This window comes from Ovis aries, chromosome 18 (assembly GCF_016772045.2).
Source record: "Ovis aries strain OAR_USU_Benz2616 breed Rambouillet chromosome 18, ARS-UI_Ramb_v3.0, whole genome shotgun sequence".
NCBI classification, from domain to species: domain Eukaryota; kingdom Metazoa; phylum Chordata; class Mammalia; order Artiodactyla; family Bovidae; genus Ovis; species Ovis aries.
This window is the reverse complement of record NC_056071.1, coordinates 633366-1190764: the sequence shown is the minus strand read 5'-3', so window position 1 is coordinate 1190764 and position 557399 is coordinate 633366. Positions and strand designations below refer to the sequence as shown.

General features: G+C 38.5%; 1 long non-coding RNA gene across 4 annotated transcripts; it reads right to left on the bottom strand.

The window, feature by feature from the left end:
- Window positions 1–157128: 157128 nt before the first annotated feature.
- Window positions 157129–455612, bottom strand: LOC121817148 (uncharacterized). 4 transcript variants are annotated; one of them, XR_009597166.1, is made up of 10 exons: window positions 455253–455612; window positions 343938–344010; window positions 251899–252029; window positions 249654–249780; window positions 248563–248716; window positions 222414–222528; window positions 216328–218578; window positions 215182–215270; window positions 213000–213130; window positions 157129–159628 (listed from the first exon to the last, which is right to left on the bottom strand). It is a non-coding gene; the product is annotated as an uncharacterized LOC121817148 (long non-coding RNA). The 4 variants fall into 4 exon arrangements; XR_009597165.1 differs by lacking the exons at window positions 251899–252029; window positions 343938–344010; window positions 455253–455612 and adding an exon at window positions 250702–250781; XR_009597167.1 differs by lacking the exons at window positions 251899–252029; window positions 343938–344010; window positions 455253–455612 and adding an exon at window positions 250702–250781 and having other exon boundaries at window positions 216328–216813.
- Window positions 455613–557399: the final 101787 nt, after the last annotated feature.

The window sequence follows — 557399 nt, the reverse complement described above, 5'->3', positions numbered from 1 at the left end:
GAAAGATAGTATATCTCTACATCATGCCCTTTAAATCCTCGTCTGCTTGGAAGGGTCCCATACCTAGGTAACTCTCCAAAACAAATCTTAAACAGCTGCTGACTTAGAACATAAATACAAAACATTAGCCATCCATATGCTTTCTTGGCTGAACTCTGCTTTTGGGACTTGAGATCTGGGAGGTAGTTTAAGACTGTTGAGCACAGGACAGCTTGCTACCCTTTAGATTGTGATTCAGTTGTAGGCCTGTGGTGGGAGCTGAGGTCTGCTGGGCTAATAAGATCCCAGGTGATGCCAATGTTGTTGATTCATAAACCTCACTTTGAGTAACAAAGGTCCAGTGTACTTCACTAGTGCTTACTTGCCAGGGAGACAGATATAGTCAGACTCCTAATTTTAACTAAAATGCGGTGGGATCTTGAACAACTCCTTGTCCTCTGGAGTTGAGTTTATGACTAAAATTCCTCCTCCACTTGCCTTGAGGAAATTTGACTATGTAAAACATACTCATTTTTGTTTTCAATAGAAATGCCATAATTTATTCTTCTGTATAAAAATGCATCTTTACATGAAACATACTTTCTAAGAGGAAGAAATATATTTCAGATAATCAGCAAACATACAACTTCAGACAATGAAAAACAAACAAACAAACAAACACTGGTACTTTCCATTAATGCTGAAAGCAAACCTGCTTAGGATCTTAGGGTATATTTACAGGATATTACAGTACTCAACCACAAAAGTTGAGGTGTTTAGATCTTTTAGTAGTAGACACTGATGTTTGTAAAGGCAGATCCCCTATATAAAAATAAATAGGGTATATTTTCACACTTATGTGCTGTAATGAAGAATAATATTGGTAGGAAAGTAAAGTATGAATAGTTAATTCAAAATATCAGTTCATTCACTCAGTAGTGTCCAACTCTTTGTGACCCCACGGACTGCAGCATGCCAGGCTTCCCTGTGCATCACCAACTCTTGGAGCTTGCTCAAGCTCATGTCCATCAAGTCAGTGACGCCATCCAACCATCTCTGTGTTCCCCTTCTCCTCCTGCCTTCAATATTTCCTAGCATCAGGGTCTTTTCCAATGAATCAGTTCTTTGCATCAGGTGGCCAAAGGATTGGACTTTCACCTTCAGTCCTTCCAATGAATATTCAGGACTGATTTTGTTTAGGATTGACCTGTTTGATCTCCTTGAAGTCCAAGGGACTCTCAAGAGTCTTCTCCAATACCACAGTTCAAAAGCATCAGTTCTTCAGGGCTCAGCTTTCTTTACAGCTCAACTCTCACAACCGTACATGACCACTGGGAAAACCATAGCTTTGACTAGACAGACCTTTGTCTGCAAAGTAATGTCTCTACTTTTTAATATGCTGTCTAGGTTTGTCATAGCTTTTCTTCCAAGGAGAAAGCATCATTTAATTTCATGGCTGCAGTCACCATCTGCAGTGATTTTGGAGCCCCTCAAAATAAAGTCACTCACTGTTTCCATTGTTTCCCCATCTATTTGCCATGAAGTGATGTGACTGGATGCCATGATCTTAGTTTTCTGAATCTTGAGTTTTAAGCATACTTTTTCACTTTCACCAGTTCAAAATATAAGGACAAGCAAAAAAAAAATTGGTTCACATGCTGAGTTCAATATTAAACTGGGCTTCAACTCCACACCCTCAAATTTGGTGCACTGTAGTAATTTTCTAGACCCCAAGGTAGTGGACTCTCATTGGTTGGACTGTTACTTCTCTTATTGTGTGGTCCTCAGATAAACCCTGGCAATTATTAGAAATACAAATCCCCAGGTCCCCACCCCAGAGTAAATTAGAAAAATCTGGGTGGGTGTTTGCACTCTGTTTTAAGAAGCTCTCAGGTGCTGCTGATACACACTCAAGTGGGTAAACCGTTGCCTTACCAGAGAGATACAGAGTCGATCATAACCACTAGTTTAAAAAGAAAGAGCAAATATCCAAAAATGAGTAAAAGGCTAAACTGTGTAATTACATTTTAATTGAAATGATAATGGCTTTCAGTTCCTGATGAGTCATATCGAACTCTTTTTGATCCCATGAACTGCAGAACGCCAGGCCTCCCTTTCCACCACCAACTCCCGGAATTCACTCAAACTCATGTCCTTCGAGTCGGTGATGCCATCCAGCCATCTCCTCCTCTGTCGTCCCCATCTCCTCCTGCCCCCAATCCCTCCCAGCATCAGGGTCTTTTCCAATGAGTCAACTTTTCACGTGAGGTGGCCAAAGTATTGGAGTTCCAGCTTTAGCATCAGTCCTTTCAATGAACACACAGGACAAAAAATGTTTCTAAGATTAGCAGAAGTTTTCTAAGCATCCATAACAGATAGAGGAGGTGGTGGACTAGACAGAGTACGCAGGCAAGTGGAGGGTAAAGAGTGAAAGGCAAGGGATATGTAAGATTTCTACTTACATAGGCGAAAGTACCACTGTGACTGGAAGAGGGGTAGCAAAACCTCCGGGGCAAATCCAGCTTCATTTTGCTGAAGTTGAGCATTACAAAGAGAAAAATCAGTATATCAGGTTTTTCAAAATGCAAGTATATTATCTGAAAGTATGCAAAAAATGTGCTTTGTATTCATTGGAAAGGGGAGATACAGATGTATACAGATACATATACAGGAGATATAGATGTATCTCCTCTTTCCAATGAATACAAAGCACATTTTTGCATACTTTCAGATTTATACACTTGTATTTTGAAAAACCTGATGTTTTGATTTTCCTCTTTATAATGCTCAACTTCAGCAAAATGAAGGTGAATTTCCCCGGGAGGTTTTGCTACCCCTCTTCCAGTCACAGTGGTACTTTCGCCTATGTAAGTAGAAATCTTACATCTGTTATGGTTGCTTAGAAAACGTCTGCTAATCTTAGAAAGTTTTTTTTTTTTTTTTGTCCTGGGTGTTCACTGAAAGGACTGCTGCTAAAGCTGAAACCCAGAAAAACATCTATTTCTGCTTTATTGACTATGCCAAAGCCTTTGACTGTGTGGATCACAATAAACTGTGGAAAATTCTGAAAGAGATGTGGGAATACCAGACCACCTGACCTGCCTCTTGAGAAATCTGTATGCAGGTCAGCAAGAAACAGCTAGAACTGGATATGGAACAACAGACTGGTTCCAAATAGGAAAAGGAGTACGTCAAGGCTGTATATTGTCATCCTGCTTATTTAACTTTTATGCAGAGTACATCATGAGAAACGCTGGGCTGGAAGAAGCACAAGCTGGAATCAAGATTGCCAGGAGAAATACCAATAACCTCAGATATGCAGATGACACCACCCTCATGGCAGAAAGTGAAGAACTAAAAAGCCTCTTGATGAGAGTGAAAGAGGAGAGTGAAAAAATTGACTTAAAGCTCAACCTTCAGGAAACTAAGGTCATGGCATCCAGTCCCATCACTTCATGGGAAATAGATGGGGAAACACTGGTAACAGTGTCAGACTTTATTTTTTTTGTCTCCAAAATCACTGCAGATGGTGACTGCAACCATGAAATTAACAGATGCTTACTCCTTGGAAGAAAAGTTATGACCAACCTAGATAGCATATTCAAAAGCAGACATTACTTTGCCAAAAGATGTCTGTCTAGTCAAGGCTATGGTTTTTCCAGTGGTCATGTATGGATGTGAGAGCTGAACTGTGAAGAAAGCTGAGCCCTGAAGAATTGATGCGTTTGAACTGTGGTGTTGGAGAAGACTCTTGAGAGAGTCCCTTAGACTGCAAGGAGATCCAACCAGTCCATTCTGAAGGAGATCAGCCCTGGGATTTCTTTGGAAGGAATGATACTAAAGCTGAAACTCCAGTACTTTGGCCACCTCATGCAAAGAGTTGACTCATTGGAAAAGACTCTGATGCTGGGAGGGATTGGGGGCAGAAGGAGAAGGGGACGACAGAGGATGAGATGGCCTTATGGCATCACTGACTCGATGGACTTGAGTCTGAGTGAACTCCGGAAGATGGTGATAGCAGGGAAGCCTGGCGTGCTGCGATTCATAGGGTCGCAAAGAGTTGGACACGACTGAGCAAATGAACTAAACTGAACTGATGTGCAAAACCTACATGATCTTTTCAGATAAAGCAAATGGCATTGTGGCAGTTTGCTTTAAGAAGTGTTTGCCTCTGCCGTATGTGAGCAGGAACACTTTCTTAGGAAAGAGATAGTGACATACTCAGAGAAAACTCTCAACACTTTTTTATTTTTTTTAATAAAAGGGAGTCTCACTAAAAAAAAAAAAAAAAAAATGAACCTACTCATCAAACTTACCGAAATACCGAAAACATTTTGGCAAATATATTAAAATAATACAAAATAATATTTTAAAAGGAAGGCACCTAAATATGCTCACAGAGCGTCTCCGTAGCCATAGAAACAGTGCAAAATCCATGTCGTCTGTATAAAATACAAAGCTTTCGTCTCGCTGCATTTGTAATGCAGAACTAAAGGAAAAAAAATAAGAGATAAGAAGAGGAAATGAGTCTTTTAAAGTCGGTATTATTTAGGGTACATTTCTAAGCGTGCAGATGCCAATTCCTTTTTAAAAAAGACTAAATTCTGAACATAATAACGACAGAACAAAAAAGCCCAATTACGAAACGTTCGTTTCCCTACGGAGCGGTGATGGGTCTACAGAGCAGTGCAGTAACGCAGACTATAGCGACACAGCGAACCGCCCCGGAGGCGCAGACTGGGCCCGCCTACGGGCTGTCCGTCACAGTCCGGTACTTCACCTTCCCAGAGTGCCCCGCGGACAGGCCAGCGTCACTGGATGATGACGTACTTCCTCCGGGCTATGGGGTCGGGCGGGCTCGTTGTTAAAGGCTGGGACGCGAAGCGCGCGTCTCCGAGTGAAACTTTGTTCTAATAGTTTTAGTTTCCTAAACTGGCTACATAGGCAAGAAAAAAAGAAAATTCAGAATTACTCATTACTTAAGTTTATCCCCTCCGAAAGAGGAGTCCAAAAATAGAAGTTTTAACTCCGCTGTGAAACATATGTCCCTTTTTAAGAGGTTTTGATTTGTAAGAAATTGATCATTGACAAAAAAAAAAAAAAAAAGGTAACATATATTGTTGAGGAAATTTTCCTTTGTTTTGTTATGAACTTGGGATCCTGAACAAATACATGCTGCTCACTGACTAAATTTAACACTGTTGCAATTGTATGATCTATGTTGATCTATATAATACAAAAACACGTATGCAGTGGAAAATAAAGACATTAAATGAATGCATCTCTTAAGTGTAGCCTGAATAGAAAGAGACCAAAATTCAGATGTTGCAAGGTGCAACTCGCAGAACTAAGAGTCACTTCCTAATTTTTTAATTGGTTACTCTTTAAATTTGTAACATTACCACTCCTTAAAAAATAAAGTCTACATGATGAAGATATACAGTTTTTCTTTTTTTATATTTACAACGTCTGATTAATTTTAAAAAAGACAAAATATTTCAAGATCATTCCTAAATGTGACACTAATAGTTTTATTGAAATTATTCCCTGCCTTCTCCTTAACACTTCTAGTAGTCCTAATACTTTCCATTACTTAAAAAAAATTTAAAGTCAACCTTCAAATAATTAACAAGGAAATGAGGAATTCATTATTTTTGAAGTAGTTTGGAGCATCGACTTATTTATGTTGTGGAATGCAACAGATAAATGTTTCTGCCATTATTTTGGTAAAATAATAAAGCTGGAAGGAGGAGACAGCCCTGGGGAAACAGGTCCCTTGGACAACACTGAGGTAGGAAACTGAACTGCACTGCAAGGTGATGAGAGGATGGAAAGGGAGTGGTGATGCGTACAGTAGGGGTGAAGATATACAAAGTTTAGTAGTTACTTTGAAAAGAATTCTGACTTATTTATTTCAGAAGTTTACAAACCACACAAAAAATTGTCAAGGTAAGAACGTTTTTAATGTTCAAAATTCATTATTCAAAATTCGCAGTCATTTTTCAGATAATTTTGAAATTTTGGTGAAATTTTTACCATCCAAGCAAATGATGTTTAGTTTAAGGAATTTTTTTAAAAGGCAAAAGCCAAAGAATGCAAGACAAAATCTAACTTTATTAAAATAGAGTTCCCATTGACAATTCAGACCAATGAAATTAGATAACGGAAATAAAAACATAAATATTTATAAGTGACTTTTTACAGACAATAATTATAAAATAAAAAGCATATGGAAATAGAAATAGCATTTCACTTTTTAAAGTAAAGGCTGATCATATTCTAAAATTCTAGAATCACAACACTAGAATTCCACCTCCCTCTTTCTTCCCAGAAGGGAATCAGTAGAAGGGTTAGGAGTGCACTGTTGGTGGTCCTGGTCGCCTGTGGAGTAAACTACTGATGGAAATTCCCCAAACTGAAGAATCCCACAGAAGCTTGGAATAAAGAGGCCCTGAGCCAAAAGGAAGTGGGATCTCGCTCTGACCCCCAGCTCCAGTTCATTCCTGGGATGGTAACGTGCGGGCTACAGTCCTCCTGGCTGATCCCTGGACCTTCTCAGGCACCCAGTGACCCAGCTTGTAGACAAGTGGAGCTTGCCTTCATGGTGGGCAATGCCAGGTTGGGCGTGCTGGTGGAACTTTCTGCCCTTTTGACTTCAGGACAGGGAAAGCACATAGTCTCTGGTTTCTCACTATCCAATATCCTGTATATTGTTCAGAAATATTTTGAAAAAAATTGGAGTACCATAAAATTGACTCTCTTGAAAAAGAATTCTAAGATAAAATTCAATGTATACCCATATGCTGAAAGAAAATCACAGACTTCAAGGTTTTTACCTCTTTTTTTTTTAAATAAAATTTTTAAATGTCCACTTTTTTAAAAAAATTGACTTAAAATGAACAGATTTTAATTAAAATCTCAACTGAATTTCAGCATACTACACCTAATTTGTTGGCTTGGGGGAAAATACTTAAGACTTATTTCTGAGAGCATAAAATAGCAAAGTTAAATAAAATGGTACAATTTAAATACACAGAAAGTATTTTAATTTCAGACCTGAGTTCTCTGATAGTTTTGACTCTATCACAAAGCCTTCAAAGAGCTATAGAGAAAAAGTGGATAAAGAAAAGTCTGGGAATATAAAATGCTAACAAAACTTTTGTTGTTAGACGAGTAGAAAATTCAAATTTAGTAACTAGACCCCTTCAAATGAAAAATTAGCAAATGAAGAAAAACAGTCACGAGAATATAATTCATTTAGAGAACCTCCAACATGTTGAAAAGTAATGGTGATTTTTTTTTTTTGTCAGTCACGTTGGAAACTTTTTTTTTCTCTTTCTATTTTTGACATAAAAAACATTTTGTATCAGACTACAGCCAGTTACGGAGAAGGCGATGGCACCCCACTCCAGTATCTTGCCTGGAAAATCCCATGGGCGGAGGAGCCTGGTAGGCTACAGTCCATGGGGTCGCAAGGAGTCAGATACAATACAACTTCACTTTCATGCATTGGAGAAGGAAATGGCAACCCACTCCAGTGTTTTTGCCTGGAGGATCCCAGGGACCTGGGAGCCTGTTGGGCTGCTGTCTATGGGGTCGCACAGAGTTGGACACGACTGAAGCGACTTAGCATCAGCAGCAGCAGCAGCAGCAGCAGCAGCAACAGCAGCAGCAGCAGCACCGCCAGTTAACAATGTTGTGAGAGTTTCAGGTGAACATTGAAAGGCCTCAGCCATACATATACATAACCTTTTTTAAAAACAATCTACAGAAGATTTAGACTATGAAACTATATTCATCTTATGAACCATCTTGCAATTCTTGAGGAAAATAACATGCATAGATACACATATACACTTATGAAAGGATGAATTTAACATAGGACAAACAATTGCACAGGTTTTATAGAAAATATGAACTATGTATATGTGGCTGTGGAAGCACGCTAATGTATGTCCATGTTTGTAAATGAAATCGATCAGCCTAATAGGGTTCACACTAATCTTAACAATAGAAAGTGGCCTTGATGAGTAAATATGGAGCCAGGCTTCCCTGAATTTTTACTTGGGTTAATTCTTAAACGTATTTTTTCCTCAGAAACAGATCATAACATTACATTTCCAGTTTGAAATAAAGATTTAAAAAAAGATTGCTCAAATGAACAGTTATTTTTGGTTCTTGTATCCATCTTTTCCTTGTTCTGACTTTTTCTTCTTTCATCCTTCTGAGACTTTATTCTTTCCATCCTGACTTGGAGTATCCCCAGTAGCTACTGATAACCATCTGCGAGCTTTTCAATGAGGCTGACTTTGGCCTGTCATATTCTGGCTGCTAGATGGTGCTGCAACCACCCTGAATTGTATGAACCAAGTTAAGTTTCCATTTCTGAAATGATGAAAGCCCAGAAGTAACTTGTATGTGGAGTAGTCACAAAGTGATTTGGAATCCTGCACAGGAAAGTCTAAGTGAATGAAGAAAATGGTTCAAACTATAAATAATTCCTTGTGACTTATCTCTTAGCCTGTAGGATTTTTTTTTTTTCGCTCTGTCAAACCCTCTACCTTTTTACCTGTACAGACTCTCTAAAACCAAGGGTTTGCTTTAACAAATTTTGAGACACCAAGAAACTAAAATATTTCAATTTACAGTCACAACAGGGAGATGCCAGATGTAGCTAATGAATGCATAAGAAAAGAACAACATAAAGTCAATTCACGTTGTTGTATGGCAGAAACCAACACGATATTGTAAAGCAATTATTCTCCAATTAAAAATAAAATTAAAAATTCAAGTAACTGAAATGACATTTACTGGACACGACTGAGTGACCGAACTGAATTGAACCCTCAAAATTTAGCCCCAGCGTATGTTTTCAACTTGTCAATAGATGAAATATTCTCTACCTATAGTACCTCAAATATTTTGTCATTTGTTCATAGCCTGTTACTATCTTGAACAGAAATCCCACTTTTTGTCTTCCCTGATCACCTTCTGTAAGTTTCTAGTAACTATACTTCATGTCTCTAGTCACAATTTGCTTCCTCCAGGAAGCCTGCTCATACCACTTAAATCTAGACTGCATGGCGTTATATTCTCTGAAATTCTCCAATGCTGTGCACAATCTGAATTACAGCATTCCTACTGCAGGAGAGGAAGAAAGGATTTTTTTCTACTCTTCTAGGTTTTCCACAGGGGCTCTGTAACACAAGACTGATTAGCAAGAGAAAAATATACAAATTTATTTGTGTTTTACATGATACAGGAGCCTTCATAAGGAAATGAATATAAATGGTTAAACCTGAGTGTTTTTACAGGAGGTTTGAAGAAGAATGGAATGTCATGGAAAAATATAAGACAAAAGGAAATGAGCTAAGTGTAGTAAACCAAAGGAAACTTGGCGAGGCCTATTCATTCCACTTGGTGTCTCTCTGTCTTCAGAGGTAAGAATGTTGTTTTCTTCTAAGTATAGGGAGGGAACCTCTCACTGGAGCCCTCTTATCACCTCTTTTGGGGTAGAAGGTCACAAAGTCCTCTTTCCTTTCTCAAATTACTTCGGCTTAAGATACTCAGTATGCCAGGGGTACTTACTGTATTTTGGATTAATGTGTCCTGAACCCTGTCACCGCCTCAAATTTTATTGACTATTCATTTATCTGATCTCCACTGACGACAGGAAAGCCATATTTTTCCTTCATCTATTCATCCACCAAACGTAACAAAGTGCATGCCACATGGTTGCCACATGCAAATATTTCCTATTAGCACATGCAAATATTTCCTATTAGCCATCTTCCCTTTCCAAAATTAGGCACAATTTAGCACATAAGTAGTACCACCTTAAAGTGAAAAATATTATTAGACCTTTTCCTACATTATGATTCCTTAGTTTCTCCTAATTAAATGGAGGTAAAATGACATCAGTCTACCCTACCTGTTTGATCCCATCTGCTCCTCCAAAACCTTAATTTACAACTCTATGAATAGGACAATTTGATTCCTTTGGAATTTGTCTGTGTGCCATGCTCCTCTTGGCCTCATTATACTCGAAAATTTTCTTTTCTGCCTGAATGTTCTTTCCTTTTCTTGTTCTGTACACTTAAAATCTGTATTCACCTTTTAAAAATTATTGAAATATAGTAGATTTAAAATGTTCTATTCATTTCTGCTGTATAGCAAAATTAATCAATTATACATATATATTCTTTTTTATATTCATTTACAATTACGGTTTATCACAGGATATTGAATATAGTTCCCTGTGCTGTACAGTAGGACCTTGCTGTTTTTTACATCTTATATATTCCAAGGTAGTGCTAGTGGTAAAGAACCCACCTGCCAATGCAGGAGAAATGAGACACGAGTTCAATCCCTAGATCGGGAAGATCCTTTGGAAGACGGCATTGCAACTGACTACAGTATTTTTGCCTGGAGAATCCCATGGACAGAGGAGCCTGATGGGCTACAGTCCATAGTATCACAAGTTGTTGGACATGACTGAAGCAGCTTAGCATAGTACAGTACACATTCGTTTGCATCTGCTAATCCCAAAGTTCCAATCTTTACCTTCCTGAGCCCTCTACACCTTCACAATCATAAGTCTATTCGCTGTGTCTGAGAGTCTATTTCTGTTGTGTAGCTAAGTTGGTTTGTGTCATGTTTTAGATTCCACATATAATATTATACGGTATTTGTCTTTCTTTTTCTGGTTAACTTTGCTTAGTGTGATAATCTCTAGGTCCATCCATGTTGCTGCAAATGGCACTGTTTCATTCTTTTTAATGGCTGAGTAATACTCCATTTTCTATGCATGTAAAAAGATGGGCACAGTAAAGGTTAGAAACAGCAAGGATCTAACAGAAACAGAAGAGATTAAGAAGAGGTGGTAAGAACACATGAAAGATCTGTACAAAAAAGTTCTTAATGACCCAGATAACCATGATGGTGTGATCACTCAACTAGAGCCAGACACCTAGGAGTGTGCAGTCAAGAGGGCATAAGGAAACATTACTACAACAAAGCTAGTGGAGGTGACAGAATTCCAGCTGAGCTATTTAACATCCTACAAGATTATGCTGTTAAGATGCTGCACTCAGTATGCCAACAAATTTGGAAAACTCAGCAGTAGCCATGGGACTGGAAAAATGTCAGTTTTCATTCCAGTTCTGAAGACAGACAATGCCAAAAAACGTTCGAATTACTATACAGTTGTACTCATTTCACATGCTAGGAAGACTATGCTCAAATTCTTAAGATAGGTTTCAGCAGTATGTGAACTGAGAACTTCCAGATGTACAAGCTGGCTTCAGAAAAGGCAAAGGAACCATATATCAAATTACCAACATCTGCTGAATTGTAGAAAAAGTGAGGGAAATGCTAAAGAACATGTACTTCTGTTTCATTGACTATGCTAAAGTCTTTGACAGTGTGGATCACAACAAACTGGGGAATTCTTAAAGAGATGGAAATATCAGACTACCTTACTGCCTCCTGAGAAACCTGTATGGAGGAAAAGAAGCAACAGTTAGAAGCAGATATGGACTAGTTCAAAATTGGGAAAGGAGTACATCAAGGCTGTATATTGTCACTCTGCTTATTTAACTCATATGGAGACTAAGTCATGTGAAATGCAGGACTGGATAACTCACAAGCTGTAATCAAGATTTCTGGGAGAAATATCAGCAACCTCAGATGTACAGTTCAGTTCAGTTCAGTTGCTCGGTCATGTCAGACTCTTTGCGACCCCATGAATTGCAGCATGCCAGGCTTCCCTGTCCATCACCAACTCCTGGAGTTCACTCAGACTCATGTCCTTTGAGTCAGTAATGCCATCCAGCCATCTCATCCTCTGTCGTCCTCTTCTCCTCCCGCCCCCAATCCCCCCCAGCATCAAAGTCTTTCCAGTGAGTCAATTCTTCGCATGAGGTGGCCAAAGTACTGGAGTTTCAGCTTTAACATCATTCCTTCCAAAGAAATCCCAGGGCTGATCTCCTTCAGAATGGACTGGTTGGATCTCCTTGCAGTCCAAGGGACTCTCAAGAGTCTTCTCCAACACCACAGTTCAAAAGCATCAATTCTTCAGTGCTCAGCTTTCTTCACAGTCCAACTCTCGCATCCATACATGACCATTGGAAAAACCATAGCCTTGACTAGACAGACCTTAGTCGGCAAATAAATGTCTCTGCTTTTGAATATGCTATCTAGGTTGATCATAACTTTTCTTCCAAGGAGTAAGCGTCTTTTAATTTCATGGCTGCAATCACCATCTGCAGTGATTCTGCAGCCCCAAAAAATAAAGTCTGGCACTGTTTCCACTGTTTCCACTGTTTCCCCATTTCCCATGAAGTGATGGGACCAGATGCCATGATCTTCGTTTTCTGAATGTTGAGCTTTAAGCCAACTTTTTCACTCTCCTCTTTCACTTTCATCAAGAAGCTTTTTAGTTCCTCTTCACTTTCTGCCATGAGGGTGGTGTCATCTGCATATCTGAGGTTATTGATATTTCTCCCGGCAATCTTGATTCCAGCTTGTGTTTCTTCCAGTCCAGCGTTTGTCATGATGTACTCTGCATATAAGTTAAATAAGCAGGGTGACAATATACAGCCTTGACGTACTCCTTTACCTATTTGAAACCAGTCTGTTGTTCCATGTCCATTTCTAACTGTTGCTTCCTGACCTGCATACAGATTTCTCAAGAGGCAGGTCAGGTGGTCTGGTATTCCCATCACTCTCAGAATTTTCCACAGTTTATTGTGATCCACACAGTCAAAGGCTTTGGCATAGTCAATAAAGCAGAAAGAGATGTTTTTCTGGAACTCTCTTGCTTTTTCCATGATCCAGCAGATGTTGGCAATTTGATCTCTGGTTCCTCTGCCTTTTCTAAAACCAGCTTGAACATCAGGAATTTCACGGTTCACGAATTGCTGAAGCCTACCTTGGAGAATTTTGAGCATTACTTTGCTAGCATGTGAGATAAGTGCAATTGTGTGGTAGTTTGAGCATTCTTTGGCATTGCCTTTCTTTGGGACTGGAATGAAAACTGACCATTTCCAGTCCTGTGGCCACTGCTGAGTTTTCCAAATTGGCTGGCATATTGAGTGCAACACTTTCACAGCATCATCTTTCAGGATATGAAATAGCTCAACTGGAATGCCATCACCTCCACTAGCTTTGTTCATAGTGATGCTTTCTAAGGCCCACTTGGCTTCACATTCCAGGATGTCTGGCTCTAGATGAGTGATCACACCATCGTGATTATCCGGGTCGTGAAGATCTTTTTTGTACAGTTCTTCTGTGTATTCTTGCCACCTCTTCTTAATATCCTCTGCTTCTGTTAGGTCCAAACCATTTCTGACCTTTATCGAGCCCATCTTTGCATGAAATGTTCCCTTGGTATCTCTAGTTTTGTTGAAGAGATCTCTAGTCTTTCCCATTCTGTTCTCTTCCTCTGTTTTGTTGCATTGATTGCTGAAGAAGGCTTTCTTATCTCTTCTTGCTATTCTTTGGAACTCTGCATTCAGATGCTTATACCTTTTCTTTTCTCTTTGCTTTTCACTTCTTTTCTTTTCACAGCTATTTGTAAGGCCTCCCCAGACAGCCATTTTGCTTTCTTGAATTTCTTTTCCATGGGGATGGTCTTAATCCCTGTCTCCTGTACAATGTCACGAACCTCATTCCATAGTTTATCAGGCACTGTGTCTATCAGATCTAGTCCCTTAAATCTGTTTCTCACTTCCACTGTATAATCATAAGGGATTTGATTTAGGTCATACCTCAATGGTCTAGCGGTTTTCCCTACTTTCTTCAATTTGAGTCTGAATTTGGTAATAAGGAGTTCATGATCGGAGCCACAGTCAGCTCCTGGTCTTGTTTTTGTTAACTGTATAGAGCTCCATCTTTGGCTGCACAGAATATAATCAATCTGATTTCTTTGTTGACCATCTGGTGATGTCCATGTGTAGAGTCTTCTCTTGTGTTGTTGGAAGTGGGTGTTTGCTATGGCCAGTGCATTTTCTTGGCAAAACTCTATTAGTCTTTGCCCTGCTTCATTCCACATTCCAAGGCCAAATTTGCCTGTTACTCCAGGTGTTTCTTGACTTCTTACTTTTGCATTCCAGTCCCCTAGAATGAAAAGGACATCTTTTTGGGTGTTAGTTCTAAAAGGTCTTGTAGGTCTTCATAGAACCGTTCAACTTCAGCTTCTTCAGCATTACTGGTTGGGGCATAGACTTGGATTACCGTGATATTGAATGGTTTGCCTTGGAGACGAACAGAGATCATTCTGTCGTTTTGAGATTGCATCCAAGTACTGCATTTCGGACCCCTTTGTTAACCATGATGGCTACTCCATTTCTTCTGAGGGATTCCTGCCTGCAGTAGTAGATACAATGGTCATCTGAGTTAAATTCACCCTTTCCAGTCTATTTTAGTTCACTGATTCCTAGAATGTCGACATTCACTCTTGCCATCTCTTGTTTGACCACTTCCAATTTGCCTTGATTCATGGACCTGACATTCCAGGTTCCTATGCACTATTGCTCTTTAGCATTGGACTTTGCTTCCATCACCAGTCACATCCACAGCTGGGTATTGTTTTTGCTTTGGCTCCATCCCTTCATTCTTTCTGGAGTTCTTTCTCCACTGATCTCCAGTAGCATGTTGGGCATCTACTGACTCGGGGAGTTCCTCTTTCAGTATCCTATCATTTTGCCTTTCCCTAGTGTTCATGGGGTTCTGAAGACAAGAATACTGAAGTGGTTTGCCAATCCCTTCTCCAGTGGACCACAATCTGTCAGACCTCTCCACCCTGACCCACCCGTCTTGGGTTGCCCTGCGGGCATGGTTTAGGTTCATTGAGTTAGACAAGGCTGTGGTCCTAGTGTGATTAGATTGACTAGTTTTCTGTGAGTATGGTTTCAGGGTGTCTGCTCTCTGATGCCCTCTTGCAACACCTACCATCTTACTTGGGTTTCTCTTACCTTGGGCATGGGGTATCTCTTCACGGCTGCTCCAGCAAAGCACAGCTGCTACTCCTTACCTTGGATGAGGGGTATCTCCTCACTGCCACCCTTCCTGACCTTCAACGTGGGATGGCTTCTCTAGGTCCTCCTGAGCCTGCGCAGCCACTGCTCCTTGGACGTTGGGTTGCTCCTCCCAGCCGCCGCCCCTGGCCTCAGACGCCACCCCTGACCTTGGGCATGGGGTAACTCCTCCCGGCCACCATCCCTGGCATCGGACACGGGGTAGCTCCTCTTGGCCGTCATCCCTGGCCTCGGACGCAGGGTAGCTCCTCTCGGCCGTCGCCCCTATTGATATTGCAAAAGTTCATGGTTCATGTATTGTTGAAGCCTGTCTTGGAGAATTTTGAGCATTACTTTACTAGCATGTGAGATGAATGTAATTGTGCAGTAGTCTGAGCATTCTTTGGCATTATCTTTCTTTGGGATTGGAATGAAAAACAACCTTTTCCAGTTCTCTGGTGGCCACTGCTGAGTTTTCCAAATTGGCTGGCATATTGAGTGCAGCACTTTCACAGCATCATCTTTTAGGATTTAAAATAGCTCAACGCTTTCTATCACCTCCACTAGCTTTGTTCATAGTGATACTTCCTTAGGCCCACTTAACTTCACATTCCAGGATGGATGTCTGGCTCTAGGTGAGTGATCATACCATCATGCTTATGTGGGTTGCGAAGATCTTTTTTGTACAGTTCTTCTGTGTATTTTTGCCATCTCTTCTTAATATTTTCTGTTGTTGTTAGGTCCATACCATTTCTGTTACCAGATGGTCAACACCGAAATTCGATTGATTATATTCTTTGCAGCCAAAAATGGAGAAGCTCTATACAGTCAGCAAAAGCAAGACTGGGAGCTGACTGTGGCTCAGATCATGAACTTATTGCCAAATTCAGACTTAAATTGAAGAAATTAGGGAAAACCACTAGACCATTCAGGTATGACATAAATCAAATCACATAAGTGATATCACATGATATTTGTTTTTCTGTTTGTGACTTACTTCACTGAGTATGATAATCGCTAGATCTATCCATGTTGCTGCAAATGTCATTATTTTATTCTCTTTTATGGCTAAGTAGTATTTAAATATGTATACTTCTCTAGTAGCTTAAAGGATATGTCTGTCAGTACAGGAGATGTGGGTTTTATCCCTGGGTTAGAAAGACATTCTGGAGAAGAAAATGGCAACACACTCTAGTATTCTTGCCTGTGAAATCCCATGGACAGAGGAGCCTGGTGGGCTATGATTCATGGGGTTGCAAAAAGAGCCAGACAAGACTTAGCAACTAAACAATGGCTGAGTAGTATTCCAATACATATACACCAGATTTTTGTTATCCATTCATCTGTCAATAGACATATAGGTTGCTTGCATGTCTTGAATATTGCAAATACTGCTGATATAAGTATTGGGGTGCATGTAAGTTTCCAAACTAAAGTTTACTCTGGATATATGTTTAGGAGAGAGATTGGTGGGTCATATGATAACTCTGTATTTCTTTAGGAACCTCCATACTGTTTTCCATTATGGCTGCACCAGTTTAAAATGCCACCAACAGTGTAGGATGGTTCTTTCTTCTCCCCACCCTCTACAGCATTTGTTATTTGTAGACTTTTTAATGATGGTTATTATGACAAATGAGAGGTAATACCTCATTGTGGTTTAGATTTTCATTTCTCTAATAATTAGCAAGGCTGAGTATCTTATCAAATGCCTATTGGTTATCTGTATTTTCTTTTTTTTTTTTGGAGGAATGTCTATTTAGGTGTTCTACCATTTTTCAATTTGGGTTGTTTTATTTTTTGTTATTGAGTTGTATGAGCTGTTCACATATTTTGGCAATTAAACCCTTGTTTGTCACATTACTTGCAATATTTTCTTCCATTCTTAGCTATTTTTTTTTTTCATTTTGTTTATGGTTCCCTTTTCTGTGCAAAAGCTTATAAGTTTGATTAGGTCCATTTTGTTTATTTTTTTTAACTTTTATTTTATTGCCTTTAGAGATTGACCTATGAAAACACTGATACAATTTATATCAGAGAATTGTTTGCATTTGCTTTCTTCCAGAAATTTTATGATATCATGTGTTACATTTAAGTTTTTAAGCAATTTTGAGTTTATTTTTGTATATGGTGTGAGGAAATGTTCTAACTTCATTAATTTACATGGGGCTGTCTACCTTTTGCAACACTACTTGGTGAAATGACTCCTCTGTTCTTTATTCCTGTCTCCTTTATTGAAGATTAATTGTACACAGCTGTCTCAGTTCATTTCTGGGCTCTCTACTCTGTTCCATTAATCAATATGTTTGTTTTTGTACAAATATCATGTTGTCTTGATTACTGTAACTTTGTAGTATTGTCTGAAGTCTGGGAGGGTTATGCCTTCTGCTTTGTTCATTTTCCTCAAAATTGCTTTGGCAATTCTGGTTCTTTTATGGATTAAAAAAATAAAATTTATGGCAAAACCGATACAATATTGTAAAGTAATTAGCCTCCAATTAAAATAAATAAATTTAAATTAAAAAAAAGAATAAAAAACATGGTATCTGAGAAGAATATTGCCACATTACTTAGTCTTTTCAATTACTTAAGGGCTGAAACTTCTCAAATATCTCCCATATTCTGAAGCACTGTATTTTTCCAACATAGCATAGTAAAACCTATAAATTATGATAAAAAATTTAAGATTTGTTCTAGTTCTATGAAAGTAAAATGGGTAACTTGATAGGAATCACATTAAATCTATAGATTACTTTGGATATTTGTGCTTAGTTGCCAAGTTGTCCAACTCTCTGTGACCCATTTGGACTGTAGCCTGCCAGATTCCTCTGTCCATGGGATTTTTCAGGCAAGAATACTGGAGTGGGTTGCCATTTCCTTCTCCAAGGAAATGGTGCACATCTAAATAAAGTATGTCTCCTGATATGTCAGCCACTATTACGTCAACTTCAAAAGTCCTGTGATGAGTATGGTACTGGCACAAAGACAGACATATAGATCAATGGAACAAAATAGAAAGCCCAGAGATAAATCCACACACATATGGACACCTTATCTTTGACAAAGGAGGCAAGAATATACAATGGAGTAAAGACAATCTCTTTAACAAGTGGTGCTGGGAAAACTGGTCAACCACTTGTAAAAGAATGAAACTAGAACACTTTCTAACACCGCACGCAAAAATAAACTCAAAGTGGATTAAAGATCTAAATGTAAGATCAGAAACTATAAAACTCCTAGAGGAGAACATAGGCAAAACACTCTCAGACATAAATCACAGCAGGATCCTCTAGGATCCACCTCCCAGAATTCTGGAAATAAAAGCAAAAATAAACAAATGGGATCTAATTAAAATTAAAAGCTTCTGCACAACAAAGGAAAATATAAGCAAGGTGAAAAGACAGCCTTCTGAATGGGAGAAAATAATAGCAAATGAAGCAACTGACAAACAACTAATCTCAAAAATATACAAGCAACTTATGCAGCTCAATTCCAGAAAAATAAACGACCCAATCAAAAAATGGGCCAAGAACTAAACAGACATTTCTCCAAAGAAGACATACGGATGGCTAACAAACACATGAAAAGATGCTCAACATCACTCATTATTAGAGAAATGCAAATCAAAACCACAATGAGGTACCACTTCACACCAGTCAGAATGGCTGCGATCCAAAAATCTGCAAGCAATAAATGCTGGAGAGGGTGTGGAGAAAAGGGAACCCTCCTACACTGTTGGTGGGAATGCAAACTAGTACAGCCACTATGGAGAACAGTGTGGAGATTCCTTAAAAAATTGCAAATAGAACTACCTTATGACCCAGCAATCCCACTTCTGGGCATACACACCGAGGAAACCAGAATTGAAAGAGACACATGTACCCCAATGTTCATCGCAGCACTGTTTATAATAGCCAGGACATGGAAACAACCTAGATGTCCATCAGCAGATGAATGGATAAGAAAGCTTTGGTACATATACACAATGGAGTATTACTCAGCCGTTAAAAAGAATTCATTTGAATCAGTTCTGATGAGATGGATGAAACTGGAGCCGATTATACAGAGTGAAGTAAGCCAGAAAGAAAAACACCAATACAGTATACTAACACATATATATGGAATTTAGGAAGATGGCAATGACGACCCTGTATGCAAGACAGGGAAAGAGACACAGATGTGTATAACGGACTTTTGGACTCAGAGGGAGAGGGAGAGGGTGGGATGATTTGGGAGAATGACATTCTAACATGTATACTATCATGTGAATTGAATCGCCAGTCTATGTTTGACGCAGGATGCAGCATGCTTGGGGCTGGTGCATGGGGATGACCCAGAAAGATGTTATGGGGAGGGAGGTGGGAGGGGGGTTCATGTTTGGGAATGCATGTAAGAATTAAAGATTTTAAAATTTAAAAAATAAAAAACTAAAAAAAAAATCCAGTTGCTAACTGAAGCATTTAGTCCATTGACATGTAAATTAATTATTGATAAATATGTTTTCATTGCCATTTAAAACCTTCTTTTCCATTGAATTTTGGAAAATATAAGTTCTTTGTTCAGTTCTTCATGTTTATTCTTTTGCCATTAATTATAGATATAACTTCATTTATAAAATTATTTTTGTTTTTTTTAAACCTATTATTTAAGTGAACTTCAATCCTTTTATATATTTGAATTTCCTATTGTAATTTTTTTCTTTTCTGTAGACTCTTGCCTGTTTTCTATGGAGAGAAACCTTTGAATATTTATTTTAGGGAAGTTTAGTATTGCTGTTTTCAAGTTTTGGTTTTCTGAGAAATTATCTCTCCTATTCTAAATGACAGTCTTGCTGGGTAGATTATTATTTATATCAGGATTTTCTCTTTCTGGACTTAGAATATATTATGTCACTGCCTTTGGCCTGAAAAATTTATTTAGAGAAACCATCTGATAGTCTTATATGGGTTCTCTTTTAATTAATACTTGTTTGTTTTTTCTTGCAGTCTTTAGAATACTCTCTTTAACTTTTAGCATTTTAATCATAATATGTCTTGGTATGTGTTTGTTTGGGTTTATTTTATTTGAGACCCACTGTTCTTTTTGTACCTGGATATCTGTTTTCTTCTTTTGGTTTGGTGGTTTCAGACATAATTTCTTCAAATAACTTTTTGATGTCCTTCTCTATTTTACTCTGAAACCCCTATTATAACATAGGTTAGCATGCTTTATATTATTTCATATATTTTGTATGTTACTTTCATTTTTTTTCATTTGTCTCTCAGTCTGATGTTCTGATTGGGTGATTTCCATTATTCTATCTTCCAGACTAGTTTTCACTCTTCTATGTTATTGTTTGCTTTTCATTTCTTCTAGATTGGTTTTTAATCTCTTTAATTTAGTTGTCTAATTTTGGTTCCTCATTGTGTTTCCAGTTCTGTCATTGGTGATATGCATTTCTACTGATGATCTTTCTTAATTCTTTTAAATTTTTATTACTTCCTTTTTGAAATAAAAACCTATTAGACTGGTCATATCTGTTTCATGATTTGGTCTTTCAGGTGATTTATCGTGTTCTTTTCATTGAGAATAGGTCCTCTACTTTTTCATTTTACTTAACTTTCTCTATATTTAAGAATTTAGGACTAACAGTTATGTGTTTTGGTCTTGAATTTTTTTTTTTTTTTAAATGTAAGATTGTCCCTGTTTTGTCCTTTTCATTATAGGGGACTGGAATGCAAAAGTAGGAAGTCAAAAAAAAATCTGGAGTAACAGGCAAATTTGGCCTTGAAGTATGGAATGAAGCAGGGGAAAGGCTAAAAAAGTTTTGCCAAGAGAACACACTGGTCATAGCAAACACCCTCTTTCAACAACACAAGAGAAGACTCTACACATGGACATCACCAGATGGTCAACACCGAAATCAGATTGATTATATTCTGTGCAGCCAAATATGGAGAAGCTCTATACAGTCAACAAAAACAAGACTGGGAGCTGAGTGTGGCTCAGATCATGAACTCCTTATTGCCAAATTCAAGCTTAAATTAGAGAAAGAAGGGAAAACCATTAGACCATTCAGCTATGACCTAAATAAAATCCCTTATGATTATACAGTAGAAGGGAGAAACAGATTTAAGGGACTAGATCTGATAGAGTGGCTGACAAACTATGGATGGAGGTCCGTGACATTGTACAGGAGACAGGGATCAAGACCATCCCCATGGAAGAGAAATGCAAAAAAGCAACATGGCTGTCTGAGGAGGCCTTACAAATAGCAGTGAAAAGAAGAGAAGTGAAAAGCAAAGGAGAAAAGGAAAGATATTCCCAATTGAATGCAGAGTTCCAAAGAATAGCAAGGAGAGATAAGAAAGCCTTCCTCAATGATCAATGCAAAGAAATTGTGGAAAAAAACAGAATGGGAAAAACTAGAGATCTCGTCAAGAAAATTAGAGATACCAAGGGAACATTTCATGCAAAGATGGGCTCAATAAAGGACAGAAATGATATGGGCCTAACAGAAGCAGAAGATACCAAGAAGAGGTGGCAAGAAAATACAGAACTGTACAAAAAAGATCTTCATGACCCAGATGATTACGATGGTGTGGTCACTCATCTAGAGCCAGACATCCTGGAATGTGAAGTCAAGTGGGCCTTAGAAAGCATCACTATGAACAAAGCTAGTGGAGGTGATGGCATTTCAGTTGAGTTATTTCAAATCCTGAAAGATGATGCTGTGAAAGTGTTGCACTCAATATGCCAGCCAATTTGGAAAACTCAGCAGTGGCCATAGGACTGGAAAAGGTCAGTTTTCATTCCAATTCCAAAGAAAGGCAATGCGAAAGAATACTCAAACTACTGCAAAATTGCACTCATCTCATACACAAATAAAGTAATGCTTAAAATTCTCCAAGGTAGGCTTCAGCAATATGGGAACCGTGAACTTCCAGATGTTCAACCTGGTTTTAGAAAAGGCAGAGGAACCAGAAATCAAATTTCCAACGTCCACTGGATCATGGAAAAAGCAAGAGAGTTTCATAAAAACATCTCTTTCTGCTTTATTGACTATGCCAAAGCCTTTGACTGTGTGGATCACAATAAACTGTGGAAAATTCTGAGAGAGATGGGAATACAGACCACCTGACCTGCCTCTTGAGAAACCTCTATGCAGGTCAGGAAGCAACAGTTAGAACTGGGCATGGAACAACAGACTGGTTCCAAATAGGAAAAAGAGTGCGTCAAGGCTGTATATTGTTACCCTACTTATTTAACTTACATGCAGAGTACATCATGAAAAATACTGGCCTGGAAGAAACACAAGCTGGAATCAAGATTGCCAGGAGATATATCAATAACTTCAGATATGCAGATGACACCACCCTTATGGCAGAAAGTGAAGAGGAACTCAAAATCTCTTGATGAAAGTGAAAGAGGAGAGTGAAGAATTTGGCTTAAAGCTCAACCTTCAGAAAACTAAGATCATGGTATCTGGTCCCATCACTTCATAGGAAGTAGATGGGGAAACAGTGGAAATAGTGTTAGACTTTATTTTTTTGGGTTCCAAAATCAGTGCAGATGGTGACTGCAGCCATGAAATTAAAAGACACTTACTCCTTGGAAGGAAAGTTATGACCAACCTAGATAACATATTCAAAAGCCTTTGCCAACACAGGTCCGCCTAGTCAAGGCTATGTTTTCTCCATGTCATGTTTCATGTATGGATGTGAGAGTTGGACTGTGAAGAAACCTGAGCACTGAAGAATTAATGTTTTTGAACTGTGGTGTTGGAGAAGACTCTTGAGAGTTCCGTGGACTGCAAGGAGATCCAACCAGTCCATCCTAAAGGAGACCAATCCTGGGTGTTCTTTGGAAGGACTGATGCTAAAACTGAAACTCCAGTACTATGGCCACCTCATATGAAGAGTTGACTCATTGGGATAGACCCTGATGCTGGGAGGGATTGGGGGCAGGAGGAGAAAGGGACGACAGAGGATGAGATGGTTGGATGGCATCACTGACTCGATGGACAAGAGTTTGAGTAAACTCCGGGAGTTGGTGATGGGTAGGGAGGCCTGGTGTGCTGTGATTCATAGCGTCAGAAAGAGTTGGACATGACTGAGTGACTTAACTGAACTGTCACTGTTTAGAAAATGTGAGTCCAAAATTTTTGGTGTGAGAATTGCTTTTAGTATGGATACCAGCCACACTGTCCTTCAGAATGTACTGTTCATTCTTTCCCTGAGAGGGGATGTGATTGGTGTTGCTCACCAGAGCCTGCGCTGAATGTGATGTGAGGTCTCCTTATTTCTCTGTGGCTAATGCAGCCCTGTGGAGGCAGGGCCTACTTCCCAGTTGTTTGAGCAGAACTGAAGGTTGGATTTGATAAGGCTCTATTGCCCTCGAGTATGTGCTTTGTCCAATAGTTGTGAGCCCTATTGAATCAAGTGAGGCTCATGAGGTCAGCGAACATATGCACCATCGGTGCAGGCATCTGCCCAGAAGCAGCTCAAGGTCATGTACCTTTCTCCATTGTGTTTGTCTCAGACCTATCAGTAGGCTGTGTTGTGTAGTGTACTGGTGCTGCAGGCTGAGGTGCTCTGGTTGCAGGAATTGAGGTGGTTGTGCTGCAGCCTGGGACCTACCCTGAGGCTCTCACAGGTCTCTTCCAGGAACTGGCTGCTCCAGATCTTGCTCCATGGTGCAGTGTAGGGTGGGCTGAACTGGAGTGCTTCCACCAGCACCTGTTGTGTACTCCTCCTCAGCATCAGTCCACCTAAGATGTACATTTATATGACAGTATTTGCTGTGTGGGCCAGAAAAGCTCATAGCTGCTAGACATGCCCCCATTGTGCAGGTATTATAAATAGGCTCAGAGGCCAAATCTATCACTGCTGTGTGCGTACTCACAAAGCCTTTTTTGGCTGAACCTTCCCCTGCAGTGCAAGCACTGACATTGGGCACTAATGCTGGGCCTAGATCCACCATGCAAGTGTGACAATAGGCTCTGATGCTGAACATGCACCTTACATGCATTCATCAAAAATGGGCTTCAAGGTTCAGAATGGATTATACCCCAGGCCCCTGAACTGTCTCTGGGCAGCTAGACTGTCTTATTCCAGGAACTAAGTACCCAAGATTCAGCACTTAGGCATTGTGTGTACTAGCAGCCTTGCTGGGCATGTCTTTTGGACTTGTAAGTGCAACAAGGTGGCAACCATCAGCACTGGTCTCTTTCCACCTCTTTTAACCTTCCTACAAGGTTGATAAGTGGTATATCTGCTATTTTATGTATATTTGCCTTTACCATTGAGTTTTTAATCTCTCATAATATTTATATTTCTAGTTGTGTTCTTTTTACTCCCTTGAGAGAAGATTTGTAAAGGTGGTTTAGTGGTGTTAAAGAATTTAAGCTTTTTCTTGCCTAACAAAACAAAACAAAACACTGGATCTTAGTGTTCATATGAGGTCTGAATCACAGTCTTGCCAGGCAGAGCATTCTTGGTTGTAGGTGTTTTGCTTAAATTTGTTGTTCAGTCAGTAACATGTGTCTTACTCTTTGTGACCTCAAGGACTGTAGCCCATCAGGCTCCTCTGTCCATTGGGATTCTCCAGGCCAGAATACTGAAGTGGGTTGCCATTCCCTTCAAAGATCTTCTCAAACTCATGTCCATTGAGCTGGCAATGCTATCTAACCATCTTATCTTCTACTGGCCTCTTCTTTTGCCTTCACTCTTTCCCAACATCAGGGTCTTTGCCAATGGTTGGCTCTTTGCATCAGGTGGGCAAAGTATAGGAGTTTCAGCATCAGTCCTTCCAATGAATATTCAGAGTTAGATTTCCTTTAGGACTGACTGGTTTAATGTTCTTGCTGTGTAAGAGACTCTCAAGAGTTTTCTCCACCTCCACAATTTGAAAGCATCAATTCTTCAGCACTCAGCCTTCTTTATAGTCCAACTGTCACATCCATACATGACTGCTGGAAAAAACATAGCTTTGACTATACACACGTTTGCCAGCAAAGTGATGCCTCTGCTTTTTAATATGCTTTCTAGGTTTGTCATAGCTTTCCTTTCAAGGAGCAAGTGTATTTTAATTTCCTGGCTGCATTCACCATCCTCAGTGATTTTTGACCCTGAGAAAATAGTATTTTCCTTAAATACCTTTGAGTGTATTGTACCAGTCCTTTCTGGCCCACAAGGTTTCTACTGAAATGCAAGTTGCTAGTCCTAGGGGTTTCTCTTGATTATAACTAGCTGCTTTCTTCTTGATTCTTTTAAGATTCTCTTTTTATCTTTAATTTTTGCCACTTTACATATATGTGTTGATGTGAACCTCTTTGGGTTCATCCCATTTGGAAGTCTCTGGGTTTTCCTGCCATGGATGTCTGATCCATCCCCCAGGTTAGGAAAATTTTTACAGCTATTTTTTCTTCAAATTAATTATCTACCCTTTTCTCTTTCTTCTCTTCCTGGGACAAGTATATGGTAAGTGTTAGTACTTTTGATGTTGTTCCAGAGTGCTCCTAAATTATCCTCATTATTTAAAAATCTCTTTTTTTTCTCCCCCTATCTTCAGGATGGGTGATTTCCACTACTGTTTTCCATTTTGCTCATCCACTCCTCTGTATCTACTACTTATTTCCTCTAGTGTATTTTATCAGTTACTATATTTTTCAATTATGTTTTATCATTTATTATAATTTCTAATTCTTTAAACAGTTAAAAATTCTTTAAGAAAATTCTTTTTAAATTCTTACTGTGTTCAGTTCTTCTTCTTCTGAGTTCACTGATCCTCTTTATGATCATTATCTTGAACACTTCCTTGGGTAAATTTCTCATTTTAAAGTATTTTAACTCTTTTCCTGAAGTTTTGTCTTATTCCACTATTTGGAAAACTTTCTCTGTCTCCTTCAGTTCAGTTCAGTCACTCAGTTATGTCTGACTCTTTGCAACCCCATGGACTGCAGCACACCAGGTCTCCCTGTCCATTACCAACCCTAGGAGCTTGCTCAAACTCATGTTCATCAAGTTGGTGATGCCATCCAATCATCTAATCCTCTGCTGTCCCCTTCTTCTCCTGTCTTCAATCTTTGCCCGCATCAGGGTCTTTTTCACTGAGTCAGTTCTTCACATCAAGTAGCCAAGGTATTGAAGTTTCAGCTTCAGCATCAGTCCTTCCAATGAATATTCAGGACTGATTTCCTTTAGGATTGACTGGTTGGATCTCCTTGCTATCCAAGGGACTCTCAAGAGTCTTCTCCAACAACACAGTTCAAAAGCATCAATTCTGCAGTGCTCAGCTTTCTTTATAGTCCAACTCTCACATCCATACATGACTACTGGAAAAACCATAACTTTGATTAGACGGACCTTTGTTGTAAAGTAATGTCTCTGCTTTTTAATATGCTGTCTATGAGGTCATAGCTTTTCTTCCAAGGAGCAAGTGTCTTCTAATTTCATGGCTGCAGACACCATTTGCAGAGATTTTGTAGCCCCAAAATAAAGTTTCTCACTGTTTCCACTGTTTAACCATCTATTTGCCATGAAGTGATGAGACCGGATGCCATGATCTTAGTTTTCTGAATGTTGAGTTTTAAGCTAAATTTTTCACTCTCCTCTTTCACTTTCATCAGGAGGCTTTTTAGTTCTTCTCTTTCTTTTATGGCAATAAGGGTGGTATCATCTGTGTATGTGAGGTTATTGATATTTATCCTGGCAATCTTGATTCCACCTTGTGCCTCATTCAGCCTGGCATGATGCATGATAAGTTAAATAAGCAGGGTGAGAATATAGAGCCTTGAGGTACTCCTTTGCCGATTTGGAACCAGTCTGTTATTTCATGTCCATTTCTTGGTGATGTACCTACATACAGGTTTCTCAGGAGGAAGGTAAAGTGATCTGGTATTCCCTGCTCCTAAAGAATTTCCCACAGTTTGTTGTAACCCACACAGTCAAGGGCTTTGGCATAGTCAATAAAGCAGAAATAGATGTTTTTCTGGAACTCTTTTGCTTCTTCTATGATCCAATGGTTGTTGGCATTTTGATCTCTGGTTCCTCTGCCTTTTGTAAATCCAGCATGTATATCTGGAATTTCATGGTTCATATACTGTTGAAGCCTAGCTTGGAGAATTTGAGCGTTACTTTGCTAGAATGTGAGATGAGTGCAATTGTGCAGTAGTTTGAGCATTCTATGGCATTGCCTTTCTTTGGGATTGGGATGAAAACTGATCTTTTCCAGTCCTGTGGCCACTGCTGAGTTTTCAAAATTTGCTGGCCTATTGAGAGCAGCATTTTCACAGCATGATCTTTCAGGATTTGAGATTGTTCATCTGGAGTTCACCTCCACTAATACTGTTCATAGTGATGGTTCCTAAGGCCCACTTGACTTCTCATTCTAGCATATCTGGCTCTAGGTGAGTTATCACACCATTGTGATTATCTCGTTCATGAAGATCTTTTTTGTATAGTTCTCCTGTGTATTCTTGCCACCCGTACTTAATATCTTTTGCTTTTGTTTGGTCACTACAATTTCCACCCTTTATTTTGTCCATCTTTGTATAAAATATTCCCTTGATATCTCTAATTTTCTTGAAGAGATTTCTAGTCTTTCCCATTCTGCTGTTTTCGCCTATTTCTTTGCATTGATCACTGAGAAAGGCTTTCTTAACTGTCCTTCTTATTCTTTGGAACTCTACATTCAAATGGGTATAACCTTCCTTTTCTTCTTTCTTTCCTTTTCATTTATTTTATTTATTTATTTTTTAATATAAATTTATTTATTTTAATTGGAGGTTAATTACTTTACAATATTGTATTGGTTTTGCCATACATGGACATGAATCCGCCATGGGTGTACGTGTATTCCCCATCCTGAACACCCCTCTCACCTCCCCCTCCATCCCATCTCTCTGGATCATCCCAGTACACCAGCCCCAAGTGCCCTGTATCATGCATTGAACCTGGACTGGCGATTCATCTCACATATGATAATTTACATGTTTCATTGCCATTCTCCATATCATCCCACCCTCACCCTCTCCCACAGAGTCCAAAAGACTCTTCTATACATCTGTGTCTCTTTTGCTGTCTCACATACAGGGTTATCGTTACCATCTTTCTAAATTCCATATATATGCGTCAGTATACTGTATTGGTGTTTTTCTTTCTGGCTTACTTCACTCTGTATAATACGCTCCAGTTTCATCCACCTCATTAGAACTGATTCGAATGTATTCTTTTTAATGGCTGAGTAATATTCCGTTGTGTATATGTACCACAGCTTTCTTATCCATTCATCTGCTGATGGACATCTAGGTTGCTTCCAGGTCCTGTCTATTACAAACAGTGCTGCGATGAACATTGGGGTACACGTGTCTCTTTCAGTTCTGGTTTCCTTGGTGTGTATGCCCAGCAGTGGGATTGCTGGCTCATATGACAGTTCTAATCCCAGTTTCTTAAGGAATTTCCACACTGTTTCCATAGTGGCTGTACTAGTTTGCATTCCCACCAACAGTGTAGGATGGTTCCCTTTTCTCCACACCCTCTCCAACATTTATTGCTTGTAGACTTTTGGATAGCAGCCATCCTGAGTGGCATGAAATGGTACCTCATTGTGGTTTTGATTTGCATTTCTCTGACAATGAGTGATGCTGAGTGTCTTTTCATGTGTTTGTTAGCCATCTGTATGTCTTCTTTGGAGAAATGTCCATTTAGTTCTTTGGCCCATTTTTTTATTGGATCATTTATCTTTCTGGAATTGAGCTGCAGGTGTTGCTTGTATACTTTTGAGATTAATTCTTTGTTCCTTGCTTCATTGGCTATTATTTCTCCCATTCTGAAGGCTGTCTTTTCACCTTGCCTATAGTTTCCTTTGTTGTGCAGAAGCTTTTAAGTTTAATTAGGTCCCATTTATTTATTTTTGCTCTATTTCCAATATTCTGGAAGGTGGGTCATAGAGGATCCTGCTGTGGTTTTTTTTTTTTTCAATTTTATTTTTTTAAATTAATTAATTAATTTATTTATTTTAAAAAATTTTAAAATCTTTAATTCTTACATGCGTTCCAAAACATGACCCCCCCTCCCACCTCCCTCCCCACAACAACTCTCTGGGTCATCCCCATGCACCAGCCCCAAGCATGCTGCACCCTATGTCAGACATGGACTGGCGATTCAATTCTTACATGATAGTTTACATGTTAGAATTCCCATTCTCCCAAATCATCCCACCCTCTCCCTCTCCCTCTGAGTCCAAAAGTCCGTTATACACATCTGTGTCTTTTTTCCTGTCTTGCATACAGGGTCGTCATTGTCATCTTCCTAAATTCCATATATATGTATTAGTATGCTGTATTGGTGTTTTTCTTTCTGGCTTACTTCACTCTGTATAATTGGCTCCAGTTTCATCCATCTCATCAGAACTGATTCAAATGAATTCTTTTTAACAGCTGAGTAATACTCCATTGTGTATATGTACCACAGCTTTCTTATCCATTCATCTGCTGATGGACATCTCGGTTGTTTCCATGTCCTGGCTATTATAAACAGTGCTGCGATGAACATTGGGGTACATGTGTCTCTTTCCATTCTGGTTTCCTCGGTGTGTATGCCCAGCAGTGGGATTGCTGGGTCATAAGGCAGTTCTATTTCCAGTTTTTTAAGGAATCTCCACACTGTTCTCCATAGTGGCTGTACTAGTTTGCATTCCCACCAACAGTGTAGGAGGGTTCCCTTTTCTCCACACCCTCTCCAGCATTTATTGCTTGCAGATTTTTGGATCGCAGCCATTCTGACTGGTGTGAAGTGGTACCTCATTGTGGTTTTGATTTGCATTTCTCTAATAATGAGTGATGTTGAGCATCTTTTCATGTGTTTGTTAGCCATCCGTATGTCTTCTTTGGAGAAATGTCTGTTTAGTTCTTTGGCCCATTTTTTGATTGGGTGGTTTATTTTTCTGGAATTGAGCTGCATAAGTTGCTTGTATATTTTTGAGATTAGTTGTTTGTCAGTTGCTTCATTTGCTATTATTTTCTCCCATTCAGAAGGCTGTCTTTTCACCTTGCTTATATTTTCCTTTGTTGTGCAGAAGCTTTTAATTTTAATTAGATCCCATTTGTTTATTTTTGCTTTTATTTCCAGAATTCTGGGAGGTGGATCATAGAGGATCCTGCTGTGATTTATTTCTGAGAGTGTTTTGCCTATATTCTCCTCTAGGAGTTTTATAGTTTCTGATCTTACATTTAGATCTTTAATCCATTTTGAGTTTATTTTTGTGTACGGTGTTAGAAAGTGATCTAGTTTCATTCTTTTACAAGTGGTTGACCAGTTTTCCCAGCACCACTTGTTAAAGAGATTGTGGTTTTTGTCGGAGAGTGTTTTGCTTATGTTCTCCTCTAGGAGTTTTATAGTTTCTGGTCTTACATTTAGATCTTTAATCCATTTTGAGTTTAATGTTGTTTATAGTGTTAGAAAATATTCTAGTTTCATTCTTTTACAAATAGTTTACCAGTTTTCCCAGCACCACTTGTTAAAGAGATTGTCTTTTCTCCATTGTACATTCTTGCCTCCTTTGTAAAAATTAAGGTGTCCATAGGTGCGTGGATTTATCTCTGGGCTTTCTATTTTGTTCCATTGATCTATATTTCTGTCTTTGTGCCAGTACCATACTGTCTTGATGACTGTGGCTTTGTAGTAGAGCCTGAAGTCAGGCAGATTTATTCCTCCTGTTCCATGCTTCTTTTTCAATATTGCTTTAGCTATTTGAGGTTTTTTGTATTTCCATACAAATTGTGAATTACTTGTTCTAGTTCTCTGAAAAGTACCATTGGTAGCTTGATAGGGATTGCATTGAATCTAAAGATTGATTTGGGTAGTATACTAATTTTCTTTTTTTAATATAAATTTATTTATTTTAATTGGTGGTTAATTGCCATACATCAACATGAATCTGCCACAGGTATACACATGTTCCCCAGCCTGAAGCCCCCTCCCTCCTCCCTCTCCATACTATCCCTCTGAGTCGTCTCAGTGCACCAGCCCCAAGCATCCAGTATCATGCATTGAACCTGGACTGGCAGTTCATTTCATAAATGATCTTATGCATGTTTCAATGCCATTCTCCCAAATCATCCCACCCTCTCCCTCTCCCACAGAGTCCGAAAGACTGTTCTATACATCTGTGTCTCTTTTGCTGTCTCGCATGCAGGGTTATCATTACCATCTTTCTAAATTCCATATATATGCATTAGTATACTATATTGGTGTTTTTCTTTCTGGCTTACTTCACTCTGCTCCAGTTTCATCCACCTCATTAGAATTGATTCAAATGTATTCCTTTCTGATCCATGAACACGGTATATTTCTCCCTCTATTAGTGTCCTTTTTAAACTTTTGTCACCAGTGTTTTATAGTTTTCTATATATAGGTCTTTTGTTTCTTTGCTGCTGCTGCTACTGCTAAGTCTCTTCAGTCGTGTCCGACTTTGTTTCTTTAGGTAGGTATATTCCTAAGTATTTTATTCTTTTCGTTCCAATGGTGAATTGAGTTGTTTCCTTTATTTCTCTTTCTATTTTCTCATAGTTAGTGTATAGGAATGCAAGGGATTTCTGTGCGTTAATTTTACATCCTGCAACTTTATTATAGTCCCATTCATTGTTTAGCTCTAGTAATTTTCTGGTGGAGTCTTTAGGGTTTTCTATGTAGAAGATCATGTCATCTGCAAACAATGAGAATTATACTTCTTCTTTTCCAGTTTGGATTCCTTTTATTTCTTTCTCTGCTCTGACTGCTGTAGCCAAAACTTCCAAAACTGTTTTGAACAGTAGTGGTGAGATTGGGCACCCTTGTCTTGTTCCTGACTTTAGGGGAAGTGCTTTCAATTTTTCACCATTGAGGACAATGTTTGCTGAGGGTTTGTCATATATAGCTTTTATTATGTTGAGGTATGTTCCTTCTATTCCTGCTTTCTGGACGTTTTTCTTATCCTAAATGGATGTTGAATTTTGTCAAAGGATTTCTCTGCATCTATTGAGATAATCATATGGGTTTTATTTTTCAATTTGTTAATGTGGTGTATTACAATGACTGATTTGTGGATACTGAAGAATCTTTGCATCCTTGGGATATAGACCACTTGGTCATGATGTATGATCTTTTTCATATGTTATTGAATTCTGTTTGCTAGAATTTTGTTGAGGATTTTTGCACCTGTGATATTGGCCTGTAGTTTTCTTTTTTTGTGGCATCTTTGTCAGGTTTTGGTATTAGGGTGATGGTGGCCTCATAGAATGAGTCTGGAAGTTTACCTTCCTCTGCAATTTTCTGGAAGAGTTTGAGTAGGAGAGGTGATAGCTCTTCTCTAAATTTTTGGTAGAATTCAGCTGTGAAGCCTTCTGGTCCTGGGCTTTTGTTTGTTTGAAGATTTCTGATTACAGTTTCAATTTCCATGCTTGTGATGGGTCTGCTAAGATTTTCTATTTCTTCCTGGTTCAGTTTTGGAAAGTTGTACTTTTCTAGGAGTTTGTTTATTTCTTCCAATTGTCCATATTATTTGTATATAGTTGCTGATAATAGTCTCTTCTGATCCTTTGTATTTCTGCGTTGTCTGTTGTGATCTCTCCATTTTCATTTCTAATTTTGTTGATTTGATTTTTCTCCCTTTGTTTCTTGATGAATCTCGCTAAAGTTTTGTCAATTTTATTTATCTTCTTGAAGAATCAACTTTTGGTTTTGTTGATTTTTGCTATGTTCTCTTTTGTTTCTTTTGCATTTATTTCTGCCCTAATTTTAAAGATTTCTTTCCTTCTACTAACCCTGGGGTTCTTCATTTCTTCTTTTTCTATTGCTTTAGGTGTAGAGTCAGGTTATTTATTTGACTTTTTTCTTGTTTCTTGAGGTAAGCCTGTATTGCTCTGAACCTTCCCCATTAGCACTGCATTTACAGTGTCCCATAGGTTTTGCATTGTTGTGTTTTCATTTTCAATTGTTTCTATGCATATTTTGATTCCTTCTGTGATTTGTTGGTTATTCAGCAGTGTATTGTTCAGCCTCCATATGTTGCCCATTTGATTTTTAAAAAGTTATTTTTCTATGAAGGATAGTTGCTTTACAATGTTGTGTTGTTTTCTGCTGTACAACAATGCGAATATGTATATATGTATATCCCTCCCTCTTGAGCCTCCCTCCCTCTCACCTAAGCCCACCCCTCTAGGTCATCACAGAGCACTGAGCTAAACTCTGTTATGCAGCAGCTTTCCACTAGCTATCTATTTTATATATGGTGGTGTATATGTATCAGTGCTACTCTCTTAGTTTGTTCTGCCCGCTATTTCTCCTGCTGTGTGCAAGTTCATTCTCTATGTCTGCACCTCTTCTTATGCACTGCAGATAGGTTCATCAGTATTATTTTTCTAGACTCCATATATATATGTGTTAATATATGACATTTGTCTTTCTCCTTATGACTTATTTCACTCTTTATGACAGATTCTAGGTTCATTCACCTCAGTAGAACTGACTCAATTTAATTCCCTTTTATGGCTGAGTAACACTCCATTTTTTAAAATGTAGCACTGCTTCTTTGTCCGTTTTTCTGTCAATGACATATAGGTTGCTTCCATGCCATGGCTATTGTTAACAGTGCTCCAATGAACACTGGGGTACAAATGTCTTTTTCAGTTTTGGTATATTTCAGTTTTGGTATACTTTTTCTCAGGGTATATGCCTTCCTGATGGGATTTTAGGGTCATATGATAGCTTTATTCCTAGTTTTTAAAAGAAGTTCCATATGGTTCTCTGCAGTACTTATATCACTTGACCTTTCTACCAATAGTGTGAGAGGGTTCCTTTTTCTCCACATCCTCTTCAGCATTTATTGTTTGTAGACTCCAAGCTGTTGGAGCGTCAGGTTCAACATCAGTCCTTCCAATCAATATTCAATATTCAATGTGAAGAGCCAACTCATTGGAAAAGACCCTGATGCTGGGAAAAATTGAGGGACAAATGAGAAGGGGCAACAGAGGATGAGATGGTTGGATGGCATCACGGACTCAATGAACCTGAGTTTGGACAAACTCTGGGCGATAGTGAAGTATAGGGAAGTTACCTGTTGCAGTTCATGAGATTACAATGAGTCAGACATAACTTAACCACTGAAGAACACTAACAATGTCTTCTTCGGAGAAATATCTGTTTAGGTCTTCTGCCCTGTTTGAATTGGATTTTTTTTTTTTTTAAATATCGAGCTACATGAATTGCTTGTATATTTTGAAGATTAGTCTTCTGTCAGTTCATTTGTAATTCTTTTCTCCTATTCTGAGGACTGACTTTTCATTTTGTCTATAGTTTCCTTTGCAGTGCAAAATCTTTAAATAGGTCCTATTTGTTTTAATTTCCATTAATCTATGAGGTGAGTCCAAGAGGATCTTGCTGTGATTTATGTCAAAGAATGTTTTTGGCCTCACATTTAGTTTTTTTTTAACTTAAAAAATAATTAATTAATTTTACTTTACATTATTGCATTGGTTTTGCTATACATTGACTTGAATCTGCCATGAGTGTCCATGTGTTCCCCATCCTGAACCCCCCTCCCACGTCTCTCCCCATCCCATCCCTCTGGGTCATCCCAGTGCACCAGCCCCAAGCGCCCTGTATCATGAATCAAACCTGGACTGGGGATTCGTTTCACATACGAAATTTTACATGTTTCAATGCCATTCTCCCATATCATCCCACCCTCGTCCTCTCCCACAGAGTCCAAAAGACTTCTACACATCTGTGTTTCTTTTGCTGTCTCACATACAGAGTTTTCGTTACCTTCTTCCTAAATTCCATATATACGCGTTAGTATACTGTATTGGTGTTTTTCTTTCTGACTTACTTCACTCTGTACAATAGGCTTCAGGTTTATCTATCTCATTAGAACTGATTCAAATGTATTCTTTTTAATGGCTGAGTAATATTCCATTGTGTATATGTACCACAGCTTTCTTATCCATTCATTTGCTGATGGACATCTAGGTTGCTTCCACGTCCTGGCTATTGTAAACAGTGCTGCGATAAACATTGGGTTACACATGTCTCTTTCGATTCTGGTTTCCTCAGTGTGTATGCCCAGCTGTGGGATTACTGACTCATATGTCAGTTCTATTTTGAGATTTTTAAGGAATCTCCACACTGTTCTCCATAGTTTGCATTCCCACCAACAGTGTAAGAGGGTTCCCTTTTCTCCACACCCTCTCCAGCATTTATTGCTTGTAGACTTTTGTATAGCAGCCATTCTGAGTGGCATGAAATGGTACCTCATTGTGGTTTTGATTTTCATATCTCTGATAATGAGTGATGTTGAGCATCTTTTTGTGTGTTTGTTAGCCATCTGTATGTCTTCTTTGGAGAAATGTCTATTTAGTTCTTTGGCCCATTTTTGATTGGATTATTTATTTTTCTGGAATTGAGCTGCAGGAGTTGCTTGTATATTTTTGAGATTAATTCTTTGTCCCTTGCTTCATTTGCTTTATTTTCTCCCATTCTGAAGGCTGTCTTTTCACCTGTTTCCTTTGTTGTGCAGAAACTTTTAAGTTTAATTAGGTCCCATTTGTTTATTTTTGCTCTATTTCCAATATTCTGGGAGGTGAGTCATAGAGGATCCTGCTGTGGTTTATGTCGGAGAGTATTTTGCTAATGTTCTCCTCTAGGAGTTTAATAGTTTTTGGTCTTATGTTTAGAGCTTTAATCCATTTTCAGTTTATTTTTGTGTATGGTGTTAGAAAGTGTTCTAGTTTCATTATTTTACAAGTGGTTGACCAGTTTTCCCAGCACCACTTGTTAAAAATATTGTCTTTTTTCTATTGTATAGTCTTGCCTCCTTTGTCAAAGATAAGGTGTCCATAGGTGCGTGGATTTATCTCTGGGCTTTCTATTTTGTCCCATTGATCTATATTTCTGTCTTTGTGCCAGTACCATACTGTCTTGATGACTGTGGCTTTGTAGTAGAGACTGAAGTCAGGCACGCAGGTTAATTCCATCAGTTCCATTCTTCTTTCCCAAGATTGCTTTGGCTATTCAAGGTTTTTTTTTTTTTTTAATTTCCATATAAATTGTGAAACTATTTGTTCTAGTTGTCTGAAAAATACCATTGGTAGCTTGATAGGGATTGCATTGAATCTATAGATTGATTTGGGTAGTATACTCATTTTCACTATATTGATTCTTCCGATCCATGAACACGGTATATTTCTACATCTATTTGTGTCCTCTTTGATTTCTTTCACCAGTGTTTTATAGTTTTCTATGTATAGGTCTTTTGTTTCTTTAGGTAGGTATATTCTTAAGTATTTTATTCTTTTCGTTGTAATGGTGAATGGAATTGTTTCTTTAATTTCTCTTTCTATTTTCTCATTGTTAGTATATACGAATGCAAGGGATTTCTGTGTGTTAATTTTACATCCTGCAACTTTACTATAGTCCCATTCATTGATTAGCTCTAGTACTTTTCTGGTGAAGCCTTTAGGGTTTTCTATGTAGAGGATCATGTCATCTGCAAACAGTGAGAATTTTACTTCTTCTTTTCCAATCTGGATTCCTTTTATTTCTTTTTCTGCTCTGATTGCTGTGGCCAAAACTTCCAAAACTATGTTGAACAGTAGTGGTGAGATTGGGCACCCTTGTCTTGTTCCTGATGTTAGGAGAAATGCTTTCAATTTTTCACCATTGAAGATAATGTTTGCTGAGGGTTTGTGATATATAGCTTTTATTATGTTGAGGTATGTTCCTTGTAGCGTGTGAGATGTATGCAATTGTGTGGTAGTTTGAGCATTCTTTGATATTGCCTTTCTTTGGGATTGGAGTGAAAACTGACCTTTTCCAGTGCTGTGGCCACTGCTGAGTTTTCCAAATTTGGTGGCATATTGAGTGCAACACTTTCACAGCATCATTTTCTAGGATTTCAAATAGCTCAACTGGAATTCCATCACCTCCACTAGCTTTGTTCATAGTGATGCTTTCTAAGGTCCACTTGACTTCACATTCCAGGATATCTGGCTCTGAGTGAGTGATCACACCATCATAATTATCTTGGTCATGAAGATTTTTTTTTGTACAGTTCTTCTGTGTTTTCTTGCCACCTTTTCTTGGTATCTTCTGCTTCTGTTAGGTCCATACCATTTCTGTCCTTTATCGAGCCCATCTATGCATGATATGTTCCCTTGGTATCTCTAATTTTCTTGAAGAGATCTAGAGTCTTTAACATCCTGTTGTTTTCCTCTATTTTGTTGCATTGATTGCTGAGGAAGGCTTTCTTATCTCTCCTTGCTATTCTTTGGAACATTCAGATGCTTATATTTTTCCTTTTCTCCTTTGCTTTTCGCTTCTCTTCTTTTCACAGCTGTTTGTAAGGCCTTGTCAGCAGAGTACATCATGAGAAATGTTGGGCTGGAAGAAGCACAAGCTGAAATCAAGATTGTCGGGAGAAATATCAATAACCTCAGATATGCAGATGACACCACCCTTATGGCAGAAAGTGAAGAGGAACTAAAAAGCCTCTTGATGAGGGTGAAAGAGGAGAGTGAAAAGTTGGCAGAAAGTGAAGAGGAACTAAAAGCCTCTTGATGAGGGTGAAAGAGGAGAGTGAAAAGTTGGCTTAAAGCTCAACATTCAGAAAACTAAGATCATGGCAGCTGGACCCATCACTTAACAGGAAATAAATGGGGAAACAGTGGAAACATTGTCAGACTTTATTTGTTTGGGCTCCAAAATCACTGCAGATGGTGACTGCAGCCATGAAATTAAAAGACACTTACTTCTTGGAAGGAAAGGTATGACCAGCCTAACATAGCGTATTCAAAAGCAGAGACATTACTTTGCCAGCAGAAGTCCATCTAGTCAAGGCTATGGTTTTTCCAGTAGTCATGTATGGATGTGAGAGTTGGACTGTGAAGAAAGCTGAGTGCCGAAGAATTGATGCTTTTGAACTGTGGTGTTGGAGAAGACTCTTGAGAGTCCCTTGGACTGCAAGGAGATCCAACCAGTCAATTCTGAAGGAGATCAACCATGGGATTTCTTTGGAAGGAATGATGCTAAAGCTGAAATTCCAGTACTTTGGCCACCTCATGCAAAGAGTTGATTCATTGGAAAAGACTCTGATGCTGGGAGGGATTCGGGGCAGGAGGAGAAGGGGACGACAGAGGATGAGATGGCTGGATGGCATCACGGACTCAATGGACATGAGTTTGAATGAACTGTGGGAGTTGATGGACAGGGAGCCCTGGCGTGCTGTGATTCATGGGGTCATAAAGAGTCGGACACAACTGAGCAACTGAACTGAACGGAACTGATGTTCCTTCTTTTCCTGCTTTCTGGAGAGGTGTTTTTTTTTTTTTTTAAATCATAAATGGATGCTGAATTTTGTCAAAGGCTTTCTCTGCATCTATTGTTATAATCATATGGGTTTTATTTTTCAATTTGTTAATGTGGTGTATTACATTGATTTATTTGCATATACCGAATAATCCTTGCATCCCTGAGATAAAGCCCACATGGTCATGATGTATGATCTTTTTAATATTATGTTGGATTCTGTTTGCTCAAATTTTGTTAAGGATTTTTGCATCTATGTTCATCAGTGATATTGGCGTGTAGTTTTCTTTTTTTGTGGCATCTTTGTCAGATTTTGGTATTAGGGTGATGGTGGCCTCATAGAATGCGTTTGGAAGTTTACCTTCCTCTGCAATTTTCTGGAAGAGTTTGAGTAGGATACGTGATAGCTCTTCTCTAAATTTTGGTAGAATTCAGCTGTGAAGCCGTCTGGTCCTGGGCTTTTGTTTGTTTGAAGATTTTTGATTACAATTTCAATTTCTGTGCTTTTGATGGGTCTGTTAAGATTTTCTATTTCTTCCTGATTCAGTTTTGGAAAGTTGTGCTTTTCTAAGAATTTGTCCATTTCTTCCAAGTTGTCCATTTTATTTGTATATAGTTGCTGATAATAGTCTCTTCTGATCCTTTGTATTTCTGTGTTGTCTGTTGTGATCTCCCCATTTTCACTTCTAATTTTGTTGATTTGATTTTTCTCCCTTTGTTTCTTGATGAGTCTGGCTAATGGTTTGTCAATTTTATTTATCTTCTCAAACAACCAGCTTTTGGCTTTGTTGATTTTTGCTATGTTCTCTTTTGTTTCTTTTGCATTTATTTCTGCCCTAATTTTTAAGATTTTTTCCTTTTGCTAACCCTGCTGCTGCTGCTGCTAAGTCGCTTCAGTTGTGTCCGACTCTGTGCAACCCCATAGACAGCAGCCCACCAGGCTCAGCCATCCCTGAGATTCTCCAGGCAAGAACACTGGAGTGGGTTGCCATTTCCTTCTCCAATGCATGAAAGTGAAAAGTGAAAGTGAAGTCGCTCAGTCGTGTCCGACTCTTAGCGACCCCATGGACTGCAGCCCACTAGGTGCCTCTGTCCATGGGATTTTCCAGGCAAGAGTACTGGAGTGGGGCGCCATTGCCTTCTAGTAACCCTGGGGTTCTTCATTTCTTCCTTTTCTAGTTGTAGGTGTAGAGTTAGGTTATTTATTTGACTTTTTTCTTGTTTCTTGAGATATGCCTCTATTGCTATGAACCTTCCCCTTATCACTGCTTTTACAGTGTCCCGTAGGTTTGGGGTTGTTGTGTTTTCATTTTCATTAGTTTCTAAGCATATTTTGAGTCCTTTTTTGATTCATTCTGTGATTTGTTGGTTATTCAGCAGCGTGTTATTCAACCTCCATATGTTGGAATTTTTAATAGTTTTTCTCCTGTAATTGACATCTAATCTTACTGCATTGTGGTCAGAAAGGATGCTTGGAATGATTTCAATTTTCTTGGATTTACCAAGGCTAGATTTATGGCCCAGGATGTGGTCTATATGAAGAAAGTTCCGTGTGCACTTGAGAAACAGGTGAAATTCATTGTTTTGCTGTGAAATGTCCTATAGATATCAATTAGGCCCAACTGGTCTATTGTATCATTTAAAGTTCGTGTTTCCTTGTTAATTTTCTGTTTAGTTGATCTGTCCATAGGTGTGAGTGGGGTATTAAAATCTCCTACTACTACTGTGTTATTGTTAATTTCCCCTTTCATACTTGTTAGCATTTGTCTTACATATTGTGGTGCTCCTATGTTGGGTGCATATATATTTATGATTGTCATGTCTTCTTCTTGGATTGATCCTTTGATCATTATGTAGTGTCCTTCTTTGTCTCTTTTCACAGCCTTTGTTTTAAAGCCTATTTTATCTGATATGAGTATTGCTACTACTGCCTTCTTTTGGTTCACATTTGGGTCCTAATCTAATTTTAGTTTATTTTTGTGTGTGGTTTGAGAAGTGTTTTAACTCCATTTTTTAATATGTAATTGTCAGTTTTCCCAATACCACAGAATGACGAAGCTGTTTTTCTTCATTGTAGATTCTTTCTTCCTTTGTGAAAGATAAGGTGACCATAGGTGTGTCAGTTTATCTCTGAGGGTTCTATCTTGTTCCATAGATCTATATTTCTGTTTCTGTGCCAGTACCATACTGTCTTGATGACTCTAGCTTTGTAGTATAGCCTGAAGTCAGGGAAGGCTGATTACACCAACTCCATTTTTCTTTCTCAAGTTTGCTTTGGCTGTTTGGCGTATTTTGTGTTTCCATACAGATCGTGAAATTTTTTGTTCTAGTTCTGTGAAATATGCCATTGTTAATCCAGTGGAAATTTCATTGAATTGTAGATTGCATTTGGTAGTATAGTCATTTTCACAATATTGATTCTTCCATTCCAAGAACATGGTATATCTCTCCATCTGTTTGAATCACCTTTGATTTCTTTTATCAGTGTCTAATAGTTTTCTGTATATGTCTTTTTTCTCCTTATATATGTTTATTTCTAGATATTTTTCTTGTTGAAATGGTAAAGGGATTGCATCCTTAATTTCCTTTTTTTGATCTTTTATTGTTATTGTATAGATATTGAAATGAATTATGTGTATTAATATTGTACCCTGTGAAATTCACTAAATTCATTGATTAGTTCTAGTAATATTTTGGTGGAATTTTTAAGGTTTTATATGTATAGCATCACATCTTCTGTGAACAGTGACAGTTTTATTTCTTCTTTTCCAATTCGGATTCCTTTTATTTCTTTGTTTTCTCTGATTGCCATGGGTAAGACTTCCAAAACTATTTTTAGCAGTAGTTATAGAAGTGGGCAACTTGTCTTGTTCCTCATTTTCGAGGAAATGCTTTAAGTTTTTCACCACTGAGAGTAATATTTTCTATGGGTTTGTCACATATGGCTTTTATTATGTTTAGGTAGTTTCTTTTTATGCATTTATTTTGTCATAATTTTGTCATATTTTGTCAAAAGCTTTTTCTGCATCTATTGGAATTATCATATGATTTTTCATCTTTCAATTGGTTAATGTGGTGTATCACATCTATTTATGTATATTGAAGAATCCTTGTATCCCTGGGACAAACCTCACTTGATCATGGCCTCTGATTCACTAATGTGTTGTTGGGCTTGGTTTGCTAGTATTTTGTTGAGGATTTTTGCATTTTTGTTCATCAGAGATATGGGCCTATATATTTTCTCTTTTTGTTACATGTTTTCTCATTTGGTATCAGGGTCCTGGTGCCCTTTTGAATGAGTTAGGGAGTATTCCTTCCTCTTCAATTTTTTTGAGAAAATCTAAACATTTGACTTATATGCAGAGTGCATCATGAGAAATGCTGGGCTGGAGGAAGCACAAGCTGGAATCAAGATTACCAAGAGAAATATCAATAACCTCAGGTATACAGATGACACCACGCTTATGGCAGAAAGTGAAGAAGAACTAAAGAACCTGTTGATGAAAGTGAAAGAGGAGAGTGAAAAAGTTGGCTTAAAGCTCAACATTCAGAAAACTAAGATCATGGCATCTGGTCCCATCATTTCATGACAAGTAGATGGGGAAACAGTGGAATCAGTGGCTGACTTTATTTTTCTGGTCTCCAAAGTCACGGCAGATGGTGACTGCAGCTGTGAAATTAAAAGATGCTTACTCCTTGGAAGGAAAGTTATGACCAACCTAGATAGCATATTCAAAAGCAGAGACATTACTTTACCAACAAAGGTCCATCTAGTCAAGGCTATGGTTTTTTCCAGTAGTCATGTATGGATGTGAGAGTTGGACTGTGAAGAAAGCTGAGCACTGAAGAATTGATGCTTTTGAACTGTGGTATTGGAGAAGACTCTTGAGAGTCCCTTGGACTGCAAGGAGATCCAACCAGTCCATTCTGAAGGAGATCAGCCCTGGGATTTCTTTGGAAGGAATGATGCTAAAGCTGAAAGTCCAGTACTTTGGCCACCTCATGTGAAGAGTTGACTCATTGGAAAAGACCCTGATGTTGGGAAAGTTTGAGGGCAGAAGGAGAAGAGGATGACAGAGGATGAGATGGTTGTATGGCATCACCGACTTGATGGATAAGGGTTTGGGTGTACTCTGGGAGTTGGTGATGGACAGGGAGGCTTGGCGTGCTGTGGTTCATGGGGTTGCAAAGAGTCAGACACGACTGAGAGAGTGAACTGAAAACGTATGATAGAATTTATCTATCTGGCCATCCGACCCTGTGTTTTTGTTTATTGGAAGATTTTTGGCCAGTGTTTCAGTTTCAGTGCTCGTTATTTGTTTGTTTGATTTTCTGTTTCTTCCTGCTTCAGTCTTGTAGGGTTGTAGTTTTCTAAGAATCTGTCCATGGCTTCTATGTTCCATTTTATTGGTATATGGTTGTTCATATGTTATGATCCTTTGTACCTCTCTAGTGTATGTTGTAACGTCTTTTTCATTTCAGTTTGATTGATCTGAGCCTTCTTTTTCTCTTGAAGAGTGTGGCTAATGGTTTATCAATTTTATTTATCTTTTCAAGTAACGAGCCTTAGTTTCATTGATCTTTGCTATTACATTCTTCATTTCTTTTTCATTTATTTCTGCTCTGATTTATGATTTCTTCACTTCTACTAACTTTGGGAGGAGTTGTCCTTTCTTTCTAGCTACTTTAGTTGTAATGTTAGGTCTTTTATTTGATATTTTTCTTGTTTCTTTAGGTACGATTGTATTGCTATAAATGCCCCTCTTAGCACTTCTTTTGCTGCATCTCATAGGTTTGGGGTCTTCGTGTTTCATTGTTGTTTCTTTCTCTCTTTTAAAAAAATGTTGATGTATGGCGAAACCAATACAGTATTGTAAAGTAAAAGAAAGTAAAATAAAAAAAAATAAAAATAAACCAAAAAAAAAATTTCCTCTGGTGTCTTCAGTTAATCACTTGGTTATTTGGAAGAGTGTTGTTAAGCCGCTCTGTATTTGTGGGGGTGTTTTAAAGGTTTTTTTTTTCTCCTATAATTGTTATCTAATCTTAAAGTGATGTCATCATAAAAGGTGCTTCATATGATTTCAGTCTCCTATAATTTATTGATTTTTTGAGCCAAAATGTGATATAGCCTGGGAATATTCCATCTACATTTGAGGAAAGTTTATTATGCTGCTTCAGACACAGTGTCCTATAAACATCAATTAGACCCACCTTGTCTAATGTATCATTTAAGGCTTGTGTTTCCTTATTAATTTTCTGTCTAGATTATCATTATCATTATCATCAAATTCCCTCCACTATTATGGTATTTCTAGTAATTTACTCTTTTATGACTTTTAGCTTTTGCCTTATATATTGAGATGCTTCTATAGTTGCTGCATAAATATTTACAGTTGTAACGTCCCCTTCTTGAACTGATGCTTATCACTGTGTAGTGTCTTTTCTTGTCTCTTATAATATTTTTTATTTTAAGGTCTATTTTTGCTCAAATAAAATTGCTACTACAGATTTCTTTTTTTAATATTTATTTATTTTTCTTTCTTTTTTTCTCTTTATTTTATTTTTTACTTTACAATACTGTATTGGTTTTGCCATACATTGACATGAATTCTTTTGATTTTCATTTGCGTGGAAGATCTTTCTCCATCCCCTCACTTTCAATCTTTATGTGCCCCTAGGACTGAAGCCAGTCTCTTGAAGACAGTTTACCAAGTAGCTCAGCTGGTAAAGAATCTGCCTGCAATGTAGGAAATCCTGATTTGATTCATGGGTCAGGAAGTTCCCCTGGAGAAAGTATACATTACTCATTCCAGTATTCTTGGGCTTCCCTGGTGGCTCAGATGGTAAAGAATTCGCCTGCAATGAGGGAGACCTGGCTTCAATCCCTGGGTTGGAAAGATCCCCTGGAGAAAAGAATGGCAAGTATTCTTGTCTAGAGAATCACCATGGACAAAGGAGCCTGGCAGGCTACAGTCCATGGGGTCGCAAAAAGTTGGACATGACGGAGTGACTAAGAACAGCACATATGTATATGGGTCTTGTTTATTTAGCCAGTCTCTTTCTTTTGGTTGGAGCATTTATCCATTTAGATTTAAAGCGATTATTGATATATGTGTGTGTGTGTGTGTGTGTGTGTGTGTGTGTGTGTGTGTGTGTTCTTTTTGGCATTTTTCTTAATTATTTTAAGTTTGTTTTTATAGGCCTTCTTCTTTTGTGTCCCCTGCATATTAATTTCTTTCAGCATTTGTTGTAAAGCTTGTTTGGGGGTGCTGAATTATCTTAATTTTTACTTGTTTGTAAAGCTTTTGATTTCTCCATCAAATCTGAATGAGATCTTTGCTTGGTTTAGTAATCTTGATTTTAGATTTTTCCCTTTAATTACTTTAAAATATATCCTGCCACTACTTTTTGGGCTGCAAGTTTTCTGCTGAAAGATCAGCTGTTAACTTTCTGCAGATTCCTGTTTATTTTACTTGTTGCTTTTCCCTTGCTGCTTTTAATATTTTTTCTTTGTGTTTAATTTTTGGTAGTTTGACTAATAAATGTCTAAGTGTGTTTCCCCTTGGTTTTATCCTGTATGGGACTCTCTGCACTTCCTGGACTTGATTAACTATTTTCTTTCTCATGTTAGGGAAAATTTAAAATATAATGTCTTCAAATATTTTCTCAGGTCTTTTCTCTTTCATTTTTCCTCTGGGACCCCTATAATTTGGATGTTGGTGCATTTAATATTGCCCAGAGGTCTCTGAGACTGTCCTCAATTATTTGATTCTTTTTTCTTTATTTTTCCCTTATTTCCTCCATTCTATCTTCTAGCTCACTTATCCATTCTTCTGCTTCAGTTAATCTTTTACTTATTTCTTCTATAGTATTTTTAATTTCAGTAATTGTATTGTTCATCACTGTTTATGCTTCTGTATATACATCACTGTTTATACTATATTTCTTGTAAGTCCTTGTTGAACATTTCTTGCATTTTCTCCATTCTATTTTCAAGGTTTTGGATTATCCTTACTGTTATTACTGTTAATTCTTTTTTCAGTAGTTTACCTATTTCTTCTTCATTTATTTGTTCTTGTGGTTTCTCTAACTTCATCTGCACAATATTTTTCTATCCTTCGATTTTGTCCAAGTGTATTTCATGTCTCCTTTCTACAGGTTGCAGGGTCAGAGTTCTTGCTTCTGCTGTCTGTCCCTGTAAGTGAGTTTGGTCCAGTGGCTTGTGTAGGCTTTGTGCCTCAGTTCTGGTGGCTGGGATGTGGGTAATTTTCCCCAGGATGTGGCATGCGAGGTGGTGTGTTTTGGGTTGTCTGTGGGCTTAGGATGACTTTAAGCCACTGTCTGCTGGTGGCTGGTTTTGTGTTCTTGTCTTGGTTTTTGCTTGGCTGAGTCATCCAGTGCTGAGCACTGCAGGCAGTTGGGTAGAGCTATGTCTTCCCTTGAAGCTCGGCTGGTAAAAATCCACCTGCAATGTGGGAGACCTGGGTTTGATCCCTTGATTGGGAAGATCCCCTGGAGAAGGGAACGGCTACTCACTCCAGTATTCTGGCCTGGAGAATTCAGTCCATGGAGTCGCAAAGAATCAGACACCATGGAGCAACTTCCATTTTCACTTTGATTAGGAAGGAGGCCTTTATGGGAATTCTCATTATAATGAGAATATTATATCTCATAATACTCCTCTAGGTCAGTAATTCTCTGGTGGTCTAATGTCCTGGATTCTCTGCTCCCACACCAAAGGCTCAAACTTGACTTCTGGTTGGGGAACCGAGGCCCCACAATCTGTTTATCAAGGCAATAAAGGGGATTGAGAAAACAGACTCAAAACCCAAACAAATGGTAGAAGGAAAAATCAGTCAAATAGAAATAAAAACAAAGGAACACACACACACACACACACACACACACACACACACACGAAACCAAAACAGAACCAAGGAAAACAAACGTACTAGGGAGCAACCAGGTGAAAAAAAGAAACAAAAATGAAATCAACTACTTAAAAACAAAACTAACTAAAACAGAAAGCAAAACCAATGTTGAATGCCAATTGAGGAATAAAGCAAACAAAACAGACAAAAAATGGTGAAAATAAAAGAACCACAGAAAATCAAAGCTAAGATAAAGTTTACACACACACACACACACACACACACACACACGCAGTAACAACAACAATGAACCAAAAAAAAAAAAAAGCAAAGAGGAAAAAAACAAAAACAAAAACACAGAAAAGCAGAAAGCCAAAGTAGCAGTAGAAATATATAACAGAAATAAAAATAATGGTCAAAAAAATCCCAAAACCTTAATGGAAATAATAATAACATTAAAAACAACCACAATAACAGAGGAAAAAAGGAAAGGAACAACTATAGAATGACCCAAGTCATAAAAAACAAAACAGTGTTTTCTGAGGGTCTCAACTGTCGGTGTCCTTGCTCCTGCTGTGGGCCACAGCCCACCTCTGCCTCCCTAGGAAACCCTCCAAACCTGGGAAGGCTGGCCTCCGGGCCTGCTGTGGACCCTGTGGGGATGTGCATGCACGTGTGCTCAGCTGCTTCAGTTGTGTCTGACTTTTTGTGACCCTCTGGACTGTAGCACACCAGGCTCCTCCGTCATGGGATTCTATAGGCAAGAATACTGTAGTTGGTTGCCATGCTGTCCTCCAGAGGACCTTCTAGATCCAGGGATCGAACCTGTGTCTCTTATTCCTCTTGCTTTGGCAGGCAGGTCCTTTACCATTAGCACCACCTGGAAAGCTTAGATCCTGTGAAAACATTTTAGGCTGTAATCCAGCCATACTCCTGCATGTGCATGCCTCCAAAACTCAGAGCTTCCAGATCTAGAATGTTTTCTTCTGTGGAATCACTCATTGTCCTTTTATATATTCCATAGATACAGAGACTACTTAGTTGATATCGTGGATCTAATCTGCAGCTTGTGCAAATGATGGAAAGGTTTTCAATATTCTTCCTTAATAACTCTGCCCCTGAAGCTCAGTTGTAGTTTTACTGCCACCTCTGCATATAGGCCACCCCCATAGGATTCTGTTTCTTAGGCTGTCCTGGAGGAATTGTGTCTGCTCCAATGAGAACAGGGCATGAAGGCTGCATGGCTGCTTAGGTCATGGGGACTCTGGCAGTGCCAGGTATGAATGAAGCCAGCAGCCCCAGGCACAAGAGATATGGCTCTTTTAGGAGATTTTTCTAATCTCTGGCAGCAAGTGCTCTAAGGGAAATTCTTGTTGGTCCTTCTTTATTGCTTGGCTCCCAATTCCAGTGTGTGGGTAGAGAGATGCAATAGTGGTGGCTCCACCAATTATGTGTGATTTAGCCATAGTGCCCTGTTTCCATGGTCATTTGGTTTTCCTCCAAATGCATTCCCTGTTGTAGATTTCTTCCTTCCTCTTCCCTCAGGCTGTCTCCCAGCATTCAACAGCAGTCCTGGCTCCAGGATTGCTCTCCAATCCCCATGTTCCAGCTCCCAGCCCCTGTGCACACTTGTGGACATGTGTTCCAGGTTGGGGTATGCAGGGCTGTGGCAAAGATTGGCTGTGTGTTTTTCACTTTATTCATTTTGACTGGTACAAATCAGCTGCTTCACCCTCCTCTGAGAACCTCAAATGATTCTCTTCCGTTCCAACTTATTTCCGTGGATGTAGAAATATCTTCTCTGCTTTAGCATCTCCCCCTCCTTGGTGTTCAGGTCCTATTCTGCTTGTACCTTTTCCCTTATTCCTTCATTCTATCCAATTAATGCATGGATCTGTATAGTCTTTTCTGGTGATCAAGACTCCTGCTAATATTCAGCCAGTGTTTTATGAGAACTAATGCATCTCTAGATGTAGTCCTGATGCATCTGTGGAGAGAAATGCACTCATGTCCACTGACTCCTCTGTTATCTTTGAACATTGACCCACTGAATTTTTAGTAGCGTGTTGTTTAGTCTCCATGTGAGATTTTTTTCTCATTTATTTTTCTGTGTTTGATTTCTAGTTTCATATAATTGTGCTCAGAAAAGATTCTTGAAATTATTTCCATCATCTTTAATTGGTTGAGTCCTGTTTTATGCCATAGTATATGATTTATCCTAGAGAATGTTCTATGTGTTCTTTAATAGAATGTGCATTCTGGGTTTTTTAAAATAATGTCATGAAACTATAAGTTAAATCTAACTCTTCTATTGTATCACTTAGAATCTCTGTTGCCTTATTTAGTTTCTGTCTAGAAAATCTGTCAGTTGATATGAATGAGGTATTAAAGTCTTCCATTATTATTATATCCAGTCAATATTACTATATCCAGTCAGTTTCACCCTTTATATCTGTTAGTATTTGTTTTATACATTTGTGTGCTCCTAAGTTGGATGCATATATGTTGATCAGTGTAGTATCTTCTTGTGTTGATCCATTTATCTTTTATAGTGTCCTTTATCTTTCTTTATGGCTTTTATTGTAAAGTCTGTTTTGTCTGACATGAGTATTGCTACCCCAGCTTTCTTGTTATTTCCATTTGCATGAAATATCTTTTTACATCTCTTCACTTTAAATCTACATGTGTCTTTTGCCCTAAATGGGTCTCTTGTAAGCATCATATTTGAGATTCTTGTTTTTTTATCCAATCTGCCACTCTATGTCCTTTAATTCGAGCATTTAGCCCACTGATATTTAATGTAATTACTGATAGATATGTATTTCTTGCCATTTAAATCCCTGTTTCCAGTTTATTTTGTATTTCTTCTTCTTTTCTTTTCCTTTTTGTTTTTTTTTTTTCTTTTGTGGTTTTGTTACGGGGAAGAACCAACTCCATACTGGATTTTTTTCTTTCACTTTCACTTTCTTTTCCCATTGCTTTTGTTCACTAAAAAAATACTGTCCATACATAATGGCCAGCCTTGGGGAACCCTACCCCTTTGCCTGAATGTTAAACAGAAATTCCCTGTCCACCTACCTGTGGATGGCTGGAGGAAGGAAGAAATGAATATATCCCCTTCCTAGTGCTGACTATTCCAAGGGACATTTGCAAGATTAAAGGCCTTTTTACTTTACTTCCTCACCTCCTTCTACCCCTGTTCTATAAAAGAATCTGACATCCAGACCCCAATAAGATGGTTATTTTGAGACATTAGTCTTCCATGTTATCTGTTAGCTAGCTTTCCAAAAAAAGTCATATTCCTTGCCTCAAAACAGCATCTCTCATTAAGCAGAGTGAACTTGGACTTGGTAACAGTTTGATGATATTCTTGTACATTATTCCTGTGTTCTCTTCTTTTTGTTTTTGTTAACCTATTGTATATTTTGATTTCTGCCTACTCTGTGTTTCAAATATGTTAACCCCTTCCTATATCTACTTGGCTTAAGACTGGTACTCACATAGGTTCAAACACATCCTAAAAAGTAATCAACATTTTATTACTATCCTTCCCCATATTTTATGATTTTAATGCTCTCTTTTACATCTTCATATTTATACCTTTGGTGTTCATTGTGGTTATTCTTGCTTTCACAGAAAAGAAAAAACTTATTATTAAAAAAAATCTGTGTCCTGGTTTATTTAAGCAACTTTCTTTCCAACTATCATTTTCCATTTCCTTCACATTTTTGCTTTTTATCTATTTAGAGAAGAACTTTCAATATTCCTTTAGGATAGGTTTAGTATTACTGTATTTCTTAGTTTTTGCTTCTCTGAGGAATTCTTGATCTCTCCTGTTTTAAATGATAATCTTCCTGGGTTGGATATCCAAAGTTGAAGATTTTTGCCTTCCAGGACCTTGAATATATTTTGATACTCCTTCTGACCTGCAACATTTCTGTAAAGAAATTAACTGAGAGCTTTATGGGAGTTCCCTTGTAATTAACTCTATTTTTCTCTTGCTCTATTTAATTTTTGTCATTTCAATTATGTCTTTGTGTAGGTCTGTTTGGGTTCATCTTGTTTGGGACACTCTCTGCTTTCTATATCTGTTTCCTTCTTTAGGAAACCTGGATATCTGTTTCCTTCTTTAGGTTTGGGAAATTTTCAACTAAAATTTCTTCAAATACATTTTGTATTGCCTTTTCTCTTTCTTTTCCTTCTGGGATCCTTATTGAGCATAGGTTGGCACACTTTATATTTTCCCATGGGTCTTTCTATCTGCTGTTTTGATTGGGTGATTTCAATTATAGTATCTTCCAGATTAGCTCTTCTGTATTATTCGATATGCTATTTATTGCCTTAAACTCAACTTTCATCTTGGCAAATAATTTTTCTAGTTTTTTCTCAAGATTGCTTTGGCTATTCGAGGTTTTTTTTGTATTTCCATACAAATTGTGAAATTATTTGTTTTATTCTTCTTTATGGTTTCTAATTCGCTTTTACTTTTTTTCTGCATTTCTATCAACAGCCCTTTTTAGTAACTTCATTGTCCCCTTTTTGAGCTGGGTATCTGTTAGACTGAAAAGGTCTGTTTCATTGTTCTTTCGTAGGAATTTTCTTGGTCTTTCGTTTGGGAGTTGTTTCATCTGCTTCTTCATTTTACTTGTATTTTCTTACCTTATGAGTTAAACTTTCTTACTCTATGAGAAATAATTATCTACTATGGTCTTGAAAGGCTATTTTTACAGAGGAACTTCCATGTGTACCCTGCAAGTATCTAATATTTTGCTGCAAAGGCTATTTTTTAGTATGAATGCCTGATGTTTCTTTCCTCAGTGTGATGCTGCTGCTGCTGCTAAGTCACTTCAGTCGTGTCCGACTCTGTGCGACCCCATAGACAGCAGCCCACCAGGCTCCACCGTCCCTGGAATTCTCCAGGCAAGAACACTGGAGTGGGTTGCCATTTCCTTCTCCAATGCAGGAAAGTGAAAAGTGAAAGTGAAGTCGCTCAGTTGTGTCTGACCCTCAGCAACCCCATGGACTGCAGCCTACCAGGCTCCTCCGTCAATGAGATTTTCCAGGCAAGAGTACTGGAGTGGGCACTGACCATTAAACCTCTGATAGGCTGTATGATATGTTTTGGGGTTAACAGTTTCTGCACTGGAAGTTGAATGGGGCCTCTTCTTTGGTTTGTGGTTGTCACAGCCTGCTGTGGCAGAGTCTTTGAGTAAAAGACTGGTTCTTAGAGTAAAAGCCCCTGGATCTATTTCTTTTTAAAAATTTTTATTTATTTTAATTATTATTATTTTTTTTTAGTGGGAACTTGGCTAATACACTATATTTCTTTCTTTTCTTTTTTTCTTTTATTATTATTATTTTTTTAATTTTTATTTTTACTTTATTTTACTTTACAATACTGTATTGGTTTTGCCATACATTGATATGAATCCACCACGGGTGTACATGAGTTCCCAAACATGAACTCCTCTCCCACCTCCCACCCCATATCATCTCTCTGGATCATCCCCGTGCACCAGCCCCAAGCATCCTGTATCCTGCATTGAACATAGATTGGTGATTCGTTTCTTACATGATAGTATACATGTTTCAATGCCATTTTCCCAAATCATCCCACCCTCCCCCTTTCCCTCAGAGTCCAAAAATCCACTCTACACATCTGTGTCTCTTTTGCTGTCTCACATACAGGGTCATAATCTTTTATTTTTTTAATATAAATTTATTTATTTTAATTGGAGGTTAATTACTTTACAATATTGTATTGGTTTTGCCATACATCAACGTGAATCCTCCACAGGTATAAACATGTTCCCCATCCTGAACCCCCCCCTCCCTCCTCGGTCCCCTTCCCATCCCTCTGGGTCGTCTCACTGAGATGACTCGGATCTATTTCTAAGCTGTAGTATGGTAGGAAGAATTGGAGCACTCCTACCTGAAGAGAATCTACTGAATATTCCTCTGCCAGAGCTGTCCACTGGGGAGTGCACTCTGGTGTCACATGTCACCAGTTCTATGGGATCACAAAGTACACTGCTGTTTTCCTTACTTTCCCTATGCCCCACTCTGAGAATGCAGAAATTCAGCCCTAGTATCCCTCAGGCACTGTTCACAAAGCCACTATCACAGATCCACAGACATTGATCCACTAAAATCAGATATTAGGTCTGCAGCAGTCACACACCAAGAAGCAGTCCAGACCTTGGCCCTGCCTGCGCACGTGTGCTTCCACAAAGCCCACAGCTGCTAACACTGGACTCATTTCAGGCATGGGAGCACCTGTTGCCCACTCAGATGTCCATTCAGATAGTTGCTGAGTATACAAAACTTGTGGCAGTGATGCAGATTGTATATCTTTGGTGAAGGGGTTAGAGGAAAGGACTTGGGTTTCACTCTGCCTCTGCATGTGGACAATCCACTGTCACTGGTGCTTGGATGCTCCCAGAATTTGTAGAGGCAGTGACAAATAACAGGCTGCTACTGTAGGCTTTGTCCCTCCCTTTGTTCATCCTTTGCAGGGAAGAAAGCATTTAAATGAGAAATTAATATCAGTGAAAAACAAATATAAAAGATACTTTAAAAATCCCAATGTATTTGGAAATAAATTTTTATTTTTAAATGACAGGTATATCTAAGAAGCCATAACGAGGAAAATTAGAAAATATCTGTAACAGAATAAAGATGAATAGAGACTTTACTAGAATTGGTTGCATGCAGCTGAAGTTATTCAATGCAACTAAATAAAATGTGGAATCTCAAATAAAGGTGTGAAAACAAATGATAGACACTAGCGTAACATTTTGTGAAATTTAAACAAAATCTGTATTTTCATTAATATTACTCTATCACAAGTTAATTTCCTGTTTTTATACAACATAATATTTCTTTATATTTTCAAAATTGGATTAGAAGTTTTGAGACTCATTTAAATCTTTTTAATTACTAAGATAATATATACAGATATATGGGAAATAGACGGGGAAACGGTGGAAACAGAGTCAGACTTTATTTTTGGGGGCTCCAAAATCACTGCAGATGGTGACTGCAGCCATGAAATTAAAAGACACTTACTCTTTGGAAGAAAAGTTATAACCAACCTAAATAGCATATTGAAAAGCAGAGACATTACTTTGCCGACTAAGGTCCGTCTAGTCAAGGCTATGGTTTTTCCAGTAGTCATGTATGGATGTTACAGTTGGACTGTGAAGAAGGCTGAGTGCCAAAGAATTGATGCGTTTAACCTGTGGTGTTGGAGAAGACTCTTGAGAGTCCCTTGGAATGTAAGGAGATCCAACCAGTCCATTCTAAAGGAGATCAGCCCTGAGATTTCTTTGGAAGGAATGATGCTAAAGCTGAAACTCCAGTACTTTGGCCACCTCATGTGAAGAGTTGACTCATTGGAAAGGACTCTGATGCTGGGAGGGATTGGGGGCAGGAGGAGAAGGGGACGACAGAGGATGAGATGGCTGGATGGCATCACTGACTTGATGGACGTGAGTCTGAGTGTACTCCGGGAGTTGGTGATGGACAGGGAGGCCTGGAGTGCTGTGATTCATGGGGTCGCAAAGAGTTGGACACGACTGAGCAACTGAACTGAACTGAACTGAACTGATATATATATATATAATATTTGTTATTTTTCCCTAGTTGCTTTTAATATTTTATCTTTGTCTTTAACTTTTGTCAGTTTTATTACTGTGTATCTTGTGTGTTCCCCCTTGGATTTATCCTGCCTGGATTCTCTGCACTTCCTGGACTTTATTGTCTATTTCCTTTCCCATGTTAAGGATGCTTTCAGGTATTATCTCTACCAATACTTTTTTGAGTCCTTTCTCTCTCTTCTCCTTCTAGGATCCCTATAATGCAAATATTAGTACATCTAATGTTGTCCCAGACATCTCTTAGGTTGTTCTGCATCAGTGATTCTATATTTTTCTATATTCTGTTCTGCATCATTGATTTCCACCATTCTGTCTTCCATGCCACTTATCCATTGTTTCTGCCTCATTTATTCTGCTATTGTTCATTTGTGCCTGTTTGTTCTTTAGTTCTTTTAGGTCTTTGGTAAAAGTTTCTTACATCTTCTCCATTCTGTTTTCAAGACCTTGGATCATTTTTACTCTCACTATAATCTGAATACTTTTTTGGACGGTTGACTATCGCCACTACACTTAGTTGTTTTTCTGGGGTTTTATCTTTTCTCTTTATTTGGGACATACCTTTCTGCTTTTTCATTTTGATTAACTTTCTGTGATGTGTTTTTTGTTCTAGCTGCAACAGGATTGTGCTTCTTGCTTCTTCTGTCCGCTCTCTGATGGATGAGGCTAAGAAGCTTGTGTAAGCTTCTTGATTGGAGGGACTAACAGTGTAAAAACTGGGTCTTGCTCTGGTGTTCAGGGCAGTACTCAGTAAAACTTTAATCCAATTATCTGCTGATGGGTGGTATTATACTCCCTGTTAGTTGTTTGGGTTGCAGTGACCTGGCTCTATGGTAGTGTTAATGGTGACCTCCAAGAGGACTAACACCAAGGGGCAACTTCTACGACTGCTACTGCCAATGCTCTCATCCCCATAGTGAGCTACTTTTGACCCAAGCCTCTATAGGAGACTCTCCAAATAGCAAGTAGGTGTGGTTCAGCTTCCCATGGGGTCACTGCTCCTTTCCCTTAGGTCTTTGTGCCTGCGAGATTTTGTTTGTGTTCTCCAAGTGTGGAGTTTCTGTTTCCCCCAGTCCTGCAGAAGTCATGTAATCAAATCCTATTGGCCTTCAAAGGCAGATTACCTGGGGATTCTTAATCCCTGCACCAGAGCCCCAGGCTGAGAAGTCTGATCTGGAGTTCAGAACCTTCACAACAGTGGAAGAACTTCTTTTTTCTTTTCCCTTCTATTTATTTATTTATTTTTTGGAGGCTAATTACTTTACAATATTGTAGTGGTTTTGCCATACATTGACATCAATCAGCCACGGGTGTACATGTGTTCCCAATCCTGAACCCCCCTCCCGCCTCCCTCCCAGTCCCATCCCTCTGGGTCATCCCAGTGCACCAGCTCCAAGCTCCCTGTATCATGCATTGAACCTGGACTGGTGATCCATGTCACATATGATAATATACATGTTTCAATGCCATTCTCCCAAACCATCCCACCCTCGCCCTCTCCCACAGAGTCCAAAAGGCTGTTCTATACATCTGTGTCTCTTTTGCTGTCTCACATACAGGGTTATCATTACCATCTTTCTAAATTCCATATATATGCATTAATATACTGTATTGGTGTTTTTCTTTCTGGCTTACTTCACTCTATATAATAGGCTCCGGTTTCATCCACCTCATTAGAACTGATTCCAATGTATTCTTTTTAATGGCTGAGTAATATTCCATTGTGTATATGTACCACAGCTTTCTTATCCATTCATCTGCTGATGGACATCTAGGTTGCTTCCATGTCCTGGCTATTATGAACAGTACTGTGATGAACACTGAGGTACACGTGTCTCTTTCAATTCTGATTTCCTTGGGGTATATGTCCAGCAGTGGGATTGCTGGCTCATAAAGCAGTTCTATTTCCAGCTTTTTGAGGAATCTCCACACTGTTCTCCATAGTGGCTGTACTAGTTTGCATTCCTACCAACAGTGTAAGAGGGTTCCCTTTTCTCCACACCCTCTCCAGCATTTATTGGTTGTAGACTTTTGGATAGCAGCCATTCTGACTGGCGTGAAATGGTACCTCATTGTGGTTTTGATTTGCATTTCTCTAATAATAAGCGGTGTTGAACATGTTTTCAGGTGTTTGTTTGCCATCTGTATGTCTTTGGAGAAATGTCTGTTTAGTTCTTTGGCCCACTTTTTGATTGGGTCGTTTATTTTTCTGGAATTGAGCTGTAGGATTTGCTTGTACGTTATTGTTCTCCAGTTTGTGGGTCACTCGCCTGGAAGGATAGGATTAGACTTTATCATGATTGTACCCCTCCAACCATCTTGTTGTGGCTTCTTCATATTCTTTGAACATGGGGTGTCTTTTTTTGGTGGGTTCCAGAATCCTCCAATTGATGGGTATTCAACAGTTAGTTGCAATTTTGGTGTTTTCAAAGGAGGCGATGAGCACAGTTCCTTCTACTCTGCCATCTTGATGCGAACATCTCCTTTTTTATTTGGAACATAGTCTTCTATATCTCATTTTACAAAAAGTGTATGTTATTAGACATACCAACATAGGTTGGTTATGCTTTCTGATCTTGAATTAGTGGTAATGTAGGATATGTCCTATGGGGCTCAGCAGCACACCCCTCTTTTCACCAGAGATATATTCTCTAGGGATTTCCCCAGCCACATTGGGCTGTGAAAGCCATTTCTAGGGGCAGGGCTGACTGACTACTATGGGCTACCTGTGACCTAACTGTGTTAGGTGGGGTTATTCCCTGGCATGGTTGGATGCCAAGTCTTTCCTGATTAGGGGCCTACTGGTTGCTGATGGAAAGAGCTGCATCCTGGCATGACTGGTTAGGCAGCCTGGGGAGTTCTGGGGCTGGTGCCAGCCGACTTGTGGGAGGATCTGTGTCTCAATGTTGCCTTCTGTAGAGCTTGTGGTCTTTCAAGGCTGATTCTGGCCCATTGATGGGTGACATAAAATCTAGGCATGGCTAACTACAGATCCCAGTGTGTCCTGATGCAAATGGCTCTGGGATTTTAAATGTGGGACCCCAGGGGATGCTGGATTTTGGGGTTATGTCCTGGGCTTGATGATGAATGGGATCACATCCTAGGGTGGTTGGCTTGGGGTTCAAGGCAGCTCGCGACTAGTGCTTGCCCACTGATTGGTAGAACCAGGGCCCAAAGTTTCCCAGTACAGTTGTAAGTCCACTGGTGGAAGGGGCTGGGTCCCAGGACAGCAGACTGGGTGTCTCATCAGAGCCTGCAGCACCATAGACACCCAAACGTTTAAGACCTGCATCTAAGAGGTGAGTCTGCAAACTACCTATCAAAAGAAAGAGGGTTTGTGTCCAGAACTCTAGAGATCTAAGAAATATTATTAAAGGGCTCAGATTCACCACTCCAGGGTTCAGCACAGAGGTAGTCAACCGAATTTAAACCTCATGTTAAAGAGGTTATTTTGTATGTTTTAAAACATTGAAAAGAAAAGGTGTTAATAAGTAGTAGAAAGAATATGAAAGAACAAATCTTACGGATAAGTCTTTTATCTTGATAGTCAGGTTTATTCCTAAGGATATTCTTGATGCAATTTTAAAGATTTTTTTAAACTTTACCTTTCTTACATTTCTTGTAGCTTCTGTTTGGATTGTTTAGATTTTTCTTTATATAGTACTATGTCATAAAATATGTCATAAAATGACAATTTTACTACTTCCATTCCAATATAGAAAACTTTTATTTATTTATTTTTCTTATCTGATTGCTATGGCTAGGACTTCCAATACTGTGTTGAATAGAAGTGGTGAGAGTGGGCATCCTTGTCTTTGTCCAGATGTTAGCAGAAACACTTTCAGCTTAAAAAAAAATTATTATTTACTTTCGTTGAAGGCTAATTACTTTACAATATTGTGGTGGTTTTTGCCATACATCGACATGAATCAGCCACGAGTGTACATGTTTCACCCCACCCTGAGATCCCACCCTCCTCCCTCCCCACCCCATCCCTCTGGGTTGTCCCAGAGCACCAGCCCTGAGTGCCCTGCTTCATGCATCAAACCTGCACTGGTCATCTATTTTACATATGGTAATATACATGTTTCCATGCTATTCTCACAAATCATCCCACCCTCACCTTCTCTCACATAGTCCCAAAGTCTGTTCCTTACATCTGTGTCTATTTCACTGTCTTGTATATAGAGTTGTCAATGCCATCTTTCTAAATTCCATAAAAATGCATTAATATTTTCACCATTGAGTATTATACTGGATGTGGATTTGTCATTAGTGACTCTTGCTATGTTGAAATAATTCCTTCTATACCTACTTTCATAAGTGTTTTTGTCATGAGTGGATGTTGAATTTTACCAAGTGATTTCTGAAACTATCTCTATTGAGATAGTTTTATCTTTTGTTTTGTTGTTATAGTGTATCACACTGATTAATTTGCTTATGTTGAAATATTCTTGTGGCCTTGGTATGTATAATATTTTTATGGATTCAGTTTGCTAATATTTTATTGAGAATTTTTGCATCTATGTTCATCATAGATATTGGCTAGCAGTTTTCTTTATTGATATTCTTTCTTTCTGGTTTTGTTATCAAGTTGATGGTGGCTTTATAGAATGACTTTGGGAGTGGTCCCTCCTAGTCAATTGACTTTTTTCAGAAGTTTCAGAAGGATCTGTATAAGATTTTTATATGTTTGGTAGATTTCGTCAGTGGTGTCATTTGGTCTTGGACTTTTGTTTGCAGAGAGTTTTTATTTAATTTTTTAAAACTGCAGATTCTGTTTGACTTCTAGTGCTCAGTCTATTCAAGTTATATATCTCTTCTCTATTCAGTTTTGGTAGGTTGTACATTTCTAGAAACATATCCATTTCTTCTAGGCTGTTTAGCTTGTTGGTATATAGTTTTTCATAAAATTCTCCCATAATTTTTTTGCATCACTGTGCCATAGCTTGTTAATCCTCCTGTTTTCATTTGTTATTTTTTTGTAATTTGGGTTCACTCTCTTTATTTCTTGGTGAGCTTGGCTAGGGCTTTGTTGATTTTGTTTATCCTTTCAAAGAGCCAGCTCCTGATTTTACTTTTATGTTGATTTTAATCTCTGTTTTATTTATTTTTCTTTTATATTTATTATTTCCTTCCTTCTGCTGACTTTTGGTGTTCTTGCCTTTATTTTTCTAATAATTTTAGTTGGTAAGTTAGGTTATTTATTTGAGATTTCTCATTTCTCTTCTTTTATGCAAATATTTCGCAAGTTTGATAAAGAAGTTGGCTGTCAAAATACTGTATCTAAGTGCTGCTCATTGTTTCTCTAGTATGAACATCCAGATATTTATTTTAGGGTAATAATCTGTAATACATGATAGCATTATTGGAATTTTGACAATAAGACAAACCAAATAGTTAATAATAGGCAAGTGGCTAAATATATGAGTATGCTTGTTAGTCCTTCAGATCTTTCATGAGTGGTTTTTAGACACATGGGAAACTGTTTATAGAAAGTTGGTTAAGTCGCTCAGTCTTGTCCGACTCTTTGCGACCCCGTGGACTGTAGCCCACCAGGCTTCTCCGTCCATGGGATTCTCCAGGCAAGAATACTGGAGTGGGTTGCCATACACAATTAAAATAGAATTCTCATTTTGTCTACATTTACAATTTCTCAAATTATGTGAGAAATGCATAGGCTAGAAGGATATTTACCTCAACATTGTATAAGTTATTATTTATAATGACTATTATGTCTTAATGGAAGTAATATGGGTGGTTTTATTTCACTTCCTTACAACATTTTATTAAAATTGGATCTCATGTCATGCTTGTTTGCCTTTATAGTAACAAGATTTTAAAATAAGCTAACAGTTAAAAAAGTACTTCTCTACAGCCTGATATATCAACAAGGTGGTATAAAAATGTGAAGATATTATTAAAACAAACATTCACTATGAAGATATCTCCAAAGATACCAAAATCTGTCACTTCATCATCTACATTTCCACAGTATTCAGCCCATGCTGCTATTGCTGCTAAGTCACGTCAGTCGTGTCTGACTCTGTGCGACCCCATAGATGGAAGCCCACCAGGCTCCCCTGTCCCTGGGATTCTCCAGGCAAGAACACTGGAGTGGGTTGCCATTTCCTTCTCCAATGCAGGAAAGTGAAAAGTGAAAGTGAAGTCGCTCAGTCGTGTCCGACTCTTAGAGACCCCATGGACTGCAGCCTACCAGGCTCCTCCGTCTATGGGATTTCCCAGGCAAGAAAACTGGAGTGGGGTGCCATTGCCTTCCACATCATTAATATCATTATTAGATATCAGTGTGTCTTTCTGCTCCACAGTGAATTCCTTGAGAATCTCTTTTCTGAATATCTTTAAATTCCTTTCACTGAAGTTAGTGACTGTCGCACAAACACAACATGCAACATCAATAAATAAGGAACTTTGAAGCATGCTTGAAACAGTAGCTGCAAAGACCACTCTAACTAGGTCAAAATTTAAAAACACAAAAAAGTCTTTGTAATTATACTGTTTAATGGAATACTAAAATTGTCCTTGCAACAAATATAGCATGAATTACAAAATAGAGGCATCTACTTCCTTTCTCAACTACTATGAAACATTTATTTATATTTCATTCAGAAAACCATAAAACTTTCATACCTGATTTATTTTATTATTTTATTTCTTTTCCTTCTGAAAATCAGAAGTCTGAATGTTTTTTATTTTTTTATTTAAATTTTAGTTTTTTACTTTACAATACTGTATTGGTTTTGCCATACATTGACATGAATCCACTACAGGTGTTCATGAGTTCCCAACCCTGAACCCCCCTCCCACCACCCTCCCCATATCATCTCTCTGGGTCATCCCAGTGCACCAGCCCCAAGCATCCTGTATCCTGCATCGAACCTAGACTAGCGATTCATTTCTTACATAATAGTATACATGTTTCAATGCCATTCTCCCAAATCATCCCACCCTCTCCCTCTCCCAGAGTCCAAAAGTCTGTTCTTTACATCTGTGTCTCTTTTGCTGTCTTGCATATAGAGTTATCATTACTATCTTTCTAAATTCCATATATATGTGTTAGTATACTGTATTGATGTTTTTCTTTCTGGCTTACTTCACTCTGTATAATCGGCTCCAGTTTCATCCACCTCATTAGAACTGATTCAAATGTATTCTTTTTAATGGCTGAGTAATACTCCATAGTGTATATGTACCACAGCTTTCTTATCCATTCGTCTGCTGATGGACATCTAGGTTGCTTCCATGTCCTGGCTATTATAAACAGTGCTGCGATGAACATTGGGGTACACGTGTCTCTTTCAATTCTGGTTTCCTCAGTGTATATGTCCAGCAGTGGGATTGCTGGGTCATATGGCAGTTCTATTTGCAGTTTTTAAAGGAATCTCCACACTGTTCTCCATAGTGGCTGTATTAGTTTGCATTCCCACCAACAGTGTAAGAGGGTTCCCTTTTCTCCACACCCTCTCCAGCATTTATTGCTTGTGGACTTTTGGATTGCAGCCATTCTGACTGGTGTGAAATGGTACCTCACTGTGGTCTTGATTTGCATTTCTTGATAATGAGTGATGTTGAGCATCTTTTCATGTGTTTGTTAGTCATCTGTATGTCTTCTTTGGAGAAATGTCCATTTAGTTCTTTGGCCCATTTTTTGATTGGGTCATTTATTTTTCTGGAATTGAGCTGCATAAGTTGCTTGTATATTTTTCAGATTAGTTGTCAGTTGCTTCATTTGCTATTATTTTCTCCCATTCAGAAGGCTGTCTCTTCCCCTTGCTTATAGCTTCCTTTTAGATTTTAATTTTGATTAGATTCCATTTGTTTATTTTTGCTTTAATTTCCAGTATTCTGGGAGGTGGATCATAGAGGATCCTGCTGTGTTTTGCCTATGTTCTCCTCTAGGAGTTTTATAGTTTCTGGTCTTACATTTAGATCTTTAATCCATTTTGAGTTTATTTTTGTGTATGGTGTTAGAAAGTGTTCTAGTTTCATTCTTTTACAAGTGGTTGACCAGTTTTCCCAGCACCACTTGTTAAAGAGATTGTCTTTAATTCATTGTATAGTCTTGCCTCCTTTGTCAAAGATAAGCTGTCTATAGGTGTGTGGATTTATCTCTGGGCTTTCTATTTTGTTCCATTGATCTATATGTCTGTCTTTGTGCCAGTACCATACTGTCTTGATGACTGTGGCTTTGTAGTAGAGCCTGAAGTCAAGCAGGTTGATTCCTCCAGTTCCATTCTTCTTTCTCAAGATTGCTTCAGCTATTTGAGGTTTTTTGTATTTCCATACAAATTGTGATATTATTTGTTCTAGCTCTGTGTTAGCATACATAAAATCTAATTTAGGAAGACTATAACTTCAGGGAGACAAACTTTTGTCAATCAAAAATAATTAAATTCAACAGGAGAATTGTTTATATGAAATGGAAACACAAACCATAACTCAATCATTAGTTTTAGAATCCCCTATAAAGAGATGTCATTGTAACAATATTACAACTTTTCAATATTTTAAATTTAAATATCTCAGGAAGATAATTTATTCAGTAATTGAAATTGTTTCTTGAAATAAAAAATTCATTCATTCAAAGAAAAAAAAGAAGTCCAAGGTTCCCTAGCTCTATGTGATGAGCTTAAGTGCTATATTTGTGACATATGGTTTCTTTTTAATGTTCAGTATTTTATACACTAATGAAATAAGAAAAGCATAGCAATATGCCTAGTCCATTCCACTGTCTATCAGAGATTTTTAGAAATTAAAATATGACTAATTTACAATTTTGTGTTAGATTCAACTGTACAACAAGTGACCCATATATGTAAATATGTATATGAATATATTCATTCTTTTTCAGATTATTTTCCATTTTATAGGTTGTTACTAGATGTTGAGTAGTTTCCTGTGCTGCACAGTAGACTATGTTTGTTAACTTATTTTATACATAGTAGTGTGTATTTATTAATCCTAAACTCCTAATTTATCTTCTCTCCCACTTCACAACCCCCTTTGGTAACATAAGATTGTTTCTGCATTTGTGAGCCTATTTCTCTTTTGCAAATAAGTTCATTTGTATCAATTTTTAGTTTCCACATATAAGTGATATCCTGTCGATGTCTGACTCATTCATTTTACTACTAAAAATTTTTCTTAGACAATTATTATAAATCAAGATTGTCCTGGTTATATTGGAAGTGGGGTCACTCCGTGACCCATAACATGAAAGAAAGAAGAAACATACTCATGGGCACTCAGTGGCCAAGACTGGACTCCAGGTCATTGGTTCCAAGCCCAGTATTCTTTCTACCCGATTAAGTCCTTATTTGCAAATAAAAGTATTTTGTCATTAATATGCACAAAAGTTGAAGAATTAGAGAAACTTCTAGTAAAATTGTGTGGCTTTACCTCCACTCCCACTCTAATTGTGACTAGGGAAAAATTAGACACATTAGATTAGTATATGAATTATATGTTCGATAAAATGAACTCTAAGGTACATCAATATTTCTTCAAATGGCTATCACATACTTTTTATGGCTATCACATACTTTTAATAATTCTGTATATTAGTATATGACACACATATATTTATATACATATATATTAATATATGTATATTACTCCCCTTCATGGATCACAGCCTTGTTGTGGCATTATAAAACCTAAAGATTTGGTTTCCTCTCTCTAAGTATCACCAAAGTGTTCTGACATTCCTGGGCATGTCAGAAGTAACCTTGTTTTCTGATCTGTAAGGTGGAAAATTATACAAGATATGTATTTCCATTGGGAGATTTATGCACATCCATAGCTTCTTAAAGCTGACTTGAGGTTTTTAAAACTGTCTGGTCATATCTGATTCAGGGAACATCATTATAATGACATTAAAGCTTTGTCAATATAATAGATGTTTCTAAACATGTCCTATTATAAAGTTAATGGATTCCTTTTTTATTTAAATTTTTATTTTACTTTATAATACTGTATTGGTTTTGCCATACATTGACATGAATCCACCATGGGTGTACATGCGTTCCCAAACATGAACCCCCCTCCCACCTCCCACCCCATATCATCTCTCAGGATCATCCCCGTGCACCAGCTCTGAGCGACCTGTATCATGCATTGAACCTGGACTGGTGATCCATTTCACATATGATAATATACATGTTTCAATGCCATTCTCCCAAATCATCCCACCCTCTCCCTCTCCCTCTCCCTCAGAGTCCAAAAGTCCACTCTACACATTTGTGTCTCTTTTGTCGTCTCGCATACAGGGTCATCATTACCATCTTTCTAAATTCCATATATATGTGTTAGTATACTGTATTGGTATTTTTCTTTCTGGCTTACTTCACTCTGTATAATCGGCTCCAGTTTCATCCATCTCATTAGAAATGGATTCTTATTAAACTTATACAAATATTTACATAAAAGCAAGAATACACACTGTTTTCAAATTCTGGATGACTAGGTAGGAAGAAAAAGTAATTCAGGCATTTTTGTTCACAAAGGTCCATTTTACCAAATTGCTAAAAGTTAAACACAACAAAAGAAAATTACTTCATTTGATCTTGAAAATAAATATTCAGTTCAGTTCCGTCGCTCAGTCATGTCCGACTCTTTGTGACCCCATGGACTGCAGCACGTCAGGCCTCTCTGTTTATCATCAACTCCCAGAGGTTGCCCAAACTCATGTCCATTGAGTCAGTGATGCCATCCAACCATCTCAGCCTCTGTCGTCCCCTTCTCCTCCTGCCTTCAATCTTTCTCAGCATCAAGGTCTTTTCCAGTGAGTCAGTTCTTCACATCAGGTGGCCAAAGTACTGGAGCTTCAGCTTCAGCATCAGTCCTTCCAATGAACCCCCAGGACTGATTTCCTTTAGGATTGACTGGTTTGATCTCCTTGCAATCCAAGGGACTCTCAAGAGTCTTCTCCAACACCAAAGTTCAAAAGCATCATTTCTTTGGCACTCAGCTTTCTTTATGGTCCAACTCTCACATCCATACATGACTACTGGAAAAACCATAGCTTTGACTAGATGGACCTTTGTTGGCAAAGTAATGTGTTTTTTAGTGTGCTGTCTAGGTTGGTCATAAGTTTTCTTCCAAGGAGCAAGCATCTTTTAATTTCATTGCTGCAGTCACCATCTGCAGTGATCTTGGAGCCCAAGAAAATAGTCTGTCGCTGTTTCCATTGCTTCCCCATCTATTTGTCATGAAGTGATGGGATTGGATGCCATGATCTTCATTTTTTGAATGTTAGTTTTAAGCCAGCTTTTTCATTGTCTTTCATTTTCATCAAGAGGATCTTCAGTTAATATTTCATAAGCAAATATTAATACCCAGAAATGTTTGAAACAAATGCATAAAAAATCACAATGGTTCTCATCAGTTACTTCAGGAACGGTAATTACTTTTTGTTTTGCTAGATCTTGGATCAGCAGTTTATTAATTCATCAACTTGTTCATTTATTTTGTAAAATTTTACTCAGTCTAGAAACTTGGTCTCATGATGCCAGCATGGTGCATTCTTGAATGTAGTTAGTTGTAAATACTTTGAAAAAAATATCAAAGTTAAACAACCTCTGTGTGAATGGAAAATGATTTAAAATGTCCATTGTTATAATTCTAATGATAGCTGATTTTATAAAGATTTTAATGACAGCTGATTTTATATTTCTGTGCATATAACATTTTTGTATCTGTGAAACCTAGGACTGTAACCCAGCCTCTCTTTGTCTAGTACCTTAATTCAGGTTCAAGAATATTCCCAAAGACTTAAGAATCATAATATGTACCAGCCAGCTTCAAAAGACATTTCTGAGGCAATGGTTTAGTAGTTGTACTCACTAATGAATCCCTGATCATTTAGTAGTGATTAGAGAGAGCTTGTTTCATATTTAATATATCATAATTAAAATTAAAGACCTTTACATTTTAATGGATTCACAGATGTGTGGGTTATAGAGGTATTCCTTTTGGGGTGAAGGATAAATTTTTGCAACTGACTCCTCTCACAACCAAGTAAAAGGGAAAATGTCTTGCTGCTCTCTTTGGATTTTTGAGGAAATATATTCTGCATTTCCCTTTCATAGATCACAACCTTGTCCTGGAAAATGGGCTTGCATAGTCGAATGAAGCTATGAGCCATGTCATGCAGGGCCCCCCAAGATGGACATATCATACTGAAGAGTACAGACAAGATGTGGTACACTGGAGGAGGGAATGGCAAACCACTTCAGTATTCTTGCTGTGAGAACTCCATGAGCCTTATGAAAAGGCAAAAAGATGTGGCACCAGAAGATGTGCCCCCCAGGTCAGAAAGTGTCCAGTATTCTACTGGGGAAGAGCAGCCCCAGCCACCAAAGCCAAAGAAGCTTAAGTTGATTGGTTCTATGAAGACCTACAAGATCTTCTAGAAGTAGCACCAAAAACAGATGTCCTTTTCATCATATGGGATTGACATTCAAAAGTAGGAAGTCAAAAGTTACCTGGAGTAACGAGCTACTTTGATCTTAGAGAAAAAAATGTAGCAGGGCAAAGTTTAATAGAGTTTTGTCAAGAGAACACATGGTCATAGCAAATGCCCCTTTCCAATAACCCAAGGAACAACTCTACACATGGACACCACAGAATGGTCAGTACTAAAATCATATTGGTTGTATTTTTTCCAGCTGAAGACAGAGAAGCTCTACACAGTCAGCAAAAACAAGACCTGGAGATCATGAGATCCTAATTAAAGAATTCAGGATTAAATTGAAAAAAAGTAGGGAAAACCACTAGATGATTCAGGTATGACATAAATCAAATCCCTTAGGAATATAGAGTGGAAGTAGTGAATAGATCCAGGGGTTTGGTTCTGGTAGACATAGTGCCTGAATAACTATGGATGAAAGTTCATTGTATTGTATATGAGGCAATGACCAAAATCATTCCAGAGAAAAAGAAAGGCAAGAAGACAAAGTGGTTATCTCAGGAGGGCTTCCAAATACCTTAGGAAAGGGAAATGAAAAAGGAAAGGCATAAAGATAAAGATATACGCAACTGAATGCAGAGTTCCAGAGAATAGCAAGGAGAGATAAGAAGGCCTTCTTAACCGAACAATGCAAAGAAACGAGGAAAACAATAGAATGGGAAAAACTACAGATCTCTTCAAGAAAACTGAAAATATCAGGGGAACATTTCATGCAAAGATGGGTATGATACAGGACAGAAATGGTAAGGCCCTAACTGAAGCAGAAGAGTTTAAGAAGAGGTGGAAAGAACATAGAAAAGCTATAGAAAAAAGTCTTAATGACCTGGATAACCATGATGGTGTGGTCACTCACCTAGAGCCAGAAATATCTTGGAATGTGAAGTCAAGTTGGCTTTAGGAACTGTTACTATGAACAAAACTAGTGGAGGTGAAAGAATTCCAGCTGAGCTATTAAAAATCCTAAACATGATGCTGTTAAATTGCTGTACTCAATATGTCAGCAAACTTGGACAACTCAGCAGTGGACACAGGGCTGGGAAAGTTCTGTTTTCATTCCAATCCCAAAGAAGAGCAATGCCAAAGAATGGTTGAACTACTGCACAATTACACTCATTTCATATGTTAGCAAGGTTATGTTTAAAACCCTTAAAGCTAGGCTTCATGTTTGGGAATGCATGTAAGAATTAAAGATTTTAAAATTTAAAAAAATAAATAAAAAAATAAATAAAAATAAAAAAAAAAAAAAAAAAAGAACTATATGAATTAAGAACTTCCAAATGTTCAAGCTAGCTTTAGAAAAGGCAGAGGAACCCAAGATCAAATTGTCAACATTTGTTGTACAATAGAGAAACAAACGAATGCTAGAAAAATATCTACTTCTACTTCATTGACTATGGTAAATCCTTTTGATTATGTGGATCATAACAAAGTGTGAAAATTCTTATAGAAATGTGAATATCAGACCACTTTACCTGCCTCTTGAGAAACCTGTATGAAGGCCAAGAAGCAACAGTTAGAACTGAACATGGAACAACTGACTGGTTCAAAATTAGGATAGAAGTACAACAAAGCTGTATATTGTCACCATGTTTATTTAACTTATATGCAGATTCAGTTCAGTTCAGTTCAGTTCAGTTCAGTCGCTCAGTCATGTCCGACTCTTTGCGACCCCATGAATTGCAGCACGCCAGGCCTCCCTGTCCATCACCATCTCCTGGAGTTCACTCAGACTCACGTCCATCGAGTCCATGATGCCATCCAGCCATCTCATCCTGGGGCGTTCCCTTCTCCTCCTGCCCCTAATCCCTCCCAGCATCAGAGTCTTTTCCAATGAGTCAACTCTTCGCATGAGGTGGCCAAAGTACTGGAGCTTCAGCTTTAGCATCATTCCTTCCAAAGAAATCCCAGGGTTGATCTCCTTCAGAATGGACTGGTTGGATCTCCTTGCAGTCCAAGGGACTCTCAAGAGTCTTCTCCAACACCACAGTTCAAACACATCAATTATACATCACGTGAAATATTGGACTGCATGAATCACAGGTTGGAATAAAAATTATTAGAAAAAAAATATCATCCCACCCTCTCCCTCTCCCTCTGAGTCCAAAAGTCCGTTATACACATCTGTGTCTCTTTCCCTGTCTTGTCTATGTCTGACGCAGGATGCAGCATGCTTGGGGCTGGTGCATGGGGATGACCCAGAAAGATGTTATGGGGAGGGAGGTGGGAGGGGGTTCATGTTTGGGAATGCATGTAAGAATTAAAGATTTTAAAATTTAAAAATAAAAACTAAAATTAAAAAAAAGAAAAAAAATATCAGCAACCTCAGATATGCAGACAATACCACTCTAATAGCAGAAAGTGAAGAGGAACTAAGAGGGTTTTCATGAGAGTGAATGAAGAGAGTGAAAAATCTGGCTTGAAACTTAACATGAAAAAAAACTAAGATCATGACATCCAGTTCTGTAACTTCATGGCAAATAGAAGAGGGAAAAAGTGAAACTGAAAGATTTTATTTTCTTGGAGTCCAAAATCACTGCCGATAGTGACTGCAGCTATGAAGTTAAAAAACAAACAAACAAACAAAAAAAACACAAAAACAAACAAACAAAAAAAAACAAAACCAACACTTGCTTCTTGGAAGGAAAACTGACACACCTAAGCAACATATTAAAAAGCAGAGACACTACTTTGCCAGGAGAGGTCCATATCACCAAGCTATGGCTTTTCCAATAGTCATGTACAAATTTAAGTTGGCTTACAAAGAAGACTGAGTTATGAAGAATTGATGCTTTCAAACTATGGTGCTAGAAAAGACTCTTGTGCCTCCCTTGGACAGCAAGAAGATCAAACCAGTCAAAATCTAAATAAATCAATCCTGACATTCATTGGAAGGACTCATGTTGTTTGGGAACGCATGTACACCTGTGGTGGATTCATGTCAGTGTATGGCAAAACCAATACAGTATTGTAAAGTAAAATAAAGTGAAAAAAAAAGAAAAGCCAAAGCTCAAAAACTTTGGCCACCTGATGCAAAGAGCCGACTCATTTGAAAAGACCCTGATGCTGGCAGGAGGAGAAGGATGCTACTGAGGATGAGATGGTTGGAAGGCATCATTGACTCAATGGACATGAGTCTGGGCAAACTCTGGGAGACAGTAAAGGTCTGGGAAGCCTGGTGTGCTGCAGTTCATGGGGTCAAAAGAGTCAGACACAGCTGAGTGACTGAACAACAACAAATATATAAATATGATATGTGTTTCCTGAGTGAATGGTCAACAAAGGGGCCCTTAGCAGAGGAGGCAATGGGCATATTGACAAATTTCATTATCTTTAGTAATTTCTGCAATTTCTATATTAGTAAAATATAATCACACACATAGAACTGACAAAGTTTTATCATCAATTCTTATTTCACAGTTTTCTTGCACATTTTATATGCAAATAAATTTAATTAGTTTAGCATCTTCCTTTTACAAGGGAGAGACAAATCCTTTGCCTCTCTTTATTTTTCAGGGACTTTCTGAGAAGTCTAAATGTTAGTTTGAGTTAAAGATGGCACCTTTTGGCTTTTGGAAGGAAGGAAGTTGTCAAAGATCAAACACTTGACTAAGTAGGTTCACTGTAAGAAAATTCTTAGATGTCTATTTTAGCAAAGTTACAATTATATTTCAAAGGCAAATACAGAAAGTTGCATTGTTTTAAAAATACATCTCTCTTAATATTGAGAAGACTCTGGTTTCTTAAACAATCAAAGCCTTGATAAATATAACATGAAGCATAGGGTAATATTTTTGAAACAATGTATCAGTTTCCTAGGCAGAATATTTAAAAGATAAAGGAAAGATTACTTTACTCTTTCTTATTAATGGTAGACTCTCACTCTAAGAAACATCTCCTGTTTAGTAGGGACAGAACTAAATTCTAAATTTACATTAGTGCAACGGGGATGATCCAGAGAGATGATATGGGGTGGGAGGTGGGAGGGGGGTTCAGGATTGGGAACTCATGTACACCCGTGACTGATTCATGTCAATGTACGGCAAAACCAATACAGTATTGTAAAGCAAAATAAAATTAAAAAAAAAAAAGAAAAAGAAAAAAAAATAATTTACATTAGTGCAGTAAGGCTTATTGTTTTTTGAAAACCTTATAAATATATATAATCTTCACCAGGTCTAACCAAACATGATAATGTTTCTTCTTCAAGACTCCTTCTGCAAAATATTCTAAAGCTTAGTTTTTATTTTTAAATATCAATGTAGTTTTCTAATTATTGCTTTCCTTTTCCTCATTCCAGAATAGCTAATCATCCCATTTAGTTTAATTCAGTTCAGTTTCTCAGTTATGTCCAACTCTTTACGACCTCATGAATCGCAGCACGCCAGGCCTCCCTGTCCATCACCAACTCCTGGAGTTTACTCAAACTCATGTCCATTGAGTCGGTGATGCCATCCAGCCATCTCATCCTCCGTCGTCCCGTTCTCCTCCTGCCCCCAATTCTTCCAAGCATCAGAGTCTTTTCCAATGAGTCAACTCTTCGCATGAGGTGGCCAAAGTTTCAGCTTTAGCATCAGTCCTTCCAATGAACACCCAGGACTGATCTCCTTAAGAACAGACTGGTTGGAGCTCCTTTCTAATTAATTTTTGAAAATTACTATAGTGTGAATGGTAAAGAAAATTGGTAATGATGGTACTATTGGTAAAGAAAAAATAAAGCCCCATTATGAAAAGAAAGTAAGATGTGTTTTTGATAAGGAAAGTTTTGAAAGATCTATTTTTATTAAAGGTAAAAGAGACTAAATTTTCCCTTAACTGGGATGATTGTAGGCAGACACTTCAAGTGGGCCTTAGAAAGCATCACTGTGAACAAAGCTAGTGGAGGTGATGGAATTCCAGTTGAGCTATTTCAAATCCTGAAAGATGATGCTGTGAAAGTGCTGCACTCAATATACCAGCCGATTTGGAAAACTCAGCAGTGGCCACAGGACTGTAAAAGGTGTTTTCATTCCTATCCCAAAGAAAGGTGATGCCAAAGAATGCTCAAACTACCGCACAATTGCATTCATCTCACAGGCTAATAAAGTAATGCTCAAAATTCTGCAAGCCAGGCTTCAGAAATATGTGAACCGTGAACTTCCAGATGTTCAAGCTGGTTTTAGAATAGGTAGAGGAACCAGAGATCAAATTGCCAACATCTGCTGGATCATTGAAAAAGCAAGAGAGTTCCAGAAAAACATCTGCTTCTGCTTTATGGACTATGCCAAAGCCTTGGACTGTGTGGATCACAATAAACTGGAAAATTCTGAAAGAAATGGGAATACCAGACCACCTGGCCTGCCTCTTGAGAAACCACTATGCAGGTCAGGAAGCAAGAGTTAGAACTGGACACGGAACAACAGACTGGTTCCAAATAGGAAAAGGAGTACGTCAAGGCTGTATATTGTCACCCTGCTTATTTAACTTATATGCTGAGTACATCATGAGAAATGCTGAGCTGGAAGAAGCACAAGCTGGAATCAAGATTGCCAGGAGAAATATCAAGAACCTCAGATATGCAGATGACACCACCCTTATGGCAGAAAGTGAAGAGGAACTCAAAAGCCTCTTGATGAAAGTGAAAGAGGAGAGTGAAAAAGTTGGCTTAAAGCTCTACAGCTTGGCCTACTTTATTTCTTAATGAATGATTTGTATTCCAACATGTTAAATTCTTTCTTTGCTCCTGGAGTGTGCATTGTAAAGGACTATAATTTCTAATTAAGCTCTCAAATATTAGCCATTCTTATAAATTATTTATAGTATGTCTGTTGGATGCAATCTGGATTAATGAGATTTTAGGAAAAATCTTGAAACACTTGAATAATACTGTTACCTGTCATCTGAAATCTGGGTTAGGCCCACAGAAATGCTAAACTCCAAGTGATAATTTTCAAACCATCTGGACTCAGCAAGTCCAGAACAACTTGCTCACCAGATTCTTGTTTTCATCTTAGATTCTTGCTGCTCCTTAAGTTTTCTTAGCTGAATCCCCTTCACGTAACTGTGAAATGTCAAAGGCCCTCAATGCCATTTGTGAATCTTTTCATGTAGCTATACTCTCTCTGCATGTAATTCCAGTGCCTCTCAATAAATTCAGTTTGAACTTCTCCAGAAAAAAAAAAAAAAAGCTCAACATTCAGAAAACTAAGATCATGGCATCTGGTCCCATCACTTCATGGCAAATAGATGGGGAAATAGTGGAAACAGTGTCAGACTTTATTTTGGGGGGCTCAAAAATCACTGCAGATGGTAATTGCAGCCATGAAATGAAAAGACACTTACACCTTGTAAGGAAAGTTATGATCAACCTAGATAGCATATTCAAAAGGAGAGACATTACTTTGCCAACAAATGTCCGTCTAGTAAGGCTATGGTTTTTCCAGTGGTCATGTATAGATGTGAGAGTTGGACTGTGAAGAAAGCTGAGCGCTGAATAATTGATGCTTTTGAAATGTAGCGTTGGAGAAGACTCTTGAGGGTCCCTTGGACTGCAAGGAGATCCAACCAGTCCATTCTGAAGGAGATCAGCCCTGGGATTTCTTTTGGAAGGAATGATGCTAAAGCTGAAACTCCAGTACTTTGGCCACCTCATGCGAAGAGATGACTCATTGGAAAAGACCCTGATGCTGGGAGGGATTAGGGGCGTGAGGAGAAGAGGACGACAGAGGATGAGATGCCTGGATGGCATCACTGACTCGATGGACGTCAGTCTGAGTGAACTCCGGGAATTGGTGATGGACAGGGAAGGCTTGCGTGCTGTGAATCATGGGGTCACAAAAAGTCAGACATGACTGAGCGACTGAACTGAACTGAACTGAACTGAACACTGAACATGATAATGTATATATGTCAATCCCAATTTACAGATTTATCTCACTCTTTCTCCCTTGGTAACCATAAGTGTCTTCTCTGCAATTATGACCCTATTTTTCCTTTGCAAATACGTTCATCTGTAGAGTCTTTTCCAGATTACATATTTAAGGCATATTACATGATATTTGACTTTCTCTTTTTAACTTACTTCACTCTTAAGATAATATCTAGTTTCATCCAAGTCTTTGCAGATGGCATTATTTTGTTGCTTTCTATGGCTGAGTAATATGCCATTGTATACATGCATCACATATTCTTTATCCATTCTTCATTTGATGGACATTTAGATTGCTTCCATGTCCTGGCTATTGTAAATGGTGCTGCAATGAACACTGGGATGCATACATCTTTTCAAATTCTGATTTTCTCCAGATATATGCTTGGAGTGCAATCGTTGGATCATACTATAGCTCTATTTTTTTAAAAAAGGAATCCCCATCTTGTTTTCCATAGTGACTGTACCAAGTTATTTATACATACCCAGGAAGAGTTTAGAAGGGCTTCCTCTTTGCTCTATACTCTCTCCAGCATTTATTAATTTTTTGTAGATATTTTTGAGAATGGCCATTCTGAGCAGTGTGAGGTGATACCTCATTGTATTTTTTATTTGAATTTCTGTAATAGTTAGTGATGTTGAACATCTGTTCATGTGCTACTTGACCACTTGTATGTCTTCTTTGGAGAAATGTCTGTTTAGAACTTCCACCCTTTTAAAAAAATTATTTTTTTAATTATGAAAGTGTGATAACACATTTACAGAAGGCTTGGAAAATACAGAACAAGGTTAAATATAGTTCTATTCTATATTACAATTATTTTTAAGTAGACAAATTAAGACTTGTGGTTGGAATTTCAATATCAAACTCTCAAAAGTTAACAGAATGAATATATAGAAAAGTAGAATGATACAGTAAAACTCAAAGCATAATCAACCAATTCAACAAAATTAAGGTTTCTACAATTTTCACACAACAGTAGGACATAAATTTTATTCAGGTTTTCATAGACTATAAGCTAGGAGACACTGGAACATGTCCAGGGGTGTAAGACCAAGTGCAAAAATTTCATGGTCTAATGCTATCAAAATCATACAGACTCTGCTGCTTAATATTGCGGAAGTATGCTAGAGTTCATGCGAAGAGTTGACTCATTGGAAAAGACCCTGATGCCGGGAGGGATTGCGGGCAGGAGGAAAAGGGGATGACAGAGGATGAGATGGCTGGATGGCATCACCGACTCAATGGACATGAGTTTGAGTGAACTCTGGGAGAAGGTGATGGACAGGAAGGCCTGGCATGCTGCCATTCATGGGATCACAAAGAGTCGGACACGACTGAGCGACTGAACTGAACTGAACTGAACTGATGCTAGAGATCAATATCAAAAGATATTAAAAATATCCCCCATATTTTCAAGTGCGATGTGACATGTTACAAAGAGATATTTGACAGCCATTGAAAACCTCAATAAGTTAGAAGACTGAAAAAAATAGGATGATTGCAGAGAAAAAACAATTAAATGAGAACTTATTATCAAAATGAGAAATTAATATCAAAGATACTTAAAAAACCCCATCTATATGGAAGTTGTATGCCCAGTTTTAAATGATGGATGTATCTAAGAAGCCGTAACAAGGAAAATCAGAAAATATCTGTAACAGAATAAAAATGAAAAGAGAATTTACCAGAATTTGTTGCATGCAGCTGAAGCTACTCAATGTGACTAAATATAATGTGGAGTCTTGAATAATGTATGAGAACAAATAATGGACCTAGCACAAAATTTTGTGAAATTTGAACAAAATCTGTACTTCAGTTAATAATACTGTATCACATATTAGTTTCCTTCTTCTTCTTCTTCTTTTTAGCAGTATAGTATTTCTTTCTGTTCTCAGAACTGGATTAGAAGTTTCAAGCATCATTCACTTTTTTTTTTAAAATCACGAAGATAGTAAGCTTTCTATCCCAGTAGACGATGGTAGAGTAGAAAGACATGAGCTCATCTCCTGCAAGAATACCAGAATCACAACTAGCTGTTGAACAACTATCAATAAGAGGATGTTTGAACCCACCAAAAATGATACTCTATGTCCAAACACAAAGAAGAAGCCAAAATGAGATGTAGGAGGGGTACAACAATGACAAAATTGAACCCCATAGCTGCTGGGTGGCCAACCCACAAACTGGAGAATAATAGTACCAAAGAATTTCTCCAACTGTTACTAAGGATCTGAACTCCACATCAGGCTTACCAGCTGAGGATCCAGAAAAGTGACTGAGAATCCCCAGGGAATCTGACTTATAAGGACTGTGGCATTTGATTATATGGATTCCACAGGATTGGGGAAACAGAGACTCCCCTCTTGAAGGGAATGAACAAAATATTGCATGTACCAAGAACCAGGGGAAAGGAGAAGCGACCCCACTGGAGGCTGAACCAGACCCATCTGCTAGTGTGGGAGTGTCTCCTGTGGAAGAGTGTGTGGGCAGTGGCTCACTGGGAAGGGGAACATGGGCAATAGCAGTCCTGGAAGGTGACCTTTGGTGTAAGCCATCTTGGAGGTTGCCATGAACCCTACCATAGAGTCCATAGATTCCAGGGCTAGATCACCTCAAGCCAAACAACTAACATGGAGGGAGCACAAACATCCCATTAGCAGATAATTGGATTAAAGCCTTGCTGATCATAGTCCTGTACACCAGAGCAGGACCCAGTTTTTCATACTGCCAGTCTCTCCATCAAGAAACTTACACAAACCTCTTAAACTCTTCCACCAGTGGACAGACAAAAGAAGCAAGGAAAACCAGAATCCCACAGTGGAATAAAAACACTGCCACAGAAAAGAATATAGAAAAAAGAATGAAAAAAATTAAAATGGCCTGAGAAAATATTGAAAGGAATAATAGCTGAAAATTTCCCTAAAATGGGACAGGAAATAGTTAACCAAGTCTAGTAAGTGCAGAGAGCCCCAGACAGGATAAAAGCAAAGACGTACACACTGAGGTACGTCATAATCAAAAACAAAATTAAAGATGAGGATAAAATATTAAAAGCAAGAAGAGAAAAATGACAAATAACATACAAGGCAACTCCCATCATGTTATAACCTGATTTATCAAAAGAAACTCTACAAGCCAGAAGGGAATTGCATGATATACTTAAACGATGAAAGGGAAGAACCTACAACCAATAATACTCTATCCAGCAAGATTCTTGTTCAGATTGGAGAAATCAAAAGCTTTTAAGATAAGCAAAATTAAGAGAATTCAGCACCACCAACCAGCTTCACAGCAGATGGTAAAGGAGCCTCTCTAGGAAGGAAACAGAAGGAAAAGACCTACACAGAATAAACCCAAAATAATTGAAAATGAGAATAGACTCATACATATCCATAATTACTTTGAATGTAAATGGGATAAATGCCCAACCACAGGACATAGACTGGCTGGATAAATGAAAATATGTTCATGTATGCACTGCCACTCACCACATCACTCAACTTAGCTCCCAAAATTGTATGTGACAATTTTATATTGTTAGGTTAATAACATTTCCATTATGGCCTGCAATTGTAATGATCTTTTATTTTTCTCTGGCTATTAATTGTCATAAGAAGAAAGCTGTTAAGTGAACAATGCAAAGAAATACAGGAAAACAATAAAATGGGAAACACTTGAGATCTCTTCAATAAATTTAGAGATACCAAGGGAATATTTCATGCAAAGATGGGCACAATAAAGGATAGAAATGGTATCGACCTACAAAAGCAGAGATATTAAGAAGAGGTGCCAAGAATACAGAGAAGAATTACACACATTACATATCTGGTAATGACCCAGATATCCTTGATGGTGTGATAACTCACCTAGAACCAGACATCCTGGACTGCGAGGTCAAATGGGCTTTAGGAAGCATCACTATGAACAAAGCTAGTGGAAGTGATGGAATTCCAGCTGAGCTATTTCAAATTCTAAAAGATGATGCTGTGAAAGTGTTGCACTCAACATGCCAGCCAATTTGGAAAACTCAGGAGTGGCCACAGGACTGGAAAAGGTCAGTTTTTATCCCAATCCCAAAGAAGGGCAATGCCAAAGAATGTTCAAACTATCACACAATTGCACTCATTTCACATGCTATCAAAGTAATGCTCAAAATTCTCCAAGATAGATTTCAACAGTATGTGAACCAAGAACTTCCAGATGTTCAAGCTGGATTTAGAAAAAGCAGAGGAACCAGAGATCAAATTGTCAAAATTTGCTGGATCATCAAAAAAGCGAGAGTTCCAGAAAAACATCTATTTCTGCTTTATTGACCACACCAAAGCCTTTGACTTTGTGGGTCAAAACAACCTGTGGAAAATTCCAAAAGAGATGGGAATACCACACCAATTTACCTGCTTCTTGAGAAACCTGTATGCAGGTACAAATGCCACTGTTAGAACGCGACATGGAACAATAAACTGGCTATAAATTGGGAAATGAGTGCATCAAAGCTGTATATTATCACCCTGCTTATTTAATTTACATGCAGGTTACAACATGCAAAATGACAGGCTGGATGAAGCACAAGCTAGAATCAAGATTGCTGGGAGAAATATCAATAACCTCAGATACGCAGATGACACCACCCTTATGGCAGAAAGCAAAGAGGAAATAAAGAGCCTCTTGATGAAGGTGAAGAGGAGAGCAAAAAAGCTGGCTTAAAACTCAACATTCAACAATTGAAGATCATGGCATCCAGTCCCATCACTTCATGGGAAATAGATGGGGAACAATGGAAACAGTGAGAGACTATATTTTCTTGAGCTCCAAAGTCACTGCAGATAGTGACTGCAGCCATGAAATTAAAACATGCTTGCTCCTTTGATGAAAAGCTGTTACCAACCTAGACAGCATATTGAAAACAGAGATGTTACTGACAAATATCCATCTAGTCAAAGCTGTGGTTTTTCCCATAGTCAGGTACAGAGGTGAGAGTTGGACCATAAAGAAGGCTGAGCAACGACAAATTGACACTTTTGAACTGTGGTGTTGAAGACTCTTAAAAGCCCCTTAGTCAATCCCAAAAGGAATAAACCCTGAATATTCTTTGGAGGGACTAATCCTGAAGCTGAATCTCCAGTATTTTTGCCAAGTGATGCAAAGTGCCAACTCATTGGAAGAGACCTTGTTGCTGGGAATGATTGAAAGCAGGAGGAGAAGGGGACGACAAAGGTGGAAATGATTGGATGCATCACCAACATAACTGACATGAATTTGAGCAAGCTTCAGATGGTGATGTACAGGAAAGCCTATCATGCTGCACTCCACGGGATCGCAAAGAGTCAGACATGACTGAATGATTGAACAACAAAAATTGATTGTGGAAACTGATAAACATCTTTACTATTGTGATTATGTAACTTATTTACTTAATACTGTTGTATCATAATTAATCAACTCAAAAAATAGAATTCTTTATCACTAAAACTATAATTTTATCCAACAACTACCATCACTTTTGAAAATCCAGATACATAACAGAATTATCTTGGAATTAAAAACAAATTCTACTGCTCAAGTATTTCTTTTTTATCCAAAACTCCTATGTTTCCAATGAGCAGCCATGTTGAAAGCAACTGGACTACATGATGATTTTTACCTTTATTTTTTTTTTCACCTTTTCTATTCTATATTCAATGCTCCCATTTCATTTAGTCTATGTTTTCCAACACCCCCCCCCTTTTCTGGATGTCATTTCTCAAGCCTTAATCAAACATAGAAAAGCTTTTCTATAACACTGTTTTCAACAGCACATTAAAAAGCTCACACACCATTGTGAAGTTGGGTTTATTCCAATGATGTAAGGATTCTTCAATATACACAAATCAAACAATGTTATATACCATATTAACAAATTGGAAGATAAAAACCATATGATCATTTCAGTAGATACAGAAAAAGCCTTTAACAATATTCAGCACTCATTTATGACAAAAACGCTTCAATAAATGGGCATGGAAGGAACCTACATCAATATAGTAAAGGCCATATATGATACATCCACAGCAAACATTATCAATGGTGAAAGACTGAAAACATTACCTCTAAGATCAGGAACAAGATAAGTTTGTCCACTCTCATTACTGTTATTCAACATAGTTTTGGAAGTCCTAGCCACAGCAACTAGAGAAGAAAAAGAATTAAAAGGAATCCAGATAGGAAAAGAAGAGTTAAAACTCTCACTAGATGACATGATACTATCCATAGAAATCCAAAAGACACTATCAGAAAATTACTAAAGCTAATCAGGGAATTCAGCAAAATCATGACATACAAGGTAATTTCACAGAAATCACTTGCATTCCTATATAATAGCAAGGAAAAATCAGAAAGAGAAATTAAGGAATCAATCTCATTCACCATTGCAATGAAAAGAATAAAATCTCTAGGAATAAACCTACCCAAGGAGACAAAAGAACTGTATAAGAAAAACTATGAAAGAATTTCATTTCTTTCTGATGAAAGAAACCAAAGATGGCATAAACAGATACAGATATTCCATGTCCCTGGGCAGGAAGAATAAATATTGTGAAAATGACTATACTACCGAATGCAATCTACATATTCAATACAATCCTTATCAAACTGTCAAAGGCATTTTTCACAGAACTAGGACAAAAATATCACAATTCATATGGAAACACAAAAACCCTGAATAGTCAAAGCAGGCTTGAGAAAGAAGAATGGAGCTGGAGGAATCAACCCTCCTGACTTCAGATTATACTACAAAGATACAGTCATCAGGACAGTATGGTACTGGCACAAAAACAGAAATGTAGGCAAATGTAACAAGGTAGAAAGCCCAGAAATGAATGCATGCATCCATATGTACCTTATTTTTAACAAAGGAGGCAAGAATATAAAACGGGGCAAAGATAGACTCTTCAATAAATGGTCCTAGGAAAATTAGACAGCTGCATGTAAAAGAATGAAATTAGAACACCTTCTAACATCATACACAGATATAAACTCAAAATGAATTAATGATCTAAATGTAAAACCAGGAACTATAAAACTCTTAGAGGAAAACATAGGCAGAACACTTGATGATGTAAATCAAAGCAACACCTTCTATGACCCATCTCCTAGAGTAATGGAAATTAAATAAAAAATAAACAAGTGTGACATAATTAAACAAAAACTTTTGAACAGCGAAGGAAACTTGAGAAAGGTGAAAAGAAAACCATCAGAATGGGAGAAAATTATAGCCAAGGAAAAAACAGAAAAATAATTAATTTCCAAAATATACAAGCAGTGCATACCAGAAAAACAAGCAACCCAATTAAACAGTGGGAAAAAGACCTAAACAGACATTTCTTCAAAGAAGACGTACAGATGTCTAACAAACACCTGCGAAGATGCTCAACATTGCTCATTATTCAGTTCAGTTCAGTTCAGTCGCTCAAAGGTGTGTGACTCTTTGTGACCCCATGAACCACAGGACGCCAGGCTTCCCTGTCCAAAATCAACTCCCGCAGTCCACCCAAACCCACGTCCATTGAGTTGGTGATGCCATCCAACCATCTCATCCTCTGTCGTCCGCTTCTCTTCCTGCCCTCAATCTTTCCCAGTATTAGGGTTTTTCAAATGAGTCAGCTCTTCGTATTAGGTGGCCAAAATATTGGAGTTTCAGCTTCAACATCAGTCCTTCCAATGAAAACCCCAAACTGGTCTCCTTTAGGATGGACTGGTTGGATCTCCTTGCAGTCTAAGGGACTCTCAAGAGTCTTCTCCAACACCACAGTTCAAAAGCATCAATTCTTCGGCACTCAGCTTTCTTTATAGCCCAACTTTCACATCCATATATCACCACTGGAAAAACCATAGCCTTGACTAGATGGACCACTGTTGACAAAGTAATGTCTCTGCTTTTGAATATGCTATCTAGGTTGGTCATGGCATCTGGTCCCATCACTTCATGGCAAATAGATGGGGAAATAGTGGAAACACTGGAAACAGTGTCAGACTTTATTTTTTGGGGCTCCAAAATCACTGCAGATGGTGACTGTAGTCATCAAATTAAAAGACGCTTACTCCTTGGAAGAAAAGTTATGACCAACCTAGATAGCATATTCAAAAGCAGAGACATTACTTTGCCGACTAAGGTCCATCTAGTCAAGGCTATGGTTTTTCCTGTAGTCATGTAGGCAGATGACTGGATAAGGAAGTTGTGATATGTATACACAATGAAATGTTACTCATCTATGAAAAAGAAGGCATTTGAGTCAGTTCTAATGAGATGGATAAACCTGGAGCCTGTTATAAAGAGTGAAGTCAGAAAGAGAAAAAACAGTATATTAATGTGTATACACACATATATCTGTGTATGGAATTTAGAACGATGGTAACGATGACCCTGTATGCAAGAGAGCAAAAGAGACACAGATGTAAAGAACAGACTTTTGAACTATGAGGGAGAAGGTGAGGGTGAGATGATTTGAGAGAATATCATTGAAACGTGTATATTACCATACATAAAATAGATGACTAGTGCAAGTTTGATGCATGAAGCAGGGCACTCAAAGCCAGTGCTCTGGGACAACCCAGGGGGATGTGGTTAGAAGGGAGATGGAAGTGCTGTTCAGGATAGGGGAACACATGTATACCCATGGCTGATTCATGCTAATGTATGGCAAAAACCGCCACAATATTGTGATTAGCCTCCAAATAAAGTAAATTATTTAAAAAATACACATTTAAAAACTATAAAAATGATGACATATTAAAAAAGAATTTATATCCTAGCGTTGTGTGAAAATTGTAGAAATCTTAATTATGTTAAATTGGTTCTTGGTTCTTCTCAGGTCCACTATATCCTCTAATTCTATGCTCATTCTATTAAATTTTGGGTATATAATATTGAAACTAAAACTTAAAATCTAAATTTACTACTTTAAAACATTGTAATATGTAGTAGAAAAATATGTAAATTTTTTCTGTATTTTCCAAGTCCCTTGTAAATGTTATCATATTTTCATAATTTAAAAAATGTAAAAGGAAGAGAAAAAGAAGAAATTACAAAAAAATCTGCCTAGAATTTTAGTAGTAATACCAGATGCCAAAATACATCTATCTATATCAAAATTTTGAGTAAATATGAATTAAAAATCTACTATTCTATTCACACTAAGTTAAAAAATTGGAATATATGTATATATACATGTATATGTATGCTGCAGTTAAGTTGCTTCAGTCGTGTCTGACTCTGTGCGACCCCATAGATGGCTGCCCACCAGGCTCCTCTGTCCCTGGGATTCTCCAGGCAAGAACACTGGAGTGGTTTGCCATTTCCTTCTCCAATGTGTATATATATATATATATATATATATATATATATATATACAAAATCTTTTCTAGTACACTTGATAAAGCCTTGAGAAAGAACATAAAAATGAAACAGATAAATAAGAAAATATAAAGCAAATGATATGTGAGCATTGCATATGAAATACAAAAGTGAAACAAACTAGATAAAAATAAAAGATTATTATATAGTCTAGTTGTTTTTAAACATGGTGGCTCATGACAAACACATCTGGAGCTTTGGAGAAGAAGAGGAACACCTGGACACTTATAGTTTTCAAAAATTTGTAAGATAATTCTGATATGCTTCTAGATTTCAAAAAGTGATTGCAATGTAAGTGATTGCAATTTTTTTCATTTATTTTTTTAAATTTTAATTTTTACTTTATTTTGCTTTACAATACTGTATTGGTTTTGCCATACATTGACATGAATCAGCCACGGGTGTACATGAGTTCCCAATCCTGAACCCCCCTCCCACCTCCCACCCCATATCATCTCTCTGGACCATCCCCATGCACCAGCACCAAGAATCCTGTATTCTGTATCGAACATAGACTGGCGATTCATTTCTTACCTGATAGTATACATGTTTCTATGCCATTCTCCCAAATCATCCCACCCCTCCCTCTCCCTCTGAGTCCAAAAGTCCGTTATACACATCTGTGTCTCTTTTGCTGTCTCGCATAGAGGGTCATCATTGCCATCTTTCTAAATTCCATATATATGTGTTAGTATACTGTATTGGTGTTTTTCTTTCTGGCTTACTTCACTCTGTATAATAGGCTCCAGTTTCATCCACCTCATTAGAACTGATTCAAATGTATTCTTTTTAATGGCTGAGTAATACTCCATTGTGTATATGGACCACAGCTTTCTTATTCATTCATCTGCTGATGGACATCTAGGTTATTTCCATGTCCTGACTATTATAAACAGTGCTGCAATGAACATTGGGGTACATGTGTCTCTTTCAATTCTGGTTTCCTTGGTGTGTATGCCCAGCAGTGGGATTGCTGGGTCATAAATTAAAAAAAAATTTAAAATATAAATTTATTTAATTGGAGGTTAATTACTTTACAATATTGTATTGGTTTTGCCATACAGCAACATGAATCCACCACAGGTATACACGTGTTCCCCATCCTGGATCCCCCTCCCTCCTCCCTCCCTGTACCATCCTTCTGGGTCATCCCAGTGCATCAGCCCCAAGCATCCAGTATTATGCAGATGAAATGGTAACGATAACCCTGTATTCGAGAGAGCAAAAGAGACACAGATGTATAGATCAGTCTTTTGGACTCTGTGGGAGAGGGAGACGGTGGGATGATTTGGGAGAATGGCATTGAAACAATTTTTTTTTAAATTAAATGGTGGCTTAATTGTATTGACCAATCATGATACAATTGTAAAGAAGGGGGTGGTTTTAGGATGGGGAACATGTGTACACCCGTGGTGGATTCATGTTGATGTATGGCAAAACAAATACAATATTGTAAAGTAATTAGCCTCCAATTAATAAATAAATTTATATTAAAAGTTTTTTTTTAAATTTATGACCCAGCAATCCCACTGCTGGGCATACACACCGAGGAATACACACTGGTCTTACATTTTGGCCTTTAATCTATTTTGAGTTCATTTTGTTTACGGTTATGTAACAACAACTTTTAAAAGAAAATTTTTTTTTTTTACTTTAAAATATTGTATTGGGGGGGTAGGAAAAGATGGCAGAGGAATAGGACGGGAAAACCACTTTCTCCCTCACAAATTCCTCAAAAGAACATTTCAACGCCGAGCAAACTCCACAAAACAACTTCTGTAGGCTGGCAGAGGACATCAGGCAACCAGAAAAGCAGACCATTATCTTCAAAAACAGGTAGGAAAAAATATAAAAGACGAAAAAGGAGACAAAGGAGGTGGGGAGGGAGCTCCGTCCCGGGAAGGGAAGCCCATCCCGGGAAGGGAATTTTAAGAAGAGAGGTTTCCAAACACCAGGAAACACTCTCCCTGCCAAGTCTGTGGCGAGCCTTGGAAACACAGAGGGCAACATAACAGGAAGGAAAAATAAATAAATAATTAAAACCAAGAGATTACAAGCCCACCAGTAACTCCCCCAGCGGAAAAGCAGCACAGATGCCTGCATCCGCCACTGGGAAGTGGGGGCAGGGCAGGGACGCGCGGGAGGCGCGGGCTGCAGTGCTTTGTAAGAATCGGGCAGGAATGCCCCACGCGCAACCAGAACGATCTAACTTGGGCTAGCAAACCAGACTGTGGGATAGCTACCACACGAAAAGCTCAAACATAAGACACCACCAGGACCGAGCACAGAACAAAGGATGGAACGGAAAAGCCGGCTGCAGACCATCCCCCACTGGGGACAGGCAGCCAGAGCCGTAAGGACTGGAAAGGGGCAATTGCAGACCCGGAGAGACTTTACTTACCTAACTGCAAGCAGGCTTCTTTGCTAAGACTTCTGGGGGTGCTGGACAGTCACAATCTGCCCCACAGGGGGCGCCAGCGGTCCACCCAGAAAGCTGAGCACCAGCGGCAGAAAAGGTGACAAGCCGCGGTGATCGGTGATCGCGCTCGCCATACTGCTGAGCTACTTGGACCTGGGAAGGGCACAAAGCGCAGTCCCAGCCGAATCTGTGCCTCTGAGGGCTGCCTGAGCGCCGAACCTGAGCGGCTTGGACCGGGGAAGTGCACGTAGCCTAGGGCTGGCCTCAGATGGTTCCCAGCTGAGCATTGTAGAGCCGGAGCAGTTTGTGTGCCGCGAGAAGGGACAGGTCAAGCGGGGCTGAGACACTGCGTGCACATGACAGTGCTATTTGTTTGCAGCATCCCCCCTCCCCACAGCGCGACTGAACTAGTGAGCCTAAAAAACCAGCAAACAGAAGAAGTTAAACAGAGGGAACCACCTTGGAAGTGATCCCACACGGCCCACAACATCAGAGAAGGGCCAGTTATATTTTTACTATATTTAAAATCATTCCTTTTTTTTTGGTTGGTTTTTTTTTTTTTGGTTGTTTTTTCTTTTTTTAATTGTTAAGTCTTCTATTTCTCCTCTAATTTTTATTTCTATAACCTACTATTACTATTAAAAAATAAAAAGACTTTTTTTTCTTTTTAAGGCAAACACCATATATAGTCTTTGGATGGTTGGTGGTGGTTTTTTTTTTTTTTTCTCTCTTCCTTTTTCCTTCTGCTTCTTTTCTTTAATATTATATTTTTGAAAATCCAACCTCTACTCTAGATTTTTAATCTTTGCTCTTAGGTTTTTGTTGTCAATTTTGTACATTTAAAAACCCAAACTTCACTACCCAAGTTTACCTGAGAGCGAGATTACAGGCTTGACCACTCTCTCCTCCTTTGGACTCTCCTTTTTCTCCACCAGGTGGCCTCTGTCTCTTTTCTCCCCATCTCTTCTCTATCCAACTCTCTAAATCTCTGTGTGTTCCAGACGGTGGAGAACACCTAAGGAACTGGTTACTGGCAGGATTTGTCTCTCTCCTTCTCATTCCTCTCTCTTATCCTCCTGGCCACCTCTGTCTACTTCCTCCCTCTCCTCTTCCCCATATAACTCTGTAAATACCTCTGAGCAGTCCAGACTATAGAGCGCACATAAGGAAGTGACTACTGGCTAGCTTGCTCTCTCCTCTTTTGATCTCACTGCATCTCATTCCAGTTACCTCTAACTACCCCCTCCATCTTCTCTTCTCCTTGTAACTCAGTGAACCTCTCTGGGTGTCCCTCAATGTGGAGAAACTTTTCATCTTTAACCTAGATGTTTTATCATCGGTGCTGTATAGATGGAGAAGTCTAGAAGCTACTGTAAAAATAAAACTGAAAACCAGAAGCAGGAGGCTTAAATCCAAAGCCTGAAAACATTAGAGAACTCTTGAATTCAGGGAACATTAAGCAATAGGAGCCCATCAAATGCCTTCATACCTACACTGAAACCAAGCTCCACCCAAGGGCCAACAAGTTCCCAAACAAGACATACCACTCAAATTCTCCAGCAACACAGGAACACTCCCCTGAGCTTCAATATACAGGCAGCTCAAAATTATTCCAAAACCTTTGATGTCTCATAACCCATTACTGGTCACTCCACTGCACTCCAGAGAGAAGAAACCTAGCTCTACCCACCAGAATTCCAACACAAGACTCCCTAACCAGGAAACCTTGGCAAGCCACTGATAGAACCCCACCCAAAGTGAGGAAGCTCCATAATAAAGAGAACTCCACAAATTACCAGAATATAAAAAGGCCACCCCAAACGCAGCAATATAACCAAGATGAAGAGACAGAGGAATACTCAGCAGGTAAAGGAACAGGAGAGTTGCCCACCAAACCAAACAAAAGAGGAAGAAGTAGGGAATCTACCTGAGAAGGAATTTCGAATATTGATAGTGAAAATGATCCAAAATCTTGAAATCAAAATGGAATCACAGATAAATAGCCTAGAGACAAGGATTGAGAAGATGCAAGAAAGGTTTAACAAGGACCTAGAAGAAATAAAAAAGAGTCAAAATATAATGAATAATGCAATAAATGAGATCAGAAACACTCTGGAGACAACAAATATTAGAATAATGGAGGCAGAAGATAGGATTAGTGAAATAGAAGATAGAATGGTAGAAATAAATGAATCAGAGAGGAAAAAAGAAAACCAAATTAAAAGAAACGAGGACAATCTCAGAGACCTCCAGGACAATATGAAACGCTCCAACATTCGAATTATAGGAGTCCCAGAAGAAGAAGACAGAAAGAAAGATCATGAGAAAATCCTTCAGGAGATAATAGTTGAAAACTTCCCTAAAATGGGAAAGGAAATAATCACCCAAGTCCAAGAAACACAGAGAGTTCCGAATAGGATAAACCCAAGGCGAAACACCCCAAGACACGTATTAATCAAATTAACAAAGATCAAACACAAAGAACAAATATTAAAAGCAGCAAGGGAAAAACAACAAATAACACACAAGGGGATTCCCATAAGGATAACAGCTGATCTTTCAATAGAAACTCTTCAGGCTAGGAGGGAATGGCAAGACATACTTAAAGTGATGAAAGAAAATAACCTACAGCCCAGATTACTGTACCCAGCAAGGATCTCATTCAAATACGGAGGAGAAATCAAAAGCTTTACAGACAAGCAAAAGCTGAGAGAATTCAGCACCACCAAACCAGCTCTCCAACAAATTCTAAAGGATATTCTCTAGACAGGAAACACAAAAGGTGTGTATAAACCCGAACCCAAAACAATAAAGTAAATGGTAGCGGGATCATACTTATCAATAATTACCTTAAACGTAAATGGGTTGAATGCCCCAACCAAAAGGCAAAGACTGGCCGAATGGATACAAAAACAAGACCCCTCTATATGCTGCTTACAAGAGACCCACCTCAAAGCAAGGGACAAATACAGACTGAAAGTGAAGGGCTGGAAAAAGATATACCACTCAAATAGAGACCAAAAGAAAGCAGGAGTGGCATTACTCATATCTGATAAAATAGACTTTAAAACAAAGGCTGTGAAAAGAGACAAAGAAGGCCACTACATAATGATCAAAGGATCAATCCAAGAAGAAGATATAACAATTATAAATATATATGCACCCAATATAGGAGCACCGCAATATGTAAGACAAAGGCTAACAAGTATGAAAGGGGAAATCAACAATAACACAATAATAGTGGGAGACTTTAATACCCCACTCACACCTATGGACAGATCAACTAAACAAAAAATTAACAAAGAAACGCAAACTTTAAATGATACATTAGATCAGTTAGACCTAATTGATATCTATAGGACATTTCACCCCAAAACAATGAATTTCACCTTTTTTTCAAGTGCTCACGGAACCTTCTCCAGGATAGATCACATCCTGGGCCATAAATCTAAACTTGATAAATTAAAAAAAAAAATCGAAATCATTCCAAGCATCTTTTCTGACCATAATGCATTAAGATTAGATCTCAATTACAGGAGAAAAACTATAAAAAAAATTCCAACATATGGAGGTTGAACAACACACTTCTGAATAACCAACAAATCACAGAAGAAATCAAAAAGAAATCAAAATATGCATAGAAACTAATGAAAATGAAAACACAACAACCCAAAACCTGTGGGACACTATAAAAGCAGTGCTAAGAGGAAAGTTCATAGCAATATAGGCATGCCTCAAGAAACAAGAAAAAAGTCAAATAAATAACCTAACTCTACAACTAAAGCAACTAGAAAAGGAAGAATTGGAGAACCCCAGAGTTAGTAGAAGGAAAGAAATCTTAAAAATTAGGGCAGAAATAAATGCAAAAGAAACAAAAGAGACCATAGCAAAAATCAACAAAGCCAAAAGCTGGTTCTTTGAAAGGATAAATAAAATTGACAAACCATTAGCCAGACTCATCAAGAAGCAAAGAGAGAAAAATCAAATGAATAAAATAAGAAATGAAAATGGAGAGATCACAACAGACAACACAGAAATACAAAGGATCATAAGAGACTACTATCAGCAGTTGTATGCCAATAAAATGGACAACGTGGAAGAAATGGACAAATTCTTAGAAAAGCACAACTTTCCAAAACTGAACCAGGAAGAAATAGAAAATCTTAACAGACCCATCACAAGCACGGAAATTGAAACTGTAATCAGAAATCTTCCAGCAAACAAAAGCCTAGGTCCAGACGGCTTCACAGCTGAATTCTACCAAAAATTTGAGAAGAGCTAACGCCTATCCTACTCAAACTCTTCCAGAAAATTGCAGAGGAAGGTAAACTTCCAAACTCATTCTATGAGGCCACCATCACCCTAATACCAAAACCTGACAAAGATGTCACAAACAAAAGAAAACTACAGGCCAATATCACTGATGAACATAGATGCAAAAATCCTCAACAAAATTCTAGCAATCAGAATCCAACAACACATTAAAAGGATCATACACCATGACCAAGTGGGCTTTATCCCAGGGATGCAAGGATTCTTCAATATCCGCAAATCAATCAATGTAATTCACCACATTAACAAATTGAAAAATAAAAACCATATGATTATCTCAATAGATGCAGAGAAGGCCTTTGACAAAATTCAACATCCATTTATGATAAAAACTCTCCAGAAAGCAGGAATAGAAGGAACATACCTCAACATAATAAAAGCTATATATGACAAACCCGCAGCAAACATTATCCTCAATGGTGAAAATTGAAAGCATTTCCCCTAAAGTCAGGAACAAGACAAGGGTGCCCACTTTCACCGCTACTATTCAACATAGTTCTGGAAGTTTTGGCCACAGCAATCAGAGCAGAAAAAGAAATAAAAGGAATCCAAATTGGAAAAGAAGAAGTAAAACTCTCACTGTTTGCAGATGACATGATCCTCTACATGGAAAACCCTAAAGACTCCACCAGAAAATTACTAGAGCTCATCAATGAATATAGTAAAGTTGCAGGATATAAAATCAACACACAGAAATCCCTTGCATTCCTATACACGAATAATGAGAAAGTAGAAAAAGAAATTAAGGAAACAATTCCATTCACCATTGCAACGAAAAGAATAAAATACTTAGGAATATATCTACCTAAAGAAACTAAAGAACTATATATAGAAAACTATAAAACACTGATGAAAGAAATCAAAGAGGACACTAATAGATGGAGAAATATACCATGTTCATGGATCAGAAGAATCAATATAGTGAAAATGAGTATACTACCCAAAGCAATTTACAAATTCAATGCAATCCCTATCAAGCTACCAGCCATATTTTTCACAGAACTGGAACAAATAATTTCAGATTTGTATGGAAATACAAAAAACCTCGAATTGCCAAAGCAATCTTGAGAAAGAAGAATGGAACTAGAGGAATCAACTTGCCTGACTTCAGGCTCTACTACAAAGCCACAGTCATCAAAACAGTATGGTACTGGCACAAAGACAGAAATATAGATCAATGGAACAAAATAGAAAGCCCAGAGATAAATCCACACACCTGTGGACACCTCATCTTTGACAAAGGAGGCAAGAATATACAATGGAGTAAAGACAATCTCTTTAACAAGTGGTGCTGGGAAAACTGGTCAACCACTTGTAAAAGAATGAAACTAGATCACTTTCTAACACCGCACACAAAGATAAACTCAAAATGGATTAAAGATCTAAATGTAAGATCAGAAACTATAAAACTCCTAGAGGAGAACATAGGCAAAACACTCTCCGACATAAATCACAGCAGGATCCTCTATGATCCACCTCCCAGAATTCTGGAAATAAAAGCAAAAATAAACAAATGGGATCTAATTAAAATTAAAAGCTTCTGCACAACAAAGGAAAATATAAGCAAGGTGAAAAGACAGCCCTCTGAATGGGAGAAAATAATAGCAAATGAAACAACTGACAAACAACTAATCTCAAAAATAGACAAGCAACTTATGCAGCTCAATTCCAGAAAAATAAATGACCCAATCAAACAATGGGCCAAAGAACTAAATAGACATTTCTCCAAAGAAGACATACGGATGGCTAACAAACACATGAAAAGATGCTCAACATCACTCATTATTAGAGAAATGCAAATCAAAACCACAATGAGGTACCACTTCACACCAGTCAGGATGGCTTCGATCCAAAAATCTGCAAGCAATAAATGCTGGAGAGGGTGTGGAGAAAAGGGAACCCTCCTACACTGTTGGTGGGAATGCAAACTAGTACAGCCACTATGGAGAACAGTGTGGGGATTCCTTAAAAAATTGCAAATAGAACTACCTTATGACCCAGCAATCCCACTGCTGGGCATACACACCGAGGAAACCAGAATTGAAAGAGACACATGTACCCCAATGTTCATCGCAGCACTGTTTATAATTGTCAGGACATGGAAACAACCTAGATGTCCATCAGCAGATGAATGGATAAGAAAGCTGTGGTACATATACACAATGGAGTATTACTCAGCCGTTAAAAAAAATTCATTTGAATCAGTTCTAATGAGATGGATGAAACTGGAGCTGATTATACAGAGTGAAGTAAGCCAGAAAGAAAAACACCAATACAGTATACTAACACATATATATGGAATTTAGAAAGATGGCAATGACGACCCTGTATGCAAGACAGGAAAAAGACACAGATGTGTATAACGGACTTTTGGACTCAGAGGGAGAGGGAGGGGGTGGGATGATTTGGGAGAATGGCATTCTAACATGTATACTATCATGTAAGAATCGAATTGCCAGTCTATGTCTGACGCAGGATACAGCATGCTTGGGGCTGGTGCATGGGGATGACCCAGAGAGATGTTATGGGGAGGGGAGGTGGGAGGGGGGTTCATGTTTGGGAATGCATGTAAGAATTAAAGATTTTAAAATTAGAAAAAATTAAAAAAAAATAAAGTAAAATATTGTATTGGTTTTGCCATACATGAACCCACCACAGGTGTACATGAGTTCCCAACCCTGAACCCCCCTACCACCTCCCTCCCCATATCATCTCTCTGGGTCATCCCAGTGCACCAGCCCCAAGCATCCTCTATCCTGTATGGAACATAGACTAGCAATTCGTTTCTTACATGATAGTATACATGTTTCAATGCCATTTTCCCAAATCATCCCACTCTCTGCCTCTCCCACAGAGTCCAAAAGTCTGTTCTTTACATCTGTGTCTCTTTTGCTGTCTCGCATACAATTAAAGCTGCTTTATTTTTAAAAGGCTATCACCATTAAGAGTACTTAAAATTGTTTGTTTTTCTGAGGGTTTTTCAGAATTCCTAATTTATAGGACCATTCATTCAACTCTGCATTTGAATATAACTCTTTTAAGGAATTTTATTAATTAATTTAGTAATATCATTCATAGTAGAAAATGTCACACATACATAGCGTACATACATACACACACTTAAACATACTTAAATTTATACATAGATGAAAATAAGTATCTTAGAGCTTTCATTCTGAAATTTTGTCCCTGACCCAGGAAATAGCAACCCACTCCAGTATTCTTGCCTGGAGAATCCCATGGACAGAGGAGCCTGGAGGGCTACAGTCCTCGGGGTCACAAAGAGTTAGACATGACTAAGCGACTTCTCTCTCTCAGTAAGATATAGTAAAATATGTTCATAATAACTTTATACTTTTATGGCTATTGTGTTTCCCGCAGTGGACAAGTTAAAATCATCTGTTTACAAATGTTTGTAAAGATGAATGTTAAGATTTTTTTGCCCTAATATGTAATTTGATGGATGCTGTTGACCTAATTACAGGGAAGTCTCTGATGAAATGTAAGCGGCACTAATAATGACACCAAATCCTTCAAGAATAAGAGTTTAGGTTTCCCACTTAGATAAAATTCTTTAACCAGATGAAGATGTTGCTAATTAAAAAGAAATACAGCATGGACAATTAGCCAAGGATTCTGGTGGAGATCAATAGACGAAAAGTCTCTAAGAGAAAACATCAAGGATAAGATGTAATGGCTAAACTGACTTAAGTTGAATATCACTGAAGACAAGCCTAACTAATCAGACTCACCTGCTTGATGTTGGTGGATGAAAAGCCTGACTGTGTATTGATAATTATCAGACATAGGGGATGACAGACTTATGTTTTACTGTTTTAGTAGGGTCCCCCCCCCCTAAGGATTTTATAAAGAAGTGCACAGATTCCTTGGAAAAGGCTCAGGAGCCTGGCTGTTTTTAAAATCAAGAATTTTGTTACCACCAAAGGGAAATTAGACAACTACTACAATGAAGATAAACAAGAGTTTGTCTAGAACGTAAAAAAAGGATTTCTTTTAGTATCATCACACTCTTTCATTAAAGCCAGATAGAAACATCAGTAATCCAAAGCAAGTAGCACTAGTAATGACACCAGACCCTCACCAGACCCTTCAAGAATAAGGATTTAGGTTTAGATAAAGTTCTGCAGCCAGATGAAGCTGTTGCTGATGCAAAAGAAATATAGAGTGGGAGTAGAATGGGGTAATATGATACCAGATTCCTTGTGACTAGTTACAGAAAATAAGAACTGTAGTTTTCATGAATATTTTCTTACTTTGTTATGAATATTTGTGTATATGCACATATATATTAGGCATATATGTTTATATTCTCTAGTATTTCCTTATATTACAACATAGGTATATTGACTTAATATCATGTATTTAATATTATGGTTCAATTTCCATTATACATTTGTTAGATATAAAGAAGAAACGTAAACCCTACTTTACAATTGTCTTTCCTCTTCTGGGGTAGGAGTTAGATTGTTTTCAGCTATATTTAGCATAGATGTTTCATGTTATGCAGAATTACAACCTCAATATTGTTTTTATTTGGAGATTAACATTATTTAATGCTATATATGTATATTTAATATGATAAATATATGTATATTAAATTCTATGTGTCACAGGGGGTTAACTTGTGATGGTTGATTTTTGTGTGTCAACTTAACTGGGGTAAGGGAAGTAAAAATAGCTGGCAGTGTATTTTTCTGGGTGTGTTTCTGAGAATATCTGCAAGGGATTAGCATTTGATTCAGTGGTCATTTGTCACTAATGCAGGTAAGCATCATATAGTCTGAATAGAAAGCATGAATAAAACAGAAAAGCAAAGAAAGTGCAAATTTCTCTCTTTCCTGAGGTAGATGTCTATACTTACCTTAATACATCAGTTGTTATGGTTCTTAGAGCTTTGGACCCTGGGATTTAAACCAGTATCCCTTTGTTCTTAGGCATTATTCCTGGAAGTACAAGTACAGCACCAATTTCCCTATTCTCTGTCCTTTAGATTTTAACTGTATTATATCCACAGCTTCCCTGGTTCTCCAGTTTCCTGATAGAAGATAGTGGGATTTTGCAACCTCAATAACTTCTTAAGCCAAATCTTATGACAATTTTTTCATATATATATATGTATGTGTATATGTAAAATTATATATCTTTCATATTAGTTAACCTTTTCAGGAGAATAATGACTAACATAATTTTGGGTACCCAGAGTGGGCCCCCAAAATCAGAATTTGATAATAGTCATTCTGACTAGTGTGAGCTGACACAACATTGCAGTTTCGACTTGCATTTCTCTAATTAGTGATGTTGAGCATCTTTTCATGTCTCTTTTGGCCTTCCTGTATGTTAACTTTGGAGAAATGTCTATTTAGGTCTGCTGCCCACTTTTAAATTGAGTTTTTTTTTTTTAATATATTGAATTGTATGAGCTGTTTGTATATTTTTAGATTAATAGCCTTTCTTCCACGGAGTAAGTGTCTTTTAATTTCATGGCTGAAGTCACCATCTGCTGTGATTTTGGAGCCCTAGAAAATAAAGTCTGTCACTACTTCCATTGTTTCCCCTTCTATTTGCCATGAAGTGATGGGGCTGGATGCCATGATCTTAATTTTCTGAATGTTAAGCTTTAAGCCAACTTTTTCACTCTCCTCCTTCACTTTCATCAAGAGGCTCTTTAGTTCTTCTTCACTTTCTGCCATAAGGGTGGCATAATCTGCATATCTGAGGTTATTGATATTTCTCCCAGCAATCTTGCTTCCAACTTGTCCTTCCTCAAGCCCAGCATTTCACATGAAGTACTCTGCATATAAATTAAATAAGCAGGGTGACATATACAGCCTTGACACATTCCTTTCCTGATTTGGAACCAGTCTGGTTTTCCTCATCTAGTTCTAATTGTGGTTCTTGACTTTCAGCCAGATTTCTCAGAAGGCAGGAGGCTTCTCCTTTCTTAGCTATTTGTGAGGCCTCTTCAGACAACCATTTTGCCTTATTGCACTTCTTTTTCTTGGGAATGGTCTTGATCACTTGTACAATGTCATGAACCTCCATCCGCAGTTCTTCAGTCACTCAGTCTAATCCCTTGAGTCTGTTTGTCACTTCCACTGTATAATCGTAAGGGGTTTTATTTAGATCATACCTGAATGATCTAGTGGTTTTCCCTTCTTTCTTCAATTTAAGTCTGAATTTGGCAATAAGGAATTCATGATCTGAGCCACAGTCAGCTCCTAGTCTTATTTTGGTGAGCGTATAGGGCTTCTTCATCTTTGGTTGTGAAGAATATAGTCAATCTGATTTTGGTATTGACTGTCTGATGATGTCCATGTGTATTCTTTTGTATTGTTTGCTATGACCAGTGCATTATCTTGGCAAAACTCTGTTAGCCTTCTTCGTTTTGTACTTCAAGGTCAAATTTGCCTGTTACTTCAGTTATCTCTTGACTTTCTACTTTTTCATTCCAGTTCCGTATAATGAAGAGGACATCTTTTTTGGATGTTAGTTCTAGAAGGTCTTGTAGGCCTTCATAGGCCTACTTCAGCTTCTTCAGAATTACTGGTTCAACTTCAGCTTCTTTAGCAACTTCACCTTCTTCAGCTTCTTCAGCATTACTGGTCAGGGCATAGACTTGGATTACTGTGATTTTGAATGGTTTGCCTTGGAAATGAAGAGAGATCATTCTGTCATTTTTGAGACTGCATCCAAGGACTTCATTTCAAGCTCTTTCATTTACTATGATGGCTATTCCATTTCTTCTAAGGGATTCTTACCCACAGTTGTAGATATGATGGTTGCTGCTGCTAAGCTGCCAAGTCACTCTCAGTTAAATTCACCCATTCCAGTCCATTTTAGTTCACTGATTCCGAAAATTTTGATGTTCACTCTTGCCATCTCCTGTTTGAGCACTTCCAGTTTGCCTTAATTCATGGACCTAACATGTAATATTGCTTTTTACAGCACTGGACTTTAGTTCCATCACCAGTCACATCCATAACTGGGCCTTGTATTTGCTTTGGCTCCATCTCTTCATTCTTTTTGGATCTCCTGTACCATATTGAGCACCTACTGACCTGGGGAGTTCATCTTTCAGTGTCCTATCTTTTTGCTTTTTCATACTGCTCATGGGGTTCCCAGGGAAAGAATACTGAAGTGATTTGCCATTCTTTTCTCCAGTGGACCATGTATTGTCAGAACTCTCCACCATGACCTGTCCATCTTGCGTGGCCCTACACGGCATGGCTCATAGTTTCATTGAGTTAGACAAGGCTGTGGTCCATGTGATCAGTTTGTTTAGTTTTCTGTGATTGTGGATTTCATTCTGTCTGCTCTCTGATGAATAAGGATAAGAGCATTATTGAAGATACCTGAAGGGAGAGATTAACTGAGGGGGAAACTGGGTCTTGTTCTGATGGGCAGGGCCATGCTCAGTTAATCTTTAATCCAATTTTCTTTTGATTGGCAACACTGTGTTCTTTGTTGTTTGACCTGAGGCCAAACTATTGTGGACATAAGGAAGATAATGGCGACCTCCTTCAAAATGTCCCATGCAGGCACTGCTGCACTCAGTGCCCCAGACCCTGCAGCAGGCCACTGCTGACCCATGCCTCTGCCAGAGACTCCTGGATACTCACAGGCAAGTCTGGGTCAGTCTCTTGTGGGGTCACTGCTCCTTTCTCCTGGGTCCTGGTGTGCACAAGGCTTTGTTTGTGCCCTCCAAGAGTCTGTTTCTCCAGTCCTGTGTAAGTTCTGGCAGCTCTATGGTGAGGTTAATAGCAACCTCCTACAAGAGGGCTTATGCCAAACCCAGGTATGCTGCACCCAGAGCCTCTGCCCCTGTGGCAGGTCATTGCTGAACTATACCTTCACAGGAGGCACTCAAACGCAGTTCTGGCTGAGTCTCTGTGGAGTCCCTGGGTCCTGGTGAGCACAAGGTTTGTTTGAGCCCTATGAGCATCTCTGGTAGGTAAGAGGTTTGATTCTAAATGTGATTTTGCCCCTCCTACCGTCCTGCTGGGGCCTCTCCTTTGCCCTTGGACACGGGGCATCTGTTTTTGGTGGGATCCAATATTCTCCAGTCGTCAGCTGTTCAGCAGCGAGTTGTAGTAGTTTTGGAGTTCTCACAGGAGAAGATGCTTGCACGTTCTTCTTCTCCACTATCTTATGCCACAACATCATTTTGTATGTAGTATCATGTAATCTGCAGTGACAATTTTACTTCTTCCTTTCCAGTTTGGATTCCTGTGGTTAGGACTAACAAAACTATGCTGAATTAAAGTGGCAAGAGTGAACATCCATGTCTTGTTCCTCATGTTAGAGGAAATGCTTTCAACTTTTCATCATTGAGAATGATATGAGCTGTGAGTTTATAATCTGTGGCCTTTATTATGTTGCAGTATGTTCCCTGTACGACGACTTTCTTGAGTTTTTTTTTTTAATCATTTATGGATATTGAATGCTATCAAAAGCATTTTATGCAACTATTGTGATGATCATTTGGCTTTTATTCTTCAAATTGTTGATATGGTGTATAACATCGATTGATATTAAAAACTTGCATCCCTAGGATAAATTCCACTTGATCACAATGTGTTGCTATTCAGACATTCAGTAGTGTCTGGCTCTTTATGACCCCTTGGACTGCAACACGCATGGCTGATCTGTCCTTCACTATCTCCTGGAGTTTGCTCAAACTTATGTCCATTGTGTTGATGATGTCATTCAACCATCTCATTCTCTGTCCTCTCCTTTTCCTCCTGCCTTCAATCATTGTAAAGACTAGAATCATGGTCTTTACAATAAGCCAGCTCTCACATCAGGTGGCCAAAGTATTGGAGCTTCAGTTTCAGGATCAGTTTTTCCAATGAATATTCAGAGTTAATTTCCTTTATTGACTGGTTTGATCTCCTTCCTGTCCAAAGGACTCTCGAGAGTCTTATGCAACATCATAGTTCAAAAGCATCAATTCTTCGGTGCTCAGCATTCTTTATGGTCTGCCTCTCACGTCTGTATGTGACTACTGGAAAAGCCATAAATCTGACAGTATGGGCCTTTGTTGGCAAAGTGAAGTCTCTGCTGTTTAATACACCATCTAAGGTTGTCATAGATTTTATTCCAAGGAGCAAGCACCTTTTAATTTCATGGCTACAGTCACCATCTTCAGTGATTTGGAAATCAAGAAAATAAAGTCTCTCACTCTTTCCATTGTTTCCCCATCTATTTGCCATGAAATGATGGGATCAAATGCCTTGATCATAGTTTTTTGAATATTGACTTTTAAGCCAGCTTTTTTACTCTCCAATTTCACCTTCATTAAAACGTTCTTTTAGTCAGTTCAGTTCAGCCTCTCAGTTGTGTCTGACTCTTTGCGACCGCATGAATTGCAGCATGCCAGGTTTCCCTGTCCATCACCAACTCCTGGAGTTCACCCAAACTCATGTTCTTTGAGTCAGTGATGCCTTCCAGCCATCTCATCCTCTGTCGTCCACTTCTCCTCCTGCCCCCAATCCCTCCCAGCATCAGAGTCTTTTCCAATGAGTCAACCCTTCACATGAGATGGCCAAAGTACTGGAGTTTCACCTTTATCATCATTCCTTCTGAAGGACACCCAGGACTGACCTCCTTTAGAATAGACTGGCTGAATCTCCTTGTAGTCCAAGGGCTCTTAAGAATCTTCTCCAACACTACAGTTCAAAAGCATCAATTTTTTGGCACTCAGCTTTCTTCACAATCCAACTCTCACATCCATACATGACTATTGGAAAAACCATAGCCTTGACTAGATGGACCTTTGTTGGCAAAGTAATGTCTCTGCTTTTTAGTATGCTGTCTAGTTTGGTCACAATTTTCCTTCCAAGGAGTAACAGTCTTTTACTTTCATGGCTGCAATCACCATCTGCAGTGATTTTGGAGCCCCAACAAATAAAGTCTGATACTGTTTCCCCATCTATTTGCCGTGAAGTGATGGGCCCAGAAGCCATGATCTTCATTTTCTGAATGTTGAGTTTTAAGCAAACTTTTTCACTCTCCTCTTTCACTTTCATCAAGAAGCTTTTTAGTTCCTCTTCACTTTCTGCCATAAGGGTGGTGTCATCTGCATAGCTGAGGTTGTTGATATTTCTCCCAGCAGTCTTGATTCCAGCTTGTACTTCTTCCAGCCCAGTGTTTCTCATGATGTAGTCTGCATATAAGTTAAATAAGCAGGGTGACAATATACAGCCTTGAAATACTCCTTTTCCTATTTGGAACCAGTCTGTTGTTCCATGTCCAGTTCTAACTGTTGCTCCCTGACCTGCATAGAGGTTTCTGAAGAGGCAGGTCAGGTGGTCTGGTATTCCCATCTCTTTCAGAATTTTCCACAGTTGATTGTGATCCACACAGCCAAAGGCTTTGGCAGAGTCAATAAATCAGAGATAGATGTTTTTCTGGAACTCTCTTGCTTTTTCCATGATCCAGCGGATGTTGGTAATTTGATCTCTGGTTCCTCTGCCTTTTCTAAAACCAGCTTGAATATTTGGAAGTTCACGGTTCATGTACTGCTGAAGCCTGGCTTGGAGAATTTTGAACATTACTTTACTAGTGTGTGAGATGAGTGCAATTGTGTGGTAGTTTGAGCATTCTTTGGCATTGCCTTTCTTTGGGATTGGAATGAAAACTGACCCTTTCCAGTCCCGTGGCCACTGCCGAGTTTTCCAAATTTGCTGGCATATTGAGTGCAGCACTTTTACAGCATCATCTTTCAGGATTTGAAATAGCTCAATTGGAATTCCATAATCTCCACTAGCTTTGTTCATAGTGATGCTTTCTAAGGTCTACTTGACTTCGCATTCCAAGATGTCTGGCTCTAGGCGAGTGATCACACCATCATGATTATCCAGGTCATGAAGATCTTTTTTGTACAGTTCTTCTGTGTATTCTTGGCACCTCTTCTTAATACCTTCTGCTACTGTTAGGTCAATACCATTTCTGTCCTTTATCGATCCCATCTTTGCATGAAATGTTCCCTTGTTATCTCTAATTTTCTTGAAGAGATCTCTAGTCTTTTCCATTCTGTTGTTTTCCTCTATTTCTTTGCATTGATCGCTGACGAAGGCTTTCTTATCTCTCTTTGCTATTCTTTGGAACTCTACATTCAGATGCTTATATCTTTCCTTTTCTCCTTTGATTTTCACTTCAGACAGCCATTTTGCTTTTTTGTATTTCTTTTCCATGGGGATGGTCTTGATCCCTGTCTCATGTACATTGTCCTGAACCTCCATCTATAGTTCATCAGGCACTCTATCTATCAGATCAAGTCCTTTAAATATATTTCTCACTTCCACTGTATAATCATAAGGAATTTGATTTAGGTCATACTGACTAAAATGTTCTTTACTTCGTCTCAATTTTCTGCCATTAAGTGGTGTCCTCTGCATGTCTGAGGTTATTGATATTTCTCCTGGCAATCTTGATTCCAGCTTGTGATCATCCAGCTGGCATTTCTCATGAAGTACTCTACATTTAAGTTAAATAAACAGGGTGACAATATACAGCCTTGATGTACTCATTTCTCAGTTTTGAACCAGTCAGTCATTTCATGTCCGGTTCTAAATGTTGCTTCTTGACCTGCATACAGGTTTCTCAGGAGGCAAGTAATGTGGTCTGGTATTCCTAGCTCTTGAAAAATTTTCCACAGTTTGTTGTGATCAACACAGTCAAAATCTTTAGTATTTTGATCAGTGCAGTCAAAATCCTTAGTGGGCTGGATCAATGAAGTAGAAGTGGATGTTTTCCTGGAATTACCTTGCTTTTTCTAAGATCTAACACATGTTGGCAATTTGATCTCTGGTATCTCTGCCTTTTAAAATCCAGCTTGTACATCTGAAACTTCTTGGCTCACATGTTGTTGAAGCCTACCTTGAAGGATTTTTGAACATTACCTACCTAGTATGTGACATGAGTGCAATTATGCGCAATTCTTTTAATGTATTGGTGGATTCAGGTTGCTAGTATTTTGTTGAGGATTTTTGTGTCTATGTTTATCAGTTATATTGGCCTGTAATATCATATTTGCGGTATCTTGGTCTGGTTTTGGTATCAGTGTTTGTGGCCTCATAGAGTCAATTTTAGAAAAGGTGGAGGAACCAGAAATCAAATTGCCAACATCCGCTAGATCATCGAAAAAGCAAGGGAGCTCCAGAAAAACATCTATTTCTGCTTTATTGACTATGCCAAAGCCTTTGGCTGTGTGGATCACAATAAACTGTGGAAAATTCTGAAAGAGATGGGAATACCAGACCACCTGACACGCCCCTTGAGAATCGTGTATGCAGGTAGAAGCAACAGTTAGAACTGGACATGGAACAACAGACTGGTTCCAAACAGGAAAAGGTACGTCAAGGCTGTATATTGTCACCCTGCTTATTTAACTTATATGCAGAGTACATCATGAGAAACACTGGGCTGAAGGAAGCACAAGCTGGAATCAAGATTGCTGGGATAAATATCAGTAACTTCAGCTATGCAGATGACACCACCCTTATGGCAGAAAGTGAAGAAGAACTAAAGGGCCTCTTAATGAAAAGGAAAGAGGAGAGTGAAAAAGTTGGTTTAAAGCTCCACACTGAGAAAACCAAAATCATGGCATTTGGTCCCATCACTTCATGGAAAATAGATGGAGATACAGTGGAAACAGTGGCTGACTTTATTTTTCTGGGCTCCAAAATCACTGCAGATGGTGATTGCAGCCATGAAATTAAAAGACGCTTGCTCCTTGGAAGGAAAGTTATGACCCACCTAGACAGCATATTAAAAAGCAGAGACATCACTTTGCCAACAAAGGTCTGTCTTGTCAAGGTTATGATTTTACCAGTGGTCAATATGGATGTCAGAGTTGGACTATAAAGAAAGCTGAGTGCAGAAAAATTGATGCTTTTGAACTGTGGTGTTGGAGAAGACTCTTGAGAGTCCCTTGGACTGCCAGGAGATCCAACCAGTCCATCCTAAAGGAGATCAATTTTGGCTGTTCATTGGAAGGACTGATGTTGAAGCTGAAGCTCCAGTACTTGGCCACTTGATGCGAAGAGCTGACTCTTTTGAAAAGACCCTGATGCTGGGAAAGATTGAGGGCAGGAAGAGAAGTGGACGACAGAGGATGAGATGGTTGGATGGTATCACCAACTTGATGGACACGGTTTGGTGGACTCCGGGAGTTGTTGATGGACAGGGAGGCCTGGCTTGCTGTGGTTCATGGGGTCACAAAGAGTCGGACACGTCTGACCAACTGAAGTGAACTGAAGAGTCAATTAGGAAATGTTCCTTCCCTTGAAATTTTTTAAAATAGTTCACAAGGATAGTTTTCCTCTTCTCTAAATGTTTGGTATATCACCCGTGAAGCCATTTGATACTGGACTTTTGTTTGTTGGAATTTTTAAAATCCCATATTCAATTGTAGTACTTGTGATTGGTCTATTCATCTTTCTATTTTTTTGTAGTTCAATCTTAGATTTCATCTTCCTAAAATTTTGTTCTTCTACCTTGTCTACTTTATTGACATATATTTCCTGGTAGTATTGTCTATTGGTCCTTAGTGTTTCTCTGGTGTCATTAACTTTTTTTCTTATCTAATTTTACTGATTTATTTCCCTCCTTCTTTTCTTAATGAGCCTAGGTTAAATTTTATTAATTTTATTTGTCTTTTCAAAGAACCAGTTTTTGGTGTTATCAATCTTTTCTATTGTTGTCTTACTCTATTTCATTATGATTTTTTTCCTTCTAACTTTGAGTTTTGTTTGTTCTTTCCCTAGCTGTAAAATTATATTGTTTAGTTAACATTTTTCTTGTTCCTTGAGGTAAGGTTATTTTGCTATTAACTTCACTCTTAGGTCTGCTTTAATGCATCCCATAGTTTTGGATTGTCATATTTGGTTTTCATTTGTTTCTAGGTATATTTTTATTCTGTCTTTGACTTTTTCAGTGATACATTGTTTAGTCACATATTGTTTAGCCTTCATGAGTTTGAATGTTTAAAGTTTTTCTCTTGTAGTTCATTTTTAATTTCATAATATTGTTTTCAGAAATGATTCTTGATACGAGTTCAATTTTTAAAAATTTACCAAAACTTGCTTTGTGGCCAGCTTGAGATCTATCCTGGAGAACGTTCCATGTATATATAAAAGAATGAGTATTCTACTGCTTTTGGACGAATGTTCTATAAATCTTACTTCAGTTTGGTTCAGTTCAGGTCAGTCACTCAGTCATGTCCAACTCTTTGCGATCCCATGAATCGCAGCATGCCAGGCCTCCTTGTCCATCACCAACTCACCCAAATCCATGTCCATCGAGTCGATGATGCCATCCAGCCATCTCATCTTCTTTCGTCCCCTTCTCCTCCTGCCCCTAATCCCTCCCAGCATCAGGGTCTTTTCCAATGAGTCAGCTCTTCGCATGAGGTGGCCAAAGTATTGGAGTTTCAGCTTCAGCATCAGTCCTTCCAATGAACACCCAGGATTGATCTCCTTTAGGATGAACTGGTTGGATCTCCTTGCCTTCCAAGGGACTCTCAAGAGTCTTCTCCAACACCACAGTTCAAAAGCATCGATTCTTTGGTGCTCAACTTAAGTCCATTCAATCTAAAGTGTCATTAGGGTCTTATACTTCCTTATTGATTTTCTATCTGGATGATCTATTTATGGAAGTCTAGTGTTTAAGTTCTCCATTATTTTTGTATAACTGCCAGTTTCTCCTTTTATGTCTGTTGGCATTTGACATTTATATTGTGTTGTTTTTGTGTTGCATGCATATATATTTACATTTGCTATATTTTCTTCTTGGATTGATCCATAGGTTATTACATAGTGCCCTTCTTTGTCTCTTATAGCAGTCTTTATTTTAAAGCCTATTTTGTCTAACATGAGTATTGTAACTCCAGCTTTATTTTGATTTCCAGTTTCATGGTGTATCTTTCCATATCCTTTCACACAGTTGTATGTATATCTAGATCTGAAATGTTTCATATAGATAGCATATATATGGGTCTTGTTTTTGCACCCATTCAGTCATTCTGTTTCTTTTGTTTGGAGCATTTCATCCATTTATATTTATATATAAGGTAACATCTGAGATATATATATATATCTATATCTATATCTATATATCTATATCTTATTGACATTTTATTTATTGTTGTTTTTAATTTTGTAGGTCTTATCTTCCTCTTTCCTCCTTTGTTCTCTTCACTTTGATTGAATGGCTGTCTTTGGTGTTGTATTTTGGATATCTTTTCTTTTTTGCCTGTGTATATCTATTATGTCTGTGCTTCCCTGCTCAATTGTGTCTGACTCTTTGCAACCCAATGAACTGCAGTCTCCCCCACAAACCCACCGCCACCCCCACCCCACCCCATGGGGATTCTCTAGGCAAGAATACTGGGGAGTGGCGTGCCATGCCTTCCACCAGGAAATCTTCCCAAACCAGGGATCGAATCCCGGTCTCCTGCATTTCAGGCTAATTCGTTACCATCTGAGTCTCCAGGAAAGCCCAAGAATACTGGAGTGGGTAGCCTATCCCTTTTCCAGGGGAGTCTCCTGACCCAGGAATTGAACCAGAGTCTCCTGCATTTCAGGCAGATTCTTTACCAGCTGAGCTACCAAGGAAACCCGTATACCAGCAAATATATATATTTGCTGTTGCAATGAGGTTTCAATATAGCAAAGTATGTGCGTATTTATATTTATAATTGTTTAAAGTAGGTTAAAGAAATTTATCTTTACTATCTTAAGTATCTCTTAATTTGAAATCCACTTTGAATATCCAACATTTGTATTCTTCTCCCACCCTAGTGGTTTACATATCATATTTGTGTGTAAATTATTTCCCATATTTCCCATATGTTTGCCCTTTGCAGTGAGCTTTCCCATTTTAAAATGATATTCTTTCTAGTTATGTTTTTTTCTACCTAAAGGAGTTCCTTTAGCATCTTGTAAACGTAGTTTGGTGGTGCTGAATTCTTTTAGCTGTTATCTGTAAATGTTTTGATTTCTCTATCAAATCTGAGTAAGAGTCTTATTGGGTAGAGTATTCTTGATTGTAGGTTTCCCTTTTCATCTTTTAAAATATATCTTGTCACTGCCTTCTGATCTGCAGAGTTTCTGCTGAAAAATTAGCTGATAACCTTATGGGGATTCCCTGGTATGTTATTTATTGCCTTTCCTTTGTTGCTTTTAATGTTTTCTATTTATTTTTAATTTTTTCCAATTGAATCAATCTGTGCCTCAGCCTGTTTCTCTTTAGGCTAATCCTGAAAAGGAGTCTGTGCTTCCTTAGCTTGGGTGAAGGTTTCCTTTGCCATATTAGGGAAATTCTGAGTTATTATCTCTTCAAATATTTTCTCAGGCCCTTTCTCTCTCTCTTCTCCTTTTACAATCTCTATAGTACAAATGTTGGTGCATTTGCTATCCCAGATGTCTCATAAATGGTCCTTATTTCTTTTCATTCTTTCTTTTCTGTTCATTGGCAGTGATTTCCATCATTCTGTCTTCCAACTCATGTATCTGTTCTTCAGTCTCATTTGTTCTGATATTGATTTCTTCTAGTGTGGTTTTCATTAAATTATTGTACTCTTCAACTTTGTTTGATTCTTCTTTATATCAAACTCTCTGACTGTTAAAAACTTCCTTTGACTTATCATTCTTTGCATTTATTCTTTCCCCAAATTCCTGGATCATCTTTATGATCATGACTGAAAAGATTGCCTGTCTCTACTTTTCTTAGCTGTCCTTCCTGGGTTTTATCTTGTTCCATTGTCTTGAATATAGTCCTTTCTGGCCTCATTTTGCCTAAGTTTATTTTTATTTATTTATTTATAGTTTGAGGATAATTGGTTTACAACATGGCACTAGTTTCTGCCATATATCAACATGAATCAGGGATAGGTGTATGTGTGTGTCTCCTCTCTCTTGAATCTACTTCCCTCCTCCCATCACATACCACCCCTCTGGGTTGGTGCTCTTCTCAGAGAGCACTGGACTTGAGCTCCCTGCATCATTCATTAAATGTCCACTGGCTATCTAGTTTTATATATGGTAATGTATATGTTTCAATGCTGCTCTCTCAATTTAGCCCATCCTCTCCTCCCCATTCCTTCCTTTCTTTGTAAGGAATGATGCTGAAGCTGAAACTCCAGTACTTTGGCCACCTCATGCGAAGAGTTGACTCATTGGAAAAGACTCTGATGCTGGGAGGGATTGGGGGAAGGAGGAGAAGAGGACGACAGAGGATGAGATGGCTGGATGGCATCACTGACTCGATGGATTTGAGTCTGAGTGAACTCCGAGAGTTGGTGATGGACAGGGAGGCCTGGCATGCTGCAATTCATGGGGTCGTAAAGAGTCGGACACGGCTGAGCGACTGAACCGGACTGACTGACTGAACCGAACTGAACTGAACTCCTCCCCACTACCATATCCACAAGTCTGTTCTCTATGTCTGTGTCTCCATTGCTTTACTGCAAATAGGTTCACCAGTAACATCTTTCTGGATTCCATATATATGCATTAATATATCATATATACCTATCTCTTTCTGACATACTTTATTCTGTATAATAGGCTCCAGGTATATACACCTGATTAGAACTGACTCAAATGTGTTCTTTTTTATGATGGAGTAATATTTCATTGTGTATATGTACCACAACTTATTTATCTATTCATTTGTTGATGGATATCTATGTTGGTTCCATGTTCTGTTGTTATTGTTACTTAGTCACTAAGCCATGTCTGACTCTCTGACACCATGGACTGAAGCTCCCCAGGCTTCCCTGTCCTTCACTATGTCCCAGAGTTTGCTCAACTCATGTCCATTGAGTCGATGATGCCATCGAACAATTTCCTCCTCTGTCACCTCCTTTTTCTCCTGCCCTCAATCTTTCCTAGCATCAGGGTCTTTTCCAATGGACTGGCTCTTCACATCAGGTGGCCAAAGTATTGGAGCTTTAGCTTCGGCATCAGACCTTTCAATGAATATTCAGGGTCAATTTTATTTAAGATAAATTTATTTGATCTCCGTGGTGTCCAAGGGATTCTCAAGAGTCTTATCCAGCACCACAGTTGAAAAGTATTAATACTTTGGTGCTCAGCATTCTTTATGGTCCAACACTCACATCCATACACAACTGCTGGGTAAAGCATACGTTTGGGTATATGGACCTTTGTTGGCAAAATGATATCTGTGCTTTTCTTTTTTTTTAAGGTTTTTAAAATAACATTTATTTCTTAAAAGTTAACATGTGCATAATAGGAAACAAAAAAGCACAAGAAACAAAAAACAAAGTCTTTCATAATCACAAGCAGTTTACCATTTGACATGTCCTTCTAGGTCTCATTTATGTATTTTCACAACTAAGCAGTCATTTTTATGTAATTAAGACTGTACAGTTATGTATCATGCTGTTTCACACATCATGAATATCTACTATTTCAAAGTCCCAAAGCTATGAGTATTTTGATAACCAAGAATACACTACACCAACTCAATCTGGATGGAAAAAAATGCAATCTTGCCTTTCTTGGCAACAAAAATTTCAAAGACAAAAATGGCAACAGGCCTCTAGATAAACATATTGGCAGAACTATGATTAAAATACTACATTCCCTTAATGTTCAATTAAAATGAGACATAAAGCAACAGAGTAAACAAAGTATGATAGCTCTAAGAGGATTCGTCATCTGATCGAAACTATTAAGGTATTAGCAAGGAGGTATGTTTCTGCTGAATTATTAAACAAAGCATTCCTATAGTACAGCCAGGAGATGCACGCACATCAATGATTATCATCAAAATATAAACGTGAACACATCCACATACAGCCCTCCCTCTGTACTTCCTCCTCCCCTCAGCTGCCAGCCTAAATGAACAAGTCCTGATGTACATTTCTCAGAGAAGTTATAATAATTCTAGATCCAAAATGCTGCCTTTAAAAAAAATCAATTCTAACATAACAAAGATATTTACAAATTGGTTAATTCACTAGTTCTACTTTATATCATACATTGTCACCTCAGGACATCTAAAAAGCCTAGATGCTGCAAAGTATTGAAGCTTGTCCACAATAAACGCAAGTACTTCACAAAAATCCACATACAGACCTATAGTTAAAACCTAAAACTGTCTTCCAGATAACGGGAGATATTAGCCAAGAGCCCGTCCCCTCACCCTTCCTCTTATTCCTCCAGCATTTCAGCGACTAAGTACCAGACTACATCTAGTTCCAAGAGGTGGATTAACATAGATACTCCCAGAAGACACAGCCCTCCTAAAAACCAAAAAAGGGGCATTCATTAAGAGGTTATTTTACTACCTTTACTTTTAATATACTTTGGGCATTAGGACTTGCTTGTTCTTTACTACACAGCAATATTAACTAAAATGCACAAACAGAACAACAGGTAGACAATCTGAACTTGTCTATAAAGACTGATGGGCACAGAGCCCTTCTCTCTGCACTTCCTTCCCTGTCCCCCCCACCCCCCACACCAACCAGTAAACGTCAGCTTCCTCTCCAAGACAACCCCACTCCCCAAATAAAACCATTCCTATTAATTAACAGAAAAAAAAAAACTTAAAAGGTGTTTAACTCTTTACTTTCAAAATAGGTTGTGTACTTTTACACATCTAAAAAGCTAGATGTTTCAAATAAGGATTTAAGTTTGTCCACTATACATACACACAGCAGCACTGAATACACTGTGTACAATGGCTATAGTCTCAAAGTATCATCTCAACAGGAACACTCTAGCCAAGGATCCTTCCCCTTCTCTATCAACCCAGTGGACAAGTCTAATAATCATCTATAATGCTCAGAGGAGATTTTAACAATTTCACTTCTGCCAGTTGTTTTTAGAAATCTTGCCTATGAATTTTAACATCAAGCATACACAATGTATTTATTGGTTATTTTTGTCATACACTGGCAACCTCTTTAACATCTAGGAAGACTAGATGTTGTAAATTTGGATGTTTGTCCTTATGTACACTATATACACAACTAAGTAAACCAAAACGCAGACACATACAAGACAATGGTTAACCATCCTAACACAAACCTACTGGTATAACCCTCCTTGTACTTTCCCCCTGAACCAGCACAAAGAAAGTAATACGTACTGCTCTGAGAGGTGGTTTGATTAACACTACTGTGTATATAGCGGACAAACTTAGGTCCTTATTTGAAACATCTAGTCTTTCTAGATATTTAAAAGTGCACAAAGTAGAGGTAGTGAAATAACATTTTGTAGATATATTCTTTTGTTAAGATTCATACGAAATACACATTTAGAAGTGGGATGATCAGAATATCAGTGCTTTTTAACACACTGTCTAGGTTTGGCATAACTTTTCTTCCAAGGGGCAAGCATCCTTTAATTTCACGGCTGCCGTCACCATCCATGGTGATTTTGGTGCCCAAGAACGTAAAGTATGCCACTGTTTCCATTGTTTTCTCATCTATTTACCATGAATTTATGGGACAGGATGTCATGGCCTTAGTTATTTGAATGCTGAGTTTTAAGCCAGCTTTTTCACTCTTCAATTTCAACTTCATTAAGAGGCTTTTTACTTCCTCCTTGCTTTCTGCCATTCAGTTCAGTTTAGTCTCTCAGTTGTGTCCGACTCTTTGAGACCCCATGGACTGCAGCACACCAGGCCTCCCTGTCCATCACCAACTCCTGGAGTTTACTCAGACCCATGTCGAGTCGGTGATACCATCAAATCATCTCATTCTCTGTCTTCCCCTTCTCCTCCTGCCTTTAATCTATCCCAGCATCAAGGTCTTTTCCAATGAGTCAGTTCTTCGCATCAGATGGCCAGAGTATTGGACTTTCACCTTCAGAATCAGTCCTTCCAATGCATATTCAGGACTGATTTCCTTTAGGATGGACTGGTTGGATCTCTTTGCAGTCCAAGGGACTCTCAAGAATCTTCCCCAACACCACAGCTCAAAAGCATTACTTCTTCAGTGCTTGGCTTTCCTGATATCCAACACTCACATCCTACTGGAAAAACCATAGCTTTGACTAGATGGACCTTTGTTGGCAATATAATGTCTCTGCTTTTTAACATGCTGTCTAGGTTGGTCATAACTTTTCTTCGAAGATGTAAGCATCTTTTAATTTCTTGGCTGTAGTCAGAAAGCAAAGTGAAATTAGAATATTTGAGGTTATTGATATTTCTCTTGGCAGTCTTGATTCCAGCTTGTGATTCATCCAACCCAGCTTTTCACATGATGTACTCTGCATATCATTAAATAAGCAGAGTGACAATATACAGCCTTGATGTACCCCTTTCCCAATTTTGAACCAGTCCATTGTTTCATGTCCAGTTCTAGCTTTTGCTTCTTGTCCTGCATACAGAATTCTCAGGAGGCAGGTTAATTAGTCTGGTATTCCCACCTACTTAAGAATTCTCCAGTTTGTTGCAATCCACACAGTCAAAAGCTTTAGTGCAGTCAATGAAGCAGAAGTAGATTTTTTTCCCCATGGAATTCCTTTGCCTTTTCTATGATCTAATAGATATTGGCAATTTGATCTCTAGTTCCTCTGCTTTTCCTAAATCTGGTTTTTGATCTGGATGTTCTTAGTTTATGTACTATTGGAGCCTAGCTAGAAAAATTTGAACATGACCTTGTTAGCATGTGCTGGTGCACTGAGACGACCCAGAAGGATGGTAAGGGGAGGGAGGAGGGAGGGGGTTCAGGATGGGGGAACACGTGTATACTTATGGCAGATTCATGCTGATGTATGGCAAAACCAATACAATATTGTAAAGTAATTAACCTCCAAGTAAAATAAATTTATATTTAAAAAAGATAGAAAAAGAAATGAGTATAATTGTGTGGTAATTTGCACATTCTTTGGCATTTTCCTTCTTTTTGATTGGAATGAAAGTTGACTTTTTCCAGTCTTGTGGCCACTGCTGAGTTTTCCAAATTTCCATGTCCTAGCTATGGCATGGAAATAACAAAACCTTGTGTGCACCAAGAACCAGGGAAAGGATCATGACCTCCACAAGGGTCTGATCCAGAGCTGGTTTTGAGTGTTTGAGTGTCTTCTGTGGCAGCATGTGTCAGCAAGGGCCTGCAGCAGGGACAGAGGCTCTGGCAGCAGCAGTCCTGGGATGTGTGGTATGAGGCATAAGTCCTCTTGGAGGAGGTTGCCATTAGCCCTTTAAAGGAGCTGCCAAGCAGGCAACCCACAAACTGGAGAACAATTATACCAAAGAAGTTTTCACACTGTTGTGAAAGTTATAGGGCCCACAACATTTCCTAACCTGGAGATCTGGCAAAGGGACTGAGAACCCCCAGGAAATTTGACACTGATGCCAGTGGAATTTGATTATTGAACTTCCACAGGGCAGGGAAACAGAGACTCTTGGAGGACAAAAACAAAACCTGGTGCACATTAGGATCCAGGAGAAAGGATTAGAGACCCCAGAAGACACTATGCCAGACTTGCTGGTGAATATTTGGCAGTCTTCAGTGGAAGGGTGGGTCAACAGTCGCTTGCTATGGGGTCAGGGCTACTGACTGCAGCAGTCCTGGGAGGCATGGCATGCTGGGATAAATCCTTTGGGAGGAGGTGGCCATTATCCCTCCCATAACGTGGCCTCAGGGAGGGAAGACAGCCACACCCATCAGCAGAAAATTGGATGAAGGATTCCTGAGCATTGCCTTGCCCACCAGTAAGACTCAGTTTTCCTGACAGCCAGCATTTCCCACCAGGAAGCTTCTGTAAGTCTCTTACCCTTATCTATCAGAAGCAGACAGAATGAAAACCACAATCACAAAAAACTAACCAAACTGATCACATGGATCAGTTCAGTTAAGTTCAGTCGCTCAGTCGTGTCTGACTCTTTGCGACCCCACGAATTGCAGCACACCAGGCCTCCTTGTCCATCACCAACTCCTGGAGTACACTCAGACTCACGTCCATCGAGTCTGTGATGCCATCCAGCCATCTCATCCTCTGTCGTTCCCTTCTCCTCCTGCCCCCAATCCCTCCCAGCATCAGAGTCTTTTCCAATGAGTCAACTCTTCGCATGAGGTGGCCAAAGTACTGTAGTTTCAGCTTTAGCATCATTCCCTCCAAAGAAATCCCAGGGCTGATCTCCTTCAGAATGGACTGCTTGGATCTCCTTGAAGTCCAAGGGACTCTCAAGAGTCTTCTCCAATACTACAGTTCAAATGCATCAATTCTTTGGCCCTCAGCCTTCTTCACAGTCCAACTCTCACATCCATACATGACCACAAGAAAAACCGTAGCCTTGACTAGATGGACCTTAGTCGACATAGTAATGTCTCTGCTTTTGAATATGCTATCTAGGTTGGTCATAACTTTTCTTCCAAGGAGTAGGTGTCTTTTAATTTCATGGCTGCAATCACCATCTGCAGTGATTTTGGAGCCAAAAAATAAAATCTGACACTGTTTCCACTGTTTCCCCATTTATTTGCCATGAAGTGATGGGACCGGATGCCATGATCTTCGTTTTCTGAATGTTAAAGGCAATGCAAAGGAATACTCAAACTACCGAACAATTTCACTCATCTCACATGCTAGTAAAGTAATGCTTAAAATTCTCCAAGCAAGACTTCAGCAATACATGAACCATGAACTCCCTGATGTTAAAGCTGGTTTTAGAAAAGGCAGAGGAACCAGAGATCAAATTGCCAACATCCGCTGGATCATGGAAAAGCAAGAGAGTTCCAGAAAAACATCTATTTCTGCTTTATTGACTCTGCCAAAGCCTTTGATTGTGTGGATCACAATAAACTGTGGAAAATTCTGAAAGAGATGGCAATACCAGACCACCTAACCTGCCTGTTGAGAAATCTGTATGCAGGTCAGGAAGCAGCAGTTAGAACTGGACATGGAACAACAGACTGGATCCAAATAGGAAAAGGAGTATGTCAAGGCTGTATATTGTCACCCTGCTTATTTAACTTATATGCAGAGTACATTATGAGAAATGCTGGACTGGAAGAAACACAAGCTGGGATCAAGATTGCTGGAAGAAATATCAAGAACCTCAGATATGCAGATGACACCACCCTTATGGCAGAAAGTGAAGAGGAGCTAAAAAGCCTCTTGATGAAAGTGAAAGCGGAGAGTGAAAAAGTTGGCTTAAAGCTCAACATTCAGAAAATGAAGATCATGGCATCTGGTCCCATCACTTCATGGGAAATAGATGGGGAAACAGTAGAAACAGTGTCAGACTTTATTTTTTTGGGCTCCAGAATCACTGAAGATGTTGACTGCAGCCATGAAATTAAAAGATGCTTACTCCTTGGAAAAAAAGTTATGATCAACCTAGATAGCATATTCAAAAGCAGAGACATTACTTTGCCGACTAAGGTCCACCTAGTCAGGACTATGGTTTTTCCTGTGGTCATGTATTGATGTGATATTTGGACTGTGAAGAAGGCTGAGGGCCAAAGAATTGATGCTTTTGAACTGTGGTTTTGGGGAAGACTCTTGTGAGTCCTTTGGACTGCAAGGAGATCCAACCAGTCCATTCTGAAGGACATCAGCCCTGGGATTTCTTTGGAGCGAATGATGCTAAAGCTGAAGCTCCAGTACTTTGGCCACCTCATGCAAAGAGTTGACTCATTGGAAAAGACTCTGATGCTGGGAAGGATTGGGGGTGGGAGGAGAAGGGGACGACCCAGGATGAGATGGCTGGATGGCATCACGGACTCGATGGACGTGAGTCAGAGTGAACTCCGGAAGATGGTGATAGACAGGGAGGCCTGGTGTGCTGCGATTCATGGGGTCACAAAGAGTTAGACACTACTGAGTGACTGAACTGAACTGAACTGAGATTTAAGCCAACTTTTTCACTCTACTCTTTCACTTTCATCAAGAGCCTTGTTAGTTCTTTGTCTAACTCAATAAAACTATGAGCCACCGAAAATGGACAGGTTATGGCGGAGAGTTCTGACATAACGCGGTCTCCTGGAGAAGAGAATGAGAAACCACTTCAACATTCTTGCCTTGAGAACCCTATGAACAGTATGAAAAGACAAAATGATATGGCACTGAAAGTTGGACCCCCTAGGTCAGTATGCTATAGGAGAACAGTGGAGAAATAGCTCCAGAAAGAATAAAGAGGCTGATCCATAGCAGAAACAATGTCCAGTCATGGATGTATGTGGTAGTGTAAGTAAAGTCCCATACTGTAAAGAACAATATTGCATAGGAACCGGGAATATTACATCCATGAATCAAGGTAAAATTGAAGTGGTCAAACAGGAGATTGCAAGAGTAGATATCGACATTTTAGGAATCAGTAAACTGAAATGGATGGGAATGGATGATTTTAATTCAGTTGACCATTATAAGACCTGGATAATCACGATGGTGTGATCACTCATCTAGAAAAAGACATCTTGGAATGTGAAGTCAAGTGGGCTTTAGAAAGCATCACTACGAACAAAGCTAGTGGAGGTGATGGAATTCCAGTTGAGCTATTTCAAATCCTGAAAGATGATGCTGTGAAAGTGCTGCACTCAATAGGCCAGCCAATTTGGAAAACTCAGCAGTGGCCACAAGACTGGAAAAGGTCAGTTTTCATTCCAATCCTGAAGAAAGGCAATGCCAAAGAATGCTCAAACTACCACACAATTGCACTCATCTCACACGCTAGTAAAGTAATGCTTAAAATTCTCCAAGCTAGGCTTCAGCAATACGTGAACCATGAACTTCCTGACGTTCAAGCTGGATTGAGAAAAGGCAGAGGAACCAGAGATCAAATTGTCAACATCCGCTGGATCATGGAAAAAGCAAGAGAATTCCAGAAGAATATCTATCTCTGATTTACTGAGTATGCCAAAGCCTTTAACTGTGTGGATCACAATAAACTGTGGAAAATTCTGAAAGAGATGGGAATACCAGACCACCTAACCTGCCTCTTGAGAAATCTGTATGCAGGTCAGGAAGCAACAGTTAGAACTGGACATGGAACAACAGACTGGTTCCAAATAGGAAAAGGAGTACATCAAGGCTGTATATTGTCACTCTGCTTATTTAACTTGTATGCAGAGTACATCATGAGAAACACTGGGCTGGAAGAAACACAAGCTGGAATCAGGATTGCTGGAAGAAATATCAATAACCTCAGATATGCAGATAACACCACCCTTATGGCAGAAAGAGGAACTAAAAAGCCTCTGGATGAAAGTAAAAGAGGAGAGCGAAAAAGTTGGTTTAAAGCTCAACATTCAGAAAACGAAGATCATGGCATCCGGTCCCATCACTCCATGGGAAATAGATGGAGAAACAGTGGAAACAGTGTCAGACTTTATTTTTTGGGCTCCAAAATCACTGCAGATGGTGATTGCAGCCATGAAATTAAAAGACGGTTACTCCTTGGAAGAAAAGTTATGATCAACCTAGATAGCATATTCAAAAGCAGAGACATTACTATGCCGACTAAGGTCCATCTAGTCAAGGCTATGGTTTTTTCCAGTATTCATGTATGGATGTGAGAGTTGGACTGTGGAGAAGGCTAAGGGCCAAAGAATTGATGCTTTTGAACTGTGGTGTTGGAGAAGACTCTTGAGAGTCCCTTGGACTGCAAGGAGATCCAGCAGTCCATTCTGAAGGAGATCGACCTTGGGATTTCTTTGGAAGGAATGATGCTAAAGCTGAAACTCCCGTTCTTTGGCCGTATCATGTGAAGGGTTGACTCATTGAAAAAGACTCTGATGCTGGAAGGGATTGGGGGCAGGAGAAGAAGGGGAGGACCAAGGATGAGATGGCTGGATGGCATCACTGACTCGAAGGACGTGAGTCTGAGTGAACTCCAGGAGTTGGTGATGGACAGGGAGGCCTGGCATGCTGTGATTCATGGGGTCGCAAAGTGTCGGACACGACTGAGCGACTGAACTGACTGACTGACTGACGGACTGTTGGTAAGAATCCCTTAGAAGAATTGAAGTAGCCCTTATAGTCAACAGAAGAGTTCAAAATGCAGTACTTGGGTGCAATCTCAAAAACTACTGAATGATCTTGGTTCATTTCCAAGGCAAACCATTTAATATCACAATAATCCAAGTCTATGCCCCAAATACTATTGCTGAAGAAGCTGAAGCTGATCAGTTCTACGAAGGCTTACAAGGCCTTTTAGAACTAGCACCAAAAAAAAAAAAAAAAAAAAAACAAAAACAAAACCAAACAAACAAACCAAAAAAAACCAAAACCAAAACCAAAACAAAACAAAACAAAAACCAAAAAAGATGTCCTTTTCATCATGGGGGTCTGGAGTGCAAAGGTAAGAAGTCAAAAGTTTCCTGGAGTAAGAGGCAAGCTTGTCCTTGCAGTACAAAATAAAATGGGCCAAAGGCTAATAGTGTTTGCCAATAGAATGCACTAGTTATAGCAAACACTTGCTTCTAACAGCATAAGAGACAACACTACACATGGACATCACCAGATGGTCAATACTGAAACCAGATTCATTATATTCTTTGCAGCTGAAGATGGAGAAGTTCTATATGGTCAGCAAAAACAAGATCTGGAGCTGACTGTAGCTCATATCATGAATTCCTTATTTCCAAATTTGGACTTAAATTGAAGAAAATAGGGGAAACCACTAGGCCATTCAGATATGACCTAAACCAAATCACTTAGGATTATACAGTGAAGTGACAAATAGATTCAAGGGATTAGATCTGATAGACAGAGTTTCTGAAGAACTATGAATGGAGGTTCATAATATTGTACAGGAGGCAATGATCAAAACCTTCCCCAAGATAAAGAAATGCAAAAAAGCAAAATGATTGTCTGTGGAGGCCTTACAATTACCTGAGAAAAGAAGTGAAAGGCAAAGGAGAAAAGGAAAGGTATATGCATCTGAATGTAGACTTCCAAAGAATAGCAAGAAGAGATAAGAAAGACTTCTTAAGTGGACAATGCAAAGAAATAGAGGGAAACAGTAGAATGGAAAGACTGGAGATCTCTTCAAGAGAATTAGAGATGCCAAGGGAACATTTCATGCAAACATGGGCAAAATAAAGGACAGGAATGTTATGAACCTAATAGAAACAGAAGATATTAAGAAGCAGTGTTAAGAATACACAGAAGAACTATGCAAGAAAAGATCTTAATGACCTGGGTAACCACAATGATGTGATTACTCATCTAGAGGCAGATACCCTGGAGTGTAAGTCAAGTGGGACTTAGGAAGCATTACTACGAACAAAGCTAGTGGAAGTCATAGAATTCCAGTTGAGCTATTTCAAATCCTAAAAGAGGATGCTATGAAAGTGCTGCACTCAATATGCCAGCAAATTTGGAAAACCCAGCAGTGGACATAGGACTAGAAAAGGTCAGTTTTCATTCCAATCCCAAAGAAAGGCAATGCCAAAAAAATGTTCAAACTACTTCACGATTGCACTCATTTCACATACTAACAAGGTAATGATCAAAATTCTCCGAGTCTGGCTTCAACAGTACATGAACTGAGAACTTCCAGATGTACAAGCTGGATTTAGAAAAATCAGAGGAATAAGAGATCAAATTGCCAATACTCATTGGATCATAGAACAAATAAGAGAATTCCAAAATAACATCTAACTTCATTGACTATGCTACAGGCTTTGACTGTGTGTTCTGTGGTGTTTTCAGTTGCTTAGTTGTGTCCTACTCTTTGTGACTCCATGGACTGTAATCTGTCAGGCTCCTCTGTCCATGGGTATTATCCAAGTAAGAATACTGGTGTGGGTTGCCATGCCCTCCTCCCAGGGATCTTTCCAACCCAGGGATGAAATATGGATCACATCAAACTGGGAAATTCTTAAGGAGATGGGAATACCAGGCCATCTTACCTGCCTCCTGAGAAATCTGTATGCAGATCAAGAAGCACCAGTTAGAACTGGACATGGAACAATGGACTGGTTCAAAATTGAGAAAGGATTAAGTCAAGGCTGTATATTGTCACCCTACTTATTTAAGTTGTATGAAGAGTACATCATGTGAAATTCCATGCTGCATGAATTACAAGCTGGAATCAAGACTGCCAGGAGAAATATTAATAACTCAGGTATGCAGATGATACCACCCTTATGGCAGGCAGAAAGCAAAGAGAAACTAAAGAGCATCTTGATGAAGGTGAAAGAGGAGAGTGAAGAAGCTGTCTTAACACTCAACATTCAACAAACAAAGATTATGGCATCTGGTTCGATCACTTCATGGCAAATACATAGGGAAACAATGCAAACAGTGACAGATTTTATTTTCTTGGGCTCCAAAATCACTGCAGACAGTGACTACACTCATGGAATTAAAAGACACTTGCTCCATGAAAGAAAAACTATGCCAAACCTAGACAGCATATTAAGAAGCAGAGATATCGCTTTGTCGACAAAGGTCTGAATAGTGAAAGATATGGTTTTTCCAGTAGTGATGTATAAATGTGAGAGTTGTAACATAAAAGAAATCTAAGCTTAAACAACTGATATCAACCCTGAATATTCATTGGAAGTACTGATGCTAAAACTGAAGCTCCAATATTTGGCCACCTGATGCAAAGAACTGACACACTGGAAAACATCCTGATGCTAGGAAAGATTGAGGGAAGGAGAAAAAGGAGGTGACAGAGGAAGAGATGGTTTGATGGCATCATCGACCCAATGGACATGAGTTTGAGCAATTGTTGGGACATGGTGAAGTGCAGGGAAGCCTGGTGGGTTGCAGTCGTTGAAGTGTCAGTCAGACAACACTAAGGAACTGAATGGAACTGACCTATTGTAAATAGTGCTGCAATGGACATTGGTATGCATGTATCTTTTTTTCAGTTATGGTTTCCTCAGTGTATATGCCCAGTAGTGGGGTTGTTGGGTCACATGGTAATTTTATTCTTAGCTTTTTTTTTTTTTTTAACCTATGTGAAAGTTTATGTTTTTAGATAGTGGAGAAATGGCCTCTGTGGGGCCTTTCCCGAGTGTCCCAGAAATACACTCCCCTCTTATCACCCAAGGGTCAGAACCTGCTTGTTCCAAGGTAGTTCCTTTTTTGTGAATTCAATTCTTCAGGCTCCAGTATTGTAGTTTTCATGCTTCTGGTGTCTGCCCCATAGTGTATATGACTGATCTAGAGGCTTGTGAAACTTCCTCATGGGAGGGGCTGCTTTTGGACAGGTGCAGCAGTGAATAATGGCTTGCAGTAAGCAGCAACTGGAAGCAAGGTCTCAGTCATCTGGCTGGGAATCAAATACTGGTTGTCTCGTTGGCAACCAAGAGTCCTAACTGCTAGGCCACAGCAGCCAGTAGTTAAGATCTAAGTCTCTATTCTTTGTCTACCTTGTACGGAAAAATCAGACAAGGAGATAGAATAGAAGAAGGTAAAATATTTATTAGGAAAACAGAGTATATATAGAAAGACATGTGGGTAAACTCAGCTAGAGAGTTGCTAACGTTATGCCTTTGGGAACTTTAAATTCTGTATAAGGGAATAGTCATCTCAATCAGTGGTCTTTCTCTGACCCCCCTGGTTAATTTGTCTCAGGACCTCCCCTGGGAGTGCTCTCACCTCTCAGTCAAGATGGATTTCATCACAGAATCATATGGGAGGGGATAGAAAAACTTATTATTTCTGGCATCCCCTGCATTTTGACCCCATGAAACATTTTGTGCATATGTAGCATCATCCTTGCCCCGAGGATGAGAAATGTATGACCTCTTAATCTCTTAACAGGGTTGGCCCTTCTGTTTTTACCATAAACTATCCAATGTCTGGATTCCTGTTATTGTTTCTTACATCCAAGTATAGATCTCAAAATGTAGTGAGGAGTCCAGGCATAAATATGTGGACTGGAGCCCATTTGTCTGTTTCCTCAAGAAATGTAAACATGGGGTTGGTGGTGAATGTCCAGTCTGGAACCCATCATTTTCCCTCCCTAAGATGTGTGAACAGGGGGCCAGTTGTAAATGTCTAGCCTGGACCCCAAATATCTCCTGCCTCAGAACTAGTGCCCTCTCACTGGTAGGTGGGACTGGGACTCTCTGGTGCACATGGCCCTGCCAAGAGACATATTCAGAGGTTACTGTGTACCCATAAATCTGTAAGCATCCTGTCTTTGGGTAGACGTGGCTCTGTTCCCACCCTGTTGGATGTTTGGCATGAGGCACACCAGCCCTGGAACCTACATGCTATTATGCAGGGCCCAGTTGATGCCAAAATGTAAGCATCTAGGAGAATTCATCCCAATGAATACTCAAAGATAGCTCTGCCACCAGTGTCCTTAAACCCAGAGTCAACCAAAGCCACCCCTCATCCCTCCAGGAGGCCCTCCAAGACCATTACATAGGTCTGGACCTGGTTCCTGTGAAGTCATGTTCTGGGTCTTGATGTGCACAGGCCTTATGTGTACCCTCAAAGAGTGGAGTCTCTCTTTCCCCTATTCCTGTGGAGCTTCTGCAATCAAGCTCTGCTGGCCTTCAAAGTCAAATGCTCTGTGGTTCCTCCTCCTGAAGCTGGAACCCCAGTCTTGGGAGTGTGATGAGGGGCTCAAAACTCTCTCCTGTGGGGGAATGTCTGCAATATAGTCTCCAGTTTTTTGATCACGCACTCGGGGGGAAGGGGTTTGATTATATCATGGGTGCATCTGTTTACCATCTCCTACTTGTATCTTCTTTATGTCTTTTTATGTATCTCATCTTTTTAATAGGGTCTAGACTTTTTCTTGTTTTTCCAGCAGTTAGCTGTGATTTATGTGTGCTCATTAATGGAGATAAGCTCAAGGTCCTTTTACTCTACCATTTTTTTTCCTTTCCTATACATCAAGCCACTTCAGTATTCTTGCCTTGAGAACCCCATGAACAGTATGAAAAGGCAATATGATAGGATACCAAAAGAGGAACTCCCCAGGTCATTAGGTGCCCAATATGCTACTGGAGATCAGAGGAGAAAAAACTACAGAAAGAACGAAGGGTGGAGCCAAAGCAAAAACAATACCCAGCTGTGGATGTGAGTGGTGATAGAAGCAAGATCCAATGCTGTAAAGAGCAATATTGCATAGGAACCTGGAATGTCAGGTCCATGAATCAAGGCAAATTGGAAGTGGTCAAACAAGAGATGGCAAGGGTGAACGCAGACATTCTAGGAATCAGTGAACTAAAATGGACTGGAATGGGTGAATTTAACTCAGATGACCATTACATCTACTACTGCGGGCAGGAATCCCTCAGAACAAATGGAGAAGCCATCATGGTCAACAAAAGAGTCCGAAATGCAGTACTTCGATGTAATCTCAAAAACGACAGAATGATCTCTGTTTTCTCCAAGGCAAACCATTCAATATCATGGTGATCCAAGCCTAGGCCCCAACCAGTAATGCTGAAGAAGCTGAAGTTAAATGGTTTTATGAAGACCTACAAGACCTTTTAGAACTAACACCCCAAAAAGATGTCCTTTTCATTATAGGGGATTGGAATGCTAAAGTAGGAAGTCAAGAAACACCTGGAGTAACAGGAAAATTTGGCCTTGGAATGCAGAATGAAGCAGGGCAAAGACTAATAGAGTTTTGCCAAGAAAATGCACTGGTCATAGCAAACACCCTCTTTCAACAACACAAGAGAAGACTCTATACAAGGACATCACCAGATGGTCAACACCAAAATCAGATTGATTATATTCTGTGCAGCCAAACATGGAGAAGCTCTACACAGTCAACAAAAACAAGACCGGGAGCTGACTGTGGCTCAGATCATGAACTCCTTATTACCAAATTCAGACTCAAATTGAAGAAAGTAGACCATTGAGGTATGACCTAAATCAAATCCCTTATGATTATACAGTGGAAGTGAGAAATAGATTTAAGGGCCTAGATCTGATAGACAGAGTGCCTCATAAACTATGGAATGAGGTTCATGACATTGTATAGGAGACAGGGATCAAGACCATCCCCATGGAAAAGAAATGCAAAAAAGAAAAATGGCTGTCTGGGGAGGCCTTACAAATAGCTGTGAAGAGAAGAGAGGCAAAAAGCAAAGGAGAAAAGGAAAGATATAGGCATCTAAATGCAGAGTTCCAAAGAATAGCTAGAAGAGATAAGAAAATCTTCTTCAGTGATCAATGCAAAGAAATTGAGGAAAAAAACAGATTGGGAAAGACTAGAGATCTCTTCAAGAAAATTAGAGATACCAAGGGAACGTTTCATGTAAAGATGGTGTCGATAAGGGACAGAAATGGTATGGACCTAACAGGAGCAGAAGATATTAAGAAGAGGTGGCAAGAATACACGGAAGAGCTGTACAAAAAGATCTTCACGACCAAGATAATCATGATGATGTGATCACTAATCTAAACCAGACATCTTGGAATGTGAAGTCAAGTGGGCCTTAGAAAGCATCACTACGAACAAAGCTAGTGGAGGTGATGGAATTCCAATTGAGCTGTTTCAAATCCTGAAAGATGATGCTGTGAAAGTGCTGCACTCAATATGCCAGCCAATTTGGAAAACTCAGCAGTGGCCACAGGACTGGAAAAGGTCAGTTTTCATTCCAATCGCAAAGAAAGGCAATGCCAAAGAATGCTCAAACTACCGCACAATTGCACTCATCTCGCATGCTAGTAAAGTAATGCTCAAAATTCTCCAAGCCAGGGTTAAGCAATATGTGAACCGTGAACTTCCTGATGTTCAAGCTGGTTTTAGAAAAGGCAAAGGAACCAGAGATCAAATTGCCAACATCCGCTGGATAATGGAAAAAAGCAAGAGAGTTCCAGAAAAACATCTATTTCTGCTTTATTGACTATGCCAAAGCCTTTGACTGTGTGGATCTCAATAAACTGTGGGAAATTCTGAAAGAGATGGGAATACAGACCACCTGACCTGCCTCTTGAGAAATCTGTATGCAGGTCAGGAAGTAACAGTTAGAACTGGACATGGAACAACAGACTGGTTCCAAATAGGAAAAGGAGTACGTCAAGGCTGTATATTGTCACCCTGTTTATGTAACTTATATGCAGAGTACATCATGAGAAACTCTGGACTGGAGGAAACACAATCTGGAATCAAGATTGCCGGGAGAAATATCAATAATCTAAGATATGCAGATGACACCACCCTTATGGCAGAAAGTGAAGAGGAGTTAAAAAGTCTCTTGATGAAAGTGAGAGAGGAGAGCGAAAAAGTTGGCCTAAAGCTCAACATTCAGAAAACGAAGATCATGGCATCCAGTCCCATCACTTCATGGGAAATAGATGGGAAACAGTGGAAACAGTGTCAGACTTTATTTTTTGGGCTCCAGAATTACTGCAGATGTTGACTGCAGCCATGAAATTAAAAGACGCTTACTCCTTGGAAGAAAAGTTATGACCAACCTAGATAGCATATTCAAGAGCAGAGACATTACTTTGCCAACTAAGGTCCATCTAGTCAAGGCTATGGTTTTTCCTGTGGTCATGTATGGATGTGAGAGTTGGACTGTGAAGAAGGCTGAGTGCTGAAGAATTTATGCTTTTGAACTGTAGTGCTGGAGAAGACTCTTGAGAGTCCCTTGGACTGCAAGGAGATCCAACCAGTCCATTCTGAAAGAGATCAACCCTGGGATTTCTTTGAAGGGAATGATGCTAAAGTTGAAACTCCAGTCCTTTGGCCACCTCATGAGAAGAGTTGACTCATTGGAAAAGACTCTGATGCTGGGAGGGATTGGAGGCAGGAGGAGAAGGGAACGACAGAGGATGAGATGGCTGGATGGCATCATGGACTCAATGGACGTCAGTCTGAGTGAACTCCGGGAGTTGGTGTTGTACAGGGAAGCCTGGCGTGCTGCGATTCATGGGGTCGCAAAGAGTCGGACACGACTAAGTGACTGAAATAGAACTAGAACTATACATGAACCATTTATTTAAAATATCTATTAGTTGTGTAAGAACTTTATTGATCTGCCATGTTCTGCTTGTAAAAATAGCTTATATTAAAAAGAAATAACCAGGCTAACCTCATCTACAACCTAGTGGGGAAGATAAATGGAAAAGGCAGAACAGAAGGAATGAACCATCATGAAGTATAACTTTTTCCTTTGGCCTTAGACACTCTTCCCAGGTGACACTAGTGGTAAAGAATCCACCTGCCAATTCAGGAGATAAGAGATGTGGGCTTGATCCTTGGGTCAGGAAGATCCCCTGGAGGAGGGCAAGGCAACCCACTCCAGTTTTCTTTCCTGGAGAATCCCATGGACAGAGGAGTCTGGTGGGCTATAGTCCATAGGGTTGCAAAGAGTTGGACACGACTGAAGTGACAGCACATATATGCACTCACCAGGGCATCCACACCTGTCACTCAGTATGTGGGCTTTCTAAGGGCGCAGGTGGAAGGTGGATGACACACTCTTAGGCTGAATTTACTTATAAGAGGCCAACAAGGTAGAAACTCTGCATTTATTGTTGCAACACAGGAAAACAGAAAGGATTCTAACAGTTTGTTGGCTGAAATATAGACTAAAAAATGGCCAACCATAAGTAAAATTGATATGCCTGATCCCTCTTGATTTAATGTAGAAAAGGGAATTTGAAGCTGAATTTGTCATTTCAGGTCTAATCCCTCATACTGGTAGAAACCAAAAGACACAACATTCACCAATGTTTTCACAAAGAAATTTACATCTATATCTCCTCATTTAAAAAATAAAAAACTTTAAACTTTTTATTTTGTATTGGGGTATAGGTGATTAACAATTTTGTGGTAGTTTCAGTTGAACAGTGAAGGGACTTAGCCATACATATACATGTATCTGTTCACCCCCCAAACTCCCTCCCATCCAGGTTGGTACATAACGTTGAGTAGTATTCCATATATTGTACAATAGGTCCTTGTTGGTTAAACCATTTTGAGTATACCAGTGTGTACCATGACCTTCCCAAACTCCCTATCTCTTTCCCCTGGCAATCATAATGTAAGTTCATTTTCTAAGTCTGTCAGTCTCTTTTTGTTTTGGAAGTTCATTTGTAAAATTTCTTTTTAGATTCCACATGTAAAGGACATCATACAACATTTCTCCTCTTTCTGACTGACTTCATTCAGTACGGCTTCCCTGGTGGCTTAGATTGTAAAGAATCTGCCTGCAATGCAGAAGATCCAGGTTCAATCCCTGGGTCAGGAAGATCCCCTGGAGGAGGAAATGGCAATCCACTCCAGCATTCTTGCCTGGAGAATCCCATGGACAGAGGAGCCTGGTGGGATACAGTCCTTGGGGTTGCAAAGAGTTGGACATGACTGAATGACTAACACTTTCTCTCACTTTCATAGGTCCATCTCTATTGCTGCAACTGGCATTATTTCATTCTTTTTCATGACTGAGTTATATTCCACTGCATATATGTACCACATCTTCATCCACCCCTCCTTTGATGGACATTTATGTTGCTTCCATGTCTTATCTACTGAAAAAAGTGCTGCAGTGAACATTGGGGTACATGTATCCTTTTGGATCATGCTTTTCTCTGGATATATGCCAAGGAGTAAGATTGCAGGAATATGGTAACTCTATTTTTAGTTTTCTAAGGAACTTTCATACTGTTCTCCATTGTAGCTGTACTGATTCATATTCCCACTAAGAGTGTAGGAGTATTCTTTTTTCTTCATGGTCACCAGAATTTATTGTTTGGGCTTTTTGGATGATAGCCCTTCTGGCTGACATGAGGTGATATCTCATTGTAATTTTGATTTTCTTTTCCCTAACAATTAGTGGAAATTAAAGGACACTTGCTATTTGGAAAGAAAACTATGACAAACTTAGACAGTGTATCACAAGCAGAGACATTACTTTGCCTACAAAGGTCTGTATATTCAGAGCTTTGTTTTTTCCAGTAGTCATGTATGGATGTGAAAGGTGGACCATAAAGAATGTTAAATGTGTCGTTGCTCAGTCGTGTCTGACTCTTTGTGACCCCATGGACTGTAGCCTACCAGGCTCCTCCATCCATGGGAGTTTTCCAGGCAAGAGTACTGGAAGATTGCCATTTCCTTCTTCAGGGGATCTTCCTGACCCAGGGATCGAACCCGGGTCTCCCTCTTTGCAGGCAGATGCTTAACCCTCTACACCACCAGGGAAGCCCTAAAGAAGGTTAAGCATTGAAAAATGATGCTTTTGAACTGCAGTGTTGGAGAAGACTCTTGAGAATCTTTTGAACTGCAAGGAAATCAAACCAGTCAATCCTCAGTTCAGTTCACTTCAGTCACTCAGTCGTGTCTGACTCTTTGCGACCCAGTGGGCTGCAGGTCATCAGACCTCTCCATCCATCTTCAATTCCAAGAGTTTATTCACACTCATGTCCATCGAATTGGTGATGCCATCCAGCCATCTCATTCTCTGTCATTCCTTTCTCCACCTGCCTTCTCTTTCTGAGCATCAGATTTTTCAAATGAGTCAGTTCTTCGCATCAGGAGGCCAAAGTATTGGAGTTTCGGCTTCAGCATCAGTCCTTCCAATGCATATTCAGGACTGATTTCCTTTAGGATGGACTGGTTGGATCTCCTTGCAGTCCAAGGGACTCTCAAGAGTCTTCTCCAATACCACAGTTCAAAAGTACCAACTGTTTGGTGTTCAGCTTTCTAAACAGTCCAACTCTCACATCCATACATGACCACTGGAAAAACCATAGCTTTGACTAGACGGACCTTTGTTGGCAAAGTAATGCCTTTGCTTTTAATATGCTGTCTAGGTTGGTCATGACTTTCCTTCAAGGAGTATGTGTCTTTTAATTTCATGGCCGCAGTCACCATCTGCAGTGATTTTGGAGCCCAGAAAAATAAAGTCTCTCACTGGTTCCCCATCTATTCCCCATGAAATGATGGGACCAGATGCCATGATGTTAGTTTTCACTCTCCTCTTTCACTTTCATCAAGAGGCTCTTTAGTTCTTCTTCACGTTCTACCATAAGAGTGTTGTCATCTGCATATCTGAGGTTTTTGATATTTTTCCCGGCAATCTTGATTCCAGTTTGTGTTTCATCTAGCCCAGCGTTTCTCATGATGTACCCTTCATATAAGTTAAATAAGCAGGGTGACAATATACAGCCTTGACATACCCCATTCCCAATTTGGAACCAGTCTATTGTTCCATGTCCAGTTCTAACTTGCTTCCTGACCTGCATGCAGATTTCTCAAGAGGCAGATCAGGTGGTCTGGTATTCCTGTCTCTTGAAGAATTTTCCAGAGTTTGTTGTGGTCCACACAATCAAAGGTTTTGGCACAGTCAACAAAGCAGAAGTAGATGTTTTTCTGGAACTCTCTTGCTTTTTTGATGAACCAATGGATTTGGCAATTTGATCTCTGGTTCCTCTGCCTTTTCTAAAACCAGCTTGAACATATGGAAGTTCATGGTCTAGGTACTGTTGAAGCCTGGCTTGGAGAATTTTGAGCATTATTTTACTAGTGTGTGAGATGAGTGCAATTGTGTGATAGTTTGAGCATTTTTTGGCACTGCCTTTCTTTGGGATTGGAATGAAAACTGACCTTTTCCAGTCCTTTGGCCACTGCTGAGTTTTCCAACTTTGCTGGCATATTGAGGGTAGCACTTTCATAGCATAATCTTTTAGGATTTGAAATAGCTCAACTGGAATTCCATCACCTCCACTAGCTTTATTTATAGTAATGCTTCCTAAGGTCCACTTGACTTCACATTCCAGGATGTCTGGTTCTAGGTTGGTGATCACACCTTCGTTATTATCTGGTTCATGAAAATCATTTTTTTGTATAGCTCTTCAATCCTAAAAGAAATCAACCCCAAATATCCATTAGGATTGATGCTTAAACTGAAGTTCTTACTCTTTGACCACTTCATGCAAACAGCTGACTCATTGGAAAAGGCCCTGATGCTGGGAAAGATTGAAGACAGGAAGAGAAGGGGATGACAGAGGGCAAGATGGTTGATGGCACCATCAACTCAATGGGCATGAGTTTGAGCAAGCTCTGGGAAGTAGTAAAGGACAGGGAACCCTGGCGTGCTGCAGTTCATGAGTTCAAAGAGTTGGACATGACTGAGCGACTGAACAACAATAATAATTAGTGATGTTGAACATCTTTTCATATGCCTTTTGCCCATCTATATGTCTTCTTTGGAAAAAAGTCTATTCAAGTCTTCTGCCTGTTTTTTGATTGGGTTGTTTGCTTTGATGCTCTTAAGCATCATGAGCTGTTTGTAAATTTTGGAGACTAACCTTTTGTCAGTCATATCTTTGACAAATATTTTCTCCCAATCTGTGGGTTGTCTTTTTGTTTTGTTTTCTGTTTCCTTTGCTGAGAAAAAGCTTTTGAGTTTAAGTAGATCTCATTTGTTTTTGTTTTGAATCCTTCAAAATTAATTTTTAAATTTTAATTGGATGCTAATTACTTTACAATATTGTAGTGGTTTTGCCATACATTGACTTGAATCAGCCACGGGTGTACATATGTCCCATCCTGAACCCCTCTCCCACCTCCCTCCCCATCCTATCCCTCAGGGTCATCCCAGTGCCCCAGTCCTGAGCACCCTGTTTCATGCATCGAATCTGGATGTACACTCAATTTCACATATGGTAATATACATGTTTCAATGCTATTCTCTCAAATCATCCGACCCTCCCCTTCTCCCACAGGGTCCAAAATTCTGTTCTTTATCTCTATGTCTCTTTTGCTGTCTCACATATAGGGTCATCGTTACCATCTTTCTAAATTCCATATATATGCATTAATATACTGTATTGGTGTATTTCTTTCTGATTTACTTCATTCTATATAATAGGCTCCAGTTTCATCCACCTCATTAGAACTAATTCAAATGCATTCTTTTTAATAGCTGAGTAATATTCCATTGTGTATATAGCTTTCTTATCCATTTGCCTGCCAATGGACATCTAGGTTGCTTCCATGTCCTTGCTATTGTAAACAGTGCTGCGTTGAATACTGGGTTACACATTTCTCTTTCAGTTCTGGATTCCTCTGTGTATATGCCTAGCAGTGGGATTGCTGGGTCACATGACAGTTCTACGTCCAGTTTTTAAAGGAATCTCCACACTGTTCTCCATAGTGACTGTACTAGTTTGCATTCCCACGAACAGTGTAAGACGGTTCCCTTTTCTCCACACCCTCTCCAGCATTTATTGCTTGTGGACTTTTTGATAACAGCCATTCTGACTGGCATGAGATGGTATCTCACTGTGGTTTTGATTTGCATTTCTCTGATAATGAGTGATGTTGAGCATCTTTTCATGTGTTTGTCAGCCATCTGTATGTCTTCTTTGGAGAAATGTCTATTTAGTTCTTTGGCCCAGTTTTTGATTGAGTCATTCATTTTTCTGGAATTGAGCTGCATGAGCTGCTCGCATATTTTTGAGATTAGTTGTTTGTCAGTTGCTTCATTTGCTATTATTTTCTCCCATTCTGAATGCTGTCTTTTAACCTTACTTATAGTTTCCTTCGATGTGCAAAAGCTTTTAAGTTTAACTAGGTCCCATTTGTTAATTTTTGCTTTTATTTCCATTACTATTGGAGGTGGTTCATAGAGGATCCTGGTGTGATTTATGTCAGAGAGTGTTTTACCTACGTTTTTCTTTTTATTTACTTTATTCTGGGAGACAGATCATAAAAGATATTCCTGAGATTTAAGTCAAAGAGTGATCTGCCTATGTTTTACTCTAGGAGTTGTATAGTGTCCAGTCTCACAGTTAGGTCTTTAATCCATTTTGAGCTTACTTTTGTGTATGATTTAAAATAATAATCTATTTCATTTTTTTTTGCATGTAGCTGTCTAGTTTCCCCAGCACCATTTGTTGAAGAAACTACCTTTTCAGCATTGTGTAGTCTTGCCTTCTTTGTTGTGGATTCATTGACCAGAGGTGCATGGGTTTATTTCTGAGTTTTCTATCCTGTTTCATTGAGCTGCCACTATCATATTGCTTTGATGAGTGTAGCTTTGTAGTCCAGTCTGAAGTCAGGGGTCCTGATTTCTCCAGCTCTGTTTTTCTTCATCAAAATTGATTTAGAAGAATATCATACTGAATATACCATTTCATCACATACTTTTCCCTTTCATGTAATATGAGTAGCTTTCCTTGCCCACAACATCATTTTAATGTATGTTTTCTTTATTTTTTTTGTTTTACTTTATTTTACTTTTACAATACTGTATTGGTTTTGCCATACATCAACATGAATGCGCCATGGGTGTACACGTGTTTCCAATCCTGAACCCCCCTACCACCTCCCTCTCCATACCATCTCTCTGGGTCATCCCAGTGCACCAGCCCCAAGCATCCTGTATCCTGCATTGAACCTAGACTGGCAATTTGTTTCTTACCTGATAGTATACATGTTTCAATGCCATTCTCCCAAATCATCCCACCCTCTCCCTCTCTCACAGAGTCCAAAAGACTGTTCTATATATCTGTGTCTCTTTTGCTGTCTTGCATACAGGGTTATTGTTACCATCTTTCTAAATTCTGTATATATGTGTTAGTATACGGTATTGGTGTTTTTCTTTCTGGCTTACTTCACTCTGTATAATCGGCTCCAGTTTCATCCACCTCATTAGAGCTGATTCAAATGTATCCTTTTTAATGGCTGAGTAATACTCCATTGTGTATATGTACCACAGCTTTCTTATCCATTCATCTGCTGATGGACATCTAGGTTGCTTCCATGTCCTGGCTATTATAAACAGTGCTGCGATGAACATTGGGTTACATGTATCTCTTTCAATTCTGATTTCCTCAGTGTGTGTGCCTAGCAGTGGGATTGCTGGGTCATAAGGCAGTTCTACTTTTAGTTTTTTAAGGAATCTCCACACTGTTCTCCATAGTGGCTGTACTAGTTTGCATTCCCACCAACAGTGTAAGAGGGTTCCCTTTTCTCCACACCCTCTCCAGCTTTTATTGCTTGTTGACTTTTGGATCGCAGCCATTCTGACTGGTGTGAAATGGTACCTCATTGTGGTTTTGATTTGTATTTCTCTGATAATGAGTGATGTTGAGCATCTTTTCATGTGTTTGTTAGCCATCTGTATGTCTTCTTTGGAGAAATGTCCATTTAGTTCTTTGGATCATTTTTTGATTTGGTCGTTCCTATTTCTGAAATTAAGCTGCAGGAGTTGCTTTTATAGTTTTGAGATTGGTTATTTGTCAGTTTTTTCATTTGCTATTATTTTCTCCCATTCAAAAATAATACTATTGAAAGTCTATATGGGAAAAGAATCTATAAAAGAATGGATATATATATATATATATATATATATATATATACATATATATAACTGATTCACTCTACTGTACATATGAAACACACAACATTGTAAATCAACTATACTCCCATAAAAATTAAAAATAAAATACCCCTCCCCCCCTAAAAAAAAGATTGATTTAGCTATTTGGGATCTTTTGTGCTGTCACACAAATTTCAAGATTATTCTTATTCTAATTCTGTGACAAACGCAATTGGTAGTTTTGTAGGGCTTACATTGAATCTGTAGAGTACCTTAGGTAGTATAGTCATTTTGACATTACTAATTCTTCCAATCCATACATATGGTTTATTTTTTCATCTGTAACTTCTTTGATTTATTTCATCAACATTTTTTAAATATAGTTTTTGGAGTACAGGTCTTTTGTCTCCTTAGGAAGACAAAATTCCTAGGTATTTTATTCTCTTTGATGCGATGGTAAATGGGACTGTGTCTTGAATTTCTCTTTTTGATATTTTGTTGATAATGTATAGAATTGCAACAGATTTCTGTGTACTAATTTTTTAATCTGCAACTCTATCAAGTTCATTTCTGAGCTCTAGTAGTGTTGGGTAGCATCTTTAGAATCTTCTATGTATAGTATCATGTCTTTTGAAAACAGTGATGATTTAACTTCTTTTCCAACTTGGATTCTCTTAACTTCTTTTTCTTCTCTGTTTGTTGTAGTTAGGACTTCTAAAACTATGTTTAATAAAAGTGGCAAGAGGGCACATCCTTGTCTTGTTGCTGATCTTAGAGGATATGCTTTCAGCTTTTCAGCATTCATTATGATATTAATTGTAGATTTGTTGTATATGACCTTTATTACGTTGAAGTATGTTCTCTCTATGCCCTGTTTCTGGAGATTTAAAAAAAAATCAAACTTGGTGCAACATTTTGTCAAAAGATGTTTGCATATATCTAGATTATCATATAGTTTTAGTCTTCAGTTTGTTGATGTAGTATATCACATTGATTTGTGGATTTTGAAAAATTCTTGCATCTTTGGGATTAATCCCACTTGATCATGGTATATGATCTTTTTAATGTACTGTTGGTTTCAGAATGCTAGTATATTTTGTTGAGGATAATTCCATCGATGTTTATCAGTGATATTGGCCAGTAATTTTCCTTTTTTGTGCTATTTTTGTCTGGTTTTGGTGCCAGGGTGATTATGGCCTCATAGAATGAGTTTGGAAGTTTTCTTTTTCTGCATTTTTGGGAACAGTTTCAGAAAAATAGGTGTTATCTCTTCTCTAAATGTTTAATAGAATTTGCCTGTGAAGCCATCAGGTCCTGGACTTTTTTTTTTTTGGTTGGGTGTTTTTAAAAATCACTGTTTCAATTTCAGTGCAAAGCATTCTTAATAGTCTGACCAGCACACACCTATGGTTTAGGCTAGTTTGTGCCGCTAGAAGTGAGACCACTAAATTTAGCGAGACCACTAAATTTATCAAGACCACTAAATTCTTACTTGATATATACAAGAAGTAAATTTCAAGGACAACTGAACAAAAGTCTATCTTCAGTCATACAGATAGAAAACCACAGACCTTTAATCAGTTCCTGGAGTTGAGACAATGGGCTTCCCAGGTGGCTTAGTGGTAAAGAATCTGCCTGCCAATCCAGGAGATGCAGGCTTGATTCCTGGGTCAGGAAGATCCCTTGGAGGAGGAAATGGAGGAATTCTCCAGTATTCTTGTCTGGAAAAATTCCATAGACAGAGGAGCCTAGCAAGCTACAGTTCATGGGGTCACAAAAAGTCAGCCACAACAGAGCAACTGAGCACACATGCACAGACCTATAACCCTCTAAATAAAGGGAGGGCATATTCTCTTGAGAAATAATCTAGCACATGAATAAAAGCATATATTGTTAATCTTTCTCTCAGCCTTTCACAAATGGGAATTTTAACACTCTTTAACACCATAAATAGAAGGAAAGGAAACAATTAGAACTTTCAAGGAATATTGAACTCACATTTTTTCTAGGATACCCAAAATGTCACTGTATACCTCCAGTCAAAATAGGGACCAGAATAGGAGTCAGGATCTGTGGCTTTTAGCTCAAGTCAGCCTCACAGCTTTTTCAGTGGTTCCTGGACCCATTCTGTTGCATTTCGCTAGTTCTAGAATGCACAATTGGAAGAAAGAAACTTAGCAGCCACATAATTCCCTTATTGGTCCCATGACCTGTGGACTAGGGCTACTGTGATGGAAAAAGCCAAATAGAATCTATTAAAACTCCTTCTATCTATGAAAATAGTCATTCAAAGTCAATGCTTTATTCCTGATGGAACTGAAAAATTCATGCCACCACCAAGGACTTGAAAGATGCAGTGTGATGATTCCCATCACATCCCAATCACCTCTTTTCTATTTGGTCTATGCAGAAGAATGAAACATCTTGGGAAATGACAGTGGATTATCTCAAGTTAACCTAGTGATGACTCTAACTGTATTGCTTGGGCAAAGTTACATATCCTCTGGTACCCAGTATTTGCAACTATTGTTTCAGCAAATCTCAATACCTGTTCACTTGGCCACTTTAAGTGTTTTTTCTCAGGTGGCAAGGTCAGGAATATACTTTTATTTTCCTACCATGGGAGTATTTCAACTACCAAGTCCTGTGCCACAGTTTCATTTGCAGTAATCATGATTTCTTTCCCTTCTACAAGATACCACACTGACTCATTACACAGTACATTTATTATATTATGCTCATTGGACCTAGTAAATAGCAATAGCAACTACTCTAGGCTCATTAATACTCTAGGCACATTCAAAAAACAAAGATCATGGCATCTAGTCCCGTCACTTCATGGCAAATAGATGGAGAAATGATCAAAACAGTGACAGACTTAATTTTTTTGGGCTTCAAGATCACTGCAGATGATGACTGCAGCCATGAAATTAAAAGACGCTTGCTTCTTGGAAGAAAACTTACGACAAACCTAGACAGCATATTAAAATGCAGAGACATTGCTTTGCCAACAGAGGTCCACCTAGTCAAAGCTATGGTTTTTCCAGTAATCATGTATGGATGTGATAGTTTGACCATAAAGAATGCTGAGCTGCAAAGAATTGATGCTTTCGAACTGTGGTGTTGGAGAATACTCTTGAGAGTCTCTTGAACTGTAAGGAGATCCAAACAGTCCATCCTAAAGGAAACATTCTCAGATATTTATTGGAAGGACTGATGCTGAAGCTCCAATACTTTGGCCACCTGATGTGAAGAACTGATTCATTGGAAAAGACAGTGGGAAAAGATGGAAAGCAGAGGAGAAGGGGACGACAGAGGACGAGATGGTTGGATGGCCTCACCAACTCAATGGACATGAATTTGATCAAGCTCTGGGAGTTGGTGATGGACAAGGAAGCCTGGTGTGCTGCCATCTATGGGGTTGCAAAGAGTTGGACACGACTGAGTGACTGAATTGAACTGAGGCCATTTATAACACATACATACAGCAGAGAGTGGGGTATCAATTCAGCTAAAATTTAGGTATCTTGTGCCTCAGTGAAATAGAGTTATAGAATTTGTTCAGATTTTCCTTTTAAGGTGAAGCATAGTTTGTCACATATGAACCCTTCTACCACCAAAGAGATGCAGAATGTCTGATGGGCATCTGAACTTTTTGGGGAGAGGGGTAAATAATCTTCATTTGAAGATTTAACTCTGGCACTTTTACTGAGTAACGTAAATGCTGCTAGTTTTTAATGCGGCCCAGAAAGACTCTGCAACATTCCTAAGATGCTGTGCGAACTGCCTTACTACTTGATACACATATCCCAGTAAACCTGATGGATTTTGGTTTTATTGGTGGGAAGGAATACTATTTGGAACCTTTCACAGGACCTATATTTGAATGTTAGTAGTGCAGGTTTTTAGGATTTTGAAAATAGGTCCTTCTATCTCCCCAAATTAAATATTCTTCTTTTAAGAAACATCTCTAAGCCTGCTACTGCATTTACAGAACGATTACTTGACAATGGATCCTCTGAACTTCCATCATGATCTACAAACTTATCAAGCTGGGTGCGTATAACAAATTTCCATCAAATGTATATGATGTGCGTGTGTGTATGTTTATGTGTGTATGAGATTAGACTCATGCAGGCTACACACGCAAAGTTACATGGATTAGTGACCCATATTTCTATGGTCCTTACTCTTGCAACACTGCCTTGTCTCTCTGAGACTAATTGTATCACATAGTGGGGAGTTCCCCACTATCAGTTGACAGAGGAAGAAAAGACACAGACTTGGTTTATAGGTGGTTCTTCACAGTATGCAGGCACCAAACAATAGCTGACAGCTGCAGCACCACAGTCTCTCTTTGGGACATTCCTGGACAGATGCAAATGGAAATCTACTCATTAGTTGGGGTTTTGGACAGTGTACCTCCATGTTCACATAAATGACTGGAGTTTGATTATATACTAATTCATACATTGTGTCCAATAGTATGAATTTTGATTGTAAAGTCTCGAGAGAAACATGACTGGAAAATTGATAGCAATAATAAAAAATAAAGATATTTTTCATGTGAATTCTTACCAAAAGGTCATCTAAGCAGAGGAAAATTTAAATACTTGTGTATAAGATGACATATCTCTTTTTTCTTCTTTTTTACTATAAATTTATTTAATTGGAGGCTAATTACTTTATAATATTGTATTGGTTTTGCCATACATCAGCATGAATCCGCCACGGGTATACACGTGTTCCCCATCCTGAACTCCCCTCCAATTCCCTCCCCGTACCATCCCTCTGGGTCATCCCAGTGCACCAGCCTCAAGCATCCTGTATCATGCTTCGAACCTGGACTGGTGATTCGTTTTATATGATATTATACATGTTTAAATGCCATTCTTCCAAATCATCCCACCCTCTCCCTCTCCCTCTCCCACAGAATCCAAAAGACTGTTCTATACATCTGTGATACCAGTCGGCCTTTCCCCCCCAAACAACTCTATCATTAACTAAGGAGCTCATAGTGAAGTGCCCATGGTGGCAGGAATGAAGTTATGTATGGGTTCAGCACGGTGAGTTTGTAGTCACCAATTCCCAGTGGCAAATTGGCCAGAAGCAGACAGAAACAATGATACTGCTGTTATGGCACCATTTCTCAAGTGCTCAGGCGGCTAACTTGGTAGCAGATTTCCTAACTTGAAACACTTCCATCACCAGAGAGTTCGTATTTTGCCCATAGTGGAGTGGTCATATACTCTGGATAAGGATTTGCTTCCCTTGAATGCAGTGCTTCTGAAAAACCTGACATTTCTGGACTTACCGAATCCCTTATTCACTGTCATAGTATTGCATACATAGTTGTTTGGGGTTAAGGAATTCACTTCACAGCAAAATAAGTGTGGCATTGAGCTCATGCTTGTGAGATTTACCAGTTTCACCATGTTCTCCTGCATCCTGAAACTGCTGGCCTGATAGAATGGTGGGAGGCCCTCCTCGAAAGGGCACTCAGTTACAGTGTTAGCTAGGTGGCAATATGTTGCAGGGTTGGGGGAAAGTTCACCAATATACTCTTAATATTTTGAATCAGTAACTAATATATGGTATATGTTTTTTCTAGTAGTCTGCATACATGGGTTCAGAAAGCAGAGTAGAAATTGGAGTGGTACCACTCAGTATTACTATTAACCCAATAGCCACTTTTTTTGTGTCTTGTTCCTTCAAGTTTATACTGGGGTGACATATAGGTCTTAGTTTCAAAGGAAGGACTGCTCTCACCAAGAGACAAAGCAATGAGTCCAGTGAATAAGAAGCTGAGATTGCACAATGGCCTCTTGTGGCTTCTCAAGCCTCTGAACCAAAAGATAGGGAAGAGAGAACTGAATTGGATTTCTTTTTTCAAATTTTGACGACAGTCAAAGGGAAAAAAGAAGACATATGTTTAAGCAAAACACATACCCACACACACTTTTTTTTCAATACTATTGTAATGGGGAAAAATATCTCAGTATAGAACAAGTGTCAGTGATGAATACAGCATGAGCTAGTGAAATTTAGCTAGACTCAATAAATTCACTAAGTCAATTTTGCTAAATTTTGCTAAATTGACTTAGTTGAGTTCTTGAAAATATTTTTACAAAGAAGTACAAAAGCAAGCCAAGGAGAAGGTTTAGGAGTCTTGCTAAAGATTTTTCAAACATCTAATCTTTTTTCAGTACTCCCTTTTGTTCAAAGGAAAAATAAGACATTCTTATTTTCTTAGGACAATTGTAGTTCTCTTCTTGGTTGGTTGTCTCTTCTTTATTAAGAGCCAACCAAGTCATGTGTTGAGACTTAGTAAAAGAGTATACTATTTAGCACTAACCATCAAGCATTTATTGGGGAGGCATTCTATGAAAATAAAGGACAAACAAGTAACACAAGTTAAAAACCTAGTTTCTGAGGTAGGGGTGAACAGCTAAAAATTCTCTTCTCATCCCTACCATTCTGAAAATTCCAAGAATTTTAGAAGTTCTGTGCCAAGAACCTGGGAAGAACATCAAACTTGTATTTCTCATTATATCACAGTAGTATATAAACACTTCCCTGGTGGCTCAGTTGGTAAAGAATTCACCTGCAATGCAGGAGACCCAGGTTCAATTCCTGACCTTTGTACTCCCAGTGAATTCCATATGTGGGCTTCCAGAGGGAAGGACTGGTATTTGACCAAACTTGGTGAGGTGTGAGAGCCTCATAAGAGCACCTGACACTTCAGAATTTAAGATAAGGTAAAGACTCTTCACACAAAGGGGCAATCCTGACAATGCAAATGCTAGGAAAGGCATAGCAGGTGCAAAGGACACAGTGGGATCTGGTATGTGTAAATTAGTTGGCATTTCTGAAGCCTGAAATGCCAGGTCAGGAGAAAGGACCCCAAATGAGAGCTGAAGCCAGATTGTGCAATGCCTTGAAGGCCAGGCTGTGAAGCTGGGTCTTTTCCCTGGGTTATTAGGGAGCCACATGTGAGATGAGCTGGAGAGGATCAGGGTCAGCTTTGGATACAGAAATAATGATATGGGATGTCTAAGAACTAGTCTGGAGACCAAGAATCAAGATAGATTAGAGTGAGGCACCAGAGAGGAGGAAGGGGAGGCCTAAAATGAGAATAAGCTGAGGGTAGAGAGGAAAGACGGGACAAGAGAGGTAGGAACAAGAAGAAAAAGGCTGAGGAGGAGGGATAAGGAGCTGTTATTTTCAGCTTCATGAATTGTCAGATGCTGGAACCATTCAGCATCCAACAACATCTCCATCTCAGGAGAAAGATGTTGAATTCATTGAGAGTATAGGGTGGGCTGGGCTGAGGGGGCATGTAGAAAGCCAGTGGCTGCAGAGGACCAAAACTCAACAGATATATTCAGAGAAAGGTAATGTTTAGTGCTTGAAGCAGTCTTGAGAGTGTACAGATTATCTCTGAAGACAGAGAGGAAACTGGGTCCTTGAGAGAAATTGGCCCCCCTAGGGTGTGCACCAGGGCATTATAGAGATGGTGGGATCACCACAAAGACGGAGAATATGTGGTCTGAAAATAGGTTTGTGGAGAATGATGATGACCTTGATTTGGGTTATGCAGGAGGCTGTGGGATACACAGGCGTAAAACTTGGGAAATGACATCTGGGCAGGAGAGTGACCATAAGAATCATCCTGTCCCAAATGACAGGTAAAACTTTCAGATGCATGCAGTTAGTGTAGAGGATATGGGTTAGAAGGGGTCCCAAGAATGTTCTTATTTTGAAAGGCACAAGTGGAGGAAAAAAAGGCTAATTCATGAGGGAGAATGAGATCAGCCAGAAAGTTAGAAGGGAAATCAGAACTGCATGGTGCCCCAGAAACCAGGAAAATAAAGAGTTTCAAGAAGGAGGGAGTGGCCAACTGGGTTGAATGCTAATGAAAGAGTAAGTATAGTTAAGACAGATTGGTAGCGATTACACTGTGTTACTCAACATGGAAGTCTCTGCAGACTCAAAAAGATTATGGATGTGGAGTGCAAGCAGTCTCCATGGAGAAGTTTTGCTGAGAAATATGTTAGAGAGATAGGGCTGTAAATGAGAGGGAGTGTGGGAATGATTCTGATCAAACTTTGTGATCCCAGAACCACCTAGTAGAAGATTAGGCAAACGGGTTTTCTCAAAATGTTTGTTGAGTGAATGAACAAATAAATGAATGAGTGATGCAGAGAAACAGAATGAGAGAGAGAGAGAAAGTTTAGAGATAGTGACAGAAAACAAATAATAACAACAAATTGTAGCTGTTGTTTTGTAGCTAATTAAGCTTGAAAAATTCCTTCTGTAAAAGGAAATAAACTGATAAAGGCAATTTTAATATTGTCTATGCTTAACAAACCTGATATCCCCACCCATATTTTGTTGCCTTGCTTGATGACCCCAAGAGGAAGCTGTAGGTAAACATTTAGCATCTTCCCAGATACATTTTTCAGATGAGCAAACTGAGATCAGAACAAGAACATGACCCAAAGTCCCCCAGTAAGTCATGGGATGATCTGAGTTTTCACCACAAGTCTATATGATTCCAAAAGCTATCCTCTTTTTTTCAAACCTGTAGGTACATCCATACATTCATCTATTCATAATATACTCATTCAATTAAGTCACTCATTTGTTATTTCATATATTTGAATAACTATTAAAATTAAGCAGCCATCAGAGAATCCCATGGATGGAGGAGCCTGGTAGGCTACAGTCCATGGGGTTGCTAAGAGTCGGAGACGACTGAGCAACTTCACTTTCAATTTTCACTTTCATGCATTGGAGAAGGCAATGGCAACCCACTCCAGTATTCTTGCCTGGAGAATCCCAGGGACAGAGGAGCCTGTTGCACTGCTGTCCATGTGGTTGCACAGAGTCGGACATGACTGATGCGACTTAGCAGCAGCAGCAGCAGCAGCAGCAGCAGCAGCATACTTGGGTTCAAACCCTGGTTCTGGTCACTTACTAGCTATGTGACTTTGGGCAAGTGACTTTAATCTAGTTGTGCCTCAGTTTTCACATCTGTAATTGTCTCCATGTTCTATGCCTTTGCCCCCTTGAGTTGAGGTGATTGAATTCTCTCTAGAGAATGGTCTTAATATGGAACATAGGTTGATTCCCAAGAGTAAAGCACGAAACATGGGGACTTGAGATCTCTGGGGATCCCCCTGTGAGAGGTGGCAAAAGGTCCTCAGAGCTTTATCTGAAAGCAGAAACTGAGTGATTGCAAGACAGCCTCTGCCTTCTTTGAATCTCCAGCTACATAGAGAATGAATTGGCTTTATCCAGTGGTGACAAACCGAAAGTCTGTATGTCAAAAGAGCCATAATAGTAGCCAATCCCCATTCCCCATTACCTGCATTCCCAGGCAACCCCTCATCTTCTTCCTGTCTGTGTGGATTTGATTATTATGACATTTTATATCAATTAAATAATACAATATGTAGCCTTTTTTGAATGACTTCTTCAGATTCCATCTATGTTATACCATTATCAGTACTCCATTGCTTTTTATGGATAAATAATATTTCATAGTGTGGATATACCACATTTTAAAAATCTGTTCATCAGTTGATGGACATCAATAATGGGTACAGGGTTTCTTCTTGGAGGTGATGAAACATTCTGGAATTAGATTATTGTGATGGCTTCACATTGTGAATGTAGTAGATTTACTGAATTGTAGACTTTAAAATGGCACAAGTGCTGAATTTTACTTTTTGTTAATTTCAATTCAAAAATTAGATTAATGCAGAAAGAGAGAGAGAGAAAGAAGAAAGGGAAGCAGAATGAGAGGGCCTATTGTTTTTTCCCAATATTTGAAAAATCTGAATTGCCAGCTTTTCTTGAAAAGTTGGCAATGCTAAGCCCACATGTCAGTGGGCAGCTCCACACTGAAGCCAAAGGGTGACATTTATTATGTCAAGATCAACCCTGGGATTTCTTTGCAAGGAATGATGCTAAAGCTGAAACTCCAGTACTTTGGCCACCTCATGCAAAGAGTTGACTCACTGGAAAAGACTCTGATGCTGGGAGGGATTGGGGGCAGGAGGAGAAGGGGACAACAGAGGATGAGATGGCTGGATGGCATCACTGACTCGATGGACGTGAGTCTGAGTGAACTCAGGGAGTTGGTGATGGACAAGGAGGCCTGGCGTGCTGCGATTCATGGGGTCGCAAAGAGTCGGACACGACTGAGCGACTGAAATGAACTGAACTGAACACCTCAATAAACTGAATTCCCTGAAAAAATCCACAAAAATGGAAAGGATGAGTTATGTGGTGTCAAAGAACAAATAAAAAGCTGAAGCATTATGATTCTGAATTCAGAGAGGGAAAGAGATCCAACACTCAAAGTGAAGACCTGAAAGGTAGGAGAAGAGTTTCAGGGGCATGAGAGTTGTTGATACCTGTGTACCATTGTTACTGCATGTATGTGTGGCATCAGGTGACTCAGTGAATTTTCTGAGTGGCCCACACAACAGCAGCCATAAAGTTTATCTATCCATGATCTACTGTGGTTATTTCCTTGAAGTCCTATCATGTTGTCCAGGCTCAGCTTACAGGACTTCAGGGAGAAGACAATTTAGTTCTCAGTGACTCAAATTTAGAAGAGAAAAACATTGAAAACGTTAATTTGTAGAGAAGTAACCAGATATTGCAGGACATTAGAAGAATTTAGCTTTTTTTCTAGACATAAATTATGCAAGACTGATTCCACAAGAGTACCTTCTAATTTTCCTCTGAAACATATTTTTTTTTCTTTCTACTATCATTAAATATTCTAAGAGAGAGAATGGAGTCAGACAAACTTGTTTGCAAAATAAGCAGTCTCATGAAATTTGGTCTGTTTATTTAAATAATTACAGTGAATTTATTGGTAGCCCACTAAGTTTCTTGAGTTTATTTTGTTGGAACTTTTTGGGAATCTCAGATTAGACTTTCCAATATCAACCTCAACCTTAGGGTAGAAATCTAAGATCTTGTTAGATTTTGCCTGCAATACATGTAGATCGGATAAAAGGCTCTCTATCTGTTTTTCAAAATATCCTGAGGTACATGGGTCTTCCAAAAGAGCACCTTTTCCAATTAATCATAATGCACGGTACATTTTATTTTTCAATGTTTATCTCAAATAAAGATAATTTTAAAAAATTGATTTGTTTCCATATGTCTGATAATTTTACAAACAGTTGGTATGTATTATTGTTTGTATCTAAGCAAATTTGAATAGAACTCCTATCAGCGGTTTTATAAATTGACTTAGTAATAGCATCCAGACATAGAATATGTCACATATAACTATATGCATACACGTATATAGAAATATGCATAAGCTTTTGGATAGGTGCAGAGGTCTTATAGCTTTCATTCTAAAGTGTTAGCCCTGACTCAATAAAATGTAGCAGTAAAAACTCGCTTGTTTATCATCACTTTATAGATTTTTAAAAACTTTTGAGTATAGTTGACTTATAATGTTGTGTTAGTTCAGGCATACAGCAAAGGGAGAAAATAATAGCAAATGAAGCAACTGACAAACAACTAATCTCAAAAATATACAAGCAACTTATGCAGCTCAACTCCAGAAAAATAAACGACCCAATCAAAAAATGGGCCAAAGAACTATATATATTCATATATATACTTTTTATAAATATTTGTATAGGCCATTAAAGAGTGTTAAGTAGAGTTCCTTGTGCTATGTAGTAGGTGTTGTTTTTCAGTTGCCAAGTCGTGTCCAAATCTTTGTGACACCATGGATTGCAAAACGTTAGGCTTCCCTGTCCCTCACTATCTCTCAGGATTTGTCCAAGTTCATGTCCATTGAATTGGTGATGTCATCCAACCATCTCATCTTTTCTCACTCTCTTCTCCTTCTGTCTTCGATCTTTCCCAGCATCAGGTTCTTTTTCAATAATCCAGCTGTTCACATCAGGTGGCCAAAATATTGGAGCTTCAGCTTCAGCATCAGTCCTTCCAATGGATATTTAGGGTTGATTTCCTTTAGGATTGACTGGTTTGCTCTCCTTGCTGTCCAAGTGACTCTCAACAATTTTCTCCAGCATCACTGTTTGGAAGTATCAATTCATTGGTGCTCTGCCTTCTTCATGGTCCAACTCTCACATTTGCACATTGACTAGTGGAAAGACTATAGCCTTGACTATATGGCTTTTTGTTGGTAAAATTATGATTTTGCTTTTTAATACACTGTCTAGGTTTGTCATAGATTTCCTGCCAAGAAGCAATCATCTTATAATTTCATGGTGGCAAAGAAGTAGAGGAGAAGATCAGGATGGGAAAGACTAGAGATCTCTTTAAGAAAATCAGAGATACCAAGGCAGTATTTCATGCAAAGATAAGCTCAATAAAGGACAGAGATGATATGGACCTAACAGAAGCAGAAGATATTAAGAAGAGGTGGCAAGAATACACAGAACTTTACAAAAAAGATCTTCATGACCCAGATAATCACGATAGTGAGATCATTCACCTAGAGCCAGACATCCTGGAATGTGAAGTCAAGTGGGCCTTAGAAAGCAACACTACGAACAAAGCTAGTGAAGGTGATGGAATTCTAGTTGAGCTATTTCAAATCCTGAAAGATGATGCTGTCAAAGTGCTGCACTCAATATGCCAGCCAATTTGGAAAACTCAGCAGTGGCCACAGGACTGGAAAAGCTCAGTTTTCATTCCAATCCTGAAGAAAGGCAATGCCAAAGAATGCTCAAACTACCACACAATTACACTCATATCACACACTAGTAAATTAATTCTCAAAATTCTCCAGGCTAGGCTTTAGCAATACATGAACCATGAACTTCCACATGTTCAAGGAACCAGAGATCAAATTGCCAACATCTGCTGGATCATGGAAAAAGCAGGAGAATTCCAGAAAAACATCTATCTCTGCTTTATTGACTATGCCAAAGTCTTTGAATGTGTGGATCACATTAAACTGTGGAAAATTCTGAAAAGATGGGAATACCAGACCACCTGATCTACCTCTTGAGAAACTTTTATGCAGGTCAGGAAGCAACAGTTAGAACTGGACATAGAACAACAGACTGGTTCCAAATAGGAAAAGGAGTATTTCAAGGCTGTATATTGTCACCCTGCTTATTTAACTTATATGCCGAGTACATCATGAGAAACGCTGGACTGGAAGAAGCACAAGCTGGAATCTAGATTGCCAGGAGAAAATATCAAGAACTTCAGATATGCAGATGACACCACCCTTATGGCAGAAAGTGAAGAGGAACTAAAAAGCTTCTTGATGAAAGTGAAAGAGGAGAGTGACAAAGTTTGCTTAAAGGTCAACATTCAGAAAACTAAGATCATGGCATCTGGTCCCACCACTTCATGGGAAATAGATGGGGACACAGTGGAAACAGTGTCAGACTTTATTATTATTATTTTTGTTGGCTGCAAAATCACTGCAGATGGTGACTGCAGCCATGAAATTAAAAGACTGTTACTCCTTGGAAGGGAAGTTATGACTAACCTAGAGAGCATATTGAAAAGCAGAGACACTACTTTGCCAAAAAAGGTCCGTCCAGTCAAGGCTATGGTTTTTCCAGTGGTCATGTATGGATGTGAGAGTTGGACTGTGAAGACAGCTGAGCACCGAAGATGCTGTTGAACTGTGGTATTGGAGAAGATTCTTGAGAGTCTCTTGGACTGCAAGGAGATCCAACCAGTCCATTCTAAAGGAGATCAGTCCTGGGTGTTCATTGGAAGCACTAATGCTAAGGCTGAAACTCCAATTCTTTGGCCACCTCATGGGAAGAGATGACTCATTGGAAAAGACCCTGATGCTGGGAGGGATTGGGGGCAGGAGGAGAAGGGGATGACAGAGGATGAGATGGCTGGATGGCATCACTCGATGCACATGTGTCTGAGTGAACTCCGGGAGTTGTTGATAGTCAGGGAGGCCTGGCGTGCTGGAATTCATGGGGTGGCAAAGAGCCGGACATGACTGAGTGACTGAATTGAACTGAACTGAGTCACCATTAGCGGTGATTTTAGAGCACAAGAAGAAGAAATCTGTCACTGCTTCCACTTTAATCCTATTTGCCAGGAAGTGATGGGGCTCGATGTTATGATCTTAGTTTTTAAAATACTCAGCTTTATGCTGAATTTTTCACCCTATTCTTACACCGACATCAAGAAGTTCTTTAGTTCCTTTTTGCCTTTAGAGTGGTATCATCTGCATACTTGAGATTGTTCTATTTCTCCCAGCAATTTTGATTCCAGATTTTAACTTATCTAGCCTAGCCTCACATGATGTGCTCAGAATATAAGTTAAATAAACAGGGTGAAAATATGCAGCTTTGTACTGCTCCTTTCTCAATTTTGAACCAGTTAATTGTCCATTTAAGGTTCTAACTACTGCCTCTTGACTCACATACATGTTTCTAAGGAGACAGTTAAGATGGTCTGGTATTCCCATCTCTTTAAGAGTTTTCCACAGTTTGTTATGATTCACACAGTCAAAGGCTTTAGCATAGTCAACAGAACAGTAGCTATTTTTCTGGAATTCCCTAGCTTTTTCTATGATCCAGTGAATGTTGGCAATTTGATCTCTGGTTCCCCTGCCTTTTCTAAACTCAGCTTGGACATCTGAAATGTTTTGGTTCATGTAATGCTGAAGTCTAGCATGCAGGATTTTGAGCATAACCTTACTAGCATGGGAATGAGGGGAATTGTCAGGTAGTTTCAATGTTCTTTAGTACTGTCCTTCTTGGGAATTTGGATGAAGTTTGATGTTTTCCAGTCCTGTGGCCACTGCTGAGTTTTCCAAATTTGCTGACACATTGATTGCAACACTTTAATAGCATCATCTTTTAGGATTTTAAATAGCTCTGCTGTAATTTCATCACTGCAGCTTTATTGACCATAATGCTTCGTAAGGCCCATTTGACTTCATACTCCAGGATGTCTGGCTCTAGGGAATGACTACACCAACAAGGTTATCTAGGTCATTAACATTTTTTTGTACAGTTCTTTTGTGTATTCTTTCCATCTTGTCTTGATCTCTTCTGCTTCTACTAGGTCTTTACCAGTTCTTTCCTTTATTGTATCATTTTGCATGAAAATTGTTTCTGGTATCTCCAATTTTCTTGAAGAAATCTCTAGTCTTTCCACTTCCATTATTTTCTTCTAATTCTTTGCATTGTTCATTGAAGAAGGCCTTCTTGTATCTCCTTGCTATTCTCAGGAACTCTACATTCAGTTGGCTACATCTTTTCCTTTCTCCCTTGCATTTTGCTTCTCTTCTTTCTTTTGTTTGCTATTAAAGCCTCCTCAGACAACCACTTTGTCTTCTTGCATTTCTTTTTATTTGGCTTGGTTTTGGTCAGTGCCTTCTGTACAATATTAAAAACCTCTGTCCCTAGTTATTCAGTCACTCTCTCTGCCATATCAAATCCCTTGAATCTATCAATTACCTCCACTGTTAATCATAGGGGATTTAAATGATACCTGACTGGTCTAGTGGTTTTCCCTGTTTTCTTAACCATTAATTTTTCTATAAGGAGCTGATGATCTGAGCCACAATCAGCTCAAGGTCTTGTTTTTGCTGATTGTATAGAGTTTCTCCATCTTTGTCTGCAAAGAATACAATCAATCTGATTTTGGTATTGACTATCTGGTGATGTTCATGTGTAGAGTCAGCTCCTGTGTTGTTGAAAAGGGTGTTTGCTATTACCAATGTGTTCTCTCAGCAGATTTCTGTTAGTTTTTGCCCTGCTTCATTTTGTATTCCAGGGCCAAACTTGCTGTTACTCCAGGTATCTCTTGACTTCCTATTTTTGCATTCCAATTCCCTGTGATGAATAGGATATATACATATGGTGTTAGCTCTAGGCAGATTGTAGGTCTTCATAGAGCTGATTCACCTCAGCTTCTTCATCATCAGTCTTTGAGGCATAGGTTTGTATTACAGTGATGTTGAATGGTTTGCCTTGAAAAGGAACAGAGATCATTCTGTCATTTTTGACTTTGCACTCAAGTATGGCATTTCAGACTCTTCTGTTGATTATGAGGACTACTGCATTTTTTCTTTCGGATTCATGCCCACAGTAGTAGATATAATGGTCATCTGAACTAAATTCACCCATTCCTGTCCATTTTAGTTCAATGATTCCTATGATTTCGATGTTTACTCTTGCCATCTCCTGATTGACCATATCCAATTTACCTTGATTCATGGACCTAATATTCCAGGTTACTATGCAGTACTGTTCTTTACAGCATTGTATTTTACTTTCATCGGCAGACACATCCACAACTGAATGCTGTTTCCACTTTGGCCCAGCTGCTTCATTCTTTCTGGAGGCATTAGTAATTGCTGTTTGCTCTTCTCCAGTAGCATATTGAACACCTTCTGACCTGGAGGGATCATCTTTCAGTGTCATGGTGTTCTCATGGCAAGAAAACTAGAGCGGTTTGCCATTTCCTCCTCTAGTAGACCACATTTTGTCAGAGCTCTTCACTATGTCATGTCTATCTTGGGTGGCCCTGCATGTCTAATAGCTTCATTGAGTTATGCAAGCCTTCTCACCATGATAAGGGAGTGATAAAGGAAGAGGGGAGGTTGGTTTTAACTCTTCTCTAAATGTTTGATAGAGTTCTCCTATGAAGCTATCTGGTCCTGAACTTTCTTTGGTTGGGAGATTTTTATCATGGATTCAATTTCATTACTTGTGATTGCCCTGTTCATGTTATCTATTTCTTCCTGGTTCAGTCTTGGAAGCTTGCACTTTTATAAGAATTTTTCCATTTCTTCCAGGTTGTCCATTTTATTGGCATATAGTTGCTTGTAGTAGTCTCTTATGATTCTCTGTATTTCTGTGGTTTCAGCTGTATCATCTCCTTTTTCATTTCTCATTTTATTGATTTGAGTCCTCTCTTTTTTTCTCGATGAGCCTGTTGTTGTTCAGTGGCAAAATCATGTCCAATTCTTTGTGACTCCATTAGCTGCAGCACTCCAGGCTTCCCTGTCCTTCACTATCTCCCAGAGTTTGCTCAAACTCATGTTCATTGAGTTGAAGATGACATCCAATCATGTCATCCTTTGTGGCCCACTTATCCTCCTGCCCTCAATCTTTCCAAGCATCTGGGTCTTTGATGAGTTTAGGTTTATTAATTTTATCTTTTTAGAGAGCCAGTTTTTAGTTTCATTCATCTTTTCTATTGTTTTCTCCATTGTTATTTCATTTATTTCTTCTCTGATATTTATGATTTCTTTCCTTCTACTAACTTTGTGCTTTATTTGTTCTTTTTTTAGTTATTTAATTGTAAGTTTAGGTTGATCATTTGAAATTTTTCTTGTTTCTTGAGGTAAGATTGTATTGCTGCAAAATTCCCTCTTAAAACTGCTTTTTCTGATGTTTCAGATCATCGTATACTCATTGTCATCTGTATATAAGTATTTTTTTTAATTTTATCTTTGATTTCTTCAGTGAGCCCTTGACTATTTAGGAGAATATTGTTGAGCTTCCATGTGTTGAGTTTTAGTTTGTTTGTAATTGTTTTTTTAAAAAATATAAATTTATTTATTTTAATTGGAGGCTAATTACTTTACAATATTGTATTGGTTTTGCCATACATCAACATGAATCCACCACAGGTATACACGTGTTCCCTCTCTCTCCTCCCTCCGCGTACCATCCCTCTGGGTCGTCTCAGTACACCAGCCCTAAGCATCACAAGGTTTTCATCAGAAAAGATGCCCTATATGATTTCAACGTTCTTAAATTTACCAAGACTTGATTTGTGACCAAAGATGTGGTTAGCCTGGAGAAGGTTTAGTGTGCATTTGGGAAAAAAACAAAACAAAACAAAACAACAAAGTGCAGTTTTTTTTTTCTTTCATCTATAATGTTTTAAAAATATCAACTAAGACTGTCTGGTCTAATGTGTCATTTAAGGCTTCTTTTTCTTCTGAAGGTAGATATAAGTGGAGTGTTAAAGTTCTCAATTATTTTTGTTGCTTTTCAGATGCTACATAGTGTCCAGCTCTTTCTGACTCCAAGGATTGCAGCACTCCAAGCTTCCTTGTCCTTCACTATCTGCTAGGGTTTGCTCAAAGTCATGTTCATTGAGTCAATGATGCTATTCAACCACCTCATCCTCTGTCACTCCCCTTTCATGTGCCTTCAATCTTTCCCAGCATTAGGGTCTTTTCCAATAAATTGACTCTTCACATCAGGAGGCTAAAGTATTGGAGCTTCAGCTTCAACATCAGTCCTTCCAATGAATATTCAAGGTTGATTTTATTTAGGATGACTGGTTGGATCTCCTTGCTGTCCAAGGGACTGTCAAGTGTCTTCTCCAGGACAACAGTTCAAAAACATCAATTCTTCAATTCTCAGCTTTCTTTATGGTCTGACTCTGAGATCTGTACATGACTACTGGAAAAACCATAGCTTTGACTATATGGACCATTGTCAGCAAAGTGACAGCTGTGCTTTTAATATGCTGTCTAAGTTGGTCATAGCTTTTCTTCCAAGGAGTAAGTGTCCTTTAATTTCATGGCTGCAGTCACCATCCACAGTGATTTTGGAGCCCCCCAAAATAAAAGTCTGTCAATGTTTCCATTTCCCCTCATCTATTTGCTATGAAGCGATGGGATTGGATGCCATGATCTTCGCTTTTTGAACGTTGAGTGTCAAGCCAGTTTGTGCACTCTTCTCTTTCACTTTCATTAAAGGCTCTTTAGTTCCTCTTCACTTTCTACCATTAGGGTGGTGTCAGCTGCATATCTGAGGTTATTGATATTTCTCCCTGCAATCTTGATTCCAGCTTAAGCTTCATCCAGCCTGGCATTTCACATGATGTACTCTGCATATAAGGTCAACAAGTGGGATGAAGATATACAGCCTTGATGTACTCCTTATCCAATTTTGAACCAGTTCATTGTTCCATGATCAGTTCTAACAGTTTCTTCTTGACAGATTTCTCAGAAGGCAGGTAGGGTGGTAGGGTATTCCCATCTCTTGAAGAATTTTCCACAATTTGTTGTGATCCACAGAGTCAGAGGCTTTAGTGTAATCAATGAAGTAGAAGTATATGCTTTTCTGGAATTCCCTTGCTTTTTCTATTATCCAATGGATGTTGGCGATTTGAGCTCTGGCTCCTCTGCCTTTTCTTAATCCAGTTTCCACATCAGTATGTTCTCAGTTCATAAACTGTTGAAGCCTAGCTTGGAGAATTTTGAGCATTACCTTGCTAATATATGAAATGAATGCAAGTGTATGATAATTTGACCATTCTGTGGCATTGCACTTCTTTGGGACTGGAATGAAAACTTACCTTTTTCAGTCTTGTGGCTACTGCTGTTATATTGAGTGCAGCTCTTTAACAGCATCAACTGTCAATTTCTCCTTTTAAAGTTATTAATGTTTGCCCTATGTATTGAGGTTCTCCAATGCAGGGATCACAAACATTTACAATTTTTATTTTCTTGGATTGATTTCTTGATCATTATGCAGTGTCTTTCTTTTCTCTTTGCAGAGTCTTTATTTTAAAGTCTATTTTTTCTCTTATGAGTATTGATACCTCAGCTTTTAAAAATTTTCCATTTGCATGGAATGTCTTTTCCATTCCTTTGCTTTCAGTTTGTATGTCTTTTTAGGTCTGAAGTTGGTCTTGTATGGACAGTATATATGGGTCTTGCTCTTCTATCCATTTATCCTATTTGTGTCTTTTGGATGGAGTACTTAATTTACTTACATTTAACTTAATTATCATTATGTATGTCCTTTAAACCATTTTCTTGTATTGGGTTAGCTTTTGTTGGTATTTTTATTCTCTTGTATTTCCCTCTACAAAGTTCCTTTAGCATTTGTTGTGAAGCTAATTTGGTGATTCTAAATTCCCCTAGTTTTTGCTTATCTGTAAGGATTTGAATTTCTCTGTTGAATATGAATGAAAATCTCACTGGATATGGTAATTTCAGTTGTAGGTTCCCCCCTTTAATCACTTTAAATATATCCTGTCATTTACTTCTGGCATGCAGATTTTCTGCTGAAAAATCAGCTGATAACCTTATGGGTATTCTCTCATATGGTATCTATTGCTTTTCCCTTATTGCTTTTACTATTTTTCTTTGCATTTAATTTTTGTGAGTTTGATTAGTATGTGTATCAGAATAGCCGTCCCTGAGTTGAACCTTTGTGGAAGTCTCTGTACTTCCTGGACAAGATTTCCTTTCCCATATTAGGGAAACTTTCAACTGTAATCTCTTCACATATTTTCTCAGACCCATTTCCTTTCTTTCCTTCTTCTGGGATCCTTACAATGCAAATAATTTTGCATTTAATGTTGTCCCAGAGATCTCTGAGATGGTCCTCATTTCTTTTATTCTTTTTTATTTATTCTGTTCTGCAGCAATTATTTCCACCATTCTCTCTTCCAGGTAACTTGTCCGTTATTTATTTATTCTGCTACTGATTCTGCACAGTGTATTTTTCATTGCAGTTACTGTGCTGTTCATCACTGTTTGTTCTTCAATTTCACTATTTTTTCTTTTGTATCTTTTATATTCTCAATCCATTCCTCCATTCTATTTTCAAGTTCTTGGGTCATCTTTATGATCATTAATCTAAATACTTTTTTAAGGTAGATGAACTATTTTATTTTTATTTATTTGTTTTTGTGGGTTTTCATCTTGTTCCTTCTGCAACGTATTTCTCTGTCATCTAACGTTGTCTAAATACCGTGTTTATGACCTCTTTTCCACAGGCTGCAGGGTCATAGTTCCTCCTGCTTCTGGTGTCTGTCTTGCTTCTGATGGGTGGGGCTTGCATAGGCTTCCTGGGGGGAGTGATTAGCGCTTGCACTCTGATGGGTACAGTTGAGTTTTTCCCTCTGATGGGCAGGGCTGCATTTGGTGGTGTATTTTTGGGATGTCTGTGAGTTTAATATGATTTCAAGCAACCTGTTTGCTCATGGGTGGGGCTGTGTTCCTGTATTGCTAAGCGTGTGGCTGAGGTGCCCCAGTACTGAACCCAACAGGCAGATGGATGGAGTTAGGTCTTGGTGTCAAGATGGAGAACTCTGGGAGAGCTCACACTGATGAATATTCCCTGGTGCCATGAATTCTCTCTGGATCCAGGATCCTGGACACAATGCTCTACTCCAAATGCTCAGTGTTCCCACCCGAGCTCAGATCTGACCCTTAGCCTAGGAACAAAGAGCCGAGAAACCATGTGGGCCTGAATAAAAGGAAAACAAAACAAACAACAAACCAACCCCAAGACAAATAGTAAAAACAAACAAACAAAAAATACAGCAACAGCACAAACAGAAAAGAGACAATTCCTAAAGCCAATGGCAAAAACAAAAGAAGCAAAGAAACAGAAAGCAAAATAAAACTTTAAAAAAAGATAATAGGAGTAACCAAAATAATCAAAACTGAAAACAAACAATAAAAACAAAAAGCAGAAACCAAACAAAAAAATCAAGGAAAAATAAAATCAGCACATAAAAATGCTTTTATGAAACTAATTGCCAGTCCAGGTTCGATGCATGATACTGGATACTAGGGGCTTGTGCACTGAGATGACCCAGAGGAATGGTAAGGGGAGGGAGGAGGGAGGGGGGTTCAGGATGGGGAACACATGTATACCTGTGGCGGATTCATGTTGATGTATGGCAAAACCAATACAATATTGTAAAGTAATTAACCTCCAATTAAAATAAATAAATTTATATTAAAATGCTTTTAAAAAGACAAAAATACAACAAAGATCAAAAAGAAAAACAAAAACACAAACCAACAAAAGGCCTTCAAGTTAGGCTTCAGCAGTACATAAACTGAGAACTTTCAGATGTAAAAGCTGGGTATCTAAGAGGCAGAGGAACCAGAGATCAAATTGGCAACATCTGTTGAATCATGGAGAAAGCAAAGCAATTCAAGAAAAACATCTGCTTGTGCTTCATTGACTATGATAAAGCCTTTGACTGTGTGAATCACTAAAAACTGTGGAAAATTCTTAAAGAGATGGGAGTATTATACAGCCTCACCTGTCTTCTGAGAAATCTGTATGTGGGTCAGGAAGCAACAGTTAGAACTGGACATGGAACAATGAACAGGTTCAAAACTGGGAAAGAAGTACTTTGGGTTGTATATTGTCTCCCTATTTATTTAATTTATGTGCAAAATACATCATGCAAAATGCCAGGCTGGATGAATCACAAACTGGAATCAAGATTGCCAGGAGAAATATCAACAATCTCAGGCTATGTAGATGATACCACTCCGATGGCAGAAAGTGAAGAGGAACTAAAGGGCCTCTTGAAGAGGGCAAATGTTGAGAGAGAAAAAGCTGACTTGAAACTCAACATTCAAGAAACTAAGATCATGTCATCCAGTCCCAGCACTTCGTGGCAAATAGAAAGGTTTAAAGTGGAAACAGTGACAAGTTTTATTTTCTTGAGATTTAAAATCACTGTTGATGATGACTGCAGCCATGAAATTGAAAGATGCTTGCTCCTTGGAAGGAAAGCTATGACAAACCTACACAATGTATTAAAAATAGGAGACATCACTTTGCCAATAAAGGTCCATATTGTCAATGCTGTTTTTTTTTTTCTTTTTTTCAGTAGTCATGTAGGGATGTGAGAGCTGGTCTATATCAAAGGGTGATTGCTGAGGAATTGATACTTTTGAATTGTGGCGCTGGAGCAGACTCTAGAGAGTCTTGAACAGTTAAGAGATCAAACCAGTCCATCTTAAAGGAAATCAACCCTGAATATTCATTGGAAAAACTGTTGCAGAAGCTGAAACTTCAATACTTTAGCCAGGAGATGCAAAGAGCCAACTGATTGGAAAAGACCCTGATACTGGGAAAGACTGAAGGCAAAAGCAGAAGGAAGCTGCAGAGAATAAGATAGATAGCTTCACTGACTCAATTGACATGAATTTGAGCAAACTCTGGGAGACAATGGAGGACAGAGGAGCTTGACAAACTGCAATCACGGGATTGCAGAGTCAGACAGGATTTAGTGATTGAACAACAACAGATGACCTCATTGTTGTTTTCTTTTGAAAAACATTATTGTAGACAACACACATATATGTCACATTGACAATTTGTAGACTTTTAATAGTTAATATTATGCATCAATCGACTGTTTAAGAAAAGTACCAAGATGTTGTGGGGAGGGAGGTGGGGGGGTCATGTTTGGGAACGCATGTAAGAATTAAAGATTTTAAAATTTAAAAAAGAAAAAAAAAAAAGAAAAGTACCAAAGGTAAAACATTATTTCTGAGTATCTGTGTGGATGTTCCCGGATGAGAGTAGCATTTGTTCAGCCCTCTGAGTAAAGAAATTTATTCCCACAAAGCAGGTGAGCATCATCTAATTCAAACAGATATTCTTGATAGAACAAAATAGTATTAACAAAGTAAAAAATTTCTCTCCTCTCTTAGAGTTGGGATATCTATCTTTTCCTACCCTTATATATAAGTGCTCCATCTTCTCTGGCTGCAGACTCTGGGTCTTAGACCAACAATCCCTCAGATCTGAACCCATTGATGAGACTAGGAGTTACACTCTAAACTCGTCTCATTCTCAGGCAAAAGCCCATTTATCACTGAATTTCATCACCACCATTCTTGGTTACTGCTTGCAGATGGCAGAAAGTGGCAGTTTTCTTCTTCCATTGTTGTTCAGACACCCAGTCATGTCCAACTGCATGTGACCTCATTGATTGCAGCACGCCAAGCCTCCCTGTCCATCACCATCTCCCGAAGTTTGCTCAACTTCATGTCCATTGCATCCGGTGATACCATCCAGTTACCTCACTATCTAATGCCCACTTCTTCTGCCTTCAATCTTTCCCAGCATCAGGGACTTTTCCAAGGAGTCAGTTGTTTGCATCAGATGACCAAAATGACGGAAATCACCAATTTCACTTGGCTTAATAAATATGGAGGGGCTCATATTTATTGTGTGTGTACTTAGTTGCTCAGTCGTGTCTGACTTTTTGCGACCCTATGGACTGTAGCCCACCAGGCTCTTCTGTCTGTGAGGATTCTTCCGGTAAAAATACTGGAGGGGGTAACCATTTCATTTTCCAGGGGATATCTCCAACCCAGGGATTGAATCCAGATCTCCCTCATTGCAGGCGGATTCTTTACCATCTGAGCCACTAGGGAAGCCCAATAAAATAAAAGCTTCAGTTCAATTCAGTCACTCAGCTGTGTCTGACTCTTTGTGACCCCATGGACTGCAGCATGCCAGGCTTCCCTTTCCATCACCAACTCCTAGAATTTGCTCAAACTCATGTCCGAGTTGGTGATGCCATCCAATCATCTCATCCTCTGTCGTCCCCTTCTCCTCCTGTCTTAAATCTTTCCCAGCATCAGGGTCTCTTTCAATGAATCAGTTCTTTGCATCAGGTGAACAAAGTATTGGAGCTTCAGCATCAGTCCTTCCAATGCATATTCAGGGCTGATTTCCTTTAGGATGGACTGGTTTGATCTCCTAAAAGCTTAAGGAGACTTAAATATTAGACTATATCTGTTAATTACGACCTATTCACCCACTGTGGGAGGGTCCACAAGACATATCTTTTACCAATATTTAGATAAATAATGTTGGGCATGGTGCCCTGCATCCTTGAAGTGTTCTAGTATTGCCCATCTCTGTAATTAAGATCTCATAGTGAGGACTGTAGCCACTCAGTTGGAAAATCTAAATGTAGTGGGATTTAGATTACATGGTGGCAGAAACCAAATGGCTTTTTCACTCAAGTAAGATAGACAAAAGAAGGTATAATTATTTTAGTGGAAAGCAAGTCAAAATAACAATCATAATAGTCGAACTTGCAGAGACACCCCCCCCCCCAACAGCTTTGGCTAGTGTGTTTTTAGAGGTGAAAAACAGGTATTTTATTGAATTCTTCCTTGATCTGTATAAGCAGAACAAGTCTAGGTCAACTGAACAATAGTCTAATGACTTGTAAAATTGTGACTCTTAGTCCTTTCAACATTTCCTTGACTTGAGTCAGTTTGCTAAACTAAAGTCCCTTGAATGAATGGGAGATGAGGTCCCCTCTAGGGAAGACCCTATTACAATAAAAAAATATTGTTAATCTTTCTTCTAGCCTTCCCTCAAAACATGTACTGATTTTTATCAAGATAGTGTACTGGAGAAAAGAAAATAATTAGAACTTTCACGGACTGCTGGACACAGTTCTGAAATGACGTTTTTTCCCCCTGGACACCCAAAATATCATTGTGACAGATTGGGGGTCAAGTAATCATAGAAATTTCAGCAAGTGTTCAACTCAATATGTGTCCAGAAGTTCTCTGAACCCATGCTTTTGTTATTTTCCCATTTTTAAAATGCATAATGAGGTGGAAATACTTCAGAGCTAGCAGAATCCCCACGTTGGTTGTCTGAACTTCATAGTGATTGACAGCTTATGGTGAGCAGTGCCGGTATTCGTGGTCTCTGAGGAAGAAAATTTCACTCTGGGACCCAAAAGATGCAGTCTCAGACACTCAGAGTTTTGTGTAGCAAGGTTTTATTGGAGTGAAAAGGATAGAAAAAGCGTCCAGAAAAAGGCTCTGAAAAGGGTAGGAGAGAACCCACCCTCACTAGTTAAGAGGGCATTGTATACTTCTCAACTGGGTGCTGAAAACAGATAAAAAGAAAAAAATAAATTTAAAAAAAATTCCTCAAAGTTGTAAGAGTTCCACCAGACTCTTTCCCAAGGCATACATCCTGAGATAACTTCAGCACAAGATTAACCAGGAAGAACAGGTTCTGAGCAACGTGCCTCTGGGTGAGATATATTGTTAAGAAACAGGTTTCCAGGCAAGATTTGTCAGTTATAATCATTAACATAGAGTCTAAGAAAAGCATACCCATGAGTAAGATATATTGTGTTGTGCAATCATTAGTTATGGACCTAAAAAAGGCTGGGTCCTCAGCAAGATATATTGTTGCAATACCAGTACAGAGCTTAAAAGAAACATGACCTACATGACTAGGCAAAATAATGGATAAAGGAATGTTTGCCTTCTCCTCCTATAAGGGTCTTGGACTGCCTGCCTAAGCTTTAACTATCTCATGAAGGTTTTTATAGTGGGAAAGGCCAAATGAAAGTCATTAGAGGTAGCTCTCCCTCGGAAAAATCCTTGCATTCTAGCATGGATTGCAGAGATCCAAGCTATCTTCAAGGAACTGCATGATGCAAGGGTGGTGATTCCCATCAAATCTAAATTCAGCTCTTCCATTTAGACTGTATAACAGACAATTGGGTCTGAGAGAAAGACAGTGGATTTAACCAGTTTTAACCAGATGGTAGCTCCTACTGCAGCTTTTGTACCAGATGCCATTTTTCTCATAAGTTATTAATCTTTTTGGAAATACATTTTACTCATAACTCTCCATAAAGCACATGAAAATGTTTTCTCCTTTTAGTTGACAAGGCCAGTGAAAGCCTTCACATTTCCACTTAAGAGGCATATTAACCCTAGTTATATATCACCACCTAGTTTTACAGGAATCTTATCACATTTCCTTTCCAAAATATGTCATTGGTTAATCACATTGAAAACATTCTGTTGTCTGGACCTAGTGAGCACAAATAACAACTTCTCTAGAATCATTGACAAGACATTTGTATATCAAAGAATATGAAATAAATACAATTAAAATTCAGGACCTATTACTTCAGCAAAATTTCTAAGAGTTCAGTAATTTACAAATTGTCCAGAAACCCCTTCTAAGGTGAAGTATAGGATTTTTTCAGAGGGTCCTTACTATAACCAAAAGAAGCACAGTTTTAGTGGGCCACCTTGCATTTCTGAGACAAAAAAAATATTATTCATTTGGGTGTACTTCTTAAATGAGTAATTTATCAAATGACCAGAAAATCTGCTAGTTTTTAGTAGGGTCCAAAACAAAAGAAGGCTCTGGAGCCGGTCTAGCTTACTGTACAAGCTGTTTTATCACTGGGACATATATTTCAGAAGACCCAGTAATTCTGGAAGCTTCATTTGCAGATATTTTGTTTGGAGCCTTTGGCAGCCCTTATAAGTAAAGCACAATGCAGTCTTTTAGGATGTTGGTGCAAGGTGCTGCTACAATCCACAAATATCCAGCCTACTTTCAACAAGTAGAAGGTAGACTTGTCTTGTTATTGAGCCTTGTTGTTGCTCAGTTGTGTTCGATTCTTTGGGAGCCCATGGACTGCTGCCTGCCAAGTTTCCCTGTCCTTCACCATCTCCTGGAGCTTGCTCAAACTCATGTCCATTGAATCAGTAATGCCATCTAACCATCCTGTCCTCTGTCATCACTTTCCCCTCCTACCTTCAAGCTTCCCCAGCATCAGGGTCTTCTCTAACAAGTTAGCTCTTCACATCAGGTGGCCAAAGTACTGGAGTTTCAGTTTCAGCATCAGTCCTTCCAGTGAACACCCAGAACTGATCTTCTTTAGAATGGACTGGTTTCATCTCTTTGCAGTCCAAGGGACTCCCAAGAGTCTTCTCCAATACCACAGTTTAAAAGCATAAGTTTTTCAGTGCTCAGCCTTCTTTGTGGTCCCACTCTCACACCGATACATGACTTATGGAAAACTAGAGCTTTGACTATACAGACTTTGGTGGCAAAGTAATGTCTCTGCTTTTCCATACACCATATAGATTTGTCATAGCCTTTCTTCCAAAGAGCAAGTGTCTTTTAATTTCATAGCTGCAGTCACCATCTGCAGTGATTTTGGAGATCAAGAAAATAAAGTCTGCCATTGTTTCCTTCATTTCCCCATCTATTTGCCATGAAGTATTGAGACCGAATGCCATAATCTTAGTTTTCGAATGTTGAGTCTTAAGCCAACTTTATCACTCTCCTCTTTCACCTTCATCAAAAAGCTCTTTAGTTCCTCTTCTCTTTCTGCCATAAGGGTGGTGTCATCTGCATATCTGAGGTTATTGATATTTCTCCCAGCAATCTTGATTCCAGCTTGTGCTTCTTCATTCAGCCCGGCATTACTCATGATATACTCTGCATATAAGTTAAATAAGCAGGGTGACAATATACATTCTTGATATACTAAATGCTTGACCATGGGGCACTGAGTTACCATATGACTAGCACTGTTCATCATGGACTGAGTGTTACTCTTATAAAGTTTGGAGTGCACTAAATTACTATATTTAAATAAAAGTGTTACATATGTGATTGGGTAAGGGCATGTCCTGTTAGCACAAGTAAATCACATGAAGAAGAGGCCCAAATGTGTATGGTACTTACTCTTGCTACATAATTTACCCTGTCTCAAACTGCAATTATGACCTCTAGGAAAATTTCTTTAGGTCGTTGACAAAGAAGGGAAAAACACTTTCCTTGTTTAATGATGATTCTATACAATATGAAGACACAAAATTTTGAGAGCTGCCTCCATACATCCCTTCTCTGGAACTTTTATGAAAGGTAGGAGTAAGGAGAAATTCTTTAGTGGGTAGAATTTCAAGCAGTCACTTGATTGTTCACGTTGCTTGGAAAGAGAGATGGCCAGAAGGGCAATTATACACTGATTCGTGTTGCTGTTGTTCAGTTGCTAAGTTGTGTCTTACTCTTTGTGACCCCATGGACTGTAGCACACCAGGCTCCTCTGTCCACTGTCTCCTGGATTTTGGTCAAATTTACGTTCATTAAGTTGGTGAGGCTATCTAACCATCTCATCTTCTGCTGCCCGTTTCTCATTTTGCCTCAGTCTTTCCTGGCATCAGGGTCTTTTTCAATGACTTGACTCTTTGCATCAGGTGGCCTAAATATTGAAGGTTCAGCTTCAGCAACAGTTCTTCCAATGAACAATCAGGGTTGATTTCCCTTAGGATTGCCTGGTTTAAATCATGCTGATTCATGATTTGTGGCCAATAGGATGACTTGGTGGTCAGGGACTTGCACATGATTGGAAATTGGTGACCAGTGAATTTTGGCAAGAAGTAGGTGACTACAATTCTCTCAGTGAGCAAAATAACAAAATATGTGTGTATGTTGTGTGACCTCAGCAGAGCAGTACTTCAACAATTAAGTGGATAGGAGAAATATATATGGATACCAGTCAGCTTTTTTCCAGAACCCCTGTCATTACCCAAAAGACTCATTAATAAAGTAGCAATTATAGTAGGAATGGGGGTTATGTAAGGGCTCAACGATACTGATTTCCACTCATCAAAGCTAAGTTTCCAAAATGACAGCAGCAGGTAGCAATACTTCATTCCTGTTATAGGTTTTCTGACATGTTTAGTCAGGTACCGGGTGTCAAGTTGATTACATTGGACTACTTCCATCATTGAATGGCTTGTGCTTTGTCTTTACTGAAATATACACTTCCTCCGAATATAGGTTTGCCATCCCTTCATGCAATGCTTCAAATAAAACAACCATCTATGCATTTATAGCATGCCTTATCTGTTGTCATGATACTCTGCATAGCATTGTTTCTAATCAAGAAACTCACTTGTAATCAACAGAAGTGCAGCAATAGGTCGATACACATAGAATTTTCTGGTCATAACATGTTCCCCACCATTCTGAAGCAGTTGATTGATAGAATGGTAGATAGGCCTTTAGAAGATTCAACTGCTTAGTCAATTAGGTAGGCATAGGTTGCAGGGCTCTAGTAAGGTTCTCCAGGCAGTTGTACATGCTCTGAATCAGTTTTCAACATATGGTGCTGTTTCTCTTATATCCAGGACCACAGGTCTAGGAATCTGACATGGAAATGATACTAGCACAATATTTGCTTCCTGTCCCTCAAATTTGTGCTCTGCTGCCTAGAGATAATAGCTTCAGAAGATGGAATACTTCCATCAGGAGACAAAACAGTGATTCATTTGAATGGAAGTTGGATGGAAGTGATTCATTTGAATGGGAGCCCACCTAGCCACAGTAGGCTCCTCATACTTCTGAATTAACAAGCAGGAAGGAGATTTGTGTACTGGCTAGGGTGATTTATTCTGATTACTGCCAGAGAAAGCCCTAAACTAAACAATAAGTTAGTAAAAACGGACTTATTTGAACTATAGGATAGGAGAATTCTCAGTATTGAACCAAGTTAAATTCTGAGGATATAATTGTACAGGTAAGAATGCATACAAAAGAAGCCGGAGGGAGTAGCAGAAGAAAAATTACTAGGAAAACTCATGGGATGTAAGGGGATTTTGGTTAGTTTAATTCTTGATCAAGTCATGTTAGGTTTCCCAGACATCACCTGGTGGATGGTGCAGTAGGAGAAACCTGATTAGATACAGAAAGTAATCATACATGGAGGATTAGAGACCCTTGCTAAATTGACTTAGCAGAGTTCTAGCTAAGGATGTTACAAGGGAGTGCACAGATAGTCCTTGAACAATTTTCAGGAGGCTGCTTCATATTTTACGTTCATAATCTGTGGCTCAGATTTTAAAGTGTCTGCTTGCAGTGCAGGAGACCCAGGTTCGATCCCTGGGTCAGGAAGATCCTCTGGAGAAGGAAATGGCAACGCACTCCAGTGTTCTTGCCTGGAAAATCCCATGGATGGAGGAGCCTGGTGGTCTACAGTCCTGGTAGTCTACAGTCACAAAAAGTCGGGCACAACTGAGCCACTTCACAATAGTTCTAGAAGTTTCATTGACATTTTATTTTTTAGAGCTTTTTTTTACTCCACATATGTTTTAGGTTTTGGAAAAGACACTGATATCATCTACAAATATTTACTCTAATTAAGAGAAATAACTTTTTATTTTTGTCTTTATATTCTTTTTCATTATGATTTATGGTTGTTGCTGTTGTTCAGTCACTAAGTCATGTCCAGCTCTTTGTGACCCCATGAAGTACAGCACACCAGGCTTCCCTGTCCTTCATTATCTCTCTGAGTTTGCTCAAACTCATGTCCATTGAGTTGGTGAAATGTCACCCAATCATCCTATCTTCTGTCATCCCCTTCGCCTCTTGCCGTCAATCTTTCCTAGCATCAGGGTCTTTTCCAATGAATTGGCTCTTTGAATCAGGTGACTAAATTATTGAAGCTTCAACTTCAGCATTATTTCTTCCAACGAATATCCAGGGTTGATTTCCTTTAGGATTGACTGGTCTGATCTCCTTTACGTCCAAGGGACTGTCAAGAGTCTTCTCCAATACCACAGTTCAAAAGCATCAGTTCTTTGGTGCTCAGCCTTTGTTATGGTTTAACTTTCACATTTATATATGACTACTGGAAAAATCATAGCTTTGACTATATGGACTTTTGTTAGTAAAGTGATGCATTTTAATATTCTGCCTAGGTTAATTATAAGACATTTATATACAATGTCCTATTTTACACAATGTCCTTGTTTATCCATTCCACTTAAAAATGTTTACATCTGTTAATCTCCAAGACCTAATCCACCCTGTTCCTACACCACCCTGTTTCCCCCATGGCAATCACATGTCTCTTATTTATACCATTGAGTTCATTTCTGTTTCAAAAATAAGGATATTTGTGTCATATTTTAGATTCCACATATAAGTGACTTCATATGGTATTTGTCTTTTCCTTTGTGACTGACTTCACTTAACATGACAGTTTCTAGGTTACTGCAAATGGCATTATTTAATTATTTTTTATGGCTGAGTAGTATTCCATCATGTGTTTGTATATATTTATATGCCACATTTTATTTATCCATTCATTTGTTGTTGGACATTTACATTGCTTCCATGTCTTGGCTATTCTAATAATCCTGCTATGAACATAAGTGTGCATGCATCTTTTGAATTATAGTTTTGTCCATATATATGCCCAGAATTGGGACTGCTGGATCATATGGCAGCTCTATTTTCAGTTTTTAAAGGAATCTCCATACTGTTCTTCCATAGTGGCTACACCAATTTACAATTCAGTTCAGTTCAGTCACTCAGTCGTGTCCAACTCTTTGTGACCCCATGAATCGCAGCACGCCAGGCCTCCCTGTCCATCACCAACTCCCAGAGTTCACTCAGACTCATGTCCATCGAGTCAGTGATGCCATCCAGCCTACACAATTACAATTCCCAACAACTCAGTAGGAAAGTTCTCTTTCTTCCAACTATCTCCAGCATTTATTGTTTATAGATTTTTAATGATGGCCATTCTGACTGGCATGTAGTGATACATCATTTTAATTTTGATTTTCATTTCTCTAATAATTAGACATGTTGAACAGAGAGAAACAATCCTTACACTGTTACTGGGCTTACCAGGAATTGAATGCTTGACCATGAGCAATCAAATTACCATGCAACTGGAGTTCCCCATCATGGACTGAGTGGTATATGAGTGACGAAGTCATTAAGTTGGGAGCACACGAAAATCATACATCATGTAAAAAATGTGGTACACATGATCAGGTCAGGGTATGTATTGAGAACACAAGTAACTCCATGAAATGGACTAAGTGCTTAAAGTTTTTAATCTGGCTACGCATCATTTTATCTCTCCCAATTTATACCTGTCTCATAATGGAGGGTAACTCTGATCAGTTGACAGAGAGTGAAAAGACATGCAATAGGTCTACAGATAGTCCTGTACCACATGTAGACAACACTCAAAAGTGGAGAGCTGTAGCACCTAGGTCCATTTCTGGGACATCATGAAGAACAGCAGTAAAAGGAAGTCTTCCTGGGGGAGAAATATAGGCAGGACACCTGATCATTCTTTTTCCTGGGATATAAAAATGCCCATATATTCAATTATATATGGATTCACGGGCTATGGCCAATGGTATGTCTTGATAGGATCGTGAAAGAACCGTGGCTGTAAAATTGGTGACAATAAAATTGGGGTAAGAGGCTTGTGGATAGATTACTCTTAGTTGACAAAAATAATCTAAAGATATTTGTGTCCATGTGAATTGTAACTAAAGAGTGACCTCTGGAGAGAAGTATTTCAATAATCATTTGGAAAATGGTGAAATTGAGCAGGGCACTGTGGGGCCTTGCTGGGGGTAGAACTCCTGTGTCACCTGTCTCTTGTCTCTAGAAATGCTTTAACCTCCTTGGCTTTCCCTAAGTTCCAAAGAGCAAATTTAATCAGAGAATGAGAAAATGGAGAAAGAAAGGAAAACAGTAAAGCAAGGCAAAATAATATTTTAGCCATAAAACAAAATCAAAGATCTTTAGTTCCTCCTCAAGGTTTACAGATAATGTCCTGAGCCATATTCTTGAGTTGTTTTGCATATAGTAAAACCTTCACCACGTGGATGAAGTTAATTGCATGCTGACCAAAGCAGGTAGACTCCAGATTGGTTGGAATCAGAAGGTTGATGATGCTGACTCTTGAAATATCACCCAGTTACCTCACCACCAGCCAGTCAGAAGAATGCTCATGAGCTGATCACAAATCCCGCAGTCTTCTCCTCCATTTTAATTTTTTAACAACTCCCTGAAAGCCACAGGGAAGTTCATGTATTTTGAGCATGAGCTGACCATTTTTCTTTCTCAGCCTCACATTGGGTGCCTTGCAATAAATTCTGTACTTTTTCTTTACTACAATCCAATGTCAGTAGATTGTGTGTGTGTGTGTTGGCACGTGAATGAATGACCCAAGTTTAATTCTGTAACAATAGTGACAAAGGTTGTTTCTCACTTTGTTCCCCCTCAGAAGAAATTGTGTGTGCATGCTCAGTTGTGTCCAACTCTTTATGACCCCATGGACTGTAGCCTTCCAGGTTCCTATGTCCATGGGGATTCTCCAGGCAAGAGTACTGGAGTGAGTTGCCATTTCCTCTTCCAGGGGGTCTTCCCAGCCCAGGGATTGAACCTATGTCTCCTGAGGTTCTTGCATTGGCAGACAGACACTTTAATCCCTGAGCCACATAGGAAGTAAGAAGAAGGGTAACAACTATTTAAGAACAAGATATCACTGGGAGAATTTAATATAGTGATAAATCTGAGGCATTCTTTTGCTCCACAGAAACGAAGACAGACTCTACATATGTCTTGGTCTACACAATGACCATTCTTCTCCTACCCCATCCCAGCACAGCACACGAGGAGGTGTCTACTGAGCCTCCAGTTTCTCTGTTAAGAAAAGAGAACCCCAAGACACATCAAACCTCCCCAGCATTGTGGGTCACCTTATGGGATCCTCTACTCTGATCTTGCAACATAGGGATTGCAGGGAAATCCATGGGGCTCAACTATTGGAAATCTGACTATGAAGGAAAAGAGGGTAAGGGATTGAAACAGCCAGCACACAGTTGCTGCCAGACTGAGTTCACATCTTCCATGTCCAAGTAGTAATCCCAATCTGTGGCTTTGCTCATCTGCAGAAGCAAATCAGGGGACTACTCTGACCAGGGAACTTAGCAGGGTGCAGATCTGCCTGATTCAGATCAAATGAGTTTTACCAGCCCTAGAGCTTCACTTGCGTGTCCAGGAAAGGAGCTAAATCACAGCCCAACTGCTGTTTGAGATTATTCTCTAGCCTCATCTAACAAAAAGGGCTAGTGACAACTCCTGGGAGAAATATGGCTCCATGGTGGTCAGGTCAAGAGGTGGGTGGGCAGGGTTTACTGTCCTCAGAGCAAAGCCAGTAATGAGTATGAAGCTTGAAATAGGTAGTGAGATGAATTCACAGCCAAGGGTGAGAGTAACTTCCAGTTTCTCCTAACTATATAGCTTAATTGGGAAAATGAGTGTAGCATAAGGCAGTCTCTCCTCCTTCTGCGCAAGCAAGGAAGCTCTGACATAGCCTGTGGAGAGTGTCTTTTTGCCCCATATGACCAACAGGGCTGGTAACAAGTCTTGAAAGCTGTGCAACCTTGTGGCACTCAAGCAAAGAGGAGAGCAGGTGGGGCCTATAGTTTACAGAGAAAAACCACTGTTCTGTTTGATCAGGAAACTTGGGGAGGAAGATTGCTTTAGTTAAGATAACATAGAGCCTGGATTTGGAGCTGCTTCTCCCCCTGGCCAGGCAGTGACTAATTCACAGACCCACTCATTTTAGAATACAGCCTTCAGCCTCTCTGATGAGAGAATTTAAACAGAGAATAAGGGAAGCTGCCTAGTATATTCAACATCCTTCCACATGGTGCTATTTGAACAGAGCATACCCCATGGACTTCCCCACTCTGCAGAGTAAAACCATCAGCTTCACCTCACTGAGACATTCAGTGCATACTCTGATCTGATTTGAGTCCCCAAATAATGATCTGTACAGGGCCTGGGTTTTGTCCTGCTGTCGTGCCAGAGCAGGGAAGCTAATTTGTAACTTGTTTCACTACTGGATATAGTATCAAGTCCCAGCCAGTAAGCCTTACCAAAGAATCAAGCACATGAAGATCTATCCTACAGCCTTACTTGGGTACAGAACCAAGCTGGCCAGTCACATCCAACTGTTCTCATTCAGTGACACATCCCCATCCTCGTCTTCAGAGCTTTGCTTCATCCCCAAATATGACATAATTGCAAACCTCACCTGCCCATGACATTACCAACAGACACATAGAAACCCAGAATGAGCTGACTGGTGAAGCAATGTCTCTGTCAAAGCAAATCTGTAAGGCCTGGAAGAGGACCCTGATTACTAAAATGCACAGATACAATGTAAGAAATCAAGAATCATGAAGAATCAGATAAATATGACATACCGAGGGAAACTAGTAAAGCTCTAATAACTGAACGTAAGGAAATGGAAAACATTAACTGTTAGACAAATAATTCAGAATAACCTTCTTAAGGAAGCTTAATGAACTAAAAGAAAACAGAAAACTAAATGAAATTAAGAAAGGAAATAATGAACAAAATGAGAAGTCCAACAAAGAAACAGCAACCATCAAAAGGAAACAATACAAACCCTAAAATTAAAAATATGAACCAGAGGGATGGTACGGGGAGGGAGGTGGGAGGGGGGGTTCAGGATGGGGAACACGAGTACACCCGTGGTGGATTCATGTTGATGTATGGCAAAGCAAATACAATATTGTAAAGTAATAAGCCTCCAATTAAAATAAATAAATTTAAATTAAAAAAATAATAATAACTGAAGAATTCAATAAAGAGTTTCAAAAGCAGACTCATGAAGAAGAATCAGCAACCTGGAGGATAGGACACTGGATATTATCCAGTCAGAAAAGCAAAAACAAAAAAGAATAAAAATGAAAGACAAAAGCCTACAGAAATTATGAGTCATGATGAAAAGAAATGGTATTTGCATTTTAGGACTCATAGAATGAGAAGAGAAAGGGACAGCAAAAGTATATTTAATGCAGCAGTGGCTGAAATTTTTCCCAAACTGGAGAGATAAATGAATATCCAGACTCATGAGGCTCAAAGGATCTCAAACAGGGCTACCCTGAGATATATTATAATTAAACTATCAAATGTAAAGGACAAAAAAAAAAAAAAAAAGCAACAAGAGAAAAGGGAGAAGCCCCTTCCCTTACTGGCAGGGAGATTAGTTGGGACAGAAGGAGAGCTTTGGGGACCCAGAGAACATAGCAACCAGTCTTGTGCAGGCAGGCAGGACAGAGTAAAAACTACACAAATGGTCCATGCCACAGTTCTACAGGTCCCAGCTTGAGACAGGGGTCCACCCGTGCACATGGGGGCTGGGGGCTGGAATGTGGAGACTGGAGAGCAGGACCATGAAGGGGACTACAATTGGCTGTGAGGAGACAGCCTGAGGGTATGGGAGTAAGGAGTTCTGCAATCAGGAGTGCTCATAGAGGAAGCTCAGACCGCCATAAAAGCCAAGTGGCATTGTTGGGTGACACACAAAGGGCAGGGCTGCCATTGTGACTTCTCTACACGGACCAGCCTCTGCCACCACAGGCACACGGAGGGCCCCAACTGGACTTAGCTTGCACACTCTCACCATCATCACCACTGTCCAGCCCCCACACCACCTGAGCACTTGCCCTTATCACTGCCTCTCCCCTTTCTTGCCTAACAGGCTTGTGTGTTCCAGGAATGTCTGGAGCAGACTCTTGTGGGAGGACCGCACATAGAAGTGGGGCTGAAAACACAGTTGAGCCCCCGAGGCCATGTGACTAAGGAAAAAGAGCTAAAATATCTCCTCATAGTTGCACAAACTTCAGAGTTAGCCCTCTGCTGATGGCTTCCTTAATTCAGTGTCTTCTAAACATCCAAAAGAACAACAAGTGTTCCTAGAGCTGAGACAGCTCTGGGTTTAGCAGCAGTGAACTTTGTGGTGGGGCCTGGGCCAGAGAAAGAGCTGCCTCCATAGTTCTACAGCATATCCAGGTGTACAGTTACTGCAGTACTGGAACACAGCCTCAGTGGGTCTGTGCTGGTGGCCTGATGAAAACAATGCCAGAAAGTCATGGGGTAAACTGCTCACATACTCACAGTTAAGGTGAAGCCAAGACTGAAGTGCCAACAGCCATATACTTTGTGAGGTTGCAGAACTGGCAAAAAGGGACATAACAGAGCACATTCACAGATGAATAGCCCCTAAGGAGATATACTTCATGGCTTCTCTCCCAGTAGGAGTACTTCAATCCTGTCTTCCTTGCACTGTAGATCAGAAACAGGGCTAAAAAACAGAACTGGGGACTTCTACTCCATCACTGAGGGAGCTGATCCTACCCTTGACAAGGCAGTGACAACCACAGAGCAAAGTGGAGGCTCCCCTCAAAATCCTAGGCATGCTCTGCTCACCATGACACCAGTCAAAACTCCTAATGAGGCGATAACACCACAAGCCTCTAGACCAAATCTACCCAGCAGGGAGCAGAAACCAAAAGCAAGAGGATCTACAATCCTGCAGTCAGCGGATAGGAGACCACAGAAAGTAAGACAAAGTGAGATGACAGAGAGATATGTTGCAGATGAAGGAGTAAGATTAAAAACATACAAGTGCAACTAAATGAAGAGAAGATAGACAGTCTACCTGAAAAGGAATTCAAAGTAGTAATAATAAAGATGAACCAAGATCTCAGAAAAAGAACAGAGGCACAAATAGAGAAGATGCAAGAAATGCATAACAAAGAATTAGGTGAACTTAGGAACAAACTGTGATGAACACTACAATAACTGAAATGTAAAATACACTAGAAGGGATCAATAGCAGAATAACTCAGGCAGAAAAACTGATAAATGACCTGGAGGCCAGGATGGTGGTGACTGCTTCTGTGTAATGGAATAAAGAAAAGAAAAAATGAAAAGAAATGAGGACAATTTAAGAGACTACTGGGACAGCATTAAATTCATCAACATTCAAATTATAGGGGTCCCAGAAGAAGAAAAATAGAGAAAGGGCCTGAGAAAATATTTGAAGAGATTATAGTTCATAACTTCCATAACATGGGAAAGGAAATAGTTACCCAAGTTCAGGAAGCCCAAGAGTCTATTTCAGGATAAACCCAAGGAGGAACATGTCAGTGCATGTATTAATCAAACTAACAAAACTTAAACATAAGGGAAAAAATTAAAAGCAACAAGGGAAAAGCAATAAATAACATACAAATGAATCCCCATAAGTTTATCAGCTGATCTTTCAGCAGAATCTCTGCAGGTCAGAAGGGAATGGCATACTATATTTAAAGTGATGAAAGGGGAAAATGTAAAAGCAAGAATAATCTACCCAGAAAGAGTCTCATTCAGATCTAAAAGAGAAAACAAAATCGTACAAAGCAAAAGCTAAAAGAATTCAGCACCGCAAAACCAACATTACAACAAATGCTAAAGGAAGTGCTCTAGGCAGGGGAAATGAGAAATACAAGCAAACAAACAAGAAACTACAACAGATAGAAACACAGAAAAGAAACAACTACACAAACATAACACTAATGATGGTCATCAAACCACAAGAGAAGAAAGTAAAAGAGAAATGTAAGAAAAAAGGCCTACAAATTTAAAACCAAACCATCAAGAAAATGGCAGTAGGAAGATACATGTCAATAACTATTTTAAATATAAGTAGATTCAGTGCTCCAAGTAAAAGATATAGGCTTGCTGAATGGATAGAAAAATAAGATTGTATATATGCTCCTGAAAAGAGACCTACTTCTGATCTAAGGACACATGACAACTGAAAGTGAGGGGATGAAAAAAGATATTCCATGCAAATGGAAATCAAAGTAACTCTGGAGCAGCAATATTCATATTTGACAGAATAGGCTTTAAAATAAAGACTGTTATAAGAGACAAGGAATGGCATTATATAATGATCAAGGTATCATTCCAAGAAGTTATAACAATTTAAAATATATATAGGAATACCTCAATATATAAGGTAAACACTGCCAGCCATAAAAAGGGGAGTTTGAACACTCACTTACACCAATGAACAGGTCATCCAAATAGAAAATTAATAAGGAAACACAAACCTTAAATGACATATTAGACCAGATAGCCTTAATTGATATTTATAGGGCATTCCATCTTAAAGCAGCAGAATACACTTTCTTAATTGCACATGGAACATTATTCAGGACATATCACACTCTGTGTCACAAATTTAGGAAAACTGGAATCATACTGACCATCTTTTTTGACCACAGTGCTATAAGATTAGATATCATTTACAAGAGAAAAACTGTAAAAAACACAAACATATGGAGATTAAACAATGTTATTAAATAACCAATGGATTATTGGTATTTCTTCTTACTGAAAAAATAAAAGAGGAAATTTAAAAGTGGCTTGAGACGAATGACAAGAAAATACAATGATCCAAAGCCTATGGGATGAAGCAAAAACAGTTCTAAGAGGGAAGTTTTTAACAGAAAATTCTTACCTTAAGAAAAAGAAAGTCAAATAAACAATGTAAACTTATACCTAAAGCAACTAGAAAAAGAACAAACAAAACCCAAAGTTAGTAGATGGAAAGATATCATAAAGGTCAGAGTAGATATAAATGAAATAGGGATGAAGAAAACAATACCAAAGATCAATGAAACTAAAAGCTTGTTCCCTGCAAAGATAAACAAATTGATAAACTTTAGCTAGATTCAGCAAGAAAAACAAAGGAGAAGACTCAAATCATTAAAATTAGAAATGAAAAAACAGAAGTTATAACACATGCCACAGAAATCAAAAGGATCATAAGAGACTACTACATGACACTACACACCAATAAAATGGACAACTTGGAAGAAATGGACAAATTCTTAGAAAAGTACAACCTTCCAAGACTGAACCAAGAGGTAACAGAAAATATGAATAGACTAATTGTAAGTACTGAAATGGAAACTGTGATTCAAAAACTCCCAACAGACAAAAGTCCAGGACCATGTAACTTCACAGATGAATTCTACCAAATATTATTGAGAGGTTAAACCTATATTTTTGAAACTCCCCAAAACATGCAGAGGAAAGGACACTCCCAAGCTCATTTTTCAAGGGCAACATCACCCTGACACCCAAACAAGACAAAGATAACACAAAAATGATTACAGGCCAATATCACTGATGAACATAGACCTCAGTATTCTCAACAAAATACTAGCAAACTGAATCTACCAACACACTAAACAGTTCATGTGCCATGATAAAGTGAAATTTGTCCTAGGGATGGAAGGATTTTTCAATATCTGCAAATCAATCAATGTGGTTGAGGTTATTCTCATCAACAAATCAAGAATAAAAACCATATGATTTCCTCAATAGATACAGAAAAAGTTTTTGAAAAAATTCAGCACTGATTTATGACAAAGAATCTTCAGAAAGTGAACATAAATCTACCTCAAAATAATAAAGACTATATATGACAAACTCACAGGAAACATCATTTTCAAAAGTGAAAAACTGAAAGGATTTCCTATGAGATTAGGAACAATAAAAACAAAGATATCCACTCTTGCCACTTTTATTTAGTATAGTTTTGGAAGTCTTAGCTGCAGCAATCGTAGAAGAAAAAGAAATAACACAAATCTCACTTGAAAAAGAAAAAGTAAAACTGTCACTGCTTGCAGAGGACATGATACTGTACATTAAAAAAGATCCTAAAGAGGCTATCAAAAAATTATAAGAGCTCAGCAATGAATTGGTAAAGTTGTTGGATATAAAATCAATACACAGAAATATATAGCATTCCTATACAATAGCAATGATAGATCAGAAAGAGAAATTAAGGAAACAATCCCTGAAGGGACCTTCAAGATAGCGGAGGAGTCATGGTGATCACCTTCCAATACACAAATACAACAAAATATATCTACATGTGGAACAATACCTACTGAATGCTGGTAGAAGACCTCAGACTTCCAAAAGAGCAAGCTAATCTCCAATATAAATAAGAAAAAGAAAATAGACAAAGGACTTGGGACAGAACCTGTACCTCTGGAACAAACTGTGAGGGAGAAAAAGTTTCTGAACACTAGAACACCCCACTCAATGGTGGGAACAGGAAGGACCATCTAGAGACCAGCAGCTCCCAGACTATGACACTTGTCTGCATGCCCATTGGCATGGGCGTGTGATGGGTGCTGAGGCTCAAGCTTTGGAGAAAACTAGGGTTGACTGATATAAAAACTGTTTGAGGGGACACAGCTGAATCAGTCCAGGAAGAACTCTGGGCTTGTCAGAGAGACAAGAGATCCTTGTTGCAGCATGGTGAGGGGAGGCACAGGCCGAGAAAGGAGCTTCTAACACCATGTGCTCACAGCTGGCAAGGCACTGCCTATGTGAGCTTCAGAGGTGGTGCAAATCTCAGCTGCTATCTCCAGCCACAGAGGTGGGTGATATGGCTGCTACCACTGCCACCAAGCTGAGCAAGTGCAGGTCATTGTCCATGGCTTCCAGGGAATCTGTGCAGCCTGAAACTGCGATCAAGGGCCAACTCCTATGGGAAAATGCACAGTTGCCTCAGGCTGTAGCAACTTCCTCTCCAGCCTCTGTTGCTGCAGGAACTCCTTACACATTCCAATGGTGTGAGGAACTCCTCAGACATTCCTACCTCTCCCCAGGCTGAGTGAGAAAGCTTAGCCTATGCTTTCACCACCTCCTGTCTGGGCAGGGAGCAGGTGCAGGAGGGCAACATACAAAGGGAAGTGAGAGCCCAAAACCAAAGCTATGTGACCAAGGGCTATGTGACTGAAGAGGAAGGGAATTCTCACATGCAGCTGAAAGAGCAAAAGATTAAATCCCAACAGTTGGCTTGGTAAACCCTGCATCTGTGGAATATCTGAACAGACAAGTGTTCCCACATTTGAGGCTGTGAACTTTGGGGGCCATTGTGGACTTTGGATACAAATAGAAGCTAGAGTAAGTCCAGGTCAGAATTTGAGCTGGCCCCACAGTGTCAACAGCAGGTCCAGAGACCTTCCGAGAAATACTGGAGGACTTCCTAGATAGGCAGATTGGCTCTAGCTCACAGTGGGGGCAAAGAGAGTAACAGATGAGGCCACAGGAAAATTTTCTTCCTACTACAACTCTCTCCCTCTCTCTCAAAAATAGACATGTTCTTTTTTGTTTTGCTCTTTTGTTGTTCACTTTTTGTTATTCATTTAAGTTTTATTCAGTTTTTATTCTTTTACTTTAAATATGTTTAAAAAATATGTTTTCATTTTATTTTTTCCTACTTCTATTGTACTTTTAAATTTACTGCATTTTCCTTCTTTTTCTTTTTGTCCTTTGTTTTGCTTTATCTTTTATTATATTTTACATTTTTTTCTTTACTTCTTTGCTGTTTTGTATTTTTCCTTTTGTTTTCATCTGTCTTTTGTTTTTACATATTTTTCTATGATCATATTTGTCTGCTTGTTTTATGCTTTCTTTGTCTTTTACAGTTTACTTTCTGTGTTTGATTTTCTTTTGGTTTCATTTTTTGCTAGTTTAGTTTGTAGTTTTTTTTTTTTTGCAGTGTTTGTTTTTATTTAAGGATTTTTAGTTTGTTCTCTTCTTTACTGTTTTCTCTCTTTTTTTCTTTTTCTTTCTCTTCATGAATGTGAGTGTGTGAGTTTCATTTTGTGTTTTTGTCTGTTTAGTTTTAAGACAACTTTTACCACTTGTCTTAGGGTTATGTCTGCCCATGTTTGTTTGGATCCAACCAATGTCCAGTAAGCTCTGGCACTAGCAAACAGGGACAAGTCCACACCGACAGGCTAGGCAAAGCACTGATCCAATGCCATCCACTGGGAGCAGACTCTGTTTGTAAGAAGAACTATGACTCTGCAGTCCGTGAAAATCAGAACACAAGCACAGTAAGTTAGATGAAATGGCAAGACAGAGAAACACACAGCAACAAAGGAGCAAGATAAAAACCCACACAAACAAACAAATGAAGAAAAAGTAGGCAGTCTACATGAAAAAGTATTCAGAGTAATGATAGGAAAGTTGATCCAAAATCTCTGAAATACAATGGAGGCATAGATAAACAGAGTGGAGGCATGGATCAAGAAAATACAATAAATGTTTAACAAGGACATATAAGATTGAAAGAACAGGTGATCAGTGATGAACAACACAATAATTGAAATTAAAAATACACTAGAGGGAAACAAAGTAGAATAAATGAATAAATATGCACCCAATATAAGAGCACCTCAATACACAAGGCAAATGCTACCAGCAATAAAAGGGAAAACTGTCAGTAACACAATAATAGTGGGGGACTTTAACCCCCCATTCATATGAATGGACAGATCATCAAGACAGAAAAATAATAAGAAACAGAAAGTCTTACATGGCACTTAGACCAGATGGACCTTACTGATATGTGGAGGGCATTTCCAATCAAAAGCAGCAGAATACACTCTATTTTCCTAAGGTGCACATGGATGAATCTCTGAGATAGATCACAGCTTAGGTCACAAATCAAGTCTTGATAAATTTAAGAAAATTGAAATGGTATTAAACATCATTTCTGACCACAACATTATGAGATTAGATATTAATCACAGGGAAAAAATTGTAAAAAATACAAAAATATGGAGGCTAAATGACATGCTTCTAAATAACCAAGAGGTCACTGAATAACTCAAAGGAGAAATTAAAACAAAACTAAAAATAAATGACAACAGAAACAGGACAACATAAAACATATGGGGTCATCAAAGCAGTATTAAGAGGAAAGTTTATAGCAGTAAAAGCCTACCTCTAGAAGAGAGAAAGACATCAAATAAACAATTAGGTGTTTAGGTGTAATATTACACCTAAATCAACTAGAAAAAAGAAAACAAAGCTACAAAGAATGTGATAAAAATGAGGACAGAAACAAATTAAAAAGAAATGAAATCAATAGCGAAATCAAGAAAACTAAAAGGTGGATGTTTGTGAAAATAAACAAAATTGACAGATCATTAGCCAGACTCAGCAAGGAAACAACAGAGAAGCTAAAATCAACAAAATTAGGAATGAAAAAAGAGAAATTGAAACAACAATACAAAGCATCGTAAGGGTGGCAAATAGTCGCTTACTGCAAGGACCTATATGACAATAAAATGGACAACCTTGGAAGAAGTGGGAAACTTCTTGGAAAACTACAACCTTCCAGTAATTAACCAGAAAGAAATAGAGCATATGAACAGAAAATCAAATACTGAAATTGACACAAACTGTTGCAAAAATCTCTCAAAAATAAAGGGCAGTGATACATGGCTTCACAAGCAAATTCTATCAAACATTTAGATCTAAAACCTATGCTTCTCAAACTTTTTCTGGAAAGTTCCAGAGGAAGGGGTCACTCCCAAACAGATTCTACCAGGCCACCATCACCCTGATACCAAAACCAGACAAAGATATCACACACAAAAAAGAAATTACAGGCTAAAATCACTGATGAATATAGATGAAATTCCCTCCAAAATGCTACTAAACAGAATCCAGAACACATTAAAATGGTCATGCACTGTGATCAAGTGGGGCTTATCTCAGGGATGAAGGGTTTATAAATATATGCAAATATATCATTTTGATATACCACATTAGCAAACTGAAAGATAAAAACCATATGAATAGCTCAACAGATGGAGAAAAAGCCTTCAACAAATCTCAAGGCCCATTCAAAATAAAAAGCTATCCAAAAATGGGTGTAGAAGGACCCTAACTCAGTATCATAAAAGACATACACAATAAACCTACTACTACTACTACTAAGTCGCGTCAGTCGTGTCCGACTCTGTGTGACCCTATAGACGGCAGCCCAACAGGCTCCGCCATCCCTGGGATTCTCCAGGCAAAAACACTAGAGTGGGTTGCCATTTCCTTCTCCAATGCATGAAAGGAAAAGTGAAGTCGCTCAGTCGTGTCCGACTCTTAGCGACCCCATGGACTGCAGCCCACCAGGCTCCTCCGTCCATGAGATTTTCCAGGCGAGAGTACTGGAGTGGGTTGCCATTGCCTTCTCTGCAGTAAACCTACAGCAAACATTATTCTCAATGATGAAAAACTGAAAGAATTTTTTCTAAGGTCAGAAACAAGACAAGAGTAAACACTCTTGCTACTATTATTCAATATATTTGTGGAAGTCCTCAGCACAGCAAAACAGAAGAAAAAGATGAATACAGATTGAAAAAGAAGAAATAAAACTCTCACTTTTGGCAGATGGCATTATACGATACATTGTTCTCTGTTTCAGTCTCTCAGTCAAGTCTATTAATGGCTGCGTGGACTGAAGGACAGCAGGCATCCCTGCTCTTGACTATCCCCTGGAGCTTGCTCAAACTCATGTCCATTAAGCTGATGACGCCATTCAACCATCTCATTCTCTGTCAATCCCTTCTCCTCCTGCCCTCAATCTTTCCCAGCATTAAGGTCTTTTCCAAGTTGACTCTTTTCATCAGGTGGTCAAAGTACTGGAGCTTTAGCTTTACCATCAGTCCTTCCAATGACTATCCAGGGTTGATTTCCTTTGAGATTGACTGGTTTGATCTCCTTGCTGTTCAAGGGACTCTTAAGAGTCTTCTCCAGTGCCACAGTTCAAAAGCATCAACTCTTCAGTGCTCAGCCTTCTTTATGGTCCAACTTTCATATCCATACATGACTACTGGGAAAACCACAGCTTTGACTGTATGAAGCTTTGTTGGCAAAGAGGTGTCTGCTTCTTAATACACTGTCTAGGTTTGTCATAGCTTTTCTTCCAAGGAGCAAGTGTCTTATTTTCTTGGCTGCAGTCACCATTCACAGTAATTTTGGAGGCCAAGAAAATAAAATCTGTTACTATTTCCACTTCTTCCCCATTTATTTGCCATGAAGTGATGGGACCAGATGCCATGATTTCATTTTTGGGATGCTGATTTTTGAACTATTTTTTCACTCTCCTCTTTCATGTTCATCATGAGGCTCTTCAGTTCTTCACTTTTTGGTATTTGGTTGGTGTCATCTGAATATGTGATGTTATTGATATTTCTCCTGTCAAACTTGACTCTAGCCTGTGCTTCATCCAGCCCAGCATTTCACATGATGTACTCTGCATATAATTATATAAGCAGGATGACAACATACAGTGTTCATGTACTCCTTTTTCAATTTTGAAACAATCTGTTGTTCCATGTCCAGTTCTAAATGAGGCTACCTGACCTGAATACAGACTCCTCAGGAGTCAGGTAATGTGGTCTGGTATTCCCATCTCTTTAATAATTTTCTATAGTTTGCTATGATTTACATAAAAGCTTTAGAATAGTCAATAAAGCAGAAGTAATTTTTTTTTCTGGAATTCCCATACTTTTTCCATGATCCAGCCAATGTTATTAATTTAATTTCTGGTTACTCTGTCTTTTCTAAATCTAGCTTGTACATATGGAATTGGTTCATATACTGTTGAAGCCTAGCTTGAAGGATTTTGGGCATTATCTTGTGAAATTAGAACAACTTACAGTGTTCACAATATTTTTTGGCATTGCCTTTCTTTAGAGTTGGAATGAAAATTGACCTTTACCAGTCCTGTCGCCACTGCTGAGTTTTCCAAATTTTCTGGTATATTGCATGCCACACTTTAACAGCATCATCTTTTAGGATTTGAAATAGCTTGGCTTGAATTCCATCACTTCACTAGCTTTGTTCATACTAATGCTTCCTTAAGGCTCATTTGACTTCAAACTCCAGGATGTCTGGCTCTAGGTGACTGATCATACCCTTGTAGCTATCCAGGTCATTAAGAGCTTTTATTCCTTACAGGTCTTTTGTGTCTTCTTCCATGCCTTCTTAATATCTTCTGCTTCTGTTAGGTCTATACCTTTATTGCGTCCATATTTGCATGAAATGTTCCCTTGGTATCTTTAATTTTCTTGAAGAGATCTCTAGTCTTTCCCATTCTATTGTTTTCCTCTATTTCTCTGCATTGTTTACTTAAGAACGCTTTCTTATCTCTCCTTGCTATTCTTTGGAACTCTGCATTCAGATGGTTATCTTTCCTTTTCTTCTTTGCTTTTCACTTTTCTTCTTTTTGCAGATATTTTTCTAGCTTCCTCAGACAATTATTTTGCATTGCATTTCTTTTTGGGGGGATGGTTTTGTTCACTGCCTCCTGTACAGTGTTACAAACTTCTGTCCATAGTTCTTCAGGCCCTTTGTCTATCAAATCTAATCCCTTGAATCTGTTTGTTACTTTCATTGTATAATCATAATGGGTTTGATTTAGGTCATGACTGAATGGGCTAGTGGTTTTCTGTATTTTCTTCAATATAAGTCTGAATTTTGCAATAAGGAGCTCATGATCTGGGCTACGGTCAAATCCAGGTCTTGTTTCTGCTGACTGTAAAGAGATTCTTCACCTTTGTCTGTGAAAAATAAAATGAAATATAATCAATCTGATTTCACAATTGACCACCTGGTGGCATCCATGTGTAGAGTCATCTCTGTTGTCGTTGGCAGTGGGTGTTTGCTATGACCAGTGGGTTCTCTGGACAAAATGCTGTTAGTATTTGCACTATTTCATTTTGTACTCCAAGGCCAAATTTGCCTGTTACTCCAGGTATCTCTTGATGCCATATTTTTGCATTCCAGTTCCCTATGATGAAACGGACATCTTTCTTTCTTTTTTTTTTTTTTTTGGTGTTAGTTCTAGAAGGTCTTGTAGGTCTTTCTAGAACCATTCAGCTTTGTCTTATTTGACATTAGTGGTTGGGGCGTATACTTGGATTATTGTGATGTTGAATGATTTGCCTTGGAAACAAACAGAGATCATTCTGTTTTTTGCGACTGCACCCAAGTACTGCATTTCCAACTTTTATTGACCATAAGGGCTGCTCCATTTCTTCTAAGCTATTCTTGCCCGCAGTAGTAGATAAAATCATCATCTGAATTAAAATTGCCCATTCTCGTCCATTTAAGTTCACTGACTCCTTAAATGTCTATGTTCATTCTTGCCATTTCCTGTTTGATCACTTCAAATTTACCTTGATTCATGGACCTAGCATTCCAGGTTCCTACGCAATATTTTTTTTTTTTTCACAGCTTCAGAATTTACTTTCACCATCAGACATATCCAGAACTGCACACTGATTCTGCTTTGGCTCAGCCTCTTCATTGCTCCTGGAGCTAATTCTCCCCCTTCTCCAGTAGCATATTGGACACCTACTGACCTGAGGGCTTCATTTTTCAGTGTCATATGTTTTTGCCTTTTCATACTTTTCAGGGAGTTCTCAAGGCAAGAATGCTGAAGTGGTTTGCCATTTCCTTCTCCAGTGGACCACGTTTTGTCAGAACTCTCCACCATGAGCCATCCATCTTATATAGCCCTACATGGCATGGTTCATAGTTTCACTGAGTCTGTGAAACCTCTCACAAGGCTGTGGTCTGTGTGATCATCTTGGTTAGTTTTCTGTGATTGTCATTTTCCTTCTGTCTGCTCTCTGATGGATGTGGATAGAGGCTTGTGTAAATTTCCTGATGGGAGGAACTGCCTTTCAGGAAAACTCAGTCTTGCTTTGATAGGCGGAGCCATGTTCATAAAACTTTAATACAATTTTCTGCTGATGGGTTTGGCCTGAGGCTGCCTACCCCTAGATTCTGAAGGCTCTATGGCAGCCTAAAGGCTCAATGGTAGGGGTAATTGCAACATCTTCTAAGAGGACAAATACCAGCTTTACAAAGAACACCTTAAATTTGCCCCCAGAAAATTGCTACAGCTAAATAACTAATTTAGTAAAGTCACAAAATACAAAATTAATACACAGAAACCCCTTGTATTCCTACACACTAATAATGAAAGGTCAGAAAGTTAAATCAAGGACATAATTCCATTTACCACTACAACTAAAAGGTTAAAATACCTAAAAATTAGAGAGACAAAAGACCTGTAGAAAGAAACTTATGAGATACTGATGAAAAAAATCAAAGATGACATAAATAGATGGAGAGATATGTCATGCCTTTGGATCGGAGGAGCCAATATTTTGAAAATGACTATACTACTCAAAGAAATTTACAGATTCAATGCAATCCCCATAAAATTACCAGTACCATTTTTCACAGAACTACAGCAAATTATTTTACAATTTGTATGGCAACACAATAGGCCCCAAATAGCCAAAGCAATCTTGAGATAGAAAAAAGCAGTTTCAGAAATTAACTTTACTATACACTACAAAGCTGCAGTAATCAAGAAAGTGTGGTACTGGCATAAAAACAGAAATGTAGACAAATGAAACAAGCTATAAAGTCCAGAGATAAACCCCTGCACCTATGGATACTTTATTTTTGACAAAGGGGGCAAGATTATATAGTGGAGAAAAGAAAGCTTCTTCCAAAGATGGTTTTGGAGAAACTGGACAGCTAGTGTAAAAGAATGAAATTAGAACACTTCTTAACACCATCAGTTCAGTTCAGTTCAGTCTCTCAGTCGTGTCCAACTTTTTGGGAACCTATGAACCGCAGCACGCCAGGCCTCCCTGTCCATCACCAACACTCAGGGTTCACCCAAACCCATGTCCATCGAGTAGGTGACGCCATCCAACCATCTCATCCTCTGTTGTCCCCTTCTCCTCCTGCCTTCAATCTTTCCCAGCATCAGGGTCTTTTCAAATGAGTTAGCTCTTTGCATCAGGTGGCCAAAGTATTGGAGTTTCAGCTTCAACATCAGTCCTTCTAATGAACACTCAGGACTGATCTCCTTTAGGATGGACTGGTTGGATCTCCTTGCAGTCCAAGGGAATCTCAAGAGTCTTCTCCAACATAACAGTTCAAAAGCATCAATCCCTTGGCACTCAGCTTTCTTCACAGTCCAACTCTCACATCCATACATGACCACAGGAAAAACCATAGCCTTGACTAGATGGACCTTTGGTGGCAAAGTAATGTCTTGCTTTTTTAATATGCTATCTAGGTTGGTCATAACTTTCCTTCCAAGGAGTATCTTTTAATTTCATGGCTGCAGTCACTATCTGCAGTGATTTTGAAGCCCCAAAAATAAAGTCAGACACTGTTTCCACTGTTTCCCCATCTATTTCCCATGAAGTGATGGGACCAGATGCCATGATCTTAGTTTTCTGAATCTTAGTTTTGAGCTTTAAGCCAACTTTTTCACTCTCCTCTTTCACCTTCATCAAGAGGCTTTTTAGTTCTTCTTCATTTTCTGCCATAAGGATGGTGTCATCTGCATATCTGAGGTTATTGATATTTCTCCCAGCAATCTTGCTTCCAGCTTGTGCTTCCTCCAGCTCAGCATTTCTCATGATGTACTCTGCATATAACTTAAATAAGCAAGGTGACAATATACAGCCTTGACGTACTCCTTTTCCTATATGGAACCAGTCTGTTGTTCCATGTCCAGTTCTAACTGTTGCTTCCTGACCTGCATAGAGGTTTCTCAAGAGGCAGGTTAGGTGGTCTGGTATTCCCATGTCTTTCAGAATTTTCCACAGTTTATTGTGATCCACACAGTCAAAGGCTTTGGCATAGTCAATAAAGCAGAAATAGATGTTTTTCTGGAACTCTCTTGCTTTTTCAATGATCCAGGAGATGTTGGCAATTTGATCTCTAGTTCCTCTGTCTTTTCTAAAACTATGCACAAAGGTAAACTCAACATTGATTGAAGACCTAAATCTAAGACTGGAAACTTGTTGAGCATCTTTTCATGTGTTAGTTAGCCATCCGTATGTCTTCTTTGGAGAAATGTCTATTTAGTTCTTAGGCCCATTTTTTGATTGGGTCATTTATTTTTCTGGAATTGAGCTGCATAAGTTGCTTGTATACTTTTGAGATTAGTTTGTCAGTTGCTTCATTTGCTATTATTTTCTCCCATTCTGAAGGCTGTCTTTTCACCTTGCTTAGAGTTTCCTTTGTTGTGCAGAAGCTTTTAATTTTAATTAGATCCCATTTGTTTATTTTTATTTCCAGTATCCTGGGAGGTGGATCATAGAGGATCCTACTGTGATTTATGTCAGAGAGTGTTTTGCCTCTGTTCTCCTCTAGGAGTTTTATAGTTTCTGGTCTTACATTTAGATCTTTAATCCATTTTGAATTTAGTTTTTTTTTTCTTAATTTTTCAATTTTTAGTTTTACTTTATTTTACTTTACAATACTGTATTGGTTTTGCCGTACATTGACATGAATCCACCATGGGTGTACATGCGTTTCCAAACATGAACCCCCTCCCACCTCCCTCCCCATAACATCTCTCTGGGTCATCCCCGTGCACCAGCCCCAAGCATGCTGTATCCTGCATCGGACATAGACAGGTGACTCGATTCTTACATGAAAGTATACATGTTTCAATGCCATTCTCCCAAATCATCCCACCCTCTCCCTCTCCCTCTGAGTCCAAAAGTCCACTATACACGTCTGAGTCTCTTTTGCTGTCTTGCATACAGGGTCGTCATTGCCATCTTTCTAAATTCCATATATATGTGTTAGTATACTGTATTGGTGTTTTTCTTTCTGGCTTACTTCACTCTGTATAATCAGCTCCAGTTTCATCCATCTCATCAGAACTGATTCAAATGTATTCTTTTTAATGGCTGAGTAATACTCCATTGTGTATATGTACCACAGCTTTCTTATCCATTCATCTGCTGATGGACATCTAGGTTGTTTCCATGTTCTGGCTATTATAAACAATGCTGTGATGAATATTGGGGTACATGTGTCTCTTTCAATTCTGGTTTCCTTAGTGTGTATGCCCAGCAGTGGGATTGCTGGGTCATTTGTGTATGGTGTTAGAAAGTAATCTAGTTTCATTCTTTTACAAGAGGTTGACCAATTTTCCCAGCACCAGTTGTTAAAGAGATTGTCTTTAATCCATTGTATATTCTTGCCTCCTTTGTCAAAGATAAGGTGTCCATAGGTGTGTGGATTTATCTGTGGGCTTTCTATTTTGTTCCATTAATCTATATTTCTGTCTTTTGCAAATCAAAACCACAATGAGGTACCATTTCATATGAGTCAGAATGGCAGCGATTCAAAAGTATACAAGCAATAAATGCTGGAGAGGGTGTGGAGAAAAGGGAACCCTCTTACACTGTTGGTGGGAATGCAAACTAGTACAGCTACTATGGAGAACAGTGTGGAGATTACTTCAAAAATTGCAAATAGACCTGCCTTATGACCCAGCAATCCCACTGGGTAATTATCAGGTAAGAAACGAATCGCCAGTCTATGTTCGATACAGGATACAGGATGCTTGGGGCTGGTGCACAGGGATGGTCCAGAGAGATGATATGGGGTGGGAGGTGGGAGAGGGGTTCAGGATTGGGAACTCATGTACACCCGTGGCTGATTCATGTCAATGTATGGCAAAACCAATACAGTATTGTAAGCAAAATAAGGTAAAATAAAAATTTAAAAAAAAGTTTAAAAAATAAATAAAAAATAAAAAAAATAAATGGAACAGCTCTTAAAAAAATAAGACTAGAAACTAAAATCTTAGAGGAAAACATAGGCTTATATAGGCAACAAGATACTCATTAACCCATCTGCTAGAGTAATGGAAATAAAAATAAACAAAATGGGATTTGATTAAATTTAAAAGATTTTGTACTGAAAGGATACAGTAAACAAGAAGAAAATATAACTTTCAGAATGGTAGAAAATGATTGCAAATGAATTAATTCACAAAGGATTAATCTCCAAAACATGCAAGCAGCTCAAAATAAAAAACAAACAACAACAACAACAACACAGAAAACACAACCCAATCAATAAATGGGCAGAATACCTAAATAGACATTTCTCCAAAAAAGACATACACATGGCCAAAAATAAAGCATGGAAGGACACTCAAAGTTGCCCATTATTGGAGAAATGCAAATGAAATACAATGAGATATCACCTCAAACTGGTCAGAGTGGCCATCCTCAAAAAATATATAAACAATAAATGCTGGACAGCATGTGATGAAAAGGAATCCCTTGTGTACTGTTGGTGAGAATGTAAATTGATATAGCCAATATTGAGAAGAGTATTTTTTTTTTCCTATCACTTCAGTTGTGTCCAGTTCCTTGTGACCACATGGACTGTAGCCTGCCAGGCTCCTGCGCCTGTGAAATTCTCCAGGCAAGAATACTGAAGTGGATTGCCATGTCCTCTAGGCGATGTTCCCAACCCAGTGATTGAACCAGCATCTCCTGGAGCTCATGCATTGCATGCAGATTCTTTACTGCTGAGCCACCAGGAAGACTGTTTAAAAAACTATGAATAATTCTAAGACAGAGCAGTTCCACTACTGGGAATACACCCTGAGAAAAGTATAATTCGAAAAAGACACATATGCCCTAATGTTCACTGAAGCTATTTACAATAGTCAGGACATAGAAGCAACTCAGATTTCCATCAACAGATGAATGGATAAAGAAGCTGTGGTAAATATATACAATGGAATATTAACCATAAAAAATAATGCATTTGAGTCAGTCCTAATTAGGTAGATGGACCTGGGGCCTATTATACAGAGTGAAGTAAGTCAGAAAGAGAAAAACAAATGTCATATACTGATGGATATATATGGAATCTAGAAAGATTGTACTCTTGAACCTATTTGCAGATGAGCAATGGAAACAGAGACATAAAGAACAGACTTATGGACACTGCTTGAGGTGGAGGAAATAGAGGTAGGATATATGGAGAAAGTAACATGGAAACAAACATTACCATATGTAAAATTATTAGGCAATGGGAATTTGCTGTATGACTCAGGGAAATCAAACTTGGGTAACAACGTAGAGGGGTGGGATGGGGTGGGAGGTTGGAGTGATGTTCAAGTAGGAGAGGACATAGGTAAACCTGTGGGTTATTCATGTTTTTATTTGGTAGAAACCAATACAATATTGTAAAGCAATTATCCTTCAGTTAAAATAAATAAATTAAAAAGAAATAATTGAAGAAGAAGAAAAAGTTACATGCATTCCCATACTCATTGCAAAAAATTTATAGCAGCTACAGCATGGTAACAACCTAAGAATCAAATAACAGATGAATGGATAAAGATGTGGTACATACATACAATGATATACTACTCAGTCATAAAATTAATGGAACTGTGTCATATAGAGATGATAGACCTAGGGAGTGCCATGCAGAGTGAAATAAGTCAGAAAGAGAAAAACAAATATCATATATTAATATATGTATGTGGAAATCTAGTAAAATGATACAGATGAATCTAGTTATAGGGCTAGACTAGAGATGCAGTCATAGAGAACCAATGTTTGGACACAGGGAGGGAGGGAAGGGAGGGATGAACTGTGAGATGAGGTTTCACATAAATACACTACCATGTGTAAAATGTGGTGTAGCACAGGGAACTCAGGTCTAGATGCATGCAGTGGAGGGGGATGGGAGGTAAGTACAAGAGGGAGGTGATATATGTTTACAATACCTTATACAGTTTGCTATATAGCAGAAACTAACACAATATTGTAAAGCAATTATACTGCAATTTTTTTAAAAAAAGACAGAGTGGTTGGTTATATTAAAAAAATTAAAATAAATAAATTTTAAATTAAAACGAAATCCAAATACAAGCAACAACAACCAAGATCCATCTATAAGCTTTCGACAAGGGAATCACTTAAGAGATAAAGACAGGCATAGACTGAAAGTGAGAGAATTGAAAAATAAACTACACGCAAATGGAAATGAAAAAGCTAGCATAACAATATCCATATCAGACAAAACAGATGTAATAACATAGTTTATAGTAAAAGGCAAAACAATCATTGCATAATGATAAAGGGCTCATTGCAAAAAGAGAATATAATATTCACTACACTTATATGTGGTGTTGGAATAGACTCTTGAGAGTCCCTTGGACTGCAAGGAGATCCAACCAGTCCATCCTAAAGGAGATCAGTCCTGGGTGTTTGTTGGAAGGACTGATGTTAAAGCTGAAACGCCAATACTTTGGCCACCTGATGCAAAGAGCTGACTCATTTGAAAAGACCCTGATGTGGAGAAAGATTGAGGGCAGAAGGAGAAGGGGACGACAGAGGATGAGATGGTTGGATGGCATCATCGACTCAATGCACATGGGTTTGGGTGAACTCCGGGTGTTGGTGATGGACAGGGAGGCCTGGCGTGCTGCGGTTGATGGGGTCGCAAAGAGTCGGACATGACTGAGTGACTGAATTGAACTGAATGGAACACTTATATGGACTTAATACAGGGCACCTAGATACATAAATATTAATAGGCATAAATTATAAAATTGATAATGATACAATAACAGTAGACGATTTTAACACCCCACTTATACCAAGAGGCAGGTCACCCAGAAAGAAAATTCATATGGAAGGAATGGTCTTGAGAGGCGGTCTTAAGATGGCAGAGGAATAGGACGGGGAGACCACCTTCTCCTCAACAAATTCATCAAAAGAACATTTAAACCCTGAGTAAATTCCACAAGACAACTTCTGAATGCTGGCAGAGGACTTCAGGCACCCAGAAAAGCAGCCCAGTGTCTTTGAAAGGAGGTAGGAAAAAATATAAAAGACAAAAAAAGAGACAAAAGAGGTAGGGATGGCGCTCCATTCCAGGAAGGGAGTCTTAAAAAGAGAGAAGTTTCCAAACACCAGGAAACACTCTCACTGCCGAATCTGTGGCGAGCCTTGGAACCACAGAGGGCAACATAACTGGGAGGAAAAATAAGTACATAATTAAACCCCACAGATTATGTACCCAATGATAACTTTCCCAGCGGAGAAGCAGTGCAGACACCTGCACCCACCACTGGCAATTGGGGCTGGGCAGGGAGGCGCGGGCTGCATTGCTTAAAGACCAGGCCTGAATGCTCCGAGGGCAATCTAAAGGAACTAACTTGGGCTAGCAAACCAGACTGTGGGATAGCTACCACGTGAAAAGCCCTAACCTAAGACACTGCCAGGCCCACTCAGAACAAAGGATTGTACAGAGCTAGTCGGGTGCAGACCATCTCCCTCCAGCGACAGGCAGCCAGAGCTGGAAGAGGGCAATTGCTACACCAGAGAGACATTATCTACCAAACTGCAAGCAGGCTTCTTTGCTAACTAAGACTTCTTGGGGTTCTGGACGGTCAACATCTGCCTGAGAAGGTGCACCGGTTGTACACCCAGAAAACCAAGCGGCAGGGACCAAGGAGGCGATAAGTCACAGGGACTACGGTTGCTAAACACCTCATCACCTGAGCTGCTCAGACCTGGGAAGGGCACAAAAGGCAGGCCAAACCACGTCTGCGCCTCTGAGGACTACCCGAGTGCCTGAACCTGAGTGGCTTAGACCTGGGAGGTGCATGCTGCCCATGGCCAGCCTTGGACGGTTCCTGGGTGAGCAAACAAGAGCCTGAGCAGTGTGGGTAGGGAGGGCACACACGTCGTGAGCAGGGATAGGCCCAGTGTGGCTGAGACATTGCCAGTGTTATTGTTTGCAGCGTCCCTCCCTCCCCACAGCGCGACTGAACAAGTGAGCCTAAAAGAGTATCCACCACAACCCCCTTGTGTCAGGGAGGGAATCAGACACTGAAGAGACCAGCAAACAGAAGAAGCTAAACAGAGGGAACCTCCTTGGAAGTGACAGGGGCAATAGATTAAAACCTTGTAGTTAGTACTGACTACATAGGAAGGGACCTATAGATCTTGAGAAATATAAGCCAGACCAAGGAATTATCCGAAAATGAACTGACCCCACACTGCCCACAACAATACCAGAGAAAGTCCTATATATATTTTTACTATTTTTACTATATATTTTTAAAAAATTTTAAGTCCTCTATTACTCCTTTAATTTTCATTTTTATAACCTACTATTACTTTGCAAAAAAAGACCCTATTTTTTAAAGCAAACTTCATATATATATATTAATAATTTTTTGTGACTTTTTCTTCTTCTTTTCTTTAATATTGTATTTTTGAAAATTCAACCACTACTCTAGATTTTTAATCTTTGCTTTTAGGTATTTGTTGTCAATTTTGTACCTTTAAGAACCCAATCTTTAGTACCTATTTTTACTTGGGCATGAGATTACTGGCTTGACTGCTCTCACTGCCTTTGGACTCTCCTCTTTGTCTACCAGTTCCCCTCTATCTCTTCCCTCCCCCTTCTCTTCTCTTCCCAACTCTGTGAATCCCTTTGTGTTCCAGATGCTGGAGATCACTTAAGGAACTGATTAATGGCTGAATCTCTCTCTCTCCTTTTGATTCTCCCCCTTACCCTCCTGGCCACCTCTGACTCCTTCCTCCTTCTCTTCTCTGTACACTCCGTGAACATCTCTGAGCAGTCCAGACAATGGAGCACACATAAGGAAGTGATTACTGGCTAGCTTGCTCTCTCCTCTTTTGATTTCACCTCATCTCATTTGGGTCACCTCTAACTCCCTCCTCTCTCTTCTCTTCTCCATGTAACTCTGTGAACCTTTCTGGGTGTCCCTAACCATGGAAAAACTTTTCTACTTTAACCTAGATGTTTTATCAATGGTGCTGTATAGATGGAGAAGTCTTGAGACTACTGTAAAAATAAGACTGAAAGCCAGAAGCAGGAGGCTTAAATCCAAATCCTGAGAACACCAGAGAACTCCTGACTCCAGGGAACATTAATCAACAGGAGCTCATCAAGCACCTCCATACCTACACTTAAACCAAGCACGACCCAAGGGCCAACAAGTTCCAGAGCAAGACATACCACGCAAATTCTCCAGAAACACAGGAACACAGCCCTGAGTGTCAATACACAGGCTGCCCAAAGTTACGCCAAACCCATTGACATCTCATAACTCATTACTAGACACTTCACTGCACTCCAGAGAGAAGAAATCCAGCTTCACATACCAGAACACCAACACAAGCTTCCCTAACCAGGAAACCTTGACAAGCCACCCATACAACCCCACCCACAGTGAGGAAACTCCACAATAAAGAGAACTCCACAAACAGCCAGAATACAGAAAAGCCACCCCAAACACAGCAATATAAAGAAGATGAAGAGACAGAGGAATACTCAGCAGGTAAAGGAACAGGATAAATGCCCAACAAACCAAACAAAAGAGGAAGAGACAGGGAATCTCCCTGATAAAGAATTTCAAATAATGATAGTGAAAATGATCCAAAATATTGAAATCAAAATGGAATCACAGATAAATAGCCTGGAGACAAGGACTGAGAAGATGCAAGAAAGGTTTAACAAGGACCTGAAGAAATAAAAAAGAGTCAATATATAATGAGCAATACAATAAATGAGACCAAAAACACTCTGGAGGCAACAAATAGTAGAGTAATGGAGGCAGAAGATAGGATTAGTGAAATAGAAGATAGAATGGTAGAAATAAATGAATCAGAGAGGAAAAAAGAAAAATGAATTAAAAGAAATGAGGGCAATCTCAGAGACCTCCAGGACAATATTAAACACCTCAACATTCGAATCATAGGAGTCCCAGAAGAAGAAGACAAAAAGAAAGACCATGAGAAAATACTTGAGGAGATAATAGTTAAAAACTTCCCCAAAATGGGGAAGAAAATAATCACCCAACTCCAAGAAACCCAGAGAGTCCCAAAGAGGAAATACCCCAAAACACATATTAATCAAATTGACAAAGATCAAACACAAAGAACAAATATTAAAAGCAGCAAGGGAAAAACAACAAATAACACACAAGAGGATTCCCATAAGGATAACAGCTGATCTTTCAATAGAAACTCTTCAGGCCAGGAGGGAATGGCAGGACATACTTAAAGTGATGAAAGAAAATAACCTACAGCCCAGATTACTGTACCCAGCAAGGATCTCATTTAAATATGAAGGAGAAATCAAAAGCTTTACAGACAAGCAAAAGCTGAGAGAATTCAGCACCACCAAACCAGCTCTCCAACAAATGCTAAAGGATCTTCTCTAGACAGGAAACACAAAAGGTGTGTATAAACCCGAACCCAAAACAATAAAGTAAATGGCAACAGGATCATACTTATCAATAATTACCTTAAACATAAATGGGTTGAATGCCCCAACCAAAAGACAAGGACTGGCTGAGTGGATACAAAAACAAGATCCCTATATATGTTGTCTGCAAGAGACCCACCTCAAAACAGGGGACACATACAGACTGAAAGTGAAGGGCTGGAAAAAGATATTCCACATAAGTAGACACCAAAACAAAGCAGGAGTAGCAATACTCATATCAGATAAAATAGACTTTAAAACAAAGGCTGGGAAAAGAGACAAAGACGGACACTACATAATGATCAAAGGCTCAATCCATGAAGAAGACATAACAATTATAAATATATATGCACCAACATAGGAGCACCATAAAATATAAGACAAATGCTAACAAGTATGAAAGGAGAAATTAACAGTAACACAACAATAGTGGGAGACTTTAATACCCCACTCACACCTATGGATACATCAACTAAACAGAAAATTAACAAGGAAACGCAAATTTTAAATGATACAATAGACCAGTTAGACCTCATTGATATCTATAGGACATTTCAACCCCCCAAAATGAATTTCACTTTTTTCTCAAGTGCACACGGAACCTTCTCCAGGATAGATCACATCTTGGGCCATAAATCTAGACTTGGTAAATTCAAAAAAACTGAAATCATTCCAAGCATGTTTTCTGACCACAATGCAGTAAGATTAGATATCAATTACAGGAGAAAAACTATTAAAAATTCCAACATATGGAGGCTGAACAACACGCTGCTGAATAACCAACAAATCACAGAAGAAATAAAAAAAGAAATCAAAATATGCATAGAAATAAATGAAAATGAAAACACAACAACCCAAAACCTGTGGGACACTGTAAAAGCAGTGCTAAGGGGAAAGTTCATAGCAATAGAGGCATATCTCAAGAAACAAGTAAAAAGTCAAATAAATAACATAACTCCACACCTAAAGTAACTAGAAAAGGAAGAAAGGAAGAACCCCAGGGTTAGTAGAAGGAAAGAAATCTTAAAAATCAGGGCAGAAATAAATGAAAAAGAAACAAAAGAGACCATAGCAAAATCAACAAAGCCAAAAGCAGGTTCTTTGAAAGGATAAATAAAATTGACAAGCCATCAGCCAGACTCATCAAGAAAAAAAGGGAGAAAAATCAAATCAATAAAATTAGAAATGAAAATGGAGAGATCACAACAGACAACACAGAAATAGAGAGGATCATAAGAGACTACTATCAGCAATTATATGCCAATAAAATGGACAATGTGGAAGAAATGGACAAATTCTTAGAAAAGCACAACTTTCCAAAACTGAACCAGGAAGAAATAGAAAATCTTAACAGACCCATCACAAGTACAGAAATTGAAACTGTAATCAGAAATCTTCCAGCAAACAAAAGCCCGGGTCCTGATGGCTTCACAGCTGAATTCTGCCAAAAATCTAGAGAAGAGCTAACACCTATCCTACTCAAACTCTTCCAGAAAATTGCAGAGGAAAGTAAACTTCCAAACTCATTCTATGAGGCTACCATCACCCTAATACCAAAACCTAACAAAGATGCCACCAAAAAGAAAACTACAGTCCAATATCACTGATTTACATAGATGCAAAAATCCTCAACAAAATTCTGGCAATCAGAATCCAACAACACATTAGAAGGATCATACACCATGACCAAGTGAACTTTATCCCAGGGATGCAAGGATTCTTCAATATCTGCAAATCAATCAATGTAATACACCACATTAACCAATTGAAAAATAAAAGCCAAATGATTACCTCAGTAGATGCAGACAAAGCTTTTGACAAAATTCAACATCAATTTATGATAAAAACTCTCCAGAAAGCAGGAATAGAAGGAACATACCTCAACATAATAAAAGCTATATATGACAAACCCACAGCAAACATTATCCTCAATGGTGAAAAATTGAAAGCATTTCCCCTAAAGTCAGGAACAAGACAAGGTGCCCACTTGCACCACTACTATTCAACATAGTTTTGCAAGTTTTGGCCACAGCAATCAGAGCAGGAAAAGAAATAAAAAGAATCCAAATCGGAAAAGAAGAAGTAAAACTCTCACTGTTTGCAGATGACACGATCCTCTACATAGAAAACCCTAAAGAATCCACCAGAAAATTACTAGAGCTAATCAATGAATATAGTAAAGTTGCAGGATATAAAATCAACCCACAGAAATCCCTTGGATTCTTATACACTAATAATGAGAAAATAGAAAAAGAGATTAAGGAAACAATTCCATTCACCATTGCAAAGAAAAGATTAAAATAGGAATATATCTACCTAAAGAAACTAAAGACATATATATATGTGTGTGTGTGTGTGTGTGTGTGTGTGTGTGTGTGTATAAAACACTGGTATATATAACTATAAAACACTGGTGAAAAAAATCAAAGAGGACACTAACAGATGGAGAAATACACCGTGTTCATGGAATGGAAGAATCAATATAGTGAAAATGAGTATACTACCCAAAGCAATCTATAGCTTCAATGCAACCCTTATCAAGCTACCAGCGGTATCTTTCATATAGCTAGAACAAATAATTTCACAATTTGTATAGAAATACAAAAAACCTCGACTAGCCAAAGCAATCTTGAGAAAGAAGAATGGAACTGGAGGAATCAACCTGCCTGACTTCAGGCTCTACTACAAAGCCACAGTCATCAAGACAGGATGGTACTGACACAAAGACAGAAATATAGATCAATGAAACAAAATAGAAAGTCCAGAGATAAATCCAGGCACCTATGGACACCTTATCTTTGACAAAGGAGGCAATCATATACAATGGAAAAAAGACAATTTCTTTAACAGGTGGTGCTGGGAAAACTGGTTAACCACTTGTAAAAGAATGACACTAGAACACTTTCTAACACCATACACAAAAATAAACTCAGAATGGATTAAAGATCTAAATGTAAGATCAGAAACTATAAAACTCTTGAAGGAGAACATAGGCAAAACACTCTCCGACATAAACCAGAGCAGGATCCTCTATGACCCACCTCCCAGAATATTGGAAATAAAAGCAAAAATAAATAAATGGGACCTAATTAAACTTAAAAGCTTCTGCACAACAAAGGAAACTATAAGCAAGGTGAAAAGACAGCCTTCGGAATGGGAGAAAATAATAGCAAATGAAGCAACTGACAAACAACTAGTCTCAAAAATAGACAAGCAATTTCTGCAGCTCAATTCAAGAAAAATAAACAACCCAATAAAAAATGGGCCAAAGAACTAAACGGACATTTCTCCAAAGAAGACATACGGATGGCTAACAAACACATGAAAAGATGCTCAACATCACTCATTATCAGAGAAATGCAAATCAAGACCACAATGAGGTACCATTTCACGCCAGTCAGAATGGCTACCATCCAAAAGTCTACAAGCAATAAATACTGGAGAGGGTGTGGAGAAAAGGGAACCCTCTTACACTGTTGGTGGGAATGCAATCTAGCACAGCCACTATGGAGAATAGTGTGGAGATTCCTTCAATCATTGGAAATAGAACTGCCTTATGAGCTAGCAATCCCCCTGCTGGGCATATACACCGAGGAAACCAGAATTGAAAGAGACACGTGCACCCCAATGTTCATCGCAGCACTGTTTATAATAGCCAGGACATGGAAACAACCTAGATGTCCATCAGCAGATGAATGGATAAAGCTGTGGTGCATATACACAATAGAGTGTTACTCAGCCATTAAAATAATACATTTGAATCAGTTCTAATGAGGTGGATGAAACTGGAGCCGATTATACAGAGTGAAGTAAGCCAGAAAGAAAAACACCGATACAGTATACTAATGCATATATATGGAATTTACAAAGATGGTAATGATAACCCTGTATGCGAGACAGCAAAAGAGACACAGATGTATAGGACAGTCTTAGGGACTCTGTGGGAGAGGGAAAGGGTGGGACAATTTGGGGGAATGGCGCTGAGGCATGTATAATATCATATAAGAAACGAATCACCAGTCCAGGTTTGATACAGGATTCTTAAGCCTTGTGTACTGGGATGACCTGGAGGGATGGTATGGGGAGGGAGGTGGGAGGGGGTTTCAGGATGAAGAATATGTGTACACTTGTGGTGGATTCATGTTGATGTGTGGCAGAACCAATACACTATTGTAAAGTAAAAAAAAAAAAAAAAGAGTGGGGGGCATGATTGGCCAAATGAATGGCTTATTTATTTTGACTGAGGGTCCAGCTGGGAATGGAAGACAAACATTGAAAACCAATCATGTTTAGATTGCTTTTCTCCTCTGTTAATTATTAAAAACAGAAAAGATTTACCTGCAAAAAAAAAAAGAATGGTCTTAAATGACACACTAGACCAGTTGAACATAATTGGCATCTATAAGGAATGTAATAGACATCTATAAGAAAAGCAGTGCCAAAGAATGCTGAAATTACTGCACAATTGCACTCTTTTCACACGCTAGCAAAGTAATGCTCAAAATTCTCCAAGTCAGGTTTCAACAGTACATGAACCATAAACTTCCAGGTGTTCAAACTGGATTTAGCAAAGGCAGAGGAAAACAGAGATCAAATTGCCAGCATCAGCTGGATCATAGGAAAAACAAGAGAATTCCAGAAAAACATTTCTCCTTTACTGACTATGTCAAAGCCTTTGACTGTGTGGATCACAACAAACTGTGGATAATTCTGAAAGATATGGGAATACCAGACTACTGGACCTGCCTCCTGAGAAATCTGTACGCAGGCCAAGAAGCAACAGTTAGAACCAGATATGGAAAAACAAACTGTTTCCAGATCAGGAAAGGAGTATGTCAAGGCTGTATATTGTCACTCTGCTTATTTAATTTATATGCCGAGTGAATCATATGAAATGCTGTGCTGGATGAAGCACAAGGTAGAATCAAGATTGCCAGTAGAAATATCAATAATCTCAGATATGCCGATGACACCACCCATATGGCAGAAAGTGAAGAGGAACTAAAGAACCTCTTAATGAAAGTGAAAGAGGACAGTGAAAAAGTTTACTTAACTTCAACGTTCAAGAAAGGAAGATCATGGCATCTAGTGCCAAATTTCATGTCAAATAGATGGAGAAACAATGGAAACAGTGAGAGACTTGAGTGTTTTGGGCTCCAAAATTACCACAGATGGTGACTGCAGCCATGAAATTAAAAGACGCTTGCTCCTTGGAAGAAAAGCTATGACCAATCTAGATAGCATATTACAAAGCAGAGACATTACTTTGCAGACAAAGGTCCATCTAGGCAAAGCTACATTTTTTCCAGTAGTCATGTATGAATGTGAGAGTTGGACCATAAAGAAAGCTGAGCACTGAAGAGTTGATGCTTTTGAACTGTGCCATTAGAGAAGACTCTTGAGAGTCCCTTGGACTGCAAGGAGATCAAATCAGTGAATCCTAAAGGAAATCAGTCCTGAATATTCATTGGAAGGACTGATGCTGAAGCTGAAACTCCAAAACTTTGGCCACCTGATGAGAAGAACTGACTCATTGGAAAAGACCCTGATGCTGGAAAAGACCCTGATGCTGGAAAAGACTGAAGGCAGGAGGAAAGGTGTATGACAGAGGATGAAGTAATTGGATGGCATCACCAAGTCGATGGACATGAGTTCGTGTACTCTCTGGGAGTTGGTGATGGACAGAGAGACCTGTCATGGTGCAGTCCACAGAGCTGCAAAGAGTCGAACACAGCTGAATGACTGAACTGAGCTTATAAGAAACTCCATTCAAAAAACAGTAGAATGCAAGTTCTTTCATGAAATCCAGGACTGATCACATGCTAGGCAACAGTGTCAGCAAATTTAAAAGAATAGGAATCATATCAAGCATTTTTTCAAACCAGAGAAATGTGAAACTAGAAGTTAACTTCAGGAATAAAAATGAGAAAAGCACAAATGTGTGGAAACTTAACAACATACTACTAAAAATCAAAGAGTTAAAGAAAGAGTTGTTAAGAAATCAAAATGGAAATCAGGTGCACTGTGATGACCCAGAGGGATGGGATGGGGAGGGAGGTGGGAGGGAGGTTCACAATAGGAAACACATGTACACCTGTGGCAGATTCATGTCAATATATAGCAAAAACACTACAATATTGTAAAATAATTAGCCTCCAATTAAAATAAATAAATTTATATTAAAATTAAAAAATAAAAATAAAATGACATAAAATTTTTGTATCTATGTGAGATGATGGATGTTCACAAAACTTACTATGATAATCATTTCATGATGCAACTCAAATCATGATGCTGTATGGGGAAAGAAGCTAAAAACAGTCAATATATGTGTATGTATAACTGATGCACTTTGCTGTACAGCAGAAATTAATGCAACATTGTAAATCAACTAGATTCCAATAAAAATTTTTTAATCTCCCAAAAAGAAAAAAATGGAAATCAGAAAATAACTCAAAACCAATAAAAATGAGAACACAACTTCCCTAAATCCATGAAATGTAGCAAAAGCATCCCTAAGACACATTTACAGGAATACAAGCCTACTTCAAGGAACAATAAAGTCTCAAATAATCAACCTAATTTACCACAAAGTGTGTTAGAAAAAGAAGAAGAAACAGAGGCTAAAGTCAATAGAAGGAAGGAAATAAAAAGGATTAGGGAGGACATAAATAAAGATTGCAGTAGAAATATGAAATGAAACCAAGAGATAGTTTTTTTAAAAGATAAACAAAATTTATAAATCTTTAGCCAGGCCTATCAAGATTAAAATAAAGAAGTCTGTTGTTTTTCCTTTTACTAATACTAAAATATCAGAAATAGAAAGCAAAGATTCATCCTCATTGAAAATCATATAAAAATAAAAAATTACCTCAGAATAATTGAAACAAGGAAGTGAAAGGCCTATACTCTGGAAACTAGAAAATATTGATGCAGAAAACTAAAGATGATTCAAATAAATGGAAAATATCAAGTGTTCATGGTTAAGAAAATGTATATATTGTTAAAATGTCCAAATCTCTCAAAGGAATCTACAGATTTAATGCAATCTCTGTCAAATTACCCACGAAATTTTCCACAGAAGTAGAACAAATAATCCAAAGTTTATATTGAACCACAGAAGACCCCAAAGTGCCATACAATCTTAAGAAAAAGAACAAAGCCAGAAGTATCAGTCTCCCTGACTTCAGACTATACTACAATGCTACAATAGTTAAACAGCATTGTATTGGGAAAAAGCAGACACATAGATCAATGGAGCAGAATAGAGTCCAGAAATAAGCCCACACAGTTCTTTAAAAACATTGACCAAGAATATAAAATGGAGAAAAGACAGTCTCTTCAATAAGTGTTTAGGGGAAAACTGGATAATTACATGTAAAGGAAAAAAAAATCAGAACATTTTCTAATATCAGGTATAAAAGCAAACTAAAAATGGATTACATAGCTAAATCTAAGGCCTTAAATCATAAAACTCTGGGAATATAACACATACAGAACATTCTTTGATATTATTCATGGCAATAAATTTTTGGAATTTAAAAAAATCTCAACATAAAAGACACAATAGAAAATGTCAATGAATGGGACCTAATTAAATTTAACAGATTTTGTACAGCAAAGGAAACCATCATGGTAAGAAAAAGACAAGTTGAATGGGGAAAAAAAAAAGTTTGCAAATGATATGACTAACAAGTGGTTAATATCCAAAATATACAAAAGAGCTCGAACAACTCAATATCAAAAACAAACAAAAAACCTGGGCAGAAGATATGGTCATATCACAAAATAAGATATACAGATGCATTGAGGGAGGTGGGAGAGGGGTTTGGGGGCAGGGAACATACATATGAAAACTGGTCAACCACTTGTAAAAGAATGACACTAGAACACTTCCTAACACCATACACACAAAAAAAGTCAAAATGGATTAAAGATCTAAACGTAAGACCAGAAACTATAAAACTCCTAGAGGAGAACATAGGCCAAACACTCTCCGACGTAAATCACAGCAGGATCCTCTATGACCCACCTCCGAGAATACTGGAAATAAAAGCGAATATAAACAAATGGGATCTAATTAAAATTAAAACCTTCTGCACAACAAAGGAAACTATAAGCAAGGTGAAAAGACAGTCTTCGGAATGGGAGAAAATAATAGCAAATGAAGCAACTGACAAACAACCAATCTCAAAAATATACAAGCAACTTATGCAGCTCAATTCCAGAAAAACAAAAGACCCAATCAAAAAATGGGCCAAAGAACTAAACAGACATTTCTCCAAAGAAGACATACGGATGGCTAACAAACACATAGAAAGAGGCTCAACATCACTCATTATCAGAGAAATGCAAATCAAGACTAAAATGAGGTACCATTTCACACCAGTCCGAATGGCTGCAATCCAAAAGTCTACAAGTAATAAACGCTGGAGAGGGTGTGGAGAAAAGAGAACCTTCTTACACTGTTGGTGGGAATGCAAACTAGTACAGCCACTATGGAGAACAGTGTGGAGATTCCTTCAAAAACTGCAAATAGAACTGCCATATGACCCAGCAATCCCACTGCTGGGCACACACACCGAGGAGACCAGAATTGAAAGAGACACGTGTACCCCAGTACCACTTTAAATTCTTTCCCCCTACCCTCCATCACTGGCTCCCAATGGGCTAAGTACAAAATAACTAGCCATTTGTAACTGAAGATATTAAGATAAAGAATGATTGGAAAAATAATTGGATATTTTAATCACTCATTAGGGTTTGGAGGCATCCAGACTAGATATCTCCTCCATCACTGTTTTAAAATATGGGCTACAGTCTCCACCAAATTGCGTGGCATGGTAAGGGAAATCTTAACAATTTTCCCACAAATATTTTTGGACAGTTAATTCTAACTTCGGAGAAGGCAGTGGCACCCGACTCCAGTACTCTTGCCTGGAAAATCCCATGGATGGAGGAGCTTGGTAGGCTGCAGCCCTGGGATCGCGGGGAGTCAGACACGACTGAGCAATTTCACTTTCACTTTTCACTTTCATGCATTGGAGAAGGAAATGGCAACTCACTCCAGTGTTCTTGCCTGGAGAATCCCAGGGACGGGGGAGCCTGGTGGGCTGCGCTCTATGGGGTTGCACAGAGTCGGACACGACTGAAGCGACTTAGCAGCAGCAGCAGCAATTCTAACTTGCCCATTTTCCAGAAACACAATTCAGTTAAAAATATAAACAGGTGATAAACTTGTGAGATTGTTTTACTGGGTCAGAGCTACGATTTTAGACTAAAGCTATAAGATTTCATTTTGCAGTTGTGTGAGTTCTTATGCATGTTTTTACACGCTGTATATATGATATGGATATAGGGCATTTTATATCTCTGAGTGATCAGTTCAGTTCAGTTCAGTCTATCAGTCATGTCCGACTCTGCGACCCCATGAATCACAGCACGCCAGGCCTCCCTGTCCATTACCAACTCCCGGAATTCACTCAGACTCATGTCCATCGAGTCAGTGATGCCATCCAGGCATCTCATCCTCTGTCGTCCCCTTCTCCTCCTGCCCCCAATCCCTCCCAGCATCAAAGTCTTTTCCAATGAGTCAACTCTTCGCATGAGGTGGCCAAAGTACTGGAGTTTCAGCTTTAGCATCATTCCTTCCAAAGAAATCCCAGGGTTGATCTCCTTCAAAATGAACTGGTTGGATCTCCTTGAAGTCCAAGGGACTCTCAAGAGTCTTCTCCAGCACCACAGTTCAAAAGCATCAATTCTTCGGCACTCAGCTTTCTTCACAGTCCAACTCTCACATCCATACATGACCACAGGAAAAACCATAGCCTTGACTATATGGACCTTAGGGGGCAAAGTAATGTCTCTGCTTTTGAATATGCTATCTAGGTTGGTCATAACTTTTCTTCCAAGGAGTAAGCGTCTTTTAATTTCACGGCTGCAGTCACCATCTGCAGTGATTTTGGAGCCCCCCCAAATAAAATCTGACACTGTTTCCACTGTTTCCCATCTATTTCCCATGAAGTGATGGGATCGGATGCCATGATCCTCGTTTTCTGAATGTTGAGCTTTAAGCCAGCTTTTTCACTCTCAAAATCCCTTAAATGATATCTAATCTAATTGATTTTCATATAAATGAGCATTTCAATGATATTTCTACAACTTTCAGAAACAGAGAAATAAATCCATTTATTAAAATCCCCTTTAACTGGGATATCTTTGATTCATAAAGTTTTTTAAAAAAATATTGGTAAAATTAAAGCAATCATAACTTCAGAGTTTTCAGCATTAAATATGATGAACAAATGTATTTTTTTCTGTCTAGGTATAGTATTTAATTTTATGTTAATTCTACCAGATGTATGAGATTATAAAGCTATACAACTAAAATATGGAAAAATGTTCATTAAAATGAGTTGCTTCAATGCATATCAAGAATAATAGTAAAATAAAAAGAAAAAAGAGGAAAAAAGAAACAACCATTTATTTAACATTTTAGGTTCTTTGTTTCTGGGTATTTTGGAAAACTTACATAATATGTAAATAAGAAAATAATTTAGGATGATGGATACAATTCTTTATTTCAAAATTTTGTGATCAATTGGAGCATAGCATAATTATTAAGAACAAGGAAATTCAATAGATATAAGTGGTATGAAAGTTTCTAAACTAACTTTTCATCAATTATTATACTTTATCATATGTCTAATTAAAAATAGGTCCAAAAACCTATTTGTTATGTTGAAACTTTAAAGTTAAGTTGAAGAATGTTTCTGAGAAAGGATATTGTATGAAATTCATACAAATTGGTCCATACTTGCTGTTTGTTTTTTATGTTAAAATGTTGTACACCACAGAAATGAACAATTGTCCTTCTTAAACAAACTCGCATCAGACATAAACATAAGCAGTTTAATTTCTGCACACATACTGTTTTACATTGTTCCCCGAAGGTGTTTAAAAACCACAATGAGGTACTACTTCACACCAGTCAGAATGTCTGCGATCCAAAAATCTGCAAGCAATAAATGCTGGAGAGGGTGTGGAGAAAAGGGAACCCTCCTACACTGTTGGTGGGAATGCAAACTAGTACAGCCACTATGGAGAACAGTGTGGAGATTCCTTAAAAAATTGCAAATAGAACTACCTTATGACCCAGCAATCCCACTGCTGGGCATACACACCGAGGAAACCAGAATTGAAAGAGACACATGTACCCCAATGTTCATCACAGCACTGTTTATAATAGCCAGGACATGGAAACAACCTAGATGTCCATCAGCAGATGAATGGATAAGAAAGCTGTGGTACTTATACACAAAGGAGTATTACTCAGCTGTAAAAAAGAATTCATTTGAATCAGTTCTGATGAGATGGATGAAACTGGAGCCGATTATACAGAGTGAAGTAAGCCAGAAAGAAAAACACCAATACAGTATACTAACACATATATATGGAATTTAGGAAGATGGCAATGACGACCCTGTATACAAGACAGGAAAAAAGACACAGATGTGTATAATGGACTTTTGGACTCAGAGGGAGAGGGAGAGGGTGGGATGATTTGGGAGAATGGCATTCTAACATGTATACTATCATGTAAGAATTAAATCGCCAGTCTATGTCTGACGTAGGATACAGCATGCTTGGGGCTGGTGCATGGGGATGACCCAGAGAGATGTTATGGGGAGGGAGGTGGGAGGGGGGTTCATGTTTGGGAACGCATGTAAGAATTAAAGATTTTAAGATTTAAAAAATAAAAAACTAAAAAAAATAAATAAAATCAGCAGTAGACAGGAATGCCTATGTATGTAAAGAATCAAAGTGCAACGAGATGAAGTTATATGCCAACAAATTCATCTCAATTTGTTTCTGGTTGAACTTTGGTTACCCTAAAGAGAAAGAACAAATTGTTCCAATGGAAAAAATACAATCTTCCCTTTTGGATTTCATCTTGGACATTTTGCCAGTCAATGCAAAAGCTGGAATTCTAGTTTCTTCCAGTATCTGCCTGTTGTTGTTGTTGTTCAGTCACCAAGTCATGCCCAAGTCTTCCCAACCTCATGAGCCGCTGCACACCAGGATTCCTGTACTTCACTGTCTCTCAGAGTATGCTCAAACTCATGTCCATTGAGTCATTGATACCATCCAATCATTTCATCCTCTGTCACCCTCTTTTCCTTCTGCCTTCAATCTTTCCCAGAATCACGGTCTTCTCCAGTGAGTCAGCTGTTTGCATCAGGTGGCCAAAGTACTAGCACTTCAGCTTCAGCATCCAAAGAGTATTCGGGGGTTGAGTTCCTTTAAGATTGACTGGTTTGATCTCTTTGCTTTCCAAGGGACTCTCAAGAGTCTTCTTCAGTGCTACAGTTCAAAAGCATCAACTCTTCAGTACTCAGTCTTCTTTATGGTCCAACTTACAGATCCATACATGACTACTGGAAAAGACACAGCTTTGACTATATGAACCTTTGCTGGCAAAGAGATGTCTGCTTTTTAATACACTGTCTAGGTTTGTCATGGCTTTTCTTCCAAGGAGCAAGTATTTTTTATTTTCTTGGCTGCAGTCACTGTTCACAGTAATTTTGGAGGCCAAGAAAATAAAATCTGTTACTATTTCCACTTCTTCCCCATTTATTTGCCATGAAGTGATGGGACCAGATGCCATGATTTCATTTTTAGAATGCTGAGTTTTGAACCACCTTTTTCACTCTCCCCTTTCATGTTCATCTAGAAGCTCTTCAGTTCAAAGCATCAACTCTTTGGCTCTTTACCTTCTTTATGGTCCAGTTCTCACATCCATGCATGATTACTGAAAAGACTATAGCCTTAATTATATGAACATTTGTCAGCAAAGTGATGTCTTTGCTTTTTAAGACACTGTCTAGGTTTGTGATAAGTTTCCTGGCAATAAATAATCATCTTCTAATTTCATAAATGCAGTCCCATCTGCAGTGACTTTAGAGCCTCAAAAGAGGAAACCTGTCACTGTTTCCACCCTTTTCACTTCTATTCGCTATGAAGTGATGGGATCAGATGCCATGATCTTCATTTTTTCAATACTGAGTTTTAAACTGTCTTTTTCACTCTCTTCCTTCAACCTTATCAAGAGGTTCTCTACATCCTCTTCACTTTCTGCCAATATAGTGATATCATCAGCATATTTGAGATTACTGATATTTCTACTAGCAATCTTGATTCCAGCTTGTAACTCATCCAGCCTGGCATTTCCCATGATGTGCTCTGAGTGTAAGTTAAATAAACAGGGTGACAATAAACTCCTTTCTCAATCCTGAACAAGTCAGTTTCTCCAGGATTCTAACTTTTGCTTCTTGACCCACATATAGGTTTCTCAGGAGACAGGTAAGATGGTCTGGTATTCCCATATCTTTAAGAGTTTTCCACAGTTCGTTATGATTCATACAGGTAAAGTCTTTTGCATAGTCAATGAAACAGAGGTAGATATTATTCTGGAATTCCCTTGCTTTTTCTATGATCCAGTGAATGTTGGCAATTTGATCTCCAGCCTTTTCTAAACCCAGATTGATCACCTGGAAGTTCTCAGTTCACATATGCTGAAGTCTAGCTTAGAGGACTTTGAGCATAACTAGCATGTGCTGCTGCCGCTGCTGCTAAGCCGCTTCAGTCGTGTCCGACTCTGTGTGACCCCATAGATGGCAGCTCACCAGGCTTCCCCGTCCTTGGGATTCTCCAGGCAAGAACACTGGAGTGGGTTGCCATTTCCTTCTCCAATGCATGAAAGTGAAAAGTGAAAGTGAAGTCTCTCAGTCGTGTCCGACTCCCCGCGATCCCAGGGCTGCAGGCTATCAAGCTCCTCCATCCATGGGATTTTCCAGGCAAGAGTACTGGAGTGGGGTGCCATTGCCTTCTCTGAACTAGCATGTGAAATGAGGGCAATTCTCCAGTGGTTTGAGCATTCTTCAGTACTGCCCTTCTTGGGAACTGGGAATGGGATTGACCTTTCCTAGTCCTGTGGCCACTGCTGGGTTTTCCAAATTTGCTGACATATTGATGCAGAACTTTAATAGCATCATCTTTTAGGATTTGAAATAGCTCTGCTGGAATTTCATCGCCTCCACTAGCTTTAATGGCAGCAGTGTTTCCTAAGGCCCACTTGATTTCACACTCCAGGATGTCTGGCTCTGGATGAGTGACAACACCATCACGGTTATCTAGGTCATTAAGATTTTTTTTTTAAATGTACAGTTCTATCTATTCTTTCCATCTCTTCTTGATCTCTTCTGCTTCTATTATGTCTTTACCATTTCTGTCGTTTATTTTCCCCCTCTTTGGATGAAATGTTCCTTTGATATTTCCAATTTTCTTAAAGTGATTTTGAGCATTATCCTTCCTATTGTTATCCTCTATTTCTTTGCATTGTTCATTGAAGAAGGCCTTCTTGTCTTTCTTTGCTATTCTCTGGAACTCTGCGTTTAGTTGGGTGTATCTTTCTTTTTCTCCCTTTCTTTTCACTTTTCTTCTTTCCTCAGCTATTTGTGAAGCCTTCTCTAACAACCACTTTTCCTTCTTGCTTTTTTTGTTCTTTGGGATGATTTTGTTCACTGTTGCCTGTACAATATTAGAGACCTCTCTCCATAGTTCTTCAGGCACTATGTTTACAAAATCCAATCCCTAGAATCTATTCATCACATTCACTGTATATTCATAGGAGATTTGATTTAAGTAATACCTGAATTGCCTAGTGGTTTTCCCCACTGACTTTTCTTTATGCCTGAATTTTGCCAGGAGGAGCTGATGATCTGAGACACAGTCAGTTCCAGGTCTCGCTTTTGCTGATTGTATACGGCTTCTCCATCTTTGGCTACAAAGAATGTGATCAATCTGATTTCAGTATTGAACATTTGGTGATGTCCATGTGTAAAGTCGTCTCTTGGGTTGTCGAAAAAAGTGTTTGCTATGACCAGTGTGTTTTCTTGGCAGAATTCTGTTAGCCTTTGCCATACAAATGAAGTATGGCAAGTACTCCAAGGCCAAATTTGCCTGTTTCTCCAGGTATCTCTTGACTTCCTACTTTTACATTCCAATCTGCCTATAACTCTTCAATTAATGTTTACAATTTTTCTCCCATCTGACTTGAAATCCTAGAGAACTGGAACTTCCCTTTTCCTGAATCTCTGTAAGTTGAAGTTTCAGGCCTAGCTATAAACCTCAAGTAAATCACCACAAATGATCTTGTATGGGCAAACTTCATGTCTATTGCTATGTGTGTCACATAGAAAATTCAACAGAAAATAAAAGCCATCACTGTCGGCAGCCAAACTACAAATGAGGAACTTCACTGGATGACCATTGCTGTCTCTACTCATCACTTGAATATGCTTTGAGGGCAACATCAGGAATTCTTCTCAATAGGCTTCCTTATGGAATCAGAAAATGGGGTTTTATACTAATATTTGTTTTCTGTAATTTTCATAGGAACCCACTTCATTCAGTGTTTTGTGGCCAGCATCTTAAAACATATCTATTATGAAATATCAACAGATAATTTAGCAGGTCTTTAATGAACAAAGGTGACTGAGAAGAAACAAACTATATATGTTTTAAGGGAAGAAGAATGTCTCTTCATTCTTTTGAACAAAGAATGGATGGATATCAGAATTGGTCCTGGTTCTATCCTGAGGGCTCTTTTACCCAATTCCAATAGTTCTGAATAACTGTTTTTTTAAAAAATCATTTTAACAATTGTGTAACTATAGGTTCTCTGCAACAGTAGTCACAATCAATCACCCTAGGCAGCACCCAAACTCCCTGCTGTTCATATTGATTCATAGGCAGTAGGAGCCCAGTGTGACTAGGTGACGGTCTTAACATCCATCTGGGGGAATTACTGTTTTGTCTCCTAGGGGAAGCAGACTTTCCTCTGTATCTAAGACTTCAAGGTCAACAGAGCATAAAGATAAGGGAACAAGAGGCAAAAACAATACCTTTCGCTTTCCACCTCTTGGGTTTTAGATGCATGAATCCTGGATAGAAGAAAACAACACCATATTGGATGCTGATTCAGAATATGCACAGCCTACTGGAAAATCTTGTTAAAACCCTGAAACAAATGTACTCTCATCTGGTTCTGTAAATGAGCCTTCTAAAGTTCCTTCTACCATTCTATCAAACAAGCTGCTTCAGATGGTGGGAAATGTGATATTACCAGTGAATGTAAAGTGCATGGGTCCATTATGACACTTCTTTTGTGATGAAGTGAGCTCACTTATTAGAAACAATGTTGTGCAATATGCCATAATAGTGGGAGAGACATTCTTTAAGTCCATGAATGACTTTTTTGGCAGTAGCTTTACAAACAGGTAAGGCGAATGTGCAACAAGTTTAATGTCTATTCCAGTAAGGGGGAAAAAAAAAAAGCTGCAGTTTCCTTGAAAGAGGGACCCATTTTAATAATCATGGTATACAGAAACTGGTTTATTTTATATCAGTGCACACCTTTGTCTACCAGTGCTCTGCCTACTACTGGAAAGAGTGCACACCTTTGTCTACCAGTGTTCTGCTTACTACTGGAAAGAGTCCTTATCATCTTTAAATCTAATAAGATTAGAGAGTAGATCCCAGAAAACCCAGAAACAATCAGAAAATCATCCTTAAAATTCACAAGGTTCCTTAGGGACCACTCTTGGAACCAAAATCTATATTTGCCAGAATTCTCCAGCAAACTCGAACCAATAGGAGATGATGATAATAATAGACAGAGAGACAGATCTAAGAGGGTATTTATCATAAGAATTATCTCAGGTATTTATTAAGGCTGAGTAACCCTCCAATTTTCCATCTACATGTTGGAGAACCAGGAAGGCCTATGGAATAATTTAGCAAAATATATAGGCCTAAGAAGGAGGGGAGTTGATAGTGTAATTCCTACTTCCAAATCAAAGACCTCAGAAGCAGTGAGCAGCTGGTATAATTTCCAGAGTCTAAAGGCACAAACCAGAAACACATGTCCAAGTGCAGGAAAAACTGGATGCCTTAGCTCTAACAGAGGAGAGAAAATACATCTCTCTCTCTCTCTCTCTCTCTCTCTCTTTTTTTTGTTCCATTGATCACCTCCATCTTGACTGGGTAAAGCCTGCTCTCACTGAAGAGAGTGAATGTCTTTACAAAGAATACTGAACAAAGGCTACTATCCACAGAAACACTTACAGACATACTCAGAAATGCTTTTACCACATACCTTACTTTCTTAGCCCAATCAAGTTAACTATCACAAATCCACCCATTCCCAACTTGACAATATACTCAATGTCTTCAACTATACTTAATTCATCAAATAAAGACAGCAATGACGTCATGATTCTGCATAACAAGATAAAACATCCTATGTATAACCAAAAACAGTCACCTCTTCCCAAGAAGAGGAAGTAAGTCCTTAAATGACACTTACTGTTCTCCATGATATAGCATAAAAACAGTATGTCACAAAATTAACAATGCTTAAATACTATGATATAATGTTAGAACATCTCATGTTGAATGATAAAGGAATATTGAAGATGGAAAACAAATATATATATATTTAATAAATGTAAGTGTGCATGCGTGTTAAATTTCTTCAGTTGTGTCCAACTCTTTGTCACCCTATGGACTGTAACCTACAAGGCTTCTCTGTCCATAGGATTCTCCAGGCAAGAATACTGGACTGGGTTGCTATGCCCTTCTCCAGGAGATCTTCACCACCCAGGGATCTAAGCCACATCTCTTCCATCTCCTGCATTGGCAGGTGGGTTCTTTACCACTATTGCCACCATATATACACACACAGGTGTCTTAACACAATAAGGAAGAAATATTTATGATAATTATAATCCTCCTTTCAGTAACAAGTACTAGATCAAAGCCAATATTTACACTACCTCTTCTACTGTAATTTATGTATTCCCTTTGTCTCAGTAAGCACCTGAATTACTCTTTATCTGAAGGTGACCCAAATTTCATTCCTAAAAGCTTTGCGTCACTACTAGCCCTGCTTATATTGAGTTTTTTTCTTTAATTATTGACCTTAATCACAAGATGTGGTAACACTTAGAAAAATCTTAAGGGATATGATGAGCTCCAGACATATTACTCCTAACTTCCATTGCTGAGTAGTTGTCCACTTTTGACTTGATAGTGACACAGGTTCTTTGCTTCAACAGACTATAGTATTCTCTTCACACAGTCCCCACCACTTTTTTCTTTTAATATAAACATTTAAGAAACACTATCTGACATCAGGGGCAGAAGCCAGGAGGACCGCATGCCCGAGGGGCGGCGGCCAAGAGGAGTTACCCCACATTTGAGGTCAGGTGCAGCGGCTGAGAGTGCCAGGCTGTGACGGTGCAGGAGCAGCCGAGAGGAGCTACCCCACTCCTGAGGTCAGGGGCTGTGGTCGGGAGGCGCTACCCCATGTCCAAGGTCAGTGGTGGCAGCCGAGAGTGCCAGGCTGCAACAGTGCAGGAACAGCCGAGAGGAGCTACCCCACATCCGAGGCCAGGGGCGGCGGCAAGGAGAAGCTACCCCACGTCCAAGGAGCGGTGGTTGCGCGGGCGCAGAAGGGCCTAGGGGAGCTATCCCATGTTCAAGGTCAGGAGGGGTGGCAGTGAGGAGATATCCCTCGTCCAAGGTAAGGAGCAGTGGCTGCACTTTGCTGGAGCAGCCATGAAGAGATACCCCTGTCCAAGGTAAGAGAAACCCAAGTAAGATAGTAGGTGTTGCAAGAGGGCATCAGAGGGCAGACACACTGATACCATACTCACAGAAAACTAGTCAATCTAATCACACTAGGACCACAGCATTGTCTAACTCAATAAAACTGAGCCATGACCGTGGGGCAACCCAAGAAGGGTGGGTCATGGTGGAGAGGTCTGACAGAATGTGGTCCACTGGACAGGGAATGGCAAACTACTTCAGGATTCTTGCCTTGAGAATCCCATGAACAGTATGAAAAGGCAAAATGATAGGATACTAAAAGAGGAACTCCCCAGGTCAGTAGGTGCCCAACATGCTACTGGAGATCAGTGGAGAAATAACTCCAGAAAGAAGGAAGGGATGGAGCCAAAGCAAAAACAATACCTAGGTTGTGGATGTGACTGGTGATAGAAGCAAGGTCCAATCCTGTAAAGAGCAATAGTGCATAGGAACCTGGAATGTCAGGTCCATGAATCAAGGCAAATTGGTAGTGGTCAAACAAGGGATGGCAAGAGTGAACGTCGACATTCTAGGAATCAGGGAACTAAAATGGACTGGAATGGGTGAATTTAACTCAGATGACCATTGTATCTACTACTGCGGGCAGGAATCCCTTAGAAGAAATGGAGTAGTCATCATGGTTAACAAAGGAGTCTGAAATGCAGTACTTGGATGCAATCTCAAAAACGACAGAATGATCTCTTTTCATTTCCAAAGCAAACCATTCAATATCACAGTAATCCAAGTCTATGTCACAACCAGTAACACTGAAGAAGCTGAAGTTGAACGGTTCTATGAAGACCTACAAGACGTTCTATAATTAACACCCAAAAAAGAGGTCTTTTTCTATAGGGGACTAGAATGTAAAAGTAGAAAGTCAAGAAACACCTGGAGTAACAGGCAAATTTGGCCTTGCAATATGGAATGAAGCAGGACAAAGACTTATAGAGTTTTGCCAAGAAAATGCCCTGGCCATAGCAAACATCCTCTTCAAATGACACAAGAGAAGACTCTACACATGGACATCACCAGAAGGTCAACACAGAAATCAGATTGATTATATTATTTGCAGCCAAAGATGGAAAAGCTCTATACAGTCAACAAAAACAAGACCAGGAGCTGACTGTGGCTCAGGTCGTGAATTCCTTATTGCCAAATTCAGACTTAAATTGAAGAAAGAAGGGAAAACTGCTAGACCATTCAGGTATGACCTAAATCAAATCCCTTATGATTATACAGTGGAAGTGCAAAATAGATTTAAGGGACTATATCTGATAGACAGAGTGCCTGATGAACTATGGACAGAGGTTCGTGACATTGTACAGGAGATACAGATCAAGACCATCCCCATGGAAAAGAAATGGAAAAAAAAAGGCTGCCTGAGGAGGCCTTACAAATAGCTGTTAAAGAAGAGAAGTGAAAAGCAAAGGAGAAAAGGAAAGATATAAGTATCTGAGTGCAGAGTTCCAAAGAATAGCAAGAAGAGGTAAGAAAACCTTCTTCAGTAATCAATGCAAAGAAATAGAGGAAAACAACAGAATGGAAAAGACTAGAGATCTCTTCAAGAAAATTGGAGATACCAAGGGAACATTTCATGCAAAGATGGGACCGATAAAGGACAGAAATGGTATGGACCTAACAAAAGCAGAAGATATTAAGAAGAGGTGGCAAGAATACACAGAAGAACAGTACAAAACAGATCTTCATGGCCAAGATAATCACGATGGTGTGATTACTCACCTAGAACCAAGCATCCTGGAATGTGAAGTCAAGTGGGCCTTAGAAAGCATCACTATGAACAAAGCTAGTGGAGGTGATGGAAGTCCAGTTGAGCTATTTCAAATCCTGAAAGATGATGCTGCGAAAGTGCTGCACTCAATATGCCAGAAAATTTGGAAAACTCAGCAGTGGCCACAGGACTGGAAAAGGTCAGTTTTCATTCCAATCCCAAAGAAAGGCAATGCCAAAGAATGCTCAAACTACTGCACAATTACACTCACCTCACACACTAGTAAAGCAATGTTCAAAATTCTGCAAGCCAGGCTTCAGCAGTATGTGAACCATGAACTTCCAGATGTTCAAGCTGGATTTAGAAAAGGCAGAGGAACCAGAGATCAAATTACCAGCATCCACTGGATCATGGAAAAATCAAGAGAGTTCCAGAAAAAAACATCTATTTCTGATTTATTGACTATGCCAAAGCCTTTGACTGTGTGGATCACAATAAACTGGGGAAAATTCTGAAAGAGATGGGAATACCAGACCACCTGACCTGCCCCTTGAGAAACCATATCCAGGTGAGGAAGCAACAGTTAGAACTGGACATGGAACAAAAGACTGGTTCCAAATAGGAAAAGGAATATGTCAAGGCTGTATATTGTCAGCCTGCTTGTTTAACTTCTGTGCAGAGTACATCATGAGAAAGGCTGGGCTGGAAGAAGCACACGCTGGAATCAAGATTGCCGGGAGAAATATCAATAACCTCAGATATGCAGATGACACCACACTTATAGCAGAAAGTGAAGAGGATATAAAAAGCCTCTTGATGAAAGTGAAAGAGGAGAGTGAAAAATTTGGCTTAAAGCTCAACATTCAGAAAATGAAGACCATGGCATCTGGCCCCATCACTTCATGGGAAATAGATGGGGACACAGTGGAAACAGTGTCTGACTTTATTTTTCTGGGCTCCAAAATCACTGCAGATGGTGATTGCAGCCATGGAATTAAAAGACGCTTACTCCTCGGAAGAAAAGTTTTGACCAACCTAGATAGCATATTGAAAAACAGAGACATTACTTTACCAACAAAGTTCCATCTAGTCAAGGCTATGGTTTTTCCTGTGGTCATGTATGGATGTGAGAGTTGGACTGTGAAGAAAGCTCAGTGCCGAAGAATTGATGCTTTTGAACTGTGGTGTTGGAGAAGACTCTTGAGAGTCCTTTGGACTGCAAGGAGTTCCAATCAATCCATTCTGAAGGAGATCAACCCTGGGATTTCTTTGGAGGGAATGATGCTAAAGCTGAAACTACAGTACTTCGGCCACCTCATGAGAAGAGCTGACTCATTGGAAAGGACTCTGATTCTAGGAGGGATTGGGGGCAGGAGGAGACGTGGACGACAGAGGACGAGATGGCTGGATGGCATCACCGACTCGATGGACATGAGTTTTTGTGAACTCCGGGTGTTGGTGATGGACAGGGAAGCCTGGCGTGCTGCAATTCATGGGGTCTCAAAGAGTCGGACACGACGGAACTATTGAAATGATCTGAACTGAACTGATCTGATGAAGGAGAGATGTGGATTCAAAAAACACAGATCGTAGAAATAAAATCTACTGGAAGTAAAAACAGCTGGGAGAATACTGGAAAGTTATTATACATCACTAGTAAGAAATCAAGTCTATAAAAGAGTGTGATACCAATATATAAATGCAAAATATAATGGTACATTATATGAAAAATAAAAAGATCAGTACCTAATACAGATTGTCAAGGGAACCAGAGTGGAGCTTGTTGGGCTTGATCTCCAAGGCAGCTGGTAATGTTCTAACACTTTCCTATGCTGGGTAACCTGACAGCTATGGGGCAGGCAGCACGGAGTGGAGACCTGTGAAAATAGCAAAAAATGATCCAGTTTAAACAGTCTTTACCAGAGAAACACAAGTTTATGTGATTACTGTAAAAATAGGACCTTTGCAGGGTCACCTGGATGAAAAATCTTAGGAAGTGGGAACCTGCTTTTCTCTTGGTTTCTCCAAGGATTGTTCCTGAGCTTGCATCAGACCCAGGCAGGAACCTGCTTACTGTTCATTACCTTCTATAGGTCAAGGTCAAGGAGAAGTTCCCATGGCCCCAATTCTCTGCACCTTGACTTGGTCTTGAACGGCTTAGGTAAGATTCTACTTTTTCTTTGAAACAATTTCTTGGGTCATTTATTTGTAGTTTTCTCAATCACTGATGACCCCACCAGAAACATTAGCGTAAGTGCTGCTCTCGGTAATTAAATATCTTTGCCCATGAAGGCTGCAGACAACATTGGTCAGGGCTTTGGTGCCAACAGCCTTTTCCACTTGTTTGTGTGCTGGTGTCCAAGGCAACTCCTTTCTACTTGGGAGGTCATTGTGCTGAGCGAAGAACACTGAAGTGCTTCAAGAACTCCAATAACTGAAGACTGGCTTGTAACAAAGAAGTTGGGTGTTCCTTTAGGCCCATTTGTGCACCCCTTGCAAAATCCTTAGCAAGAACACAGTTAAGTCAGCCAAGCAAGAGCCCCTTACCTTCCATGTCTGACCACCCTCCACATCCATCAGCTGGATTACAATTTTCAGCAAAAATTCTATTAATTAGCCAGAACTTCCTATACCCATTAATGTTTCTTCTTAGTTATTTTCCACTCACTGAGTCTTACATGGCTCCCTGGCTATCAATTTCCACTTTCCACTGTCGTATTTGGAATTGAACCAACTCTATACTGAGCCCTCTTTTTCTCCATTTCAACAGTCATGAATAAAATTTGTTTTGAACACGTAAATGCTGCTGCTGCTGCTAAGTCGCTTCAGTCGTGTCCGACTCTGTGCGACGCCATAGACGGAAGCCCACCAGGCTCCCCCGTCCCTGGGATTCTCCAGGCAAGAACACTGGAGTGGGTTGCCATTTCCTTCTCCAATGCATGAAAGTGAAAATGAAAGGGAAGTCGCTCAGTTGTGTCCAACTCTTAGCGACCCCATGGACTACAGCCTACCAGGCTCCTCCGTCCATGGGATTTTCCAGGCAAGAGTACTGGAGTGGGGTGCCACTGCCTTTTCCAGAACACTTTAATATCTATCTACAATTTTTCTTTGATAGCTACAGGACTGCAGCTTGGATACAATCAATCTGGACTCTTAATCATTGGAGTCCAGACTACTCATGCAAGATCCTAACTGCACACTTTTGAAGACTTGATCTCCACTCCTGACTGATGATCAGGGATCTTTTATTGAGTTCAACTTCTAAATGCTCCCTGTTGCTAGTAGGGACAGATGTTGGTTCTTAAGAATGAACTGCACTCTAGAAAGTAGTTTAGAGTTCCAGATAAAGAGAAGCTAATTATAGTGGTGGGTTTGTCTGTTTCTAGAACACAGGCAGGTACAAGTTGGGTTGGAGATCAAAGTTATCTGTTCAAAAGTATCAAGGTACCATTAGTTAACAACATGGGAGCTTCTCCTTGGACTGAAAACCCTCTTCTTCAACTCCTCCTGAAATTGTGTTCTGCCACTTCTGTGTTTGCTTTTTGTTGGCATGATTTTACTAAGGATAACTTGAAATTTTAGTGGCCTTTTTAGGACATTTAAGGTTCTTCCCCTACTGGCTTCTCTAAAACCTGCCCCTTCTCATCAGGGCTGCGACTGCTTCCTTCTTTTATTGCTTTGGATCTTCCCTCCAGTTCTCTTGATCCTTTGACATGTCCCCCTTCAAACCACTACCTTCTCCATTTTCCTGTCCACATTGACAGACTTATCCCACCTCAGCCCTTCTGCTTCCTGCAGTCACTTGAACTTTACTCCCCACTTTGCCCTCTATGAAAGGCTCTCAACGGACTAAGGGATCCCCTTAAGAAACCACTTGAGATTGAATAGAGAATGAAAGGCTATTTGAAAACAGAACTGAATGTCTTACCCAATCGGATGGGGTCTGGAGATATCCAGGGAGCTGTCAGATGTCTCCTCAGTCAGTGATGTTAAACTGAGTTCATAGCTGCCATCAGACTATATGTCAAGCACAGCAAAAGAACATCTTCAGAGTAGTCTCCATAACAATTCAGATGAAAATAATAAGTAGAGATAAACCAGTTTTATTATATCGCTATGTTTTACTGACCCACGGCTAGAATTTACAATGAAAACTGTAAGATTTCTGTTGGCTTGACTATATGTCTATATTTATGCACACATGCCTGTCAACATATAATGGCATTTTTCTACATATGGACATTATTACTAAATTAATTTATAAACCCAATAAAGGAATTATATTTAAATATATTTAGAGATAAATGAGCTATTATATAAATTAGGCATTCCTAAAACTATATGAACTACAGGAACACATTCAATTTTTAAAAGTTCCCATGACCTGGGATAATCTTTGGGAGGTAAAGCTAGATTTGAAAATTGTTGGTAAAGTAAAACAGGCATAACTTCCAAGTTGTCAGTGTTAAGTATAATGCAAACACTCTATTTTTTCTACTACTTTTACTAGTTAAGCATAAATTATGTTCACTAGATGTCTAGGATTATGCAATAGAACTATAAATCAATCCTAAGACAAAAGGTATATTAAAAATGAATTGCTTGATGCACATCAAAAACAGTGGGTATAAAAAAGATAAAAAGGAAAGACAATATGAATAAATATTTACATTAATTGTTTTTGATTTTTTTACTTGCATAATATGTCACCACCTCAAAATTTAGGATAATGCTAGATTATTGCTCAGTTGAGGAAATTTTCATTATAATATCAAACATGATTGTTAAACAGAAGAGAATTAAATAGATGCAATCATGTAAAATGCATAAATGAACATTATACTACATTTTATGTTTCATATGATATAACATGTACAATAATCATGCTTTTCATATGTATGTTTTTCAATAATTATGCTCACAAATGTCCACATGAAAATGGTTTCACAAACTTATTTGGCAGCTTGAACTTTAAAGCTATATGATCCTAGGTAAAACAAAACAAACAAACAAAAAAAGGAGAGTCACTGAATATTTATATCATTTCCAAATAAAACGATATATAGAAATTTACCTGCTGTACATAAGTTTATCTCCTTGGCATCTTGTTTTCATAAGGCTTCAGTTCAGTTCAGTCGCTCAGTCGTGTCCAACTCTTTGCGACCCCATAAACTGCAGCACATCAGGCCTCCCTGTCCATCACCAACTCCTGGAGTTCAACCAAACTCTTGTCCATCGAGTCAGTGATGCCATCCAGCCATCTCATTCTCTGTCGTCCGCTTCTCCTCCTGTCCCCAATCCCTCCCAGCATCCCCTCCCAGCATCAGGGTCTTTTCCAATGAGTCAGATCTTCGCATGAGGTGGCCAAAAGATTGGAGTTTCAGCTTTAGCATCAGTCCTTCCAAAGAACACCCAGGATTGATCTTTAGAATGGACTGGTTGGATTTCCTTGCAGTCCAAGGGACTCTCAAGAGTCTTCTCCAACACCACAGTTCAAAAGCGTCAATTCTTTTGCACTCAGTTTTCTTCAAAGTCCAATTTTCACATTCAGACATGACCCCTGGAAAAACCATAGCCTTGACAAGATGGACCTTTGTTGGTAAAGTAATGTCTCTGCTTTTGAATATGCTATCTATGTTGGTCACAACTTTCCTTCCAAGGAGCAAGCGTCTTTTAATTTCATGGCTGCAATCACCATCTGAAGTGAATTAGGAGCCCAGAAAAATAAAGTCTGATACTGTTTCCACTGTGTCCCCATCTATTTCCCATGAAGTGATGGGACCAGATGCCATGATCTTCGTTTTCTGAATGTTGACCTTTAAGCAAATTTTTCCACTCTCCTCTTTCACTTTCATCAAGAGGCTTTTAGATCCTCTTCACTTTCTGCTATAAGTGTGGTGTCATCTGCATATCTGAAGTTATTGATATTTCTCCTGGCAATCTTGATTCCAGCTTGTGCTTCTTCTAGCCCAGCCCTTCTCCTGATGTACTCTGCATAGAAGTTAAATAAGCAGGGTGACAATATACAGCCTTGACATACTCCTTTTCCTATTTGGAATCAGTCTTTTGTTCCATGTCCAGTTCCAACTGTTGCTTCCTCACATGGATATGATTTCTCAAGGGGCAGGTCATGTGGTCTGGTATTCCCATCTCTTTCAGAATTTTCCCCAGTTTATTGTGATCCACACAGTCAAAGGCTTTGGCATAGTCAATAAATCAGAAATAGATGTTTTTCTGGAACTCTCTTGCTTTTTCAATGATCCAGTGGATGCTGGCAATTTGATCTCTGGTTCCTCTGCCTTTTCTAATACCAGCTTGAACATCTGGAAGTTCATGGTTCACATATTGCTGAAGCCTGGCTTGTAGAATTTTGAGTATTACTTTACTAGTGAGGTGAGTGAAATTCTACAGAAGTTTGAGCATTTTTTGGCATTGCCTTTCTTTGGGATTGGAATGAAAACTGACATTTTCCAGTCCTGTGGCCACTGCTGAGTTTTACAAATTGACTGGCATATTGAGTGCAGTGCTTTCGCAGCATCATCTTTCAGGATTTAAAATAGCTCAACTGGAATTCCATCACCTCCACTAGCTTTGTTCATAGTGATGCTTTCTAAGGCCCACTTGACTTCACATTCCAGAATGTCTCACTCTAGGTGAGTGTTCACACCATCATGATTATCTTGGTCATGAAGATCTGTTTTGTACTGTTCTTCTGTGTATTCTTGCCACCTCTTCTTAATATCTTCTGTTTCTGTTAGGTCCATACCATTTTTGTCCTTTATCGAGCCCATCTTTGCATGAAAGGTTCCTTTGTTATCTCTAACTTTGTTGAAGAGATCTCTAGTCTTTCCCATTCTGTTGTTTTCCTCTATTTCTTTGCAGTGATTGCTGAGGAAGGCTTTCTTATCTCTTCTTGCTATTCTTTGGAACTCTGCATTCAGATGCTTATATCTTTCCTTTTCTCCCTTGCTTTTTGCTTGTCTTCTTTCCACAGCTATTTGTAAGGCCTCCCCAGATAGCCATTTCGCTTTTTGCATTTCTTTTCCATGGGGATGGTCTTGATCTGTATCTCCTGTACAATGTCAGGAACCTCTGTCCACAGTTCATCAGGCACTCTATCTATCAGATCTAGTCCTTTAAATCTATTTCTCACTTCCACTGTATAATCATAAAGAATTTGATTTAGGTCATACCTGAATGGTTTAGTGGTTTCCCCTACTTTCTTAAATTTAGGTTTGAACTTGGCAATAAGGAGTTCATGATCTGAGCCATAGTCAGCTCCCAGTCTTGTTTTTGCTTACTGTATATAGCTTCTCCATCTTTGGCTGCAAAGAATACAATCAATCTGATTTCAGTTTGACCATCTGGTGATGTCCATGTGAAGGGTTAGAAAATCTAAATACTTTTAGTTCTATTAATAAACATCAGAGGTATACTTGGAGAAGATACATGTACTCCAGTGTTCATTGCAACACTATTTGCAACAGACAGGAAACCCAAGTATCCATCAACAGAAGAATGGATAGGGGAAACAAGATAGTGGAGGAGTTTGAGGATGTGGAGTACATCCCTATTCACAAATTCAAAATATATATATATCTAAAGATGGAACAATTCTCACTGAACACCAGGTGAACACTAGCAGAAGACCTTGGACCCAGAAAGGACAAGAAAGATACTTGCATAACTGGGGAGAATGAACGAAAGAAGAGGAAAAATAGAGGAGAGGAAGCAAGATGGGATCTGTGCTTGCACTTCTTGGGGAGAACTGAATCAGAGTAGAGGTTCCTGCTTCTGGAGAAGCCCCCAGACTGATGGGGAAATCAGTTGGCACAGAAAGGGAGCATCTAAGGCTGTTGGAGGCCAGTGAAATGGCTTACATAGTGTAACTACATAGATGGTCCATGCCACAGCCTTGTTTGCCTTCGACTGGATAGAGTGCCTGATGAACTATGGACGGAGGTTCATGACATTGTACAGGAGAAAGGGATCAAGGGATCGCCATGGAAAAGAAATGAAAAAAAAAAAAAAAAGGCTGCCTGAGGAGGCCTTACAAATAGCTGTGGAAAGAAGAGAAGTGAAAACAAAGGAAAAGGAAATATATAAACATCTGAATGCAGAGTTCCAAAGAATAGCAAGAAGAGATAAGAAAGCCTTCCTCAGCAATCAATGCAAAGAAATAGAGGAAAACAACAGGATGGGAAAGACTGGAGATCTCTTCAACAAAATTAGAGATAACAAGGGAATATTTCATGCACAGATGAGCTCGATAAAGGACAGAAATGGTAGGGACCTAACAGAAGCCGAAGATATTAAGAGGTGGCAAGAATACACAGAAGAACTGTACCAAAAAGATCTTCATGACCAAGATAATAATGATGGTGTGATGACTTACCTAGAGCCAGACATCCTGCAATGTGAAGTTAAGTGGGCCTTAGAAAGCATCACTATGAACAAAGTTAGAGGGGGTGATGAAATTCCAGTTGAGCTATTTCAAATCCTGAAAGATGATGCTGTGAAAGCACTGCACTCAATATTCCAGCAAATTTGGAAAACTCAGCAGTGGCCACAGGACTGGGACAGGTCAGTTTTCATTCCAATCCCAAAGAAAGGCAATGCCAAAGAATGCTCAAACTACCGCACAATTGCACTCACCTCACATGCTAGTAATATAATGCTCAAAATTTCGCAAGCAAGGCTTCAGCAATATGTGAACCATGAACTTCCAGATGTTCAAGCTGGTTTTAGAAAAGGCAGAGGAACCAGAGATCAAATTGCCAACATCTGCTGGATCATGGAAAAAGCAAGAGAGTTCCAGAAAAAACATATATTTCTAATTTATTGACTATGTCGAAGCCTTTGACTATGCAGAAGGCCCACTTAACTTCACATTGCAGGATGTCTGGCTCTAGGTAAGTCATCACACCATCATGATTATCTTGGTCATGAAGATCTTTTTTGTACAGTTCTTCTGTGTATTTTTGCCACCTCTTAATATCTTCTCCTTCTGTTAGGTGTGGATCACAGTAAACTGGAAAATTCTGAAGGCAATAGAAGACCACCTGACCTGCCTCTTGAGAAACCTCTATGCAGGTCAGGAAGCAACAGTTGAAACTGGACATGGAACAACAGACTGGTTCCAAATAGGAAAAGGAGTACGTCAAGGCTGTATATTGTCACCCTGCTTATTTAATTTCTATGCAGTGTACATCATGAGAAACGCTGGGCTGGATGAAGCACAAGCTGGAATCAAGATTGCCAGGAGAAATATCAATAACCTCAGATATGCAGATGACACCACCCTTATGGCAGAAAGTGAAGAGGATCTAAAAAGCCTCTTCATGAAAGTGAAAGAGGAGAGTGACAAAGTTGGCTTAAAGGTCAACATTCAGAAAACGAAGATCATGGCATCTGGTCCCATCACTTCATGGGAAATAGATGGGGAAACAGTGGAAACAGTGTCAGACTTTATTTTTTGGGGCTCCAAAATCACTGCAGATGGTGATTTCAGCCATGAAATTAAAAGACGCTTGCTCCTTGGAAGAAAAGTTATGACCAACCCAGATACCATATGGGAAAGTAGAGGCATTACTTTGCCAACAAAGGTCTGTCTAGTCAAGGCTATGGTTTTTCCAGGGGTCATGTATGGATGTGAGAGTTGGACTGTGAAGAAGGCTGAGAGCCAAAGAATTGATGCTTTTGAACTGTGGTGTTGGAGAAGACTCTTGAGAGTCCCTTGGACTGCAAGGAGATCCAACCAATCCATTCTGAAGGAGATCAGCCCTTGGATTTCTTTGGAGGGAATGATGCTGAAGCTAAAACTGCAGTACTTTGGCCTCCTCATGCGAAGAGTTGACTCATTGGAAAGGACTCTGATGCTGGGAGGGATTGGGGACAGAAGGAGAAGGGGATGACCGAGGATGAGATGGCTGGATGGCATCACCAACTCAATGGACGTTAGTCTGAGTGAGCTCCAGGAGTTGGTGATGGACCGGGAGGCCTAGCCTGCTGCGATTCATGGAATTGCAAAGAGCTGGACACAACTGAGCGACAGAAATGAACTGGGACATGTGTCCACCGGTGCACATAGGGACTTAGAGTTGGAACATGAGGACTGAAGAACAAACCCAGGGGGAGAACTGTCTTTGGCTGTGAGGAGACAGCCTGAGGGGATGGAAGGAAGGATACCTTCAGCTAGGAGTGCTTGTGGAAGAAGTCCAGACTGCCACAGGAGCAAGAAGCCACTGTTGAGTGACATACAGAGGGCAAAGCCACCATTGCAGCCAATCTTTCCCGACATTTCAACCCCCTGCGCCATTCAGTTCAGTCATTCAGTCGCGTCTGACTCTTTGTGACCCCATGAATTGCAGCATGCCAGGCCTCCCTGTCCATCACCATCTCCTGGAGTTCACTCAAACTCACGTCCATCGAGTTGGTGATGCCATCAGCCATTCATCCTCTGTCATCCCCTTTTTCCTGCCCCCAATCCCTGCCAGCATCAGAGTCTTTTCCAATGAGTCAACTCTTTGTATGAGGTGGCCAAAGTACTGGAGTTTCAGCTTTAGCATCATTCCTTCCAAAGAAATCCCAGGGCTGATTTCCTTTAGGATGGACTGTTTGGATCTTCTTGCAGTCCAAGGGACTCTCAAGAGTCTTCTCCAAGACCACAGTTCAAAAGAATCAATTCTTCGGCACTCAGCCTTCTTCACAGTCCAACTCTCACATCCATACATGACCACTGGAAAAACCATAGCCTTGACTAGATGGACGTTTTTTTTTTTTTTTTTTTTGGCAAAGTAAAGTCTATGCTTTTGAATATGCTATCTAGGTTGCATAACTTTCCTTCCAAGGAGCAAGCATCTTTTAATTTCATGGCTGTAATCACCATCTGCAGTGATTTTGGAGCTCCCCAAAATAAAGTCTGACACTGTTTCCACTGTTTCTCCATCTATTTCCCATGAAGTGATGGTACCAGATGACCCATTAAGTGTTAGGTAAAGCCCCTACCAGGTCTGGCCTTCTCACACTGGCTTCCAGGTACTAGGAAACGTTCCCACTAGTGTCCAATTTCTTGTACCCACAGCTGCTATCTTTCCTTTGCACCTGTAATCACCAGAGTCCCCAAACCTAGACAGACACCAACTCTGAGCCATGCCTTACCTTCTAGTGAATGCAGACTCAAGTACTCCAGGGCAGCCTCAGGAACAGACTTCTACAGGTGGTCCACGCACAGAGGTGGGACTAAAACCACAGCTGAGCCTCAGGGGCCGGGCAACTAAGGAAGAGGAACAAAAATTTTTTGATGCACCTGCATGAACTGCAGATTAAATCCCCACAATCAGCTTGGTAAACCCAGAATCTGTGGAATATCTGAGTGGAGAATCAGTGTTCCCATAAATTGGCCATTCTCCCAAATCATCCCACCCTCTCCCTCTCCCACAGAGTCCAAAGGTCTGTTCTATACATCTGTGTCTCCTTTGATGTCTCGCATACAGGGTTATCATTACCATCTTTCTAAATTCCATATATATGCATTAGTACACTGTATTGGTATCTTACTTTCTGGCTTACTTCACTCTGTATCATTGGCTCCAGTTTCATCTACCTCATTAGAACTGATTCCAATGTATTCTTTTTAATGGCTGAGTAATACTCCATTGTGTATATGTACCACAGCTTTCTTATCCATTCATCTGTTGATGGACATCTAGGTTGCTTCCATGTCCTGGCTGTTATAAACAGTGCTGCAATGAACATTGGGGTACACATGTCTCTTTCAATTCTGGTTTCCTCAGTGTATATGCCCAGCAGTGCGATTACTGGGTCATAAGGCAGTTCTATTTCCAGTTTTTGAAGGAATCTCTACACTGTTCTCCATAGTGGCTGTACTAGTTTGCATTCCCACCAACAGTGTAAGAGGGTTCCCTTTTCTCCATGCCCTTTCCAGCGTTTATTGCTTGTAGAATTTTGGATTGTAGCCATTCTGACTGGCATGAAATGGTACCTCATTGTGGTCTTGATTTGCATTTCTCTGATAATGAGTGATGTTGAGCATCTTTTCATGCGTTTGTTAGCCATCTGTATGTCTTCTTTGGAGAAATGTCTGTTTAGTTCTTTGGCCCATTTTTTGACTGGGTCATTTATTTTTCTGGAATTGAGCTGCAGAAGTTGCTTGTATATTTTTGAGATTAGTTGTTTGTCAGTTGCTTCATTTGCTATTATTTTCTCCCATTCCGAAGGCTGTCTTTTCACCTTGCTTATAGTTTCCTTTGTTGTGCAGAAGCTTTTAATTTTAATTAGGTCCCATTTGTTTATTTTTGCCTTTATTTCCAGTATTCTGGGCGGTCGGTCAGAGGATCCTGCTGTGATTTATGTCGGAGAGTATTTTGCCTATGTTCTCCTCTAGGAGTTTTATAGTTTCTGGGCTTACATTTAGATCTTTAATCCATTTTGAGTTTATTTTTGTGTATGGTGTTAGAAGGTATTCTAGTTTCATTCTTTTACAAGTGGTTGACCAGTTTTCCCAGCACCACTTGTTAAAGAGATTGTCTTTAATCCATTGTATATTCTTGCCTCCTTTGTCGAAGATAAGGTGTCCATAGGTGTGTGTATTTATCTCTGGGCTTTCTATTTTGTTCCATTGATCTATATTTCTGCCTTTGTGCCAGTACCATACTGTCTTGATGACTGTGGCTTTATAGTAGAGCCTGAGGGCAGGCAGGTTGATTCCTCCAGTTCCTTTCTTCTTGCTCAAGATTGCTTTGGCTATTTGAGGTTTCTCGTATTTCTGTACAAATTGTGAAATTATTTGTTCCAGCTCTGTGAAAAATATCGCTGGTAGCTTGATAGGGATTGCATTGAATCTGTAGATTGCTTTGGGTAGTATATTCATTTCATTTGTTTTATTCCCCCATTTCCCCCTCTTTTTTCCTGAGCAGAGTAGAAGACAGGGTCTTGATTTCCAGGCGGGGGTTAAGGCCTGAACCTCTGGGGTAGGAATGTCACTGAGATCAGGACACTGGAATTCCAGAGGATTCCTGGCTCTGGAAAACTAATCACATACTAATCAAACTAAAATACAAAGAAAATATTAAAAGCAACAGGGAAAATAAATAACAAAAAGAATCCTCATAAATTTATCAGTTCATTTTTCAGCAGAAACTCTGCAGTCCAGAAAGAAGAGGCAAGATATATTTAAAGTAATGAAAGCAAAAAAAACCCTATAACCAATATTACTCTTCCCAGCAAGGCTCTCATTCAGATTCAGCAGAGAAATCAAAAGCTGTACAGACAAGTAATACTAGGAGAATTGAGCACCAGCAGATAAGCTTTAGGGACTTCCCTCATAGCTCAGTTGGTAAATCATCTGCCTACAATGCAGGAGACCTGGGTTCGATTCCCGGGTCAGGAAGTTCCCCTGGAGAAGCAAATGGCAACCCACGCCAGTATTCTTGCCTGGAGAATCCCAGGACTCCTGAGGAGCCTGGCAGGCTACAGTCCTAAGATCATGGCATCTAGGATCTCAAGAGTTGAATATGACTGAAGGACTAAACCACCACCACCAAGTCAGCTTTTATCAGTTCAGCTCAGTCACTCAGTTGTGTCCGACCCCTGGTGACCCCATGGATTGCAGCACGCCAGGCCTTTCTGTCCATCACCAACTCCTAGAGCCTACAGAAACTCATTTGCCTCTCGTTGGTGATCCCATCCAACCACCTCTTTCTCTGTTGTCCCCTTCTCCTCCCACTTGCAATCTTTCCCAGCATCAGGGTGTTTTCCAGTGAGTTGGTTCTTTGCATCAGGTGGCCAAAGTATTGCAGTTTCAGCTTCAGCATTAGCCCTTCCAAAGAATGTTCAGCACTGATTTCCCTTAGGAATTGACCGGTTGGACCTCCTTGCTGTCCAAGGGACTCTCAAGAGTCTTCTCCAACATCACAGTTCAAAAGCCTCAATTCTTCTGTGCTCAGTTTTCTTTATAGTCCAACTCTCACATCCATACATGGCTACTGGAAAAAAACATAGCTTTGACTAGATGGATCCTTGTTGGTAAAGTAATGTCTCTGCTTTTTAACAAGCTGTCTAGGTTGGTCATAGCTTTTCTTCCATGGAGAAAGCATCTTTTAATTTCATGGCTGAACTCACTATTTGCAGTGATTTTGGACCCCTCCAAAATAAAACCTCTCACTGTTTCCATTGTTTCCCCATTTATTTGCGATGAAGTGATGGGACCAGATGCCATGATCTTAGTTTTCTGAATGTTGAGCTTTTAGCCAAAATTTTCAGTCTCCTCTTTCACTTTCATCAAGAGGCTCTTTAGTTCTTCTTTGCTTTCTGCGAGAATGGTGTTGTCATCTGTGTATCTGAGGTTATTTATATTTCTCCTGGCAGTCTTGATTCCAGCTTGTGCTTCATCCAGCCTGGCATTTCTCATGATGTTCTCTGCATATAAGTTAAATAAGCAGGGTGACAATATACAGCCTTGATGTATTCCTTTCCCCATTTGGAAACAGTCTGTTGTTTCATGTCCAGTTGTAACTGTTGCTTTTTGACCTGCATGCAGATTTCTCAGGAGGCATGTCAGGTGGTCTGGTATTCCCATCTCTTGAAGAATGTTCAACAGTTTGTTGTGATCCACATAGTCAAAGGCTGTGGTGTAGAAAATAAAGCAGAAGTACATGTTTTTTTCTGGAAATCTCTTGCTTTTTAAATGATCCCGTAGATGCTGGAAATCTGATCTCTGGTTCCTCTACCTTTTCTAAATCCAGCTTGGACATCTGAAAGTTCATGTTTCACGTACTTTTGAGGCCTGACTTAGAGAATTTTGAGCATTTTGAGCAATGCTAAAATGACTTCTCTATTCAGGAAAAAACAAAAGAAGAAAAACATCTACAAGGGAAACCAAAACAACTAAGAAAATTGCAATAGAAACATACATATTGATAATTTAATCAAATGTGAACGAATTAAATGCTTCAACCAAAAGACAGACTGGGTGAATGACTACAAAAACAAGACCCATATACATGCTGTCTACAAGAGATCCAATTCAGACCTAGCAATGAACACAGACTGAAACCGAGGGGGTGGAAAAAGATATTCCATGCAAATGGAAACTAAAAGAAAGATGGAGTAGCAATAATCATATCAGACAAATAGACTTTAAAGTAAAGACTCTGACAAAACACAAGGAAAGAAACTGCATAATGAACTAAAGATCAATCCAAGAAGATAAAACAACTGTATACATATATGCACCCAACATAAGAGCACTTCAATACATAAGACAAATACTAACATCCATAAAGTGGGAAAACGTACAGTAATACACTAATAGTAGGAGACTTCAACTTCCCACTTACACCAATGGACAGATCATTCAGACAGAAAACTAACATGTAAATCGTGGCCCTAAATAACACAATAGACCAGAAAAACTTAGCTGATATTTATAGAACATGCTATCTAAAAGAAGCATTTTCTTCTCAAGTGCATGTGGAACATTGTCCAGTATAGGTCACATGATAGGTCAGAAAACAAGCCACAGTAAATTTAATAAAATTTACATTTTATCAAGCAAATGTTTTTTGACCACTACTCTATGAGATCAGAAATCAATTACAAGGGAAAAAACTAAAAAAAAAAAAATCACAAACACATGGAGTCTAAAAAATATGCTACTAAATAATCAAGAAATAAAAGAGGAATTAAAAAAAATCTAGAAAAAAATGAGAATGAAAACACAATTATCCAAAACCTATGGACATAACAAAAGTAGTTGTAAGAGGGACATTTATAGCAGCACAGTCCTACCTCAAGAAACAAGAAAAATCAATGAGAAATATTGGGGTAGTGTTTCTTTTTGAAATTTGCTTTTTTTCCTGCATGGGTTTCAGGTGGCTCAGTGGTGAAGAATATGCCTGCAATGGAAGAGATGCAGGTTCCCTGGATCGGGAAGATCGCCTGGAGAAGCAAATGCCAATCTACTCCAATATTCGTGACTAATCAATCCCATAGATAGAGTAGCTTGGCAGGCTACAGTCTATAGCATCACAAAAAAGTCAGACATGTTAGTGACTAGACAACAACAATATAGCGAGTAGAAGGACTACCATGTAGCCCAGTAATCTCACTACTGGGTCTATACGCAGAGAAAAATCACAATTCAAAAAGACACATGCAATCCAGTGTTCATTGTAGCACTATTTACAATAGCCAGGGCAAGGAAATGATTGAGACGTCCATTAAGAGAGGAATGGATAAAGAAGATGTTGTATATGTATACAATGGGATATTCAGTTCAGTTCAGTTCAGTTCATTTCAGTCGCTCAGTCCTGTCTGACTCTGCGACCCCATGAATCGCAGCACGCCAGGCCTCGCTGTCCATCACCAGCTCCCAGAGTTCACTCAAACTCATATGCATAGAATCGGTGATGCTATCCAGCCATCTCATCTTCGGTTGTTCCCTACTCCTCCTGCCCCCAATCCTTCCAGCATCAGGGTCTTTTCCAAAGAGTCAACACTTCGCATGAGGTGGCCAAAGTATTGGAGTTTCAGCCCAGCATCAGTCCTTAAAACCCTGATCTCCTTTAGGATGGACTGGTTGCATCTCCTTGCAGTCTAAGGGACTCTCAAGAGTCTTCTCCAACACCACAGTTCAAAAGTATCAATTATTCAGTGCTCAGCTTTCTTCACAGTCCAACTCTCACATCCATACATGACCACTGGAAAAACCATAGCCTTGACTAGATGGACCTTCTGCTTTTTAATATGCTATCTAGGTGGGTCATAACTTTCCTTCCAAGGAGAAAGCGTCTTTTAATTTCATGGCTGAAATCACCATCTGCAGTGATTTTGCAGCCGAAAAAAAAAGTCTGACACTGTTTCCACTGTTTTCCCATCTATTTCCCATGAACTGATGGTACCAGATGCCATGATCTTCGTTTTCTGAATGCTGAGCTTTAAGCAAACTTTGTCACTCTCCTCTTTCACTTTCATCAAGAGGCTCTTTAGTTCCTCTTCACTTTCTGCCTTAAGGGTGGTGTCATCTTCATATTTGAGGTTAATGATATTTCTCCCGGCAATCTTGATTCCAGCTTGTGCTTCTTCCAGTCCAGCGTTTCTCATGATGTACTCTGCATAGAAGTTAAATAAGCAGAGTGACAATACACAGCATTGACATACTCCTTTTCCTATTTGGAACCAGTCTGTTGTTCCATGTCCAGTTCTAACTGTTGCTTCCTGACCTGCATATAGGTTCTCAAGAGGCAGGTCAGGTGGTCTGGTATTCCCATCTCTTTCAGAATTTTCCACAGTTTATTGTGATCCACACAGTCAAAGGCTTTGGCATAGTCAATAAAGCAGAAATAGATGTTTTTCTGGAACTCTCTTGCTTTTTCCATGATCCAGTGAATGTTGGCAATTTGATCTCTGGTTCCTCTGCCTTTTCTCAATCCAACTTGAACATCTGGAAGTTCACGGTTCACGTATTGCTGAAGCCTGGCTTGGAGAATTTTGAGCATTACTTTGCTAGCAATTGTGCAGTAGTTTGAACATTCTTTGGCATTGCCTTTGAGATTGGAATAAAAACTGACCTTTTCCAGTCCTGTGGCCACTGCCAAGTTTTCCAAATATGCCAGAATATTGAGTGCAGCACTTTCACAGTATCATCTTTCAGTATTTGAAATAGCTCAAGTGGAATTCCATCACCTCCACTACCTTTGTTCGTAGTGATGCTTTCTAAGGCCCAGTTGACTTCATATTCAAGGATGTCTGGCTCTAGGTGAGTGATCACACCATCATGATTATCTGGGTCATGAAGATCTTTTTGTACAGTTCTTCTCTGTATTCTTGAGGGGCTGTGCCTGAGAGGAGCTACCCCATGTCCAAGGAGCAGCGGCTGTGCAGGTGCAGGAGGGCCAAGAGGAGCTACTCCATTTTCAAGGTCAGGAGGGGCGACCTCGTCCAAGGTAAGGAGAAGCAGCTGTGCTTTGCTAGAGCTACTCCACGTCCAAGGTAAGAGAAACACAAGTAAGACGGTAGGTGTTGCAAGAGGGCATCAGAGGTCAGACACACTAAAACCATAGTCACAGAAAACTAGCCAATCTGATCACACAGACCACAGCCTTGCCTAACTCAATGAAATTAAGCCATGCCATGTGGGGCCACCCAAGAGAGACAGGTAATGGTGGAGAGGTCTGACAGAATGTGGTCCACTAGAGAAGGGAATGGCAATCCACTTCAGTATTCTTGTCTTGAGAATCCCATGAACAGTATGAAAAGGCAAAATGATAGGATACTGAAAGAGGAACTCCCCAGGTCAGTAGGTGCCCAATATGCTACTGGAGATCAGAGGAGACAAAACTACAGAAAGAATGAAGGGATGGAGCCAAGGCAAAAACAATACCCAGTTGTGGATGTGACTGGTGATAGAAGTAAGGTCCGATGCTGTAAAGAACAATATTGCATAGGAATTTGGAATGTTATGTCCTTGAATCAAGGCAAATTGGAAGTGGTCAAACAGGAGATGGCAACAGTGAACATCAACATTCTAGGAATCAGCGAACTAAAATGGACTGGAAAGGATGAATTTAACTAAGATGAACATTATATCTACTACTGTGGGCAGGAATCCCTCAGAAGAAATGGAGTAGCCATCATGGTCAAAAGAGTCCGAAATGCAGTACTTGGATGCAATCTCAAAAACGACAGAATGATCTTGGTTCATTTCCAAGGCAAACCATTCAATATCATGGTGATCCAAGCCTAGGCCCCAACCAGTAATGCTGAAGAAGCTGAAGTTGAATGATTCTATGAAGACCTACAAGACCTTTTAGAACTAACACCCCCAAAAGATGTCCTTTTCATTATAGGGGATTGGAAGGCAAAAGTAGGAAGTCAAGAAACACCTGGAAGTAACAGGGAAATTTGGCCTTGGAATAAGGAATGAAGCAAGGCAAAGGCTAATAGAGTTTTGCCAAGAGAATGCACTGGTCATAACAAACACCCTCTTCAAACAACACAAAGGGATATTACTGAGCTATAAAAAGGAATGGAACTGGGTCATTCATAGACATATGGATGAACATAGAGAGTGTCATACAGAGCAAAGTAAGTCAGAAAGAGAAAAGCATATATGTTAACACATAGATGTGGAATATAGGAAAAAATGGTTTAGTTGAGCTTATATGCAGAGCAGATATAGAGACACAGAAATGGAGAACTCTATTCAGTATTCATTGGTGAACTAAATGGAAAGGAAATCCAAAAAAGAGGTGATATATGGATAGCATATCTCATTCCCTTTGCTGTACAGCAGAAATTAACACAAAATTGTTAAGCAACTATACTCCAATAATTAAAAAAACAAAACAGAAAAGTTGGTAAAGAAAATGTGGCATGTATATACAATAAAATATTACTGAGCCATAAAGAAGAAGTAAATAATGGCATTTGCAGCAACATGGATAGACCTAGAAATTGTCATACTGAGTGAAATAAGTAAGACACAGAAAGACAGATATCATATGACATTGCTTACATGTGGAATCTTAGTGCAAATTAACATATTTACAAAACAGAGGTAGAGTCAAAGTTGTAGAAAACAAACTTATGGTCATCACAGGACAAGTTCAGTTCAGTTCAGTTGCTCAGTTGTGTCCGACTCTTTGCAACCCCATGAATCGCAGCACGCCAGGCCTCCCTGTCCATCACCATCTCCCGGAGTTCACACAGACACACGTCCATCGAGTCCGTGATGCCATCCAGCCATCTCATCTTCGGTCGTCCCCTTCTCCTCCTGCCTCCAATCCCTCCCAGCAGCAGAGTCTTTTCCAATGAGTCAACTCTTCGCATGAGTTGTCCAAAGTACTGGAGCTTCAGCTTTAGCATCATTCCTTCCAAAGAAATCCCAGGGTTGATCTCCTTCAGAATGGATTGGTTGGATCTCCTTGAAGTCCAAGGGACTCTCAAGAGTCTTCTCCAATACCACAGTTCAAAAGCATCAATTCTTCAGTGCTCAGCCTTCTTCACAGTCCACCTCTCACATCCATACATGACCACAGGAAAAAACACAGCCTTGACTAGACGGACCTTAGTCGGCAAAGTAATGTCTCTCCTTTTGAATATGCTGTCTAGGTTGGTCATAACTTTTCTTCCAAGGAGAAAGCGTCTTTTAATTTCATGGTTGCAGTCACCATCTGCAGTGATTTTGGAGCCCCCCAAAATAAAGTCTGATACTGTTTCCACATCTATTTCCCATGAAGTGATGGGACCAGATGCCATGATCTTAGTTTTCTGAATGTTGAGCTTTAAGCAAACTTTTTCACTCCCCACTTTTAATTTCATCAAGAGGCTTTTTAGATCCTCTTCACTTTCTGCCATAAGGGTGGTGTCATCTGCATATCTGAGGTTATTGATATCTCTCCCAGCAATCTTGATTCCAGCTTGTGTTTCTTCCAGTCCAGCGTTTCTCATGATGTACTCTGCATAAAAGTTAAATAAGCAGGGTGACAAGATACAGCCTTGACATACTCCTTTTCCTATTTGGAACCAGTCTGTTGTTCCAGGTGCAGTTCCAATTGTTGCTTCCTGACCTGCATACAGATTTCTCAAGAGGCAGGTCAGTGGTCTGGTATTTCCATCTCTTTCAGAATTTCCCACAGTTTATTGTGATCCACACAGTCAAAGGTTTTGCCATGGTCAATAAAGCAGAAATAGATGTTTTTCTGGAACTCTCTTGCTTTTTCCATGATCCAGCAGATGTTGGCGATTTGATCTCTGGTTCCTCTGCCTTTTCTCAATCCAGCTTGAACATCAGGAAGTTCACGGTTCATGTATTGCTGAAGCCTAGCTTGGAGAATTTTGAGCATTACTTTACTAGCATGTGAGATGAGTGCAATTGTGCAGTAGTTTGAGCATTCTTTGGCATTGCCTTTCTTTGGGATTGGAATGAAAACTGACTTTTCCCAGTCCTGTGGCCACTGCTGAGTTTTCCAAATTTGCTGGAATATTGAGTGCAGTGCCTTCACAGCATCATCTTTCAGGATTTGAAACAGCTCAACTGGAATTCCATCACCTCCACTAGCTTTGTTCATAGTGATGCTTTCTAAGGCCCACTTGAGTGATCACATAATCATGATTATCAGGGTCGTGAAGATCTTTTTTGTACAGTTCTGTGTATTCTTGCCACATCTTCTTAATATCTTCTGCTTCTGTTAGGTCCAGACCATTTCTGTCCTTTTTTGAGCCCATCTTTGCATGAAATGTTCCCTTGGTATCTCTAATTTTCTTGAAGAGATCTCTAGTCTTTCCCATTCTGTTCTTTTCCTCTATTTCTTTGCATTGAACACTGAAGAAAGCTTTCTTATCTCTTCTTGCTATTCTTTGGAAGTCTGCATTCAGATGCTTATATCTTTCCTTTTCTCCTTTGCTTTTTGCTTCTTTTTTTTTCACAGCTATTTGTAAGGCCTTCCCAGACAGCCTTTTTGCTTTTTTGCATTTCTTTTCCATGGGGATGGTCTTAATCCCTGTCTCCTGTACAATGTCACGAACCTCATTCCATAGTTCATCAGGCACTCTATCTATCAGATCTAGGCCCTTAAATCTATTTCTTACTTCCACTGTATAATCATAAGGGATTTGATTTAGGTCATACCTGAATGGTCTTGCGGTTTTCCCTACTTTCTTCAATTTAAGTCTGAATTTGGTAATAAGGAATTCATGATCAGAGCTACAGTCAGCTCCTGGTCTTGTTTTTGTTGACTCTATAGAGCTTCTCCATCTTTGGCTGCAAAGAATAGAATCAGTCTGATTTTGGTGTTGACCATCTGGTGATGTCCATGTGTAGAGTCTTCTCTTGTGTTGTTGGAAGAGGGTGTTTGCTATGACCAGTGCATTTTCTTGGCAAAACTCTATTAGTCTTTGCCCTGCTTCATTCTGCATTCCAAGGCCAAATTTGCCTGTTACTCCAGGTGTTTCTTGACTTCCTACTTTAGGATTCCAGCCCCTATAATGAAAAGGACATCTTTTTGGGGTGTTAGTTCTAAAAGGTCTTGTAGGTCTTCATAAAACCATTCAACTTCAGTTTCTTCAGCGTTACTGTTTGGGGCATAGACTTGGATAACTGTGATATTGAATGGTTTGTCTTGGAGACGAACAGAGATCATTCTGTTGTTTTTGAGATTGCATCCAAGTACTAAGAAGGGGACTAATTGGGAGATTAGGATTGACATAAATACAGTATTATATATAAAATAAATAACTAATAAGAGCCTGCTGCATAGCATGGGGAACTTTACTCAATATTCTTTAATGGCCAGTATCAGAAATGAATCTTTAATAAAAAGGAGTGGGTATATTTACTTGTATAACTCTTTTGCTGTGCTGTATACTGAAAACTGAAATATCATTTTAAATGATATTTTAAAATCAACTATACCCCATAAAATTTAAGAAAGAAAAATGTGACTTTGAAAAAGTCATATGGATGGAAGAATATCAGAATGGTTATACTAAGTGAATGGCTACGCCGAGAGAGTAAGTTCCTAGGCAGGTTGATAAGCCCAAGATCCCCAAACAGGAGAAAGGGGTCTGGAATTCTTAAGGAAGAGAAGAGGATAAGCATCTCTTTTTTTCCCTCTACATTCCTTAGTCATAGTCACATAACACATTTTTGTTTTCCTTTAAGCCCAGAACTGATGATTACATATCAAACAACTCAGTTTAAACTCTGTACTAAGGATTACACAACAATAATATATCCTGCTTGAGGACAGTTTCTCCCTCCTGAAAACCTTCTGGCTAATCCTGTTATCCTAAAATGTAAACTATGGGAGTGAGTCTAGTAAGATCCTTACAACCTTGAGACATTATTTTGCTTTATTGTAATAACTTATTAAAAAATTATATAACTCCTTTACTAACACTAGTGAGGGGGGCACTCTCTGTCCCCCTTCTGATGTCTATGTCAGAAGCTCTCTTTGTCCCTTTTTATACTTTAATAATAAAGTCTGCTACACAAAAGCTCTTGAGTGATCAATCCTGGTCCCTGGTCTTGAAGCTAAATCTTCTTTGAAGATCATGAATCCAACATCGTTCACTGTAAGCTATCAACGCTATGTATCAAGCATACAAAAAAATACATAGTGTATGATCCTATTGATATAATTTAGAAAATGCAAAAAAAATCTATAGTGATGGAAAGTATATCAGTGGTTGCTTGGGAATGAGATGTCAGAGAAGGGCAAAGAGGAGGGATTGTCAAGAGTCACAGTGAAACTTTGCAGGGGAGGAGAGTATTAGTAGTATAGTCATTGTCTTGAGAGCAGTGATGATTTCCTGAGTATATAAGCCAAACTTTTAAGATAAAGTATTAATTACATGCAAAAGAGCATATGCCTCTAGAAAATTATGAAATGATATAAATTTGCTACAGAATGATACTATTTGGTCAAAGTTAACAACTGTTTACTTCCTAGTTCTCTATGTAAAAGAACATGACCAGTGTTGAGAAAGTCTCAACATATATAAATGAAACTCTAGGGCTAATATGGTAAAGAAAAAACAAAACTCTGTAGGCATGGAAAGCAAGATTTGTTTTTGATAAGAAGAAGGATGAAGGATGTGTTTTAATTGAGGAAAACAATGTATGAACAATGTATGAAAACAACTGTATGAATTTTATCCTAAAAAAGACTGACTAGTTAATATTACAGAATATGAAAGAGGAACACAGAAGATTAAAATGGAATGGGTATTTTTAAAGTGTTGTAGAAAGACTGTGGGAAAAATCCTGAAAAGGAATTTCATAATCTATGATCAAATCTGGCTAATGATGAATGGATTTATTTTTTTTAAACTTAGTCTTAAGAATAATACTACATTGATGTGAAATCAGAATTTAGTTCTGTTATAGAAATGAAGGTTTCTTAGATTTCAGGTCTACGCTGAGAAGAAATTGAAAAAAAAATGTTTTCCTTTACCTTTTACATATTGTGCCTGGTAAATCAAGATTTTGTGTCTTAAATTTATTTTGTCTCCTTCATATTGTCTTTATAATTCCTTTGATTGCTTAAGAAAATAGAGCTTTCTCAACATTTAGAGAGCTACATTTTTTTTTACAGCTATGCCATTTCCTGCATTTCCTCTGGTTATTTGTCACTTTGGTTAAATATGTAACTAAGTACACTTTCACAGTTTCCTCTGATACTATTTAATGAACTGTTCAAACCTTTTGATAATATTGACAGAGTCTCAAAATCAATATTGAAAGGGAGACTTTTTACTTCAAACTGATGTGAGAGTCCCCAGAGTGCCATTGGAAAGTTTCAAAGGATTTGTTTCTTAATTTGTAAAAGGGAGATGCTAAAATAATTTGGTTACATAGTATGTTAAATTATGTAGGAAATGCTATCAAATAATAGAGATAATAAACTTCTTAGGTTATATGAGGTGGCTAAATGTTTCTGATACAGATATTCCAGAAACTGTATGAATTTCATAAAAATCTGTCAAAACCCTCACTGTCCAGTTATGTTAAAATGCTGCATGCCACATAAATAACTAGTTTTCTTTATACAGCAAGCTCTCATAAGAAATTTAATCATGGCCATTTTAAGTCACTTAACAGTCACAGATAGTTAATGTTTTGCTTTGATTCTTTTGTAAAAGTTTTAAAAGTTAACTACAAGCAAGAATCCCCTATGTTGGCCTAATGTGACCAAATTTGAATCCATATCACTGGACTGAGTAATAATATACAGAAAGCATGAAGACATTAATGTCACTAAAACTGCAAACCACCAATCACACAGAATAAGAATTAATTCCATGTGAATGAATGAACTGACAAGGAAAATTATAATGTTTTGGACATTTGGGAGGAAAACTTCCATAGTTTCTTTAGTATTGTTTCTGAGATTGAAAAATATCCTTTTCTCTTAAGCTATTAATATGTGTAACTTTCTGCAGTTTGGTAAATTATAGCTTTGTGTACAAAGATAGAATACTTACTTTTTATCTCTATTTTCAAAATTCTAAAAATCTCAATGAGTATTCTTATATTTATGGTAATATAGTTATTTGCGTAAGTTCAACGACAATTTCTCCTTGCAGTAGGATACATTTGGAAACACTGGTTATAATCCTAAGGCTTTGAATATAATGTGCATCAAATCAGATATCACCTGAGGGCTTTAAAGAACTAAGATTGACTTTAAGGACCATTTTTAGAAAGTTCCCCTTGGAAAATCTGACCTGTACTTGGGTTATGGGGTTTCCTAACTTATATGTCATTTAAAAAGTTCAGTTTATAGCATGTCTGGGACCTCAGAATATTTGGGGGAATATATAGAATAAAGAAATTAACCTAAATCTAAGCATTACAGGTTAAAATCTAGTGGCAAATTCTTGGATTGGCTTCACACTCTCCACAGGCTTTTTTAAAATATAAATTTATTCATTTTAATTGGAGGTTAATTACTTTACAATATTGTATTGGTTTTGCCATACATCAACATGAATCTGTCATAGGTATACACATGTTCCCCATCCTGTACCCCGTTCCCTCCTCCCTTCCTGTACCATCCCTCTGGGTCGTCTCAGTGCACCAACCCCAAACATCCAGTATCATGCATCGAACCTGGACTGGCAATTCGTTTCATATATGATATACATATTTCAATGCCACCTTTATGAAAAGTTCCAGCAAACTCAAGACACCTTGTGGTCAATCACTAATCTTGCTCTACTTATGCAAACAATCAATCATTTTTAATAAGACTGGACTTAATTCTGCAAACATATTAGTCTATGATTCTCTCTCACAGAAGAGGTTGTGACAAGAGGTAAAAGTTATGTTTCAATAGAAAACTATAATATGCACTTGTGAATTCTATCTTGCATATTCTGGCAGTCCTAGAAAAATCCCAAATAATTAGTTGGAGAATGAGAGCAGGACCTTGCTCTAAAATCCTAAAGACCTGTTCTGAGATATACCTCTGGGGGCTGCCAATGCCTTCAAATAGTATCCTTGTGAAAAAATGAAACTAAGAACCATTGGAGCTGCTGGATTATGTGGTCCAAGTGGCAGAGTGGTTTGGACAGGATACTGGATCCGTTAAGAGAGCCTTCTCTTTGTTGTTGTTCAGTCACTATGTCACGTCCACCTCTTTGAGACCTCATGGACTGCAGCATGCCATGATCCCCTGTTCTTCACTATCTCCTGGAGTTTGTTCAAATTCTCTTGTCTGAGTCCCACTTAAAACTAGTATCTTTCTGGTCATGTGATACACAGGACAGACTAACACTCTCACACAAGAAACATGTTGCCTCCAAAACACAAAACTCCGACTAGGTGTTGTGCCTCCTAGTTTTGGGGTGGACCAGATACAACAATTTACCCTTCACATTAAAAGGGATTTATGGACATGCGCTACACTTTTGGATTCCTATAAATGTCACTGAAGTTGCTTCCTGAATTTTATTTGAATTTATTCTCCATCCTCTGATATGCAAATGTATTACTACTAAGTTTAGTTGCTATTCCCCTTTCTAGGTCCAATCAGCATAATGCCATAATGTCATGCATCAATGGAATTGTGAAGGGAGAAGTGATGAACATCGCTGCAAACTGCGACACAAGACTAGAGAGTTGATATATTCCTAAGTTAGGACAGTGAAGGTAAGAGAGACTGCGACACAGTACCATCATAAGTCCAACCACGCCCATCTTCCCTACACCGCAGTGGAGGTCCACTGAGTAGTGAAATTTGAACCGCCCATTGGGCAACCACCCCCACCCCTCACGCCCACACCAAGGAAACTGCTCCTAGTGGACAGTATGGTGAGGTAAGCATTTGTCAGATCAATAGCTAGCTATATGCTGGATATCAGAGTATGTGTGAATTTGCTATATCAATAAAACTGCATCTGATACAGCGTCTGCATCACTATCTTAACCTTACAATCATCAACTGACATTTTTCCCTATATTTTTCTTCTTCCCAGGCCAAAAAAAAAAAAAAAAAAGGGTTGGAAAGGGGACTTTCAACTACTAGCTTCTTAAAGTCAATCTTAGTTCATTAAAGCTCTCAGGCAATATCTGATTCTATGAATATCATTCTCAAATACAAAATTCTGAAGTCTTTTAATATAATCAATGTTTCCAACTATGTCCTGTTAAATTAAAAGGTATTTTTTGTTGAACATATGCAAATTACTACAGTGCCACAAATACAAGAATCAAAATCTGGAGGGATATAGATAAAAAAAAAAACAACTGCATATCACACAAGGATATTTTATCAAGTTGCTATACTTTTAAGAACAGTTTGAGAGAAATTTCTTTCAGCTCAGAAAGTATACATTTTTAAAAAAGCAAAGTTTCAAAAGGAATGACCATGGTTAAAGTTCTGATATAGTTTACTTGATAAGGGATATTATCTATTTCTGTGGCATAAAACATTGTAACATAGTATTCTGACAAAAAGAATATTGAAAACTTTATAATTTCTGATTTGACAATGTAGTCTACATAATTTAACATACATGAAAGGAACTAAATAACTTTGGCATCTTTTACAAGATAAGCTATAAATACTTTAAGATTTTCCAGGGGCCTTTTTGTACATTCTCAAAGTTAGTCTGAGGTCAAAAGGACTCTATTTAAAATTCTATTTTGGGAAATTGTAAAAAATGTCAAAGGTTGAAAACGTCACTAAATAGGATCAGTCATTGTGAAACAATAAGTTTATCCCTCGTGACGATTAAAATCTTTCACAGCAAAATATATAAGATTTCTAGAGCTGTAAAAAATCTCTTTTAATAATAAGAACTCAGTTTTAATAAGTAGCCAAAGGTGTTTTAAAGACAATCTGAAGCACATAAAATTATTTTCATATACAAAATATTGGTTTCCTTGGCAAAAAAATTAATAGGTGAAGCACAAACTTTTCTTAGAATTCATGCTACTAATCTAACTAATTTTGTTTTTGTTTGTTTTAGGAGAGAAAGAGAACCAAATTCTAGTTTTGCATCATTGTATTATTAATTCTAAGGCAGAGTTTTATAAACTTCGTAAAATTCTTGCAATCTTAGCCAGTTCTGACCACACAAGATGATTCATTTTCCAAAATTCCTTTCCCATAAACAATCTAAAAATTAAAAATAATCCGTTTAATTTTGTTTTGCCCTTCTATATATCATTCTGAAACAACAAATCATTATCCTTCCAGAAAAATTACTCTCCTTTAACGTTAATGAAAACATATCCTCCTTATCTTTCACTATCATAAACATGTCTTACATAGAGAAAAAACACAGTTACCAAAGCAGAAGTGGGAGAAGGGATAAATTAGGAGTATAGGATTAATAGATATACACTACCAAATGTAAAATAGATAAATAACAATGATTTACTGTTTCTCACAGGAAACTATATGCAATACCCTGTAATAATCCATAATGAAAAAGAATTTTAAAAAGAATATATAAACACAAACACATGCACATACAGCTAAATCACTTTGCTGTATGTCTAAAACTAGCACAATATTATAAATCAGATATACCTCAATTTAAAAAATACATGTATTCTTTTCCTTGCTATTTTTTAACATTATTATACCTGGTAGTATCATTTATAAATCTTGAATAAACTTTTTAACCATCAGATGCCTTTCTTTTACAGAGAAAACTAGGAAGTAATTGTTAACTGTCTGGCACATGTTACCACTCTGCAGCAAATTTATGAATACATGATTTCATAAATTTCTAGATGCATGTGCTTTTTATCATGTTTGAAAATGGACTCCAAACATATTTAGCTTCTCTATACTATATATTTGGAGAAGGCAATGGCAACCCACTCCAGTACTCTTGCCTGGAAAATCCCATGGACGGAGGAGCCTGGTAGGCTACAGTCCATGGGGTCGTGAAGAGTTGGACAGGACTGAGCAACTTCACTTTCACTTTTCACTTTCATGCACTGGAGAAGGAAATGGCAACCCACTCCAGTATGCTTGCCTGGAGAACCCCAGGGACAGGAGCCTGGTAGGCCGCCGTCTATGGGGTTGCAGAGAGTCGGACACGACTGATGTGACTTAGCAGCATACTATATATTAAAATGTGCCAAAAGTCAACAAAGTTTTGTTCAGCAATTAAAAGTTCCTATATTTTATTCTATCTGTAAATGATCTAGATGTTAATGAATATGTAATATTTACCTTAATTTAGATTAGTTTTATGGTTTCAAGTTACAAAAGAAAGGTTTGTAATACTATTTTAAGTAGATATAAACATAAAACATAATTGTTGAAATATTTATGTATTTTATCACACCTATATCTATTTAGTCCAATTGTGCTGAACAATAATGTGTGAATTGATCACGAAAACTTCATGAAGTAAACAAACAAATATAATCATCACCCTGAGTTATTTTCCTTGCCCACAGATTAGGTAACTATCCAAAAAAATAAAAAAACTAAAAACACAAAAACGTAAACATATGGCTCTCGTGATTTTATGTTAAAAAAATTCCTACTGTTTGATATGCATCATGAAATTCATTTTTATTTTACATTTCATACTCAGATGGTATTTATAATTTTACATTGTGGATCTCAGGAAGCATTACTATGAACAAAGCTAGTGGAGGTGATGGAATTCCAGCTAAGCTATTTAAAATCCTAAAAGATGTTGTTGTTAAAGTGTTGCACTCAATATATGAGCAAATTTGGAAAACAGCAGTGGCAACAGGATTGGAAAATGTCAATTTACATTTCATACCCAAAGAAAGGGAATGCCAAAAAACGTTCAATCTATCATACAACTGTGCTCATTTCACATGCTAGCTAGCAAAGTTAAGCTCAAAATACTTCAAGCTAGGCTTCAGCAGTATGTTAACCAAGTACTTGCAGATGTACAAACTGGGTTTAGAAGAAGCAGAGGAACAAGAGATCAAATTGCCAAAATTTGTTGGATGATGGGGAAAGCAACAGAATTCCAGAAAAATATCTACATCTGCTTTGTTGAACATGCTCAAGCCTTTGACTGTGTGGGTCACAATAAACTGTGGAAAATTCATAAACAGATGAAAGTACCAGATCACCTTACCTGTCTCCTGAGAAGCCTATATGCAGATCAAGAAGCAACAGTTAGAAATGGACATGGAACTGTCTGTTTCAAGCTACCAGCCACATTTTCACAGAACTAGAACAAATAATTTCAAGATTTGTATGGAAATACAAAAACCTCGAGTAGCCAAAGCAATCTTGAGAAAGAAGAATGGAACTGGAGGAATCAACTTGCCTGACTTCAGGCTCTACTACAAAGCCACAGTCATCAAGACAGTATGGTACTGGCACAAAGACAGACATATAGATCAATGGAACAAAATAGAAAGCCCAGAGATAAATCCACACATATGGACACCTTATCTTTGACAAAGGAGGCAAGAATATACAATGGAGTAAAGACAATCATGGTGCTGGAAAACTGGTCAACCACTTGTAAAAGAATGAAACTAGATCACTTTCTAACACCGCACACAAAATAAACTCAAAATGGATTAAAGATCTAAATGTAAGATCAGAAACTATAAAACTCCTAGAGGAGAACATAGGCAAAACACTCTCAGACATAAATCACAGCAGGATCCTCTATGATCCACCTCCCAGAATTCTGGAAATAAAAGCAAAAATAAACAAATGGGATCTAATTAAAATTAAAAGCTTCTGCACAACAAAGGAAAATATAAGCAAGGTGAAAAGACAGGAGAAAAATAAATGACCCAATCAAAAATGGGCCAAAGAACTAAATAGACATTTCTCCAAAGAAGACATACGGATGGCTAACAAACACATGAAAAGATGCTCAACATCACTCATTAGAGAAATGCAAATCAAAACCACAATGAGGTACCACTTCACACCAGTCAGAATGGCTGCGATCCAAAATCTGCAAGCAATAAATGCTGAGAATGCAAAACTAGTACAGCCACTATGGAGAACAGTGTGAGATTCCTTAAAAATTGCACATAGAACTACCTTATGACCCAGCAATCCCACTTCTGGGGCCAATGGATAAGAAAGCTGTGGTACATATACACAATGGAGTATTACTCAGAATTCATTTGAATCAGTTCTGATGAGATGGATGAAACTGGAGCCGATTATACAGAGTGAAGTAAGCCAGTATACTAACACATATATATGGAATTTAGGAAGATGGCAATGACGACCCTGTATGCCAGTCTATGTCTGACGCAGGATGCAGCATGCTTGGGGCTGGTGCATGGGGATGACCCAGAAAGATGCGTATGTAAGAATTAAAGATTTGAAAGTTATAAAATAAAAATGTATTCAATAAAATTGGGATCAGAGTACTGCAAGGCTGTATATTGTCACCTTGCTTATCTAACTCATTTGCAGGGTATAACATGCAAAATGTTGGGCTGGATGAATCACAATCTGGAATTAAGATAGCTGGGAGAATCAACAACCTCAGATATGCATATGATACCACTTTGTTGGCAGAATAAAGTGAAGAGGAACTAAAGAGCCTTTTGATGAGGGCTTAGTGGAGAGGGAAAAAGTTGCCTTGAAACTCAACATTTAGAAAACTACGACAAAGGCATCTGGTCCCATCACTTCACGATAAATGAAAGGGGAAAGCAGTGACGCAGTTTATTTCCTTGGGCTTCAAAAATCACTGTGGATGGTGGCTGGATGCAGCCATGAAATTAAATGACTTTTGCTCCTTGGAAGGAAAGCAAAAACAAACCTAGACAGCATAATGAAAAGCAGAGCCATCATTTTGCTGACAAAGTCTATATAGTCCAAGTTATGGTTTTTCCAGCAGTTATCTACAGATGTGAGAGTTGGACCATAAAGAAGGCTGAGTGCTGAAGAACTGACGCTTTCAAAATGTGTTACTGGAGAAGACTTTTGAGAGCCTCGGACTGCAAGGAGATCAACCAGCTGATCCCAAAGGAAATGAGCAAACTAAATGAACAAGTTCCAGGAGATAGGGAAAGACAGGGAAGCCTGGCGTGGTGCAGTCCACAGGGTTGCACAGAGTCAAAAATGACTGAGTGGCTAAGAGATCCACCTCAGACCTAGGGCACACAGACTGAAAGTGAGGGGTGAATATTGCATGCAAATGGAAGATCAAAAGAAAGTGGAAGTAGAAACACTCATATGAGATAAAATAGACTTTAAAATAAAGGCCATTACAAAGACAAGGAAGGACATTACACAGTGATCGAGGGATTAATCTAAGAAGAATACATAAAATTACAAATATATATGCACCCACCATAGGCACACCTCAACACAAAAGGCATAGGCTAACTACTATGAAAGAGAAACCTGACAGTAACATGATCATAATGGAGAATTTTAATACCCTACTCACACCAATGGACAGATCATCCAGACAGAAAATTAATAAGGAACCACGAGCTTTAAACAATGCATTGGGCCAGTTGGACCTATTTCATATCTACAGGTCATTTAACCCCAAAAGAATAAATTTCATTTTTTTCTCAAGTGCACATGTAACATTCTTCAGAAGATATCACATCTGAGGCCACAAATCAAGTCTTGGTAAATTTTTTAAAATTGAAATCATTTCAAGCATTTTTTTCTGACTGCGATACTATAAGATTAGATATTAATTACAGGAAAAAATAATTAAAAAAAAAACACAAACACATGGAGGCTAAGCAATACCCTTCTGAATAACCACCAGATCATTAAAGAAATAAAAATAAATAAATAAAAATATGCCTAGAAGCAAATGACAATGAAAACATAACAATATAAAACCCATGGGAGGCAGTAAAAGCAGTGCTAAGAGGGAAGTATATAGAAATACAAGCCTACTTCAAAAAAACAAGAAAGACATCAAACAAACAACCTAATCTTATACCCAAAGCAACTAGAAAAAGAAGAACAGCAGTAAACAACCTAAACTTAGTAGAAGCAAAGAAATCATATAGACCAGAGTAGAAATAAATGAAAAAGAAATGAAGGAGACAGTAGCAAAGATCTACAAAAGTAAAAGGTGGGTTTTTGAGGAGATAAACAAAATTGACAAACCATTAGCCAGACTCAAGCCAAAAAAATGAAGACTCAAATAAAAAAAAATTAAAAATAAAAAAGAATTTACAACATAGAACACAGAATACAAAAGATCCCAAAAGTCTACTATGAGCTAATATATGCCAATAAAATGGACAATCTAGAAGAAATGGACAAATTCTTAAAGACACTCAAACTTCCAAAGTCGTACAAGGCAGAAATAGAAACTATGAACAGATCAATCACAAGCACAAGAAATCAAAACTGTAATAAAAAATCTTCCAACAAACAAAAGCCTAGGGCCAGATTCCTTCACAGGTGTTATACCAAAGGCTTAGAGAAGAGCTAACACCTATCTTCCTCAGATTCTTTCAGAAAATTGCAGAGGATGAAAACTCCCAAACTCATTCTATGAGGCCACCATTACCTTGATACCAAAACCAGACAAAATTGCCACACACACACACAAGGAAAATTACAGGCCAATATCACTGATGAATATAAATGCAAAAATCCTCAGCAAAATTGTAGCAAACAGAATCCAGAAACACATGAAAAGGATCATACATCATGATCAAATGGGCTTTATCACAATATATTCTTCAATATATGCAAACCAGTCAATGTGATACACCATATTAACAAATTTGATGAAAAAATCACATAATTCCAATAGATGCAGAGAAAGCATTTTGCAAAATTCAACGCCCATTTAAGATTAAAAGCTCTCCAGAAAATACACATAGAAGGAACATACCTCAACATAATCAAGGCCATATATATCATAAACGCACAGCAAACATTTTTATCAACACTGGAAAATTGAGAGCATTTCCTCTAAGATCAGGAACAAGACAAGGGTGAACATTCTCATCACTATTATTCAACATAGTTCTGGAAGTCCTAGCTACAGCAATCAGAGATGAAAAAAGAAATAAAGGAATCCTTGAAAGTGAAAGTCGCTCAGTCATGTCCAACTCTGTTATCTCATGGACTATGCAGTCCATGGAATTCTCCAAGCCAGAATACTGAAGTGGGTAGTCTTTCCCTTCTCCAGGAGGTCTTCCCAACCAGGGGTTTCACACATTGCAGGGGGATTCTTTACCAGCTGAGCCACAAGGGAAATCCAAGAATATTGGAGTGGGTAGCCTATTCCATCTCCAGCAGATTTTTCCGACCCAGGAATCAAACCGGGGTCGCCTGCATTGCTGGAGGATTCTTTACCAACTGAGCTATCAGGGAAGCCCATAAAGGAATTCAGATTGGAAAAGAAGAAGCAAAACCCTCATGGTTTGCAGATGACATGATTCTTTACATAGAAAATCTTAAAAAGGCCACTAGAAAATTACTAGAGCTAATCGATGGATATAGAAAAGTCACAGAGTATGAAATTAATACACAGAAACCCCTTGCATTCTTACACACCAACAATTAAAAATCAGAAATTTAAATTAAGGAAACAATTCCATTCACCATTGCAACAAAACAATAAAATACCTAGGAATAAATCTACCTGAAGAGACAAAATACCTACATGCAGAAAACTATAAGACACTGAAGAAAGAAATCGAAATGACACAAAAAGATGGAGAGATATACCATGTTCCTGGATTGGAAGAGTCAATATTATAAAAATGACTATACTACCCAAAGCAATATATAGATTCAATGCAATCTCTATCAAACTACTCATGGTATTCTTTACAGAACCAGAACAAAACATTTCACAATTTGTATGGAAATACAAAATACCCCAAATATCCAAAGTAATCTTGAGAAAGAATAATGGAGTTGGATGAATCAACCTGCCTGACTATACTATAAATCTACAGTCATCACAAAAGTATGGTACTGGAACAAAAGAGAAATATAGACTAACTGAACAACATAGAAAGCCCAGAGATAAACTCACATATCTATAGGCACCTTATCTTTGACAAAGGAGGCAAGAATATACAACAGAGAGAAGGCAGTGTCTTCAATAAGTGGTGCCGGAAAAACTGGATAGTGACATGTAAAAGAATTAAATTAGAACACTATCTAACACAATACACAAAAATAAAATAAAAATGGATTAAAGACCCAAATGTAAGAGCAGAAACCATAAAACTCTTAAAGGAAAACATAGGCAGAACACTCTTTGAAATAAATCACAGCAAGATCCTCTATGACCCACCTTCTAGAGCAATGGAAATAAAACCAAAATAAATGAGATCTAATTAAACTTAAAAGCTTTTGCACAGTGAAAGAAACTAAAAGCAAGGTGAGAAGATGGTGCTCAGAATGGTTGAGATAATAGGAAACAAAACAACTGACAAAGCATTAATACCTAAAATGTACAAGCTGTTCAATACCAGAAAAGCAGAGAACCCAATCAAAAAGTGGGCAGACAGCCTGAACAGCCATTTCTCCAAAGAAGACATATAGATGGCTAATAAACACATGAAAAAGATGCTCAGCATCACTCATTATTAGAGAAATGCAAATCAAAACTACAATGAGGTCACACAGGTCAGAATGGTCACCATCAAAAAATGTATAAACAATAAATACTGGAGAAGGTGTAGAGAAAAAGGGAACCCTCTTGCATTATTGATGGGGATGCAAGTTGATAAAGCTATATGGAGAACATTATGGAGACTCCTTAAAAACTAGGAATGAAACTACCATATGACTTAAGAATCCCCCAAACCCTGAGGAACCTATAATTGAAAAAGGCACATGTATCCTAGTGTTCATTTCAGCATCATTTACAATAGCTAGGAAATGGAAGCAATATAGATGTCCAAGAACAGATGAATGGATAAAGAAGTTGTGGTACATATACACAATGGAATATTACTCAGCTATAAAAGGAATGCATTTGACTCAGTCCTAATGAAGTGGAGGAAACTAGAGCCTGTTTTACAGAATGAAGTAGGAAAGAGAAAAACAAATATTGTAAATACATACATATATGTGTGTTCATATATGTATACATATATTCATACATATATGGTGCTGCATATATATCTGATGCTACTGACAATCCTATCTGCAAGGCAGCAATGCAGATGCAGATATACAGAACAGACTTGTGGACAGTGGGGTAGGGAAAGAGTGGGATGAATCGAAAGAGTAGCATTGGAACGTGTACATTCAGTTCAGTTCAGTCGCTCAGTCATGTCCGACTCTGTGACCCCATGAACCACAGCACGCCAGGCCTCTCTGTCCATCACCAACTCCCGGAGTCCACCCAAACCCGTGTCCATCGAGTCAGTGATGCCATCCAACCGTCTCATCCTCTGTGGTCCCCTTCTCCTCCTGCCTTCAATCTTTCCCAGCATCAGGGTCTTTTCAAATGAGTCAGTTCTTTGCATCAGGTGGCCAAAGTATTGCAGTTTCAGATTCAACATCAGTCCTTTCAATGAACACTCAGGACTGATCTCCTTTAGGATGGACTGGTTGGATCTCCTTGCAGTCCAAGGGACTCCCAAGAGTCTTCAACACCACATTTCAAAAGCATCAATTCTTCAGCGCTCAGCTTTCTTCATAGCCCAAGTCTCACATCTATACATGATCACTGGAAAAACCACAGCCTTGACTAGATGGACCTTTGTTGGCAAAGTAATGTCTCTGCTTTTTAATATGCTGTCTAGGTTGGTCACAACTTTCCTTCCAAGGAGTAAGGATCTTCTAATTTCATGACTGTGATCACCATCTGCTGTGATTTTGGAACCCCCAAAATTAAAGTCAGACACTGTTTCCACTGTTTCCTCATCTATTTCCCATGAAGCGATGGGACCAGATGCCATGGATCTTAGTTTTCTGAATGCTGAGCTTTAAGCCAACTTTTTCCCTCTCCTCTTTCACTTTCATCAAGAGGCTCTTTAGTTCTTCTTCACTTTCATTACCATATGTAAAATCAGATAGCCAGGGGAAATTTTCTGTATGACACAAGGAGCTCAAATCTAGTGCTAAGTGGCAAGCTAAAGTGGTGGGATGTGGTGGCAGATGGGCAGAAGGATCAAGAGAGAGGTGACATACATGTACCTATGGCTGATTCACATTGATATATGGCAGAAACCAACACAGTATTGTCAAGCAATTATTCTACAATTAAAAATAAATAAATTTAAATTTGAAAAAAAGAGGAAATTCTACGATTTGCCACAACATGGATTGATATTGAGCAGATTATGCTAAACTAAATAAGTCAGAGAAGGACAAATACTTATACATATACTTACTTATATATGGAATAGGTTTCCAAGATGGCACTAGTGGTAAGGAACTCATCAGCCAATGCACGAGACATAAGAGACGAGGGTTTGATCACTTGATTGGGAAGATCTTTTGGTGGAGGGCGTGGAAACACACTCCAGGATTCTTGTCTGGGGATTTCTACGGAGAGAGAAGTCCGGCACGCTACAGTCCATGGAGTCACAAAGTGTCAGTCATGACTGAAACTACTTGGCACTCACACACACACACACACACGCGGAAGGTAAAACAAAACACAGGGACTTGGGCCAAGTGAAAACATTGGCAGTTGTCAGAAGTGGAGATAAGGATGGGTAAAATGAGTGAAAGAAGTAAAAATGCACAAACTTCCAATGATAAGACAAATAAGTCCTGGCAATATAAGGTACAGTGTGATGACTACAGTTAACAACACTGCATTGAATATCTGAAAGTTACTAAGAAGGTAAACCTTAAAAGTTTTCATCACAATAAAAAAAATTGTAACTATTTGTGGTGATGGATGCTAACAAACTGTTTGATGGTATATATGTCTCTTTATGTTGTACACTAAAAAATAATACAAGAGTATATGCCAATTATATCTCAATTTTAAAAAGATCCAGATAACTTTTTTGTTGTAGCCCAGGATCCCAGGAATGAAGCCTACTGCTGACTGATGCTGAAGCTGAAGCTCTAATACTCTGGCCATGTGATGCAAAGAGCTGACTCATTAGAAAAGACTGATGCTGGGAAATATTGAAGGCAGGAGGAACAGGGGACAACAGAGGATGAGATGTTTGGATGGCATCACTGACTCAATGGACATGAGTTTGAGCAAGCTCTGGGAGATGGTGAGGTACAGGGAAACCTGGTGTGCTGCAGTCCATGGGGCTGCAAAGAGTCGGACATGACTGAGTGACTGAACAACAATAACAAAACAAGGGACAGGCAAGGATCTCCATTTCTGCACAGACAAGAAGTCTGAGATTCTAACCTCACCCCAGATAGTGTACTCAGGATTGTAGGAACCAAAATTACTCCTCATCACGCTTCAGCATACATTTGTCTGGAGCACTGGGTCAGCAGCCGGGCTTACCACCAGATACTGCAATGGGCAAGAAGAAGGGAGATTCGATAAGGGTCTCTTTGCAGCTGAGTGTTCTGTCATCTCCAAGGGTTCAATGGTCCTTCTGATCCAGACCCCATCCATGGAGCCAGATTAACTGTCAAAGATAGACAAAACTAACAGCAGTTAAAAGGATAAACATAGATTCTCATCAGAAACACACTGCTGTCACAGGAAAAAGGGCCAGTGCGAACAAAACTTCACTTCTGTTTGCTCTGAGGTAACTGAGCATTTTTATGGGAGAACTAGGGAAGAGCAGGAATGGGAGCATCAAGGGGGTGCTCAGGAGGGTCAGGAAATGGGAGAGTTACAGGAAGTGGGAAAGGAGGGCTGGGTTTGTCAGCCAGCATTTATCAAAGTTAGGCTCCCACAGACACAGGAGCTTATCTCCAGGAGCAGAATAAACAGAAAATTCCTTTGCCTGAGTTTTCTCAGGCTAACAGTTTAATGGGGGTGGGGAAGGTCCAGGGTTAACCTAGGGAGGCAGCATGGGCTCTTAGAAACTGGTTTTCTTTTTTGTTGTTGTTGTTGTCTTTATAGGCTGAAGTTTAGGCTTAGTCCAGAGGAGGGCTCAGAGAGGCCGTGCTAGGGTTTTGTCAGACATAACATTTATTAGAGGCAATGTGCCAGAAAAGAAGGGTGTGGAGGAGACAGAGGAATGGTGGGAGAAAGGAAGAAGACGAAGAAGAAGAAAAAAAAAAAACAAACCCTGAAGTTGAGAATGATTAAAATAAGCTAAAGGAAATACTATTTATCCTTGATAGACAAAGTATTAATAATCTACCAACAATTATTATATATTTGAAGAAAACCCCCAACAAACAGCTGAGGAAGGGATTGCAGTACAAACCTCTTAGCATTGAGACAATGAAGAAAATCGGCAAGGATTTTTGTCAGGAAGTCAAAGAGTCTCTAAGAGAACACATACACAAAAGGATCCTGCAGCCAGTGAGATGGGGCCCATAAAACCCTGCCCACCTCCGGACTGAGGCGCCTGGGCTCCAGCGGCCACCCTCACCTGTCTTGCTCCCAGTGTGGTCCCTTCTGTGCGCGGCTGTGGACCAGCTTTGTCCCCAGTTTCCTGTTATGGCTGCTCTCAGCTCCCACGTGTGGACGCCAGATGGCGCTGTGAGCAAGCCAATCTGAACACCGGGACCAATGCATACTGATGAAATACCGGGACCACATACTGGTGAAAAATGACCAAGGGAACAGCAACCTACATTCCGGTGGGGCGGGGAGGGCTTGAGGGTCAGAAGGCAGGTGAACTGGGCACTCAAGGTCCTTGCCGGTCCTTGAAACTGAGAACCTACGCTGTCTACCTCAATTTTGCTCCTCCTCCGCCCCAGAAACCCCTGCTTGTAATATCCAGGGACTTCCTGAGTGGACAGGTGCCATCCTTGTTTATTATGATTGTCTTCTCTGACAGGTAAACCTCATGGGCTTGGGATAACTGATAAGGGACAAGACCCAGACCTTCAAAATTCCTCAACACGCAGGCATTCCTCTGTGGGCTTCACCTGGCTCACTTCCTGACCTTCCCTCTTTCATCTGTCCTGTCCCACCAAGGTCTGCCCTTCATGCCCTTGATATCTTCACAAGTCACTGTGCCCAGTGGGCCCTCAGATGGATTGGCTTCCTCACCTGCCCTTGCCTGAGTAAAAGACACTTTTCTGTCTCCCCCCTCTTCCAGTCTTGGTTTCCCTCACTGCTCCTCATGCAAGCACTCCTCAAATGTTCTTCTCCAAGAGGTCTTCCTGGGCACCCCATTCCATGTCTGATTCCTATCCTTGGAGTTCTCAAGCTCAGCTCTCTACCAGAACCTTAGTTTTCTGAATCCCCGCTGGATTGAAATCTCAGAGAATGGGGAGCTTGATCTGTGTTTTAATCCCCCAGGATCCCCACACATGGCATGGACACAAAGTGACAGAGAATAGTCTCTTATCATTGGAATTCTAAACCAAATATGGCTATTTCAGTCTGTCACATCTGTCGCCTCTAGTCTTGCTGCATTCTGTATAACATAGCCCCAAATTCTGCAATTATGAACAGGATTCGAGTTTTATTATGCTCCCCGAGGGAGTCAACACTATAGGGTGAGACTCCTGCTTCTTCCCAAACCACCACCCTGTTAATATTATAGATCACTGTGACACCCAAGGCTTCTTTCCATCTCCTTCACACCCATTCTTTCCTTCTGAGTGGGGAATCTTACCTTGCTGAATCCCAGCTAACTATGAATTCTCCAAGAATCAGCTCAGAAATGTGTGCTCCTTTTAGAAACCAATTCAAACATCAATTTTGTTTCATCCATTTTGATGTGCACATTTTCTTACATTTTCCATCCTAAAGGGAAAAAAATAAACCTCTGGCATCTCACAGAGCATGTTGTCATTGCATATGCACACATATACTTGTCTGAGACCCCCTGTTGACATTTTCTTGTGACATTACAACCATGATATTTAGCAGAACTGGTGCTAGTGTCTTGGAGGGAAGTCTCAGGGACAAAGAAGGCATATTTTTCATTAAGAAGTACCATGTTACCATTTCAGGTAACAATATTACATAGAACATCATGGATATCGATGGTTCTGAGTCTGAACTTGATTCTGAAGATTTAGATACATATTTTGAAGATACTTAAGGAAATGGCAACTCACTCCAGTATTCTCACCTGGGAGATCCCATAGACAGAGAAGCCTGAAAGGCTACAGTCCATGGGGTTGAAAAGAATCAGTCATGACTTGGTGACTAAACAATACCGTGTGTGTGTGTGTGTGTGTGTGTGTGTGTGTGTGTGTGTGTGTGTAATAGGATATTTATATATTGCACATATAAATACATATATAGGACTTATTTCTGTATAATTTTCAAAGGATTCTTTCAATAAGTACAAACTAAGGACTTAGTGATTAACCACCACCACCACCAAGGATTGTAAGCATTAGCCTATATTGCAATTGAGCACTTTTCTTTCATTGAAAGCATCTTAAATTAATGATTCTTTAATTTAATGACATATGCTAAGTCCCACCCTTTCGCACTCAAAGGGAAACAGTGAAAATTCTAATTTTGACATTCCTTTTTGTATTACAACTGCCAGGTGTTTTGCCTGTCTTATTTTGTAGAATTTGTTTGAATTATCCTTTTATCTAAATACCATGAATCAAAAACCTAAAGTTGGTGCATATAAATCTTTCAGTCAAAGTTTGCAGAAGAATCAGCATATTGTTGAGCAATGAGTTTTGAAAATATGGACACTTCTAAGAAGCTTCTATCTGAAATGTTGAAATACATTAGCATGTTTTTGCTTACTATGCTCTTGAGTACTCAGTGCAGTAGAAAGAACATGACCATGAAGCAATGAAGCACTTCATGAAGTAAAATAACAAAGGGGAATGACTCCTAAAACTTCTAAGTACTGGAAAATGTTAAATTGGAATCCCAGGAAAAACTGTTTAACATATCAATATGTATGTGAGATTTGAAGTATAAAGAAGGTGGTGAACCAAAAATTGATGCGTTCAAACTGTGGTGCTGGAGAAGACTTGAGGGTCCCTTGGTCAGCAAGAAGCTCAAATCAGTGAATCCTAAGAGAAATCAATACTGAATATTCATTGGAAAGACTGACTCTGAAGCTACAGTTCTAATGCTTTGGCCACCCGATGCGAAGAGCTGACTCAGTGGAAAAGACTTTGATGCTGGGAAAGATTGAAGGCATGAGGAGAAAGGGACGAGAAAGGATGAGATGGTTGGATGGCATCACCAACTCGATGGACACGAGTTTGAGCAAACTGCAGGATAGTGAAGGACAGAGAAGCCTGGTGTGCTGCAGTTCTGTCACAAAGAATCAGACACAACTTAGTGACTGAACAACATATCAATACCAAATTTGACTAGATCAGGTGAGTTGGGACACATTATGATGATACAACAATTCAATTAGTTCCATAAATTTAAATAATTTAAAAGTAGGAAATGATTACAATTTATAAAAAGGATAATTATAAATTGTCCTTTTAGCCTTTTATGAGAGAGTGAATAGATAATTATTCTAGTAATGCTTCAGTTACCAACAGCTTATTCTCTTGCCACAAACTTGGTGATTAAAATGATATAAAGGTTGAATCCATACATTGTTGAATCTGAGCTATCATATTATCTATGCTGCTGCTGCTGCATCGCTTCAGTCGTGTCCGACTCTGTGAGACCCCATATATGGCAGCCCACCAGGCTCCCCTGTCCCTGGGATTCTCCAGGCAAGAACACTGGAGTGGGTTGCCATTTCCTTCTCCAATGCATGAAAGCGAAAAGTCAAAGTGAAGTTGTGCAGTTGTGTCCGACCCTTAGTGACTCCATGGACTGCAGCCTACCAGGCTCCTCCGTCCATAGGATTTTCCAGGCAAGAGTACTGGAGTGGGGTGCCATACCCACATTAAAAAAAAATCTGTTCCATAATCTAATCATTATATATGTGTATATGTAAAAATTGTTCCAGAATCTGCTGTAGGACACAGCAACAAAGTTGTTACCAAAAAGGAATTATCTGTAGGTAACTCTATCCTAATCCTATTCAGTATCTAGTGTTTTTCCAGGTGCTTCTGCATAGTTGTGTGAATCCTCTTCTCTTGGTGTTTCAGTTGGAGAAGCTGTCCATTCAGATATAAGTAAGACAGAAAATGACAGATACTAATGATACCAGTTGTGTGTGAAATCTGAAAAAAGCCAGAACTCAGAAACAGTAGAATAGTGGTTTCCAGGTGCTGGGGACTGGGGAATATAGATAGATGTTGGCCAAAGGACACAAATTTATAGTAAGAAGATAAATAAGCCCTTAGGATATAATATGAAACATTGATTATACTTAACAGTACTGTGTTGTATACTTAAAAGTTGCTATAAAACTAGATTTTAAATGTTCTCACAGCAAAAAATAAAGAGTGATAATCATGTGATATGATGGGGGAGTTAACTAAAACTGCAGTGATTTAAAACTGCAGTCTGTAAATGTATCAAACCATTGTACACTTTAAGCTTATCCAATGTTGTATTTTGATTATATAGCAATTGAAAATTGACTGCCTCCCAACCATTTGGAAATAAATTTGCAAAAGCCACATTTGTGCCTATTAAAGTCACAGTCAGTTGAGATAAGGGACCACACTGTAGGCATATCATCCTTGCTTCCTGAAACCAAACAGGACTCTAAGCAGACCTGCAGGAGTTTTAAAAATTGCTTCTGTTTGTCCTCTTCCAGTTTGACTGAGGATGAACCCAGAGTTCTGTGGGCCATTTAAACCTACTTAGTCCATTTATCCTCCCAATGGAATGGAGTATGGCCTTTATGAGGTATATATTCTCTTGATTCAAGTTCGTGGGTGGAAACACTATTTCTGCTATCAAAATCTTGAACTTTGTCCTTGATAAACAAATATCTCATTTTTTTTTTCTTAGAGGATTCTGGCTTCCCAGTAAGAACCATATAAGATATTCTTTGTATTTAGAGTCTACCAAAGGACATTCTTGCCTACAGTTTTATTCTAGCTCTAATTATAGGACCTATTATAGTATGTGGATTGACTGTAAGGGTCAGAGTCAAAGTTAGAATTAATGTAAAACCTCAATAAGGGCCCATGGAATGCATTGCTCTAGGATGGGAAGATTATTTAGAAAGCAAAGGAGAATGCCAAAGAGAAGGAAAGACCTTTTAAGGGTCAGTAGCTATCTCAAGTGGTTTGGGATGCTGATGATACTTATTGCTTAAAATTGACTTTGAAGGTTTGATTGTGTCCCTTCATATTTCTGTCCTGCAAGTTGCAATAGGATCCCTAGAAAGAGATGTAGCCACATGTATTCTCAGTTTAACATCTCTATCATGTTGAAAATGAATGTACTATTTCAGTTTTTCAAGGATGAAAACAAATGCAAATGAGAAACAGCTAAAATTATTGCTAATATTCACTCAGCTCCTTTGTGGAACCTTGTTCAAAGCTATTATAAACTGTCAGGTTACAATTAATGTGTGTCATGGCTTTGACTAAACATTGCTGGCTCTCTCTTGAGTAAAATAGTAAACCTCTGCATGAAAGCCACAATTCAAATGTCAGGAATGAAAGTGGGGCAGAGAAAATTCTTATCTGAATGAGTGCTCCACATAATTGAAATCTGTGTGTCCATTTTATTGGTATCCCGATTCCCTTCTTCAAAGCACTCTCCAGGACTGGAGGAGGAGGAGACATGCTACCCAATGAGGAGGCAGAAATGGAAATCAGATGGTTGTGGGGCCCATGAGGATATTCTTAAGCTTCCTGAAAGTCCTGGCCTGCTTGACCTGAGATTTTACAACACATAAGAAAAATAAACCTATTGTTTTTTATACAGTTTTAGTAAGGTATTCTATATCTTGAAATTTAAAGCACAACTGTGCAACACCTGGACAATTTTCTTAATGCAATAATCCACAAGAAGTGGCCTCAAAATTTTCTCCCATCGATGTCTCTTCTTCTCAGCATCTGCTCTCTCTGATTATTTGTCCCCCTCTGGTTTAGGTGGGGAGCTGACCCAATGTTGCAGACAGGTGAAAGAAGTCCACGTAAGAAAAACAGGACAATAAAATACCTAATAAAGGAAAAATGGTCAAATTATTTAAAAATTTTAAATCAGGTATACAATACATGCTAATTATCAACTTGTTTCTGAGTTAATCTGGTAAAATGAGTCAAAGATGCTTATGCCATCTTATGAGAAGATTTAAAAAGCAATTTTGGTCGTATCTGGTAATATTTTAAAGGATGTCTTCTGAGCCTATGAATCTCATCTACAAAAATATACACATCGGTTTAGTTATGTGTCTTGGGATGTTTATTTCAATGGTGTTTCTTACATCATAATGCAAAACAGCAGTAAACAAAGAAAAACATAAATATTGCAATATCTAGGAAAAATGGTAAACTGGAAAGTCACTGTGGTTCATCAATAAAATATGGAAACATTTAAGAGAACAAAACTTAAAAACATCCAAAACCTATCCGTCACAATTAGGGGCTATAGAACCTCACGAAACGTATATCCCAGACAGTGGTGAGAAATATAATCTTTGTAGAGGAAAGATCTACTTAGTGTCATGATTTTAGGGCTTCTTGTTTCTGGGAATTTGTACCCAGTTCTTCCTTTCCTGTTTGTACACATTTTTTGAATGTAACATATACATTTACCATGAATATTAATTAAATAACAAAAGACAGTTATAGTCAGTATCTGGAATATACAAAATTCTTGACATATACTAGCATTATACGTTTATAGGTACACATGCATATTAGTCCTTCATCACGAAGGACTCATAATCAAGACCTAATCTTAACCTTCTTACTTCCCAAATGTTCCACCTCCATCTACTATTACACTTAAGGGCAGGACTTCAGCATATGTCATGGGCACGTTATTCAGTGTGTAACAGTATATTGTACTATGATTTTCATTTTGTTTTTTATTTTTTACAATATTGTATTGGTCTCTGTGATACCACATGAACCTGTCATATTTATATATATATTCCCTCCCTCTTGAGCTTCTCTCCCTTCCCCTGGTCTCCAACCATCTAAGTCATCACAGAGCACCAGACTGGGCTCCCTGTGGAATCTAGATAAATGGCATGGATGAACCTATTTGATTGGAAGGAGCTAAGACCCAGATGCAGAAAATAGACTTGTGGATACAGTGGGGGGGGGGGGGGAGGAATGAGTGGAATGAGTGGAGTATGTGGCATCAACATATACACACTATCATGTAAAAATGGATAGTTGGTGAGAAGTTACTGTGATGTTTTATAATACATCCTTTGCAAGACAATGGAAATCACTTCTTGACTGCTGGATCTGAGGCAATAGGATCTCCTTCTGCTCAGAACACCTGTGTATCCTCCACAGAGCAGAACGGATGCCATGTGGGTGGCTCAATATTTCAATTTGCTAAAGTGAATGAGTGGCTGCATCAATTTCCCTTTCCTTACTCAAATTAAAGACAAAAGTTGGTCCTGAGGGAACGGAGATGAAGCTTTGAACTTTTGGAGTGGGAGTACTGATTCCAAGACCCTAGACTACCAGAGAACTAACCCTGGTGAGTATCAATAGTGAGAACTCACACAAAGGAAAACACTTGAATACAAGCCCTGTAATCACCCAACCACCAGCAGCACCCTGTGCAGGAAGCTTCATCTAAACAACACACAAAACAAAAAAAGAAATCCTGTCATCAGCAGACAGGATTATTACCTCATTCAGCCTTGCCCATCAAAGGAAAAACAAACAAAAACTCAGCACAAATCTCACCCTGTATGAAACTTACACAAACCACTGGGCAAGCCTTAGGAGGGCAGAAGTCAAAAGGAAGGAAGAATTCAACCCTCTTAAAGGAAAGAATTAAACTTTCCTTGAAGCTTGGGAAAAGGATACCTCAAACAGAATAACTAAAAAAATGAAAAGGCAGAGAAATACTGCACAAAGGAAGGAACAAACTAGAAGCATAGAAGTCCAAATAAATGAAGAGGAAATAGGCAAACTACCTGAAAAAGAATTCAGGATAATGATAGTAAAGATGATATATAAAAAAAAAAAAAAACCCTTGAAAACAAAATGGAGAAAATGCAAGAATCAATTTCCAATGATCTAGAAGATTTAAAGAATAAACATACAGAGACAAACGACACAATGACTGAAATCGAAAATACTCTAGAAGGAATCAATAGCAGAATATCTGAAACAGAAGAATGGATCAGTGAACTGGAAGATAAAATGGTGGAAATAACTTCTGAAGAGCAGAATAAGGTAAAAAGAATGATAATAAATGAGGATAGTCTCAGAGACCTCTGAAACCATATCAAATGCACTAATACTTGAATTATAGGGGTCCCAGAAGAAGAAGAGAAAAAGAAAGGGTGTGAGAAAATTTTTGAAGAGATTATAATTGAAAATTTCCCCAACATGGAAAAGGAAATAGTCAATCAAGTCCAAGAGGCACATAGAGTCTTGTACAGGATAAACCCAAGGAGAAACATGCGAAGACACATACTAATCAAACTAACAAAGACTAAACACAAAGAAAGAATATTAAAGGTGGCAAGGGAGAAGCAACAAGTAACACATAAGGAAAACCCCATATGCTTGACAGCTGATCTTTCAGCAGAAACTCTGCAGGCCAGAAGGTAATGGCAGGGTATATTTAAAATACTGAAAGGGAAAAATCTGCAACCAAGATTACTGTATCAAGTAAGAATTTCATTCAAAATTGATGGAGAAAAAAATAGCAGTTCAGACAAGCAAAAGTTAAGCAAATTCAGTACTGCCAAACCAGCTTTACAACAAATGTTAATGGGATTTATATAGTCCATAAATACAATAGAAGAAAAAAGATCTGCAAAGTCAAACCAATTAAGAAAATCGCAATAAGAACATATATATCAATAATTACTTTAAGTGTAAATGCATTAAATGCTCCAACCAAAAGACAGTATGGCTGAATGGATACAAAAACAAGACCCATATATACGTTGTCTAGAAGAAACCCACTTCAGACCTCAGGAAACATACAGACTGAAAGTGAGGATGGAAAAATATATTCCATGCAAATGTGAAGCAAAAGAAAGCTGGAGTAACAATGCTCATAACAGACAAAATTGACCTTAAAATAAAGAAGATTACAAGAGATAAGGACGGACACCACATAATGATCAAGGGATCAATCCAAGCAGAAGACGTAACAATTGTAAATATCTATGCACCCAACATAGGAGCATCTCAATACATAAGACAAACACTAGCAGACATAAAAGGAGAAATTGATAGTAACACAATAATAGTAGGAGACTTTAACACCCCACTCACACCAATGGACAGATCATCAAAACAGAAAATTAACAAGGAAACACAAGTATTAAATGAAACGTTAGATGTGATGAATCTCACTGATATCTTCCAGACATTCCCTCCAAATGCAGAAGAATACACCATCTTTTCAAGTGCACATGGGACATTCTCCAGGACAGACTGCATCTTGGGTCACAAATCAAACCTCAGTAAATTTAAGCAGTGGGATGACCCAGAGGCATGGGATGGGGAGGCAGGTGGGAGGGGGGCTCAGGATGGGGAATACATATACACCCATGGCTGATTCATGTCAGTGCATGGCAAAAACCACTATCATATTGTAAAGTAATTAGCCTCCAATTAAATAAATTAAAAAAGAGTTATAGGCAATAAAAAAGAAAATTGAAATTGTATCAAGCATCTTCTCTGATCACAAAGCTATGAGATTAGATATCAATTACAAGAAAAAAAAAGTGTAAGAAACCTAAACACATGGAGGTTAAACAACACATGTCTAAACAACCAACAGGTTACTGAAGAAATCGGAAAAAGAGAAACAAAAAGAGCCCCAAAATTAGTAGAAGGAAAGATATCATAAAGATCAGAGCAGAAATAAATGAAAAAGAAATGAAAGGAACAATAGTAGGGATTGATGAAATTGGGAGCTGTTTCTTTGAGAAAATAAACAAAATTGACAAGCCTTTGGACAGACTCATCAAGAAAAAAAAAGAGAGAAGAATCAAGTCAACAGAGTTGGAAAGGAAAAAGGAGAGGCTACAACAGACAAGGCATAAATGAAAAGGATTATAAAAGACTATTATAAACAATCATATGGCCATAAAATAGATAACCTGGAAGAAATGGACATATTCTTAGAAAAGTTCAATCTTCCAAGACTGAACCAGGAAGAAATATAAATTATGAAGAATCCAATTACAAGCGCTGAGGTTGAAGCTGTGATCAAAAATCTCCCAAGAAACAACAGCCCAGGACCAGATGACTTCACAGGAAAATTCTACCAAACATTTAGAGAAGAGCTAATGCCTATCCTTCTAAAACTCTTTCAAAAAAATTACAGACGAAGGAACAGTTCTAAATTCATTCTATGAGGCCACTATAACCCACACATTTTAGGTTTATAGGCCAATGACTTTTTAAAATTTTTTATTTATTTTATTTTATTTATTTTTAAAATAAATTTATTTTAATTGGAGGCAAATTACTTTACAATATTGTAGTGGTTTTGCCATACATTGACATGAATTCACCACGGGACTACATGTGTTCCCAACCTGAAACCCCCTCCAACCTCCCTCTCCATCCCATGCCCCTGGGTTATCCCAGTGCACCAGCCCAGAGCACCCTGTCTCATGGATTGAACCTGGACGGGCGATCCTTTTCACATATGATATTATACATGTTTCAATGCCATTCTCCCAAATCATCCTACCCTCTCCCTCTCCCACAGAGTCCAAAAGACTGTTCTATACATTTGTGTCTCTTTTGCTGTCTCGCATATAGGGTTACTATTACTATTTTTCTAAGTTCCATGTATACGCGTTAGTATACTATATTGGTATTTTCCTTTCTGGCTTACTTCACTCTGTATAATCGGCTCCAGTTTCATCCACCTCATTAGATCTGATTCAAATGTATTTTTTTCAATGGCTGAGTAATATTCCATTGTGCATATGTACCACTGCTTTTCTTATCCATTTGTCTCCTGATGGACATCTAGGTTGCTTCCATGTCCTGGCTATTATAAACAGTGCTGCGATGAACATTGTGGTACATGTGCCTCTTTCAATTCTGGTTTCCTCAGTGTGTATGCCCAGCAGTGGGATTGCTGGGTCATGTGACAGTTCTATTTCTAGTTTTTAAAGGAATCTCCACACTGTTCTCCACAGTGGCTGTACTAGTTTGCATTCTCACCAGCAGTGTAAGAAGGTTCCCTTTTCTCCACATCCTCTTCAGCATTTATTGTTTGTAGACTTTTGGATCGCAGCCATTCTGACTGATGTGAAATGTATCTCATTGTGGTTTTAATTTGCATTTCTCTGACAATGGGTGATGTTGAACATCTTTTCATATGTTTGTTAGCCATCTGTATGTCTTCTTTGGAGAAATGTTTATTTAATTCTTTGGTCCATTTTTTGATTGAGTTGTTTATTTTTCTGGAATTGAGCTGCAGGAGTTGCTTGCATATTTTTGAGATTAATTCTTTGTCAATTGCTTAGTTTGCTATTGTTTTCTTCCATTCTGAAGGCTGTATTTTCACCTTACTTATAGTTTCTTTCTTTGTGCAAAAGCTTTCAAGTTTAATTAGGTCTCATCTGTTTATTTTTGCTTTTATTTCCTTTACTCTGGGAGGTGGGACATAGAGGAATCTGCGTGGTTTATGTTGGAGAGTGTTTTGCCTAGGTTTTCCTCTAGGAGTATTATAGTTTCTGGTCTTACATTTAGATCTTTAATCCATTTTGAGTTTATGTTTGTGTATGATGTTAGAAAGCGTTTTAGTTTCATTCTTTTACAAGTGGTTTACCAATTTTCCCCCACTTCTTAAAGAAATTGTCTTTTCTCCATTGTACATTCTTGTCTCCTTTGTTAAAGATAAGATGTCCATTTATGATTAAAACTCTTCAAAAAATGGGCATAGAAGGAACATACCTCAATACAGGAAATGCCATATATGATAAGCCTACAGCAAACATTATTCTCAAAGGTGAAACATTGAAAGCATTCCCCTTAAGTTCAGGAACAATACAAAGGTGTCCACTTTTGCAACTGTTATTAAATATAGTTCTGGAAGTCCTAGCCACAGCAATCACAGAAGAGAAAGAAATGTATGGCAAAACCAATACAGTATTGTAAAGTAAAATAAAGTAAAAATTAAAATTAAAAAAAAGAGAAAGAAATGAAAGGAGTCCAGCTTAGAAAAGAAGAAGTAAAGCTTTCACTGTTTGCAAATGACATGATAATGTACATATAAAACCCTAAAGATACTATCAGAAAGTTACTAGAGCTAATCAGTGAATTTAACAAAGTTGCAGGATACAAAATAAATACATAGAAATAACTTGCATTTTATATACTAACAGTGAAAAATCAAAAAGAGAAATTAAAGAATCAGTCCCATTCACCACTGCAACAAAAATAATTAAATATCTAAGAATAAATTTACCTAAGGAGACAAAAGAACCGTACACAGAAAATTATGACACTAATGCAGGAGGAGAAGGGGACGACAGAAGATGAGATGGCTGGATGGCATCACTGACTTGATGGACGTGAGTCTGAGTGAACTCCGGGAGTTGGTGATGGACAGGGAGGCCTGGCGTGCTGCGATTCATGGGGTTGCAAAGAGTCGGACATGACTGAGCTACTGAACTGAACTGAACTGAATGAAAGAAATTGAAGATGACATAAACGGAGAGATATTCCATGTTTCTGGATAGGAAGAATCAATAATGTGAAAATGACTGTACTACCAAATCCAATCTACAGATTTAATGTGATCCCTATCAAATTGCCAATGGCATTTTTCACAGAACTAGAACAAAAAAAATCACAATTCACTTGGAAACACAAAAGATCTAAATAGCCAAAGCAGTCTTGAGAAAGAAGAACAGAGCTAGAGGAATAAGGCTTCCCAACTTTTGATTATACTAGAATGCTACAGTCATGAAGACAGTATAGTACTGGAACAAAAACAGAAATATAGACCAATGGGACACAGTATAAAGTGCAGAAATAGACTCATGCTCCCATGGGTACCTTATTTCTGACAAAAGAGGAAAGAGTATACAATGGGGCAAAGACAGCCTCTGCAATAAATGGTGCTGGGAAAACTGGACAGCTACATGTAAGAGAATGAAATTAGAACACCTCCTAACACCATACACAAAGATAAACTCAAAATGGATTAAAGACATAAATGTAAGACCAGAAGCTATAAAACTCTTAGAGGAAAACATAGGCAAAACACTCGATGATATAAATCAAAGCAAGATCCTCTATGACTCACTTCCTAGAATAATAAAAGTTAAACAAAAGTTAAACAAAATTAAACAAGTGGGACCTGTTTAAACTTAAAGCTTTTGAACATCAAAGGAAACTATAATCAAGGTAAAAAGACAATCCTCAGAATGGGAGAAAATAATGGCAAAGGAAACTACTGACAAAGGATTAATTTCCAAAATATACAAGCAGTCCACACAACTCAACACCAGAAAAAAAACCAACCCAATCAAAAAGTGGGGGAAAAAAAAAAACTAAACAGATATTTCTCCAAAAAAGACAAATAGATGGCTACAAAATACATGAAAAGATGCTCAACGTTGCTCATTATTGGAGAAATGAAAATCAAAACCACAGTGAGATATCACCTCACACTGGTCAGAATGGACATTATCATAAAGTCTACAAAAAAAAAAAATGCTGGAGAGGGCGTGGAGAGAAGGGAACAGTCTTGCACTGTTGGTGGGGATGTAAATTGATACAACCACTATGGAAGACAGTATGGAGATTCCTTAAATAAACTAGGAATAAAACCACCATATGACCCAACAATCCCACTCCGAGGCATATACCTTGAGGAAACCAAAATTGAAAGAGACACATGTATCCCATTGTTCACTGCAGCATTGTTTACAATAGCTAGAACATGGAAGCAACCTAGGTGTCTATTGGCAGAATGGATAAAGAACTTGCGGCACATTTACACGATGGAATATTACTCAGCCATAAAATGAAGCACATTTGAGTCAGTCTTAATGAGGGGAATGAACCTAGAGCCTATTATACAGAGTGAAGTGAATCAGAAAGAGAAAGATAAATACCATATTCTAACGCATATATACTGAATCTAGAAAAAAGATACCGGAGGATTTATTTACAGGGCAACAGTGAAGAAACAGACATATAGAATAGATTTATGGTCATGGGGAGAGGAGAGGAGAGGGTGAGATGTATGGAAGAGTAACATGGAAACTTACACTACCATATGTAAAATAGATAGCTAACGGGAATTTGCTTTTGGCTAATGGCTCAGGAAACTCAAACAGGCACTCTGTATCAACCTATAGGGATGAGATGGGGAGGGAAATGGGAGAGAGTTTCAAAAGGGAGGGGATATAGGTATGCCTATCGCTGATTCTTATTGAGGTTTGAGAGAAAACATCAAAAGTCTGTAAAGCAATTATCCTTCAAAAATAATTTTAAAAAGACACACACATGATTTATTATTTCTATAGATTAAAATTCTTTAGTAGTATCCTGATGCAGAGTCCTGCCTATTGATTTATCCTTATACCTTTGTCTGTTGCACTCACAAACCCATGAATATGACATAAAAACTTCTTTGTAATTCACCAATATGTGTGATTCCTTGTTACCTTAGTTATGTGTGCCTTTGTGTGAGTGGTCAAAGAGTTTAAAGGAAACTCCAATTTCCTTGCCTATACTGAACATCCAGAATTAAGTGTTTAGTGATAACTAAACTCCTTATTACCAAATTCAGACTCAAATTGAAGAAAGTAGGGAAAACTGCTAGACCATTCAGGTATGACCTAAATCAAATCCCTTATGATCATACAGTGGGTGAGAAATAGATTTAAGGGCCTAGATCTGATAGATAGAGTGCCTGAGGAACTATGGAATGAGGTTCGTGACATTGTACAGGAGACAGGGATTAAGACCATTCCCATGGAAAAGAAATGCGAAAAAGCAAAATGGCTGTCTGGGGAGGCCTAACAAAGAGCTGTGAAAAGAAGAGAGGTGAGAGGCAAAGGAGAAAAGGAAAGATATAAGCATCTAAATGCAGAGTTCCAAAGAATAGCAAGAAGAGGTAAGAAAGCCTTCTTCAGCAATCAATGCAAAGAAATAGAGGAAAAGGACAGAATGGGAAAGACTAGATATCTCTTCAAGAAAATTAGAGATACCAAGGGAACATTTCATGCAAAGATGGGCTCGATAAAGGACAGAAATGGCATGGACCTAACAGAAGCAGAAGATATTAAGAAAAGGTGGCAAGAATAAACGGAAGAACTGTACAAAAAAGATCTTCACGACCCAGATAATCATGATGATGTGATCACCAATCTAGAGCCAGACATCTTGGAATGTGAAGTCAAGTGGGTCTTAGAAAGCATCACTATGAACAAAGCTAGTGGAGGTGACGGAATTCCAGCTGAGCTATTTCAAATCCTGAAAGATGATGCTGTGAATGTGCTACACTCAATATTTCAGCAAATTTGGAAAACTCAGCAGTGGCCACAGGACTGGAAAAGGTCAGTTTTCATTCCAATCCCAAAGAAAGGCAATGCCAAAGAATGCTTAAACTACTGCACAATTTCATCTCACATGCTAGTAAAGTAATGCTTAAAATTCTGCAAGCCAGGCTTCAGCAATACCATGAACTCCCTGATGTTCAAGCTTGTTTTAGAAAAGGCAGAGGAACCAGAGATCAAATTGCCAACATCCGCTGGATCATGGAAAAAACAAGAGAGTTCCAGAAAAACATCCACTTCTGCTTTATTGACTATGCCAAAGCCTTTGACTGTGTGGATTACAATATACTGTGGAAAATTCTGAAAGAGATGGGAATACCAGACCACCTAACCTGCCTCTTGAGAAATCTGTATGTAGATAAGGAAGCAACAGTTAGAACTGGACATGGAACAACAGACTGGTTCCAAATAGGAAAAGGAGTACGTCAAGGCTGTATATTGTCACCCTGCTTATTTAACTTCTATGCAGAGTACATCATGAGAAACACTGGATTGGAAGAAACACAAGCTGGAATCAAGATTGCTGGGAGAAATATCAATAACCTCAGATATGCAGATGACTCCACCCTTATGGCAGAAAGTGAAGAGGAGCTAAAAAGCCTCTTGATGAAAGTGAAAGAGGGGAGTGAAAAAGTTGGCTTAAAGCTCAACATTCAGAAAACGAAGATCATGGCATCTGGTCCCATCACTTCATGGGAAATAGATGGGGAAACAGTGTCAGACTTTATTTTTCTGGGCTCCAAAATCACTGCAGATGGTGATTGGAGCCATGAAATTAACAGATGCTTACTCCTTGGAAGAAAAGTTATGACCAACCTAGATAGTATATTCAAAAGCAGAGAGATTACTTTGCCGACTAAGGTCCGTCTAGTCAAGGCTATGGTTTTTCCTGTGGTCATGCATGAATGTGAGAGTTGGACTGTGAAGAAGGCTGAGAGCCAAAGAATTGATGCTTTTGAATTGTGGTGTTGGAGAAGACTCTTGAGAGTTCCTTGGACTGCAAGAAGATCCAACCAGTCCATTCTGAAGGAGATCAGCCCTGGGATTTCTTTGGAAGGAATGATGCTAAAGCTGAAATTCCAGTACTTTGGCCACCTCATGCAAAGAGTTGATTCATTGGAAAAGACTCTGATGCTGGGAGGGATTGGGGACAGAAGGAGAAGGGGATGACCGAGGATGAGATGGCTGGATGGCATCACGGACTCGATGGACGTGAGTCTGAGTGAACTCCGGGAGTTGGTAATGGACAGGGAGGTCTGGAGTGCTGCGATTCATGGGGTCGCAGAGTGTCGGACATGACTGAGCGACTGAACTGAACTGAACTGTGATAATCAGTAGCATGCATATGCCCTGTATGCATGTGGCTTTTTTTTTAAAAAAAAATTTAGCCCACTCATTCTAGAGAGAAAAATAAGAGGTCATGGGAAAATAACCAATACTTCTTCCTGCAATGTGGGAGAGCTGGCTTAGACTCCTGCGTTGGGAAGATATCCTGGAGGACGGGATGGCAACCCACTTCAGAATTCTTGCCTGCAGAATCCCCATGGACAGAGGAATCTGATGGACTACATTCCATGTGGTTGCAAAGAGTCAGACACGACTGAGCAGCTAAGCACATATGGAGCCTGTAGTTTGCTTCATTAACATGAAGAATATATTAACACTATCTTTCTAATCTTTTTCTTTAGATTTTCTACATTGTTGATGAAAAACTTTAGGAGTCAGATTTGTGAAGCTCAGTATTTTATAGTATTTTGCTTTGTCTTAACATGAAGCCAAGACAATTACAGACTATGAATTGATTGACCTGACTACAAATTTGTGCAATAGCCAGAATCTAGGATAGGCATACCTACATAGACATAAATTCTAGGCAATCCAGGCCTTCCCTGGAAGCAAGGACTCTGGATTATGGGTATGGAGAAGACCCTGGGTCTAAGCCCTCATCTTTTTATCATGTTTAATAACCATGCAGTACAACAGGATAAAACGATCGGATAAAGAATACAGACCTAAAAATCTTCCCTTTACCGTGACTCTCAGGTATGGAGCTGTGTTCTGAATATGTGTTTGTTTCTAGGCCCTTGCATGAAGGAGAGAGAATACCATAGAAGGACAGCTTATGAACTCTAACAAACAGCAAAAATAGACCCATCATGCTACTGAGTATCAGAAAACTGCACAGATTTAAAAACTATCCATCACCATGGTGCATAGGGTTGCTCTGCATTTAGAAAGATGGGTTTCAGACCTCCTAAGGTCTTTATGAGCCTGTACTAGTTATTCTAAGAAGTATACCCTTAATGACTTCACTTGTTTAATGAGCAAAATAATTGTTCATAATGTAAATGTCTGTGTGTGTGTACTTAAAAAAAAAGCACTAAAAGTAGATTTATGACACAAACTATTCCATCAGAGTTCTATCTACAATCATTGCCACTATCATTATTCTGGTTACATGTGTATTTACATAAATATCAACACAAGCAAACACACACACACGTATAGATATACCTTCAAATGAAGAGTCCACATACTTTTCTAAAGCAGAGTACATTTTTATAAACGAAACAAACCACAATTTTGATATTAGTCACCATAGAAAAGTGAAATGTGAGGGGATATTAAATATATACAGATTTACACTTCTATATTCACAAAATGAGATGAAAATCAAGCAAAACATGCATTCATGTATCTATGAGAAAGTTATTAAATTTTTAACTAATATAGAAATTATAAAATGTTTCTAAATCATATTCCTAATATTGTTTGTTTTTCTGACTACACTCTACTTGTGTCTTCTTTTCTACACTATTACAAAAATATAAGGAATTCCAACTAATTTCTAAAAACTAGAAATTTCTAATTTCTAACTCCAGAAAGAATGATGAAACAGAGCCAAAGCAAAAACAAAGCCCAGTTGTGGATGTGACTGGTGATGGAAGTAAAGCGTGATGCTGTAAATAGCAATATTGTATAGGAACCTTGAAAGTTAGGTCCATGAATCAAAGTAAATTGCAAGTGGTCAAACAGGATATGGCAAGAGTGAACATTGATATTTTAGGAATCAGTGAACTGAAATGGACAGGAATGGGTGAATTTAACTCAGATGACCATTATATCTACTACTATGGGAAAGAATTCCCATAGTGGGGAAGCCCTTTTAGTCAACAAAAGAATCTGAAATGCAGTACTTGGGTGCAATCTCAAAAACGACAGAATGATCTGTTTGTTTCCAAGGCAAACCGTTCAATGTAGCAGTAATCCTAGTCTATTCCCCAACCAGTTATGCTGAGGAAGCTGAAGTTGAAAGGTTCTATGAAGACTTTCAATACTTTCTAGAACTAACACCCCAAAAAGATGTCCTTTTCATTATAGGTGATGGGAATAAAAAGTAGGCAGTAAATAGATACCTGGAGTAGCAGTCAAATTTGCCCTTGGAGTACAAAGTGAAGCAGGGCTAAGGATAACAGAGTTTTGCCAAGAGAACATACTTGTCATAGTAAACACCTTCTTCCAACAACACAAGAGAAGACTACAAATGGACATCACCAGATGGTCAATACCGACGTCAGATTGATTATATTCTTTGCAGCCAAAGATGGAGAAGCTCTATACAGTCAGCAAAAACAAGACTGGGAACTGACTGTGGCTCAGATCATGAGTTCCTATTGCAAAATGCAGACCTATCTTGAAGAAAGTAGGGAAAACCACTAGACCATTCAGGTATGACCTAAATCAAATTCCTTATGATTATATAGTGGAAGTGACAAATATACTTAAAGGATTAGATCTTATAGATTGACTGAAGAACTATGAACGGAGGTTCATGACATTGCACAAGAGGCAGTGATTAAGGCCATCCCCAAGAAAAAGAAACACAAAGAGTAAAAATGGTTGTCTGAGGAGGCCTTACAAAGAGTGAGAAAAGAAGAGAAGCTAAAGGTAAAGGAGAAAATGAGAGATATACCCATCTGAATGCAGAGTTCCAAAAAATAGGAAGGAGAGATAAGAAAGTCTTCCTCAGTGATCTAATCAGTGCAAAGAAATAGAGGAAAACAATAGAATGGGAAAGACTAGAGATCGCTTCCAAAAAATTACAGATACCAAGGGAAAATTTCATGCAAAGATGAGCACAATAAAAGACAGAAGTGGTATGGACCTAACAGAAGCAGACGTGATTAAGAAGAGGTGGCAAGAATGCATGGAAGAACTTTACAAAAAAGATCTTCATGACGAGATAAGCACAATGGTGTGATCACCCACCTAGAGCCAGACATCCTGGAATGTGAAGTCAAATGGGCCTTAGGAATCATCACTACAAAGTTAATGAAGGTGATGGAATTCCAGTTGAGCTATTTCAAATTTTAAAAGATGATGCTGTGAAAGTGCGGCACTCAATATGCCAGAAAATTTGGAAAACTCAGCAGTGGCCACAGGACTGGAAAAGGTCAGTTTTCATTCCAATTCCAAAGAAAGGCAATGCCAAAGAATGTTCAAACTACTGCACAATTGCATGCATCTTACATGCTAGCAAAGTAATGTTCAAAATTCTCCAAGCCGGACTTCAATAGTACATGAACCAGATGTTCAAGCTGGATTTAGAAAAGGCAGAGGAATCAGAGATCAAATTGCCAACATCTGTTGGATCAATGAAAAAGGGAGTGAGTTTCAGGAAAACGCCTACTTCTGATTTTTGACTCTGCCAAAGCCTTTGACTGTGTGGATCACAATAGACTGCAGAAAGTTCTTAAAGGGCTGGGAATACCAGACCACTTTACTTGCCTCCTTAGAAATCTGCAGGCAGGTCAAAAATCAACAGTTAGAACCAGGCATGAAACAACAGAATGTTTCCAATTCTGTAAAGGATTATGTCACAGCTGTATATTGTCACCCTGCTAATTTAACTTACATGCAGACTACATCATGAGAAATGCTGGGCTGGAGAAAGCACAAGCTGGAATCAAGATTGCTGGGAGAAATATCAATAACCTCATATATGCAGATGACACCACTCTTGTGGCAGAAAACAAAGAACTAAAGAGCCTCTTGATGAAAGTGAAACCAGAGAGTGAAAAAGCTGGCTTAAAACTCGACATTCAGAAAGCTAAAATCGTGGCATCTGATCCCATCACTTCGTGGCAAATAGATCAAGAAACAATGGAAAAACAATGGAAATGGTGAGAGAGTTTATTTTGGGAGGGGCTCCAAAATCACTGCAGATGGTAACTGCAGCCATGAAATTTAAAGATGCTTGCTCCTTGAAAGAAAAGCTATGACCAACCTACACAGCATACTACAAAGCAGAGACTTTACTTTGCCAACAACGGTCCATCTAGTCAAAGCTGTTTTTTCCAGTAGTCATGTATGGATGTGAGAGTTGGGCTATAAAGAAATCTGAGCACTGAAGAATTGATGCTTTTGAACTGTGGTGTTGTAGAAGACTCTTGAGAGTCCTTTGGGCTGCAAGGAGATCCTACCAGTCAATCCTAATGCAAATCAGTACTGAATATTCTTTGGAAGGACTGATCCTGAAGCTGAAACTCCATTATTTTGGCCACCTGATGTGAAGAACTGACTCATTGGAAAAGTCCTTGATGCTGCAAAAGATTGAAGGTAGGAGGAGAAGGGGATGACAGAGGGTGAGATGTTTGGATGGCATCACCAACTCGATAGATATGAGTTTCAGCAAGCCCCAGGTATTTGTGATGGACAGAGAAACATGGCATGCTGCAGTCCCTGGAGCTCATATAAGAGAAATTGTAACAATGAGAAATTGTTACACTTTGCCAATCAATTGACTAGTGTGGACATAGCCAATTTTGGCATAAACATATGTGTATGAAATACTGAATTTTACATTTAGCTCCAAGAAAACTGATCTGGTAGTGCAAAAGGTCCATTTTACAACTGGTTTAAACACATCCATTTTATTTATTTCAAAATGTTTGTATCAAACAACACATTTAAAATTAAAATAAAGAAAGCCATATCATATGACTTTAAATTTCTTGAAAATTTAAAACATATTGATAATATGAGATTCAGAGCAGTTTCCTGCCCATCTTGATACCTACTTGGTGTATATAGTGAAAAATTATAGAAATATTAAAACAGGAAACATTTACTAAAGTCTGTACCTCATATGAAAAGTAGCACTCTAATTCAAATAATAAAAATGTAATAATCAACATTATTTAATTGATAACCATTTGAAATTTTATTAAGTGTACAAAGATTTAAACAGAATTGAGAGGCATTAATACTAAAATGAAGAACTTGGGTTTCACATATGTTTTATGAACATAAGTATGAATCTATAAACATGACTTAAATATGCTTTTAATCTAAATTAAAAATGTGAAATAAGCTGCATTTAGGGTTCCTTTCCTAAGTAGAAGGAGTAAACACTCTCCACCAAGTCTCCCCCACTGAATGTGGTTACAAAAATTTGGTAAAATATATGGAACAGCTCTTTGAATATTCTGAAAGTAAATAGTAATGGGGAATAAAGCAAGAATACTGGAATGTGAAGCATTACTAAATTGATGTTTTCTTTTCTTTTTTTTTTCCCCCTTGTGTTGTCTCCTGACCTGAACTTAACACATTCAGAAACCCAGAATTGAGTACTGTGGTGCAAAGAACTGCCAGAGAAACTCTCTAGTTCTAGTCTGAGAAATTAAAGTTGAAGTGAAAGTGAAGTCGCTCAGTCATGCCCGACTCTTTGTGACCCCATGGACTGTAGCCTAACAGGCTCCTCTGTCCATGGGATTTTCCAGGCAAGAATACTGGAATGGGTTGCCATTTCCTTCTCCAAGAGATCTTCCTGAACCAGGGATTGAACCTGGGTTTCCCGCATTGTAGGCAGATGCTTTACCTTCTGAGTCACCAAAGAGATGCTTTTGAACTGTGGTGTTGGAGAAGACTATTGAGAGTCACTTGGACTGCAAGGAGATCCAACCAGTTCATTCTGAAGGAGATCAGCCCTGGGATTTCTTTGGAGGGAATGATGCTGAAGCTGAAACTCCAGTACTTTGGCCACCTCATGCGAAGAGTTGACTCATTGGAAAAGACTCTGATGCTGGGAGAGATTGGGGGCAGGAGGAGAAGGGTCCAACAGAGGATTAGACGGCTGGATGGCATCACTGACTTGATGGACGTGAGTCTGAGTGAACTCCAGGAGTTGGTGATGGATAGGGAGGCCTGGCGTGCTGCGATTCACGGAGTCGCAGAGTAGGACACGACTGAGCGACTGAGCTGAACTGAACTGAACTGAACTGAATACTCAGAGAGTTCTACCCTTCCCCTTTTGATTTTCTCCAATCTCTCTTTCTCAGACCCTAAAGCTACCTTATTGTCATGGTGACAGTGGCAACAAAAAGTGAGCTCATAACAACAAAAACCAACTTTGGGGGACTTTCCTTTACTCTGGGAGAAGCTGTAGTTCCAAGACTGTGAGGCCAACAATCAGTATATTTATTGTTTCTTTCTGTGGCCTTTGACCACTTCACCTCAAACTCATGGTCAAAATCATGGCCAGAGGACCTAAAAGGGAATTAGCAAGAAGCAAAATGTAAGGGCAGTTTGTGGGGAGAGAAGGGGGCTTGAGAAACGGACTCCTTGAAGTCCTTTAATAATTTACAGGCTCACTGCCCTCCTCTAACTGCTCTAGTGTGGATCTCATACTAATTAACATACCAAAGACTGAACTGCTCAGCTTAGGACTGAACTCTCAGTAATGTAAAACCCAGATAGTAAATATTTTTGGCCTCAGTATTTTCTCTCAAAAATGACTGAATTTTGACATTGAAGAATTAAGGTAGCCATACACAATAAAATTAATGGATACTGTTTCAATAAAATTTTATCTACAAAAACAAATTATAGTTCTTTTGGCCATGAGTCAACAGAAATATGTGACAGTGTTCATCCCAAACAAGGTTGGGTGACATGGTCTCAGCAGACAGAAAAATAGTTGGTATTCTCACTCCACCACTAATTGCTGCTTTGAAATTGAAAATACATTCTACCTTTGTTTTCTCAAAGATTAAATTCATAGAACAAATTCCACCTATATTTCTGAGCATTAATTCCAGAATAGTGCCTCACCCAAAATCATCTCTGATAGCAATTAGCTTAAAATATTATATATAGTGAACAATATATGTAAAAACATAGAAAGAAATACAGTGATATATTTTAATATATCTTATAAACATATGTTTTAAAAATGACATTAAAGTCAATAGTGGTAGCACACTTCAGTGCACTACCAAATTCAAATTCTGGAATCAGGGGTATAAGTTAGAGTTCTCATAATTGTAAAAATTCTTCCTTTACACATCAGTTTTTGCCACTGACAAAAATTCATTGACCAAATCCAGGCTCCTGAATCTTCTCCTAGGCCCATTTGCAAACTTGTTTCTAACATTTGGCAGGAAAGAGCCCTGCCAGGTTACCTTAGCTGGTACACCTCACCTTTGATATTTGATCATCCTCAGGGTCTAATCAGATTCTGTATCCTTCATCATCCCCTTCATGTGTGCTAAGTCACTTCAGTTCAGTTCAGTCGCTCAGTAGTGTCTGACTCTTATCAACCCCATGAATTGCAGCACGCCACGCCTCCCTGTCCGTCACCAACTCCCGGAGTTCTCTCAGACTCACGTCCATCGAGTCACTTCAGTAGCATTCAACTCTTTGTGATCATAGGAACTGTAGCCCACCAATGTCCTCTATCCATGGGATTCTTCAGGCAAGAATATTGGAGTGGGTTGCCATGCCCTCCATCAGGATATTTTCCAACCCCAGGGACTAAACCTTCATGTCTGACCTCTCCTACAACGGAAGGCGGGTTCTTCACCACTAGCACCACTGGGAAGCCCTCATCATCCCCGCTGATGATATGTTGGTCGCTGAGTAATGTCAAACTCTTTGTGACCCCATGGACTGTAGCCCACAAGGCTTTTCTGTGTATGGAATCCTCTAGGCAAGGACACTGGAATAGGTTATTTGCTCTCCAGGGGACCTTCCCAATCCAGGGATGGAACTCACCTCTCCTACATTGTACACAAATTCTTTACCCTCTGAAACACCACGGAAGCCCTAGTTTGTGTCTAGTGAGCCTGGCCTATATTCAGAAATGATTCTGTTAGGCTGATTTAGCCAGAATCACTTTTACCCCTAACAATTCCTCCTAGTAATTTTTATCCACTGATCTCCTAACCCACTCCTTGGCTATAAATTCCCACCTGGCTATGTTATATTAAAAGTTGAGCCTACTCTCTCTCCCCTACTGTAAAACTCCATTGCAGTAGCCCCTTTACCTATCATAATGAAAGTCTGCCTTACAATCTTTAACAAGTGTCATTGAATATTTTTTTCTCTTATATTACCATTAACATGCATTTCTCTTTCAAAAAAATCAACAGGAAGTCACCATAGCAATAAAGAATAAAGATTACAGAATAATACAACCAACTAATAAAATATAGTAGACCCTAGCGTCTTTATGTTGGGATAGCCTACATTTCCCCAAACTTCTGTAATACTAAACATTCCGTCATAAAGCACGAGAGAGGGGAATCAAAATAATTAACAACAAAAATAAAATTTACATGACTTCTAAAGTTGCACAAGTTACAGTTTACTACGTTTACAATGAGCAAGGTGCTAATTAAGCTATAAGGTCAGAAACTACCTTCCTTGGTCTAATCATACATTTATAAATAAATCTTTGCTGGAATACAACCATGATAATTAATTTATATTGGTCTATGGCTGCTTTCATGCCACAACCACAGAGGTAAGTAACTGTCATGGAGATCATATGGTCCTCCAAGCTTAGAATACTTAATATCTGGACCTTTAGAGGGGGAAGAAGAAAGAAAGCTGACCTCTGAATTACACGGTTTGAGAAACATTTTCTAAGAAAAAGTCACAGCTGAGAGAATAACATAGGTGAAACAAGTACTATCAATTGAAAAACAACCTGGGAAATGATTAGTTATCAAGTGAGAGCTAGGATAATGGAGTAAGTCATGATACATAGAAAAACAAAGTTCAATAGCTGTTTCAAAATTTGTAAAACTTTTTCAACTTTGCACAAAAATGTTTTAAATAACTTTAAAGGACTTTATTGAGACTTGGGGGGAAATTTCACTTTGAAGCCCTTAAATATTCTTTCATATTAAGGGTATTTTATTGGAAAATTAGGGAAAAAATTAAAGGCAATAGAGAATCTTAAAGTCAATATATTAATAGAAATTATTAAAGTATTATTCTATTAAAAAAGATCATCACGAACCTTATTACTGAAGAACATTTAAATTCTCAGATGAATACAATAAACGGATTCATATTTTAAAAGGAAAGGTATAAAAACATGGCTTTAGGCAACGGTTATATGACTAAACAAAGGAAAGAGATGGGTGTTGAAACACCACAGTACGTATTTTTCCTGGAAACACAAAACAAAACAGAGACTGGTACAAAGTTAAAGAGAAAAACCCCAAATAATGAAACTAAACCTAGAGTGGAGAACTATTATGGGAAAGTAACTCGTACACTTTGTTACTCCTGGCGGTGCAAACGACGGATGGAAAACTCCCAGAGGGCGCCTTAAAGGTGACGGACCGGGAGGAGAGTGAGGAAACGGAAACCCGGACTGGAAGCGGCATTGCACCTGGTTCCGCCCCGCCCACGCTGCGCAGCAGCGTACCCGATCCGCTCCCGGTGCCGCGGGCTAGCGGAATAACCACATGACCGTCCCACAATGCACGCGAACGAGACGGCGGCGCAGTACAATGGCGCATTTCCTTCAGGTCGCTGTGTTAGACCGGAAGTCCTGGTGGCTGCCGGTGTTGCTTGAGTCCGACCAGTGGGGACTCAGGGATGCGGCCGCGGTGCGGGCCCCGACTAAATACGTCAGACCTCTCTGTGAGATTGAGAAAAGTTTTCAACGATAATGACCTATTAAACCTTTATCCTATGAAATTACACTCCTGCACTGTGAAAACTGAACCGGAAAAGGAAGTGTTTTTAAACACACGTACATAGTTCCGCTGGGGTGAACGTGACGCAATGCAATGTCAATTGAATTGGTTTTATAACCCAATAAGAACTATGTGTCCACTGCAACAAATTCCTTTATATCCATGTTTGTAAATGAAGTCAGTCTATTAGGATTCATATCAACCTTTACCACCTAAGTTACATGTAGAAAAGGTGAAGTGGATATTGGCCAGGCCTCCCTATTTCTTTACCGGAAATAATTATGAATCACCATCCCATCTCGAAATTATGCATTATTTTCAAATTTGATATCTGTATTTTTAAAATTCCTGCTTAGTGAAACACAGGTATTTCAGATTCCTTGATCTCTTCCCCCGCCCAAATTTTAAAAACCTTTTCATTTAGCTTGCCATTGGTCTCCCATTTCTGTTGATGCTAGATGGCGCTGTGAGCCCAGGGGTCTCTGATTCCCCCAAACAAGTCGTGCTTCTGAAATATGAGAAGGTTAGTTTAAGGCATGAGTGTAACTTGTGTCGGGACTGAATTACCTCCAGATGGGCGGTCGTGATGTGACAATGTCTTTAACGTGAAAAGTCTGTAACTCTTCGGTAAGAAAATTTTACCCTGAAAATACTAAACTCTTCTGTGCCTCCCCACTTTTATTTGGACCTTAGGCTGACTCATTTTCTCCACCCGATAATTTTCCCTTACCTATTACAGAGTCTGAGTCTAAAACACATATTTTTTTCCTTTAAATTTACGAGATTCCCAAATTCCCATTTTACAGTTAAACCAGCTCTGTTCTTGCTAAGTAGACCCATGGTAGCCTAATGAAACACGAAAAAACTACAAAATCCTCACATTAACACAAAACAAAATCCCTCAAATATCTAACCCAGGCGTATTATTCCAGCATTTGTCAAACGTACTAAAATCGCTACATTCCATGGATACTTCAAACCTTGACTTCCAGATATACCCTTGTTCCTATCTGAATACAATCCCTTTTTTGTCTTCACTAGCTCTAATCTACAAGACTTTCTGCTATTTATTCTTTATGTATTCAACCATAATTTCCTTTAGGAAACCTTTCATGCCGATTTAAATTCAAGTTGCATGCTAAAACATCTTGTGGATTGCAAAAGACTAATGCACATTACCCACAGGATTGCAAAAGACTAATGCACATTACCCACAGCGGCACAGCTAATCTGAATTTACATTGCCTATTCAAATCTCTACTTGACTGATAACTCAAATAAAGGACAAACTTTATCTTTGTTGTTCATTTGTCCATTCCTTACAAGTAAGAAGGTACACATCACGTGGTTGCTACTTAATTTTCTTAGTTTTCAAATATGAATAGCTCAAAATCAGTTGTCTTCCTATATACCAATAAGGAATAATTGGATATTGAAGTTAAATATATTTTGCAACAGCATATAAAACGTGATATACTAAAGGATAAATGTATGCCAAATAGGTGCCAAATTTATAATCTGAATATTAAAAATACTGATGAAGCTAACTAAAATATATTTAGATGTAGAGATACACCAATTTCAGGGACTGGAAGCATCAATATTTTTAAGATTTCAATTCTCACAAATTTATCTATAACTTTTGCATAGTCTACAATCAATACCCCAGCATGGCTTTTTGTAGAAGTTAACAAGAGGATTATAAACTTTATGTAAGAAAGTAAAGTATTTAGAATACTCAAGACCAATTAGAAAACAAGGATCAATATCATAAGACTCTCAAAACTTATTTCAAGGCTTTAATATAAACCGCCATTAATCAATAAAGATATATATTTAGATAAATGGAACAGCATAGCATTTAGAAATAAACCTACGCATGTACTGTCAATGAATTTTTTTACTAATACAATAAGGAAATTCAATGGAGAAAGGAGAGTATTTGGATCAAAAAGACTAGGACAATTGGGCAGCTATACACCACCACCACCTCCACCACCAACAAAACCAAATTTTCCATCTTTATTTGCACTGTGTAGAAAAATTAACCCAGGATTTATCATAAACATAATGTCTTATAAACATCTAAAGAAGGCAGAAAATGGTCTTCATGACCTTGGGATAATCAAAGATTTCATATATAGTAAATAGATATTATAAATCACAAAATGAGAAAAAGTGGATAAATTGTTCTTAATAAATATTAAATATAAATTCTACTGTTTGAAAGACACTGTTAGGAAAATTGACAAGATTCAATAGGCTTGGGAACATAGTTTCAATACAAAAGCTGAAACAAATCTTAGAAAAATAATTATACATATAATTTAAATAATAATAAACAAGAAATAGTTGCAGATAAACCCATGAAATATGCCCACATGAATATGCTCAATACCACTGTCATTAAACATCTAGAAGATCCCCAGAGGAGGAAATGGCAACCTACTCCAGTATTCTTGCCAGGAAAATCTCATCAGCAAAGGAGCCTGGTGAACTACAGTCCATATGATCACAAGGAGTTAGACACTACTGAGTGAATGAGGACATTGTCTTAAAATATGTGAACTTGACCACCATGAGATACCACTGCATATCTACTGGAATAAGTTTTAAAAAGTTTAAAAATATAGTGTCAATATCAAATGCTAGGGAAGTTGTGGGGCAACAAGAATTTTCAGAGTTTGCTTTGAAAATGTGAAATGGTACAGCAACTTGGGAAAAGGGTTTGACAGTTTTTTGTGAAGTACATCATACACTTATTATATGATCCAGCAACCTTGCAATTAGACATATTCTCATGAAAACTGAAACTATATGTCCACAAAATGCTGTATCTAAGTGCATATAGAAACTGTGTTTCTAATGATCCAGACCTGGAAGTGACCTTATTACCCATGAAGTGGTTTAAAAAAGTGAATAAATTCTAGTACATTTACTAAAAAAATGCAATGCAGAATTTAAAAGTAACAAACTACTGACATGTGCAAAAAAATAAATGAATCTCAAAAGCTTTATTGTAAGTGGGAAAAACTAGACAGAAAATATTGCATACAAAATGGTTTCATTTATAAGACTTGGAAAGGGCTAAGCAATCAAGTTAGATATGATTAATAAATTCCAAGACTGTGTTTAGGATTACTACAAAAGGGCACAACAGAAACTCAGGGAGTAATGAAAACTGTTCTTAATTATAATCTTAATTGTACATGGTTGCATGAGTTCATGCAATTTTTGAAATGCATTAAACTGTCTACTGGAAAAGATATTTCAGCTTAATAAGCTCAACTTAAAAATAGGTGGGTTGTTTAATCAATCCCCTCATTTTCACTAGTTCCTCCTTTAAATTTGTAGCCTCCCCTTCAAATACTAAAAATAATTATCTCTTTTCCATAGTAGATCTTTCAGTTTATGTCTCCTTCATAGAGATGAAATGATAAGAGTCCAGCATATAGGATTAGATTTATCTCTTGTCCCTATGCCACTGACAGTTTTATAAACAGGCCACTCTTCTTATTCTTACCATACCCTTGAACATATTTACCTCTGGGTAGGTCTTTCCTTATTTCTGTAGCCTTAAAATCTGTATTTGTACTTGTTATGGGCTGAATTGTGTCTCTCTCAAATTCATATGCTGAAGATCTAACCCTGGCATCTCAGAATTGAATGCACTTGAAGGCCTTTAAAAAGTGATTAAGTAAAACTAACCATTAGGGTATGCTCTAATCCAATTTTACTGGTCCTTATAAGTAAAGAACATTTGGATGTGCAAAGAGATACCAGGAATGCTAACATACACAGGGAAGAAGACATATAAATGCACAAAGGAAAAATACCTTTTTTTCCCCTTTTATTTACCTTTTTTAACCACTTCATGGGTAATAAGGTCATTTCCAGGTCTGGATCATTAGAAACACAGTTTCTATATGCACTTAGATACAGCATTTTGTCCATGGGGTCGAAAAAAGTTGGGCATGACTGAGACACTGAATTGAACTGAATAACTATTAATAACTCAATGTCTCACTTAAGAAACTTACTGCCTGATAACTCAGATCATTCTTAGATACTTTACTCTTGGATTAGTAAAATTATCTGAGCTTAGGTTCGGCTTTACTATTCCCATTATGACTTTTTAATTTTAAATATTTCTCAGTGGTTCTACTCCCATTTAATAGTCTTTATTTTAAAAGTCAATGATGACCCTGTATGCAAGACAGCAAAAAAGACACAGATTTGTATAGCAGACTTTTGGACTCAGAGGGAGAGGGAGAGGGTGGGATGATTTGGGAGAATGGCATTGAAACATGTATACTGTCATGTAAGAATCAAATCACCAGTCTATGTCCGATGCAGGATACAGCATGCTTGGGGCTGGTGCACGGGGATGACCCAGAGGGATGTTGTGGGGAGGGAGGTGGGAGGGGGGTTCATGTTTGGGATCACATGTACACCTGTAGTGGATTCATGTCAATGTGTGGCAAAACCAATACAGTATTGTAAAGTAAAATAAAGTAAAAATAAAAATTTAAAAAAAAATTAAAAAAAAAGAAGACCAGGCCAAAAAAATAAAAATAAAAATAAAAGTCAATGATGAGCAAATAGGCAGGAAGTGTATAAACAGTCATAAACATGGCACAAGTTTGTGATGGAGAAAGAAAAAAAACAGACAACTCAGATCGGCTGTGATTTAAATCTTTGGGAATCCCTAAACACATTAGAGTGCTCTTAAGGAGATAGGTTCCAGTGGAGGGCAACTTGACTTCAAGAAGGCCAGAAAGAACAGTGACAAGGATAATATTCAACTTGTAAATAAAACATTAAAAATAAAAAGGTTCATTTAGCTTCTATGAAAATACAGCCATTTAAAATGTTTATTTTTAAATTTATGTCAAATAATTAGGTTATTTATATTTAAATTCAATTTTAAATTAAATTAAATTGAATTTTAATTTCAATATAAATAATTTATTTTCACACTGCATATGTGGCAACCAAGATGAAAATAAAAATTGAAGCTATTAATAATGAATTTTCTGTCTATGCTATAATCTCTATTTTTCAAACTCAAATCAGTGTATTTCCTCTATGTAATTCAACATCTAAGTGTTTTCACCTGTGAGGTCAGGGGAAATAGTCTAGGTTCTGCGGGTATATAAGTGAAAGGTCAAATAGAATTCAGTATCTCCAAGGGCCTTACATTCTAGATCTTGTTTTGCAGGTGCTATAAGTACAGAACTCATGAACAAGGTGCTCAGCATCCAACTGGCATCTATGTTAGCAGGATAAATGGAAATAAGCTTTCAAGAGGCTGCTCTCTGACCACTTAACATCACAGTGGAGTCAACAATCAGGAATCATCCACATTATATATGTTTTGGCTTTTGTTATTTTTTTGAGTTTTTCTTGTTACTTATCTGTTGCCCAAATCTGCATGTTTCATGTATCTTTTTCATCTAACAGCCAGGTTGCTCCACCAAGTTTAAATACTGAACCTAGACACTTAGTGGCTGAGATCTATCTGCCTATCTATCCATTTCAAAAGTGGCAATAATTATCTTCAAATTAAATTATAAAAAATCATAATTGTGGTAAACTACACATAGTATGAACTCTACCATCTTAACTCTCTTTAAGTTCACTTAACGTTAACTTAAGTTTCTTAAGTATATTCATAGTTTTGTACAATCAATCTCTAAAATTATTTTAATCTCTATGCATATTAAACAACAATTCTCCATTTCTCCCTCCTTCCAGCCCCTGAAAACTACCAGGGAATTTTCTTCACGAATTTAATGGTTACTTTGTATAATCAGACTAATACAGCATTTATCTTTTTGTTTATTTCACTTAACATAGTGTCCTCAAGGTTCGCCCATCTTGTGAATAAAAATTGCCTTTTTTTGAAGGCTGAATAATGCTCCCTTGATTGTGTAAACTACATTTTCTTTATTCTCTCATTTGGTGGTAGACACTTTTGTTGCTCTACTCTTTTGGCTATTGGGAATAATATTACAATAAACGTGGGTAGACAGAAATCTCTTCAAGAGCTTTATTTCAATTGTTTTAGATGTATACAGAATTATGGGATTATATTATAATTCTATATTAAACTTTTTTGAGTAAATGACTACTTTACTTTTATAACAATTGTACCACTTTATATTCCCACTAAGACTGCACAAGGATTCTCATTTCTCCACATCTCACCAAAACGTCATTTTCTGTATATGTGTTTGCTTGATTTATAGTAGCCATTCTAATAGCTATGAGGTGGTAAGTCACTGTGGTTTGGATTTGTATCTCCCAAATGACTAATTATGTTTAACATATTTTCATGTGCTTGTTGGATATTTGCATATCTTATTTGGATAACTTTTCAAGTCCTTTGCATATTTCTTTTTTTTTTTTTAACAGTGTGCCCAGCAGGGTCTTTTTTAAAAAAATTTTTATTTTACTTTATTTTACTTTACAATACTGTATTGGTTTTGCCATACATTGACATGAATCCACCACGGGTGTACATGCGATCCCAAACATGAACCCCCCCTCCCACCTCCCTCCCCACAACATCCCTCTGGGTCATCCCCATGCACCAGCCCCAGGCATGCTATATCCTGCATCGGACATAGACTGGTGATTCGATTCTTACATGATAGTATACATGTTTCTATGCCATTCTCCCAAATCATCCCACCCTCTCCCTCTCCCTCTGAGTCCAAAAGTCCACTGTACACATCTGTGTCTTTTTTGCTGTCTTGCATACAGGGTCATCATTGCCAACTTTCTAAATTCCATATATATGTGTTAGTATACTGTATTGGTGTTTTTCTTTTGAATCAGTTCTGATGAGATGGGTGAAACTGGAGCCGATTATACAGAGTGAAGTAAGCCAGAAAGAAAAACACCAATACAGTATGCATATTTCTTAATCAGGTTACTCATTTTGATATTGTTGAATTGCAGGGGCTATTTGTATTCTAGACTAATGTCTTATCAGATATGAATTGCACATTCCCATTCTATAGGTTGTCTTTACAGTCTATTGACTGTGCCTTTAATGCACAGAGGTTTTAATTCTGTCATACTCCAGTTCTTCAATTTTTGTTTTTGTGCATGTGCTTTTGGTATTATATCCAATAAACCATTGCCAAATCAAACATCATTAGGGTTTCCCCCTGTGTTTTCTTCAAGGAGTTTGATAGTTTTCAACCTTACATTTACATCTTTGATCCATTTGGAAATGATTTTGTATATGGCATAAGATCAGAGTTAACCTTTATACTTTTGCACTTGGATAACCAGTTTTTTTCCATCATCTTTTTTTAAAGGCTGCCTTTCCCCAGTTGAATGATCTTGGCAACCTTGTCAAAGATCATTTGACCATATACGCAAGGGTTTATTTCTAAACTCTATTCTATTCCATTAGCCCATATGACTGTCTTTATGCTAGTACAACACTCTTTTAATTATTGTAGATTTGGAATAACTTTTGGAATCAGGAAGTATGAGACCTTTGACTTTGTCCTCTTTTTGAGATCATTGTGACTATTTGGGATCTATTGAGATTCCATATGAATTCTAGAATGTAATGCTATTTTTTTTTATACTGATGAAAGTTCTCTGACCCAACCTTAGCCAGGTTCCTCTGAGCCTTCTTAACTAGACTTCATCTTGGCCTATGAAAACTACAGACTTTCCATACAAATGATTTTGTCTATCCAACCCCACCCATGCACACCACATTAAAAGACTTAAACAAATATTAATCACAGTTTCTAACAGCTCAATCCCTAAGGCTGCCAAAAATATACTGTATGTTCTAGCCCATAATTGATCCCATTTTCTTAGAGTATTTACTAAAAAGAGATTACAATTTTGGATCTTTTCTCTGTTCCTTTGAGATGTATATGCATCTCTTTCTAGTCTTGAGAATCTTTCTCAAGGACCTGAAAATCATTCCTTTGAAATTAAATTAGGAAGGATAAAGCTTCCATCTACAAGTCTCTGTGGGAGGATAACATCTCAACTTCAATAACTGTCAGCTTGCAGACACAGTTGACCTAATCACATTTACAGGAACCAACCTTTTGTTGTTTGTTCCCATCCCTAATTCTACTGAGCCCTTACTCACCTCCCTCTCTTTCCCCCACTCTCTTTAAAATGCCTGTTCACTTCTGCACAAATATAAACTGAGTTCAGTTCACAGTGGACCTCCTTCCTTATTGCAATAGTATATTATTGATTAAAATCTCTTTACCACTACTTTGTATTTTTTGATGGGGGGAAACACTTAGATCTCATATTTTTCTTTTGAAATCCTGGTATTCCAGTAAATACCATATGATAGATTATTTGAGTTTGCAGGCTGCCTCTTGCTCTTATTGGTCACAGCTTGAGGGCATCTTTTGTATAGAGGTGTATTTTGAGAGGTGTATTTTCTATATCAGGGCAGTTTTCATTGTGGTGTTCAAAGAATGTGCCTCTGAAAAACAGGAGAATGAAACCAAGAGCCTTAGTTAAAGGCAGGTGGATAAAAAACATTTAAAATTTCCTTTTTTTCCTTTTTTTCCCCCGCTATTTACATGCTGATGCCAGTGGGTTTTAATATGAAGGAATAAGACCTATGAAATACTGCTGCCTGGACTGATTTCCCAATCTTGCAATTTTCTGTGTGGCTTTGGGAAAGTTTCTTAACTTGCCTGTGCCTCTGATTTCTGATCTGTACAATAGTAATGAGAGTTCCAATATGATATTTTGAAATTCAGAGGTAATAATCTATTAGTATTAATACTATATTTAATATCCTATATAATTTATCATGTTTCTAGGAGCTGTGAATGATCTTACTGTGGAGCTCCTGAGTGTGACGACTAGGTCTTAGCACATGTTCCGTCTCTGGTAGGTATTAATAACTCCACAACCACACTTTGGCATACCAATTTTCTGTGTGGGCACTCAGAAATCAATTTCTCATGCCCATCTGTCTAGATGACTATTCCAAATTCCCTCCTGACTCTACATCCAGAATCAAGCAGTAACTTTTAGCCAATCTGGAGATGAATAAAGAAGGTACATTGTTCTGTGTGTTTTTTCTTTCTGTACTGCTGCTCACCAACTTAACATAGAGTTCCTTTCAGAAAATAACCATACATATTCATTGAATATATGTGAGTGCTAGCTACTGTTATTAACATATTTAACTCCCGCAAATCTCAATGAGGTGGTCATTGTTGTTATTGCCTTGGGGTATATAATGACATCATATATTCAATAACTGCCTAGCAGTCTTTAATCTAACATATGGCAAAATTGCCTCACAGTCAATCCCCAGGTATCTTTCTTCTTTTTTAAAAATCACTGGTCACATTTTAGGCTCACATTAAGATGAAAAAGGAACATGAAATATGGCACTGTCTGGAATATTTCCCGGAGGCAGAAGAGGAAACTGTGAGAGACACTGCATACTGATTCCCATAAGACCTATTTCAGTTCACCTCATCATTCCAAGTCCAGTGCCCTCTCCATGCAGATAGGGTTGCTATGTGTATCACTGGTCCACTGGGATATGGATCACAGAACAACAGGAGTAGTTCAGGAAAAAGAAAAGAAAAGACACAGGAAAAGTCACTCAAATTTGACTGTTAACCCTTTAATATTTTCTGACTGCAAAAAAACAGAGGTTTTCATGTCATGGCCATCTTGCAACAAACAACAAGCCCAAGTGTGAAAAACTACCCAACAGAGATGAAGGAAACAATATGGATAAGTGGGTTGGGCCTCTCATAGGGAGCTTAATCTGCTTTTTTAACTATTTCTTATTATATGTGGCTGATAAAGTTACAAAATAATTCAAGAAGAGTTTTCTATGTATAAAAGCCAACACTATCATCTTTTTTTCTCTTTTAAAGAGAAATCAAGACTTCCCTGTGGTGCAATGGATAAGAATCTGCCTGCCAACACAGGGGACAGATTTGACCCCTGGTTCAGAAGGAATCCACATGACATGGAACAACTAATCCCGTAAACCACAACTATTGAGCCCTTTCTCTAGAGCCCATGAACTGCAACTACCATTCCTGTGTACTGCAATTACTGAAGCCCCCATGCCTAGAGCCTGTGTTCTGCAACAAGAGAAGTCACATCATTGAGAACCACCTGCACCATAATAAACAGCAGCCTCTACTTGCCACAACTTGAGAAAACCTCTGTGAAGCACTGAAGACTCAACATAAACAAAAATAAATAAAATTATGTAAAAAGAGAGACATCAGTAAGACTTATTGCTTTTGTTTCCAAAAAAACCTCCAGTTTCCGTAAATTGGGGAACCATCTCTGCCCTTTGTTACATAAATGCCATATTCTATGTAGTTTGCATGAAACGTAAGGTTGCTATTCACAAACGGGAAAATTAATGGTGACAGGCTCCAACACTGTGACAGTGAAGGGCAATTGTTGACTAAGATCTGACCTTTGAATTTTCTATTTAGAGTATTGGCCCTCAGTGTTCCAAATGCAGCCACACACTTTGTAGTAAAAAATATCCAGAAAACATCAATACTTTTGCTCTGTTGGTTGCTCACAACTCATAGATTGGAGTCAAATATTCCCCCCAGATTACTTTTTAGGTTATCAGGTCAAGGATGTCATTACTTGCAGAGTAGATATAAGTTATTGAATCTCAGAGATGGACACTGTGAGGAGTAGTGTGTTCTTTTCAGCACAGTCCTCCTGGGATTCATATCATTTGCACTGAATGCCCTCAAATAAACCCTAGTCTCCTTGTTGGAGCCTTGGATGTCTTTTCTACCCTCTTCTTGATTTTGTTTCTCTTAGTGGTTTCTGATGAGAAAATCCCTGTTCATCCCATGCTGAAGAATCCCATCTACAATCTCTAGGGCACTCAGCAGCCTATTCACAACAAACTATGGCAGAGAGGTGCCAAAGGTTCAGTCTGAAATAGTGGGCATTGATGAATCAGCTAAATCATAGAAAGGTGGACAAATAATTGACTAAGTCAACAAAATGATAATCCTAAAGAGTCACAAGCATAAAACTATTTTTAACCTTATGGTAATTGTCAAAGAGAAGTAGATAAAAGACTAAAATGCTATTTCTACATGATCAGATTACAAAAATATGTATTGCCTATAACAGATGTATGAACACATAATTTGAATAGCACTTTTTATTTCATTGAAAACAATTTTGCTACTCACTCAAAAAAGTAAGAAAATTTTATGTATGTATATATATATGTATATAATAGGCTATTTGTACAAATAACATACAGACATTTACAAAATGAGGTGGAAGTAATCACGGGCTCCAACCAATGTCTACAGCTCTTGCTGCTGCTAAGTCACTTCAGTCGTGTCCAACTCTGTGCGACCCTATAGATGGAAGCCCACCAGGCTCCCCCGTCCCTGTGATTCTCCAGGAAAGAACACTGGAGTGGGTTGCCATTTCCTTCTCCAATGCATGAAAGTGAAAAGTGAAAGTGAAGTCGCTCAGTCATGTCTGACCCTTGGCGATCCCATGGAGCTCTTGGGTAAGGATAAAAGCAAACGGCATAAGAAAATTCATACTAGCACAATAAAAAGTGTCTGGTCTTTGCATTCAGAGTGGAAATCTTAGTTTCCCCATTTATATGAATGTTTTTGTGAATCTTTCACAATTAGAACAAATTAAGTCATATAATGCAATATTCATAGCACTTTTAAAGCATGAGTTTCTGAGCACATTTTACTATGTGGCTCCTGTCTCTCTCTTTTTATCTTTTTTTTTTTTTTTTTCACCAGAAGTATGTAAGAAGAAATTTCCAGAAAACACTAAAAGAGGGAAATGGCAACATTTCTGCCTTTCCTAAACAAAATTTTCCCATTCAGTTTAGTGAAGAACAATGCTAGCATAGATTAAAATGCTTGAAAAGACTCTGAAAATGACTATGAATGTGTTTTTTAAAAGCAGCAGTGATAAGTATCCAAGATATAAAATGCAAATCTGGCTGTAGATAATGTTTATGTGAGTTAAAATAATGAGAATATATACACATGTTAAGTAAATTTCCATACCAGAAAAGAAAGAGGCAGGAACAAACACTACAAGGTAACACAGAGCAAGCAGTATGATTTCCGAACAAACATTCTTTATACAAACTCTCCAATTGGCCCCAGAGGGCGAGCAGGGAGCATCTGGCCTCGCCTGTGTAAGCAGACTCTGCTAAGAGGCCCCCAGCTCAACTAACTCTGGTGAGGCCCTTGAAGGGAGAAAATACCAACAGTGCTTGGAGGGTCAGCTGCGCGTGAGCAGGGAGCTCTTTGGGCTGGCTTCTCTGGCTGCTACTGGCTGTTGCTGGAGCAAAGAATGGAAATTTCCAGAGGTTCCAGAAAGCAGGGAAGGAAAAGGAGTAGGTGTACCACGGAAAAAGTTACTGAGAATGTATCATACGAAAAAAATAAAAGGGAGACATGTTGAGAGATTGCCTAAATTCACAAAGACTTTAAAGACAAAACAACAGCAAATAAAGAATCTTCCATCAGATCCTGGTTGAGGGCAGACGTGGGGGCAGGGAGGGGAGGGGTTGGGTATCAGCTGTAAAAGCTTTGGGAGAAATTTAAACAGGAAACAGAAATCATGAACTTAGAGAACTATCTGCCTCATTTCTGTGTAAAGTGGTCTAGATATGTGTATATAGAAGAACATTCTTATTTTGTGAAAATGTACTCAGTGATTTTCTTATTTACAGTCGTCTCCTTCACACATATATAGATGAGTTTCAGTAATAATATTGTAATAATTTTGAATCTAGGTGCATGGATATACCTGTTCACTTTACTATTGCTTTTGTTTTTCTAAAGAAAAATTTCATTTTCATTATAAACTTACAGTAAAAAATCAATAAAGAAGTTGTCTCTCATACACTAAATTACACACTAAAATGATGAGAACACATATATTGTAATAACTATGTAATTCCTTTCCATGTTTCCCAACTTAATGTAAAATGAATCATTTTGTAGGGAGTCTTTTTTGTGCATGTTTGTGAACCAATTTGAAGAAGATTCAAATTTGAAGATTAACTTGTTTCAGTTGTTGTGTTCTGATCTCATGGCAGGATATGAGTCCCTGACTTTCATCTCATTCTCTTTCATGGCCGTCTTATTCTCACACCACTATTTAAGTCTGCCTAAAGAACAATGCTGCTTCTTATCTCATCTGCATCTCTTCTTTCATTCTGGGCAGTTTTTCCCTCTTAGATCAAGTAAAATCTTAGTCACAAGAGTCAGTCCTATTACAGTACCTCCTTTGATAAATATTTCCAACTTATTAGTCACTATTGTTGTTGTTTGGTCACTAAGTCATGTCCAACTCTTGCGACCCGTTGGACAGTAGCCCACCAGGCCTCTCTGTCATGGGATTTCTCAGGCAAGAATACTGGAGTGGGTTGCCATTTCCTCCTTCAGGGGATTTTCCTGACCCAGGACTTGAACCTGAATCTCCTGCATTGGCAGGTTGATTCTTTACCACTGAGCCACCAGGGAAGCCCATTAGTTACTATAGCTTACCAATTTTAGCATTTTTTTTTTCAAATTTTACCAAAGCCACTCTTAGTCTGGTGGTATGCATGACAAGGCTTTCATTTTCTGCACATGCATGAACTTGGCTAGGGATTTTCTATTTTCACATGCTGGCACAAAAACCTATGTGAAATCTTGCAGAATGAGTGTCAACAGGAAAGGTGGAAGTCACACATACAATTTTGCATCCTTCTTTATTAATATATGTTTGTTGGTTATCACTCTTTATGCTACAGAGGGTAAGGATAAAATATTCATAACTCTGGGTCAAAATCTTATTCAGAACATTTAGAAACAGAATGTCAAAGGATTTGTAAATTCATTTAAAGATTAATTTTTATTTTTTCTTCATTTTTGTGTGGTAGATCATATTCTAGGCTTATTAATTTAGAGAGATTCAAGGCATAAAAACTCTAGCATCCATTATGGATCAGATCTATCAGAAGAGTAGCAATAGCCCAAAGGCCAAAGATGGGATTTTCCTAAAACTGATAAAGAGCATTTAGAAAATCTACAGCTGACACCATGCATAATGTTAAAGAATTGATGTTTTGTTTTTAGGATTAAAACAAGGTAAAGATGTCCACTCTCACCACTGTTTTTTTTTTTCTCACATAGACACTTAAGCTTTTTTTTTTTTTTTTTAAACCAGATTCTTTACCTAATTCAATAAGGTGAAAAAGAAAGGAAATGTGTTTCCACTTCAAGGGGTACAGGTTTAATCCCTGGTAGAGGAACTAAGATTCCACAGGCCATGTGGCACAGTTAAAAAGAAACAAACAAAAACACTATAAATAATAACCAAAGAATAGTAATAAAAGGAAACATATACTAAATCTTTATACTGAAAATTACAGAATACTAATTTAAAAACAATTACTTCTTCTTTTACTACCTCTAGGAATATTATTCTATGAAAAAATCAACCAAGACCAAAATAAGTGAAAAGATACATCTTGTTCAGAGAATGGAAGACTCAGCTTAGCAAATAAACAGGTCTATACAAATTGATTTATAAATAAAGAAATTTCTACGAAAATCTCAGAAAACTTTTTTGTAGGTATGAACAGCTATATTATAAAATTTACATGGAAAGTCAAATTAACTAAAGTAGCTAAAACAATTTTGAAAGAGAAACTGATAAAATTGGAGGAATCACATTACCTGAAATTGAGACTGTGTAGCTACAATACTCAAGGTGTTGTAAGCTTTGGTGGAAATAGAGACATATATCAATGGAACAGAAAATAGTTTATAACTTGTTGTTCAGTCTATAAGTCATGTCCTACTCTTTGTGACCCCATGGACTGTTGCATGTCAGGCTTCTCTGTTCTCAACTATCTCCCAAAGTTTGCTCAAATTCATGTACATTGAGTTGGTGGTCTAACAATTTCATCCTCTGCAACCCCCTTCTCCTTTTACCTCAGTCTTTCCTAGCATCAGGTTCTTTTCCAATGAATCAACTCTTCACATCAGGTGGTCAAATCTTCAGCTTCAGCATCAGTCCTTCTAGTGAACATTCAGGATTAATTTCCTTTAAGACTGACTGATTTCATCTCCTTGCAGTCCAAAGGACTCTCAAAAGCCTTCTCCAGCAACACATTTGGAAAGCATCAATTATTCAGCACTCAGCCTTCTTTATGGACCAACTCTCACATCTGTACATAACTACTGGAAAAATCATACCTTTGATGATACAGGCTTTGTCAGCTAAGTGATGTATCTATTTTTAACACGTGATATCTAGGTTTGTCATAGCTTTCCTTCCAGGGAGCAAGAGTTGTTTAATTTAATGCCTGCAGTCACTGTCCACAGTAATTTTGGAGCCCAAGAAAATAAAATCTGTCATCGCTTCCACATTTTTCCCTTCTATTTGCCATGAAGTGATGGGACCAGATGTCATGATCTTCATCTTTTTTAATATTGAGTTTCAAGTGAGTTTTTTCACTCCCTTCTTTCATCCTTATCATGTGGCTCTTTAGTTCTTCTTAATTTTCTGCCATTAGAGTGGTATCACCTGCATATCTGAGGTTGTTGATATTTCTCCCAGCAATCTTGATTCCAACTTGATATTCACGATGTTTGGTATGATGTACTCTGCTTATAAATTAAATAGGCAAGATGAAAATATGCAGCCTTGTTGTACACTTTTATCAGTTTTGAATCAGTCAGTTGTCCCATATCTAGTTCTAATTGTTGCTTCTTGACTTGCATACAGGTTTCTCAGGAGACAGGAAAGGTGGTGTGATATTCCCATCTCTTTAGGAATTTTCCCAAGTTTGTCACGATCCACAGAGTCAAAAGCTTTAGAGGAGTCAAGAAAGCAGAAGTACATGTTTTTCTCAAATTGCCTTGCTTTCTTTAAGATCCAACGAATGTTTGCAATTTGATCTCTTGTTCCTCTGCCTCTTTGAAAGCCAGCCTGTACATCTGGAAGTTCTCAGTTCATGTCCTGTTGAAGCCTAGCTTGAAGGATTTTGAGCATAAACTTGCTAGCATTTGAAATGAGTGCAATTGTATGGTAGTCTGAATATTCTTTGGCATTGCCTTTCTTTGGGACTTCAGTGAAAACTGACCTTTTCCATTCCTGTGGCCACTGCTGGGTTCTGTAAATTTGCTGACATATTGATTTTGTGTAGCACTTTAACAGCATCACCTTTCAGGATTTTAAATAGCTCAGCTGGAATTTCATTACCTCCACTACCTTTGTTTGCAGTAATTTTATAGCCAAAACATAATATATAAAAGGAATTCAATGGAGAAATACTTTTTCAAATAGATGCTGTTGGTTGTATGTTGAACACACATACAAAATGAATCTTAATTCATACCTCATACCTTATGCAGAAATCAACCATTTAAATTTAAAATGCTGAACTGTATAACTTTTACAGGAAAATAGGATAAAATTCACTGACTTATGGTTAGGAGATAAGATATTTGATCTGACTCCAGAAGCATGATCTAGAAAAGAAAAACATCAAAAATATAAACTTTTGGATTTCTAAATTAATAACTTTTTTCTGTGAAAGATAAGATTAAAAAACTAGGAAAGTTAAGCTGCAGAATGAGTGACAATATTTGCAAATCATATATCTGACTCTTGAGAGTCCCTTGGACTGCAAGGGGATCCAACCAGTGCATCCTAAAGGAGATGAGTCCTGGGTGTTCATTAGAGGGTCTGTTATTGAAGCTGAAACTCCAATACTTTGGCCACCTGATGCAAAGAGCAGATTCATTTGAAAAGACGCTGATGTTGGGAAAGATTGAGGGAAAGAGGAGAAGGGGACGACAGAGGATGAGATGGTTGGATGGCATCACCGACTCAATGGACATGAGTTTGGGTGGGCTCTGGGAGTTGGTGTTGGATGGGGAGGCTTGGTGTGCTGCAGTTCACAGGGTCGCAAAGTGTCAGATACGACTGAGGGACTGAACTGAACTGAACTGAACTGAATTGATATCTGACAAAGGGCTCACATCCCGAATATGTAAAGAACTGTCTAAAATAAATTAAAAAACCTCTAAATAATGGAAAAGTCTTGAACAGACATTTCACAAAAGAGGAGATATGTATAACATACAAGTACATAACAGATATTCAACATTAGTGATTAAGGAAACTCAAATTTAAGCCACTATGAGATATTACTGTACCTACTAAAATGGCTAAATATTTTAAAAAGGAAAACAAAAACAAGTGATGTGGAAATATGCAATGGTACAGCCACGCTTGTAAACAGTTTTGAAGTTTCTTATAAGGTTAAAAATACAGCTACCATATGATCTATCAATTTCACCAGTGGGAATATACCCTAGAGAAATGATATAAATTTTCGCACAAAGAGCTATACAAGAACATTCACAGCAGCTTTTCCTGTAATGTCCACAAACAGGAAATAACCCAAATGTATTTCATTGGATGAATGGGAAATCCAGCAATGTTATATCCATGCAATGGAATACTATTCAGCAATGTAAAGGAGTATACTATTGATACATACATGCTTTGGATGTATTTCAAAACATTAGCTTGAGTGAAAAGAAGTCAATCTCAAACATTACATCTCATAGGATTTAATTTACATAACATTCTTGAAATTATAAAAATGTAGTTATGGAGACCAGGTCAGTGGAGGAGAGGGGCTAGAGGTAGGAGAGGATATTATTATTAATATCGCAGCACAGCATGCAAAAGATTTTTTAGAATTGGTGATAGAAACATTCTGTGTGCTGAATGTGATGGTTGTTTCACAAATCTGTAAATGTGACAAAATTTTATAAAATTATATATAACAAATTATGCATATTAAAAAGCTTTCTTGGTGGCTCATATGGTAAAGAATCTGCCTGCAATGTAGGAGACCTGGGTTCGATCCCTGGCTCAGGAAGATCCCCTGGAAAAGGAAATGGCAGCCTACCCCAGTATTCTTGCCTGGAGAATTCCATGGACAGAGGAGACTGGTGGGCTACAGTTCATGGGATCACAAAGAGTGACAGGACTGAGCAACTAACACTGTCTTCATGCATATTAAAATGGGTGTAATCCAAAAAATCTGTGTAGTTTTGTTAATGGCATTGTACCAAGGTCAATTTTGGGGCTTTGATAACTGTACTCTAGTTACATAAGATGTTATTGCTGGGAACCCAGATGAAGGGGCCACGAAAACTTTATTAACATTATTTTTTAAGATCTCTCAAGACACCTTACCGTTCTGTTTTGCTAAGCAGGTTCCTGGTGTGCTCTTTAATTTCTTAGTAACTTAACTTTAAATCCCTAGTAACTAAAAATATACATTAAACAGGATAATTTTTCTTTTTTAAATTTAATATAAATTTATTTATTTTAATTGGAGGCTAATTACTTTAGTTTTTCATTTTAAGATTTCAACTAACAAAATGGTTTTCGATTCAACATTTTGAATCTTTGATTTGGCAAAACTGAGATTTCTTGTTTTACTCTTGAGAACTTTGCAACTCCACAGACATGATATTGTGAGCTAACTAATTTTTCAGGCTTCCTCTCTCCATTTCTGAACATGTTTATGGATTTTCCCAGGCAGGAGCAGCTGAGATGTGTCTTTTTACACATGGTCAGGGCAAAATTCAGCAGAAAAGGCAATGCTTAAATGTAGTACCCCAAAAATGCATCATTGGGTGAAGGAAAATGATGCAATAAGAAACATAGAAAAGCAAGGTACATAAAGAATTTATGCAAAATGCTTCACAATTTTACTTTTTAAAGCTCCAAATTGAGTTTGGCTAGACTATATTGTTCACGCTAATACAATAGTGCTGTTGTGAAAAAAAAAAAAAAAGTGTGACTTTAAAAACTAGGCTCTCAGTATTAGTCTTGCACCTCTCTCTTTTTATTTTTTCCTTTTCTTCCCTAAGAATATTTTCAACAGTTTTGGGGTCATAACAAAATTGAGAATGAGATACAGAGATTTCCCACAAATCCCCTGCCCTACATGTGTACAGCCTTTCCCATCATCCTTATCACTCCCCAGAGTGGTAATTTGCTACAACTGATGAAACTTCATTGAAATTTAGTCATCTGAAGTGCAGAGTTTACATTAGGGTTCACTCTTGATATTGTTCATTCAGTGAGTTTGGCCAATATAATGACATGTATTCATCAATTTAATATCATTGAGAGTATTCTCACTGTCCTGGAAATCCTCTGTGCTCCATGTATTTGACACTTCCCCTTTTCCCCAACCTCTGGCTTTCTTCATTTTTAATTTTACCTTCTCTAAAATGGCATATACTTGGAATTATATAGTATTTAGATTTTTCAGATTGTCACCTTTCACTTAGATATATGCATTTATACCTCTTCCACATGTTTCCCCCCCCCGCCAGGGTTTGACGGTTCATTTGTTTTTAGTGCTAGATAATATTCCATTTTTCCGAAGTAATAAAATTTGTTTATGTATTTACCTACCAATGAAAGGACATCTTAGTTGCTTCTAAGTTTTTGCAATTATAAATAACGTTGCTATGCCATCTTTGTGAAAGTGTATGTGTGAACATGAATTTTTAATTCCTTTCTATAAATACCAAGAGGCACGAGGTGATGATATGAGAGTTCTGATTGCTTTACATCCTTATGAGCATTTACTGTTGTCAGGATTCCAGACTTGGCTATTCTGTTTGTAGTGGCATGACAATGTTATCTTAAGTTGCACTTATCTGATTGCATCTCTTAAATTGGTTTTCTGGAGTGATCATATATTGTGTTTTTATCTTTAAGACATGATGTATAAATGCAAGTGATTATTAAGATAATGGATAAATAATAACTAAATTAATTCTATATTTCAAAAACTGTTCAAAGACTTTTTCATGAGTCATATCATGCCATAAATAGTAAATTTTACACATCTGATTAAACATAAAATGATTCCCCCACTAAAAAGCCCTAAGTTCCTGTATTAAACCTACAACTGGCAAGCATGTAAGTGAAGTAAGCACATGTGATACACATACATGCCATCTGTCAAGAGTTGCGATGGTAATCTCCATTGCCTCCTTCATTTCTTTTCCCAGATTGCAGGAATATGAAGGTTTACATATTAAGGATGGTGGGGAAACACAGGAGGTTGTGACTATCAGGACACTCTTGAGCTTCCATAATATCCAGGTTTGCTTACCAGTTTTTGAACTTATAATTTTTTTTGAAAATAAATATTTTTATTTTATTTTATTTTTAATATAAATTTATTTTAATTGGAGGCTAATTAGTTTACAATATTGTATTGGTTTTGCCATAAATCAACACGAATCCATCGTGGATGAACTTATAATTTTTAATTTATGATTCTGCTGGTTCTTCAATGCTTTGTGTAGGCTTTCTCTAGTTGAAACAAGTGGGAGCTACTCTTCATTGTGGTGCACTGGCTTCTCACTGTGGTGGCTTCTCTTGTTGCAGAGCACAGGAAGGCCCATGTGCTTCAGTAGCTGCAGCATGGGGTGAGTAATTGTCACGCAGGGGCCTATTTTCTCAGCAGCATGTGAAATCTTCCTGGATCAGGAATTCAACCCGTGTCCCAACCCTGCTTTGGCAGGCAGATTCTTATTCACCTTTCCACCAGGGACGTCCCATGACTTGAATTTTTGATGCAATAAAAATAAATCTTCACTAAGTTTTCAATAAACTAGTTTTTTTTTTTTTTTGCTTTAATATCAGATTTCTTAAGTTCAGTTAGCTTGCATTAACCTGGGCAGAATTTACACCAGAAACCAACACAAAAGTCTCCCAGAAAGCCTTGGCTGTTGTTCTTCCTAAATGGCACTTTTATGCTTTGCCTTTTCTCTGTTCTCATTTCTGATTTATTGTTACTCTTTGATCAACCTACCAATCATGTCATTCTCAAGCAAATTTTATCGAAGTAGTGTAAAAGGTTAGTTAGAGGCATTAGATAGTATTGAAATAGATGCTAAAGGCAAATGAAAGACTTACATACTCTGATTTGTGAATGAGATGATATTCCTTCAATATAAAAATAGTCCTCATATTATAGCATATAACATAGCTCTACAAGATGATGTATAATATAGTAAGACATAATACAACGTGGAGAATGAGTTGCTATTATGCAGTAAGATTGCAGAGATGCACACTCTGATATGAAAGTTAAAATTCTACAAATATATTTTATATACATATAAGAACTTTAGCACAGATAAATGTACAGGGTATGCATAGTCCAAAATTGCATATTTGGGTAAAAAATTAAAATATAAATGAAAAAATGGTAAACAAACTAAATTCTGTACATAGCCATAAAAGACTAATGGGATGATTGAGTAAACAAATTATGGCACATCTTTACGAGGAGATTACTATGCAAACATCTGAGGTAAATCAATAATGTTAACACATGTACAGTAAGGGACAACACTTCAATGAGAAGAGTTAATATCTATACAGGGGTAAAGAGGATGGTGGTGTAGAGGATAAAGGTGATAGTGTTCTGATTACATTACTTAATATTCAGTACCTATATAACCTTTCACCATTTACACTACCTACTGCATCCCTAGTGTACGCATATAAGCAGTGGGTATAACACATACCTGCATTTTTAATGAGCGACAATGTTCTAATCAAATAAAAGAATGCTAATTTCGATTTGTGGTAATATGAGGACATGGTATATAGAGTGGAAATAAAACAATTATCATTGTGTGCTCTCTACATAAGTTTACATGTGAAAGCTTACAGAGAAATAAATGCATGCATATGTATTTTATAAGCATAGATCTGAAAGGAAAGAGACATAAAAATATCGATGTTGGTGGTTGCAAATTGGAGGAGTCATAAGGTAGATGAATGTCCTTCATTATGTAACTTTCGTCCAGGTATAATGTGAACTTTTATCAACAAAAGTTCTTCCTTCACAAATTAGAAAGTTAACACAGCAAAATAATTATGTATACAGTTATGAATATTCCATATAGGAAAAGTATAGAGCTATCAAAAAGAGTTGAACCAGCGCTCTTATTAGGAATTTCATGTTACTGGGTTTTTCCATGCTTTTCCTTTATCTTTTTACATTTCATTCTGTAATAATTTTTAGACTACAGGATACCAAAGAGGTAAATTCTGAGTAACTTACAATGCACAGGAAGAAAAAGAGACCTCCTCTATTGTGTAGTGCACTGTAGAAGTGATTTCTGAAACAGATGCAAAAGCTTGAGCTAGGATGAACTTGTGCCATTAGCAGTGAAAACGTGGAGTCCTAGCCACTGGACCATCATTAAATTCCAAAAATTCTTAAACTGAGTAGGTCCAAGGTGAGATTAAAGGGTACTGTGTAAGAGGAACTGTATATGGAAGAGGTTCAAAAGGAAAGTCCAAGAGTGGTTTTGAAATTAATACAACAAAATGTAAATTGTTACGTGTGTGTATGTTTAGTAACTCAGTTGTGTCCGACTCTTTTTGACTCCATGGCCTGTAGCCCACCACACTCCCCTGTCAATGGAATGAATTTTCCAGAAAAGGATACTGGACCCTCCTGGCATTTGCTCCTCCAGGGGATCTTCCCACCCCAGGGATCAAGCCCTTGTTTCTTGTGTCTCCTTCATTGGCAAGCTGTGCATCATTAAATCATTAAAATTTAAATTTAAAAGGCTGGGAGTAAAATTACAAAAGTTTAAAACTGGAAGCAAAGCAAAGTTTGCAATAATCACAGAATTCTTAAGATGTGTGAAAACGTAAAATACCAGCCTCCTAGCTTCCCAACGCCACCACCCCCAACCTCCAGAGCTATTGGGGTGCATGAAAAAGAGTGCAAAACACTAAAATAAGTAATCAGTATCCAAATCTAAATTTTTGAAGAAATCCTGACTACTTTAAAGTAAAAATAGAAAGCACTAACATTTAAAAGGAATATCATAAATAACTATTTACCGACTTCATATAAATATAAAAAGGGATGGCTGTTAAAAGCACACTTTCACATTTTCCTGAAAAAGCCAGATCCTGTATATGCTGAAAATCAGGTATCAAAATCTAGGGATCCAAACTCCCCAGAAGAAACCACCTGCCCGGCTAACTAGCCATATCTTCTAGCGCGTATGATACTCGGGCTCCGCGGCGCAAAAGACCCATGGGAAATTCGCAGCGAGCGCCTAAAGCGTGGACGGACCGGCAGAGGGCCAAATGACGGATGCCAGCGGCAGACAAAACACTTCACTTCGTCTCATCTGACACTACAGAATAGACGCAACTAGAATTAGCCTTTGCGGGTCGCCATCGTCCGGGTTAGTCACGTGACCGCCCCGCCACGCTCAGCAGGACGGCCTTCCTGATCCAAGCTCTTTGGTGGCCATGCTTTGCCCGGCTCGCTGACAGAGGGTGTCCCGGCCGGGAGGGGGCCAGTGTCCAGAGACCCGGAGGGTCGTATAATGTTCACTTTGCGCTCCTCATAAGTAAGGGGGAAATTTTCCACGATGCTCTTTTCCCGGAAAACCCCCAACTTGCAATTCCCGCATCCCTGCTGTTTTTCAGCATAGCAATAAGTGTGTCTGCGTGTGTTCTGAGTCGTGTCCAACTCTTAACGACCCCACTGACCTGTAGCCTGCCAGGCTCCATACAAGTGTGAAATATCATAAAATAAACTCCCTTTACTATTGCTTACATTACAATGCACTTCAGGTCGTTTTGTAAAGAAAATTTTATAGCTGATAGATTCTGTGCATTCTACAGGCTGACTGAAAAGTTGAATTTTGTACACCCGTGGTGGATTCATGTCAATGTATGGCAAAACCAATACAGTATTGTAAAGTAAAATAAAGTAAAAATTAAAATTAAAAAAAATTAAAAAAATTGTTGAGAGAACAGGTAACAAAGTAGCACATGCCTTAAGATATTTAGGCAAATATACCGAATCAACAAAAGCACAGTAAAAAATACTCTAAAATGTTTAAAAACAACAACAACAACCAAAAAACACTTTCACACTTTTCAGGGGTATTCCGGGTCCCATCTTTCGCTGAATATATTTTTTTATATATAACTTGGCTTAATAAAAATGAACTTCAAATATATATTTGTATTGAAGTATATTTGATTTACAATGTGGTGTTATTTTCAGATGTAAAGCAATTCAGTTATACACATAATTTTCCATTATAGGTTATTACAAGATGTCCTTGTTTATCAGTTATATGTTGTTCATCTAAAAATGATCTTTTATTTAAAAGTGACAAACTTACAGTGGATAGATAATTCAAAGAGTTTAGCATTCATTCATTCATTAAATAACAGATTCTTTGGCAATACATATAAATAATCCAAAAGTGCCCTAAATGTATTTTTGAAGGAAAAAACAATAGTAAAATGTTTTGCTAATATAGATGTTCACATGAAATTGAAGGATAATCAGAAAAGGTTTACATTTTCCTTTAAAAACTAGTAATAATATGGAAAATAGATGGGGAAACAGTGTCAGACTTTATTTTTGAGGGGCTCCAAAATCACTGCAGATGGTGACTGCAGCCATGAAATTAAAAGACACTTACTCCTTGGAAGAAAAGTTATGACCAACCTAGATAGTATATTCAAAAGCAGAGATGTTACTTTGCCGACTAAGGTCCATCTAGTCAAGGCTACGTTTTTTCTTGTTGTCATGTATGGATGTGAGAGTTGGACTGTGAAGAAGGCTTAGCGCCGAAGAATTGATGCATTTGAACTGTGGTGTTGGAGAAGACTCTTGAGAGTCCCTTGGACTGCAAGGAAATCCAACCAGTCCATTCTGAAGGAGATCAGCCCTGGGATTTCTTTGGAAGGAATGATGCTAAAGCTGAAGCTCCAGTACTTTGGCCACCTCATGCGAAGAGTTGACTCATTGGAAAAGACTCTGATCCTAGGAGAGATTGGGGGCAGGAGGAGAAGGGGATGACCCAGGATGAAATGGCTGGATGGCATCACGGACTCGATAGACGTGAGTCTGAGTGAACTCCAGGAGATGGTGATGGACAGGGAGGCCTGGCGTGCTGCAATTCATGGGGTCACAAAAAGTCAGACACGACTGAGTGACTGAACTGAACTGAACTGAACTAGACAAATTAAATATGGATAGATATAGATAGGGGTTCTCTGATGACTCAGTGGTAAATACTCCACTGGTTTGAGAAGATCCCCTGGAGAAGGAAATGGCAACCCACTCCAGTATTCTTGCCTGACAAATCCCATGGACAGAGGAGCCTGGCAGGTTACAGCTGGACAGGACTTAGCGACTAAAGAACAACAAGATATAGATAAAAAATATAATATGTTGTAAATTTCCCAGCAAATCTGAACGTGTACACAAGTTTAAAATGTAGTATGGAATGGAATAGAGAAATACTATGTATAATTAAAGTTTTTGTTTTTAAACTTACAAGCATCTGTAATTTTTATATGTTTATGTTTACCATCTATTCTATAATTTAAAAGGTATTCTACTACTCTCTTCATTGAAGTTCTTCACCAGTGGTTCGTTGGACTCTGCTCTTTCCAGGACTCTGATCTTTCTCTTCAGAATAATCATTAACATCTTCAGCCGCTTCTGGGAGCCTGGGTTCTTAGCAATTTAATTTTATCCTTTTCTCCGTACTTCCATTTCTGGATGACAGATGGCGCTATAACTTGGATTGCTGATAATTGTTAACACTGACACCCCACCCATGAATGAGTTGAATTTTAAAGGTTTACTAGTTTGCCTACTCAAGGTCGTACAGCTAGGGAGTGGCACAAATTCAAACCCAGGTTTCACTCAAAATCTCTGTGCTCTTCCGCTAAGCCTGGTCTCCAGTTGCCTCATGCTAGGTTTCTGTACCTGGTGATAATAATACAGAATGTCTGGCCTTAATGGAAATCTACTGTATAACTCAGGGAACTCAAACTGGAGCTCTGTAACAACCTAGAGGGGTGGGAAAGGGTGGAAGGTGGGAGGGAGGTTCAAGAGGGAGGGGACGTATGTACACCTATGGCTAATTCATATTGATGTACGGCAGAAATCAAACCAATATTGTAAAGCAACCATCAGTCAATTAAAGATGTTATGGGGAGGGAGGTGGGAGGGGGGTTCATGTTTGGGAATGCATGTAAGAATTAAAGATTTTAAAATTTAAAAAAAAAAAAAAGAGCAAACTTAGGAACTGGTGGGATACTGCCAACTCTAGGGAATTCAGAGAAGGAAGAGCAGAACTAATTTATGTAAGTCTGGGAGCTGATGATTTTATGCACAGCTACTTAGAAAATTGGAACTTCCTTAGTTGATGTCCCCTTTTATCTCTCTCATTTTAATCCTTACATCACAACTGTTATATATCTAGTGCTTTAGCTTGCATTGGTTAAAATAAACTTATTAATCACTAAAAAAAAAATAAATAAATAAATACAATTAAAAAATAAAAAAAAGAGGACAATGGAGTTGTTCTTGGGGCTCACAAATTTCATTTGAGGATGGGATACTGATGCAAATTTTCAGTTAGATTGCAAGGGTTTTAGCAAAAGAATAGTATAGGGAAATCTCTTTGTGTTGAGAAAATGTCACAAAACAAAGTCTCCAAAGAGTTGTTTCTCCTTATAATCCAATTTTTCCCTCCTCTCAGCTCAGCAGTTCTCGAGAACTCCAAAGACTCAAGAATATAAATAAAGAGTGAGTCTCGGGGAAAAAGTTATTGTGATACATCTTGGTCAACATTTGCAGGAAAATGTCACACAAAGCATTAGAAAATGTACTGGAATTTTTGAGTAGTAATAAGACAAAAACAAAGCATACATTTTAAAGTAAAGACTTTAAATGAGACGATCAATCATTAGTGAAAAAAATTTGGATTCTGAGAAAATATCCTTCAGTTCAGTCACTTAGTTGTGTCCGACTCTTTGCGACCCCATAAATTGCAGTATGCCAGGCCTCCCTGTCCAGCACCAACTCCTGGAGTTCACTCAAACTCACGTCCATCAAGTTGGTGATGCCATCCAGCCAACTCATCCTATATCGTCCCCTTTTTCTCCTGCCCAGTCTCTCCCAGGATCAAAGTCTTTTCCAATGAGTCAACTCTTCACATGAAGTGGCCAAAGTACTGGAGTTTCAGCTTTAGCATCATTCCTTCCAAAGAACACCCAGGACTGATCTCCTTTAGAATGGACTGGTTGGATCACCTTGCAGTCCAAGGGACTCTCAAGAGTCTTCTCAACACCACAGTTCAAAAACATCAAATCTTCAGCGCTCAGCTTTCTTCACAGTCCAACTCTCACATCCATACATGAGCACAGGGAAAACCATAACCTTGACTAGATGGACCTTTTTTGGGAAAGTAATGTCTCTGCTTTTCAATATGCTATCCAGGTTGGTCATAACTTTTCTTCCAAGGAGTAAGCATCTTTTAATTTCATGGCTGCAATCACCATCTGCAGTGATTTTGGAGCACAGAAAAATAAAGTCTGACACTCTCTCCACTGTTTCCCCATCGATTTCTCATGAAGTGATGGGACCAGATGCCATGATCTTCATTTTCTGAATGTTGCCCTTTAAGCCAACTTTTTCACTCTCCACTTTCACTTTCATCAAGAGACTTTTTAGTTCCTTTTCACTTCTGCCATAAAGGTGGTGTCATCTGCATACCTGAGGTTATTGATATTTCTCCCGGCAATCTTGATTCTAGCTTGTGCGTCTTCCAGCCCAGTGTTTCTCATGATAGCCTCACAATTTTTAAGCTAAGAAAAATATCTTGCATAAGCTACTTAGTTTTAGAATCTTTCCAGGGTTATGAGTTTATAGAAGCCTCAGCCTCGTGATTGTACTCATGCATTTCTCACTTCTGGATGACCCACAAGAACTGGTGAAAAACAATGATTAAAAAAATAATAAAACGACTATAAAGCTGAGTCTGACTACGTATATAAATAGGATATTTCAAATGAAAGAAGGTAGAACTAAAGAGTCTATTTTTGAAGAAAAATAATGTTGGAGTAAGGAAATGCTTGGAAAAAATGGGAATATATCAAAGGATATAGAAGTCAGCTTGAATGAGGCAGATGTGGAAAAATATGTGCATCAAAATAAATAAAGCACTATTCAGTTATATCCCTTAACAGAAAAAGCTACAAATCCAATCCCTTTCAGTGTGGCTAAAAATAATAAAAATCCATGAGTCCAGACTTACATACATAAATAACTTAATAAATTAACACATGAGTAAATAAGACACATATTTCATGTGGAATAACCCTGAATCATTTATGTAGATATCCGCCCCTCCCCCAGGGAGAGGGTGGGATGATTTGGGAGAATGACATTCTAACATGTATACTATCACATGAATTGAATCGCCAGTCTATGTCTGACGCAGGATGCAGCATGCTTGGGGCTGGTGCATGGGGATGACCCAGAAAGATGTTATGGGGAGGGAGGTGGGAGGGGGGTTCATGTTTGGGAATGCATGTAAGAATTAAAGATTTTAACATTTAAAAAATAAAAAACTAAAAAAAAAAAAAAAGAAAAAAAAATAAAAAGGAGGAAAAGGAATAACTTTACTGTGGAAAAAGTTGAAAAACATTACCTCAGGGTTTCAAGTGCTGAGTCAGATTGATAGAATGATGATAGAATTGATGATGGAAATGATGCTTTCCCTTCGTGATTCTTCTCCCCCAAACTTAAAGACATGTCTAATTATGAGAAAAACATCAAATAAAGCACAATTGAAGGACACTGCACAAAATACTTGCCTGGTAGTCCTCAAGAGTGTGAAAAATCACTAAAAACAAGGACATGTTGAGAAAGTTTCACAGTCTAGAGGAGCCTAAGGGGACTTGGTAAGTAATGTGGTAATGTGGTTTCCTGGGAAAGATAAGACACATTAAGTAAACATTAAGGGCTGAGTATACTATGACTTTTAATTAATAATAATGTATCAATATTGGTATATGAATTATAATGCTTATTTATGCAAAATGTTAAATATAGGGGAACTGGGTATCAGAATCTCTGTAGGCTCCCTGAATAAGAATGGAGGGGCTCTCTGTACTATCTTCAAAATTTTTCTGTAAACTTAGAACTGTTTTTTAAAGGAAACAAAGGTAATAATGGATTTGAACCCAATGAGTAAAAGGAGAATCTATGAATCCATACTGATAAAAACTGAATGACTGATTGAGGGTGAAAGGAAAACTCTTCCTGACATTAGGATACTAATAGCTAAAGAAAGAATGATAAGAAGGAATTAGAAAATCATCAATTTGTGCTAAAACAGTGAGTAAAAGTATGATTGGGAACAGACTGTTTACATTGTCTCATAGTTTTTTTATTAATTAAAAAGATCAATTGCTAATCATGGAGAAACCATCCATTTGAACCATAGTGATCAAAGTTGTCATCTACAATATTGGTAAGTACCAACATTATATATCTCCTGAAATAAAGCTTTGAGAAGGACACAACATCCATTCAGTAACATCCTTGCTAATAATGCATAGTATATATTGAACCACAGGGAAACACCAGACAACATATATTAAATGGTATTTTACAAAACAGTTGACCCATACACTTCAAAAGCATAAAAATCAAGAATCTCAAAGAAACATTGAAGAATTACTCTAAATAAGATGATAACTAAAAACATAAAAATTAAATGTAGATGCTCATTTTGTATATCATCTGTACTTCAATAATAAAAATAGATTGTAGACTAGAAAATGGCATTCAATCAATCTTAACTTTCCTGAATTGTGGTTATATAAAAAAAAGTCAGTGCTATTGGAAATGCACTCGAAAGTATAACTGTTTGCCTTATCCAACTTATTTTCAAATGGCTTGGAAATAAATTTCGTGTGTCTGTGCACGTGTTTGTGGTGCATGGGTATGTCTACATCTGACCATGTCTACCCAGAGAGTGATAAGAATGATAAATCAAATAGTTGCGAAATGTAAACATATGAGAATCTGGTTAGTTAACATACTAGTCCGTTGTCCTATTCTTGCAACTTTCTTTAACTATATAATTATAGCACAAATAAAAATTTATCAAAATATATTGGTAAGATTTATTATGTCATCTCTCACAATTGTTTAAATTAACATAGAATAACTACCTAAAATCAGTTGAGGATATCTATTAACCAGAAAGAATTACTTGTAGCAAGTGTGATTGACAAAAATTTGGCCTCTAGAATGTGTAAATGTCTTCCAAAATGTTGAAGATTAGGCACATCTACCCAATGGGGAAAATGAGCAATTTCTATCTGACAGGAGATTCACAAAGGGTAATTAAAATGAATTACAAAAAAAAATGACAAGATGCTTAATCTCATGTAGAAAATAGGAAAATTAAAATATACCATTTTCACCTATTGAAGTGAAAATTTACAAAAAGTTACCTTATATGGTGTGGTCAAAGAAGTAGAGAAACAAGAATTCTTTATATTGGTACTGGTAGTACAAATGTGTGAAGTTTTAATATTGCACATAATGGCTATGTTTAACTATTTAGAAAAGGAAGGATTAGATTAAATTCTGGAATAAAAAATAAGAAGGAAAAAAAGAAGTAAGATGAAATATCCATTTATCTATATAATGAGTACTTTCATTTCCTAATTATTTACATGCATTTTAAGATAGCTTCTGCTCCATAAAATCATAAATTTATGAAGATAATATGCAAGAATATGGAAACAATGCCAACATGGATAATAAAGTTACCATTGTCATTAACTGGTATGGCTGACTAATTCCTCTTATATCTGATGAAATATTTGTGACATGAAAGACACAAATAGTTAGAATGTTATAAAATGTTCTCAGAATATATTAGAATATATTAATAAGCAAGCTCTGATTTTCAACCCAATGGGATAAATAAGCAATTAAAAAATTTCTTTCCTTTGCTTCAGTATACCTATTTCAAAAAAAAAAAGAAAATGTTTTGAAGGTCATCATATTATTCATGGTTTCCCACTCTAAACATAGATATCTACCTCAGGTTCTTGATGTTGGCACTTATAGCTGGACATATCCATCTACAAACCGCATCGCCAGAATTCTGGCCAGGACAGGAATAGAGCCTGGCATGTTTTTTAAAGCCATATAAATGCACTGGAGATTATCATGTGCCCTCTAACTGCCATGAATCATGGATAGATGCTATGTTTATTTTCCATGTGGTCGGTAATATTCAGAGTGATTTTGAGTTAGAAAATTTAAAATTATCTGTCCTACATAGGGAAGGCTATAGAATAATGAGCAATAATGGGTCATTTTATAGAACTTAACAATTCACATCTGAGCCTTCATCCTACCCTGGGTAGATTTTTCTCCTCACTCCATCAAAACAAACGTTTCAAGGTTATGGTACTCCATGCTGTCAAATCTGGTGGACACTTCCCACTGTTCATCTTATCCAACCACTCATCAGATTGAAGGGTTCATGAGCTTTCTCTTTTCTAAATATCTTCCTCGCTGTTCCTGGGCCTCCTTTCTCCTTGTCCACTGAACCCTCTGACTGGTATAACTCAGTCACATTTATTGGTTCCCTCTCCTGTGTTCCTGACTCTCAAATGTTGAAGTACTTAAGCCATTGTGCTAACACCTCCATATTATCCACTTTCTCATGTGAAAAAATCGCTACAATAAATTCCATTCCCTGCATGCAAATCATTGGGTAGCCCCTGGCCATACTGAATCTGGGTTGGGCTATATGTACTGCTTTTGCCAACAGGATAACTGCAAATGTGAAACAGCCAGAGATGCATAAAAAGTATTTGCACACAGGTCTGCCCTTCTCTTGCATACTTAAATATCCCATAAGTATGAGGAAGACTGACCAATGATGAAAGACAAATCACTAAATCATAACTGTCACCTAACCTGCCACCAAGTCAACCTTTACATATGTGAGGCCATCCTAGAATATCCAGCCTCAGCTGAGCTGACTCAAATCAGAACCATGAAGCTCTCTCTCTCTCCACACACACACACACACACACACACACACACACACACACACACCATACTGTTTAGAAATAATAAATATTATTGTTTAAAGTCTCCAATTTGGGTGGATATTTTGATACACACTAAAGTTAACTGATACATAAATAGGTTTTTAGAAGTGTGGTGATGCTATAAATTAAAATATAAAGCATCTGGCCAAAAAAGCCAAACAACCTGATTAAAACATGGATAAGCTGAAGGACATTTTTCCAAAAAAGATATAAAGGTAGCCAATAGACAAATAAAAAGGTGTTCAACATCACTAATTATTAGCTAAGTGCAAATCAAAACTACTAAGAGGTATCACCTCTCATCTGTCAGAATAGCTATTGTCAAAAATGCAAGAAAGTTAAAAAATTCAGAATAGAGCTATCATATGATCCAGCTATTCTACTTTTGAATGGAAACTCAAGAATATGAAAACATTAATTTGAAAAGACATATACTCCTCAAGAACGCATATGCTGTGTTTATCACAGCATCATTTCTAGCCAAGATGGGCAAATACGGAAACAACCTAAGTACTTAAGAAATGATGAATGAATAAAGAGGCGATGGGTGTGATGTATGCACATATATACATATATATATGTGTGTGTATATATATACATATATATATATGTGTGTGTATATATATATATATATATATGTAGTGGAATATGAAGCTTCCCTGATGGCTCAGATGGTAAAGCATCTGGCTGCAATGCGGGAGGCCTGGGTTCAATCCCTGGGTTGAGAAGATCTCCTGGAGAAGGAAATGGCAACCCACTCCAGTATTCTTGCCTGGAGAATCCCAGAGACGGAGGAGCCTGGTAGGCTACAGTCCTTGGGGTCACAAAGAGTAGAGTCAGACATGACTGCGCGACTTCACTTCAGTGGAATACTACTCAGTCATAAAAAGATGAAATCTTGCCATATGGGACAATATGGATGGATCCTTAAGGTCTCATATTACATGGGTTGCCAGAGAGATAGATAAATATGATAATATTTCACTCATGTAATACAAACCAAACAAACAAAATTTCCACATAATAAATGAATAAACCAAAGATGAATAGAAGAGGAGAACATCACTCCAGAAACCCAGAGGGTACTTGGGCTCATTGTCCTGTCTGTTCGCCAGAGAGTGGACCGCATATTATGGAGAAAGACTCTAATGAGTGGAGGTGAGAACCTCAGGGAAGAGTGCAGTCAGATTCAAGTTCCATATAAGCAAGGAGCATGTCTTTATCATGATGATCTTTTGTACTGACGTGCAAACAAGAGGCTGTCTCAAAATCATGTAACATGAGGACACGGGCATGGAAACAAAAGAAAGGAGCACAACAGCACAAACACAACACCCATGCTTTGGAAGACCCCTCTGAGCACATAAGACCACTGCATTTCTTCTCACCTACAGATACCCATTGGCAAAAACTTACATACAGATAAATCTGAACAAAAGGGTTCCCAAGACAACAGGAGTAACTTTTATTCTCTGGGGAAGAAAAGCCTCTAGTTCTCTTTCTTGCCTACATGCAAGAAGAGTATAAAAAAGCTTTGAGGCCCAGTTAGAGAAACATGACTTCACATCGCTGCTTTCACACAAATTCAGTGCGTAGGAAGTTTTTATAGCCTCTCAGCCTCATAAACTCAACCCTTGTCACATTATTGCTTATTTCCATCTTTAGCCATAGATTCCCCTCTCCATCCAATCATAAAGTTTGGACAGGCAATTGGTGGGAAAATTCAGAAAAAAATTGTGTTATACTGAATTTAAGCACACTTCTGTGCTAAATGACCAGAAAATGGGTTTTCACCATTAGTAGTTTGTTGGGAGAAATTAGTAGTCTGTAAGAGACCTTAAAAAATAAACATTCCTCCTCAAAAGCTTCCCCCTCAAATCCTCACTTATGACACAGCCATAGCGGACACAGGGCTCAGTGACGGAGCCATACTGCACACATTACTCAGGCATCAGAAAGACCAATTTTTGTTCAGGATTTGTTAGCCTCTTCCCTCTCTCCCCTTTTCATCCCAGAATCTGCAGACAACAGTTTCATTCCAGCAGGCAGGCAATGGCGGCTTTTCCAGGTTAGATTCTGGAAACCAGTTTTAGATGCAATTAAAAGTTCCTGATTATCCCTGGGCTGTTTCTACGACAAGCTCACAGCACCCTGACCCAGATTTTACCTTAGGACATGTATTAAAGTCAGGAGGAGGCCTTTTTAAATATCTGTGTACCCACTCCGGTAGTTTCAGCTTGATCGACTAAGGTGCCCTGAGAATCTAGGTTTCTAACAAGTTTGCAGCAATTGCGGTGCTGTTCTGCAGAACACATTTTGGGGACTGCCATGTAATCAGAAATGGCCAAAGTGAGAGTTTGGCTCATCGGAAGTGGGGCTCAGATGTTGAGGTGAGAATTACTTGGACCTCATCAACTCCAGTTTGTCAATCTGCCTAAATTTCCTTCATGCAGCTGCTCTCTTTCCAAAATTAAGGTTTATCTGACTCTAATCCTACTCTAGTGACCCACACAGCTAACCTCCCAGACCTAACACCGCAATTATAGGTTGTCAGAGAACAGAAAGGCATAGCGCTTGCACAGTTCAGCTGCGGACTACTGTTGTAGTACAATGCCACAAAACGAACACTTGGGGGCTGTGAGCTCCTGCAGAGGGGAGGTGCAGGAAGAGAGAATGACGACCAACAATCCCTCACAATACCCCCGCCCAACTCTCGAGCTTTCTGGAAGGTGGCAAACTGGCGCAGCCGCACAGCAGGCTCCGCAATGCTGTTAAGAGCAGTGCGCAAGCGCCAGGCAGCCCCCTCCCCATGGAAACCATTCCTGCATTGAATTAAGAGTGCGCATGCGCCTGAAATCCCCTTCATGTAAGCCTCAGACCCCTGCAGTGCAGTGAAAAGAGTGCGCAGGAGCTGGGAGGACCGCTCCCTCACAAGACTGCTAGCTGGTCTCCACCCCATCCCTTCCCACCTCCCCTTCCAGTGATTGACACTAGATGTGGCCTAAGAGATGAAGGGCCGCAGGATGGTGGTCCTAGGAGACCGGTTCCAAATACAGATGCGCCACAAGCATTATATGTTACTGCGACATAACCTGAACACGTGACCTTGTTCCTGAATAGACAGAATTTAGAATGGAGTAGCGAGCTAACAGTGGGCTGAGGTTAGATTAATGAAATCAGAGTGCTCTGAGATTGCAATGTTCAGTTCATTCTGGCTTCAAAATTCTTCACCTTTGCACCCTTCAGATGGCCTGTTAGGAGCCTTCTTACTTCATCTTCATAAATCATCATTATTGTCAGTATTTTTAACCTGTACACACCTACATCAATGAGGCCCAGAGCTTCTAAATTCCACTATGTCACAGGTACAGGAAGTAAGGATAGTAGCAGAAAATAGGACCTAGCTACTCTGTGGTCCTGTTGAGGAGAGAAGAGTCAGTTTGGAACCAGAGATCTGGACCAGGCAAAGGAGAGGTAAACAGAACCCCTCCACCCATGTCTGCCCTCCATTTTTCACCTTGCCCTTTGTTTTCAGGCTAAGAACCACATTTCCCTAATAGGCTCATGTTTAAACATTCTGATTTTATACTGGCCACATTATAGACCAGCAGCATCCTGCCACAGAGTCCCAGCTAAATAAGATTTCCTTGGGCAGCAGAGGTCTGGGTTAGCACAGCAAAGTTGTTTCTTACACTAGTTCAACAATTTCTAAGGCATAGCGTTTTTTTTTCTGACTAGTTTCAGAAAACCTCTGCGGATGACCCCTTCAACTCTACCAGGGTATAACCTCCTGTTACATCTGACACAACAGCAGGAGGACAGAACGTGACGTGTAGGTGAAACCTGGTTAGTATCCATTAATCTCTCACCTAGGTGACTGTCATAGTCTCTAAACTTGTTCTTCTGTTTCTCTTCTTGTCCTTCACCTCACCAATAGTACTGCACATAGTACTGCAGAATGAGTCAGACTGTGACTCTTGTCTGTTCAAACCCCTGCAATGGCTGTTTTCTGCAGTGTTTGGAACCCGAGTCCGCGGCAGTGCACTGAACTATGTGAATGGCTGTGTTGACTCTTCGGCTGCACATGGGTCACACTGCCTGCCTTGCCATTCCCCTGACAAATGAGCTCCCCTGTAGGGCCTTTGCTCTCTGATTTGAATAACCCCCATTCTGCTCCTGCTCGATTAACTGTTTCCTTTCCTTCTGCTCTTCGCTTAAAATTAACAGCCGAGACCTTTCCCAACAACCGTATGGACTTCCGAAAACTTCCCTCCCCCAAACAACCCCTCTCTAGTCACCATGATACATTTGTCTTTTTTGCCCACTGTTTTCTCCTTACCCACTAGATAATATATATTAGTTATAAATATGTAATGTAAATTATGATTCTAAGCTTATAAAAATGAGGGTTTTGTTTTGTACACTAGAATATTTCAAGACCATAAGATAGTACTCAATATACAATAGTGTCCAAAATATTTATTAAATAAATTAATACTTAGGTCTCAGGAATAAGACACAAAATGAAATGACAATTTAGGAACCGTGAGTTGAGTGGGAGAAATGAGTAAGTAGCAAAATGGAAAAAAAAAGTGGCATAGAAAAATTCTTAGGGTCATAAACAGACTTCTCACATCGTTTTTTTTTTTTTTTTTTAAAGTTGTGAGCAGAGAGGATCATGCCAACGCAGTGAAGCCTTATAAGGAAGCAAGAAGCACATCCATGCACCAGAAAGACAGCTCCAGAACAGGGAGGTGTACTCTTATAGCTTGTCCCCCTGCATCAGTAAGCCCTCTCACATGATTCTCACCATACTGGCTTCCCTGGAACAAAATGTGTACACAGTTGGGCATGAAATTTGTTTTCCCTGAAAGGCCTCAGTTTCACAATGAGTAGCCTCACTTTGAATATTTTGATTTCTATGCATCTCAATCACATAGTCTGTCTTCAGAAGTTCAATCCTGTCCCACAGCCAGGGAGAGTTTCAGAGATTAGCTGCAGAGAATAAACTAGGAGACTGGCAGCCGTCATCATCTCCTGTTTAAGATCAGGGAGTGGCTACCCTGGAGCTTCTGTTCCACACATGTGACCTCAGGGAAGCTGCTTCTGCCGCAGGTTGTTGTTGTTGTTGTTTTTTTAATATTTTGCAAAATGTGAAATATATCCACATTTAGATATAACCATCTTATTTTTTCTATGAAAAGATTAAAAAATAAAAAAGAACAAGAATATCCACTGTGTTGTAGTGGAAAAAATTAGCAATGATCTAATTATCTATAAGCAGATGGTTGATAAATAAGGTCCATTTGATATTGTACATTATACAACTGACAAAAAGGATGGAAGAGTATTATATATGTAAATATAGAAAAATGATCTGATTGTTGTAAAACCAGAACGATTTAAAAAATAAGTTAAAAGCAGCATTTGTAATTATTCAGGCATTTTTGAATGTATTTGTATAGTCATTGACCACTTTGTAGATGTTAGTTTGTAACAGTGGTTACATTTATTAAATTAAATGTAGCAGGGGACTTGGGCATTGGTAGATATAGATTGTTAGAATTCTTGCAGCAACTGTTAATTGTTTGTTTTCTTCAAATTAAATCCCTGCCACATTGACCTCCATCATTGTCTCCTCATTCCCTTCTCAGTACCCTTTATGAGTCTTCTGACACTCTCCCCTCGGGTGAGCACTTTTTTTTTCCCCCTTCTGCAATTCTTGTGTGTTTTTTAGAAAGCATTTTGACTCTTACCCAGTTTTGAATGCCAGATGGCGCTGTAAACTGGTTGGTAAATTCTATCCCAAGCAAAGATATCTCAAATGGGAACGAGGATCATTTTAGAGCAGCAAATTCAGAGGTGTTTGGCTTTCACCCCTCTCCAACATGGGAAGGATGGTGGTGCACTTGTTCACAGGCAGATTTTTAAAGATTCTGGTGAGGGGGAGGATTGGGACTTCTCTTGGGGCTGAAAAAAATCTGCCAGGCATAGGATCCTACCCATCAAACACATACGTGGGGCCAGGGTAGGTTAGAATCTACAGAAATAGCATGAAGGGCAAGCCCAGGAGGGGTTTGCTGACAAATTTTCCTTCAAAAAACAAACACACAAACAACCCCTCCATAAAAACAACAAGTAATAAAACAAAAAACAAAAGAGCTCTTGAAGTAATAGATTTTAAATGACAAGAATGATTGATGAATTAGAAAAATGTCCCCTCCAATTTTAATTATCCTGGATTTTTCTATTACTATATATGGGAAAAATCTGCCTTAAGTGGTTTGGGGGAAGAACTTTTGACTGCTGGTACCTGTAAAAGCCTCAGTTTAGAATTTTTCTAGTAAATTACTTCTGGAAAAACCATAAATACAAATGATGATTAACAGGAAAACAGTTTAAATTTGTGTTTAAGTGTACAGAGAAACATATTCAAACTAATTAGAACATACCAAACTGGATAAAATTGAAACACTAAAAATATTTTGCTACAACATTTGGACTTCATACATTTTGGGAAAAACTGTAGCTAAATGAATATCTCAAATAGTTTACGAAAAAAAAAAAAATCCTAGTGGTCTTAAACCAGCAGTAAAAAAGGTGAAAAGATAATAGCCTCAGAGGAGATATGTGCAACTTTCCTAAAAAGATACTTAAAAAGACCTCCATAAACTAGTAAGAGAAAAGAGTGAAAAAGCAGTGGGAAAGTGGGCAAATTACAAGAAAATTCAAATCACAGCAACATGGAATAGAATTAAGTGTATTTATTGGCTGGTCCCCCCCCCCCCCACATTTCTATGCTAAGATAATGTACCCAAACATAAGTGTCTTCCCTGAAGTCAACACTGAATATTTGCCAGGGATCAGGGTCACAGGTAAGTTGAAATTCTGGAAGCAAATAATGGTAACAGAAGATAAGCAAATAAGTTTATTTTCTACATATTTCATTATTTTGTGTGATTTTGAAGTTTTTTTTTTGTTTCTTTTTCCAACTAGAAAGTTTGGCTCATCTTCATTTACTTGTCATCTTTAACATATTTGAACTTTCTTTACTAACATTAATTTTTAAAATTTCTATCTTAACCCTTTTTCCTTTTTAAAAAATTAATTATTTTTTATTGAAGGATAATTGCTTTATAGAATTTTGTTGTTTTCTGTCAAACCTAAACACGAATCTACCATAGGTATACATATATCCCCTCCTTTTTGAACTTCCATCGCTTCTTCCTCCCCATTCCACCCCTCTAGGTTTATACAGAGACCCTGTTTGAGTTTCCTCGTCAACTGGAGGATAATTGCTTCACAATATTGGTTTGATTTCTGCCATAAATCTACTTGATTTAGCCACAGGTGTACATATGACCCCTCCATCTTTTTTCTTTTTTTCAAAATTATTTTTTAATTGCTTTACAGAATTTTGTTTTCTGTCAAATATGAAACATGAATCAGACATAGGTGTATATATATATATATATATATATATATATATATATATATATATACCCTCCCTTTTGAATCACACTCCCAACCCCATTCCTGTAGTTTGATACAGAGCCCCTGTTTTTCCTGAGGCATAGAGCAAATTCCCATTGGCTACCTATTTAACACATGGTAATGTAAGATTCCACATTACTCTCTCCATACATCTCACTCTCTCCTCCCTTCTCCCCATGTCCATAGGCCTATTATCTATGTCTATTTCTCCATTACTGTCCTATAAATAAATTCCTCAGTGTCACTTTTCTAGATTCTGTATATATGCATTAGTATGAAATATTTATCTTTCTCTTTCTGACTTGCTTCACTCGGTATAATAGGTTCTAGGTTCATCCACCTCATTAGAACTGATTCAAATGTGTTCCTTTTCAGGGCTGAGTAATACTCCATTGTGTATATACACCACTACTTCTTTATCCATTGATTTGTCGATGGACATCTAGGTTGCTTCCATGTTCTAGCTAATGTAAATAGTGCTGCAATGAAAATTGGGATACATGTGACTCTTTCAATTTTGGTTTCATCAGGTATATGCCTAGGATTGGGATTGCTGGGTCAAATGCAAAAGAAAGCTCAAACTACTGCACAATTGCACTCATCTCACATGCTAGTAAAGTAATGCTCAAAATTTTCCAAGCCAGGCTTCAGCAATACGTGAACCGTGAACTCCCTGATGTTCAAGCTAGTTTTAGAAAAGGCAGAGGAACCAGAGATCAAATTGCCAACATCCTCTGGATCATGGAGAAAGCAAGAGAGTTCTAGAAAAACATCTATTTCTGTTTTATTGACTATGCCAAAGCCTTTGACTGTGTGGATCACAATCAACTGTGGAAAATTCTGAAAGAGATGGGAATACCAGACCACCTGACCTGCCTCTTGAGAAATCTGTATGCAGTTCAGGAAGCAACAGTTAGAACTGGACATGGAACAACAGACTGGTTCCAAATAGGAAAAGGAGTCCACCAAGGCTGTATAGTGTCACCCTGCTTGTTTAACTTCTATGCAGAATACATCATGAGAAATGCTGGACTGGAAGAAACACAAGCTGGAATCAAGATTGCTCGGAGAAATATCAATAACCTCAGATATGCAGATGACACCACCCTTGTGGCAGAAAGTGAAGAGGAATTAAAAAGCCTCTTGATGAAAGTGAAAGAGGAGAGCGAAAAAGTTTGCTTAAAGCTCAACATTCAGAAAACGAAGATCATGGCATCCAGTCCCATCACTTTATGGGAAGCAGATGGGGAAACAGCGGAAACAGTGTCAGACTTTATTTTTTTGGTCTCCAAAATCACTGCAGATGTGACTGCAGCCATGAAATTAAAAGACACTTACTCCTTGGAAGAAAAGTTATGACCAACCTAGATAGTATATTCAAAAGCAGAGACATTACTTTGCCGAGTAAGGTCCATCTAGTCAAGGCTATGGTTTTTCCAGTAGTCATGTATGGATGTGAGAGTTGGACTGTGAAGAAGGCTGAGCACCGAAGAATTGATGCTTTTGAACTGTGGTGTTGTAGAAGACTCTTGAGAGTCCCTTGGACTGCAAGGAGAGCCAACCAGCCCATTCTGAAGATCAGCTCTGGGATTTCTTTGGAAGGAATAATGCCAAAGCTGAAACTCCATTACTTTGCCTACCTCATGTGAAGATTTGACTCATTGGAAAATACTTTGATGCGGGGAGGGATTGGGGGCAGGAGGAGAAGGGCACGACAGAGGATGAGATGGCTGGATGACATCACTGACTCGATGGACGTGAATCTGAGTGAACTCCGGAAGATGGTGATGGACAGGGAGGCCTGGGGTGCTGCGATTCATGGGGTTGCAGAGTCGGACATGACTGACCCACCGAACTGAACTGAACTGAACTGAACTGAAGTGTTAGTTTTCTGATAGTCTGGGGTCTTGGAGTCAGTGCTCCCACTTTCAAGAGGCTCTCTAGTTCTTTGCTTCCTACCATTAAAGTGGCATCATCTTCATATCTGAGGTGTTGATATTTCTCCCAGCAATCTTGATTCTGGTTTGTGAGTTTTCCAGCCCAGCATTGCACCTGATATCCTCTGCATATAATTTACATAAACAGGATTACAATTTACAGCCTTGACAAATTCTTTTTTCAATTTTATACCAGTCCATTTTTCCTTGCCCTATTCTCACTGTTGCTTCTAGTCCCCCGTATAGGTTTCTCAGGAGACAGGTAAGATGAATTGGTATTCTCATCTCTTTAGGAATTTTGCAGTTTGTTGTAACCCACCCAGTCAAAGACTTTAGCATAGCCAATGTAGCATAGATTTTTTTTTTGTTGTTGGGATTCCATTGCTTTTTCTGAGAGCTTCCCTGGATCACACAGCAAAGAATCTGCCTGCAACTTTGGTGATCTGGGTTTGATCCCTGTGTTTGGAAGATACCCTGTGTTTGGAAGATACCCTGCAGAAGGGAATGGCAACCCACTCCAGGATTCTTGCCTGGAGGATCCTATGGACAGAGGAGCCTGATGGGCTAGAGTCCATTGTGTTGCGAAGAATCAGAAGTGACTGAATAACTAACACTTGCTTTTTCTATGATCCAACGGATGTTGACAAATTTATCTCTGGTTTCTCTGCATTTTGCTAAACCCAGCTTGTACTTCTGGCAGTTTTCAGTTCACACACTGCTGAAGCCTAGCTTGAAGGATTTTGAGCATAATCTTGCTAGCATGTGAAATGAGTTCAATTGTACAGTAATTTGAACATTCTTTGGCATTACCTTTCTTTGAGATTGGAATGAAAACTGATCTTTCCAGTCCTGTGGCCACGGCTGAGTTTTCCAAATTTGCTGTCATATTTAATGCATCACTTTCACAGCATCATCTTTTAGGACTTGAAATAGCTCAATTGGAATTCCATCACTACCACTAGCTTTTTTCATAATAATGCTTCCTAAGGACCACTTGACTTCAAACTCCAGGGTGTCTGGCTCTAGGGGAGTGACTACTCCATAGTGGTTATCCGGGTCATTAATACCTTTATTGTACAGTTCTTCTGTGTATTCTTGCCACCTCTTCTTAATCTCTTCTGCTCTTTTTAGGCTTTTGCTGCTTCTCTCCTTAAAATAATGTAATATTTTAAAGCTTTATTATTTCAAATCTATAAAATAAATATTTTAAATAGAAATATAAGAGGAAATATAAAAGCAACTCTCTGAAATCACTGAAGGGTAATCAGAAAAGGCAGATACTGAAGGGGAGCTGAACCTTGGTGCTTGGTGAGTTTCCCATTGTTTTATGACTTTAAGCCTGACAACAGCCCCAAGTTCTACCCTTGATGGGAAACTAAAATTTCAATGGAAAAACTAGAAAAGCAGTATTACAGGCATGAAAAACCAAAGGATACAGTTTGTGGCAGTCACATGCCCTAGAGTATGAGAAGTTCTCACAAAGAAAAGACTTAGAAGGAGGCTGAAATCTGCTTCTACACTCTGCTCAACTCCTGGATGATCCCTGAGATAGGCACAGATGGCAGACTACAAGCAACCCAGTTGGTGGGACATTAATTACCACCAGCAACAAAGGAGACATAGTTTGTAGTTGTTGTTTCAGCAAATTAAACTGCCTGACTTGAAATTTTATTCAGGAAAATATCACAATCAAGAATGTTTATAAAATATCATTCAAATGTCTAGGACATAATCTAAAATTATTCAAAATAAGAAGGAACAGGAAAATGTGATGCATTCTCAAAAGCAAAGACAATAAACAGAGACCCAACAAATCATCATTGACGATATGATTGCTGGATGTTTGGGAATGCATGTAAGAATTAAAGATTTTAAAATTTAAATAATAAAAAACTAAAAAAAAATAAATAAATAAAAAATTAAAAAAAAAAAGAAATTATTGGTCACAGTAATAACCAAAAGACATAAGGATTGGCTTCAGACAATTTGAAAGATGAAACACCACCTCAGAAAGCTTTGCTGTTGTAACATCACTTTTGCTATTGTAAGGCCTACTTCCCATTCAGGGCTCTTGATTTCCATAAGCTTAGGCCAGCTGGGGCATCTGATGGAATAAATAAGACATAATAATGCATGGTGCTTCTCAGGTGGTACTAGTGGTAAAGAACCCGCCTGCCAATGTAGGAGACATAAGAGATGCAGGTTCCATCCTTGGGTTGGGAAGATCCCCCGGAGGAGGACATGAAACCCACTCCAGTATTCTTGTCTGGAGAATCCCAAAGATGGGGGTGCCTGGCAGGATACTGTCCATATCGTTGAACAGAGTCAGACAAGACTGAAATGACTAACGCACAATACTGCAGGAAGCATCTGGATAGAAGCTAAAATGTTTGAAGTTGACACTGTCTGAAAAAAATGAATGTCCAGTCCTGTATCTGGTGATAAAATGGGGGCTAAGTGGTTATTGGGTGGGTTGAGGGAAATAAAGAAGGGAGCTTTCTATGCTGGGAGTGGTCTAAGTCAAGTATTCATTTTCTTGATACAGCATTGAGGATCTTACTTGCACCCTTGATGGGGTTCCTTTCTGATGTCTGGGGACAAGGCAGTAGAAGGTGATGAAGCTCTAATGTATGCACATACATATCTGTGTGTGTGTGTGTGTGTGTGTGTGTGTGTGTGTTTGCTGGCCCATCTCTTTGGCTTAAATTCATGGCTCCTAAGTAAGTTTTTATTTGTCTGCCTCATGTTTTAGTTTGCTTTTTGTTGGTGGTGGTAGTGGTGGTGCACTTGCTTTTGATTTTACATATGATCCCCAGCATACATTCACTGATAACTATCAGTGATGTTAAAGGAGCACATCAATAAACTCTAATGCATTTTGGTGGCTTTAAAAGACACACCACCTCAGACTATATTTCTGCCTTGGCTGGGGCCAAAGGTGGGTTTCATCAAGGGATAGGTCCAACTGGGAGTCTAAAAAGCAGCAAGGCCCTGAAGTAGATAACTTTATGTCTGGGTGGTTTGTAGACTCCAGAGAAGCATGGACAGCTAATGATAACATAATTCTCAAACTCACATTTGTAGAATATTTAGTCAAGAGTTGATTGGTGAGGGTGTGTATGAAACTATTCTACAAGAGAGTTCTCTTCAAGAAAATTAGAGATACCAAGGGAACATTTTATGAAAAGATGGGCTCAATAATGGACAGAAATGGTATGGAGGTAACAGAAGCAGAAGATATTAAGAAGAGGTGGCAAGAATACACAGAACAGTTCAAAAAAGAGCTTCAAAACCCAGATAGTCACGATGGTGTGATCACTCACCTAGAGCCAGGGATCCTGGAATGTGAAGTCAAGCGGGCCTTACAAACAAAGCTAGTGGAGGTGATGGAATTCCAGTGGAGCTATTTCAAATCCTGGAAGCTGATGCTGTGAAAGTGCTGCATTCAATATGCCAGCAAATTTGGAAAACTCAGCAGTGGCCACAGGACTGAAAAGGTCAGTTTTCATTTCAATCCCAAAGAAAGGCAATGCCAAAGAATGCTCAAACTACTGCACAATTGCACTCATCTCACATGCTAGTAAAGTAATGCTCAAAATTCTCCAAGCCAGGCTTCAGCAGTACCTGAACCGTGAACTTCCAGATGCTCAACCTGGTTTTAGAAAAGGTAGAGGAACCAGAGATCAAATTGCCAACATCTGCTGGATCATGGAAAAAGCAAGAGGGTTCCAGAAAAGCATCTATTTCTGCTTTATTGACTATGCCAAAGCCTTTGACTGTGAATCACAATAAACTGTGGAAAATTCTGACAGAGACAGGAATACCAGACCACCTGACCTGCCTCTTGAGAAACCTATATGCAGGTCAGGAAGATACAGTTAGAACTGGACATGGAAAAATAGACTGGTTACAAATAGGAAAAGGAGTACATCAAGGCTGTATATTGTCCCTTTGCTTATTTAACTTATATGCACAGTACATCATGAGAAACTCTGGGCTGAAGGAAGAACAAGCTGGAATCAAGATTGCCAGGAGAAATATCAATAACCTCAGATATGCAGATGGCAGTCTCTTGAAGAAAGTGAAAGAGGAGAGGGAAAAGTTAGCTTAAAGCTCAACAGTCAAAAAACTAAGGTCATGGCATGTGGTCCCATCACTTCATGGGAAATAGATAGGGAAACAGTGGAAACAGTGTCAGACTTTATTTACTTGGGCTCCAAAATCACTTCAGGTGGTGATTGCAGCCAGGAAATTAAAAGACGCTTCCTCTTTGGAAAGAAAGTTATGACCAACCTAGATAATATATAGAAGAGCAGAGACATTACTTTGCCACTGAAGGTCCATCTAGTCAAGGCTATGGTTTTTCCTGTGGTCATGTATGGTTGTGAGAGTTGGACTGTGAAGAAATCTGAGTGCTGGGGAATTGATGCTTTTGAACTGTGGTGTTGGAGAAGACTCTTACATTTTTTTTTTTTACTTTATTTTACTTTACAATACTGTACTGGTATTGCCATATGAAGACTCTTGAGAGTCCCTTGGACTGCAAGGAGATCCAACAGGTCCATTCTAAAGGGGATCAGTCCTGGGTGTTCATTGGAAGGGCTGGTGCTGAAACTGAAACTCCAGTACTTTGGCCACCTCATGTGAAGAGTTGACTCATTGGGAAAGACTGTGATGCTGGGAGGGATTGGGGGCAGGAGGAGAAGGGGACGACAGAGGGTGATAAAGCTGGATGGCATCATCGACTCAATGGACATGAGTTTTTGTGAACTCCGGGAGTTGGTGATGGACAGGGAGACCTTGTGTGCTGTGATTCATGGAGTCGAAAAGAGTCTGACACTACTGAGCAACTGAACTGAACTGAACTGATGCTTGATTCCTTTTGAATAGGAAACTCTAACAGATGTTCCAATATCAACAACTTGATTGTGACCAACTTGAACCACCTGCAGTTAAGGGGAATAAAATATTTCTCATTTATTTGTTATCATTATTTTCAATTTCCTCACAGTGTTTTCCAGGAAATTTTTAAACACAAAACTTCTTCACAGAGGCGAACAAGGTGGCAAATGAGTTGGTGGACGTGGAGTACATCTCTCCATGGATACATGAGAAATATACCTTCAGACACAGAAATGCATGCAGAACACTAGCTTAGAGTGGACAGGAGTACCTGATGGGTGGAAAAGCATATACAAAACCACACAAAAAACTCGAGATCAAGCCCTAACGCTTTGGAGTGGGAGCACTGACTCCAAGACCCCAGGATACCAGAAAGTTATTCGTAGGGAGTATCGAATAGTGAGAACTCACACAAAGGAGACGACTTGAATACAAAACCCAGCACCCTCCAGCCACCAGTAGCACACTCTGTAGGATGCCTCATCCAAACTACAAACAAAATAAAAATACAAACCCAATCATCAGCAAACAGGATTACAACCTCACTCAGCCATGCCCATCAGAGGTAAAACAAACAAACTCAGAACCAATCTCAACTTATATGAAGCTTACACAAACCACTGCATCAACCACAGGAGGGAAGAAACAGAAAAGAAAAATATTCAACCTTAAAGCCTGGGAAAAGGAAACATCAAACAGAATGAGTTTTAAAAAAAGTGATTGCCATCTTCCTAAATTCCATATATATGTGTTAGTATACTGTATTGGTGTTTTTCTTTCTGGCTTACTTCACTCTGTATAATCGGCTCCAGTTTCATCCATCTCATCAGGACTGATTCAAATGAATTCTTTTAACGGCTGAGTAATACTCCATTGTGTATATGTACCACTGACGACCCTGTATGCAAGACAGGGAAAGAGACACAGATGTGTATAACGGACTTTTGGACTCAGAGGGAGAGGGAGAGGGTGGGATGATTTGGGAGAATGACATTCTAACATGTATACTATCATGTGAATTGAATCGCCAGTCTATGTCTGACGCAGGATGCAGCATGCTTGGGGCTGGTGCATGGGGATGACCCAGAAAGTTGTTATGGGGAGGGAGGTGGGAGGGGGTTCAAGTTTGGGAATGCATGTAAGAATTAAAGATTTTAAAATTTAAAAAATAAAAAACTAAAATTTAAAAAAAAAATAAAAAAAGTGAAAAGTCAGAGAAACACTGCACAAATGAAGGAACAAACTGGAAACACAGAAGTCCAAATAAGTGAAGAAGAAATAGGCAAACAACCTGAAAAAGAATTCAGAATAATGATAGTAAATATGATCAAAACATTGGCAGCAGAATGGAGAAAATGTTAGAATTAATTAACAAAGACCCAGAAGAATTAAAGAATAAACCTACAGAGAACAACAACACAGTGACTGAAATTAAAAATATTCTAGAAGGAATCAATAGCAGACTGTCTGAAGCAGAGGAATCAATGAGCTGGAAGATAAAATGGTGGAAATAACTTCTGAAGAGCAGAATGAAGTTAAAAGAATGAAACAAACTGAGGATAGTCTCAGAGACCTCTGGGACAATATCAAACACACTAACATTCGAATTATAGGGATCCCAGAAGACGAAGAGAAAAAGAAAGGGTATGAGAAAATTTTTGAAGTGATTGTAGTTGAAAATTTCCCCAACATGGAAAAGGAAATAGTAAATCAAGTCCAAGAGGTGCAAAGAGTCCCATACAGGGTAAACCCAAGGAGCAACATGCCAAGACACATACTAATCAAGCTAACAGAGATTAAACACAAAGAAAGAATATTAAAAGCAGCAAAGAAAAAGCAACAGGCAACATACAAGTGAAACCCCATACATTTATTTTATTTTATTTTTTAAATTTTTTTAAAGATTATTAATGCACAGCATTTATTAATCATCTTTCACATGCCAAGAACTGTGTATACATTATCCCATCTAACTTGTTTTTTTAATTAATTAATTTATTTTATTTTTTAAATTTTAAAATCTTTAATTCTTACATGCGTTCCCAAACATGAACCCCCCTCCCACCTCCCTCCTCATAACATCTCTCTGGGTCATCCCCATGCACCAGCCCCAAGCATGATGTATCCTGCGTCAGACATAGACTGGCGATTCAATTCTTACATGATAGTATACATGTTAGAATGCCATTCTCCCAAATCATCCCACCCTCTCCCTCTCCCTCTGAGTCCAAAAGTCCGTTATGTGTCTTTTTTTCCTGTCTGGCATACAGGGTCGTCATTGCATTTAAAAGCTAGTCTTTCAGCAGAAACTGCAGGTCAAAAGGGAATGGCAGGATATATTTAAAATACTGAAATAGAAAAAAGTCTGCAACCAAGATTACTGTACCCAGCAAGGATCTCATTCAAAATTGATGGAGAAATGAAAAGCTTTTCAGACAAGCAAAAGTTAAGAGAATTCAGTACCACCAAACCAGCTTTACAACAAATGTTAAAGGGACTTGTATAGTCCAGAAATACAAGAAAAGAAAAAAGATCTACAAAATCAAACACCAAACTATTAACAAAATGGCAATAGGAACATATATATCAATAACTACTTTAAATGTAAATGGATTAAATGCTCCATCAAAAAGACACAGACTGCCTGAATGGATACTAAAACAAGGCGTATATATATGCTGTCTACAAGAAACCCACTTCAGACTTCTAGATACATACAGACTGAATATGAAAAGATGGAAAAATATATTCCATGCAAATGAAAAGCAGAAGAAAGCTGGAGTAACAATTCTCATATCAGAAAAAAATAGACTTAAAATAAATAAGATTACAAGAGATAAAGAAGGACGCTACATAATGATCAAGGGATCAATCCAAGAGGAAGATATAACAATTGTGAATATCTTTGCACCCAATACATAAGACTCCTCAATACATAAGACAAACACTAACAGACATAAATGGAGATACTGTTAGTAACACAATAATAGTAGGAGACTTTAACACCCCACTCACACCAATGGACAGATCATCAAAACAAAACAAACAAAAATAACAAGGAAACACAAGTCTTAAATGAAACAGTAGATGTGATGAATCTCACTAATATCTTCCAGACATTCCCTCCAAATGTAGAAGACTACACCATATTCTCAAGTACATATGGAACATTCTCCAAAACAGACTGCATCTTGGGTCAAAATCAAACCTCAGTAAATTTTAAAAAGTTGAAATTATATCAAGCATCTTTTCTGACCACAACTATGAAATCATTCACAAGAAAAAAAGCTGTAAAAAACATAAACACATGGAGATTAAACAATATGTTCCTAAATAACCAACAGACTACTGAAGAAATCAAAAGGGAAATAAAAAACTTCCTAGAAGCCAATGAAAGTAAAACACAACTGAAAAGATATGGGATACACCAAAAGCAGTTCTAAGTGGAAGGTTCAAAGTAATACAGTGCTGCCTCAAGAAACAAGAAAAACATCAAATAGACAACCTAATTTTACACCCAAAACAACTGGGACAAGAAGAACAAAATCACCACCAAAACTAGAAGGAAAGAAATCATAAAGATCAAAGCAGATATAAATTAAAAAGAAATGAAAGAAACAGTAATAAAGATTAATAAAACTAAAAGAAAGATTTAAAAAAATTGACAAACCTTTAGCCAGACTCATCAGGAAAAAAAGAGAGAAGAATCAAGTCAACAGCATTGGAAAGGAAAACAGAGAGGCTACAATAGACAAGGCATAAATGCAAAGGATAATAAGAGACTATTACAAACAACTATAGGGCCATAAAATAGATAACTGGAAGAAATGGAGATTCTTATAAATGTTAAACCTTCCAAGACTGAACCAGAAGGAAATAGAAATTATGAACTACCCAATTACAAGCACTGAAATTGAAGCTATGATCAAAAATCTCCCTAAAAACAGAAGCCCAGGACCAGATGGCTTCACAGGAGAATTCTATCAAACATTTAGAGAAAAGTTAATGCCTAGCCTTCTAAAACTCTTTCCAAACACTGCAGAGGAAAGAACACTCCCAAACTCACTCTATGAGGCCACCATCACCCTGATACCAAAAACCAGGCAATGACAACACACAAAAAGAAAACTACAGGCCAATATCACTGATGAACATAAATGCAAAAATCCTCAACAAAATTTCAGCAAACAGAATTCAACAACAGATTAAAAAGCTCATACACCATGATCAAGTCGGTTCTATTCCAGGGATGCAAGGATATTTCAGTATAGGCAAATCAATCAATGTGATTGATACCATATTAACAAATTGAAAGATAAAAACATACGATAATCTCAAAAGATGCAGGAAAAGCCTTTGACAAATTTCAGCACCCACTGTATGATTAAAACTCTTAAAAAATGAGCATAAAAGGAACCTACCTCAACATAGTAAAGGCCATATATGATAAGTCTACAGCAAACATTATTCTCAATGGTGAAAAACTGAAAGCCTTCCCCTTAAGTTCAGGAACAAGAAAAGGGTGTCCACTTTCACCACTATTTTTCAACATAGTTCTGAAATTCCTAGCTACAGCAATCAGAGAAGAAAAGAAATAACAGGAATCCATATAAGAAAAGACGAAGTAAAATTCTCACTGTTTGCAGATGACATGATACTGTACATAGAAAACCCTAAAGATACTATGCGAAAATTACTAGAGCTAATCAGTGAATTTAGCAAAGTTGTAGGATACAAAATCAACACACAGAAATCACTTGCATGTCTATATACTAACAATAAAACATCAGGGAAATTGAGGAGTCAATCTTATTTACCATTGCAATAAAAGAATAAAATATCTAGGAATAAACTTACCTAAGGAGACAAAAGAACCATAAACAGAATATTTTAAGACACGGATGAAAGAACTCAAAGATGATATAAACAGATGGAAAGATATTCCATGATCCTGGGTAAGAAGAATCAATATTATAAAAATGATTATACTACGAAAAGCAATCTACAGATTCAATGTGACCCTTATCAAACGACCAATGACATTTTTCTCTCAACTAGAACAAAAAATTAACAATTCACATGGAAAAATAAAGACCCTGAAGAGTGAAAGCAATCTTGAGAAAGAAGAATGGAGCTGAAGGAATCAAGCTTCCTGCCTTCAGATTATACTACAAAGTTAGAGTCATCAAGAGGTTATGAAACTAGAACACTTTCTAACACCATACACAAAAATAAACTCAAAATGGATTAAAGATCTAAACATAAGACCAGAAACTATAAAACTCCTAGAAGAGAACATAGGGAAAAAAACTCTCTGACATACATCACAGCAGGATCCTCTATGACCCACCTCCCAAAATACTGGAAATAAAAGCAAAAATAAACAAATGGGACTTAATTAAACTTCAGAGCTTCTGCACAACAAATGAAATTATAAGCAAGGTGAAAAGACAGCCTTCTGAATGGGAGAAAATAATAGCAAATGAAGCAACTGACAAACAACTAATCTCAAAAATACACAAGCAACACCTGCAGCTCAATTCCAGAAAAGTAAATGACCCAATGAAAAAATGGGCCAAATAACTAAATAGACATTTCTCCAAAGAAGACATACAGATGGCTAACAAACACATGAAAAGATGCTCAACATCGCTCATTATCAGAGAAATGCAAATCAAAACCACAATGAGGTACCATTTCAAACCAATCAGAATGGCTGCGATCCAAAAGTCTACAAGTAAAAATGCTGGAGAGGGTTGGGAGAAAAGGGAACCCTCTTACACTGTTGGGAATGCAAACTAGTACAGCCACTATGGAGGACAGTGTGGAGATTCCTTCAAATGCTGGAAATAGACCTGCCTTATGACCCAGTAATCCCACTGCTGGACATACACATCAAGGAAACCAGAATTGAAAGAGACACGTGTACCCCAATGTTCATCACAGCACTGTTTATTAATAGCCAGGACATGGAAGCAACCTAGATGTCCATCAGCAGATGAATGGATAAGAAAGCTGTGGTACATATACACAATGGAGTATTACCCAGCCATTAAAAAGAATACATCTGAATCAGTTCTAATGAGGTGGATGAAACTGGAGCCGATTATACAGAGTGAAGTAATCCAGAAAGAAAAACACCAATACAGTATACTAATGCATATATATGGAATTCAGAAAGATGGTAACATAACCCTGTATGTGAGACAGCAAAAGAGACACAGATGTATAGAACCATCTTTTGGTCTCTGTGGGAGAGGGTGGGATGATTTGGGCGAATGGCATTGAAACATGTATAATATCATATAAGAAACGAATTTCCTGTCCAGGTTCAGTGCATGATACTGGATGCTTGTCGCTGGTGCACTGAGACGACCCAGAGGGATGGTATGGGGAGGGAGGAGGGAGGGGGGTTCAGGATTGGGAACACGTGTATACCTGTGGCAGATTCATGTTGATGTATGGCAAAACCAATACAATATTGTAAAGTAATTAACCTCCAATTAAAAAGAAAAACACCAATACAGTATACTAACACATATATATGGAGTTTAGGAAGATGGCAATGACGACCCTGTATGCAAGACAGGGAAAGAGACACAGATGTGTATAACGGACTTTTGGACTCAGAGGGAGAGGGAGAGGGTGGGATGATTTGGGAGAATGACATTCTAACATGTATACTATCATGTGAATTGAATCGCCAGTCTATGTCTGACGCAGGATGCAGCATGCTTGGGGCTGGTGCATGGGGATGACCCAGAAAGATGTTATGGGGAGGGAGGTGGGAGGGGGGTTCATGTTTGGGAATGCATGTAAGAATTAAAGATTTTAAAATTTAAAAAATAAAAAACTAAATAAATAAATAAATAAATAAATAAATAAAAATTTAAAAAATGAATAAATTTATATTAAAAAACAAAATAAAATGGATATCAGTAAAAACAATAATAATAAGAAGGTATGGCACTGGCACAGAAACAGAAATATAGACCGATGGAACAAGGTAGAAAGCCCAGAGATAAACTCGTGTGCCTATAGGCACCTTATTTTTGACAAAAGAGGCAAGAATTTACAATGAGGCAAAGATAGCCTCTGCAATAAATGGTGCTGGGAAAACTGGACAGCCACATGTAAAAGAATGAAACCCTAAAAGGGAAACATAGGCAGAACACTCAATGACACGAATCAAAGCAAATTCCTCTATGACCCACCTCCTAATGCAATGGAAATAAAAACAAAGTAAATAAGTGGGACCTGATTAAACTTAAAAGCTTTTGCACAGCAAAAGAAACTATAAGTAATGTGAAACAACAATCGTCAGAATGTGAGAAAATAATAGCAAAGGAAGCAACCTCGAAGGATTAATTTCTAAAATATATAAGCAGCTCATACAACTCAATACCAGAAAAACAAACAACCCAATCAAAAAGTGGGAAAAAGACTTAAACAGACATTTCTCCAAAGAAGACATATGGATGGCTAAAAGCACATGAAAAAATGCTCAACATCGCTCATTTAGAGAAATTCAAATCAAAACTACAGTGAGATATCACCTCACACTGGTCAAAATGGCCATCATCAAAAAGTCTAAACATAATAAATGTTGGAGAGAGTGTAGAGAAAAGGGAACACTCTTGCACTGTTGGTGCAAATGTAAGTTGATACAACCACTATGGAAGACAGTATGGAGATTTCTTTAAAAACCAGGAATAAAACCACCATATGACCCAGCAATCCCACTCCTAGGCATATACCCGATGAAACAAAATTGAAAGAGACGCATGTATCCCAATTTTCATTGCAGTGCTATTTACATTAGCTAGAACATGGAAGCAACCTAGATGTCCATCGACAGATTAATGGATAAAGAAGTAATGGTGTATATACATAATGGAGTATTACTCAGCCCCGAAAAGGGACACATTTGAGTCAGTTCTAATGAGGTGGATGAACCTAGAACCACCTATTATACTGAGTGAAACAAGTCAGAAAGAGAAAGATAAATATTTTATACTAATGCATACAAACAAATCTCGAAAAATGACACTGAATAATTTATTTATAAGGCAGTAATGGAGAAATAGACATAGAGTATATGTTTATGGACATGGTGAGAGGGAAGGAGAAGGTGAGATGTATGGAAAGAGTAATGTGGAAACTTACATTACCATGTGTAAAATAGGTAGCCAATGAGAATTTGCTCTATGGCTCAGGAAACTCAAACAGGGGCTCTCTATCAAACTACAGGAGTGGGACTAGGAGCGAGATTCAAAAGGGAGGGGATATATATATATATATATATATATATATATATATATATATACACACACACACACACCCCTATGGCTGATTCATATTTCTCGTTTGACAGAAAACAACAAAATTCTGTAAAGCAATTATCCTTATTAAAAAATAAATTAAAAATTTCAACATTAAAAAATAATTATTATGACTCCCATTCCCAACACTTCATACAAATACAAGGGAAAATGTGGAGTGACAGACTTTATTTTCTTGAGTTTCAAAATCAGTGTGGATGGTGACTGCAGCTGTGAAATCAAGGACACTGCCCCTTGGAAGAAAAGCTGTGACAAACCTAGACAGCATATTAAAAAGCAGATACATTACTTTGCTGACAAATGTCCATTCACTCAAGTGTGTGGTTTTGCCAGTAGTTATGTATGAACGTTAGAGCTGGACCATTAAGACGACTGAGCGCTGTTAAGAATTGATTCTTTGAAACTGTGGTGCTGCAGAATACTCCTGAGAGTTTCATGGACAGCAAAGAGATCAAACAAGTCAATCCTAAAGGAAACCAACCCTGAATATTCATTGGAAGGACTGATGATGAAGCTGAAGCTCCAATACTTTGGCCAACTGATGTTAAGAGCTGACTGATTGGAAATGACCCTGATGATGGGAAAGATTGAAGGCAAGAAGAGAAGAGGATGACAAAGATGAGATGATTGGATGGCATCACTGACTCAATGGACATGAGAAGCCTTGTGTGCTGCAGTTCATGGGGATCATAAAGAGTTGGATATGACATAGCTATTGAACAACAACAAATATAATAATTATTAATATAATAAGATTGAAGGTAGAAGGAGAAGGGAATGACAGAGGTTGAGATGGTTGAATGGCATTACTAACTTGATGGATATGAGTTTGAGCAAGCTCTGGCAATTGGTTATGTACAGGGAATCCTGGTGTGCTGCAGTCTAAGGGGTTGCAAAGAGTGAGACACGACTGAGTGACTGAACTGATTAATATAATATGCATGACACTATATCATCAATATGACACTATTTGTATTAATATATGTTAATTTATAATTGATATGAGCTTTAAAATATTTGTGTATATATTTATATTTAAATATTTGAAACTAGGTTTGTTTAGTTTTCACTGTCTACAGAAGACTTGGTCCAACTGGAGATACTTGGCCACGTCCTGAAACAGAATACCAAACTGATGTCCTTTGAACATGACAGCAAAAGCTCATGAACTGCTACATGCTCCAGAGTTATATTTGTTCAGGTCAGTCAGACAAAAATATTTCTGTGAATACATGTCAGGGCATTCTACATAAAGATCCCAGACAATTGCATAAGTTTTGGTGTGGTATATGAGAACAAGGGACAGAAAGACTGGAGAGGAAGAACAAAGGTTTATAAAACCGAAGTAGTATCCTTGGTACAGCCAACTAGAAGAAGAAAATAGGATAAATGAATAATCTGGAGAGGAACACGAAGAATGTGTGGATTCAGAGCATCCTCCCACACAGAGGGTGTCTACTCACCTTCCCCACTCATGCCTTCTCTTTCACCCCTGTGGTCTGAGGAATGAACCTGCAGATATACATGACTGTCCATCTTTGTCAAGAACAAACTGCATTTTCCTTTGCTTCAATAATATATATATATATATATATATATATATATATATATATATATATATATAAATAAAATAAACACATCCTCCAAACGGTATTCTCAGCTTTTGGCAGGAGCCTTCTCAGGGAGCTGGGGACCTGGAATGAGGAAGGCTGTAAACAGGAAGAATGGTTTTGTTCTTCTTTGCATTTAGCCTTCATAAAGCATCTAGTCTCTCCAATTGCCGACCTCATTCATCAGTAAAGTGCAACATCAATTTTATTCAAAGCTAAATCATGGAAAATCTTGTTTTCATTTCACTTGTTATGAATTTTCTTTCCACAATACCTTAGCTCTTCTGATGTCCTGTTTCCTTTTTTATTAAACATCTTTCATCATAATATGCAATGTGTTTTCCATTCAATTGGCAGCTTCTCTAAGGATGCTATCTGCAAATGTGGCCTCTATAACTAGTTCACACATATGGACAGGTAAGCGGCAAGAGCTTGATGTGAAGCCATGCTCATATTTGATGAGGACCTATTAGACAGGTAGAGACTGAGGATGCGTTCTGTGTCTTGAGTGGACAGGAGTGGTCCCAAACTGGTTGTCATGAATGTTCTAGAATAACAACTGGCTTTGTGTACAAAATCTAGAAGCATCTTAGGAACACATCAGAACCCCTTATAACTGACATATTTTTAAGCCACGTTGTAACATTGTAATAATTAACCCCAAATTGTAACTTAAAATCTACTCAATTTATTTTAATTTTTTAAAATTTTTATTTTTATTTATTTATTTTTAAAATTTTTATTTTTACTTTATTTTACTTTACAATACTGTATTGGTTTTGTCATACATTGACATGAATCCACCACGGGTGTACATGCGTTCCCAAACATGAACCTCCCTCCCACCTCCCTCCCCATAACATCTCTCTGGGTCATCCCCAAGCACCAGCCCCAAGCATGCTGTATCCTGCATCGGACATAAACTGGCGATTCATTTCTTATATGATAGTATACATGTTTCAATGCCATTCTCCCAAATCATCCCACCCTCTCCCTCTCCCACAGAGTCCAAAAGTCTGCTCTACACATCTGTGTCTCTTTTGCTGTCTTGCATACAGGGTCATCATTGCCATCTTTCTAAATTCCATATATATGTGTCAGTATACTGTATTGGTGTTTTTCTTTCTGGCTTACTTCACTCTGTATAATTGGCTCCAGTTTCATCCATCTCATTAGAACTGGTTCCAATGTATTCTTTTTAATGGCTGAGTAATACTCCATTGTGTATATGTACCACAGCTTTCTTATCCATTCATCTGCTGATGGACATCTAGGTTGTTTCCATGTCCTGGCTATTATAAACAGTGCTGCGATGAACATTGGGGTACATGTGTCTCTTTCAATTCTGGTTTCCTCAGTGTGTATGCCCAGCAGTGGGATTGCTGGGTCATAAGGCAGTTCTATTTGCAATTTTTTAAGGAATCTCCACACTGTACTCCATAGTGGCTGTACTAGTTTGCATTTCCACCAACAGTGATGGGATGTTTCTTAACACTCCTACACTGTTGGTGGGAATGTAAACTGGTGTAGCCACTATGGAGAACAGTATGGAAGTTCTTGGGCTTCCTAGGTGGCCCGATGGTAAAGAATCCACCTGTGGTGCAGGAGACCCAGGTTTGTTCCCTGGGTTGGGAAGGTCCCCTGGAGAAAGACATGAAGACCCACTCCAGTATTCGTGCCTGGAGAATCCTGTGGACAGAGGAACCTGGAAGGCTACAGTTCATGGGGTCACACAGAGTCAAACATGATGGAGCAACTAACACACACACACACACACACACACACACACACACAGAGGTTCTTAAAAAAAAAAACAAACAAACAAAACTAAAATAAGAGCTACGATATTATCCAGCAATCCCATTCTTGGGTATATCCCTGGAGAAACCTCTAATTCATGGAAACAACCTAGATGTCCATCAGCAGATGAATGGATAAGAAAGCTGTGGTACATATGCACAATGGAGTATTACTCAGCCGTTAAAAAAATACATTGGAATCAGTTCTAATGAGGTGGATGAAACTGGAGCCGATTATACAGAGTGAAGTAAGCCAGAAAGAAAAACACCAATACAGTATACTGACACATATATACGGAATTTAGAAAGATGGTAATGATGACCCTGGATGCAAGACAGCAAAAGAGACACAGATGTGTAGAACGGACTTTTGGACTCTGAGGGAGAGGGACAGGGAGAGGGTGGGATGATTTGGGAGAATGGCATTGAAACATGTATACTATCATGTAAGAAACAAATCGCCAGTCTATGTTTGATACAGGATACAGAATGCTTGGGGCTGGTGCATGGGGATGATCCAGAGAGATGATATGGGGTGGGAGGTGGGAGGGGGATTCAGAATTGGGAGCTTGTATACACCCGTGGTGGATTCATGTCAATGTATGGCAAAACCAATACAGTATTGTAAAGTAAAATAAGGTTAAAAAAAATAAAGATAAATATAACTCATGGAAGCAACCTAAGTTGCCATCAACAGATGAATGGATAAGAATATGTGGCATATAGGTATGTATGCGTGTATATTGTTGTTCAGTCACTAAGTTGTGTCTGACTGTTTATAACCTTTGGACTGCAGTATGCCAGGCTTTCCTGTCTTTCACTATCTCCCGAGTGTGCTCAAAGTCATGTGCATTGAGTCAGTGTAACCATCTCATCCTCTGCCTCCTCCTCCTTTTGTCTTCAATCTTTCCCAACATCAGCATCTTTTACAATGAGTCTGATCCTCACATCAGGTGGCCAAAGTATTGGAGCTTCAGCTTCAGCAACAGTCCTTCTAATTAATATCCAAGAATGAATTCCTTTAAGACTAATTGGTTTGATCTCCTTGCTGTCCAAGGGACTCTCAAGAGACTTCTCCAGCACCACAATTTGAAAGCATAAATTCTTTGGCACTCAGCTTTATTTATGATCCAACTCTTACATCGATACATGTCTACTGGAAAAACCATATATTTGACTGTACAGACCTTTGTAAACAAAGTGTAAACAAACTCTCTACTTTCTTATATGCTGTCCTGGTTTGTCATAGATTTCCTTCCAAGGAACAAGTGTCTTTTAATTTCATGGGTGCAGCCACCATACGCAGTGAATTTGGAGCCCCCCAAAACAAAGGCTGTCACTGCTTCCATTTTTCCCCTTCTATTTGCTATGAAGTGGTGAGACCTGTTGCCATGATCTTAGTATTTTTAAAGTTGAGTTTCAAGCCAACATTTTTACTCTCCTCTTTCCCCCTCTTCAAGAGCCTCTTTAGTTCCTTTTCACTGTCTTCCATTAGAGTGGTATCATCTGCATATCTGAAGTTGATATTTCCCCTGAAAATCTTGATTTTAGCTTGTGATTCATCCAGTCGGACATTTTTCATGATATACTCTGTATATTAGTTGAGTAACCAGGGTGGCAATATACAGCCTTGTTGTACTCCTTTCTCAGTTTTGAACAAACCAGTTGTTCCATGCCAAGTTATAACTGTTGTTTCTTGACCCACATGCAGGTTTCTCAAGAGACAGGTAAGATGGCCTGGTGCTTCTATCTTATATGGTCATGTATGTATGTATATATGAATGTATATGTATATGCATAGCGTGGAATCTTATTCAGTTGTTAAAAATAATGAAATGACATTTTCAGTAACATAGATGGGCCAAGAGATCAACATATTAAGTGAGTAAGCCAGACATATTGCTTATATGTAGAATCTAAAAATAATATAAAAAATAACTTATTTACAAAATACAAATAGGTCCCACAGACATAGAAAATAAACTCATAGTCTCCACAGGGAAAGAAGTGGGAGCTATAAATTAGAAGTTTGGGGTTAATATTTACACACTATTATATATAAAATGGGGCTTCCCTGGTAGCTCAGATGGTAAAGAATCTGCCTGCAATGCAGTAGACCTGGGTTCAATCCCTGGGTTGGGAAGATCTCCTGGAGGAGGGCATGGCAACCCACACCAGTATTCTTACCTGGAGAATCCTCATGGACAAAAGAATCTAATGGGCTACAGTCCATGGAATTGCAAAGAGTCAGACACGACTCAGTGAATTAGCACAACACATATATAAAATAGATAAACAACAAGGACCTACTATATACCACAGGGAACTATACTCAATATTTTGTAATAGCCTATAAGGGAAAAGAACCTGAAAAAGGATCTGTATTACTTCCATCAAAGGGCAGAGATTAATTTCCCTCCCCTTGAAACTGGATGGGGTTGGAAGTGCTTCCACTAACAGAGTATGGCATTCATATTCTGACTCAGGATCACAAAAGGAATGCTACTTTGTTTTGCACACTGGAAATCTAACCATTTAAATTTAATCCACTGTATGCTATCCCTAATTTGGTTTCTAGGCTGTGAAGAGCCCAAGCCACATGAAGGACCTCTGTTGATAATCCTAGCTGAACACAGCATTTGGGTTGTTTCTGACTAGTACCACATGTGTGAGTGAAGAAGCTGCTGGATTACTCCAGTCTCCAATATTTTTAATCACTCTCTACTTATGTACATTTTTCTGTTTCAGGCCCCAGACATTACAAAGCAAAGAAAAGTCTTGACTACTATACCATAGAATCCATGAATATAACAAAATAGTTGTTCTTTAATACTACTAATTCTGGGATGGTTAATTACAAAGCAGTGAACAATGGTACCATATTTCATACTTCATTGTTACATGTGGGCAAGGTGTCATGGGGATGACCAGGATATTTTATGTATGAAAGATCCGTCCTTCTGCAAATGGCTTAGGAAGGTAAAGAGAGAAAACTCTAATGTAATATGGGATATAGGGGAAATCACTAATTTTCCTCAGGCAGTGGAAGATCTTCCTAAGATGCAACTTTTTCTCAATTTAGGTTTTCAGGATGCTTATATCCTCTAGGCTTTTAATTCACTTCTTAAAAATTCAGATTTATCCAACTTTTAAGTACTATAATATGAGCTTTTTCCTTCCTAATTTAAGTTAGCCAAACAGATGGAGAAGGCAATGGCACTCCACTCCAGTACTCTTGCCTGGAAAATCCCGTAGACAGAGGAGCCTGGTAGGCTGCAGTTCGTGGGGTCGCTAAGAGTTGGACATGACTGAGTGACTTCACTTTCACTTTTCACTTTCATGCATTGGAGAAGGAAATGGCAACCCACTCTAGCATTCTTGCCTAGAGAATCCCAGGGATGGGGGAGCCTGGTGGGGTGGCACAGAGTTGGACACGACTGAAGCGACCTAGCAGCAGCAGCAGCAGCAGCCAAACAGAAACCCGAGCCTACCCTTTTATTTCTGACAGGCAGCTTGTGGATGGAGCAATGTTTACACTGGTCATTACGTCAATAAGTATGATGATGTCTGGTGTAGTTAAATAGAGAATAGTGTCAGTATGAAGCAGGTGGTAAGGACAAATTCCCCCTTATTCTCTAAACCTGACCAATGTACCACTCATACCCCAACTTCTTAAAGGAGATCTGGGTTATGGAGAGACATACCCTGGAAGAAGAACTGCAGTGCTCAGGGAATAGTGTCCAGACTTTGCAGAGGCATTCCAAACAGAAAGGTTGGTCTGAGTTCACAGTTTGAACCTCTCTGTATTTGCCTACTGTCAGCTTTGATCTGGTATGGGACTGGGATATGCACAAAATAGGAGCCTGGAGAGAGATTTCTGACCAAGCACATACCTGAAGATTCTGACTTTGAGCATTCAAATATGCTTGAATAGACTTGGTTCCCATCTTTTCTTCCAAATATCTTTAAAAGAAGAAAGTGCTTGCCAGATAGCAAAGCTCATATTCTCTGGTCACAGATACTATACTTATTATAAATCTCTTGACTGAGATTTCCTCATAACTACCATACTTATTATATTTCTATTGTTTGAGATTTCCTTATAACTGTCATACATGTAGTATTTCTCCTGATTGAGATGTCCTCATAACTACCATGTTGTTTTATTTCTCTTGATTGGAATTTCCTCACATCTTCTCATCTCAGACATTTAATCACCCACTTGAAATTTCAGCTACAAATGATCATCCATATTTATTTGTACATTATGAGTACTTTCTCCCTTTCACTGTTTCTACACTATGGATTTCTTCCAATTCTATCTGAGTTGACCATAGTTATAGGTGGAAAAGTTAGAAGTACAGCAAATCCCCAACACATGGACCTTCAAGTTACAAACTTTCAAAGATACAAATGTGCATTCCATCAACATTACACATGAGTGAAATTGCTTACTTTCCACCTTCTATTGCTGATGATCCTTCAGTCCTACCATCTCTTACCTCCTTTCCCTCCACAGTCAGTAACTCTTTCTGCCTGTTCACTAAATGTATGCCACTTTACTCACCCTGCATGCCAGGTGTTGTACTGTACTACCATACTTTTCTTTTTAATATAAATTTATTTATTTTAATTGGAGGCTAATTACTTTACAATATTTTGGTGGTTTTGCAATAAACTGACATGAATCCACCACGGGTGTACATGTGTTCCCTATTCTGAACCGTCCTCCCACCTCCCTCCCCATACCATCCCTCTGGGTCATCCCAGTGCACCAGCCCTGAGAACCCTGTCTCATGCATCGAACCTGGATTGACGATTCATTTCACGTATGATAATATACATGTTTCAATGCCATTCTTTCAAATCATCCCACCCTCGCCCTCTCCCACAGAGTCCAAAAGACCATCCTATACATCTGTGTCTCTTTTGCTGCCTAACATATAGGGTTATTGTTACCATTTTTCTAAATTCCATATATATGTGTTAGTATACTGTGTTGGTGATTTTCTTTCTGGCTTACTTCACTCTGTATAATATGCTCCAGTTTCATCCTCCTCATTAGAACTGATTCCAATGTATTCTTTTTAATGGCTGAGTAATATGCCATTGTGTATATGTACCACAGCTTTCTTATCTGTTTGTCTGCTGATGGACATCTAGGCTGCTTCCATGTCCTGGTTATTATAAACAGTGCTACAATGAACATTGGGGTACACGTGTCTCTTTCAATTCTGGTTTCCTTAGGGTGTATGCCAAGCAGTGGAATTGCTGGTTCATATGGCAGTTCTATTTGCAGATTTTTAAGGAGTCTCCACACTGTTCTCCATAGTGGCTGTACTAGTTTGCATTCCCACCAAAAGTGTAAGAGGGTTCCCTTTTCTCCACACCCTCTCCAGCATTTGTTTGTAAACTTTTTGATAGCAGCCATTCTGACTGGCGTGAAATGGTACCTCATTGTGGTTTTGATTTACATTTATTTGATAATGAGTGATGTTAAGCATCTTTTCATGTGTTTGTTAGCCATCTGTGTGTCTTCTTTGGAGAAATGGCTATTTAGTTCTTTGGCCCATTTTTTTGATTGGGTCGTTTATTTTTCTGGAATTGAGCTGCAGGAGGTGCTTGTATATTTTTGAGATTAGTTGTTTGTCAGTTGCTTCATTTGCTATTATTTTCTCCCATTCCGAAGGCTGTCTTTGCACCTTGCTTATACTTTCCTTTGTTTTGCAAAACTTTTAAGTTAAATCAGGTCCCAATTGTTTATTTTTGCTTTTATTTCTAATACTCTGGGAGGTGGGTCATAGAGGATCCTGCTGTGATTTATGTTGGAAAGTGTTTTGCTTATGTTTTCCTCTAGGAATTTTATAGTTTCTGGTCTTACATTTAGATCTTTAATCCATTTTGAGTATATTTTTGTGTATTGTGTTAGAAAGTGTTCTAGCTTCATTATTTTACTAGTGGTTGACCAGTTTTCCCAGAATCACTTGTTAAAGAGATTGTATTTTCTCCATTGTATATTCTTGCTCCTTTGTCTTTTCAAGGCATTGTACTGTAAGTTTAAAGTGTTTTATATTTTTTTTTTGTTTTTGAATGTATTATTTGTGTGAAAAGTACAGTACCATATAGCCAATTGTGTTAATTGGGTTCTAGGCTAATTTTGTTTGACTTACCAATACATTCTCAGAAATGGAAGTGAAATGAAATGAAATGGAAGTGGCTCAATGGTGTCTGTCTTTTTATGACCTCATGGACTATACAGTCTATCGAATTCTCAAGGCCAGAATATTGGAGTGGATAGCCTTTCCCTTCTCCAGAGGATCTTCCCAACAAAGGGATCTAACCCAAGTCTCTGGCTTTACAGACAGATTATTTACCAGCTGAGCCACCAGGGAATCCCATAGGAGTTCAGAAATGGAACTCATATGCATATGCGGGGTTACTGAAGAAACACTTCTTTGAAAGTTTCTTGAATAATTCTCCGCAATGAAGGCCACAGAAACAATCCTTTAAGAGTCATAGGACAATAATAAAATCCAAAACATGGGAAAATGGTTTGAATAGATAGTTTTTTTTAACTTTAAATTTATTTTAATTGGAGGCTAATTGCTTTACAATATTGTATTGGTTTTGCCATACATCAACATGAATCTGCTACGGGTATACACATGTTTCCCATCCTGAACCCTCCTCCCACATCCCTCCCCATATCATCCTCTGGGTCATCCCAGTGCACCAACCCCAAGCATCCTGTATCATGCATCAAACCTGGACTGGCGATTCGTTTCTTATATGATATTATATGTGTTTCAATGCCATTCTCCCAAATCATCCCACCCTCTCCCTCTCCCACAGAGTCCAAAAGACTGTTCACTACATCTGCGTCTCTTTTGCTGTCTCGCATACAGGGTTATCATTACCATCTTTCTAAATTCCGTATATATGCATTAGTATACTGTATTGGTGTTTTTCTTTCTGGCTTACTTCACTCTGTATAATCAGCTCCAGTTTCATCCACCTCATTAGAACTGATTCCAATGTATTTTTTTTATGGCTGAGTAATACTCCATTGTGTATATGTACCACAGCTTTCTTATCCATTCATCTGCTGATGGTCATCTAGGTAGCTTCCCTGTCCTGGCTATTATAAACAGTGCTGCGATGAACATTGGGGTACACGTATCTCTTTCAATTCTGATTTCCTCGGTGTGTATGCCCAGCAGTGGGATTGCTGGGTCATAAGGCAGTTCTATTTCCAGTTTTATTTCTTTAAAGAAAATACACAAATGGCCCCAGAGTACAGCCTTACACTACTAATCATGAGTAAAGCATGAGTAAAAGCATGAGTAAAGATATCAAATTAGGAAAAAAAACAGCATGCTATAGGGGCAGTAAAAGCACCAACATCTCAAAAACTGCAGACATGCTGAGAAAAGTGGAGGCGCAGATAGAGTAAGTAGGTAAAAAATAAGCAAAGGCAGAAGAGGATAGATTTCACATAGAAAGGTGTGAGGTTAGATAATAACAACTATTGAGGAAAATGTGAAGAAGACAGAATCCTCATACACTACTGGTGGGATATAAAATTGTTCAGCCACTTTGGAAGATAGCTTGAAAGTTCCTCAAAAAGTTAAACATAGAGTTATCATTTGACCCAGAAATTCCACTCTTACAAATATACCCAAGATAAATGAAAATATATACCACAGAAAAACATACACAAATGTCTATACCAGTATTATTCATAATAGCCAAAAGGTGGAAATAAACCAAATGTCCATCAATTAGATGAGTAGATAAATGTGGTTTGCACATGCAATGGAATATTATGTAGCCATAAAAGTGGTAAAGTACTGATACATGTTACATGAATGAACTTTGAAAATATTTTGATAAGTGGAAGGAATTAGTCACAAAAGCTTATGTACTTTATTGATCCATTAATATAAAATGTTCAGAATAAGAAATCCCTAGAGATAGGAATTAAATCAGTGGTTACTTAGGGCTGAGGAGAATGGGGACTAAAGGGTAAAAGCCAAGGGTACAGTGTTTCCTTGGTTGTAAATATTCTATGTTTGCTTTAAGTTTTATTCTAAATTGATTGTGATGATTGCACACTTCTGTGAATATCCTAAAACACAGTGAATTGTACATGTTAAGTGGGTAAATCTCATGTTATGGGAATTGCCTATCTTAAAGCTGTCACAGAAATAAAAAGTTAAAAAAAGAGGGCCTAGGAGTAAGGCAGATGGAAGGGCAGGCAAAGTAAGAAAGCTTGATCACAGTTCTCCTTCTTCTTAACCCTGATTTTTGTAGGCACAAACAGGACTGCTTGATTACCCCCAAAATACATGCATCATCCATGCAGACTTTCCCCAGTTCAGACAGCAGTTTCCTGTCTTATCCTCCTCACCTCTGACATGCTATCATTTACCAGCTACTTTGTTTTCACCAGAGGCACATATTCCTTTGAATGCTATTCATATTCTGAAAATTCTTCTATGTAGTATAAATCATATAGCATGTCTTCAGCAGCCTGCCTTCTCCTTTCACATAAAGAGGCATCTAGAAAATAGTAGCCTATTATGGAGAGTGAAACTCAGATCCCTGGGCCCTGAACAGCTCTATACATGCTCCAGCAGTCCTGTTCATGACATTCTCTAGTCCTGCTGCTCCTGTAATACCCATATCAGGGTATAAGTGAGGCAATTTATTACCAGACTGTGCTTGCTCAGGCCACTGTCACTTCTATAGAGAATCTCAGAGCACTGACGCCAAAAATAACACATGAAAACAGTTAAAAGGTAAACAGAACCCATGGTTTTGTGTTGGGTCATATTTAGTTCTTTTTCAAAGCAATGAGGTAAAAATAGTCTACAAGGAAACATAAGTTTTGTGGGAAAGCTTGTGGGTCAGTTTTCTGTCATGATTAGTTTGAAGGCATGCATACCATGAGGGCACTCAGGCTCCACAACATCTTCCTCACGGTTCAGCCCCCTAGATGACTGTTTTCAGTTCTGTCCCTAGAAAGAAAATCAGTATAATTAGTGTACTTAAGATCACAGTTTACCAGAAGTTCTTTTTAACATCTTATGAAATAGGTGTCAAAATAATTTACATGTATTGGCATCTATCTCTCAGTCCTACCACAAAGTATTTCTGGGAGACAAAGGGGCAAACCAAGTAGGTCACCACAAGCATACCTTTCAGTTCAGTTCAGTTCAGTTCAGGCGCTCAGTCGTGTCCGACTCTTTGCGACCCCATGAATCGCAGCACTCCAGGCCTCCCTGTCCATCACCATCTCCCGGAGTTCACCCAGACTCACATCCATCGACTCTGTGATGCCATCTAGCCATCTCATCCTCTATCGTCCCCTTCTCCTCCTGCCCCCAACCTCTCCCAGTATCAAAGTATTTTCCAATGAGTCAACATTTCACATGAAGTGGCCAAAGTACTGGAGCTTCAGCTTTAGCATCATTCCTTCCAAAGATATCCCAAGGCTAATCTCCTTCAGAATGGACTGGTTGGATCTCCTTGCAGTCCAAGGGACTCTCAAGAGTCTTCTCCAGCACCGCAGTTCAAAAGCATCAATTCTTCGGCGCTCAGCCTTCTTCACAGTCCAACTCTCACATCCATACGTGACCACAGGAAAAACCATAGCCTTGACTAGACAGACCTTAGTCAGCAAAGTAATGTCTCTGCTTTTGAATATGCTATCTAGGTTGGTCATAGATTTTCTTCCAGGGAGTAAGCGTCTTTTAATTTCATAGCTGCAGCCACCATCTGCAGTGATTTTGGAGCCCCTTCCAAAAATAAAATCTGCGACTGTTTCTGCTGTTTCCCCATCTATTTCCCATGAAGTGATGGGACCGGATGCCATGATCTTTGTTTTCTGAATGTTGAGCTTTAAGCCATCTTTTTAAATTCTCCACTTTCAGTTTCACTAAGAGGCTTTTTAGTTCCTCTTCATTTAGAGGAGACCAAATAGCCCTAATTCTATTGCCTACATATTTTAAGATTGTTGTAACGTGTTAATTTCACTAAACTCCTGGCTCACTCGTTGCCAAATTCCAATCTGCTTTTAATTTCATATCTATAAATATATGATTATGAAGACCAATATTTTCTGTCATTTTTTCCAGAAATCAATTATCACAACCCAAGTCATAGTGGCTGAGATCTAAACACCAGCACAAGATAAAGAAAGGTGGATTTAAATCAATCTGTGTAAAGGAAAATAGAAGAGTTAAGAATTTTGGGCTCAGGGAAAGTTTTGTCCCTGAAAAAGAATATTCAAGATGGCAGAGAAGAAGGACGTGGGCTCATCTTCACCTGCAATAACATCAGAATTGCAACTCACTGCTAAACAACCATCAATGAGAGAATGTTGGATCCCACCAAAAAAAGATACCCCAGGTCAAAGAAAGAAGTTATGATCCAAAAATTCCACTTCTGAGTATATATACAAATAAAAGCACTAATTAGAAAAAACACATGCATCCCAATGTTCAAAGCAGTGCTATTTACAATAACCAAGGTATGGAACAAATCTAAGTGTTCATCAACAGATGGACAGAAAGGAATATGTGAAATATATTCTACCCAGCCATAAAAAAGAATGACTTATGCCATTTGTGAAAATATAGACGGATCTAGAGGAAATTATGCTTAGTGAAATAAATGAAACAAAGAATACAAATACTATATGTTTTCACTCATATGTAGAATCTAAAAATTAAACAAATAAACAAATATAATAAAATAGAAACAGACTCATGGATACAAAGAACAAACCAAGTGTTACCAGTGAGGAGGAGGGGGAGGGAGGGGCAAGAAAGGGGGAGGGAATTAAGAGGTATAAACTACTAGCTATAAAATAAATAAAATGTAAGAGTGTAATGTACAGCACAGGGAATATAGCCAATTTTCATAATAATTTTATATGTAATATAACCTACAACAATATCAAATCACAATTCTGCACTTATGAAGCTAATATAATATTGTAAGTCAACTATACTTCAGTTAAAAAGGGAGAAAATAAATAAATAGGTATCAATAACCAACAAGGAAGGTTAGAATGAATCACATATTTTAATATATCTATATATTTACAAAGGCTTAACAGAATAGATGCAAAAATTAACACAGAAATGTTGGTGTACAATGAGTCCATACATATATTCTTAGCACTCAGTTTGCTGAAAAGGCCCACATGTAGTGACACTCCAATATTAACAAATGCAACTAACTTTGAAATACAGTTCTCCAGCAGGAACAACAAAAACAAAGTGGAACTTCTTGAAGAAATGTTTGAATTTATGGTTGACAGAAAAAATACAAAAAGAATCCAGAGTAAGTCCTGTAAAAAATTAAACTTAAAAAATTGCTATATTATATCCCTGATGGCTCAGACAGCAAAGAATCTGCCTGCAATGAAGGAGACCTGGGTCCAATATAAATTCTGAATATTAGCAGCACAGTTCAAAAAAGAAATATTAAGTAACTGATGTGATGCAGATTGTAGCTAATGCTATTGTGATAATCATTTTGCAATATATAGCTGTATCAGATCAATATATTATACACTTTGAACTTACAAAATATTGTATATAAATATTCAGATTTTATTTATTTACTTTACAATATAATATTGGTTTTGCCATACATCAACATGAATCTGCTATGGGTGTACACGTGTTCCCAATAGTGAAACCCCTCCCACCACCCTCCCCATACCATCCCTCTGGGTCATCCCAGTGCACCAGCCCCAAGAATCCTGTACCCTGCATCAAACCTAGACTGGCTATATGTTTCTTATATGATATTATACATGTTTCAATGCCATCCTCCCAAATCATCCCACCCTCTTCCTCTCCCACAGAGTCCAAAGTCTGTTCTATACATCTGTGTCTCTTTTGCTGTCTCACGTACAGGGTTATCATTACCATCTTTCTAAATTCCATATATATGCATTAGTACACTGTATTGGTGTTTTTCTTTCTGGCTTACTTCACTCTGTATAATCAGCTCCAGTTTCATCCACCTCATTAGAACTGATTCAGATGTATTCTTTTTAATGGCTGAGTAATACTCCATTGTGTATATGGACCACAGCTTTCTTATCCATTCATCTGCTGATGGACATCTAGATTGCATCCATGTCCTGGCTATTATAAACAATGCTGTGATGAACATTGGGGTACACGTGTCTCTTTCAATTCTGGTTTCCTCGGTGTGTATGCCCAGCAGTGGGATTGCTGGGTCATAAGGCAGTTCTATTTCCAGATTTTGATGGAATCTCCACACTGTTCTCCATAGTGGCTGTACTAGTTTGCATTCCCACCAACAGTGTAAGAGGGTTATCTTTTCTCCATACCCTCTCCAGCATTTACTGCTTGTAGACTTTTGGATCGCAGCCATTCTGACTGGTGTGAAATGGTACCTCATTGTGGTCTTGATTTGCATTTCTCTGATGATGACTGATGTTGAGCATCTTTTCATGTGTTTGTTAGCCACCTGTATGTCTTCTTTGGAGAAATGTCTGTTTAGTTCTTTGGCCCATTTTTTGATTAGGTAGTTTATTTTTCTGGAATTGAGCTGCATAAGTTGCCTGTGTATTTTTGAGATTAGTTGTTTGTCAGTTGCTTCATTTGCTATTATTTTCTCCCATTCAGAAGGCTGTCTTTTCCCCTTGCTTATAGTTTCCTTTGTTGTGCAGAAGCTTTTAATTTTAATTAGATTCCATTTGTTTATTTTTCCTTTTATTTCCAGTATTCTGGGAGGTGGATCATAGAGGATCCTGCTGTGATTTATGTCAGAGAGTGTTTTGCCTATGTTCTCTCCTAGGAGTTTTATAGTTTCTGATCTTATGTTTAGATCTTTAATCCATTTTGACTTTGTTTTTGTGTATGGTGTTAGAAAATGTTCCAGCTTCATTCTTTTACAAGTGGCTGGCCAGTTTTCCCAGCACCACTTGTTAAAGAGATTGTTTTTAATCCATTGTATATTCTTGCCTCCTTTGTCGAAGATAAGGTGTCCATGGGTGTATGGATTTATCTCTGGGCTTTCTATTTTTTTTCCACTGATCTATATTTCTGTTTTTGTGTCAGTACCATACTGTCTTGATGATTGTGGCTTTGTAGTAGAGCCTGAAGTCAGGCAGGTTGATTCCTCCAGTTCTATTCTTCTTTCTCAAGATTGCTTTGGCTATTCAAGGTTTTTTTATGTCCATACAAATTGTGAAATTATTTGTTCTAGCTCTGTGAAAAATAGAGCTGGTAGCTTGATAGGGATTGCGTTGAATCTATAGATTGCTTTGGGTAGTATACTCATTTTCACTATATTGATTCTTCTGATCCATGAACACAGTGCATTTCTCCATCTATTAGTGTCCTCTTTGATTTCTTTCACCGGTGTTTTATAGTTTCTATATATAGGTCTTTAGTTTCTTTAGGTAGATATATTCCTAAGTATTTTATTCTTTTCATTGCAATGGTGAATGGAATTATTTCCGTAATTTCCTTTTCTACTTTCTCATTATTAGTGTATAGGAATGCAAGGGATTTCTTTGTGTTGATTTTATATCCCGCAACTTTACCATATTCGTTGATTAGCTCTAGTAATTTTCTGGTGGAGTCTTTAGGGTTTTCTATATAGAGGATCATGTCATCTGCAAACAGTGAGAGTTTTGCTTCTTCTTTTCCAATTTGGATTCCTTTTATATCTTTTTTTCTGCTGTGATTGCTGTGACCAAAACTTTCAGAACTTTCACAACATTATATATTAATTATAGTTAAACAAATTTGGAAAATAAATAAGCCCATATAAATAAATATTTACAGAATAATTTGAAATAAACACAAGCATGAATAAAGTGGACCACCATCTTACAACATCATAATAATAATTACTGCAAAGAAGATTCACTGAGTACTAAAATTAGTTTGTGTAACATTACAATGAAACAAGATAAAGTATCTTTCCCAAAACATTTTTAATTACTATGGTGGTTTTAACATAAATTTATTCCTTGGTAATTCACTCCTTCTATTAGTTATGGTATAGACTCAAAGAATTGCTCCCAATACATAAATGGTGGAAGAGAAAAATACATAATTTTATATGGAAAAAAAATCTGGCAGGCACCATTTAAACCAAATGAGCAACTTCAGCAACACCAGTAAATATTACATGGTCATGACATATACCTGACATGGGGCAATGAGGAGGGTGCTTCACCTCAGTGTTACTCTTCCTAAACATCCATATCCCACACTCTTGATTTCAGTTTGGGCATGGAAATAATTTGAGGGTTGTCACCCCTATTTTGTAAAAAGAAATCGGTGGACAAATTGAAAATCAATTACTTAACTTGGATGGTCTGCAGAGAATTGAGGTCACAAAGCAAGTCTGCACTCTAAACTATGGAGAAACAGACTCATTCACAGACATATATCAACCAAGATCTTCCTTCCAGGAGCAGAAAGAGGTAGAATCCTAAATGAGTAGAAGTGTTAAATGATGATTTGATGAATTGAGTGTAGACTAAGGTGAGGCTGGGAGCATCCTGAGTGACCCAGTATTAGAAAGACCTTATAATTTCATGGATTTTACCTCCAGAAACCCTCACAGACTCTAATGCTTAGCCTGGACCTTGGTGGCCCTGGTAGGAGATAAAAAAAGTGTAGCCATTGTAAAAACCATCCAAATCCTTCTCTCAAAGCAACAAAACAAACAAATCAGTTTTGGGGGATGAATTTTACCAGAGTGCAATTTATAAACCCTGACCCAAAGATCTGGAGAGGACTTTTCCACAACCACTACCCTTTCTATCTCACCTAAGGAGAGTAAGAGCAGAGGGTTACTGAGATTTAAGATAAAGTATTTTGAAAGCTGCATATACTGAATGGAGTAGAGAACTGGTTGGAGGAAAGAGGTGAAAGTCTCTCACTTTCACAACTGAAAGGACAGTTCAGTTCAGTTCAGTCACTCAGTCGTGTCTGATTCTTTGCTACTCCATGGACTGCAGCATGCCAGGCCTCTTGTCCATCACCAACTCCCAGAGTTTACTCAAACTCATGTCCACTGAGTCGGTGATGAAACAACCATCTCATCCTTTGCCATCCCCGTACAAAACACTGTAAATATCACAGATGGAAGATACATATAAATTAAAAAATTGAGATTAACTTGGAATGTTGTATAATGTTCCATATCCTTCAGACCTATCATCATATCAAAAAGTTTCAGTGTTATAAAGTGGATTAGAGGTGAAATCAGAGCAAGACACAAACTATTTCTAAGTTGTAGCTCATATAGAATCCCAAAGCTAAGAGGGAAGGAGGCAAGAGGACACTAATGAAATTTGAAACTCTGGTACTCACAGCTACCACAAATAACAAAAACAGTGCAACTCCTAGCTCAATTAACATAAAGCCTTTAAAGTTCTATTTATCTCAGTTCTTAATGGCAGGCATAGAATGTCCACCTTTCAACAAAAACAGCAAAATTCCATGAAAAACAGTGAGAAAAAAAAAAACACAACAGACTAGAGAGACAAAATAATCATCAGAAGTCTAAGATATGACACTGATGTTGGAATTATCAGAGAGGGAATTCAACATAACTATAATTAATACATGAACAGAGTAATGAAAGAAAATAGACAATATGCAACAATAGATAGGTAAAACAGAGATGAAATCTCAAATAACCAACATGAAATATGGGAAATTTCTTTTTTTGAAAAAGAGGAAAGAAGTGAAGTGTGAATTAAATTGTTTACTTGACTTGATATGGTTGACGAAAGAATCATATGACTCAAGTTAGGTCAAGAATAACTTCCCAGCTGAAATGGAGACAGGATAAAGAGTGAAATGAAATGATAAGAAGAGAACATTCAACAACTCTGTGGCAGTACCAAAAGATAAAACATACTTATTGTTGGAAGAGCAGGAGATGAAAGAAAGAATGGGACAGAGTAAACATTTAAAGCAATAATGACAAAGAATGTCCAAAGTCCCTGAGAAACACCAAACTAAGATAAACAGCACACCAAAAGGAAGAACATAGAAAACTAAAGAAGATAATGGAAATAGAATACCAAAGAATATAAACAGGAAAACAAAAGAAAAAGACATGTATACCTTTCACACTCAAGCTGCAGGAAACTAAAGACAAAAAAATTAATTCTAATAGAAACCTGAGAAAACAAACTTTACTTAGAGAAGAATAAAGGTAAGAATTATAATGTACTTGTCTTTATAAACAATTTTCACAAGAAATGAAGAGATTTGAAATGTCAAAAGGAAGAAAAATCATGGATCTATAATTCCATATGCAGCTAAATCATCCATCAAAAGTGAAGGAGAGAAAAAATATTCTGTAATTACAGAATTCTGAAAATTTGCTCCTTCATAATAGCAATAAAATCACAGTGAAAAGTATCCAAATGACCCTTTTCAGAACTCTGGAAATCAACCAAAGACTTCCAAAATTTGAAGGACTGTGTATTTAAAAAGTGAAATAATTTATGTAATAACAGTAATTTTGTGTCATTTTAATTTACCCTATTCCCCTTTTCCCCTCCTGAACCCTACAGTAATTTTGAAATCTATCAACTCTGCAACCACTTTAACTGTGAAATTCATTGTCCTAACAGCCATTGAATGAGGGAAGAATGGGTTTTGAACTTCTCCCAAAGCTCCATTCCTAGGCAGTTGTTATTCTTTTACTGGACAGTTCCCTGGAATATATGCATCCATAAGGCTTGCTTTTATTTGATGTGACTAAGAGCGTGCTCAGTAAGGATACCCTATTCTGTGTTTTTGCCAGAAATGATAAGCAGCATTTGTTTAACACTGTGAATACTGATGTTGTATATTTAATGACTAAGTACTGTCCGATTATTTGTGACCCCATGGACTGCAACATGACAGGCTTCCCTGTCCTTCACTATCTCCCAGAGGTTGGACAAATTCATGTACATTGATTTGATGATGCTGTCTAACCATCTCATCCTCGGTTGGCCCTTTCTCCTTTTCCCTTCAATCTTTCCCAGCATGAGGGTCTTTCCCAATGAGTTGGCTCTTCACATCAGGTGGCCAAAATATTGAAGCTTCAGTTTTAGCATCAGTCCTTCCAATATATTTTCAGAGTTGATTTTATTTAGGATCAACTGGATTGGTCTACTTGCCATCCAAAGTATTCTCAAGAGTCTTTAACTCCACAAAAACCTGGGAGACAAGGTGTCTATAAGACAAATTTTAAAGGACCAACATATTATTAGTGATCTAGAAATGCATATACATGTGCAGAGCTGCGTGCAGAGCTGCATGCAGTCTCAAAATGACTTTGAAAGTCTTAATCTCTCACTTGTGGCTTTAACCACTCTTACCTGATGTTCAACACATTCAGGAAGTGAAAGACTAGAGTTGTAAATAGTTGAAGAATAAAGCTGTGTTCCAACCCCTACACAGAGCCCCTTGGAAAAGATTGGGAAACTTACTGGCTCAAGTCATTTAAGAAAATTTCTGTCCAGTCATTAACTGGAGACTTAGATATATGACAGAAAACACAGTCGCCACAGATGACTAATAATACTGACTTTATGGATTCGTTTCAGGGAAGTCACTAAATAAACAAAAAGGAACCTATATTAACAACAGTGAGAAGGATTTCCAGAGCTGTCACAGTTTATTGAAAATGTCTAGTTTTCAACAAAAAAATGATACTCATAAATAAGAAAATATGCCTTGTGTATGGAATGACAAGCAGTCAATAAACAATGTATCTCCCACAGTAAGCTTAGAATTTGGACCTAAAGGATAGAGGTAAAGAATCAGCTATTAAGCTGTTTCAAAGAATCAAAGGAAATCATGTTGAAGTAAAGTGTGAGAAAGATATGTCAACTGGAAAGTATCAATAAAAAGTATTGTTTTAAAATTGAAAATCATAGAGTTTCAAAATATAATAAATGAAATGAGAAATTCACTTGAAGATTAACAGCCTATTTAAATGAGGGGGGGGACAACCAACAAAGTTGAATAAAGGACTACTGAGGTCAATATTGTACAGCCAAAAGGAAAAAAAAAGAATAAAGAAAATTGAACAGAGCTTTAGACATCTTTGGGACATTATCCAATATACAAATATATGTATAATAGGATTCCTTGAATGAGAGGAGATAACATAGCAGAAAGATTATTTAGAGAAAAAAATGTTTAAAATTTCCCAAATATATGAAAATCATTACACGTGGAAAAGTCAGAAAAAATCCAAACAGGATGAACTTAGAGACCCACACCAAGATATAGCATAGTCAAGTTATCAAAAGCCATAGACATAGAATGTTTAAAACTGGGGGAAAGTGGCTTGAATAGGGATATTGATACAAGGGATAACTTAATAAAGTAGTTAATTTATAATCAAAATCATGAGTCCAGAGTGCAGCAGATGAAATGTTCAAAATGATGAAAGAAAAATCAGTTAAAGAAACAGCAAGGGGATGCAAAGTATACAACAGAAAATACAGAAGGAAGCAATGATGGCTAAGTGTGGAACAAAAAATGAGTTAAGACCTATCAAAAACAAATAGCAAAATGGAAGATATAAATCCTCCAGTAGGGCGGTCCTAAGATGGTGGAGGGATAGAATGGGGAGACCTTCTTCTACCCTACAAATTCATTGAAAGATCATTCTAACACTGAGCAAATTCCACAAAACAGCTTCTGAACACTGGTGGAGGACACCAGGCACCGAGAAAGGCAGGTAGGGTGCAATATAAAAGATAAAAAGAGAGACAAAATAGTTAGGGATGGAGACCTGTCCTGTGGAGGGAATCATGAAAGAGAAGATTCCAAACACAGGAAACCCTTTCACCAGCGGATCTGTGGGGAGTTTGGGATCTCAGAGGGCAACATAAGTGGGAGGAAAAAATAAATAAATAAAACCCACAGATTATGCACCTAACTGCAACTCTCAGCAGAGAAGTAGCCCAGATGCTTGCATCCACTATCAGCAAGCAGGGGCTGAACAGGGAGGCGTGGGCTGCATGCTTAGGGTAAGGACTGGGCCTGAATGCCCTGAGGACAATCTGAGAGAACTAACGTGAGAGAGCAACCCAAACTGTGGGATAGCCAGATAGAGGGAAAGAGAGAGAGAGAGAGAGGGAGGGAGGGAGGGAGGGAGGGAGGGAGAGAGAGAGAGAGAGAGAGAGAGAGAGAGAGAGAGAGAGAGAGAGAGAGAGAGAGAGAACTTTCCAGTGAAAAGCTCTAATCTAAGGCACTGCCGGGCCCACTCATAGAACAAAGGACTGAGCGATCACCAAAGGAGAGCTAGCCGGCTGCGGAAAGGCCCATCCCCAACTAGAGTCAGAGAGGCAGACGGGCAACAGCCAAAGCTGGAAGGTGAGGGGCAATCTCGGCCCCAGAGATGGCATCCTCTACCAAACTGCTAGCTGGCTCCCAGTTGCTAACCAAGTCTTCCTGGTATCCTGGACAGTTGACATCCGCCAGGAGGTTAGCTCCCCAGAGGAGACACACAGCACACCTGAGACAGCACTCCTGCTGCACACCCAGGAGACCTAGCGGCTGGGACAGGGGAGATGATAAGATGCACCACCCACCTAGAGAGAGTGCACTCAACAATCACCTGGTAGTCTGAGCTGCTCGGTCCTGGGAAAGGCATAAAACGTAGGCCCAATTGAGTATGTGCCTTTGTGGAGTACCTGAGAACCTTAACCTGAGTGGCTTAAAGTGGGAAGTGCATGTAACTCAGGGCCTGCTTTCGACAGTTCCCCTGCAGACCAACCTGGAGCTTGAGTAGTGTAGACCAGGAAAGCATGCACCTATGAGTGGGGGCAAACCCAGTGTGGCCCACACATTGTGAGCACTCCCCACACATGCCAGTGATATTTGTTTGCAGTGTTTCTCTCTCCCCCACAGCATAAGTGAACAAGTGAGCCTAAATAAGTGGCCACCTTCGCCTCCTTGTGTCATGGTGGAAATCAGACACTGAATAGACTTGCAAACAGAAGAAGCCAAAATAAACAGAGGGAACCCTTTGGAAGTGACAGGTGCAACAGACTGAAACTCTGTAGTTAGCACCGACTACCTTGGAAGGGGCCTATAGACCTCAAGAAGAAGTATAAACTGGAACAAGGAACTATCTGAAACTGAACTGACTCCAAACTGCCCTCAACAGCTACAGAGAAATTCCTAGATATATTTTAGTATTATCATTTAATTTTTTTTTAAAAAAATTAAGTCCTTTATTACTTCTTTAATTTTCATTTTTATAACCTACTATTACCTTGCAAAAAAGACTCCATTTTAAGGCAAATTTCTTGTATATTTTTATAATTTTTGTGATTTTTTTAAATATTGTATTTTTGAGAGTCTAACCTCTACTCTAGATTTTTAATCTTTGCTTTTTGGTATTTGTTATCAATTTTGTACCTATGAGAATCTTATCTTCAGTACCCACTTTTTCTTAGGAGTGTGATTACTGGCTTGATTGCCCTCTCCCCCTTTTGACTCTACTTTTTCTCCCCCAGGTCACCTCTATCTCCTCCCTCTCCCTTATCTTCTCTACCCAATGCTGTGAATCTCTTTGTGTCTTCTAGGCTGTGGAGAACACTTAGGGAACTGATTACTGACTAGATCTGTCTCTCTGCTCAGATCTGTCTCTGCCCCTCTTCTCCTCCTTGTCACCCCTATCTCCTTCCTTCCTCATCCCTTTTCCATGTAACTCTGTGAACCTCTCTGGATGTTCCACACTGTGGAGAGCACATAGAGAATTGATTACCAGCTAGACTGCTCTCTCTCCTTTTGATTCTCCCTTTTCTCCTCCTGGTCACCTCTATCTCCCCCCCCCCCCTTTTTGCTTCTCCATGTAACTCTGGGAACCTCTCTGGGTGTCCCTCACTGTGGAGAATCTTTTCTCCTTTAACCTAGATGTTTTATTATCAGCGCGATATGGATGGAGAAATCTTGAGGCCACTGTAAGAATAAGACTGAAAACCAGAGGCAGGAGGCTTAAATCCCAAACTTGAGAGCACCAGAAAACTCCTGACTCCAGGGAACATCAATCAACAAGAACTCATCCAAAAGCCTCCGTACCTACACTGAAACCAAGCTCCACCCAAGAGCCAGCACGTTCCAGAGCAAGACATACCACACTAATTCTTCAGCAATACAGGAACATAGACCTGAACATTATTATACAGGCTGCTCAAAGTCACATCAAACACGTGGAAAATTCAAAGCTCACTACTGGACACTTCATTGCATTCCAAAGAGAAGAGATCCAGCTCCACCCACTATAACACCAACACAAGCTTCCCTAACCAGGAAACCTTAACAAGCCACTCGTCCAACGCTACCCACAGGAATAAAGAGGAACCATAAACATCCAGCATACAGAAAGGCCACCCCAAACACAGCAACCTAAACAAGATGAAAAGGTAGAGAAATATTCAGCAGGTAAAGGAACATGATAAATGCCCACCAAACTAAACAAAAGAGGAGGAGATAGGGAGTCTACCTGAAAAATAATTCAGAATAATGATAATAAAAATGATTCAAAATCTCTAAACCAAAATGGAGGTACAGATAAATAGTCTGGAGACAAGGATTGAGAAGATGCAAGAAATGTTTAACAAGGACCTAGAAGAAATAAAAAAGAGTAAATCAATAATGAATAATACAATAACTGAGATCAAAAGCATTCTGGAGGGAACCAACAGTAGAATAACTGAGACAGAAGATTAGATAAGTGAGGTGGAAGATAGAATGGTGGAAATAAATGAGGCAGAGAAAAAAAATAAAAAAAGAATTAAAAGAAATAAGGACAACCCCAGAGACGTCTGGGACAATGTGAAATGCCCCAACATTTAAATCATAGGAGTCTTAGCAGAAGAAGACGAAAAGAGAAGCCATGAGAAAATACTTGAGATAATAGTTGAAAAATTCCCTAAAATGGAGAAGGAAATAGCCACCCAAGCCCAAGAAACCCATAGAGCCCCAAACAGGATAAACCCAAGGTGAAACACCCCATGACACATATTAATCAAATTAAAGAACAAATAATAAAAGCAGCAAGGGAAAAGCAACAAATAACATACAAGAGGATTCCCATAAGGATAACAGCTGATCTTTCAATAGAAACTCTTCAGGCCAGAAGGCAATGGCAGGACATACTTAAAGTGATGAAAGAGAAAAACCTACAACCCAGATTACTGTACCCAGCAAAGATCTCATCCAAATAAGAAGGAAAAATCAAAAGCTTTCAGTTCAGTTCAGTTCAGTTCAGTTTGGTTGCTCAGTCGCATCTGACTCTTTGCAACCCCATGAATTGCAGCACGTCAGGCCTCCCTGTCCATCACCATCTCCTAGAGTTCACTCAAACTCACGTCCATCGAGTCGGTGATGCCATCCAACCATCTCATCCTCTGTCATCCCCTTTTCCTCCTGTCCCCAATCCCTCCCAGCATCAGAGTGTTTTCCAACGAGTCAATTCTTCGCATGAGGTGGCCAAAGTACTGGAGTTTCAGTTTTAGCATCATTCCTTCCAAAGAACACCCAGGACTGATCTCTTTAGAATGCACAGTTGGATCTTGCAGTCGAAAGGACTCTCAAACGTCTTCTCAGCACCACAGTTCAAAAGCATTAATTCTTCGGCACTCAGCCTTCTTCACAGTCCAACTCTCACATCCATACATGACCACTGGAAAAACCATAGCCTTGACTAGATGGACCTTTGTTGGCAAAGTAATGTCTCTGCTTTTCAATATGCTATCTAGGTTGGTCATAACTTTTCTTTCAAGGAGTAAGTGTCTTTTAATTTCATGACTGCAATCACCATCTGCAGTGATTTTCGAGCCCTCCAAAATAAAGTCTGCCACTTTTTCCACTGTTTCCCCATCTGTTTCCCATGAAGTGATGGGACCTTACAGACAAGCAAAAGCTGAGAGAATTCAGCACCACCAAACCAGCTCTTCAACAAATGCTAAAGGATCTTCTCTAGACAGGAAACACAGAAAAGGTGTATAAACTCAAGCCCAAAACAACAAAGTAAATGACAATGGGATTATACTTATCAATAATTATCTTAAATGTAAATGAATTTGTCTAAAGACAAAGACTGCCTGAATGGATACAAAAACAAGACCCCTATATATGCTGTCTACAAGAGACACATCTCAAAATAAGGAACACATACAGACTGAAAGTGAAGGGCTGGAAAAGATATTCCACACAAATAGAGACCAAAACAAAGTAGGAAAAGCAATATTCATATCAGATAAAATAGACTTTGAAATAAAGGTTGTGAAAAGCGGCAAAGAAGAACACTACATAATGATCAAAGGATCAATCCAAGAAGAAAAAATAACTATTATAAATATATACATATCCAACATAGGAGCACTGCAATATGTAAGGCAAATGCTAACAAGTATGAAGGGGGAAATTAACAGTAACACAATAATAGTAGGAAATTTTAGTACCCCACTCACACCTATTGATAGATCAATTAAACAGAATATTAGCAAGGAAACACAAACTTTAAATGATACAATGGACCAGTTAGACCTAATTGATATCAATAGGACATTTCACCCCAAAACAATGAATTTCACCTTTTTCTCAAGGGCACACGGAACCTTCTCCAGGATAAATCATATCCTGGGCCGTAAATCTAGCCTTGGAAAATTAAAAAAAATATAAATCATTCCAAGCATCTTTTCTGACCACAGTGTGGTAAGATTAAATGTCAACAACAAGGGAAAAATATTAAAAATACAAACATATGGAGGCTAAACAGCATGCTTCTGAATAACCAACAAATCACAGAAGAAATCAAAATGTGCATAGAAATGAATGAAAATGAAAGCACAACAACCCCAAACCTATCCAACTCAGTAAAAGCAGTGTTAAGGGGAAGGTTCATGGCAATACGAGGTCACCTCAAGAAACAAGAGAAAAGTCAAATAAATAACCTAACTCTACATCTAAAGCAACTAGAAAAGGAAGAAAAAAAAAGAAGAACCCTATGGTTAGGAGAAGGAAATAAATCATAAAAATTAGGGCAGAAATAAATGAAAAAGAAACAAAGGAGACCAGAGCAAAAATCAACAAAGCTAAAAGCTGCTTCTTTGAAAGGATAAATAAAATTGACAAACCATTAGCCAGACTCATCAAGAAAAAAGGGAGAAGAATGCAATCAACAAAATTAGAAATGGAAATGGAGAAATCACAACAGACAACACAGAAATACAAAGGATCATAAGAGACTACTATCAGCAACTATATGCCAATAAAATGGACAACTTGGAAGAAACTGACAAATTCTCAGAAAAGTACAACTTTCCAAAACTGAACCAGGAGGAAATAGAAAATCTTAACAGATCCATCACAAGCATGGAAATCGAAACTATAATCAGAAATCTTCCAGGAAACAAAAGTCCAGGACCAGATAGCTTCACAGGTGAATTCTACCAATTGTTTATAGATGAGCTAACACCTATCCTACTCAAACTCTTTCAGAAAAATGCAGAGGAAGGTAAACTTCCAAACTCATTCTATGAGGCCACCATCACCCTAATACCTTGATAAAGATAACACAAAAAAAGAAAACTACAGGCCAATATCACTGATGAACATAGATGCAAAAATCCTCAACAAAATTCTAGCAAACAGAATGCAACAACATATTGAAAAGATTGTACATCATTACCAAGTGGGCTTTATCCCAGGGATGCAAAGATCTTTTATTTATTTTTTAAATTAATTTATTTTAATTGGAGGCTAATTACCTTACAATATTGTAGTGTTTTTTTTTTTTTTTATCATACATTGACATGAATCAGCCATGGGTGCACATGTGTTCACCATTCTGAATCCCCCTCCCACCTCCCTCCCTATTCCATCCCTCTGGGTCATTCAATATCCACAAATCAATCAATATGATACATCACATTAACAAATTGAAAGATAAAAACCATATGATTATCTGAATAGATGCAGAAAAAGCCTTTTTACAAAATTCAGCATTGATATATGATTAAAAAAAAAAAACACCCTCTGGAAAGCAAGAATAGAAAGAACATACCTCAACATAATTAAATTCATATATGAAAAAAACACAGCAAACATTATTTACAATGGTGAAAAACTGTAAACATTTCCCCTAAAGTCAGGAACAAGACAAGGGTGCACACTCTCACCACTACTATTCAACATAGTTTTGGGAAGCTTTAGCCACAACAATCAGAGAAGAAAAAGAAATAAAGAAATCCAGATTGCCCAGAAGTGGGATTGCTGGGTCATAAGGTAGTTCTATTTGCAATTTTTTAAGGAATCTCCACACTGTTCTCCATAGTGGCTGTACTAGTTTGCATTCCCACCAACAGTGTAGGAGGGTTCCCTTTTCTCCACACCCTCTCCAGCATTTATTGCTTGCAGATTTTTGGATCGCAGCCATTCTGACTGGTGTGAAGTGGTACCTCATTGTGGTTTTGATTTGCATTTCTCTAATAATGAGTGATGTTGAGCATCTTTTCATGTGTTTGTTAGCCATCTGTATGTCTTCTTTGGAGAAATGTCTATTTAGTTCTTTGGCCCATTTTTTGATAGGGTCGTTTATTTTTCTGGAGTTGAGCTGCAGAAGTTGCTTGTATATTTTTGAGATTAGTTGTTTGTCAGTTGCTTCATTAGCTATTATTTTCTCCCATTCAGAAGGCTGTCTTTTCACCTTGCTTATATTTTCCTTTGTTGTGCAGAAGCTTTTAATTTTAATTAGATCCCATTTGTTTATTTTTGCTTTTATTTCCAGCATTCTGGGAGGTGGATCATAGAGGATCCTGCTGTGATTTATGTCTGCGAGTGTTTTGCCTATGTTCTCCTCTAGGAGTTTTATAGTTTCTGATCTTACATTTAGATCTTTAATCCATTTTGAGTTTATTTTTGTGTGCGGGGTTAGAAAGTGATCTAGTTTCATTCTTTTTTTTTTTCAGGATGAAAGGGCTCTTTATTTTATTTTATTTTATTTTTTTTTAGTTTTTTATTTTTTAAATTTTACAATCTTTAATTCTTACATGCATTCCCAAACATGAACCCCCCTCCCACCTCCCTCCCCATAACATCTTTCTGGGTCATCCCCATGCACCAGCCCCAAGCATGCTGCATCCTGCGTCAGACATAGACTGGCGATTCAATTCACATGATAGTATACATGTTAGAATGTCATTCTCCCAAATCATCCCACCCTCTCCCTCTCCCTCTGAGTCCAAAAGTCCGTTATACACATCTGTGTCTCTTTCCCTGTCTTGCATACAGGGTCGTCATTGCCATCTTCCTAAATTCCATATATATGTGTTAGTATACTGTATTGGTGTTTTTCTTTCTGGCTTACTTCACTCTGTATAATCGGCTCCAGTTTCATCCATCTCATCAGAACTGATTCAAATGAATTCTTTTTAACTGCTGAGTAATACTCCATTGTGTATATGTACCACAGCTTTCTTATCCATTCATCTGCTGATGGACATCTAGGTTGTTTCCATGTCCTGGCTATTATAAACAGTGCTGCGATGAACATTGGGGTACATGTGTCTCTTTCAATTCTGGTTTCCTCAGTGTGTATGCCCAGAAGTGGGATTGCTGGGTCATAAGGTAGTTCTATTTGCAATTTTTAAGGAATCTCCACACTGTTCTCCATAGTGGCTGTACTAGTTTGCATTCCCACCAACAGTGTAGGAGGGTTCCTTTTCTCCACACCCTCTCCAGCATTTATTGCTTGCAGATTTTTGGATCGCAGCCATTCTGACTGGTGTGAAGTGGTACCTCATTGTGGTTTTGATTTGCATTTCTCTAATAATGAGTGATGTTGAGCATCTTTTCATGTGTTTGTTAGCCATCCGTATGTCTTCTTTGGAGAAATGTCTATTTAGTTCTTTGGCCCATTTTTTGATAGGGTCGTTTATTTTTCTGGAGTTGAGCTGCAGAAGTTGCTTGTATATTTTTGAGATTAGTTGTTTGTCAGTTGCTTCATTAGCTATTATTTTCTCCCATTCAGAAGGCTGTCTTTTCACCTTGCTTATATTTTCCTTTGTTGTGCAGAAGCTTTTAATTTTAATTAGATCCCATTTGTTTATTTTTGCTTTTATTTCCAGCATTCTGGGAGGTGGATCATAGAGGATCCTGCTGTGATTTATGTCTGCGAGTGTTTTGCCTATGTTCTCCTCTAGGAGTTTTTTAGTTTCTGATCTTACATTTAGATCTTTAATCCATTTTGAGTTTATTTTTGTGTGCGGTGTTAGAAAGTGATCTAGTTTCATTCTTTTACAAGTGGTTGACCAGTTTTCCCAGCACCACTTGTTAAAGAGATTGTCTTTACTCCATTGTATATTCTTGCCTCCTTTGTCAAAGATAAGGTGTCCATATGTGTGTGGATTTATCTCTGGGCTTTCTATTTTGTTCCATTGATCTATATGTCTGTCTTTGTGCCAGTACCATACTGTCTTGATGACTGTGGCTTTGTAGTAGAGCCTGAAGTCAGGCAAGTTGATTCCTCCAGTTCCATTCTTCTTTCTCAAGATTGCTTTGGCTATTCGAGGTTTTTTGTATTTCCATACAAATCTTGAAATTATTTGTTCTAGTTCTGTGAAAAATGTGGCTGGTAGCTTGATAGGGATTGCATTGAATTTGTAAATTGCTTTGGGTAGTATACTCATTTTCACTATAAATCCCACTTCTGGGCATACACACCGAGGAAACCAGAATTGAAAGAGACACATGTACCCCAATGTTCATCGCAGCACTGTTTATAATAGCCAGGACATGGAAACAACCTAGATGTCCATCAGCAGATGAATGGATAAGAAAGCTGTGGTACATATACACAATGGAGTATTACTCAGCTGTAAAAAAGAATTCATTTGAATCAGTTCTGATGAGATGGATGAAACTAGAGCCGATTATACAGAGTGAAGTAAGCCAGAAAGAAAAACACCAATACAGTATACTATCACATATATATGGAATTTAGGAAGATGGCAATGACGACCCTGTATGCAAGACAGGGAAAGAGACACAGATGTGTATAACGGACTTTTGGACTCAGAGGGAGAGGGAGAGGGTGGGATGATTTGGGAGAATGACATTCTAACATGTATACTATCATGTGAATTGAATCGCCAGTCTATGTCTGACGCAGGATGCAGCATGCTTGGGGCTGGTGCATGGGGATGACCCAGAAAGATGTTATGGGGAGGGAGGTGGGAGGGAGGTTCATGTTTGGGAATGCATGTAAGAATTAAAGATTTTAAAATGTAAAAAATAAAAAACTAAAAATAAATAAATAAATAAATAAAAAAGAAAAGAAATCCTGATTGGAAAAGAGGCACTAAAACTCTCACTGTTTGCAAATGACATGGTCCTCTACATAGAAAACCCTAAAGACTCCACCAGAAAATCACTACAGCTAATCAATGAATATAGTAAAGCTATAGGATATAAAAGTAACACACAGAAATCCCTTGCATTTCTTTTTTTTTTTTTTGAGAGTTACATTAAAATGTAATCTTTAGATTGTAAAATAACCAGGAATACAATTTCCACTTGCATTTCTATACACTAACAGTGAGAAAACAGAAAGATAAATGAAGGAAACAAATCCATTCACCATTGCAACAAAACGAATAAAATACTTAGGTATGCTGCTGCTGTTGCTGCTAAGTCACTTCAGACATGTGTGTCTCTGTGCAACCCCATAGACGGCAGCCCACCAGGCTCCCCATTCCCCGGGATTCTCCAGGCAAAAACACTGGAGTGGGTTCCCATTGCCTTCTCCAATACTTAGGTATAAATCTCCCTAAATAAACAAAAGACTTACATATAGAAAACTATAAAACACTGATGAAAGAAATGAAAGATGACACAAATAGATGGAAAAATATAATATGTTCATGGATCAGAAGACTCAATATAGTGAAAATGAGTATACTACCCAAAGCAATCTATAGATAGAATGTGACACCTATCAAGCTACCAATGGAATTTTTAAAAGAACTAGAACAAATAACTTTACAATTTGTATGGAAATACGAAAAAACCTCGAATAGCCAAAGCAGTCTTGAGAAAGAAGAATGGAACTGGAGGGATCAACCTGCATGACTTCAGATTATACTACAAAGTTGTATCCATCAAGACAGTATGATACTGGCACAAAGACAGAAATATAGATCAATGGAACAAAATAGAAAGTCCAGAGACAAATCCACGCACCTATGGATAAATCCACGCACATTTGACAAAAAAGAATATAAAATGGAGAAAAGACAACCTATTTAACAAGTGGTGCTTGGAAAACTGGTCAACCACTTGTAAAAGAATGAAACTAGAACACTTTCTAACACCATACACAAACATAAACTCAAAATGTATTAAAAATATAAATGCAAGATCAGAAACTATAAAACTCCTAGAGGGAAACATAGGCAAAACACTCTCCGACATACATCACAGCAGGATCCTCTATGACCCACCTCACAGAGTAATGAAAATAAAAGCAAAAATAAATAAATGGGACCTAATTAAACTTAAAAGCTTTTGCACAACAAAGGAAACTATAAGCAAGGTGAAAAGACAACATTCAGAATGGGAGAAAATAACAGCAAATGAAGCAACTGACAAAGAATTAATCTCAAAAATATACAAGCTACTCCTGCAGATCAATTCCAAAAAAATAAACTACCCAACCTAAAAATAAGCCAAAGAACTAATCAGACATTTCTCCAAAGAATACAAACAGATGGCTAACAAACACATGAAAAGATGTTCAACATCACTCATTATCAGAGAAATGCAAATCAAAACCATAATGAGGTACCATTTCATTCCAGTCAGAATGGCTGCTCTCAGAAAGTCTACAAACAATAAATGTGGGAGAGGGTGCAGAGAAAAAGGAACCCTCTTACACTGTTGGTGGGAATGCAAACTAGTACAGCTACTATGGAGAACAGTGTGGAGATTCCTTCAAAAACTGGAAATAGAACTGCCGTATGATCCAGCAATCCCACTTCTGGCTATACACACTGAGGAAACCAGAATTGAAAGAGACACGAGTACCCCAGTGTTCACTGGCAGCACTGTTTACAATAGCTAGGACATAGAAGAAACCTAGATGTCCATCGGCAGATGAATGGATAAGAAAGCTGTGGTACATGTACACAATGGAGTATTACTCAGCCATTAAAAATAATACATTTGAATCCATTCTAATGAGGAGGATGAAACTGGAGCCTATTATACAGAGTGAAGTAAGTCAGAAAGAAAAGCACCAATGCAGTATGCTAACACACACATATATATATAGAATTTAGAAATATGGTAACGATGACCCTATATGTGAGACAGCAAAAGAAATACAGATGTAAAGAACAGTCTTTTGGACTCTGGGAGAAGGTGGGATGATTTGCGAGGGTATGTTGAACCAATTATATTATCATATGTGAAGCAGATCCCAGGTCCAGCTTTGATGCATGAGGCAAGGTGATCAGGGCTGGTGTACTGGGATGACACTGTTGATGGGATGGGGAGGGAGGTGAGAAGGGTGTTCTGAATGGGGAACATATGTACGCTCGTGGCTGATTCATGTTGATGTATGGCAAAACCCACCATAATATTTAAAAGTAATTAGCCTCCAATTAAAATAAATAAATTAATTTAAAAAATTCTCTAGTAACAGTAATTACATTAAAAATATAGTATTAAATATCCTATCAAAAGGCAACATTGTCAAAATTGATATGAAAAATTATCTAAATACATGTTTCTTAAAGGAAACACTAGGACTTTCCTGGTGGTCCAGTTGGTTTGGAATCTACCTGCTGATGCACCAACTCAGGAGACAGGATTTCCAACTCTGGAATGGGATAATACCACATGCAGAGGGGAAAACTAATCATGTGTCCCACAACCACTGAGCCCCTGTGCTGCAACTACTGAAGCCTGCATGTCTAGAGCCTGTGCTCCACAACAAGAGAAGCCACCACACTGAGAAAACCTTGCACCTAGCCCCTGCTCACCATAACTAGAGAAAATTCACATTCAGCAACAGAGGCCAGCATAGTCAAAAATAAATAAATAAATAAAAGGGAACACTTTAGAAACAAAGACATAAACAGATTATAAGTTAAATGATAAAAAATATATCCTAGTAAACATTATCCAAATAACTGAGGAGCTATATAATTATTAGACAAATATAGATTTAAAGAAAAAAAAAATGTTCAGTTCAGTGACTCAGTCGTGCCCGACACTTTGCGACCCCATGAATTGCAGCACGTCAGGCCTCCCTGTCCATCACCAACTCCTGAAGTTTACCCAAACTCATATCCATCACGTCGGTGATGCCATCCAGCCATCTCATCCTCTATCGTCCCCTACTCCTCCTGCCCCCAATCCCTCCCAGCATTAGGGTCTGCCAATACAGGAGATGTAAGAGATGCGGGTTTGATCCCTGGGTCAGAAAGATATCCCCTGGAGGAGGGCATGGCAACCCAGCCAGTATTATTGCCTGGAGAATGACATAGACAGTGTAGCCTGGCAAGCTACAGTCCATAGGGTCACACCAAGTCAGACACAACTGAAGCGACTTGGCAAAATAGCAATGGAGATGCAGAAATGCAAAACAGACATGTAGGCACAGTAGGGGGAAAAAAAGAGTAGGACAAATTGAGAGAGTAGTGCAGAAATATATATATTACCATATGCAAAATAAATGTGGTATGGTGTGGTGTGGAAGTCACTGAGTCGTGTCTGACTCTGAAACCCCAGGAACTGTATTCTGCCAGCAGTTTACATGGAATTCTCCATGCAAGAATATTGGAGTGAGTTTCCATTCCTTTCTAAAGTGTATCTTCTCTGTCCAGGGATTGAACTCGGGTCTCCCGCACTGCAGGCAGATTTTTTTTTTTTTTTTTTTACCATCTGAGCCACCAGGGAAGGCCTGTAAACTAAATAGCAGGTAGGAACATGCTATATGAAAGAGGGAGCTCAAAACTGGTGCTCTCCCTACTCTCGTATTTTCAAATAACTTGTTGCTCAATATTCAGTTCAGTTCAGTTCAATTCAGTCGCTCAGTCGTGTCCGACTCTTTGTGACCCCATGAATTGCAGCACGCCAGGCTTCTCTGTCTGTCACCAACTCCCGGAGTTCACTCAGACTCACGTCCATCGAGTCAGTGATGCCATCCAGCCATCTCATCCTCTGTCATCCCCTTCTCCTCCTGCCCCCAATCCCTCCCAGCATCAGAGTCTTTTCCAATGAGTCAACTCTTTGCATGAGGTGGCCAAAGTACTGGAGTTTCAGCTTTAGCATCATTTCTTCCTAAGAACTCCCAGGGTTGATCTCCTTCAGAATGGACTGGTTGGATCTCCTTGCAGTCCACGGGACTCTCAAGAGTCTTCTCTAACACCATCTTCTAACAAATTGTGTTTAAAATACATGATCAGTTGTGTCCGACTCTATAGCCTCATGGATTGTAGCCTGCCAAGCTTCTCTCTCCATGAGATTTTCCAGGCAAAAATATTAGAGTGGGTTGCCATTTCTTTCTTCTGGGGTCACCACAACCCAGGGATCAAACCTTTGTCTCTTGCAACTCCTACATTGGCAGGCAGATTCTTTATCAACTGCATAACTAACTCAGATAAATATCTGTATAAATTAACCTATACCAGTAGCCTAATGATGAGAAAACACAAGATAAATCCATATTTTGGGACATTATATAAAATATTGGGCCAGTACTTTTCAAAATAAGAAGGGTGACAATTTACAGCCTTGATGTACTCCTTTCCTGATTTGGAGCCAATTTGTTGTTCTATGTCCTGTGCATATTGTCACCGTGTTTATTTAACTTATATGCAGAGTACATCAGGCTTCCCCGGTGGCTCAGAGGTTAAAGCGTCTACCTCTAATGCGGGAGACCTGGGTTTGATCCCTGGGTCAGGAAGATCCCCTGGAGAAGAAATGCTGGACTGGATGAAGCACAAGCTGCAATAAATATTGCTGGGAGAAATATCAATAACCTCAGATATGCAGATGTCACCACCCTTATGGTAGAAAGCATAGAAGACCTAAAGAACCTTTTGATGTAAGTGAAAGAGGAGAGTGGAAAAGTTGGCTTTAAAGTTAACATTCAGAATACTAAGATCATGGCATCCAGTCCCATCATTTCATGGCAAATAGATGGAGAAACAGTGGAAACAGTGAGAGACTTTATTGTGGGAGGCTCCAAAATTACTGCAGATGGTGACTGCAGCCATGAAATTTACAGACACTTGCTCCTTTGGAAAAAAGTTATGACCAACCTAGACAGCATATTAAGAAGTGGAGACGTTACTTTGCCAACAAAAGTCCATCTTAGCCAAAGCTATTATTTTTCAGTAGTCATGTATGGATGTGACAGATGGACTATAAAGAAAGCTGAGTGCAAGAATTGATGCTTTTGAACTGTGGTTTTGGAGAAGACTTTTGAGAGTCCCTTGGACTCTGAGGAGATCCAACCAGTCTGTCCTAAAAGAAATCAGTCCTGAATATATTCATAGGAAGGACTGATGCTGAAGCTGAAACTCCAGTATTTTTGTCATCTGACGTGAACAGCTGATTTGTGGGAAAAGACCCTGATGCTGGGATAGATTGAAGGCAGGAGGAGGAGAGGACGACAGAGGATAAAATGGTTGTATGGCTTCAGCAACTAAATGGACATGAGTTTGAGTAAACGCCGGGAGTTGGTAATGGACAGGGAGGCCTGGTGTGCTGCAGTCCATGGGGTCACAAAAAGTCAGACAGGACTGAGCGACTGAACTGAACTGAACTTTTCAAAAGGGTTCAGTTCATAAAAAATAAGACTGATAAAGTGTTGGAGAATAACTGATGTGGCCAGTAGATCCTAAGATGGTACCTGATGATTCTCCATCTCTTGACATACTGTCTTGTGTTCTAATTCCCTTCTCATGAGTGTGGGCAGGAACTGTAATCTGCTCACATGACAACTGAATGCAAATTCTAGACAATGAACAGGAAGGAATAGAGGCACTTGGTCCAAGCAAGTGCAAGATGGTCCTAGATGTCCAACAACAGATGAATGGATAAGAAAGCTGTGATCCATATACACAATGGAGTATTACTCAGCCATTAAAAATAATACATTGGAATCAGTTCTAATGAGGTGGATGAAACTGGAGCTGATTATACAGAGTGAAGTAAGCCAGAAAGAAAAACACCAATACAGTATACTAATGCATATATATGGAATTCAGAAAGATGGTAATGATAATCCTGTATGTGAGACAGCAAAAGAGACACAGATGTATAGAACAGTCTTTTGAACTCTGTGGGAGAGAGAGAGGGTGGGATGATTTGGGAGAATGGCGTTGAAACATGTATAATATCATATAAGAAATGAATTGCCAGTCTAGGTTCGATGCAGGATCCAGGATGCTTGGGGCTGGTGTACTGTGATGACCCAGAGAGATGGTATGGGGAGGGAAGTGGGAGAGGGGTTCAGGATTGGGAACACATGTACACCCGTGGCAGATTCATGCTGATGTATGGCAAAATCAATACAATATTATAAAGTAAAAAAAAAATAAAATAAAATATGAAAAAAAGAGTCTGCAAACAATTGAATTCTAACAATCAGGACAATCATGTGAGCTTGGAAGGAGATTCTTTCCTGGCTGAACATTCTGTTGATACTTTATCCTTGGCCATTACCTACATCTGAATTCTTCACCCACACAAACTTTGATATAATATGTGTAGATTTTGTTATGCTAAATTATGTGATAATTTATTATTAGCAAAAAAAGTAATATATATGGCAAATAAATGTAATGTACCCTGGATTGAGCAATACATGAACCATGAACTTCCAGATGTTCAAGCTGGTTCTGGAAAAGGCAAAGGAACAAGAGATCAAATTGCCAACATCCGCTGGATCACCAAAAAAAGCAAGAAAGTTCCAGAAAAATATCTATTTCTGCTTTATTGACTATGCCAAAGCCTTTGACTGTGTTGATCACAATGAACTGTGGAAAATTCTGAAAGAGATGGGAAAACCAGCCCACCTGACCAGCGTCTTGAGAAACTTATATGCAGATCAGAAAGCAACAGTTAGAACTAGGCATGGAACAACAGACTGGTTCCAAATAGGAAAAGGAGTATGTCAAGGCTGTATATTGTCACCCTGCTTATTTAACTTATATGCAGAGTACATCATGAGAAATTCTGTGCTGGAAGAAGCACAAGCTGGAATCAAGATTTCCAGGAGAAATATCAATAACCTCAGATATTCAGATGACACCACCCTTATGACAGAAAGTGAGGAGGAACTAAAAGCCTCTTGATGAAAGTGAAAGAGGAGAGTGAAAAAGTTGGCTTAAAGCTCAATATTCAGAAAATGAAGATCATGGCATCTGGTCCCATCACTTCATGGGAAATAGATGGGGAAACGGTGGAAACAGTGTCAGACTTTATTTTTTTGGGCTCCAAAATCACTGCAGAGAGTGACTACAGCCATGAAATTAAAAGATGCTTACTCCTTGGAAGAAAAGTTATGACTGACCTCAACAGCATATTAAAAAGCAGAGACATTACTTCGCCAACAAAGTCCATCTAATCAAGGCTATGGTTTTTCCAGTGGTCATGTATTGATGTACATATATGGATGTACATGTATGGATGTCAGAGTTGGACTGTGAAGAAAGCTGAGCGCTGAAGAAATGATCCTTTTGAACTGTGGTGTTGGAGAAGATTCTTGAGAGTCCCTTGGACTGCAAGGAGATCCAACCAGTCCATTCTGAAGAAGATCAGCCCTGGGTGTTCATTGGAAGGACTGATGCTAAAGCTGAAATTCCAATCTTTTGGCCACCTCATGTGAATAGTTGACTTATTGGAAAAGATCCTGATGCTGGAAGGGATTGGGGGCAGGAGGAGAAGGGGACAACAGAGGATGAGATGGCTGGATGGCATGATCGACTTGATGGACATGAGTTTGGGTGAACTCCGGGATTTGTTGATGGACAGGGCTGCCTGGTCTGCTGTGATTCATTGGGTAGGCAAAGAGTCGAACATGACTGAGCAATCGAACTGAACTGAACTGATCCTGGATTGAATATTGAAAGAAAAATTATCTTAGTTGGAAAACATTCTGGTAAAATATCAAGAAAATCAAATCCATTTAATAGATTTATTCTACTGTCAACTTCTCAGTTTTTATAAATATACTATGATGATATACGATTGTTACTATTACAGGAAGCTGATGATATATGAAAATAGCTGTACTACCTATGCTATTTTCTGCAAATCTAAAATTGTTTCCAAAAATATTTTAAAGTATTACTTTCATACAAAAATAACTCTCAAAAATACAAACAACAACAACAACAACAACAAAGTCTTGTGCTCAGAGGTTAAACAAGAAGGGCAAAGAAGTATCCCTAATCTATCCACTGTTCCAAACACAAATGCATTTTCTTCAGGAAGTCCCTCTCAAGCTTCAGGAACTCTCCACCTTTCTTTTCCCTCTTCATTCTCGCCATAATCCTGCCATCAGTTTGTGTCTTAGTAAACATTTCTCTAAATATATTCATCTGTGCCTGCACCTCCCCTTTATGGAACACAGCTTTGTCATGGCCAAGGGACTTGCATAACTCAATTAAGCTATTTTGAGCTGTGCCATGCAGAAACACCCAAATCAGATGGGTCATAGTGAGGAGTTCTGACAAAATGTGGTCAACTGAAAAAAGAAATGACAACACACTCTAGCATTCTTGCCCAGAAAACCCCATGGACCGTATGAAAAGGCAAAAGGATATGACACAGGAAGATTAGCCTCCTCCAACTACAAGGTGTCCAATATGCTGCTGGGGAAGAGCAGAAGACAATTACTAATAGCTCCAGAAAGAATAAGGTTCCTGGGCCAATGTGGAAATGATGCTCAGCTGTGGATGTGTCTGGTGGTGAAAATTCAATATTCTAAAGAACAATATGGCATAGGAACCTGGAATGCTAAGTCTGTGAATCAAGGTAAATTGAACATGTACAAGTAGGAAATGGATTGGACATTGACATTTTAGGAATCTGCGAATTAAAATGGACAAGAATCAGAGAATATAATTCATATGATCATTATATCTACTACTATGTGCAAGAATCCCTGAGAAGAAATGCAATAGCCCTCATACTCAATGAAAGAATCCAAAATGCAGTACTTGGGTGCAATCTCAAAAACAACAGAATGATCTCATTTCATTTCCTAAGCAACCATTCAATATCACAGTAATCCAAGTCTATACCACACCTCTGATATTGAACAAGCAGAAACTGACCAGTTCTATGAAGGCATAAACCACCATGTAAAACTCACATCAAAAAAGTTATCATTTTCATCATATGGGATTAGAATGCAAAAGTAGGAAACAAAGTCAAAAGACACCCAGAATAACAGGAAAGGTTTGTATTGTAGTACAAAATGAAGCAGGGGAAAACCTAACAGGGTTTTTTCAAGTGAACATGCTGATTTTAACACCCTTTTCCAATGAACCAAGAGACAACTCTACATATGAATATCACAAAATGGTCAATATCAGAATCAGATTGATTATGCTCTTTGCAGCCAAAGATGGAGAATCTCTCTACAGTAAGTTTAAACAATGCCTGGAGCTAACTGTGGCACACATCAGGAGATTCTTTCTGCAAAATTAAAGCTTAAATTGAAGAAAGTAGGAAAAACCACTAGGCCATTCAGGCATGACCTAAATCACATCCCTTATGACTATACAGTAGAGGTGATGAATAGATTAAAGGGATTAGATCTGGTAAACAAAATGTCTGAAGAACCATGGATGGAGCTTCATAACATTGTACAGGCGGCAGTGACCAAAACCATGCCAAACAAACAAACAAAAAAAACAGGCAAGAAGGCAAAAGTGTTGTCTGTGGAATCTTTACAGATAGATGGGGAGAGAAGAGAAATGAAAGACAAAGCAGAAAGGGAAAGATATAGCGAAATGAATGTAGAGCTCCAAAGAATAGAGAGCAGAAATAAGAAGGCTTTCTTAAGTGAACAATGCAAAGAAATAGAGGACTTTTTGATAGCAGCCATTCTGACAGGCATGAGATGGTACCTCATTGTGGTTTTGATTTGCATTTCTCTAATAATGATTGATATTGAGCATCTTTTCATGTGTTTGTTCATCTGTATGTCTCCTTTGGAGAAATGTCTGTTTAGTTCTTTGGCCCATTTTTGATTGGGTCATTTATTTTTCTGGAATTGAGCTGCAGGAAATGCTTGTGTATTTTTGAGATTAATTCTTTTTTAGTTGCTTTGTTTGCTATTATTTTCTCCATTCTGAATGCTGTCGTTTCACCTTGCTTATAGTTTCTTTGTTGTGCAAAATCTTTTAAGTTTAATTAGGTCCCATTTGTTTATTTTTGCTTTTATTTCCATTACTGAGGGAGATGGGTCATAGAGGATCCTGCTGTGATTTATGTCAGAGAGTATTTTGTCTATGTTTTCCTCAGGAGTTTTATAGTTTCTGGTCTTATGTTTAGATCTTTAATCCATTTTGAGCTTATTTTTTTTGTGTATGGTGTTAGAAAGTGTTCTAGTTTCATTATTTCACAAGTGGTTGTCCAGTAGAAAGATGAGAATGATGACCCTATATGCGAGACAGAAAGAGACACAGATGTATCAAACAGTCTTTTGGACTCTGTGAGAGAAAGTGAGAATAGGATAATTTGAGAGAACAGCATTGAAAAATGTATATTATCATATATGAAATAGATTGCCAGTCCAGGTTTGATGCATGAGACATGGTGCTCAGGGCTGGTGTACCGGGATGACCCTGAGGGATGGGATGGGAGGGAGGTGGGAGGGGGTTCAGGATGGTGAACACATGTACACCCACAGCTGATTCATGTCAATGTGTGGCAAACACGACTATAATATTGTAAAATAATTAGCTTCCAACTAAAATAAATAAATAAAATAAAGAAGTGGAGGTGGGCGGTCCTAAGTTGGTGGAGGAATAGGATGGGGAGACCACTTTCTCCCCCACAAATTCATCAAAAGAAAATTTAAATGCTGAGTAAATTCCACAAAACAACTTCTGAATGCTGGCAGAGGACATCAGGCACCCAGAAAAGCAGCTCATTGTCTTCAAAAGGAGGTAGGAAAAAATATAAAAGACCAAAAGAGAGACAAAAGAGGTAGGGATGGAGCTCTGTCCCGAGAAGGGAGTCTTAAAAAAAGAGAAGTTTCGAACACCAGGAAACACTCTGATTGCTGAATCTGTGGTGAGCCTTGGAACCACAGAGGGCAACATAACTGGGAGGAAAAATGAATATATAATTAAAACCCACAGATTAGGTGCCCAACAGTAACTCCCCCAGTGGAGAAACAGCACAGACGCCTGCACCCGCAAATAGCAAGCAGGGGCTGGGCAGGGAGGTGTGGGTTGCATTGCTTAGAGTAAGGACCAGGCCTGAATGCCCTGAGGGCAATCTGAGGGAACTAACTTGGGCTAGCAAACCAGACTATGGGATAGCTACCACATGAAAAGCCCTAACCTAAGACACTGCCAGGCCCGCTCACAGAACAAAGGACTGTACAGAGCTAGTCAGCTGCAGACCATCCCCCTCTGATGATAGGCAGCCAGAGCCAGAACAGGGCAATTGCAGCCCCAGAGAGAAATTATCTACCAAACTGCAAGCAGGCTTCTTTGCTAAGACTTCTTGGGGTTCTGGAAAATCAACATCTGCCTGAGAAGGTGCGCCAGTTGTACACCCAGAAAACAGAGCGGCAGGGACAGGGAAGGCGATAAGTCGCAGTGACCATGCTCGCCAAACACCTCATCACCTGAGCTGCTTGGACCTGGGAAGGGCACAAAACGCAGGCCCAACCAAGTCTGCGCCTCTGAGGACTACTGGAGTACCTGAACCTGAGTGGCTTAGACCTGGGAAGTGCATATAATCCAGAGCCGGCCTTGGACTGTTCCCGGTGAAGCAACATAAAGCCTGAGCAGTGTGGGCAGGGAGGGCACACATGCCATGAGCTGGGGCAAACCTAGTGTGGCTGAGACACTGCGAGCACATGCCAGTGTTATTTGTTTGCAGTGACCCTACCCTCCACAGTGCGACTGAACAAGTGAGCCTAAAAAGTGTCCACCACCGCCCCCCTTGTGTCAGGGCGGAAATCAGACACTGAAGAGACCAGCAAATAGAAGCTAAAACAGAGGGAACCACCTTAGAAGTTACAGGTGCAATAGATTAAAACCCTGTAGTTAGTACTGACTACATAGGAGGGGGCATATAGATCTTGAGAAATATAAGCTGGATCAAGGAACTCTCTGAAAATGAACTGATCCCACACTGCCCACAACAACACCAGAGAAAGTCCTAGATATATTTTTACTATTTTTACGATCATTTTTTAATTGTTTTTAAAATTTTAAGTCCTCTATTAATCCTTTAATTTTCATTTTTATAACCTACTATTACTTTGCACACAAAAAGACCCAATTTTTAAAGCAAACTTCATATATATATATATATATATATATATATAATTTTTGTGACTTTCTTTTATTTTCTTTAATATTGTATTTGTGAAAATCAACCTCTACTCTACATTTTTAATCCTTGCTTTTTAGTTTGTTATCAATTTTGTACCTTTAAGAAGCCAATCTTCAGTACCCATTTTTACTTGGGAGTGAGCTTATTGACTTGACTGTTCTCTCCCTGTTTGGACTCTCCTTTTTCTTCACCATGTCGCCTCTATCTCCTGCCTCCCTCTTCTCTTCTCTATCCAACTCGGAATCTCTTTGTGTATTCCAGACGATGGAGAACACTTAGGGAACTGATTACTGGCTGGATCTGTCTCTCTCCTTTGGATTCCCCCCTTTATCCTCCTGGTCACCTCTGTCTCCTTTCTCCCTCTTCTTTTCTCTGTATAACTCCATGAACATCTCTGAGCATTCCAGACAGTGGAGCACACATAAGGAAGTGATTACTGGGTAGCTTGCTCTTTCCTTTTTTGATCCCACCTTATCTCATTCGGGTCACCTCTAACTCCCTCTTCCCTGTTCTCTTCTTCATGTAACTCTATAAACCTCTCTGGGTGTCCCTCACTGTGGAGAAACTTTTCATCTTTAACCTGGATGTTATATCAATGGTGCTGTATAGATGGAAAAGTCTTGAGACTACTGTAAAAATAAGACTGAAAACCAAAACCAGAAGCAGAGTCCAAATCCTGAGAACACCAGAGAACTCCTGACTCCAGGGAACATTAATTGACAGGAGTTAATCAAACACCTCCATACCTACACTGAAACCAACACCACCCAAGGGCCAACAAGTTCCAGAGAAAGACATACCACGCAAATTCTCCAGCAACACAGGAACACAGCCCTGAGCTTCAATATACAGGCTGCCCAAAGTTACTCCAAACCCACTGACATCTCATAACTCATTACTGGACACTTCTTTGCACTCCAGAGAGAAGAAATCCAGCTCCATCCACCAGAACATCGACACAAGATTCCCTAACCAGGAAACCTTGACAAGCCACCTGTACAACCCCACTCACAGTGAGGAAACTCCACAATAAAGAGAACTCCACAAACTGTCAGAATACAGAAAGGCCACCCCAAACACAGCAATATAAAGAAGATGAAGAGACAGAGGAATACCCAGCAGGTAAAGAAACAGGATAAATTCCCATCAAACCAAACAAAAAAGGAAGAGATAAGGAATCTACCTGATAAGGAATTCCGAATAATGGTAGTGAAAATGATCCAAAATCTTGAAATCAAAATGGAATTACAGAGAAATAGCCTGGAGACAAGGATTGAGAAGATGCAAGAAAAGTTTAACAAGGACATAGAAGAAATAAAAAAGAGTCAATATATAATGAATAATGCATTAAATGAGATCAAAAACACTCTGGAGGGAACAAATAGTAGAATAACAGAGGCACAAGATAGGATTTGTGAAGTAGAAGATAGCATGGTAGAAATAAGTGAATCAAGAGAGGAAAAAAGAAAAATGAATTAGAAGAAATGAGGACCGTCTCAGAGACCTCCAGGACAATGTTAAACGCCCCAACATTCAAATCATAGGAGTCCCAGAAGAAGAAGACAAAAAGAAAGACCATGAGAAAATACTTGAGGAGATAATAGTTGAAAACTTCCCTAAAATGGGGAAGGAAATAATCACCCAAGTCCAAGAAACACAGAGAGTTCCAAATAGGATAAACGCAAGGCCAAACATCCCAAGACACATATTAATCAAATTAACAAAGATCAAACACAAAGAACATATATTAAAAGCAGCAAGGGGAAAACAACAAATAACACACAAGGGGATTCCCATAAGGATAATGGCTGATCTTTCAATAGAAACTCTTCAGGCCAGGAACGAATGGCAAGACGTACTTAAAGTGATGAAAGAAAATAACCTACAACCCAGATTACTGTACCCAGTAAGGATCTCATTCAAATATGCAGGAGAAATCCAAAGCTTTACAGACAAGCAAAAGCTGAGAGAATTCAGCACCACCAAACCAGCTCTCCAACAAATGCTAAAGGATATTCTCTAGACAAGAAACACAAAAAGGGTGTATAAACTCAAACCCCAAACAATAAAGTAAATGGCAACAGGATCATACTTCTCAATAATTACCTTAAACATAAATGGGTTGAATGCCCCAACCAAAAGACAAAGACTGGCTGAGTGGATACAAAAACAAGACCCCTATATATGTTGTATACAAGAGACCCACCTCAAAACAGGGGACACATACAGACTGAAAGTGAAGGGCTGGAAAAAGATATTTCACACAAATAGAGACAAAAACAAAGCAGGAGTAGCAATACTCATATCAGATAAAATAGACTTTAAAACAAAGGCTGTGAAAAGAGACAAAGAAGGAGAATACATAATGATCAAAGGATCAATCAAAGAAGAAGATATAACAATTATAAATACATATGCACCCAACATAAGAGCACTGCAATATGTAAGACAAATGCTAACAAGTATGAAAGGGGAAATTAACAATAACACAATAATAGTGGGAGACTTGAATACCCCACTCACACCTATGGATAGATCAACTAAACAGAAAATTAAAAAGGAACCACAAACTTTAAGTGATACAATAGACCAGTTAGATTTCATTGACATCTATAGGACATTTCACCCCAAGACAATGAATTTCACCTTTTTCTCAAGCACACATGGAACCTTCTCCAGGATAGATCACATCCTGGGCCATAAATCTAGCCTTGGTAAATTTTAAAAAATTGAAATCATTCTAAGCATCTTTTCTGATTACAATGCAGTAAGATTAGATGTTAATTACAAGAGAAAAAAACCATTAAAAATTCCGACATATGGAGGCTGAACAACACGCTGCTGAATAACCAACAAATCACAGAAGAAATCAAAAAAGAAATCACAATATGCGTAAAAAAGAATGAGAATGAAAACACAACAACCCAAAACCTGTGGGACACTGTAAAAGCAGTGCTAAGGGGAAAGTTCATAGCAATACAGGCATCCCTCAAGAAACAAGAAAAAAATACAGTAAATAACTAACTCTATACCTAAAGCAACTAGGAAAGGAAGAAATGAAAAACCCCAGGTTAGTAGAAGGAAAGACATCTTAAAAATTAAGGCAGAAATAAATGCAAAAGAAAAAAAGGGACCATATCAAAAATCAACAAAGCCAAAAGCAGGTTCTTTGAAAGGATAAATAAAATAGACAAACCATTAGCCAGACTCATCAAGAAACAAAGGGAGAAAAATCAAATCAATAACATTAGAAATGAAAATGGAGGGATAACAACAGACGACACAGAAATACAAAGGATCACAAGAAACTACTATCAGCAATTATATGCCAATAAACGGGACAACGTGGAAGAAATGGACAAATTATTAGAAAAGTACAGCTTTCCAAAACTGAACCAGGAAGAAATAGAAAATCTTAACAGACCCATCACAAGCACAGAAATTGGAACTGTAATCAGAAATCTTTCAGCAAACAAAAGCCCAGGTCCAGATGGCTTTACAGCTGAATTCTACCAAAGATTTAGAGAAGAGCTAACACCTATCCTAGTTAAGCTCTTCCAGAAAATTGCAGAGGAAGGTAAACTTCCAAATTCATTCTATGAGGACACCGTCACCATAATACCAAAACCTGACAAAGATGCCACAAAAAAGAAAACTATAGGCTAATACCACTTATGAACATAGATGCAAAAATCTTAAACAAAATTCTAGCAATCAGAATCCAACAACACATTAAAAAATCACATCATGATCAAGTGGGCTGTAAGCCCAGGGATGCAAGGATTCTTCAATATCCTCAAATCAATTAATGTAATAGACCACATTACTAAATGGGAAAATAAAAGCCATATGATTATCTCAATAGATGCAGAGAAAGCCTTTGACAAATTTCAACATCCATTTATGATAAAAACTCTCCAGAAAGCAGGAATAGAAGGAACATACCTCAACATAATAAAAGCTATATATGACAAACCCACAGCAAAGATTATCCTCAATGGCAAAAAATTGAAAGCATAGCCCCTAAAGTCAGGAAAAAGACAAGGGTGCCCACTCTCACCACTACTATTCAAGATATTTTTGGAAGTTTTGGACACAGCAATCAGAGCAGGAAAAGAAATAAAAGGAATCCAAATGGGAAAAGAAGAAAAACTCTCACTGTTTGCAGATGACATGATCCTCTATATAGAAAACCCTAAAGACTCCACCAAAAAATTACTAGAGCTAATCAATGAATATAGTAAAATTTCAGGATATAAAATCAATATACAGAAATCCCTTGCATTCTGATACACTGACAATGAGAAAATATAAAGAGATATTAGGGAAACAATTCCATTCATCATTGCAATGAAAAGAATAAAATACTTAGGAATACATCTACCTAAAGAAACTAAAGACCTGTATATAGAAAACTATAAAACGCTGATGAAGGAAATAAAATAAGGCACTAATAGATGGAGAAATATACCATGTTCATGGATCGGAAGAATCAGTATAGTGAAAATGAGTATACTACCCAAAGCAATCTATAGATTCAATGCAATCCCTATCAAGCTACCAACGGTATTTTTCACAGAGCTAGAAAATATAATTTCAGAAACCAGGCTCCTCCATCCATGGGATTTTCCAGGCAAGAGTACCGGAGTGGGTTGCCATTGCCTTCTCCGATATGGAAATACAAAAAACCTCAAATAGCCAAAGTAATCTTGAGAAAGAAGAATGGAAATGGAAGAATCAAGCTGCCAGACTTCAGGCTCTACTACAAAGCCACAATCATCAAGACAGTATGGTACTGGCACAAAGACAGAAATATACATTAATGGAACAAAATAGAAAGCCCAGAGATAAATCCATGGACAACTTATCTTTCACAAAGGAGGCAAGAATATACAATGGAGAAAAGACCATAACTTTAACAAGCGGTTCTGGGAAAACTGGTCAACCACTTGTAAAAGAATGAAACTAGAACACTTTCTAGCACCATACAGAAAAACAAACTCAAATGGATTAAAGATCTAAACGTAAGACCAGAAAGTATAAAACTCTTGGAGGAGAACATAGGCAAAACACACTCTGACATAAATCACAGCAGGATCCTCTATGTCCCACCTCTGAAAATATTGGAAATAAAAGCAAAAATAAACAAATGGGACCTAATTAAACTTAAAAGCTTCTGCACAACAAAGGAAACTATAAACAAGGGGAAAAGACAGCCTTCTGAATGGGAGAAAATAATAGCAAATGAAGCAACTAACAAAGAATTAATCTCAAAAATATACAAGCAACTCCTGCAGCTCAATTCCAGAGAAATAAATGACCCAATCAAAAAATTAGCCCAAGAACTAAATAGATATTTCTCCAAAGAAGACACACTGATGGCCAACAAACACATGAAAAGATGCTCAACATCACTCATTATCAGAGAAATGCAAATCAAAACCACAATGAGGTAACATTTCACACCAGTCAGAATGGCTGTGATCCAAAAGTCTACAAGCAATAAATGATGGAGCAGGTGTGGAGGAAAGGGAACCCTCTTACACTGTTGGTGGGAATGCAAACTAGTAGCCACTATGGACAACAGTGTGGAGATTCCTTCAAAACTGGAAATAGAACTGCCTTATGACCCAGCAGAGGTATTACTTTGCCGACTAAGGTCCATCTAGTCATTTCTATGGTTTTTCCTGTGGTCATGTATGGATGTGAGAGTTGGACTGTGAAAAAGGTTGAGTGCCAAAGGATTGATGATTTTGAACTGTGGTGTTGGAAAAGACTCTTGAAAATCCCTTGGACTGCAAGGAGATCCAACCAATCCATTCTGAAGGAGATCAGCCATGGGATTTCTTTGGAAGGAATGATGCTAAAGCTGAAACTCCAGTACTTTGGCCACCTCATGCGAAGAACTGACTCACTGAAAAAGACTGATGCTGGGAGGGATTGGGGGCAGGATAAGAAGGGGACGACAGAGAATGAGATGGCTGGATGGCATCACTGACTCGATGGATGTGAGTCTGAGTGAACTCCGGGAGTTGGTGATGGACAGGGAAGCCTGGCGTGCTGTGATTCATGGGGTCATGAAGAGTTGGACACGACTGAGTGACTGAACTGAACTAATGATCCAGCAATCCCACTGCTGGGCATACATACCAAGGAAACCAGAATTGAAAGATACACGTGTACCCCAATGTTCATCGCAGCACTTTTTATAATAGCCAGGACATGGAAGCAACCTAGATGTCCTTCAGCAGATCAATGGATACTAAAGCTTTGGTACATATACACAATGGAATATTACTCAGCCATTAAAAAGAATACATTTGAATCAGTTCTAATGAGGTAGATGAAACTGGAGCCAATTATACACAGCGAAGTAAGCCAGAAAGAAAAACACAAATACAGTGTAGTAACGCATATATATGGAATTTAGAAAGATGGTAATGATAACCCTGCATTCAAGACAGTAAAAGAGACACAGATGTATGGAACAATCTTTTGGACTCTGTAGGAGAGGGAGAAGAAGGCATGATTTGGGAGAATGGCATTGAAACATGTATAATATCATATAAGAAATGAATCGCCAGTCAGGTTCAATACAGGATACAAGATGCTTGGGGCTGGTCCACTGGAATGACCCAGAGCGATGGTATGGGGAGGGAGTTGGGAGAGGCGTTCAGGATGGGGAACATGTGTATACCCGTGGTGGATTCATGTTGATGTATGGCAGAACCAGTACAATATTGTAAAGTAATTAGCCTCCAATTAAAATAAATAAATTTAAATTAAAAATACAGGAAAATAATAGAATGGGAAAGACTCGAGATCTCTTCAAGAAAATTGGAGATATCAAGGGGAAACATTTCATGCAATCATGGACACCTTAATGGACAGAAACAGTAAGGATTTAACAGAAGCAGAAGAGATTAAGAAGAGGTGGCAAGAATACATAGAATAACTAAGCAGGATAGGTTTTGTTTACCCAGATAACCACAATGCTGTGGTCACTCATCTAGATTCTGACGCCTTGGAGTGTGAAGTCAGGTGGAACTTAGAAACATTATTACAAACATAGATAGCAGAGGTGTCAGAATTCCCGATTGGCTATTTAAAACCCTATATGATGATGTTGTTAAGTGCTGCACTAAATCCATGAGAAATTTGAAAACTGAGCCATAGCCACAGGACTGGAATCAGTCAGTTGTCATTTCAATCTCAAAAAAGGGCAATGCCAAAGTATGTTCAAACTACCATAAAATTTCATTCATTGCACATGCTAGCAAGATTATGCTCAAAATTCTTCAAGATAGGCTTCAATAGTATGTGAATTGAGAACGTCTAGAAATGAACACTGGGTTTCAAAGAGGCAAATGTACAAGCGATCAAATTACCAACATTCATTGGATCACGGAAAAAGCAAGGTAGTTTCAGAAAAATCAAAACAAAACAAAACAACAAAACAAAAACATATATTTCTGCTTCACTGAGTATGCTAAAGCCTTTTACTCTGTGGAGCACAACAAATTGTGGAAAATTCTTTAAGTGATTGGAGTATTACACAATCTTGACTGTCTCTTGAGAAACCTCTATGCAGGTCAAGAAGCAACAGTTATAACTGACCATGGAACAATTTACTGGTTCAAAATTGGGAAAGGAATATATCAAGCCTGTATATTGTCACCCTCCTTTTAACTTATATGCAGAATATATCATGAGAATTTCCAGAATGGATGAACCTCAAACTGGAATCATGAATGCCAGGAGAAATATCAATAACAGCTGATATCACTCTTATGGCAAAAATTGAAGAGGAACTAAAGAGCTTCTTGAGGGTGAAAGAGGACAGTGAAAAAACTGGCTTGAAACTCTACGTTCAAAACTAAATTCATAGCATCTGGTTCCATCACTTCATGGTAAATAAAAGGGGAAAGAGTGGAAGCAGTGACATATTTCATTTTCTTGGTCTCCAAATTACTGCAGATGGTGACTTCAGCCATGAAATTAAAGGCACTTGCTCCTTGGAAGCAAAGCTGTGACAAACCTAGACAGCATACTAAAAAGCAGAGACATCACTTTGATAACAAATATCTACATAGTCAAAGCTATTGTTTTTCCAGTAGTTTTGTATAGATGTGACAGGGTATTTGGACCATAAAGAGGTCTGAGCATTGAAGAATTAATGCTTTTGAATTGGAATGCTGCAGAAGACCCTTGAGAGTTTCTTGGACTACAAGGAGATCAAACTAGTCAATCCTAAAAGAAATAAACCCTGAATATTCATTAAAATAACTGTGCTGAAGCTGAAGGTCCAATACTTTGGCCACCTGATGTGAAGAATCAACTCATTGGAAAAGTCCCTGATGCTTAGAGATTAAATGCAGCCGAGGATGAGATGGTTAGATAGTATCACCAACTCAATGCACTTAAATTTGAGCAAACTCCAGGAGATAGTGGAAGACAGAAAAGCCTGACATGCTACAGTTCACAGGATCTCAAAGAGTTGGACAAAACTTACTGACTGAAAAACAACAACAACAACAATCTGTGCTTCACATATCCCATTTTCTTTTTTCACAACTTTATTTTTTCATGGAAAAACATTTTATTTTTAATATAGTGGTATATATATACCGCTATATTAAAAATATGTCAATCCCAAACTTTCAATGTAGCTCTATCCTAAACTTTATACCTCTAGTAGCCATAGGTTTGTTCTCTGACTCTGTTTTGTAAATAAAAGTTAATTTGTATCATTTATTTTAGATTCCATGTATAATACAATATATGATATTTACTTTTCTCTTTCTAACTTATTTCAATTAGTCTGAGAATCTCCAAGTACATCATTCCTCCTGCAAATGATATTATTTCATTCTTTTTAATGGCAGAGTAATATTTCATTTTATATTTGTACTGCATCATCTTTATCAATTCATCTCTTGAACATTTAGGTTGCTTCCATAACGGTGCTGCAATGAACAATGTGGTGCATGCATCCTTTCAGATCATGTTTTTCTTTGACTATGTGACCAGGTGCAAAATTGGTAGGTCATATGGTAGCTCTACATCTCCTGGCAGTGTATCTGCAGGATCCCAATAGAACTTGTTTTGAAAGACATGGCTTCTGGATATTAGAAGACAGTGTTGATACATGCAAGTGATAGAGAATATTAATCACATTTTTACATTCAGGAGAGGCTTTTGTTGTTGTTGTTCTTCTGTGTGTGTGTGTGTGTGTGTGTGTGTGTGTCTGTGTGTCTGTGTGTGTGTGTGTGTGTGTCTGTGTGTGTGTGAGTATCTTGTCTTCAAACTTTCCAGAGACTGGCTAGCTCTTGAGGGAATCCTTGACTGACTTCTTTCCATTTGACAGACTCCATCATCAGTTCACTGGATCCATTTATCCTCTTGACACTCACATTTTGAATTGTATAACCCACCGCCAGGCCTGAAATCCATAGGATAAAGATGGTCATAGAAGCAGGTGAAGTGGGTACAATTGTTTTTGTGTGTTTTAGGCCAATCCCTATTTATACATATCCGTTTGTTAACCTTTATATACCATAGTTTTGAAAGATGAAGATAGTGAATACAACATACATCAATACTCCATGCTGTATCTAAGAGAGGACACAGTTGAATGATGATTGTACCTGTGTTGGATAAACCAATATCCTCCCCCTAGCATAGAGGACCACATGCTCCTTCCTCACATAGCTCCTTTTCACAGCCATAGCAGTCCTGCCAGATAGCACCAGGGCAGTTTCTAAGAACTCTGTCTACAAAGCCATAGAACTGCATACTGTACTCCCATGGATGTCTAAAAAAGCAAAGCCTTGCTTTTATGTTCCATAATCATAGGTTATATTCTCCAAATTACATTCATGCCTTTCATGAGAAAGATAATTCCTTGGGCCTGGAGACCTGGAATTAATGACCTGGAACACATTTCTCGCTTCCAGGATCAGGATCGCATTTAATTAGGTGCTATTATTTTGGACATTAGTGTAACTCAAGAAAACTCCTTCTTCCAAGACCAAAGTTCACTCCTTAATAAAAGATGGCCTACTTTAAACTCCACATCTTAAAGCATAGAGGGTTATTCTATTCTTTTTATTTTATTTGGAGTTCTTCTAATAGTTAAATGATTTGTCACAACCCTCTCCCTCTTCATGTCAGTGCAGACATTAAAATACATTATGATTTATACTGTGAATGTCATTCCTCACTAACCTTTTTACTAAACAAATCCACAAACAACAATGAGAACAAGAACAAAAGCCAGAGTGGCAGACCTTAAACAGATCAGCATTAGACAAGGAGTGACCTAAACTCTAAAGTGGCAAATAGACGAACCAAACAGCCTTGAGTGCATAAGGTTAAGAGAAGAGAGGAGATAGACACAGTACAACATGATGTCTCGAGCACAGAGGACACAGTATGACATGATGTCACAGGCACAGAGGGCAGATTATGACACAATGTCGCAGGCACAGAGGGCAGAGTATGACACGAAGTCATAGACACAGAGAACACAGTATGACATGATGTTGCAGGCACTGAGGGCAGAGTATGACATGATGTCACAGGCACAGAGGACACAGTAAGACACGATGTCACAGGCACAGAGGACACAGTGCTAAGCTCTGAGTCCTTACACACTACTCTCTAATAGCAGGGATGATACGATTTCACACAAACTTCTGAACCACCTGTACTAAGATTTCACAGAAGCTGGCCTAGCCATTAGAATTCTATGAAAGATGTTATTGCAAACATCATACCATGGGACAAGAACTCATCACTCTGTCTTGTACTCAAGCCTGAAGAGAGGATGGAATCCAGCGGACGTATGACTCACATATTTGAGATCAAAATGGCTATTCACTTCATTTAGACTTTCTGGAGCTTGAAACTCTAGGTACAATTTCAGTCAACATTCTAAATTATGAATTATGTAAGTTTCCTATTCTTTTAATGCATTCACTAAGTGACACCAAAGCCCATTTCAATTTTAAAAGTAGAATTGGTCACAGTAGCATGTAGGCAGAGAAAAACAATTTATGTAGCTTATAATGAATATATTATTCACTGCAAACTGTAAATGATTTGTATTATCACCATCCATTTTATTAGAAGAAAGAAAAGGGAAGAAGAAAAATATAGATAAACACTTTTGACAGACTGAAGTATTAAATTTGGAATGACACAGAGGATATCAGTCATATTTCTAATATTAGGGCAGAAATTTGCAAGATACAGCTTCTTGTAAGTCTTTAGAAAGCTTCTGGTCCAATTCAAACTTTCTACTAAGTCATTTCTATCTCTCTTATCTGTGGATTTCTTGAGGCAGAGTTAATAAAATTACATCTGCTGATATAATCTAAAAATTCCAGTGGTTCCTTAGAATCTCTAATATCTCTAAAAGTCGGGTAGAAAGTAAATGTAGTTGGTAAACTTATATGAAACTACATTTAAATATGTTTCCTCAATAATGGAACAGAATACAATAGAAGAGCCACTATAATTTTAGACTAACAAATAGGGTGGTCACAAAAAAAGTAATGAATTCCACTGATGCTAGAATTTCCACATTTTCCAAACAGAGGTTCATCTTAGAATTGATAATATACAAACACTATTGTTCAGAAGTCAATCACAATAGGCTGTTCCTGTGTTTACATGTGTGAACTTGATCTAAAGTCTTCTGTAGACACTTCCGGGTAATATATGCATAAAAACTTGCATAGGGATATGTCAGTAAGTCAGAAGATAATTTCACAGAGAGAAGTATGGGATTCTCTCAAGAAATGTGACATTCTTAAATCTCCTGTTTAGCACAAGTGATACTAATGTGGGGAAGATTATGGTCAAGATGAATTGAAAAAAAAAAGTCAGAGGAGTTCAACTCTGAATGGGAAAAATGTCAGGAATAGCAACTTTATTAGTTCATGGTGCTTATGTTGGGTTAGCCAAAAACTTGTTTGTTTTTTTCTGTAAGATATTATGAAAAAAAACTGATTGAACCTTTTGGCCAACCCAATATTTTCCATCTTGTGATCATAAGTGTGACAGAAGACAAATATTCACATTTATACCAGTTTTAAAAACTGTTTTCCAGCACTGTTTTTAATAGTCAGGGCATGGAAGCAACCTAGATGTCCATCGGCAGACAAATGGATAAGAAAGCGGTGGTACATATACACAATGGAATATTACTCAGCCATTAAAAAGAATACATTGGAATCAGTTCTAATGAGGTGGATGAAACCGGAGCCTATTATACAGAGTGAAGAAAAACATCAATACATTATACTAACACATATATATGGAATTTAGAACGATGGTAACAATTACCCTATATGTGAGGCAGCAAAAGAGACACATGTATAGAACAGTCTCTTGGACTCTGTGGGAGAACGTGAGGGTGGGATCATTTGAGAGAATAGCATTGAAACATGTATATTATCATATGTTAAACAGATTGCCAGTCCAGGTTCGATGCATGAGACAAGGTGCTCATGAGACTGGTGCACAGGGATGACTCAGAGGGATGTGATGGGGACGGAGGTGGGAGGGGGTTCAAGATGGGGAACACATGTACACTCGTGGCTGATTCATGTCACTGTATGGCAAAACCCGCTACAATATTGTAAAGTAATTAGCCTCCAATTAAAATAAAATTTAAAAATGTTAAACATGCACTGGCCATATGACCCATCTATTCCACTCTAGGTATTTACTCAGGAGAAAATGAAAGTATATGTCTATACAAGGACCGGTAGAAAACTGTTCAAAGCAGTTTTATTGGTAACAACCAAAAACTAGAAATAACCAAAACTTCTATCAACAGATGAATGGATAAACATTGTAGTAGCAATACATTCAATGCAATGCTGTCAACAATAAACAAGGCATGAACTATTGGTACACATAATAACGTGGATGAAATAATTAGGCTGAAAAAAAAGTGAGACAAAAAAGAATACAAGCTGTATGATTCTTTTTATTTAAAACTCTAGGAAAGGCAGACTAATCTATTTAACAGAATCAGATGTTTGGTTTTCTAGGAGGTGGAAAGAACATCAGGATCTAAGGACATTCTAGGGGTGATGGAGATGTCATTATCTTGAGGAGGATGATGGTTTCTCAAGTGTATACATACTGTAGAAGTTACTAAATTGTTTGAGTATAATTTATCATATGTCTTTACCTCAATTAAACTCCTTTATTGTAAAGTAAAATAAAGTAAAACTACAAATTTAAAAACTCAAAAAAAGTCTTTTCAATAATATAATGTAAAATTCTAGGTGACAAGAGCTATATGTGCCAAAGTTTTAAGTGATTTTCGTTCCTTGCGACGTACACAATAATGATGCATACTTCAGTCACAGTAATTTTGTAATTACTTAGAAAAAGCTTTCAGTATTAGTCCAGGATGACTTAGTGGGTATGCCAGATCTGATATTAGTCTACAAACTTTATGTGTCATGAATTTACTTAATCCTTCCATCTCAAAAGGTAGACACTATAATCATACCAAAGTTTCAGTTCTGAATCTCAGTTAAATTACCCCAAGAAATGAATAGAAGATGCTTGAGCATGACACTTTCTATCTTGAGATTTTCAAGAACTATACTGAAAGTTCTTTTCTTTTTTTTTTTTAAAAATTTATTTTTACTTTATTTTACTTTACAATACTGTATTGGTTTTGCCATACATTGACATGAATTCACCACGGGTGTAGATGCGATCCCAAACATGAACCCCCTCCCACCTCCCTCCCCATAATATCTCTGTGGGTCATCCCCGTGCACCAGCCCCAAGCATCCTGTATCCTGCATCGGACATAGACTGGCGATTCATTTCTTACATGATAGTATACATGTTTCAATGCCATTCTTTCAGAAAATACTTTCTGAATCTAGTTTATGAGCCACACCCCACCCACAATGTAGTGAAGTTGTTTTCCTAAAGTGGGTACTAGATACTGCTTTGAATTGTTTTTATTTCATTTTAGGAATTTTTATTAGAGAATACTTGATTTACAAAGTTGTGCTTATTTCAGATGAACACAAAGTGAATCTGATATATATATATACACATATTCATTTCAGTTCAGTTCAGTTGCTTAGTAGTGTCCAACACTTTGTGACCCCATAGACTGCAGCACACCAGGCTTTCCTGTCCATCACCAACTCCCAGAGTTTGGTCAAACTCATGTCCATCAAATGGGTGATGCCATCCAAACATCTCATCCACTGCCATCCACTTTTCCTCCTGCCTTCAATCTTTCACAGCAGCAGGGTCTTTTCAAACGAGTCAGTTCTTAGCATTAGGTGGCCAAAGTATCGGAGTTTAAGCTTTGGCATCAGCCCTCCAATGAATAATCAGAATGATTCCTTTAGGATGGATTGTTGGATTTCCTTGCAGACCAAGGGATTCTCATGAGTCTTCTCCAACACCACAGTTTAAAAGCACCAATTCTTTGGTGTAAAACATCCTAAACAGTCCAACTCTCACATCCATACATGACTACTGGAAAAACCATGGCTTTGACTAGACAGATCTTTGTTGGCAAAGTAATGTCTTTGCTTTTTAATATGCTGTCTAGGTTGGTCGTAGCTTTCGTCCCAAGGAGCAAGCTTCTTTTAATTTCATAGCTGCAGTCACCATCTTAGGTGATTCTGGATAAAATAAAGTCTGTCACTGTTTCCATTGTTTCCTTATCTATTTGCCATGCGTGATTGGACCAAATGCCATGATCTTAGTTTTCCGAATGTTAAGTTTTAAGCCAACTTTTTCACTCTCCTCTTTCATTTTCATCAAGAAGCTTTTTAATTTACTCTTCACTTTCTGCCATAAAGGTGGTGTTATCTGCATATCTGGGATTATTGATATTTCTCCCAGCAATCTTGATTCCAGCTTGTGATTCACCCAGCCAAGCATTTTGCATGATGACATTGTACAGGAGGCAGTGATCAAGATCACCCCCCCAAAAAAAGAATGCTAAAAGGCAAAATGTTTGTCTGAGGAGGCCTTACAAATAGCTGTGAAAAGAAGAGAAGTGAAAGGCAAAGGAGAAAATAAAAGATACACCTATTTCAATGAAGGGTTCCAAACAATAGCAAGGACATATAAGGAAGCCTTCCTCAGTGATCAATGCAAAGAAATAGAGGAAAACAATAAAATGTGAAAGACTAGAGATCTCTTCAAGAAAATTAGAGATACCAAGGGAACATTTTGTGAAAAGATAGGTGCAAAAAAGGACAGAAATGTATGGACCTAAAAGAAGCAGAAGATGATAAGAAGAGGTGGCAAAAATACACAGAAGAGCTATAGAAAAAAGATTTCCATGACCCAGATAACCACGATGGTGTGATCACTCACCTATAGCAAGATCTCTTGGAATGCAAAGCCAAGCGCACCGTAGGAAGCATCACTACAAACAAAGCTAGTGGAGGTGATGGAATTCCAGTTGAGCTGTTTCAAATCCTAAAAGATGATGCTGTTAAAGTGCTGCATTAAATATGCCAACAAATTTGGAAATCTCAGCAGTGGCCACAGGCCTAGGAAAGGTCAAATTTCATTCGAATCCCAAAGAAAGGCAATGCCAAAGAATGCTCAAACTATTGCATGATTGTACTCATCTCACACGCTAGCAAAGTAATGCTCAAAATTTTCCAAGCCAGGCTTCAACCGTACATCGTCTGCGAACTTCCACATGTTCAAGCTAGGTTTAGAAAAGGCAGAGGAACCAGCTGATTTGTGGGAGAAGACCCTGATGCTGTGAAACACTGAAGGCAGGAGGAGAAGGGGACGGCATAGGATGAGATGGTTGGGTGGCATCACCAACTCGATGGACATGAGTCTGAGTAAACCCCAAGAGTTGGTGATTGACAGGGAAGCCTGGTGTGCTGCAGTCCATGGGGTCTCAAAGAATCGGACATGACTGAGCAACTGAACTGAACTCAATTGAACTCTGCCTATAAATTAAATAAGTAGGGTGAGAATACACGTCTTTGACACATTCCTTTTCCAATTGGAACCAGTCTTTTGATGCATGTCCGTTTCTAACTGTTGCTTCTTGACCTGCATACAGGTTTCTCAGGAGGCAGGTAAGGTGGTCCGGTATACCCATCTCTTTGAGAATTTTTGACAGTCTGTTGTGATCCACTCAGTGAAAGGCTTTAGCCAATGAAGCAGAAGTAGATGTTTTTATGGAATTCTCTTTCTTTCTTTCTTTTTTTTTTTTTTTTAATGATCTAACAGAAATTGGCAATTTGATCTCTGGTTCCTCTGCCTTTTCTAAATCCAGCTCGAACATCTGGAATTTCTCAGCTCATTTAATGTTAAAGCTTACCTTAGAGAATTTTGTGCTTTACTTTGCTAGCATGTGAGATGAGTGCAATTGTGCAGTAGTTTGAACATTCTTTGGCATTGCCTTTCTTTAAGATTGGGATGAATACTGCTTGTTTCTAGTCCTGTGGCCACTGCTGAGTTTTCAAATTTGCTTGCATATTGAGTGCAGGAGTTTCACAGCATCACATTTTAGGATTTTTAATAGCGTAGCTGGAATTCCATCAGTCCCACTAGCTTTGCATAGTGATGCCTCCTAAGTCCCACGTGGCTTCACACTTTAATCCATGCTCTCCTATGCCCCTTCCCTTTGCCTTATACTGGCACTTTTTCCCCCATGGAAAAATGTATCAATAGGATTATGAGTCTGTAACAGATTTCCCTGTTAGAAGCCATTCCACAGCATGACTTCACCTCTGTAGCAGCCTTCTAGATAGGGAGAGATTATGAAGATCAGAGCCTGAACAGAGGCACAATTGTTCTCTTCAGAAATCAAAGGCTTTAGCATAGTCAATGACACAGAAGTAGATGTTTTTCTGGAATTCTCTTGATTTTTCAATGATCCAATGAATGTTGGCAATTTGGCCTATGGTTCCTCTATCTTTTCTAAATCCAGCTTGAACATCTGGAATTTCTTGGCTCATGTACAGTTGAAGCCTAGCTTGAAGAATTTTGAACATTACTTTGCTAGTGTGTGAGATTCACAAAGATAGTTGTGCCAGCAAGGTCCTGTCTCATCTAGGGCTTAGGAAATGTGTTGGCCACATCAGAATCTTGGTTAAACCCCTTTACTTTTTAACCCATGTCTTGAGTTATGATTCAAGATTTTATTGTTATTTTCTTAAAAGCCAATTATATGGGGACTTACTCAAAGTACAACCTATGATTTCTTAGGTAATAAAATGGATCAAGAGTTCAGTGAACTTTGATGACTTACACATGTTGGAAAAACAAGTGAGAATATATAAATTAGCTAATCATAAGAGAAAAAAAGACAAAACCCCAAACTAGCTTCTCTCCATCTAGTGCATTGGACAATTCATCAGAAGCATCTGGTGAAACTGGACAAACAGATTTCTGAGCCCATCAGACACGACTGAGTGAACTGAACTGAACTGAGACCCCAATAACTGGCTTATAGTAAACTGGGAATGGCATCCATCTAGGGGCTCTAGAAAAATTTTCTGAATCACAGTCATAATTCACGAGGTAGGAGTTGCAACGAGATCAGGGGACTGTTCATAAGCGAGGAGGAAGTTATCTGAGAATTATGCCAATAAAAAGCACAGTCCCCTAAGTTTCACTGCACACCAAGATCCAAATGAAACCACATGTCTCAGGTCAACAACTGAAGCCAGATTTCAAGGTCACATTACCACCCTGAAGTAACAGAAGGATTCTGGGGATTTGAAGCCTGAAAGGAAGAATGTAGCTGATCAGGAATACAGCTCATATTTCTGTATCCAGATTGTTAGTTCTTCCTATTCAGACTTCATGAAGTCTTCTTCTACCATGGTCAGTCTCATGTGAAAATTCTGACACAGGTTCACCCAAATTATGAAGTAGAAATGATTATCTCAATAGATGGAGAGAAAGCCTTTGACAAAATTCAACATCCATTTATGATAAACACCCTCCAGAAAGCAGAGTAGAAGGAACATACCTCAACATAATAAAAGCTATATATGACAAGCCCTCAGCAAACATCCTCACTGGTGAAAAATTGAAAGCATTTCCCCTAAAATTAGGAACAAGACAAAGGTTCCCACTCTCACCACTACTATTCAATAAAAGAAGTAAAACTCTCCTGTTTGCAGATGACATGATCCTCTACATAGAAAACCCTAAAGACTCCACCAGAAATTTACTAGAGCTAATCAATGAATATGAATAAATCTACCTAAAGAAACTAAAAGACCTATATATAGAAAACTATAAAACACTGATGAAGGAAATCAAAGAGGACACTAACAGATGGAGAAATATACGATCTTCATGGATCAGAAGAATCAGTAGGATGCTTCTGGCTGGTGCACTGGGATGACCCAGAGAGATGATATGGAAGGTGGCAAGCAAGAACAAATAATTTCACAATTTGTATGGAAATACAAAAAAACCTCGAATAGCCAAGGCAATCTTGAGAAAGAAGAATGGAACTGGAGGAATCAACCTGCTTGACTTCAGGCTCTACTCAGCCACAATCATCAAGACAGTATGGTACTGGCACAAAGACAGAAATATAGATCAATGGAACAAAATAGAAAGCCCAGAGATAAATCCATGCAGCTATGGACACCTTATCTTTGACAAAGGAGGCAAGAATATACAATGCAGAAAAGACCATAACTTTGGCAGGCGGTTCTGGGAAAACTGGTCAACCACTTGCAAAAGAATGAAACTAGAACACTTTCTAACACAATACACAAAAATAAGCCCAAAATGGATTAAAGATCTAAATGTAAGACGAGAAACTATAAAACTCTTGGAGAAGAACATAGGCAAAACACTCTCTGACATAAATCACAGCAGGATCCTCTATGACCCACCTTCCAGAATATTGGAAATAAAAGCAAAAATAAACAAATGGGACCTAATTAAACTTAAAAGCTTCTGCACAACAAAGGAAACTATAAGCAAGGTAAAAAGACAGCCTTCAGAATGGAAGAAAATAATAACAAACAAAGCAACTGACAAAGAACTAATCTCAAAAATATACAAGCAACTCCTGCAGCTCAATTCCAGAAAAATAAATGACCCAATCAAAAAATGAGTCAAAGAACTAAATAGACATTTCTCCAAAGAAGACGTATGGATGGCTAACAAACACATGAAAAGATGCTCAACATCACTCATTATCAGAGAAATGCAAATCAAAACCACAATGAGGTACCATTTCAAACCAGTCAGAATGGCTGTGATCCAAACGTCTATAAGCAATAAATGCTGGAGAAGGTGTGCAGAAAAGGAAACCCTCTTACACTGTTGGTGGGAATGCAAACTAGTACAGCCACTATGGAGAACAGTGTGGAGATTCCTTCAAAAATTGGAAATAGAACTGCCTTATGACCCAGCAATCCCACCTCTGGGCATACACACTGAGGAAACCAGAATTGAAAGAGACACATGTACCACAATTTTCATCGCAGGACTGGTTATAATAGCCAGGACATGGAAGCAACCTAGATGTCCTTGAGGAGACGAATGGATAACAAAACTGTGGTCCATATACACAATGGAATATTACTCGGTCATTAAAAAGAATACATTTGAATCAGTTGTAATCAGGTGGATGAAACCGGAGCCTATTATACAGAGTGAAGTAAGCCAGAAAGAAAAACACTAATACAGTATACTAACGCATATATATGAAATTTAGAATGATGGTAAGAAAACCCTGTATGTGAGACAGCAAAAGAGACACAGATATATAGGACAGTCTTTTGGACTCTGTGGGAGAGGGCGAGGGTGGCATGATTTGAGAGAATGGTGTTTAAACTTGTATATTATCATAAGTGAAACGAATCATCAGTCCAGGTTTGATGCATGATACAGGTTGCTTGGGGCTGGTGCACTGGGATGACCCAGAGGGATGGTATGGGGAGGAAGGTGGGAGGGGGGTTCAGGATGGGGAACACGTGTACACTCTTGGCGGATTCATGTTGATGTATGGCAAAACCAGTACAACATTGTAAAGTAATTAGCCTCCAATTAAAATAAATAAATTTATATTAAATATAATAATTTAAAAAGATATGATTCAAATAACTCCAGATTTCTTCTTTATTAAGCATTTGCCATGTGTAGCCCATATTTCATTTTAAACAGTAACACCTTAAGGTTGAATAGCCAACACTTTTAAAGCTGAGAGAGTACTGCTGAAGTCTTCAGGTCAGTTCAGCCAATAAATTATGTAAGACTTTTTGAGACCCCATTAACTGAAGCATGCCAGGCTTCCCTGTCCATCACCAACTCCCAAAGGTTGCTCAAACTCAAGTAAGTCCGTGATGTCATCCAACAATCTCATCCTCTGTTGTCCCCTTCTCCTTCTGCCTTCAATCTTTCCAGCATCAGAGGCTGTTCCAGTGAGGCAGTTCTTCCTATCAGGTGGCCAAAGTATTGGAGCTTCAGCTTCAGCATCAGTCCTTCCAGTGAATATTCAGGACTGATTTTCTTTAGGATGGGCTGTTTCGATCTCTTTGTTGTCCAACAGACTCTCAATAGTCTTCTCCAACACCACAGTTCAAATGTATTAATTATTCAGCACTCAGATTTCTTTATGGTCTAACTCTCACATCCATACATGACAACATGGAAAACCATAGCTTTGACTAAATGGTCCTTTGTCTGTAAAGTAATGCTTTTTAATACGGTGTCTAGGGTTGTCATACATTTTCATATAAGGAGCAAACATCTTTTAAATTCATGGTTGCAGTCACCATCAGCAGTGATTTTGGACCCCAAGAAAATAATGTTTCCCCACCTATTTGCTATGAAGTGATAGGACCAGATGCCACCATCTTCACTTTTTGAATGCTGAGTTTTAAGCCAGCTTTTTCACTTTCTTCTTCCACTTTCATTATGAGGTTCTTTAGTTCCTCCTCACTTTCTGCCGTATGGGTAGTGTTATCTGCATATCTGAGATTATTGTTATTTCTCCCATCAATCTTGATTCCAGCTTGTGCTTCATCCAGCCCAGCATTTAGAATGATGTACTCGGCATATAAGTGAAATAAACAAGGTGACAGTATACAGCCTTGATGTACTCCTGTCCCTATTTGGAACCAGTCCATTGTTTTATGTCTGGTTCTAACTGTTGCTTCTTGACCTGCATACAGATGTGTCAGGAGGCAGGTAAGGTGGTCTTGTATTCCCATCTCTTTAAAGATTTCCTACTTCTAAATGTTCAAGCTGGTTTTAGAAAAGGCAGAGGAACCAGAGATCAAAATGCCAATATCCGATGGATCATTGAAAAAGCAAGAGACTTCCGGAAAAACATCTCTTTCTGCTTTACCTACTATGCCAAAGCCTTTGACTGTGTGGATCACAATAAACTGTGGAAAATTCTGAAAGATATGGGCATACCAGACCACCTGACCTGCCTCTGGAAAAACCTGTATGCAGGTCAGGAAGCAACAGTTAGAATTGGACATGGAACAACAGACTGGTTCCAAATAAGAAAAGGAGTACATCAAGGCTGTATATTGTCACCCTGCTTATTTAACTTATATGCAGAATACATCATGAGAAATGCTGGGCTGGAGGAAGCACAAGCTGGAATCAAGATTGCTGGGAGAAATATCAATAACCTCAGATGTGCAGATGACACCAGCTTCATGGCAGAAAGTGAAGAAGAACTAAAGAGCCTCTTGATGAAAGTGAAAGAGGACAGTGAAAAATTTGGCTAAAGCTCAACATTCAGAAAACTAAAATCATGGCATCTGGTCCTATCACTTCATGGGAAATAGATGGGGAAACAGTGGAAATAGTGGCTGACTTTACTTTTCTGGGCCCCAAAATCACTGCAGATGGTGATTGCAGCCATGAAATTAAAAGACACTTCCTCTTTGGAAGGAAAATTATGGCCAACCTTGACAGCATATTAAAAAGCAGAGACATTACTTTGCCAACAAAGGTCTGTCTAGTCAAGGCTATGGTTTTTTCCAGTGGTCGTGTATGGATGTGAGAATTGGACTATAAAAAAGCTGAGGGCTGAAGAATTGATGCTTTTGAACTGTGGTGTTCGAGAAGACTCTTGAGATTCCCTTGGACTGCAAGGAGGTCCAATCAGTCCATTCTATAGGAGATCGGTCCTGGGTGTTCATTGGAAGGCCTGATGTTGAATCCCAAACTCCAATACTTTGGCCACATGATGCGAAGAGCTGACTCATTGGAAAAGACCGTGATGCTAGGAAAGATTGAGGGCAGGAGAAGGGGACGACAGAGGATGAGATGAATGGATAGCATCATCGACTAGGTGGACTTGGGTTTGGGTGGACTCCGGGAGTTGGTGATTGACAGATAGGCCTGGCATGCTGCAGTTCATGGGGTCACAAAGAGTCGGACATGACTGAGCGACTGAAATGAACTGAACTGAACATTTTGTTGTGATCCACACACGTCAAAACCTTTAGTGTTGTCAAAGAAGCAGAAGTAGATATTTTTTGGAATTGTCTTCCTTTTTCTATGATGTGTCAGATGTTGGCAACTTGATCTCTGGTTCCTTTGCCTTTCTAAATCCACCTTGAATACCTGGAAGTTCTTGGTTCATGTACTATTGAAGCTTCACTTGGAGAATTTTGTGCATTAATTCGCTAGCATGTGAGATGAGCACAGTTGTGCGGTAGCTTGAACATTCCTTGGCATTGCCATTTTTGGGATTGGAATGAAAACTGACCTTTTCCAGTCCTGTGGCCACTGTTGAGTTTTCCAAATTTGCTGGCATATGGAGTACAGTACTTTCATAGCATCATCTTTTAGGATCTGGAATAGCTCAGCTAGAATTCCATCACCCCCACTAGCCTTGTAGCAATTTCTCCTATAGCCAACTTGACTTTGCACTCCAGGATGTCTGGCTCTAGATGAGTAATCAAACCATCTTGATTATCTGGGTCATGAAGATCATTTTTTGCAGAGTTCTGTGTATTCTTGCCATCTCTTCTTAATCCCTTCTTCTTCTGTTAGGTCCATACCACTTCTATCTTTTATTGTGCCCATCTTTGTATGAAATGTTTCTTTGTTATCTCTAATTTTCTTGCAAAGATCTCTAGTCTTTCCTGTTTTATTGTTTTCCTTTATTTCTTTGCATCGATCACTGAGGAAGGCTTTCTTATCTCTCCTTGCTATTAATGGGAACTCTGCTTTCAGATGGATATATTTTTCCTTATCTCTTTTGCCACTTGCTTTTCTTCTTTTCTCAACTGTCTGTAAGGCCTCCTCAGACAACCATTTTGCCTTTTTGCATTTCTTCTTCCTGGGGATCATTTTTGATCATTGCCTCCTATACAGTGTTATGAACTCCCATCCATAGTTCATGCAATCTATCTATCAGACCTAATCCCTTGAATCTTTTTGTCAATTTCACTGTATAATCATAAGGGATTTGACTTATGTCACATCTGAAAGGTTTAGTGGTTTTCTGTACTTTCCTCAATTCAAGTCTGAATTTTGCAATAAGAAGTTCACGATCTGAGCCAAGTCAGCTCCTTTTCTTGTTTTTGCTGACTGTATAGAGCTTCTCTATCTTTGGCTGCAAAGAATATTATCAATCTGGTTTTGGTATTGACCATCTGGTGATGTCCCTATGCAGAGTCATCTGTTGTGTTGTTGGAAGGGGTGTTTTCTATGACCAGTGTATTCCTTGGCAAAACTCCGTCAAACTTTACCCCACTTAATTTTGTTTTCCAAGGCCCAACTTTACTGTTACTCCAGGTATCTCTTGACTTCCTACTTTAGCATTCCTGTCTCTTATGATGAAAAGGACATCTTTTTTTGTTGTTAGTTCTAGAAGGTCTTGCAGGTCTTCAGAGAAGCATTCAGCTTCATCATCTTTAACATTAGTGGTTGGGGCACAGATTAAGATTACTGTGATATTGAATGGTTTGCCTTGGAAATGAACAGATATTCTGTTGTTTTTGAGATTGCACCTAAGTACCGCATTTCAGACTCTTTTGGTGAATACAGGACTACTTCATTTCATCTAAGGGATTCTTGTCACAGTTGTAGATATAATGGTCATCTGAATTGAATTCACACATTCCAGTCCATTTTAGTTCACTGATTCCTAAAATATTGATGTTTACTCTCGCCATCTCCTGTTTGACCACTTGCAATTTACCTTGATTTATGGAGATAACATTCCAGGTTCCTATGCAATAATTTTTTTTTCAGCCTTTATCAGACTTTACTTCCATCAGCAGTGACATCCACAACTGGGTGTTGTTTTCACCTTGGCTCAGCCTTTCATTCTTTCTGGAGCTATTTCTCCACTCTTGTCCAGTCGCATATTGGGGACCTACAGACCTGGGAGTTAATCTTTTAGTGTCATATCTTTTTGCTTTTTCATACTGTTCATGGGGTTCTCAAGGCAAGAAAACTGAAGTGGTTTGCCACTCCAGTGGACCACATTTTGTCAGGAGTGATAGATCATGAAATAGCTATGTCCAATCCAAGGAGCACGAAAGCAATATTCTGCAGGGAGATACAGGTAATTCAGTCTGTGGCTGGAAATCAGGGGATAAAAGATAGACCTGACAAACCCCTAAGAGCATGTATAACCTGAAACTGTAAAACTCCTACGAGAATACATAGAGAAAAAGCTTCATGACTTTATGGATATGCATCCAAAGCAAAAATCATCAAGTGGGACTATATCAAACTAAAACTGCCCAGAAAAATAAAATAATCAACAACAAATCATATAAAATGGGAGAAAATAACTTGCAACCCAGCTATCTGATAAGGGGTTAATATGCAACATGTGGGAGTTCCGTGGCAGTCCAATGGTTAGTACTCCATGCTTCAACTGCCTTGGCCTGTCTGAACTGGTCAGGGAAATGAAATCCTGCAGTGTGCAGCACTGACAAAAAGGGGGAGGTTGCTATGCAAAATATACAAAATTCATGCAAATCAATAGCTAAAACCCCTCAAATAATCCAATTTAAAAATGTTCAGATAATCCGAGTAAGCATTTTTCTAAAGAAGACATATATAACCACCAGGTATATGAAATTGTGCACATCACTAACCATTAGGTAAATGCATATCAAAACCACAGTGAGATACCACCAGACACCTGTTAGAATGGCTATTATAAAAAGAGACAAGAGATAAATGATAACAAGAATGTGGAGAAAAGGGAACTTCTGGTATTTGGGAATGTAAATTGATTCAACCATAATAGAAATCAGTATGGAGGTTCCTCTAAAAATTAAAAATAAAACTAGGATATGATCTAACAACCCCACTCCTGAGTATATAGCTGAAGGAAGTGAAATCATTATCTTGAATATACATTTTCACTCCCATGTTTATTGTAGCATCAGTCATGATAGCAATGAAAAAAAAAAAACACCACCAAGTTATGTCCACCAACAAATGAACAAAACTGTGTCATATACATAACACATATCACAGTGGTATATTTTTGGCAATAAAAATAAGGAAGTCCTGCCTTTTGCAACAACATGGGTGGCACTTGAGAGGATTATGTTAAGCAAAATGACTCAGAGTGAGAAGTACAAATACAGTATGATCTCACTTATACTTGGAATCTAAAAAAGCAAAACTCATAAAAACAGAGAAGGTTGATGGTTATCATGGGTTGAGTAGTTTGGGGACATGGGGAGATGTTGGTTAAAGGGTATAAACATCCAGTTACAAGATGAGCAAGTTCTGGAGATGTTCCAAAGGGAATGGTGACTATAGTTAACATTACTGCACCATATACTTGTAAGTTGCAAAGAGAATCAATCTTAAGTGCTCTCACCACACACACAAAAATATTGTAATTGTATGTGGTGATGGAAATGTTAGCTAAGTGTATTGGTGTAATCATTTCACATCTATATGTATATGAAATCATCATACTGTACACCTTAAACTTAATATTTTATGTCAGTTACATCTTAATAAAGCTGGAAAGACTTCCTTGGTGGCACAGTGGATAGAAATTGGCCTACCAATGCAGGAGACATGGGTTAGATCCCTGGTTGGGAAAGATTACACATGACATGGAGTAGCTAAGCCTATTCATCACAACTGAGATGATGCTCTAGAGCCTGTGAAGCACTTCTCTGGTGACTCAGATGGTAAAGTGTCTGCCTGCAATGTAGAAGACCCGGGTGTGATTCCTGGGTTGGGAAGATCCCCTGGAGAAAGAAATGCAATCCACTCCAGCACTCTTGCCTGGAAAATCCCATGGACGGAGGAGCCTGATAGACTATAGCCCATGGGTTCGCAAAGAGTCAGACATGACTGAGTGACTTCACTTTGTGTGGCAAGTACTTAAGCCCCTGTGCCTAGAGCCATGCTCTGCAATAAGAGAAGACTCTGCAATTAAAAGCCCGCACACAGAAATGGAGAGTAGCCCTGACTTGCCACAACTAGATAGAACCCACAGGCAGCAACAAAGACCTAGTGCAGAGAAAAATAAAGAAAGTAAAAAAATGAAGCTGGAAAAAAAATGTGTCTAGGTGGGAACTCTGCTCATATTTCTTAGATCTGGTAGAAAGTTCCTAAGATTTGGCTTCCTGTATTTGCATTATTAGAAAGCCAGCTCCTTCCTCAACACTCCATTCAAGTTCTTTAGCTACTGACTCTTAGAGTAGCACCTATGTCAAAAAAGAGGTACCCCTCCAGCCTTTAGAAATCTCAGAAATCTATCTTATGTCAAAAGAAGTTTGTTGAAGCCCCAAATGGTGAACAAGCCAGCATGGAATTGTTCACAGAAATATGCAGACAGAAGAATGGTGGAGAAGCTTCTCTTTCCTGCTGTCCAACACCTGCAAATCCCCCATGTGTTCCTTGCACCAGAAGTGGGGCCCAACACCAGGAAATCCCTGTAAGCTCTTCATATGACACAAGGCTCCCCAAAAAACTCCTGTTCAAACGTGGTTTTCTTCCCAGGACACCCTATGTACCTTTTCCCACCCTCTTGCCCAACCCCTGAGGAAGTTTGACACTAGCTCTATTCTCAGAACTTAAAACCATTTGTTTTCTCAAGGGCCTTCCTCATGGTAAGGGAAATTTCAGTGTTCTTGGTGAAGCCCCTAACCCTTTGGCACAGACTTGTCTGATATACTCTTTACAAAGGTGTTGATGCCTTGACCTGTTTTGTTCTTAGCGACCAAATCTGCATTTATGAACCGAAAAATGTTTCCACCCAGGGGTCTCAGTAATACATTTCTGAACCGTGCTTGGTTAGACAAGGCTGCATCACCACACAACATGTCCTCCGAAGTATAGCGTGATGCTACCAACCCCCTGCCTGGAAAACATTTTCAAGAGTTAACAGCCTGCCCTGAGTAATGAGGCTGTCAGTAACTCTGTTCTCATAAATTCCCTGAGGACGCTTCACCGCCCCCACCATGGGCTTACAACAGCCACCTAGTTAATCACCCGCCCTCACACAGACACATTCAGTAGGCAGAGACGCAGCAGGTACACGGGGAGAAGGCATCAGGGAACAAAGTGCGTAAATCTGAGGAGAGTCACGTTTTAGTCCCATCTCCATGGCAACAGAAAGTAGAAAACAGGCAATCAAGGATAATAGGCCCCGTGGGCGGGCGAACCAGTGAGAGCTGAGTTAAGCCTCCATCCTTCCTCCCTTCTTTTTTCCGCCCCCATCCGCTCTTTGGAACATAAACAAGCATTAAGCCCCAGTGGAGGGCCCTTCAGGGCTCCATGACGACTGCCCTCCCTCTATCCCATCTTCCCTCACCAGGCTGAATTCACCACCTTTCTTGCAAAACGCCTCCGCTTCAAACAAACTGGTGACAATATGATCACTTCACAATACCCAATCCCGGTGCCTGACCAGAAGGGGTTTCTGAGGGTCAGCAGCCTGGACGATGAGAATGTACCAAAAACAGGACAGAGGCAGGGCAGCTGAAAAGAGAGCAATGCTGTCCTTTCTTTATGCTATTCCTCTCCCTTTCCCCAGTTAAATATTTTGGAAAAACAACAACAATCAAACATTAAACCCACATGAAAGTTGAAAGGATAGTAAAGTAAATATCTCTAATTTCACCGAACTTCACAAATTGTTAGCCAGTTGGTGCGTTAGGAGTTACCTACCTGTCTGTCTATATATCTATCTAATTTATTTGTTTATGTATCTATATGTCTGTCTATCTATCTATCTACCAATCATATTGGGCTTCCCAGAGGGTGCAGTGGTAAAAAAACAAAAACAAAACAAAAAAAAACCTGCCTGCTAATCCTGGAGATGCAAGAAACATGGATTCAACCCCTGGGTTTGCAAATGGCAACCTGCTACAGTATTTTTGCCTGAAAAATTCCGTGAAATATAGATACATTATTATGATGATATTGTCACATCTAAGAAAATTAAGACCTATTCAATAATATTTATATGTAGTCTATGTTTAAAATTTTTCAATTTGTTTCCATATCTTTTATAGCTTTTTAAAAAAGTGCTTCGGTTCCAGAATGCAAGCAAAGTCCATGCATTGTATTTACTTGTTCTGTCTTTTTAAAATTAACATGATCTCCTCCCACTCACTAAACCACTAAAACCATTCATATCTTTTAATTCATGTTTTAAATGACATTTCTTTTCAAGAGTCCAGGGCAGCTGTCTTGTAGAATGTTCTGTATTATGGATTTGTCTTATTTTGTTCCCTCAAGATTAGATTAAAGTTGAGTTGCCACACCATCGAGGACACTGGATTTGATTACTGCACATTGTACGGGAACATTTTTCCCCTTTGGGCTAGAAATTATCTGTAGGTAATGCTTTGAGAACAGATGGCTACTCTGATACTTAAGAGACATTCACATGATGATTATAGCCTTGACAAATTATTCTGCCTGAAACACCTATTACACTGGGGATTTGAAAATGCTAATTTTCTAATTTTACCACTCCTTCTGTAGTTATTAGCAAAAGGAGGAAGAGCTCCTCTCTAATTATGCATTTCATCTATCCATCTCTCTGTCATCTACCTATCTCTTTCTCTACTATTCTATATATTTATTGATATAAAATTTATTTTATTTTATTTTTTTAATTTTTATTTTTACTTTATTTTACTTTACAATACTGTATTGGTTTTGCCATACATTGACATGAATCCACCACAGGTGTACATGCGATCCCAAACATGAACCCCCCTCCCACCTCCCTCCCCACAACATCCCTCTGGGTCATCCCCATGCACCAGCCCCAGGCATGCTGTATCCTGCATCAGACATAGACTGGCGATTCGATTCTTACATGATAGTATACATGTTTCAATGCCATTCTCCCAAATCATCCCACCCTCTCCCTCTCCCTCGGAGTCCAAAAGTCTGCTATGTACATCTGTGTCTTTTTTGCTGTCTTGCATACAGGGTCATCATTGCCATCTTTCTAAATTCCATATATATGTGTCAGTATACTGTATTGGTGTTTTTCTTTCTGGCTTACTTCACTCTGTATAATCGGCTCCGGTTTCATCCACCTGATTACAACTGATTCAAATGTATTCTTTTTAAGGGCTGAGTAATACTCCATTGTGTATATGTACCACAGCTTTCTTATCCATTCATCTGCTGATGGACATCTAGTTTGTTTCCATGTCCTGGTTATTATAAACAGAGCTGTGATGAACATTGGGGTACATGTGTCTCTTTCAATTCTGGTTTCCTTGGTGTGTATGCCCAGCAGTGAGATTACTGGGTCATATGGCAGTTCTATTTGCAATTTTTAAAGGAATCTCCACACTGTTCTCCACAGTGGTTGTACCAGTTTGCATTCCCACCAACAGTGTAGGAGGGTTCCCTTTTCTCCACACCCTCTCCAGCGTTTATTGCTTGCAGACTTTTGGATCACAGCCATTCTGACTGGTGTGAAGTGGTACCTCATTGTGGTTTTGATTTGCATTTCTCTAATAATGAGTGATGTTGAGCATCTTTTCATGTGTTTGTTAGTCATCTGTATGTCTTCTTTGGAGAAATGTCTATTTAGTTCTTTGGTCCATTTTTTCATTGGGTCATTTATTTTTCTGGAATTGAGTTGCATAAGTTGTTTGTATATTTTTGAGATTAGTTGTTTGTCAGTTGCTTCATTTGCTATTATTTTCTCCCATTCAGAAGGCTGTTTTTTCACCTTGCTTATAGTTTCCTTTGTTGTACAGAAGCTTTTAATTTTAATTAGATCCCATTTGTTTATTTTTGCTTTTATTTCCAGAATTCTGGGAGGTGGATCATAGAGGATCCTGCTGTGATTTATGTTGGAGAGTGTTTTGCCTATGTTCTTCTCTAGGAGTTTTATAGTTTCTGGTCTTACATTTAGATCTTTAATCCATTTTGAGTTTATTTTCGTGTGCAGTGTTAGAAAGTGATCTAGTTTCATTCTTTTACAAGTGGTTGACCAGTTTTCCCAGCACCACTTGTTAAAGAGATTGTCTTTACTCCATTGTATATTCTTGCCTCCTTTGTCGAAGATAAGGTGTCCATATGTGTGTGGGTTTATCTCTGGGCTTTCTATTTTGTTCCATTGATCTATATTTCTGTCTTTGTGCCAGTATCATACTGTCTTGTATAGCTTGATGAGTAGTCACATTTGTGCTTATTGTTTTTAGTGATGTCTGACTCTTTGTGACCTTATGGTCTGTAGTCCACCAGGCTCCTCTGTCCATGAGATTTTTCAGGCAAGGATACTGTAGTGGGTTGCCATTTTCTTCTACAGGGGATCTTCCTGACCCACGAATGGAACCTGCATTTCTTATGCCTCCTGCATAGCAGGGAGGTTCTTTTACCACTAGCACCACCTGGGAAGCCCCATTCACATTTTTAACTTATGAAACTATCACCATAATTAAAATTATACTTCATTGCTCTCTAAGATGTCTGTAGCCCTTTGTAATCTCATGTACTTCCCTCCAATCTCTTCAACAGGTAACCACTGATGTGCTTTCTTTCACTATAGATTAAATTTCACTTTTTGGAATCTTGTATAAGTGTGTGCTTGTTTTTGTCTGTCTTTTTAGCTTAGCATAATGACTTTGAGATACTTCTATAGTGTTGTATATGTCAATAGGTTGTTCCTTGGTACTTTTTGTTGCTTTATAGTATTCTACTGTCTCCTATTTTTTTTAATTTAGTTTTTAATTGAAGTATAATAGATTAAAAATATTAGTCTGATTTCTGAAACACATTAACAAGAACTAGCCATAGGTGTACATGTGTCCCCTCCCTCTTGAACATCCCTCCCACCTCCCACCATTTCCCACCCCTCTAGGATGTTACAGAGCCCAGTTTGAGTTCCCTGAGTCAAACGGAAAATTTCCATTGGTTGTCCATTTTACTCACGGTAGTGTATATGCGTCCATGCTCCTCTCTCCATTCATCTCATCCTCAATTGAAATTGATTTTAGATTCTTGGAACAATTCCAAAGATTTTCTGTGTCTATTTTCTCTAGCTTTACCTAAGTTTAACATCATATATATTATAGACCATTTTTCAATACTAAAACATTATATCTTTTGCCCATTATTTAATCATTTTTGCTATTGAGTTATTTGAGTTCTTTTTATGTTTTGATATTATGCCTAATTAGACATATAGTTTGCAAATATTTTCTACCATTCTATAGATTGCTTATTCACTGTATTAATTGTTTCCTCAAAGAAACATACAGGGGCCAACTGGTATATGCTCAACATCACTGATCATCAGATCAATGCAGATGAAAACCAAAATGAGACACCACCACATACGTTCTAGAATGAGAAAGTATCAAAAAGACAAGAGAGAAGGAGTAATTTTGAGAATATGGAGAAAAGGGAACCCTAGTGCACTATTGGTAAGGATATAAATTGGTACAGCCTTTATGGAACCCAGTATGGAGGTTCTTTTATTTATTTATTTATTTATTTTAGTTTTTTATTTTTTAAATTTTAAAATCTTTAATTCTTACATGCGTTCCCAAACATGAACCCCCCTCCCACCTCCCTCCCCATAACATCTCTCTGGGTTATCCCCATGCACCAGCCCCAAGCATGCTGCACCCTGCATCAGACATAGACTAGCGATTCAATTCTTACATGATAGTATACATGTTAGAATGCCATTCTCCCAAATCATCCCACCCTCTCCCTCTCCCTCTGAGTCCAAAAGTCCGTTATACACAGCTGTGTCTTTTTTCCTGTCTTGCATACAGGGTCGTCATTGCCATTTTCCTAAATTCCATATATATGTGTTAGTATACTGTATTGGTGTTTTTCTTTCTGGCTTACTTCACTCTGTATAATTGGCTCCAGTTTCATCCATCTCATCAGAACTGATTCAAATGAATTCTTTTTAACGGCTGAGTAATACTCCATTGTGTATATGTACCACAGCTTTCTTGTCCATTCATCTGCTGATGGACATCTAGGTTGTTTCCATGTCCTGGTTATTATAAACAGTGCTGTGATGAACATTGGGGTACATGTGTCTCTTTCAATTCTGGTTTCCTCGGTGTGTATGCCCAGAAGTGGGATTACTGGGTCATAAGGCAGTTCTATTTGCAATTTTTAAGGAATCTCCACACTGTTCTCCATAGGAGGTTCTTTTAAAAGTTAAAAATGAAACTATAATATGATCCAAACATCCCAATTCTCAGTATGTTTGCAAGCAAAATGAAATCAATATCTTAAAGAAATATCTGTGCTCCCATTTCCATTACAGTATCAGTCATAGCCAAGATATGGAAACCATTTAAGACACTTAGATTGCTTGTCTTAGACACCCAGTTTGATTGACACACTTAAATTAGTTCATCCAAGTTGTCACAAATGTCAGGATTTCCTTCTTTTTTAAAGGCTGAATAGTATTGCCTGGTGTGTGCATTTATTTATCTGTGTGCGTGTGTGTGTGTGTGTGTAGTTGTCTGTATACAATGGAATACTTCAAAAAGAAGGACATCTCCTGTATGTGACAACATAGAGAAACCTAGACAACATTAAGCTAAGTGAAATAAGCCAGAAACAAAAAGACACATGCTATATGATCTCGCTTACATGTTGAATCTAAAAAAGTCAAGCTCATAAAAACAAGGAACAAAGTGGTGGTTGCCAAGAACTGGTGTATGAGGGAAATAGGAAATATTGGTTAAAGGTATAAAGTTTTAGTTATGAAAGATAAGTTCTTAAGATCTTAGTGACTAGCATGGCAACTGTAATTAATAATACTGTATTAAAAAATTATTTGGTTGTGCCAGGTCTAAGTGGAGGCATGTGGGATCTTCAATCTTTGTTGGGACATGAAGCTTCTTTATTTATAAGCATGAAAACTCTTAATCGTGACATGTGAGATCTAGTTCCTGACCAGAGATTGAATCCAGGCCCCCTGCATTGGGAGCATAGGGTCTTAGCCAGTGGACCATCAGGGAAGTCCCAATAATATCGTCTTATAGCAATCGAAATTTACTAAGAGAGTAACTGTGTGCGGGGATGGATATGTTCATTTGCTTGATTGTCATAATCATTTCACAATGTATTCTGTATTAAAATAACATATTTTACATGCTAAAATATATATTTTTATTTGTAACTTATAGCTCAGTAAAGCTGGGAAACAATCAAAACACTTGTTTTTATACAAAACACTATCTTCATGACCAAGAGACTGAACCTGTGCCACTTGCATTAGCAGTTGGATACATTTTTTTAATATTAATTAATTTATTTTAACTGGAGGATAATTGCTTTACATTATTTTGATGATTTTTGCCATACATCAACAGGAATTGACCACAGGTCAGGTACTCCTTGACCCTGTACGCTTTCCCACCTCCCTCCCCAACCTATCCCTCTAGGTTGTCTCAAAGCACCAGCTTTGGGTGCCCTGATTCATTCATAGTACTTGCACTGGTCATCTATTTTACATATGGTAATGTACATGTTAAATGCTGCTCTCTCAAATCATCCCACCCTTGCCTTCTTCCACTGAGTCCAAAAATCTGTTCTTTACATCTGTGTCTCCTTTGCTGCCCTGCATGTAGGATCATTGGTACCATCTTTCTAAATTTCATATATAATATATATGTGTTAATATACAGTATTTGTCTTTTGCTTTCTTTCTTTCTTTTATTTATTAATTTTTAAATATAAATTTATTTATTTTAATTGGAAGTTAATTACTTTACAATATTGTATTGGTTTTGCCATACATCAACATGAATCTGCCACAGGTATACACGTGTTCCCCATCCTGAACCCTCTTGCATCCTCCCTCCCCATACTATCCCTCTAGGTCGTCCCAGTGCACCAGCCACAAGCATCCAGTATCATGCATTGAACCTGGACTGGCGATTCATTTCCTATATGATATTATACATGTTTCAATGCCATTCTCCCAAATCATCCCACCATTTCCCTCTCCCGCAGAGTCCAAAAGCCTGTTCTATACATCTGTGTCTCTTTTGCTGTCTCACATACAGGGTCTTTTGCTTTCTGACTTGCTTCATTCTGTTAAACAGGCTCCAGTTTATTCCACCTCATTACAACTGACTCAAATGGGTTCCTTTTTATAGCTGATTAATATTCCACAGTGTATATGTACCGCAATTTCCTTATCCATTTATCTCTCAATGGACATCTGGTTACTTCCCTGTCTTAGTTATTGTAAATAGTGCTGCAATGAACATTGGAGCACATGTATCTCTTTCAGTTCTGGTTTCCTCAAGGTGCATGCCCAGCAGTGGGATTGCTGGGTCATACAGCAGTTTTATTCCCAGTTTGTTTGTTTGTTTGTTTTTCTTTTAAGAATCTCCATTTGGTTCTCCATAGTGGCTATACCATTTAGTTTGCCTTCCTACCAACAGTGTAAAGAGGGTTTCTCTTTTCTCCACATCTTCTCCAGCATTTACTGTTTATAAACTTTTTGATCTCATTTTGGTTTTGATTTGGATTTCTCTAACAATGAGTGAAGTTGAGTATCTTTCATATATTTATTAGCCATCTGTATGTTTTCTTTGGAGATCTATCTATTTAGGTCTTTTTCCCACTTTTGATTGTGTTGTTTGTTTTTCTGATATACAGCTGCAAAGCTACATGTGCTGCTTGTATATTTTGGATTAATTCTCTGTCAAGGAATTCATGAAAACGGACAGAGATTCTTTGTCAGTTGTTTCATTTTCTATTATTTTCTCCTATTCTGAAGGCTGTCTTTTCACCTTACTTACAGTTTCCTTCATTGTGCAAAAGCTTTTAAGTTTAATTAGGTCCCATTTATTTTTGTTTTTATTTCCATTACTCTGGGAGGTGGGCCATAGAGGATCTTACTGTGATTTATGCCATAGAATGTTTTGCCTATGTTTTCCTCGAAGAGTTTTATAGTTTCTGGTCTTACATTTATGTCTTTAATCCATTTTTGCATTTATGTTTGTGTATGGTGTTATAATAGGCTTCCCTTATAGCTCAGTTGGTAAAAAGTCTGCCTGCAATGGAGGAGATGTGGGTTCAATTCCTGGGTCAGGAATATCCCCTGGAGAAGCAAATGGTAATCCACTCCAATATTCTTGCCTGGAAAAGCCCATGGGCAGAGGAGCCTGGTGGGCTACAGTCCATGGGGTCAAAAGAATCAGACATGACTTAGTAACTAAATCACACAGTGTTAGAAAGTGTTCTAGTTTCATTTTTTTTACGTCTAGTTGATCAGTGTTCCCAGCAGTTTGTTGAAAAGATTGTCTTTTCTCCACTGTATATTTTGCCTCATTTGCCAAAGATAAGTTGTCCATAGGTGTATGGATTTTATCTCTGGACTTTCTGCTTTTTTTCCATTGATCCATATTTCTGTCTTTGTGTCAGTACCATACTATCTTGATGACTGTAGCTTTGTAATATAGTCTGAAGTCAGGAAGCTTGATTCCTCCAGTTACATTCTTCTTTTTCAAGATTGCTTTGGCTATTTTGGGTCTTTTGTGTTTCCATACAAATTGTGAAATTATTTGTTCTGTTTCTGTGAAAAATACTGTTGGTAATTTGATAGGGATTGCTTTGGATAGTACACTCATCTTCACTATTCTGATTCTGCCAATCCAAGAACATGGTATATTTCTCCATCTATTTGCATTATCTTTGATTTGTTTCATCAGTGTTTTCTAGTTTTCTGTATACAGGCCTTTTGTTTTTTTAGGTAAACTGATTCCTGAGTATTTTATTCTTTTCATTACAATGGTGAATGGGATTGTCTTCTTAATTTCTCTTTCTTTTTTTCATTGTTAGTGTATAGGAATGCAAGGGATTTCTGTGTATTAATTTTATATCCTGCAACCTTACTATATTCATTGATCAGCTCTAGTAATTTTCTGGTGGTATATTTAAGGTTTTCTATGTGAAGGATCATTTCATCTGCAAACAGTGAGAGTTTTACTTCTTTTTAAATCTGAATTCCTTTTATTTCTTTTTCTTCTATGATTGCTGTGGCCAGACTTCCAAAACTTTGTTGAATATAGTGGTGAGAGTGGGAACACTTGTCTTGTCCTGATTTTAGAGGAAATACTTTCAGTTTTTCACTATTGAGGATAATGTTTTCTGTGGATTTGTCATATATAGCTTTTACTATGTTGAGGTAGGTTTCTTCTATGCCTACTTTCTGGAGAGATTTTATCATAAATGGGTATTGAATTTTGTCAAAAGCTTTCTCTGCATCCATTAAAATAATTATATGGTTTTTAATATTTAAATATGATGTATCACATTGATTGATTTATGAATATTGAAAAATCCTTGCATTCCTGGGATAAAGACCATTTGGTCATGATATATGATCTTTCTAATATGTTGTTGGATTCTGTTTGCTAGAATTTTGTTATGGAATTTTGCCTCTATGTTCATCAGTGATATTGGTCTGTAGTTTTCTTTTTTGTGGTATCTTTGTTTGATTTTAGTGTCAGGGTGATGGTGGCCTCATAGAAAGAGTTTGGGAGTTTTCCTTCCTCTGCAATTTTCTGAAAAAGTTTGAATAGGGTAAGTGTTAGCTGTTCTCTAAATGTTTGATAGAATTCACCTGTGAAGCCATCTGGTCCTGGGCTTTTGTTTGTTGGAATATTTTTATTATAGTTTAAATTTATGTGCTTGTGATTTGTCTGTTTAATTTTTTTTAGCTTTTTATTTTTTAAATTTTAATATCTTTAATTCTTACATGCGTTCCCAAACATGAACCCCCCTCCCACCTCCCTCCCCATAACATCTCTCTGGGTCATCCCCATGCACCAGCCCCAACCATGCTGCCAGTCTATGTCTGATGCAGGATGCAGCATGTCTGTTTAATTTTTGTATTTCTTTCTGGTTCAGTTTGGAAGGTTATACTTTTCTAAGAATTTGTCCATTTCTTCCAAGTTGTCCATTTTATTGGCATATCATTGGTCATAGTAGTCTTTTATGGTCATTTGTATTTCTGTGTTGTTTATTGCAATTTATCCATTTTTATTTATAATTTTATTGATTTCAGTTTTCTCCCTTTTTTTTTCTTGATGAATCTGGCTATTGGTTTGTCTATTTTATTTTCTCAAAGAATTAGCTTTTAGTTTTATCGATTTTTGCTATAGTTTCCTTCATTTTTTGTTTATTTATTTATGCTCTGATTTTTATGATTTCTTTCCTTCTACAAACTTTGAGGATTTTGTTGTTGTTATTGTTCTTTTTCTAGTTGCTTTAGGTGTAAAGTATTGATGTTTCTCTTGTTTCTTGAGGTAGGCTGGCAGCTGGGTTCTTTACCACTAGTGACACCTGGGAAGTTCTCTACAAAATATACAAAATAGTTAAGGTAGTTTTAATCCAGACAAGTTTTTTCCTTTAATGACATTTTTGTCCTGTGCCAAACACAACATGATATATGGAACAGATTATACGAACAGAATGTACTGTTCTCATATATCATGTCGTGTTTGGCCATTATGTCATTTAGCCTCCTCCAATCTGTGTCTGTTGCTCAGTTTTCCTTGGTTTTTCATGACTTCGGCACTTTGCAAGAGAATAGTGATGTGTTTTGTAGACTGTCCTTCAATGTGAACTCATATATTTTCTTATTATTAAACTATGGTTATAGATTTTGGGATTCCTTGGTGGCTCGGAGGATAAAGCATCTGCCTGCAATGCGGGAGACCCAGGTTTGATCCCTGGTTTGGGAAGATCCCCTGGAGAAGGAAATGGCAGCCCACTCCAGTATTCTTGCCTGGAGAATCCCATGGAGAGGAGCTTGGCAGGCTACAGTCCATGGGGTCACAAAGAGTTGGACATGACTGAGAGACTTCACATTCACGACCTACAGGTTTTGGAGGCAAACACCACAGAAGTGAAGCTCCCTACTCAGCACATAAGATCTGAGAATACATGATTTCAACATGACCTGTTTCTGGTGACATCAACCTTGATCCGCTGGTAAAGGTGGTGTTTGTTATTGCTCCCCACTGTAGGGTTACTATTATTCCCTTTCCGTACTTTGAAGCAAGGTACTAAGCCTACACTCGAGGGAGGGCAATTAAGCTATACTTCCTAGAGGAGGGAATACCTATATCTATATTTTGAAATCCTTTTGTAAAGAATTTCTCTACCTTTTGTTTATGCAATCATTTATTATAAAATATTGGTATGGACTCATATGTATTTATATTATTATTTTCCAAAACTAATATTTTGTTGCTGTTCAAGCTTTTTTTTTTTTTTTAAAGCTATTGGGAAATTTTTCAGTCTATTTCTGTGTCCCTGGGACATGCACCATGTTGGATTTTGTTTTTCGTTTTCTTATTTTCTACCATTATGTGGTCCTTTAGGTTCACTCTATATTTTTTGCCGCCCCAGTCTTAAAATAAGCCAAAGCCTTGATTTCTTTATTACAGAATAGTGGGGGAGGCCATGCTGCCTGAGGTGGTTGTGTTTGAACTGATGTCTTGGGAAATGCGGTGTCCATGCGAACTTAAGCAAGTCGGGTCCCTGATGGAATAGAGATGGTGATATTAAATCAAATGAATGCATGTGGTGGGGGAGGCAGGCTTTTCTGCTAGGTGAAAACTTCTTACATCAGCAGATTCTTTTCTATTCCTCCAGCTTCTTCATTAAACCCATGCCTTTCTCACAGATCAGAATATGGGAGGGGTGATGAGTAAGATTATTTTTCTTTTTTCTTCCTTACTGTAGTTAGGCCCTCCCCTCCATGCACACCCAAAGTCCATGGTTTCTGATTTTTCTCTATTGTATGTATGCTTGCTGAGCTTGGTTCACATATTTACAATACCTGTCTTATATCTGCTTTCCTAGTGACATCAATCTTCTTGGTCTAAAACTTTGGGTGGGGCTCTCTGTATCCCAGATGTAAGTCCAAAGTGCACAGACTCTATGATATTCTAAAATGTGAACTCTGAAATGGACAGTAACTGTAACTTCAGAGGTGCACATTGGAGTTATGGGATTTGCACATCAGAATCACTGAGCAAAGAAAATAGCATTACTTGAGAAATTTTCAGAAAGTACTCTATCTCCTATGCTACCGAAACCCCTCCCTCTTAACCACAAAATTTTGGAACTAAAAAACATGAATGAAATGGTGAAGACACACTGTGTGCCATGTATGTGGAAAAGTCCAAATATTCCAAATATTTTCTGTCTAGAGACACTTAGAATTTGCATCCCGTTTTTCTTACTTTGTCCCTAAGAATCATAGTGGGGTTGTTATGATCTCCTCTGGGATTATGAGCTGAGAGAAAAGCATGACAAACCAAAGAGTTCCCTGGTGGTCCAGTGTTAAGAATATGCCTGCCAATGCAGGGAACATTGGTTTGATCCCTGGTCTGGGAAGATTCCACATGCCATGGAGCAACGAAGCCTGTGTGCCACAACTATTAATCCTGTGCCTCTAGCATCCATGCTCTGCAATAAGAGAAGCCACCACAATGAGAACCTCAGGCACCACAATGAGGGTTAGCTTCTGTGCACAGCAACAAAGACATAGAGAAAGCAAGAAAAAAAATGTAAGCTAGGATTTTCCTGGAGTCCCCACACTGTACTTCATGCCTTGTGCAATGGGTCTTACATTGCAGCTATGCAGTTTTCATAGCCCACAATATATGTGGGGAAGTTTGAGGGGGGTGAGCTGGAGAAGCTGGGGGATCTGCCAGACACTTCATCCCTCTTGAATCAATCATTTTTTTTTTTTTGCCACAACATTCTCATATTTGTGAGAGAGTTACACAGTTCTGCTTCTTGTCTACCTTTATGTAACCATGAGGAATTCAAAGTATAATATTGCTATCTCTGGTTATGGTGTGAAGGGGATATTAAACTCTGTTAGTCTATAGTTTAAGATACAGAACAATCAAATGAATGGAGAGTTTCATGAAGGAAAGCTAAGAGTTTGGTGGGGCTAGCATTTTCTAGTATGCATGTAAGAATTAAAGATTTTAAAATTTTAAAAATAAAAAAATCTTAAAATTAAAAAAAAATAAAAATAAAAAGGTTAAAAAAAAATCATACATTGTATCTCCTTCTGTTCTGTAGGACCTAGAAGCAGCAATACCCTGGTAGTAATGATGGCACATAATGCTCTATTCCATCAGGTCCTCAACCTGTTTAAGTTTACACTGGGTACCACATCTCCTTAGATAAGACAGAAGCTCCAACACAACCACCTTAGGCAGCATGGCCTTCCCTACTTCAGTCTTAACTGAGGGTTGGACATGGGGTGAGGAAAGCAGCTGGTGACAGCACAGTTCATGTTTCTGAGATCAGGAAGGTCATTCCTTAGGTGCTGCTGTTGTGGACATTTGGCTACCAGGAACCATTCTGGCTCTCTAAGCTCTTACCTCAGCCCTGGTCAACTTTTACAGGATTTTCCATGCCTTGTCTTAAATAGATCATATGCAGCTGTTCTTGTCACTTTATCCCCCATGTCGCTTAACCCATTGCCAATGTCATTCTCATTGTTACTTTAGACACTCTGAAGAATGGCAGAGCAAGCTTGATGAGAACAGAGCCGGAATCAAACTTTGATTCTGACTCTTGTTAGCTGTGTGACTCTATGTAAATCATTTAACATCTCTTTGCTATGACCTCAATATAAAGGGGTAAAGTAGCAATACCACTGGGATATCATAAGGTTCTAAAGGTGTTTAGATGAGTTAATTGTGTGAAGTCCTGAGAGCACACATGCACCTGATAACTGCTATAGAAGTGCCAGTAATCTACTAGAACCTGCCATTACTTATTGATCTCTCCAAAATCCCAGGGCTGCCCAGTACAGGACAGGGAGGAGGCCTGATGTTACAAATTAATGTGTTCATGCCCAAGAGTAAGACACTGAGAACCAAAAGATGCCAACTAGAAGGGATAGAACATTTTCCCAGGGGTGTGCAAACACATATTTTGAAGACCTGGCCTCTCCTATAAGTTGTCACAAATGTGAAACTGCAGGCCAGTGCCTAAGTCATAAGTTGTCAGAGCTTGGTTAGTAGCTTCTCCAAGCAACAACTTTAAAGTTGGTTTCAAATCCTAGTACCAATAACACCTTTATTTGCAAAGAGCAGAGTGTGTTAGAAAGAGGAAAAGATGGAGATAAAGTTTTTTGGGGAATGAAGCTGACAGAGGGCACTTTCAGCCCCTTACTCATGGTTCCATAATGGGTAATTCTGGGATCACAGGCACAGTAAAGATTGCTTTGCTAACCTGTAAACATTGTTCTGTTTTCATTAAGACATCTCATGTCCCAGAGCACTGTCTATCCCTACTCCTACACCACTGCTTTTTATTGTCTGATGCCCACCTTTGTCCGTAACTGAGTAACTTACAAACAGAAAGAGCAAAACTGTAAGTATATTTACAATTGCACTTGCTGTACTGAAATGCTAATTATTTTGATCCCACTATTTGCAACTATACTATTTTCGGTGCCTTATAGAAACTTTCTCTCTCTCTCTCTCTCTCTTTCACACACACACACACACACACACACGTTGCTTGTAAGGGAAAAATCTTAACAAATAAGTTGTCTTTATTCATGATTGTTCTGACTGTATAACCAATTATAGGTGTGGTAAAATCATAAGATTTTTCAATTTTATTCTATGGCAGTACAGAGTATGAACTTATCCAACTAAAAGCAGGATAAATGAAAGCATTTCCACATGTTGCTGCTGCTGCTGCTGCTAAGTCGCTTCAGTCGTGTACAACTCTGTGCAACCCCATAGATGGCAGCCCGCTAGTCTCCTCTGTCCCTGGGATTCTCCAGGCGAGAATACTGGAGTGGGTTGCCATTTCCTTCTCCAATGCATGAAAGTGAAAAGTGAAAGTGAAGTCGCTCAGTTGTGCCCAACTTTTAGCGACCCCATGGACTTCAGCCTACCAGATTCCTCCATCCATGGGATTTTTCAGGCAAGAATACTGGAATGGGTTGCCATTGCCTTCTCCTTTCCACATGTTGCAACTGTCCAAAGAACAAGTTACAAATTGAAGAATTAAATTATAATCACCATTTGAAGCCTAAATATTTAGTTTTTAATGGAGTAAAGACAATCTCTTTAACAAGTGGTGCTGGGGAAACTGGTCAACCATTTGTAAAAGAATGAAACTAGATCACTTTCTAATACCACACACAAAAATAAACTCAAAATGGATTAAATATCTAAATGTAAGATCAGAAACTATAAAACTCCTAGAGGAGGACATAGGCAAAACACTCTCCAACATAAATCACAGCAGGATCCTCTATGATCCACCTCCCAGAATTCTGGAAACAAAAGCAAAAATAAACAAATGGGATCTAATTAAAATTAAAAGCTTCTGCACAACAAAGGAAACTATAAGCAAGGGGAAAAGGCAGCCTTCTGAATGGGAGAAAATAATAGCAAATGAAGCAACTGACAAAGAACTAATCTCGAAAATATACAAGCAACTTAGGCAGCTCAATTCCAGAAAAATAAATGACTCAATCAAAAAATGGGCCAAAGCACTTAATAGACATTTCTCCAAAGAAGACATATGGATGGCTAACAAACACATGAAAAGATGCTCAACATCACTCATTATCAGAGAAATGCAAATCAAGACCACAATGAGGTACCATTTCACACCAGTCAGAATGGCTGCAATCCAAAAGTCTACAAGCAATAAAGGCTGGAAAGGGTGAGGAGAAAAGGGAACCCTCTTACACTGTTCGTGGGAATGCAAACTAGTACAGCTGCTATGGAGTACAGTGTGGAGATTCCTTTAAAAATTGCAAATAGAACTGCCTTTTGACCCAGCAATCCCACTGCTGGGCATACACACCGAGGAAACCAGAATTGAAAGAGACACGTATACCCCAATGTTCATCGCAGCACTGTTTATAATAGCCAGGACATGGAAACAACCTAGATGTCCATCAGCAGATGAATGGATAAGAAAGCTGTGGTCCATATACACAATGAAGTATTACTCAGCCATTAAAAAGAATACATTTGAATCAGTTCTGCTGAGGTGGATGAAACTGGAGCCTATTATACAGAGTGAAGTAAGCCAGAAAGAAAAACACCAATACAGTATACTAACACATATATATGGAATTTAGAAAGATGGTAATGATAATCCTGTATGCGAGACAGTAAAAGAGACACAGATGTATAGAACGGACTTTTGGACTCTGAAGGAGAGGGAGAGGGAGAGCGAGAGGGAGAGGGAGAGGGTGGGATGATTTGGGAGAATGGCACTGAAACATGTATACTATCCTGTAAGAAGCGAATCGCCAGTCTGTGTTCAATACAGGATACAGGATGCTTGCAGCTGGTGCACAGGGATGATCCAGAGAGATGATATGGGGTGGGAGGTGGGAGGGGGGTTGAGGATTGGGAACTCATGTACACCCGTGGTGGATTCATGTCAATGTATCGTAAAACCAATACAGTATTGTAAAGTAAAATAAAGCAAAAGTAAAAATAAAAAATATTTAGTTTCCTAGTCTTTGCTTGTTTTTTTTTTCCCATTTAATTATGAAAAATTTCAAACCAGAATGTTGAAAGAATTAAGTAGCAACATCTAGATTCTACAGCTAATATTTTGTTATACTGCTCTAGTAAATATCTATCTATTACCCATTCCTACATTCAAACTATCTCATTTGTATTAACTTCTATACAGAGTGAGGCTTCCCTCATAGCTCAGTTGGTAAAGAATCTGCCTGTAATGCAAGAGACCCCAGTTTGATTGCTGGGTTGGAAAGATCTGCTGGAGAAGGGATAGGCTACTCACTCCAGTATTCTTGGGCTTCCCTTTTGGCTCAGCTGGTAGAGAATTCACCTGTAATGTGGGAGACCTGGGTTCAGTTCTTGGGTTGAGAAGATTCCTTGGAGAAGGGAAAGGCTACCTACTCCAGGGTCGCAAAGAGTCAGATACGAGTAGACGACTTTCACTTTCAGTGAAGAGCACATCATGTGAAATGCCAAGCTGAATGAAGCACAGGGTTGAATCAAAAGATTGCCGGGAGAATCATCAGTAACTTCAGAAATTCAGATGACATTGCCCTCATGGCAGAAGACAAAGAAGAACCAAAGAACCTCTTGATGAAGGTGAAAGAGAAGAATGAAAAAAACTGGCTTAAAATTCAACAGTCTCCTAAGAAGACATACAGATGGCTCACAAACACATGAAAAGATGCTCAACATCACTCATTATCAGAGAAATGCAAATCAAAACCACAACGAGGTACCATCTCATGCCAGTCAGAATGACTGCATTCAAAAAGTCTACAAATAAATGCTGGAGAGGGTGTGGAGAAAAGAGAACCCTCTTACACCGTTGGTAGGAATGCAAACTAGTACAGCCACTATGGAGAACAGTGTGGAGATTCTTTAAAAAGCTGGAGATAGAACTGCCATATGACCCAACAATCCAACTGCTGGTCATACAGACTGAGGAAACCAGAATGGAAAGAACATGTGTACCCCAATATTCATTGCAGCACTGTGTACAATAGCTAGGACATGGAAGCAACCTAGATATCCATTGGCAGATGAATGGATAAAAAAGCTGTGGCACATATACACAGTGGAATATTACTTAGCTATTAAAAATAATGTATTTGAATCAGTTCTAATGAGGTGGATGAAACTGGAGCCTATTATATAGAATGAAGTAAGTCAGAAAGAAAAACACCAATATAGTATAATAAAGCACCATGTGGAATTTAGAAAGATGATAATGATGACCCTATATATGAGTCAGCAAAAGAGACACAGATGTAAAGAACAGACTTTTGGACTCTGTGGGAGAAGGAGAGGGTGGGATGATTTGGGAGAATAGTATTGAAACACATATATTACCATATGTGAAATATATCGCCAGTCCAGGTTTGATGCATGAGACAGGGCACTCAGGGCCGGGACTTTGGGCAACTCTGAGCAATGGGATGGGAAGGGAGGTGGGAGGGGGTTAAGGATGGGGGATACATGTACAACCATGGCTGATTCATGTGAGTGTATGGCAAAAACCATTACAATATTGTAAAGTAATTAGCCTCCAATTAAAATAAATAAATTAATTTACAAAAAATTAAAAATTCAACATACATCTGTGTCTTATAATTTTCTGTATACAGTACTTTTGTCTCCTTAGTTAGGTTTATGCCTAGATATTTTACTCTTTTTACTTCAATGGTGAATAAGATTGACTCTTTAATTTCTCTTTCTGATTTTTCATTGTTAGTATATAGGAATACAAGTGAGTTCTGTGTATTGAGATTGTATACTTTGACATTGCTAAATTTATTTATCAGCCTTAGTAATTTTCTGATAGTTTCTTTTGGGTTTTCTATGTATCCTATCATGTCATCTGCAAACAGTGAGATTTTTACTTCTTTCTAGTCTGTAATCTTGTATTTCTTTTTTTTTTTTTCTCTACTTACTGCAGCTAGGATTTCCAAAACTATGTTGAGTAATAGTGGTGAGAGTGGACACTCTTGTCTTGTTCCTGATCTTAGAGGAAATACTTTCAGTTTTTTACCATTGATAATAATGTTTGCTGTGGGTTTATCATATATAGCCTTTACTATGTTAAGGTATCTTCCTTCTATGTCCATTTTTTGAAGTGTTTTTATCTTAAATTTGTGCTGAATTTTCTCATAGGCCTTTTCTGCATCTATAGATCATACAACATAAACAGATGGAGAGATATTCTATGTTCCTGGGTAAGAGGAATCAATATTGTGAAAATGACTACACTACCAAGAGCAATCTACAGATTCAATGCAATCCCTATCAAATTACCAATGGTATTTTTCGCAGAACCAGAACAAAAAATTTCACAACCCGTATAGAAACACTGAAGACCCAGAACAGCACAAGCAGTCTTGAGAAAGAAAAATGGAGCTGAAGGAATCAACTTTCCTGACTTCACACTATACTGCAAAGCTACAGTTATCAAGACAATATAGTGCTACAACAAAAACAGAAATATAGACCAATGGACCAAGACAGAGAGCCCAGAGATAAACCCATACTTATGGGTACCTTATTTTTGGGAAAGGATGAAAGAATATACAATGGGGCAGAGATGGCTTCTTCAATACATGGTGCTTGGAAAACTGGACAGCTAAGTGCAAAATAATGAAATTAGAACACTTCCTAGTGCCATACACAATGATAAAGTAAAAACTGACTAAATATCTAAGTGTAAGACCAGAAACGGTTTAACTCTTAGAGGAAAACATAGGCAGAACACTTGACATAAATGAAAGCAAGATCCTCTATGTCCCACCTCCTGGAGTAATGGAAATTAAAACAAAATCAAACAAGTGGGATTTAATTAAACTCAAACGTTTTTGTACAGCAAAGCAAATTAAAAACAAGGTGAAAAGACAACCCTCAGAATGGGAGAAAATATTATCAAATGAAACAACTGACAAAGGATTAATTTCCAAAATATATACGCAGCTCATACAACTTAATACCAGAAAAACAACCCTATCAAAAAGTAGGAAAAAGACCTAAACAGACATTTCTCCAAAAAAGACATACAGATGGCTAACAAACACATGAAAAGATGGCCAACATCACTCATTATTAGAGAAATGCAAATCAAAACTGTAATGAGATATCATCTCATACCAGTCAGAAAGGCCATCATCAAAAAGTCAACAAACAATATTGGAGAGGGTATAGAGAAAAGGTAACTCTTTTCTTACATCGCTGGTAGCTCTGCTGGTACCTCAGGTGGTTTAGAATCTGCCTGTAGTGCAGGAGACACAGGAGACCTAACAGACGCAGAAGACCTAAGAGAAGTGGGTTCGATTCCTGGGTCAGGAAGTTCCCTTGGAGGAGAACAAGGCAATCCACTCCAATATTGTTGCCTGGAAAATCCCATGGACAGAAGAGTCTGGGGGCCATAGTCCATAGGGTCGCAAACAGTCAGACATGACTGAACAATTTGCACTTGCACACACACACATGCACACGCACACACACAGATCCTGGTATGGATCTTCTTAGATTTTTCTAAGATATTTTAGATTTTTGACTAGTTTGCTTTCCAACCTTACCCTCCAATGAATTTCAAAAAATCATGATGCTGACTTAATCAAGCTCCTTTTTTTACTTTAATGGTGAGAGTTATATAAGTTCTATGCAATCTTTGTATTTTTGAGTAATTAGCCTATACTTTATATAATTACCATTATATTAGGATTTCACTTAGTTTCCTTTTCTCCCTTTTATTGAATCTTTACTCATGTTTGGGAACACATGTAAGAATTAAAGATTTTAAAATTTTAAAAATTAAAAAAAGAAAATCAATAAAATATTTAGTCATTCATTAAAAAAACCTATTTTTATTGAAGGATTATTGCTTTACAGAATTTTGCTGTTTTCTGTCAAACCTCAACATGAATCAGCTATGTTGAGACTCACATCACACATCATATTTGTCTCCTCCCTCTTGAAACTCCCTCCTATCTCTCTCCCCATCCCGCCTCTCTGGGTTGATATAAAGGCCCTGTTTCAGTTCCCTGGGCCATACAGCAAATTCCCATTGGCTATCTATTTTACATATGGTAATGTAAGTTTCCGTGTTACTCTTTCCATACATCTCACCCTCTCCTCTCCTCTCCCTCCCTTTCTCCATGCCCATAAATCTATTCTCTACATTTGTTTCTCCATTGTTGCCCTGTAAATAAATTCTTCAGTACCATTTTTCTTGATTGCTCATATATGTGTTAGAATATGGTTTTATCTTTCTCCTTCTGACTCACTTCATTGTGTAAAATAGGTTCTAGGTTCATCCACTTCATTAGAACTGACTCAAACGTGTTCCATTTATGGCTGAATAATATTCCATCGTGTTATATACACCACAACTTTTTTTTTTTAGATTACCTTTGACCTTTTGTTTTCAGATTTTATTTTATTTTATTTTTTTTACTTTACAATAGTGTATTGGTTTTGCCATACATCAACATGAATCCACTATGGGTGTACATGTGTTCCCAATCCTGAACCCTCCTCGCACCTCCCTCCCCATACCATCCCTCTGGGTCATGCCAGTGCACCAGCCCCAAGCATCCTGTATCCTACATCGAACCTAGACTGGTGATTTGTTTCTTATATGATATTATACATGTTTCAATGCCATTCTCCCAAATCATCCCACCCTTTCCCTCTCCCACAGAGTCAAAAAGACTGTTCGATACATCTGTGTCTCTTTTGCTGTCTCACATACAGGGTTATCGTTATCATCTTTCTAAATTCCATATATATGTGTTAGTATACTATATTGGTGTTTTTCTTTTTGGCTTACTTCACTCTGTATAATCAGCTCCAGTTTCATCCACCTCATTAGAACTGATTCAAATGTATTCTTTTTAATGGCTGAGTAATACTCCATTGTGCATATGGACCACAGCTTTCTTATCCATTCGTCTCCTGATGGACATCTAGGTTGCTTGTATTATAAACAGTGCTGCGATGAACATTGGGGTACATGTGTCTCTTTCAATTCTGGTTTCCTCAATGTGTATGCCCAGCAGTGGGATTGCTGGGTCAAAAGGCAGTTCTATTTCCAGTTTTTGAAGGAATCTCCACACTGTTCTCCATAGTGGCTGTACTAGTTTGCATTCTCACCAACAGTGTAAGAGGGTTCCCTTTTCTCCACACCTTCTCCAGCATTTATTGCTTGTAGACTTTTGGATCGCAGCCATTCTGACTGGAATGAAATGGCACCTCATTGTGGTTTTGATTTGCATTTCTCTGATAATGAGTGATGTTGCTAGCCATCCGTATGTCTTCTTTGGAGAACTGTCTATTTAGTTCTTTGGCCCATTCCATTCATCTGTCAATGGACATAGAGGTAATTTTTTTATTTTATTCTCATTATTGTTCATCTAATCGACTACAGTAGTCTTTTTTTGATTAACAAAGCCTGATAAGAGTTGATAATTTTGTTGTCATCCTGGTGATGATAGAAACATGGAGTACTTAACTCTACTTTCTCCCCTTTGAATTATCATTGTCTTGCATTTTAATTCTACTTATATTTTGAATACTATAAGACCTTATTATCATTATTTTGTACAGCAATATCCACTCTTACTTAATCACCTATGTAGCCTGCATTTTGTCCTTCTTCTATTTTCAGTGTTACTCTTAGGGATTATTCTGACAGAAAAAGTTATTTTGATTTTTCCTTTAAGGCAGGTATGTTGGCAAAATTTCTCTGAATATATAAACTTATCTTAATTTTAAAGGATGTTTCCACTGAGTTCTATATAGAATTATTTGCAGCTATTTCCTTTTCATTTATGAGAAGGCATTACATTGTTTTCTAGCTTCAATTATTTCTGTTTGGAAGTCTGACTGCTTTATTTTTGTTCATCTACACATAATCTGATAGACAGAGTGCCTGATGATCTATGGATGGAGGTTCCTGACGTTGTACAGGAGACAGGAATCAAGACGATCCCCAAGAAAAAGAAATGCAAAAATGCAAAATGGCTGTCTGAGGAGGCCTTACAAGTAGCTGTGAAAAGAAGAGAAGTGAAAAGCAAAAAAAAAAAAAAAAAAAGAAAAGAAAAGCAAAGGAGAAAAGCAAAGATATACCCATTTGAATGCAGAGTTATAAAGAATAGCAAGGAGAGATAAGAAAGCCTTCCTCAGTGATCAATGCAAAGAAATAGAGGAAAATAATAGAATGGGAAAGGCTAGAGACTTCTTCAAGAAAATTAGAGATACCAAGGGAATATTTCATGCAAGGATGGGCACCAAAAAGGACAGAAATTGTTGCACCTAACAGAAGCAGAAGATATTAGGAAGAGGTGGCAAGAATACACAGAAGGACTGTATAAAAAAGATCTTCACGACCCAGATAATCATAATGGTGTTATCATTCACCTAGAGCCAGACATCCTGGAATGTGAAGTCAAGTGGGCCTTAGAAAGCATCACTACGAACAAAGCTAGTGGAGGTGATGGAATACAAGTTGAGCTATTGCAAACCTTGAAAGATGACACTGTGAAAGTGCTGCAATCAATATGCCAGCAATTTGGAAAACTCAGCAGTGGCCACAGGACTGAAAAAGGTCAGCTTTCATTCCAATCACAAAGAAAGGCAATGCCAAAGAATGCTTAAACTACCACACCATTGCACTCATCTCACACACTAGTAAAGTAATACTTAAAATTCTGCAAGCCAGGCTTCAGCAATACGTGAACCATGAACTTCCATATGTTCAAGCTGGTTTTAGAAAAGACAGAGGAACCAGAGATCAAATTGCCAGCATCCAATGGGTCATTGAAAAAGCAAGAGAGTTCAAGAAAAACAAACAAACAAACAAACAAACATATATTTCTGCTTTATTGACTATGCCAAAGTCTTTAACTGTGTGGATCACAATAAACTGTGGAGAATTCTGAAAGAGACATGAATACCAGAGCACCTGACCTGCCTGTTGAGAAACCTCTATGCAGGTCAGGAAGCAATAGTTAGAATTGGGCATGGAACAAAAGACTGGTTCCAAACAGGAAAAGGAGTACATCAAGGCAGTGTATTGTCACCCTGCTTATTTAACTTATATGCAGAGTACATCATGAGAAACGCTGGGCTGGAGGAAGCACAAGTGGGAATCAAGATTGCTGGGAGAAATATCAATGTCAGATATGCAGATGATACCACCCTTATGGCAGAAAGTGAAGAAGTAAAGAACCTCTTAATGAAAGTGAAAGAGGAGAGTGAAAAATTTGGCTTAAAGATCAACATTCAGAAAACTAAGGTCATGGCATCCGGTCCCATCACTTCATGGCAGATAGATGGGAAAACAGTGGAAACAGTGGCTGACTTTATTTTTCTGGGCTCCAAAATCACTGCAGATGGTGACTGCAGCCATGAAATTAAAAGATGCTTACTTCTTCAAAGAAAAGTTATGACCAACCTAGACGGTATATTCAAAGGCAGAGATGTTACTTTGCAAACAAAGGTCCATCTTGTCAAGGCTATGGCTTTTCCAGTAGTCACGTATGGATGTGAGAGTTGGACTATAAATAAAGCTGCAAGCCGAAGAATTGATGCTTTTGAACTGTGGTGTTGGAGAGGACTCTTGAGAGTCCCTTGGACTGCAAGGAGATCCAACCAGTTCATCCTAAAAGAGATCAGTCCTGGGTGTTCATTGTAAGGACTGATGTTGAAGCTGAAACTCCAATACTTTGGCCACCTGATATGAAGAGCTGACTCATTTGAAACGATCCTGATGCTGGGAAATATTGAGGGCAGGAGGAGAAGGGAACGGCAGTGGATGAGATGGTTGGGTAACATCACTAACTCGATGGGCATGGGTTTGCGTGAACTCCAGGAGTTGGTGATGGACTGGGAGGCCTGGCGTGCTGTGGTTCATGGGGTCGCAAAGAGTCAGACATGACTGAGCAACTGAACTGATCTGATCTGACACACAATGTGCCCGTGTTTCTCTTGTTTCTTTCAAAAATTTCCCATTAAATTGGGATTCAGGTTTTTTTTTTTTTTTTTTGCTACATGTGTCATAAGCATGGTTTGCTTTGTATCTATCCTGCTTGATATTCTCTGGAGTTTTAAAATTTGTTGGTTAATATTTTCATTAATTTTGGAAAATTCTCAGGTATTATCTCTTCAAATATTAATTTGGCTCCCATTTCTCCCTTTCTCCATTTCTAGATTATAATTACAAAGATGTTAGGTATTTTCACTGTGTTCTTGATGTCTCAAATACAATTTCTGAATTATTTATTCTTTGCAATTATCTGTGTATACTTGCTGTTGGTCCATCTTCCTATTTCTTATTCAATCACTTAAGCTATTATACTATATATGGAGTTCTTAATTTTAACTATTGCATCTTCTATTTCTCTAATTTTATTTGAGTACTTTATGTATTCTTTACCTTTGAAAACTCATATTTTCATCTCATATCAGATTCACCATATTTTCATAAGCAGAAAAATTAGAATTGAAAATATCAACTTGCCACATCCTTCAACAACTGTAGAAAAAATTTCACAGTTTAAAATAATGTCCATTTAGGGTGTCAATTATTAAAAAAATACAGCTGTATAAGTACATTTCAAAAAGTACAGCCATAGTAAGATAGTCTCAAGAATATAGTTTTGTTTTGCATACACATCAGAGTAATATGCTAAACAGGGAACTCAAAGCCAGTGCACTGGGAAAACCTTGAGGGGTGTGATGGGGAGAGAAATCGGAGGGGGTTCAGGATGGGGGACATATGTACACCCATGTCAATGTATGGCAAAAAATTTACATAATACCACTACATAATTAATCAATATTAGGTTAGTATTTTAATCTAATTGGCCTCCATTTAAAGTAAATAATTAAAAAGAATAATATGCTGGTGTAATTTTTTCAGTGTTTAGAAAAATCACTTAAACAGGGTATCTAAACGGGTTAATTCAAGATATTAATATTTTCTCCAAACTGGCAGATTAAAATAAACTTTATGAAACTGTAATCTAAGATAGCACATTCCTGGAGACAATCCTACTTGCTTTTCTAGAGATAGGCAAGGCTATTTGTGGGCAGAAAGAATGTTCACATTACAAACAAAAAGCTGTGTGGACGTCAGACAGAATTAAGAGCTCTCCCTTGCCCATTTACCCTTACATGCCCTCCGTGTATCTGTTTCCAAACTTTGTAGCCAAATATGGAAAAATAGACATGAGAATTGTTTTGCATGAAAGGACCACTTAAAAAAGAAAAAAAAAAAAACTGGCCTAACTTCTACATGCTTTGGCTTGTAAAAATGTGAATCACATAACATGTCGTCAACAGCTGTCTCATTCTGAAGCCAGAAAATGCTTCTAGGAATGAACACATGGGATTAAGACACTGTGGGTCCAGTATTCTTCATTAGGCATAGCTGCTTTGTTCACGAGAATTTGCTAGTGTTTCTTTGTTTTTTTACAATTATTTGATTACTTTTTATACAATTTCATATTTCATTACTTTATTATTATTATTTTCTTTCACTTTACAATATTATATTGGTTTTGCCATACATCAACATGAATCCGCCACAGGTATACACGTGTTCCCCTAGATGTCCATCAGCAGACGAATGGATAAGAAAGCTGTGGTATGTATACACAATGGAGTACTACTCAGCCATTAAAAAGAATACATTTGTCTGGGTCATCCCAGTGCACCAGCCCCAAGCATCCTGTATCCTGTATCGAACCTAGACTGGTGATTCATTTCTTACATGATTGTATACATGTTTCAATGCCATGATATGGGGAGGGAGGTGGAAGGGGGTTTCAGGATTGGGAACTCATGTACACCCATGGCAGATTAATGTCAATGTATGGCAAAACCAATGCAGTATTGTAAAGCAAAGCAAAACAAAACAAAACAAAACAAAACAACACATTTGAATCAGTTCTAATGAGGTGGATGAAACTGAAGCCATATTTCATTACTTTAAATCACTGATTTTCTGAGTGCATTTGTGTGCAGTAGAAGCATCTTCATCAGGGATCAGCTTAATCCATTTCAAAACCCAGGGACTATAGTACATGTTGACAGGGAAACAGGTTCTCCATAGCAACATGATAGAAAAGGTAAGGAGGGAAAGGAACGAGGTGTTCTTTCTTTTCTTCCATGTATCCCCAGACTAATTTCTCCCCTTTTGTTACAGAAAAATAAAAGAAGTGGGGAATACAAATTCAAATAAATTTATTTATCACACAAATAATATCATGTAGTCTCTGTGGAGATATCTCACTATCAGGCACTTCCTACTTTTGTTTATCTCTCATGGCAGCAGATGTATTATTTGTACCAGTTACTGACTTCCATTTTCCTATCAGAATATTTTATTGCTCCATCCTATGTGTAGACATGTGGCATACTCTTAGAATGTGAGCAGAAGTGATGGGTGATGGTTGTCACATCCAAGAACCAATCTGGGAGGTAGCATGAGTTCCTGTGATTGCTTTTGTTCCTTTATCACCAGAAGAGGTCCATCATTCCTCCAGGATCCAGAATAAAGAAGATATGCAGGGGACTTCAGTTGAGGTCCACCAGACTCAAAACCACTATTTATGTGAACAAGAAAATAATGATTGTCAAAGGGGAAAGTGCAACAGGGGGAGGGATAAAGTGGGAGATTTGGATCAAGATATACATACTACTATATATAAAATAGATATATAACAAGGACCAACTGTATATCAAAGTGTTGCATTCAGTATGTCGGCAAATCTGGAAGACGCAGCAGTGACCCCAGGACTGGAAAAGGTCAATCCTCATTCCAGTTCCCAAGAGGGGTAATGCTAAATAATGTGCTAAACGCTGGACAATTACACTCATCTCTCATGCTTAAAATCTTGCATGTTAGGCTTCAGCATTATGCAAACCAAGAATTTCCAGATGTCCAAGCTGGGTTTAGAAAAGGACGAGGAACCAGAGATCAAATTGCCAACATTTGCTGGATCATAGAGAAAGCTAGGGAATTCTAGTAAAATATCTACCAGTTTCATTGACTATGCCAAAGCCTTTGACTGTGTGGATCATAAAATGTGGAAAGCTCTTAAAAAGGTAGGAATACCATTCATCTGCTGATGGACATCTAGGTTGTTTCCATGTCCTGGCTATTATAAACAGTGCTGCGATGAACATTGGGGTACATGTGTCTCTTTCACATCGCAGCACTGTTTATAATAGCCAGGACATGGAAACAACCTAGATGTCCATCAGCAGATGAATGGATAAGAAAGCTGTGGTACATATACACAATGGAGTATTACTCAGCCATTAAAAAGAATACATTTGAATCAGTTCTGTTGAGATGGATGAAACTGGAGCCGATTATACAGAGTGAAGCAAGCCAGAAAGAAAAACACCAATACAGTATACTGACACATATATATGGAATTTAGAAAGATGGCAATGATGACCCTGTATGCAAGACAGCAAAAAAGACACAGATGTGTATAGCGGACTTTTGGACTCCGAGGGAGAGGGAGAGAGTGGGGTGAACTGGGAGAATGGCATTGAAACATGTATACTATCATGTAAGAATCGAATCACCAGTCTATGTCTGATGCAGGATACAGCATGCTTGGGGCTGGTGCACGGGGATGACCTAGAGGGATGTTGTGGGGAGGGGAGATGGGAGGGGGTTCATGTTTGGGATCGCATGTACACCCGTGGTGGATTCATGTCAATGTATGGCAAAACCAATATAGTATTGTAAAGTAAAAATAAAAATTAAAAAAAAAAGAATTTAATTTTAAGCTATTTTAATTATCTCAAATTCTTCAAAATAATAAAAAAAATGTATGATTAAAAAAAAAAGGTAGGAATACCAGACCATCGTATCTGTTTCCTGAGACACCTGTATGTGGGTCAAGAAACAACAGTTAGAACCCTATATGGAACAAATGGTCCATACTCAATCTTGGTTAAGATTGAGAAAGGAGTACAAGAGGCCTGTCTGCTGTCAAACTGTTTGTTTAATATATACGCTGAGCACTCATAAGAAACGCTGGACTAGATGAGTTACAAGATGAAATCAGGATAGGCGGGAGAAATATCAACAACCTCAGATATGTGGATGATACCACTCTAAATGGCAGAAGTGAAGAGGAACTAAAGAGCTTCTTAATGAAAGCTGGACATGGAACAACATACTGGTTCCAAATAGGAAAATGAATGCTACAAGGTTGTATATTGTCACCCTGCTTATTTAACTTATATGCAGAGTACATCATGAGAAACGCTGGACTGGAAGAAACACAAGCTGGAATCAAGATTGCTGGGAGAAATATCAATAACCTCAGATATGCAGATAACACCACCTTTATGACAGAAAGTGAAGAGGAGCTAAAAAGCCTCTTGATGAAAGTGAAAAAGGAGAGTGAAAAAGTTTGCTTAAAGTTCAACAATAAGAAAACGAAGATCATGGCATCTGATCCCATCACTTCATGGGAAATAGATGGGAAACAGTGGAAACAGTGTCAGACTTTAATTTTTTGGGCTCCAAAATCACTGCAGATGGTGACTGCAGACATGAAATTAAAAGATGCTTACTCCTTAGAAGGAAAGTTATGACCAACCTAGACAACATATTCAAAAGCAGAGACACTACTTTGCCGACTAAGGTCCGTCTAGTCAACGCTATGGTTTTTACAGTGGTCATGTATGGATGTGAGTGTTGGACTGTGAAGAAGGCTGAGCCCCGAAGAATTGATGTTTTTGAACTGTGGTGTTGGAGAAGACTCTTGAGAGTCCCTTGGACTGCAAGGAGATCCAACCAGTCCATTCTGAAGGAAATCAGCCATGGGATTTCTTTGGAAGGAATGATGCTAAAGCTGAAACTCCAGTAATTTGGCCACATCATGCAAAGAGTTGACTCATTGGAAAAGACTCTAATGCTGGGAGAGATTGGGGGCAGGAGGAGAAGGGTATGAAAGAGGATGGGATGGCTGGATGGCATCACTGACTCGATGGACGTGAGTCTGAGTGAACTCCGGGAGTTGGTGATAGACAGGAAGCCTGGCGTGCTGCAATTCATGGGGTTGCAAGAGTCAGACACGACTGAGTGACTGAACTGAACTGAATGAAAGTGAAGGAAGGGAGTGAAAGAGCTGGCTTAAGATTAAATATTAAAAAACAAACACAGATGTATAGAACAGATTTTTGGACTCTGTGGGAGAGGGAGAGGGTAGGATGGTTTGGGAAAATGGCATTGAAAAATGTATATTATCATGGAAGAAACAAATTGCCAGGCTAGGTTCAATACAGAATACAGGATGCTTGGGGCTGGTGCATTAGGATGACCCAGAGAGATGATACGGGGAGGGTGGTGGGAGGGGAGTTCAGGATTGGGAACGCATGTACACCCGTGGCGGTTTCATGTCAATATATGCCAAGAATCAATATAGTGAAAATGAGTATACTACCCAAAGCAATCTACAGATTCAAAGCAATCCCTGTCAGACTACCAGCAGCATTTTTCACAGAGCTAGAACAAATAATTTCACAATTTGTATGGAAATACAAAAAACCTCGAATAGCCAAAGCAATCTTGAGAAAGAAGAATGGAACTGGAGGAATCAACCTGCTGACTTCAGGCTCTACTACAAAGCCACAGTCGTCAAGACAGTACGGTACTGGCACAAAGAGAGAAATATAGATCAATGGAACAAAATAGAAAGCCCAGAGATAAACCCACACACCTATGGACACCTTATCTTCGACAAAGGAGGCAAGAATATACAATGGAGTAAAGACAATCTCTTTAACAAGTGGTGCTGGGGAAACTGGTCAACCATTTGTAAAAGAATGAAACTAGATCACTTTCTAACACCACACACAAAAATAAACTCAAAATGGATTAAAGATCCAAACATAAGACCAGAAACTGTAGAACTCCTAAAGGAGAACATAGGTAAAACATTCTCTGACATAAATCACAGCAGGATCCTCTAGGACCAACCTCCCAGAATACTGGAAATAAAAGCAAAAATAAACAAATGGGATCTAATTAAAATTAAAAGCTTCTTCACAACAAAGGAAACTATAAACAAGGGGAAAAGACAGCCTTCTGAATGGGAGAAAATAATAGCAAATGAAGCAACTGACAAACAACTAATCTCGAAAATATACAAGAATTTATGTAGCTCAATTCCAGAAAAATAAACGACCCAATCAAAAAATGGGCCAAAGAACTAAATAGACATTTCTCCAAAGAAGACATATGGATGGCTAACAAACACATGAAAAGATGCTCAACATCACTCATTATCAGAGAAATGCAAATCAAGACCACAATGAGGTACCATTTCACACCAGTCAGAATGGCTGCGATCCAAAAGTCTACAAGAAATAAATGCTGGAGAGGGTGTGGAGAAAAGGGAACCCTCTTAAACTGTTGGTGGGAATGCAGACTAGAACAGCCACTATGGAGAACAGTGTGGAGATTCCTTAAAAATTTGCAAATAGAACTGCCTTTTGACCCAGCAATCCCACTGCTGGGCATACACACCGCGGAAACTGGAACTGAAAGAGACACTTGCACTCCAATGTTCATCGCAGCACTGTTTATAATAGCCAGGACATGGAAACAACCTAGATGTCCATCAGCAGATGAATGGATAAGAAAGCTGTGGTCCATATACACAATGGAGTATTACTCAGCCATTAAAAAGAATACATTTGAATCAGTTCTAATGAGGTAGATGAAACTGGGGCCAATTATACAGAGTGAAGTAAGCCAGAAAGAAAAACACCAATACAGTATACTAACACATATATATGGAATTTAGAAAGATGGTAATGATAACCCTGTATGCGAGACAGCAAAAGAGACACAGATGTATAGAATGGACTTTTGGACTCTGAGGGAGAGGGAGAGGGAGAGGGAGAGGGTGGAATGATTTGGGAGAATGGCATTGAAACATGTATACTATCATGTAAGCAATGAGTCGCCAGTCTATGTTCGATACAGGATACATGATGCTTGGGGCTGGTGCATGGGGATGATCCAGAGAGACGATATGAGGTGGGAGGTGGGAAGGACATTCAGGATTGGGAACTCATGTACACCCATGGTGGATTCATGTCAATGTATGGCAAAACCAATACAGTATTGTAAAGTAAAATAAAGTTAAAATAAAAATTTAAAAAAAAATCAATGATGGTAAGGTATTAAAAAATGGATGGCAAAACCAATACAGTATTGTAAAGTAAAAATAACTAAATAAAAAATAATAGTAATTAAAAAGAAAAGTAAAGAATTAATATATTAATAATCATGATTTACTACATATAATAAATAAAATGATAACTGTATAACACATATATACAATTACAACTATACAATGTAATAATTGTGTACTTTGTAATAATTAACTATTATGTAATATAATAACTATATAAGAATATATCAAAATTTCATATTAGTATAATGAGAAATTAAAAATTAAATAAATATGGAAAAAAGTAAAAAACAAACAAACAAAAATAAAGATCATGGCATCCAGGCTCACTCAGTTCAGTTCAGTTCAGTCTCTCAGTCATGTCCGACTCTTTGCAACCCCATGAATTGCAGCACTTCAGGCTTCCCTGTCCATCACCAACTCCCAGAGTTCACCCAAACTCATTTCCTTTGAGTCGGTGATGCCATCCAGCCATCTCATTCTCTGTCGTCCCCTTCTCCTCCTGCCCCCAGTCCCTCCCAACTTCAGAGTCTTTTGCAGTGAGTCAACTCTTTGCATGAGGTGGCCAAAGTACTGGAGTTTCAGCTTCAGCATCATTCCTTCCAAAGAACACCCAGGACTGATCTCCTTTAGAATGGATTGGTTGGGTCTCCTTGCAGTCTAAGGGACTCTCAAGAGTCTTCTCCAACACCACAGTTCAAAAGCATAAATTCTTCGGCGTGCAGCTTTCTTCACAGTCCAACTCTCACATCCATACATGACTACTGGAAAAGTCATAGCCTTGACTAGATGGACCTCTGTCGGCAAAGTAACGTCTCTGCTTTTGAATATGCTATCTAGTTTGGTCATAACTTTCTTTCCAAAGAGTAAGCATTTTTTTTAATTTCATGGGTTCAATCACCATCTGCAGTGATTTTGGAGCCCCAAAAAATAAAGTCTGATACTGTTTCCACTGTTTCCCCATCTATCTGCCATGAAGTGATGGGACCAGATGCCGTGACCTTAGTTTTCTGAATGTTGAGCTTTATGCCAACTTTTCACTCTCCTCTTTCACTTTCATCAAGAGGCTTTTTCGTTCCTCTTCACTTTCTTCCATAAGGGTGGTGTCATCTGTATATCTGAGGTTATTGATTACTTCATGGTAAATAAAAAGGGAAAAGGTGGAAGTAGTGACAGATTTCCTCTTCTTGGGCTCCATAGTCACTGCAGATGGTGACTGCTGCCATGAAATCAGAAGACAATTGCTTCTTGGCAGAAAATCTAAGACAAACCTACACAGCGTGTTGAAAAGTAGATACGTTACTCTGCTTACAAAAGTCTGCATTGTCAAGGCTATGGTGTTCCCTTTGGTAACATCCATTTGTGATAGCTGAACCCTAAAGAATACAGAGTGCCAAAAAATTGATGCCTTCGAACTTTGGTCCTGGAGAAGGACTCCTGAGTGTCCCTTGGACAGCAAGGAGAGCAAACTAGTCTATCTTGAGAGAAATCAACCCTGAATACTCATTGGAAGGATTGATGCTGAAGCTGAAACTCCAGTATTTTAGTCATCTGATGTGAACCATCTCACTGGAAATGTTCTTGATGCTGGGAAAGATTGAGGGAAGAAGGAGAAGAGGTCATCACAGGATGAGATGGCTGGATGGCATCTCCAATGCAATGGACATAAACTTGGACAAACTCTGGGAGGTGGTGAGAGACAGGGAGGCCTATCATGCTGCAGTCCATGGGTCATGAAGAGTTAGACAAGACGGGCAACTAACAACAACTGTATAACACAGGGAACTCATCAATAGTGTATAATGATATATATGAGAAATGAATCTAAAAAAGAGTGGATACATGTATATGTATAACTGACTCACTTTGCTATACAGCAGAAACTAACACAACATTGTAAAACAACTATAGTCCAATACATTTAAAAATTTATTATGCTTATTCTTAATTAATTTTTATTGGAGTATAGTTGCTTCACAATATCGTGCTGGCTTCTGCTGTACAGCAAAATCAATCAATCATACATATTCATGTATACACTCCCTTTTGGACTTCCTTCCCATTCAGGTCACCACAGTGCATTAAATAGAGTTTCCTGTGCTATACAGCATATTGTTAATTATTTATTTTATGTATGTGTTTTAAGTTGCTAAATTGTGTCTGATTCTTTGTGACTCCATGGACTGTAGCCCACCAGGTTCCTTTGCCCGTGGGATTTCCCAGGCAAGAATACTGAAATGGACTGCCATTTCCCCTTCCATGAGATCTTCCTGACCCATTGATTGAATCTGTGCTTCCTATAGTGACTGGTAAATTCTTTACCACTGAGCCACCTGGGAAGCCGCAGTTATTTTATATATAATATCAATAGTGCTTCCCAGGTGGCCCTAGTGGTAAAGAACCTGCCTGCCAATGCAGGAGATGTCAGAGATGCAGTTTTGATCCCTGGGTTGGGAAGATCCCCAGGAGGAGGGCATGGCAATCCACATTAGTATTGTTGCCTGTAAAATCCCATGGACAGAGGAGCCTGTATGCCTATGATCCACAGTGTCTCAAAGAGTGGGACATGACCAAAGCAAGTCAGCATGCATGCATCAATAGTGTATGTGTCAATCCCAATCTCTTAATTCCTCCCACTCCGACTTTCCCCCTTGGTATCCATACATTTGTTTTTTATGTCTGTGTCTGTATTTCTGCTTTGTTAATGAGATCACAATTACTATTTCCCTAGATTACACCTATGCATTAATATACAATATTTACTTTTTTTTTTCTAACTCACTTCACTCTGTATGACAGTCTCTAGGTCCGACTAGGTCTTTACAAATGACCCAATCTCATTCTTTTAAATGGATGAGTAATATTCCATCAGATCAGTTCAGTTTAGTCACTCAGTTGTTTCCAACTCTGTGTGACCCCATGGACTGCAGCATGCTAGGCGTCCCTGTCCATCACTAACTCCCGGAATTTACTCAAACTCACATCCATTGAGTTGGTGATGCCATCCAACCATCTCATCCCCTGTTGTCCCCTTCTCCTCCCACCTTCAATCTTTCCCAGCATCAGGATCTTTTCCAATGAGTCAGTTCTTCTCCTCAGGTGGCCAAAGTATTGGAGTTTCAGCTTCAGCATCAGTCCTTCCAATGAATATTCAGAACTGATTTCCTTTAGGATGGACAAGTTGGATCTCCTTTCAGTCCAAAGGACTCTCAGGAATCTTCTCCAACACCACAGTTCAAAAGCATCAGTTCTTTGGCCCTCAGTTTTCTTTATGGTCCAACTCTCACATCCATACATGACTACTGGAAAAAAAAAAAAAACAACATAGCTTTGACTAGATGGACCTTTGTTGGCAAAGCAATGCCTCTGCTTTTTAATATGTTGTCTAGGTTGGTCATAACTTTTCTTCCAAGGAGTAAGCATCTTTTAATTTCATGGCTGCAGTCACCATCTGTCTGCAGTGATTTTGGAGTCCCCCAAAATAAATTATGTCACTGTTTCCACTGTTTCCCCATCTATTTCCCATGAAGTGATGGTACCAGATGCCATGATCTTAGTTTTCTGAATGTTGAGTTTTAAGCCAACTTTTTCACTCTCCTCTTTCACTTTCATCAAGAGGCTCTTTAGTTCTTCACTTTCTGTCATAAGGGTGGTGTCATCTGCATATCTGAGGTTATTGATATTTCTCCCAGCAATCATGATTAGTTGAGATATATTTCTTATTATAATGATAACTTAGTTAAAACTAAATGAAGATATTAATCACATCAGTTATGAGGTGCCACCAGAACAAAAAAATTAAGATATTTGTATCAGACCCAGACAAGAGTCAGTTACAAAGCTGTTATTGATGTATACAAAATAGAGTGGCCCAGATTTTTACTGAAAAAACACTTGTTAAAATTTGTGTGTGTATGTGATGGAATAAGTATATGCGCTTAGGCAGTCAGATTGGGAACATGAAGGTGACTTCCATGACTTTGCTGTTATAGAAAAGATATTCTAAGAAAAAGAAAATTTCAGAAGATAACGTGTGGATTTGAGAGCAAAGTTGAAAGATAAGATTTGCGATGATCTGCAAACAAGGAAAGGTGAAATTGAAAACAAAGATCAAAATTCATCATTATAGTTAAGAGCAACTCAAAGGCTTGATCTTACATTCTTTTTACAACTGCTGAACTGATTAAAATGACATTCAGTAAATAATTTTAGTTGTACAAATGTCCCAAAGGACAAAAAATACTAAAAGTAGTAGTCTTTCTTGGAAGCTTGATTGCCTCAGCTTACATCAATTTACTCTAGATTACTCTAAGCTACAACTGAAGCATGTATTGGAGAGAATTGTGAGCATGACTATGGACACATAGGGATCATACAAAATAAAAGCCAATGATGTTTTGAGAGAGTTGTATTGTCAAAGAGCCACCAGCCTAAATCAAAATAGCACTTTCTAACACCACACACAAAAATAAACTCAAAATGGATTAAAGATCTAAATGTAAGACCAGAAACTATAAAACTCCTAGAGGAGAACATAGGCAAAACACTCTCTGACATAAATCACAGCAGGATCCTCTATGATCCACCTCCCAGAATACTGGAAATAAAAGCAAAAATAAACAAATGGGATCTAATTAAAATTAAAAGATTCTGCACAACAAAGGAAAATATAAGCAAGGTGAAAAGACAGCCTTCTGAATGGGAGAAAATGATAGCAAATGAAGCAACTGACAAACAACTAACCACAAAAATATACAAGCAACTTATGCAGCTCAATTCCAGAAAAATAAACGACCCAATCAAAAAATGGGCCAAAGAACTAAATAGACATTTCTCCAAAGAAGACATACGGATGGCTAACAAACACATGAAAAGATGCTCAACATCACTCATTATTAGAGAAATGCAAATCAAAACCACAATGAGGTACCACTTCACACCAGTCAGAATGGCTGTGATCCAAAAGTCTGCAAGCAATAAATGCTGGAGAGGATGTGGAGAAAAGGGAACCCTCCTACACTGCTGGTGGGAATGCAAACTAGTACAGTCACTATGGAGAACAGTGTGGAGATTCCTTAAAAAATTGCTAATAGAACTGCCTTTTGACCCAGCAATCCCACTGCTGGGCATTCACACTGAGGAAACCAGAATTGAAAGAGACACATGTAGCCCAATGTTCATTGCAGCACTGTTTATAATAGCCAGGACATGGAAACAACCTAGATGTCCATCAGCAGATGAATGGATAAGAAAGCTGTGGTCCATATACACAATGGAGTATTACTTAGCCATTAAAAAGAATACATTTGAATCAGTTCTGATGAGATGGATGAAACTGGAGCAGATTATATAGAGTGAAGTAAGCCAGAAAGAAAAACACCAATACAGTATACTGACACATATATATGGAATTTAGAAAGATGGCAATGGCAATCCTGTATGCAAGACAGGAAAAAAGACACAGCTGTGTATAATGGACTTTTGGACTCCGAGGGAGAGGGAGAGTGTGGGATGATTTGGGAGAATGGCATTCTAACATGTATACTATCATGTAAGAATCGAATCGCCAGTCTATGTCCGATGCAGGATACAGCATGCTTGGGGCTGGTGCACAGTGATGACCCAGAGAGATGTTATGGGGAGGGCTGTGGGAGGGGGGTTCATGTTTGGGAACGCATGTACACCTGTGGTGGATTCATGTCAATGTATGGCAAAACCAATATAGTATTGTAAAGTAAAATAAAGTAAAAATAAAAATTAAAAAATTAAAAATAAAAAACAAACAAACAAAAACCAAAATAACCTGTGGGTGTTTGAGACTTAAAATGATTGTGCCCCTTACTTTCTGTTCACCCTCAAAGAGGGAATATTCTTTAATACCATATTTCAGTGTGGCCAAGGATGGTGGTGGAGAATTATGGACTCTCAGAGGGTGGGGCCAAGAACCACAGAGCCTGGATACCTGCTCCAGGAGAACAGACATTGGAACTAGTCAGATTGTCTACAGATTAGCCAGAAGTGGCATAGGGGGAGAGGAGACTTGATGTCCATCAAAAGGATTTCAGAATTCCTGCATTTTAAGCTGAATGTATCCCAATTTCCTCCTTTCTGAAGAAAAATAGTTATTGAGATGACCCTGCACCAGTCTTGTTGATTGTGTGTGGAGTAGACAGTTTATTTTTTATACCTCTGGATAATTAATGAAGAACTAACATAGTATAGAGTGCTGTCATGAGATTCAGGAGTTTTTGAGTCTGGTAATATGATGAGATATTACTGTGGAGATTTCACTTAGAGGAAGGAGTAAATTCTGTGCACTTGAAGGAAGGAAATAATTTTCGTAACGAAGGTTGGATTGTGGCAGATTCCATTGTAGTTTCCAATTGTTCCTTTGCTACCTCCATGCAAAATAGAGTATATTCTGTGCACCATAGACATTCAGTTTGGCTATTGTACTGCCTTTAGAATGTGAGTTGGAAGTGGTAAATGCCACATCCAACCAGACACAAAGACCCATCCAAGGATGTACTGTTGTTTTTCTTTCTGCTATAAGAATGTGATGTGTTATGTCAAATATACTTTTTTTTTAATGTGATGTGTTTTCTGCCTGGATCTCAGAAGAAACATAAAACTCTGATTGACCTCTGTTGATATATACATTAGGAAGAAATACATGTTTTTATCGTAAATCAGTGAAATTTCAGGAGTCTTAGATACTGTAGTATCAATATGCCCTAGTGCAAGCTAATATAAATGCCATACATTTCAGTTCTTCAGCTTTGTTTTCAGGAACAAAGTCTGATAAAAAAGGGGTCCTAAATACCTCATTTTGTCACACAGCTCAAATCTCAGACATCATGGTCTCTCTCTGTATTTTTTTTAATCTCAAGGGGAAAGTGGGTGGTGGGAAATACTGAGTGATTTGCCATATGAAAGGGGCAGCCCTATGTGGCATATCTGAACTGAAGAGGATTAAGAAGGCATGGGCATGCTATAACCTGTCAGAGTGTTGAATCTGAATCAGGAAAGAAGGCACACAGAGAGGAGGGCAACCACCATGGGAGACTGCTTACATCGTGTGGACACATTGAGTACAAGTGCATGTTAAGGATAATGAAAACCAAAATTTCACTCTTGAAGAACAGACTTTCACAAATCCCAAACTTGTGCTGGACATTGTCTCCATTAGGGCCCCAGCACCCACCAAGACCATCACAACTCCCTTCAAAGTCTTCTTACATGCAGACCCAAATACATGTCCACCTTCCACTTTACAACCTTACTCACCCTCTTCCATGCTTTGAGAAGCTTCAGGCACTTGAGATAACCCAGTTGTGTCCCTGGTTAGTGTGTAGGTTATGAAAAAATCTCTGCCCCACTCCAGCTCTCCAAGCATGCTCAGATACCTGCTACTAAGTCTCTCCCTCAGAAATTAAAGCAGAAAAATTTTAACTAGCATAAGATTAGATACCAGGCTATACAAGAGACTTACAATTAAATTTGTGATTTATATTAGCTAACACTTGATATCTTGTATCTCTCGTGTTCTCAGAATCAGAGATTTAAAGCAAGCACACCATGCAGAAGAATTCCAGAAAATTATGTAGATGTTCTACCCTCAAAAAGAGTAAATATAATTCTGCACACCTTATATATATGAGCTGCCTACAGTGACTTCTTTCCAAAGATACAGCATCCAAGGGGATTAAAAGAGTAACTCAGAGTGGGGAAGCTTGACAAACACTACTTGGGCCAGGTGACCAAGGTCAACATCAACAAAGATAAATCACACGTGCCTTTGATATGTGATATGGTGGAGATGGCACATTCACTCTGTGGTCTTCTTCCCCAAACTCATAATCTCCACCTAATCATGAGGAAAACAGCAGTTGAATTTCAACATAGAGACGTTCTGCAAAATACCTGATCAGTACCATTCAAAACTGTCAAGGTCACAAAAAGTTGAGAAGATATCACAGCCAAGAGGAACCTAAGGCACATCCGACTAACTATTGTGTAGTGTCCTGCATGGGATCCTGGAACAAGAAAAGGACATTTAGGTAAAAACTAAGGAAATATCTTCAAGATGATGTCTTATATGCACCAGCTTCTCTGTAAAATGATTTTACCTTTTCATTGTTATTTACTGTGTGAGTCAGTATTTCATTTGTATTGATTTTATCCAGCAACTAGGGGAGAAAAACACAGAAAGTCTGATATAAAAATAATCTGTTGTACAATGAAAAACACCTGAGGTAACATCAATAAACATTAGTCATTAGTGATGTATCAGAAATGATGCATTATCTATGACAAAGGTTCCAAACTAATTCAATATGTTAGTCATAGAGGAAAGTGGGTGTGCTGTATACAGGAACTATCAGTACTATCTTTGCAACTTTTCTCTAAAAAAGAAAAAAAAAACCTAATAATCACTTTCCCTCTTTTCCCATTCAATTAGTCAGACTGGACACAATACGGCAAGGAGAGGTGCTTCCGGTAAACACTACAACATAGAAAAACACCTCTTTTCACTTCACCCCATTGTAAGGAGGCAAAGGCAGGAAGAAGGCTCTATACCACACCAAACTGAGTGGCCAAGCATGAAGGAGTCCCCTCCTAGCCCAGGGCTAAACCCATTTGGTTCCTACACATGCACATTGACCATCAAAGGCTTTTATAATCCTAACACTACATAGTTTTATCTGAAAATAATGTTTTTATAAAAGCACATGAGTTGCAAATTGTCTCTGTTGTGGCCTGAATTACATAGTCGGTTGTCAGCACTGCACCCCCTTCCCTCTACAAGGTAGTGATTCTGGAACTTACAGCAAGAACAGCAAGTCAGATCCAGACCCGGCCTTGCTGGTTGACAGTTTGACTTCCTTAGCCCAGGCTATAGAATGGCTTCCTGATACCAACAAAAATACACATTTACCCAGTCAGGGATGACTGCAAAGACTAGCTCTTGTCAATAACAATTTAGATCATTGTGAATTCAATTTCAGACACATGCCTTTGGTTAGGAGACACACACTGTCTCCTCAGCCTCTCATCTCTGCTTCTGCTTATAGGAAATATCTAGACACAGTAGGTCAGAATGCAGACCAGAGTCATTGAGCAACACAGCATACATATTTTAGGTGGGCTTTATAGCTCCATTCTGGAGAAGAAAATGACACCCCACTCCAGTACTCTTGCCTGGAAAATTCCATGGATGGAGGAGCCTGGTAGGCTGAAGTCCATGGGGTCACTAAGAATCAGACACGACTGAGCGACTTCACTTTCACTTTTCACTTTCATACATTGGAGAAGGAAATGGCAACCCACTGCATTGTTCTTGCCTGGAGAATCCCAGGGATGGGGGAGCCTGGTGGGCTGCCATCTTTGGGGTCGCACAGAGTCAGACACGACTGAAACGACTTAGCAGCAGCAGCAGCAGCAGCAGCAGCAGCAGAGCTCCATTCAGTCCTCCTAAGTTTTTATTCACATGCACCTTAAACCACCCTTTATAAAAGTATAGTTGTTTCACCATTCAACATTATTTTTCATAGACTGTCAAGGTGAATAATGCTGTCTCTGCAGCAGCTCCAGAGAAACTTGGACACCTGCAGTTTCATGTGAAAATGGAAAGTTAAGGGATGACAGCAGACATTAGTCTGAAGTCACATTGTCACCCTTAAGGCACTATCTATAAAGACTAGTGTTTTTTTCTTTTTTTTTTAAGAACCACTGGTCCAGTGGTAAATACAAGCTCAAAAAGGAAGGAGTAAGCTCTAAATTCATAGTAGCACAATTAAAAGTAGCCAAGACATGGAAACAACCTAAACGCCTATCAATAGATGAATGGATAAAGAACTTGATATATATATATATATATATATATGATATATATGTGTGTGTGTGTGTGTGTGTGTGTGTGTATTACTCAGTCATAAAAAACAGATGAAATATTGCTATTTTCAGCAACATGGGTGGACCTAGAGATAATCATACTAACCAAAGTCAAAAAGAGGACAAATGGTATATAGTATCACTTATATGTGGTATCTAAAATATGACACAAACAAACTTACTTACAAAACACAAACACTCACAGACATAGAGAATAGACTTGCATTTGCTAAGGTTGTGGGGAGGAATGCATTGGGAATTTGGGGTTAACAGATGCAGAGTATTATATAGAAAATGGATAAAAAACAAGGTTTCACTTTATAGCACAGGTAACTATACTCAATATGCTGTGATAAATCATAATGGAAAAGAATATGAAAATATATACATGTGTATATGTATAATTGAATCACTTTGCTATATAGCAGATATTAACACAAAATTTGTAAGTCAAATACTCCAACAATATTTTTTAAAGGAGGGCTCAGACAGAGAAAGGAGACAAATGAACAGGCATTGTGTCTCTCCTCTTTGTCCTTGAGTCAAAGGGAGAGACCTCATGTACCTACACCAAACCCTCCTCTCTCCATGCATCCCCCCTCAAATCTTCAACCAACCTTCTCCACATTTATCTCAGAAATGCCATTGGTTCCCTGACAGTTCTGGTGCCAACTTTTGTTCATAATTTACTTAATCCAGTTGAAACATTCTAACACACTGAATAACTCATATTTACAGCCTCCATCTGGAGCCTCTGCCCTGTACACAGAGAAACCACCTGGTACCTAGCCAAATTCAGTGAAAAATGTACTGGAAATGGGTACCTTTCTTATTTGGGGGATCAAAGCTGCTCTTCTTCAGTTCAGTTCTGTTCAGTAGCTCAGTCGTGTCCAAATCTTTGCGACCCTATGAATCACAGCAGGCCAGGCTTCCCCGTCCATCACCAACTCCCGGAGTTCACTCAGATTCACGTCAATCGTATCAGTGATGCCATCCAGCCATCTCATCCTCTATCATCCCCTTCTCCTCCTGCCCCCAATCCCTCCCAGCATCAGAATCTTTTCCAATGATTCAACTCTTTGCATGAGGTGGCCAAAGTACTGGAGTTTCAGCTTTAGCATCATTCCTTCCAAAGAAATCCCATGGCTGATCTCCTTCAGAATGGACTGGTTGGATCTCCTTGCAGTCCAAGGGACTCTCAAGAGTCTTCTCCAATACCACAGTTCAAAAGCATCAATTCTTTGGTGCTCAGCCTTCTTCACAGCCCAACTCTCACATCCATACATGACTACTGGAAAAACCATAGCCTTGACTAGACAGACCTTAGTTGGCAAAGTAATGTCTCTGCTTTTGAATATGTTATCTAGGTTGGTCATAACTTTTCTTCCAAGGAGTGAGCGTCTTTTAATTTCATGTCTGCAGTCACCATCTGCAGTGATTTTGGAGCCCCCCCAATAAAGTCTGACACTGTTTCCCCATCTATTTCCCATTAAGGGATGGGATCAGATGCCATGGTCTTCGTTTTCTGAATGTTGAGCTTTAAGCCAACTTTTTCACTCTCCTCTTTCACCAAGAGGCTTTTTAGTTCCTCTTCACTTTCTGCCATAAGGGTGGTGCCATCTGCATATCTTCTTCAGTTACATCCCTCGAATTTATCACTTGTCCACTTATCAAACACCAGTCACCTTTCAGAACATGTCATTATTGCATATTATCTGGATTTGCTTGCTCTGTCATTTGCTTGCTCCTTGTGTGAGGTGCTCCCATGGTTCACCCACAGGACAGGGTGGAAGGTAGACATACTGAGGATCAAAACAAGGGAGCCCTGCTTTGTCTATATCTACAGTGACAGTGTATCAGCAAGAACCACACAAAATGAAAAGGCAGTGCCATTATCCTTATGACTGTTCTGTAACAACGGCCATCATTTTTCTACTTCTCCTCCAATTCTACTCTCCACAACTTCTGTTATGTCTATAAGGACAGTTAATAGGAAGATACAGTGCCACGAAAGCCCTCCAGCACATGAAGAGTCACGATGCTTCAGAAGGTCACCTCTCAGTTCAGAACTGCCAAACACTCAGAGCAGGGCATGACTCCCTTTCCTAAGATATGCCCAAATCAAACATTTTGGAATATATTCAATGAATTTGTAAATGATATCCTGAGTTTTACATTTAGAAAGGGGCATCAGAGAATGAAAATGAGAAATGAGGCCAATGGTGAGCAGAACTTAGATTTCTTACCCTTTAAAAAAAATCACTGTTTTTCTCTTTAATCAGTTTTCCCTCCTTTCCCAACAGATCTTAAGGTACCACTTCCTAAATTTCAATAATTCCCATTTTTTTCTAATTTTATTCAAAAAACACCACGGCTTAAAATATTTATTCTATCCCCAAATTAAAGCCCACAAAGCTCATACTATCTATCCCAGATAGATAGTATGCTATCCCAGAGTTACACTATGCTTTCCCAGATAGCATATCCTAGATAGCTATCCCAGAGTTACACTTTCTTTCTGGCAGAAGATTTCTTGTGGAAAGTAACATTTAAGATCCTCTCTTTGGTGACACCTAAAACATTTTGTACCAACACACATCAGATCAGAGACAGAGAGCAGGTAGGTCTTGGCAAGCAATTGGGTCTATGACTTTCAATGTATGTGCAGAGAATGGGGAAGAGAAAAGCCCTCAGTACATAAAGTTTACAAGAAAGACTTTCACCAAGACTCTCAGACCAAAGAGCCAACTTGTTGGCTTTCCCCCACATATTAATACATAGTTTCATTTTCACAGAGATGGGCTTACAACCTCAAGAACCCCAATATCAAAGGTTAATTTTTATTATTTTTTAAACAGAAATACATATTTATGTACTAAACATACATATATTAAGTATACAGCCTGATGAAGTTTTAGCCAAGTGTACAAGCATAGTACATAGGACCCTGATGCTGGAAAAGATTGAAGGCAGGAGGAGAAGGGGCCAACGGAGGATGAGATGGTTGTATGGCATCACTGACTCGATGGACATGAGTTTGAGTAAATTCCAGGAGTTGATTATAGACAGGGAAGCCCGGCATGCTGCCGTCCATGGGGTCACAAAGAGTCAGACACGACTGAGTGACTGAACTGAATTAACAAGCATAGTATAACCAACACCGAGATGAAGATATAAAGCATTTCCCATTACCTCAGAAGGTCTCTCTGTCTCTAGCTACTATCCTTCTCATGACAAGCATTATTCTGACCTCTGACACTATAGGTTTTCTTTGAATATTTTTTTAGCTTTCCTTAAATGGAATCATACAATATGTGGTCCTTTTTATTCAACATTCTGTAGATGATATTAGTCCTATTATTACAGATCTCTATGGCTTCACTTTAATTTTTCATTACTGCATATTATTCCATGGTACCACTAATAGATGGGCTTCCCAGCACTAGTGGTAAAGAACCTGCCTGTTGATGCAGGAGATACAAGAGATACGGGTTCAATTCCTGGGTCAGGAAGATCCTCTGGAGGAAGGCATGGCAACCCACTCCAATATTCTTGCCTGGATAATCTCATGGACAGAGGAGTCTGGTGGGCTGTGGTCCATTGGGTCGCAAGGAGTCAGACACAACTGAAGTGACTTAGCATGCAAATATTCACACACACAATACCTATAATAATCTCTGGTGGCCCAATGATTAAATATTTGCCTTCCAATATATGGGAGGGAGTACAAGTTTGATCTCTGCTTGGGGAACTAAGATCCCATATGCTGCAAAGCAACTAAGCTTATACACCATAACTAGAAAGCCCACCCACCACAACTAGAGAGTCTGCCTGCCACAAATACCGAACCGTGCACTCTAGAGCCCATAGGGTGCAACTATTGAGCCTGCATAGTGTAGAGTCTGAGTTCTGCAACAAAAGAAGCCTATGCACTGCAACTGGAGAGGCCCCCTGAGCTCCACACCTTGAGAGAGCCCACATACCTCAACACAGAGCCCACGCCTCACAACAGAGACCCAGCACAGCCAAAGAAAGCCCAGTATGACACTCACCATAATAAAACTCTTAAAGATCTGAGAATAGAAGGTGATTCCCCAGCCTAATAAAGCATATACAAACATCACAACAGTGAGAGACTGAATGGTTTCTTTTTATGATCAGAAGCAAGGCAAGAATGTCATCTCTTATGAATCTTACTCAACATTATTCTGGGCATTCTAGTAAGTTTAAGAAGAAAAAATAAGTAAAAATAAGCCATAAAAAATTAAAAATAAAATCAGAAAGGAAGAAATAGAGAAGTTTTTATTTACAGATTATGATTATGTAGAAATAAACAAAGAATTTATAAGAATGCTTCCAGAAGTAATAGACAATCATAAAAAAGATCACAGGATACAATTTATTTACTATATATAAAAATTCACCATTGGTAGTTAAAAATGAAACTAATGTTATCTACAATAGCACCAAAAAATGAAGTACTTAGGTATAAACAGGATCAGGATGTTCATGCATAGAGCCATGAAATAAGTCCACCAAGAGGTATCCAGTAGCCACGATCTTCTGGAAAGTTTAGTATTTCTAAAACGTTAAATTATTCCTAAATTGATCTATAGACTTGATGAAATCCAAGTCAAAATCTCAGGAAACCAATCTGTGAGTATCAACCAAATGATTCTCAACGGCTGTGAAAACACACAGAACCACTAACAAGAGCCAAAACAAAAGTGAAGAGGAAGAACTCACACTACCAGATTAAACACATAATACAGAGCTATAGAAATCAAGACAGTGTAGTACTGTCAAACAGGGAAAAATATCCATAGATCGACTCCTTATTACGAAATTTAGATTTAAACTGAAGAAAGTAGGGAAAACCACTAAATCATTCAGGTATGATCTAAATCAAATCCCTTACAATTATACAGTGGAAGTGACAAATAAATTCATGGGATTGGATATGATAGACAGAGTGTCTGAAGAAGTATGGATGGACGTTCATGACATTGTACAAGAGGCAGTGACCAAGACCATGACGAAGAAAAAGAAATGCAAAATGGCAAATTGGTTGGCTGAGAAGGCCTTACAAATAGCTGTGAAAAGAAGAGAAGCAAAAAGGAAAGAAGAAAAGGAAAGATGTACTCATCTGAGTGCAGAGTTCCAAAGAATAGCAAGGAGAGATTAAAAAGCCTTCCTCAGCGATCAATGCAAAGAAATAGAGGAAAACAATAGAATGGGAAATACCAGAGATCGCTTCAAGAAAATGAGATACTAAGGGAACATTTCATGCAAAGATGGGCACAATAAAGGATAGAAATGTTATGGACCTAACAGAAGCAGAAGATATTAAGAAGAGGTGGCAAGAATACACAGAAGAACTCTACAAAAAAGGTCTTCATGACCCAGACAATCACGATGGTGTGATAACTCACCTAGAGCCAGACATCCTGGAATGTGAAGTCAAATGGGCCTTAGGAAGCATAACAAGGAACAAAGCTAGTGGAGGTGATGGAATATCAGTTGAACTATTTCAAATGCTAAAAGATGATGCTGTGAAAGTGCTGCACTCAACACGCCAGCAAATTTAGTAGACTCAGCAGTGGGCACAGGACTGGAAAGGGTCAGTTTTCATTCCAATCCCAAAGAAAGGCAATGCCAAAGAATGCTCAAACTACTGCCCAATTGCACCCATCTCACATGCTAGCAAAGAAATCCTCAAAATTCTCCAAGCCAGACTTCAACAGTACGTGAACTGTGAAATTCCATATGTTCAAGCTGGTTTTAGAAAAGGCAGAGGAACCAGAGATCAAATTGCCAACATACACTGGATCATCAAAAAAACCAAGAGAGTTCCAGAAAAACATCTGTTTCTGCATTATTGACTATGTCAAGGCCTTTGACTGTGTGGATCACAATAAATTGTGGAAAATTCTGAAAGAGATGGGATTAGTAGACCACCTGACCTTCCTCTTGAGGAGCCTATATGCATGTCAGGAAGCAACAGTTAGAACTGGACATGGAACAACAGACTGGTTTCAAATCGGGAAAGGAGTGTGACAAGCCTGTATATTGTCACCCTGCTTATTTAACTTATATGCAGAGTACATAATAAGAAAAGCTGGGCTGGATGAAGCACAAGCTGGAAACAAGACTGCTGGCAGAAATATCAATAACCTCAGATATGCAGATGATACTTCTCTTATGGCAGAAAGCAAAGAAGAACTAAAGAGCCTTTTGATGAAGGTGAAAGAGGAGAGTGAAAAAGTTGGCTTAAAACTCAACATTCAGAAAACTAAGATCATGGCATCTGGTCCCATCATTTCATGGCAAATAGGTGGGGAAACAATGGACACATTTAGAGACTTTTTTGGGGGGGTTTCAATATCACTTCAGATGGTGACTACAGCCATGAAATTAAAAGACGCTTGCTCCTTGGAAGAAGAGTTATAACCAATCTAGACAACATATTAAGAAGCAGAGACATTACTTTACCAACAACAGTCCATCTAGTCAAAGCCATGGTTTTTCCAGGAGTCATGTATGGATGACAGAGTAAAGAAACCTGAGCACTGAAGAACTGATTCTTTTGAACTGTGGTGTTGGAGAAGACTCTGGAGAGTCCCTTGGACTGAAAGGAGATCCAACCTGTCCATCCTAAAGAAAATCAGTCCTGAATATTCATTGGAAGTACTGATGCTAAAGCTGAATCTCCAATACTTTGAGAAGAACTGCCTCATTGGAAAAGACCCTGATGCTGGAAATATTGAGGGTGGCAGGAGAAGGGGATGACAGAGGATGTGATTGTTGGATGGCATCACCGACTCAATGGACTTGAGTCTGAGTAAACTCTGGGAGTTGGTGATGGACATGGAGGCCTGGTATGCTGCTGTCCATGGTTGCAAAGAGTCAGACCTGACTGAGCAACTAAACTGAACTGAGATCAATTGAACAAAATATACATTCCAGGAAGAGACCCACACAAGTACAGTCAACACAGAGAAGCTTCAATCAGCAAAAGACAATCTTTCAATAAATGGTGTTGGGCCAATTGGACATCCATGTTCTAAAAGATAGACATATTCCTTACACTTTACAAAAAATTAATTTAAAATAGATCATATATCTATTGCAAAGTCTAAAATAATATATAGGAGAAAATCTATGTGACAACTTGGTGATGGGTTTTTAAACACAACAGCAAAATCATACTTCATGAAATAAATAGATTATAAATAAAGCATTTATTATAATTAATAATTACAATAAATTATAATTAATCTATTATAATTTATAATAATTAATTTATTATAGTAAATAATTGCCTTGTTCTATGTGCTATACAACAGGTCCTTGTTGGTTATCAATTTTAAATACACTGTCCTACACTCTCGCTTCTTCCTGGTAACTGTAAGTTCACTTTTTAAGTCTGTGTCTTTTTCTATTTTGTAAGTAAGTTCATTTGGATTATTTCTTTTTAGATTCCACATATAAGGGGTTCATATTATATTTCTCATTCTTTGTCTGACTAACTTCACTCTGTATAATACTCCTTAAGTCCATCCATGTTGCTGCAAATGGTATTGTTTCATTCTTTTTAATGGCTAAGTAATATGCTATTGTAGATATGTACCACATCCTCTCTATCCATTCCTCTCTGCTCAGTGTTATGTGCCACCCTGGGAGAGAATGGATACATGTATATATATGGCTGAGTCCCTTCACTGTTCATTTGAAACTCCCACAACATTGTTAACTGGTTATGCGAGAATGAGTGCTACATCACTTCAATTGTGTCTGACCCTTTACAACCCTATAGATTGTAGCTCGCTAGGCCTCTCTATCCATGGGATTCTCTGGGCAAGAATACTAGAGTAGGTTGCCATGACCCCCAGGGGATCTTCCCAACCCAGGGATCAAACCCACATCTCATTTTGTTTCCTGCATTGGCAGATAGGTTCTTTACCACTAGTATCACCTGAGAAGCCCTTAATTGGTTATACCCTGATATAAAATATAAAGCTTAAAGTTTTGGGGAAAAAACTGCTTTGTGAAATACACTGTTAAAAGAATAAGTCAAGTTACATACTGGTAGAAAATAAACAAAACATACATCAGATAAAGTGTTTATATTCCAAATATGCAAAGATTACTTAAAATTCAATAAGAGGTAATCAACACAATTTTTAAAGAGGCAAAGATTAAAAGGCTATCTCATCAAAGAAGATATGCAGGTGGGAAATCAGCATATGAAAAATATTTGACATCATTTTCCATTAGGACAATGAAAACTAGGATCAATGGTATCCTATTACATCTATTAGAATGGCCAAATTCCAAACAACTAGCAAAATCACTGTTGAGGATGCAGAGCAACAGAAACTCTCATTCACTGTTGGCAAGGAAGCAAAATAACACAGACACTGTGGAAAATAATTTGGCATTTCACAAATCTAGCCAAAGTATTACCATACAATCCAGCATTATTATACAATACAGAGCTAGCCATAATATTAGCATACAACCCAGCATTACCATACAGTTGCCATAGTTACATATTCGTTCAATTGATTTCAATAAAAACTTATATTCACACAAATCACGAACACACTGTTTGCATAACTTTTTCTCATAATCAGTACAGATTGGAAGCAATAAAGATGCCCTCAGGAGAACTGATAAATGAACTGTGGTGTATTCATTTAGTGGAATTACTATTATTTAGTCACTAGGTCATGTCCAAATCTTTTGCGACCCCATGGACTGTAGCCTGCTAGGATCCTCTGTCCATGAGATCTCCCAGGCAAAAATACTGGAATGTGTTGCCATTTCTTTCTCCAGGGGATTTTCCTGACCCAGGGATAGAACCTACATCTCCTGCATTGACAGGTGGATTCTTTACCACCGAGCCACCGGGAAACCCCTGTATAGTGGAATACTATGCAGAAAAAAAAAATCAGCCATCAAGCTCCATGAAAAAAAAAAATGGAGGAAAATTAAATGTTGCCAAGTGAAAGAAGCTAGTCTGAAAAGGCTACACACTTTATAATTTCATTTATATAACAAACAGATTTTTTATGCCAGAGGTTCAAGATGTTCGAGGACTGAGTAGGTGAAGCAGAGGTTAGTGAAACTATTCTGCATAACATTGTAATGATGGATACATACATTTTGCATTTACCAAAACCCACATAGTGTACAATACAGCCTTCCCAACACTTATCACTCATAGTCAAATGGAGTAAGTGCAGAGAACACCCATCCCCATGTTGACATTTTATTTGAGGAATATTACTTTCCAGACAGTTCACATTCATATGCCGACAGTCTGTACCCAAAGCCTCTCCACTGAGCTGCCACTGCCTTTATCTCTCAAATAAGAAATTGCACAGAGTTTCCCTAAAGAGTCTCCATGTAAACAGCCAGATCTCTATAGGCTGACAGAGCCACTGTGGATAAGAGGGTTAAACTGAGGAGGGGGTCAACAGGAACTAATGTTCAATCTCCTCCTCACCCCTCAAGCTTCTAAATATATTTTTTGTGAAATATCAGTTATCCTTTTATTCTACATCTTAATTCCTGATGGTCAGGGTGTTTTAAACTTATTGTATGCCTAAATATAAGGTACTTGTAGATAATTGCAAATGCCAGCACACCTATTATGTGAATTGAGCAGCACATGCAAGAGCTGTGCAATTCTGGTGAAGTTTACATCTACAGAGATAAGTGAGAAAGAGTTTATTAGTAATAGTGATTCCACTGAGACGGAGGGAGAAGGAGGGAGGGCAGAGAGACAATGACACATGCACATCCTCCCCCACCCCCTTCTGCCCAAACCACCACCAGCAGGAGCCTATCACCCACGCAGGAGCATAGAATACCCTGCAATGCAGTGGAGCAGTGGCACAAGCTCCCAGAAGACTCCTCCCTGCACAGAGACACACAGGTCCCCTCCCCTCCCCCACAGCTGTTGCAAACACAAGTGGTTCCTCAGGAGCTTTGTTTTCAGAAACACAGTTTTACTGATGGGACTGAAATCAGCTTTTACCCAAGAGTCCCAACTTCCCAACTCCACATCCAAGCTTTACTACACTAAAATTAGTGAAGCTGTTAAAAAACAACAAAATCCCTTCCAGTGGACTACTTCTGTCATCAAAAGGCCAGGGGAAACAAACAAACAAACAAACAAAAAACAAAAAAAAAAAACTTGCACAGATATGGCTCTGGACTGACTCAAAATACACCTACTGTGGCCTCCCCTAGGATAACTATGTAGAATTTCTACAGCATCCTGTACCAGTCCTGAGCTAGGCATGCTTCTGGGCATTAGAGAATTAAAGTGAGGGAAAGGCGTTCATTGAGCTCAATTTACATTTCTGATATTAGAGTTTTCTAAGACTATGGGCTTTTTCTCTTCCTCTCTCTCTCCCTTTTCTCTTTCTTTCTTTCTTCTTTTTTGGAGGGTGTTGTTCTTGGTGTTGCCCTTGGCTTTATGAAGTTCTTAACTCACCTCTTGTCGAATTCCATCTGCCTTTTAATTCCACATCTTAAACCACAGATGATCAGGACTTGTCCATCCATCCACACCTGAATCGAAGACCCCCAATATTCCATCCCAAATGTCCACATTCACAGTTGCAATTAGATGGGGAGCAGATGGGCAGACAGGCAATTTATTTGTAGCCACTAAAAGAGGTCTTCAGAAGAATAGAATAGAAAATGGCTGATGAACGGCTGTCAGCCCAAAGGAAGGAATGGCAGGGTAGAAAAATAGACAGAGAATTAGCTCTCTGTATCTCCCTACGATTTCCACCCTTGCTTCTGTGACCCTAAAGGAGACACGAGCACAATGAAGAACTTGCCAGGCATCAAAGAAGAGAGTGCAAGGCAGGAAGCCCCCTCCTCTCAACGGGAGGGCTCACGGCTTGCCCCTCCCTCCCAAACCCGCCCCTCCCAGCTGTCTGTCCACACATTTGTTCTCAGAAACAAAGCTCTTGCAGACACAGACCCACACACCATTTTCCCCAAGAACACCCCCAACTTCAAACATTTCTCAGAGTCTTGTCAAATAGCAGGGAATCTCACATGTGAAGCACATCCTTGCTTGTTAGCGGCCATACAGTGTTGGGTTTGCGAGATGTGGGATGATGAAAGTGGCTGTCAGTATTTCATTACATGAAGCTTTTCTGATTTATTCACTCAGTTTTCACTGAGACTCCTTTTTCCTTCACACTCTTAATTCACATTGTCCAGCCCTAGTGTTACTTGATTCACTGAAGCCAGGGACACTCCACGGTTTTGCAACCTTTCATCCCACATAGGAACTCGGAAATCCCTTTAGACCTTACTGTAGCTGATCAGCAAATTAAAGGCAGCTTAAGTGGAGTCAATTTAAATAGGAACCGTTACAGAATATATAAAAGATGATTAAGGTGGTTGAGCATGAGGAGAAGAATAGGCAGTGAGAGTTAGAATGGAGAAACAGCACGGCCAGCATCTCTGAGCCCCAAACACCCCTCCCCCAGCAGTTTGTGTCTCTTATGAAAGGATAAAAGAGCCCAGGCACAAAGAGGACCCCTTGGAATACAAAGTCCGGTGTGGAGACCCCTGATGCACAAAGAGGACGTCCCTTTTCTCCTTTCTGCAAGCTCTACTCCATGCCTGCCAGCAGCTGGCTCTCACATACAGCCTCTTCACAATACAACTTCAACATTGCATTGTCTGAAGTCCCTTAATTTCAAGCATTCTGCAATATCTTTATTCACATAGGGTGTCCTCCAAATCCTACAGAATCGTTTTACCTAAAATTGTGAACTAAAGCTATTAGGAAAATAGTGGATGCTTCTGAAAAGAAAGCAACTTTTCTAAAGGCACAGTTATCCTGTTCTCATACTGTTTCAACTCTCTGATCCATTAACTACACAGTTTGTTCAATTAAAACCTCCTTTCCATTTCCAGTTTTACTTGATCTCTAGCATGCTTACCGAATAATCCACCCTGAAACTCAACAGCTACAAGTATCTGAATTTATCAACCAGAGAAACCAAGGGAGTCAATCATGTGAGTCCAGAATCACGTTGCTCTGGGACACATCACACACAAACTCTGAGGGATGGAGAGAGACAGGTAGATGAGGGAGGGAGTACAGAAAACACAGCTCTTTGTCCTTCTTTGTCCCACCCCCACTTTTCAGGGTGCTGATAAGAGACAAAGGAGGCAAGGTGCCCTTGGAAGGCTCTCCTGAGGGCAGAAGACCCCGTTCTGTTCAACTTCTCTTCCCTAGACTCAGCTCTCTTACACTGATGGCTTTGTCTTCAGAAATAGTACAAAATGATTTATTATACTGGACTTCCCTCAAATAGCCCCAATTTCTTTTTTCTTTTTGCATTTGGCCCCATGATTCAGTTCTGCATCCTTTCCATGAACTCTGGGAATAATGAGTGCATCAAGGAGACTGAAGCACGAATTTAAGAGAGTAAGGCAATGCTACCTGTTTTCTTCCTTCAGCCTTTGTGATGCCTTCCTACTCTGTGAAGCTTTTAACCCACTCCTTGTCAAACTCCTACAGGCTTTTCATGCTGTGTCAAACATGTACACATGCCCACCCACACACACGACTCCCCCCTCCCCCCACAGAATATGATGGCTTCATCTTTCCCTCTACAGATACATCCAGGATCTTGGTTGATTGTTTCAAATCACAAGGACCTGCAATTACACGTAGGAATATTACTGAGATGTCAGAGTAAGTAATTATTTAGGAGTAAAGCTTAGGCTGATCTCTTCAGCAAGATACAGTTAAGGGGCTCATCAAATACAGGCAGTTCAGAGAAAAGGAATGGCAAGCAGGTGGAGGAGGGTAAGATTCATCAACTTTCTTTGTGGATGCAACCCTAGGCTCTGGTGAAAACAACATGCAGGAGATAAGTACTGAGGGAGGTGAGTGGAAATACCATGAATCCTACTTCTTTGCACAGAAGCAACAAGTGGGCAGCTTTCAGGGTCCAAGTTCACTGTAGAGTCAGCCCTATGCAGTTGCCTATGGATAGACAAACCATGAAGTACATCAGGGCCATTAATCTGATTTCATGCTTATATTTGATTCCTAGGCAATAACCATATATCCCCCAAAAGCTCAATATTCAAATATTCAGCTTCCAGTTTCTGTTCACAGTTCCTAGAAAAATCTGTGTAAGCAGACCATGAAATTCCAATTCTTTGACCTCCTTTACTCTCTTTTCACTTCTACCCAGCTTTACCTCTCCTACCTCACCCACATCCCTCAGCCCAATACATCCATACACCACCACATCTCTTCTGCTTGTTCGATTCCTATCCACCCCAACAATCAGAGACAAGTCTGAAGAAAAATATTAAACTGTGGTTTTGTTTTGTTTTTAGTTTGCATAATTAAAAAATGCAAGCTATACATAACATGACATTTACCATAACAGTTTTAAGTGTACAGTTCATTGGCATTAAGTACATTTACAGTGTTGTACAACCATTCCAGTCATTAATTTCCTCAACTCTTTGCAACTCGTAAAGCTGAAATTCTGTCCCCACTAACAATAACTGCCCATTGTTCCCTCCTCTCAGCTACTGGCAACCACCATTCACCTTTGGGTCTCTATAATTTTGAATGATTAGGTACTTCATATAAGTGGAATCAGTATTTGTCATTTTCCAACTAATTTATTCACTTAGCCTAAAGTCCTCAACATCCATCTATGTTGTACCATATATCAGAATCCTCTGCTTTAAAAAAGCTGCATAATATTCCATCGTATGGATGGATCACATTTTGTTTACCATTCATCCATCAGTGCACACATTTGCTACTTCCATGTTTTAGCTATTGCTACTTCCATGTCTTAGCTATTGTGAATAATCCTGCTATGAATATGAGTATATAAACATTTATTCAAGATTCTGCTTTATAATTGTTTTGGTCATATGTCCAGAGGATTGCTGGGTCATATGGTAATTTTATTTTTGACTTGTTGAGGAATTACCTTTTTCCCACAGTGACTGCACCATTCTTTTTATATTCCTACCAACGGTACATAAAATTTCTATTTCTCTACATTCTCATCATAACATATTTTCTGTTCTATTTTGATAATAGCCATTCTAATGGACCTGAAGCGTTATCTCTTTGCAGTCTTCATTTGGATTTCTCCAATGATTAGTGATGTTTAACTGTGTTTTTTACTTCACTTATAAAATTTAATCACAGACTTCTCTGAATCCAAGATACAATAAATGATTCAGGACATCTCCTCCCACTGTAAAATCTAGGAAACTGATCAAAACATATGAAAAAATGCTTCTCAGACATTGAAAAACAGGCAGCATAGAATTTCATATAAGAAACAATATTAGGTAAACCCTTCTCTCATTTAGGCTGTTTTCTTAGAGGCATATTCATAACAGTAACACCAGGAGGAGAATCTCAATTGGCACTATCAGTGGAAGAAAAGGAGTTGAAAGTTCAGGAAGGCAGAGACATCTGGGAAGTGTGGGGAAGAGAGCCAGAGAGGGGTGAGCTATGCAAAGACGTTGACCCAGAAGTCGCTGCTGCTGAATACGAACATGCACTTGCACAGGGTGAGACTCCACAAGAAGGCACAAATAAATGATGGATCATGATCAGTTCTTTGAGTTGGGAGAGGGCTGAGAGACATTTGAGTTAGGACCAGGCAGAGTAAAGAGTCTTTCTTGAGCACCTAGGATGTTAAGTAAAAATACCAGAAGAGGCATAACTTTATTAGAGTAATAAACTACCCATAGAGTGAAAGGTGCTATGAGCCATGTGGTGCAAGGCCACTCAAGATGGACAGGTCATAGTGGAGAGTTCTGGCTTGATTCACTAGAGGAGGGAATGGCAAAGTACTCCAACATACTTGCTGTGAGTTGAAGCTCCACTACTTTTGCCATCTGATGCAAAGAGATGCATTGGAAAAGGCCCTGAAGCTGGAAAGATCAAAGGCAGAAGGAAAAGAGGGTGACAGAGGATGAGATGGCTAGATGGCATCATCGATTCAACGGACATGAACTTGGGTAAACTCTGGGAGGTGCGAAGGATAGGGAAGCCTGGAGTGCTGCAGTCCATGGGGTCGCAAAGAGTCCAACACAACTTGATAACTGAACAACAGCAATGACAGAGTGAAAGGTACTCTAGGTCTGCCACAGTAAAGCTTTAAAAAGCCTCAAAAGAATCATACTGTTTCATAGATGTTTTAATGTTTAAATCAATTGTCCAAACAACTTCAATCCTCTTTACAAGAAGACAAAAAAATCTGTGATCAACAATGTAAAATCACAATGTACAGTATTCAAAAGAAAACTCCAGATACTCAAAGAAGCAGGAATAATGAGAACAATAACCAGGAGAAAATTCGGTTAAAATGAACAGTCTCAGAAATGATAAGTGATGGAATTAGCAAATAAAACACATTGTGTTAAATTAAATCACATATAGGCAAAGATTTAAAGGAAATTTTAACATGACAAGAACCACATAAAATACATAACAAGAAAAAATGGAACTTGTAGAGCTGGAAAATACAGTGCTGTAGTTTTTGTTATTTAGTTCTTCAGCTGTGTCCAACTCTTTGAGACCTCATGGACTGTAGCTTACCAGACTCCTCTGTTTATGGGATTCCTCTGGCAAAAATACTGGAATAGGTTGCCATTTCCTTCCTCAGGGTATCTTCCTGAGCCAAGGATTAAACGTGAGTCTCCTGCTTGGCAGGTGGATTCTTCACTACTGAGCCACAAGGGAAGTCCTACAATAAATGAGGTAAAAAATTTCACTGGGCAGTCTGTAGATTGTTTCGGAGAAATGACAAGAGACATTGAGGATATTACAATAAAAACTATTCAAACATAAGAATAGAGATGTAAAGAAAAGTGAAGAGAATGGAGATTTCATGAGATGATAGTTGAAAAGTTAACATACAGAGTGGGGGAAATATTGGCAAAACATCTATTCAATAAAATATTAATATCCAAATATATAGCATATTCATACAACTTAATAGTGAAAATAATCTAATTAAAATGGTCAAAGATCTAAATAGACATTTTTCCAAGACAGATATTCTAAAGGCCAACTGGCACAAGAAAAGTGCCCAACTTCACTTATAATCAGGGAAATGCAAATTAAAACCACAATGAGATATCTGGTATTACAATACTAGATATAGTAAGTTTTCCCCAAACATAATATTAATTCTAATCATAGATTTAGGTAAAAAAATAAAAAAGAGAAAGAGAGACAAGCATTCTACATAGTCTCTGCAAACATTTCTATTTTCATTTGTTTATCTTAACACATCAACTGCTGCATTCCCCATATCCTCCCAATGTAATTTTAGCCCCTCTTAGTGCTTTGCCAATGGATTTTGAAATCCAAATGCCTTGGGCTCTGATGTCAGAGTTCCAGAAAAGTTTCCTCTCTACCTCTCTGTAATCTTACCTACATTTTTAATATGGCGTTGGGTTTCAAGCTGGGGTTTGGGTCAAGAGACCATGAGTCTTTTGTGAATCTTCAACCTGGTTAATTTCCAAGATTAGACTTTCTGGGTATCTGGAGCCAGGTTTCTCATTGTCAATGTTTGCTTTCCAGCTTAAATAAATTCTGAAAACTCAAGTAAACAGGTTTGTTTAGAGCCCTTCATTATTGGGTCCAGTAGGTCAACCTGCGTGTCCACTTACCTTGATAGCACTATGATAAGACCTTTTTCTTGACTCCTTTGATGCCCACTTTATTTATTCTATTCCTTAATGACCACTTAAAGGCTTACACTCCACTAGGACAAGTCCCTAGACTTTTGCCTTCATATTCTTCCATTCTTTTGTGGATCACTGTAATTTTCTTAGAATATGCAAGACTCAAAATAGGAAGCTGAGACAACAAATTTGGTACAGAGTTTCTGACTACTGCTTGATTTCTCAGCAGTAAGTTTACATAAGATGCCCATGTGAGAAAAGTTTCCTTGATAATAAAATCTACCATTACCTGAGTAAGGGACTTATTAAATGAACAAATATATCTATCATCACAAATCCAAACCACTGTGGCTTACATATACATCATATCAGCCATTTAATATGGGAAATTCTACAGTACTTGGTATTTAAAGGGGAGATAGGAAAATTCCCCTTCTCAATGTAAACAAACTTTACGATGTCCCTTATCAGTCCGCCAGACTAACTGTCTCTTTTGTATTAGCTTGCTGTTTATTTGCATGATACATGGCTATCTCTGGTTGTTCAATTGTTATCTGTGAGTTTTGCATCAACCTCAAGTGTGTCTGTATCTCTTAGCATTAAAAGTCAAGGACACCACTCCTGAGTTATGTGTATCCATTTAGTTATTTATTCATTTAAACAAATGTTCTCCAGAAAACTGATGATATTGATTCACAAATGAGATAAGTTCCTCCCTTCATTCTGGTTGTTTCTTAGTTTTGCACCACCCTCCCTGCCACCAGGATTGCCTTCTTGGTGATGAGAGGTCATAGAAGTGGTATCTGTTCTTCTAGAATAACTTCCTTTTAGTTGGCAACCTTGAGGTTAGCTATGCCTAGGACTGGCCAAAATTCAAGCTTAGTGCAGATCCAGATTATTCTTTAACATTTTCCTTTAGTTAGTTTTAGCTATTACTGATAAAATCAATCAAGGGGTTATATATTTATCTTCTTTTCTCATTATTTTTCATTTCATTAGCAAATTCTTAGTTTTAGTTCCTGAGAAAACACTTAAAGATGTTCAAGTTAGTTTTAGAAAAGGCAGAGGAATCAGAGATCAAATTGCCAACATCCACTGGATCATCAAAAGAGCAGCAGAGTTCCAGAGAACATCTATTTCTTTTTTATTGACTATTCCAATGCTTTGACTGTGTGGATCACAATAAACTGTGGAAAATTCTGAAAGAGATGGCAATACCAGATCACCTGACCTGCCTCTTGAGAACTCTGTGTGAAGATCAGGAAGCAACAGTTAGAACTGGGCATGGAACAAGAGACTGGTTCTAAATAGGAAAAGGAGTACAACAAGGCTGTATATTGTCACCCTGCTTATTTAACCTATATGCAGAATACATCATGAGAAACGCTAGACTGGATGAAGCACAAGCTGGAATCAAGATTTCTGGGAGAATTATTAATAACCTCAGATATGCAGATGACACCACCCTTATGGAAGAAAGTGAAGAACTAAAGAACCTCTTGATGAAAATGAAAGAGGAGAGTGAAAATGTTGGCTTAAAGCTCAACATTCAGAAAACTTAGATCATGGCATCTGGTCCCATCACTTCATGACAATTAGATGGGGAAGCAGTGGAAAGAGTGACAGACTTTACTTTGTGTATGCGTGTGTGGGGGGGGGCTCCAAAAATCACTGCAGATAGTGACTGAAGCCATGAAATTAAAAGACGCTTACTCCTTGGAAGAAAAATTATGACCAACCTAGAGAGCATATTAAGAAGCGCAGACATTACTTTGCTAACAAAGGTCCATCTAATCAAGGCTATGGTTTTTCCAGTAGTCATGTATGGATGTGAGAGTTGGATTATAAAGAAAACTGAGCACTGAAGAATTGATGCTTTTGAACTGTGGTGTTGGAGAAGACTCTTGAGAGTCCATCAGACTGCAAGGAGATACAGCCAGTCCCTCCTAAAGGAAATAAGTGCTAAATATTCACTGATGTTGAAGCTGAAACTCCAATACTTTGGCCATCTCATGTGAAAAGCTGACTCGTTGGAAAAGACCCTGATGCTGGGAAAGATTGAAGGCGGGAGGAGAAGGGAACAACAGAGGATGAGATTGTTGTATGGCATCACCGACTCAATGGACTTGAGTTTAAGTAAACTCCGGGAGTTGGTGATGGACAGGGAGGCCTGGCATGCTGCAGTCCATGGGGTCGCAAAGAGTTGGACATGACTGAGCAAATAAACTGAACTGAAACACTTTAAAAAGTTGAAACTACTGTTTCTAAGCCTCAGTGGTATATATTGTCTTCAGTCATTGGTCACAATATAGTATTGTCACTTACCATGTGTGACTTAGTAGCCATTTATGCATCTAAAGTTTGTCATCCTCTGTTCTGTTGTCATTTTTGATTCTTTCAAAAATTTTTTCACAAAGTTTCAGTGAGTCAGAGTCCTTTGTATGGATGACTAACTAACATCAACTTGATAAATTGGTTCCCAAGACAACATTCAGACTGTGATTCACTGGAAGGACTCACTGGGCTCAGAAAACTACCATATCACCGTGTAATGTATCACAGTGAAAAGAATTATTGAAATCAGAAGGTGAATGGGGCAAAGTCCAGGAAGAAACCAGGTGAAAGCACTCAATTGTCTTCTCCCAATGAAGTCAGATGGATTTGTATAATTATCTCAGCAACAACGTGTGATAACATGTGTGTGGTGTTCTTCACCAGAAATGCTTGTCTGAACCTTGGTGTTCAGGAATATTTTTGAGGGTCATGACAACCACATGGCTAACTGTGACTGCTCAAATTTCAGTCCCTCAAGGCAAAATAAGGTATTCTCATTGGTATAATTCACCCTGTTAGGATAAATCTAATCAAACTGATACTATGGGGTCCACAGTCTTCACATAAAAAAGAAAGAAAAAAAAACCTATCTGGTAGAATATTCCAAAGGCTTAGAAAGATTCTCTTTCAGAATCAGACCAAGGGCAAATCCTGAAGGCAGGTCTTTCTGGTTTGCAGAATTAGCACTTTCTTGCACACCCTCTAACTTATTTTATAAATGCCTTATCATCTTCATACAAAAAAAAAACAGGACTTGCAGAAATATAAAATCAAAGAAAATTAGAGTTATTTTCTTAGAGATAAAATCAAAGAAATCTTCATCATAAAACTGGAAGTAGAGGATCATGTCATCTGCAAACAGTGAAAGTTTTACTTCTTTTCTAATTTGGATTCCTTTTATTTCTTTTCTGCTCTGATTGCTGTGGCCAAAACTTCCAAACCTATGTTGAACAGTAGTGGTGAAAGTCGGCACCCTTGTCTTGTTCCTGACTTTAGGGGAAATGCTCTCAATTTATCACCATTGAGGATAATGTTTGCTGTGGGTTGACATATATAGCTTTTATTATGTTGAGGTATGTTCCTTCTATTCCTGATTTTTGGAGAGTTTTATCATAAATGGATGTTGAATTTTGTCAAAGGCTTTCTCTGCATTTATTGATATAATCATATGGCTTTTATTTTTCAATTTATTAATGTGGTGAATTACATTGATTGATTTGCAGGTATTGAAGAATCTTTGCATCCCTAGGATAAAGCCCACTTGGTCATTGTGTATGATCTTTTTTTTTTTTTTTGTGCTGCATTGGCGATTCAGAGTATACATGTTAGAATGTCATTCTGAGTGTCCGTTATACACATCTGTATCGTCATGCCATAAATTCATATATATGTGATACTGTTGGGGCTTACTTCACTCTGTATAATCTCCAGTTTCATCCATCTCATCAGAACTGATTCAAATGAATTGGAGTAATTTTGTGTATATGTACCACAGCTTTTATCCATTCATCTGCTGATGCAATTTTGTTAAGGAATCTATGTTCAGTGATGTTGGCCTGTACTGTGGCAGTTTACCTTATTCCTCTGAAAGTTTTAGAGTTTGAGTAGGATAGGTGTTAGCTCTTCTTGAAATTTTTGGTAGAATTCAGCTGTGAAGCAGTCTGGATCTGGGCTTTTGTTTGTTGGAAGATTTCTGATTACATTTTCAATTTCTGTGCTTGTGATGGGTCTGTTAAGATTTTCTATTTCTTCCTGGTTCAGTTTTGGAAAGTTGTACTTTTCTAAGAATTTGTCCATTTCTTCCACGTTGTCCTTTTTATTGGCATATAATTGCTGATAGTAGTCTCTTATGATCCTTTGTATTTCTGTGTTGTCTGTTGTGATCTCTCCATTTTCATTTCTAATTTTATTGATTTGATTTTTCTCTGAACTTCTTGTGAGTCTTGATAAGGAGAAAAATCCATTTCTTACTGTAAGAATTAAAGCAGTTCACTTCTGTAACTTACCTTGGTTCTCAGGCAGAGTGTACAATCAATCGGACACACGTTAGTTTGTACATAATTTGGGATCTAGCACCATTAGAAATAAGGTAAGATTCAGTCTCTCTCCACAGTTAAAGAACCAGCTTTTGGCTTTGTTGATTTTCGCTATGGTCTCTTTTGTTTCTTTTGCATTTTTTTCTGCCCTAATTTTTAAGATTTCTTTCTCTCTATTAACTCTGGGATGCTTCATTTCTACCTTTTGTAGTTTCTTTAGGTGTAGAGTTAGGTTATTTATTTGACTTTTTTCTTATTTCTTGAGGTATGCCTGCATTGCTATGAACTTTCCCCTTAGCACTGCTTTTACAGTGCCCCACAGGTTTTGGGTTGTTGCATTTTCATTTTCACTCACTTCTATGCATATTTTGATTTCTTTTTTGATTTCTTCTGTGATTTGTTGGTTATTCAGCAGCGTGTTGTTCAGCCTCCATATGTTTGAATTTTAAATAGTTTTTCTCTTGTAATTGAGATCTAATCTTACTGCATTGTGGTCAGAAAAGATGCTTGGAATGATTTCTTTTTTTTTTTTTTAATTACCAAGGCTAGATTTATGGCCCAGGATGTGATCTATCCTGGAGAAGGCTCCACGTGCGCTTGAGAAAAAGGTAAATTTCATTTTTTGGGGGGATGAAATGTCCTATAGATATCAATGAGGTCTAACTGGTCTATTGTATCATATAAAGTTTGTGGTTCCTTTTTAATTTTCTGTTTAGTTGATCTATCCATAGGTGTGGGTGGAGTATTAAAGTCTCCCACTATTATTGTATTATTGTTAATTTCCCGTTTCATACTTGTTAGCATTTGTCTTACATATTGCGATGCTCCTATGTTGGTTGCATATGTATTTATAATTGTTGTGTCTTCTTTTTGGATTGATCCTTTGATCATTATGTATTGTCCTTCTTTGTCTCTTTTCACAACCTTTATTTTAAAGTCTATTTTATCTGATATGAGTATTACTACACCTGCTTTGTTTTGGTTTCTACTTGTGTGGAATATCTTTTTCCAGCACTTCACTTTCAGTCTGTATGTGTCCCCTGTTTTGAGGTGGGTCTCTTGTAGACAACATATATAGAGGCCTTATTTTTTTATCCATTCAGCCAGTCTTTGTCTTTTGATTGGGGCATTCAACACATTTAAGATTCCGCCAGAAAATTACTAGAGCTAATCAATGAATATAGTAAAGTTGCAGGATATAAAATCAACACACAGAAATCCCTTGCATTCCTATACACTAATAATAAGAAAATAGAAAGAGAAATTAAGGAAACAATTCCATTCACCATTGCAACGAAAAGCATAAAATACTTAGGACTATATCTACCTAAAGAAACTAAAGACCTATATATAGAAAACTATAAAACACTGGTGAAATAAATCAAAGAAAACACTAACAGGCAGACAAATATACCACGTTCATGGACTGGAAGAATCAGTATAGTGAAAATTATTCTACTACCCAAAGCAATCTACAGATTCAATGCAACCCCTATCAAGCTACCAACGGTATTTTTCACAGAGCTAGAACAAATAATTTCACCATTTGTATGGAAATACAAAACCCCTCAAATAGCCAAAGCAATCTTGAGAAAAAAGAATGGAACCAACCTGTCTGACTTCAGGCTCTACTACAAAGCCACAATCATCAAGACAGTATGGTACTGGCACAAAGACAGAAACATAGATCAATGAGAAAAAAAAAGAAAAGAAAAGAAAACCCCGAGATAAATCCGCAAACCTATGGACACCGTATCCTGACAAAGGAGGCAAGAATATACGATGGATTAGACAATCTCTTTAAGAAGTGATGCTAGGAAAACTGGTCAACCACTTGTAAAAGAATGAAACTAGAACACTTTCTAACACCATACACAAAAATAAACTCAAAATGAATTAAAGACTTACACATAAGAACAAAACTGTAAAACTCCTAGAAGAGAACATAGGCAAAACCCTCTCTGACATAAGTCACAGCAAGATCCTCTATGATCCACCTCCCAGAATATTGGAAATAAAAGCAAAAATAAACAAATGGGACCTAATTAAAATTAACATGTTCTGTACAACAAAGGAAACTATAAGCAAGGTGAAAAGACAGCCTTCGGAATGGGAGAAAATAATAGCAAATGAAGCAACTGACAAACAACTAATCTCAAAAATATACAAGCAACGCGTGCACCTCAATTCCAGAAAAATAAATGACCCAATCAAAAAATGGGCCAAAGGACTAAATAGACATTTCTCCAAAGAAGACATACAGGTGGCTAACAAACACATGAAAAGATGCTCAACATCACTCATTATCAGAGAAATGCAAATCAAAACCACAATGAGGTATCATTTCACACCAGTCAGAATGGCTGTGATCCAAAAGTCTACAAACAATAAATGCTGGAGAGAGGGTGTGGAGAAAAGGGAACCCTCTTAAACTGTTGGTGGGAATGCAAACTAGTACAGCCACTATGGAGAACAGTGTGGAGATTCCTTAAAAACCTAGAAATAGAACTGCCTTATGACCCAGCAATCCCACTGCTGGGCATATACACTGAGGAAACCAGAATTGAAAGAGACACATGTACCACAATATTCATCGCAGCACTGTTTACAATAGCCAGGATATGAAAGCAACCTAGATGTCCATCAGCAGATGAATGGATAAGTAAGCTGTGGTACATATACACAATGGAGTATTGCTCAGCCAGTAAAATAATACATTTGAATCAATTTTTATGAGGTGGATGAAACTGGAGCCTATTATACAGAGTGAAGCAAGCCAGAAAGAAAAACACCAATACAGTATACCAACACATATATATGGAATTTAGAAAGATGGTAATGATGACCCGTATTGCGAGACAGCAAAAGAGACAGAGATGTATAGAACAGACTTTTGGACTCTGTGGGAGAGGGAGAGGGTGGGATGATTTGAGAGAATGGCATTGAAACATGTATACTATCACGTAAGAAATGAATCACCAGTCTAGGTCCGATACAGGGTACAGGATGCTTGGGGCTGGTGTACTGGCATGACCCAGAGAGATGATATGGGGAGGGAGGTGGGAAGAGGGATCAGGATTGGGAACTCATGTACACCCGTGGCAGATTCATGTCAATGTATGGCAAAACCAATACTGTCTTGTAAAGTAAAAAAAAAAAAGAAAGAAAAAAAAAAACCCTTGCTAATCAAAAAAACAAGATCAAACAAACAAACAAACAAAGCAAAAAAATGAAGAAAGAAAGAACGAAAGAAAGTTGTGGTACATATACACAATGGAGTATTGTTCAGGCATTAAAATAATACATTTGAATCCGTTCTAATGAGGTGGATGAAACTGGAGCCTATTATACAGAGCAAAGTAAGCCAGAAAGAAAAACATCAATACAGTATACTAACACATATATATGGAATTTAGAAAGATCGTAACGATAACCCTGTATGCAAGACAGCAAAAGAGACAGATTTATAAAACAGTCTGTTGCACTCTGTGGGAGAGGGAGAAGGTGGGATGATTTGGGAGACTGGCTTTGAAACATCTATAACATCATATATGAAACAAATCGCCAGTCCAGGTTCAATGCATGATACTGGATGCTTGGGGCTGGTGCACTGAGACGACCCAGAGGGATATTATGGGGAGGGAGGTGAGAGGGGGGTTCAGGATGGGGAACACGTGTATACCTGTGGGGGATTAATGTTGATGTATGGCAAAACCAATACAATATTGTAAAGTAATTAACCTCCAAAAAATCTTTCCTTTTCTCATTTGCCTTTCACTTCTCTTCTTTTCTCAGCTATTTCTAATGCCTACTCAGGCAACCACTTCTCCTTTCGGCATTTCTTTTCTTTCAGAATGTTCGGACTACTGCTTCCTGTACAATGTAATGAATCTCTGTCCATAGTTCTTCAAGCACCCTGTCTATCAAATCTAACCCCTTGAATCTGCTTGTTTCCACTCTTTAATTGTAAAGTATTTGATTTAGATCATACCTGAATGCCCTAGTGGTTTTCCCTACTGTCTTCAATTTATGTCTGAATTTGGCAATAAGGAGTTCATGATCTGAGCCACAGTCAGTTCCTGATCTTTTTTTTTTTTTTTTTTCCTGACTGTGTAGCATTTCTCCATCTTTGGCTGCAAAGAATATAATCAATCTGATTTCAATATAGATCATCTGATGATATCCATCTTTAGAGTCTTCTCTTGTTTTATTTCAAGAGGGTGTTTGCCATGACCAGTGCATTCTCTTGGCAAAACTCTGTTAGCCTTTGCCCTGCTTCATTTTGTACTCCAAGGCCAAACCTTCCTGTTACTGATGGTATTTCTTCACTTCATACTTTTGCATTCCAGTCCTCTCTCTCTCTCTCTCTCTCTCTCTCTATATATATATATATATATATATATATGGTGTTAGTTCTAGGTCCTAGTCACTGTAATCAAGAAAGAAAAATTAAATCCACACATATTAAATGTAAAAAGTAAAATTGCCTTGATAAATATCAATAGATGAAATTTATCTCTGTGGAGATTGTTCCTCTAAGGACTCTACAAAACCTTCTGTAATTAGTGAGTTTAACAGGTTTGCATAATCAAAAAATATACAAAAATCAAATTTCTACCAAAATACTGTCTTTGAAAAATTGCAATACATATTTGAAATTGTATTTAGAATGGCATTATTTTTTCCAAAATCTTAGTAATAAATGTAATAAGACATGTGAAAGACCTCTACATTTAAACCTATGACTCATAACTAGAATAAATTAATGGCAACCTAAATAAGTTCATGGATTGGAAGATTCAGCTTTACCAAGACATGAGTTGTTTGAAACTCATCTATAGTTCCAGTCTAATCCAAAAGAAAATTCAGTAGATTTTTCTTTTTTTTTTTCTAGAAATCATCAAGTTTTGAGAAATTTTAATGGGCAGACAATTTCATGGCCAATTTTATTGGCCACCTGTATGTCTCCTTTTGAGAAATATCTGTTTAGGTCTTCTGCCCACCTTTGGATGTAGCTCTTTGTTTTCCTGATATTGAGCTGTATGAGTTGCTTATGTATATCAGAGATCCTTTGATATTTGTTTCAATTGCCATTATTTTCACCCATTCTGAGGTCTGTCCTTTAATACTGTTTATTGTTTTCTTTTCTGTACAAAAGTTTTAAGTTTCATTAAGTTCCATTTGTTTATTTTGGTTTTATATCCATTGCTATAGGATATGGGTCAAAGAGGATCTTGCTATGAGAAATGCAAATCAAAACTACCATGAGGTATCACTTCACAACAGTAAGAATGGCCATTATCAAAAAATCTACACACTTAATGCTGAATAGGATGTGGAGTAAAGGGAACGCCCTTGCATTGTTGGTGGAAATATAAATTGATACAGCCACTATGAAGAACAGTATGGAGATTCTCTTCAAAAAGACAAGGACTGACACCACCCTTATGGCAGAAAGTGAAGAGGAACTAAAAAGCCTCTTGATGAAAGTGAAAGAGGAGAACGAAAAAGTTGGCTTAAAGCTCAACATTCAGAAAACAAAGATCATGGCATCTGGTCCCATCAGTTCATGGGAAATAGATGGGAAAACAATGGAAATAGTGTCAGACTTTATTTTTCTGGACTTCAAAATCACTGCAGATGGTGACTGCAGCCATGAAATTAAAAGATGCTTACTCCTTGGAAGGAAAGTTATGACCAATCTAGATAGTATATTCAAAAGCAGAGACATTACTTTGCCGACTAAGGTCCATCTAGTCAAGGCTATGGTTTTTCCTGTGGTCATATATGGATGTAAGAGTTGGACTGTGAAGAAGGCTGAGTGCTAAAGAATCGATGGTTTTGGACTGTGGTGCTGGAGAAGACTGAGAGTCCCTTGGACTGCAAGGAAATCCAACCAGTCCATTCTGAAGGAGATCAACCCTGGGATTTCTTTGGAAGGAATGATGCTAAAGCTGAAGCTCCAGTACTTTGGCCACCTCATGCAAAGAGTTGAATCATTGGAAAAGACTCTGATGCTGGGAAGGATTGGGGGCAGGAGGAGAAGGGGACGACAGAGGATGAGATGGCTAGATGGCATCACGGACTCGATGGACGTGAGTCTGAGTGAACTCCAGGAAATGGTGATGGACAGGGAGGCCTGGCGTGCTGTGATTCATGGGGTCGCGAAGAGTCGGACATGACTGAGCGACTGAACTGAACTGAACTGTACCAATATGAATCTTCATCATTAATGTGAATGATCCACTTTCTCTTCTAGTCAGCATTTAGTGTTATCCTTTTTGCTGGTTTTAAGCCATGCTGATAGATATTTACATTTCAAATGTTCAAATGACATACTACTCAGACATTGTACTCCTTGGCAATTATTCCAGAGAAACAGAAAATTATGCTTACATAAAATCTATTTATGGATATTTATAATATTTTATTTATGATTAGCCCCAAACCTGAAACAACACAGAGATCCTTCAGTTTGCTGTTGTTCAACCTCTCAGTCATGTCCAACTTTTTGGGACCCCCTGGACTGCAGCAGTTTCCTTGTCCTTCACCATTCCCAGAACTTGCTCAAACTCATGTCCATTGAGTTGGCAATGCTATCCAACTATCTTGTCTTCTGTTATCCCCTTCTACTCCTTCTTTCTATCTTCCCAGCATCATTTTCTAATGAGTTGGCTTTTCATATCAGGTGGCCAAATTATTGGAGTAGCTTCAGAATCAGCCCTTCCAATGAATATTCAGGGTTGATTTCCTTTAGGATTGACTGGTTTGATCTCCTTGCTGACCAAGGGACTCCCAAGAGTCTTCTCAAATGCCACAGTTCAAAAGCATCAGTTCTTCAATGCTCAGTCTTCTTTATCATCCAACTTGCGTATCCATATATGACTACTGAAAAAACCATAGCTTTGACTAGATGGACATTTGTCGGCAAAGTAATGTCTCTGCTTTTTAGTATGCTGTCTAGGTTTGTCAAAGCTTTTCTTCCAAAGAGCAAGTGTCTTAATTTCATGGCTGCAGTCACAGTCCACAGTGATTTTGGAGCCCAAGAAAATCAAATCTGTTACCGTTTCCATTTCTTTTCCCCATCTATTTGCCATGAAGTGATGGGATTGGATGCCACGATCTTAGTTTTTGAACGTTGAGTTTTGAGCCAGCTTTTCCACTCTCTTCTTGCACCTTCATCTAGAGGCTCGTTAATTCTTCTTTGATTTCTGCCATAAGGGTGGTGTCAGCTGCATGTCTGAGGTCACTGATATTTCTCCCATGAATCTTGATTCCAGCCTGTGTTTTATCCATGCCAGCATTTCGAATGATGCACTCTACATATAAGTTAAATAAGCTGGTGGCAATATACAGCCATGACGTACTCCTTTCCCATTTTGGAACCAGACCGTGGTTCCATGTTCAGGTCTAACTATTGCTTCTTGACCTGCATACAGGTTTCACAGTATTTCACAGGTTTCTGGTATTCCCAACTCTTGAAGAATTTCCCACAGTTTGTTCAGTTGTGTCTGACTCTTTGCAACCCCATTGATTTTAGCCCACCAGGTTCTTCTATCCATGGGATTCTCCAGACAAGAATACTGTAATGTGTAGCCATTCCCTTTTCCAGGGAATCTTCCAAACCCAGGGATCAAACCTGGGTCTCTGGCATTGAAGTCATATTCTTTACTGTTAAGGTACCAGGGAAGCCTGTCCTTCAGTTGGTTCCTGATTCAACAAGCCTGGTACATCCATTGCATGGGATATTACTCAGCAATGAAAAGGATTAATTGTTTTACAGTGTTTAAATGTTTTTACTCTTTGATAATTTTGTTGTTTAATAACTAAATTGTGTCTATCCATGCAACCATTTCATGCTCGGTCGTCCCCTTTTCCCCCTGCTTTCAATTGTTCCCAGCATCAAGGTCTTTTCCAATGAATCAGTTATCTGTCTCAGGTGGCCAAAGTATTGATGGCAGCAGTGATTCAATGGACAAGAGTTTGAGCAAGCTCCAGGAGTTAGTGAAAGACAGGGAAGCCTGGCATGCTGCAGTCTGTGGGGTCATAGAGTTGGACATGGTTGAGTGACTGAACTGACTGACTGAAGTTGTGGTCCAGCTCTTTTACAACCCATAAACTAAAGCATTCCAGGTTCCTCTGTCCATGAGATTTCCAAGGCAATACTACTGGATTGGGTTGCCATTTCCTTCTCCAAGGGATCTTCCCAATCCAGGGATAGAACCTGTGTCTACTGCATTGGCAGGCTGATTCTTTACCAATGAGCCACCAGGAAACCTTCCTACTCTGTTAATTTTGATTCTAAATTTTAGGTTCAGTTTGCCAGATAATCAAAGATTATAAATCTATACTTTGAGAATAATTTTAAATATTTGGATGTTATTGCAAACTGTAAATTCTTTTTTTTTCTTTTATTTTAATTGGAGGCTAATTACTTTAACCAGCAATATTTCTCTTTTTTTCATCTATTTTACAATAATACCATACTGTTGATATATTTATTGTATTTTTCTCTTTATTTTTATTTCTTATTGAATTATAGTTGATTTACAATGTTTTATTAGTTTCATATGTACAGAAAAGTGATTCAGCTATTTTACAGATATATATGAATATATATATATATCTTTTTAGATTATTTTTGCTTATATTTATTACAAAGTATTGAGTATCATTCCTTGTGCTATACATATTTTTTTAAAATTTTTATTTTTACTTTATTTTACTTTACAATACTGTATTGGTTTTGCCATACATTGACATGAATCCACCATGGGTGTACATGAGTTCCCAACCCTGAACGCCCCTCCCACCACCCTACCCATATCATCTGTCTGGGTCATCCCAGTGCACTAGCCCCAAGCATCCTGTATCCTGCATCGAACCTAAACTAGTGATTCATTTCTTACATGATAGTATACATGTTTCATTTTAGATGCCACATATAAACAATATATGGGGTCTGTCTTTTTTCTGGCTTTCTTACTTATCCAATAATCTGTCAATGGGTATTTAGATTAATTCCATGCATTGGCCATTACAAATAGTGCCTCTCTGAACAGTGGGGTGCATTTGTCTTTTCAAATTATGTTTTTCTCTGGATGTATACCTACGGCTAGAAATACAGGGCTATATGGTAGCTCTATTTATAGTTTTTAAGGAACTTCTATACTGTTCTCTATATTGGCTATATCAATTTGCATTCCTATCAGCAACATAAAAGGGTACTTTTTTCTTCACACCCTCGCCAGCATTTATTATGTATAGACTTTTTAATGATGGTCATTCTGATTGGTATAAGGTAATACCTTATTGTAGTTTTGTTTTGCATTTCTCTGATAATTAGCAATATTAAGCATGTTTTCATGTACCTTATGGCCATCAGTGTGTCTTCTTTAGAGAAGCATCTATTTACATATGCTGCCCATTTTTTGACTGGATTGTTTCCCTTATATTAAGCTATAGGGGCTGTTTATATATTTTGAAAATTAATCCCTTTTAAGTGGCATCATTTACAATTTTTCCCCCATTCTGTAAGTTGCCGTTTTGTTTGTTTGTTGTTTCCTTTGCTTTAGAAAGGTTTTAAGTTCAACTAGGCCATATTTGTTTACTTTTTGTTTTTATTTCCATTACTCTATGAGGTTAATTTTGAAATATATTGCTGCAATTTATGTCAAAGAGTGTTCTGCCTATGTTTTCATGTAGGAGTTTTATGGAATCCTGTATTACATTTATATCTTTAATTTATTTTATCTTTATTTTTATAGTATTAAAGAGTATTCTAAATTTATTCTTTTACATGTAAAATTCTTAAATTTACATTTATTCTTTACAAGCTAGTCAGTTTCCCAAGCATCACTTACTGAAGGGACTGTCTTTACTCTATTGTTGTGAATTAATTGACTATAGATATGTGAGTTTATTTCTGGGCTTTCTATACTGTTCCATTCATCTACATGTCTGTTTTTGAGCTGGTACTATACTGCTTTGATTACCGTAGCTTTGTAGTATAATCTGAAGCCAGAGAGCCTGATTACTCTAGCCCCATTTTTCTTAAGATTACTGTGGCTATTTAGAGTCTATTTTTGTTTCTATAAATTAAAAAAAAAAAACATTCCTTTAGTTCTCTTAAAAATACCATTTTCAATTTTATAGAGATTCATTGAATATGTAGATTACCTTATGTAATATGGTAATTTTAAAACAATATTTATTCTTCTAATACAATAACACCTTTCCATCCATCTGTGTCATCTTCAGTTTCCTTCATCGGTTTCTTACTGTTTTCAGGTAGAGGTCATTTGCCTATTTTTTTTTCTTAATATTTCTATTTTATTGAGATATGGCTGACTTACAATGTTTCAGGTGCACTGCAAGATGATTTAGTTATACATATACACATATATTATTTTTCAGAATATTTCCTATTATCAGTTCAGTTCAGTTCAGTTCAGTCACTCAGTCGTGTCCGACTCTTTGCGACCCCATGAATTGCAGCACGCCAGGCCTCCCTGTCCATCACCAACTCCAGGAGTTCACTCAGACTCACATCCATTGAGTCGGTGATGCCATAGAACCATCTCATCCTCTGTCGTCCCCTTTTCCTGCTGCCCCCAGTTCCAGCAGCATCAGTCTTTTCCAATGAGTCAACTGTTTGCATGAGGTGGCCAAAGTACTGGAGTTTCAGCTTTAGCATCATTCCTTCCAAAGAACACCCTTCCTGTTATAGGTTATTATAATATATTGTCTAGTTTCCTGTGCTATATAATAAACCTTTTTTGCTTGTTGCATATAAATTTTTTAAACTAGAAATTTATCATTCACTTCCTACTAAATCAAACAAGTGGAATGACAATGTCATAAGTTTTTTAGTTAGGCAAAAATTTTGATAAAAATCTTTATATGAAAAATAGAATAGAAAAATAGACATAGAATGGCACTAAATATATGAGAATGTTATACACAATAAAATCAAATTCCTATATAGTGTTAGTATACTGTATAGTTACAAAGGTTTTCTAATCTTGAGAAAGAATATAAAAAAATGTTTTGAGAAAAACAAAATGACTTAAAAAAATATGGTATTTTGATTTTTAAAAGGTGATTGCATGGTTTTCTATTAAATGGTAATTTTGGTGATGTAGGATTCTATTATTTTTTCTGTTGACCAATCAAGCTACAATGGTATTAAGTGAATAGTAATTATATAATCACAATAGTAAGATATGTTTATCAGTTTCCAAGAATGAACTATTGATAAATGCAGCAACCTGGATGAATCATCAGATGATTATGCTGAGTAAAAAAGGCAAAGCAAGAAGGTTAAGAATTCTACAATTCTCTATTAGAAGTCTTGAAATTCAAAATTACATGAATGGAGAAGAGAGTAGCTGCTCTTAGTGGTTAAGAATGGGGGTGTGCACGTCAAGAGATTCAGTTCAGTTCAATTCAGTTGCTCAGTCTTGTCCAACTCTTTGTGAGGCAGGAGGTCGGGGTTAGTTATTAAAGGAAGGTATGAGGGATACTGTGGTGATGGAAATGTCCTGTATCTTGACTGTGTCAATGTGAATATCCTAGTTTTGTTATTGTTGTATAACTGTGTAAAATGGTGTAATTAGGAGAAACTGGGTAAAACATATGAAAGAAATCTGAAGATTCTTATAAATGCTTATAAATATACAATTATTTCTACAAATTTAAAAATTGTTTGTATTTCTATATACTAATAATGAGAAATTGAAAATAAAATAAAAAATCATTTATAATGGCATCCCAAAATAGGAAAAACTTTAGGATAAATTTAATAAAACATAGGCAAGGCCAACACACTGAGAATTCAAACTCTTTCTGGCCCAAACAAAGGTAGATCTTTGTCAGACTGTCAGTCTTTTGGATGTCACAGGAAGAAAGCAGAACTAATATGTCTGAAATAAGGGTGATTTTTTCAGAGGATCTATCTTTGTGCAGTTTGCTTCTTGTAACTTACTCTCTTTCACACATGTCTAGTCTCCTTTTCAGCTGGCATTGCATTTTTCTCTCACTAGCATCTCACTTAAAGAATATTAGACATTCTAAAACATAAAGTCCTGCCTTTATTTGGAAATACCATCCCTGCTGGCTTTAATCTTCTAAAATCATCACATCTCTAAGCATGAATTTCTATCCTTCCATTCAGCATAAAGTTTATATATCCTTTTCTGAGTCATGAATAATAGAAAAATAAAAACAAAATATCTTCTCTATCCTCTGGTTGCTTACAGTATTAGGGGTGTATTAATTCAGGAAGACCAAAAAATCACAATATGACTGATGCCTATCTATCCCAGGAAGCTTTATGTGGAATTTAGGCAGGAAAGAAAAAATAAATCCTACAAGTGGTGCCTATTGACCACTGGAAGCTGTCTCTGGCTTTGTGCATCCCATTTATTCAAGGAATCTCAGACTAGCTTGATTTGTTCAGTGATATTATTTCACTTATCATTACTACAAAAAGCTAGTGGACATGATGGAATTCCAGCTAAGCTATATAAAATCCTAAAAGATGATGCTGTTAATTGTTGCACTCAATGTACCAGCAAATTTTGAAAACTCAGCAGTGGCCACAAAACCAGAAAGTATCAGTTTTCATTCCAACCCCAAAGAAGGGCAGTGCCAAAGACTATTCAGACTACTGGACAATTGTGCTTATTTTGCAAGCAAGTAAGGTTATGCTCAAAATCCTTGAAACTAGAGTTCAGCAATATGTGAACTGAGAACTCCCAAATGTACAAGCTGGGTTTCAGAGAGAAAACCTGGGTACAGGAACAAGAAATCAAATTGCCAACATTCGTTGGATCATAGAGGAGGCAAGGAAATTCCAGAAAAAAAAAAAAAAAACTACTTCTGTTTCATTGACTATGCCAAAGCCTTTGACTATGTGGATCATAACAAATGATGGAAAATTCTTAAAGAGGTAGGAATATCAGAACACCTTACCTGTCTTTTGAGAAACCTACATGTAGGTCAAGAAGAAACAGTTAGAACCTTACATGAAACAATGATTGGTTCAAAATTGGAAAAGGAGTATGACAATGATGATAGTGCCATCCTGTTTATTTAACTTATATACAGAGTGTGTGCTGTGTGCTTAGTCTCTCAGTTGTGTCCGACTCTTGCAACACCATAGACTGTAAGCTGCCAGGCTCCTGTGTCCATGGGATTTTCCAGGCAAGAATACTGGAGTGGGTTGCCATTTCCTTTTCCACGGGATCTTACCGACCCAGGAATTGAACCCAGGTCTCCTACATTGCAGGCAGATGCTTTACCTACTGAGCTACCACATCATGCAAAATGCTGAGCTGGATGAATCATAAGCTGGAATCCAGGTTTCAGGGAGAAATATCAATACCCTCAGATATGCAGATGATAGCACTCTATGGCAGAAAGCAAAGATGAACCTCTTGATGAAAGTGAAGGAGGAGAGTGAAGGAGGAGAGAAATATCAATACCCTCAGATATGCAGATGATAGCACTCTATGGCAGAAAGCAAAGATGAGCCTCTTGATGAAAGTGAAGGAGGAGAGTGAAAGAGCCAACTTAAAACTAAATATTAAAAAAAAATCCCCAAAACTAAGATCATTGGCCACATTTGTTATTCAGTCGCTAGATCATGTCTGACTCTTTGTAACCCCATGTACTACAACACACCAGGCTTCCCTGTACTTCACTGTCTCCCGGAGCTTGCTCAAACTCATGTCCATTGAGTTGGTGATGCCATCCAACCATCTCATCCTGTTATCCCCTTCTCCTCCTGCCTTCAATCTTTTCCAGCATCAGGGTCTTTTCCAATGAGTCAGCTCTTCCTGATGGGTGGCCAAAGTATTGGAGTTTCAGCTTCAGTATCAATCCTTTCAATGAACATTCAGGATTGATTTCCTTTATTTATTTTATTTTTTTGATAGTAGTGTGTACATGTCAATTTTTTAAATAAAAGGCAGACAAAGAATTATAACCAGAGTGCCAACAAAAGAAAAGGGAGCCAATAAAAAATGATATACATAAACAAGCAATCATTTATAGCTCCTTTATGGCACAGTTAGCTACAAATTATATACTACCTGCATTCCCACTCCCCACCAATTAAGCATATTTCAGGAAAACACAGGATATCCATGGAATTTATGCTGAATACTACTAATTTATTTATTTTATATTCAGTTTTGAATGGAAGGAATAAGAACTAGCCAAGTTGAATTCTAGAGATGGAAGAAGGTGAGAGGAATGAGAATACGATCTTTTTAAGTCCATCAGTTCAGTCGCTTATTTCTGTCCGACTCTTTGGGACCCCATGAATCACAACACCCCGGGCCTCCCTGTCCATTACCAACTCCCAGAGTTCACCCAAATTCATGTCCATTAACTCGGTGATGCCATCCAACCATCTCATCCTCTGTCGTCCCCTTCTCTTCCTGCCCTCAATCTTTCCCAGCATCAGGGTCTTTTCAAATGAGTCAGCTCTTCGCATCAGGTGGCCAAAGTATTGAGTTTCAGCTTCAACATCAGTCCTTCCAATGAACACCCAGGACTGATCTCCTTTAGGATGGACTGGTTGGATCTCCTTGCAGTCCAAGGGACTCTCAAGAGTCTTCTCCAATACCACAGTTCAAAAGCATCAATTCTTCAGTGCTCAGCATTCTTTATAGGATTGAATGGATTGATCTTGCGGACCAAGGGACTCTCAAGAGTGCTCCCTGTGCAGTGTAGAGTCAATACAGAGGAAGCACGTCTGACCAGGCCCATGATACTGTTCTTAATATCCATTATTGCTTTTTTCTTTGTTTCCCAATGGACCCAAAAGATGCTAGAGAATAACCTCCACACAGTTTTCAAGAGTGCAATGCACCATTCTACATTCCCACCAATAATGCATAGGTTCTAATATTTTTACATCTTCACCAACACTTGTTATCTTTTGTTCTGTTTTTAATAATAATCATCCTAATAGATATGAGGTGATATCCAGTTGTAGTTTTGATCTACGTGATTAGTGATATTGAGCAAATTTTCATATACTTGGTGGCATTTTTTTCCTTTTCTTAATTTTTTTAGGAATATCTATTGAAGTCTTTTGCTCATTTTTAATTAGACAATTTTAAATTCATTTTTATTCTTGCTACTGGGTTGTAGGAGATTTTTCTATACTTTGGATATTATCCTCTTATCAGAGAGATGGTTTGAAATATTTTTTCCTATTCCACAGTTTTTCACTTTATTTGATCACTTTCTTTGTTGTATAGAAGCTTTTATGTTGGCATAGTCTCACTTGCCTTTTTTTGGATTTATTTCATGTGTATTCAGCATCAAATCAAAAAAAATAAACTGCCAAGGATGATGCTAAGGTGCTTTTCTCCTACTTTTTTTGAGGATTTTAACAGTTTCAATTTTTAAGTTTTAAATCTTTAATCCATTTTGAGTTCTTTTATGTATATGCTGTATTTCATTCTTTGCATGTGGATATCTAGTACTCCCAATGTCATTTATTGAGAGTGTATCCTGTCTCCCTTTCTGTGTCCTTGATATCCTTATTGAAAATCAATATGTTTAGGTTTTTTCTAGTTTCTCTAGTCTTTTCCACTGGTCTATCTCTCTGTCTTTATGCAAGGACCATGCTGTTTTAATTACTGAGACTTTGCAATAAATTTCAAAATTAGAAAGTGTGATACCTGTAACATTGCTGTTTATTTCAAGTTTGCTTGGTTTTTCAGGATCTTTTGTGTTTCTATGTGAATTTTGTGGGTTATTTGTTTCTGTAAAAATGTCTGGAATTTTGATAGAAAATGTAGACTGCATCAAATTTGTAATATGATATTGAGTAATTTGTCTTTCACTGGTATGTACATTTTATCAATATTAATCATTCTTACCTATAAATATAGTATGTCTTTCTGTGTATATGATTTTTATTAATTTAGTTCATCAGTATCTTACAGTTTTATGTGTACAAGTCTTTCACTCTCTTGTTTAGCCCTATTCCTAAATATTTTTTGATGCTATTGTAAATGGTATTGCTTTATTATTTTCTTTTTCAGATAGTTCATTGTTAGCATATAGGATTACTATATGAGCCAACAATCTCACTTCTGGATTTATATCCAAAATAATTGAAATCAGTATCTGACAAAGATGTCTGCATTCCCAGCTTCATCACAGTGCTATTCACAATAGCCAAGATATGGGAACAACCCAAAGGTCAATTTACAGATGAAGTAATAAGTAAAATGTGATATATACACACAATGAAATATTGTGTGTGTGTGCGTGTGTGTGTGTGTGTGTGTGTGTGATCTGCTGTGTCCAACTCTTTGTGGCCTCATGGACTGTAGCCCTCCAGTCTCCTCTGTCCATGGAATTTTCTAGGAAAGAATGCTGTAATGGACCTTTCTGACCCAGTCATCAAACTCACATCTTTTGCATCTCCTGCATTGGTAGGTGTGTTATTTACCACTATGCCACTGTGGAAGGAACAAGGAAAATAAGACAAGTTTCTGAGAACACTAAATTACATCAAATTTCCTATGCGGGGAAAGAAAGAACAACCTCTACTACTCTGGGGGCTTCCCTGATAGCTCAGTTGGTAAAGAAGCCACCTGCAGTGCAGAAGACCCCAGTTCAATTCCTGTGTTGGGAGATCCACTGGAGAAGGGATAGGCTACCCACTCCAGTCTTCTTGGACTTCCCTTGTGACTCAGCTGGTAACAAATCCACCTGCAATGCGGGAGGCCTGAGTTTGATCCCTGGGTTGGGAAGGATCCTGGAGAAGAGAAAGGCTACTAACTCCAGTATTCTTGCCTGGATAATTCCATGGACTTCCAAAGAGTCGGACATGACTGAGCTTTTCTTTTTTCCCCCTCTACCACCACCAGAAATAAAACAATAAAAACATAAAGAGTCCTTAAAATAAATATTAAAGAGATATTATTGTTTTATTCATTAATCAATTGTTCTTAATGAGTATAGCAATAAATAATAAATGATCAAATTAATGCATATTTAGACTCCAAATGCATATTCATGTGCACACACAGAGTGAAATGTGAATATTATGAAGCTTGTTAGTCATTAAACTAAAGAAAAGATTCCAAATTGTAAGCCTTAGGTTAATTAAAAATGTTTATTTTTCAAAGCAAAATTAGTTTATGTGATAATGTGTGATTCTTATGTCTTGTAGCAACATGATCTAATAATGCGCAACACAGATTGGTGGCTACTTATCCATTCCATTTGGAAAGCAGCTGGTATTACAATAAAGTGCCATAAACACCTTTTCACTCCTCACGGATGCTACCTTATAGAGTTTATCTTAGAGTGAAATCAGTCAAAAGTGAGGAAAATACCAAATGCATGCTCAGACTTTCAATGTAACATCTTTTAAAATAAACCTGAAGAGTTGGAAGCAACCTCCATTACTAACAACAAGGTAAGTAAATAATTGAAAAATGTTCTTTTTTACCCACATAGATCCATACGTGGTCTAAAATAATGATTGTTAGGGCCCTTTAAGCAGTTAGGAAAGGGCTTGTCAAATCATTGCTAGGTGAAAATCAGAATATAAATTATACATAGTTATCATTTCAACTGTTCAAGAAACATTTATTCATATGCAAAGAGAACTAGTCAGGCACACAAATAATATTATAGTGTACTATGAGTGTGGCTTTGAAATTCACTTGATGGGAAAAGATAGAATAATGGGAGGGATTGGGAAGAGAGGAAAAAATCAGTCTTTAGGCAATGAGTAGAGTGGAAACTGTTGCCAGGGAGACCGGTTACTAGGATCCTGAAATAGCTTAAATGAGAGTTGATGAAATTCTAAACCGAGGCAAAGGCTGAGGGGGTAAATGAAAAGGAAATATTGAATTTAGTATTTTTTAAGAGGAAAAAAAAATATCAGAAAATAAAAAGTATTCTTTTCCTTCAAAAAAAAAAAGTTTCATGTGTATTCCACTAAAATATGTTGAAAACATAGTATTGTTTGTCAGTTACTTATTACTATGTGCCAGGTAATTAACTTTTGTCCTTTTTCTAATTGTCATTTTATGTAGTTGTTTCTATCAGCATCCTGATTTTGAAGAGGAGATGACTAAGATGGGGAATATTTTCTAATATCACATTCCCTGTGAATGGGATCCCTAGAATCCTACCACATATCAGACCCAAACTTAGATGCTGAACTCCATTCCTAGTGCCTGAACAATGGGTAGAAGGATATAGAGACCTGAACAAATCCTAAAACTCACTGTTTTTCTCTCTGAATCTCTTTCTTTCTTTCTTTCTTTGGTGTAATTGAATGTCTAGAATCCTTCACCCCATTCAAGCTACTTATTTTAGAGATTGGGTTCTGTAGCACTTCCCTCTCTGTGGAAGGTGAACAGCTAAAAGGCATTCAAAGATGAAAGCTTCTGAGTTGCTTCCCAGTTTAAGTGAAAAAGAGAATGGAGGCCAGGATTTCACCCTTCAAATATTTGTTGGGGATGGGTGAGGAGAGCTGAGAGTAAGAGGAGGTTGTGTGTGTGTGTGTGTGTGTGTGTGTGTGTGTGTGTGTGTGTGTCCTCAATCATGCCCGACTCTTTGTGACCCTACGGAATGAGCCCACCAGATTCCTCTGTCCATGGGATTCTCCAGGCAAGAACACTGGAGAGGGTTGCCATCTCTTTCTTCAGGGGCTCTTCCAACCAGAGGATTGAACCCGCGTCTTCTGTGTCTTCTGCATTGGCAGGCAGATTCTTTACCACCGAGCCCCCTGGGACGTGTGAGGAGAGTTTACAAGTGGGAGGAGGTTAGTTAGTTAGTTAGTCAGTTAGTTCAGTCGCTCAGTCGTGTCCGACTCTTTGCAACCCCATGAATTGCAGCACGCCAGGCCTCCTTGTCCATCACCAACTCCCGAAGTTCACTCAGATTCACGTCCATCGAGTCAGTGATGCCATCCAGCCATCGAATCCTCTGTTGTCCCTTCTCCTCCTGCCCACAATCCCTCCAGCATCAGAGTCTTTTCCAATGAGTCAACTCTTCACATGAGGTTGCCAAAGTACTGGAGTTTCAGCTTCAACATCATTCCTTCCAAAGAAATCCCAGGGCTGATCTCCTTCAGAATGGACTGGTTGGATCTCCTTGCAATCCAAGGGACTCTCAAGAGTCTTCTTCAACACCACAGTTCAAAAGCATCAATTCTTCAGCACTCAGCTTTCTTCACAGTCCAACTCTCACATCCATACATGACCACTGGAAAAACCATAGCCTTGACTAGATGGACATTTGTTGGCAAAGTAATGTCTCTGCTCTTCAATATGCTACCTAGGTTGATCATAACTTTCCTTCCAATGAGTAAGCACATTTTAATTTCATGGCTGCAGTCACCATCTGCAGTGATTTTGGAGCCCCCCAAAATAAAGTCTGACACTGTTTCCACTGTTTCCCCATCTATTTCCCATGAAGTGATGGGACCAGATGATCTTCATTTTCTGAATGTTGAGCTTTAAGCCAACTTTTTCACTCTCTGCTTTCACTATCATCAGAGGCTTTTTAGTTCCTCTTCACTTTCTGCCTTAAGGATGGTGTCATCTGCATATCTGAGGTTATTGATATTTCTCCTGTCAATCTTGATTCCAGCTTGTGCTTCACCCAGCCCAGTGTTTCTCATGATGTACTTTGTATGTAAGTTAAATAAGCAGGGTGACAATATACAGCCTTGATGTACTCCTTTCCCAATTTATTTCCTGATACTATTCGAGTTATAGATAAATAAATGTATATACTATTTGTATAAAGATGAACTGAAGCCCAGTGAGCTGATTTGCTCCATTGTGTGGGCTCTCCTACATAATGACAAACTCAATAGCACTATCTTGGTCTCCACCAAGATGACACCACTGTTATGACAGAAAATGAAGAGGAATTAAGGAGCCCCTTGATGAAAGTTAAAGGGGAGAGTGAAAAAGCTGCCTTAAAACTCAACATTAAAAAAAACTAAGATCATGGCATCCTTGTCCATCATTTCATGACAAACAGATGAGTAAACAATGGAAACAGTGACAGACTTTATTTTCTTAGCTTCCAAAATCACTGCAGATGGTGACTGAAGCCATGAAATTAAAAGATGCTTGCTCCTTGGAAGAAAAGCTATAACCAACTTAGACAGCTTACTAAAAATCAGGAACATTACTTTGCCAAAAAGGTCCATCTAGTCAAAGCTATCAGAGAAGGTGATGGCACCTCACTCCAGTACTCTTGCCTGGAAAATCCCATGGATGGAGGAGCTTGGTAGGCTACAGTCCATGAGGTCGCTAAGAGTCAGACACGACTGAGTGACTTCACTTTCACTTTTCACTTTCATGCATTGGAGAAGGAAATGGCAACCCACTCCAGTGTTCTTGCCTGGAGAATCCCAGGGATGGGGGAGCCTGGTGGGAGGCCGTCTATGGGATCTCGCAGAGTCGGACATGACTGAAGAGACTTAGCAGCAGCAGCAACAGTCAAAACTATGGTCTTTCTAGTAGTTAAGTGTGGATGTGAGAGTTGGACTGTAAAGAAAGCTGAGTGCTGAAGAATCGATGCTTTTGTACTATGGTTTTGGAGAAGATTCTTGAGAGTCCCTTGGACTGTAAGGAGATCCTACCAGTCAATCCTAAAGGAAACCAGTCCTTAATATTCATTGAATGTATTGATGTGGAAGCTGAAACTCCAATACTTTGGCCACCTGATGCAAAGAATTGACTCATTTGAAAAGACCCTGATGCTGGGGAAGATTGAAGTCAGGAGAAGAGGATGACAGAGGATGAGATGTTTAGATGGCATCACCGACTCAATGGACATGAGTTTGAGTAATCTCTGGGAGTTGGTGATGGGCAGGGAGGCCTGGTGTGCTGAAGTCCATGGGGTTACAAAGAGTCAGACACAGCTGAGCGATTGACTGAACTGCACTGACCTTGGTCTCTACATGCACCCAGGACCTCACCTCTTTCCTAGAACTGATCATCTTATCACTGATTCCCTGCAGGTGTCTGTTCTCGAATCTTTTGAGTATATGTGACATTAACATGGCCCTTTCCTCTGACACTCATATGACACTAACCAGGGTCCTTTCCTATGGTAATGACCTTTAAGGTTGGCATACTGTTCAAAGTGTACATCACTGCCTGAGCTCTTTATCCAAGCTGACAATGCAGCCTCTGTGTGTGTGTGTGTGTGTGTGTGTGTGTGTGTGTTAGTCACTTAGTTGTGTTTGACTCTGCAACCGCATGAACTGTATCCAGTCAGGTTTCACTGTCCATGGGATCTTTCAGGCAAGAATACTGGAGTGGATTGCAATTCCCTTCTCCAGGGGATTTTCTCAACTTAGGGATTGAACCCAGGTCTTCCGCATTGAAGAAGTCACCACCTGAGGCACCAGGGAACCCCAATGTAGCCTAGAAAAGGGCAATTATATGTGAAGTAGTATAATAAATTGCAAAAGGCTGACAATATATAAACAATGTTTTATGTTAGAAATAATGATAAAGTTAATAGGCAAAATTTTTAAATGAGGAACTTCTGCTGCTGCTGCTGCTGCTGCTGCTGCTGCTGCTGCTGCTGCTGCTTCTAAGTCGCTTCAGTCGTGCCTGACTCTGTGCGACCCCATAGACGGCAGCCCACCAGACTCCCCGATCCCTGGGATTCTCCAGACAAGAAGACTGGAGTGGGTTGCCATTTCCTTCTCCAATGCATAAAAGTGAAAAGTGAAAATGAAGTCACTCAGTCGTGTCCAACCCTTAGCACCCCATGGACTGTAGACCAAAAGGCTCATCCATCCATGGGATTCTCCAGGCAAGAGTACTGAAGTGGGTTGCCATTGTCTTCTCCAAATGAGGGACTATTGACCCCATAATGCTCAAAATTCTCCAAGCCAGGCTTCAGCAATACGTGAACCGTGAAGTTCCAGATGTTCAAGCTGGTTTTAGAAAAGTCAGAGGAACCAGAGATCAAATTGCCAACATACACTGGATCATGGAAAAAGCAAAAGAGTTCCAGAAAAACATCTATTTCTGCTTCATTGACTATGCCAAAGCCTTTGATTGTGTGGATCTCAATAAACTGTGAAAAATTCTGAAAGAGATGGGAATACCAGACCACCTGACCTGCCTCTTGAGAAATCTGTATGTAGGTCAGGAAGCAACAGTTAGAACTGGACATGGAACAACAGACTGGCTCCAAATAGGAAAAGGAGTACGTCAAGGCTATATATTGTCACCCTGCTTATTTAACTTCTATGCAGAATACATCATGAGAAACCCTGGACTGGAAGAAACACAAGCTGGAATCAAGATTGCTGGGAGAAATATCAATAACCTCAGATATGCAGATGACACCACCCTTATGGCAGAAAGTGAAGAGGAGCTAGAAAGCCTCTTGATGAAGGTGAAAGAGGAGAGTGAAAAAGTTGCCTTAAAGCTCAACATTCAGAAAACGAAGATCATGGCATCTTGTCCCATCACCTCATGGGAAATAGATGGGAAACAGTGGAAACAGTGTCAGATTTTATTTTGGGGGGCTCCAAAATCACTGAAGATGGTGATTGCAGCCATGAAATTAAAAGGTGCTTACTCCTTGGAAGGAAAGTTATGACCAACCTAGACAGCGTATTCAAAGCAGAGACATTACTTTGCCAACAAAGGTTCGTCTAGTCAAGGCTATGGTTTTTCCAGTTGTTTGGATGTGAGAGTTGGACTGTGAAGAAAGCTGAGCACCAAAGAATTGTTGCTTTTGAACTGTGGTGTTGGAGAAGACTCTTGAGAGTCCCTTGGATTGCAAGGAGATCCAACCAGCCCATTCTAAAGGAGATCAGTCCTGAGTGTTCTTTGGAAGGAAAGATGCTAAAGCTGAAACTCCAATACTTTGGCCACCTCATGCAGAGAGTTGACTCATTGCAGAAGACTCTGATGCTGGGAGGGATTGTAGGCAGAAGAAGAAGGGGATGACCAAGGATAAGGCTGGATCGCATCACCAACTCGATGGACATGAGTTTGAGTGAACTCCGGGAGTTAGTGATGGACAGGAAGGCCTGGCGTGCTGCGATTCATGGGGTCACAAAGAGTCGGACACACCTGAGCATCTGAATTTAACTGAACTGTTTGACACCATACATGTTCAACATGCGGTTGCCATCTCAACCCTATCAATAAGCAAAAGAGAAACAAAGGGAAGAAACACCCTTCTTAAAAGTAATGCAAAGAGACAAAGATAATTCGGAGAGATTTTAGACATTATCAGATCGTCAGCCTCATTAGTTGTAAAATACACTTATTAAGAAAAATGTGACAAATGTAATACAGTATTCTTTATAGATCCATTCCATTTCTTGGAATACATAGATTAATCATTCTAAAATAAGAATGTATTTTTGTGGCAATTAATGGTAGAAAAAATTCAGAAAAAATCCTTAATAGTTATGAATAAGAAATATTTTAAATAAATGATGCCTAGTTAACAGTGCATAAGATATTAATATGGAGATACACTTTCAGTATAAAAAGTGGTATGAGATACATAAATACATTATCCCACTGTTTTCTCAGTATACACATGTGAAGCACTACAAGAAATATATAAACTAAATTATGATTATAAAGGGGCTTTCCTGATAGCTCGGTTATTAAAGAATCTGTTTGCAATGCAGGAGACCCTGATTCAATTCCTGGGTTGGAAGGATCCCCTGGAGAAGGGAAAGGCTAACCACTCCAGTATTCTGGCCTGGAGAATTCCATAGACTGTATAGTCCATGGACTCAAAAAGAGTCATACATGACTGAGCAACTTCCATTCATTCATTCATTCATTCATGGTTATAAAAAGTGAAATTGATTTACTGAAGTATTTTCTATGTACATCCTTCTGTGTTTTCTTAATTAACACCTTTAAATTCATAACTGTAATTCAATATTTTTCATGAGTAAAGAAAATTAAACACTTAAAATGAGAAAACACAGAAGAAATTCACAACCAATACATAAACAATAACTATAAGAAAATGTTTGAACTTCCAGAGAATTACACAAATTCAGCATTTCAAAGTGACAGCCATTTCCGCATTATACAAGTCAAGATTTTTTTAAATGTACTGAAAAGTTGATAAGACAACATATATTTTACATCTCTAAGAATCAATTAGGCAAATCCTAGAAATTACATAAAAAATCCCATGCCTTCTTTTCCTGAGAAATTTCACATCCTGGAATCAGTATGAAGAAAACAATGAGCTTAGACAACAATTTTTAACAAAAATATTTATCATTGTGTTTCTTACCACTTAAAAAATTAACAATGGGTCAATAAGCAGTATATAAAAGAGCTAAGTGATGCTTTCATAAAATGTTTTGAGTCACTAAAGTCTAGCAATCTAGACAGCATCAGAATGTAGTGTATTAAACAAGACATAAAAGTGGACAACACTTGTTAGAATTACACAAAGTAGGCAAGATAGAAAGAGTCAACTTCAGTATTGCTACTTTAAGGTTTACAGGTGGGGTCAAGATTCTTTTCTAACATGAACAGCTTACTCAAGAACCCCTTGCTCTATGATTCAGAGATATTGGTTAACGTGTGTCCCCTCCATTCACATAAACCATAAACTAGACACTAGTATTACATACAAAATAAGACATTTCAGAGAAATCAGAGGAAATAAATGGCATTTGGAAACCTCAGTTCAGAAAGAGGAGAAAGATTCAACTACTGCCCACTGATAGCACTATTTCAGAACTGAAGAGTTTAAAGTAAAATCTTTTTTTTAAATTTTTTATTTTTTTAAATTTTAAAATCTTTAATTCTTACATGTGTTCCCAAACATGAACCCCCCTCCCACTTCCCTCCCCATAACATCTCTGTGGGTCATCCCCATGCACCAGCCCCAAGCATGCTGTATCCTGCATCAGACATAGACTGGCGATTCAATTCTTACATGATAGTATACATGTTAGAATGCCATTCTCCCAAATCATCCCACCCTCTCCCTCTCCCTCTGAGTCCAAAAAGTCCGTTATACACAGCTGTGTCTTTTTTCCTGTCTTGCATACAGGGTCGTCATTGCCATCTTTCTAAATTCCATATATATGTGTTAGTATACTGTATTGGTGTTTTTCTTTCTGGCTTACTTCACTCTGTATAATCGGCTCCAGTTTCATCCATCTCACCAGAAATGATTCAAATGAAGTCTTTTTAACGGCTGAGTAATACTCCATTGTGTATATGTACCACAGCTTTCTTATCCATTCATCTGCTGATGGAAATCTAGGTTGTTTCCATGTCCTGGCTATTATAAACAGTGCTGTGATGAACATTGGGGTACATGTGTCTCTTTCAATTCTGGTTTCCTCGGTGTGTATGCCCAGTAGTGGGATTGCTGGGTCATAAGGTAGTTCTATTTGCAATTTTTTAAGGAATCTCCACACTGTTCTCCATAGTGGCTGTACTAGTTTGCATTCCCACCAACAGTGTACGAGGGTTCCCTTTTCTCCACACCCTCTCCAGAATTTATTGCTTGCAGATTTTTGGATCACAGCCATTCTGACTGGTGTGAAGTGGTACCTCATTGTGGTTTTGATTTGCATTTCTCTGATAATGAGTGATGTTGAGCATCTTTTCATGTGTTTGTTAGCCATCCATATGTCTTCTTTGGAGAAATGTCTATTTAGTCCTTTGGCCCATTTTTTGATTGGGTCGTTTATTTTTCTGGAATTGAGCTGCATAAGTTGCTTGTATAAGTAAAATCTTATATAACTACTACTTGTCCATAAAATTACTGTATTTATATGAAAAAGGCAAACGAAAAGCAAGCTAGCTATTCCGCAAACAAAGTTACCTCTGAGGTCTTCATTCATCATTTGGTTTCTGAGTGTCACTAATCCACAAGAGGCTAGTGGTAACGCATGTGGTAGTGGAATTTCCAGACTTTATTTGATTAATTCTGACCTAAAGTCCATAAAATGACTTACACTCAGCAGAATAAAATGTAGAAAATATTGTTGAAAAATCCAGTTTCTCTGAATAAAAATATGTCCTGAGAGGGAGCAGTACTGATGAGTGCATGGTACAATTTTTGATTGGCTTTTAACTCTAAAACACACTGTGATCTAAAGCCAGTAGATTTGGATTCCAGCTGGAAAATAAACCCAAATTAAGAACAATAGGGCATTTGCCTTTTCAGAAGCCTTCAAGAATTTTCAAGAATCAAAAATGATGGTAAATTTATTAACATTTCTTCTTCATTTTGACAAAAATAGTGGGATAGAAGTAGGTAAAACATAGGTTTTTCTGTGGGGTTTCAGCTTATAAATGAACTGAAAGTGTTTGCCTGATAAAAAAGCAAAAAAAAAAAAATGTCTCAAGCTGCAAATCCATGTGCAGAAACTACTCAGGGAACATCATCTGAAAAGATTAGAATTAACAGAGTATAAAACCTAGTATGGAATGAGAGTAAACCTACCACAATTCATGGAGCATTGGAAAGAACGCATGGAGTTTTTCTTCAGTTGTAGAGGTCAATTAGATCTAGACTAGGTGTGCTGATCTGATCTACCCTAACCCTTATAAAATTAAATAGAGACAATTCCTGACTTATGATGATTAGATGTAAAATGTTTTGACTTTACAATGATGCATAAGCGACATACATTAAGTAGAAACAATACTTGAATTTTAAATGATCGTTTCCTGGGCTAGCAACAAGTGGTACAGTATATGTTCATGATGTTGGACAGTCATGTGCTTACAAAGGTTAATAATTGATACACTCACCATCATTCTGTGTACCCATGCAACCATTCTGTTTTTCATTTTAAGTATGGTTTTAGTAAATTGCATGAGATACTTAAAACTTTATTATAAAATACTTTTTGTGAGAGATGATTTTTGTCCAACTGTAGGCAAATTTAAGTGGTCTGAGCACTTTTAATGTAAGCTTGGTTAAGCTATGACGTTTGGTAGTCTGAGTGTACTGAATGCATTATCAATATATGATATATTTAATTTATGATGAGTTTATTAAGACACAATGCTAATCTAAGTGAAGGATACTTTGTAACTAAAATAAATCCCAGAATATCTGAGTCTTTTCTGATTCCCTTCCCATTTATGTCACCACAGAACATTGAGTAGAGTTCTCAGTGCTATACAGTAGGTTTTAATCAGTTACCTATATTATACACATTAGTGTATACATGTCAGTCACAGTCTCCCAATTCTTCCCACCCTCCCATCTCTCTTTAATATGCATAGGTTAGTACTTTACATCTATCTCTAATTCTGCTTCACAAATATGTCCATCATTGTAAATTCCACAAATAAGCAATATTATATGATATTTGTTTTTCTCTTTCAGATTTACTTCACTCTGGATGATAGTATCTAGGTTAATCCACATCTCTGCAAATGGCACAACTTATTTTTTTATGGCTGAGTAGTATTTCATTGTACCACATCTTCATCCATTGATGGACATTGAGGTTGATTTTTTCAGGTTGGTTTATTTCTCTTCCTTGTTGCTTGTCTTGTCATAAGAAAGATTTGAAATGATAAACTAATTACAGCTCAAACTGGATTTCCAGCTCTTGTCTTGTCATGGCAAGGGTTTGAAACAACAGACTGGTTATAGCTCAGTTAACAGCTCAAGCAGACAGATCTTTTATTAAACAGACAGAGGATAGTACACTCCTGAGATGTGTGAGTAAGCCAGCACCGAAGGAGAGGCACTGGTCCTTCTTGGGTTCTCTATGTACACTCCCTATCCCCTCCTCTTGGTTCTGTCTTGTGCAAAATAAGGCTTTGTACCCACCATCAGTCAGAAAAGAGAATGTGAATGGCTGTATGTTCAAGGCCTATTGACTGTTGCAGATTATATAACCAGATGTGTTGCATGTCTTTCCCATGATTTAGTCTGTTATAATTAGATGTATGTATGTATATATAAAATTTATCAACCCTAAAATAGAGTTCCAGAAAAAATCTATTTCTGCTTTATTGACAATGCCAAATCCTTTGACTGTGTGCATCCCAATAAATTGTGGGAAATTCTGAAAGAGATGGGAATACAGACCACCTGACCTGCCTTTTGAGAAACCGACATGCAGGTCAGGAAGCAACAGCTAGAACTGGACATGGAACAACAGACTGGTTCCAAATAGGAAAAGGAGTACATCAGGCTGTACATTGTCACCGTGCTTATTTAACTTCTATGCAGAGTACATCATGAGAAATGTTGGGCTGGAAGAAGCACAAGCTGGAATCAAGATTTCCGTGAGAAATATCAATAACCTCAGCTATGCAGATGATACAACCCTTATGGCAAAAAGTGAAGAGGAACTAAAAAGCCTCTTGATGGGAGTGAAAGAGGAGAGTGAAAAAGTTGCCTTAAAGCTCAACATTCAGAAAACGAACATCATGGCATCTGGTCCCATCACTTCATGGGAAATAGATGGGGAAACTGGAAACAGTGTCAGATTTTATTTTGGGGGGCTCCAAAATCACTGCAGATGGTGACTGCAGCCATGAAATTAAAAGACGCTTACTCCTTGGAAGGAAAGTTATGACCAACCTAGATAGCGTATTGAAAAGCAGAGACATTACTTTGCCAACAAAGGTTCGTCTAGTCAAGGCTATGGTTTTTCCAGTAGTCATGTTTGGATGTGAGAGTTGGACTGTGAAGAAAGCTGAGTGCCGAAGAATTGATGCTTTTGAACTGTGGTGTTGGAGAAGACTCTTGAGAGCCCCTTGGACTGTAAGGAGATCCAATCAGTCCATTCTAAAGGAGATCAGTCCTGGGTGTTCTTTGGAAGGAATGATGCTTAAGCTGAAACTCCAGTACTTTGGCCACCTCAGAGAAAAATTGACTCATTGGAGAAGACTCTGATGCTGGGAGGGATTGTGGGCAGGAGGAGAAGGGGACGACAGAGGATGAGATGGCTGGATGGCATCACTGACTCGATGGGCGTGAGTTTGAGTGAACTCAGGGAGTTGGTGATGGACAGGGAGGCGTGGCATGCTGCAATTCATGGGGTCTCAAAGATTCGGACATGACTGAGCGACTGAACTGAACTGAACTGAACTGGACTGAATGGGCTCCTAGGTTACTTGGGATACAGCTGAGCATTGAGAAGTCCCTGTGGTTAATTTGTATACAGTTGGTCCTAGGGCACAGGTGCAGCAGTTGGAAGTCTCTGGCTCTTTTTGTAGCATATCTGTGAGCTCTCTTGGGAATGTTTGAGGTGGAATTTAGAGATCAGCTTGTATCCTTTTCAGCTGGGCCACCCCCTGTTGCTCCTGCCTATCTCCCTACTAACATTTCCATGTCCTGGCTATTATTGTAAATACTGCTGCAATTAACATTGGGGTACATGTATATTTTTGAATTATGTTTTTGTCCGGGTATATGCACAGGGTAAGTTATTAGGCTTTATGATAGTTATATTTTTAATTTTTTAAGGAACTTTCATACTGTATTCCCCAGTTGCTGTATCAATTTACATTCCCGCTAAGAGTATAGGAGGTTTCCCTTTTCTCTACACCTCCCTAGAATTTATTGTTTGTAGATTTAAAAAAAAATGGAAATATAAGTGCTTCACAATGTTGTGTTAATTTCAACTGTACAATGAAGTGAATTAGCTATATACATATGCCTTCCCTCATGAACATGCATCCCAACACCCCTCCCACCACATCCCACCCATCTATGTCACCAAAGAACATCAATCTGAGCTTCCTGCACTTTATACCAGGTTCCCATTAGCCATCTATTTTACATGTGATCGTGTATTTATGTCGACCTTAATCTCTCAGTTCATACCACTTCCCTTTACCCCTCTGTGTTCACGTGTCTGCTCTCTGAGTCTTGTCTCTGTTCCTGCCGTGGATATATGCCCATCTGTACCATTTTCCTAGCTTCCACATGTTTTTCTCAGTTCACAACATTTATCTTTCTTTTTCTGACTTGCTTTACTCTGAATGACAGACTCTAGAGAAGAGCCTGTCATCCATGTCTCTAGAGAAGAGCCTTATTAATTCCTTTTAGTGGCTTAGTAATTGTCCATTGTATGTGTGTACCATACATTCCTTATATGTTCCATCTCTCTTTGGACTTTTAGGTTGTTTCTATGTCCTGCATATTGTATATAGTGCTGCAATGAATATTGGGGTACATGTGTCTTTTGAATTATGATATTCTCAGGATACATGCCCAGGAGAACCAGACATGGAACTGCACATGGAACAACAGACTGGTTCCAAGTTGGGAAAGGAGTATGTGAAGGCTGTATATTGTCACCCTGCTTATTTAACTTATAGGTAGAGTACATCATGCAAATGCTGGGGTGGATGAAGCACAAGCTGGAATCAAGTTTGCCGGGAGAAATATCAATAACCTCAGCTATGCAGATGACACCATCTTTATGGCAGAAAGTGAAGAGGAACTCTTGATAACTTGAAAGAGGAGAGTGAAAAAGTTGACTTAATCAACATTTAAAAAACCTAAAATCATGGTATCTGGTCCCTTTTACTTCATGGCAAATAGATAGGGAACAATGGAAATAATGACAAACTTTATTTTCTTGGGCTCCAAAATCACTGCAGATGGTGACTGCAGCCATCAAATTAAAGGACACCTGCTCCTTAGAAGAAAAGCCATTATCAACCTAGATAGCATATTAAAAAGCAGAGACATTACTTAGCTGGCAAAGGTCCATCTAGTCAAAGTTATGGATTTTCCTGTAAACATATATGGATGTGAGAGTTGGACCATAAAGAAAACTGAGTGCCAAAAAATGTATGCTTTTGAACTGAGGTGTTGGAGAAGACTCTTGAGAGTCACCTGGACAGCAAGGAGATAAAACCAACTAATCCTAAAGGAAATCAGTCCTGAATATTCACTGAAAGGACAGATGCTGAAGCTCCAATACTTTGGCCACCTGATGCAAAGAACCGACCCATTGGAAAAGACCCTGATGCTAGGAAAGATTGAAGGCAGGAGGAGAAGGGGATGGCAGAGGATAAGATGGTTAAATGGCATCACTGACTCAATGGACATGAGTTTGAGCAAGCTCTGGGAGTTGTGTGCTGCAGTCCATGGGGTCACAGAGTCGGACATGACTGAGTTACTGAAGTGAACTGAACTGATGCCCAGGAATGGGATTGCTGGATCATATGGTAGTTTTTAAGGAATCTCCATAGTATTCTCCACAGTGGCTGTATCAGTTTACATCCCCATCAACAGTGCAAGAGGGTTCCTTTTCCTCTTCACCCTTTCCAGCATTAATTGTTTGCAGTTTCTTTGATGATAGCCATTTCTGACTGGTGTGTGGAGTTACATCATTATTGTTTTGATTTACATTCCTCAAACAATTAGTGATGTTCAGCATTTTCCATGTGTCTCTGGGCAATCTGTATGTCTTCCTTAGAGAGATGTCTGTTTAGTTCTTCCACCTATTTGTTGAGTGCCTTTCTTATTTGTTTGCTTGTTTTAAACATTGAGCTCCATGAGCTGTTTGTATATTTTGGAGATTAATGGTTTTTTTGATGCTTCACTGGCAAATATTTTCTCCCATCCTGAGCATTGTCTTGTTTATGGCTTCTATTGGTGTGGAAAAGCATTTAAGTTTAATTAAAGCTCAACACTCAGAAAACAAAGATCATGGCATCTGGTCCCATCACTTCATGGGAAATAGATGGGAAAGAGTGGAAACAGTGTCAGACTTTGTTTTGGGGGGCTCGAAAATCACTGCAGATGTTTATTGCAGCCATGAAATTAAAAGACGCTTACTCCTTGGAAAAGTTATGACCAACCTAGATAGCATATTCAAAAACGGAGACATTATTTTGCTGACTAAGGTTCGTCTAGTCAAGGCTATGGTTTTTGCTGTGGTCACGTATGGTTGTGAGAGTTGGACTGTGAAGAAGGCTGAGCGCCAAAGAATTGATGTTTTTGAACTGTGGTGTTGGAAAAGACTCTTGAGAGTCCCTTGGACTGCAAGGAGATCCAACCAATCCATTCTGAAGGAGATCTACCCTGGGATTTCTTTGGAACGAATGATGCTAAAGCTGAAACTCCAGTACTTTGGCTACCGCATGCCAAGTGTTGACTCATTGGAATAGACTCTGATGCTGGAAGGGATTGGGGGCAGGAGGAGAAGGGGACAACAGAGGATGAGATGGCTGGATGGCATCACTGACTCGATGGACGAGAGTCTGAGTGAACTGTGGGAGTTGGTGATGGACAGGAAGGCCTGACATGCTGCAATTCATAGGGTCGCAAAGAGTCGGACACGACTGAGTGACTGCGCTGAACTGAACTGAGGTTACATTTATTATTCTTTTATCTTTATTTTCATTACTCTAAGAGGTAGTTCAAGAAAAAGATCTTGCTGTGGTTTGTGTCAAAGAGTGTTTTCATTAGGTTTTGCTCTAAGAGTTTTATAATATTCAGTCTAATGTTAGATTTGGCATGCTGCAGTCAATGAGGTTGCAAAGAGATGGACATGACTGAGTGACTGAACTGAAGGTTAGGTCTTTAATCCATTTCATGTTTATTTTTGTGTATGGTATTATGTAGCGTTCTAATTTCAGTCTTTTAGATGTAGCTGTACAGATTTTTCAGCACTACTTATTGAAAATGCTGTCTTTTCTCTGTTATACATTCTTGCATCCTTTGTCATAGATTAGGTGACCATAGGTGCATGAATTTATTTCTGAGCTTTCTTATATTTTGCCATTGCTGTAGATTTCATTTTTTGTGCCAGTACTATACTACTGCGTGGATCACAATAAACTGTGGAAAATTCGGAAAGAGACGGGAATACCAGACCACCTGACCTGCTTCTTGAGAAATCTGTATGCAGGTCGGGAAGCAACAGTAAGAACTGGACATGGAACAACAGACTGGTTCCAAATAGGAAAAGGAGTACATCAAGGCTGTATATTGTCACCCTGCTTATTTAACTTCTATGCAGAGTACATCATGAGAAACGCTGGACTGGAAGAAACACAAGCTGGAATCAAGTTTTCCAGGAGAAATATCAATAACCTCAGCTATGCAGACGACACCACCCTTATGGCAAAAAGTGAAGAGGAACTATAAAGCCTCTTGATGAAGGTGAAAGAGGAGAGTGAAAATGTTGGCTTAAAGCTCAATATTCAGAAAACGAAGATTATGGCATCTGGTCCCATCACTTCATGGGAAATAGACAGGGAAGGAGTGAAAACAGTGTCAGACTTGATTTTGGGGGGCTCCAAAATCACTGCAGATGGTGACTGCAGACATGAAATTAAAAGATGCTTACTCCTTGGAAGAAAAGTTATGACCAACCTGGATAGCATATTCAAAAACAGAGACATTACTTTACCGACTAAGGTCCGTCTAGTCAAGGCTATGATTTTTCCTGTGGTCATGTATGGATGTGAGAGTTGGACTGTGAAGAAGGCTGAGTGCTGAAGAATTTATGCTTTTGAACTGTGGTGTTGGAGAAGATTCTTTAGAGTCCTTTGGACTGCAAGGAGATCCAACCAGTCCATTCTAAAGGAGATCAGCCCTGGGTGTTCTTTGGAAAGAATGATGCTAAAGCTGAAACTCCAGTACTTTGGCCACCTCATGCGAAGAGTTGACTCATTGGAAAAGACTGTGATGCTGGGAGGGATTGTGGGCAGAAGGAGAAGGGGACGAGAGAGGATGAGATGGTTGGATGGCATCACTGACTCGATGGACGTGAGTCTGAGTGAACTCAGGGAGTTGGTGATGGACAGGGAGGCCTGGTGTGCTGTGATTCATGGGTTTGCAAAAAGTTGGATCCGACTGAGCGACTGAACTGAGCTGATACTACCTTGATTACTGTAGATTTGTAGTATAGTTTGAAATTTGGGAAACTGATTCCTCCAGATGCTTTTCTTTACATGATTACTTTAGCAGTTCAGGATCTTTTGTGTTTCTATACAAATTGCAAGAATTTTGTTCTAATTCTGCGAAGAATGGCTTATTCATTTATAAGAATTGCATTGATTCTGTAGATTGCTTTAAGTAGTATACTCATTTTCACAATATTGATATTTACATTCAAAAATATGGTTTATTTCTCCATTTGTTTGTATCAAATCTTTGATTTTGTTCATCAGTATTTTATACTTTTCTGATTTCAGGTCTTTTGTCTCCTTAGATATTTTTATTCCTAGGTAGTTTTTTCTTTTATGTTCAATGGTAAATACATTGTTTCTTTAAATTCTCTTTCTGTTTTTTCATTGTTAGTGTATAAGAATGTAAGAGATTTCTGTGTACCATTTTTGTATCCTGCAACTTTACCAAATTGATTGATTAGCTCCAATAATGTTCTGGTGGCATCTCTTAGGGTTTTCTATATGTAGTATACTGTCATCTCTGAAGAGTGACAGTTTTGTCTTTTCTTTTCCAATTTGTATCCTTTTAATTTTTTTCTTCTATGAGGGCCCTGGTTAGGCCCTCCAAAAATATATTGAATAAAAGTGGTGAAAGTGGACATCCTTGTCTTGTTCCTGATCCTAGGAGTCAATTCAGTTCAGTTCAGTTCAGTTCAGCCACTCAGTCATGTGTGACTATTTGCCACTCCATGTACGACAGCAGGCCAGGCCTCCCTGACCATCACCATCTCCCGGAGGTCACTCAAACTACGTCCATCAAGATGGTGATGCCATCCAACCATCTCATCCTCTGTCGTCCCCTTCTCCTTCTGCCCCCAATCCCTTCAAGGATCAGAGTCTTTTCCAATGAGTCAACTCTTCGCATGAGGTGGCCAAACTACTGGAGTTTCAGCTTTAGCATCATTCCTTCCAATGAACACCCAGGGCTGATCTCCTTCAGAATGAACTGGTTGGATCTTCTTGCAGTCCAAAGGACTCTCAAGAGTCTTCTCCAACACCACAGTTCAAAAGCATAAATTCTTCAGCGCTCAGCTTTTTTCACAGTCCAACTTTAATATCCATACATGACCATAGGAAAAACCATAGCCTTGACTAGATGGGCCTTTGTTGGCAAAGTAGTGTCTCTGCTTTTGAATATGCTATCTAGGTTGGTCATAACTTTCCTTCCAAGAGTAAGCGCCTTTTAATTTCATGGCTGCAATTACCATCCGCAGTGATTTTGGAGGCCCCCAAAATAAAGTCTGACACTGTTTCCGCTCTTTCCCCATCTATTTCCCATGAAGTGATGGGACCAGATGCCATGATCCTTGTTTTCTGAATATTGAGCTTTAAGCCAACATTTTCACTCTCCTCTTTCACTCTCATCAAGAGGCTTTATAGTTCCTCTTCACTTTCTGCCATAAGGGTGGTGTCATGTGCATAGCTGAGGTTATTGATATTTCTCCCGGCAACCTTGATTCCAGCTTGTGGTTCTTCCAGTCCAACGTTTCTCATGATGTACTCTGCATATAAGTTAAATAAGCAGGGTGACAATATACAGCCTTGATGTACTCCTTTTCCTATTTGGAACCAGTCTGTTGTTCCATGTCCAGTTCAAATTGTTGCTTCCTGACCTGCATATCGGTTTCTCAAGAGGCAAGTCAGGCTGTGTGGTATTCCCATCTCATTCAGAATTTTCCAGTTTATTGTGATCCACCCAGTCAAAGGCTTTGGCATAGTCAATAAAGCAGAAATAGATGTTTTCCTGGAATTCTCTTGCTTTTTCGATGATCCATAGGATGTTGGCAATTTGATCTCTGGTTCCTCTGCCTTTTCTCAACCAGCTTGAATGTCTGGAAGTTTATGGTTCATGTATTGCTGAAGCCTGGCTTGGAGAATTTTGAGCATTACTTTACTAGCATGTGAGATGAGTGCAATTGTGTGGTAGTTTGAGCATTCTTTGGCATTGACTTTCTTTGGGATTAGAATGAAAACTGACCTTTTCCAGTCCTATGGCCACTGCTGACTTTTCCAAATTGGCTGGCATGTTGAGTGCAGCACTTTCACAGCATCATTTCTAGGATCTGAAATAGCTCAACAGGAATTCCATCACCTCCACTAGCTTTGTTCATAGTGATGCTTTCTAAGGCCCACTTGACTTCACATTCCAGGATTTCTGGCTCTAGGTGAGTGATCACACCATCGTGATTATCTTGGCTGTGAAAATTTTTTGTACCTTTGTTCTGTGTATTCTTGCCACCTCTTCTTAATATCTTCTGTTTCTGTTAGGTCCATACGATTTCTGTCCTTTATTGAGCCCATCTTTGCATGAAATGTTCCCTTGGTATCTCTGATTCGTTTGAAGAGATCTCTAGTCTTTCCCATTCTGTTGTTTTCCTCTATTTCTTTGCATTGATCACTGAAGAAGGCTTTCTTATCTCTTCTTGCTCGTCTCTGGAACTCTGCATTCAGATGCTTGTATCTTTCCTTTTCTTCTTTGCTTTCCACATCTCTTTTTTTCACAGCTATATGTAAGGCCTCCCCAGACAGCCACTTTACTTTTTTGCATTTCTTTTCCATTTGGATGGTCTTGAACCCTGTCACCTGTACAATGTCATGAACCTCCGTCCATATTTGATAAGGCACTCTATCAGATCTAGTCCCTTAAATCTATTTCTCACTTCCACTGTATAATCATAAGGGATTTGATTTAGGTCATACCTGAATGGTCTAGTGGTTTTATCTACTTTCTTCAATTTAAGTCTGAATTTGGCAATAAGGAGCTCATGATCTGAGCCACAGCCAGCTCTTGGTATTGTTTTTGCTGACTGTATAGAGCTTCTCCATCTTTGACTGCAAAGAATATAATCAATCTGATTTTGGTGTTGACCATCTGGTGATGTCCATATGTAGAGTCTTCTCTTGTGTTGTTGGAAGAGGGTGTTTGCTATGACCAGTGCATTCTCTTGGCAAAATTCTATTAGCTGTTGCCCTGCTTCAATCTGTATTCCAAGGCCAGTTTACCTGTTACTCCAGGTGTTTCTTGACTTCCTACTTTGCATTCCAGTCCCCTATAATGAAAAGGACATCTTTTTTGGGGGCGTTAGTTCTAAAAGGTCTTGTAGGTCTTCATAAAACCATTCAATTTCAGCTTCTTTAGTGTTACTGGTTGTGGCATAGACTTGGATTACCATGATATTGAATGGTTTGCCTTGGAAATGAACAGAGATTGCATCCAAGTACTTCATTTTGGACTCTTTTGTTGACCATGATGGCTACTCCATTTCTTCTAAGGAATTCCTGCCTGCAGTAGTAGATATAATGGTCATCTGAGTTTAATTCACCCATTCCAGTCCATTTTAGTCTGCTGATTCCTAGAATGTCAATGTTCACTCTTGCCATCTCTTGATTGACCACTTCCAATTTGCTTTGATTCATGGATCTAATATTCCAGATTCCTATGCAATATTGCTCTTTATAGCATCGGACCTTGCTTCTATCACCAGTCACACCCACAACTGCGAATTGTTTTTGCTGTGGCTTCATCCTTTCATTCTTTCTGAAGTTATTTCTCCACTGATCTCCAGTAGCATATTGGACACCTACTGACCTGGGGAGTTCTTCTTTCAGTATTCTATCATTTTACCTTTTCATACTGTTCGTGGGGTTCTCAAGGCAAGAATACTGAAGTGGCTTGCCATTCCCTTCTCCATGGACCGCTTTCTGTCAGACCTCTCCACCATGACCCTAAGAATAAGAAATACATATATATGTTCAGGTAAGTTCAGTTCAGTTCAGTCGCTCTGTCATGTCTGACTCTTTGTGAACCCATGAATCTCAGCACACCAGGCCTCCCTGTCCATCACCATCTCCTGGAGTTCACTCAGACTCACGTCCATTGAGTCCGTGATGCCATCCAGCCATCTCATCCTGGGTTGTCCCCTTCTCCTGCCCCCAATCTCTCCCAACATCAGAGTCTTTTCCAATGAGTCAACTCTTCGCATGAGGTGTCCAAAGTGTATATATACATATACATATATATATATACATATCTTATGTATATCATATCTTATATGTATTTCCATGTTACTGTCTTTATTCGTCCCAACTCTTCCTTCTTTCCACCCAAGGTTCATAAGGAAATGCTTTCTGCTTTTCACCATTGAGAATGATGTTTGCAGTGGACTTGTCATATACGAGCTTTATTATGCTGTGATAGATTTCCTCTATGCCCATTTTCTTGAGAGGGAGAGTTTTTTGTTTCATTTTTTTTTAATCATAAATGAGTATTGAAGTTTGCCAAAACATTTTAGATGATCATATGCTTTTTAAAATGTAGTTTTAAAATAGATTTGAAAATTAGACTTTAAAAATAAATCTTTGTTTATTTATAATTGAAGCATAATTGCTTTACAGTATTATGTTGATCTCTTCCATACATCAACGAGTCAGCCATAGGTATGCATATGTTCCCTCTCTCTTGAAACTCCCTCCCACTTCCCACTACATTCCCACCCCTCTAGGTTGTCACAGAGCCCTGGTTTGAGTTACCTGAGTGATACAGCAAGTTCTCCCTAGCTATCCATGTAACTATATGCAGAGTACATCATGAGAAATGCTGGGCTGGAAAAACAAGCTGGAATCAAGATTGCCAGGAGAAATATCAATAACCTCAGCTATGCAGATGACACCACCCTTATGACAGAAAGTGAAGAGAAACTAAAAAGCCTCTTTATGAGAGTGAAAGTGGAGAGTGAAAATGTTGGCTTAAAGCTCAACATTCAGAAAATTAAGATCATGGCATCTGATCCCATCACTTCTTGGGAAATAGATGGGGAAAGAGTGGAAACAGTGTCAGACTTTATTTTTGGGGGCTCCAAAATCACTGCAGATGGTGACTGCAGCCATTTAATTAAAAGACGCTTACTCCTTGGAAAAGTTATGACCAACCTAGGTAGCATATTGAAAAGCAGAGACATTACTTTGCCAACTAAGGACTGTCTAGTTAGGGCTATGGTTTTTCCAGTGGTCATGTATGGATGTGAGAGTTGGACTGTGAAGAAAGCTGAGTGTCAAAGAATTGATGCTTTTGAACTGTCGTGTTGAAGAAGACTCTTGAGAGTCCCTTGGACTGCAAGGAAATCCAACCAGTCCATTCTGAAGGAGATCAGCCCGGGGATTTCTTCAGAGGGAATGATGCTGAAGCTGAAACTCCAGTACTGCGGCCACCTCATGGGTAGAGTTGACTCATTGGAAAAAACTCTGATGCTGGGAGGGGTTGGGGGCAGGAGGAAAAGGGGATGACAGAGGATGATATAGCTGGATGGCATCACTGACTCGATGGATGTGAATCTGAGTGAATTCCAGGACTAGTGATGGACAGGGAGGCCTAGAGTGCTGCGATTCATGGGGTCGCAAAGAGTCGGACACAACTGAGCGACTGAACTGAACTGAACTGACTGATCTATTCACATATGGTTGTGCATATGTTTCCATGCTACTCTCTCAATTCATCTCACCTCATCATTCCTCCCACCCCCCTGTGTCCATAAATCTGTTCTCTATGTCTGAGTCTCTATTGGCTCCTGAAAATAGGTTCATCAGTGACATCATTCTAGATTTCATACATATGCATTAATGTATGATATTTGCTTTTCCTTTTCTGACTTACTTCACTCTGTATAATAGGCTCTAGGTTCATCCACCTCACTAACACTGACTCAAATGTGTTCCTTTACATGACCAATATTCCACTGTATATATGTACACAACTTTCCTAGTAGCTCAGCCAGCAAAGAGTCTGCCTGCGGTGCAGGAGATCATGGTTCAATTCTTGGATAGGAAGATCCTCTGGAAAAGGAATAGGCTACACCCTCCATTATTCTTTGACTTCCCTGGTGTCTTGTCTGGTTAAGAATCTGCCAACAATGAGAGACACCTGGGTTCAATCCCTGGGTTGGGAAGATCCCCTGGAGGAGGGAACCGCTACCCATCATTCTCCATTCTGGCCTGGAGAATTCCATGGACTGTATAGTCCATGGGGTCACAAAAAGTCAGACACAACCAGGCGTCTTTCACTTTCACCACAACTTCTTTTTCCATTCACCTGTACATGGGCATCTTGCTTACTTCCATATCCTAGCTATTGTAAATAGTGCTGCAGTTAACACTGGGCTCGTGTTTCTTTAATAATTATGGCTTTTTCAGGGTATATGCCCAGTAGTGAGATTTTTGGGTCATATGGTAGTTTTATTTCTAGTCTTTTAAGGAATATCCATATTGTCTCCACAGTGACTGTATCAATTTACATTCTCACCAACAGTGAAAGAGAGTTCCCTTTTCTCCAGATCTTCTCCAGGCATGTATTATTTGCAGATTTTTTGATGCTGGCCATTCTGACTGGTGTGCAGTAATATCTCATTGCAGTTTTGATTCATAATTCTCTAATAATGAGTGGTACTGAGCATCTTTTCATGTGTTTATTAGCCATCTGTATATCTTCTTTGGAGAAATGTCTGTTTAGGCCTTTTGGCAACTTTTTGATTGGGTTGTTTATTTTTCTAGTATTGGTACATATACACAATAGAATATTGCTGAGGCATTTTAAAAGAATGCATTTGAATCAGTTCTACTGTGGTGGATGAAACTGGAACCTATTATACAGAATAAAATGTCAGAAATAAAAATACCAATACAGTATACTAACGAATATATACGGAATTTAGAAAGATGGTAATGATAACCCTATATGTGAGACAGCCAAAGAGACAGATGTATAGAACAGTCTTTTGGACTCTGTGGGAGAAGGCAAGGATGGGATGATTTAAGAGAATAGCATTGAAACATGTATATTATCATATGTGAACCAGGTCGCCAGTCTTGGTTCGATGCATGAGACGGGGTGCTCAGGTCTGGTGCACTGGGATGACCCAGAGGGATGGGATGGGGAGGGAGTTGGAAGGGGTGCTCAGGATGGGGAACACATGTACATCCATGGCTGATTCATGTCAATGTATGGCAAAAACCACTACAATATTGTAAAGTAATTAGCCTCCAATTAAAATAAATTAATTAAAAAATAAGCTACTTATATATTTGTAAATTAATCCTTTGTCAATTGTTTTGTTTGCTATTATTTTCTCCCATTCTGAGGGTTGTCTTTTCATCTATTTATAGTTTCCTTTGCTATGAAAAATCTTTTAAGTTTAATTAGACCCCATTTGTTTATTTTTGTTTTTATTTTCATTACTCTAGGAGGTGTTTTTATTTTCCCTTGTGGCTCAGCTGGTAAAGAATCTGCCTGAAATGCAGGAGACTTGGGTTTGATCCCTGGGTTGTGAAGATACTTTGGGGAAGGGAAAGGCTACCCACTCCAGTATTCTGGCCTGGAGAATTCCACGGAATCCATGGGGTCACAAAGATTCAGATATGTCTGAGAGACTTTCACTTTCACTCTAGGAGGTGGGTCATAGAGCATTTTGCTAGAATGTTCTGTCTAAGTTTTCCTCTAAGAGTTTTATAGTTTCTGTCCTTACGTGTAGGTCTTTAATCAATTTTAAGTTTGTCTTTGTGTATGGTGTTAGAAAGATTTCTAATTTCATTCTTTTCTACATAGCTGTCCACTTTTCCCATCACCACTTATTAAAGAGACTCTCCTTCCCCATTGTATAGTCTTGCTTCCTGTTTCAAAGAAGAGGTGTTCACACGTGTGTGGGTTTACCTGTGAGCATTCTTTCTTGTTCCATTTGGTCTATATCTCTGTTTATTTTTCCAGTACCATATGTTCTTGAAGACTGTAGGTTTCTAGGATCATATAGTTTTTATTTTTTAATTTGTTAATATGGTATGTCAGACTTATTTATTTGTGTACATCAAAGAATCTTTGGACTCCTGGGTGAAATGCCACTCAATGATGGCATATGATCCTTTCTTAAAAATTAATTTATTTTAATTGGAGGATAATTATTTCTAGTGGTTTTTGCCATACATTTATAGGAATCAGCCATGAGTACACATGTGTTCCCCTATCCTGAGCCCCTCTCCCACCTCTCTCCTCACCCTATCCTTCTGGGTTGTCCCAGAGCACCAGCTTTTATTGCCCTGCTTCATGCAATGAATTTGCGCTAGTCATCTATTTTACATATGGTAACATACATGTTTCAATGCTATTCTCTCAAATCATCCCAAACTTGCCTTCTCCTACATAGTCCAAAAGTCTGTTCTTTACATTTGTGCCTATTTTGCTGCCTTGCATGTAGAATAGTCATCACCATCTTTCTAAATTCCATATATATTCGTTAATATACTGTATTGGTGTTTCTCTCTCTGACTTACTTCACTCTGTATGATAGACTCCAGTTTCATCGACATCATTAGCACTGGCTCAAATACATTCTTGTTTATAGCTGAGTAATATTCCATTTTGTATATGTACCACAACGTCTTTGTCCATTCATCTGCCAATGGACATCTAAGTTGCTTCCATATCCTAGCTATCATAAACAGTGCTTCCATAAACTTTGGGGTACACGTGTCTCTTTCAATTCTGATTTCCTCCATGTGTATGCCCAGCAGTGGGATTGCTGGGTCAGATGCCAGTACACTTTTTTAAGGGATCTCCACACAGTTCTCTATAGTGGCTCTGCCGGTTTGCATTCCCACCAACAGTGTAGGAGTGTTACCTGTTTCCCACACCCTCTCTGGCATTTATTGTTTGTAGAGTTTTTGGTGGTGATCATTCTGACCAGCGTGAGATGATGCCTCATTGTTTTGATTTGCATTTCTCTAATAATGAAAGCTTTGGTTTTTTTCAGTAGTCATGCATGGATGTGAGAGTTGGACTATAAAGAAGGCTGCATGGAAGAACTGATGCTTCTGAATGGTGCTGTTGGAGAAGACTTTTGAGTGTCCCTTGGAAAGCAAGGAGATCAAACCAGCTCATTCTAAAGGAAATCAATCCTGATTATTCATTGGAAGGACTGATTCTGAAGCTGAAGCTCCAATATTTTGGTCACCTGATGTGAAGAGCTGACTCCTTTGAAAAGACCTTGATACTGGGAAAGATTGAAGGTGGGAGGAGAAGGGGACAGTGAAGGATGAGATGGTTCGATGGCATCACCGACTTAATGGACATGAGTTTGAGTAAGCTCTGGGAGTTGGTAATGGACAGGGAGGCCTGGCATACTGCAGTCCATGGAGTCACAAAGAGTTGGACATGACTGAGTGATTGAACTGAACTGAACTGAATAATGAGTGAAGTTGAGCATCTTTTCACGTGTTTATTAGCCATCTGTATGTCTTCTTCAGAGGAATGTCTGTTCAGTGCTTTGGCTCAATTTCTGGTTATGTTCATTTTTCTAGCATGACCTGCTTGTATATTTTGGAGATTAATTCTTTGTCAGTTGTTTCATTTGCTATTATTTACTCTTATTTGGATGGCTGAAGTTTCCCATTGGCTATGGTTCCCTTAATTGTGCAAAAGCTTTTAAGTTCAATTAGCTCCCAATTGTTTATTTTTGCTTGTTGATTTTTTTTACTAGTATTTTGTTGAAGATTTTTATGTCTATGTACATCAGTGATACTGGTTAAGGATTTTTTTTTTAAACTTTCCTATTATCTTTGTCTGGTATTGGTATCAGGGTAATGGTGGTCTTATAGAATGATATGGGAATTTCTTCCCTCTGCAATTTTTGGAAGAGTTTAAGAAGATAGGTGTTAACTCTTTTTTAATGCTTGATAGAATTTGCCTGTGAAGCTATATGGTCCTTAACGTTTTTAGTTGCAGTTTCAATGTTATTATTTGTGATTTATCTATTTATATTTTCTAATTCTTTCTGGTTCAGTCTTAGAAAATTTTACATTTCCCATAATTTATTTATTTCTTCTAGGTTGCCCATTTTATTGACATATTTTTGACTGTAGTAGTCTCTTATAATCTTTCATATCTCTATGGCATCTGTTGAAATTTGTCCTCTTTCTTTTTCAATTTTATTGTCATCTCTCTTATTTTCATAATAAATCTAGCAAAAGTTTATCAGTTTTGCTTATCTTCTCAATGAACAAATTTCTATTGATGTTTGCTATTGTTTTATTCATTTCTATGTCATTTATTTCTGCTGTGATACTTATAATTTACTTCCTTCCACTGCCTTTGAGTTTTCTTTGTTCTTCTCTCTCTAATTGCTTTATGGGTAAGGTTAGATTATTCATTTGAGACTTTTCTTATTTTTTGAAGTAATATTGAATTGATACAAACTTCCCTCTTAAAACTGCTTTTGATATGGGGTGGGAGGTGGGAGGGGGTTCAGGATTGGGAACTCATGTACACCTGTGGCAGATTCATGTCGATGTATGGCAAAACCATTACAGTATTGTAAAGCAAAATAAAGTAAAAATTAAAATTAAAAAAAAAACACAAAAAACAAAAAAACTGCTTTTGTTGCGTCCCATAGTTTTTGGGTCATTGTGTTTTCATTGTCATTTGTTTCTCTGTATTTTCTTTATTTACTCCTCATTTTCTTTAGTGAATTTTTGTTTATTTAGCAGAGCACAGTTAAGCCTGTGTGTGTGTGTGTGTGTGTGCATGTGTGTGCATGTGTGTATTTTTGCAGCTCTTACCCCTGTATTTGATTTTTAATATCATAGCATTGTAGTTGGAAAAGATGCTTGGTATTATTTCAATTTTCATACATTTTCTGAGGCTGATTTTTGCCTACCAAATATTTGGTCTGTCCTGGAGAATGTTTTATGTGCACTTGAGAAGAAAGTGTATTTTCCACTTTCTGTTAGAAAGCCCTCTAGTGCTGTGTGCTGTGCTTAGCTGCTCAGTCATATCTGACTCCTTGTGACACCATGGACTATAGCCCACCAGGCTTCTCTGTCCATGGGATTCTCCAGGTAAGAATACTGGACTGGGTTGCCATTTCCTTCTCCAGGGGATCTTCCCAAGCCAGGGGTCAATCCCAGGTCTCCCCCACTGCAGGTGGATTCTTTACCATCTTCACTACCAGGGAAGCCCTCTAACAAGTCCTCTAAATACCAATTAAGTCTATCTGGTATATTGTATCATTTAAAGCTTGTGTTCTTTATTTTCTGTATGGATGTTCTGTCCATTGGTGTAGTGACTCTTATTGTGTTAGTGTTGATTTCACCATTCTATGGCTGTTAGAATTTGCCTTCAGTATTGATATACTCCTATGTTGATTACATACATATTTATAATTGTTATATCTTTTTTGGATTGATCCCTTGATCATTATGTAGTGTCTTCTTTGTCTCTTGTAATAGCCTTTATTTTAAAGTCTATATTTTAAAGTCTATATGAGTATTGCTATTCCAGCTTTTAAAAAAAATTTCCATTTGCTTAGAATATGTCTTTCCATCCTATGATTTTCAGTTGTTATGTGTCCCTAGGTCCAAAGTGGGTTTTTTTGTAGGCAGCATACACATGGGGCTTATTTTTGTATCCATTATAATGGAAGCCAGACTTCCATTATTCTATTAGCCAGTCTTTCAGTTTGGCATATCCATTTACATTTAAAGTAATTATTGATATGCATATTCCAATTTGTTGATGTTGTTTAGTTGCTGAGTCCTAAGTCATGTCTAATGCCTTGCAATCCCAAGAACTGCAGCACACCAGGCTTTCCTTGCCTTCGCTATCTCCAAGAGTTTACTCAAATTCATGTCCATTGAGTTGGCTCAAACTCATGTCCATTAAGTCCATTCAAGCATCTCCTCTTCTTTTGCCCCCTTCTTATCATTTATCAATTGTTTTGGGTTTGTTTTCTGTGTCTTTTTATGCTCTTGCATTTCTTGTATAGAGAAGTTCTTTTAGCATTTGTTGTAAGGCTGATTTTCTGAAGCTGAACTCTCTGAAGAATGTCATTCTCAATTTGGTAGAGGTTGCACTGGATCTATAAATTACTTTGGGTAGTACAGTCATTTTCACAATATTGATTCTTCTAATTCAAGAACATGGTATATCTCTCCTTTTGTGTTTCCTTTGATTTCTTTCTTCAGTGTCACATACTTTCCTGAGTACAGGTCTTTTGCTTTCCTAGGTGGATATATTCCTAGGTATTTTTTGTTCTTGTTGCAATGGTGAAAGTGTTAGCCACTCAGTAGTGTCCAACTCTGCAACCCCATGGACTGTAGCCGGTTAGGCTCCCCTGTCCGTGGGATCCTCCAGGCAGGAATACTGGAGTGGGTTGCCATTCCTTTCTCCAGGGGATCTCCCTGACCCAGGGATCAAACATGGGTCTCCCTCTTTGCCAGGAAGACTCTTTACCATCTGAGCAATATGGAATTGTTTCTTTGATTTCTCTTTCTGATAGTTCATTGTTAGTGTAGAGGAATGCAAGAGATTTCTGAATATTAATTTTGTGTCCTGCAACTTTACCAAATTCATTGATCAACTGTAGTAGATTTCTGGTGCTGCTTTAGGATTTTCTATCTACAGTATCAAGTGATCTCCAAACAGCAAGTTTTACTTCCTCATTTCATATTTGGAGTCTTTTTGTTGCTGTTTCTTTTCTGAGTGGTTAGGATTTCCAAAGCTATGTTGAATAATTGTGTTTTGTTCCTAATTATAGAGGATATGCTTTCAGTTTTTCCCTATTGAGAATGTTGGTTGCTGTGGGTTTATTGCATATTGCCTTCATTATGTTGAAGTAGCTTCTTTCTATGCCCACTTTCTAGAGACGTTTATTTTAATCATAAATGGGTGATTAATTTTGGCAAAGCTTTTTCTATACGCATTAAGTTGACCATATGGTTTTTATTCTTCAATTTGTTAATATGCCATATCACATTAATTTGCATAAATTGAAGAATTCTTGCATTTCTGGGATAAATTCCACTTGATTATGCTATATGATCTTTTAATGTGTTATTGGATTTTGTTTGCTACTGTTTGAGGATTTTTGAATTTATATTCATCAGTAGTATTGGTTTATATATTTTCTTGTGATATCATTGTCTGTTTTTCATATCAGAGTGATTTTGGCCTCTTAGAATGAACTTGGGAGTGCTTCTCCCTTTGCAATTTAATGGAATAATTTCAGAAGTTTAGGCGTTATCTTTTATTTAAACGATTGATAGAATTTGCCTGTGAAGCCATCTTGTCCTGGACTTTTTCTTTGGAAGATTTTTAATCACATTTTCAGTTTTATTATTTGCGATTGTTGTGTTCATATTTTCTTTTTTTAAATTAATTTATTTCAATTGGGGGCTAATTACTTTACAATATTGTGATGGTTCTTGCCATACATTGACATGAATCAGCCATGGGTGTACATGTGTCCCCCATCCTGAACCCCCTTCCCACCTCCCTCCCTATTCCATCCCTCAGGGTTGTCCCAGTGAACCGGCTTTCAGTGACCTGTTTCACGCATCAAACTTGGACTGGTGATCTCTTTCACGTATGGTAATATACCTGTTTCAATACTATTCTCTCAAATCATCCCACCTTCATCTTCTCCCACAGAGTCTCAAAGTATGTTCTCTATCTCTGTGTCTCTTTTGCTGTCTCACATATAGGGTCATCGTTACCATCTTTCTAAATTGCATATACATGCGTAAATATACTGTATTGGTGTATATAGGCTCCAGTTTCATCCACCTCATTAGAACCGATTCAAATGTGTTCTTTTTAATAGCTGAGTAATATTCTATTGAATATATGTACCACAATTTCTTTATCCATTCATCTGCCAATGGACATCTAGTTTGCTTCTATGTCCTAGTTATTGTACAGTGCTGCCATTAGTATTGGGGTATACGTGGCTCCTTAAATTCTGGTTTCCTCAATGTGGATACCCAGCAGTGGGATTGCTGGATCATACGACAGTTCTATTTTCTATTTCTTCTTGAATCAGTCTTGGAAGCTCTTACCTTGCTCTGATGGAGAAGAAAATGTGAACCCACTCCAGTATTCTTGCCTGGAGAATCCCGGGGACAGAGGAGCCTCGTGGGCTGCTGTCTATGGCATCACATAGAGTCAGATATGACTGAAGCAACTTAGCAGCAGCAGCAACCTTTCTATTAATTTATTTCTTCCAGGTCTTTTACTTTATTGAAGTATATTTACTTATCTCTTATTATCCTGTGTATTTTGGTGGTGTCATATGTTAATTCCCCCTTTTCATTTGTAATTTGTTGATTTGAGACTTCTCCCTTTTTTTCTTAATGAGTCTGGCTAGAGGTTTATCAATTTTATTTATGTTCTAAAAGAACCAGCTTTGCTATTCTTTTATTCATTTCTTTTTTCATTTAGTTCTTGTTTGATCTTCATGATTTATTTGCTTCTACTAACTGGATTTTCTGTGTTCCTCTTTATCTAGTTGTTAATTGTGACTCATTTGTAAAGACCCTGATGCTGGTAAAGATTGAAGGCGTGAGGAGAAGGCAATGACCGAAGATGAGATGGTTGGATGGCATCACTGACTCAATGGACATGAGTCTGAGTAATCTTCTGGAGTTAGTGATGGACAGGGAGGACTGATGTCCTGCAGTCCACGGAGTCACAAAGAGTTGGACACGACTGAATGACTGAACTGAACTGAACTGAAGTGGGAGTTTACATTGTTTGAGATTTTGTTGTTTCTTAAGGTATGATTATATTGAATGAACTTTCCTCTTAAAACTGCTTTTGCTTCATCCCAAAGGTTTTCAGTCATTGCATTTTATTGCCATTTGTCTTTACGTAGCATTTTATTTCATCTTTGATTTCTTCAGTGATCTGTTGGTTATTTAGCAGCATATTGTTTAACCTCCATGTATTTTTTTTTTTTTACATTTTTTCCCTGTAATTGATTTATAATCTCATAGCTTTGTGAGCAGGATAGATGCTTGCTACAATGTCAACTTTTTAAAATTTACTGAGGCTTGATTTGTGACCTAAGGCCTATCCTGGAGAATGTTCTGTGTGTGTTTGAGAAGAAAGTATATCCTGCTGCTTGCAGATATAGTTTGCCTGTAAATATCAACTAAGTCTATCTGTTCTAATGTGTCATATAAGACTTGCACTTCCTTATTAATTTTCTGTCTGGAAATAAGTTAAAATCCACTACTATTACTTTTTACTATCAATTTTCCCTTTTATGGCTCTTAGTATTTGACTTATGTACTGAAGTGCCCCTATGTTGGGTGTATAAATATTTACAATTTTCATCTTTTCTTCTTGGATTGGTCCTTCTGTAGTGTCCTTCTTTGTCTTTTGTAATTGTCTTTACATAAAGCTTATTTTATCTTATATGAGTATTACTACTCCAGTTTTCTTTTGATTTCCATTTGCTTAGAATATCTCTTTTCATGATATCACTTTTAATCTGTATGTGTCCTTAGGTCGCAATTGGATTTCTAGTGGGCAGCACATACATGGGCCTTGTTTTTGTATCCATTCATCATCTGTCTTTTATCTGGGGCATGTAATCTACTTACATTTAGGGTAATTATGGATATGCATTATCTTATTGTCATTTTCTTAATAGTTTTATGGTTCTTTTGTAGTTCTTTTTCTTCCATTGTGTTTCCTGCCTAGAGAATTTCCTTTAGCATTTGTTCTAAAGCTGTTTTGAGGTGCTGAATTATCTTGGCTTTTCCTTGCCCTTAAAGCTTTGATGTCTTCATTGCATCTGAATGAGATCCTTGCTGGGTAGAGTACTATTGGTTGTATGCTTTCCCCTTTCATCACTTTAAATTTATTCTGAAGTTTCTTCTTTGTTCCAGCTGATTTCTTTATCATGTGAGGGTTTCTTTGAATGCAGGAACCTCTCTTCACCTTCAACTCCCCACCATAGCTGCTTGTCACTTCCCATTTCCTGTAATATTTTTTCTTCTTTCTTTCATCCTAGCCATTTGCATGGGGATTTTTCTTGTCCTTTTTCAGTGTCCAAAGTCTTCCACTAGTGTTCAGCAGGTGTTCTGTGAGAACTGTTAAATTTGTGGATATATTCTTGATGTACTTGTGAGGAAAGATGAATTACACATCCTCCTATTCCATAATTTTGACTACTCCCAGCATTCTGGAAGAAAATATTTTAAATCTTACATCAAATAAGTGTCTACTATACAGAACATATGATTAGATTAGTCTCAACACGCAAAAAAAAAAAAATATAAAAAGTGACTAAAGGAGGAACCAGGCTCCCTGACTTCCCTGATATAAAGCTATGATCACCAAAAGAGTGTGGTCCTGACACAAAAACAGACAGATCAATGGGACAGGATAGAAATCCCAGAAATAAACCCATGAATTTATGGTCAATGCGCCTACAACAAAGGAGGCAAGAATATATAATTTAGAAAAGGCAATTTCTCCAGTAAGTGATTCTGTGAAGACTGGACAGCTACATGAAAAGAATTAAATTAGAACATTATCTAACACCATATAAAAATAGACTCAAAATGAATTGAAGATCTAAACATAAAACAGGATACTATAAAAATCCTAGAGAAAAACATAGGCAGAAAAATCTTTTAAATAAATTATAGCAATTTTTGGATCTGTCCCATAGAGTGAAGCTATGGGCTTCCCTCATAGCTCAGTTGGTAAATCATCTGTCTGCAATGCAGGAGACTTGGGTTTGATTCCTGGGATGGAACGATCCCATGGAGAAAGAAATGACAACCCATTCCAGTATTCTTATCTGGAGAATACCATGGACAGAGGAGCCTGGTGGGCACAGTCCATGGGATCACAAGAGTCGGACACGATTTTGCGACTAAACCACCTCCATCATAGAGTAATGTAAATAAAAATAAAAATAAACAAATAATACCTAAGTAAACATAAAAGTTCTAAAAGATAACTACAGCATTGGATAAAATATTTTCAAATCATGTGAACAGTGAGTGAATGTTCAATAATATAAACACTTCATATAACTCCATATCAAGAAAAGGTCATAAGACCTAATCTAATAAATATTTCTCCAAAGAATATATACATCTGTATGTATTCATTTGCAAGGCCAACATGTACATGAAAAGATGCTCAATATCACTATTTATTAGAGAAATCTAATTAAAATGACAATGAGATTGTAATCTCACATCAGTCAGAATGATCATTATCAAGAATCTACCAAAAAAAAAAAAAATGTTGGAGGTGGTATGGAGAAAAGAGGACCCTCTTATACTGTTGATGAGAATGTAAATTAGTGAAGCCGCTAAGGAAAACAGTATAGAGATTCTTAAAAAAAAAAAAAAAAAGTAAAAATAGAGATCCCATAATTCCACTCTTGGGCATATATCTTGAGAAAACTCTAATTTGAAAAGATACATACAGCCTGATGTTTGTAGCAACACCAGTTAGAGTAGCCAAACAGAGAAGCAACCTAAATGTCCATTGACAGATTAACTGAAAAAGATGTGGTATATGTATACAAAGGAATATTACTTGGGCATAAAAAAGAGTGAAATAATTCCACTTGCAGCAACATGTATGGACCTAGAAATTATCATATTAAGTGAAATAAGTCAGATAAAGAAAGACAAAATTATATGATGTCACTTATATATGCAATTTAAATCCCACTGCTGGGCATACACACCAAGGAAACCAGAATTGAAAGAGACAACTGTACCCCAATGTTCATTGCAGCACTGTTTATAATAGCCAGGACATGGAAGCAACCTAGATGTCCATCAGCAGAATGGATAAGAAAGCAGTGGTACATATACACAATGGAGCATTACTTAGCTATTAAAAAGAATACATTTGAATCAGTTCTAATGAGATGGATGAAACTGGAGCCGATTATACAGAGTGAAGTAAGCCAGAAAGAAAAACACCAAAACAGTATACTAACACGTATACATGGAATTTAGAAAGGTGGTAATGATAACCCTGTATGCGAGACAGCAAAAGAGACACAGATGTATAGAACAGACTTTTGCACCATGTGGGAGAGGAAACGGGTGGGATGATTTGGGAGAATGGCATTGAAACATGTATAATATCATATATGAAATAAATTGCCAGTCCAGCTTTGATGCATGATAATGGATGCTTGGGGCTGGTGCACTGGGACAACCCAGAGGGATGGTATGAGGAGGGAGGAGAGAGGGAGGTTTAGGATGGGGATCACGTGTATACCTGTGGCGGATTCATGTTGATGTATGACAAAACAAATGCAGTATTGTAAAGTAATTAACCTCCAATTAAAATAAATAAATTTATATTAAAAAAGAAAAATATATTTTCATATTATACAAGAAAAATGACTAGAACTATTATCATTCATCATCACCAACATAACTAAGCAATAAAATCCTCTATCTTAGAAAAAAAAAAGGTGCACATATCTGCCTCCTCAGACAACCATTTTGCCTTTTTGCATTTCTTTTTGTTGAGGATTTTCTTGATCACTGCCTCCTGTAAAATGCCATGAACCTCTGTCCACAGTTCTTCAGGCAATCTGTCTATCAGATCTAATCCCTTGAATCTATTTGTCACTTCCACTGTATAATCATAAGGAGTTTGATTTAGGTCATAATTGAATGGTCTAGTGGTTTTCCCTGCTTTCTCCAATTTAAGTCTGAATTTGGCAATAAAGAGTTCATGATCTGAGCCCCAGTCAGTTCCCAGTCTTGTTTTTGCTGACTGTATGCATGTTATCCCTATTTGGCTACAAAGAATATAATCAGTCTGATTTCAATATTGACCACCTGGTGATGTCCATGAGTAGAGTCTTCTCGTGTTGTTGGAAGAGGGTGTTTGCTATGACCAGTGCATTCTTTTGGTAAAACTCTGTTAGCCTTTGACCTGCTTTGTTTTGTACTCCAAGGCCAAATTTGGATGTTACTCCAGGTATCACTTGACTTCCTACTTTTGCATTCCAGTCCCCTATAATGAAAATGACATCTTTTCTGGGTGTTTGTTCTAGAAGATCTTGTAGGTCTTCATAGAACCCCCACTTATACATAGAATATAATAAAAACATGGCATAAAGGAACTTCTTTCCAAAAAGAAACAGACTCACAGATCTTGAAATAAAACATTTACCAAAGTGTAAATGTGGGGAGAAGTGATGAATTATGAAACTGGAATTAACATATACACTGCTGCTGCTGCTGCTAATTCGCTTCAGTCACGTCTGACTCTGTGCGACCCCATAGACGGCAGCCCAACATACTCCCCCGTCCCTCGGATTCTCCAGGCAAGAACATTGGAGTGGGTTGCCATTTCCTTCTCCAATGCATGAAAGTGAAAAGTGAAAGTGAAGTCGCTCAGTGGTGTCTGACTCTTCACGGTCCCATGGACTGCAGCCTACCAGGCTCCTCCATCCATGGGATTTTCCAGGCAAGAGTACTATTACATGTAAAGTAGATAACTAAAAAGGACATACTGTATATCACAGGAAACTTTATTCAATACTATATAATAATCTATATGGGAAAATAATTTTCAAAATAATGGATATTTGTGTAACTAATCCACTTTGTTGTACATCTGAAGCTAATGCAACATTGTAAATCAACTGTATAATTTTTCAAAAAAATAAAAAATAGATAAAAAGAATCGAAGGCTATAACAAGAGCTGACAAGTTTGTGGAGAAAGTGGAACCCTTATGAATTGATGACAACCAAATTGGTTGGCAGTCCCTCATAAATGTAAATGCTAACTAACTTAATTATATATGCCAAATCATCATATTTTACTCTTTAAATACATAAATTTTATTTTTCAATTACATGCCGTAAAACTTGAGAGAAAAAGTTCTTAAAAGGTGAGCATTGGGTTCCCCAGGTTGTGCAGTGACAAAGAATCCACCTGCTCATGCAGGAGACCCAAGAGATGCAGGTTCAATCCTGAGTCAGGAAGATCCCCCAGAGTAGGAAATGGCAACCTTCTTCAGTATTCTTGCCTGGAAAATTCCATGGACATAGGACCACGGCAGGCTATAGTCCATGGTGTCTCAAAGAGTTGGACATGACTGAGTAAGCGAGCACAAAGTACAAGCCTAGACTGGCCCATGGAATATGATCCAGAAATTACATTCCTCAGTATATAACAGCCCAAACTGAAAACAGATACACAACTACTGATACTTGAATAATTCTATATCCTATAAAATCTAAAACCAGCAAAATTATTCTTCAAACTTGAAAGGGAATGAAGAAATGTGCAGACCCAAAACCAAAAACAATTATTCACCAGCAAACCTACCATCTAAAACCGTCTAAATAATTCTTCAAGGATAAATAAAATTGTTTATTTAGAAACTCTGATCTATGTAAAAAAGAAAGAGAAGATTCTCTGGTGTCTTAGTGGCAAAGAATCCACTTTCCAAAGCAGGAGACTCGGGTTTGATCGCTGATCTGGGAAGATCCTATATGCTGCAAAGCAAACAGACACATGAGCCACAACTATCTAGCCTGTGTTCTAAAGCTTGAGAGTCACAACTACTGAGTCTGAGTCCATGTACTGCAGCTACTGAAGACCACACACCCTAGAGTTCATGCTCCACAACAAGAGAAATCATTGTAATAAGAAGCCTGTGCACCATGACTAGAGAGTAGCCCCTACTTGCCACAACTAGAGAAAAGCCCACATAGCACAAAGTACCAGCATAGCCAAAAGCAAACACACACACACACACACACACACACACACTTTTTATTCTCTGACTATAAAGAAATTCATTTGGGAATCAATAATGTAATGATTTATACAATGTCTCCAAATATTAAAACAAAATAACATACTTTCAAACAACTCATTAGACCAAGAGGGAGAGAAATCAAATGGACAAACACACAGAAATGTGTGAAATATGTTGGGTATTGTTGAAGAAATTCTTAGAAGAAATTTTATATAATTAAATGTGTATGGTATAAATAAGAAATATCTCAAGTCAATAACCTCAGCTTGTATTTTATGAGAATTAAAAAAGAGCAAAAAATACCTTGAGTAAGTAGAAGAAATAAATTTACAAATATTAAGAAGCAGAAAGAAGGGTGATAATAGAGACTATCAATGAAAAAAAATAATTATTTTAAAAAATCAAGAAAATTGATAATTCTCTAGCAAAACTGCTCAGGATCAAAATAGAAGGGACAGAAATCACCAATATCAATAATAAATGAAACAACAACATTAAGTTTAAAAATGTATTAAAGGAACATGGAGTGGAATATAATGAAAAGCTTTATATTAGCGTATTCCACAAAATGGAGATGGACAAATCCTTTGAATGAAACAAACTGCCAAACTTCACCCAATAAACATATAATCTGAATATTTCTATTATATATTATATAAGTGGAATTTGACTAAAAATCCTTCGAAGAAAACATTTAGAAACTCAGAGGATTTTTACTTTTATTTTATTTTAATATTTAATAGTCACTATCTTCTTTTTTATCGTGGCATAATATACACAACATAAAATTTGCCATTTTAACCAGTTTTGGATATACAATTTAGTGGCATTAAATACTTTATAGTGTTGTACAATCATAATCAGTATCTATTTACAGAACATTCTCATTATCTCAAACAGAAACTCTGTACACATTAAACAATAACTTTTCATTGCTTTTTCCCCCTCCAGCCAGCCCTGATAATATTTATTCTATTTTGTTCATGAATTTGACTAGTCTAGGTACCTCATATGTTTGAATCATGTGTTTTTACTCTTGTGTCTGGCTTATTTCACTTGTAATATTTTCTCTGTCTCTTTTTAATCTCTGGACTTTCTATTTTGTTCCATTGATCTATATTTCTGCCTTTGTGTCAGTACCATACTGTCTTGATGACTGTGGCTTTGTAGTAGAACCTGAAGTGAGGCAGGTTGATTCGAAAATCAGAGGATTTTTAAAGAGAAAAATGTAAGGTTTGCCTAGTACTTGGAAATTGATTAATGTAACCCACAATAGTACAAAATGTAAAGACGACCTATGGACACCTTATCTTCGACAAAGGAGGCAAGAATATACAATGGATTAAAACAATCTCTTTAACAAGTGGTGCTGGGAAAATTGGTCAACCACTTGTAAAAGAATGAAACTAGAACACTTTCTAACACCACACACTAAAGGAAACTCAAAATGGATTAAAGATCTAAATGTAAGACCAGAAACTATAAAACTCCTAGAGGAGAACATAGTCAAAACTCTCTCTGACATACATCACTGCAGGATCCTCTATGACCCACCTCCCAGAATATTGGAAATAAAAAGCAAAAATAAACAAATGGGATCTAATTAAAATTAAAAGCTTCTGCACAACAAAGGAAACTATAGCAAGGTGAAAAGACAGCCTTTGGAATGGGGGGGAAATAATAGCAAATGAAGCAACTGACAAAAAACTAATCTGAAAAATATACAAGCAACTCCTGCAGCTTAATTCCAGAAAAATAAACGACCCAATCAAAAATGGGCCAAAGAACTAAATGGACATTTCTCCAAAGAAGACATACAGATGGCTAACAAACACATGGAAAGATGCCCAACATCACTCATTATCAATGAAGTGCAAATCAAGACCACAATGAGGTACCACTTCACACCAGTCAGAATGGCTGCAATCCAAAAGTCTACAAGCAATAAATGCTGAAGAGGGTGTGGAAAAAAGGGAACCCTCTTACACTGTTGGTGGGAATGCAAACTAGTACAGCCACTATGGAGAACAGTGTGGAGATTCCTTCAAAAACTGGAAATAGAACTGCTTTATGACCCAGCAATCCCACTGCTGGGCATACACACCGAGGAAACCAGAATTGAAAGAGACTGTGTACCCCAATGTTTATCACAACACTGTTTATAATAGCCAGGACATGGAAGCAACCTAGATGTCCATCAGCAGATAACTGGATAAGAAAACTGTGGTACATATACACAATGGAGTATTACTCAGCCATTAAAAAGTATACATTGGAATCAGTTCTAATAAGGTGGATGAAACTGGAGCCAATTATACAGAGTGAAGTAAGCCAGAAGGAAAAACACCAATACAGTATACTAACACATACATATGGAATTTAGAAAGATGGTAATGATAACCCTGTATGCAAGACAGCAAAAGAGACACAGATGTATAGAACGGACTTTTGGACTCTGTGGGAGAGGGAGAGGGTGGGGTGATTTTGGAGAATGGCATTGAAATATGAATAATATCATGTAAGAAGCAAATCACCAGTCTAGATTTGATGCAAGATACAGGATGCTTGGGACTGGTGCACTGGGATGATCCAGAGAGATGGTATGGGGAGGGAGGCGGGAGGGGAGTTCAGGATTGGGAACTCATGTATACCCATGGCAGATTCATGGTGATGTATGGCAACACTGATACAGTATTATAAAGTAAAATTAAAAAATATATATATATATAAAGATGAAACATATTGTCTCAATAGAGTAGAAAAATACCATATTCAATGATGAAATAATGCATCATATCCTGGTAAGACTAGGAATAGCACAAGGAGGTTCTAGGCAGTGAAACAAATCAAGAAAAACAAAACATGTGAACTGAACATAAATAGGCAAATAACTTTTTCTTCTCAAAGCATAGCATCATCAATGTAGTATAGCTGAAGAAATCTACGCACACACACCACCCCTATCACATATTATACTTAATATGTTTAATTAGTAAGGTGGCAGGATAAAAAATTATGAAAAAGTCAATTTCGTATGCATGCATTAGCAACAAATTAGACATTGAAATAAAAAGATTTATAATAGTATTATATCTTTGACAAAAAAAGGCAATATTATACTATAAAGACAAAGCCTTCAATAAGTGGTGAGGGAAAAACTGGACAGATACATGTCCAGTTCTAATACATGAATTTAGAACACTTCCTAACATTATACACATGGACACACAAAGAACTCAAAATAGATTAAAGACCTAAATGTAAAGCCAGAAACTATAAAATTCTTTGAGGAAAATATAGGCAGAATGCTCTTTGACACAAATCACAGCAAGATCCTTTGATTCACCTCCTAGAATAAAGGAAATAAAAATACAACTAAACAAATGCTACTTAATGAAATATAGTCTTTTGCACACCAAAGGAAACTATAAATAAGGTGAAAAGACAACCCTCAGAATGAGAGAAAATAATTACAAATGAAACAACTTATAAAGGATTAATCTTCAAAATATGCAAGTAGTTCATGCAGCTCAATATCAGAAAAACAAATGACCCAATCAAAAGATGAACAGAAGACCTAACCAGGCATTTCTCTAAAGGAGACATACAGATGGCCAATAAATACATGAAAAGATGCTCAACATAGCTTATTATTAGAGAAATACTATTTATAATAGCCTCATATCTTTGACAAAGGAAGCAAGATTATAGAATAAAGACATCTTCAATAAGTGGAGTGGGGAAAACTGCAAAGCAACCCCAGTGTTTCTACTTTCCAGCCACAGTTGAAAACTACTATTTTAAGTACTGCAAAAGTGACAAAATGGAGGGAGGTGGGAGGGGGGTTCAGGATGGGGAACATGTGTACACCCATGGCAGACTCATGCTGATGTATGGCAAAACCAATACAACATTGTAAAGTAAAAAACAAAAAAAAAAAGTGACAAAATGATCTGGGAGTACAAACGAACTGCCAGGGCCATCGTGGATGGCTTCAAGGAATGGGCACTGGCTATGAAGAATATGCAAGAATATATCAGGTGGGACAGCATTAGGAGGGAAGGAAATCAGGCAAGGAAGTAGCATGCAGCAAATTGCAAAGATATAAAAGGATGTTTGGGGAATTAAATACAAAGCCTATTTATTGTGTCACCTTACACAAACATGCACATGCATGTGTGCATGCTAAGTTGCTTCAGTTGTGTCTGACTCTTTGTGACCTTATGGACTGTAGCTCACCAGGCTAATCTGTCCATGGTATTCTCCAGGCAAGAACACTGGAGTAGGTTCCCATACACTCCTCCAGGGCGATCTTCCTGACCCACGGATAGAACCTGCATCTCTCACATCTCCTGTATTGGCAGACGGGTTCTTTACCACTAGTGCGACTTGGAAAGGCTTGTGAATGTATGTGTGTGTGCTAAGTTGCTTTAGTCATGTCCAATCCTTTGCAACCCATGGACTGTAGCATGCTAGACTCCTCTGTCTATGGAATTTTCCAGGTAAGAATACTGGAGTGGGTTGCCATTCCCTTCTTCAAGGGATCTTTCTGATCCTGGGATCTCATGTATTCTCTGTCTCCTGCACTGGTAGGTGATTCTTTACCACTTAGAGCCTCCTGGGAAGCCCATGTACATATATACCCTAATTCAAATGCTATTTCCTACTGTTAGGGTGAAACTTACAAATGATCTAAACATACAAAGTTCTAAATCAAATCCCTTATGATTATACAGTGGAAGTGAGAAATAGATTAAGGGCCTAGATCTGATAGATAGAGTGCCTGATGAACTATGGAATGAGGTTCGTGACACTGTATAGGAGACAGGAATCAAGACCATCCTTATGGAAAAGAAATGCAAAAAAAGCAAAACGGCTGTCTGGGGAGGCCTTACAAATAGTTGTGAAAAGAAACAAAATGAAAAGCAAAGGAGAAAAGGAAAGATATAATCATCTGAATGCAGAGTTCCAAACAATAGCAAGAAGAGATAAGAAAGCTTTCTTCAGTGATCAATGCAAAGAAATAGAGGAAAACAATAGAATGGGAAAGACTAGAGATCTCTTTAAGAAAATTAGAGATACCAAGGGAATATTTCATGCAAAGATGGGTTCGATAAAGGACAGAAATGGTATGGATCTAACAGAAGCAGAAGATATTAAGAAGAGATGGCAAGAATACACAGAAGAACTGTACAAAAAAGTTCTTCATGACCTGGATAATCACGATGGTGTGATGACTCACCTAGAGCCAAACATCCCGGAATGTGAAGTCAGGTGGGCCTTAGAAAGCATCACTACGAACAAAGCTAGTGGAGGTGATGGAATTCCAGTAGAGCTATTTCAAATCCTGAAAGATGATGCTGTGAAAGTGGTCTTCACAATATGCCAGCAAATTTGGAAAACTCAGCAGTGGTCACAGGACTGGAAAAGTCAGTTTTTATTCCATTCCCAGAGAAAGGCAATGGCAAAGAATGCTCAAACTACCACACAATTGCACTCATCTCACATGCTAGTAAACTAATGCTCAAAATTCTCCAAGCCAGGCTTCAGCAATAGTGCCGTGAACTTCCAGATGTTCAAGCTGATTTTAGAAAAGGCAGAGGAACCAGAGATCAAATTGCCAACATTTGCTGGATCATGGAAAAACCAAGAGAGTTCCAGAAAAACATCTATTTCTGCTTTATTGACTATGCCAAAGCTTTTGTCTGTGTGGATCACAATGAACTGTGGAAAATTCTGAGAGAGATGGGAATACCAGACCACCTGACCTGCCTCTTGAGAAATCTGTATGCAGGTCACAAAGCAGCAGTTAGAACTGGACATGGAACAACAGACTGGTTCCAAATTGGAAAAAGAGTACGTAAAGGCTATATATTGTCCCCCTGCTTATTTAACTTATATGCAGAGTGCATCATGAGAAATGCTAGGCTGGAAGAAACACAAGCTGGAATCAAGATTGCTGGGAGAAATATCAATAATCTCATATATGCAGATGACACCACCCTTATGGCAGAAAGTGAAGAGGAACTAAAAAGCCTCTTGATGAAATTGAAAGAGGAGAGCGAAAAAGTTGGCTTAAAGCTCAACATTCAGAAAACGAAGATCATGACATCTGGTCCCATCACTTCATGGGAAATAGATGGGGAAACAGTGGAAACAGTGTCAGACTTTAGTTTTTTGGGCTCCAAAATCAATGCAGATGGTGACTGTAGCCATGAAATTAAAAGACGCTTACTCCTTGGAAGAAAAGTTATAACCAACCTAGATAGCATATTCAAAAGGAGATACATTACTTTGCCAACTAAGGTCCGTCTAGTCAAGGCTGTGGTTTTTCCAGTAGTCATGTATGGATGTGAGAGTTGGACTGTGAAGACGGCTAGTGCCGAAGAATTGATGCTTTTGAACTGTTGTGTTGGAAAAGACTCTTGAGAGTCCCTTGGACTGCAAGGAGATCCAACCAGTCCATTCTGAAGGAGATCAGACCTGGTATTTCTTTGGAAGGAATGATGCTAAAGCTGAAACTCCAGTACTTCGGCCACCTCACGCAAAGAGTTGACTCATTGGAGAACACGCTGATGCTGGGAGGGACTGGTGGCAGGAGGACAAGGGGACGACAGAGGCTGAAATGGCTGTGTGGTATCATTGACTCCATGGACGTGAATCTTAGTGAAATCCGGGAGTTGGTGACGGACAGGGAGGTCTGGCGTGCTGCAATTATTGGGGTCGCAAAGAGTCAGACACGACTGAGCGACTGAACTAAATTGATCTCCACTAGCATATTGGGCACCTACCAACCTTGAGAGTTCATCTTTCAGCATCCTATCTTTTTGCCTTTTCATACTATTCTCAAGGCAAGAATACTGAACTGGTTTGCTATTAGCTTCTCCAGTGGACCACATTTTGTCAGAATTCTCCACCATGACCCATCCGTCTTCTGTGGCCCTACAGGGTATGGCTCATAATTTCACTGAGCTAGATAAGCCTGTGGTCCATGTGTGGAGAAGGCAATGGCACCCCACTCCAGTACTCTTGCCTGGAAAATCCCATGGATGGAGGAGCCTGGTAGGCTGCAGTCCATGGGGTTGCTAAGAGTCGGACACAACTGAGCGACTTCACTTTCACTTTTCACTTTCATGCATTGGAGAAGGAAATGGCAACCCACTCCAGTATTCTTGCCTAGAGAATCCCAGGGATGGGGGAGCCTGGCGGGCTGCCGTCTATGGGGTTGCACAGAGTTGGACACGACTGATGCTACCTAGCAACAGCAGCAGCAGCAGCAGTAGTCCATGTGATCAGATTGGTCAGTTTTCTGTGTTTGTTGTTTTCAGTCTGTCTACCCTCTGATGGAGAAGGGTAAGAAGCATATGGAAGCTTCCTGATGGAAGAGACTGACTGAGAGGGAAACTGGGTCGCGTTCTGATTGGCAGGGCCATGCTCAGTAAATCTTTATTCCAATTGTCTGTTGAAGGTCAGAGCTGTGTGTTCCCTCCCTGTTATTTGACCTGAGGCCAAACTATGATGGAGGTAATGAAGATAATGGTAACCTGCTTCAAAATGTCCCATGCAGGCACTGCTACACTCAGTGTCCCCAACCCTGCAGCAAGCCACCGCTGACCCACGCCTCTGCCTGAGACTCCTGGACACACAGGAAAAGTTCAGGTCAGTCTCTTGTGGGGTCACTGCTCCTTTCTCCTGGGTCCTGGTGCAAACAAGGTTTTGTTTGTGCCCTTAAAGAGTCTGTATCCCCATTCCTGTGTAAATTTTGGTGGGTCTAGTGTTGGTTAATGGCAACCTCCTCCAAGAGGGCTTATGCCATACCCAGGTCTACTGCACCCAGAGCCCTTGCCCCTGCCCCTGTAGCAGTGCACTGCTGACATGTATCTTCTCAGGAGACACCCAAACAGTTCTGTCTCAGTCCCTGTGGGGTCTCCTTTTGTGCACAAGCTTTGTTTGTGTGCTCTGAGCATCTCGGCAGTTTTCGGATTTGACTCTAAATGGAGATTTCACCCCTCCTACTGTCTTGCGGTGGCTTCTTCTTTGTTTTTGGAAGAGGGATATCTTCTCAAGGTCACTCCAGCACCATGCAGCTGCCACTCCAGCACCTACCATATTGTGGAGCTTCTCTGCTCCACAGTTCATTTCAATTCAGTCGCTCAGTCATGTCTGAGTCTTTGAGACACCATGAACCGTAGCACGCCAGGCCTTCCAGTCTATCACCAACTCCCAGAGTCCACCCAAACCCATGTCCATCTAGTCGGTGATGCCATCCAACCATCTCATCCTCTGTCATCCACTTCTCCTTCTGCCTTCAACCTTTCCCAGCATCAGGGTCTTTTCAAATGAGTCAGCTCTCTGCATCAGGTGGCCAAAGAATTGGAGTTTCAGATTCAACATCAATCCCTCCAATGGACACCCAAAACTAATCTCCTTTAGGATGGACTCGTTGGATCTCCTTGCAGTCCAAGGGACTCTCAAGAGTCTTCTCAACACCACAGTACAAAAGCATCAATTCTTCTGCTTCAGCTTTCTTTATAGTCCAACTCTCACATCAATACACAACTACTGGAAAAACCATAGCCTTGACTAGACAGACCTTTGTTGGCAAAGCAATGCCTCTTTTTTTAATATTATGTCTGGGTTGATGATAACTTTCCTTCTAAGGGGCAAGCATGTTTTAATTTCATGGCAGTCACTATCGGCAGTGATTTTGGAGCCCCCCAAAATAAAGTTAGCCACTTTTTCCACTGTTTCCCCATCTATTTGCCATGGAGTGATGGGACTGCATGCCATGATCTTAGTTTTCTGAATGTTGAGCTTTAAGCCAACTTTTTCACTCTCCTCTTTCACTCTCATCAAGAGGCTCTTTAGTTCTTCACTTTCTGCCATAAGGGTGGTGTCATCTGCATATCTGAATTTAATGATATTTCTCCCAGCAATCTTGATTCCAGCTTGTGCTTCCTCCAACCCAGTGTTTCGCATGATGTACTGTGCATATGAGTTGAATAAGTAGGGTGACAATATACAGCCTTGATGTACTCCTTTTCCTATTTGGAACCAGTCTGTTGTTCCATATCCAGTTCTAACTGTTGCTTCCTGACCTGCATATAGGTTTCTCAAGAGGCAGATCATTTGGTCTGGTATTCCCATCTCTTTCAGAATTTTAGACAATTTATTTTGATCTACACAGTCAATGGATTTGGCATAGTCAATAAGGAATAAATAAATGCTTTTCTGGAACTCTCTTGCTTTTTCAATGATCCAGCGGATGTTGGCATTTTGATCTCTGGTTCTTTTGCCTTTTCTAAAACCAGCTTGAACATCTGGAAGTTCATGGTTCACGTATTGCTGAAGCCTGACTTGGAGAATTTTGACCATTACTTTACTAGCATGTGAGATGAGTACAATTGTGCAGTAGTTTGAGAATTCTTTGGTGTTACCTTTCTTTGGGATTTGAATAAACCTGATCTTTTCCAGTTCTGTGGCCACTGCTGAGTTTTCCAAATTTGCTGACATATTGAGAAGAGCACTTTCACAGCATCATTTTTTAGAATTTGAAAAAGCTCAACTGGAATTGCATCGCCTCCTCTAGCTTTGTTCGCAGTGATGTTTCCAAAGGCCCACCTGACTTCACATTCTGGGATGTCTGGCTCTAGATGAATGTGAGTGATCACACCTTCGTGATTATCTGGGTCATGAAGATCTTTTTTTGTCTTCTGTGTATTCTTGCCATCTATTCTTAATATCTTCTGCTTCTGTTTGGTCCATACAATTTCTGTCCTTTATTGAGCCCATCTTTGCATGAAATGTTCCCTTGGTATCTCTAATTTTCTTGAGGAGATCTCTAGGCTTTCCCATTCTATTGTTTTCCTATATTTCTTTGCATTGATCACTGAGGAAGGCTTTCTTAGCTCCCCTTGCTATTCTTTGGAAGTTTGCATTCAAATTGGTATATCTTTCCTTTTATCCTTTGTTTTTCACTTCTCTTCTTTTCACAGGTATTTGTAAGGCCTCCTCAGACAGCCATTTCGCTGTTTTGCATTTCTATTTCTTGGGGATGGTCTTGCTTCCTGTCTGCTCTACAATGTCATGAACCTCCGTCCATAGTTCATCAGGCACTCTGTCTATCACATCTAGTCCCATAAATCTATTTCTCACTTCCACTGTATCGTTGTAAGGGATTTGATTTAGGTCATACCTGAATGGTCTAGTGGTTTTCCCACTTTCTTCAATTTAAGTCTGAATTTGGCAATAAGGAGTTCATGATCTGAGCCACAGTCAGCTCCTGGTCTTGTTTTTGTCAACTGTATAGAGCTTCTTCATCTTTGGCTGCAAAGAATATAATCAATCTGATTTTGGTGTTGACCATCTGATAATGTCCATGTGTAGAGTCTTCTCTTGCGTTTTGGAAGAGAGTGTTTGCTATGACCAGTGCGTTCTCTTGGCACAACTCTATTAGCCTTTGCCCTGCTTCATTCCGTACTCCAAGTCCAAATTTGCCTGCTACTCCACGTGTTTCTTGACTTCCTACATTTGCATTCCAGTCCCCTAGAATGAAAAGGACAACTTTTTTGGGGTGTTAATTCTAAAAGGTCTTGTAGGTCTTCATAGAACCGTTCAACGTCAGCTTCTTCAGTATTACTGGTCAGGGCATAGACTTGGATTCCCATGATATTAGATGGTTTTCCTTGGAGATGAACAGAGATCATTCTGTCATTTTTGAGATTGCACCCAAGTACTGCATTTCGGACTCTTTCGTTGACTATGATGGGTACTCCCTTTCTTCTAAGGGATTCCTATCCACAGTAGTAGATATGATGGTCATCTGAGTTATATTAACCCATTCCAGTCCATCTTAGTTAGCTGATTCCTAGAATGTCGATGTTCACTCTTGCCATCTCCTGTTTGACCACTTCCAGTTTGCCTTGATCCATGGACCTAACATTCCAGATGCCTATGCAATATTGCTTTCTGTAGCATTGAATCTTGCTTCTATCATTAGTCCAATCCAAAAATGGGTGTTGTTTTTGCTTTGGTCCCATCCCTTCAACATTTCTGGAGTTATTTCTCCACTGATCTCCAGTAGCATATTGGGCACCTCCTAACCTGGGGAGTTTCATCTTTCAATGACCTATCTTTTTGCCTTTTCATACTGTTCATGGGGTTCTTGAGGTAAGAATACTGAAGTGGTTTGCCATGCCTTTATCCAGTGGACTATATTCTGTCAGATCTCTCTACCATGACCCATCCATCTTGGGTGGCCCCACAGGCATGGATTAGTTTCATTGAGTTAGACAAAGTCCATGTGATCAGATTGGCTAGTTGTCTGTGATTGTAGTTTCAGTCTGTCTGCCCTCTGAGGCCCTCTCTCAGTGCCTACTATCTCACTTGGGTTTCTCTTACTTTGCAAGTGGGGTATCTCTTCACAGCCACTCCAGCAAAGCGCTGCCGCCACTCATTACCTTGAATGTGGGGTAACTCCTCTCGGCTGCTGCCCCTGACATTTGATGTGGGATAGCTCCTCTTGGCCACGCTTGTGTGCCATCACGTGGGATATCTCTTCACAGTCACTCCAGTGCTCCAATCCCAAAGAAAGGCAATGCCAAAGAATGCTCAAACTGGTAAACAATTGCATTTATCTCACAAGCTAGCAAAATAATGCTCAAAATTCTCCAAGCCTGACTTCAACAGTACATGAACTGTGAACTTCCAGATGTTCAAGCTGGATTAAGAAAAGGAAGAGGAACCAGAGATCAAATTGCCAGCATCTGTTGGATCATCAAAAAATCAAGATAGTTTCAGCAAAACATCTACTTCTGCTTCACTGACTATACTAAACTCTTTTATTTTGTGGGTCACAACAAACTAAAGAGAATTCTTCAAGGGTTGGGAATACCAGATCACCTGACCTGCCTCTTGAGAAATCTGTATGTAGGTCAAGAAGCAACAGTTAGAACTGAACATGGAAGAACAGGCTGGTTCCAAATTGGGAAAGGAGCATGTTAAGGCTGTATATTGTCACCCTACTTATTTAACTTATATGCAGAGTACATCATGAGAAACGCTGGGCTGGAGGAAGCACGAGCAGGAATCAGGATTGCCGGGAGAAGTATCAATAACCTCAGATATGCAGAGGACACCACCCTTATGGCAGAAGGTGAAAAATAACTAAAGAGCCTCTTGATGAAAGTGAAGGAGGAAAGTGAAAAAGTTGGCTTAAAACTCAACATTCAGAACACTAAGATCATGGAATCTGGTCCCATCAGTTATAGATACATATAGACAGATAGATGGGGAAACAATGGAAACAGTGACAGACTTTATTTTTTGGAGTTCTAAAATCAGTGCAGATGGTGACTTCAGCCATGAAATTAAAAGACGCTTGTTCTTTGGAAGAAAAGTTATGACAAACCTAGACAGCTTATTAAAAAGCAGAGACATTACTTTGCCAAGAAAAGTCCGTCCAATCAAAGCTATTATTTTTCCAGTATTCATATATGGATGTTAGAGTTGGCCTATAAAGAAAGCTGAGCTCTGAAGAACTGTGGTGTTGGAGAAGATTCTTGAAAGTCCCTTGGACAACAAGGAGATCCAACCAGTCAATCCTAAAGGAAATCAGCCCTGAGTATTCATTGCAAGGAAGATGCTGAGCTGAAACTCCAATATTTTGGCCATCTAATGCGAAAATCTGACCATTTGAAAAGTGACTCCCTGATGCTGGGAAAGACTGAAGTTAGGAGGAGAAGGCTATGACAGAGATTGAGACTGTTGGATGGCATCACTGACAGTACATGAGTTTGTGTAAGCTCTGGGAGTTGGTAATGGACAAGGATGCCTGGCGTGCTGCAGTCCATGGGATCACAAAGAGTTGGTCATGACTGAGCTACTGAACTGAGCTGAACTGAACCGCATGAAACGCATATTTACATATAAGTTAAATCAGCAGGGTGACAATATACAGCCTGAACATGCTTCTTTTCTGATTTGGAACCAGTCTGTTATTCCATGCCCAGTTCTAACTGTTGCTTCTGGTGTATGGTATAACAGAATCTTAAAATAACCATGCTGAGTAAGGAAGCCAAATAGAAAATATATGCAGAATGATTATTTTTATAGAAAATTATAGAAAATGCAGACTAGTGTGACAGAGAGCAGATCATTGGTTACCTGAAGGTAAAAGTGACCTCAAATGCAATTACAGGGATATGAGAGTGATGAATACTATCTTGATTGGGGTCATATTTCCATGAATATTTATTTTTCAGCATATACTCTTTAAATATATGCAGTGTTCACACATCAATTTTACCTCAATAAAGTCATTAAAATAAAATATAAGAATCACCTGTGGAATTAGTGGTGAATAACTGAGATAAAGTAGAACTAAGATTTTCAAAGCCACATAGTATACAGTTGTTTTTGTTGTTATTGTTCAATGGCTAAGTCGTTTCCTACTTTTGACCCTGTGGACTGTATGACACCAGGATCCTCTGTCCTCTATTATCTCCGGGAGTTCACTCACATTCATGTTCATTTATCATCCTCTGCCACTCCCTTCTCCATTTGCTTTTAATCTTTCCATCATCAGAATATTTTCCAAAGAATAGGCTCTTTGCTTCAGGTGGCCAAAGTATTGGAGCTTCACCATCAGCAACAGACCTTACAATGACTATTCTGGGTTGATTTCATTTAGGTTTTGCAGGTTTGATCTCCTTGCAGTCCAGTGGACTCTCAAGACTCTTCTCCAGCACCATAATTCAAAAGCATCAAGTCTTAAATGCTCAGTCTCCTTGTGATACAACACTCACACTTGTACATGACTGTTGTACAAACCAAAGCTTTTGTTGGTAAAAGACTTTTATTGACAAAATTATGTCTCTGCTTTTTAATACATTGCCAATGTTTGTCATAGCTTTCATTCTTTATCCAGCCCATCATTTTACATGATGTACTCTGCATATGCATTAAATAGACAGGATGGCAATACGTAGCTTTGTAATATTCCTATTCCAATTTTAGAACCATCTATTATTTAATATTCAGTTCTAACTGTTGCTTGTTGATCCTCATACAGGTTTCTCAGGAGATGGGTAAAGTAGTCTGATAACCCCATGCTTTTAAGAATTTCCCACAGTATGTTGATTCACATAGTCAGGAGATTTAGCATAGTCAATGGAGCAAAAGATGTTTTTCTGAAGCTTCCTTCCTTCATCTATGTTTCAACAACTGTTGCAATTTGATCTCTTATTCCTCTACCTCTATGAAATCCAGCTTGTACCTCTGGAAGTTCTTCCTTCATGAACTGCTGAAGCCTAGCTTGAAGGATTTTCAGGAAAAAAAAAAAAACAACAACAACTTAGCTCGCATGTAAAATGAGTGCAATCATATGGTAGTTTAAACGTTCTTAGGCTTTAAATACTCTTAGGCTAACCTTTCTTTGAGATTAGAAAGAAAACTGACATTTTCCAGTCCTGTGACCACTGCTGAGTTTTCCATATTTATTGATGTATTGAATGTGGCACTTTAACATCATCATCTTTTAAGATTTTAAATATTACTAGTTCACCTGGAATCCAACCACCTCCACTAGATTTGTTTGCAGTAATGCTTTCTAAGGCCCACATCAGTATGTCTGGCTCTACTTGAGTGACCACACCATCTTGGTTATCAGGGTCATTAAGACCTTTCTTGTACAGTTTTTCTGTGTATTCTTGCTACCTCTTCTTAATCTCTTCTGCTTCTGTTAGGTCTTTATCATTTCTGTCCATTTTCATGTCCATCCTTGAATGAAATTTTCCCTTGATATCTCCAATTTTCTTGAAGAGATCTCTAATCTTTCCCATTCTATTGCTTTCCTCTATTTCTTTGCATTGCTCATTTAATAAGACCTTTTTATATCTCCTTACTATTCTATGAAATTCTGCATTCAGTTGGATATGTCTTTCCCATTCTCCCTGGCCTTTCTCTTCTCTTCTTTCCTCAGCTATTTGGAAAGCCAACTCAGAACCACTTTGTCTTCTTGCCTTTCTTTTTCTTTGGCATAGGTTTAGTCCCTCCCTCCTGCAAAGTGCTACAAACCTCCATAACAGACACACTACCAGATGTAATCCTTTGAATCTGTTTGTCACTTCCACTGTATAATCTTAAGGGGATGGATTTAGGTCATAATTGAATTTTCAAATGGTTTTCCCCACTTTCTTCAATTTAATCCTGCATTTTGTAATAAGAAGCTCGTGATCTGAGCCACAGTCAGTGCCAGGTCTTGTTTTGGCTGACTATATAGAACTTTTCCATCTTTGGCAGCAAAGAACCTAATCAATCTGATTTCTGTATTGTCTATCTGGTGATGTCCATATGTAGAGCTGTCTGTTGGGTTGTTGGAAAATGGTGTTTGTTATGACCAGTGTGTTCTCTTGGTAAAACTCTGTTAGACTTTGCCTTGCTTCATGTTGTACTCCAAGGCCAAATTTGGCTGTTACTCCAGGTATCTCTTGACTTCCTACTTTTTCATCCTGATCCCTTATGATGAAAAGGACATCTTTTCTGCTGATAATTCTAGAACCTGTTATAAGCCTTTTTAAAATTAATTAATTTATTTTAATTGGAGGTTAATTACTTTTTAGTACTGGTCAACTTCTGCTTCTTTGACATCAGAGGTTGGAGCATAAACTTGGATTTCTTTGATGTTGAATGATTTGCTTTGGAAATAGTGAGATCATTCTGTCATATTTCAGATTGCACTCAAGTACTGTATTTCAGACTCTTTTATTGACTATGAGGGCTACTCCATTTCTTCTAAGGGATTCTTGCCCAAGGTAGTGTACATAATTATTGTCATCTGGATTAAACTCTCCCAGTCCTGCCCATTTTAGTTAACTGATTCCTTAGATGCTGATGTTCACCCTTGCCATCTCCTGCTCGACCATGTCCGATTTACTCTGATTACGGACTTAACAATCTAAGTTCTTACGCAGTTTTGCTCTTTACAGGATGAGATTTATTTTCACTACCAGACACATCCACAATGCAGCATCGTTTCTGCTTTAGCCAACTGCTTCATCCTTTCTGGAGCTATAAGTAATTTCCCTCTACTCTTCCCCAGTAGCATATTGGACACCTGTTGTCCTGGGGGCTCATCTTGTGGTGTCATATCTTTTGCCTTGTCATACTCTCTATTGGGTTTTCCAGCCAAGAATACTGGAGTAGGTTGTCATTCCCTTCTCCAGTGGACCACATTTTGTCAGAACTCTTCACTATGACCCATCTGTTTTGGGTGGCCCTGCATGGGATGACTCATAGTTTCATTGAGTTATGAAAGCCTCATCAACATGACAAGTCTCTGATCCTTAAAGGGGATATTAAAAAATTATCTATGTTAATTTTCCCCCTGCCACATAGTGAATGTGCAGAAAATCACTGTCTTGGAGGAAAACTTAATTTTCTACACTCCTGCCTTCTATGGAAAAAAAAAAAAAAAAGCGCCTTCTCTCAGCTTTTCCAGAAACTTAGAAATTCCAGTCTAACAAGGATGGCAATGGGCATAAAATAGAAGTTAGAGACAAAGAGGTGGATTATAATGCATTTAAGTTGTTATCACAGGTTGTGGTATAATTAAGAATTTTTCTGGTCTTTGTTCCATGTTCCTGGCTCAGATTAAAAAATCTTTGCAGTTTCCTGAATGACAAGAGTGTCCTCTCTATGCTAATAACTACTGGTTATGGGTGACCAGTGAATTACTTCCAAGCTGGGTCTGTTTCTCATAAATATCAATCATGACTGAAAGATTTGGGCTGTCAGCTTCCAGACTATGAGGGCAGAGAGGGTTGACTGAAAAGTGAGTTCAGTCACATGGCCAGTGATTGAAACACTCATGCATACATAATGAAACCCCAGTAAAATCTCTGGAACTAAAGCTCAGTAATGAACACAGTAATATCCTAAAAAGGTGACACACCTTGTCCCACAAGGAGTGGACACGGGAAATTTACCCTGGGAAATCTCCCAGATGTCATCTTATGTATATTCATCACAATAAGCCATAATTCTATATATAGAATTCTTAGTGAGTTCTGTAATTCTTTCTAGTGAATTGTGGAACTTGAAAGAGTTGTGCATGTGTGCTTAGTCTCTCAATCGTGTATGACTCTTCGTGACTTCATGGACTGTAGCCTGTCAGCCTCCTCTGTCCATGGGATTCTCCAGGCAAGAATACTGGAGTGGGTAGATATTCCCTACTCCAGAGACTCTTCCCAACCCAGAGATCAAACCCAGATATTACAGGTGGATTCTGTACCATCTGAGCCACCCAGGAATCCCAAAACAGTCATGAAAAAAGTGAAAGTGTAGTCGCTGTCATGTCTGACTCTTTGTGACCACATGGACTGTAGCCTGCCAGGTTCCTCTGTCTATGGGATTCTCCAGGCAAGAATACTGGCGTTGCTTGCCACTAAATTCTCCAGGGAATCTTCCTGACCCAGGGACTGAACCCAGGTCTCCCACATTGCATTCAGATTCTTTACCATCTGAGCAATCAGGGAAGACTCTAAAAGAGTCATGGGGATCCCTCGAGTTTATAACTAGTTGATCAGAATTATGGGTAAACTTGGGACCCCTGAATTGTATCTGGTATCAAAATAAGGACAGTCTTATTCAGAACCATAACCTGATTTGCAGTACATGCAATTGAGGTTGAAAGAGTACAAGCAATATAAAAAACAAAGAAAAGGAATCTCCACACTGTTCTCCATAGAGGCCATAAACCAATACAGTATTGTAAAGTAAAATAAAGTAAAATGAAAAAAAGAAAAAGAAAAAAGAAAAATGTGAATCACTTATTTATCCAGATTAATGGAAACAGGTGAATATAAGGCCAACATTATAAGATTTATTTTACCTAATTTTATATTATTATATAATCATAAACATTAATCCCTAGCATCAATGTGAGCAAGTAAAAGCAGCCATTCTAACAGCTAAGGACTCAGATGCAGTGAAATGAATGAAATGAAGAGCCTTTCTTATTCCAAAATTTAGTACCTGAATATAATATCCTAACTTATCAGTGGATAAGCAGGATTTTAAAACTAAAATAAAACAGAAGGGGAAAGACTAATGATATCTTCAGGACAATTGGAGAAACATGGGAATATTTTCTCCAAAGATGGGCAGAGTGAAGGACAGAAATGGTAGATACCTAGTAGACATCAAAGAGACCAAGAAGAGATGGAAAGAATAAATGAAGAACTGTACAAAAAAATCTCAATGAACCAGGTTAATTCAATCATGTGGTCAACCACCCAGAGCTACATGTTCTGGAGAGTGAAGTCAAGGGGGCTTTAGGTAGTACTGCTGTTAATAAAGCTACTGAATGAGATGAAATTTCTGTAGAACTATTCAAAAACTCTAAAGGGTAATGCCATAAAGGTGTTGCATTCCATATATCAGCAAATCTGGAAGACCCAGCAGTGGCCACTGAAAAAGGTCAATCCTCATCCCAATCTCCAAGAAGCATAGTACTAAAGGATATGCTAACCATTGGACAATACACTCATCTCCCATACTAGTAAGATCATCTTTATTTATTTATTTTTTAATGCTGAATTTATTTTTATTCAGATTTTATTTTATTTATTTATATTTTTTACGTTAAATATTGTATTGGTTTTGCCATACATCAACATGAATCCGCCACGGGTGTACATATGTTCCCAATCCTGAACCCCCCTCCCACCTCCCTCCCCATACCATCCCTCTGGGTCATCCCAGTGCACCAGCCTCAAGCATCCTGTATCCTGCATCGAACCTAGACTGGCGATTTGCTTCTTATATGATAGTATACATGTTTCAATGCCATTCTCCCAAATCATCCAAACCTCTCCCTCTCCCACAGAGTCCAAAAGACTGTTCTGTACATCTGTGTTTCTTTTGCTGTCTCACATACAGGGTTATTGTTAAAAACTTGCATATTAGGCTTCAGCATTATGTGAACCAAGAACTTCCAATATCCAAGTTGGGTTTAGAAAAGGAAGAGGAAATACAGATCAAATTGCCAGCATTCACTGGATCATAGAGAAAGCTATGGGGGATTCCAGAAAACAATCTACTTCTGTTTCTTAGACTACTCCAAAGTATTTAACTGTGGATCATAATAAACTGTGGAAAGCTCTTAAGAGATTGGATACCAGACAATCTCACCTGTCTTCTGAGGAACGTGTATGCAGGTCAAGAAGCAACACTTAGAGCCCTGTATGGAACAACTATTTGGTTCAAAATTGAGAAAGGAGTACAATAGGGCTGTGTGCTGTCACCCAGTCTGATTAATCTATACACTGAACACATCGTGAGGAATGCCAGGATGGAAAAATTACAAGCTGGAATCATGATAGGCAGGAGAAACATAAAAAACCTCAGCTATGCAGATGATACCACTCTAGAGGCAGAAAGCAAAGAGGAACTAAAAAGCCTCTTGATGAAAGTGAAGGAGGAGAGTGAAAGAGCCTAGTTAAAGCTAAACATTAAAATAAAAAAAAAAAAAGAAGCCAAAAACTAAGATCATGGCATTGGCCACATTTGTTGTTGTTGTTCAGTCACTGCTTCATGTCCAATTCTTTGTGACCCCATGGACTGCAGTACACCATGCTTCCCTGTCCTTCACCATCTCCAGGAGCTTGCTCAATCTCATGTCCATTGAGTTGGTGATACCACCCAACCATCTCACCCTCCGTCATCCCCTTCTCCTCTTGCCTTCAATCTTTCCCAGCATCAGGGTCTTTTCCAGTGAGTCAACTCTTCCAATCAGGTGACCAAAGTAATGAAGCTTCAGCTTCAGCATAAGTCCTTCCAATGAATAATCATGATTGATTTCCTTTAGGACTGACGATTTATCTCCTTGCAGTACAAAGGACTCTCAGGAGTCTTCCAACACCACAGTTCAAAAGCATTGCTTCTTTGGCAGTCAGCCTTCTTTGCGGTCCAACTCTCACATCCAGGGTTATCGTTAAAAATTTGCATATTAGGCTTCAGCATTATGTGAACCAAGAACTTCCAATATACAAGTTGGGTTTAGAAAAGGAAGAGGAAATACAGATCAAATTGCCAACATTCACTGGATCATAGAGAAAGCTATGGGGGAAAACCATAACTTTGGATCTTGGCTGTCAAGGTAATATCTCTGTTTTTTTTAATACACTAAGTTTATCATAACTTTTCTTTTTTAATTTTTTTAATTTTTAATTTTTTTTTTAAATTTTGACTTTATTTTACTTTACAATACTGTATTGGTTTTGCCATATATTGACATGAATCTACCACGGGTGTACATGCCATCCCAAACATGAACCCCCTCCCATCTCCCCTCCCCACAACATCCCTCTGGGTCATCCCCTTGCACCAGCCCCAAGCATGCTGTATCCTGCATCGGACATAGACTGGTGATTTGATTCTTACATGATAGTATACATGTTTCAATGCCATTCTCCCAAATCATCCCACCCTCTCCCTCTCCCTCTGAGTCCAAAAGTCTGCTATACGTATCTGTGTCTTTTTTGCTGTCTTGCATACAGGGTCATCATTGCCATCTTTCTAAATTCCATATAACTTTTCTTCCAAGGAGCAAGTGTCATTTAATTTCATGGCTTCAGTCACTGCCTGCAGTGATTTTTAGACCCCCTCAAAGTAAAGTCAGTCACTGTTTCCATTGTTTCCCCATCTATTTGCCATGAAGTTATGTGACTGGAGGCCATGATCTTAATTTTTTGAATGCTGAACTTTAAGTCAGCTTTTTAACTTTTCTCTTTCACCTTCATCAAAGAGGCTCTTTAGCAATGATAATTTGCTACATGACTCAGGCAAGGAACTCAAACAGGGATTCTGACAATCTAGGAGGGAAGAATGGGAGAGAGGTTCAGGAAGGAGGAGACATGGGTGTACCTATGGCTGATTCTTGTTGATGTATGACAGAAAGCCACAAAATTCAGTAAAGAAATTATCCTTCAGTGAAAAAAAAAATCCATTTTAAATTCTGGGAAAAAAAATGAGGCCCTTATTTTCTCTTTGCTTTCTGCCATAAGGTTGGTCTCATCTGCATATCTGAAATTATTGGTATTTCTCCCAGCAATCTTGATTCCAGCTTGTGCTTCATCCAGTTTGGCATTTTGCATGATGCACTCTACATATAAGTTAAATAAGCAGGGTGAAAATATACAGTATTAATATACCCTTTCCCAATTTGGAACCAGTCTGTTGTTCCGTGTTGGGTTCTGACTGTTGCTTCTTGATCTGCATACAGCTTTCTAAGGTTGCAGGTGAAATGGTCTGGTATTCCCATCTCTTGAAGAATTTTCCACAGTTTGTTGTGATTCACAAAGTTAAAGACTTTAGTATAGTAAATGAAGCAGAAGTAGATGTTTTTCTGGAATTCTCTTTCTTTTTCTATGATCCAGCAAATGTTGGCAATTTGATCTCTGGTTCCTCTGCCTTTTCTAAATCCAGCTTGAACATCTGTAAGTTCACAGTTCACGTACTGTTTCAGCTTAGCTTGGATAATTTTGAGCATTATTTCGCTAGTGTGTGAAATGAATGGAATTGTGTAGTAGCTTAAACATTCTTTGACAATCTTTTTCTTTGGGTTTGGAATGAAAACTGAACTTTTCCAGTACTGTGACCACTGCTGAGTTTTCCAATTTTGCTGGCATATGGAGTGGAGCATTTTCACAGCTTCAACTTTTAGGATTTGAAATAGCTCGAATGGAATTCCATTACCATCTACATCTTTGTTTGTAGTGATGCTTCCTAAAGGCCCATTTGACTTCTCGTTTCAGTACAAATGGTTCTAGGTGGATGATCACACCATCGTGGTTATATGAGTCATTAAATCTTTTTTGTACAGTCCTTCCATGTGTTCTCAACACCTCTTCTTAACATCTTCTGCTTCTTTTAGGTCCATACAGTTTCTGTCACTTACTGTATACATATTTGCATGAAATGTTCCCTTGGTAGCTCTAATTTTCTTGAGGAGATCTCTAGTCTTTCCCATTCCATAGTTTTCCTCGATTTCTTTGTATTGCTCATTTAAGAAGGCTTTCTTATCTCTCCTTGCTATTCTTTGGAACTCTGCATCCAGACAGGTATATCTTTCCTTTTCTCCTTTGCCTTTTCTCAGCTATTTGTAAGGCCTCCTTAGACACCCATTTTGCCTTTTTACATTTCTTTTTCTTGGGGATGGTTTTGATCACAAACTCCTGTATAATATTATGAACCTCTGTCCATAGTTCTTCAAGCATTCTATCTATCAGATCTAATTCCTTGAATCTATTCATCATTTTCATTGTAAGGGATTTGGTTTAGGTCATACCTGAATGATATAGTGGTTTTCCCTACTTTCTTCAATTTAAGTCTGAATTTTGAAATAAAGAGTTCATGTTCTTAGCCACAGTCAGCTCCCAATGTTGTTTTTGCTGACTGTATAGAGCTTCTCCATCTTCAGCTTCAAAGAATATAATCAACTTGATTCTGGAATTACCATCTGGAGATGTCAATGTGTAGAGTTTTCTCCTGTGTTGTTGGAAGAGGTCCTTTGCTATGATCAGTGCATTCTTTTGCAAAACTCTACTACCATTCCCCCTGCTTTGGTTTGTATTTCAAGGCCAAACTTGCCTATTACTCCAGCTATCTCTTGACTTCCTACTTTTGCATTGCAGTCTCTTCTGATGAAAAGGGCATTATTTTTTTGGTGTTAGTTCTAGAAGATCTTGTAGGTCTTCATAGAACCATATGACTTCAGCTTCTTTGGTGTTAGTGTCTGGGGCATAGACTAAGATTACAGTGATATTGAATGATTTGCCTTGGAAACCAACAGATATCATTCTGTCATTTTTGAGATTGCACCCAAATACTGAACTTCAGGCTCTTTTCTTGACTGTGAGGGCTACTCCATTTCTTCTAAGGGATTCTTGCCCACAGAAGTATATATAATAGTCATCCGACTTAAACTCTCCCATTCCATTTTAGGTTACTGATTACTACAATATTGATGTTCTCTCTTACCATCTTCTGTTTAACCCCTGACAATTTTCATTGATTCATAGACCTAATATTCCAGGTTCCTATGCAATATTGTTCTTTACAGCATCTGAATTTACTTTCATCATCAGACACACCCACAACTAGGTGTCATTTTCACTTCATCTCAGCCTCTTCATTTCTTCTGAAGCTATTTCTCCTCTCTTAAAGTAGGTCACCATTAGCTCCAGTATAGAGCACTGAGCAGTGGACCCAAAAATTTGAGAACAATTATACCAAATAAGTTCTCACACTTTTGCAAAAGTTCTAGGTCACACAACAGATTTCCTAACCTGGGGATCTGACAAAAGACTGAACCTGTCCTCCTGAGAAGTTGACTTTGAAGGCCAGTGGGATTTGAGTACAGAACTTCCACAGGACTGGGAAAACAGATTCTTGGAGGGCACAAACAAAACTTTGTGCTCACCAGGACCCAGGAAAAATGAGCAGTGGCCCCCACAAGAGATTGAGCCAGACTGAGCCAGGAATCTCTGGTGGAGGCTTGGGTTGACAGCGGGCTGTCTAGAGGTCAGGAACACTGACTACAACAGTCTTGGGAGCCATAGCTTGCTAGCATAAGTCCTTTTGGCCTCAGACCAAATTATATGGAGAGAACACAGTCTCACCCATATGCAGAAAAATGAATTAAAGATTTACTGAGCATGGCCCCGCCCACGATAACTAGACCCAATTTTCCTACAGCCAGTCCCTCTTATCAGGAAGCTTCCACAAACCTCTTTTCCTCATCCATCAGAGGGAAGACAGAATGAAAACCACAATCACAGAAAACTACCCAAGGAGATCACATGAATCAAGGCCTTGTCTAACTCAATAAAACTATGAGCCATGCCACGTAGTACCACTCAAAACGGATGGATAATGATGGAGACTTCAGACAAAATGTTGTCCCCTGGAGAAGGTAAGGACAAATCACTTCAGCATTCTTGCTTTGAGAACCCCATGAACAGTATGAAAAGGCAAAACAAAACAAAAGATATGACACTGAAAGATGAACTCCCTAGGTCAGTAGGTGCCCAACATGTTAGTGGAGAAGAGCGGAGAAATAGCTCCAGTTACACTGCTGATGCTGCTAAGTCACTTCAGTCATGTCCGACTCTGTGCGACCCCATAGATGGCAGCCCACCAGGCTCCCCCGTCCCTGGGATTCTCTAGGCAAGAACACTGGAGTGGGTTGCCATTTCCTTCTCCAATGCAGGAAAGTGAAAAGTGAAAGTGAAGTCGCTCAGTCGCGTCTGACCCTTAGCTACTTCATGGTAAATAGAGAGGGGAAAGATGGAAGTACTGACAGATCTTCTTGGTCTCTAAAATCACTGTGGATGGTGAATACAGTCATCATATCAGAGAATGATTACTTTTTGGCAGGAAAGCTATGGCAAACCTGGACAGTGTGTTGAAAAGCAGAGACATTACTCTGCCAACAGAGGTCCATATAATCAAGGCTCTGGTCTTCCCAGTGGTCACATACGGTTGTGAGAGCTGGACCATAAAGAATGACCAAAGAATTCATGCCTTCGAACTGTGGTGCTGGAGAAGACTCCCAAGAGTACTTTGGACAGCAAGATCAAACCAGTTAATCTTGAAGGAAATCAACCCTGAATATTCATTGGAAGGACTGATACTCATTGGAAGCTGAAACTCTAGTATTTTGGTCATCTGATGCAAAGAACTGACTCATTGAAAAAGCCCCTGATGCTGGGAAAGATTGAAGGCAGCACAAGAAGAGGGCATCAAAAGATGAAATGGCTGGATGGCATCACCAATACAATGAACATGGACTGAGGCAAACTCTGGGATGTGGTGAGGGCCAATGAGGCTTGGTCTGCTGCAGTCCATGGGATTGCAAAGAGTCAGACTCGACTGGCTAGTAGACTGAATGACATCAACAAAGTAGATTTTAGCTTAATTTTCATGGGACTCCTGAAGAGAGTCAATGGGACTTAATGATACTGAGACAGTGAATCCCTCCCCTTTGAGACCAGTTTTCTGTGGGTTACTAATACTGTATTGTACCAGACACCAAGGAGTAGGGAGAACTATCAGACCTGAATTTTATCTAACATCCCAGTTCATTGTCTCTTAACATGGAAGAATATATGTAGTGCCTCATAAACCTAAGGATGCTCTATGTAATTTTGAAATCATTTTTCATTCATTCCTCCAAAGGGCTTAACTTTTGGAGGAAAAATATTTTGCTAAAATTTATTTCATTGATTTTTAAAAGATTTATTTAGTCTTTACTGTGCTGGGTCTTCACTGCTTTGTGTGAGGTTCCTCTAGTTGTGAAGAGTGGGGGGTTGTACACTGGTTATGGCATATGGGTTTCTCATTGCTGTAGCTTCTCTTGTTGTGGAGCATAGGCTCTAAGTGTATGGGTTCAGTAGTTGCAGTGTATGGGTTCAGTAGTTGTAGTGCACGGGCTTAGTTGCCACACAGTATATGGGATCTTCATGGAACAGGTTTTGAACTCGTGTGCCCTGCATTGCGAGGCAGATTCATATTCTGCCTAGACCTCCGAGGAAACCCTCAATGATTGTTCTTAACAGATTTTGTAGCCCTTGTGGTAGGTTGGAAAATAGCACTCATTCCTTGCCTCAAGATATCTATGTCTTTGACTCTGGAATATATAAATGTAACTTCAAATGGAAAAAAGAAAAAGAATGCTCATGCAGACAAAAATAAGCATCTCAAGATTGTATGAACCTGGACCTACATTAGACCCTAAATCTAATGATTAATATACTTATAGAAGAAGATCAAAGATAGAGATATATGTGAGAGATGATCCTGTAATGACTCATGTGAAAATGGAGGGAGAAACTGAAATTATTCTTCACCATGCTAAAGAATGCTAGGAGCCACCAGAAGCTTTGAGAAGTGAGGAAGGATTCTCCCTTAAAATTTCAGTGGGATTGTGGTCATGCTGATATCCCAGGTTATAGTAATTTTTTTGGCAGTCCTAAGACACTGATACTAGGGAAGATTTTAATTTCAGATGATGCATTGGTTTCAATGTGGATGATAAATTGTAAGTAAATAAATGAACAGATGCAACAGAAGTTGACTGTGGTAATCCAGTTGAGAGAGACCAGTGGAAAATTATATCAATATGTTGAGAGAAGGCACAGTGACACTAATGAGATGAGAATTCTGTGATTCATTGGATGTAAAATAGTCAATGTCATTCTTATTTCTTTCTGGAAAACTTGGTGGGCAGTCATAATATGTACTGTGAAGCAAGGAACATACAGGAAGCAGAAAGATTGAGAGAGACCATTGATGAAGTTCAGTAAAATGTTGAAGTTACAGTTAAAATTCATAATGTTAAAATGTCTCTTAGGCAGTTAGATATCCCATTGTAGACCAGATCTACGGTGAAGAAATAAACCTGGGAAATATCAGTATATGGATGTCAACTTCAAGGTCTGTGAAATGACATTGATCAGGGAAAACAGGGTGAGAAATAAGGGGACATAAAGCCATGAGAAACCTTGACTTTTATAAGATATTTAAAATATTTGAGAAGGTGTAGATAGGGTCTCAGTTGTCACAGGAGTTCTACATATAGAAAACTCAGGACTCTCTGGAAGAATGCCTATGGCCTGGATGAAGTGTGAACCTGTGTTCTTAATATAAATGAATGCACTCATCCCACATGCTAGTAAATTAATGCTCAGAATTCTCCAAGCCAGGCTTCAGCAATACATGACTGTGAACTCCCTGATGTTCAAGTTGGTTTTAGAAAAGACAGAGGAATCAGAGATCAAATTGCCAACATCCACTGGATCATGGAAAAAGCAAGAGAATTCCAGAAAAACATCTATTTCTGCTTTATTGACTATGCCAAAGCCTTTGACTGTGTGGATCTCAATAAACTGTGGAAAATTCTGAAAGAGATGGGAATACCAGACCACCTGACCTGTCTCTTGAGAAATCTGTATGCAGGTCAGGAAGCAACAGTTAGAACTGGACATGGAACAACAGACTGGTTCCATATAGGAAAAGGAGTACATCAAGGCTGTATATTGTCACCCTGCTTATTTAACTTATATGCAGAATACATCATGAGAAACGCTGGACTGGAAGAAACACAAGCTGGAATCAAGATTGCCAGGAGAAATATCAATAACCTCAGCTATTCAGATGACACCACCCTTATGGCAGAAAGTGAAGGGGAACTAAAAAGCCTCTTGATGAAAGAGAAAGAGGAGAGCAAAACAGTTGGCTTAAAACTCAACATTCAGAAAACGAAGATCATGGCATCTGGTCCCATCACCTCGTGGGAAATAGATGGGGAAACAGTAGAAACAGTGTCAGACTTTATTTTTTGGGGCTCCAAAATCACTGCAGATGGAGATTGCAGCGATGAAATTAAAAGACGCTTACTCCTTGGAAGAAAAGTTATGACCAACCTAGATAGTATATTCAAAAGCAGAGACATTACTTTGCTGACTAAGGTCCGTCTAGTCAAGGCTATGGTTTTTCCTGTGGTCATGTATGGATGTGAGAGTTGGACTGTGAAGAAGGCTGGGCAGCGAAGAATTGATGCGTTTGAACTGTGGTGTTGGAGAAGACTCTTGAGAGTCCCTTGGACTGCAAGGAGATCCAACCAGTCCATTCTGAAGGAGATCAACCCTGGGATTTCTTTGGAAGGAATGATGCTAAAGCTGAAGCTCCAATACTTTGGCCACCTCATGCGAAGAGTTGACTCATTGGAAAAGACTCTGATGCTGGGAGGGATTGGGGGCAGGAGGAGAAGGGGACGACAGAGGATGAGATGGCTGGATGGCATCACTGACTCGATGGACGTGAGTCTGAGTGAACTCCAGGAATGGTCATGGACAGGGAGGCCTGGCGTTCTGTGATTCATAGGGTCACAAAGAGTGAGACACGATTGAGCGACTGAACTGAACTGAAGCCAAGAATGGCCTTAGTAGATAACTTGATCATTAAAAGGATGATAGAAAATTTTCTAATTTCATTCTTTTAAATGTAATTGTCCAGTTTCCCAACACCACATATGAAATAGACTGTCTTTTATCCATTGTATGTTCTTTACTCTCTGTCAAAGATAATGTGCCCATAGATGCATAGGTTAATTGCTGGGCTGTCTATCTTGTTTCATTGATTTATATTTCTATTTTTGCGCCAATATCATACTGTCCTAATGATGGCAGCTTTTTGGTATGTCTGAAGTCAGGCAGATTGACCACTCCAGCTCCATTTTTCTTTATCAATATCACTTTGGCTATTCAGGGACTTTCATGTTTCCATATACATTGAAAAAAATTATTCTAAGTATGTGAAAAATGCCATTGGTAATTTGATAGGAATTCGTTGAATCTGTAGATTGCTTTGGGTAATATAGTCATTTCCTCAATATGTATTTTTTTTGCTTTATTTTTTTAAGTTTACTGAAATATAGTTGTTTTACCATGCTGTGTATTTCAGATTAGAATACTGGAATGGGTTACCATGCCCTCCTCCAGGGAATTTTCTGGATCCAGGGATCAAATGCACATCTGTTATGTCTCCTGTATTGGCATGCAGATTCTTTACCACTAGTGCCACCTGAGAAGTCCATTTATACATATATTTGTGTATATATGTACACACACACACATATGCATATATATATATATATATATATATGAATTTAGGTTTACATATATTCTTTATTGCATTCTTTTCCATTTCATTTTTTTTAATGGAGGATGACTGCTTATCAATGTTGTGTTGGTTTCTGCCATACAACAATGTGAACCAGCCATAAATATACATAGGTTCTCTCAATCTTGAAATTCCCTATCATCCCCCAACACATTCCACCTCTCTAGGATGTCACAGAGCCCTGGGTTGAGCTACCAGTGTTATACAGCAACTGTCCACTAGCTATCTATTTTATATATGATATGACCTAAATCAAACCATTTATGACTATACAATGAAAGTGAGAAATAGATTTAAGGGACTAGATCTGATAGATAGAGTGCCTGATGAACTATGGACAGAGGTTCGTGACATTGTACAGGACAGAGGGATCAAGATCACCTTATGGAAAAGAAATGCAAAAAAGCAAAATGGCTGTCTGGGGGAGGACTTACAAATAGCTATGAAAAGAAGGGAAGCAAAAAAAAAAAGGAGAAAAGGAAAGATATAAGCATCTGAATGTAGAATTCCAAAGAACAGCAAGGAGAGCTAAGAAAGCCTTCTTCAGTGATCAATGCAACAAAATCAGGAAAACAACAGAATGGGAACTACTAGAGATCTCTTTAAGGAAATTTAAAGATACAAAGGGAATATTTCATGCAAAGATAGGCTCAATAAAGGACAGAAATGACATGGACCTAACAAAAGCAGAAAATATTAAGAAGAGGTGGCAAGAATACACAGGAGAACTGTACAAAAAAGATCTTCATGACCAAGATAATCACGATGGTGTGATCACTCATCTAGAGCCAGACATCCTGGAATGTGAAGTCAAGTGGGTCTTAGAAAGCATCACTAAGAACAAAGCTAGTGGAGCTTATGGAATTCCAGTAGAGCTATTTCAAATCCTGAAAGATGATGCTGAGAAAGTGCTGCATTTAATATGCCAGCCAATTTGGAAAACTAAGCAGTGGCCACAGGACTGGAACAGGTCAGTTTTCATTCCAATCCCAAAGAAAGGTAATGCCAAACAATGCTAAAACTACTGCACAATTGCACTCATCTCACATGCAAGTAAAGTAATGCTCAAAATTCTCCAAGCCAGGCTTCAGCAATACCTCAACAGTTAACTCCCAGATTTTCTAGCTGGTTTTAGAAAAGACAGAGGAACCAGAGATCAAATTGCCAACATCCACTGGATCATGGAAAAAGCAAGAGAGTTCCAGAAAAAAAAAACATCTATTTCTGCTTTATTGACTATGACAAAGCCTTTGACTGTGTGGATCACAATAAACTGTGAAAAACTTCTGAAAGAGATGGGAATACCAGACCACCTAACCTGTCTCTTGAGAAATCTGTATGCAGGTCAAGAAGCAACAGTTAGAACTGGACATGGAACAGCAGACTTGTTCCGAATAGGAAAAGGAGTATGTCAAGGCTGTATATTGTCACCGTGCTTATTTAACTTATATGCAGAGTACATCATGAGAAACGCTGGGCTGGAAGAAGAACAAGCTGGAATCAAGTTTGCCAGGAGAAATATCAATAACCTCAGCTTTGCAGATGACACCGCCCTTATGGCAGAAAGTGAAGAGGAACTAAAAATGCTCTTGATGAGAGTGAAAGAGGAGAGCAGAAAAGTTGGCTTAAAGATCAACATTCAGAAAACGAAGATCATGGCATCTGGTCACATCACTTCATGGAAAATAGTTGGGGAAAGAGTGGAAACATTTTCAGACTTATTTTGGGGCGCTCCAAAATCACAGTGGATGGTAACTGCAGCCATGAAATTAAAGATGATTATTCCTTGGAATGTAAAGTTATGACCAACCTAGATAGCATGTTCAAAAGCAGAGACATTACTTTGCCAGCAAAGGCCTGTCAAGTCAAGGCTATGGTTTTTCCAGTGGTCATGTATGGATATGAGAGTTGGACTGTAAAGAAAGCTGAACACCGAAGAATTGATGCTTTTGAACTGTGGTGTTGGAGAAGACTCTTGAGAGTCCCTTGGACTTCAAATGAATCATCCCTGGGTGTTCTTTCGAAGGAATGATGCTAAAGCTTAAACTCCAGTATTTTGGTCTCCTCATGCAAAGAGTTGGCTCATTGGAAAAGATTCTGATGCTGGGAGGGATTGGGAGCAGGAGAAGAAGGGGACTACAGAGAATGAGATGGCTGGATTGCATAACTGACTTGATCGATGTCAGTTTGAGTGAACTCTGGCAGTTGGTGATGGACAGGGAGGCCTGGCGTGCTGCAATTCATGGGATTGCAAGGAGTCGGACACAACTGAGCGACTGAACTGAACTGAACATATGTTTCAATGTTACACTCTCAATTCGTCCCACTCTCTTCTTCCCCTGCTGTGACAAGTCTCTTTTCTATGTCTGCATCTCTATTCCTGCTTTGCAGATAGGTTAATCAGTACCATTATTCTAGGTTTCTTATAAGTGCATTAACATGCTATACTTGTCTTTCTCTTCCTGATTTACTTCACTCTGTATGACAGACTCTAGGTTCATCCATCTCATTTCAATTGACTCAAATGTATTCCTTTTTTTATTGCTGAGTAATATTCCATTGTGTATAAGTACAACAGATTTCTTATTCATTCTTCTCTTGATGGACCTCTGGGTTGCATTTGTAGCCTCTCTATTATAAAGACTCCTGTAGTAAACATTGGGCACGTCTTTTTGAATTATGGTTTCTCCAGACTGTATATCAAGTAGTGGGATTACTGGATCATGTGATAGTTTTATTCCTAGATTTTAAAGAAATCTCCATAACGTTCTCTCTAGTAGGTGAGTCAATTTACATTCCCATCAACAGTGTATGAGGGTTCCCTTTTCTCCACATCCTCACCAGCACATAATGTTTGTAGATATTTTAACAATGGTCATTCTGACTGATATGAAGTGATACTTCATTGTATGTTTGATTTGGATTTCTCTAATAATGAGTGATATTGAACATATTTTCATATGTTTTCTGGCTATCTGTACATCATCTTTGGGAAAAAGTCTATTTATGTTTGTTTTTCTGATATTGAGTTGATAAAGCTGTTTGTATATTTTGGAGATTAATTCTGTTCCTGGCTTCATTTGGAATTATTCTCTCCCATTCTGAGGGCTGTCTTTTCATCTTGTTTCTGTCTTCCTTTGCTATGCAAAAGCTTATAAATTTAATTACATCCAAGTTGTTTATTTTTATTTTTATTTCCATTACTCTAGGAGGTGGGTCATTGAGGACTTTGTCAGGATTTATGTCAGAGTGTCAGGCTATTTATGTCTGCCTATGTTTTCCTGTAAGAGTTTTATAGTCAATGGACTTATATCTAGGTGTTTAAACCATTTTGAATTTATTTATGTGTATGGTGTTAAAGATATCAAGGGAACATTTCACGCAAAGATGGGTTTAATAAAGGACAGAAATGGTATTGACCTAACAAAAACAGAAGATATTAAGAGGAGGTGGCAAGAATACACAGAAAAACTGTACAAAAAATATCTTGTTGACCAAGATAATCACGATGGTGTGATCACTCGTCTAGAGCCAGACATCCTGGAATGTGAAGTCAAGTGGGCCTTAGAAAGCATCACTACAAACAAAGCTAGTCGAGGTGATGGAATTGTAGTTGAGCTATTTCAAATCCTGAAAGATGATGCTGTGAAAGTGCTGCACTCAATATGCCAGCCAATTTGGAAAACTCAGCAGTGGCCATAGGACTGGAAAACGTCAGTTTTCATTCCAATCCCAAAGAAAGGTAATGCCAAAGAATGCTAAAACTACCACAAATTGCACTCATCTCTCACACTAGTAAAATAATGCTCAAAATTCTCCAAGCCAGGCTTCAGCAATACCTGAACCATGAACTTCTTGTTAAAGTTCATTTTAGAAAAGGCAGAGGAACCAGAGATCAAATTGCCAACATCCACTGGATCATTGAGAAAGTAAGAGAGTTCCAGAAAAAAAAAATCTATTTCTGATTTATTGACTATGCCAAAGTCTTTGACTGTGTGGATCACAATCAACTGTGAAAAATTCTGAAAGAGATGGGAATACCAGGCCATCTGACCTGCCTCTTGAGAAACCTATATGCAGGTCAGGAAGCAACAGTTAGAACTGGACATGGAACAACAGACTGTTTCCAAATAGGAAAAGGAATATGTCAAGGCTGTATATTGTCACCATGCTATTTAACTGTTATGTAGAGTACATCATGAGAAACCCTGGGCTGGAAGAAGCACAAGCTGGAATCAAGATTGCTGAGAGAAATATCAATAACCTCAGCTATGCAGATGACACCACCCTTATGGCAGAAAGTAAAGAGGAACTAAAAAGCCTCTTGATGAGAGTGAAAGTGGAGAGCGAAAATGTTGGCTTAAAGCTCAACATTCAGAAAACGAAGATCATGACATCTGGTCCCATCACTTCATGGCAAATAGTTGGGGAAAGAGTGGAAACAGTGTCAGACTTTATTTTTTGGGGGGAGGGGCTCCAAAATCACAGCAGATGCTGATTTCAGCCATGAAATTAAAAGACACTTACTCCTTGGAAGGAAAATTATGACCAACCTAGATAGCATATTCAAAAGCAGAGACATTACTTTACCAACAAAGGTCCATCTAGTCTAGGCTATGGTTTTTCCAGTGGTCATGTATGGATGTGAGAGTTGAACTGTAAGAAAGCTGAGCACCAAAGAATTGGTGCTGTGGTGTTGGAGAAGAATTTGAACTGTGGTGTTGGAGAAGATGCTTGTCAGTCCCTTAGACTTCAAGGAAATCCAACCAGTCCATCCTAAAGGAGACCAGTCCTGAGTGTTCTTTGGAAGGACTGATGCTGAGGCTGAAACTGCAATACTTTGGCTATCTCATGAGAAGAGTTGACTCATTGGATAAGACTTTGATGTTGTGAGGGATTGAGGGCGGGAGGAGAAGGGGACAACAGAGGATGAGATCGTTTGATGGCATGACCGACCTGATGAACATGAGTTTGAGTGAACTGTGGGAGTTGGTGATGGACAGGGAGACCTGGCATGCTGCAATTCATGGGATCACAGAGAGTTGGACACTACTGAGCAACTGAACTGAACTGAACTGATGGTGTTTAGAGTGTTCTAATTTCATTCTTTTACACGTGGCTGTCCAATTTTCCCCTCCCCACTTATTGAAGATACTATTTTGTCCATTGTATATTCTTCCTTATTTGTCAAAGATAAGGTGCCCATGGGTGTGTGGGTTTCTTTCTGCACTTTTTATCTTGTTCCATTGATCAATAGGTCTGTTTTTGTACCAGTATCATACTGTCTTGTTGATTGTGGTTATGCAGCATGTAAACTCTGAAGTCAGGCAGGTTGACTCCTCCAGCTGTTTTTCTTTCTCAAGATTGCTTTGACTATTTGAGGTCTTTTGTGTTCCACACTAACTGAAAAAAAAATTGGCTCTAGTTCTTTAAAAAATGTCATTGGTAATTTAATAACAATAGGATTGCACTGAATCTGTAGATTGTTCTGAGTAGTATAGTATTTTGCACAATATTGATTCTTCCAATCCAAGAATATGACATATCTCTCCATTTCTTTGTGTCATTTTTCATCCCTTTCATCAGTGACTCATAATTTTCTGCATACAGTTCTTTTATCTCCATAGGTATGTTTATTTCTAGGTATTTTATTCTTTTTGTTGCAATGGTGAATAGGATTGTTTCTTTAATTTGTATTTCTGATTTTTCATTGCCAGTGTATTGGAATACAAGGAATTTCTGTATATTGATTTTATATCCTGTGACTTTGCTAAATTCACTGATTATCCCTATTGATATACTGATGATATCTTTAGGATTTTCTGCATATAGTGCCATGCTTTCTTTTTTTTTTTTTGCAAACATTGAGAATTTTATTTCTTCTTTTATAATCTGGATTCTTTTACTTATTTTCCTTTTCTGATTGCCATGGCTAGAATTTCCAAAACTATGTTGAGTAATAGCGGTGAAAGTGAGCATATCATATGCAAAAATAAACTAAAAATGGATTAAAGACCTAAATGCAAAGCCGTAAACTTTAAAACTCTTAGTGAAAAATATAAGAAGAATATACTTTTTCATAAATCACAGCAAGATTCTTGCTGACTCCTCATCTAGAAAATGGAAATAAAACCAAAAATAAACAAATGGTATCTAATTAAACTTAGAAGTTTTGCACAGTAAAAAAAATCATAAACAATATAAAAAACAACCTTTAGAAAGGGATACAATTTATCTGCAGATGAAGCAACTGACAAAAGATTAATCTTCCAAACAAGCAGTTCATGCACCTCAATTAAAAAAAAAAAACCTAATCAAAAAATGGACAGATTACTTAAACAGACATTTCTCCAGTTAAGATGTACAGATGTCCAGCAAATACATTAAAATATTTTCAACATCACTCATTATTAGAGAAATTCAAATCAAAACTACATAAGGTATTGCCTCACTCTGGTTGGAATCAGTCAGTTCAGTTGCTCAGTCGTGTCTTACTCTCTGTGAACCCATGGACTGCAGCATGAAAGGCCTCCCTGTCCATCACTAACTCCCAGAATTCACTCAAACTCATGTCCGTTGAGTCAGCGATGCCATCCAACCATCTCATCCTCTGGCATACCCTTCTTGTCTTGCCTTCAATCTTTCCCAGCATCAGGGTCTCTTCCAATGAGTCAGCACTTGGCATCAGGTGAGCAAAGTATTGGAGTTTCAGCTTGGACATCAGTCCTTCTAATGAATATTCAGGACTGATTTCCTTTAGGATGGACTGGTTGGATCTCCTAGCAATTCAAAGGACTCTCAAGAGTCTTCTCCAATACCACAGTTCAAAAGCATCAGCTCTTTGGCGCTCAGCTTTCTTTATAGTCCAACTCTCACATCCATACATGACTACTGGAAAAACGATAGCCTTGACTAGATGGGCATTTGTTGGCAAAGTAATATCTCTGCTTTTTAATACACTGTCTAGGTTTGTCATAACTTTCCTTCCAAGAAGTAAGCATCTTTTAATTTCATGGCTACAGTTACCATCCACAGTGATTTTGGAGCCCCACAAAATAAAATCTGACACTATTTCCACTCTTTCCCCATTTATTTGCCATGAAGTGATGGGACCAGATGCCATGATCTATGTTTTCTGAATGTTGAACTTTAAGCCAACTTTTCCCCTCTCCTCCTTCACTTTCATCAAGGGGTTCTTCATTTTCTGCCATAAGGGTGGTGTCATCTGCATAGCTGAGGTTATTGATATTTCTCCCAGCAATCTTGATTTCAGCTTGTGCTTCCTCCATCCCAGCGTTTCTCATGATGTACTCTGCATATAAGTTAAATAAGCAGGGTGACAATATACAGTCCTGACGTACCCCCTTTCCTGTTCAGAACCAGTCTGTTGTTCCATGTCCAGTTCTAACTGTTGCTTCCTGAACTGCATACAGATTTCTCAAGAGGCAGGTCAGGTGGTCTGGTATTCCCATCTCTTTCAGAATTTTCCACAGTTTATTGTGATCCACACAAAGGCTTTCGCATAGTCAATAAAGCAGAAATGGATGTTTTTCTGGAACTCTCTTGCTTTTTTGATGATCCAGCGGATGTTGGCAATTTGATCTGTGGTTCCTCTGCCTTTTCTAAAACTGGTTAGAATGGCCATCGTTAAAAAATCTACAAACAATGTGTGCTGGAGAGGATGTGGAGGAAAAGTAACCCTCATGCACTGTTGGTGGAAATGCAAACACAGCAGTCTTACTACTGGGTGATACACTGAGAAAACCATAATTGAACCACATATATACCCCAGTGTTCATTGCATCTATTTACAATTGCCAGGCCCACAAAGCAATCGAGATGTCCATCGACAGATGAATGGATAAAGAAGTTGTGGTACATACATACAATGGAATATTAAGCAAAAAATGAACAAATTTGAGTCAACTGAAATGAGGTGAATGAACCTAGAGCCTGTTATACAGGGTGAAGTCAGTCAGAAAGAAAAAAAAAACAATATACATATTGGTGCATATATATGGAACCCAGAAAAATGGTACTGATGAACTTATTGCAGGGCAGGAATAGAGGCACAGACAGAGAACAGGCTTGTGGTCCAGCAAGGGAAGGAAAGTGTAAGATGAATGGAGAGAATAGCATTTAAACATACACTTTAATATATGCAAAGTAGATAGCTAGTGGGAATTTGCTATCCCACAGAGAGTTCAACCCAGGGCTCTGGGACAATCTAGACCAGTGATGTGGGGGAATGCGATGAAGTTCAGGAGGGAGGCAATATATGTGTAC